The 576,716-nt window shown below is 42.1% G+C and overlaps 4 protein-coding genes and 1 long non-coding RNA gene across 14 annotated transcripts; 3 read left to right on the top strand and 2 right to left on the bottom strand.

The window, feature by feature from the left end:
- Nucleotides 1-1,429: 1,429 nt before the first annotated feature.
- CSTF3 (cleavage stimulation factor subunit 3) lies at nucleotides 1,430-73,059 on the bottom strand. The gene is made up of 21 exons (XM_058527192.1): nucleotides 72,919-73,059; nucleotides 57,047-57,148; nucleotides 56,829-56,924; nucleotides 22,113-22,145; nucleotides 21,618-21,715; nucleotides 20,401-20,467; nucleotides 20,284-20,318; nucleotides 20,070-20,196; nucleotides 18,587-18,664; nucleotides 17,391-17,553; nucleotides 14,982-15,091; nucleotides 14,484-14,600; nucleotides 14,149-14,223; nucleotides 12,271-12,414; nucleotides 11,224-11,326; nucleotides 7,764-7,833; nucleotides 6,007-6,202; nucleotides 3,588-3,741; nucleotides 2,779-2,873; nucleotides 2,573-2,633; nucleotides 1,430-2,132 (listed from the first exon to the last, which is right to left on the bottom strand). The coding sequence occupies exons 1-21, from the start codon at nucleotides 72,943-72,945 to the stop codon at nucleotides 1,930-1,932; spliced, it is 2,154 nt and encodes a 717-aa protein (XP_058383175.1). The 5' UTR covers nucleotides 72,946-73,059; the 3' UTR covers nucleotides 1,430-1,929.
- Nucleotides 73,060-73,288: 229 nt separating this feature from the next.
- Nucleotides 73,289-82,880, top strand: LOC131395250 (uncharacterized). The gene is made up of 3 exons (XR_009216311.1): nucleotides 73,289-73,808; nucleotides 77,597-77,644; nucleotides 82,764-82,880. It is a non-coding gene; the product is annotated as an uncharacterized LOC131395250 (long non-coding RNA).
- Nucleotides 82,881-151,586: 68,706 nt separating this feature from the next.
- On the top strand, nucleotides 151,587-245,958 carry HIPK3 (homeodomain interacting protein kinase 3). 3 transcript variants are annotated; one of them, XM_058527190.1, is made up of 18 exons: nucleotides 151,587-151,806; nucleotides 169,872-169,935; nucleotides 179,596-180,694; nucleotides 217,834-217,957; nucleotides 225,774-225,893; nucleotides 226,530-226,616; nucleotides 227,403-227,587; nucleotides 228,697-228,856; nucleotides 229,234-229,357; nucleotides 235,257-235,378; nucleotides 235,614-235,732; nucleotides 235,824-235,985; nucleotides 236,142-236,204; nucleotides 236,489-236,785; nucleotides 237,092-237,232; nucleotides 240,296-240,531; nucleotides 240,827-240,954; nucleotides 242,065-245,958. In XM_058527190.1, exons 3-18 carry the CDS (start codon nucleotides 179,598-179,600, stop codon nucleotides 242,539-242,541), a joined length of 3,642 nt encoding a protein of 1,213 aa, XP_058383173.1. In that variant the 5' UTR covers nucleotides 151,587-151,806; nucleotides 169,872-169,935; nucleotides 179,596-179,597; the 3' UTR covers nucleotides 242,542-245,958. The 3 variants fall into 3 exon arrangements, with proteins under 3 accessions (XP_058383173.1, XP_058383172.1, XP_058383174.1); XM_058527189.1 differs by lacking the exon at nucleotides 169,872-169,935; XM_058527191.1 differs by lacking the exons at nucleotides 169,872-169,935; nucleotides 236,142-236,204.
- A 16,679-nt stretch (nucleotides 245,959-262,637) lies between these two features.
- KIAA1549L (KIAA1549 like) lies at nucleotides 262,638-551,504 on the top strand. Of its 8 annotated transcripts, none has more exons than XM_058527179.1 (22): nucleotides 262,638-263,334; nucleotides 429,282-429,626; nucleotides 432,230-432,847; nucleotides 434,818-434,933; nucleotides 437,534-437,753; nucleotides 438,579-438,712; nucleotides 444,815-444,977; nucleotides 446,510-446,569; nucleotides 450,137-450,181; nucleotides 452,210-452,361; nucleotides 457,645-457,816; nucleotides 466,882-467,045; nucleotides 473,071-473,261; nucleotides 479,649-479,773; nucleotides 487,498-487,676; nucleotides 492,547-492,764; nucleotides 498,826-498,955; nucleotides 518,726-519,076; nucleotides 537,756-537,853; nucleotides 540,114-540,262; nucleotides 541,375-541,526; nucleotides 546,883-551,504. In XM_058527179.1, exons 1-22 carry the CDS (start codon nucleotides 263,130-263,132, stop codon nucleotides 547,162-547,164), a joined length of 4,269 nt encoding a protein of 1,422 aa, XP_058383162.1. In that variant the 5' UTR covers nucleotides 262,638-263,129; the 3' UTR covers nucleotides 547,165-551,504. The 8 variants fall into 8 exon arrangements, with proteins under 8 accessions (XP_058383162.1, XP_058383161.1, XP_058383165.1 ...); XM_058527178.1 differs by having other exon boundaries at nucleotides 479,646-479,773; XM_058527182.1 differs by lacking the exon at nucleotides 450,137-450,181 and having other exon boundaries at nucleotides 479,646-479,773.
- A 15,455-nt stretch (nucleotides 551,505-566,959) lies between these two features.
- Nucleotides 566,960-569,097, bottom strand: C31H11orf91 (chromosome 31 C11orf91 homolog). Its single transcript, XM_058527175.1, has 2 exons — nucleotides 568,578-569,097; nucleotides 566,960-567,275 (listed from the first exon to the last, which is right to left on the bottom strand). The coding sequence occupies exons 1-2, from the start codon at nucleotides 569,062-569,064 to the stop codon at nucleotides 567,190-567,192; spliced, it is 573 nt and encodes a 190-aa protein (XP_058383158.1). The 5' UTR covers nucleotides 569,065-569,097; the 3' UTR covers nucleotides 566,960-567,189.
- Nucleotides 569,098-576,716: the final 7,619 nt, after the last annotated feature.

The following is a 576,716-nucleotide window of genomic DNA, read 5'->3' as shown; positions in this document are numbered from 1 at the left end:
TTCTTTTGTTGTTTATGGGATACTATTACAGACCATTTACAGGTATTTGAAAGCATTTTGTCGTCTTCAAAACACTACCCAAAGATAGCACTTCAGGAAATGCTTCTATATTTTCAAGTCTATGCTCGATGGTACTACTTGTGCCTTCAGATTGTTTTGTTGATAACCATGATATAAAAAAAGCCACACAGCTTGAAAATGACATTTGAGAGGATCACAAAGTCTGAATTAGAGCCAGCTGACTTTGTTTTGAGGGAATTTTAGCTCGGATGGGAAAATACAGGAGACACAAGCTTGTGGTCAACTTATGTGAATATAACCTTGCTATGTATAAATTTATATGAAAATGATTCAAGAGAACCTTTTTTCCATTACAAGAGTTTTAGAGAAATATTTGAAGCTGATTTTAAAATCTAAAATTCATATTTAATCACATTTGAATTCAAATTCTAAATTGTATACCCAATATGTAAGAAAGATAGTTTCCTTATAACCATAATACTTTTCCTCCTCTTTTTTTCTTATTTTAAGCTTTTATTCTGAATCACAACCCTTAGGCTCAACTAGTTTTCTGTCTAGTAGTTTTTCTAGAAATGGGTCAAAAAGAGGTAATGTTGGTAACAAACAAAGAGCCAAACTTAATCCGCTGGACTTCATTTGCATAAGTATTTGCTCATTGTAGTTAGGATTTCGTTAATTGGCTGTAATTTTTTTTTTTTTTTTTTTTTTTTTTTTTTTTTTTTTTTTTTTTTTTTTTTTTTTTTTTTTTTTTGTGAGGAGATCAGCCCTGAGCTAACATCCGCCAATCCTCCTCTTTTTTTGCTGAGGAAGACGGCCCTGGGCTAACATCTGTGCCTATCTTCCTCCACTTTATATGGGACGCCGCCACAGCATGGCTTACCAAGCAGTGCGTCGGTGCGCGCCCGGGATCCGAACTAGCGAACCCCGGGCCGCCGCAGCGGAGCGCGCGCACTTAACCGCTTGCGCCACCGGGCCGGCCCCTGGCTGTAATTTTTTTTAATGCTGTGTTTTAGCTCATGAAAAAATGTTCTTGAGCACTGAGCACCTTTTGAAATATATTTATGTGAGAACAAGACAGTGGGTGGTTAAAGGAATTCCCATACTTATGGTGCTTTCAAGAGAGATGAAAGATAAAGTATCTCAATTTGCCTCAGATTTAATTGGGGGAAAATGCATTCATATTTGAGGATTTCTAAAATGTTTAATTTGCCTCTTAAAAATGGATCCCTCATGTTTTCAAATAACAGCAAAGAAGCCCAGGAAAGGACACGTAATTAAGTGCGCAGTAAAGACAACGTGACTTTTCCTTGTATTGTTGACATGTATTTTTAAATAATATTGGCTGAATTACATAAAATAAGTAGCTATTTTAAATAAATTCTGAATGAAAGCGGCAGTAGGAGGCATGACGGTTTTGAGATCCTTTTATTTTTTAAAGGATTGTTTTAAAATTTTAAACTACAAAACAGATTCCATACATTCTGCCATAAATAAAAACAAATAGTAAGGCAGGACTCTACATAAGCAAACTGAGAACAACTGTTTTCAGAAAATGTGATAAAATGCTTTACAGTCATAAGCCATCCGGTTTTTAAAATAAAACTTGAAAACTCACAGGTCTTCAAGCGGCACATACAAGACACCCTTGAAGAGGGAACAAAATGTGGTTCTGCCATTGTGTACTGTTCTCACATTTCTGAAAATCTAATTCTGCTTAGAGCACAGGTCTGTTCCATATTCTAAAATTCACACAGGTTGGGTTGTTTTTCCTCAAGAACCATATGATAGAGGCACCAGGGACAATATGACTTTGTTTCCAAGAAGCTTGTAACAAAGCATTGTCTCTTTTAAACATGTGACTTAAGAGGCAAAAAGGGAATCCTCTCAGAGGCAGGTTTTGAGCCTGCCTTACCGAATTCGCTTCTGCTGCCGTGCTCTGTAAATGTCATGAACAGGGGGGACAACAGCTCCCTTTTCTTCGTCCTCGTCTGAGTCCTCGTTGGGCCTTTTGACAGCCTTGGTGAGGACTGCATTACTCTCCACGGGGCCATTGCCTTCGACAGCCAGCTCTGGGGCCCCACCCGTGATGATCCTCACAGCTTCCTCCACAGCTATGGAAACAAAACAGGGTCCACAGGGAGGATGTTTCAAGTTACCTGTATGTACTACTTTTGATACTTGATAGTTAATTTCAATAGTTAGTTTCTATAGCCTACCAGTGGCAAAGCACGGGCTAGTACTACTGATACTAAATAATTAACAGAAAAGTCAAAAGCTGCTGTTAACATTACTTATTTTCATCAGCCCAGTCTGATTGTGCATGTTCACATGAACAGAAAAGATAAGCTTTTATGACATCTTACTTAGTGGAATTGGAATATGAACAAGCCTCTTTGTACCACAGAGGGTTTGGATCACTCCTGGGCTTCACTGTACCTCGGCAAGACCGGTAGCTGGTTTTGGAAACTTAAGTGGCGAAGAATAACATTCTCTCCTGTCTAGTAGACGGTAATGTGAATTCCACTTTGAAAACAGAGCTTTCATCACTTACTATTTGGTATCTTGCATCTTCGGAAAATTTCCATCAATTCATCCACTTGTACAAAAGGACCCTATTTTGACACAAATAAATTATAATCCCCAATAATCTGACAAGTTAAAATAGCACTACTTTATATTTCCTGAGATATAAGAGAAAAAGTACACAATTACTATAACCCATAGAGCAGGCGTCTATCATGAAAATAGGGAGCAAACCTGGAAGCAGACAGGAGGGGGGAGAAGTTTCATTAACACAACGGCCGCGGGTGGCACTGGGAACACTCCCCCAGGGACGGGGTGTAAGCCTGGCGCTGTAAAGAAAAAGAAGTAGGAATCAGATGGAATGGAGGAATTCTATACATGTAAGAACTAAATAAATAAGTACTGTGTACGTAAAGACATACTACGTCTAGGCTGCTTTGTTCTGGACATCGTAAACTTTTAGTGCTTTACGTGTTTGACCAAACACACGTGGCCAGACAGTGAAAGCAGTCTCAACCCAGCGGCCGCCGGGAGGCAGAGAAGGAAGCAGTGACGGTGCATGACACCTGGGGACTGAACCAAAGTCAGCTCTCTTCAGAGACCTGGTCTAGCCTCACAGGATGTTTGTTCAGCAATCTGTGTAAAGTCAGTTATTCGACAACATAGTTAATCCTAAGGGCCTTGTTCAGAGAGGATCTGGAGGGTCTACTACCCATTAGTGTTTCTAAATGATACCAGTACCATCCCTGAGGGGAGTTCCCAGGGTACAGGTGATCCGTACACAGACGTTTCTGAAAGTTGTCTGTGTCACTGCCAAAAATGGGTTACTCGAATCTGGGTCATTGAGGTTTTTTTTTTTCTTTTTCTTAGATATTCATAACTCATCTTGGTTCAAAGATTACTGCCAAGTCACTTGTCATAGTGACCCTAAGTCTAATAATTAACCTACAATTGATAGGTCACATTACTTTGTCCCCACATCTCTGAATTGAAATCAATAAACAAACTGAGGTCTTAGTACTGGATCTAAAGGCATGGCTTACGTGCTAAATGTCGTGGCTGAAATGGAATCATCTGCTGAGTGTCTGGTTTAGGGTATTCTGGTTTTCTATCCACTTCATCTTTCAGAACAGGCACTATAGAAGGAGCTACAACTGGGTCTGGAATTATAGCTGCTAGCTTAGCACGGGAGACATCCTGAAAATGCAGAACAGAAGAATCCTAAACCTGAAAAAGGGACTTACAGAGTCTAATTGTGCGATTCTACAATCTTGAGGATACTCTGTGAATAACTGAGTTAAAACCACAAAAAGAGAGAATGAAAAGAATAAGCAAGAACTTGATGATGGTCAAGATTGTTCAATATTCAACAAGTAAAGCTAAAAGGCTCTACAGACGTGGTGTTTTATAACCTCACCCCAACCCCAGTTGAGAACATTCAACTCAGCAGAGCCAGGTAGGACATTTGTGGAATAGATACAAGCTTTTCTGGGTAAATACATAAGACTGCGCACCAAGTGGAGAGTGGGATAATTTGGAAAAAACCTGCAGTTTTAGATATTTTTCTGACACCCCCATTCCATTGGAATTGAACGTCTATCAGTTTCATTAATTGAAGAAGTTGGATTAAGTGAGATCCTGCTTCGTGAAAGCTAAAATAAAGTTTATCATCACTTACACTAGTTAATAAGATTTTGCTAATGAAAAGAAAAATTATTCCCTACATACGTTATAGGGGAGAAGGAACATTTATTGAACAGCCACTATTTGTCAGACAATTTTAGCCATTTATTCCCTCTTGGATGAGGCAAATAGTAACATCCCCATTTTATGGAAGGGACTGAAGCTCAAACAGGCTCTGATATTTCCAAGGTCATACAGCTAAGAAGTAGAGAGAGGACTGGGAGCGCAGGCCGCTCTGACCTCAAACCCATCCAGTCTTTTATTCAGCACACCAGCAATGCCCCGCCAGGACTGAGACAGGTCAAGGGAGCAATGCGGCCACCTAATACCGGAGGCCCTATCCTGGAGAAGCTCCTCCACGACAGGCAACTGTGTCGGCCCCCTGAAGAGAATCAAAAGAGCCCCTTTGCCACCATCACGAGATATGAGGGCATTTCACTTTCTCAAAATGTGCTCTTGTGCAGTTGGTGACATCAAATGCAGTTGGTGGCAAATCTAAATGAGCAGGCCCATCAGGAATCGCTTTTTTCTCTCTTTCCCTCTCTCTCTCACATATACACACACAGAAGCCCATTAATCCTTCCCAAATAAACAGAAGAGTAGGAACAGAAATACAAGATGAAAAATGCATATTCAAGAAGCAGCTCTACTTGGAAATAGTAAGATCTTTATTTTCATTAACTTCTTTAATTTCCATTTTCATCTTGGCAAAGTTGAAACAGCCTTTTCTAATAATTCCACATACTAGTCTTAAAATTTCTTTAGCTTTCCATTGAGAAGCAGTTAAACTAGAAGCAGCATCTGCTCATCCCTAAGCAGTAATGCCTTAGTTCAGAATAGGAATCTGGGAACTGGAGCTTCCATTCGTGGAAAGGTCTGAAGTTCACTTATGGGCAATTTCTCTCGAACATTTTAATCTGGTTCAGACACCAGCCCAGTAAGACCCGGGCCCAAAGAGGGCAGTGAGGAGACGGGAGAATGAAGATCAGGAAGACCCTCATTCTGGCAGGCTTAAAGGGGCCAAGCTAGGGCTCCTGTGGACACAGCTTCCCTTTGGATTTCCATCTTTGTCTTTGTTCACATGACAAAGAAAATCAAGAAATGATAGAATAATGTTGTTCTCAGCAAGGGCTATTTCTGGGACTGCATAAACAATCTTTCCTCTTGGCCAGAACAAGTTCAGGTACCAGATTTGTTTTCTTATGACTCGGCAGTCTACACGGAGGCGTTCCATTCCTAGAGAAGCTCATTTCCTCAAGGGCTCCACTGAAGGAGTGCTGTTTTGAAGATAAAAATCCCTCAAAGAACTTTATGGATTTAACAAACTGTAATGTTTCTTCATTATATCTACAAAATATGTAACATGAACTACATTTGGTTTAACATCTCCTGTCAAAACACATTCATCAGTTTTAAGAAATATTAGAAAAAAATGTAATACCTAAGATGACATTCAGATTTTCTTTTGTTTTTCCTCCCTCCCCACTGCCTCCATCTGCCCACCAGACATAAGATATAAGGCATTGACAATTTCAGGGAAAGAATGAAAGCATTTGTTAAATCTCATTTTAATTCTCATTTTGTTCAGTACTTTTGATACTCAATGTATCATAAACCCAAGGAAAATCCCTGAACTTTTTTCTTGTTTTCTGCAAATCTATTCTAAAACTAGATTAATTTCTATTTCATAATTTACTTTAGAGTGAAGTTTATCCAGGAACTGTTCTAAAATACTGCAAAAATAAAGACATGACACACATCTTGATCCTAAGTACGTACCTTATAACCAAGCGCTTTTAGTTCACTGGCAGAGCAAGGATACAAGTCCATGAACTTGTATCTATCTACCAGTAAAGCTGTTTCTTTGCCTTCATACTCTTCTTTGAATGCTGTAAACCGTCTTTTCTCCACTTTGAGTATACTAGCTAGATCACCAATATTACTTTCAAAAGCTAGAAATCGGGCCCAGATTTCTCTGTAAGAAAATATATATAATCAATACTTAATTATTCTGGGTGTATGGCAGGGAGTCCATTTACAAAAATACCTTAAGTTCCCTCTCTCTCTTTTTTAAAAAATTATAAAAATCTCTTTTTTATTATAAAGATTTCCAGACTACAGAAAAATAGAATAGTATAATGAATACCCCTACATCATCACCTAGACTGAATCATTATTAACATTTTGCCACTTTTGCTTCATCTTGTTTTTGCTTAAGTATTTGAAAGTCAACTACAGGCATCATAACACTTCACCCTAAATACTTGCATAGGTAAGCCCTTCTTTGAGTTTGTACTTATTGAGCACACCTTCCCGTCCTTCGTGGTCACTCAGAGAGGGATGTGCCCCAGAGCGGGTGAGCTCGAGGGGGAAGAGCTGGAACAGGAGTCCGGACTCACTTCCAATGTCCCCTGGACAATGTGGCCTCACCGTTCTGTTCCGCGGCAGGAATTAGAACGTAGAATACATTCTTCACTCAGTGTATGAATAAAATTATATTCCAAAATCTAACATGATGGCTCTCCATTTTTTCTCATTAATATGGATCACTGGGGACAAAGTTATACCTCACCACTGTTCTAACAGCCAAAACTAATGCTCTAATGCTCTAATCACTTAAATGTCACTAACCTCTTGTGTGCTAAAGTAAAACACTGAGTGCCTACTATACACCATGGGTAGGACTCCCACAAAAATCCTACACTGGTAGACATTACTGTTACTTGATGAGAAATTAAAGACCAGCAAGGTTATGAAATCTGCCCAAGGTGTAATTGGCTGAGCCGGGATCTGAACCCAAGACTCCAGAGCCTTACAATTCCCACTGTCCTACTACATCACTGGTTAGTGGTGTTCCTCTGGTAAAACTGAGAGTCAAAACCATCAGTCAGGGACATAATGTGTCCAATAAACTTTCAATATGTAAGAGTCTTTGCTATAGAGTCAGGGAGGTAAAAATTTCAGAACTCTCCTCTAATTTGTTCATATCAATTTCTAGGGATATAGTAAACTAGAAAGATATATTAAAATATTTAATAATAAGTTGCTAAGGCATCTCTCAAAACAAATCTAATCAGTATGCTAAAATGTTTTTTAAAAAAATGTTAAACACATGGGGCCAGCCCTGTGGCCAAGTGGTTCAAGTTCTGCACACTCCACTTTGGCGGCCCAGGTTTGTAGGTTCAGATCCTGAGCGTGGACCTATTCCACTCTTCAGCCATGCTGTGGCGGTGACCCACATACAAAATAGAGCAAGACTGGCACAGATGTTAGTTCAGGGCTAGTTTTCCTCAAGCCAAAAAAAAAAAGGAGGAAGCTTGCCAACAGATGTTAGCTTAGGGCGAATCTTCCTCACCAAAAAAAAACCTTAAACACATATAAAAATATTGCAGGCAGATGTTTGCAAATTAAGCTTCAAGAGGGAAGGGAAATTTCTCCTGAAACTTATGCTCAACAAGCAAACATTTACCCCACGGATCCTAATGAAGTAGTAAAGCTGCCCTCGAAGCTGGCCACCAAGTTCTCCCGTGGCTTACCCAGACTTTTCAGGAGGAAGGCTTCCAGAAGTTAAAACTCGTTCAAACAAAACTCGGGTATTATTGTCCTCTAGGATATGAAAAAAGATTGCAAATATTTAAAAAATTCAGTTTTACAATTCAACAGTGTTTTTGCACGTGCATTGTCTTATTTAATCCTCACAAAAATCCTATGCAGAAAGGTCACTATTATAACACCCAATTTTTATAGATGAAGAAACTCGAGGTTCACAAAGATTCAGTGAGTTGCTCACTGTTACTGAGTAATAGAGCTATAACTAGAAGCCAGGTCTTCCTGCCTTGAGTTCGGCCCTCCTTCTATAGGATACTGTAGCTGTAATGTCCAACGATTTATAATTGTGTGATATCTGAACCAGGTATCCCATTTGCCTCTAAAAAGTAATCAAAATGACATGTCTGCTGACATTAGAAGTGTCAAACTACTGGTATTTACTACTGAACATGAAGGATGGTAAGCTCAAATTTACATATAGTTGATTTTCTTATTTTGTAGCACCAGGACTAATCTATATATAACTATTTAAAGTTCTCGTACAGGTATTGGTATTGGTACTAGATTGGTAGAGAAATATGCAAATGGTAAGTGAATTAAGAATGGCACCAGAGGTGGATTAAAATTTAAGAGTCTTAGAAGGTCCTCTGTAGCTGGAAATGGGAAAATGATACTTTTTGCTAAGCTTCAAGGGATCTATTTTAAAATTTAAGAATCTAGCAGTAAACTCATTAATAATCATTGAATTGTATGTTTAAACTGGGGGGGCTGGCCCCATGGCCTAGTGATTAAGCTCAGCGCACTCCACTTCAGTGGCCCAGGTTCAGTTCCCAGGCGCAGACCTATACCATTCGTCAGTGGCCATGCTGTGGCGGCGACCCACATACAAAATAGAGGAAGACTGGCACAGGTGTTAGCTCGGTAAATCTTCCTCCACAAAAATAAATAAAAAAAATAAATAAAATGAGTGCATTTATGGTATATAAATTATACCTCAATAAAATTGTTTTAAAAAAAATCAGGCAAAGTGGTTGATTTTTATTGCCTCAGGGTAGTTATTCAGTTTTACTACACATCCAAATGCAAAGTAAAACCAAAAGATTAAATGCATTGAACCAAAGAAGATGGCACCATATTCGTGGCTTTCATCTTCAACGTACATACTGTACTTTAAAAAATGTTAAGTTGGGGCCGGCCCCGTGGCTTAGCGGTTAAGAGCACGTGCTCCGCTGCTGGTGGCCCAGGTTCGGATCCCGGGCGGCACCGACACACCGCTTCTCCGGCCATGCTGAGGCCGCGTCCCACATACAGCAACTGGAAGGATGTGCAGCTATGACAGACAACTATCTACTGGGGGCCTTGGGGGGAAAATAAATTTAAAAATCTTTAAAAAAAGTAAAAAAATAAAAATAAATTAAAACTAAAAAATGTTACGTAAATCTTACATTTTATTCTTTTTGCTTTCTTCCAAGCTTTGCTCTGGACACTTCTTAACATTCCACACAACTTTCCACTGCTTGTTACAGGCTGTGTTCTCTGCCTGGAATGCATTTTCCTGTTTCTTTGTCTGGCTAACTGTTGTTCCTTCTTCAAGACCCACCTCACATCCCCTTCTCTATGACACCCTCCAGAACAGTGCTGTCCAATAGGAATATAATGCAAGCCAACTATGCTATTTAAATTTTCTACTAGCTACATTTAAAAGAGTAAAAACAGGTGAAATTAATTATAACACTTTATTTAACCCAATATATCTAAATTATTATCATTTCAACATGTAGTCAATATGAAAAATTATTAATATATTTTACATTCTTTTTTTTGCACTAAGTCTTTGAAATCTGGTGTGTATTTTACACTCACACATCTCATTTTGGCCTAGCCACCTTGAAAGGTGCTCAATACTTAGTCCAGTGGCTACCGTAATAGTACAGCACAGCTCTAGAACTTAGATTATACTCTCCTCTCTGTGCTTCCAAAGTACTTCATTCAGGGCTCTACTATAGAATTTAGCACATTTTTTTCATGATCGCAATCATCATCATAAATAGTTAACATTTATAGAATGCTTACCACATTCCATATCTAAGTCAAACACATGCAAAAACTCATTTAATCCTCTCAACAATCCTGTGAAAGGTACTCTTGTTATGACCGTTCCGCAGATGAGAAATCTGAAACAAGATTATACACCTAACCCCAGAACTCATGCTACAATTAAGCACCAGGTGACAATGCAGTTATGTTTACACATCTGATTCCCTCACGAGAATGCTCTAAGGGGAAGAATGGAGTTCTATTCACCTTTGCATTCCCAGGCCCCAGTAACCAGAGGGTACTGAGTAAATGATGGACAGATGGGTAGAGGGATGAGCAAATGAACAAACTAGCCAAGACACTGCTTTTGGAAGACAATGCTGACGTCAGATACCATCCTCATTTGTAGAGTAAGAAACATTACACATACTAGAAACTATTCTAAAAAATCAAGAAAAATAATTAAAAATTGGTGAGAAACATTAATTCATACAAGAGAATTTCTTTTTAATTAAATGTTCCACTGTCTCACGTTTTGGAGTTAAGTCTTTTTCCAGAGTGTAGAATCACTAAGCTGAAATATCAAATCATATTTAAGTGGTTTTTTTCCTACTATTTAGGTATATCAAATGCTATATTCTTCTGGAATACCATGAAAATCATTGATATATACCTGTAATATCTAATTCTATAATCATTTACATGGCACATAATTGTTTATTTCTTTCTTAAACCAATTTTTATACCAGATCATTTTTCATTAAGAAATTACATATCCTGGACTGTGGGTAACTAGACTCAATGAGATCTACGCATACGTACACATGTACTGTGTATATGAATCCCCTAGCTCAGTGCCTGGTGTAAGGCAGGAACTCAGCAAAGGATGGCTGTTATGATTATTACAGCAGAATAGGGAAATAAAAATAAAGATGCTCATAAACATGATGTTTCCTTTTGAAATTTCTTGCCCAGTAGCCTCGATCAAAGCACTTTACTTTACTACTTGGGCATCTTTCAGTTTTGGCGGCTAGAGATTTGTTTTTGTCTACTTCCCCCAGCCTCCAGGAAACAAGAGATGACTTGCCCAGAGTCATCCGAGATGAGCATGAATAACTCTGTGTCTCCCAATTTTTAATTTGTGGCTTTATCCTACTACTGATGACACTTTACTGATGATACGTTAAAGATCATTCTGCAGAGTGAAAAGGCATCTACCCTTACTCAATAAATATAAATTCATGGTTGATAGGTCATAACGATTTCTTGAGTGTCTATCAAACGCCTGGTTCTGCTGTGATGACAGAATTATAACACCTTCAAGAAGGAAAAAAGCAGCAACATTAATTTCAGAGAATGACACTGATGGTTTAATATTAAGTAACCATTACAGATCTAGAATCTACTTACCATTGAGGTGAGAAAGATAGTCAATATAGGCCAGGACATATTCTGGAATGTCTCCATATTTCTTTAGCCCCAGTTCAAAAATCTTAAAGGCAACAGATTTGTCCTAAAAGTAAAGAGAGAAAAGTACTGATTTCCATGAAATGTGAGACAAGATACTCAAAAGAATATTAAAACAAAACCTAAATACAACAGGGCCAGCCCGGTGGCATAGTGGTTAAGTGCGCACACTCCACTTCAGCAGCCTGGGTTTCACGGGTTCAGATCCCAGGCACGGACCTAGGTACCACTTATCAAGCCATGCTGTGGCAGGCGTCCCACATATAAAATAGAGGAAGAATGGCAACAGATGTTAGCTCAGGGCGAATCTTCCTCAGCAGAAAAAGAAAAAGAATTAAAATGGAAATTAAAATCATGCTAAGTAAAAACTGGTGGCTAAAAACCATTCAAGGGGGTTAGCTCAGTGACAATCTTCCTCAGCAAAAAGAGGAGGATTGGCAACAGATGTTAGCTCAGGGCCAATCTTCCTCACACACACACAAAAAAACACCTAAATATGACAAGGTACATTAAGAATTAAAATGGAGGGGGTGGCCTGGTGGTGTAGTGGTTAAGTTCGTGTGTTCCACTTCAGCAGAACGGGTTCAGATTCCCGGCGCAGACCTACACTACTCGTCAGCCATGCTGTGGTGGCAACCCACATACAAAAAGAGGAAGATTGGCAACAGATGTTAGCTCAGGGCGAATCTTCCTCAGCAGGAAAAAAAAAAGAATTAAAATGGAAATTAAAATCATGCTAAGTAAAAACTGATGGCTAAAAACCATTCATGGGGGTTCAGATTCAGAAATATGGAGTTTAACAAGGCATACATTAGCAGGCATAGGGATTCGGATGATGCTCCATGTAACTTTACACAGATACATTTAGACTTCCCTTATGATATGGAGCAATTAAAGCTTAATGACAGAAACCAGGACTACCTTTCTTTTCATTAACATAGTTCAGATGAAGAAAATTATTTTACCTTTATATTTTGTTTCAGTTCTTACCTTACTACAGTAATATTCCATGAGGGCTGCAGTAACATAGACATGGTGGCGGGTTCTGGTATCTTCTCTTGCTTTTTTAAATATCATTCTTCCAGATTTGATACCTTCTGCTCTCCTTGCAAATTTCATATATTGGATATATACCTATACAAAAAAAAGTATTTTTCTACAGATTAGGCAGAATGTCATCCCTATAGCATCCAACACAGGCTCCTCTTATTCCCATCCTAGTACGTTCCTGCAGAAGAGAGCAATCTTGAATACTCAAGGAATCAGAAAGTAAGATTACACATATTGCACTATTTATCCACAACACAACCTTTTCCTGGTATTAAAGACGCATGCAAATTAATTTTTTAAAATTGTGATATAATTCACATACCACAAAATCCATACTTTAAAGTATACAATTCAATGGTTTTTAGTATATTCACAAGGTTGTGTAATCATCACCAATATTTAATTCCAGAACGTGCAAATTAAATTTTAAACGGGGATTGAAACTGGAACTACTGAAAACACTCCATTAATGAATGCCAACACCTGGAAAACTCAAGGTTTGATCTAACACAAGCATGTTTAACAATATATATTTAACTTCACATTTTCTTAGTTTATTACCTTAAAAGCCTACTACTTGATTTTCCAAAGACCATATAACTTTTTTGATAGACTACTTCTGAGCCATTTTATACTCAGCATCTACCGAGTGTCCAGCACAGGATGAGGAAGCAATACTTGTTCAGTGAACAAATGTCTCTGGACTACAAGTAGGGTAACTATGAGTAGGGTCCTGATTTGCCCAGTTTTGATGTCAACCTGTGTTGCCCAGTTTTGACAGATGGGATGGATGGATGAATGAACTGAGTTCCTCAAGGAAAGGAATTTTATCTAGTTTGTCATTATACTACTGGGATCTAGCACAGTGTATGGCACAGAGTGGTTTGCTAAATGAATTTTAAAATAATGAATAAATGCAAGCAATTAGAGCAGTGGAATCCCAATATAAACAAACAAAAAATCAAGAAAGCTGTTGTTGACTTGAGGCAGAGGGTCTAGACCCCACACATTGGCCTGTCCCCTCCCACTCCCACTTGAAGAGCTCCATTGCACTTTTGAAGAAATTTAGGGCTTCAAAAACCACTATTATAGGGGCCAGCCCGGTGGCATAGCGGTTAAGTTCGCGCGCTCCGCTGTGGCGGCCCGGGGTTCGCAGGGTGGATCCCAGGTGTGGACCAATGCACCACTTGTCAAGCAATGCTGTGGTGGCATCCCATATAAAGTAGAGGAAGATGGGCACAGGTGTTAGTCCAGGGCCAATCTGCCCCAGTAAAAAGAGGAGGATTGGCAACAGATGTTAACTCAGGGCTAATCATCCTCACAAAAAAAAAAAAAAAGAAAGAAAGAAAAACACTATTATAGAGCAGAATTAGGGATAAAGTGAGTTCCAGTCCAATCCTTTCCCAGGATGTTGGTTTCTCCTGCCTCCATTTATTTAAAAAGAAATATTTATTAAGCAATAATTATGTGGCATAAATGGCTACAAACCATTATCATGAGAAAATGTTAGAGGAAGCTCCACTGTATCTGTTTGATACTGCTGCATTTAAAAAAATTCAGCAGAGAACAGATCAGTAATTGCCAGGGATAGAGAGAGAGGGAAGGGATGACTGCAAAGGGGTCACATGAGGGAATTTTGGGGAGGTGATTGAAGTGTTTTGTACCTTAACTGTGATGGTGGTCCCATGACCTAATGTTATTGGTCAAAATTCATAGAACCATACAACAAAAACAGTGAATTTTACTGTACATAAATTAATTTTTGTTGTTGTTAAAGCAGACTGCAAAGGTAGAAAAGAGATTTGTAAAGCTACTCACCAAGGTGGGGTCAATATCCTCAATTGCCAGAAGTCTGTTATATATACTGTGAACTTTCTCATACTTCATGCGACTCTAAGGTGGTAGAGAAGAAGTGGATATAAACATATACTCATAAACAAGCAGGATTTGAGCTCTGAGGAATGCAGAGGCTGCACCTCACAATGGTACCTGCTTTGAGCATAAATATATAATGAGATGAGGCCTAATAACAGTTCATTTTGCATCATCTCTGTCTACCAAAAACAATATGCCTGACAAAGAAGCAGCCAGAAAAAATTCAGTCCTGCAGTAAAGAATCCAATTATAAGAAAGGTCTAAATATTTTTATTCACCTCTTCATAATCTGCATATGCAAAATAAAGAAGCATATTCTTCTTTAATAAAGTGCTTATGGCTCTTTCATATATATTAGCAGCTTCATCACTAAATAATTTGGCATTATTCATATCCTAGGAGAAAAAACAAGAAAATCTCAGTCTCAATAATTTTAATATAGCTGAAAGAGAATAAAACATACACTCATATATATATACACATATGGACACATATGAATTTCTGGATTCTAAAAAAATTCCAAAGGCTTCTTCCATTATTTTAACAGAAGAGTCATAGAAGTACTCTAAAAGATTCATCACTTTAATACAGCTACTGTATTTTAATTCTGACTAAGGTAGTCTAATCATATAAAAGTGTCACTAAGATTCAAAGTGACATAAGATTAAAATTTTCAACACTTAAACTTTATTACCAAAATGCAGTTTTATATTTTTAGCAAATTATTGTCATAGCAAAACCATGAAAAGATGAAAAAGGGAAAAAGGAATACTCACCCCCTTCTCTGCTAGAAGTTTACTTGACTGCTCAAGATACTGGGCAGCTTCATACCAAATATCAGGGTGATGGCCCAGCACAAGCAGGCACTGTTCATAAGCAAACATAACTAAGGGAAGACATTCACAATACTCAATTAAAATAAATATCATTTATAAAACTATCAATACAAGCATCACAACTAAATTATTAGGCTAAGACAGGACTCTCAATAATGAGTGATAATTAGAAATAAAAAGCTTTAGTGATTTCTAGTACTATCATCCACCCAAGCCCCATCCATTCATCATTTATTAAATTAATATTTATTGAGCACCAGCTACATGCTAGGGAATGTGAAGGACACCATGAATACACCAGTGAATAAGACTTCCTATACTCAAGAAGTCTGCAGCATATTGGGAAGATCAATATGAAGAAAGCAATTATAAAAAATAATAAGGGGACCGGCCCCCTGGCGTAGCAGTTAAGTGCGCACGCTCCGCTGCTGGCAGCCCAGGTTCAGATCCCGGGCGCGCACCAACGCACCGCTTGTCAGGCCATGCTGCGGCGGCATCCCACATAAAGTGGAGGAAGATGGGCACGGATGTTAGCCCAGGGCCCATCTTCCTCAGCAAAAAGAGGAGGATTGGCATGGATGTTAGCTCAGGGCTGATCTTCCTCTCACACACAAAAAAAAGTATCCTGATGAGGAAAGTACAGCGTAGGAACTGACATCTAAAGCAAAACCTGAGAAGGGATAGAAACTGGTCAGACGTGAGAGTAAATGGAGTGCAGGAAGGACAGGAGTGGATACAAAAATGGTGTAGCCAAACTAAACAGTATCTGCAATGGCCTAGTGGTGAGAGAGGAAGGCAAGATTGAGGGATTTTAAAAAATTCCAAATTCTAGTTCTGGCAATGGCAGTAGTTTGTATCAGACTAACTCTCCTGAAAATAAAAATCATAAACTAAAAAATGCAAAAAGCAACTCTAGGGCCGGCCCCGTGGCTTGGTGGTTAAGTGCACGCGCTCCGATGCTGGTGGCCTGGGTTCGGATCCCGGGCGTGCACCGAGGCACCACTTCTCTGTCCATCCTGAGGCCGAGTCCCACATACAGCAACTAGAAGGATGTGCAGCTATGACATACAACTATCTACTGGGGCTTTGGGAGGAAAAAATAAATAAATAAAATCTTTAAAAAAAAAAAAAAGCAACTCTAAGGCATCGGAGAATGACCAAAAGAAACAGAAACCAAAGAGGATTGAGCCCTGAAAAAATCGGAACCACACTGGGTAAGACCCATATTTAATATGGTTTTCCCCTCTACGGCACACCCCTATGTGTATAGTTCTGGGATAGCTAGAACTCAAGTCAAATGCTGAAGTTTTACTGGCTTGAAGCAAGTAACATGGAATTCTGGGCTACAAGAGCGGCTGGAAATTATAAGGGAAAATCCCCAAAAAGAGAGAGCCACAGAGGGTGGAGCCTGAAAGTCTGGGCATAAATGCCCTCAAATCTTTAACTGACCGCTAAAATACACATACACAGGAAAGAATACAAAGAGCTCAAGTGGAAAGCAAAGCTGGAAGACTGAAACAGCTGAATAGATATCCCAGAGGGCACCCAGCATAATGGAAACCAAGTCTAGAACTTGAGTCCCATCAAGTGAGATGGTCTGGGTAAACACCTTGCATTTTCCATTATGTCTTAGGAGTAAAGACTATGTCCCAGGACTAAGAGATTTACTCTGACATTAAGGGCAAAACTAAAACAGACATCCTAACAGTGTAAAACCAAACATCCTCAAGGTCCAGGTGATGTGCAAGTAATTTAACTCTCTGCTAAAATAAAACTCAACATTCTTCAGAAGAAGATAACAGAATCTAGTCTTTACAAAGTATCACTTGTACATCTGTACAATGTCCAAAAGAAAATTTTTAAATGTCTAAACTTTTGAGAAAACAGGAATATATGACCCATAATTGAGACAAAAAGGAACCAACCCCATGATAGCCCAGATGCTGAAATTAGCAGATGAGGATTTTATAACTGCTGTTATAAACATGTTCAAGGATATAAAGAAAAAGATGGTAATAGACAGAGAATCTCAACAGAGAAATGGAAACTATAAAAAGGAAAATATAAAAAAGGAACTATAAAAAATACAAAAATTTCTAGAATGCAAATTTATAGAACTGAAAAGTATAATATGTGAAATGAAGAAGTCACTGGACGGCCTTAACAGCAGATTGGATATGATAAAACAAAGGTCAGTAAACATGGAGACAGATCTATAGAAATTATTAAATCTGTAGAACATACAGAAAAAAATACTGGGGGTAAAAAATAGCCTCAGTAACCTATGGGATAATATCAGTTGGTCTAACATTCATGTAACTGGAGTCCCAGGAGGGTTAATCTTGTTACCTCTTTTTGTTATAAGAGTCTGATCTTCTGTACGAAGAGGGTTGCTCTTTTCCCACTGTATGTATTTCTTCCACATATCCACCTGCTGAGCTTCTTGAGGAGTATTCTGAGGAGGCACCGAGGGAGCATTGCGGTCCAAACCTTTCATTACTGTCTCATATTCCTAGACAACAAGCATTTAGAATTCTTTGAGCCGAGGAACAACTCGTATATATGGGATGGAGCTGATCAGTTTGGAATACTTTGTTCAAAATGCCTACTTTTTCCAAATACCACTTTATTAATATAATCTAAAAACTATTTAAGAGCAAGGAGAAAGATAGCAGAGAATTACTTGCCTGAGACCAGGTTCCCAGGACTGAGTGAACAGAATACCCCTGGGCCCTCTCTGCAGGTGATCTAGGAGACCACTCTCCAGGACAGAGGAGTTGACAGATCAGCATGACTAATGATCTGGTAGAATCATTACTGCTATCTTTGGAGAAACTATGTGTCTTTTTAAATTTCAATAGTTTGTATTACTAGGTTATTTTCCCTAACTTCTAACAGTATCAATGAATGGAAAAGTATGCACACAAGACAAAAATCTGTCCCTGAGAGCTATGTTATTATACACAGAGTAGTGCAATATTCAGATATGTATGAGCAGATAGGAGGGAAGGATAAGAAGTACTTCCTCAATTCTAAGTAGAATCTTCTCTCTACAACCTCTGTTCCTGTATTTTAAAAAATAATTTCTTCATGGGCCGGCCCCGAGGCTTAGCGGTTAAGTGTGCGCGCTCCGCTGCTGGCGGCCCGGGTTCGGACCCCAGGCGCACACTGACACACCGCTTCTCCGGCCATGCTGAGGCCGCGTCCCACATACAGCAACTAGAAGGATACGCAGCTATGACATACAACTATCTACTGGGGCTTTGGGAAGAAAAATAAATAAAATTAAATAAAATTAAAATAAAATAAAATAAATAATAATAATTTCTTCCAAACACGATTTATTCTATTTTGTCCTTTAAGGTGTCTGTAAAGAGGTATTTCATTTCAAATATATCATCTGCTCAGACAATGCAATTAATTGTCATTAGTTACGACTGCCAATGACTGAAAATATCAAGAGTAATACCAGACAGGGAAAGCTCTTATGTAAGCAATATACTCATAACAATCATTAAAATAAGAGGCCTGATGGAATTCCATACCTTAGCTACACGCCTAGCATTCATGTAATCTCTACTACGATCTTCAATCATTTTTTTAGCTAAATGAATATTAATACCCTAAAAAAAAAAGAAAAACGTATATTATTTTTAAATTAAGTATATTTGAATATTAGTACAATACAGTTAACTTATTCATTTACTAAACTACTTTAAATTATTTATTTTAAAAGATTTTTTGGTTAGTAAAGGTTTAATCAGATTACATGCTTCAGAGATCAAGGAGGATCTGCTTATGTCTGTTATGAGCTGGTAGTAAGTGTCTACATATCAGGAATTTCTAAAAATAGGCAATGATTTGGAAAGGGTCAATTCCACTAATAAAGAATGATGTGCAGATTCATCTGGGTGAATAGCCACGGCTTAGCCCTAAAAGCCCTTTTCTAACTAGGTCTGCATAACTTTAAAAATAAGCACAGAGGTAGCAAAGAGACGTAAACATTCACTCATGCCGAGCAGTTCTCAAAGAGTAATGCAAGGATTCCTGATCCTCGAGACCCTTTCAGGGGGTCCATGAGATCAAAACAATTTTCATATAATACTAAGACTTTATTTGCCTCCCTCAAAAATATACAGTGGAGTTTTTCAGAGGCTACATGATGTCCAATATCGTAACAGATTGAATTTAGAAGCAGATATGAAAATCTAGCTATCTTTTAGTAAGCTAGATATTAAAGAGATTTGCAAAAATATAAATAGATGCCACTCTTCTCACTAAATTTTTTTTGTTTTGGAAAATACAGTTTGTTTTAATGCTATTTATGTTAAAACGTAAGGAGTTTATTATTATAAACTTCAAATGAATTAATAAATAAACATCTTGAAAATTTCTCAGTTTTAATTCCATTATGCTAAATATTGACAGATAAAAGCCACATTAAAATTAAAAGTTCTTTGTGGTCTTCAATAATTTTTTAAAATCCCAAGATCAAAAACTTTAACTTTCTTCTAATGATAGAGCTTATTTGACATGTATTTTTACAGATACGGGCTTATTAGCTCAGTTGGTTAAAACATATGCCAATGAGACAAAGATCTTGGACTGCAGCCCCACATCTCACCAATGCAAGCCAATAATCACATCACTGTAACTAGGTAAAAGAGGTGCATTGCAACTGATCATTGCTACTGGAAAAACAATTCTAAAAAGGTACCATTTCAGATCAATGACAATGTGTATGGATGATTGTGTGGGTAGGGTTCAGCATTGAAGAAAAATGGTTTTGTAAGAATTGTAATCCTCCCAGAGTAGTCTCTAAAAAATAACTCAACAGTAATATGAGATTCTCAAAAACCTTGCAAAACCATTACGTGTGGTTCTTTCATTACAATCAATATAAAAACAGACATGTGCAGCACTCGTATTCAGGTACCAGATACTAGAAAGCCTAGAATCCACAAATCCACAATGCATAAAAATTAAAATGGCTTGGTAATAATAATAAACTCCTCCAGCCTAATTTACCTCCTCATACTTGTTATAGTCTCTCCAGAGTTGTTCAATGTTGATCATTGGATTAACACAACCTCGTTGATAAACTCTTCGGACAGCTGTTATTCTCTGATTTTCTGCATAAGATCCAACAGCTTCCCTGGTGTTAGATAAGAAATACCATCAATTATATTATAGCTAAGTTGACTGTTCACATGGGAAAAAAAAAAACTATAAAAATACTTACACGCCTTTTAAGAAATTGATGTAATCCACCCAAATCTAAGAAATAAAAAAAATGTTAGTATGTTTCTTAATCTTTTCAAGTTTATTAAGGGTACATATTAAAAAATTTTAACTCTACCTGATAAGACATAATTTCCATTCCAATTTTATCCAGTGCAAAGTCATATGCTTGAGCCATTTTTTCTCTGAAATAAATGTGAAAGATATGTTTTTTAATTGAATTTGTTATTAAAATGTATCTGCAACTGAAACATAATCATAACTTCTGATCATATGATCAGAACAGCATTTGAACCTTTTGTATAAACAAAAATGGAAAGACATCTTTGCAAGTATATAAATGGTTCTTTTGTGTTTAACTTGTCAATGTCATTAATTTATATTTTGTTTCCTTTATCTACTGCTTGTGAGCTTATCAAAGATAAGGCCCATGTTTTACTTTATATTCTTTTTTTTTAAATTTTATTTATTTATTTTTCCCCCAAAGCCCCAGTAGATAGTTGTACGCCATAGCTGCATATCCTTCCAGTTGCTGTACGTGGGACGCGGCCTCAAGATGGCCGTAGAAGCTGCGCATCAGTGCGCGCCCGGGATTCGAACCCGGGCCGCCAGCAGCAGAGCACGAGCACTTAACCGCTAAGCCACGTGGGCTGGCCCTATCTTTATATTCTTTAAATTGCCTAATCTTATATGTAGCAGATTCAAATGTGGAAATATCTGGTTCTTTGATTAATGAGGTAAGTTAGGCCTGAAGACCTATGTCTGAAGTAAAATTTAGAGAGAAAGAACTTCTTCAATATAAGACAATAAAGGATAATGAGGAAAAGAAAGAATTCTAGTATAGAAATAACTTCCCTGTTTGTTATATACAAAAATAGCATTTGAGAAAGTCCATTATTTAGATTCAGCGAAGATGAGTAGGTGGGTATAAGTCATGTGGGGAGGTCAACTACACAACAATAGAATTGTCAAAGATGCCTTAGAACACTTAAGTAGCACATGGCATTGTGACCTGCCAAGCGAGGTGCCACAAGAAGAAATAAGACGCTTCTTATTAAGTTTGACAACAAGACAAGAAAGTGATTTGGTGTTGCAAATGTACAGTGTTTCAATGTAGAAGAGGGGCTTGGATGATTAAATTCTCCAGAATAAGACTAATGCCAGTGGCTTTTTTTGAAGCACTGTTTTCTAAGTTTTACTGACTTCTCAGAGAATCTTGACTTTTCAAATCCCTAAGTCTCTTCCTCCCTGGAGTTAAGAAAAGGTGTGAGTTTATGCGGGATTGACTGTGTGCCCGAAGATGACTTGCATTCTTAAGATCCTTATATAACTTACTTGTAACTTGGCAGTTTACCCTTGGTTTCTCGGACATATGAAAGATAACACTTCCATAAATCAATGTGCAAAACCTTCATAAGGCATCTCTGAAATAGCTGAAAATACAAGAAAATATTATTAGCATCCACATTAAATAAATTTCACATATACATGGGTGAAATGGAACATTAAAAAAACAAATTAAGTTCCTTTCATTAATTTATCTCCTTTCAAATAAATGGCAAATAACAGCTCTCTCCCATTTTCAGTTTAGACAATCAAAATCATTCTCATGATTTTGGTCAGTAGAGTATAATTATTTTCTTTTCCAAAATTTTTATTATGAACACTTTCAAGGATACAAAAAAGTCAAATAAGTGCAATGAACTCCTATATAATCAAATCACTACCTAGATTCAATAATTCTTAACATTTTGCTATATTTGCTTTATATATGGTAAGTCTTAAGTTAAACTTGACCATAGAATTCAATGTATATTTAAGAGGACTCACCTTTTCAACCTTGTCATAATTTTTAGCTTTAATCTGAAGAGAAACACAAAAATATAGGGTTAATATCATCCTTTTTAGGGTACTAAAACTATCTCTGAGTTTCTTGACTAATCTTGCAAATTCATCTCTACACTTTCCTATTAATTTTGTCTTTCAAAAATAACAAATAATAGAAGTCCAAACCCAACATGGACAATATGCATTGTAAACATGCCTTTCATAAATTGACTCTATATGGATAGATTTTCATACACTCATTTATGTTGAAATTTTGTGAATTTAAAATTTTGTAAAATAGTCACAAAATAAATACAGAAATATATACAAAGCATAGTTGAATAGGTCTTTAAGTATCTACTGAAGACAAACTTTACTTAAAGCTTTACTTTCCTTGAATAGCTACTACTAAAACAATCTGACTAGAGCGGCAAAAAAGATCTGCTAATTTTGACTACACATAAATTTTAGTCACTCACTCAATCTACTATATTCCAGGCACTGTGCTAGGCACCGGGGCTACCACAGTGAACAAAAGGTGCACGGTCTGCTTGTGTCCTCATAGAGCTTACAATTTTATGGGGAAAATAAGTGCCAAGATGGGAGAAGTACAGGGTGCTGTGGGAGCATAAAACTCACACTTGGGGAGTTGCAGAAGATTTCCTGGAAAAAGTTAAAATGTTAAGGATGAGGTGTTAGACTGGTAAAGAAAGGGAGGAGTTCATACAAAAACCAAGGTTAAAGATTAGATTTCCCTTCCTTTTGAATATTTTCATCAGATGGTAGGTGGGGTTACTTGCTCAACAGTGATATATTAGCAAATCTTCGTTTTACCCTGGCAAGTGAATAATTTGATTCGTTAGAGAAACCTTGGCTTTTGGTCCTTCTCCCTGAGAAGCGTATATAAATTTTCCCACTGCTTTCTTGCTTACAGTGCAGTAGGTGAGAACTCCAGTGACAGCCTTTCTTTTGCTGATAACTTGTTCTTTCTCTCCGGAACTTGGAAGATTTCCCCTTGATCTTCAGAGTTCATAAATTTTAACAGGATATGCCTAAATAAGGTCTTTGCTCTTTGAGGCAATTTAGTCAAGGCTCTGGAGTGAGACCTCTTAGGTATCCACTTTACCTCTTTTTTCCTCATCTGAATGAGAGATAATAATACCTATTTTGTAGGGCTGTTGTAAGGACTCAATGAGTCAATAAATTTGAAGCTATTAAAAACACTTCCAGGCAGAGTGAGCACGCAGTAATTGCCATTTATTATTACCACGAACTCTGCCTGGAACTCAGCATGCCATTTGAAGCTACATTCAAGTCTTTCTCAGCTTAAGAATTTTTTTCTTTCTAGCAGAATTGCCTCTCTTCCACCTGTTCCTTTTAGAACTCCTATTATACACATTAGGTCTCCTTGTTCTATCTCCTCAAAATCTGTTATTTTTATGCTTTCTTTGGGTTTTTGCTCTAGGTTTAGAAATATTTCTTCCACTAGATTCTCCAGGCCGCTAATTTAAGTCTCCACGTAACCATTCTCCATGGAGAAAATATGGAATATACACAAAGTTGTTAATATAGTTGTGGCCAGCAGAGATCTGTGGGTGGAGGGAGGAATACAGGCAAGAAAAGAGACTGTACTTCATGTATATGATTTCATTTACGCATTTCAGTAAAAATTACGTGTATGTGTGTGTAAGAAACATAAACCAAAAAAATTTTACGTTTTTTCCCCCTACATGAATTGGTCCTGTATCTTGGATTCATCAATTATTTATTGCTTCAATTGTTATTAAATACATTTATATAGAAAAATATTCCTATATTTGACTAATATAAGAAGACTCTGGCCTTGACTACATGGCCACTGATTGTCACTCATTAGTTCAATAAATACTCTTTGACAGCCCCTCTACAGAGCCTATGCTGGTGGTATTACCACAGCAGCTATAATCTCATTATAGTTTGAACATTATTCAATTTTTAAAAATATCAACGTGTTTTGGAAAAGTGGTGTGATAAAATGAAAGGAATTTGATCATCTTACTACTGAATCTCTCCCAGCCTCAGTGTTCTCCACTTATAAAACAGAATAATAATATCTACTACAAACGGTTTTCCAAAGATTGAAAAGAAAATAAAGCATAAACATTCCAGGTGCTTATAAATCATACCAATTAACAAAATTATGAACCAAAGGAGTATAAACTTTTCATTACATCATCTCTAAACAGAGCTATGAAAACCAAGTAGCTAGAAAGAGCAATGTTGTTGTTATAACAGGCCCCATTTGAGAGAAAAGGCAAGGTTATGCTGCAGGCCATATTCAAATCCCACTATTGGTGAAACCAGCACAAGATCATGCAAACACTCTGCCTTGGGTCATCCTACTACTAGTCCAATTTTCTTCTTTAAAAGATTATCCTAGGCATTGTTCACTAGTACTTATATGAAAACATCTTACCTATAAATTAAATATTCTTAAATATATTTAGCATAGTTATGTACTTTGGTACAGGAATCTACCTGATAACCAAAGCTTGGTTTATATTTTAAAAATAAAGAAAAATTCTTGATATTGCTTTGAATTTTGTTTTGTTTTGACATCAGAGATTCTTGGATCTTTCTGTCATTAACCAACAGAAAATGCCTCCATTTAAAGCCCATTATACACATACACATAATTTTGCAAAGCTTACTAAAAACTTGCTCATATCTTATCTATTAAAAGTAATGTTATGTAATTTTAAATGACAGGGGCTCTTAAAAAATTATCTTTAGTCTTCGGTTCTCAAACTTTAATGTGCAAACAGTCATCTGAGGTGATTGTTAAAAGTGTAGATTTCCATTTTTTAACAGGAATCCCAAGTTATTCTAATGCGAAGATTTTTAAAAGTGGTTGGAAGTATACCAAAATATGAACAATTGAGCGTAATGGAATGATTGTTTTTCAAAATTCCTATAATGTGGTTACATTATTTTTGTAATTTAAAAAACCATTACAAGAAAAAATTGGAATCATTTTTAATACTTATCCTTCTCATATATCTACTGTTTATCAGAAAAATTTATCACACAATTGCAATATAACTTTTTTGATGAATCATTTGAATTTCACCAAGATATGAAAAGTTGCTGTGGAGGAAAAGGAATAAAAATTTCTAATTGTCAACTTCTTAATTATTTGTATTTCAGAAAGTGGGAAGATAACTGGAATACTATCAAGATTAATTAAACTTCAAATTTAATTCAATTCAAATTGACAGTTATTTGGGGAAGAGTGAAACAAGTATAACACATTGAGGCAACAAAGCTCTGCTCCTGGCGCTGCTGAGCACTTCCTATTTCCAGTCCTGTGTTAACTTACACGATGATTTCCCAAGTATTAATTGAACATTATTGTCTTTGGGAACTAAAACTATCCTCTGGGAAATTACTGGAACTAATGATTACTTACAGCAGATTATTTAATTTTGTAAATAAGTAATGTAAACCTTATCAGAAGAAAAAAAGTCTAATAAACCTTTGACTAACTGTGGTAAGCTCCATTTTCAATAGTTTAGATTAGCTATGCCTTTTACCTAGAACACTTTTATATGTAGATCTAAAGAAGCCACAATATTAAGTGTTTAAAAATAAATTAGTTTTTCTTAACTAATGTTAGGCACATTTTTCATATTTCATTAAATACTTCATAAAATGTTGGTGTAAATGCCTATAAAACTAACATTTTTCTTATCAGAGAAATAAACCTCTACAGGTCAACAGCGTTTTGGCTGATTTCCTCAAATAGAGGTTTTTTTTCTTATAATATACCTTGCGGAAAAATAAATAAATCCCATAACATCAGAAATTTTTTTAATGTAATTTTTTAAATCATCAATTATAAGAATCATTAATAAGTAACTGGACAATTAATTTTAAATGGTTCAAAAGCATATTTGACAAGTGAACCCAAATGACATGATAACTGTACAGAAGAAAGTAAACAAGCAAAACAATCTAAAGAAAAAAGTCTCTACATACTTTGTTTAGGTTTTCATATAATAACCATTTGGAACAAATCAATCGTGTTTTAAGACACTCCTGGGCTACACAGCAGAAGCAGGGCGAGGCCCCATCTCAAGTGAGTTTACATGGCAGTTGATTACAAATAAACGTGATGAATAAAAGAATGAACTGCAAACCTGTATTCCTAATTTGTTCTCTATATCTTTTCTACTTTAAAGTATAGCACATGCACTTTTGTGGAATTTAAGACAATTTAAATTGAGTTCGAGCTGCAGAAGCTGCCTCATTCTGCTTGTCTTCTTAATTTATCCAAAAAACTTAGCTCCTTAGCTTGAAAACTGAAAGCAAATGGAATCCTAAATATAAACCCCATCTTTCACTCATTTACTCTTTTTCACTCCTCTTTGCTGCTGCTTTCTAATCCCTTATACCCTGAAAAATACGTTTTGGAAGATTACAGAATGTAAGTAGTTTTAAGGAACTTGGAAAGTACTGAAGAATGGCACTTAGTAAGTAAGATCTACTAACAGATTTTTAAATTGCTGGAGTAGCTGTGAACACTGTCCTTTCCACCACTCAGTCCCAATTTTAAAGTAAAAATATCAGGAAAGGAGTAACTGCAAATTTTTTCTTCAACAAATAATTGTGTGCTTACGTGGCAGGCTCTTTTCTAGCACTGGAGGTACAGCAGTGGGTAAAACTAAGTTTTATAACTCATGGAGTTATATTTTAGTGAGGGAGTCAAGTAAATAAAGAAATTAGGTAATTTTAATTTTTGCTTATCTGTACTTCCTAATTTTTCCTACAATATATTGTACTATTTCTATAATTTTCATATTAAATGTAGTTACACATGTATGCCTACATTTACATATACACAAATTTAGATTTAACAGATGGGCCAAAACCTGTTGATGTTCCATAAATTTTCAGTTCCTCCAGGCACTTAAATGTACCAGAGAAATAACATATTTGTTAAATATGAGTGAAAAGTATAGATCAGTTTTAATGTCATTATGATTGAAATTAAAATGTGCTATGCAAAAATATGATTATCTTCAGTTCTAAATTAAGTTTACATTTATTTTAATTCTTTGTACTAACCAAATTAGGTATTAATTAATCTTCCACTTTTCTGAATCAACTAAAAGTATTTGTAGTGTGTGCTTAGAATTTACCAAGTAGATACGAGAATATGGACCTGAACTCTATTAAAGAGCTCATAATCTAGTTGGAAATATACAAGGAATTACTAGAAAGAACATAGGACTAAATTTAAATTTAAATTATTTTATACATGCCCTATGTCCTATAAAATTCAGAGGAAAAGGAGTCCCAAGCAAATTAGTTACCAAGGAAAATTTCACTGAGCAGATGGAATCCAGGCCATTAATGAGAAAAAAGGTTTGGGTAAGTCAATGAAATAACATGAGTTTCTGAAGTTTTCTGTTGGAATAGTGAAGACACTCACACGAGAAAGAATATGTATTAGGAAAATAGGTTGGCTAATTGTGGTGGAGGTCCATTACAGAGGGCCTAAAAAGTCAAGCAGAGTTTAAATCTGATATATAAAAAATTGGATGTCACCCAATAATTAAAGTACAGAAACTATGGCTTATCAGTATGGTGGGGGTGTGGAGGTGGGGAAGACAGAGGTTGCTTTCAGTGCCATGGGATGAGGCTAGCAGGCGCTAGCTGAGACAATAGCTAAGAGGCTGCTGCTGTCATCCTTAAGTGGGGTAACAGTGGCCTGGGCACAGGGGAGGGGAAACAGGGAGAGAAAACAAGTAATATAGAGGTAAAAACAATAGAGGTATTTTTTCACGGGAATAAAAATGAAAAATGTTATGATAGTTGCTGTATAATAAAGTTTACATTAGATTTAATATGAGATGACCATAAATAACTCAGGTAGAAACTGAAGTTAGGAGATAAGGTATTGGTTTTCAAATAAGAGAGTGAGATTAAAGATGTGTATTTGAGCCATCTGTTTATAAATTTCTTTTACATATACCTAGAGCATATAGTACACTTAAGGCATTAAGTATATTCTCTGCAACAGAGAATATACAGACAAGCAAAGATCAATTTCTCAAAAATATCCATTACCAGGCACAGAAAAGGAATAGAACCCCAAAGAGTACTTGAGATAAGAGAAAAAGGATACATCACATCTAAGAAGTCAAAGGAGAACATTTTAAGAAAAAGAGTCCTGGTGGATGGTAGATATGCCACAGGTCAAAAGGAACGAGGGTGGAGAAGAGATCAGTAGACCTGGCAATGTGCAAGTTATTGCTTATCTCTTACAACTTTAAATTTAAAAGTTGAAACAATTCAGCTTCTTAGAAGTTGAAATCAATGACAAAATGCTTCTAATAATAGCAGAATTTATCAAATGCTTAATGTATGTAAGCACTACTCTAAGGGTTTATATGTATTAACTCATTCAATCCTTAGAACACACTCAAGTACTACTATTATTTACTACTTCAAGGTGAAAACACTGCAGCACGGGCAGGTTTACTAACTTGCCCAGACTGCACAACTGCACTGTCAGCCACACTATCCAGCAGCAAGACGTCTACATGAGGATACTCACTGAAAGAGTGCTTCTAATACAGAAAATCTGGAAACCTAAATGACTAGAGGCAGAATGATTAAATAAATTATGCTTTGTCTAAACAACGGAATGGGTTATACATATATATACATAAAACTTTAAAAGCAATGATGTACATTTATAATACTGAATGGAAATATGTCTACATTATTTTAAAAAGGAAGTGGAATTTTAAAAATATATACACATTTGGTTTATTTATCTATCCATCTACCCATTCCCCCACCCCCATGTCTCTGTCTATCTAGAGTGCAAGAAACATAAACTCAGGAGAAATGCACACAAAACTGTTAGCCAAAACTGTTATCACTGGGAAAACAGAGATAATTTTTCTGTCTCAGTTACATATTTCCATAACATTTTATTTCTATAACACAATTTCACAGCAGTGAAGCGAGTTGGGTTTTTGTTTTTTAAGAAAAAAGAAAGAAAAGCATAGCTGATTTGGGGCAATAAATTCCTCTTCTGAGTAATTAACTCTATAGTATATTTCTCTAGTTATAAATATCTCCATTTTAAATTCGTTTTTAAATGCTCTAAAATTCTCAGCCAGGCCTACAAAGCTAAAAAAGTTAAATAATTGCTAGGTAAATCAGGAAAACTGATTTCAGCCAAGACTGTCAAAGGTAAAACTTGAACCTATATTTGATTTTGCCCCAATTTATAGGGTCAAAAACCATCACTTGAGATCTACAGACTCAGCTGTTTTATTTAATAAATGTCTAAACTCTTTGCTTCCAATGAATACTTTGTCAACACCATGCCAAACATTACTTTTCAAAAATAACTAATCAGCAAATTTTGAATAAGGAAAATAGAGCAGGATATTTTACTTTTTAAGAAGAGTAATTTGGTCTTAAGTATCAAAAATCACTAGTTTATCTTCATAACTCAATTGGTTTTGCTACTTTAGCCCCACTATGCCACCTCCTCCATCACTCCCTCCAAGTTGATGTATGGCATAAATCTTTCTAAATGGTAAATCAAAATTGAGAATGAGAAATGTGTACAATCATTTGAGATTCTCGAGCTGTCAAGAATGTCAGAGATCAAGTTTATAGGCCACTGATCTCAAAAATGGCATCAATTCTGTACTGCACGGCCAGAGTTGTGCTCAGGCAGATGTGCTGATTCACTCCCCACAAAGATCTAATATCAGTTGATTTCTTTCATATTAATGTGAAGTCTTTTCTACCCTGCTACCTTAGTTTTCAGCTTTTATGAATTGTCCTCTTAAGAAAATGAAAATCCTTCCAGGCAAACTTAAAATATTTTTCCCTAATACAATTTCTCTAGGATTTCTACATGAACGTTGCCTTAGAAAATATCTCACTCCACTCTCATTTCTGAGTTAATCTCCCATTAGTATAGTCACACAAAAATTTTAATGTGTGGAGAGGAAAATTTTTGGAGTGGAAAACCATTTACTTAAAATTCTTTACAATTCTTTCCTCTCTCACTACACTTCTCACTTTGAGAAATGAGAACTGCTACAATTTGAGAACTGCTATTTTTTAAACATTAACAATAGACTTATCATTGGACAAAAGGCTTATTTTAGTCACTCCTCTACTGTAGATCGTTCTAATTTCACTAATCAAGACAATTTTCTTCCCATTTTGCACTTGATCTTAGCCAAAAGGCTGAGAAGCGATTCTCTTCGGATTTTGATATCATTTCACTTGCCCAGTTTTCAATGGCATCAAACTTTTCTGTGCATTTCCTTGCTCCCAATTCTACATACATTTTTATACTGCTGAATCAAGAATAACATTTAAACTAGATACCTAGTATCATGAGCAATGTTTCACCTAGCCTTTTTTAAAATCAATTTTCAAAATCAGGATTAAGCTTCTACAATGAAGTGGATACAAATTCAGTGGATTACATTTCTCTGCTTTTTGAGCAACTTGCCTACTCTTCCAGTATTTCCCTATCAACACAGAGCCATGAATGTGGGGAAAATCCACTTATCCTACAAAATTTACAGTGCATTTTTCAGGCTAAAACATTATGTTTTTATCAATGCTGCTATTCAAATACTCAATTTTAGATCAGAAATTATTATAATTACCTTCTGCAACTCTGCCTTTGATATCCTTTTTATTATTTTAGAGAAAGAAAGAAAATAGAATCAACATTTGTATTCCGACCCAGTTGGGGTTTTCTGGATCATACATGCATAGCTTATTTCTATTTTATTAATGAAATGACGTAATCCCATGTTCCTTTTAAAAAAATGTTTAATAAATAATCTCCTAATCATCTTTTTCACCAAAATTGTACTTTTATTTAATCTTACTCTCTACTCTTGGACAAACTATACACTGGCCATTTTTACCAAAATTCTGAAAGCAATTTAAAAAAAATCATTAGCTGGCTAAGTTTGAAGATCATGCCAGCAACCTTTGATAGTGAAATACCAATTCTAAAAGGTCAGTCTAAAGAAATGATTATAAATGTGCAAAGATACTTAAGTAAAATTATATTTGTTAGTTTCTTATAAAACAAAAAACTGGAAATACACATGAATGTACAACAATAAAGGACTGGTTATAGCATGTCTCAAATGGACTACTTCAGCATATTTAAAAGTGATTTTGTATAATAAATAATAACACAAAAATATGCTACCATGTGAAAAACATAAGTTACAAAAAGTTTTAAGAGTTTATAGATAGCTACATCTAAAAAAGCTAAAGTGGTGAAAGGTGGTGGGAATATGGATTTCTTTCCCTTTATGCTTACACTTTTCTAATTTTTCTGCAATAAACACATTACTCTTTTAAATAAGAAAAAAAATTTTTATTTTCCTTTTTAAACAGTCATGATAAAGTTCTGCTTTTCCTCCCTCATTTCTTTTCTTTCAACTTCCATTCATTTGATACTGCTTTATTATGCTTGCCTTTTAAAACTGAACCATTTAATTCCAAAATCTTTATTCACCCACATATTTAGCTTCAGTGACAACTGTTTATGAAGGCCTACTATAATAACTGTATTTTTTCAATACTCCATCTGGGTATTATTCCATTGACTCATTTGGGAACAAGTGAGTCAATATCATAAAAAAATCCCACAAAGGCACTGATTTTTATCGGTTTATTTCATAACACCTAGAATAGTGCCTAACATATAGTAGACATTCAATAAATAGTTGCTAAATAAATGTGGATAAAAGTCTATGAATGTGGATTGCATATTCACTCAAAATTAATTTGTGGAATATACTATCTCAAATATTGATGGCAAGGTAAAGATGTACATGTATAACTTTTATAGGAAGGTCATTATGAGTTCTATAATTCTTGTTAAAACATTAGCTAAAAAGCCTCACTTCAATAAAAAGGTTTAGAAAGAGTGCTAAGTATTATACTGTCAGTCAATTCAGAAAAAAATAATTTTAAAAAATGGATAAGAACTGATTAAAATTCTACTATGGATTTTGAAAGTAGATTTTCACATGCTTTAGATAATTCCACATGAACACCCAAATCAGTTTAATTTTTCACTAATTCTCTTGAACGAAAACATGGTTTTTATTTCCCATGCAACACTGTTTCAAATAGCCACCTAAAAGATGAGAAATTGGGATTTTGCAAGTGGAGGTTTAAATAGGTAGATACAGTCAACAAACTATCTTTATTAAAAACCAAGGAGGGCCGGGCCTGTGGCTTAGCGGTTAAGTGTGCGCGCTCCCCTACTGTCGGCCCGGGTTTGGATCCTGGGCGCGCACCGACGCACCACTTCTCCGGCCATGCTGAGGCCGTGCCCCACATACAGCAACTAGAAGGATGTGCAACTATGACATACAACTATCTACTGGGGCTTTGGGGAAGAAAAGGAGGAGGATTGGCAATAGATGTTAGCTCAGAGCCGGTCTTCCTCAACAAAAAAAAATAGGAAAAAATTCAGGTAAAAAAATATTAAATTCCAGAGGAATCAAGAAATAAGATGGAGACATGAAGCGTCTTCCTCTATGATAGACACATTCCAAAATTAAAATTTGGGCTCTATTTTAATGTGTTAAGTCCTACTTTGAAATTTTAAGTATTTATCATCTCCAGAATGTTTATAAAATAATCTAATAGGTACTTAATTTTAAAACAACTTCTTTCCTTACTTCATAAGTTCCTAAGTACGTTTCTCCAAAGAGGGCCATATTCAAAGGCTTAACAAAACCATGCCCTATTTTCTCTGGAATTTGATTTTATATAGTTTAAAATGTTCAGTTTGTATTTTACATTTTATCTCCTCCAAATAAATACATGTTTGTGATGACATTTTCCAAAGTGATACCAACAAAAGTAAAGTTCAAATTCTATACGTAATACTGCCATGAAGGTTTTAGTAGACAAGAATGAAATAAAGATTATACTGGAATTTCTGCTATAAAAAAGAGGCCCTCGTTGTATTGTTACTGAAATGAAAGTTGAAGAGGAAAAAACCTGAATAGCAAGCTCTGGATCAAGGTGATGATACTTTAGCCTGTAAATGAAGTCTGGAAGAAGGCTCCTGTAATCTAATAAACACATGGTCACTCTTTCTAGTAGATTCTAACATACAGGTCTAATTTTGTCCAGGCTTTATGTAAGAGGTTAGTGGGAATGTCAGATTATCAAAAAATGTGACATGTAAAAAGTAACAGGAAAATAACAGCTTCCTAATGCTCCGTTTCTCAAAGAAGCTGAGCCCTGACAGTCCTTTCCCCATCACTACCTAAACTTGAAGGAGGACAGAGAGACAGGGACAAGACCATTGTTCTGTTCCCTCCCCACATTCCCTCATCCTCTCGCAATATGCACACAAATAAGGCATAAAATAATCTAAAGATGTACTTTCAAATTGTTATGGTTGAGTTACACTGTTGGATAGGAGGGCATGCATGTTGGAACACCAGATTTTAGGAAGGGTTTAATAACCTCACCATTGGGAAAACTAATATAAAAATGTTTAATGTTAAATAAATAGTATAAATATAATCCTTACACATAAAATTCACTTGAAAGGAATCTCTATGATTCTTGAAAGATACCTTCATGACTTTGATGTCTACTATTTTCAATGACCTTATTGAATAGCTCAAGAAAATCTGCACTGTGAATCAAGATTTTTCTTCACAAATATTTTACAGGCAAGTCAATTTAAGGGTTTGCAAATACAACTAGCAACAGAAATATACACTTATAAAATCTGCTTAAAATTATCATCATTACATACAGGTATTCAAGTCCTCTCATGTCTTTCTAATGTTGAGTTGCAAACATACAAAAGCTTAAGACATGTATGAGAAAAATAATTTGCAAATATAAGGTTTAAATGGGAAATTATAGGTTTGATCAACTAAATGACAATCTAAGAACAAAAAATATATTTGAAAGAAAAATATTTAAAGTCAAGAACACCAAAACAACAAAGGAAAATATTGGTCTTTCATCTCAGAGCATATTTATCATTCCTTCCAATATGATATTGAGAAAAACAACATAAGCCATAAAGATAACATACTATACAATGTTATATCAAAATTACTCGAAATTCTAAATAGCAAATCCAGCTGAAGTTAAAAGTTTCCCTTAACTTCCCCTAAGGTATAGTGTTCTTACAAATAAGAAAAAACAAAACAGAAAAATGGGGTAAGAATATCAGGTCTCAGAAAAAGAAACCCAAAAGGTCTTTAAACATATGAAAACATGGTCAATCTCATTCATAACAGAAATGCAAATCAAAACCACACTGAGGGGCCGCCCCGTGGCTTAGCGGTTAAGTGCGTGTGCTCCGCTGCTGGCGGCCCGGGTTCAGATCCCGGCACGCACCGAGGCACTGCTTCTCCGGCCACGCTGAGGCCGTGTCCCACATACAGCAACTGGAAGGATGTGCAGCTATGACATAAAACTATCTACTGGGGCTTTGGGGGAAAAATAAATAAATAAATAAAATTAAAAAAAAAAAAAAAACTAGCTTTAAAAAAAAACCACCACACTGAGATTATGTAATTTTTTACCTACGAATACTGGCAAAAATTAAAAAGCGTAATGACATATTGTGTTAACAGAATGTGAGGAAGTGGACTCTTTAGAGGATTATCAATGGGATTTTTTTTTCCCCCCAAAGCCCCAGTAGATAGTTGTATGTCATACCTGCACATCCTTCCAGTTGCTGTATGTGGGACGCGGCCTCAGCACGGCTGGAGAAGCGGTGCGTCGGTGTGCACCCGGGATCCGAACCCCCGGCCGCCAGCAGCGGAGCGCCCGCACTTAACCGCTAAGCCATGGGGCCGGCCCTATCAATGGGATTTTAAATTGTTACAACCTCTGTGGTTGTAGTGGATATAGAAAATTCAAAAGGCAACTTGGATACAGAAAATTCAAAAAAATCCCACACATTCTTTGATCCAGCAATTCCTCATCCAGGAATTTAATCTATAGTCACACAAATGGAAATGACACGTACACAGATATTCAATGCAGTAATGTTTGTAATAAAACAAGTTGGGGAAGAATCTAAATGTCCTTTCAGTAGGAGACAGGTTGAACAAAAGATGGAATACTAAGTACTTGTAAAAAAAAAAAAAAAAAAAAAAAGACCTCTAAAATTTACTTTAAGAAAAACAAAGCAAGGTGCAAAACAGAACATAAGAAGCAATTATTCCTGTAAAAGCAGAGGAAAAAAATAAGCTCAACATTTGTCACTAGGGAGGGGAACTGGATGGCTCAAAGACAGGTAGACGAAAAGACTTCACTGTTAGGTCCCTTCTATATCTTAGATTTTTGAACCTTATATTTCCCCAAAATAATATTTTAAAACTCTTTAGATGATATATAACCTTTTTTGGCTTCTCTTATGCTTAAACATATTTCTGTATGTCACCATCAATTCTCAAAATAAACATTCCAAATACTCTAAAAATGTACCAAAGAAATAGGATATATATTATGCACACAGAAATTAGATGCATAAAATTGTTAAACTATTTAACAACATTTCTGTAAGGCAACAGCTTACTTTTGCAGCTACTAAACACCTAGAAGAATTTAAGCATTTTTAAAAGAAAACAATCAACCTTAACACAAACTGATAAAACAAGGTACTGAGGTACTACCATAAAAATTTAACTCAGATAATTTTCAAACATAAAAATGGATATTAACTGGGGCCAGCCTGGTGGTGAAGCGGTTAAGCTCACATGCTCCGCTTCAGCAGCCAGGGGTTTGAGGGTTTGGATCCCAGGCGCAGACCTATGCACCGCTTATCAGGCCATGCTGTGGCAGGCGTCCCACATATAAAGTAGAGGAAGACAGGCACAGATGTTAGCCCAGGGCTAATCTTCCTCACACACAAAAAAAAAAAGGATATTGACTAATGGAACAAGACACTAGTGTCACTCAAGATTATTTGAAGTGTTTTATAAAGTATTTATAACATTTAACAATAATTATTGAAGTGATATACATGGGTTAAAATTTGACTTGAAAGTCAACATTTAAGAAACAGCTGAATGCCAGAAACTTTATAAACTTCTGGCACTAAACCAATCAAGTAAGATTGACCAAATTTACAAATAAACAGAAAAATAAAATTCATAATCATTTTCTTCTTACTAAAAATATACCATTATTTACAATTCTAATAAAAGTCCTTTCATTTATGAGAACTTTCATTAGAACAGAATGACTCTGGGGGAGAAAGCCTATTAAGAAAACAAATAAGAATAACCTGATGGATACTAACTAAATGAATAAGAATATTCTTTAAAATGTACATATTTCTTTTAGTTCAAGGAAGCCATACCCTATAATTGGAAATGTCCAAAAACACATGTGTAACTTTGACAATGTTATTTTATTAACCTTGCCCAGAATGTCTTTTTTCACCCCCATAAAGATTTTTTTCCTGGGTATAGAACTTTGACAGCTATTTTCTTTCAGCAAATTGAAGAGGTAATTCCACTATCTTCTGGCTTCCATTGTTGCTGTTGGGAAGTGGTCCACCTAACTTACATTCTTTGAGGGTTGTTAGTCTTTTTGTATCCAGCTGCTTCTGTGATGTTGTCTTTAGTTTTCCATAGCTTTATTCTCATGTGTCTAGGTGGGGAATTTTTCTTTTTTTAATCCTGTTTGGGATTCATTGAGCATCTTGAAACTGCTGATTGAGTTCTTTAATCATTCTGGAAAATTCTTAGTATTTATCTGTTCAAATTGTGCTTCTGCCCAATCTCTCTCCTCTACTTCTGTAACTTCAATTAGACACATTTTCACTCTATCCTTTGTAGCTCTTAATCCTCTTTCATATTTTCTATCTCATTATCTCTTTAAACTCCAATCTGGATTTCTTCAATTCTCCAATTCTTTCTTCACCTGTGTCTAATCTGTTGTTATGCTAATTAAATCTCAATTCCAGTTTTTGAAGTCTTTGTAGATCTGCTTCTGCTGTATGTGGTTTCCTTATATGCTTCGGTTTTAGCAATAAAAAAACCCTCCTTTTCCTTGGAAAAATATTTGTGGAGATTCTTTTGCAGTTTAGGAGGAAAGTGCATTCCTCCAGAAAGCATTTGAGTAGCTTATCAGGCATCTAGGAGCATAATTCAGGTTAAGTCCATCTTATGTTCATGGTTCAGATGTTTTTCTGAACCACCCAAGTGATATTTACTTGGAATACAAATCCATGCAAAGGCCAACTTATTGTAACATCTCAGGACTTTCCCATTCTGCTCTGCTCAGGATCACAGCAACTTTCCTCAGTCTCCCAGAGTTAGGAAGGCAGCACAGATTTATTTCTGGTTCACTGTCACTCTGGGTATTGCCTGCAGACAGCTTTAGAGAGGATGTGCTGTTGGGCAAGCCTCGGGCTTTGACTTTTGCTGCATAAGCTCCTAGAACATTCAAAATGAAGCTTAAGTTCTCCCAATTTGGCAAAGGCTTTCTGGGTAAAAATAGTTTAGATACTCTGCTTATCTCCCAGCATTCCTATTTTTGTTTTTTTGTGTGTTTATATTCCAATTAGGTTTTGGCCTGGTAATTCTTTACTATGCTGTCAGTTCTTCAATGCAATTTTAAGATGTTTTTAAAATTTGGTCAGCAGCCTTGTTTTCAGTGAGAGCTGATCTGAGTAACTGAGCTCACCATATTACCCAAATCTTCTTCAATATATTTTATTAACATCTAGTTTTCAAAAAAATTAGGAAAAATTTTGTATCCAATCTTGAAAAGCAACTAACAACTTTAAAATCCAATTTTCATTGAAACACTAAATTCCAAAGGTTAAAAAAAAAGTTACAGAATTCAATTAACCAAATATATTTCCTGTAATATATTATAGAATTCCCAAATAAGTGTAATTCAGTTCTCTAAAACACTTTATGAATCCACCAATTTGAGTTTATCTTTAATGTTTGCTATGCCTAAGTAAGTGAAGTTTGAGTGAAAGCCACAAGAACAAAAAGTGAAATAATAAATAATATTTAACAGAATTTTACTATTTTTTAAGACAAAAATTAGAGTAACTCATCTATTTGTTTTTAAAATTAAATCTATATCAAGTTAAGTTTATGGATTAAGTTAAAAGAGGAATTTATACATTCTTCAATACCTAGATGTCTTAACAAATTTCCACTCATCAGTGTTGGCATTGTGCACACGTACATTAGTCAAAGTTGTGAAAATGGATGGGAAGAATCAGAATGTTTACCCTTTACTAATCTGACAAAACAATCTGTGGAATTTAATAAATCAACAGGTGAAAATTCAAGTTTTTATCTCATATATACACATACTAATGACTCAGAAGTTTTACTCCTATATACATGCCTAAAATTTTACTGTAACCAATCAGGCATTTATCTTCTATATCAGGTTTTTAAGTTTTGTCTGAAAGCATTTCAGAACTGCAAGCAAAATTTTTTTAAAAGGTACTTCAAAATGCTAGGTAAATTAGTAATGCCTTTAAATTGGGTAATTCTTGAAAAACTTTTATGTCATACATCAAGAAAATTCTAATTTATCAATAAAGCTTATTCTAAGATATTTAAATATCTAGGGGTTTTAGATAATTCAAAAGAATACTTTCTTTGTATTTTTAGAAAAACTTCAAAGAGATTTTTTTTAAACCTATGTTAACAGTAAAGATATTGGCCACTTACAATTTTATGAAAAATAATATTTTGTTATAAATTGATATCAGACTCTAATTCTTAGAAATTAAAATTCAAGTTGTAAAATAATGACTAACACAATTTTATTTTCCACTGTAGATTTTTCAGACAACAAATATTTAAAGTGCCACTATATGCCAAGCATTGTTCTAGCTTCCAGAAACATATCAACGTACAAGACAAACTATAAGCATAATAAACTGTTCAGTATACTAGGAGATAAGTACTATAGGTCAAAAAGAAAACGGGAGGGCCGGCCCCGTGGCTCAGTGGTTAAGTGTGCGCGCTCCGCTGCTGGCAGCCCGGGTTCGGATCCCGGGCGGCACCGACGCACCGCTTCTCCGGCCATGCTGAGGCCGCATCCCACATACAGCAACTAGAAGGATGTGCAGCTATGACATACAACTATCTACTGGGGCTTTGGGGGGAAAAATAAATAAATAAATAAAATTATAAAAAAACAAAACAAACGGGAAAGGATGAGTTTTGAGGCATTCGGAATGGGAGGGATAACTTTAAATAGGGTGGCCACAGCAGATCTCACTGAGAAGATAACACTTTTGCAAAGATTTGAAGAATGCAAAGGATTTTGTCAAGTAGCTATCTGGATAAATATCGTCAGAGCAGATAAAACAGCTAACGTAAAGGAAAGTCTTGGGGCCACCCTGTGGCTTAGCAGTTAAGTGCACACGCTCCGCTACTGGTGGCCCAGGTTTGGAGCACCACTTGTCTGGCCATGCTGAGGCGGCATCCCACATACAGCAACTAAAGGGATGTGCAACTATGACATAGAACTATCTACTGGGGCTTTGGGGAGAAAAGGGGGGAAAAAAAAGGAGGAAGATTGGCAATAGATGTTAGCTCAGGGCCGGTCTTCCTCAGCAAAAAGAGGAGGATTGGCATGGATGTTAGCTCAGGGCTGATCTTCCTCACAAAGAAAAAAAAAACAAGAAAGAAAAGTCTTGAGGTGGCAATGTGTCTAGAACGTTTAAGGAGGCCAGTGTGACTGAAGGTAGATAATGTGAATTATCTACCATGTAGATATCAACACAAAATTTTATACTTAAGTTGGTATCCTAATATTTACTCCTTACACTAATTTTCTATTAAAAATTAATTATTTAATCAACCTGTCTGAATTTATGACTAAGAAATAACTGATTCTTTTGTGTGCGTGTGTGAGGAAGACTGGCTCTGAGCTAACGTCCATCGCCAATCCTCCTCTTTTTTGCTGAGAAAGATTAGCCCTGTGCTAACATCTGCGCCCATCTTCTATTTTGTATATGGGGCGCCGCCACAGTGTGGCTTGACGAGCAGTGTGTAAGTCCACACCTGGGATCTGAATCCACGAACCCCCGGCCGCCAAAATGGAGCGTGCACACTTAACCACGATGACACTGGGCCAGCCCCCTGATTCTGAAACGTATGAAAATGATAGACTTTATAGATATAAATTCATTAAAAATGTACAAATTTTTATTTTTACTATATCCAATTTCTACTTAGAATAGAAGCCTGGTTATTCTAATGTTTTTGAAGATTCCAGAAAGTAGCCAAACCCAATCAAGAACCAGAACTCACTAATTCAGTGATCAAAGTTCCATTATAATTCTCACGCTTACTTCTATGAAAACACTGTATTTCATGTAATCCCATTGTCTTTCTAAAAATATACAATATTAACACTTCAGTACAATTCTTAATACTTCCTTCCTTATATTAAATTTAACATATTGCAATACTCTCTCCCTAATAGATTTTTGGACTTTACAAAAACTTGAAAATTTAGAGACTGACATAGACTCACCAACTTTTTTGTCAGATATTTGGAAACCAGTTCTTGTGCTTTCACTTTTCTTAATTTTAGCCAGTCTTAACGTATTCCAAAGTATTCACACCAGGACATTAGTTTCAGGGTTTTGTTCAAAACTAAGTTTCAGGGCCGGCCCAGTGGCGTAGCAGTTAAGTTAGCGCACTCCGCTTTGGCGGCCCAGGGTTCCCAGGTTCGGATCCCAGGCGCGCACCGATGTACCACTTATCAAGCCACACTGTGGCAGCATCCCACATAAAAGTAGAGGAAGATGGGCACGGATGTTAGCCCAGGGCCAATCTTCCTCAGCAAAGAGAGGAGGATCAGCAATGGATGTTAGCACAGGGCTAATCTTCCTCACAAAAACAAAAAAAGTTTCCATCTTTGATACTAGAATTAATAAAAGTATAAGCAGTATTTTTAAATCTTGGTTATTAATTCTTTGTCCCTTTTGTATAACTGTTCCTTTTAGTACACACTTGCATATTAACTTATGTATTTAACCAAATGGAATAAAGTCTCATAAATGTTTTTCATTAATAAAATTCATATAACAAATGAGCGATCATTTTTTTCTTGTATAAGTCAATCAGGAAACTGCATGTTATTGGATAAACTAGACACTGGCAATGTGGTCTCCTAGGACTAGCATTTAGTAAAAAGAGATTTTACTCATGGTGTAATTTTTCTAGGAATCAAATTGTTTGAAGTAACTGCTCAAGTTTTACCTACCTATAAAAAATATCTAATTTTCTCTCTTAGAAAATGCTTTTTTCTCCCCTAGAATGAATACTCCTATCAATTAATGTCACATTTTCCTCAAACTATATTAAGACTATTAAAGGGAATAAAATGTTTCATAGTTTCTTAATTCTATTAGTTTCTCAAGATTTAAATACAAAGTAAAAATTAATGAAACCAAAAGAGAATTCCTAACCAACATGTAATTTTTCTTTGAAAATTGAAAACTTCCACTCACTTAGCTTCTAAACTTACATAGGCATTTGAGTTAAAAGCAAGAGCCTAGAATTATAAACAATATCTCAACCTGTTTTCCTAAAGCAAAATCACATTCACATTTTAGCCATTATAAAATTTCAGATGTTCATGCTTTTTCTCCAGTTCTATTTCCTAAAAGCTTAGCTTGAATTCTAGATTAACTATCAAGCTTGTATGTTTCTGTAATTAAGAAAAATGACATGTAACAGTCACAAGTCATCTGTTTAAAATACTGGGAAGGACTAGATGCTAAATTCAGCTTAAAAACTATCAAGCTGTTTCAACTCCTCAAATAATGTCTTTTCTCTCCTTTGCTGGGGCCCCGGCACTAGCAGTTCTCGTTGCCAGGGATTCTGTACTAATTTCAGGCCAGTTAGAAGTCTTGTTCTTCTAGAGGATTCTCTTGACCCACCCTCACATACTCTCCCCATGGCTTCTCTATCAAAGCACCTACAACCCAGTATTATAACTGTCTCCTATAACAAACTAAATTTGTTCTCTGAGGTGTCCACAGCATTTAAGTGTCTAGCATGCATTTACTCAGTAGATACTTGACAGCTAATTCCTCCATCTTCCCCTGATACATCAAGTGAAAGCAAGAACCTGAAACAAGATATTTTCATAAACTTTTGCCTACAGCCACATAAAAACCTATGAAAATATACAGAGAGCGCAGGGCCTGAAAATGTACCACACAGCGTTTTTGACAATCTATAAATTCAACAGTCAATTGTACTAACGAAAACTAGTCTAACACTTTGGGCAATTTTATCCAAATATAATCCATGACAATCTATAAATTCAACAGTCAATTGTACTAATGAAAAATAGTGTAACACTTTGGGCAATTTTATCCAAATATAACCCAGGCAAACATATCAACAGGCATCTGTAAGTCTTCAATCTACTAAACATCCAGTGTCTTAGGGTACTTTTAAGGACTCCACATATAAAATTACTTGCCAAAAGGGTTTGCAAACGAAATTCTGCATATTTTAATCTGCACAAAATCTCCTACAAATTAAACTACAGCTTAAACTTTTCTTCCTATCGAAAAGGCATCTTAGAATAAGTATCACTGAATACACTAAAGTAAATTTCTACAGTTCTTCAATTGTGGGAAACTTAGAATTGCAAAACTGTTTTATAGGTAAATAATTCAAATTTTGACACAACACCATAATGGCTTATTTAGAATCAGTTGAGCAGTATCAGGAAGCTGCATGAAGATATTTCAGTTTTCAATGACATAGACTGGACATGTGCTCAAAAAATATTTCTTGATACCACCTCACGCCCGTTAGAATGGCTATAATCACCAAGACAAAAAACAACAAATGTTGGAGAGGATGTGGAGAAACAGGAACCCTCATACACAGCTGGTGGGAATGCAAATTGGTGCAGCCTCTATGGAAAACGGTATGGAGATTCCTCAAAGAATTAAAAATAGAGATGCCCTATGATCCAGCCGTCCCACTACTGGGAATCTATCCAATGCACCTGAAATCAACAATCCAAAGAGGCTTATGCACCCCTATGTTCATTGCAGCATTATTCACCATAGCCAAGAAGTGGAAGCAACCTAAGTGTCCCTCGACTGACGATTGGATTAAGAAAATGTGGTATATATATACAATGGAATACTACTCAGCCATAAAAAAAGACAAAATCGTCCCATTTGCAACAACATGGATGGGCCTGGAGCGTATTATGTTAAGTGAAATAAGCCAGAAAGAGAAAGACAAACACTGTATGATCTCACTCATATGTGGAATATAAACCAACACATGGACAGAGAAAACTGGACTGTGGTTACCCGGGCAGTGGGGGTGGGGGGTGGGCACAAGGGGTGAAGGGAGTCATATATGGGGTGATGGACAAACAAAAATGTACAACCCAAAATTTCACAATGTTAGAAACCATTAAAACATCAATTAATAAAAAAAAAAAGAGGTAAAGGGAAATAAAGTTGTAAATAATTAAGAAAAAAAAATATATTTCTTGAATTTCTAAGTCTGATAAGCCACAAATAACTGGATACGTTGGTCATTTCAATAAATGTGATTTTACCATTAACTATAGGAGTCAAGATCCTCTTCCACAGCTCTTTTTTTAAAGACCTAGATATTGTACCCCTCTGACTTCAATCTTTTATTTTTATTTTCATGAAGTTTTGTTTTAATTTCAAATATTTTAATGACCTCCCCTCCAAAAAAAAATCACAATAAATAAAGTACAGTCTATCCTAACAGAAAACTTATTTTGCAAGACTTCTACACTTCTATGGAAAGAAGAGTATGAAGATAACTGTCTAGTAAGCAGATATTCAAATGCTAACATACTTTACCTAAATTCTAAATTTTGGCTTTGATTTAAGTAAATTCCATCCCAATAAAACTCCTAATTGCTAAATCAGAAACAGAAGGTAAAATTCATTGTTCTCACATGAATGTTGAATGCCAATAGGTATTTGGAGCTGTAAAGAATGTGTTCTTATAAATTACTAAGATTTGCTGCTTTTGTGTTCAGAAGCTCTTTCTGCTATTTGAAATTAGACCTAAGTACATATCGCCAAAAATTTTAAGAACTGTGAAGGATAAAAATACATAGAATAGCAAAGTAGAATTTTATAGCTAAGATTTTACACAAACCATAAGATGAGGCTGCATTAAAGTTACTGTACCCTGCCACCTTCTAAAAGAATTGTAGCAATTTTATGTGGTTGAGTAGCTATACATCTTTTTTTTCAAATGTACCCCCAAAACCTAATAGCTAAATAAGAATGCAAAAAACTCTTGAGCAAAGTAAAAAGAAGTCAGTTAAGAACCTACTCTATAGCTATTTCTACAACTATACTGTATTTAAATTCCTTAGGTTACTTAGTATAGTGGTTAGTGTCTAGGATCCAAGACCCAGGAATCAGAATACTTGAGTATAAGGCCCCAGCTTTCCCACTTTCTTCCCAGTAGCTTAATTTTGTTGATTTCAGGAAACCTATTTTAAGTCCTCTAAATCTCAGAAAAATTGAACATCTGAAAAAAATAGGGGATAATACATACCTACCCAAAAGTTAAACGGTGATTAATCAGATATCCCATATAAAGTATTAAACATAGTGCCCAGAATATATTAAAGGCCTAATAAATTTTAGCTATTACTGTGGAGGCAAGTAATCAGAATAAAGGAAAAATCACTACGAACAAGATACAACTGAAAATCAACAATGGAATTTTTAAATGTAGACTTTTTATTTCTAAAAATCCATTCCACAAAATATTTTACCCTCCAAAAATATCTTTCTCACATATTTTTCCTCATATAATGTTCACAGAGAATATTGTTTTCCATTAAATTTAGTAGTTTTGGGCCGGCCCCGTGGCTTAGCGGTTAAGTGTGCGTGCTCCGCTGCTGGCGGCCCAGGTTCGGATCCCGGGCGCGCACCGACGCACCGCTTCTCCGGCCATGCTGAGGCCGCGTCCCACGTACAGCAACTAGAAGGATGTGCAACTACGACATACAACTATCTACTGGGGCTTTCAGGGGAAAAATAAATAAATAAAATCTTCAAAAAAAAAAATTTAGTAGTTTTGTAGATCTACACTTAAAAGGCAACACAACTGAAAAACTTGCTTACTTTTGAGAACTCCAGTACAATTCCATGCATATTTTAAGATCCACGAAAATTTTGACTTATTGCAAATATATTTAAATTCAAAATAAGTTGCCTCTTAGTAGTAAAAACATAAAAAATTCCCACCCCACTCCCCAATATTACAGCAGTTCTAAAGACAACTCTTGCCTAGAGTTAATGGGACTTTTCCATTTATGTCATAATCTATAGATTATGGGAAACACTTGAATTCACATTAGTTTTCCTATTCAGATGGAGGAGACAAGAGTGAGAAATTGTATGAAATCTGTGCGGTAAACTGATACTTAAACACATGGCACAGCACAAAAAGGACCATTATAAGGAAATAAAATTCAAATTATTTCATCCATCATAGAAATAGGGAATTTCAGAAACATGAATCTAAGACAGTTGGAAAAATGTAAACATGAGCTGGATATTACATCAGAACACTACTGTTCCTTTTCAATGTGGTAATGGTATTGTGGTTATATATGTGGGACAATATTCTTAACAGAAAGATAAAGCATGCATGGCAAAACATAACACTGAGTCAAGGCGGAAGGTGTATATTTACTATAATATTCATACTATTCTTTCAACTTCTGTCTTAAAATTTTCATAATAAAAAATTGGGAAGGGGAAAAAAAGAGAGACATTGAACAGCTTGTCTAAGGTAATTCACTAAGAGCTATAATTCAGTAATTCAAAAAAAGAAAGAGCTGTAAGCAGAAAATCCTAGGTCACCAATTTCCAAATTGTCATTCCTATTCCTCCATACTATCCTTTATAGAATAACCTGCAAATTCCCTGCATTTCTTTAAATAAACCAGCAATTCTTTAAACCCATGTTTTCCACGCTATCAAAAATGATCAGGCCACTGTTTTAGTAACACAGATAATGGGGAGAATTCCGACCCTGCAGTCGAGGCACATGGCAAATAATCATCCTATTAACTATAAAAGATTAAAAAATCAGACATCTATATAAATAAGTTCTTTTGACTTTGAATGTCTGTTTTTTAAATGTAAATCTCACAACTACTCTGTGAACTCACGAAATTCAAATTTACAATCAAACAGCTTGATTTTTGGAAAATACCACATCCATGGTTTAAAGCAATCTTTTTGCATGTGTGTGAGGAAGACTAGCCCGAGCAAACACTTGTTGCTAATCCTCCTCTTTTTTGCTGACGAAGATTGGCCCTGGGCTAACATCCGTGTCCATCTTCCTCTACTTTATGTGGGACGCCTGCCACAGCATGGCTTGATGAGCTGTGCATAGGTCCGCAGCCAGGATCCGAACCGGCGAACCCTGGGCCACCAGAAACAGAGCGTGCGAACTTAACCAGTAGGCCACTGGGCCGGCCCTAAAGCAATCTTTAATTGTTAATAGAGAAATTATTTCCTTTAAAGTATTAACTACTTTGTGCCTTAAACAACTGAGAAATTTTTTAAATAAGTACTTTAAAAATATAGCATTTGCAAATACAATCAAATATTTATCTAGATAATCTTTTTGACTCTTTCTAACCTATTTTAAAGTCCAAGATCTCATGGTTTTTAAAAAACATAAATTCTTTTTTTTTTTTGTGAAGAAGATCGGCCCTAAGCTAACATCTGCCAATCCTCTTCTTTTTGCTGAGGAAGACTGGCTCTGGGCTAACATCCATGCCCATCTTCCTCCACTTTATATGGGACGCCTGCCACAGCATTGCAAGACAAGCGGTGCGTCGGTGCGCGCCCAGGATCCGAACCGGCGAACCCCGGGCCGCCGCAGCAGAGCATGCGCACTTAACCACTTGCGCCACTGGGCCAGCCCCAAAAAACATAAATTCTTATTTGAAATAATTTGCCATTTGCTCAACTATTAAGTAAATCAATAAAGGTATTTCCAGTAGCCTATGGTGGTTCTTATGAAAACATCAAACTAGTAAAGTTTCTATATAACCTAATGAGTGAGGGAGCAAATTTTACCTTCCCCATATGATTTATGACAGAATTTAAAGGCCTTACTGACAGACTATGATTTTATATTTGGAAAAGTTGCTGCAATTATAAAGCACTCAAATCCTGTAAAGCATCATCTTTTTTAAGTACACTTACTAGTAAGCTGTTTAAAAGAAAAAAAAACTTGAGGACAGGGAGAGAGAAGCTAGTACTTTCCAATAGTTTTCAAATAGAAATAAGCTTCAAGTTTGAGTCATTAATAGGGAGTATTTACACTCAACAATAAACATGCGGAAAAACACTGATTTGTCAAAAAGAACATCACTGATTCAGCAAGAATCATTAATAGATTCAAAATAGAGTGAGTGGTTGTTAAATGAGAAATAAGTTTACAGTCTCAAAGTATCTCCCCATTAGTTTACTAATTACAAAAGTGAAAACAGTAACTATGCAGTGGAGAAAATGGTCCACACTGACATCACCAATAAGGAGTAAATGAAAATCATGTGCCTCTGGATAATAGGACACACAATCATTTGTGGCTTTTCAGCTAAAACGTATATAACCTGAATCTAACGAGGAAAATATCTAACTTAAATTAAGGCTGAGGAACTGTTCAACATCAGAGGAGACTAAAGACAAATAACAACCATTTATAACTATCTTGGATTAGATACTAATTTAAAAGAAAACTGCTATAAAGTGCATTACTAGAATAATGAAAGCAGAACATGGGCTGCAGATTAAAATTCTATTAAGTTTCCTGAATTTCCTAAGTGTTTATGTATGAGAATATCTTTATTGTGAGGAAATACACTGAATAAAGTTCATGATGTACGCAACCAAATCTCGTATGGTTCAGGAAAAATAAAGCATAACTAAACGTTAAAAACTGATCAATCAAGGTGAAGTGTATGGGAGTTCCTTGCATTGTTCTTGCAACTTTTTTGGTAAGTTTAAAATACTTTCAAAATAAAAGTTAAAAATGCTGTATAGAAATTGCTTAAAATATAAAAATGTCAGTTTATAACCCATAAAAGCAAAGCTGACTTACTATTCAACCCATAACAAAACAGGTTAAACCGTGTGATCCCCAGGGATTGGTGTACAATTTGAATCTTCAACTCTAAACAATGATAATCTAAATAATGAATGTTTCAAGCATTTTCTTACCTACTAACATACCGAAATTAAGAGAACCACGAAACCATAAAAAATTCACTTATTACACAACAGTTAAAACCAATAATCAAAGGAAATGGTGGATGAAGAAATTAAATATGTATAAATACAGGAAACAAAGTTATTTTGTTGGCAATCTTCCCACAAACACTTTTAAACCTCCTCCTATGACATAAAGTCTACACTTTGACGAGATTTTAAGGTAATGTCACTTTTGATATTTAAGTTTTATGAAATTTAGATATCACTTGAGTACATCTACAAATATCACTGGTGTCAAAATTCTCAATTATAGCTGGTAAGAGCCAACTCTCTTGATGGATATTACCAGAAATACTAAAATTATCATTTAAAAAATCACATTTGAGTTAAAAACTATCAAAAACCACTAAGGAAAATTTTTTTGAAACAAGGAGACATGAGTTTAAAATGGCTGAGAAACACTGCACTCATCTGTGTAGTGAATTCAGAAATGGATTGAAACTTGACTACAGAAATAGCTAGAAATAACGACTGGTTCTTTGTGAGAACACTCCATTCCCCACCCACTATAAGAATAAGAAGTACTCACATATAAAGACTCAAGCTCTAATTAAACAAATGGATGTCAGCTAATAATCTGAAAACAAATAATGAAGATGTGGTATTCATGTTTAAAAACTCTCTCAAGAGCTAGCCATCAAAAAAAGCTGCAGTTTAAGCCACATTCTCCAGCTTAAGCGGCCCTCTAATTAACACATGGGATCTTCCTTAGAAGTTGTCTGATTCTTGATGATACCGTGTTTAAAGAAAAAAAAAAGTTCATAGAGCCAGAAAATCGGGTTTCAAATCCAAAAATAACATTGCAAGTAAAAAACTGTCAACATTAAATAACAACCCTAACCCTGATCGTGGTTCTAATGAAGTCATCATACTGTCAAGACTTCTACCAAACACACACTAGGTGCCTCTAAGACTACTTTTTTTGTGTGTGTGACGAAGATCACCCCTGAGCTAACATCCATGCTAATCCTCCTCTTTTTGCTGAGGAAGACTGGCTCTGAGCTAACATCTATTGCCAATCCTCCTCCTTTTTTTCCCCCAAAGCCCCAGTAGATAGTCGTACATCATAGTTGCACATCTTTCTAGTGCTGTATGTGGGACGCGGCCTCAGCATGGCCGGAGAAGCGGTGCCTCGGTGCGCACCCAGGATCCGAACCCCGGCCGCCAGTAGCAGAGCACACGCACTTAACCGCTAAGCCACAGGGCCGGCCCCAAGATTACTTTTTGATTGATCATATACTGATTGAGAAATCACACTGTGTAGTCAAAAGAACAAGCCAGGATACCAATTACTTTATAGCCCAGGTAAGTATAGAGAGTATTCCGCGAGGTATGAAATATAGCAGTAAGACTCAATTACTGCCCTCTAAAGCCTCAATTCCCAAAACTGGCTGCCAGAAACACCTAACGATAAGATTCCACATGCACATCCTTTGGAGATTGAGTCAGCAATATTGGTAAGCTAATTGCAAAGCTTGTATGTTTTAAGCTTCCCAGGTGACACTAAAGCAGTGTAGTTTGTAAACTTGGGCTCTAAGGGTAACAATCTCTTGATTTATTTTACTCATGTATAAAATATGGGGGCTAAACTAATTCATCTTCCAGCTCTAAACTTCTGATTTAAACTTAATGTCTACTTTGGCTTTAATATGTAATACTTGCATATTCATAGTTTGTTGAATAAAAAAAATTCAAGACCACCACCATGAAATCGTCCTTTTTTCCTTCAAATTCAATATGAAAAAGTTATACAAAATGTCACCATAAAAGACCATTTCTGTTATTACTATGTGAGGTAATGGATGTTAACATTATGGTCATCACTTCACAATGCAAACATATATTGAATCACTATGTTGTTCACCTCAAACTTACAATGCTACATGTCAACTATATCTCAATAAAACTGGAAAAAAAAAAAACACTTCCCATATAGGAATCTTTAGACAAAGACTGAGAATAATGCTACCTGTATATAACAGAGCTAAAATTTTGCATTTAAAAAGAAAGGTTGTGGGGCTGGCCCGGTGGCATAGTGGTTAAGATCGCGTGCTCCGCTGCAGCAGCCCGGGGTTTGCAGGTTCAGATCCCAGGCGTGGACCTACGCACCACTTCTCAAGCCATGCTGTGGCAGGTGTCCCACATATAAAAAAAGAAAGGGACGTGGACACAGCTGTTAGCTCAGGGCCACTCTCTCTCAGGAAAAAAGGGAGGACTGGAAATGGATGTTAGCTCAGGGCTAATCTTCCTCACCAAAAAAATAAATAAAAATAAAAAGAAGGGTTGTAATTCAACATGTTTTGTCACATGAATACAACTATGTGGAAGATTAAAAATAGCTTTGGGACTTAGTTAACTATCTTTGGACCTTATTACTCAAAGTATTATTTCAAAACTACAATCAATCCTGCCTTTGACATCAGATTCTTTGTTTTTAGAACTATCCCTTAACATTTCCAAATAGAAAATTTTTCTTTGGAGGTCTCCTAGCATACAAAATGGTAAAACTTAATCTAAGTTATGCTTCCCTGAGCCTTAGAAAAGCTGTTTAGTTTCGCAACAAGTTGTATTCAAAGCAAATATTCACAATTTTATTGAAATTGTTGTAGATTCTGAGTATGTGGGGTAAAAAACTGTTACAGACTTCAACTTATTACACTATTAAACTAACAAACTGTTCTCTGCTCTAAAGTTGCTAAGAGCAAAACTGTTTAGTAATAAAAATTTAAGTTTAAAAAGTAAATTATTTACAAGCTAATAAATGCATCCTTGTCCACACTTAGAAGTGCAGCTTTTAATAGATATCACTAGTATTACTTTAGACATCATTTTTTGGAAGTGCCTTGAACCAGACTCATTCAAAAGGAACAGCTGTTTGCAAGTTGAAAGTACACCTAAGCAAAATAAAAAATGAACCCATTAAAATATATTTGAGCCTTTGACTTTTAAGAGGGCTTTTTGTTTGCTTTTTAAGCGAAAGTCAATTAACTGCCACCTGGTTCCCTATGCTCAAGTTAGAACCAAAAATGCAGAGCTCCCTAAAAAGGCTTTCCTGTGTTAGGATTAATTCTTTTTCCAAATATGGAGGTTTCTAACTCTGTAAAATTATGACGGGCTTAAGTGTGTTTTTGTTTACTCATGGATGTCATGTAAGAGCATATCTTTAATTATACCTCTTAGGACAGGGGTAGGAGGTCCTCTACCAAAATAATTCCCAAAGATCTTACTGACTACAATGCCCAATAATTTCTAAAAACTAAGTTATTAGGTATTATATATTAAGTTTTATTCCATAAATGCCTATGAAATTTAGGCTAAAACATAACCCACACGGAAACTTCAAATTGCATGATCAAATAGCCCTTTTTGTTTCACATCATATTTTAGAATGTATGTACTTTTTATTCAAATCTGCTTAAAGATGCCTTTTCCACATTTTTAGAACATACCGTAACTCTTATCACACATACAAAAATAGAATATAAAGAAGCTGGGTTAAAAATATAAGAGTCTTGGGGCCGGCCCAGTAGCGCAGCGGTTAAGTGCACGAGCTCCGCTTTGGCAGCCCAGGGCTCACAGGTTTGGATCCCAGGTGTGCACCAACGCACCGCTTGTGAAGCCATGCTGTGGCAGCATCCCATATAAAGTAGAGGAAGATGGGCACAGATGTTAGGCCAGGGCCAATCTTCCTCAGCAAAAAGAAGAGGACTGGCATCGGATGTTAGTTCAGGACTGATCTTCCTCACACACACAAAAAAGTAAGAGTCTTGGCAGAGAGAAAAAGATGACAAGATGATTTTTTTTCAATGTTTATCAGCGACTGCAAAGATTGTAATTTTGCTTTTCAAGTCGAAAAATATAAAGGCAATCAGGTTAATTAGTATACGGTTTTGCTTGAAAATAAATAACTACATTTCATATAAAAAAATAAATTACCTAGAAGACATGGTAAATAAGATTTTTTTAAAGAAAATTTATCTAAATTAACTGTCCTTTCACAGATAGTTTTATTATGTGACGGCTTGAGTCAAAAGAAAGGTCAGAAGGAAAAAATGTACAGACCATGTTAGTAGAAGTGACAACACCTAAACAGCTATGCCTCAATAACAGAAGGGAAAATGGATACTTCAATAAAACCTAAAACAGAAGTTTACTACTTATAATAGTAAACATGCAAATATTTCCTTTGTTTTTAAAATAGTATGTAATTATTCAAAGCACTTTCAGATATTTGATCACTCAGTTCTGTTTGCAAATAACTCCTGTTGTCTTTTACACCCCTACACTACATTTATACATGCATTTAAGAAACTATAGATTAAAAAACATATTGCATTTTAGAGTATAATCTGAATAATCACACAGACATGGACCAACATTTATTACAAACAGGAAAAGAGCAGATCTATAAGAAGAGTACAGATTAAAAAAAAAGATTGCAAGCTGACGTATAGAAATTATAATCTACATGATAATGCAATAATTTTATCTGCATTTAAAAATCACATTGCTCAATGTATACAAAACATTATAATACAGTAGTGTAAACTGCTACTTAGAGGTATCAAAACAGTATCGACAGTGCAGAAGTTTAGGTCACTCATGTTCCATTCTGAGTTCACTTCCATTTTCCAAGAAGAAAGGTATTTTTAAAAATTATTTTTCCCAAGTAGAAAGGTTATTTTGAAAAACTGAAGTGTAGACTTCACAACCCATTATTTATAAGAAAAGGATTCATATTTTTAAATTTTTTAAAATAAAAAGCAATCAATTCTCTATATACTTTTTATTAAAGAATTACAGCTTTCACAGACAGCAAGATACATTGTTGCTATTACCAGCAGCATTACCTTCTTCATTTCTCCTTCAGCTACCAATAAAAAACATCACCCTTTTGTAGGAAAATTTTTATGAATGTGACTCAATTCAAAACAAAATACTCCTAAGATATCGTGGCTTACATGCTATCGCAGTGATTACCCAGCTATATGAAAAGCTACAGAAACCACAAAGGAGAAAAATAACTTAAAGAATATGGCAAAACTATAAATTTTCTCAATTTTGTGATACTTAGTGACCCTTCTCATCACTCTATAAAGTGGTTCTTTAAAGAACATTGAGACTCTGATTGGGTATTCCATTAACTCTAGTGTTTAAAAACTCACATTTCTTAAACTCAAAAATATACTATATTGTAGATTTAAGACGTGTATTGACGAAATGGCTAGAGCTCTATTAAAATGTTTACTTTAAAACTAAGCAGCAGCAAAAGTATCTTCATATCATAACAATTATATTTAGTCTCTATACTTGATTAACTATATCACTTTAACAACAGTCATACAATTGTTTGCTCTCACAGTATTAACTCATGTTAAGTAGCAGTTTGGGAATGTAAGACTAAAGCAACATATTTCACACACGACACAAAGTGTGATCTCCTATATAATATATACAACACTAAAGTAATTTGGCCTAACTTTGAAATTATATAATTATATTATAAATACACAGATGTTGGTCATGCCCTTTCATCAGAACAAGAGAATTTTACCTCCAACAACTTTTATGCTTTAGCAAAAAAATAAAAGTGGATATTGAATGACATTTTAAAGTTCAACTTTTATACAAGTAGCTAGGTACTGCTAAATGTTCACTGATATGATAAAAGTGGAGGTACTGGCAATTATTAAAAATATTAATGTCATTAACTTCTTAATAAAAATTATTTATAACATGCTCTCATTTGCAATTGATGTTTTAAATTTAAAGCAAAAAAAACAAAACAAAAAAATCTTTTTTTTTTTTTTGCCACTTTGTTCTTAAGTAGGATTTACAATAAATTTCTCTGGGGAAGCAAATTATCTCTTGTTATTAAAGATGTATGTATGTTCTATTAGAAAAGAACTAAATGTATTTGGACTCATACACATTGGTTTAGCTGAACATAAATAAATGAAACATTACAATTTTCCCACCATGAAGTACTGAGTTACAACAAATGTATTAACAAAACTTTATTTTCTTCAGAGTGCATACAGGATGTTATGTAAACACTGTTAGTATTACCTTTAACGTAAAGACATTCTTATTATGACTTCAGATTTTAATGTATTATAAATGGGTTATGTGTCTTCTCCAGAAATATTAAAGGCCACCTGGGTGATATGACCAAAGAAAACTTTAGCCTCTCACAGGCTAAATAAAGTACAAAATGTGAAAATAGAAAAATAAAGAGCAATTGGGGAAAAAACAGCTCAGGGTATGTGTTTCTGACATCAGCATTCAATTTAACATCTTAATTCCTAAACCAGAAATAGAAATTTTACAAAATACACATATATTCTTTACCATTTTTTCTCAAAAGATGTTTTACACATACATTCATATTTGTGTGTGTTTGTGTATCTGTGTGAAATAACTGCAACCATAACCAACTAAATAAATCAAGCAACTGCTAGCAGCTCTGAAATAACATGAAATGGGCCTGTTATTTAGACAACGTTCAGCCCCTTGGAATAACATCTGGTCTGTCTTAGAATTCTTTCTTAGAATGCAGTTCATATTTTTAACTAGGATATGGTAGAAACAGACGCAATTGTGTTTATACTTACAGAATGGAGTATCTACTTGCCAATTTCAGTTTAATTTATGGTATAATAAAATGCATGAATGCCTGAATACTTGATAAACGGAAATTTCTAAAACTCAGAAAGTACTATTTCACTATACAAAAACTATTATGTACCAATTATGTTCATTTCTGATGAGTTTCACATAGGCTAATGTGTTTATAAAGTCAAACTAGAATGCAGACCAAGTACAGGTGCTCCAGGTTCCTTGCTTTAATGAGTATTACAAAGCAGCACTGGCTCCAGCATACTTCAGACAGACCTATTCACTTACCTGGTGAATTTCGTGCCAGTCTACTCTGATGATTAAATATATTAAGGAAAGAAATGGTCCTCAAGGTTAAGTGATGAAACCTTAAGGATATGGTCTTGGGCCAAAACCACAACCAGACTCCACATAAGGTACAGTCTCTCTCACACATACAAACACACAAACAGACATACCACATACACAACCACACATAAAATTTTAACACACATGCAATGTTCCTGCTATTGTCCAGTAATTCTCCTCCTCCCAAAGTAATACAATATAAACGATAACACAAGTACAATGAGTACACTGTAGCCTCAATTTAAATCTGCTGTTGGTTGGGTCCATTCTGAGGGACACATCACAGGTGACACTGTGTTGTGTTGAAGTCTGTTCAGTACCACTGATGAGTAAAGCCCTTTGAACGGGTTCAAACAGACCCATATATTATCAAATTTCAGCTACTGTGGAAAATGCTATGATGAGGCTGCAGTGTACTTGATTATGTTGAGAATTTATATTATAAAATTAATATTCAAAATAAGAATACTTCATTAGTATAAGTTATAAAAAGAAGTGGATATCATTTCAGCTTAATGTGGATATCAGTTATTCCCATCTCACTCCTTCCATCCCATTAATTTATAACCTGAAAAATGATAACTTGATGCCAATTGTTATAGATACATTAACACTTTATTATCATCTTGACTACTAATTCCAGTCTTCAAAAATGAATTTTTCCCTTCTAATCATAATCAAGAATGGGGCCCTTACTCTTTAAAATAAATATGCCTGACTTCAAATTTCAAGACAGTTACAAAGCAAGAAGAAAAAGAAATCAAAGCATCATTGGGTAAATTATGATTACATAGGTCTGAGTCACATTGGCTTATTTCTGTAAAACGTAAACTTTGTCCTACAGAAAAACTTTTCTTTAAATTATTGAAGTGCTTACATTTATTGACAAACCACGCATTTTCACAAAATTAAAATCTGAAATAATTTTTCACCTAAATGTTTCATTTCACCAGACACTCAAAATACTCTATGAAACTAAGTTAACATTTCTGTATTTTCTTATACCATTCACATTAGTTTGTAAGTAGGAATAAAAAGAAAAATGAGCTCTAAATAAATGACACAGGAGGCAATAAATTGACACATGACAAGTAAATAAAAGGCTAAAGCACTCCAATACCATTGAAACTGTTTTAATGTTGTTGCAACTCCAAAATGCAACAATCATCAGCTTGTCAAGACCCAAATTTCAAAAATTCATTTTAATTACTCCTTCATACCTATTTTACAAAATAAAGGCAAGAAACATTTAAATCCTCCTCATCCTAGTTGTGCTATCTATGTTCCTAACTTGTTTTCTATCACTATAGTGTATGCTGCAATTCCCATCAGATGCTATATAAGAAAAAATAAAATAAAATATTAACCTCTGCTTCAATGTACAGTTTCCAGAATCTGCCAGAACTGGGGAACTGGGCAACAAGGCGTTCATAAGTCTTCCGTGCTTTGTCTATAGGTTGATTCTAAAATTGAAAACCAATAAACAGCATTTACAATGTTAGGATTATGAAAATACTATTTACTGCAGAACCAAGTAGTGTGATTGGACCCATAGAGAAGGAAATGTAATCCTATATCACTAAACCTGTGCCTCTCGAATGAGAATGCTCCAAGCGTCAAGGTCATATGGATTCTCTTCTAATTTCTTTTCGGCTTTCTTCACCTTCTCTGGGACATACTCAGCTGCCTGGGGGGGGAAAAATAAGGAACTAACGTTACTGTTTTAAAAAATCTCATGCCTAATTTAATTCGAGCACAATATAACAGTCTCAAATGCAGTATCACAATACAAAGCATTAAAATGTCCTCTCAAAAAAGAGATTTGTAGTTTCTGAAATCTATATATACGTTATAAGTCACTTGCAAAAAATGAAATTAAGTGATCATATACTTTTAAAAGACATTTTTAAATGTAAACAAACCCATCTTTTTTTATTACATACTATAGAGCAGCAGTTCTCAAACCTGGTGGTCTCAGGATCGCTTTTATACTCTTAAAAATTAAGTATGCCAAAGAGCTGTTGCTTATGTGGGTTATTTCAATATTTACCATATTAGAAATTAAAACTGAGAAAATGTTAAATATTTATTTATATATAAATAACAAAATTATTTACATGTTAACATAAATAACATTTATGAAAAATAATTATTAAAAATTCAGTGAGAATAATATCCCTGTTTTACATATTTGCAAATCCATTTCATGCCTGACTTAAAAAATGTAACCAGATTTTCGTATCTGCTTCTGCGTTCAATCTGCTGCAATATCACATCATGTAAAAATTCTACTGTACTCTCATGAGCAACTAAGAGTGAAAAAGGCAAATAATGTCTTAAATTTATTATGAAACAGTCTGAACTCAGACCCTCTGAATGTCTTAGGAACTCCCAGGGTCCCTAGATCAACTGTGAGAAACACTGCTATAGAACATTCATCCTGACCCACAAAGAAAAAGCATGAAATGACATGGAAATTTTATTTTGATGTAAAAGTTTTAAAAACATGATTCACAAATTGTATATATAGCATAATGAAAACTATAAAAGAAATCTGCAATAAAAGAGATTAAAAAGATTGTACTAAAATATTTAGTGGTTACGTTTGGGTGATGAGTGGTGACAAGTATTGTGATTTTTGTTTTCCCTTTCTGTCTTTCTATATTTTCTAAACCATTTAAGATGGTAGTTTTATTTTTTACTGTAGAAATATAACCTTAAAAACTTAATACTTAATATATAAAGAACTCACACAATTGAACAACAAAAAAACAAACAACCCGATCAAAAAATGGGCAGAGGAAATGAACAGACACTTCTCCAAGGAAGATATACAGATGGCCAATAGGCACATGAAAAGATGCTCAACATCACTAATCATCAGGGAAATGCAAATTAAAACAACACTAAGATCACGCCTGTTAGAATGGCTATAATCACCAAGACAAAAAACAACAAATGTTGGAGAGGATGTGGAGAAACAGGAACCCTCATACACAGCTGGTGGGAATGCAAATTGGTGCAGCCTCTATGGAAAACGGTATGGAGATTCCTCAAAGAATTAAAAATAGAGATGCCCTATGATCCAGCCGTCCCACTACTGGGAATCTATCCAACTCACCTGAAACCAACAATCCAAAGAGGCTTATGCACCCCTATGTTCATTGCAGCATTATTCACCATAGCCAAGAAGTGGAAGTAACCTAAGTGTCCCTCGACTGACGATTGGATTAAGAAAATGTGGTATATATGTACAATGGAATACTACTCAGCCATAAAAAAAGACAAAATCGTCCCATTTGCAACAACATGGATGGGCCTGGAGCGTATTATGTTAAGTGAAATAAGCCAGAAAGAGAAAGACAAACACTGTATGATCTCACTCATATGTGGAATATAAACCAACACATGGACAGAGAAAACTGAACTGTGGTTACCAGGGGGGGTGGGGGGTGGGCACAAGGGGTGAAGGGAGTCATATATATGGTGATGGACAAACAAAAATGTACAACCCAAAATTTCACAATGTTAGAAACCATTAAAACATCAATTAAAAAAAAAAAAAGTATACACAATGATGTGCATTGCAGCATTGTCTGTAGTACCCAAATCCTAGAGACAACCTAACCTATCATCATAGAGAACTGGTTAAATAGAATATAGGTCATCCATGTAATGGTTCTGTCCTGCTGGAGAGCATGCAGTGAGCACATATATGTACTGATATAAAATGACTGCCAAGATTTAGTGTTATGTGAAAAAGCATTGAGTAATGTTTCCTTTCATGTTTCAAAGGGAGATATATTTTCATAAATATGAGCTTGGACAAACAAGCTTACTGGAAAGATGCAGGAGAACTGCTAAGAGTGATTGATGCTGAAGAGGGGGCCTGAAACCCTGGAAGTGAGAAGGAGCCTTTTTAATAACATATGTATATTATTTTTTCAATAAAGGATCAAAAAAAAAACTTAATACTTAAAATAGTAGCTAGCATCTAGGCATAAACACAATTATTACTTCTCCAATTGTTGTTCAGAATACTACTGTATACCGGAAAAAGAAAGTGGCACTCAAGTAAGTCAGATAAATGCTACTTTCTACGAAGTTTTGGTTTGCCTTTTTACAGGACTTCTTGAAATCTATAATATGGCAATACACATGAATAATATTCAAGGGATAGAGAGGGAAGCACTGCCCCTAACACCTTTCTTTTTTATTTTATTTTATTTTATTTTTTTTGTTTGAGGAAGATCAGCCCTGAACTAACATCCATGCTAATCCTCCTCTTTTTGCTGAGGAAGACCGGCCCTGAGCTAACATCTATTGCCAATCTTCCTCTTTTTTCTCCCCAAAGCCCCAGTAGATAGTTGTATGTCATAGTTGCACATCCTTCTAGTTGCTGTATGGGGGACGCCGCCTCAGCATGGCCAGACAAGCAGTGCATCGGTGTGCTCTCGGGATCCGAACCCAGGCTGCCAGCAGCCGAGCGCGCACACTGAACAGCTAAGCCACGGGGCCGGCCCCTCTAACACCTTTCTTTTTCTCCATTTTTTTTAGAGGCAATTAATATCTCTTAGAACAATTCCGTTAAAACATCAGTTGGGAAAAAATTTTTAAGGTCATCTGTTTAGGAAAAAACATTACCTAGGAGAAATATACTCTTTTCTTTGGAATAAATTAGTTTCCACCACCAATAAGTGTACATTTACTTAGAAAGAAAAACAAGTTTTAAAAGACTAATGTAATTTTGTATCAAAATTATCATATTTTACTAATATACAAGAGTTTTATAAACAGCTTGCTCAAGAAACTAAAACTGTAAAAGTTTAATAAAGGATACTGGCCCCACCCCCATTAAAACATAAAATGACAGAGTAAAACAGTTTGGTAATGGTGACAAACTAATCACGGACCAGGATGGTTCAGAAAGAGAACAATATATGGAAAATTAGCAAATAATAAAGGTGGCATTTCAAATAAGAATGGTGGATTATTCAATGTATGGTGTTAGAATAACTGTATAGTCATCTGTTAGAAGACATGCAAAGTCAATTTTTTCAAAATAAAGTTGAATTCCTATTTTACCCTTTCTACCAAAGTCAATTTCAGAGAGATCAAAGATTTAAACATTAAAAACAAAAACACAAAAAAGAACTAGAGGAAAACATGCTGAAGTGTATCTTTGTACGGGAAAGGCTCTTCAGAAGCCTTTGAAAAGAGTAAATTTAATTCATAAAGTTTAAATTTGTGCATGAGAAAAGTATAATCAAAGTCAAAAGACAAATAAAAAGTATCCCCAACACATATGGCAAAGTACAAAATTTGTTAATGCAAAGTTTAGTCAATAAAAGACCAGCAACTCAAAAAGAAAATGGGCAACCTATCCAACAAAAACTAAAGAAAATCACCATTCTGCCAATTTAAATGTATCAAATGTTATATGGTATTTATAAGTCATTTTGATTTTCATAAAGTAATGCAGCCAGATTTTTTACTTACAGGTGGAGTACCATTTTAAATATCTTGCTAGAATTTGAAAAATGTTTTATATTCCATCTATATTTCATTAAAAAGCTTATCACAATGGTGGTCAGATACACTCTGTTGGTTTTATTTTTGCTCAAAGCAAATGTTTGCCTTAGTTAATTTGCAGCATTAACCAACTATTGTTATACAAAGCTAAATGCTTTTCCGACTGCAACACCACAACATCAGAGAGAGCAAATAATACTTATTCCCTCTGCTATAACCATTGTCAATATTTAACGGTTCTTGTAAAATCTGACAGATTTACAGATAGCCAGAGAGGTTTCTAAATAGTTTTTACATTTTTTATTTTTAGTTTTACCTAATGTTCTTTTGGCACTTGGAATAGGCTACAGATTGAATCCAGCTATTTCCCCTTAGGACAAAGACTAGATTGCCCAGAGGCAAAAACTAGGTTCTGATTCTATAATTAATGAAGTTCTATAATGGGTAAATAACCTTCTAAAAAATGTATGGGGCAAGAACTAGACAAGATTCATAAGCAACTAAATGTAAAATATGAACTAACTGCTTTATCTATGAGTCAGTTAACTCTACAGTAAGTCACAAATAAAAAAAAAAAGAAAATGGGCAAAGTATGCGAACAGTTCATAGAAAGAGAAGTAACAATGAACTTTAAACACTCAAAAGAAATACAAATGTAAACCATAAGACAGAGATCAAACGTTTTATAATTAACATTGCACTGGCAGGGGTACGTAAAAACAGACATTCTCACATTGTTGACAGGGGCAAAGAGTAAACTGATCAAAATTTAATATGAATGTCTGACTCGGAATTCCACTTCTGGCAACTTATCCTACTGCACATTGCACACAAAGATGTATACTGAAGAACAGCCATTACAGGTTAGCTAATAATAGCTATAGAAGAATAGCTAATAGGTTCTTTGTTGTTGCACAAGACTAGAAATAATTTAAACAATCATGTGTAAAAGAACTGGTTAAATAAATTATGGAATCGTCACTAAAAAGAACAAGGCAGGGCAGGTCTATAGATAGCAACATGGAACAATCACCACAGTACTGGGTTAAAAAAAAGGCAGAGCAGCCGGGGAGGGAGAGACACACACTCCATATACACTTACTATACACTGTATACTCTTCTGCTTTTGAATTTTTACTATTCACCTGAAAAATATTTGCTCAGTGTCCAGTATGTGCCAGACATTGTTGAAAGGGCACTTGGGATACAACAAAATAAAGACCACTTATAAAGGGTTTACTTCTTGAAAAAAAAAACTTAAAAAATATTTTAAGGGGCTGGCCCAGTGGCGCGAGCGGTTAAGTGCGCGCGCTTCACTGCGGCGGCCCGGGGTTCACCAGTTCAGATCCCGGGCGCGCAATGACACGCTGCTTGTCGAGCCATGCTGTGGCGGCGTCCCATGTAAAGTAGAGGAAGATAGGCTCAGATGTTACCTCAGGGCCAGTCTTCCTCAGAAAAAAGAGGAGGATTGGCATCAGATGTTAGCTCAGGGCTGATCTTCCTCACACACAAAAAATATATATATTTTAAAATAAACTAGGACCCTAAATCGTAAGATACCAACTCTAAAACGTTAATCATAAAATAAGAAGTAAATCTGGGGCCGACCCCACGGCTTAGCGGTTAAGTGCGCGCGATCCGCTACTGGCGGCCCGGGATCGGATCCGGGTGCGCACCGACGCACCCCTTCTCCAGCCATGCTGAGGCCGCGTCCCACGTACAGCAACTAGAAGGATGTGCAACTATGACATACAACTATCTACTGGGGCTTTGGGGGGAAAAATAAATAAATAAACAAACAAACAAATAAATAAAAGAAGTAAATCTGATACAGGAACTTTAAATCAGGAACTAAACAGCTAACCTACACTTGAATTGCTTTAATTAATGCTAACAACTAGCGTTTCAACACAGTTTGACAGGAGGGCAAATCACTCAAGATCCACTTGCTGAAAATTAACCTACCGACAAAAAAACTCAGAAAATGGCATCTAATATTTGACCAGCATAATTACAGTCAAGAAATATAAATGTCTCCATACTAAATAAGCCCTTCATTTAGTGATTCTCAACCCTGGCAGCACATTACAATCAGCTGGAGGAAAGGCGATGTAAAAAGATGCTCAAGCCCCACTCCAGATCAATTAAACCAGAATCTCTAGAAACGGGCCTGGACCATCACTACGTTTTTAAAACTTTCCAGTTGGTTCTAATGTGCAGCTTCAGTTGAAAACCATGGTTCTCCAGGGGTTCCTAACCTTTTTCTGGTGCCACAGAACCTTTCTGCAGTCTAGCAAAGCCTATCCTTACTCAAAATAACATTCTTAAATATACAAAATAAACTATGAGGGATTTCAAAGGAAACCAATTATATTGAAATATAATTACTGAAATGCTTTTTGAACAAAGTTTTATATAGTAGTAGACGCTTAACACATTAAATAACAAGATGTAGTGGCGAGTCTAGTGATGACTGCAACAATATCTTCAATTTATATCCCAGTCAGAGGTGTTGCTAACAGTACTGGTGTGGTTTCTCACCTACATTCATAATAGAAGGAAAGGCTCAGTTTCATTTAGAGATTAGTGAAAATAATGCATTTTATTTTCCCCAACCAAGTTCATGGAAACTCTAAAATTCTATCCACAGACACCTGAAGGAAGGGGTTACCATGGACCTAAGAACTCATGCAAAGGACATAGGAGATCAGATGTAAAAACATTTGCTGAGCATCTACTATGTCAGGCATTAATCATTACTCCTTGTTAAATAATTAATAACCCTATTTCAGAGTAAGAAATATAATTAAATTACATAGTCTGCCCAAAATCCAGTTAGAATCTGGCAGAACCATGGCTCAGCTCTTTTCAGAATCTGTTACATCCCTAAATATCTTCTTCTGCCCAAGGATGTAGTTAAATGTTCATAAAACAATCTATATGGATAATTCTCAATCAATTGCATTAATTAACAACGGACCCAAACCAAAATGGCCAAAACTTACTCTGCTAGTTACGGCCACATTTAATTCCCACAAGAAAAAAGTCATCCAGCATCACAGCTATGAACCAGTTGGGTAGCCAACAGCATAACATTTTTGTTTTCTGGCCTGGTTACCAAATTTCTATAGGGCAAAGGAAAACTGAACAGTTTTCTAGAATCTACAAGGAGACTGGGCTTCCATAAGAAATGGAGTTGAATTATTTCCTGAATATGTTCCCAGATCAGAGGAATAAGTCACTTCAGGAAAACTTACGGCAAGTTTCCAGTGCCCCTTTGTAACAGAATGAAGTCAGAACTCTGCTTAGTACAGCAAAAAAACAGCTGCCCCATGCTTGGACATCCCAAAAACACATTACTATAAGAAACTCTTTCAAAATCCAGCTTTTGCCTTTGGAATAAACTATAATCCCATTATCATTCTTTATATAAAGGATGTTAATGGGAAGCAGGATGGGACCCCAAATCAAATGAGCAGAACAAAAGCTGGACTAGATCTCAAGGCACACACGTTACCAATGATATTAGCAGGACGTTGTGAACTTTGATTTGCACAATTTTAAAAACCAGAAAAATAATACAACTGTATGGAGTATAAAGAGATATATACCAACATATACTATTTCAAATGGGTACAAAAATCAGAAAAAATTGTGAACTAGATGATGTGCTTTTTTTTGTATAGGGAGAAAATGTTACTGAGGAACTATCTCTAGCATCTGTTCCATGAATTGTCTTTCTAGTAGTGTATCGCTAAAATATCAACGAATTTATTTTGTCTGTGAATAACAATGTGCACAACTGGCTAAAAGTATGGAGGTAGGGTAAATCCATTATGTGTTTGACCTTTTTAATTTCTTTTTTAATAATGACTCTATTGAGACAATCACATACCACACAACTCACCCACTGAAAGTGTACAATTCAATGATTTTTAGTATATTTGGAGTTGTGCAACCATCACAATAAATTTTAAAAAATTTTATCACTCCAAAAAGAAACCCGTATCCATGAACAGTCATTCGCATTTCCCAGGTCCCTAGCCCTAGGCAACCACCAATCTACCTTCTGTCTCCATTCATGTGCAGGTATTTCATGTAAATATCATACACTACACGTTCTTTTGTTTCTGGCTTTCACTTTACATGTTTTCAAGGTTCATGTTTTATCATATATCACTACTTTTCCTTTCTATTGCCAAATAATATTCTGTTATTGTATGGATATCCCACATTTATACATCAGTTGATGGACATTTGGATCATTTCCAGTTTTTGAGTGGAGCTCATTTTGTGTTTTCTCTTAGGTACATATCTAGAAGTGAAATTGCTAGGTCATATGGTAATTCTATGTTTAACATTTTGAAGAACTGCCAGACTGTTTAACAAAGCGACTGAACCATTTTATTTTCCCATCAGCACTGTATGAGGGTTTCAATTTCTCTACATCCTCACCAACACTACTTATTATCTGTCTTTTTGATGATTATAACCATCCCAGCGGGTGTGAAGTGGTATCACATTGTGGTTTTGACCCACATTTCCCTGATGGCTAATGAAACTGAGCATTTTTCATGTTCTTATTGGCCATTTATCCATCTTTGGAGAAATATCTATACAGATTCCTTGCCCATTTTTAGTTGGGTTATTTTTTCATTACTGAATTGCAATAGTCCTTTATATACTATAGATACAAGTCCCATATCAAATGTATGATTTACAAAAATTTTCTCCCATTCAGGGGGTTGTCTTTTCACTTTTCATGTTTAACCTTTTTTTTTTTTTTTTTGGTGAGGAAGATCAGCCCTGAGCTAACATCAGTGCTAATCCTCCTCTTTTTGCTGAGGAAGACCAGCTCTGAGCTAACCTCTATTGCCAATCCTCCTCCTTTTTTTTTTCCCCAAAGCCCCAGTAGACAGTTGTATGTCATAGTTGCACATCCTTCTAGTTGCTGCATGTGGGACGCGGCCTTTGCATGGCCGGAGAAGCGGTGCGCAGGTGCACGCCCGGGATCCGAACCCCGGGCCGCCAGTAGCGGAGCACGCACACTTAACCACTAAGCCATGGGGCTGGCCCCCATGTTGGTTTTTTTTTGTGAGATCAGCCCTGTGCTAACATCTGCCCATCCCCCCCCCTTTTTTTTTTGCTGAGGAAGACTGGCGCTGGGCTAACATCCACGCCCATCTTCCTCCATTTTATATGGGACGCCGCCACAGCATGGCTTGCCAAGCAGTGCATCGGTGTGTGCCCGGGATCCGAACTGGCGAATCCCGGGCCGCCACAGCAGAGTGCGCACACTTAACCACTTGCACCACCGGGACAGCCCTGGCCCCCATGTTTAACCTTTTGTTTGTAATGTGAAGCTAATTCAGAAATAGAACTAATGGCCTCACAGGCAGCATGCACTAGTTCAACGGTTCTCAAACTTTTTGTAAAGAATCGCTCTGCACTCTTAAAAACTAAGGAACCAAAGAGATTTTCTAAAAATGTGGGTTATATCTATCAACATTATCACATTAGAAATTAACACAAAAAATTTAAAAGTATTTGCTAATTCATTTTAAAATAATAAACTCCTTAATTTTATTTAAAAATATTTTCCAAAACAAATAAATAGTGAAAACAATGGCACTGTTTTACATTTTTGTGATCTCTTTAGTGTCTGGCTGAATAGAAGATATTATCTGCTTCTGCTTTCCATCTACTGCAATATATTGTTTTGGATGAAGTATATAACCACATAAGTACAGTTATATAGCTGGAAAAGGGAGAAGTATTTTTAATAGCCTTTTCATACAATTGTGGACATGTCATGTAGCCTCTGCAAAACTCTCTATTAGTTAAGCTTTACTAAAACTGCAAATCAACTTTCTTTCTATATGGCATCTTAATTTACAATAGGGACTTGTTAACTGGGGGAGGAGGGTGGAGAAGTGACAGACACTATTCTATTAATGATTGAAAGAATAAAATAAAATAATCTAATTTCCTCTTCCCATTCTCACCAGGGAAGTAAAACTTGGACAGGAAAAAAAAGGTAGTTCTCTTTCTTCAAATAGCTGTCTATTTTTGTAGTAAATGGGGAGGGTGTTATGCTAGAGGTCATACCGAAATTAAGTTAAAATAAAGATCAGTGAGGGCCGGCCCCGTGGCCTAGCGGTTAAGTGCGCACGCTCTGCTGCTGGCGGCCCGGGTTGGGATCCCGGGCGCTCACCGAGGCACCGCTTCTCTGGCCATGCTGAGGCCGCGTCCCACATACAGCAACTAGAAGGATGTGCAACTATGACATACAACTATATACTGAGGCTTTGGGGGGGGAAAAAATAAATAAATAAATAAATAAAATCTTAAAAAAAATAAAGATCAGTGAAAATTTAATCCAAGTGATAAATGTCCAAAGTGGGGAGGGAGGTGGCAAGTTAAAGGACTTAAACCTAAATAAGCTCTTGACCATGACCACCAGAACAAACAGAGATGCGTCTCAAATCTGGTTTTGTAATGAGTGTTTTCCACTATTAAGGGTAATGACTATCTAATTACAGTAGGGGGAGGAAAATCAGTAAAATAAGCCTAACCATCCTCAAATAATCTGCATTTTTTTTCCTCCACTTATTTTATCAAGGAGGTATTCAAAAACAACTTTTAAGATCCAAGTATCTTCAACCCCTAACTAAGTGGTTTGCAAGTTTTCGTTTATATAAAAATCACCTGTGGTACTTGTTTCCAGTGAAGATTCTCAGCCCCACTCTCAGAATCGGATACAGTCTGTCTGAAATTAAGGTGCAGGCACCTATACTTTTATAAAACACCTATGTGACTATGATGCAATAGACATGAACACCATCTTGAGAAACACTACGTAATCTATCTGTTCCATAAACACATTTTTTTTAAATGTTATGTTTCCTTAAAAATAAAGTGGCATCAGACCTAAGTCATTCCAAGTCTTCTATTTTTTTGCTAAAACATTAAGAAAATTGCATATACTATACCATACACTTGAAGTCTTAAGTTTCTCTTGGTAGTCAACCTTTTTCAAAATTAAAAAGCAGGGCAGCACTCTGCAGAAATATCTGCAAGTAGTAACTGAGCCAATTCACACGCCTAGAGAATAAAGCATTTTATGTGACAGGTGTCACATTAGGACTGGATGCCAGCTTAGTCCTGGGTTCCTTTACCAGTGCAACAGAACTCTACTAGATGTTTTATTGTGAATGAATTTAAATACGTATCCTGAAATATAAAGCAATAACCTCTTCAACCTTTCCAAAGACTAAAAATCTACTGAACATGCAAACAATTCAAAAACTTAAAAAAGTAAAAATAGGCCAAAGGTTATTGGTTCAAGTAATTATACTTATCATATTTGCTTATTAAATTTGCTTATTCATCCCCTAGGAAATAAATAGCTACAAACTACAAATAAAAATCGATTAAGATTTTTGAATTTGAAAAATAGGACTTCTTTAGACCAAGAGTAGCCAAGATACTAATTCACTAGATAAATTAAGTGAAACGTTGGAAAACATCCATTAGGACATAGTTTTGCCCTTCTGGTTTTTTTTTTAAATAATTTTATTTATTTATTTATTTTCCCCCCAAAGCCCCAGTAGATAGTTGTACGCCATAGTTGCACATCCTTGTAGTTGCTGTATGTGGGCCGCGGCCTCAGCATGGCGGGAGAAGCGGTGCATCGGTGCGCGCCCGGGATCCGAACCCCGGGCCGCCAGTAGCGGAGTGCGCGCACTCAACCGCTAAGCCACAGGGCCGGCCCTAATGGATAGTTTTTAATCAGTAAATATTGAGTAAAACCAGAAGGGCAAGAGCCGGCCCCGTGGCTTAGCGGTTGAGTGCGCGCACTCCGCTACTGGCGGCCCGGGGTTCGGATCCCGGGCGCGCACCGATGCACCGCTTCTCCCGCCATGCTGAGGCCGCGGCCCACATACAGCAACTACAAGGATGTGCAACTATGGCGTACAACTATCTACTGGGGCTTTGGGGGGAAAATAAATAAATAAATAAAATTATTTAAAAAAAAAAAACTATCCATTAATCTAAAAACTCTAAATATTTGCCCAACTCAAATCCCTTTTCAGATCAATTCTCAGACCATTATCAATTGTCCGGCAAAACAAAACAAAAAGACTCAAATTCACAGCTAGATCTTGTCTAAAGAAAAACAAAGATTTAGAGACAATGGCAGAAAAGCTTAAAACTATGAATTGTTTTTGGCAACTGTCCACTTAATAGGTACAAACATGAATACAGATTTTGTCATTCTGGAAGGTCTATCCAGGATGTAAACTCCTGTACTCCCTGAAACTCCTGTATTCCTGATGCTAAAGGAAGGCAATCTCTCCTAACAGTACCTTTCTGTGTACCTCTAAGGAAAAACAATACTTTTGTAAACAAAGATCAATCTCTTTTAGGAACAATTATTGCCAAAAGAGCACATTCCATACAGTCCACTTTTCTCAAGAAATATTAACAATAGGGGCAGGCCCCATGGCCTAATGGTGTGCTCTGCTTCAGCGGCCCAGGTTCTAGGGTTCAGATCCCAGGCACAGACTTACACCACTCGTCAGCCATGCTGTGGCAGCGACCCACATACAAAATAGAGGAAGACTGGTACATACTTTAGCTCAGGGCGAATCTTCCTCAAGCAAAGAAAAAAAAAAAAAAGGAAATATTAACAATAAAGATCAAATGAAATTTGCCTGCCCAAAACTGGTATACTAAATATCACATAAAATGGGAGAGGGAAAAGTAAGAAAGGCTATTACAGAAAGATTTTGTTAAAAACAGATAAAATAATGGGGCCCAAAGAACGCATCATCTAACATACATACTTGGCCCTTTCCCTCCCTCTTCCTAACCCACACACACATCCACTCAGGCTTTAAAACTGTTTGGCGCTGCTCTTAACCCTTAACAGCTAGTAAGTACTCATGGTAACCCAACAAAATAAACCAGGTTTCAAGTTTCAACACTGTGAGTGTTTCATCTTTCTTTCCTCATTAATAAGTACACAAAAGAACACCTATTTTTGGGGATTTGCTTCTAAGTAATAGGGGTGGGGAGAGCAAGCGAAAGCATGGAAAAAACAAGATTAACCATGAGTTGAAGCTCTACTTTTTTGCATGTTTGAAACATATCAAAAAGTTGAAGAAAAGATTATATGAAGATGACTCTCTGTCGGTAATCAGATGTTCAAAAATATCTTTTTAGATCGATGGAAAAAAGATCCAGGAGCCATCATAAAGGTTAGGATAAGTTGAGCATCCAAAAGAAAAATGGCTATAGGTGATTTTAACATACTATTAAATACAAGAAACTCTTGAGACCACAGTGATAATCTTTAAAAAGGAGGGACGGGGGGGACAGGAAATTCCTTCTTTACAGAGAAATATGAGCCAGTAAACAGAGACAGAATAACAGAATTTTTTTCCCCCTTTTTCTCCCCAAAGCCCCAGTGGATAGTTGTTATGTCATAGGTGCACATCCTTCCAGCTACTGTACGTGGGAAGCGGCCTCAGCATGGCCGGTGAAGCAGTGCGTCGGTGTGCGCCCGGGATCCAAACCCGGGCCCCAAACCCGGGCCCCAAACCCGGGCCGCCAGCAGCGGAGGGCGCGCACCTAACCACTAAGCCACCGGGCCGGCCCCCAGAATTTTTAAAAAACTACCATTTCCCACCTCCAATGTAACAACTGATTTATTCAATGATTATCAATTGATGATAAATAACTAGGTAAAAGGTTATTGAGGAACATAGTATCAACCCACAGATTACTAACTGCAAAAGGGGAAATAACCCTTTACAATGAAGAGATCCACAGTCATTACCCTAACCAAGTGATCAAACTTAATCATCACTAAATAGTGGAACAACCTAGCATGAAGTGCCTTTGGATGTAACGTTATAAAGTATTCTATCCAAAAATATTTAACCCAAATATTATCAAAGTTCTGAGTTTACACCTAAACATAAAGTTTTCAGGAAATACAGAAGATGAAGGGACAAGTTAAATGACACCACACACACAAAAATCAAATAAACCCAGAAAATGAAAAGTCCTACAAGAAAACTGTCCCGGATTCTTCAACCAGACATTATCCTAGGGGAGACAAAAACAGAGGAAATATTCAAGAGTCATAACCAAATGATGTAATGTGAACCCAGATTAAATTCTGATTTAAAAAAAAAACAAAAACTGTATGAATCACTTGGGACAATTGGGGAAATTTGAATATGGACTTGATTTTATAAATGATACGGTATTACTATTAATTTTTTTAGGTGGGAAAATGGTATTACGGTTACATAGAACGGCATTAATGTCCTTATATAAGAGAATGCTGAAACGTGTCCACTGACTTTCAAATAAATATGTACAGAGAGAGAAAGCAAATATAGCAAAACGTTTAATAGTTGTTGATTCTAAGTGAAGAACTGTACTGTAGGTGTTCACTGCACTCTTTCTCAACTTTTTTCTATGTTCTAAACTTCGCAAAATAAAACTTTTGGATGAAATTTTTTTCTCTTAAGTTTTCACCACCAGCTCTCCCATTTAAAACACCACAATTGTGAACTATTCCAGGTCATAGCAACATTTCAGTGTCATTACAATTTTAGATAAATTTAAGAATTAACAATGGATTCCAAAAACTTTCAATGAAACCTCAGTACATTACTCCTCCTCAACTTTCAGATGACAAAATATGAGCCCAGAAAAACAGAAAGGGTAGTTATATATAAACAGATTTGATATAATTTTAAGATTTGGCATTTTTGGCTATTCTAACAGCATGTGAAATGTAAACACTGCGAAGATTTCAGAACTGAAATCAATCGACAAGCAAACACAAAATTCAGTTTAGCCAAACTTTCTCGACATAATGCAATTTACAGTCACCCAGACTACTCGACGGGAATGCTCGAATTTTGCCTCGTCTCTGTCAACCTCCAAGAACAGCCTCCACGTTATAAGCTGGGGACTTGAAAAACGAAAACCTAAGTGTATTTCGTTGCTATGGCAAAGGGAAATTTCAAGAAATTGAGACTCCGCAGGCTAGCCAGCCTCCATTTTAAAAATTATTTACCTAAACATACCAGGACTTACATCGATAAACAAATTGAATGACATCTTTTAAAACATCAGCTTCCTCTTTCAAACTAAGAGATAAATACTATCCTACAAAATTCTGAATAAAGAACAAAAGAACTTGTTTATCTAAAAATCTGAATTTCAAAATATTTAAGCGTCACTTATATGCAATACTAAAACAGCTGCTTTTCTTTACAACTTATTCTCACTTTCGATGTATCAAATTCTGCAATATTTGTATCGCTGGAAAAACGAAAATGAAATGTGGATAGAGAAAGAAGAAAGCGGGAGAACGCCACAAAATTCCCAAATCTCAGCATAACCATGCTCTACTCCCAAACTTCCTTCTGCATTCGCTCTTGCAAGAATCTATTTCTCCAATTAGTCTCATCTTAATTTCTTCAACTAGTAACCTATTTCTGGGTACAGTATATACAGCAGAGGGGACGGAGGGAATATTGTTGAGTTTTTCGAAAACAGCGGGTACACGTTAAAATAATCAATTCCTAACGTCAAAACGGTATCAAAGGCAGGCATCCCATCGGAGTAGTGCCACGAATTTAAACGGCAGGAAGCGGCTTCCCGGCTATTGTCTAAGTCAAGTATTTGTTCATATGAGCGCCTAAGACAGAAAAGCCAAAAAATAATTTTAAATCTCGGTCAGATCTTGCTCCCATTCCCACCACCCCTCTGCACGCGGTCCTGCGGGTTCATTAGACCCGCGACTCCTTCCTCGGGCGAACATGGCTGGAGTACTCGGACCAACTGAGACGTGGAGAGAAGAGGTCGCCACGAGGCCCCACCACTCTCCTTCCTCACCTGTTCCGTGGCTCCGTCTGCTGACATGGCCTCAGCTGATTAAAAGGTGCGAACTGGCCCGCGATGCGAAGCTAGAAAAGAAAAATTAAACTAAAACCCACCCCCAAACCAGTCAAGTTACCCCCTGCCCAGCGGAGCCAGACCGCCAACACGAAACGCCACCGCCCACTCAGATATGAATTAAAATGGCTGCGCCCCTGCCGGCCGAGAAGGGAGGTGTGGCTTCTGCATTCACTTCCGGGGCAGCGGGCGGAGCTGAGAGCACAGCTGACCGGTCACTCGGGCGCGCAGAAGCAGAGAGGTCCCAGGGGCGGGCCCAAGGTCTGTGCTGACGTCACGGCCCTGGGGGGAAAAGGCTGCTGCGGCGCTGGCTGCCACCGGCGGGGAGGCGGGAAGCCGTTCCGCCTGGAGGCTCGCGCGCCTTTGGAATGGAATCGTCGAGCTGTGGGGAATCTACGCCGCTGTAGCCTGACTGCCAGTCAGTTCAGTTCAGGCAGATGGCCACTTGGGGGGAATGCCGTGTGAAATGACTCCAATATTTTGGAGATGAATCCATCGAGGTTTTCTATGGTCTCGGCTAATGCTTTTTACCCTTTTGGGGGATGAGAGGGACAGATCAAACCGTATTAACATACACCGTTACCACCTGCTATTGTGTCTGAGGCTGTGAAGACAGGCAGGCCGCGTTTTAGGCTCAGCGTCGCACCGTGGTTCCTCGTCGGCAAGGTGGGGATCATAGCGCTCAGGCTCCGGAGCTGCGTTGTCTGTGCTGCCTGCGGCGCACTAGAGGGCTGACCTCCTCACTAGCGGGGTGACTTCGGGCGACTGAAATTCCCCAAGCCTCAGTTTCCTGGCCTACGATAGGAATAACAGTAGTACTTGCAATTTAGGTAAGTTACACAGGAGAAAGTGCTCGAAACAGTACCTGGCGTAGTTTGAGATTACGTGAGAGCAAGTCTCAAATTCTTTCATTCGAGGCTCAGCATGCGATGTCTCCTTCCACCCTCCTTCCCCACAGGGGCCTACGCCCCAGACCAAGTCAGCTTCTCAGCTTTCCCCATACATGCCTTAACTCTGCTCAGTCGCCCCGCCTCTGCACATCTTTTCACCTCCGCTCTTTCCACAGCCTGAATTCTTACCCTTCCGAGTAATCAGACACAGGCAAAAGAGGTATGTTAACATGTTTATCACACCATCCAACAATACAGGACTAGTTAAATGTATCTCTATAATGGAATGGCATGCAGCCAGTCAGCTGATGCTGATACACAGTTACTGACAGAAAAAACATCCATCATATTGTTAAGTGAAAAAGCAGAAAACGAAAACAGTGTATATTAAATAGGATGTGTAGTATAAATATGTAGTATACACACAGTAGTTCAAAACATGAAAAGTAGTTATCTCTAGATTGTCACAATTTTTCTCTTTTTATCTGCTTCTGAGTTTGTCTATGATGAACTAATGGAAGAACAACAGTCCTGAAGAATAGTATTCAGGGTTCCGCCCGGGGGCGCAGTGGGTAAGTTCACGCGCTCTGCGCGGTGGCCCGGGGTTCCCTGGTTCCGTTCCCCCGTGCGCACGGGCGCACCGCTTGTCAAGACGTACTCTGGCGGCTAAAGGAGAGGACGATGGGAACGGATGTTAGCCCAGGGCCCATCTTCCTCAGCAAAAAGAGGAGCATTGGCGTCAGATGTTAGCTCATGGCCAAGCTTCCTCACACAAACAAAAAGAAGAATAGTATTCACATTCCATTCTTCAAAGTTTGACTCAAATGCCATCTTTCCGCAATATTTTTAATGAAAAACTTAGATAAAAATTCAAAGAATAATGCAATAGATACCTGTACTGTATCCCCACCATCTTGATCTACTGACTAACATCTTGGCATGTTTGCTGTATATGTATGTATTTATAGATATAGTTTGTGTTTTTGCAAAATAATTTGAAAGTAAATTATAGACATAATGATACTTTATCCCAAAATAATTCAGTTTGTTTTTTCTGAAATGAGGACACTCTTCGTATCTACAGTACCATTATAGCACCTAAAAAAATTAATAAGTATTTCCTAATATATACTATTCAGTCCATATTCAAATTTTCCCAGGTATCCCAAAAGTGTCTTTATAGGAAGTTTTCACAAATCAGGATCCAATCAAGTTTCAAGCATTGCATTTCGTTGTTATATCTCTTCAGTCTCTTTTATTCTAGAAATAGTCCACTCATCTTTTTATCTTTTATGAATTTTTTGAGAGAGCTGGCCAGTTGTCTCTAAGAATATTCCATCTTCTGGAGTGATTAGATTCAGGTTAAACATTTTGGCAAGAATATGTCATAGGTATAGCTATGAACTTCGTTTTGTATGACATCAGGAGATACATCAAATTACTGATTGATGCTAAGTTTGATCACTTGTTTAAGGTGGTGACCATCAGATCTCTCCATTAGGTACAGTTCACTTTTTGTAGTTAACAAGTAATTGCAGAGTAAGACTTTGGCGTGGTGTCCATTTCCTGTTCCCCTGCAAATTTTCACCAGGGTTTGGTCGTCTATTGATTAATCTTTCCTGAATTAATAATGAAATATTTGGTGATTAAATAAAAATGTTCTAATTCCATTATTCCTTCTATATCAATAGAAAGCTCTTTTGTGAAAAAGTCTTCTTCCTCATTAACCTTTAAAAAACAGGGTAAATGCTTAATTTTTTCCCTTTAATGACCAATTTTTGAAGTAAAGAGTTCAATTTAATATTAAACTTCAAGCTTTAATATTAAGCTTCAAGTAGTGAAAAATGAATTTTTTTTTCTGGCTTTCTCTTTTTGAGTATCATTGTGGATTTATGAGTTTTTTAAGACGTAAGTTGTTTCAATCAATTGCAATCATTATTCTTTTGGGGCCAATACGAGTCCCTTCGTACAGGGTGAGTGGATCCTATGTCTTTTTGACATGATGCCATTAGTCTTGGACAACTTCTTGGCCTAGTGGTACAGGATGTCCCAGGCCCACTTATGTACTTTCCCTGTCACAGACTTGGACTCAGTCTCAGGCATCCTGGTTCCTTCAGTTTCGGAATAGTAATTAGACTCAAGATGTGGGCAGTAGATGTTCTCTTTGCCACTGGATGTCATTGCTTCTAGGCTTTTTCAGTGCTCAGAGATAGGAAATGTATTTTTTAAATTATGAGTTCGTATATTGATTTCCAATTCAAATTTAACATTTTTTTCTTTATTGATTTTACATTTGTATCTCTTTTCTCTTATGCTGAAAATCTTGGTTCCTACAAAATATATTTAAAAGTTTCTAAGTTAAAATACCAATACTAAAATATCAATATATCAATAACACTGGGCCGGCCCCCGTGGCTTAGCGGTTAAGTGCGTGCGCTCCGCTACTGGCGGCCCGGGTTGGGATCCCGGGCGCGCACCGACACACTGCTTCTCTGGCCATGCTGAGGCCGCGTCCCACATGCAGCAACTAGAAGGATGTGCAGCTGTGACACACAACTATCTACCGGGGCTTTGGGGGAAAAAAAAAAAACAGAAGGAGGAGGATTGGCAATAGATGTTAGCTCAGGGCTGATCTTCCTCACACACACACAAAAAAATCAATAACAATACATTTGCTGAGTGAGGTTTAAGATTTCTTTAAAGTTCTTTTTGTCCTTAGATTATGTTACATTAAGGATGTTCAGTCAGAATGCCTTGTACAAAAGTCACTTGAAATAATTCTTCTCTCTCGGAGTTTACCGGAGCAATTTGATATATAGTTAAGTTCAACTCTTTCCATTTGTTTTCAATTTTAATGTTGGCTTTTTTAGATGTAATTTTATTTTTAAATCTGAAAACCCCGTTATTTGGCTCAAGAATCAAAACTATGTAAAGAGGTATTCTCAGAGAAGTTTTCACGTCAGTCTCTATCCCCTCCACCCACTCAAACCCATTCCCATCCTCTATAGGTAACCATTTTTATTAGTTTTCAGTTTAATGTTTCTAGTGTTTCTTTTTGTGAAAATAAGCAATGCATATATTTCGCCTTATTTCTTTCACAAAAGGTACACTATTGTACACCTTTTTTACTTAGTTTATTGTGGATGTCACTCCCTACCAGTAAAGTAGGGAATGAAATAATGAAAATAAAGATTTTCTTCCATCTTTTTTTTTTAACATTTGCATCGTACTTCACTGTGTGTTAATTTTATTTATTTATTTATTTTTTCCCCCAAAGCCCCAGTAGATAGTTGTATGTCATAGCTGCACATCCTTCTAGTTGCTGTATGTGGGACGCAGCCTCAGCATGGCCGGAGAAGCCATGCGTCGGTGCGCTCCCGGGATCCGAACCCGGGCCGCCAGCAGCGGGGCGTGCACACTTAACCGCTAAGCCACCGGGCTGGTCCCAGTACTTCACTGTATGGATGTCCATAAGCTTACCCAAGCCTACTAATGGATGTCTGTGTTGTTTCCAATCTTTTGCTATACAAATAATGCTTCAGCAAATAATCTTGTGCATATGTTGTTTTACATTTATGGATATGTATCTTCAGGGTACATTCCTAAAAGTGGGATTGCTGAGTCAAAGGGTAAATAGACATGTATTTTATTAGATCTTACCAAACTCTCTTCCATGGGAATTGTGCTATTTTGCACTCCCAAAATCAGTGTAGTTATTTTTCCCACAGCTTCTTCAGCAGTGTGTTGTCAAACTTGGATTTTTGCCAGTCTGATAGGTAAGTCGTGGTATCTCAGTATAGTTTTATTCACATTCCTTTTATTATAAGTGAAACTATGATCTTTTCATACATATTAGGGTCATTTTCTTTTACTCTGAACTGTCTGTTCATGTCTTTTTGCCCATTTTTCTGTTTATTTTTGGTCTTCACTGTCTTGTTTTTTAAGAGTGCTCTCTATATTATAGAGATTAACTCTTTGAGTGTTATATAGGTTGCAAATATTTCATTCCTATTTCTCATTTATCTTTTAATTGTGCTTATGGCCTTTGGGGGTGAGGGACAGGTGGTTGGTTTCTCTTTCTTTTTGTCATGTAAAAAAATTTTTTTTGTTATGTAGTAAAATTTAGCTCTTTTATCACTCTGGATTTTGAGACCAAGATGGAATGGCTTTCTCCATTCCCAGGTAATAAATTCATTCATGATTTTAGTACTATTTCAGTAGTTTCATTTTTTCCATGTAGATAGGGTTGCCAGCACTGGCAAATAAAAACACAGCACAACCAGTTAAATTTGAATTTCATATGAACAACAAATAATTTTTTATATAAGTATGTTGCAATGGGCAAATGTAGGCAACTCTGCATTTTAATTGGCAACCCTACATTTGGATCTATGATCCATTTAGAGTTTATTCTGGTGTATAATAGCCAGTATGATTCCAATTTTATCTTCTTCCAAATGCAAATTTTATTTTCAAAAAGTAATTTTTAATGAAAGAGTAGTTTAAAATAAATTATGACAATATGACATTTTGCCCCTGAATGCTATATTTTGCATCTTTTAAAAATTAAGAGGGGCTGGGCCGGTGGCACAAGCGGTTAAGTGCGCGCACTCCGCTGTGGCGGCCCGGGGTTCGCCAGTTCGGATCCCAGGTGCGCACCGACGTACTGCTTGGCAAGCCATGCTGTGGCGGCGTCCCATATAAAGCGGAGGAACATGGGCATGGATGTTAGCCCAGGGCCAGTCTTCCCTGGCAAAAAAAAAGAGGAGGATTGGCAGATATTAAGGCTGATCTCCTCACAAAAAAAAAAAAAAATTAAGAACATTTTCCTACCTGGCCAACATAAGCCTCCCACATCTAGTTAGATTAATAATTCCTTAACATCACTAACATCCAGTACATATTCAAATTTTTCCAATTGTCCCAAAATTTCCTTCACACCTGGTTTGCTTAAACCAAGAGTCAATCCAGAACCATACGTTGTGTTTGGTTTTTCTGTTCTTTATGTCTCTTTTAATCTAGGACAGTTCCTTTTTTCACAACGCCGATTTGTTTGTTTTTGTTTTTGTTTTTTTTGTAAGGAAGATAAGTCCTGAGCTAACATCCGATGCTAATCCGCCTCTTTTTTGCTGAGGAAGATTGGCCCTCGGCTAACATCCATGCCCATCCTCCTCTACTTTATATGGGACACTGCCACAGCATGGCTTGACAGGTGGTGCGTCAGTGTGCGCCCGGGATCCAAACCTGCCAATCCTGGGCTACTGAAGCGAGCGTGCGTACTTAACCACTGCACCACCTGGCTGGCCCCCCACAACACTGATTTGTTGAAGACAACAAGCCAGTTGTCTTTTAGAATATTACACTTTATGGATTTGTCTCATTGTTTCCTCATGATGTCCTCCCATGAGTTTCCTGGAAAGGCACGATTAGATTCTATTACACAAGATAAAACTTAATAGTAGATTAGGATGGAGACAGTCTGATTCCAACATTTGTATTGTTATATTATTTTCATCTTGCAACTAGAAAGTAATCTGTATGATGTTCTTTGGAACCACAAACATGTTAAGTTCCTCGTCAATTATTCACCTAACCGTTCTTATACCAACTGATAATCTTTGACTTGCTAATTTAATTAGAGGTTATTTTATTATCATTTTCTGATTATATAATTGCTTTTACATTTAATTACTAACATTCTTTCGAAAAGTTTTCCCTTATGAACAGGGCTATTTAGTTTATTAGAAAGCAGGTTAAAGGCTTAATTTTCCTCCTTTAATTATCAAATTTTAAGTAAGAAAGTGAATTAATAATACATGCTTCAGATGGTGACAAATTAATTTTTCCTGGATTTTTCTTTTTTGGGTATCATTTTGGAATTCACAGACTTTCGTAAATCCAATGTGTTTCAATAAACTACAAGTAAGAGAGTGTGTTGTCCTAGAAGCCGTGTGAAGAAAGTTTATCAGGGAAAAGGAAGTGATCAGCTGTGTCAATACAGCTGCTAGGTCAAGGAAGATGAAGACTGAGCATTGACCACTGGACTTAGCAGTATAAAGGTTACTGGTGACCTTGACTACAGCAGTTTTGAAGGTGTTATGGTGGCAAGTACCTGATGGAGTGGGTTTAAGAAAGCTTGAGAGGAGGGGAATTAGAAAGCAAGTTTTTGAAGAGATTTTCCTGCAAAATCAAGAAAAGGGAGAGGGAGACAGTAGCTACTAGGACAGTGCAGTCAGGAGAAATGTTTATTTTTTTATAGATAGCTTTCAGTAAGTAGCCAGAATTCGTTGGGGAAAGAAAAGGTTCATTCTCTGTTTCTTGCTTTGTTGGTACATTCTGCCTGGTGAAGGACAGCAGCCCATAAGAATTTGTTTTAATCTCTTTCTGAGCAGTCTCATTCGGCTGGCCCCTGTAGACTCTGCTCCTGTCCACCTTATTTTCTTTGTCCTCACTGCCACTCCATTAGTGACCACTTCCCCTTCTTTTATAGCCCAGCCAAAGCATATTTCTTCCAGACACTTCTTTTTTGACATATAACATTGTATTAGTTTTAGGTGTACAACTTGATGATTTGGTATATGTATATATCACAAAATGATTACCACATAAGTCTAGTTAACATTCATCAGTACACAAAAGTTACAGTTTTTTTTCTTGTGATGAGAACTTGTAAGATCTGCTGTCTTAGCATCTTTCAAATATACAATACAGTATTGTTAACTATAGTCAGCTGTACATTACATCTCCAGAATTTATTTGTCTTATAACTGGAATGATACAGTAGCAAGTAAAACATCAGAGATAAAAGGGAGAGGTGCTGGAGTAAGATAGGCAAAGGAGCATGAATGTCATGCATATGGAGAAGGGACTGGCCTGAGATGGAAGTAGAAATAGTCCACAGACAGAAGAGTGGAGTGTGTGAGTGTTGGTGCCAGGACATGTCAGGTGTGTTGAGAAGAGTATTTGGAAGCTCCCTTGTGATTACTTCCATTTTCTCGTAGGAATCAAGGTCTTCCGCTGAGAAGAAGTTTGGGGTTGAGGACTTGGGGGTTGGAGGAGAGAGGGGAAGGTATGAAATGATAATTTGGGAGGGGTGGGGGTGAATTGACTAGGGACAGATAGTAAAATTGCAATCTATTGGTCTCGCTGAGATTTCTGGTCATGGATTTAAAGTGGCCCAGTCAGCTTGGTTGTGTTCACCAGCACAAGTACATGTGTGGATTAGGGGAAGAGAGCTGCATTTAACCAGGGGTGTGGTTTTGTCAAGTGAGCATGAGGAAGAAAAAGGGAGGAATGTGAGTAGAAAGTTTATGCAAGGGAGAGTTTATAACAATTGACCATGGAATTTAAGCTGGGTAAGGAGAGGAAATGGGACACCAAAGAGTGAGAGATAGTAGTATCATCAGATTTGAGGACCTATGGCAGCATCAAAGGATCTCTAGAAGGAATGAACTAAAAACATTGAAGGTGGTGATCAAAGAATGGATGCAGAAAAATGAGATCACAGAGGATCTATAGTTACTAATAATGACAAAATCTGGGGTATGACCATAGAAGTGAGTGGCTGAGGTAGGTTGGAGGACAAGATCACTGGAGGTGAGTTCAAGAAATTGAAAACTGTAGGTATTGGAAGGTTTGTCTAGGCATGAATTGAAATTAACAAGAATTAAGAAAAGAGCACTACTGATGAAAGAAACCACAAGCCAGGAACTAAAATCTTTGAGAAATGTAAAGAAAATATTTCCAAATATTAATGACAATGCTACTACTATCAATCACACTAATGAAAGAAGTCTAAAATTTCTCTATAGCAGAGGTTCTTAGATCTTTTGGTCTCAAGATCATTGTAAACTCTTAAAAATTATTGAGGACTATACAGAAATTAAAAGTGGTAAATTGTTAAAATATTTATTTATTTACAAATAAAAAAATGATAACAAGTTAATATAAATAAAATATGTTTATGAAAAATAACTATATTTTCCAAAACAAAGAAAATTAATGGGAAGAGTGACATTTTGCAAATCTCTTTAATATCTGGTCTAATAGAAAGCACTGGATTCTCAGGCTGCTTCTGCATCTGCTATGTTCACATGTCATGTAGCCTCTGGAAAACTCTGCTGCACACTCATGAGAGAATGAGAGTGAAAAATGACTTAAATATCCTTATGATATATATTGCTCTTGTGGACACCCTGAAAGATCTAGAGACTCCCATAGCAAGACACAGTACCTTCCAGGCCTTTCTTAATAAAAGCCCCACTCGTGCAGAGCTCACCTTCATTCTGAATTGTCTCAGCACACACCAGCCCTGATTTAATTAAAATGTTGTTGAGGGGGCCGGCCCCATGGCTTAGTGGTTAAGTGAGCATGCACTGCCGCACCACTTGTCAGGCCATGCTGTGGCGGCGTCCCATATAACGTAGAGGAAGATGGGCACGGATGTTAGCCCAGGGCCAATCTTCCTCAGCATAAAGAGGAGGATTGACATGGGTGTTAGCTCAGGGCTGATCTTCCTCACAAAAATTAAAAAAAAAAAAAAATGTTGTTGGTATTTTTACTATATTGTTTTTATATTTTTTTCAGTATTGATCCTGACAGCCTCCAGTCACCTCAGGCTGCCTCTCTGAGTGTTCTAAGTTACCATCCAAGTACCAGTGATTCCTTTTATTAGTGCTTGGTTACAAAGTAGCATAGATTTTTAATGGTCTACTCTTAATCTTATTTTTTTCACATAAGTTCTGTTAGTTTAAGCATGCAATTTTGCAGAAGGCCAAGTTTTGTTAGGAGAATATATATTTCATTATAGCAGAAATGTGTGTATTTGCATATATTGTTATCCCTCCCCTCTTTATTTCACAGTTTTGCACTTTGTTTTTACCGTTTTTATCACAGATAATCCGGAGGTCTCTCCACATGAATACATAGGATCTTCATTCATTTTCTCAATTGCATAGGACTCCGGTGTATGGATGTACCATCCTTTGTTCCGCTCATTTCCCTGTTGATAGACAGGTAGGTTGTTCCAATCTTTTGCTCCAATCTTTTGCTATTACAAACAATGCCCCAATGAATAACAATGTGCATATATTGTTTCTATTTGTGGAGGTGTCTTCAGCATAGATTCTAAGAAATGGGATTGTTGAGTCAAAGGGTAGAGACATTTGTCATTTTGGCAGACATTAGATATTTCTGATTTTGTTAGCTTATACCATTTTCCACTCTCACCCTCAATGTCAGAGAGCCCCTTTCTCTACAGTCTTGCTGCACAAAGTATGTTGTCAAACTTTTGGATTTTTGCCAACCTGAGAAGTGTTATCACAGTAAAGTTTTCTTTTGCATTTCTTTTATTATAAGTGAAGTTGAGAAAATTTTAATATCTTAAAGACCATGTGTATTGTCCTGTGAAGTCTCTATTCCTGGCATTTGCCCGTTATTCTATTGGGTGTTATTTCCTTTCTTCTCAATTTCTAGGAGCTCTTTATATAGAAGGGAGATTGGCCCTCTGTGATACTGTAAGTTGCACATATTTGCCCTCCTCCAGATGTTCTTACATGATACCTTATCAGATCAACCAAGCCAGAAATAATCTCCACCTCTAAACTCCTTATGACAGTCCTCACAACACTACTCACATACTGCCTCACGTTATATTTGCGTTCGTATTTTATCTCTTCTACTAGGTTATATCTACTCTCTAACAGAGAGAGTACTTTTAAGTGAATTAAAAAGCAGTCAGAATTTTGTGTTAACTATCAGTTGAAGTGTGTACATCATCAACTAGAGGTTGGGAATTTGTCCTGTGTTACAGTTTTTATTTAACATTTTTAGAATTTACTTAGTTCATTCCTTTCGTTAACTCCCAACGTCACTTTAGAGCTGAAAATGATTCTGATACCAAAATTGTACAAGGTTGGCAGTTCATAACAAATCCTAAGGCCAATTTTACTTGTGAACAAAATTGTAAGAATCCAAAATCAAAATTGGCAAAGTGAAAACAGCAGCAAGCTTAAAAGAAAATGTAAAATACACGATGGTTAGATTTATCCATAAATAGGGATTAACATTAGGAAATCTATTCATGAATATATTGTCATATTAACAATTTAAAAAAGAAAATCATTTTATATTTGTTAAAAATTATTGGTTAAAATTCCACACACATTTATGATTTAAGAAAAGGAAAATCTCTAAAAAACTAGGAATAGAAGGAAAATTCCCGATTTGATAAAGAATATTTCCCAGAAATCTACAACAAATCATTTCAAATTACAGTAAAGGCCACCTTCATTTCTACTGCTTCACACAGCAGCGGAGTTCCCGGCTAATGCCCAAAGACGTATAAACGTTGGAAAGTAAGACAAATGTCAGTATTTTCAAAACAATATGATTTTATACCTAGAAAATACAAGTAAATCAATTGACAAACTGTTAGAAATAATAATATAATACAGTAAGGTGGCTAAATGGAAGATCAACTTACAAAAATTAGTAATTCCCTATACTCCATCAGCACTAGATTAGAAAAATGACATAAATGAAAAGATATGCTCATAATAAAAACCATAAAACATCCAGAAACAGTTCTTGTCCTGGTCGCCTATGACCTCCCAATTGCCAAAGGCAGTGGTCAGTCTTCTGTCCTCTTCATCTTATTTGATCCATCAGCAGTGTTGGATGAAGCCCGTCACTCCCTTCTGGAAACACTTTCATCCCTTGACATCCAGAATACAGGTTTCTTGATGTTGCCGCTACCTCATTGGACACAATTACGTAAATACATATATATCAGCCAACATCACTCACAAGACAAATATAACACTATTAATACACGTATTGTGGTATTTTATTACTATGAATTTTGCCACGTGCAGTGTTTCCATGAATCCCCCAGGTGGCAGACAAAATTTCCACTTGATGCTTAAACTTGGTAAGAACATTACTTCCTTAATGCAAATCAATGAGAAATATTAATCAGAATTCTTGAGTACAGTCCAAGTATACTTACCATATTATTAAGGAACTAACTTCTTATAACTTACATAAGAATTTTATTAGAAACATAGAGGGTGATTGTTAAATTACTGAGCAATCATTGTGATTAGGCACTCTGGTGAATATATATTCCACCTGATTCGTCATCCTAAACACTTTGAAATGTATCTGCTGGCTATGGAAGCTAATATTGGTTCTTTGGGATCTGAAAAAATCAATTAAGTATCACAATAATAAAGCCAAAGCTCTGTTAACCAACTGTTTGGATATTTTAAAATTCTTAGGAGATTTCTACAGTTATTTTTAATTTTAAACTCATGTCAATTAAAATTGGTCATAAAAGGCTGGGTGTATGTTATACTTTATATAGTATACTCACTTGCTATAAATACATTATGCCTACCCCACATCCTCAACCTCACAGCTGTGTTTTCCTCATGTTTCGGTCTGCTTTTTATATTTTGATCTATTTTACAAAAAGGTTAACAGGCACATGACTACAGCTATGTAGAGGGTTCAGCAAATATTTTAAAAGCTTGTGTGAGAAGGACACAAATATATCTGGGATTTTATTTTTTAAAATCTGTATAACACTTCCAAGTAATGAATTCTCCAACATACATGATGAAACTGACTATTGACTCACCTTAAATTAGAATGTTAATTAAACATATCTTTTACACATTTCCTAAATTTAATCTGAGTCTGCTGCTTGAGTTTAAAATGGTTTGAAAAGTAAAAAGACTAGAGATAGTCAGTTTAAAAAAAATCTGGGCATTGTTAAATTACATTCATTGTTCTAAGTATTTTAAAAACTTTCTTAAATTAGTCATAGCCCTGGAACAGCAATATTGGCAAAAACTGAGAGACAAAAAAAAAGCCAAATATAATCTCACCACTTTGAAAACCAGTTGTTATTTCAAATAGTCCCTTTTTTATTCAATCACATGCATACATTTTTTTCCATTGAGGTAAACATTGGGTATATACAATTTTGATTTCTATAGAGGGCTATTTTTTGTTTTTAAAAATGTGGGGTCTATACTATCTGGTGTGATACAGACTTTATACTGCCTTCTATTGCCTCTTAAGAGAAGAAGCTAAATGCTTTTTTCAGGGATGGGCACCTGAGTCAGAATCCACCCAATAGACAGAGTCCACACTGATGAAGTAAGCAATCCAATCACAGGTACCCTACTTGAAAGACTGAAGCTGAAAGAGAGACACCAGGAGAGAGAGACTATGTGGACACTGGTATAACCAGTCCTGGAATTGTCTCAGTCATGAAATGGCTTAATAATGTTAAATCACGCACGTCCTTACAGTTAACCTCCTTTTTCCTTAAGGCTGAATGAACTTCTGTTCTTTGCAACCTGAAGTGTGTCACAACCACATTTTGATAAATTATCAATTTGTGTCCTCCTTCCCCTTCTTTTTCTGTGTTCCCTCACCTTTTATGTGAGCTTGTTCACCAAATGATTCAATTGAAATAGAAAAAAAAATTTTTTTTTTGGTGAGGGAGATTGGCCATGAGCTAACATCCATTGCCAATCTTCCTCTTTTTGCTGAAGAAGATTGGCCCTGAGCTAACACCTGTGCCCGTCTTCTTCCATTTTATGTATGGTATGCTGCCACAGCATGGCTTGATGTGTGGTGCATAGGTCTGCGCCTGGGATCCGAACCTGCGAACCCCAGGCTGCTGAAGCGGAGCACATGAACCCAACCGCTACACCACCAGGCCAGCCCCTGAAATAGAAATAATTTTTCTTTTATTTATTTATTTATTTATTTATTTTTTGTGAGGAAGATCGGTCCTGAGGTAACATCTGCCAATCCTCCTGTTTTTTTTTGCTGAGGAAGACTGGCCCTGGGCTAACAGCCATGCCTATCTTCCTCTACTTTATATATGGGACGCCGGCACTGCATGACTTGACAAGCGGTGCGTCAGTGCACGCCCGGGATCTGAACTGGTGAACCCCGGGCCACCACAGCGGAGCACGCACACTTAACCGCTTGCGCCACCAGGCCGGCCCCTATTTTATTTTATTATTATTTTTTTTTTTTGTGAGGAAGATCAGCCCTGAGCTAACATCTATGCTAATCATCTTCTTTTTGCTGAGCAAGACCGGCTCTGAGCTAACATCTATTGCCAATCCTCCTCCTTTTTTTTCCCCAAAGCCCCAGTAGATAGTTGTATGTCATAGATGCACATCCTTCTAGTTGCTGTATGTGGGACGTGGCCTCAGCATGGCTGGAGAAGTGGTGTGTTGGTGTGCGCCCGGGATCCGAACCGGGCCGCCAGTAGCGGAGCACGCGCACCTAACCGCTAAGCCATGGGGCTGGCCCAGAAATAATTTTTTTTTTAAAGATTTTATTTATTTATTTTTCTCCCCAAAGCCCCAGTAGATAGCTGTACGCCATAGCTGCACATCCTTCTAGTTGCTGTATGTGGGACTCGGCCCCAGGATGGACGGAGAAGTGGTTCCTCCGTGCATGCCGGGATCCGAACCCCGGGCCACCAGCATCGGAGCACGTGCACTTAACCACCAAGCCACGGGGCCGGCCCTGACCCAGAAATAATTTTTAAAAACAGATTTACCAACTCCGAAAACAACTTGATGTTGGGTAAAAATAATGAATATTTTGGAACTTTGCTTTCACGGTTTCATTATTATCCTTTATCCTGGAAATTGTATAAAAGATGTATTCATTTTCTAGGAGAAAAATCTGCAATCTCCATAAATTTACATTATCTAAAATGCCATGTCTGTTTTCAGGACATGAGTTTGGCCACAAAAGACTCTCAGTACAGTATGCATGCCTCATAGTCTTTGGTGTAATAATATTCTGCACAATGATGCAATGCTACCACTACACTGTGTGGGGGGATTTTCATCCAAAGGCTCTTCTAAATTCCTTTTATGAGGCAACAAGTACTTAGACTCTCTGACGGTCGTTTCATTTTGTACTGGTGACAGTACACAGAGGATGGAGTGTGCCATCCCTGGCACGAAGAGTTCTGCTGGAAGTTCAGAGAGAATAAAATGTCTTCATACTTCAGTGACTTGACAGAAAACACTTGTGGAAAAGAGGGGAAGCAAAGTTCCAAAAAGTATGTATTTATTATCTCTGTGCCGGTTAGCTGGAACTCTTTGTCGATGAGGTCATAGTTTTGATCCCAGTGTGGCTCATTTATCTCTGCTAGCTTCCTTAATCATAGTGTGCACCGCTAGCCCCAGCCAACTGCTTGACAATTATCTCTTCTTGGTCCAAAGGGAGCCTGAAGAGAATAAAATAATCTGTGCAAATCCACCACTATACTTGGAAAAATAATTTAAAATGCTTGTTTAATTGACAATGGATTAATAAAGTTATCATTTTCGTCTAGACACTAGTTGGTAGTCATGTAGAAAGGCACTGCCTATTATATATACACAGACAAACAATTCCTAAATGATTCTAAGATGAACAATTAATTGATCCATCTTAATGGTGATGGGATTTCTCAAATGTGTTTCACTGTGTGTTAATCAATATATATAAATAGAGCCTATTTTTTTTTTTAATTTTATAACTGGAAGTTTGTACCTTTTGACCACCTTCACCCATTTCACCCACTCCCAACCTCCACCTCTGGCGACTGCCAATCGGTTCTATGACTTTTTTTTTTTTTTAGACTCCACATATAAATGAGATCATACAGTATTTGTCTCTCTCTGACTTATTTCATTTAGCATAATGCCCTTAGGGTCCATCCATGTTGTTGCAAATGGCAGGTTTTCCTTTGTTTTTTATTGCTGAATAATATTCCATGGTGTAGATATACCACATCTTCTTTATCCACGTCCATTGATGGGCACTTAGGTTGTTTCCATGTCTTGGCTATTGTAAATAATGCTGCATTGAACATGAGAATACAGATTTCTTTTCGAGTTAGTGTTTTTATTTCCTTCAAATAAATACGAGAAGTGGAATGCTGGATCATATGGTAGTTCTATTTTTAATTTTTTTAGGACCCTCCATACTGTTTTGCATAGTAGCTGCACCGATTTACACTCCCACCAACAGTGCACAAAAGTTCCCTTTTTTCCACATCCTCACCAACATTTGTTATTTCTTGTCTTTTTGGTAATAGCCATTCTAACAGGTATGCGGTAATAGCTCACTGTGGTTTTGATTTGCATTTCCCTGATGATTAGCGATGTTGAGCATCTTCCATGTACCTGTTGGCCATCTGTATATCTTCTTTGGAAAAATGTCTATTCAGATCCTCTGCCCACTTTTTTTTTTTTTTTTTTTTTTTATTTATTTTTTCCCCCAAAGCCCCAGTAGATAGTTGTATGTCATAGCTGCACATCCTTCTAGTTGCTGTATGTGGGACGTGGCCTCAGCATGGCCAGGGAAGTGGTGCGTCGGTGCGCGCCCGGGATCCGAACCCCCGGCCGCCAGCAGCGGAGCGCGCGCACCCAACCGCTAAGCCATGGGGCCGGCCCTCTGCCCACTTTTTAATCAGATTGTTTGGGTTTTTTTTGCTATTGAGTTGTATGAGTTCTTTCTGTATTTTAGATATTAACCCCTTATCAGATATATGATTTGCAAATATCTTCTCCCATTCTGTAGGTAGCTTTTTCATTTTCTTAATGGTTTCCTTTGCTGTACAGAAGCTCTTTAGTTTGATGTAGTCCTATTTGTTTATTTTTGCTTTTGTTGCTGATAGAGCCTTATTAAAATGAAGGAAACAAAGGGTTTTAAAAGATTAAAAATCTGAGCACTCTGGTTTCACATCAAAATCATTTATTTGAAGCACATCAAATCAAACAGTAGCAGAGAAAAAATAATGATGGTTTTTACTCCTTTGGCGACCTTGGTCACATAATTATTGGTAAAATAATTTGGTACCATCTGTGTATCAGAAAGGACATGACATATCCCTTATACCTATCTTTGACCTACAGCTGTGTGGAAATTGGTTGATGATGATTATCATAGTATTATTCAACAACAAACAAAAATGTGGGATTTTTAGTAAAATACTTAATCATGCAATTAGTTTTCTCCTAAAGTGAAATCTTAAAAACAAATCCACTATGGGGACCAAATAAAAAAATGCACGGTTTTTATAAATGACAAAAACAAGCAAACCTAACCAGTTCTAGCAAGAGTTTCTCATTTCTTGATCAATTTTTTGTCTGTATATTGACATGCAAGAAGTTAGGTACAATGTGTCACTGTATGAGTCTCACCTGTAAAATAATTTGCCTTGACATATTGCAAATCTAAGTCTTGTGATGGGTGAAAAGTTTGAGCATAGTTTCTTCTTTCCTGTTACTCGTACTTGCTTCAGGGGCCATACTATGGCTCTTTTCAGAAAGGAGAAGTCGTTGTTTCTTCCTCTTGCGTCATGGAAATTCCACATGCCCAATCTTTCATTGTGTCTGAGGATATCAGAATTGTTTAAAAGTCTCATACGTAAATATTTAATCCACAAACTTTTATTGAGGTCCTATTCTGTACTTTGAATCTTCTGTATACTGTGATTCAAAGATAAATAGAATACAGTCTCTGCCTTCCAGAAACTCAGTATGCATTTAAATGCCTAATTACTAAATTCCCTTAAAAAGTATAAATAAATTCTAGACTTCACTTTAATAAAGGTCTTTAAACATTAGAATGCAACTATGAAAATGATGACAGGAAGCTCGTTGACAATGTTAGATTTATCAAATATGAAGCTGTTAATTGTCCCCAAATTGATCTGTATTTCAAAGCAATTACAATGAAAATATAAACAGAATTTTTTTGAGGATATTGATGATCTGATTCTAAAATTTATAAGGAAAAAGGAGAACAAAATCAGAGATCTTACATTACCTGATTTCAAGACTTATCAAGACAGTCTTATTGACAAAAGCATAGACACATAGACAAATGGAACAAAACAGAGTGTCTATAAATAGACCCATACAAGTACAGCCAACTGATTTTTGACCACATGTAAAGGTAATGCAATGGAGAAAGGATAGCCTTTTCAGCATACAGTATTAGAACAATTGCATATCCATATGCAAAAAACTAAATCTCAACCTATAACTCACACCTTATATAAAATTAATTCAAAATGGATCATAAACCTCGGTAAAACTATAAAGTTTTTAGAAAAAAGCAAGGGAGAAAATTTATTTTTTACCTGGGATTAGGCAGAGTTCTTAGATATGATGCCAAAAACATATTAAATCCATCAAAAAATATTGATAAGGCCAGCCCGGTGGCATAGTAGTTAAGTTCCCGTGCTCCCCTTCAGCAGCCTGGGGTTCACAGGTTCAGATACTGGACGCAGACCTACACCACTCATCAAGCCATGATGTGGCGGCATCCCATACGCAAAATGGAGGAAGATGGGCCCAGATGTTAGCTCAGAGCTAATCTTCCTCAGCAAAAAGAGGAGAATTGGCAATGGATGTTAGCTCAGAGCTAGTCTTCCTCACAAAAAAAAATATATATATTGATAAATTGAACTTCATCAAAATTTAAGTTTTTGTTCTTTTGAAACTTTTGAAAACAGTTGGCAATCTCTGATAAAGTTAAGAATTTACTTACCATATGACTCAGCAATCCCACTCATAAATATTTTCCCCAAGATGAATAAAAATTGTTTTCACACAAAAACCATATACAAATGTTTGTAGCAACTTTATTCATAATCTCTAAAGGCTGGAAACAAACCAAATGTCCATCAACTCGTGTTGAATAAATGAACTGTGGGAGATCTATGTAAAGAAATACTATTCAGCAATTAAAAGGAGAAACTATTGGTAAACAGAATAGTATGGATGAATCTCAAATGCATTATGCTTAGTGAAAGAAGCCAGACTCAAAAAGACTACACACTAGTTGATTCCATGTATATGGCATTCTAGGAAAGGAAGAACTATAGGGATGGAGACCAGATCAATGGTTGCCAGTTAATTTCACTGGGCACTTATGACAATCTTCCTTCTTTGTCTCTTTTGCTGAATACTCCTTATCTCTCAAATTTAGAATGCCCCAGGACTTAGTTCTTGGAACTTTTCTATCACAGTCTTTTCCTTGGTGATCAAATTCAGTTCAGTGGCTTCAGATACTAGCTATGTGCTAACTCCCAAATTTATTTCTTCAGCCAATACCTCTCTTCTGTACTCTAGGCTTATTGAACCAATTGCCTGTATGACATTTCCACTTGGGAACCTAATAGTATCTCAGACTTAACAGGTCCAAAACCAAGCTTCTGATCTTATTCTCCAAACCTGCTCTTCTCCCAGGCTTGACCATCTCAGAAAATGGCAACTACATCTTTCCAATTGCTTAGGCCCAAAACAATGTGGTCATCCTTGACCACTGTCTCTCACATCTCTCTTTACTAGCAATTCTATCTTCAAAAAAAAAAAAAAAAGCCAAAATCTGATCACTTGTCTCCACCCCACTGCCCCCACCCTGCTCCAAGCAACGATCATTTCTCACCTAGATTTTTGTGATTGCCTTCTAACTGGTCTCCCTACTTCTGCCCTTAATCCCCATGTTGGTTCTCCGAGAAACAGATGCCAAGACAGGATTAAATGTACAAGAAAGTTATTATGGGAAACGCATGTGGGAGAAAAGGAGGAGGGAAGTAGGAGAGGCCAAGAGAGCTGTCAGACTGTGATGCAAGTTTGACCCCAGAAGTAGAGAAGGAAGGTTAGATAGACCAGTCCTAGGCTGCTGTGCAGTTAAGAAAAGTCCTTGAGCCCAAGTCATCTGTCAGAGGAGGCTGTGATTCCTGGAGACGGGCCTGCTTTGGTATCCCTGCTGTGCTCAGTCACAGGCTGAGAGCAGCCAGTGCAAAGCATGACCTCAAAATGCCGCAGCTGAGGCCCTCAATAGATTATGCTTTCTGCGGTAAGCCACTGAGAGCCCTTTCCGGTAGTTATCATATCCCCTTCAGTCTATTCTCTGTATAGTTTTCAGAGTGATCCCGTGAAAAATGTAACCAGATCCTGTCACCCTGTTGCTCAAAACCATCCAGTCACTTCCCATTTGATTCAAAATTAAAGCAAACTCCGAATATGGGATGCCCCACTGCTATAAAGAGGTGCGATCAATAGGTCCTCAACCCCTAAACTGAAACATTAGTGGAAGATGTGGGGTAGTCTGACCTGGTAGTCTGCTCTGACCAGATTTAGTAAAAGTTGGAAGATCAGAAGATGTTGGCTCCTTAGAAAAGGAACAATTCGACTTCTCTGGAATCTTGTTACATGTTAGACCCCTTGCCTAGAGTGTTGGTCATAGGATACAGAGCAGACTGTGTTAACACACAGCACATTTACTTTTCCTATGAGAGAATGAGGAAGGTAGCATGCTTGAGGTTTTCCTGAAGAAGTGTCCAAAGATTCATTGACAATCAGGGCCTCTTAAGGTTGTAAGCAGATTGAAATTTTCCTCCTAGTAGACAATTTGACTGTTTGCTATTCATCACTCCTAGAGCCTGTAGATATCTCTTTCTGGAATTAATGTTCAAAGAAAGTAAAAGGAACAAGGGCTACTTGGAGAAATGGTTGATTCCAATGCTGGGGCAGGGGAAGACAAGGTAAGTTCAGAACATCTTATTGTATCAGAAAGTAAGGAAGTGAGAAAACCTGATGGGAGCACAGGAGCCAGCTTGAAGGGGGTGTCACTAATCAAATATTGGTCAATTTGAGCATCAAAATAAATAATAATAGGAATGGATTATAACTCATTGATTAACAAAAAAGAACCTGAGTCCATGTTATTAGAGAAAAAAATCACCATTTTATAGCCCCCATAGTAATAATTGATTCATACAAGAATTATCAATAAATACTGAAACTGTTAGGTGAAAAGCTATTGGGGAAGAGGACACTCACACAGTCTCAAAGTATCCCTGTACAGAATACTCCCTAATTACAAAGGGAAAAGGTGTCTTCACATCAGGGAAATTCAGGAGGAGCATAGCGAAATGAACACCACGAACACCAAGAATGAAGCAAACTGATGTCAGGATCCCGTCAGGGGCGATGATCCCTAGAAGCACTCACAAAACTCAAAAAAGCTGTTATTCTCACAGTTACAGTTTATTATAGCAAAAGGATGTGGATTAGAGTCAGTGAGTGAGAAGGAGCATGGGGCGAGGCCCTGGAGAAACCAGGAGTGAGCTTCCCATTGTCCTCCAGTGGAGTCACACAACAGCACCTAATTCTCCTGGTAACTGTGTGGGACAATACGTGTGAAGTGTTGCCAACTGAAAAAACTGACCCAAGCCTTGGTGTCCAGGGTTTTATTGGGGGTCAGTCACATAGGCATGTAGCACCATGTGACTGAACTTAGGTACCCAGTCTCCAGACCCCTGGAGGTCACACTGGTACAGCATGGTCCAGGGCCTCAGGCTTATAAAAACAGGTATTCACCAAAAGTGAATTGTTATCGTAAATTATCTGGTCAAACTGATACAGGATGGTTCAAGGCCTAAGGCAAACACACCTTTTCAGGCAGGATATTCCCAGGGCTCAGAGGTTATCTCTTGGGAGCAGGTCAAGGTCCAGTCCTTTCTTTGGAATGTGCAGAGTTTGAACAGCCCAGCCTGTTGAGTTACCCCTTTATGGTATATCCCCTGATAGGAAGGGACACAGATTAACAATGTTGTATCCTGCCAAGTTTTTAACCTAGATGTGCTCGTGAGGAAACCATCAGAGATATCCAGATTGATTGATATTTGGCAAAATAATTGTCCTGACTCTTAAAAAAGGTCAACATGGGGCCAGCCCAGTGGCATAGTGGTTAAGTTCGCACGCTCCTCTTCAGTGGCCCCGGGGTTCACCGGTTCAGATCCTGGGCGCAGACCTATGCACCACTCATCAAGCCGTGCTGAGGTGGTGTCCCATATAGAACAACTAGAAAGATGTACAACTATGACATACAACTATCTACTGGGGCTTTGGGGAGAAAAAAGGAGGAAGATTGGCAACAAATGTTAGCTCAGGGCCAATCTTCCTCAAAAAAAAAAAAAGTGTCAATGTTGTGAAAGCCAAAAAAAAAGAAAAAAAAAAGGTGAGGAACTATTGTAGATTAAAGGAGACCAAAGAGACGTCACAACTAAACATAAAGTGTGATCCTTTATCGGATGTCCTCGATCAAAACAAAACAAAATACAATAGGTAAAAAAGACATTATTGGGGCAATTGGGGGTATTTGAATATGGACTATATAGTAGATAATAATACTGCATCCATGTTAAGTTTCCCAAATATGACAAAGACTCCCTCCTTTGAACTTGAGTCAGGCTCCTCTGAGTCCTCTGACGATGCCCCTTACCTTGGGCTCTCTCTCTGGCCCATTTAGTACAGTTTTAGCAAGAATCCTGCTGGGTCAGTTTATGGAAAATCTCCCACCCCTGGTATCTAACCACTCTTGATATCTGATCAAATTCCTCATCCCTCACCCTCTGTATCTTATCACCCTGGCCTGCCTTCAGCAAGAATCCTGGCAAGTCAGTTTAGCCAGAACCTCCCTACCCCTGGTGTTTCCTCTATCCACTAACCCCCACCCTGTGCCTTGGTTATGAATCCCCACTTGTCTTTGTTGCTGTTGGAGTTGAGCTCAAGCTCTCTCCCCTACTACAAAACCCCACTGTAGTAGTTTCCCTGAATAAAATCTGCCTTACAGTCTTTAACAAATGTCATGAATATTTTTTCTTTAATAAGTGTAATAATTATATTATGATTATACAGGAGAATATCCCTGTTATCAGGAGATACAGGCTGAAATGTTTAGGGGTAAAGTGTTCTGATGTCTGCCCCTGACGTGTAAATAATTATGTCTGTGTATGTGTGCACGTATACATGTGTACATGTTATATACATATGTGTATACATAGTGGGGAGAGGGAGGGAGAAAGCATATGTGGCAAATGTTGACAATTGAATCTAGATGAGTATTCAATTTACAGTTCTTATAAGTTTTTTGCTTTTCAGATTTAACAAAATAAAAAGTTGGAAAAAATAATTCTATGAACTTTGGGCGGGGGGAGAAAAAAGTGTTAGAGAAAAAATTTTGTGAGGAAGGCAGCTATTGGTACCCCCCCTTGATATTTGTTTACTTATTTATATTATGGTAAAAAACACGTCATTAAGTTTACCATCTTAACCACTTTTAAGTGTGCAATTCAGTAGTGTTAAGTATTCTTCACATTGTTGAGCAACAGATCTAAAACTTTTTCATCTTGCAGAACTGAAACTGTATACTCATTAAACACTAATTTCTCCCTTCCCTTTTCCCCAGCCCTTGACAAGCACCTTTCTGCTGTCTGTTTCTATGATTTTGAGTGCCTTAGATACCTCATATATGTGGAATCATGCAGTACATGTCCTTTTGTGACTTGCTTATTTCACTTAGCATAATGTCCTTGAAGTTCATCCATATTATAGCATATAACAGGATTTCCTTCTTTTTTAAAGCTGCATAATATTCCATTGTATGTATATACCACATTTTGTTTATCCATTCATTCATAAATGGACATTTTGGTTCCTTCCACCTCTTGGGACACTGTGAATAATGCCGCAATGAAAATGGATGTATGAATATCTTTTTGAGATCCTGCTTTGAATTCTTTTGGATATATGCCCAGAAGTGGAATTGCTGGATAATATGATAATTCTGTTTTTAATTTTTTGAGAAAACTCCAGACTGTTTTCCATAATGGCTACAGCTTTTTACATTCCCATCAATAGTAAACAAGTGTTCCAATTTCTCCATATCCTTGCCAATATTTGTTATTTTTGTTTTTTTGATAGTGGCCATCCTAATAGGAATGAGGTGATGTCTCATTGTGGTTTTGATTTACACGTCTCTTATGATTAGTAAAGTTAAGTATCTTTTCATATGCTTGTTGGCCCTTTCTATATCTTCCTTGGAGAAATGTCTATTCAGTCCTTTGCCCATTTTTTTAATTGGGTTATCTGTTTTTATTGTTGTTAACTTATAACAGTTCTTTATATATTCCGGATATTAACCTCTTATCATATATATGATTTGCAAGTATTTTCTCCATTTCTGTAGGTTGATTTTTCACTCTGTTGATTGTTTCCTTTGATGTGCAGAAGTTGTAAAGTTTGGTATAGTCCCATTTGTCTATTTTTGCTTTTGTTGCTGGTGCCTTTGGTGTCATATCCAAGAAATCATTGCCAAATCCAATGTCCTGAAGCTTTTCTTCTATGGTTTCTTCTGAGTTTTATAGGTTTAGGTCTTACATTTAGGTATTCAATCCATTTTGAGTTAATTTTTGTACATGGTATAAGGTAAGGGTCCAGCTTCATTATTTTGCATGTGGATATCCAGGTAGCTATTGTTTTTTAAACTTCTATTTACTGCATGTCTGGCACAGATCTTATTATGATATTATAATAATATCATAATAGTGGTATGATAGGGGTCTTTTCTTCCGTGATTTTCTATTCAACTTGATAGGAAAACTTATTTCAGTTTGATTATATAAAAGGTATGTCTGAATTTTCTCTGTGAATATATTTGAATACATAAGCAATGAGTACATTCTTATGCATCTTATAAATGTGTAAAAGGAAAAAACCTGAGCAACTCTAATGGTGCTCAGTAAGTGCTAATATAGAAAAGTCAGCTGAGTAGAAAGATCAATAACAATAGGAAGAAAATAATTATTAATTAATTTGCTTTCCAAAACAAACTGTAATAAGAGAGATCTTGCTTACAAAAGCAACGTTGAAAACAAACTCATATGTGACACATTGTGCTAAGTATTTCTCTGGAAGAAAAAATAGAGGAATGTATTAGGTAATATGATAGTAGAAGATGGGACGAAACAAGAGGCATGTGGATTAATTTAATTAGTGTCCTGTTGGATTTAAGAATGTGGCGTCCTCCACATGCACAGACATAGTTCAGCGGCAGACCCAGGGAGGCAGTGCCGGTACTTAGCCTGCACCTGTTGGAGGCTCAGTAAATCCAGGCCTTGTTCAAGGCTTCCAGTTGGACCTGGCAGTTGTAGGGATCAAATTATTTAAAGCCTTCAGCTGGCTAGTGTAGACAAGCAGTAGCTTAGAAAACACTTAATCTATTTTTTAAAATCTGTTCCTAAGTTTGTTTTGCTTAGGCTGTAAGACTATAGGCACCACCCACCTGCCACATTCTGGAATCTTTTTGTGAGAGAGGGTAAATTTTTCCAAGAAAAAAAGATCTTTAAGGAATATCTATATTTTAATACAATATACTTATTTTGAGCATAATTTACTTGTAATACATATTTTGCTAAGCAACTAAAAAGGTATTATTTAGACTTATTTTCAAAAGGGAATTACCAAATTATTTACTTATTTCAACAGCTGTCATTTAAAGTTTTATTTTTAATTATAGTTAGAGGGGCTTTTGGTAACAAACAATATGTGGACCCTTTCAACAGGAATTTTTTGTTTTGTTTTGTTTTTGTGAGGAAGATTAGCCCTGAGCTAACATCTATTGCCAATCCTCTTCTTTTTTCTGAGGAGGATTGGCCCTGGGCTAACATCCGTGCCCATCTTCCTCTACTTTATATGGGACGCCGCCACAGCACGGTTTGATAAGTGGTGTGCAGGTCCACGCCCAGGATCCAAACCTGTGAACCCTGGGCTGCTGAAGCAGAGCACACGAACCTAACCACTATGCCACCAGGCCGGCCCCCAGGAATATTTTTAAAAGGCAGCTCCATGTATATTAAGTAGTTTGGTAGCCCATTACAATATATTTAACTTCTTTTTAGAAAACTATTATTACTTAATAAACTGTGCTGTGCCTTGAAGTGACCTAACAGAGAGTTGGATGACAACTTCTGGATAACTGAAGCAGAGGATCTGGCAGGCAGATCTATGTGTAATGAACCATTACTTAGAAGCCCAGTGTATTTTTTTCGCTAATGAAACCTGCAAATTTCTTCTTGCCTAGTAGAAATTTTTAGTCTAGTTTAGGTCTCCATTATTTGAATTTGTTTGATGCATAAAAATTAAATTAATACATTTCCAAAATAAAGAACTATGTTTCTGACATCATTCACTGTCTGAAGTTCTTTCTTGGCTGCCTCTAAAATAATAAAACTGTTATTTTTCCAAATTGTGGGATATGGAATAAAATAACTATGGTAGGCGTATACTCTTATTTTCCTAAAATTTATGTGTAGAATATTTAAACAAACAAAACCCAATGAAATAGGAATACAGTGTTGAATTTAAAAGCCTAAACTATTTAGATTACAAGTCTCAAGATCTCTTATTTGTAAAGCTAACGAATTTCATCACCTTCTTTCTTTTCCTCAAGACATTTTATTATTTTGTTTTTAGAAGGTTATTTTGGGCATGATAAGATGAAGGCAAACATTTTAAATATGTAGCAGAGGAAGAAAATCAGTTTAGACAAACTGCCTGTTAAATAGAGAAAATAATGGTTGAGGGGCCGGCCCCGTGGCTTAGTGGTTAAGTGCGCGCGCTCCGCTACTGGCGGCCCGGGTTCGGATCCCGGGCGCGCACCGACGCACCGCTTCTCCGGCCATGCTGAGGCCGCGTCCCACATACAGCAACTAGACGGATGTGCAGCTATGACATACAACTATCTACTGGGGCTTTGGGGGAAAAATAAATAAATAAATAAAATTATTAAAAAGAAAAGAATGGTTGAACTATTTTCTTGCAATTTCTTACTTGGCTGCAAGTACACCCCCAAAGAAAAATGGAATATGATTTCATGCTGAATGATGGCAGCCCTTGGAGAGTCAACTTGGGCAAATCAAACCAAATGACCTAAACATTGACACCAGCAACATTGTCGTGATTTTTATTTAACTAATTTTATTCAATCAGGCAGAATTTCATAGTTTCTCCAGTTTGATGATTGCTTTAAAAATGTTAGCATTGGGCACTATCACCATGGGCACAGCTGTTACGAAGAGCCAGCTCTCTTCCCACTTCTAGGCCACCTCCCTCGGAGTCTCTCTCGGTTTCAGCAGGCTCCCTAGGGATTCAGCAATCATTCCTCTACTCCTCACAGCTGTCACCACCTGCGCTATTTCCTGGGGTCCTCCCCCACCGCATCCCACCTAAGACTGGTTGTGGTCTGACCCAGTTTCTTCAGCTTCCCTCTTCTTTTCTGTCTCTGAAAATAAGTATAAAGCCTGTTTACACACTAAGTGAACAAAGTACTGGGACAAACCTACAATCCAGCTGTCTCTATCTTTGTCATGAACATATCCGTTGTGGGAGACCCAGCAACTCTCACGTGCCTGACTTCCCCTTGGAATCTGTAAAGAATAAAATTGGTATGTTTATTTAACTTCTCTTTAAGCTATTTCCCCTTTCAGCTAGTATCACTTTCCCTAGAGTGGCTGCTTACTGCACACAATGATTGTTGGCATGAAATAGTTCAACAATAAAGTCCTGGGCTGCTGCACCAAGAGGGGCTATTGAATGGCTTGGAAAGGGAGTGAGCACTCTCCACTTGGCTACCTGACCTGCTGCACTTACAGTCACCAGACTGGCCCCTGTAGGATCTTACTTTTCCCTTCCTGCCTTCCGTCTCTCTTAGCTGAATGCTTATCGAGATCAGCCAATTATGTCTATAAATTTCTAGCGTGTACTATCAAAAGAGTACCATCTGGAATTCAGAAGTAGTTTGTTGGAGCCTTGATTTCCCGTATATTAGATGGGTAAACATGACCCTCCTCACGTGGGTTTAACTCTTTGACTCTTCTCACCACACCTAAACTCTCACCCAGGTAAGGATTCACGATCTCTTTCCTTTGTCTGCTTTGAACCATCTCACATATTAGCTCTCCTCCAGTCCCAAGCTGATTGAATTTGCATCCTGGCTTTCTCTTGTTTTTCCCTGTTTTGATTTAATTATCAGGCTTCATATTTTTTTTCCTTGAAACAGACCTGGTAACTCCATAGAATACTGCCTCTGGTAATTCTCTTTGACCCAATGGGAAAATTAGATTAAATTTCTTAAGAGCAGGGGACATGTTGTATCTCTCTTATTCACAACGCCAGGATGGTGTCCTCTGCAGTATGCATTCATCAGCCAATGGTGTTGTTAATGATGATGGTGTTGAAGATTACAGCTTTGACAACTAGTTCTGCTTTTGGAAGTACTCTGTAAGTCTTCCTCCTGGCAGTGATGTCATAGACTTGTGGTCAGCCTACTGGGGGACAGTGTGGTGTAGTGATTATCATCATGAACCCTGGAGCCAGGCTTCTTGCCTTCAAATCCTTGCTCTGTCACTTTCTAGCTTTGTGACCTTGGCCAACTTACTTAGCTTCTCTAGGCCTCAGTTTCTTCATCTGTAAACTGAGTCTAAGGACAATACTTACTTCCTAGGTTGTTATGAGGATTAAGTAGGTTATCATTAATAATGAACTTAGAACAATGTCCAACACATAATAAGCACAGAACTGTTAAGTGATTTTAAAATAAATAACTGATCTACCTCTACCCTCCTAGGTAGTATTAAAATATTATAATTTTAAACAGGTGGAAAATATTTTTATGTGACTCACCCAAGTTCCAGAATGAATTTAATTTAATTATAATTGCTTTACTTAATATTGAATGCTTTCAGTTTTAGCTGTCAATCTCTAATGATACTCATCCAGTGGATAATTAAGTGTGATGTGGATTACTCTGAAGCTTAGCAAGGAGGGTCTTTGTTTTTTACAAAGTTCCTCTAAAATGAAAAAATATTTCACGTAAAATAAAGAAATACTTAAAAGTGTGTTTATTTAAGTACAATAGAAGCATTAAAGTGGTTGTTTTAAATTTTTTCTACATTTTTCTTTACAGATTAAAACTTACTACTATATTGACCTCACCCTAAAAAAGAACAGTTAAGCCATTGTACGTCCTTAAAATGGTCTACTATGCAGCTGTTTAAAAGAATGCAGTAAATCGGGCCGGCCCGGTGGTGCAAGCGGTTAAGTGCGCGCGCGCTCTGCTGCGGCGGCCCGGGGTTCGCTGGTTCGGATCCCGGCGCGCACCGACGCACTGCTTGGCAAGCCATGCTGTGGCGGCATCCCATATAAAGTGGAGGAAGATGGGCACAGATGTTAGCTGAGGGCCGTCTTCCTCAGCAAAAAAAGAGGAGGATTGGCGGATGTTAGCACAGGGCTATCTCCTCACAAAAAAAAAAAAAAAAAAAAAGAATGCAGTAAATGTATATATATACTAATATGGAACAGCCAGCCAGCTGTATTATGACAAAAAAGGAAAGTGTAGAACAGTATAAGTGGTGTGCACATATAGGCTTTTGCAACAATCCTATTCAATGGGTTACACTCAAAAGAAGGGATCAGTAAAAAGCAACTTTAGTCTTTCCCGTCCCTATTCCTTTAAACCTTGGAGGAAATCTCGTGCAAGATCATAACTTTTTTGGTCACTCAAAGAAAATTAAGAGTCCCCTGAACACTTTTATTTCCAATAATAGTTTCCTTTTTTTAATTAAATTGGCCAGTCCAGTAAAATAACTGAAACTCCAAACCCCTGTGTAATTAGAGCTTCTCCTTCCTCTGGCTCAGCTCCGCATTAAGGCTGAGGAAAGGGGTGGCCTGGGGGGCTTCCCCATGACACAGCCTTGGTCTTCTGCTGCCTCTCCCTGCTCCTTTAAGCTCCCCTGGCTCCTCCACGGTTGAAAGAAGAGGGAGAAGTAAAGGGTTGCGAAGGTCGTTCCTGACTGGCAAACAGGTGATTCTAGTTCTCGGGGCCGTCCAGGAGCTGCAGGTTCCGGTTCTGTTTCTTGCTCTCTTCTATGGTTTTCTCAACTAGGAGCCTCCAATGGCAATTCCTGTGATGTGGTCGATGCTTTTCTCCTGCAGGCCACTTACACCTCTAACCCTCAGCCCTTGGGTGTCTGATGGTTACACACACACACAGACACACACAGTCTCAGGATCTCATGGCCCCTCTGGGAAGCCCAATTGGGCAATGTTGTTTTTAAGCCATTTCAATCTGTTTTTTGCCCACGAATCCATTTGGTCCTTACTTCAATGTAGCTCACTCCTGGGGAAGCGTGACCTCTCCATTCCCTGCCTCTTTGGTCCTAAATCCATAGCTTCTCACCTCAGATTTCCCAGGTGTGCATCAGACACTATTCCACCATTTCCCCCAAACTCTGAGAGATGCTTCACAACTCAGCCTTAGAAGTGGTCTCTTTGAAGGACTCTTTTTGGTTTAAGATAAGGGAAAACACCATCATCCTGAGTCCCATGGGCATGAGGAGAACACACAGGAATAACACAGTCCTCTCCAAAGAATATCCCCCTCTCTGGCCACTTTGACTTCAAGCCTTTCACACCCCAAGATTAGCCATGGTTCCCAAAGCCAGTTTTTGATGCTTGCCTCAGTAAGTCCTTTAGAAGGTAGCCACTCTCTTTGGAATGTGAGTATATGTGTTATCTACTATTTTCTCTCAACCTTTGAGGCTCCAGCTGAAACTAAGACAGAAAGGGTCTCATTACAATATCCTACTTAACATGTATTCCAAGAATACCTCTTTGAGGATCCCCCTCTAGGGGATGTGGGGATGGAGAGAGGCGTATTGAGGGAGACACTTCACTGTATAGCCTCTTGGACTTCTAAAATTCTGTACCATGTGCATTTGTTACCTACTCTGTGTCTATAATAATCCTTTCCTAAGATGCTTCCTCTTGTAAAGTCAGAGCAAAAACACACTAAAGAATGATGTTTGTTTTTCAAAAGCAAAATTATAACTCAAGGCATAAAGTGAAGAATTGATGCAATTCTATAGCTTTCCAAGCCAATAAAGGCACTTTAAGTCTCCATATATCTTAGTTCTGTGTTCTGTTTTGTTTTTTGGACTAAATTATATTATATTGTCTAAATTAAATTATATTGTCTCAATTCCTCACTGCTTATTTCTGCCTTCCTGGTACCACCAAGCTGATAAATTATGGTTGACTCAGTTTTACTTAAATTCTGTTTAACATCTGATTTTGAGTCATAAAAGTGTAAAATTGGAAGGAATTTTAACCATTATTATTCGACTGTTCCTTAGGTCATGGATGAGGAAGCCAAGGCCCTCATAGTCAGTCATTGCAGTAGAAGCATACTCCAGGAAGCCTTCTGGGGTGCCATGAGCCTGCCTGTTTTTTGTTGTGTTCTGCTGTTCTCTCAAGTTCATCTCTGGGCACCAGATGCCTTCTCCCCTTCTAACCCTTTTTTTCAGACAGCCTTGTCAGGCCTGCCTGGTTACAGTCAGCTTTACAGCCCCTGGGATCTTCCCTCCAAACTCCTAAATCTCTCATTTTTCTCCTGCAGAGCAATTCAGCTGTCTTCTGGTTTCTTCAATTTTGTATCTTCACAATGATGAAATCTTTTAGATGAAATCATGTTCATCTAATAATGCACTTTCATTAGAAAGAAAGCAAGTAATAAAAAATCTTCTTTGTCTCAAAACAAAATTTTTTCCTGTCAATTACAAGAAAGTAACAATAACACGGAATCCAGGTTTATACAATTGAGGACATCTGGTGTCACAAAACCCCAGAATATTAGAGGTACAAAGGCCCTGGTTCAACAGATGAAGAAACTGAGATCTAGAATGAGATCCCTGGAAGACTGTTAGTCATCCTCCAAAATCTGCTTCCCCGTCTTCTGCAGTAATAGATTTATAGCTTGGTGTGGCCACGTGACTAAATTCTTAACAGTGGAACGGAAACAGAGGTGATGTGTGTAGCTTCCAACTCACTTGCTTAGAAGGAAGTTGCTGGTTCTTCACTTCCTCTCTTCACCCTGCTCTTGAGCTGGAAGTCAGACCCGATAGTGACAAAACCTAGACCATTCAGACAAAAACAGTGCCCTGGCATCTTGCTACTCTCAGTGTGGTCCATTGGCTAGTAGCATCAGCATCAGAACTTGTTACAAGGGACTTGTTAAAATAGGCCCCACCCCAGACGTACTTAATCAGAGTCTGCAGTTTAACAAATGCCCAGGTGATTTGCGTTTATATTAAAGTTTGGGAAGAACTACCTAGAAGATAGTGGAGCCAAAAGATGGAAGGAATCAGGATCCCTGATTGTCAGGAGCTGAACTACCCTGACAGCCACCTATTTTTCCCCCCCAATTTTTTTTATTGTGGTAAAAACACATAACATAAAACTTACCATCTTAACCATTTTTAAGTGTACAGTTAAATGGTATTAAGTACATTTGTATGGTTGCGCAACCATCACCACCATCCATCTCCAGAACTCTTTCCATGGTGCAAAACCAAAACTCTGCACCCATTACACAACACCTCTCCATTCTGCCCTTCCGCCAGCTCCTGGCAACCCCAATTCCGCTTTCTGCTGGACCCACCTACTTTTTGGCTGTTAAGAGAGAGAGAGAAACAAACCTATAACTTATGTAAGTCACTATGTTTTTTTTAAGTTTTTTAGTCAGGGTGTACTGCTCAGATTCCTTTCCTTGAGGACTGAAACACTCATTTCCTCGGCTGCTGAGAGTATTGGCAGATGAGAGCCTTAGCTGAGCCCCTCTCCAGAAATTGCCCTTGGCTGAAGAGAGATTCTTCACCCAAAGTCTTTCCAGGGTCAGCAAGTCCACATCTAATGGATGCAGGGGTCAATGCAAGTACTGCCCCCTTGCCCCAATTTGGGATAACGCAAAAGTATCATTCCAGCTGTAAAGCTTCCCTTGAGTTATTGCAGCTACATCACGATTCAGCTTTTCTCTCTGCCTGGTTCTGCTTCCTTTACTCCCCCACAGGGTTGATCTCGTGAGTACTCTGCAATAAATTCTCATTTGGTATCCTTGGCCTAAGGATAAGAGCTATCATGGGGGAAGGCCATGCCTCTAAAACTACCAGCCAAGACAGTAAATCAGAACCAATGTCACATTCTGGGGGTAATGACAGAGATTGTGGGCCTCACAAGGCCACTCCTATGAGACCTAAAGAGTGTGATGCTGGTGGTCCCCACAATATCTCTATTTCTAAGAACTGCCTAAATGTCTTCCAAAGTGGCTGTACTATTTTGCATTCCCACCAGCAATGTTGAAGAGTTCCAGCTTATCACTTTTTTTCAGCCATACTAATAGATGTGTAGTTGTATCTCCTGGTGGTTTTATTTATTTATTTTGTGAGGAAGATCAGCCCTGAGCTAACATCCATGCCAATCCTCTTTTTTTTTTTTTTTGCTGAGGAAGACTGGCCCTGGGCTAACATCTGTGCCTATCTTCCTCCACTTTATATGGGACACTGCCGCAGCATGGCCTGATAAGCAGTGCATCAGTGCACGCCTGGGATCCGAACCCTGGCTGCCAGCAGCAGAGCACGCGCACTTAACTGCTACGCTACAGGGCGGCCCTTCATTAATTTTTTTTAAATTTTTTTGTGAGGGAGATCAGCCTTGAGCTAACTTCCATGCCAATCTTCCTCTTTTTTTTGCTGAGGAAGACTCGCCCTGAGCTAACATCCGTGCCGATCTTCCTCCACTTTATGTGGGATGCCGCCACAGCATGGCCTGAAAGCGGTGTGTCAGTGCATGCCCGGGATCTGAACCCGGGCCACCAGCAGCGGAGCGTGCGCACTTAACCGCTATGCCATGAGGCCGGCCCCATGGTGGTTTTAAATAGCATTTCATTAATGACTAATGATGTTGAGCATCTTTTTATGTGCTTATTTTCCATCTATATATCTTCTTTGGTAGAGTCAACGCTTTTTCCCATTTTTTAATTGGATTGTTTGTTTTTTTGCTATTAAGTTGTAAGATCCTTGTGTATTTTGGATATGTCTTTATCAGATATGGGTTTTGCAAATATTTTCTCCAAATCTGTGGGCTTTCTTTTCCTTCTTTATTTATTTATTTTAATAATTTTTATTTATTTATTTATTTTTTCCCCCCAAAGCCCCAGTAGATAGTTGTATGTCATTGCTGCACATCCTTCTAGTTGCTGTATGTGGGACGTGGCCTCAGCGTGACCGGAGAAGCGGTGCATCAGTGCACTGCCGGGATCCGAACCCGGGCTGCCAGCAGCGGAGCGTGCGCACTTAACCGCTAAGCCACGGGGCCGGCCCTCTTTTCCTTCTTTAACAGTGTCTTCTGCAGAGCAGAAGTTTTTAATCTTAATAAAATCCTACTTCACAATTTTTCTTTCATGGATCATGCCTCTGGTGTTGTATCTAAAAACTCATTGCCAAACTCAAGGTCACCTAGAAAATATGGATGTTTTCTTGTAGAAGTTTATAGTTTTACATTTTACATTTACTTCCAAGATTCATTTTGAATTAATTTTTGTGAAAAGTGTAAGGTCTTTGTCTACATTCATTTTTTTTTTGCATATAGACACCCAATTGTCCCAGTACAATTTGTTGAAAGGACTATTCTTTCTCTATTGAATTGCTTTGCTCCTTTGCCAACAGTCAGTTGGCTATATTTGTTGGGTCTATTTCTTGGCTCTCTAGTCTATTCCATTGATCTATGTGTCTATCCTTTTGCCAATACCATATAATATTATGTCTGTTTCAGGTGTACAACATAGTGATTCGACATTTATATACGTTATGAAATGATCACCATGATAAGTCCAGTAACCACCTGTCACCATACAAAGTTATTACAATATTATTGACTATATTCCCTATGCTGTATATTACATCCCTGTGACTTATTTATTTTATAACTGGAAGTTTGTACCTCTTAATCCCCTTCAGCTATTTCACCCAATCCCCACTTCCCCTCTGGCAACCACTAGTTTGCTCTCTGTATCTATGTACTATGCTGTCTTGATTACTATAGCTTTATAGTTAGGTCCTGATATCAGATAATATGAGTCCTCTAACTTTGTTTTTCTTCAGTATTGTGTTGGCTATTTTAGGTCTTTTGCTGTTCCATATAAACTTTAAAATCACTTTGTCAGTATCTTCAAAATAGCTTGCTGGGATCTTGACTAAGATTACATTGAATCTATGGATCAAGTTAGGAAGAATTGACATCTTAACAATATTAAATCTTCCACTTCTTAAACACAGAATATTTCTCCATATCTTTAGGTCATTTTTTATTTCTTTCATGAGAGTTTTGTAGTTTTTTTGCATTTGGATCCTATATATATATTTTGTGTGTGTGTGTGTGAGGAAGATCAGCCCTGAGCTAACATCCTTGCTAATCCTCCTCTTTTTTTTTTTGGCTGAGGAAGACCGGCTCTGAGCTAACATCTATTGCCAATCCTCCTCCTTCCCCCCCCCCCCCAAAGCCCCAGTAGATAGTTGTATGTCATAGTTGCACATCCTTCTAGTTGCTGTATGTGGGACACGGCCTCAGCATGGCCAGAGAAGCAGGGCGTCGGTGCGCACCCAGGATCCGAACCCGGGCCGCCAGTAGCGGAGCGCGTGCACTTAACCGCTAAGCCACGGGGCTGGCCCCTGGATCCTATATATATTTTTTAGATTTATACCTAAGTATTTCAGTTTTTGGTACAATTGTAAGTGATATTGTTTTTTAAATTTCAAATATCCATTGTTCATTGCTTGTATATAGGAAAGCAATTGACTTTTGTATATTAACCTGTATCCTGTGACCTTGCTATACTTGCTTCCAGCACTTGCTTCCAAAATCTAGTCGACTCTTTGGGATATTCTACATAGATTTGTCATCTGTGAACAAAGACAATTTTATTTTTTCTTTCTCAATCTATATCTTTTATTTCCTTTTCTTGTCTTATTGCACTAGCTGGTACTTCCAATACAACATTGACCACATCTCCATTTAGTTTTCCAGTCTAGACTCTTCAAAAGCCAGATGGATCCTGGAGGATGACAGTAGATGACCACAAATGCGAAAAAATAGTCGTCTCAATGACAGTTGCTGTACAAGATATGGTATCTTTGCTCAAGCAAATTATATGGCTTCAGATACATGATGCAGCCATTGGTCTAATAAATAATTTCTCTTTCAAGCCTATCAGAATAAGTTTGTATATATTTACAGTTTTGCCCCAGGGCTGTGGTAACTCTTTTCCATCCTCTATTATAATATATTCTGAAGGGCCCTGGGCCATGTGGGCATTCTTCAGAATATCACATTAATTCATTTTACTGATGACATCATGTTAATTCAACTGGATGAGGACAAAGTGGCTTTGGTAAGTACGTTGGGGGATTTGGTAAGACATATACACTCCAGAATGTGGGAAATAAACTCTACAAAGATTCAAAGTCCTGCCACATAAAAGGTTCTGAAGTCCAAGTAGCCTGGGGATGCTGGAACAAACCCTCCAGAGTAAACACAAACTCCATTTCAGAATCTGCTTCCAAGGAACCTGACAGGTTGCGTGGGTTAGCCAACCCTAACTAACACCATAACTAAGGCTCACTGAATGCTTACAATATGCTTGGCACTTTTCTATAATCTCTGTATCACAAATGAAGAAATTAAGGCACAGGATGGTTAATTACTTGTCTAAGGTTACACAGCAAGTGACAGAGCTGGGCTTTGAACCCAGTCTGCTTTCCAGAGTTCACACTGTTAAATCATTATGTCATATTGCCTGTCCATATCCAAGGTCCAGTCAGGGGCAAAAACCAAGCCTGTGACTTGGATTTCCTGAAAGCCAGGTTAGTATTCTTTGCATTTCTCTCCACTGCATTTCCTTAGTTCTGGGTAAAGTTTTTCCTATTCTCCAGTGAAGGCTGTGTTCTCCATCTCGTGCAGTGGGTAAGAGCTTGTGCTGTGGACTGCGACAGACTGTGTCACCACCACTTACCAGCGGTGTGTCATTGAGGATATCCCGCTCATTCTTTGAGTTTTAGTTTCTTCACGTGTAAATAGGAATAATAATAGTATCTGTTTCATAAGGTTGATGTAAAGATTGAATGATTGGTATTTAAAATGTGAGGTAAAATCCTAGCACATAACAAGCCTCAGCGATGTTAACTGGCATGATCATAATTTCTGCCTGACTTATGTAGATCTAAGGAGTCGCCCTCTTTCTTTGCCTCACCTCATCCTCAGCTTTGGCTTTGCATTCAAACTGGGGAACCCTGATTCCTGCGAGTTCACTTAAATCTGATTACTCAAGCTCGAATCGTTGACTGGCAGACGGAAGGGAGAGCACTGTGATTTGCCCTTATATAAGCCACAGAGGGATCTCCTTGAGTCTCAGAGGTCAGCATGTATACCCAGCAACTGCAGACAAGGCTGCATGAAATGAAGGACAGTTCATGTGTGCCTCAAGTGTCATTGTCACTATGTTACGGGAAGGCAGCTCTCCTTTGAAGGCAATAGTTCCAATAGGGTTATCCCTTTTTTACAAATACACATACTTCAGAACATCTCCTTCATAATCCTGAAATAAAATTCACTGATACAATAACCCCTTCACATATATAATAAAAAACAATATGAAGGCCCTAACTTGAATTATAAAAAAAGAGAAATGAAGGGAAAGTATTTTATAATAAAATACATATTCCATTGTGTCAGCGCTCAGGTGTGACCACTTTATGAGACAATGGAACAGCTGGACATTGGCTCCTGGACCTGGAGCCTTGGGTGTGACCGTTATAAATGCAGAGTGCTACAGGTGTATGGAACTAGTGACTTGGATGTCCTGAGAACTGTGGCTGTCAGTGATTTTTTTTCTGAACTGATGAAAAATTCAGTGTAAAATTTCAAACAAAACAAATTACAGCCTTCTCTCATTTTACCTAAAATATGTATTTCTAGAAAATTCAGTGTGTATTAGAATTGGGGGGATGCTTTGTATTTATATGAAAAATGAAGGTAGGTTCTAGGTTCAGGTAATTTTAAACAGGTTTTTCACTGATAGGAATGTTTGGAGAGACATGAAAAATTGTGAGGGACCCAGGATAATTCTTTGGCGTCAAGAGCATCCCTGGCAACTGTCCATTAAATCCAAGCAGCACGCCTAATCGTTATGACATCTAAAGATGCTCCCACAGAAGCCAGAATACCCCTGGAGAAGTTCCACCTGCTTTGAGAACCATAGGTTTAAAGAAAATGTTATTATTATGTATGATTTTATTATATTAGGGCAAGGGCGCTCAAAACTTCCCAGAAATTTTTTCTTCAACACAATAATTATTTTACACCATCTATCAGCATTTTAAAAATGAGGAAACGGGCTTAGAGAGATTAAGCCACTTGTCCCAGGTCACACAGCCGTAACTGGCAGATTTGAACAGATCCAGCTCTGGGCCTTACCCCTCCCTGCTCACTACATCCTCCCACTGGGAAAGCATTGGAAAACTGGGTCTCTGGCTCTGGGCCCAACAATGAAATTGCTAGAACTTCAGCCCCCACCCTTACCCCCATCCCCTGGAAATCCCCTAAGTTCTGGTTCCGGGTACTCTGCTGAACTGCCCTGCTGGTGGTGTTTGCTTCTCCTCAGCCCCTCCCTGAAGACGCCTGCCCTGGCCACCCTTCCTGACTCATTTCCATAGCCACTGGCTGCTGTTCAGGTATTCTCCCAGAGGGGCCTGGCTGAGGTGGCAGAAGTGTCCTCCCCTGCCCCACCCTCCATTACTAGGGCACAAAGCAGGGCAGACTCTGCTTCCGGTTTCCTGCAGGGTTTCCGGGGCGGGGGGGGGGGGGCAGCAGCTATTTTACTTGATCGGGTCTGGATTGCAGGTCACTCTCCCTGGGGGTCTGACCTGAGCACCTGGGGCTGCCTGGGAGCTCTGTGTCCCTCCTCACTCCCTTCCATATCCCAACCGTGTTAGTATGCTTTGCTTCTCTTTCCTCTGCAAGTGAGTCCTGTTCCAACTGTTTGACTGTATAGGAACTTAAAGGCGGTGGGGGGAGGTGCGGGGGCACATTATTCAGCAGCTCCTTAGGGGAATCTCAGCTCTCGTGGCCTAATGTTAGCCTTATGCTTCTTCAACTGCAGTTGGCTGGCCGCTTAGCAATCATATCCCTCAAAATATGCAGTGGTGTGGTGGAGAAGTGACAAGGTAAATTGGGAGTATCTTCTGGGACCCTCAATTTTTCTGAATAGTAAGATATTAAAATATCTTAATTTTATAACAAAGGTGGAGGTATCATGGAATAGAATACAAAATATTCATGAATATTTGGGGTAAGGGTTGTGACTTAGAGAGATTCCTAGCTCCTGGATGTTCTATATGCCTGTCTTTTCCCCACTTCTCACTCCAGACCATCAGAGCTACACATTCACTTTCCTGTCTCTTAGAGATAAAACCTGGAGCAGCATTGGCTTAAGATACCTTCTGTATGGTAGCCAGATGTTTATGGTAACAACCTACTGATCTCTCTCAACTCCTCCATTCCCATCCCAAACATATGCATTCTCAGAAGATGCTTTACTGTGGGAAAGTGAAAATACTCACAAACCCTTGGTAAAAACCAAATCATTGCTGAGAACAGTAAAAATGGAGAAAAGACTTCAAAAAAGATTGATTTTTCCCAGCATGCTTTTTACATATCTCAAAAACTCTAATTGTAAGGAAAACTGGTGCTGTAATTTGGGGCTTTTATAAAGTTGTCAGAGTAGGTGGTAAGTTCTAGAAAACTGACAGTGACAAAGGAATTCTTGAGCTACAGCAAAGCAAATTACTGTTGTCTTATAGCGACGCAAGTGAGGAGATTACAATCTAAAATGTACCGCTCTATTTTGTATTCATTTTGCAGTTTTATTTCTGTATTATTTCTTTCAGGGAATATACATTTGTTTCTTTCGCTCGTATTCTTTTTTGAAACAGCTTTATTAGCCAGCTGTTTCCTTCATTAAGGAGTTAAGTAAGTTTGATACAGTTTCACTTTATATGTTTGTCATCAACTTTAGTGAATACATTATTACATATAATAAAATGTACCCATTTTAAGAGTAAAAAAAAAAAAAAGAAGATGCTTTGCTTTGCCACTCATTCTAGGGTGCCTTGCTATGTACTCCAGGGCAGGGTCTGACCTTAGTTCATATTAGTATCATACTGGAACCAAATACAGTGCTGGCATTTAGTAAGTGCTCAATAAGTATTAGTTATGTAAATGTATGAATGAATGCTCACTCTTTTGAGGTCTAAAATGGAAAGCTCTCTCTCGCCATTAATTAAATGCAAATTAAAACAAAGGGATGCCAATTATCCTCATTTTATTTGACAAATAATTTTGAGAGGGTAAACTACAGTGTTAGTATGGTAGAGGCAGGTCTGCCATGTAAGGCCCTCTACAGCACTCAGCAGTCCTGGGGGAGGAAGAACAGCATGCTCATATTCATAGTGAGACTGTACATTGATATTGCATTGCTGAGGGGTAATTTGGCAATATGTACCAATAATATTTTCATGCTCTTGACTCAATAGTTTATCCTAGGGAAATGATGAGATATAGGTAAAAAGATTTGTTTGTGGCAGCATTATTTATAATGAGAAAACTTGGAAACAATCAAGTATACAAAATATGGTACTGGTTAAATTAATTATGGTATATCCACACGATGGGTTATTACAGAATATTAAAATAATATCTTCAAAGAATATTTAATGACATGAGAAGAGATTCTATAATGTGTGAGATAAGATAGTAACTATAAAATATTGCTGAAAGAAATTTTAAAAGACACAAGTAAATACAAACACATCCTGTGTTCGTGGATTGGAAGATGTAATATTGTTAAGATGTCAATTATACCAAAATTGATCTACAGATTTAATGCAATCTCAATGGCATTTTTTGATGAAATAGAAAAATCACTCTAAAATTCATATAGATTCTCAAGGGACTCCAAATAGCTAAAACAATTTTGAAAAAGAACAGCAAAGTTGGAGGTCTTACACTTCCTGATTTCAAAACTTGTTACAAAGCTATACTAATCAAAACAGTATGGTATAGGCATAAAGACAGACACGTAGACCAATGGAATAGAATAGAGAGCACAGAAATCAACCCTATCATATATGGTCAAATCATTTTCAGCAAGGATGCCAACACTACTAAATGAGGAAAGGACAGTCTTTTCAACAAATGGTGCTGGGAAAACTGGATATCCACATGCAAAAGAATGAAGCTGGATCCTTACCTCACACATATACAAAAATCAACTCAAAATGGATCAAAGACCTAAATGAAGAACTAAAACTATTAAATTCTTAGAAGAAAACATAGGGGGAAAGCTTCATGACATTGGATTTGGCAATGATTTGTTGGATATGAAACCAGAAAGCACAGGCAACAAAAATAAAAATAGATAAATTGAACTACATCAGAATTAAAAACTTTTATGCATCAAAGCACATAATCAATAGAGTATCCAGTATATGTGTAGAACTCCTACAACTCAAAAACAATAAAAAAAACCCCCAAATAACCCAAGTAAAAAATGGGCAAAGAACTTGAATAGACATTTCCCCAAAGAAGACATACAAATAGCCAACAAGCACTTGAAAAGATGTGTAATATCACTAATCATTAGGGAAATGCAAATCAAAGCCACAATGAGATGGCACCTCACACCTTCTGGGATGAGTATAATAAGAAAGAAAATAACAAGTGCTGGCAAGGATGCAAAGAAACTGGAACCATTGTGCACTGCTGGTGGGGATGTAAAATGGTGCAGCTACTATGGAAACAGCACGGTAATTCCTCAAAAAATTAAAAATAGAATTATCTGATCCAGCAATTCCACTTTTGAGTATACACATGAAAGAATTGAAAGCAGAATCTCGAAAAGGTATTTGTACCCTCGTGTTCACAGCAGCATTATTCATAATAGTCAAAAGGCAAAAGCAACCCAAGTGTCCACTGATGGATGAATGGATAAAGAAAATGTGGTATATACATACAGTGAATATTATTCAGCTCTAAAAAGGAAGGAAATTCTGACACAGGCTACAACATGGATGAACCTTGAGGACATTATGCTAAGTGAAATACTCCAGTCACAAAAAGACAAATACTGTATGATTCCACTTATAGAGGTACCCGGAGTAGTCAAATTCATAGAGTAGAGTGGTGGTTGCCAGGGCCTGAGGGGAGGGGAGAATGAGGAGTTATTGTTTAATCAGTATGGGGTTTCAGATTTGTAATATGAAAAGAGTTCTGGAAGTTGGTTGTACAACAGTGTGCATGTACTTAACATTGCTGAACTATATGGTTAAAAATGGTTAAGATGATAAATTTTATGTATGTGTATTTTACCACAATTAAAAATAAATTTTTTTGAAAATTTAAAAATAAAAACGATAATAAATTGTGTACATATAGAATTATCCCAATTAAAAATATATATGAAAATTTAGATGAACATATATATGAACACAGAGAACATATATACGACTATACAGAGAGACAAAGAGAAAAAACTGAAAAGAAATACACCAAATGTTAGCAGCAATTCTCTCTGAGTCAGTTGTATTAAGAATGATTTTAGGGGCCTGCCCCATGGCATAGCGGTTAAGTGCACGAGCTCTGCTGCTGGCGGCCGGGTTCGGACCCTGGGTGCACACTGATGCACCGCTTGTCGGGCCATGCTGTGGCGGCGTCCCGTATAAAGTGGAGGAAGATGGGCATGGATGTTAGCCCAGGGCCAGTCTTCCTCAGCAAAAAGAGAGGAGGATTGGTATGGATGTTAGTTCAGGGCAGATCTCCCTCACAAAAAAAAAAAACAAAAAGAATGATTTTTTCACTCATTATAATTTTTCTATATTTTTCAATTTCCTACAATGAATATATACAATATATCTCTTAAATCAGAAAAATATCATTTAAAAATAGAAAGAATAGGGGCCAGCCCGGTGGCGCAAGTGGTTAAGTGTGCACGTTCCGCTGCGGCGGCCCGGGTTCGCCGGTTCGGATCCCGGGCGCGCACCGACGCACCGCTTGTTAAGCCATGCTGTGGCGGCATCCCATATAAAGTAGAGGAAGATGGGCATGGATGTTAGCCCAGGGCCAGTCTTCCTCAGCAAAAAGAGGAGGATTGGCATTGGATGTTAGCTCAGGGCTGGTCCTCCTCACACACACACACAAAAAAAATAGAAAGAATACTCTTAAAAAATAAGCACTTGTATGATAAAACTCACAATAAATAAATTTTGAAAACAGGTGAGACAAGGAGAGAATAGCAAAAAATATTAGGAACATGTTTAAAAGATTAATATCCACAAAACATAAAAATCTACTACAAATCAATAGAAAAATAAACTTCCCAAAAGAAAAACAGGCCTTTGCCTACAAATAGTCTATTCACAGAGGAAAATGAATAAAAATGGGCAATAGAGTTTTTCCTCATTAGCAACCAAGGAAATGTAAGCTACAGCAATAAAATATATATACATATATTTTTTTTGGTGAGGAAGATTAGCCCTGAGCTAACATCTGTTGCCAATCCTCCTCTTTTTGCTGAGGAAGATTGGCCCTGGGCTAACATCCCTGCCCATCTTCCTCTATTTTATATGTAAGATGCCTGCCACAGCATGGCTTGACAAGCTGTGTGTAGGTTCGTGCCCAGGATCTGAACTGCAAACCCCAGGCCACCGAAGCAGAGTGCATGAACTTAACTACCACGCCACTGGGCTGGCCCCAACAATAAAATATTTTAATCCATCAGATTGGCAAAAATTAAAATAATTAATAATATCAACTGTTAGTTAATGTATTCAGAGATATGGACACTGTTCTACACTATTGGTAGGCCAGTGCAATAACCAAGAATTTTTGGATATCAAAGAGGCATTTATCTATCAAATTTTAAAATTCACTTGTACTTTGACCAAATATTTTTATTTCTAAGAATCCATTCTAAAGAAATACTCACATGCCCAAAGATGTGTGTGTAAAGATACTGATTGCTTTACCATTTTGAAATAACAAAAAACCTGGAAATAATCTGTCTATCAGTGGGTAAATAAATATGGTAATCTGCGGGCCAGCCCAGTGGTGTAGTGGTTAAGTTTGCGCACTCTGCTTCGGCGGCCCAGGGTTCGCATGTTGGGATCCCGGGCGCCAACCTACGCACTGCTTGTCAAGCCATGCTTTGGCAGGTGTCCCACACGTAAAGGGGAGGCAGATGGGCACAGATGTTAGCCCAGGGCCAATCTACCTCATAAAAAAAAAATGGTAATCCGTACTATTGAATAGTATGCTGTAGTCACAAATGAATCCGTTAGATCTCTATGTATTAACCTGCAAAGAATCTTGAAGACACAAGAAGGGAAAGAAAATTATTATAAAAGGAAAAAATTTTTGAATGTGTATATGTGTACAAATCCATATACAGAATTTACACCAAACTGTTGAGAGAGGTTTTTCTCTGGAAAGAGAGATTTGAAAGTAGATGAAGAGTGGTTTTTATGTTTTGTTCTGTATATTTCTCTATTGTTTGCATCTTTTACAATAAGAATGTGTTCCTGTAATATTTGTGAAAAGATGTTTTTATAATTAAATAAAGACGAAACATTTTAGGCAATAAAGATACTTTTAAAACCAAAGAAATCAATTGAATAGCTTGAAGAGGGGAGATTAGATTTTTTTTAAGCAATAATCTTTTCTAAAGTCAGAGTTCTGAAGACAAAAAGATCTGATAATATATGTTTGGCAGGGCTAGGAACAAAATGTCTTTTTCACTTTCTTTAGTAACTTCTAAAAAATAAGTGTTTTTATAAAGTACATTTGTGTGTGCACAGGGAGTACATTTTGGTGTGTACATGTTTACTTGGGAGTCCATTCACTTACTATAATTCTCATCAGTGCACAGTATTTTCTCAGTCATTTCAACAAAACTTTTAGTGATCATGAAGCTGATAGTACTAAATATCAGCCATTTAATATTTAGTACTCAAGATACATGTTGTTCTGTAAAAATGTGATAAAGTTTTAATGATGTGGAATTATATTAGTATACTTTCAGCTGCAGAAAACAGAATACCTAGCTAAAGTTTGCTTAAAACAGTGTTCTAAGCGACCAATTGGCATGCGAGCAGGACTATTTCACCCATGGGAGGACGTTTAGCATCCTTTGCCTCCAGACACCAAATGCTACTACCTCTACCCAGTCATAGAATAGATCAAAATTGCCCCTACACATTTCCAACCCCTCCTAGTTGTGCAGTACAACCCCTGGTGGAGGACTACTAGCTTAAACAGTGAGGACATATTGTCTTGTTATATTGTCATATAACAAGAAGTTTGAGACACAGTGGTTCAAAGGTTGATGCAGTAGCTCAAAGATGTTATGAAGAATCCAGGATCTTTCCATCTTTTTGAACTCTGCCATCTCCAGTATGTTGGTTTATCACCTTCAGGATAGCTTCTTATGGTAATAAGACGGCTGCCTCAGCTCCAGGACTAATGTCCCCAAACAATTGTGTCCAAAGGCGGGAAAAGGGCAATTTATAGGTCCCTTTTTTTTTTTTTTTTTTGGTGAGGAAGATTGGCCCTGAGCTAACATCCGTGCCCATCTTCCTCCATTTTGTGTGTGGGATGCCGCCACAACGTGGCTTGATGAGTGGTGCATCAGCCTGTGCCCAGGATTTTAACCTGCGAACCCTGGGCCACTGAAGCAGAGCCCGCAAACTTAACCACTATGCCACCTGGCCGGCCCCTATATGTCCCTTTTTAATCAGGAGAATAAATCTTTTTTCAGATATCCCTCAACAGACTTCCTAGCCTGGTGCCATAACCAGCATTGGGTACCTGCCCAAGTCCTTCCTGTCTGCAAATGAGAACATGTGGAGAGTGATATTTGGCATTTGTGGCTTCCATAGAGGAGGCAGGCTCAGTGGTCATGGTGAATGGCTGTTGGTATTCTAATGTCTTCAGACCTCCTGACTGAAGAGAAAGACAGAATTGTCTTCCCAGTCAAGGAAGTCTTTGTGGTTCGGAAAAGACTAAAGTTCTAATGACTTACTGCTTTTTGTTCCCTTACTTCACCACACTCAATTTCCATTTTGTATAATCAATTGGATTCAACAAGAACTCCAGAAGGAAACAGCATGAGGACTAAATGACTGGGGCCCAGGAGGCCACACCCTAGGCAAGAAGGTTTAACATCTGCAGCTCATGTTTATTGTATTCTCTCCAGCTTCACTTTTTCTCCCAGAAGACTGAGCAGGAGACATTGCAGTGGTAGTTGACTCTGGAATGTGCCTTCTAGAATATTCCCAGCTCTGCCGAATGGCAGCATTGTGGTTAAGTTTCTTCATCTACAGGCACTGAAACAAACCAAATATCTTTGCCCTCATGGAGCTTACATTTTAATAGAGGGATATAAGCAATACACAATAGACTTCATAAAGTATCTAGCACATTAGGAGATGATTGGTATAGAAAAAACAGAGTAAGGAGATCTGGTATATTGGGAGCGTGAGGGCAGGCTGCAGTATTGCAGGATGGTCATGAGTAGTCTTATTGAGAAGGTGATGTGAGCAAGGATTTGAAGGAAGGGAAGGAGTGAGCCTTGTGGACATACGGGTGAAGAGTCTTCCAAGCAGAGTGCTAGGTCCTAAGACAAAAGTCCTAAGGCAGGAGAATGAGTGGTATTTGTGTGAGTATCATGGTATTAATGTGTCTGTGTCTGGGTGAAGGGATTGAAAGGGAGACTAGTAGGAGATAAGGTCAGAGAAGCAAGGGGAGCATGGATGAGGTAGAGCTCGTTGGCCGTTGTCAGGACTTTGGCTTTTATTTTGAGTGTGATGTGGAGATGTTGGAGGATTTTGAGCAGAGGAGAGACATGATCTGATAGGTTTTCCATGCGTTGAGAATAGACTGGAGCAGGGGCAAGGGTGGAAGCAGGGAGATCCGTTAGGTGCCCACTGTAGTCATCTGGGCACAACAAGATGGTTTGGACCAGGGTGGCAGCAGTGGAGGAAGTGAGAACTGGTCACACTCTGGACGTATTTTGAAGGTAGAATTGGCAGCATGTCATGATAGGCTGGATGTATGGCTCCCAGGGTTTTGTTCTGAGCGATTGGAAGGATGGAGTTGCCATCAGCTCAGATGTGCAAGACTGTAGGTAGAGCCAATTTGGAAGGCATAGCAGAAGTTTCATTTGGACCTGTTAAGTTTGCGATACCTATAAGACATTCAAGAAGAGGTATCAACTGGGTAGTTGGTTATATGATTCTGTAGTTTTATAGGTAGGTCTTGACTAGGGATACAAATTGTAAAAGCCTTTAATTCAGTGCCTGAAAATGGTAAATGCTCAAAAATGTTAACTACAATGATGATGATGATGATAAATTTCATCACTCACCTCTGAGAACACTCTGACTTCCAATTTAACCATTCTGTCCCTTTATTCAGCTAAAATAAAGTTGAATTTTCCACTACTCCACCTTAATTTTTATTTATAGCACAAACAAAATAGTACAACGTTAGAGCAAAATTTTAAAAGAAATAAAAGGCTTATAATCACCCTATTGAACCAGACTGTTTTGATTTTTCTATGTGCTTCCCTTTCATCTCATTTTGAAAACCTAATTTAAAATAGTTGAATCATAGCATATGTATACATATGCATCCTGGTTACTTCAAGTAACATTGTCCCATAAGCTATTTTCCGAGTTGCTATATGGTTTCCATATTTACAATTTTAGTGGTTGCAGAATAATCCATATTTACTTGTTCCTTTTGCTATTGTTGCTCATTTAGACTGTTTGTTAACCTAGCGCTCTTATAACCAGGGCTGCAATCTCATGCATTTACAATTCTTTTCCTCCTAGGATATATTACCAAGAGCAGCATTACTGGGTCAAACAGTATGAATATTTTTATAACTCTCATTATATAATGCCAAATTGTGAAAGGGTTGTATCAATTTACAATGACAAAGGTTGGATTTTTTCATAAGTAAAAAGAAAACAAAGAATAAAATCAAACACATGAAACTAGAGGCATTTACAAAATAGATTTCCTAATGCCATTTTAACAAAACTCAACCCACAGATGTGTTTAGCTAGCCTACATGGCCTCAGCTCATTTTTCTAGCCTACTTGATCTCTATGTTATAGTTAAATTTTAGCCTGAGTTAGGACTTGCTTGCTAGGTATGGTGAATGCTCTGATATAATCTTTTTGTTACTTATACTGAGAACTGATTTTAAAAATCATTTTATAATTAAAAGACTTACATTTTCCTCTTTATATGCTTACTTTCTTGTTCAGATGTTCTAGTTTTAGGTCTAACTCCAGCCCTTTTCACGCACCAGGATACGATCCATGATTTAATCTGGCCCCACCCCCACTGCCCTGGCCAGGTTAGCTATTCAAAGATATTTAAGAGGTAGAATTAACTGGCTTTGGTGATTGACTGAATATCTAATCCCTTTCCTCTTTAAGGGTGAAGAAAGGCAGGTCCAAAGTTGGACACTGGATTAAAACCAGACAAGCTGGTTCCAGTTGGGCTGGTTGTACCTCAAGGTAACACTCTAAGAGCAGGAGCAGTGAAAGCCAGGACGGCAGTTTATTCAGGCCACAATAATGTCACCTGATAAACTGCCCCGAAGCTCAGTGGTCGCATCCCCAACCATCGCTCTTACTCTCCCCTCCTCTTCTCTCCCTTCTTCTTTCTTCCCTGATCAATATAGTCCTGAAACTATTAGGTAAGGCTGAGCAAGGGAGCACCTATACCTGGCTGAGTTGGGGGAGCCGCGGCTGCCAGAGCAGGTCTGACCACGGTGGGTGCTGGAGCCTGAGCAGGTAAAGAAGGTGTCTGCTTGGGGTGGTCTAGTTGGGGAGTCAAAGCCTGAGCAGGGTAAGAGAGTTTCTGTGTGGGGGAGGAGGTGGTGGCAGAGATGGGGGATGGGTTACATACAGGAGGTTCATAAAATAATTATATTGAGGATAATGGGAGTAAGGTTTGTTGCTATTGGAAAAGGGAGGTACAAATATAGAAAGTAAGAAGTCTAGAATAAACCCTGTGCTATGGGATTGGAGTTGGAGTATCAACGTGAACTCATGATTTTCAATATACAGTCTTCCCTCGTCATCCGTGGGGGATTGGTCCCAGGAACCTCCGTGGATACCAAAATCCATGGATGTTCAAGTCCTTTAGTCGGCCTTCTGTATTACATGTTGTATATATAGTTGCATTAAATTATATTCAATTCATTTCAATTATATTCAATAATTATATGTTATATATATTGAAATATATATTATATTAAAATATATATATGTTCTGGAATTAGATTAGATAGTAGTAATGGTTGCACAATGTAAAGAATATACTAAAAGCCCCTGAATTGTACGCTTTAAAATGGTGAATTTTGTTATATTTCAATAAATTGTATATTTTTATATATTATAGATAGATGAGAGAACTGGATATAGATGTAAATGTGTGTACATACACACACACACATGCACGCGTATATTGCCCAGCTCTGTCCACTGAGAGAACCTAGGAGCAGTGACACGTCAATAGCAATGAGCATGCCTAGTGACCAGATCCCTTTTTTTTTTTTGCTAGGAAAGAGTCACCCTGAGCTAACACCTGTTGCCAATCTTCCTCTCTCTTTGTTTTTTCCCCCTCCCCAAAGCCCCAGGACATAGTTGTATATTCTAGTTGCAAGTCCTTCTATTTCTTCCCTGTGAGCCATTGCCACAGCGTGGCTACTGCCAGACAAGTGGTGTGGTTCTGCAGCTGGGAACCAAACCTGGGCCGCCGAAGTGGAGCATGCCAAACTTGAACCACTAGGCCATCAGGGCTGGCTCTGGATCCTAATTTTTAAATACCATCCTCCACTAAAAGAATCAGGGCTCCTTAAAGAAACGGCTGATTCTAGGTCTGGCACAGGAAAAGTACAAGATAATCTTAGGATACCTTATTGTGTCAGAAAAAAAGAAAGTAGTCAGAGGACGCTGGAGACATGTCAAAGGATGCAGAAGTCAGCTTGAAGGGGCTCCCACTGGTCATGTCTGGAGGAATCTGAGCATCAAAACAAACAATGAAAGTAACAGATTACAACCTACCGAATAAAATACAAAACCATAAGTCTATACTGATATAAATCATTGGATAAATTGAAAGTTTGATGAGGAATGAGACATTTACATTGTATCTACAAAATACTTACTAATTATTTGAAGAAAAAGAATAAGTTTATAGTGGAGAAGCCTGGCAGACACCACTTTAATCAACCGATCAAGTTAACATCATTTGGTAATGGGACAAATTGAAATCAAGTGCCACCAGACAGGATGAGGTTGGAGGAAAACAGAATCCCTTCTGTGATATTCCTGCCAGGGTATCCACACAGGGAAAGTGCAGCCTGGTGGGGAGCAGTGAAGCCGAAGTGTGGTGAAGAAGGCATCTCCACAGAGGAAGGCCTGGGGCAAGGTGATGGGACACAACTGAGCGAGGAGGGCATCCACTCATGGAAGTGGCCTTATGTGGGGCATCAGAGCCCAAGGAAGGTGCAGAGGAACAGCCTGAAGCGGGATGTTGGAGCCCAAGTGGGCTAGGAGGTTGCCCGAGCAGGGCGGGTGGCCCAGTGTGGGGAGGCAGGCCCTGAATGAGTGAAGAGGCTTCTGTCTTTAGGAGCGGCCCAGCACCAGGTGTCAGAGCTGAAGAAAAGTGTCTGCACAGAGAAGAGGCCTGGTGCAGGGGTTGGGTCTAAAGCGCAGGAGCAACAATCATGCTTTGGCATTTCATATTCAAACTGCAGGAAACCAGAGAGAAAATCCTGAAAGAAGCCAGAGGGGGGTAAAAAATCACCTTACCTATAGAATTACAGTGGACTTTTCATCAGAAACCATGTAGGCAAGAACATAGTGGAGTGAAATATTTAAAGTGTTGAAAGAAGAAAAAACCTACCAACTTAGTGAATATAGTGAATAATATGGTGATAATATCCAGTGAAATTATCCTTCAAAAGTGATGGAGAAATAAAGATTTTGTCAAACAAACAAAAACTGAGGGAATTCATTGTAAGCAGACCTACCCTACAAATAAGGTTAAAAGAAATTTTTCAGGCAAAAGGAAAATTATATAGCTCAGAAATTTAGATCTACATAAAGAAAGGAAGAGCATCAGAGAAGGAGTGAAAAACAGTAAAATAAAATATTTTATTTTTTTATTCTTAATTAATTTTGAAAGAATTGTTTAAAGCAATAATAGTAACAGTGTATTGAGTGGTTATAGCATGTGGACAAGTGACATGAATGACAGCAAGTCACAAGGGACAGGAGGAAGAACTGGGAATACTCTGTTATAAGGTATCTGCACTACACGTGAAACAGAACAACATGGTTTGAGAGTAAACTTATATTAGTTAAAAATGTATATTGTAAACTCTAGGGCAACCACGAAAATTTTTTTTACAGAGTGTAATTGATATGTTATGACAAGATATAAAATGGAATCATAGGGCCGGCCCTGTGGCTTAGCAGTTAAGAGCACGCGCTCTGCTGCTGGCGGCCCGGGTTCGGATCCCGGGCACGCACCCACGCACCGCTTCTCTGGCCATGCTGAGGCTGCGTCCCACATACAGCAGCTAGAAGGATGTGCAGCTGTGACATACAACTATCTACTGGGGCTTTGAGGGAAAAAATAAATGAATAAAATTTAAAAAAAAAAAGAGGAGGGGCCGGCCCGGTGGCGCAAGCGGTTAAGTGCGCGCGCTCCGCTGCGGCGGCCCAGGGTTCGCTGGTTCGGATCCCGGGCGCGCACCGACGCACTGCTTGGTAAGTCATGCTGTGGCGGCGTCCCATATAAAGTGGAGGAAGATAGGCACCGATGTTAGCCCAGGGCCGTCTTCCTCAGCAAAAAAAAAAAAAAAAAGGAGGAGGATTGGCGGATGTTAGCTCAGGGCTGATCTCCTCACAAAAAAAAAAAAAAAAAAAAAAAAAAAAAGAGGAAAGAAAGAATTAAAAAAAAAATGGAATCATACGTAATGTTCAATTAAAACCAGAGAAGGCAGAAAAAGAAAGAACAAATGCAACAAATAGAAAACAGTATAATAAGAGGAACAGGACATCTGCCTGGGTGACAGAGACTAAGCAGAATGAAGAGGGCATCCAGTGCTGGGGTGTCAGAGGTAAAGCAGGATGTGGAGGGTATCCACACAGGGAAAGGGATGATGGCAGTGATGGAAGATTGGCTATGTAAAGGGAGATTTATTAGATAAATAAATATACTAAGGAAATGTGAATCAGATTTCTCATTGTCAGAAAGGGAGTTACAAATATGGAAAGGGAGGAAACTAAGATGAAACCTCTGGAATTGGCAGTATCAGTATGACCTCATGGATTTCAAGATAGATAGATAAATATCTAAATACATACAGATGTAAATGTATGTAGGTCTAAGTATGTAGGTATGTATATACATGTGTATATTTCCTAGCTCTGTCTGCCGGGAGGGCGTAGGAGCAGCAACACCCACAAGCAATGAGCACACCTAGTGCCCAGATAGTGGCTTCTAAATACCATTCTCCCCTGCAAGGAACCAGAGTTTTTTGAAGAAATAGCTGGCTGTAGGGCTAGTGCAGAGGAAGTCAAAGATGAGCCTGGACTGTATTATGTTAGAAAGCAAGGAAGTGTTCAAAGAATGATGGAGACATGTCAAAAAGACACAGAAGCCAGCGTGAATGGGCTCCCACTGTCCAAATTGGAAAAATTAAGCCTCTAAGTAAAAATAATAATAGCAACAGCTTATAAACCACAGACTAAAGTGGAAGCTATGAGTTCATATTGTTAGAAATAAATGAATAAATTGAGAATTTGACAAGGAATGAGAAATTTACAATAGTTTCAAAAACTTCTACAAAATGTTTATTACAAAGGGGAAAAGAACAACTTCACAGTGGAGAATCTAGTACACACCACCTTTGTCAAGTGACCACAGTGAATATCACCAATAATGGGAAAATCAAAATTGCGTGCCACCTGATAGGTTGGAACAAGAAGAATACGGCATTACTTCAGTCATATTCCTGCCAAAGATGCATAATCTGAACCTACTCATGAAGAAACATCAGAAAAACACAGTTTGAGGGGTATTCTACAATTAACTGTCCTGTAAGTTTCAAAAGTGTCACAATTGTGAAAATCCAAGAAAGATTAAGGAACTGTTTCCGGCTAAAGGAGACTAATAACAACTAAATGAAAACATGTGGCTCAGAAATGGATCCTTTGGCAATAAAGACCATTATTAGGACAGCTGATGAAACGTGAATGGGGCCTGTGGATTAGATGGTGGTAATGCGTCGATGTTAATGTCCTTATTTTGATGGTTGTGCTGTGGTTATTTAGAATGTCCTTGTTTGTAAGAAATACACACTTAAGTATGGGGGGGGCAGTGGTATGTTAGAATCTTACTTTCTAATGATTCAGGGGGGAAATTCTTTATACTGTACTTGCAACTTTCCTAAAAATTTCAAATTGTTTAAAAATAAAATAATTTATGTGAAGGAAAAAAACAAGTAAAAAAAGTTTATGTGCGGGCCGGCTCCGTGGCTTAGCGGTTAAGTGCGCGCGCTCTGATGCTGGCGGCCCGGGTTCGGATCCCGGGCACGCCCTAAGGCACCACTTCTCCGTCCAACCCGAGGCCGAGTCCCACGTACAGCAACTAGAAGGATGTGAACCTATGACATACAACTATCTACTGGGGCTTTGGGGGGAAAAAAATGAATTAAAAAAAAAAAAAGTTTATGTACATATGTATAAACAGAGAACAAACTATGAAGATACACATTAAACTATTAACTGTGGTTAATTTCCAGGAGGGAATTATGAACTGGAGTAGGAGTGAAGAGGGACCTTAAGATGTTACTCTATAAACTTCTATATTATTTGAAGCTTTTGAAGGAAAAAAAAAAAAGTCAAGCTGTACCTCTGAAGAAAAAGGACCTAACTTGAAATGCCTGAACTTGAAGGAGCTGCTAGTCATGAACAGTGCTTCTGGACTGCTGGTTTTAAAAGATTTTTAAGAATAATTTTATATATTCGCTCCCACTGTAGAGCTATATTATTGTAATATTGCTTCTGTCTATAGGGTCTGTTTTGAAAGAGTCAGTCAGCCTTATCAGAGCTAAGTGTAGCTACCAATTTGGGGGTTTTTGTGTTTACTTTTTCTAACGTTTTCTTCATAGGTGTTTGGGAATTTTTAAGTACTGGATTCAACAGAACTTTCTTGTATCGTGTTCATATAACCAGAAGCGTAAAGCAATCGGCAAATACTTAACAAAGATACAAAAATGAATGAGTACACTATTGGGAGGGGCTTATGTCACAAATACTAAGTTTAAATGAAAGCCTGAACTCTTCCCGTAGTAACTACTGATGATCCAGAACAGTTTAATAATTGTTCGAGGGGAGGGTTTTACATTCAACTTTGCATTAATGCTAGACTAAAATTTAAGTTGCCCTCAGTTTTTACTGAGTAGATATTGTAAATGTAAAGAAAGGAAAAAGAGGAAGAGAGAATTTTATTTCTACCAAACCACAAAGCTGTGCAATTACGTTTTGTTTTGGGTTTTTTTTTTTTTTTAAAGTGTTGAGGGCTCAAAGATAGGATATAGTCAGGACCACTTAAGGTTCTTGAGTAGCCTATTTGGTGGAATTTGTTCTCTGAATTGTTTTCAAGCCACCCGCCGTATATATTTACGTGTAGATGACCCTCCATTCTCTTTGGAACTGTAAGCCATCGCAGGACCTCATTTTTGGTCCCATTTTTTCACTGGCCTGTAGTGACAGCCACATAAGTTTACATAACCTTCAACATTAATAAACGTAGCAACAATATATATGTTTAGGGAAACTCTACAATACGGGAGGCATCTGATGAAAAGGGAACTTGAGTTTTCGGAACCATTAAGTTTCTGTTTTTTTTTTTTTTTTAACACAAAATTAGGTTTTGAGCTTATTTTGCAATGCCCAAAGTGCCTAGTACAGCGCTTGGCTCACAAAAGACTCAATAAGTACTTGTTGACTTTAGAAAAACTTCCTCTGATACATGTCCTTAGAGACACATTTCCCGGTCCTGATTCCCTGAGGCTCAGATAAAAATAGAATGTGACGAAATTGTGCTGCAGAAACAAACTTCTGCAAATATGCAATACTGGGTCATGCTTTTTTACCCTTCCTACCGATAACCACAGTATAACTACATACATAGAATTTCAGTTTCACCTTATTTAAGTTTTCACTAATGCTCTGGAAAAGATAAGTTTCAGCATTTGGTTTTATAGTATTTGAACATAAGAGTTGTTTCTCTCTCACTTGCTAGTGCTTTCTTGCAAAAACATATTCTAGAGAGTCCGGGATTTGACTTTTAACCTCTACTAATATTAATAAATACAAGTTTTCAAAACACTTATTTAGGCATAGTTTCATATATCCTCTCCAATAAAATTCTATCATGCACTGATTTAGAGAATATTTTATTTGTATTCATTATTCAAAGATGTGATTCTTTAAAGGTTTCTGGTCTGAGTAAACATAATTTTCATTCAGAATAGAACAAAGCACGGTTTATTTTCTTTTTCAAGCCACCAGTATTTACATTTCTACAGCGTTGTGGCTAAGAGACTGCGCTTTGGCTTCCGACCGACCGCTGTGTTTGAAGCCCTGGCTTCACTACCTGCTCCCTGTGTTATGAGTTCAACTCTCTGCGCCTCAGTTTCCTTATTTCTAAAAAGGGGATAGTGAAATCTACCCCTAGAGAGTGAGTGTGAGGATCATTATTATATAACGCTTAGCACAGTGTCTAACACGAAGTCAGTCTTATGAAAATGCGCCTAACATTGTATCAAACTTTGACTGAGGTGCAAGGAAAATGGTTTGAATTTCCAATGAGTCTGAAACCTGACACCGACTTGCACTGGGATAATCAAGTGCTAAGCTCAGAGATAACAGCTCTCCGTTCAGCAAGAATTCAGAGTCGGGGGAAATCTTCGCCTTTGAAGTCCTTGGAGGGGATTTTATGGGGAAGAAGAAGGGCATGGGATTGGAAGAATGAGGAATGATGAGAACTTAGGACCTTTTGTAAAGTAGAAGCAATTTCAATGAAACATTTTTTTATTTGAGGATTTCTTAGGAGTCATTCTTATAAAACTATTTTGATTATTTTGTTTATACAAAATACATTTGTTTAAAATGCTTAATTTCTTTATAAATGATAATACAATCTAATTAGAGAAAATCTAATTAAATAGTAAGTCTTTAATTACAGTTCTTTTAGATCTAAGAACAAACTAATTTACTAGCTACTAATGACTTCTCCACATGGATGTGCCTCTCTTCATTCATCTTTATGGAAAACTTGTGTCTGTTATGCACCTGAAGAGAGTGTACTTGATCTGCTAGTACCAAGGCTTCACATCAGAATTATGGATGTTCAAAATCAATGAAGATATTGTCAGCAAGTTCTGTTCAGTGTTCAGCAGGCAGTAACACATTATGAACCTTCAATTTCAAAAAGAGACATAGGAACCCAAAGCAGAAAGAGACCTCTGACCACCATTCACGCGGACTTCAGCGTTCTTTGTGCTTAATTTAGGAAACTACCATTCTCCCAAGGACCTAAGTAATCCAGGGAGGTGCATGAATTCTTCCAGGCCCCCCTGGGGTACCATTTGATATTGTTACCTTCTTAATTACCAAATCTCTTACAGAGTGGGAAAATAACATGTGTCCTCAAATGTGATTCCTGGGATCAGGCCTACACAAATTGAGAAATGGAAAGCGTATTGCCACAACCTCTGTCAAAAAGCTCCAGCTTTTTGAAAACACACTTTGTCCTATTTGAGTTCCCCGGTGAGTTCATACAGCTTCCAGAACCCTCCCATACTCCCATGTTTTTCTACCACTGTGGGTCCTACTCTTGTGACTCCTTCCCTCTCCAAGCAGTACCCCATGCTTCACACTCTGTGCTCATCAAAACTTATCTGTCCCTCGTCCTATTCCTTTGGGGTCTTGCTACACAACAGTTACCTAATTTAATAAAATAATTGTAATAGGAAATCTACAATTGCTTCCCTTCAGTATTTTACTGGAAGGACTGTCTATTTCTAGGAGTACTCAAAACATTGAAAACCAAGAACACTATGTTGTTCTTGGAAAATTCTCTTCCAAATGTCGACTCTGATAAATTATTTTACCCCCAGTGAATCATGGGAGTAACAGTCACTTTTACAAAGCACCTATGAGATGGGAAAAAGAACAACCTATGCAAAATTTAGATCTGTTAAAATGTATTTGTGGCTTAGAAATCTATTGTTAATTTGCACAACACGTTCTGATGGCAGAATGACTTCCTAAATTTGCACTTGAAGTTGACACAGAGAGAAGCAATCTGACACCTCTGTTGCAACCAGCCTGTTTTCAACAGTCAGGAAAACAAGCTCAAATAAAACTCGTCTCTGAGTTTTTGGTAGGGTACCACTGAAAAATGATGTCACTTTTCCTTTCTCGTGCTTTTACAGCTCTGTGAGGCCCTTCTTTGGGAAACGTGTATTTAAGCTATAATGAACATGGTGGGCAGATAGATCTCACAGGGATGCCTCAATGTCTGAACATTTGTAGTTCTGATAAGAGCCGGAAATTTCTGTTGTAAGTGGAGCCTTGGTAAGCAGTCCTGATAAATGTTTACTAAATTGGTTTAATTACTGCTGATTTTCACATTCTGCTTTTCAGTCGAATCTTAAATATTTATTTGACAGTTTTAGAATGTGAAATTCACAATCGACAAATAAAAAAGCCATCTTTGCAAATTTCTATAACATTTTAAAAACAGTAATAAAGATTTTGAATTTACAGTAAGCACTTGTTTCAACAAATTGGGCTGTTGCCTCATGGATGTCATGGCTATATCGCTTTTATGATGAAAAACGGTATATTGTTTTAGATATCTTTTGCCAAGAAAAGAACTACAGAGTAATGCTAACATGGAATGGACTATTTGGGAAATGATTCTTCAAATTGCAAATGCTTACAGGTAGCATCCTTTTAATAAATTAAGTGGCAAAAAGGGAACAAACGTATCACTGTGGCTGTATAAGTTGCATTATTTGCAAATGCCAAACAAGAAAATAAAAGAGATGAGTGAAGATTATGTGTTTGATATAAGTGAATTAAAATGTGTTATAAAGACAGTGACTATGCTTTTAATATACATATGTCAGTTCCTGTCCCCTGGGAAGCAAACATCGAGATAGAATTAGAAGTGCAAGAGATTTATCAGGGATAAGGCCTGTGAAAAATAAAAGGGAGCAAACAGGAGATGTCAGTCTGTGAGGAAGGTCTGACACCTGTGAGAGGAGTGAGGGGAGAGCCCAGAATGGAATAGGAAGAGCTTTGGGCTACGGTGCAGCTCTGAGAAGTCTTGGCCCTGCCAACAGAGAGCTGCAATGCAAGGATGGCTGATAGAGGAGTTCGTGTTGGGCAGAGATGGCCAGGCCTCAGGCCCCCAGCCATGCTCAGTCATTGGCCAAGAGCTGCCTGGGGAGAGTGTGCCCTGGGTCTGGATGCCGGGACAGGTGCCAAAGGTGCTGCAGCTGAAGACTGTCAGCTGATCGCACTCTCCAGCAAGTTCTCTCTTGAGAGGATCTCTAAGCAGTGCGACTCCATGGGTGACTCCGTGCATTATATCAAACATGATAAAATAGAGTTCCATCTCTGTCAAGTTTCTTCCGTCGACAAATAAGACACCAATATTATTTTGCTAAATTTCCTTTTTTTTTTTTTTTTGCCAAAAGATGTGTGGCTTATAAGCCAATATGCTACTCTTTGATTCAAATGACTTGCTTCATGCTTTCTGACTCTGGTTCTGGTTTTTCATTTGCTTTGGATACAAATCAATTTTGGGGGCCGGCCCGATGGCAATAGTGGTTAAGTTCTAGCTCCCGCTTTGGTGGCCCGGGGTTCACAGATTCAGATCCCAGGCGTGGACCTATGTACCGCTTATCAAGCCATGCTGTGGCAGGCATCCCACGTATAAAATAGAGGAAGATGGGCACAGATGTTAGCACAGGACCAATCTTCCTCAGCAAAAAGAGGAGGATTGGCAACAGCTGTTAGCTCAGGGCTAGTCTTCCTCTCCAAAAAAAAATCAATTTATAATGCAAAGCGCCATTTGTCATCTCATGATAATACCTTATTATAGATATATTCCATGATTACTGTAAGTTTTGGATGTTTCTCATCTGACTTCTATAATATAAAACAACTGTTAGATGTTATTAGTGATGCAATTTTGAAACAAACTTCTTATCACAAATCTTTGCATTTCTGAATGAGTTTAATTAAAGAGCAACTCAAAGTTCCAAGGCACGCTGTTCAAAAAAACAAAAAAAAAACCTATTACTCCCTGTAACTATATATTTATGGGTTGAGAAGTATTGTGATACTATACAACCAAAACAAAGTATACAAATGAATTGGAGGCACAGGCAGATAAAAAACAAATGATTATATATAACTTCTGATTTCTATTTTTCATGTTCATCAAAATGGCTTCATTGTTCCCTTTGATTGACTTGATAAAAATAAATACAAATGTAGATGAACTTATAAAAGACATGTATGTTGAAAATTAAATTTATTCTGCATAAAATATTGACTTAAAATGAGTTTTACAATTTTAAAATTTGGAGATTCCCTCTTTCACACTACAGATTAAAGGAGTGCATTTCTTGGGGTGGGATAGAAGGTAAGAGCTTTTTTAGGAAATAAAAAATAGTGAAAAATGAGAGAGAAGAGTTCCCTAAAGGTGAAATGGAAATGGATCAGTTTCTTGGAGACTTGCCTGGTTCTCTCCAAGCCGTCAGCTGCTGCCACCCCATCTTTCTAAGTCAGTGGGATTCTCACGTGAGTGGGAACTGTAGCTGGCAGTGTCCTCCGCAATCCTCAAATCACTGTCATCAATCTTCTGGGAAATCAAAAGCATATCCTTTTTAGCAATTGCTCCACAAGACAGAAAAGAATATACAGTGAAAAGTAAGTCTCCTTTCTTTCTCTGGTCCCTGTTCACCCAGGTCATTTCCTGGAGGGAGCACAGTTATTACAAGAAGGTAATAAACAAGAAACTTTATTCTTTCAGAGATAGTCTAAGTATTTGCATATTTGCACATATCCATAAATCTTTATCTTCCATACTAATGGGAGCATATTATCCACATTGTTCTAGACCTTGCTTTTTTCACAGTATAGCTTAGTGATAAGTACACAGAAATCTGCTTCATTTTTATTTTAATGGCTACACAGTATTCCATTGTATGGATATGCCATAGTTTATCTAACTGAGTTACTATTGATGGACATCTGGGTGGTTCCTAGTCTTTTGGAATTATAAACAAGGGTGCAAAGAATACACTAATATATGCATTATTTCACAAATGTATGAACGTATCTGTAGGATAAATACATGTCTTTTTTTTGTATCAAGTTGGTCTTTTTTTAATGATTTGTAGGGGCTGTATTTTCATATAAAGAAAGCTAGCCTTTATGTATATAAGTCCCTAGTTTTTAAAAGTTCAAGTTAAAAGTGGGTTGGAATCTCTCTATATTAAGTTTTCAATGTCTTATTATGAATGTGCATAGTATAAGGGAAAGAGGGAATTGTGTAGATTTCAGGTGAGAATTATCAGGTGAAATTTCCTTACTTAATATCTTATTTTCCTTTACAGTGGAGTGAATCATTGTCTGTAAATTTTCAGTCATGGTTCTATGAAATGAAATAATCCTTTTAATATTTTTCCACTACATGCGCAAACTTCTTTTCTACTTGATACTTCGTCATTTTCAGTAATTTGTCTTTTTCCTGAATGCCAACCTTAACAGCATGTTACATTAAGAACTTGAAAATATAGAAACAAAGTGAAATATAAGCAAAGCTGGGCTTTTTGTAACATAAGGCCCACAGACAGATGCAAAGTTTTCATACAACCTGGTATTTCAGGAGCAAATAGAACTACCCTGTAACATTTGATAAGAAGTTAAACTCTGCTGAACTGTAGACACTTTTGCTGGCATTACAGCAGTTGTGATCTGCAAAATCCTAAAACAAACTTTCATTGCAGCAAACTAAATAATATCCAAGGAGTTTATTTTTGATCCTGTGAATGAGGATAAAAAAAGAAAAATTTAAACCCTCTATACTCACCGTTTACAAATTAATTTCCTTTATTTTTCAGGATATTTTCCATTTCAACAAGAAAGAAATAACAAAAATGTCATATTAGATGGTGCCATCTTCCTATGATGCCGGTTTTGGAGAACTCTTTAAAGAACACTAACCTTCAGAAAGATGTTTGTTTCCTTGCAAGGATCATAACCCCCAAGAGATTTTCCAGACTGTTCTCTAATTTGTTGGATTTTTATCAACTTTCCTGCATATGCTCATGCACTCACACTTAATTAGTCATGATTATTCCTTAGAAAAGGCTTGCTTTAAAGAGAAGCACAACAACTGTGATATCTTTGGAACTCATAAATATCTAGTATAGAATTTCCTTAAGCTTGTCATCTGTTTCCTCATTTCAAAAGTTGAAACAGTGTTAGGCTGTGTTATAAAAATGTTTGATTTGTTTTGCAAATACAGGAAAAGCAACATTTCCTAATTTGCTTAGAGTGGTGCCCACATAATTTGGAATGGCATCAGCTCTAGGCAGGTACTGTTGTAACAATGGGAATGAGCAGGTTGTATGTGTGTGCATACACGTGGATGCCTGTGTCTGTCTGTGGTGGGAGTGTGTATCAGCAATGTGATAGAGGATTTCAGAGAATCAGTATGAAAGTCAACTCATTCTTTAAACATTTGTGACCAACAGAGAAAGGCAGAACTGAAGTGAACACACCTGGTTCTACTGAGCACATTTCCTCTCCTTTAGTCATTGATTCACTTATTTCCCGTAAATGGAAAAGTGATAGTATTTTTTTATTCTTTAAATCTTTGAGTTAGGATTCATTAATAAGAGTATTTCTATGGGAGCATGGTTTTTCCTAAAATGCTGTTTTAAGATGAGTTCACATTAGTACAGTCTTTTAGATACTTAATAGTAGCTTATCATCATTTGTATCATAACTGTCCTAAAAAAATTGGACCATAGATCTAGCTCAAAATTCTATTCTATGTTGGAATTTCCCTCATAATATCTGTGATAAATGGTTAATCAGCTTTTTGTTGTTGCTCTTAGCTAAGGGAATGTATGGGAGAGCATCTAGAACTGTTTCTGGTACAATTAACTTTTTGCTTAAAAACTTTTTTTTTTTTTTTGGCTAAGGTAGCATAGCCCTGAGCTAACATCTGTTGCCAATCTTTCTCGTTGTTTTGCTTGAGGAAGATTAGCCCTGAGCTAACACCTGTGCCAATCTTCCTCTGCTTTATATGTGGGTCACTGCCACAGCATGGCTTGATGAGCAGTGCATAGGTCCATGCCTGAGATCCGAACCTGTGAACTGGGCCACCGAAGCAGAAGGCACCAACCTTAACCACTACGCCACGGGGCCGGCTCCTTAAAAACATTTTTTAAATGAAGAAATTTTGTCAGTGAGTAATCCTTAACTTTATTCAAAGATTTAACATGAAGTTCCTTTTTTCCTGACTGTTTATATGTTTTACTGATTATGTGAGTAAAACATGTTTATTTTTATAAATCCAAACAAAACCAAAAGTTCAAGTGTACTATAATCCCACTTCTCAGTAATAGTTACTATTAACAATTAGGTGTGTATGTATACATGTATATATATATGTATATATAAACATTAATATATTATTTTTTATTTTATGGAAATAGATCGTATGTAACAACATTTTAAAACAATGTGTCTTAGATATCTTCCTCTGTCAATAAAAATAGATCTATCTTATTCTTTTTAATCCTGCAATGTTTCCATTATATGGCTGTACCACAGTTACTAACCCAAACTCTCCAAGACATACATTTCATTTCCACATTTTCACATTTCTGAAGTCAGGATGCCACTTATATTTTATAATCCATGACATTTTAGCATTACTATCGCCAGCCAGCACTTGTGACCTGACTATCTTTGCCTCGTGGTCTTTGTGAGCTTGATCGCAATTGTTCAAACTGTCATCACTTTAATTCAGTTATGTGCATCGTGAGTTTAATTGCTGTTTAAAATGTTTGGGAAAAGATGGCACTAATATTTTTCATTGTAACAAACATTTATTGTTTATACAGAAAGGCACAGATAAAGAGCAGCAGGACAGGGCCGGCCCTGTGGCTTAGCGGTTGAGTGTGTGTGCTCCACTGCTGGTGGCCCGGGTTCGGATCCCGGGCGCGCACCAACATACCGCTTCTCTGGCCATGCTGAGGCTGCGTCCCACATACAGCAACTAGAAGGATGTGCAACTATGACATACAACTATCTACTGGGGCTTTGGGGGAAAAAATAAATAAATAAAAAAAGTTATTAAAAAAAAAGCAGCAGCACATAAATTTGATTTTTAGTGAAGTGAATATTTGTCATTCAGGGAATAACTGTGCTAATTCCATCATTTTTTTTTTTTGTAAAAAAATGATCAAATCCTTTATGAGATGGAAGAAAATAAGATACACATAAATAATGAAGTTATGTTTCAATTTATTACCAAGATGTATGCAAGAGGATTACCTATCATAAGCTGGGCAAGTGAGAGCTGGAGAACATGCCAAATTACGCAAAATTGATGAAATATATTTCAAAGCAATGGGAGGCTGGTGTGACCAACGCATACATCTCACAGAACCACTCTTAAAGCATGTGTCATAGTTTAATTGGCAGCAGTTTTTCTTTCTTGCTGGCTCATAAAATAATAATGATCATCTTATCATGATGGCTAAGATTAGATGAACTACAGTATCTATGACGAATAGTAAGCACTATGCTGCAGACTTTATAGGAATTTTCTACACACATTTTCTAATTGAATTTTTATAAATAGACTTTACTTTTTAGAACAGCTTTAGATTTACAGAAAAATTGAGAACATAGTATAGAAAGTTCTCATATATCCCATGCCCAGTTTCCCTTATAATTAATATTTTACATTAGTATGGTACATTTGCCGCAATGATAAGGTGCAGGGTGTATTCTGATTTCCTTAGTTTGTTTTTTTTTTTTTAATATTGTATTTATTTACTTTTTCCCCCCAAAGCCCCAGTAGATAGTTGTACGTCATAGTTGCACATCCTTCTAGTTGCTGTTTGTGGGACGTGGCCTCAGCATGGCCAGAGAAGTGGTGCGTCAGTGCGCGCCTGGGATCCGAACCAGGGTCGCCAGCAGCAGAGCGTGCGCACTCAACCGCTAAGCCACCGGGCCGGCCCTGATTTCCTTAGTTTTTACCTGATGTCTTTTTCTGTTCCAGGATCCCACAGTACATTTACTTGTCATGTCTTCTTTGGCTCTTCTTGGCTGTGATAGTTTCTCAGACTTTCCTTGTTTTAGATGACCTTGACAGTTTTAATAAGTGCTGGTCAATTTATTTTGTAGGATGCACCTCTATTGGTACTTGTCTGATGTTTTTCCTCATGATTATGACTGCTGTTATGGATTTTGAGGAGGAAAACCCACAGAGACAACATATTATATCAAAGGTAATGTTGACCCTGCTCACTTGGCTGAGAGAGCATTTATTAGGTTTCTCTACTGTAAAGTAACTCTTCCCATCATGCCCCACCACCTTCTTCCCCACCCCCTTCACTACCCTACCTTGGAAGAAAGTCACTACATGCAGTCTACACTTAAGGTGACGAGTGGATACCGACCATTCCAACTCCTAGCGCCCCTGTGGGCAGCAGAGCTGAACCATTTCCGGTGCTGAATCAGACAATGCTCCGCTGCTGTTCGTAGGGTTTTCATGGCCAGTTTTTCGGAAGTGGGTTGTTGATTCTGTCTTTTCCTACTAGAGTGCAACTAGTAGGAAAGTTGGAAGTACCTAGCTCCTTCTTCCTAGTCTGTCTAGTCTGGAAGCTCAGCTGAAACCTGTCCACCATGGGTGACCCTGATGGTATTTGAAATCCCGGTGGCACAGCTTTCAGCATCACAGCAACACGCAGCTGTCACAGTATGACAACCAACAGAGGGGTGGTGTGGTTCCCTGACTGGGAAACCCGGGGCTTCGGCGGTGAGAGTGTAGAATCTTAAGCACTAGACCACTAGGGCTGGCTAGAGCATCTACGTACATTTCTTGAAATTCTTCTGTGTAGAAGATTTGTTTCTTCTCTCTCATTTATTTATTTATTCAATCACTTACATCAGTATAGACTCACGGATATTTATTTTATACTTTGGGTCATAGTCTAATACTTTTTTATTTATTTTTTTGCTCAAAATGTTCTAGATTTGGCCATTGGGAGCTCTTTCAGTTGGCTCCCATACTTCTTTGACATACCCCTCATCAATGTAGGTTTTGTTTTTGTTTCTGTTTTTTAGCATTTTCTTATTTCCTGTTATCTAATTGAATTCTTACAATAATTCTCTGAGGTAGGCATTATTATCTCCTTAGTTATAGATGAAGAAATTGAAGTTTAAAGAGATTAAGTAGCTTGCCCAGGGTCACAAAGGAAGCAAATGACAGGATTTGAGTTTCACTCTGTCTTGAAGCTTTTAATAACTTTTAATATATTATCCTGATACTTAAAATGTAATAAATTACATCCTTTTAAGAAAAAGAATTCTGCCATCATAATCTGAGGGGTATGTGCCCTTCTATCTTGATTTTGGACTGAGAGGGGGAAAATGTATCAGCTTCCAGCCAAACACATAACTTTGGAGATCCCATAAGCATGTGGGTGTCTACTCAAGGTGCCTGATTCCAGTATCTGTGGCTCAGGGCTGGCCCCCCTCCTGTGGGACCTGAGTTGCTCTTCTGTGCTGAGATTACTTACTGCAAACCCTTGTAGTAGAGTGTGTCAGGCTGCAATTTTGTTGCCATGTCTTAACGGAATATCCTCCTTTTGTTCATTCAACAAGGTTTTTATGGGTGCCTACTGCTCTGGTGGAAGTTGCACTCTAGTAGGAAAAGACAGAATCAACAAGTATGTCAGTAAATGAACAGATTTTTTTTTTAATTTTTTAGTTTTTATTTTTTTATTGATGTCATAATAGTTTATAACATTGTGAAATTTTAGTTGTACATTATTGTTTGTCAGTCACCATATAAATGCCTCCCTTCACTCCTTGTGCCCACCCCCCAATGCCGTTCCCCCTGGTAACCACCAAACAGTTCTACCTGTCCATGTGTTAGTTTATCTTCCATATGTGAGTGAAATCATGCAGTGTTTGTCTTTCTCTGTCTGGCTTATTTGGCTTAACATAACACCCTCCAGGTCCATCCATGCTGTTGCAAATAGGACAATTTTGTCTTTTTTTATGGCTGAGTGGTATTCCATTGTATATATATACCACATCTTCTTTATCCAGTCATCAGTTGAGGGACACTTGGGTTGCTTCCACTTCTTGGCTATAGTGAATAATGCTGCAATGAACATAGGGGTGCATAAGCCTCTTTGGATTGTTGATTTCAGGTTCTTTGGATAAATACCCAGCAGTGGGATAGCTGGGTGATAAGGTATTTCTATTTTTAATTTTTTGAGGAATGTCCATACTGTTTTCCATAGAGGCTGCAGCAGTTTGCATTCCCACCAGCAGTGAATGAGGGTTCCCTTTTCTCCACAAACTCTCCAACATTTGAACAAGATATTTTCAGAGGGTGATAAATGCTAGCTGAAGGTCAGTGTGACAGGATGCAGTACTTGAGGGGTCTCTGGGAGAGGATGAGGGCAGAGTGCTAGGGGTGTGGCCCTTGGGAAGGAGCATGGGTGTTATTCCCATTTCGATGGTTAGCTTTGGGCGGGTGCAGGCAGGGGAGTGACATGGTCTCCTGGCTACTCACAGGTCTTACCCTCCCCTCCCCCGGGTCCCTCCTCCTGGCTACACTGGCCTTCTGGCTCTTCCTGAAGTATGTCAAGCTCTTTTCTGCCATTGGGTTTTTACATTTCTTATTTGGTCAGCCTAGAAAAAAACAAAAGAAAAACACTATTCCTCCACATAGTGATGTGGCTCTCTTCTTCATATCATTTAGGTCTCTGCTTAAAGCCATCTCCTTGTGCATGCTACCTAAACATGCTTTGTCCCCACCCCCACCATCATGTCTCGGCTCCAATCCCCAGGCACGCTCTCTGTCTTTCTCTTGCTGTATTTTTCTTCAGAGCATGTATTGCTACCTGACTTTATTTCTTTCTTTACTTGTTTATATTCTGTCAGCCCCACTAGAATGCAAATGCTACATGAGGGCATGGATTTTGTCTCTTCTATACATCATTGTATCATACACAGTGCCATTGTCTAGCCCATAGTGGGTGATTTTTTTTTTTTTTGTGAGGAAGATCAGCTCTGAGCTAACATCTATGCTAATCCTTCTCTTTTTGCTGAGGAAGACCGGCTCTGAGCTAACATCTAGTGCCAATCCTCCTCCTTTTTTTTTTTCCCCCAAAGCCCCAGTAGATAGTTGTATGTCATAGTTGCACATCCTTCTAGTTGCTGTATGTGGGATGCGGCCTCAGCATGGACGGAGAAGCGGTGCATCGGTGTGCACCCGGGATCCAAACCCAGGCCGCCAGTAGCAGAGCGCGCACACTTAACCGCTAAGCTATGGGGCCGGTCCCGTAATGGGTGATTTTATTAGTTATCTATTGCCATGGAATGTATTACCCCAAAACTTAGTGGCTTAAAACTGCAAGTATAAATTTCCTCACAGTTTCTGTGGATCAGGAGTTCAAGAGGGACTAAGCTGGGTGTTTGTGGCTCAGGGTCTTTTAGGGGTTGCAGTCAATGTTGGCCAGGGCTGCAGTCCTCTGAAAGCTTGACCAAGGCTAGAGGGTGTGCTTCTACACTCTTCATATGGCAGTTGGCCAGAGGCCTCAGTTCCTTGGTTTCTCCATTGGGCTGCTCTCAACATAGCAGGTGAAAGCCACAGTACCTTTTTATGACCTAGTGTCTGAAGTTGCCACCATCATTTCAACTTCATTCTATTTGTTAAAAGCAAGTCACGAAGTCCAACCTACACTCAAAGGGAGGGGAACTAGGGTCCATTTCTTGAAGGGAGGAGTATCAAACAATTTATCAACTTTTTTTGTGTGTGTGAGGAAGATTAGCCCTGAGCTAACATCTGTTGCCAATCCTCCTCTTTTTTTGCTGAGGAAGATTGGCCCTGGGCTAACATCTGTGCCCATCTTCCTCTACTTTATATGGGAGGCCACCACAGCATGGCTTGATAAGCAGTGTGTTGGTGGGCGCAGGGGATCCGAACTTGTGAACCCTGGGCCGCTGAAGCAGAGTGCAGAGTCCATGCACTTAACCGCTACGCCACCAGGCCAGCCCCTGAACATTTTTTTTTTTTTTTTTTTTGGTAAAGAAGATCAGCCCTGAGCTAACATCCATGCCCATCTTCCTCCACTTTATATGGGATGCTGCCACAGCATGGCCTGACAAGTGGTGCGTGGGTGTGCGCCTGGAATCCGAACCCGGGCTGCCAGCAGCGGAGCGCCTGCACTTAACTGCTACGCCATGGGGCCAGCCCCTGAACATATTTTTTAAACTGATTCAGTGATCAATTAATATTTGTTGAATGTGGGGATGTATAAATTGGGTTGTATCTTAAACAATCACTCTGGCTGCTGTGTGGAGAATGGAGTCGAGGTGGGCAAGAACACAAGCGACGAGATTGATGAGAATGATGGCAGCCAATGTTTATTAATTCTTATTCTGCGCCAGGAACTGGTCCAAGCGCTTTACAGTTATTAACATATTTAATCCTCAGAACACCCTTATGAGGTGTGCATCATTCAGTTGCCTCCATTTTATAGATGAGGAAGTGAGGCACAGAGACATTAGGGAACGGTAATGTAGGTGAAAGCTGACTTGATGCTACAGTTGATACCGATCCTGACTGGGAAACTTTCAAATGCCTCCATGTTCTCTAATTCGTGATCCCAGCTCATAAAACCCTGGGGCACAAGGAATCTCTCAATCGGTTGAAGATAATACCACAGATATACGACAGAATATACTCATAAATATGTGCTATAGAGTCTACGTTTCTCCTGATGCTATTAGAGCGGTCCATGATTTATCTCTTTTCTTCAATAATAGAGGTACATTTTTATGATCAGGATATGACCGTGTGGTTTAAATTTTTATTTTAAATGTTTTTGTGGCAAGAAATAAATTTATAAACACAGTAAAAGTCATGACTATATTTATCCTTTTGCATATTTTACAAAACAAATTTATTTTGGTTTTTCAGATGTTTCAATAAGTGTTATCTTCAGCCTCAGAACTTAGTATATAATTGTCAAGCAAATGAATTGTTTTTTCTGAATCTAGATGATTTATGTATGATATATATTTCCTATCATATCAATTGTATAAGAACTACATTAATATTATTTTAGTTCATTATATAATTTATATTTAATTTAAATTTTTTTTCCTTTTTGCAGGGAAAGATTCACCCTGAGCTAATATGTGTTGCCAGTCTTCCTCTTTTTTTTTTTTCCTCCTCAAAGCCCCAGTACATGGTTGTATATCCTAGTTGTAAGTCCTTCCAGTTCTTCTATGTGAGCTGCTGCCACAGCATGGCAACTGACAGACGGGTGGTGTGGGTCTGTGACCAGGATATGAACCTGGGCTGCCAAAGTGATGAGAGTGCTGAACTTTAACAACTAGGCCATCAGGGCTAGCTCTATAATTTATATTTTAAATAAAATAAACCATATATAAACACAGTAGATTTTCCTTTATACAGTTCTGAAATATTCTACTGCTTGTTATGCAAAGAATGAATGAATGGTCTTCATTTTAAATGAAATTCTGTAGTCTAATGCAGATCAAAAGTGACCTTTACCTGTAATTCTCAGTATGCTGATTAAAAAAGAATGCTGATTTAGGTTTTGTTGCACATTTCATTTAATTTTACTGCAACATGAACTAATTGTACTCTACAAAGAACATATATCATTTTTATTTTTTGCTTTCACATTGGACTGCTTCCCCTATAATCTCAAAGGCCCTTAATGATCCTCGGCCATATTTTCTTTTCTCTTCTTTCTGCCAATATGTTTTTTTCCCTATTAGAAAAGAAAAATATATTGCTGCATTAATCCCAACAGCAATTTTAATAATAATGTTTCCTCCATTATTTCAAAGATGTGAGCAGGTGCCTATGCCATATAAAACACAAACTATGAAGACTGAAAATACTTGAACAGGGTTCAGTGTTTTAAGAAACAAACAAGATGCACCACAGCATTAATCTCCTGCGTATTTAATAACCTACATAATCCTTGTGCTACATAGTAATTTAGACATAAGTGTAGTGAGCAGGTGACAAAAATAACTATACTTATATTTGTTGAAGGCAAATCAGGCATTTTTGGGGTCAGTTGGGGATAGAGGAAATGTGAACTTGGTCTGAGCAGAACTTTCAGTTGATACTGCGTTATTAGCTAAGAGGAATCCCGACAGTCTGGACTCGGAATTTTCTGGTTGGGGCAAACACTCAGGATAGACTTTGGAATTTTGCATTTAAGGTAAGACAGTTCTCTTCTCTCAGGGAAGACTGCCCCTTTCAAAGTGGAGCAAAAACTAAAAAGCATGGTCCAGAGAGAAGACTGAAAGTTGTAAAAGTGAGACTAGAGTTTGAAGTTCACGAGTGACTGATTCCTCCTCTCAGTAGAGAAGGAGAAGAGGGCAGGGGAAGCAGAGGAGGGGACTCCTGAGGAAAGGCTAATGTTTCCTCTTGTAGCTCAGACCTCCCCTGCTCTCTCTGACTGCTGGGGCTGATCTCCAAGGGGACGTGGACTGAGCAGGGTGACCCTGAGTATCTTCTCTGATTAGCCCGAAATCTTCCTAATTAGACATTCTTAAACACTTTGACTCACCTAACCTTTATGTTGAGCCTACCATACGTCAGGTTTGCATAAGCTGTCTCCTTGACTCCTCAGCCTCTTTGAAGGCGTTGTTATATCAAATTCAGAGATGAGGAAAAAGACTCGGGAAGGTGTGACGTGTCCACAGTCACACAGTTAACTGAGCAGTCTCCTGATTCCTCCTTGTCCAGTCTCCTTCCACACTTCCTGGGAGGGTCAAAGCACAAAAAGGAAGTCTGTATCAGTAGGGCTTGTGATTCACACTAGAGACATCACAGGTTCGTATGTTTATTATGATGTTTTTCAGGCGTATGGCAGAAAAGTGTGTTGCCTTAACAAAATCGACATATTAAGACAATTATCTGACAGTACAGAAGCAAAGCATCATGAGGAAGTGTCTTTTCTAATTCCAGCAAACACTTTGTATGGGCAATTGGCTGCTTTGGCTATTTTGAAACATAAAATAAAAATGTATATTTTGTTTTTGTTTTTGTTTTTTGCTGAGGAAGATTTGCCCTGAGCTAACACCTGTGCCAATCTTCCTCTATGTTGTATGTGGGTCGCCACCACAGCAAGGCTGACGAGTGGTATAGGTCTGCACCTGGGATCCAAACCTACAAACCTGGGCTGCCAAAGTGGAGTGCGCCGAACTTAATGACTGGGTGATAGGGCCGGCCCCAAAAGTATGCTTTAAATAGCATACTTTTCATAACATTAAACTTGAATTTACTTGGGGAATGGGTATTTTGATCAAAGAAAGAAGAAGCAAGTTTGATGTTAAGGATCTCTGGATGCTAGACGGGAATAGGAATGTCACAGGGGGTGCTTGGGGCAGCCGGAGCATCATCTGAAGCAGTTTGAAGGAAGTGTCAGAACAGAAGAGAGAGAAGACCAGGTGTGGAGGGGGATGTAATATAAGGGGCATCACAACCAGGTAGGAAAAAAGCACCAAGGAAGAAAGAGGAGACCAATCCAGACCGCACGACCTCACCTGGCCCCCTCTGTTGTCTGCTCTGGAAGCTGTAAAGGCACAGCCATCCTCAGGCCATGCCCCTGCCTTCCACACGTGGTGCACTGGGAGCCGAGCCCTATTCCCTGACCCCTGGGAGAGCTGGACTGACACGTGGGCGGAGCAGGTTGTGATGCAACAGGAGGACAGACCCTCACCCAGAGAATTTCCCCTTAAGTGCCTAGAATTTCACTAATGCAGAGGGATTTGTGTTCACAGGCAGGGTTTTGTTGCAGTTGTTACATGGCTGTGGGTGACTGAACACCCCACTTTTGTTAGGTGAGCACAGTTTCTCCTGGATGATCCTTGCATACTTCATCGCAATTCCACTATGGCACATGAGCCCAGAGAAGGGAGGTGAGAAATTTTCTACCAGGAGTCAGGCTGTCAATATTGAATATGGAGGGACAGGGCTGTTTCCTTAGTTCAGGTATAAAGAGAGGAAAGAAGGAATTTGGGGATAAATCAGGGAGTTTTGGGAATACAGACAGTAATTTTGATGAATCAGATAGGGTGACTGAGGCATGGTCTTGGGTAAGGAATGAAACCACTTGCCTGAATTTCTGTTCCCTCAGCTGCACAAGGAGACGTGAGACTTGAGGAGCGTGGATGACCCTTCTCCACGCACCATTTTAGGGGAATATAAAATCCTACTCTTCTTTTAGAGCTGAAGTGTGTCACAGCCACGATTTGACATAACACTTGTCAGGAACATAATCCTCAATTTGAACTCTCCCCAAGGGGAATTAGAATCTCCTCATGACTACATGTTTTATAAAAACATTTTCAAGAATAAATTTAGTGAAAATCTTTGTTTGGGGTAGATGCTTAAGGCCACACAGCTTGGGCACAAATCCAGGTCCATCATTTGCTGTATAACTTTGGTCAAGATTCCTTTTTGTTTGTTTGTTTGTTTTTGGTGAGGAAGATCAGCCCTGAGCTAACATCCATGCTAATCCTCCTCTTTTTGCTGAGGAAGACCAGCCCTGAGCTAACATCTGTTGCCAATCCTCCTCCTTTTTTTTTTCCTCCCAAAGCCCCAGTAGATAGTTGTATGTCATAGTTGCACATCCTTCTAGTTGCTGTATGTGGGACGTGGCCTCAGCATGGCCGGAGAAGCGGTGTGTCAGTGCACGCCTGGGATCCGAACGCAGGCTGCCAGTAGCGGAGCACGTGCACTTAACTGCTAAGCCACGGGGCCGGCTCCTGGACAAGATTCTTAATCTCTCTGTGCTTCAATTCCTTCATCTGTAAAATGAGGATAGTAATAGTTTTCCTTGAGTTATTAAATAAAAACATTCAGAACAGTGCCTGGCATATGGTAGGACCTAAAAACTATTTGCGAGATACATGAATATCACTTATGGATGGTATGTTCAATCAAAGCTTTTTGGAGGAGTGAACATTTAATTTTGACTTTGAAGGATGGGTGGAATTTCAGTGAGGGAGGGCAATATTGATGAGAGAAATGGCATGAACATGGAGAAATAAATGTTATTGTTGTGGGAGAGAAAAGCACACTTTGGTGGGATTATAGGGAGTATAGGAAAAATGGTTAAAAACATTTTATGCAGTCCAACTCCATAATGTACCTCGTAGTGTATCAACAGCCAAACTGAGAAATATGGACGTTTTTAGTAGGTGAAAGTCGGAAGCTTTGAGAGCAGGCAAATGTCAAGATCAAAACAAGATGGATGGTTTATTTTATTTCTCTGTTTTGCATTTTCTTAGTTTAAACATTTTTCTCTAATATAAAAACCATGCTAATCCATTATATTGCATCATAACTACATTTAACTTCCGAGAATTAAACTCCAGAAGCTCTGGAGAGAGAGAACAAGGTAAACAGAGTGGGTGCTGGCAGGCCTTTTCCTCCGTGAGCCGATGCCTGTGGGCAAGGGATCCAATCAAAGCTGAAAGACAGACTTGCATTTTGACAACACTTATGGAAATATGTGCCAAGGATTTTAAGGATTGTCCAACCACGAAGACATCATTCTGGTATCCCATGAGCGTTCACCATCATAGGGGAAGAAATTAAAGATTTGACTGAGGGCTTTAGAAAAACTATAACACAGAGGGTGATTACTAGATTCCATCTTAAGAAGATGATGAAACTGGAAAAGTCAACAAGTTATAACCTTTATAAAATTTCTGAAGTGCTCTAAGAGGGGAAACATGAAAAATCAACTTTGTGACTAACTACAAGTAGCAGATCATTTATACATACATATTATTGTACAAGGTTATATACACAAAACAATGTACACTATACTAAATGGACAATTTGGATAATTTTCAAGGATGAATTTTACTATATGAGATATTTGCTTTCTGCTGTCTATAACACAGAACTTTCAGATTAAGATGAGATTATTTTTATCTCTATGAATTTAGTGGGAACAATTTCTTTTTTTAAAGGAAGAGAAACCGATCTTTGGGCTGCAGGGAGTTATTTGAGTGGGCCTTTCAGTTATGCAAATGTAGGTAGGAGGGAGACGCTCCTGAACATTTCTTCCTTTCCAGCCATCCCTCCCTGAGGCCCAGGTATACAAAGCTGATCTCTAGGGAGAAGGTAAATTATTTGCATAAGGAGGCCAGGATCTCCTGGGAGGGAGGATACAGAAGCCCCTGCGGAGCCTCTCCGGCCTGAGACCTGAAAGGACACCTAGGGTCTGGAGGAAAACATCAACAACAACAAACCCTGTCTTTCTTGAGGAAGGGGAGTGTGGATCGCTGACTCAGGCTCTGTGACCAGATTCTGAGGTTTTTCTTTGGAGAAGCATGAGCAACATGGCTAAGGCTGTGGAGGGCCATTCCTCTCTATTGACACCTCTGTGCCGTACAATGAGGAACAAGGGCAGTGAGGAGCACAAGGTAAGTGCGAGGAGCACTGGCCTCCTTTGGACGGAGGAATTTTGGGATGTGGGGTTTGGGGAAAGACCTAAAAGAGAGATCTTTGTTAGGTGATCTCGAACAATTGCAACTGCAGACTGAGTTCATGGAGGGTTTCATACTGCTTACATAGAAAATTCATTCTTTCATTTTACAAACATGTATTAAGTTATTTTTCTATGCCGGGCAGTGATCAAGGCTCCGGGGGACAGAGCAGCGAACGAAACAGACAAATATTCCTGCCCTCAGGAAGCTTACTTTCTGGCGGCCGGGGGTGGGGGTGGGGGTGGGGGTGGGTGGGGGATGGAGTTGGTCGGGGGATCTATACCCTAGTATCTTAGATGGTGGTAAGTCCTAAGGAGAAAGATAAAGATAAAAATAGAGAGTTTATGTGTATGTGCAGGTGGTTACTGCTGGGGAGGGCTTCATTGAGAAGGTCAACATTTGAGTAAGAACTCGAAAAGGAGATGCTCAGGGAGTGTTCCAAGCGGAGGGAGACCCGAGCACCTGCCGGGGGAGTGAGGAGAGTTGAGGAACAGCGTGGCTGGAGTGAGGAGGAAAAAAGTAGAGGCGAATTCCTTGTGGGTCAGTTCTGTGTAAGGTCTTAACAGACCATTTTAGGTCCACTGTAAAGCGTTTAGCTTTCACTCTGAATGAGATTGGAAGTTATTGGAAGGAAAATTTGGAAAATACAGAAAAGTAGCAATAAGGAAAATAGATGGTTTCCACACCCAAAGCCAATGGCTTCTTCGATCATGTTGTCCCCCCTAAATCCTTCAGTAGCTTCCTCTGGTGGTAGAATGCGGTCCTAAATCCCAACCCGGCACCTTGCTTCCCCCCTGCCCTCCTCCACTTAGATTTATCCTCTCACTCTGACTAAAAACTATCTTTCAGTTTCTCAAATTCTACTCTCTATCGCCTTTTTCTACATGGCTTTTGCATATATCTTATCTTCTGCCTCATGTTCTCTCTTTGTTTGGGCTAACTCCTACACATTCTTCAGCTCTCAACTTTCATTCACTCACTTAACCTGTGCCGTTGCACACAGTCCTGCTCAGAAAGTCCCTGTGATGGGTTTAACGCTGTTCTGTCACCAACTTGAAATCCTCAATAATTTTGAGCAAGGGGCCCAGTGTGTGGCTGGTCCTGTTGATTGATTACCTGCTGTGCATCACTGTTCAGTGCTGGGGATACAATGGAAGACAAACAAGATGTGCTCTTCATTTTTCTGGAGCTTTCTGATTAGTGGAAGAGGTAGACATTACTCAAACTACCAGATAATAAACATAAAATGGCAACTGAGAAAAATGCTACAAAGGAACGATATATGGGAACTTGGCTTAGTCAGAGAAGTCAAGAGGTTAGCTGACTCCTGGAGGATGAGAAATGAGCCAGGCTTTCTGTGGCTTCCCCACTCTCCCGCTGACTGTGTCCTCCTGTTCTAGCCCCTCATTGCACCTAGTACTTCTCTTTTTTTATAGCGCTTAGGCATATTATAATTGACTACTTATATAATAGCCAACTTTCTAGAGAGAGTATAAGCTCAGAGGTGCTCCTTATTCACCACTGTATCCTCAGATCACAGCATAGTGTCTGGTACATGGTATTTAAATAATATTTTTGAATGAAAAGATTATAAATTTTCTGGCTATCATCTTTTTATGCATAATTTAATTTTTTTCATATAAAATTTAGTGGTCTGCATTTTTAACAAGAACTTAACACTATGAGAAGTTTTCCATTTTTTTTTACAAACTTCATAAAATGGCTAAATCTGGGGCTTTGAAAACTTATCTGTCTGTTGGTGTTCAGAATGGATTGGAGAGGGAAGAGATTTGGAGGTAAAGAGATTAAGTTACAACACAATAGGTATGAAGAGGAGGAGGATTTGAATTAATAGTGTTCATTTACTTATTTAGCAACACTTACTAAGGATATACTATAGACCAGGCAGTTTATTAGGCTCTGGCAATGCAATGGTTAAAAAAAAAAATGACAGAATCCCCTCCAGGAATTCATAGTGTAATGAGTACCAATGTCAGAGATAGAAAGGAAAAAGAACCACCCCCCCCACAGCCCCCCACCCCCCCACTTTCAGCTTCTTCATAGATGTAGCAATGCCACAAGTAGGGAGAATGGAAGCCTCCTATTGGAGGTGACCTAGAGAAATGTTTTGCAAAAGTTCTGAAAATTTGAAGTTCTAGTGGCGTATTTTCCCTATTTCACTGATAGATTTTTTCTATTATTGTAACTTTCTCCTTTGGGTAATATTTTTATCCTTTTTTGGTTCTTTTAACTATTGCTTTTTTAAAAAAAATCAAAAGTAACTAAACACTAAGTAAAAAGGAATGGCTAATATGCTGCTATCTCTCTGAGAGACAGTCATTGTTTTGTTTTTCTATTTTGGAAGCCTTTGCAACTGGTTATCCTCCCTAACTTGAAGAGAACAACTGTCATTCGAAAATGCTATTTCCAACTGCCTCAGGGCATACTATCCTTTTCTCTTTTAAAGGCATCCTCCAAAATACTTCTCCCAGTTTGAAAAGCAGCCGGGAATAAATGTGTAGTATTAAATATGCAGCCATTTGCCACTCCCATTGCCCTGCCCTAGTTACTGCAACCGAAAATGTCTGGGGATAAATACCTACATGGTAGATTCAGTCCTCCCAGGGAGGATTATCAAGGGAACAAAGAAAGGGCACTTGGAATCCGCAGAGAAGGCTGTTCCCAAAAGGTTAAACATTAATTCAGCACAAAAGGAAACAGAGGAAACGAATATCTTAAAAAAAATTAACTCTGAATGATAGGTACTTAGAAGGTCAGTTGTTTCCTAGGGAAAAGGAGAGAAGTAGCGCAGACCAGGGCTTTGCTGTATAACCTTGGGCAGGTCACCTAAGTTTCTTTGAACCCCTGTTCTATCTCAAGAGTTTGGACTAAGGATGTCTCAGTTTCTTTCGTCTCTACAATTCTATGGTTCTATGATTACGTTGTCTGAGATGGGCCATTCCGTTGATTTCCTCGTCTCCAGGAGGGAGGTAACTCGTCTCTAGGAGTAGAATCCTTCGATGGAGAATTACCAACGCAGAGGGGGGTGAACTTCACGTTTACGGGGATTTGGACCACAGAGATCGATGCTCTTGGAAAATTTCCAAGAGGGCCTTTTCCCCGTTCTTTAGCCTAATTTTACATTTCCCTTGACTCCCTGGGATGAGGGGGCGGGAAGGACCTATTTTGGATTGGGATGGTTCACTTGACTAAGCATTTCCCCTTTCCTTATTTTTGCACCTTTAAAAAAAACCGCCAAGAAACGGATCCTAAAGTGGTGGAAGGGGAAACTAGGATTACGGGATCTCGAAGGCCTGTAAAATCCTGCTTCCGCATTTTTCTCCGTTCTTGGGGGTCACGATCTTTTTTTAAATATATATTTTTGGCGGCGCGGGCCCGGACTGAGGTTCGGGGCAGCAGCGGGGCGCGGGCGGACGCTTCCTGGGCGGGAGGAGCTCGCGGCGGGCGCGGAGCCCCAGGGCGCGGCTGCGGCGGGCGAGCCGGGGCGGGGCCTCGCGGGCGGGCTGGGGCGCTGCGGAGGCGGCGGGCGGGCGGGCGCGCGCGGAGGAGGGGCCGAGAGGGCGGCGGCGCCCCGGCCGGGTGACGAGCGCCCGCAGCCCGGCCAGCCGAGGAGCCGAGCCGAGGAGGCGAGCCGGGCCGCCGTCGCCGCCTCCGCGCCGTCCTCCGCCTCCTCCCCTCGCGCGGCGGCGTCGGGAATGGGCCCCCAGCGCCGCGGTTCCCGCGCCGCGCGCCGCGCGTAGGCCCGGCAGTCGGAGGCCGGCCGCCCCCCCGCCCAGCCCCGCCGTCCCCACCCCGCGTCCCGGGAAGGAAGATGAGGGAGCCGGGCCCGGCGCTCGGCAGCCAGAGCAGCAGCAGCAGCAGCAGCAGCAGCAGCAGCAGCAGCAGCAGCGGGCGGGGGAGGGTGTCCGGCCGTTTCCTTCCAGCCGCCGGGACAAGATGGCAGCGGCCGCGGAGAGGGGCTGAGCCCGGGCTGGGTGGTGCCGCCTGCTGAGCGCCTGGCTCCCGTCCCCGGCACGGCCCCGCACCCCCCGGACATGCTCAGGGCTGCGGCCGCCCGAGGAGCGGAGAGCGCGGGCCTCTAGGAAGGTAAGGGTCGGCGAGCGCGGGGCACCGGCTCGGTCGGCCGGGCCTGCGGCCGGGGCCAGCGCCCTCCTCCGGACCGCGGCCCGCACCCCGGGCGGCGCGCCCGCCGTGCGCCCTGCGCCCCGGCCGCAGCCCCGCGTCCGCGTTTCCGCCCCGGCCCCAGGCGGCGGCTCCAGGCCCGAGGCCCCGGGACGCGGGGCTGCGCGGGGTCCCTGCGCGCGGTGGCGCGGCCTCCGGGAATCGGCGCTCCGGCCGGCGGCCCGGCCTCCCTGCCAGGGTTGCGCAACGGCTCTTCCCGGCAACAGAAGTTTTGTTTAGTCCCCCGGGCCTCCCCCCCGCGGCCTGGGCCGTCACTCCGGGGACCTCCGCCCGCTCGTTCGGGGAACAGACACGAACACGCCCGCGCGCCCCGAGCGCCGGGCCTGCGGCGCGGAGGGGGCAGCCCTGGGGACGAGCGCGCGGGTGACCGCCGGGGAGAAACGTGAGCCGCCGCCCGCGTCCCCCTGCGTCCCCCGCGGCCCAGGAAGGCGTGGCGGCCGCGCGCCCAGCTGTTGCCGGCTCCTCGCTCCGGGCGCCCGCCTCCCGCGCGCGGCGGTCGCGGGGAGCCTGCGGAGGAGCGCGTCTGTTGTCCTGCGGGCGGGAGGCGGCCGTGGTACAATGGTACGTGGCTCGGCGGGCCTGCTGTTGCCCGGGCTTATCGCTGCCCGAGCAGCTGCGCTGGCGGCCGTGCGCATCCATTACCTTGGCCCTGTGACAGGGCAGTCGGAACACGTTAGGTCCTTGAACCGTGTTTTCACAACCTCTTGCTGCTCTGTTAGAATTTATTTTTGCGCCTGTCAGTTCGCTGGTTCTGATTGTAAGCAGCTTTAGCGACAGTGAAGTTTTTCAGATTATCGTCCAGTGTACGGGGGAGCTCCTGGTTGGCTCTGTTGTCAGCTTGGGCGTCTCTGGGTGCAGGGCCCGGAGAGTTAGCTGGTAAAGCAGCCTGTGCTTGTGCTTTTGTGAACCTTCTAGTAGTTTGGAGATCGGCTGATTTTTTTGTTTTGTTTTGGGTATTTGCTTGTTAGCTGTAGCTTCTGAGGTGGAAGTACTTGTATTCAAACCTTTTCGGTTTATTCTACAGTTTTAATTGCTGGTCGCTTTAAAATTTTAAGAGGTTCCCTTTTTGATCAAATTTTTGATGAAAACTTTTGAGCAGGATCTGTGGGTTTTTTGTTTTGTAAAACTAAAGCATTTTACATAATCCTACATTTCTCATTTAATTTTTCAGAAACTGGGCGAACCTCACCATATGTTTGATAAGTCTAGATTCTGCTTGTGTTTGCAAGTGCAGTGCTAATTTTATACAGTGAGCCGTAAGGTTTTGATAGGTCATGATTAAACTTAGTATATAAGTAAACAAAACATGACTGACCTTTTAAAAAAAATAGTTTTCATAGTTTTATTGGTTAGATTATGCCTTCATGCCACATAACAGTAATTGAAATGTAACCAACCAAATAAAGTTCTTTACTTTTAAATCAACAAGGCATTTCTTGGTATATTTATGGGTGCATTTATAAACTGTAGGGAACTCTTATTTATGAAATATAATGCTCAGCCTGTTTGAGGTTTATTTTTCTTTTATTTTTGAAACTTGTTTTGAATTTGTGTTAAGGTAGAGGTGTGCTGAAATATTTGAGATTTTGGACATTTCATTGTTTTTTTTTGTACTTATGGGAAAACGGAATAACAATTTAATTTGTTCTTTAATTTTTTCTAGTCTAGAGAATATATTTTCTTAAAAAAAAATTTGTGGACAGCCTTAGATTGTTTTCAAAAGGTAAGATGAACTTAAAATCTAGAACAGAACTAGCCATTAAATGTTTCAAATTTATATTCGGTCATTGCTGACTACAGTAGGTAAACATACGTATTAGGCAAGCAGATCATAACGTGGTGAGCCAGTCTTAGTTTATTGTCATAATACCTTTTCCACTGAACTAGTCATTATCTTGCTTATAAACTACTCATTGGCTTCTGGACATGGAGTTTTAGAGACACATAAAAGTAGATGGTTTTTTATGAGATAATTCTTGTAAATGTGCTTGAAAAGAAGCTTCAGATCATACTACTTTAATTTTTTGGGTGCTCTGTCATGGGGTACGATAAAATAAGGTGCAAATTACAGAGGTAGATTGCTGTAGCTAGTATAGCTGGACACAGAAGTATTTGTTTAATACAAGGTATTGAAAGCCTTTTTTTCCCCCTCGTAACTTAAAATAGCAACAGCTGTCAAATGAACTTTCTGATTGAGCTTTTGTTTTAAATATTTGGTTCTGCAAGAACACTGAAGGCATATCTATGGAAGGGAAGAAGGGGAAAATGTAAATTTCAGAATGCAGTTTCCCAAACCTGTTTCACATCCATTGAATGGAATACTTGTTTGCATGTTATTTTCCATTTGAATCTTAGAAGGACTTATTCTGGTAATTTTGAAGTTAACTTGCTCACTATGCTTCTCATTGGGGCATTCCACCCAGGGTGATCATATGTAGATTAGAATTGCGTTACTGGTGGTTAATTCAAAGGCGTACAAAATGTAGTTTCCATTGCAGCTTTACGTTTGAGTTTGGAGATGAAAAGATGTTATGGCAATATTTAGATTTAAGGGTGTTCTAAGGAGCTTTGAAACTCTCCGTATTTAAAATATCCTGCCAGGGCCGGCCCCGTGGTTTAGCGGTTAAGTGCACGCTCCGCTACTGGCGGCCTGGGTTCGGACCCCGGGTGCGCACCGACGCACCGCTTCTCCGGCCATGCTGAGGCCGAGTCCCACATACAGCAGCTAGAAGGATGTGCAACTATGACGTACAACTATCTACTGGGGCTTTGGGGGGGGGGGAAGGAGGAGGATTGGCAATAGATGTTAGCTCAGAGCCCGTCTTCCTCAGCAAAAAGAGGAGGATTAGCATGGATGTTAGCTCAGGGCTGATCTTCCTCACAAAAAAAAAATAAGTAAAATAAAATATCCTGCCAGAATTATTCTTGCCTCTTAATTATTAGAGGACACAAAGTAACTTGCTATATGATTGTATTGTTGCTGCCAAAAGAAATGTTCATGTAAAATTTCTGGGTTGGCAGCTGTCCTAATTTCCTAATATCTGAAGTTGAGACTTCCGATGTGATATGTTTAACTTGGAAGTTACATCTGAAGACGGACTACTAGAACTTTGTTCAAATGGAGGAGTCTATCAGTGTATTTCATTACTTTTTTAAAGATGCCGGTCTCCCCCCCCACAACTTGTTGAAAGGTTTGTTGTGGGTAACTCTTTCTGTATGATACAAATGTAAGTCTAAAGAAATTATTTTAAATGTCCATACTGGTTCTGGATCCAGCTGCTTAACAAATATATCTTGCCTGTTACCTTTAAGCATTTATACGTTGAATAGGGATATATCTTTGGAGTAGAAGATTTGAATCAGAGGAGGTTTTCAGGGTAGTCAAAGCACGTACGTGGCCAGCTTAAGGAAATACAGTCTACTTCTTTTGGTTGGATTGGTGTAATTAAGAGTGGTTTGGGGGGAAAACAAGGTAATAATTAGTGTGCTGCTTCTGTAGCTTTGTCGTAGCTGTTGTTTTGGACCTTATCTTAATCACTGTTGAGATCAAGCTAAAAGACAGATTTGGAGGATGTATGTTAAACATTTTACCTGAATGTTTGTCAACTTAGACCTTGACCTGTTGAGCAGATCAGGCTGTTCTCAGTTGGTACTTGGGCCGTGTCATTACACAAGGTGACATGTCACCTTGATTCTGAGGCATGCCCCTGTTGTGCTAGGGACATAGAGCCTCTGATCTTACTTTAGCTTGTGTGAAAATGAAAAGAACTGGGTGAGGATTGGAAATACTGTGTTTTTAGGGTGGCATTTGTGGTTTGGGGACAGTTAAGTCATTAAACTGATTTACTTTGTCTTTTATATTTAGTAGTCTGTACTTTACAAATCTGCCTTTTTCCAACAGAAAGTCTTTGAAAAGCAAACCAAGGACAATATTTTTTACCTTAAATGTATTTTGTTACTTTGAGCCAAACAATTTCTCTAATTTTCTAAAAGAGTGAGCATTTTTCCTTCCTGCAGGAGACTGAGTGTGAGGGAAGGTAGTGGGCAGGTGAGGTAGAGGAAGCTGGGCCATAGTCGGGGAAGAGGTTGGTTTAGTTGGATTTTGGAGACTTAAAAAACTGTTTTGACTTAAATGTTCAAGTATTGTGGTAGGGTGGGGGAAAGATTAAGAATATGCCGTACGTAACACCTACTAAATGACCAGTCTGGTGAAATAGTATCTGTTTATCCTCCTTGACCAGTTTTTTAAATTCTTTTTTCTCCCCTTGCCTCCCTATCTCTTTGTGTCTTTTGTTTCTTCAATATAAAAGAGTTTTCCTTAGGAATTTAGGGAAGATAAACTTTCTATATACAGTTTTAAAAAAATCTCAGGTCTAACTTGAAATCAGAAGTGTGAAGAGCATAGAATATATTATTGCTATTAAAATGAGTTTGATTTATAGGAATATTTTTAATTTCTGGAGATCTTTTAAAATAAAACTATGGTGCACATAAAATAAGAGTCTAGGTTTTTCAGACTGAATTAAAACTCAGACTTCTCTGAGTCGCAGTCCCATTTTTACCTTCTGAGATAAACATTTCTTCTTTTAAAGATTAGATTTCCAGATACACTTTTCAGGTTGTGTTTTCTTTGCTGGTTTGTCATTTTGTTTTTTAAACAAAAAGATTACACCTAAAAGAAGTGGAGATTTAGAGAAGAATAAGAAAGGGAAATATAATTTTTACTTTGCTCCTTGAACTGTACTATTTGCTTTAGGTAATGATCTAAATTGTGAAAGACCCATTCTTTAGTATAACTCTTGGTCACATTGAAAATAAAAGATTCCCAGGGGTGGTCAGATAAATTCTTTTTTATTTTGCATAATTGTCAATGCTGCTGGAACACTTTTTTTTTTTTTAAGTTTTAATTTTTATTTATTTTTTTTCCCCCCAAAGTCCCAGTAGATAGTTGTATGTCATAGTTGCACAGCCTTCTAGTTGCTGTATGTGGGACGTGGCCTCAGCATGGCCAGAGAAGCGGTGCTTCGGTGTGCGCCCGGGATCCGATCCCCGGGCTGCCAGCAGCAGAGTGCGCGCGCTTAACCGCTAAGCCACGGGGCTGGCCCTGGAACACTTTTTCTAATTGGAAAAATATTGTTTAGAGTTGATAGATATTGAGATAATCAGATGAACCAAATATGAGTCACTCCCTCCTCTGTTTAAAATTTTGTAGCCATTTATTATAAATTTAATTACGTATGGCTTACCAAGAATATTGTCTTTAAGATTTGATAGAAAATATAAAACTTGACCACATTTGACTAGCCAATTATTACATTTTAGAAATTAAAAAAAAAAAAGTATTTGGTTTGCTAAAAACATTTGTATTAACTTGAAATTCTTCAGCTTCCCCCTACTTTGTTGCATATTACTCATAAATTAAACAAAATACATTAAAAAAAATAGTATAAACACTGAAACTTTTGCAGAAAATAACTTGCTTAGCAAATGTTTCCTAGCCTATAAAGCAGTTATTTAAAGGCCTAAAAATTTCATTTGGTTATATTTTGATTATTATCTGTTTAATAATAGAATGAGAGTCTTGTAGGTTTGGTAAACTATATGACTTGAGATACATAATGCTACAGTCTTAAATAGTTAATAAGTTAGATAGGGTGGTAACATATTGAAAATTGAACCTGACTTTCCAGAGACATTTCTTCTAAGTATAATTTAAATTAATACTTCTGAGAGCTTTAAATATGTAATTTATTGCAATCTCTATTGAGATTAAATAGGGTATAGAGACATAAAATAACAATGAAAATTACAGGTTATGTGCCGTATAGCCTATAGCTATGATGCTGTGCTTCACTGCATTCTCAACATAAAACAAAACAAAAACATGTTTTGGGTCAACTTGTAATCAGTTTCAGTGGAGACAATACGAGTATTTCTGCAGTATATTAGTTGCAGTTTTGTATTTTAAGTTAGATAATAGTATTGGGTTAAAAAATATTAGATTTTTAATCTGGTTAGTATACTTGAAATATTTTTTTGTAGCTGGATCATAGACTCGGACCACAAATAAATGAAATTTTATTATGGCAGGTAGAACTATAAAACATGTGTATGAAAACTATTTTATTTAGTACATATTTGAGTGTCCACTAGGCAAGGTACTGTGCTATGAAGAGAGTAAGACATGGTCCCTGCTTTGAGCATGTAGTAGGTGACATTAGCTAAGTACTGTAAATTTTCTTTCATATTTGTGTATGTGTGTGTGAGTTGGAAAACACTGCCTGAGAAAAATAATTTAAATATAGCATGTTCAGGTTTCTTAAGACTATTTCATTTTGTTAAATATAAAATATTTAGGTAGATAATATTTAAAATATCAGGAATAGTTCAGCTTCTTAAACTTGTGGGTTAATAGTCACTGCTCTCCTTGTAGTGTTTAAAGCCAAAAAAAATTTGCCAAAAAAAAAAGCCAAATTCATTTGAAAATGTGAACAAAAATTTTATAAATTTTATTTTTGTGATAAGCTTCTCCATCAAGTCTAACCAGTTTAATAGTCTTAAGCACTTTATAGAGACCTGCTGTGTTAATTTCAATCAAGGGGAAGGTCATATCTCTCAAACGTGGTTAATAATCCAGTTGCCTTGTTCTCTCGTGGATTTTCCTTCTGCGTAAAACAATTCTCGCATTGCTTGAGAAAATTCTAATAGTTTTGCCTTTTCTAACTAGACTATTGCCATTCTTCTAAATATGGAATGCAGAGCTGTCCGGACCTCATTCTATGCCTATCTGTGGAAGGAAAATAGAAGGTGAAAACAGGGTATAGATAGCATTCCATTTTAAGGTACTTTTAAGAATATTACAATTGTGAGCTATAACTTATTTGAAACCGCTATACCGAAGGGATATTATTTGTGTCCTTTATATATGTAAATCAAAAGTATGTTGGGGTCCTTAAAGCAGTTATGCAAAGGGCAAGTACTGTGTTGCACTGACCCTGTTTCAATTGTGTATGACTTTTTTTTTTTTTTTTGTACATGATATATTCTTAAGGAAATGTGACAATTTGGTGACGTTTTGATGTTTTATGTGTATTTAAAATTGAATTCTGTATGGAAACCGAGGGTGTAGGGACTGGAACAGAATTGGTTTGCCAGTAGCTTTTCAGTAGAAGATAGTTGGGATGTTTGCCTTGTGAGTTGCTCTGTGTAAGCCTGGTGTGGCCTTTCTGCAAGTATCCTAGTGGTTACTGTGTAATTTGCAAAATCTCTATAAAGTCGCTCACATCTGAAGGTATATCCAGCTTGAAATTGTTTCCCGTTAATCTGATTGGAAGAAAATGAAATACCTCAATTTATAACCTATTAGAAGGTAATTTAATATGTTACCTTTTGGGGAAAGGGTTACATTTAAAAATATAAAATAGTATCTGAACTGTTCCTTCAGGTTAGAGACCATGTCTTAAAGATTTTTATATCCTCTGAAGTGCCCGATGGATGTTGGGGAATCAAATATATTATTATTATAAAAGTGGTCAGAGGCAGGCATGCTGTACTCTCCTTATGTCCTTTAATCAAAGTATAGCATCTGTGCTGAGGCCGTGACGGGCACCTGACCGAGCACTTACACATTGGACTTCTCAAAACTCCACTCTGCCCTCACCTCTGTAACTCGCCTCCGTGGAGGTCGGTAGGTGTGAACCTCCTCCAGATGTTCAGCCCTCTACCTCTGAACATAACTCCCACCAGTACACACTTTGTGTTTCCACTCCTCTCTCAAGGAAAGAAACATCTCCTTCTCTCCAAGATTACCTCCTATTCTTATTGTGGATTTCATCCCAAACTATGGTTTTCAGCATCTTGAGCTTGCCCAATAACTTAAACTTCTGTTTTTTTCTTGGCCCTTTTTCTTCAACCTTTTAAAGTGGCCGCGTATCTGGGATCTGAAGCAGCTGTCGTTTAATTGTGCCTCCTTAAGTGTATGGCCCTGTCTTCCCTTTCTCTTTCTTCCAGACTTCTTAAATGTGGCCTCAAGCCTCTCTGTGACCCTCTGTCCATGGCTCACCCTCAGCAGTCTAGCTCTGGGCGCCGAGTGACAGTCGCTCCCACTGGGCTCTCAGTAGTTTCCTTTCCTTCACAGCTTATGTCTATACTCGTGCAGATAATTGCATCTGTGGTGGGTCCCCTCAGTTCTGAGCTTTCAGCTCATCTTTGGAGCTATTGATCTCCGTAGTTTTCACCTGCAGGTAGCTCAAACTGAATTGATTATCTTATTTCCAAATATGTTCATTTTTTTTGTATTTCTTCCGTATCTTCACTCATTTCTGTTTTTCTACTAAGAAGAATTAAGAATGTACGAAAGTTATTTATATGAAAATGTTCATTACAACTTTATATAAATACAGTGAAAAAAATTGGAAAAAAACAGTCCAGCAAATTATAAAATTCACATATGGTAGAATATTATGCTGCTATTAAAAAATAATAAAGATATCCTAAAGAGAACAAATTGGTATATCAAGTTATACATGTATTATGATTATAAACATATAATAAAATGTACATTAGAGAGACTAGATGGAAATGTTTTTTTCCTGAATATTTTGTAATTTAATGTAGTTGAGTAATTTGAAAATGATTGCCATACTGAAATTCTACCTCTTCCTGGAGTGAACAATGTGTATCTTTTCATGTTTTTATGGCAAAATATGTTAAACTTCCCATATTAGTCTGGTCTTACCCATTCTAGCACTCTGATTCCAGGTAATGATAATGGCTTAGTGATAATTTTTACTATTTCAGTTTGTGAAGTTTCAATGAATAAATGACATTTTAAGTGTTAACATTGTTATAAAAGAACTGTTTTGGTATATTCATCATATATAATTAATATATAATCATTACTTTTGTATCTGAGATTCTACCTAGCTTCTCATGCAAATGCCTGAAAAATGCCAAGAGGTCAATTTTGGCCAATAAGAAATTTTTAGTTATCTGAGAATTTCTCATCAGTAAACTGTAACTACTTTGTGGTCGTTTTCAGGCAAATGATTTAGTGTATTTTTCTTTATTTTATTCCGTGGGATCAATAGCTATAGCCTTAATTTTGAACTTCAAGTGTGTTAGCTGTTAGCCATTGCTTAGGCAACTTCAAACTGAATTAAACTTTTGTAATCATCTTTTAATTTTTTTATATGTTGATGGCGTTTAAAAAAAATCGCTTCAGACAGAATCTGAATAAGTTTTTCTTATCATTGTATTTCTGATACATATAATTTTCAGTATCGTGTATGGCAGTGTGGCTTTGTACACTAATGTGAAAAAAATTTTTCAGTGTTTCTGTGGGCTTGTAGTAGAAGAAAGAAATATTTATGTGACCCTAGCTAAGTCCGTATAAATGTGCAGTTTTAGTTTACAGCTTATTACAAGCAACCCAACAATGTCTAACTTTAAAAAGTTAATGATTAGAGGTTGTCAGAACCACACAGAACAGTTGTAACAGATTTCTAGGAAACAGCATCCTTTCTTTGAGAATACTCTTTGGAGAAGCTGCGTGTTTTCTTTCTTCTTTAGGTCTTTATGAATTACATTGTTCTTTAGTTGTTTCCTGGCTTTCCTAAGGAGACCTGTTGTAAATCTCTGCCCTGTCCCCTTCCTCAAATCTGTCATGAGAATAAGAAAGAGATCTGTGTGTTTCTTAACATATTCTCAGTTCTGTTCCTTCTGTTGTTTCTGACTAGATACCATAGTTTCCTGAAGCACAGGATTTCCTGAAGCCATTGTGGAAGACCATCCTCAGTTTACAAGATAGAGATGGCAGTTAAAATTTGAAATTTAAAAAACAGACTGTTTCTACATTAGAAAGGTTTTTGAAGCTACTTCGCTAAATTCCTAAAAAAGAGCATTTATATAAAGTGGCGTATCTGGCAACTGAAATATAAGTAGAGAGAGAACATAATTGTAGGAAAACCCAAAACTTTGAATTTAGCAGTGTAGATCCTATGTGAACCAGATAAGATCTTAACAGAATTTGGAAAGAACAAGTAGTTGACTTTTTTTGTTGCAGTTTATTTTTTCAAGCCCTAAAATGTCTTTCATAGAGATTTTTCGAAACTAAAAGTATTCTAATCAAGCTTATGTAGCTGTAAATATTTGTCTTTTCACCTCTTACAAATGCAAAACTGTTATTTGTGTGGCTGTGGGTGTGTGTGGGGGAGGCAGCTACTGTTCTCACCTCACTGGTTTTCAGACTTTTAATTTTTATGATATACATTATTCTGGAGTGATAGTTCCCTTTCAGTTATCAATGTAGAATGTTGGACTATTGGAAATACAAAATGAGAATCTATAAGTTGTTTATTTAGGATAGCCCATAATTTTGAAAAGTTTTGTAGAACTTGACCTTTGATTCTATAAATGTTCATTTAGAACTTGAAACCAATATCTCTTAGAAAAATCTTATTGGTCAGAATTTTTTCCTTTATATTGCTTTGTCAGCAATGGACATTTAATCAAATTATTAATCTAGGATTCAGCTTCCTCTGTTGGTCAGAGCGGTTGTTTCAGAGGTGGATTAGTCAGGAAGTGCTCTGGTCAGGAGCATTTGACTTGCCTTCTTAGTCTTTAATATTTCATACTTATCTTTGCCTAAAAGTTAGTTGCATGGATTTTTTATAAGAAATTAAAGTTTCGTGATGGTTCTTTTGGGACAGATTTCCTATAAAGTGGAAAGTAATTCATTCGGTTTTCTATTCAGGGAGTTGTTCATAACCCAGAGTTATAAAACTGTTCACTTTTTCTAACAGTTTGTTGGTAGATATTAGTACTGATATTGTATGACGAATTTAAATAAAATTTTCTTTTGTACTTAAGTTTTTTAAACTAGATTTGAATTGTTAAAGTTTACTTCAGGTGATCTTTTATCTTTAGTCAACTTTTCTGCCAGTGTTTCCATTTCTGAGTTTTGATTTTATATAGCTTTAAAAACTAGAGAATTATGGGGCCGGCCCGGTGGCGCAAGCGGTTAAGTGCGCGCGCTCCGCTGCGGCGGCCCGGGGTTCGCTGGTTCGGATCCCGGGCGTGCACCGACGCACTGCCTGGTAAGCCATGCTGTGGCGGCGTCCCATATAAAGTGGAGGAAGATAGGCACCGATGTTAGCCCAGGGCCGTCTTCCTCAGCAAAAAAAGGAGGAGGATTGGCGGATGTTAGCTCAGGGCTGATCTCCTCACAAAAAAAAAAAAAAAAAAACTAGAGAATTATATGCTTTAGTAAGAGTAACCTTTAAGTAGTTTTTTTGTGTGCGTGTGAGGAACATCAGCCCTGAGCTAACATCCACGCCAATCCTCCTCTTTTTTTTTTTTTTTTTTTGCTGAGGAAGACTGGCCCTGGGCTAACATCCATGCCCATCTTCCTCCACTTTATATGGGGCACTACCACAGCATGGCCTGACAAGTGGTACATCGGTGCGCACCCGGGATCCAAACCGGGGCCGCCAGCAGCGGAGCGTGCACACTTACCCACTACGCCTCGGGCCGGCTTCCTTAAGTACTGTTTTTAATTAACTCTTTTCTAGCCTTTCTAAAGTAAAGATTTGTATTGGCAGGGTGATTTCTGGCAGCTTTGAAATGTCCAGCAGGTCATTTTCTGTTCCAAAAGTTGGAACGTTTTGCTAAGTCAGATGAAGCTTGTTATTTAACACGCTGGTTTGTGTTATAGTCAACACATTCCCTTGATGCTTTGTTCACAATACTGCTGGAAGATACCCAAGACTTGAGTGTTTTCAGATAAATGTTTTGTAGGCACCTTGGACAGCAGGTTTATTTTATGAAGCTTTACAATATGTGGTGGGTCATTCATGTGAAATTGTTTCTTATGTGAAATTTTTAGTGTAAGTAATTTCCTGGATAGAATAGTGGTCAGATAATCTGTTAATGATATAGATATTTAAAATATTGAGATTTAAATGGCCAATGAAGAGAGTTTAAACTTATTTACTATTCACATTGAGAACTTATTTTCTAGTGTAGCCTGTCTTTTATTTCTAGGAGGACATGTTATTTTGTGTTTTATAAATACACACTTTAAACAGAGTAATTGAGAAATGAAAGTGTGACTGGAAACTACCTTTTGTTGTCTGAATATTGCTAGTTACGTAGTTCCATTTCTAATTCCTGTTTTAGAGCCTTGTGTGGACTATTACTGGGGCTCTCTGTCTTTTCAAGAATGAAAAGGCCTTTTTATTGTCAAATTTATTGGACTGCATAGTGAAATTCTACTTTTAGTCTCTATTGATTGAAGAAATTACATAATGATCAAAAACTGTGAATTAAGTAATGCTTTTAAATGAAAAGGTTTCCGCTCACTGCTTATGAATACTTTTTTATTAATGCTGGCAGATGATCCCAGGGACGAGTGTGTCTGACAATTCTAGATTTTAGGTGATCTGGGCCATGCCTAAGATACTCAACAGTTCATTCGCATCACTCGACTAAAATTCAGGCCCACAGAAGTTAACAAGGATAGTACAAAGAATTCCCATATATCTTTCACCTAGATTCTTCAAATGTTAGTGTTTTACCCCATTTGTGTTTACCTATTCTCTTTATATCTGTATTTTTTTCCTGAATTTTTTGGGAGTAAGTTGCAGAGATGTCCCTTTACCTTTAATGTTTTCCCTAAAAGCAAAGGCCTATTCAGTTTTTGGGATTTTTTGCTGAGGAAGATTGGCCCTGTGCTAACATCTGTGCCAGTCTTCCTCTATTTTGTATGTGGGTCGCCACCACAGCTTGGCCACTGTCAGCGGTGTAGGTCTGCCCCCCAGGAACCAAACCCTGGCTGCCGAAACGGAGTGTGCCAAACTTAGCCACTAGACCACCGGGCCATAAAAACTATTCAGTTTTTATTTCTCGTTAGTTTTCTGTAATCTGAAAAGTTCCTCAGTTGTTTCCTAACATTGATGTTTTGAAGAATACTGCCAGTTATTTTGTAGAATGGCCTTCAGTTGGAATTTGTTTTTTTGTGCTTAGAAATCACAGTAAAATGTATTCCTCTCAGTACATCACATCAGAAGGCACATGATGTTGCTATATGCTGTTACTAGTGATTTTAACATTGGTCACTTGGTTAAGGTGGCATCTACTGGTTTCTTCCTTTGGATTAATGTGTGCCTTGTGGGGCTGTACTTTGAAACTGTGTTGTTGTCAAGAGCTGTGCAGGGTCTTGCAAGCTAACAAATGAGCCATGGATGCTGGCAGAAGATAGGAGACTCTTGGATCAGAGATAAAGGACTTTCTTACTCATAGCAGTAACAGTAGTCAGTGTGTCAGTATTTGCCCTGGTTCCCCAGCTCAGTTCCCACAGGGTATGTGAACAGGGCCAGGTGACTCCTGCACAAAAAGAGGTGCGTTGCGTTGTAGGAGAGGAACCCCAGGCTTAGGAAACTCAAATCTTTTATAAGGGGCAGTAAGCCTGCCTGACATTTGCCCAAGAGAGAGTCATTATCTTTATTATACTGGACATCAAACCTGCCCTTGCTCAGGAGGAAGACTGTCTCTGTCTTCCAAGGATGTTCAGTATACAAATATCTTTGAAAAGAGAGTCCAGAACAAAGGCAGTTAGTGTTCTTGCCTGTAAGACGTGGAGAAACATGAGAGACCCATGGTGAATTGTCTCCCAACAATAATATCCTGTTATTCCTTAAACTTTCACCCACTAGTTTTTGCATCCATTGATAATTCTTGTTTGAATTACTTATGATTGTTTCCAAATGGTGAATTTTTAATTCCATCATTCCTCTACATTTATTAATTGCTTTTCCCTCTGTCCTTATTCCCCCTGCCCCTCACTCCTGCCCCCTGGGATAACTTCCCAAGTAAACTCCCTAAGTATAGGCCTGCCTTTAAGATTCTGCATTTCAGGGAACACAGGCTAAGTCTCAAAGCACCTCAAACTAATCATGTCTAAGATTGAGTTCGATTTTTCCTCTCAATTCTCTTTCTGGTTTTTTTTTTTTCCCTATTCTCATTGAGCTATCAGTTTTTCAAGCGAGAAACATGATTGTGTCAGTTCCTTCCTTCCCTCCCTCCTCACCAAGGTCTGGGGTCCTCCCTTGAGCTGCCTGTTGGTAATCGGTGCTCCTGGCTTCGTTCCCTTCCTACTGCCTTTGCTCGGGCTCTGATCCACTATTACTGGACTATTGCAGTAGGCTTTCAACTAATGTTTCCCTTATTGTTCCTTTCCAGTTTATCCTTCACAAATTTGCCTGAGTAATTTCTCTAAAATACAAATATAATTATATTGATTTTCTGTTTAAAACCCTTCAGAGACTCTCCATCACCTATAGCTCCTTAGCATGGAAGACAAGGTTCTTCATGATCTGTGCTCCTTCTTTTTAAGGTTGTCTTTCTTCTCAAGGATCGTCTTTTTCTCCAGCTACCCCTTCCACCGGCAAGTTATGTTGTAGTGTAGAGGTTAACAGACTTTCTTAAAGGGCTTGATGGCAAATGGTTTAGGCTTTGCAAGCCACATATGGTCTCTGTTGCATACTTTTTTTTTTTTTTTTTTAAAACAACCCTTTAAAGATGTAAAAACCATTCTTAGCTTATGGGCCATGCAGAAATAGCCTGGGTCAGATTTGGTCAACCATAATTTGTGGGCCTCTCTTCTAGCTAGATAAAGCCAATATGTCATATTTTTCATTAGTCTCTGCCCTTGTATGTGCTCTTGGCTTGTACTGCGTGGAGAAGCCTCTCCTACATAGCAGACTTTTTTCCTCCATCCTTCAAAATTTAGCTCGTAGGTTAACTTCTTACTGAATTTTTTTTTTTTTTTTTTTTTTTGGTGAGGAAGATTAGCCCTGGGCTAACATGTGTTGTCAATCCTCTTCTTTTTGCTGAGGAGGATTGGCCCTGGGCTAACATCCATGCCCATCTTCCTCTACTTTATATGTGGGACACCTGCCACAGCATGGTGTGATAAGAGGTGCGTAGGTCCACACCTAGGATCCAAACCTGCAAACCCTAGGCCACTGAGGCAGAGCGTGTGAACTTAACCACTGCCCCACCAGGCCGGCCCTCTTACCAAATTCTTTTCTGCTCCTTCAAGCCATACGTTAATCATCCCGTTGTTTGTTACCTGTGTACCTTGCACATCCTTATGTTACTGCCCTGATTAGTGATGTAGTTGTGTGTATATGTGTTTGCCTCTTGCTAGAAGGAGCTCATTGATGAAAAAACATGTTTTGTTCATCGCTAAATCTTTCTGCTCCTAAATGTCTTTACTTGGTTTGAATTGAAAGAAATTTTTTTTTTTTTTGTGAGGAAGATATAGGCCCTGAACTAACATCTGCCAATCCTCCTCTTTTTTTTTGCTGAGGAAGACTGACCCTGGGCTAACATCCATGCCCATCTTCCACCACTTTATATGGGACGCTGCCACAGCATGGCTTGACAAGTGGTGCGTCGGTGCGTGCCCGGGATCCGAACTGACGAACCCCGGGCCTCCGCAGCAGAGCGTGCACACTTAACTGCTTGCGCCACCCGGCCGGCCCTGAAAGAAAATTTTAAAAATTGAAAGAAAAATGCAATGAAATAGGGTATGGCTGATTGAATATGCTAACAAAATATATCTAAAATGATTATATTTTTCTAACTTTTAAAAATGCAGTTATTAAAGGGTTATTGTCTGGTAGATTTTTTTCCCCTCTTCGTTTAAAAGTTAATATAAATTGAGGCTATGAAAGTATAGAGAATAATAGAATCAATTCCTATGCAGCTGCCATCCTGGGTGCAAAATCAAACAGTTTATATAGTTGAAGTCCCTCCTTCTTTCCCTTTCTTCCTGGCGTGTTTATCATTTCCATGAATGTTTTTGTACTTTTACCAGATACTTAATATATCTAAAAATGCAATATAGGTTTGTCTGCTGTTAACTTTATAATAAATGATACATGCTTTTCTGCAACTTGGTTTTTGTTGTACGTTGTTGAGATTTATCCATGTTGATATAGTCATTTCAGTTAATTCATTTTGCTACACCTCATTAATTCTACCATGCATAATTTTTCCCACATTTTAACATCATTGAACTTGTGATGCATCTTAAAATCAGTGATGTCTTACCCTTATAATTGTGGTTTTTCTTTTGGTGCAGAAATATATGACAATTATGGTATAAGCCACACTTGTATTGTGTATATTGTATTGTATGCAAAAGCCACACTTTCTCCTTCCCTTTTCTGACAGTTAGATTCCTTCACAATTTTGTTACTGCAGCACGAACATGGTTTGCCTGTTTCGTTGTCCTTGTGTGGGAGCATTTCTCTGGGCAGGAAACGTGTCTGGGAGACAACTGCTGGGTTATAGACAATGCCGATTTTCAGGGTGCTCTCCACAGGGATTGTGCTTCTCACCCCAGTCTAGAAGAGTCTCTGTTGCCCTACTCCTCCTCAGCATTGGGTGTTCTTGTGCTTTTTGTCAGTCGCGTGGGTATAAAATGGCTTCTTACTCTAGTTTTAATTAGGGTTTTCCTTATTACTAGTGAGGTTGAGAATTTTTTAATGAGTTTTTTGGCTTGTATTTCCTTTTCTGTGAATTGCTTCTTTATATCTTTTACCCATTTTTCTACTGATTTTTACCAAACACAGTATGATATCTTTAGATCTTTGTCAGTTGTGTTTTGTCAGTATCTTCTCCGTATCTGTGACTTATCTTTATTTCTAATATTTGATAAATGAATACATTTTAAATTTTAATCATCAGATTTTCTAATCTTTTCCTTTTATAGTTTGTGCTTTTTGTATCTTTTTTAAAGAAAACCTTTCTTGCTTTCTTTCAGAGGTTTATAACTTGTTAACAATGTCACATTAATTTTAAACTGAGAAGGATAAAAAAATATAAATTCTCTGTAGGCTTTGTGTGTGAGACATTTATATATTCGATTTTTTTTCTTTAATCTTCTTTGGATGGAAAGGTGGAAATATCTATAATTGGTGAAGATTTTTTTCCCTCTTTTATATTTATCCTCTTGAAGGAAATTCTAGCGCTTCAGTTGGAGAATAATTAGAGCATGTAGGTGTGAAACTGTTTAAACGTAATGAAAGACAGATACAGCATTGTAAACTTCTCTTGATAAATTCACAAATGGTCAATATATGATAAAAATTTGTGAAATCACTAGTTGGAGACAGTTTTTTTTAATAAAGCAGTGAAGATGTCTGTCTCTTTTTGGATGCGGTAGGGTGAGGTGGTAACCACCACACAGTGAAGCAGATGGTTGCTTGTTCAGTCCATATGAGGTGTACAGGAGCTGTAGACTACTCTACCCTTGCACTTTGGACATTAAAGGAAAAATGCTGGAGTGATTAGATTTTGGATAACCTGATTTGATTATTTAAGAAATAGTATGCCACAATTTGAATTTACCGATGAAAATAATTTGTAAAAGAAATTTCCAGGCCAGCCCCGTGGCTTAGCAGTTAAGTGCGTGCGCTCGGCTACTGGCGGCCCGGGTTCGGATCCCGGGCGCACACTGACGCACCGCTTCTCTGGCCATGCTGAGGCCGCGTCCCACATACAGCAACTAGAAGGATGTGCAACTATGACATACAACTATCTACTGGGGCTTTGGGGAAAAAAAAAAAAGGGGAGGATTGGCAATAGATGTTAGCTCAGAGCTGGTCTTCCTCAGCAAAAAAACGAGGAGGATTAGCATGGATGTTAGCTCAGGGCTGATCTTCCTCAATAAATAAATAAATAAACAAACAAACAAACATAAATAAATAAATAATCTTCATTAAAAAAAAAAGAAATTTCCTTTGGATTAAATTAACAATTCTTTCATTTCTTCTGTAAAATATGGTCTGTTTCTTTGATGTTGTCAGAAAAACCAGATAGGTTCATATGGGTTTTGTTGTCACAAATTAAAGTTTGGGTACTAATGAAGGAACCTACACTTTGTTTTCTTTTCCCCCAAGTGATTGAATCTTTAAACTTCAAACTTGTAACTCTGAGAACTGGGCCAACCATCTATTGTCAGGGGTAAGTATAGTAAAGGTAGATTTAAAATAATATTAAAACATTATTTGATAATATTCACAGTGAATGTAGCTATAAGCCATTAAAAAAGTGAATTTGATATAACTTTCTTAGGTAACTCATTTATCATTTGAAAAAAAGTTGAAAATTAGGTCAACTAGCAGAAATTTAAGCTTCAGCCCAAGTAGTACAGCTTTTGGCTAAAGGTTTCCATTTGTGGTTTCACCATAATTATTTCATGGGCTGCTATACCATTTTTTGAAAGCACATACAACAAATTAATATTAATTTAATTAAAAAATACTATGGTTATGAGATAGTCCAAAATAAAATGGTCAGAGTGGCATTACAGTAACAAATAGTTGTGTTAATTCATGGCTTTAATCTGTTACTGTGTAATTAAAATAGTGTATTGTTTGTTTTTAACATTCTTCTCTGTATTTGATACCTTATCTTTAAATTTTAAAGCTCTTAAGAAAAATATCCCTTTATCCCTCTATAAAATGTTGACAAATTTTCAGTTGAAACAGAAATGAAGTTTTGATATTGGTGGTTAAATGGTATCCAATTACAAATATCATAAAAAAAGATTCCAAATGAAACTTTATTGATGTCTTCATATTCCTTGTGCCTGAAATATTCATGTGCCTGAAAATATTTTTTTGGTGAAGAAGATTAACCCCAAGCTAACGTCCATTGCCAATCCTCCTCTTTTTGCTGAGGAAAATGGGCCCTGAGCTAACATCTGTGCGCATCTTCCTCCGCTTTATATGGGATGCCACCACAGCATGGTTTGATGAGCAGTGCGTAGGTCTGCGCCTGGGATTGGAACTCGTGAACCCCAGGCCACCGAAGCGCGCGAACTTAACTACTATGCCCCTGGGCAAGCCCCAATGTGCCTGAAAATATTTTAAAAATGGAAAAAGTGAAACTTTTTTTTTTGTAAGTATATTCATGAAAGCAAAATCTTTATGGATAAACCAAGCCAAAATAATCTATTATTTACATAAAACTAGATTATAGACAGTATTGTTACCTTTAAGACTTTATTATATCTCTTATGATCTCTTTGATTGTCAGACCTTGTGAAACCAAGATGTAATGTTTTGTACAAAAATTAAAGTTGTGGGGGCTGGCCTGGTGGTGTACTGGTTAAGTTACTGTGCTCCGCTTCGGTGGCCCCGGGGTTTGCAGGTTCGGATCCTGGGCATGGACCTACGCACTGCTTATCAAGCCATGCTGTGGCAGGCGTCCCACATATAAAGTAGAGGAAGATGGGCACGGGTGTTAGCCCAGGGCCAATCTTCCTCAGCAAAAAAGAGGAGGATTGGCAAAAGATGTTCGCTCAGGGCTAATCTTCCTCACACTCAGACACAGAAAATTAAAGTTGTGATAAAACTGATGTTTGCAATATCCTATAAAAAGTAAGTTTGAAAAGATGTGAGGTTATAGAATAGCTTGAGGCTTTATTCATTTAAGTCTGCTAGACTTTGTGAGGAATGCAAACGTAGTTTAGTTAAGAACAGCATAATTGGGCCGGCCCGGTGGCTTAGCAGTTAAGTGTGCGCGCTCCACTGCTGGCGGCCCGGGTTCGGATCCCGGGCGCGCGCCGACACGCTGCTTCTCTGGCCATGTTGAGGTCGCGTCCCACATACAGCAACTAGAAGGATGTGCAGCTATGACGTACAACTATCTACTGGGGCTTTGGGGGGGAAATAAATAAATAAATCTTTAAAAAAAAAAAAAAACAGCATAATTTCTCTTTGGCCCACTAGCTAGGTGAGGTAGGTGATCTTTTTATTTTCAAAAGGGTATTCTGCCATGTTGAAGGTCATTATAGTGATGTGCAAAGCTCCTTTCTTGAAATGACTAAATTAATTACTCATTTGCACATAAAAACAGTTTGGCGAAGACCAGCTTCCTTGATGTGCTTTTATTTCTCTGAACAAGTTTTGCCCTTGAATACTGTCTCTCCTGAAGCGCTTCACTTCTTCCAAGTTCGACATACCTGACATGTGTCAGGAAAAAGATTGAGAGCCATTGTATTCACATCGAGAATTTTGGATTCTTTTGCTGCTAAGCATTTTTAAAAATACTTTTTGTGTTACATAAGAGAAGTGTTAATTTTGAATCTTTTTTACTAGAAGGAGAGGAATTAGAATTTAGCACAGAATATTGGGAGTTGGTGTGGTTGGAGATCATCAGAGAGAGATGGTAGAGCAAAGGAAGAGAGGGATAATATTTTGAGGAGAGAATGTGAAGTGTTGTATTGATAAGGGCAGGTCAGATCTTGGGGCTTAATTGAGATGAGGGAGGGAAAGAGAGGGCTTTGAGAGACAACTGGATCCAGGTAAGGGCCAGAATAAGGTGGGTCAGGGAGCACCTGGGCGTGCGTGCGTGTGTATGTGTGTATGTGTGTGCGCATGTGCGCACGTGCCTGTGTGTGTGTATGTGTGTGCGCACGTGCGTGCGTGTGTCACAGTGTTTTCTTTGTTTTTTTAGCATGCTCACTGATTTTCACGTGGTAGATTTAGTCTTTTTGTCTCTGGTGCTGATGATAGCATGCTGAAAGACAATTACAGTCTATAATGTATATTTGTGTAAGTTGACTAAAAACACTTCATTCCATTAGTGAACTTATGTTCCACCCAGTTGGAGCAGTACTAAGGTATTACTGTTTTCACGTGGGCCGGTGCTCCAGCCCTGTTAGCTTTGAGGCCATCAGATTAAAGATACATTGGTACGTTTTACCTGATACAGCCATTGTAACTGTATTTTTTATTTCCTGTTCCATTCTATCTCCCTTTAAAGAGTGGTAATAAGTTCATTTTTGGAAGTGAACTGGGCTTGTGTCTATTTATTTTCATATGCTGGAGACAGAGTTGATAGGTACGTTCAGAAAAGAAATCTGAATGCGGGGTTTTTTATGTCAACAGAATCAAAGGTTTTCTTTGATCTAGTGTGGCTGTTTACTTATTTACAGTTGAATGAAAATATTTCCTGAGGTAATTTTCATTGAGGTGACTTTTTTGTGTATTGAATTGCTCGTTTTTGGGGTTGTTTTTAATTGTAGAATTTTGGCCACAAATTTAACGTTTTGGTCTTTTATCCCTGTTCATAATGAGATAATCTTTCAGTGCCTTGAGCTTCTCTTGATGTAAAAAAAAATCTTTTGTCTGTATTTTTAAAAGGCTTTTGTTTTACTTGTAATTTTCATTTATTCTTCTAGATCTTTAGAAATCTTCAATACTAATCACGTTTTCATATTTGTATCTTTAAGTTTAAACTTGATGTTTTTAGTAATTTAATAATTTCTGTACTTTCCTGTGATGGTGTGAAAGAACTGGGGATTATTTAGTCATCATTTGGGAATGCTCAGCTGTATATGGGTTTCCGTAGAGCTTAGTCTTAAGTGTAGTGTTGAATACTTATCAGTAACTCAAATGAATACGCAAGAAGTTTACTTATTGTAGCCATTGATGACATCAGGTTCTAGGTGGTAGTGCAGCCAATATTGATAAAAAAAAGAATTGGATTTAAAAGTGGAGATTTGAAAACCACGATGAGATACCGCTTTATACCTGTTATGATGGATATTATAAAAAAGGAGAAAAAAGAAAATGAGTGTTGGCAAGGATGTGAAGAACGTGGAACCCTTGTGCACTAATGGTGGGAATGTAAAATGGTGCAGCTACTGTGGAAAATAGTAGAGTCATTCCTCAAATTAAACACACAATTACTGTATAATGCAGTTATTCCACTTCTGGGTGTATACACAAAAGAACTGGAAGCAGAGTCTTAAAGAGGTATTTGTACATCCGTGTTCACAGCAACAGTATTCACAATAGTCAAAAGGTGGAAACAACCCAGATATTTTTTTTTTTTTTTTTTTTTTTGTGAGGAGATCAGCCCTGTTCTAACATCCGCCAATCCTCCTCTTTTTTTGCCGAGGAAGACGGCCCTGGGCTAACATCCGTGCCCATCTTCCTCCACTTTATATGGGACGCCGCCACAGCATGGCTTGCCAAACAGTGCGTCGGTGCGCGCCAGGATCCGAACCAGCGAACCCCGGGCCGCCGCAGCGGAGCGCGCGCACTTAACCGCTTGTGCCACCAGGCCGGCCCCAACCCAGATATTTTTTGATGGCTGAATGGATAAACAAAATATGGCATATACATACAATGGAATATTACTTAGCCTTAAAAAAGGAGATTCTGGGCTGGCCCCATGGCTTAGCGGTTAAGTGCTCGTGCTCTGCTGCTGGCGGCCCGGGTTTGGATCCCGGGCGTGCACCGATGCACCGCTTCTCCCGCCATGCTGAGGCCGCGTCCCACATACAGCAACTAGAAGGATGTGCAGCTATGACATACAACTATCTACTGGGGCTTTGGGGGAAAAAAAAAATAAATAAAATTATGAAAAACAAAAAAAAAGGGAGATTCTGACGCATGCTGCAACATGGATAAATCTTGAAGACATTATGCTAAGTGAAATAAGCCAGTCATAAAAGGACAGATATTGTATAATTTCACTTATGTGAGGTAGCTAGAGTAGTCAAATTCATAGAGATAGTCTAGAATGGTGGTTGCCAGGGTCTGGGGTGGCGGGAATGGACAGATGATGTTTAATGGGTGCAGAGTTTCAGTTTTAGAAGAGGAAAAAAGTTCTGGAGATGGATGTTGGTGATGGTTGCACAATAGTGTGAATGTACTTAACTATAAGTTAAGTGTATTGTACTTAACTATACACTTAAAAATAATAAATTTTATGTTATATATATTTTACTATAATTTTTAAACAAAAAAAATTTAAAATGGAGATTTGAACAAGTAGAAGAAGAAAGTTGAGTAAGGAGAATGCAAGGCATTATTGCCTTTAATTAAATCTCTGTGATGTCGCACTACATTTTAAAGAAGAACCCGATTACATGTGAGCTTCGTATGTTTGGCAGAAAACGATTCACAATTTTCGTATTGGCTAATAAATTGAGTATGAGATAGTAGTTTTGTCTCTGCTTCCTCCCTCCCTTTTCAGAAGGCCTGATATTATGTGTAATAAGAAAAAGAAGAAAACATATCTCGTTGTGATTAGCCCTGGTCAGACCCATGCTTGTCAGTTGTCAGTATTGGTTACCTTGCTGTGTTGGCAATTGTGAAAGAATGTGAAGAATTTGCATAGAATTTAGGTGGGTCTTAAAGTTTTTTAGATGATTGGAAAAATAAGGCTTATTAATCAAAGTTAAAGTACCTGAGAGTATAAAGCTTGAGGAATGGAAGCTTACTGGTTGCTCTAACAAGTCTTCCTTATCCTCTGAGTGATATTTAGTAGGTAGTCCAGCCACAAAGGGGTAGTATTTCAGAACTTGATAAGAACCAGTGACAAATTCATGAATAATAGAGCTGTAGAGGTAGAACATAGTGCATATTGCAGTGAAAACTAATAGGAAATAGTGTCGTACTGAATCGATGTTTTGGACTCGATGGACTTCAGCAGCTCCTGGGAATACTGGACTCTGTAAAGTCCATAAACACGGAGTATAGGATACTTGTATCAGGTCATGAGCTTATCTGATGGAGGGTGGGCGAAGCGAAAGACTTAATACCTGGATATGGCAGGGAGTCACAGTGGTCAAGTTAATTAGTAATTTAGAGTTCTTTCCATGTGGTCTGTTACAGCTATCTCCCCTCACCCCTTTCTCCTTATGTGCTAGGTGTATTAAGTGACATTTCTATCCGTGTTTATTTTCTAAAGTCCCCTTTGAGATTGGTCCCACAGAGCACAGTGGTTGGTGAGGGGTAATTCCTTTTTCTAAGCTTCCTTTAGTTGGCTCTGGTTTGGGCCCTTGGGTAATTGTTTCTCTTCTAGCTTGGCATGTTGGGAAAGAAAAGGTAGGAACAGCAGGACTCAGAAATTGCAGTAGTTTCTTCAGTATCTCTGAGTTGTTTACCCGGATCTCAGCTGTTGTCCACATAACACCTTAATTTAACATGGATAGACTGGCTTAGAGTGGTGTGCATTCTCGTCCCTAGGACTTCATCCCAATTTCTCGGACTTGAGGGCCCTGAGTTGGTAGGAGTTGAATTTGTCCAGGGATTTGTCCAGACTAGATCATTGGTTTTCAGATGTTAGTGTGACTCTAAATGGCCTTGAAAGCTTGTAGACATACAGGTGCCTGGACCTTACCGCAGATCTACTGGATCACAATCTTTCTGGGTGGAATTTTAAATGTATATTTATTTATTTAACTTTTTAGTAAGGAAAAATATAAACATTTGAAAGTAGACAGGATAATATAATGAACCTTTTTACTCACTGTGAAGCTCCTATAATGAACAATTTCTGGCTAATCTCGTAAAACGAGATCCATATCCCCATCCACTTTCTCTTCTTCTGTATTATTTTGAAGCAAATGCTAGATATATTATTTCATCTGTAAATATAAAAAGTATATATTATATATAAAATATATTTTTTTAGTTTAAATATCTAATCGGCTTTATTCAGCAATTCATGAATCAGGCAGCATCCCATCTAGCAGGTAGAAAGGAGCTCCCAGAAAGTATATATTTTAATAGGTTCCCAGATGATTCAAAAACTTTTGAACAAGTAATAATGTCCATGGTAAAAATTAAAGTGGTGAAAATGACGCACAGTGAAAAGTACGTCTTTCTCATTGCCTCCAATATTCTTGTTACTCTCCTCTAAGGCAAAGAGTGTCTTTGTGTATGTACAGATATTCAGTGTACATACAAATATATACATATATAATTCTCCTTTTTTATTAAACACATGTGGTAGTGACTATTATAAAGTACACATTTTTCTGAATCTCGCTTTTTTCATATAACAATGTTATCTTGGGAATCAGGCCATTACAGGGTAAATAGTTGGTTTTCGTTTTTTTGTGTGTGTGTGAGAAAGATTAGCCCTGAGCTAATATCCGTTGCCAATCCTCCTGTTGTTGCTGAGGAAGATTGATTCTGGGCTAATGTCCATGCCCATCTTCCTCCACTTTATATGGGATGCCACCACAGCATGGCTTAATGAGCAGCGCATCGGTATGCGCCCAGGCTCCAAACTTGCGAACCCCGGGCCGCCAAAGCGGAGTGTGCGTACTTAACCACTGCGCCACCGGGATGGCCCCTGGTTTTCATTTTTTTTAAAAGCTTATAGTTGGTCTTTGTATCAAGATGTATTTAACTTGTGCCATTTGGATGGATGTTGAGGTTATTTCCAATACTGTGTTTCTTCACATAGTGCTGCATGGGTCTTCTTTTTTTTTGAGGAAGATTGGCCCTGAGCTAACATCTGCCAATCCTCCTCTTTTTTTTTTGCTGAGGAAGACTGGCCCTGGGCTAACATCCATGCCCATCTTCCTCCACTTCATATGGGACGCTGCCACAGCATGGCTTGCCAAGCGGTGCATTGGTGCGCGCCCGGGATCCGAACCTGCGAACCCCGGGCAGAGGCAGTGGAGCGCGTGCACTTAACCGCTTGTGCCACTGGGCCGGCCCCTGCATGGGTCTTCTTGTACTGTGTCTGAGTTGCCTCATTCCAGGTCAGAGGACATATCCACTTGCTGTTTTCTTAGGTGTTGCCAAATTGCTCTCTCACCGTCTGTGTATGGTATGCAGGTTCTCCAGGCTGACCAGTCCATTTTTAAAATGCTTTTCGTGTCTCTTCTATTTACGTTCATGGTTTTCTTTTAAATCCACGAGTATATTTATAATATCTGTTTTAGAAGTTCTTGTCTGTGAGTTTCATCATTTGTCTTTCTGAGTCTGTTTCTGTGCGTGTAGGTCATAGAAGTGGTTTGAAATGAGGAGACTCATGGTAATGTTAAATTATTGAAGGTAAGGTTGGGGAGCCTCACAAACAGTGTTAAGTAAATTAGAAGTTGGGGAGCCTCACAAACAGTGTTAAGTAAATCAGTGGATGAGTTTGATATGTTTAGAAGGAGTTTTCAGTCTGGGTTTGCCTCCTTAAAAGGATGATAAATTGGTGGAGTTTTGAAACCTCCTCTGAGTAAAGGTACAGAATAGATGCCATTGAGATTTTAAGAAAATGGATGAAATGGTTTGGAATGCCAGGATTTCAATTTACGATTTTCTCTCACACATTGAACATCAAATCTCATTTGTCTAATAAAGTTTTGTAGCTGCTTTCTTACCAAAGCCAAGTCCACTTAGAAATGTGATAGATAGTTAACAAGAAGCATTTAGGAATTTGAAGGAGGCATCAAGTTCTGCCTTTTATCTGAAGGGCAGTGTGTTTTCTTGTTCCTTTGACTACACTCTAGCTATGTGACCTTGGGCCGGTTACCTAGTCCCTCTGAGCTTTAGTTTTCTTAACAGCAAATTGGGAATATATTAATGTGACTAAATGAAATATTGCAAGTAAAGCATTTATTAAATTGTTGCACAGTAAGTGCTCAGTAGGTGGTAGTCTTATATTTTAAATATTATATATTACATATTGTGATGCAATCTGTTGTTTTTGAGTTGAATTACTATTTGATGATTTGTTAAAATAGTAGGAGACTTGGCCTGGTTAATACAATACAGATTTTTAAATTGTGGAGATTAGAAATATTTTGAAATTAATTCACCCGACTAACATTTATTGAACACCAGCTCTATATCTTGGGCACCTTGTTTCAGATCTAGTGTGAAAGACTGATGTATACACTGACAATTACAGTGTGGTGTGACATCATGAACACTAATTAGAAGGGTATAGAAGCTTCTGTGAGAGCACTGAATGTGCAGCTCTGCCTGGAGGGTGAGTGGTGAGTGTGTGTCCTCGGAAAGGCTTCACAAGAAGGTAGTACGTCACTCTGATTTGAGTGTAAAGGAGTTACTGGGTGTTCAGGCTGGATGTAGAAGAGGACACGAAGTAGAGAGAACATCGTCAAAGGACCCGTGTCTGGCTTATATACTTATTTTTGCAATTGATTTTTGTTCCTGAGGCAATTCTTACGCTTTAGGTTTAAGGAATATGACTATATTTATGTAATAATTATTTTCTTTCCTTGTCATTGGTTCATAAATGAAAATTTGGTGATAAAATGCTTTACTTTTGCCAAATGTGTACAGTTGTAGGATCTGTACTTATTCTTTTGGGGTAAAAAGGGTTGACACAATTCTGAGGGCATATCTTGGCTATTGTAGCTGCTCAGTAAATATTTATTGGTTAAATGAATAAACTCAACTCTTATTCCCAGCGTTTTATGTAATACTCAAAATAGCTGAAGCATTAATTAACTAGAATGTAGGTATTGAAAATGCTTATCTTCTCCAAGGGAAAAAAATCTTTAATTTTATTTATTTATTTATTTATTCCCCCCCCCCCCAAAGCCCCAGTAGACAGCTGTATGTCACAGCTGCACATCCTTCCAGTTGCTGCATGTGGGACGTGGCCTCAGCATGGCTGGAGAAGCGGCGCGTCAGTGCGCGCCCGGGATCCGAACCCGGGCCGCCAGCAGCGGAGCGCGCGCACTTAACCGCTAAGCCACGGGGCTGGCCCTAAGGGGAAAAAATCTTAATGGAATTTAATTATTTTTACAAATTATGGACTTGACCCTTAAAAGTTTTCTTCATGAGATTTAAAATTAAAAAAAATATTTGTAGTTAATATGTTCCTTTTTCTCTTTTTCTTTTGCAGGTATGGCCTCACAAGTCTTGGTCTACCCACCGTATGTTTATCAGACTCAGTCAAGTGCCTTTTGTAGTGTGAAGAAACTGAAAGTAGAGCCAAGCGGTTGTGTATTCCAGGAAAGAAACTATCCACGGACCTATCTGAATGGTAGGAACGTTGGAAATTCTCATCCTCCCTCAAAGGGTAGTGCTTTTCAGACAAAGATCCCATTTCACAGACCTCGAGGACACCACTTGTCGTGGCAGACAAGTGCTGTTGTTTTAAAAAACACTGCGGGTGCTACCAAGGTCATCGCGGCTCAGGCACAGCGAGCTCACGTGGAGGCTCCTCAGGCTGGGGCGTGGCGACACAGGCTCAGTGTCCTGGAGGGCCCCCTGAGATGTGGGTTGAAGCGCAAGAGTGAGGAGTTGGATCGTCACAGCAGCGCAATGCAGATTGTTGATGAGCTGTCCCTCCTTCCTGCAATGTTGCAAACCAACATGGGAAACCCAGTGACAGTTGTGACAGCCACCACAGGAACAAAGCAAAACTGCACCACTGGAGAGGGCGACTATCAGTTAGTGCAGCACGAAGTCTTGTGCTCCGTGAAAAATACTTATGAAGTCCTTGATTTTCTTGGTCGAGGCACTTTTGGCCAGGTAGTCAAATGCTGGAAAAGAGGGACAAATGAAATTGTAGCCATCAAAATTTTGAAGAACCACCCTTCTTATGCACGTCAGGGTCAAATAGAAGTGAGCATATTAGCGAGACTCAGTACTGAAAACGCTGATGAGTATAACTTTGTGCGAGCTTACGAATGCTTTCAGCACCGTAATCATACCTGTTTAGTCTTTGAGATGCTGGAACAAAACTTGTATGACTTTCTGAAACAAAATAAGTTCAGTCCCCTGCCACTAAAAGTAATTCGACCCATTCTTCAGCAAGTGGCCACTGCACTGAAAAAATTGAAAAGTCTTGGTTTAATTCATGCTGACCTCAAACCAGAGAATATTATGTTGGTGGATCCTGTTCGGCAGCCATACAGGGTTAAAGTAATAGACTTTGGGTCGGCCAGTCATGTATCCAAGACTGTTTGTTCAACATATCTACAATCTCGGTACTACAGGTAGGGGACAACAACTTTTTGGTTATTTAATAAAATGTGGAGTTTCTGATAAATGAAATAATTTTGGGTGTGTGTGTGGTGAAAAACACTGTTTCAGATAAATAATCAAGACAAGATCAATTTAGGTTTGAGGTTTTAAAAAGATTCTAAAAATTTAGACGTAAAATCTGCCCAAGCAGAATAGAAATCTCTACTGCAAAGTTCCATGCCAAAGACTTGTGGTTGTTTTTATTGTTGATAGACCTGAAGGAATGATAGATGATTAATGCGCTTAAGAGAACTGGTTTATTAAAGACATAATCAAATGTAACTGAATGTTTAGAAAAGTTAGATATAAGAATTCAAAAAGTTATTTTGATTAATGATTTTAAGATGTAGACACACTTCCGTGACTGCTACGAATGTTCAGGCCACTTTTTCATAACAAGTTATGTTCTTTCTACCTGTGTGCTATAGGTAATGCTGTTGTGGTTTTGGTGCTGTAAGTGAAATTTAAAGAAGAAAATGATTTCCATGTAAATATTGGTAAAGTGCTGCAGTCGTGATTAACAGAATGCTATGATAATCTCTTGAGTATGTAAATGTTTTTGAATTCCTAGTTTTATAGTTTGAGGAATTCTTTTCATTTCAGCCTGAATGAATTTACGGTCTTGGTGGCCTCGGGAGCCACATGAGCCCCCACGCAGGGGGCGGATACAGGACCTGCCAGTATTGGCCAGTGATAAGTTAGTAAATGGATGGACATATGCTGTTTATTGTTGGAAATTGTTAGAACACGAGGGTTATGAATTTAGGCCCAACCAGGGGTCGTTATTTTCTGGTATTGCATCTCCCTTTGCACTGCACCTCTCACCCTGGTTAGCGTCCTGCAAACAGGTGATGGCTTTAGTACCCAGGACAGGATAAAAGGAGAAATTAACTCCTACAAAAATCAACTCCAAATATATGCCCTATCATTAGTAGGTCATCAGGAGGAATCCCACATTTGTGTCACTAAGTGATAATTAAGTTCATTAAAATATGTGTTAGAAATTAGGAATTTGGCCTAATTTACCCCTTAGTATATTCCTGAATGTGTGATTTTTAGTATTAGAGTGCAAGATACTGTTCTTAAAATCTTTTAGATGGTTTAAAAGGTATTGTAATTGTGGCAGGTTGGTAAGTCTTTAATATCTCATATAATTAGATTTATTTGGTTCTCTGTGCTCCTGACAAATTTTTTTTCAATTTAATGGAATACAAGATTCGCTTTTAATTTTTTTCTGGAAAAATTACTTTATTTTTTTTTAAAAGATTTTATTTATTTATTTTTTTCCCCCAAAGCCCCAGCAGATAGTTGTATGTCATAGCTGCACATCCCTCTAGTTGCTGTATGTGGGACGCAGCCTCAGCATGGCCGGAGAAGCGGTGTGTCGGTGCATGCCCGGGATCTGAACCCCGGGCCGCCAGCAGCGGAGCGCGTGCACTTAACCGCTAAGCCACCGGGCCGGCCCTGGAAAAATTACTTTAAAATCTATTTAATGGCATAAGAAGAACAGTACTTTTTTTCCCTTCTCTTTGTACTCTATGGATTCTGTACTCTATGGATTTTTGCCGTCAGCTAGCATGTGATATAGAACCGCAGGCTCCAGTTTTGTGGGATCTGTGTTAGTCCAGGGTGGTAAACGACTTTGTCTCCTTTGGGCCCTGCGTTATTCTGCGTGTCCGATTTAGCTCCCTGTGATACCTAGGCTCCTTGTTCTTTATTTGAAATCTTTTAGATGAGAGTGAAAAAAAGCTTTATTTATTTTTTATACTTGAGATTATCTATTTATTAAATGTTTCAAGAGAGTAAAGGAAATCTTCAAAAAGCAATCTAAAATACTAAATATTTTATGATATTGGTTTCTAGCATTAGGCCTTTGCACAAATATTAGCGTCTGTTGGGAATGAAAAAAAAAAAAGCTATGAGTAATTGCTAAGTACAAAGTAGTTTCTAATTTGTTTTTATGTATAAATTTCAAGTAAAGAATTTACCTGAATTTTGGAAGCTATGTAATTGCTAAATTATAGGTTCTGTGTTTAGAGTAAAAAAATGAGGTTCTTACTTGTAAACAAAGACTAGTGCTAGCATTGTGGTTGATGTTGCTTGGATTAAAAGAAAAAGGACCTTATGTCAGTTAGATTCAAGAATTAGAAGAGTTAGTACATATTAAGGTAGTTTGTGAAAATATAGTGTAGTCCTTAATCAGGTACTGTTTTAATATCTAGTGTAATTTTGTAGGAAAATAGCAGGTAACCATTATTTTTGAAAGTGTGTTTGCAGTTTATATTTGGAACTTGGCCAATTCTGGCTTAATTTTTGACTAAGGTTACTTATAAATCTGATTAGTCAATAAGCAGAAGTGTCTTGATTTTTTACTCTTTGTTAAAAATATGTTGTATTTAAAAAATGAAAGCAGGAAGTGGAAATTTCCCAAATTAAATATTTTTGAGCTAATCACAGTAAGAACACACATACCCCAAGTTCCGAGGTAAACGATTTGTGTTTAAACACAGGTTCACGTGTTATTCTATTTCTTTGAACTGTCCAACACAGAAATGTAGTAGGGATATCTTAAAATAGACGGGGACAGTGGCCAGAAGTTGTGGACTACTATAGATGGTGAGGCTGTCTAGCGCCTGTAGTGATGTGAGCCAGAAGTCCGTGCTCAGGGCATGGATTCGCTCAAGGTCAGCCTGTTCTAAATTCAGCTGCTTGAGTATGGTTTCTGTCAAGAACACGTAGGGCTCTTGAATGCATAAAAGGTTTTAGCAGCAGCAGGTGCTGTATTTATGAGGTGTGGTGGCAACATTCAGGTCACAAATATCTTTTTCTTTCTTTTTTTTAAATATAGAATTTTAGCCTGTGGTTCTGAGTCATTTCAGAACATAGAGACAGGAAAGTGGGCTGTAAAGTAACCTGTGTAGCAGTTGTGTTCTTTGCTGCTGTACTGAGCAATTTAGCATTAATTGTTGAAGTAAAAAATGCTTTCTATTTTGCTTGTAATAGCTGACAAAAAGGTATGTAAAGATTAATTTAGGCTTTTATGAGTTTTTGTTTAGGGTATTCCCACCCCCTCATCCCTTTTTAGACCCTGAAGTATCAAAGACAAAGTTCCTGTAACAAAATTAAGGTACATAGAATGACCTGTAGAATAATAACTGATATTTTATATAGGGTACTTTATAATAATGGAAGACCATGTATGTATACTGTGTCATTTTTTCAGCTGCTGTTGTGCATATTTCCTAGTTTGTTTCTCATGTCTCATCCCTTTGAGTTAGGTGAGACAGGTGATGGAATTCCTATTTAATAAGTAGAAAACTGAAGCTTAGACAAGTCAGGTCCAGATTCACACTACAAGTTCAACTCACCAGTTTTAGTGGAGCCGTTTTTGTGTGCTGGCACTGTGCTAGCTGCTGGGGATACAGAGATGATTGAAACATGATTTTATCCTTTAATGGAGGAGAAAAATAGTTTGTCTCAAAAAGTGCTAGGGTAGAGGTGTGTGCAGGGTGCTGTGGGAACCCGGAGGAGAGCACTTTGCTTGATCTGAGGATTCAGAGAAGGCTTCAGGGAGAGATGACCTCTGAATGAGCCTCAGGAGCAGAAAAGGAGTTAGGATGGATCAGTCTTAAAGCGCATTCTCTCTCACCAACCCATTCTTACCTAATAAGCTCAGTATTGGGCTGAAATTTGCTGGAAATTTCTTCCCTGTATCATAAAATAGTTGTTTTTGTTTGGGAGTCTTTATTAGACAGATATAAGGTTGTCAGCTGGGTTTAGTTTGAACAGAAGGTTCTGAAAGTCGATAATGCAGTGGTTTTCAATGCCATGCGTTGTGGCCACAGATGTAGATTCCTTTACTACATTTGTCAGGGCTTCAAAAAACTTTTTTGGCAGAGCTCTTAATGTTGTTGTTGTTTTTAACTGCTTTATTGAGATGTTCATATACCATGAATTTCACCCATTTAAAGTGTACAATTCAGTGGCTTTTTGTATATTCACAGTTGAGCATCATCACCAAAGTCAATTTTAGGACATTTTCCTTACCCCCAAATGAACTCCACCTGCACACCCTTTGGCTGTCTTTTCCTGATCTATCCATGCCCCCAGCCCTAGGCAACCAAAAGTCTTACTTTCTATCTCTATAGATTTGCATGTTCTGAACATTTCATATAAATGTAATCATACAAAATGTCCTTTTTGACTGGCTTTTTTCACTTAGCATAATGTTTTCAAGGTTCATCCATATTGTAGCATGTGTCAGTACTTCATTTCTTTTTGTTGCCAAATACTGTTTCATTGTATAGATATACCATATATCTTGTGTCCATTCATCAGTTGATGGAGACCTCTTAACATTGTATCAGTGAAAAGATACATGAATAGGAAATTGTGATATGTCCATGATTATTAAGTCTTTCATTCAAAATATTTAGTGTGTTTAAAGTGTAAAGAATTGTGCTGGGTGCTGGTTATACATTGAGAAGCAGAAATATAGACCCTACATTATGGTGCTTACAGTGGGTAGACAATCAAAAAAGTGAAGTGCTCTGGTGGGAAAGAATAGGAAGAGAGAATAACAGGATGGACTTACTTTTACTTTGGAATAATTCTAGACATAAAACAAAGTTGTAAAAATAGTACAAAGAATTCCTGTATACCCTTGACCCAGATTCTCCAAATATTTCAAATTTAAACTTTTTACCACCCTAGTTTTATCACTCCTTCTTTCTCCCTGTGTACACACACACACACACACACACACACACACAAACTTTTTTCCTTAAAATGTTTGAGAGTGAGTTTCAGACGTGAAGCCTCTTTACCTCTAAATACTTCAGTGTGTACTTCCTGAACATAAGGACATTCTCTTGCATAACCCCAGTACAGTGATCAAAATCATCATCAGCTAACATCAAGGCAATATTATTGGTTTGGTGAACCGTGTGAACTACTCAAAATACTATTTGTTTTAAGGAAATTAAAATCAATGCAGTACTGGTATCTTATTGACAGACTTCATTCAGATTTTGCCAATTGTCTCACTAATGACCTTTTTCTGGCTCGGAATTCAGTCCAGGATCACACATTGCTTATTTGCCATGACTGTCTCTTTAGTGTTGTCTAATCTGGAGTAGTTTCTTGATCTTTCTTTGCCTTTCATGACCCTGATGCTTTTGAAGAGTTCTGGCCAGTTATTTTGTAGAATGTTCCTCAATTTGGGTTTGTCTGATGTTTTCAGATTATGAGTTTTTGGAATAACTTCACAGAAGTGATGTGTCCTCATGTACTGGGAGGCATGTGATGTCAGTTTGTCCCATTACTGGTAATGTTAACTTCGATCACTTGGTTGAGGTGGTGACTGCTGGATGTTTCCGCTGTAAGATTTTTTTTCTTTGTAATAATAGTATCTTGTGGAGACAGACTTTGAGAATATTCACATGTACTGTTTCTCATCTTATTTTCACGGACCCATTTTAGCATCCATTGATGGATATGGCCTTAAACAATTATAAGTGCGGGGTTTCGAAATGATGATTTTCTATTTCCATCATTCCTCTGAAAGGAATTCTTCTATAAAGAGCTTTCCTTCACTTTATTTCTTTCTTTGTTTCTGTATGAACTCACGGATTCATATTCAATGGGTTCTAATCTGTTACTTGTCATTATTTGTTTTACTGCGCAGTTAGTTGTCCCAGACTGTCCAGCAAGAGCCTCGTGAAGCTTTCTGCTGTGTCCCTTTGACATTGCCCCGTCCTTCCTTGAGTGCTTACTTTCTGGCACCACAAGATGTTTCTGCCTTGTACTTTGCCTGCCCCTCACTGGTACTGGCCATTTCTCTAAGGAGCTCTAGTTCCTTTTATTGGAAAATGGTATTCAGAAAACAAGATCTGGATGCTAATGCCAGATGTGCTCATTGGTAGTAGGGTGTTATTACTTTTAGGCCCCTTGAGTGGCAAAGCTAGAATATGTATGTTTGTGTATACATATGTGTGTGTATTTCTGTGTCTGTTTTTATATTGAAAGCATGAATTCATACTGATACGTCCAATTCTGAAACCTCAGAGTTCATTCTGTCCTTCTTCATCTGTTTATAATCCCTTCTCTGATACTGAGAATCTTGGCTCTCATTGTCCACAATCTATGTTACTTATTGCTCAGTTCTAGAATACACTTAAAGTAGTTTTGGAATTGCTAACCCATGCCACTGCTAACTTACTAACCAGGGTATGGCACTTGTTTACAGTTCTTTTGTTCTTTAGGCTTAGACTTGGAGCATGTAGCCAAGATAGTGTGTTCCAAAGTTACTTAGGTTAATTCTTCCCCAGCGCTTGCCCCCCTTCAGTGTGGTCATGTTATTTATTTGAAATATAATTAAGTTCATTTCTTTGTGTTCTATTTTGGGTCCCTCATTTCCTTGTTTGTTTGTTTGACTATGTGAAACATTAACATGGTTCAGAGAATCAAAACTATACTAAAAGGTTATCTCAGAAGGGTCCCCTCAACCCCCATCCTTTTCACCTCATTCCTACCCAACTTCTTTGGTAACCATTATCATTCCTTTTGTTCTTTGTGTGTGTGTGTCTGTATGTGGCAGGGGTGGGGGCGTGGGGGGTGGAGTTGGCAGGGGGAGTTACAAATGAGCAGGGGGATATAAACTTCAAAGTGTAAGATTCAAAATGTTTGTTTAATTAAATTGAATTGAAATTTGATCTCATGTCTTTAGTGTATCAAGCTTTCATGAAGCCTTTTGATATTAATATCTTTAGTTGCAACTTGACTAACTTCCTTTAGTTTCATGATTGAGTGATTTAAGTCTTTCAGATCAAAGTGACTAGCTAAAACGCTTTCCAAATTTTAATTTACTCCTCTTTTGTTCTTAGTTTTAGACGATCCTTTATTTCTAGTAGGTAAAAATGGAAATCTTGATTATTGATGGAAATTTAAAAAATAACCTTTTACATTTTGTTTTTTTAAAGTTATTGCGTTGAATTATAATTTTAGACACGTTAATGTTTTGTTAATATTTAGAAAGGAATATTAAACAATTATCTTTCTAAATATTGCTATGTAATATTGGAGTATTTTTATACTTAGCTAACCCCTTTCTTAACATATTTCACTCTGAAAACATTTAGTCGCTACTGCTCCCTATATATTAGAAAAACACATTGCACTAATTTGTAAACTGTACTATCATCTTTAGCTAACAATTTGGTAGCCAAAATTATTTTTAATGCAGAAAAATTTTTTCATTGTGAAAAAATGTAATATTTACCATCTTAACCACTTTTAAGCATGCGATTCAGTAGTGTTAAGTATGTTCACATTGTTGTGAAACAGATCTTCAGAACAAAGCTGAAACTCTATACCCATTAAACAACTCCCCTTTCTCCCTCTCCCAGCCCCTGGTAACCACCATTCTACTTTCTGTTTCTATGAATTTGACTACTTTAAATATCTCATATAAGTAGAATCATATAGGATTTGCCATTTTGTGACTGGTGTATTTCATTTAGCTTGATGTCCTCAAGGTTCATCCATGTTGTAGCATATGACAGGATTTCTTTTCTTTTTAACGCTGAATATATTCCATTGTATGTATATACCACACTTTGTGTATCTGTCCCTCCGTCAGTGGACATTTGGGTTGCTTCCACCTCTTGGCTATTGTGAATAGTGCTGTTATCAACATGAGTGTACAAATATCTCTTCAAGACTGTTTTCTGTTCTTTTGGATGTATACCCAGGAGTGGGATTGCTGAGTCGTGTGTCAGTTCTATTTTTGAAGGAACCTCTGTTCTCTTTTCTATAGCTTTTGCACCATTTTACGTCCCACCGGCAGGGCACCAGGATTCCAATTTTTCTCCATCCTCTTCAGCACTTGTTATTTTTTAATAGTTGCCATCCCAGTAGGTGTGAGGTGATATCTCATTGTGGTTTTGGTTTGCATTTCTCTGATTAGTCATGTTGAGCATATTTTCATATGCTTGTTGGCAATTTGATATCATCTTTAGAGAAATGTCTATTCAAGTCCTTTGCCCATTTTTAAATTGGATTATTTGATTTTGTTGTTGTTGAGTTGTAAGAGTTCTTTATATATTCTGGATATTAACCCCTTATCAGATATATGACTTGCAAGTATTTGCAACCATTCTGTAGATTGCCTTTTCACTCTGTTGATTGTGTCCTTTGATACACAAAACTTTAAAAATTTGTTGTAGTCCCAGTTGCCTATTTTTGCTTTTGTTGCCTGTGCTTTTGGTGTCATATCAAAAAAATCATTGTCAAATCCAGTATTCTGAAGCTTTTCCTGTATGTTTTTTTCTAAGAACTTTATAGTTTTGGGTCTTAACATTTAGCTCCTTAATCCATTTTGAGTTAATTTTGGTGTATGGTGTAATATAAGGATCCAACGTCATTCTTTTTTGCATGTGGATATCTAGTTTTTTCAACACCATTTGTTGAAGAGACTTACCTTTCCCTACTGAGTGGTCTCAGTACCCTTGCCTAAGATTGTTTGATCATGTAGTTGAGGGTATATTTCTGGGCTCTATATTCTATTCTGTTGGTCTGTTTGTCTGTCTGTGTACTGGTACCATACTATTTTGATTACCATAGCTTTGTGATATGTTTTGAAATCAGGAGGTGTGAGCCTTCCAACTTTGTTCTTTTTCAAAAATGTTTTATCTTTTTGGAGTCCCTTGAGATTTTTTTTTTTTTTTAATATCATAATTTTCCCTAAAATTTGATGTCACATTGAGTTTTTTTTTTTTTTTTTTTTTTTTTGGCAGGGAAAGATTGGCCCTGAGCTAACATCTGTTGTCAATCTTCCTGTTTTTTTTTTTTCCTCCCCAAAGCCCCAGTACGTGGTTGTATATCCTAGTTATAAGTCGTTCTAGTTCTTCTATGTGAGCTCCTGCCACAGCATGGCAACTGACAGACGGGTGGTGTGGTTCTGCGATTGGGAAGCGAACCTGGGCTGCTGAAGTGGTGAGTGCTGAACTTTAGCCACCAGGCCATCAGGGCTGGCTCAAGAATGTTTTTTTATTGAAGTGTAATTGGCATATAACATTGGATTAGTTTCAGGTGAACAGTATAATGATTCAGTATTTGTATATATTGAGAAATGATCACAATAGGTCTAGTTAACATCCATCACCATACCTAGTTCCAAAAATACACATTGAGAATTTTTATGTTAAAGCTACTTTTAATATATGTCAGAATTTAAGAATGTAGGTGTGGTCAATATGTAATGTGTTTTTGTCTATGTTAACATTTGGATTCATCTTCCCTTTTCAGCTTTATAGTGCAATTTACTCTGAGCACCCCTTGGCTAATAATATTTTCCAAACATGCTATGTGCTTTTCATTCCTATTGCTTTGTCGAGGCCTGACTACCCATCTCTCTTCCTATGAAACTTGTATTCGTCCTTCAAGGCTTAACTTAGATGGTCTCTCCTGGACGAAGTCCTTCCTGAACTACCCTGTAGTCGTCAGTTCTTGGGAGCTGTACTTAGCAGGGTTGTGTATTTGCATGGGGAATAGGCACTGAGCCTTTGAGGAGATGCTTATCCTTACTGTGAGTGACTAGAACATAAACTCATAACAGTTTAAAGCGGGAAGGGGCTTTTTTCCCATAATAAAATATCCAATTTGTTTATTTTTTTTAATTGAGATATAATAGGCATACAGCATATTAGTTTCAGGTATACAACATAATGATTCAATATTTGTATATATTGAGAAGTGATCACCACAGTAAGTGTGGTTGTCGTCCATCACCACACATAGTTACAGAATTTTTTTTCTTGTGACGAGAACTTTTAAGATCTACTCGCTTAGCAACTTTCAAATATGCAATATAGTGTTATTAACTATAGTTGCTATGCTGTGCATCTCCGTGATTTACTTATTTTATACCTGGAAGTTTGTACCTTTTTACTCTCTTCACCATTTCGCCCACCCCTTATCCCCCAGCCTCTGGCAATTACCGGTCTGTTCTCTGTATCTATAAGCTTGATGATTTTGGAAGGGACTTCTGATGTTTTCTGTAACCCCTACCCGTGCACGCGTTCTATTCAGTAGTATTCTAACCCACGTATTTGTCCTGCTTCACCTTGAGCTCTTTTCGGTAATCACAGGGAACTTCCCTTCCAAAACTGGGTTCTGCTTGTACCCATGGGTACTTATGTTGTGTGGGGATATTTGACATAGTGCAGTAAGTGTAGTAGATCTTCCTGTGATGTCAAGTTTTTAATGCTCTTTTTTTTTTTTTTAAATAATTATTTACTTATTTATTTTTTTCCTCCAAAGCCCCAGTAGACAGTTGTATGTCATAGCTGCACATCCTGCTAGTTGCTGTATGTGGGACGCGGCCTCAGGATGGTCAGAGAAGCGGCGCGTCGGTGCGCGCCCTGGATCCGAACCCAGGCCGCCAGCAGCAGAGCGCACGCACTTAACTGCTAAGCCACGGGGCCGGCCTAATGCTCTTAAACTTAAAGAAATACATACTTTTTTTGGGTAAGCACAAGTATATTATGGAGTCAGGTACTTTTTTAGGGCCATGAGTTTAGTCTTCTCCATTTAGTTTTTTCTTTAAGTCTACATTGGTGGAAAAATTTTGAGAATTAAATGAAGTAACGCATTTTGTTTTCAGGCATCTTTCATTGTTAAAAAATTTCCCCTTTGGTAACCAGAAATCTAACATATCTTCACCCCCATTCACTTAAAATAAGTGATTTGACTAACCATAGGAAGCTTGGTTAACAAGTGAATTAGAGCCATGTATTTTATCTTATCTGAGGAATATAAATATATCTCAATTTAAAATCCTGAAGAATTAGAACCAAGTGTATCAGTATCTTGCTTAGAGCCCTGTCCTTGGGCTCTGTACCATGGGACTAGATCTTAGACAAAGTCTCCTAAGTACCTAAGGAACTAAACTCCTCAGAAAGAGGGAGAGGAGAGAAAATACGACCACTATGCCGTGTACTAAATTCTGTTTATTTGGAAACAGCTTGGGAATCAATCTAGATAATCTAAGTATTAGACCTTCTGAAAGTTACTAAGACCCCTTTCAGTTCTCAAGTTCTATGATTCCTACAGGACTGGGCACTAGTAACTTCTGATTTCCTTCCCTCCCATTTTCTTCCTCACTTCCCTCTGTCCTTCCTGAAATGAAATGAAAAATAATATAGCGTTTCCCATATAATCATTTCCCACATTTTAAAGAGTCCATACTTCATTCTCCCAAATTAACTCCTCTCATTCCTTCCTTATTTCTTTTTATGTAATGAAAAGTCTGTGCCTGTAATTCAGTCAGTGATTTCAGTGATAGGAAGAAGAAACACTGTGAATATGATAGAATGTGGCTAGAACCAGCAGACGAGGAGCTCTGAATTTTAATCCTAATTCTGTTACTGACTATATATGTGATACTAATTAGTATATGTGACTTGTGAGGAGTCTACTTAACTTTATATGTTGCACATTAATAGGTTAAAGTCTGTGTTATTATGATTCTCTTGCCTTATAGGTGTAATATTAGGTTATAAGATGATAATATGTAAATGCTAAATAATATCAGTCAGGCATAGAGCAAAAATGTGTAAAAGCTTCGTCACCAAGTGAGTCTGTTAAGTTAATTCTGTAGATTGTAGCTGTAAAATATGCAATAAATGTAATGCCATATAAACTGGGCTGATTTGTAATTTTATATCAGGTTTGAATGACTGTTCTAGAGTTGCTTATAACTTAATCACTATTCATAGGTTACCAAGAAGACTTCTGTGATTTTTTTTTTTTATGTTGAATAAAAGCCTTTAATTTCAAAGATTATCACTTGTTTTCCGTGTGCCGTGTAGTCTTGGTGTGAAGGCGCCTGTAGTCTCCCGAATGTGCTCTGACGACTGTAGTGATACCATGCTGAGCTGTCAGTCCTGGCCTCACGCGCTTCAGCCTGTCTGTGCCTGTTTGTCTCTGAGTCCTCAGCATGTTCCCATGAATGGACGCCAGCACCCTGGACGTTAACAGAGTGCCTGCTGCCACGCAAGAGCACCAGTGCAGTGGCCAGTGAATAATTTAGGCATCAGCTGGTGTGGTGAGATTGTATTACTTAGGAGAGGGAATCTAATATGTGCTAAACTTTGACATTAAAAAGAACAAATGTTTCTTTTGTGAGAAAATACCGAATTACAAAAAATTTTCAATGTATTCTAAAAACAAGTGTACTAAATTAAAAATTATTTGATGTAATGGTTTTTAAATTATAAAAGTAGTGGATGCTCACTGTCAGAAAAAATTCAATAATAGAGAAAGCTACAAAGCAAAACAGAAACAATTTCCTCCTTTATATTGTGGCTCTGTTTTATAATTATTTGTAATATATTTTATACTTTATTTAAACAGTCCTCTATGATGTACATTTCATTTGTTTTCTGATAATGCCACAGGGAACCTGCTTGTATGTCTTTGGACACTTTTAGGTACACTTTCACAACATTTGTAGAAGGAGAATCGTTGGGTCAAAGGATATGTACATTTTGCTGATGGGCGCTGCTAGATTTCCTTCCGGAAATGTACTATTCCAATTTATAGTCTTACCAATAGGGTATGAAAATGCCCTTTTCTTCACATTCTTGTCATCACAAGGATATTTCTGATCTTTCAAATTGTTGGCTTTAAATAAGCAAAAAACAAAATCAAGTTTTAATTTTTCACGACTGCACTACATTAAAAAAAATTGTAAGTCATCTCTGTCATATGTTATACTGGGAGATAATCTTTTATGTGGGAAATGGAATGTAAACAGAGTTCATATAATAAGAACATTTATTGCCTGCTTAGTACCAGCCACTGAACTAGAAACTTTTCGTAATTAGCCTTTACCCTTGTAACAGCTATGATAAGTAGTCTTACTATCTTACTTTTACAGACAGAGAATTGGGGATTCAGATATGCTAAGCAGCTTGCCCCCTGGTACACAGCAAGTCAATTGCACAGCTACGATTTGTGCTTAGTGCTGCCTCTCCACTTACCCTGCTCTTTCTCCAGGGGTTTCCCTCCTCCTCTCCTGAAGGGTACTGAGGATTTGTTCGTTAATTGTCACATTTGATGTTTTTTTTTTTTTCTTTCTTTCTGAGGAAGATTCGCCCTGAGCTAACATCTGTGCCAGTCTTCTTCTATTTTGTATGTGGGTCGCTGCCACAGCATGGCTGTGGGCGACTGGTATAGGTCTGCGCCCAGGAACCAAATCCGGGCCACTGACGCGAAGCATGCCGAACTTAACCGCTAGGCCATGGGGCCGGCCTTGGATTTTTTTTTTAAGGCCATATCTGGCTGGACCTCTGTCAGTCAGTACTGTTAGTGCTTTATTTTATTGAAACTTTCTCTGCCAGCTTGCTAAACACTGTACCCTCAGATTCTTCTCTCACTTCTGACAAACTTCCTTGTCCTGTTTCTCACCTCTTCAATGAATACGTTCTCCAGGGCTCAGTCCTGGCCTTTTCCTTGTTCACAATAGTTCCCTCGTGGAGACTTCTCTCTCCACCGTGACTTCAGTTTGTATGTTTGTTTAATATTCCTATGGCCCTGGTCTCCTTTGAACACCTAATTTCTGTTTCCGGTTGTCTCCTTGGATGGTCTCTGGATGTTACTAACTCGTGTTCAGGTGATTCATCTTTCTCCCAAAGTCTTCTCATCATCACATAGTACATATCAAGGTTGGTAAAGGAACCCTTTTTCTGGTTATTCAATGTTGGAAACTTTGAGTTCTTTGGCCTGGCTGTTTCCCTCTATATATCTAATCATCGTGTGACCAGATCCTATTGGTTTCATCTGTGAAATATCCGCCCATGTAAGTTTTGCCATCCTCTTTTCACTGCCCTGTTCTGGTCTGGACTTAGATTAGTGATTCATTTTAACCCGTAGTCTCTGAGTCTTGCAGTTTATCCTGCATCATTAGATATGTGTTAGGGATTGGTTTAAGAGACCACAGATGTGTGCATACATACATCCTGGAAGATTTTTTACTACTTTGCTCTTTCTTACCCCTTCAGTTCCTAATATGAAAAGTTTATCAACAAATGTCACAAACGAATGGCCTTTTGGAAACCTAATTGCAGTGGCATCAAGATTTTGGCATGTCTTTGGCCTTGAAATAGTTCTGCACAATTGGAAAAAGCTGACAAAGTAATCAAAAAAGAATTAGTAAGCTGACAAAGTATTATCAAAAAGTGTGTGAGCACAGCATTGTGGTGCTTAGGAAGCATTTGGTAACTTGGAGCAGGTTTTATATACAACCCCTCCCTGATACCATGAGCCCTGTATCTCAGTTCTTAAGTCAGGAGCCTCTAATGTCCACTCCCTCTGGGGTAGATAGCTGTTTCATGTAGCACAATGCTCCTTGGCATTGTAAATGTAGTGTTTTGTTTTGTTTTTTTTTCATTCCTCACGGCTAATTAATCATCAACAGTTTTTTTTTTTTTTTTTGAAGATTTTATTTATTTATTTTTCCCCCCAAAGCCCCAGTAGATAGTTGTATGTCATAGCTGCACATCCTTCTAGTTGCTGTATGTGGGACGCGGCCTCAGCATGGCCAGAGAAGCGGCGCGTCCGTGCGCGCCTGGGATCCGAACCCGGGCCGCCAGCAGCGGAGCACGCGCACTTAACCGCTAAGCCACGGGGCCGGCCCATCATCAACAGTTTCTAAAGATATGTTTATATTAAGGATGTTGTGATGTAGAAGCAAATAATTTTAGAGCTGGAAACATCTACTAAACATTTAGTCTAAATTGCTTTATAGAAGTGGCAACTGAAATCCAATATACTTAAATGAGAATTGGCATATCAACATTTATAAATAACTCTTAATTTTTACATGTATGTAATGTGGCTGTATTTGATTTTGAGTAATAGCAAAGTAATAATAAAATTAGTTTTTGAAGCTAAGGATATAGCTTCTTTGTAAATGGTAAAACGTACTTGTACAAATGGGCAATCAATGACTATAAAAGTCACTTGAAAATAAGATATCATTTTCGAACAAAATACTTTTAGAAGTATCTAGAAGGCATAAACTCATTGAGAGAATTTATATTTGAATAATATGGTAGTAAAGCCATGTAACATGGCAGTAGTATGTTTGAATCTTTTAAAGATTTTGTTTGCTTTAAATTGCTTTTCATTAACATATAACTCCTTCAAAGAGAATGTTATTGAGTTAGTAACAAGATTCTAAACACTATAGTATTTTGGATATGGTAATATTACTTTGTAGGGATTATAAGAAAACTATACTTTTCAGTGATTCATATGAGGCATTCAATACAAAATACTTTCAAAGAAGGATCGAGTTTAAGTAAAAAAAACAAATGAAATAAATACTTATGTCTATGTTGGTGCTACATAATATGAAGTAATAAATTCTGTTACTATGTTTATTCAGAGGTTGATAATTCTGGTTCTGCCACTTCTGTGTCACCTTCAGGAAGCTGTTTAACCTTTCTGAGCTAGTGTACTCATCTGTATAGTAATGATGATAATAGCTACCTCAGAGGTTTTTGTGAAGGTTCAACTCCATAATGCACGTCAAGCACTTAACACAGTCTTGGGACGTTGTATACACTTTATAAGTAGAAGCTATTAAAAAAAAAAAAAAGAGTGGCATGGTTTAAAGGAAAATTACATGGTGGTGACAAGATGATAGGAAGTCTCCATAGTTGTTTCATGGTGGCCTGAGCTGGGTATACGTGCTGCCGTTGCTCCTCAGAGCAGAGACTTTGAAAGCTTACAACAATAGTTGAATTTGTGTTAATAATGATTAATAAGGTAGTAGAAAGTGCACAAAATATAAGTTTACAGCTTGGTAAATTACAATGTGAACCTACCCTTATAACCACTACACAAGTCAAGTTTATTGACTCTTTGGATGTTCTTTCTATCTTGTGAATTTTCTTTTGCCTAATTTTCTATTTGCTTGGCTGTCTTTTTGTTCATTTGTGTTTTTTAAAGTATATTCTCAATGTGAAACCTTTTGGAGAAATATCGTGTTTCATTCTGTGGCTTGCTTTTTCATTCTCCTTAAGCTGACTTAGGTGAATACATGGACTAATTTAATACATGCTCTTATTTTATTTATTTATTTATTTATTTATTTATTTATTTATTTATTTATTTATTTGTGAGGAAGATCAGCCCTGAGCTAACATCCATGCTAATCCTCCTCTTTTTGCTGAGGAAGACTGGCTCTGAGCTAACATCTATTGCCAATCCTCCTCCTTTTTTTTTCCTCCGCCAAAGCCCCAGTAGATAGTTGTGTCATAGTTGCACATTCTTCTAGTTGCTAGTATGTGGGACGCGGCCTCAGCATGGCTGGAGAAGCGGTGCGTCGGTGTGCGCCCGGGATCCGAACCCGACCATAGCCGGCCCTGTGGTCTTATTTTAATATGCTAGTTTTATTTTTCAAAATTTTCCTTTATGATCAATGCCATTTGTGTCCTATTTAAGAAATCTTCACCTACTCTAAGGTCATTAAGATGTTTCCCTTTAAAAGCTTTATGTTTTGGGGCCGGCACGGTGGTACAAGCGGTTAAGTTTGTGTGCTACGCTGTGGTGGCCTGGGATCCGCCGGTTCGGATCCCGGGCACGTACTGACACACCGCTTGGCAAGCTATGCTGTGGTGGTGTCCCGTATAAAGTGGAGGAAGATGGGCACGGATGTTAGCCCGGGGCCAGTCTTCCTCAGCAAGAAAAGAGGAGGATTGGCAGATGTTAGCACAGGGCTGATCTTCCTCACACAAATAAATAAATGAATAAATAAAAACTTTATGTTTTACCTTTCACATTTACATCTGCCATCCGTCTGGAATTGATTTTTGTGTATGGTATGAGGTAGGGATTAAGGTACATTTTTCCCCACATGGACATCCCTCACTGAGCACCATTTATTATCCACTGCATAGCAGTGACAACTTTGTCATAAATCTGGTAACCTTATATGTGTGTGTCTGTTTTTGGACTCTCTATTTTGTTCTTTTCATTATTTTGTCTATTCTTGCACCAATATCACAGTGTCATTACCGTAATTGATAGTATAAGTCTCTCCTGCTTGTTCTTCAAAGGACTGTTTCTGATCTTTTGCAGTTCTAGATGAAGTTTAGAATGTGTCAGTTCTGCAAAAAATTCTTCCATTTTTGAAGTGTATTTCCCCCTGGGTATGCTTTGGGTGTTATTTTCTTTCAGCACTTTAAAGATATTCTGTTTATTCTGCCTTCCATGATTTATGTAGAAAATTGGCTCCTTTGATGATAAGGTATGTCGTCTTACCCCCCATTTAGCGTTTTTCTTTATGTTTGGTTTAAGGAGTGGACTCTGATGTGTCTGGGGGTGGGGGGGTGAGTGAATTGTTGCTTGGCCTATGTTTAATCCTCCCTCAGTATTTTACTGTGAGACTTTTCAAACTTAGAGATAACTTGAAAGGATTGTGCGTAAACATGCACATACCACCACCTGGATTCTACAGTTAGCATGTTGCTGCACTGGCTTTATCGTGGATACCCTCTATCCGCTTACCATTCTGTCTTTAGTTGTGAGGCAATTTAGAGTAAGTTATAGACATCACTACACTGGACCACGAAGCACTTAAGCATGTCTGTCGTAAAACAGCTCAGTAGTTATTTATTGTTCTTTCTCTGAAAGTAAGTTTTATATACAGTGAAATGCACAGATCTTAGGTATACCATTCAGTGAGTTTTGACAAATGCATACACCTATGTAACCCAAGCTCCTGTCAAGATCTAGAACATGACCACCATCCCACAAAGTTCCCTCACGTGTCTTCCCGTTCAGTCCAGTCTCTCGCTCGCCCCTTCCGTATGTAACTACTGATCTGAGGTTTTCAACATAAAGTAGTTTTTCCTGTTCTAGAACTTCATATAAATGCAGTGCTACAGCGTGTACTCGTTTGTCTAAGGTTTATTTCTCTCAACATAATGCTTTTGTGATTTATTGAAATTTTGGCTTCTATCAGTAGATCATTTCTTTTTGTTGCTGAGTAATTTTTCTGGCATGAAAAGATTTCCAGTACCACCTTATACTTTCCCTATCTCAGTCCTGGAATCAGCCATTTCTTCAAGGAGCCTGAGTTCCTTTTAGTGGGGAAATGGTATTTAGAAATCAAGAATTTGTTTTTTAAAAAGTAGATTCCAGTCTTCTGGTGAAATTTTCTATCATCATTATTTTAAAGTTCCTATTATAATTTCAATAGTTGGATAACTGTGGGGCTGCTTCTGTTGATTTTTTCTCCCTTGTTTCTTTGCATTTGATTATAGTTCCTGTTAGGCTGGCAACTTTCGGTTTTTTTGTTTGTTTGTTTGCTTGTTTGTTTCTTTAGCACTGGCCCTTGGGGATGAAAAATCTTGAGCTGCGCTGTTCAGTATGCACCTAAGCACTCATGGCTATTTAGGTTTTAAATTTAAATTAATTAAAATTAAATAAATTTAAAAATTCGTTTCTTCAGTCTCATTAGCCTTATCTCAAGTGCTCAGTAGCCTTGTGTGACTGGTACAGGTAGTTCCATCATTGCAGAACATTCTCTTGGATAGTGCTCTGCTAGGAACCTGGATGATGTCTTCCTCCAGAGAGAATTCTTTTCTGGAAGCCAGGTAGAGTAAGCCGATCATGTTATTCCAGGTGAGGCTGGTCTGTCTCATTTTACCTTGTTCCTAGGGTGTAGCCCTTTGTGGTTTCAGTTGAAAAGCCTGGTGTATCTGCCAAGGCCCCTCTTCCTTGGCAGGTTCTGAATTCCGGTTTTTGTTTTCCCAGTCCAGTGCCACAGCCACAGGCTCTAGGCCACTGCTCTCTGTTCAGTCTCTGTGCCTTGCTGTCAAGTAGTGACTGTCTCAGGAAAAAGTCAGGCTCACTTGAATAAAAGTTTTCTCTTTGTGCTGGGATTCTGTGTCCTCAAGTCCTAGTTGTCTTGTCTGCCGTCTGACAACTTCACACAGCTTTTTCTTTTTAATAGACTATTTCTCAGAGCTGAGCAGAAAGTACAGAGTTCATATCTCCCCCCGTTTCTGCACAGATACAACCTCCCCCACCACTGACATCCCCCCACCACAGTGGTACATTTGTTACAGTTGATAAACCCTACACTGACACGCCATTATCACCCAAAGGCCATACACACAGCTATTTGTGTGTGTGTGTTTTATCCAGCTTTTGTTGTTTTTCTCACTGGGGATTGATACCAGTTAGTAAGTATCCTTTCATTTTCTTTTATGAGGCAGAATATAATTCAGTATATTTAAAAGCTTCTCAGTGATTCCTGGCAATTCTTTAGAACAGTTATTTGTTAGGATTAATGGTTTTGGTATGAAATTATGCAGGGTTAGGTATGTGGGGGGAAATGTATGTGTGGGTGTTTCATATGTTCATATTCCCTTAAATCCCATTAGTCTAGGTACAGAAGTTGCTTAATATAGTTTGCCATTTTGTAGGTTATCAAATATTTGAGAATTTCATTTAAAATGTATATTAAAATGGAGTGTATTTTGAGGAGCATTATGTCTAATTGAATATTTTGTGTTTTTTGAATACATCTTCAAGGAGTGACTTCAGTTTGTAAATACTCTGCCAGGGGCTGTCTGAAATATAAAACCAAGAGAGAGGCAGGTCCTGGTCTTAAGGATCTTACACTCTTCTTAATAGAGAAGATAAGACACGTGCATAAATATTAACAGGACTGTTTGTCGAAGGCACGTTTTGTTTCTTACAGGGCTACAGGTGAGACCCTAGCTGTTGTTCTGGCACTGCTGTTTATTGAGGCTGTGACTTTGGGGAAATCGCCCAAGCACTCAGCTTCAGGTGCTTTTTGGGAAAAGGGAGATTAATTATGTGCCAAGTACTTTTCTTGGTTTTGTTGTCACAATAATCTGGAAAGGCAAGTATATCCCTCACTTGCAAATGAATGAATTGAGGTGGCAGTGACATTGATAACATGCCTAAGGCCTAGAATTTTGTAAGCAACTGCCAGAGCTGGGATTTGAATTCAGTTCTCTGTTACTCCAGAGTCTATAGTTATGTGATTATACCAGCACATAACAATCTATTCTGAGGAGTATTAATAGATATTCCCTGAAAAAATTGGTGGTAGTAATATGTTTTCTGATATGTGCTTCCATAAATTAAGTGTAAGCATCACTCCTGTGGCATTCTGCTGAAAAGAGATAACCTGACCGACCCTTCTTATGAGGAGACATTAAACCAACACAAATTGAGGGACATCTGTATGCTTCAAAAATGAAAACCACAAAAATTCCAGATAAAGGGAAATAAAGAGACATGGGTCTGGGATTTATTTATTTTTTAAAAATTTTGTTTGTTATAACAAGTGTTGGAGAGGATGTGGAGAAACAGGAACCCTCATACACAGCTGGTGGGAATGCAAACTGGTGCAGCCTCTATGGAAAATCGTATGGAGATTCCTCAAAGACTTAAAAATAGAGATGCCCTATGACCCAGCCACCCCACTACTGGGAATCTATCCAACGAACCTGAAATCAACAATCCAAAGAGGCTTATGCACCCCTATGTTCATTGCAGCATTATTCACCATAGCCAAGAAGTGGAATCAACCTAAGTGTCCCTTGACGGACGATTGGATTAAGAAAATGTGGTATATATATACAATGGAATACTACTCAGCCATAAAAAAAGACAAAATCGTCCCATTTGCAACAACATGGATGGGCCTGGAGCGTATTATGTTAAGTGAAATAAGCCAGAAAGAGAAAGACAAACACTGTATGATCTCACTCATATGTGGAATATAAACCAACACATGGACAGAGAAAACTGGACTGTGGTTACCAGGGGCAGTGGGGGGGGGGGTGGGCACAAAGGGTGAAGGGAGTCATATATGGTGATGGACAAACAAAAATGTACAACCCAAAATTTCACAATGTTAAAAACCATTAAAACATCAATAAAAAAAAAAAAACGAAAAAAAATTTTGTTTGTAATAAAGGAAGCATTATTGGGACAGTTGGCAAATTTGAATAGTAGTATATTAATGTTAATTTCTTGGTTTTGACAAATACACTGTAGCTATGTAAGGGACTCTTCCTTGTTTTTAGGAAATACACACTGAATGAAGTATTTAGGGGTAAAGGGATACAATGTCTGCAACTTTCAAACAATTCAGAAAAATTATATTTGTGTGTGTATATAAAAGAGAGGATAATACAAATGTGGTTAAAATGTTAGTATTTGGGGAATCTGGTTGATTCTTTGTACTGTTTTTGCAACTTTTCTATAAGTCCAAAGAATAAGAATTCTTTGTACTGTCTTTTCAACTTTTCTATAAGTCCAAAAGTATGTCAACATAAAAAGTTATAAGGAAAAAAACAGTATGAGAAAAATAGTAATATATTTGCCTAGCTGTTAAGCAACTATTTGTGTTTAAGAAATGCTGTGCTGCAGAGCGCCACCAGGCTGTGCGAGGTCGCTCCATGAGTCAGTGCCTCAGCTTGTACCTGCTTGTTAATGGGTACGTGTGTGGTCTGAGTAAAAGACGCATTTGCAATAGTTCATAAAATAAAAATGATTTCTCTGCCTGGTGTTGAGAAGCCTGGACTCCCCTCAGACTGCATAGGTTTGGTTATAAGCCCTGCCACTCACTCACGGAGAGACCTTGAGAAGTTATTTCTGCGTTTCAGTTTGCTCATTTCTAAAGTGGGATGATACAGTACATACCCAGAGGATTTTGTTAGGGGTTAATGAGGTAATGAATGTAAAGCACATAGCACAGAATCTGACTTCTATGAGCTCAATACACATTTTTTTTGTTCTTTTCAATAATCATAAAGTTACAGAATTGAGTCATTTATTGCAATTAAATATTTTTTTGTCTGACTTAAACACACCTTAATAGATTTTGAGCTTCTTCTGGCATTTACTGATGATACATTATAATTTTAAATGTATCTCATAGTCACATAAATTTAAGAAATCCAGGGTTGTTTTGCACTTTCCTCCTAACTACCTGTAGAATAGGGATAACAACATTTATCTTGTTACCTCATAGAATGAAGTATTTGAAAGGGTTGTAAAATACAAATGCAATACAAACATAAGATATTAGTAATAGAGTTCATGTATATGATCTGTGATATCAGACATTGATTTTCCTACATCCAGTAGAAACCAGCATATGAAGAACAGACACATTCAACCTCAATTTTCCACAGATACTTTTCATATTCCCCTGCCACTTCAGCTCCTTAGCTTCTCTCTCTCGATACGTATTAATAACAATTTTCTCACAGTTTTCTCTTCCGTGTCATGAGAATTTTGAGTGATCTTGCAACTGTTCTTGGTAGATAAAACATGAAATAAATAGTGCTGTCTATAAATGAAATAAATTTCTGACTCCTATTTTTACAAAATATTAGCTATTGATCAGTCATGGATATGTGAAATATTGATCTATCCATTTTTTGGGCATTGGGCTCTAAGCTATACATTTGGCATATTGGTAATGAATATTAATTAATCTTTGCTGTCTCCTATCCTCCATATCTCAGGTTTAAGATTTAATAGGTTTTGAAAATATTTATTATTACTGCTGTTCTTTGTACTTGGTGCTTTGATCTAAGATCACTGTCCTGCATACTTAAAAGATTAAGTGGCCTTGCAATAAGGATATTTTTAATTGCGGGATATTTTTATCCTACAGCTTAAGCCACATTGGCACGAGTGTCTGTTCTAAGTGCCTGTACTTGGATTACATTTCAGCATGTTACTGAACAGTTGTACTTTCTGTGAATATCCAGTCTGTGTGAATATCCAGTATTCTGTAATGATGTTATTGCCTATAGCAACACATTTCTTATCATATTAAATGTAAACATACATAACTTAAGAAAGAAAAATATTCCTAGAAGTAGTTGATGGTCTTTTTTGAAATCTATTTGCCTTTCTAGAGTGTTGAGGTTTTCTTGCTTGTTTTAAAAAGGCACCGTTCTGCAGGATATTGAAAAGAGTGCTGATTAAACTAGAAATAAAGTCACTAGTATATTTTAACAGTCATCCTTCTGTTAAAGTTCCAGTTGTAGAAATGTTCTTTCATATTTTCATAAATTTTAGTTGCATTATGATTTGGAAGGATTCCTGGAGGTTCTCCAGTGCAAGTTCCCCTGCTGTGCTTAGAAGAGTCTCCTTCGTGGTGTCCCTTACAAACCATGATGGAGACTCTAAGGGACACCTCAGTATTCCCTTCCTGAGGCAGGGCATTCCCACTCAGAAATTCTCACTAGAAAACTGTTCCTTACAATAAAAGGAAATAAAGATTCACTTAACACCGATTATATAGTCTAATTTGATGATGATAATTTTAGAAGAAAACGTGAAATTCCTATAAAATCTAGGTGACTGACAATTTTTTAACATTAATCTTTTATTATATAGTATGAGGTGCTTGTTTTAGAAACAAGTATTGTGGAAATGTATACTTTTTCCTCCTTGCCAGGTTGATTTCTCATAATTGCCAATAAAACATGGGTGTGTATCCTTTCCTAGATTTGCTGTGCCTGTACAAATGCTTGTTTATCAGTGCCTCCAATTTATAACCACTTTAGGTCTTTGCTGTCTTTGCTGTGTATAGGGCTTTGACTTGTAAGAATTTATTGAGTGCATGATGTTGAATTGGTGTTTATGAATAATCATACCTACTGGTGAGGAGATGGTCACATCCACTGTTCAGCTCATTTCCTAATTGCCTCTGAAAAGGATGTGATAGTCTTCTTTAGGATCACAGTATCTGCCAAAATAAGAGCCTTATTTTTTTATTTTTTTTTTGGATTTTTTTTTTTTATTGATATTTTAATGGTTTCTAACATTGTGAAATTTTGGGTTGTACATTTTTGTTTGTCCATCACCCCATATATGACTCCCTTCACCCCTTGTGCCCACCCCCCACCCCCACTTCCCGGGTAACCACAGTCCAGTTTTCTCTGTCCATGTGTTGGTTTATATTCCACATATGAGTGAGATCATACAGTGTTTGTCTTTCTCTTTCTGGCTTATTTCACTTAACATAATACGCTCCAGGCCCATCCATGTTGTTGCAAATGGGACGATTTTGTCTTTTTTTATGGCTGAGTAGTATTCCATTGTATATATATACCACATTTTCTTAATCCAATTGTCAGTCGAGGGACACTTAGGTTGCTTCCACTTCTTGGCTATGGTGAATAATGCTGCAATGAACATAGGGGTGCATAAGCCTCTTTGGATTGTTGATTTCAGGTTCGTTGGATAGATTCCCAGTAGTGGGATGGCTGGGTCATAGGGCATCTCTATTTTTAAGTCTTTGAGGAATCTCCATACGATTTTCCATAGAGGCTGCACCAGTTTGCATTCCCACCAGCTGTGTATGAGGGTTCCTGTTTCTCCACATCCTCTCCAACATTTGTTGTTTTTTGTCTTGGTGATTATAGCCATTCTAACGGGCGTGAGGTGGTATCTTAGTGTTGTTTTGATTTGCATTTCCCTGATGATTAGTGATGTTGAGCATCTTTTCATGTGCCTATTGGCCATCTGTATATCTTCCTTGGAGAAGTGTCAATAAGAGCCTTATTTTAACTAAGAGGTATCCAGCAGAAGTCTGTGTATTTAATGTGAAAGATTATTTATAGTTAAGATGAGTAAATGCTTAAAGATCAGGAAAAAGGCTTAGTAAAATGTCAACGAGAGTTTTTTTTTTAACATAAGTATATTTATATTTCACATTTCCTGATTAGTCTTAAAATCCAAGGTGATATGTTTAAAGAGAAAAAAACATGTGAATGATAAGTGTAGCGTCTGAGTGGGAGAACTTCCAGTAAGAGAAAAGTCTGATAGTTTCATAATTCTAGGAGTCATTTGTTTTAAGGTGTAGTAGTTAAAAAGCATGGATTCTGAAGCCGTAAAACCTGGCTTTGAATCCCAGCTGCACCTCATTCTAGCTGTGTGACCCTTTGGCAAGGTACTTATCCTTGTGTCTGTTTCTTAATCTACTAAAAGAATTGGTATGAATATCAAGTAGGTTAATATGTATAACGTGCTTAGAGCATTGCCTGGTTCATAGGGTTATGTAAGTGCTTGATACTATCACTGTTACTGTATATTTTTTAAAGGATTTATTACAGACTGAAAAGTTTGTTTAAAAAATGGCAGCGTAATACTTTTTTTCTTGTAGTAGTCCTAGAGAGCTAAAGACTAGTAAATTTAAAAAGGCACATAACAGATGGTTTTTCATGTTATGAAACTATTAGAAAACTTAGATCAGTTAGTATTTTCCTGTTCTGTGGAAAAGAAAACTATAGCATAACTTTAACTGAACTGCTAAAAATGACTTTGGTGTCCGTTTCTAGGTTTTCTGTTAGTTTGCCTTTCTGTATTTCAATCACAAGATTTTATAATTTGGGATGAGATGGTATAGAGAAAGGCTTTTGGAATCTCAGTCCCATCACTTTCTGGGGAACCTCGGGCAGTGTATCAAGTATCTCTTGCTGTGTGACAACTCTAAAACTTAGTTGCTTCAAGAAGAGTGTTATGTTATTTCTCACGATTCTCTGGGCTGGCTGTACTCAACTGAGGAGTTCTTCTGTTCTACGTGGAACATTATGTTTACCAGCATTTTCGATCTTGGAGCAGAAGAACAATGCAGAAATCTGTTTTTAGAACATTTTCTTTAAATGAAATAATGCATTAAAAGTTATTTCCATGATGCCTGGTCCATCATTAAGTTCAGTAAATGGTGTTTGTTTTTATTATGTAGTCAGAACATTTCAATTGTTGCAAATGCACAGTGGCTAGCATGTAAAAGTGTTTTGGCTTGATACATGTTTGGCTGATGTGTTTGATTTAACAAAGATATTTTTAGCATTCCCGAATGAATGAATGAATGTACGTGCCAGGCAGTGTTCTCAGTGCTGGGAATATAGCATTGAAATATTAAAGTTCCTGGGCCGGCCCCATGGTTTAGCGGTTAAGTGGGCGCACTCCGCTACTGGCGGCCCGGGTTCAGATCCCGGGCACACACCGACCATGCTGAGGCCGCGTCCCAAATACAGCAACCAGAAGCATGTGCAACTATGACATACAACTATCTACTGGGGCTTTGGGGAAAAAAAAAAATGGAGGAGGATTGGCAATAAATGTTAGCTCAGAGCTGGTCTTCCTCAGCAAAAAGAGGAGGATTATCACGGATGTTAGCTCAGGGCTGATCTCCCTCACACACACACACACACACAAAAGAAATATTAAAGTTCCTGCACTCGTGAAATTTATATTCTGGCGGGGGAGGGGAAAATAGGAAATAAGCAGACATATTATCAGTTGGTGACAAGTACTGTAGAGAACAGTAAAGCAAGATAAAGGAGGAGAGGTAAGTGTAGGTGTTGGCCAGGGTCAGGGGAGGCCTTTCTTTTTCTTCTTTTTTTTTTTTTTATAATTTTATTTATTTATTTTTCCCCAAAGCCCCAGTAGATAGTTGTATGTTACAGTTGCACACCCTTCTAGTTGCTGTATGTGGGACGTGGCCTCAGCATGGCCGGAGAAGCGGTGCATCGGTGCACACCCAGGATCCGAACCCGGGCCGCACGGGCTGGCCCAGGGGAGGCCTTTCTAATACGATGATTTTTGAGCAGAAACGCAAAGAGTGAAGGATCAAGTCCTGCTGTTCCCTCTGCCTGGGCCTTCTTCTCCTAGATAAGTGTGAAGGTTTTGAGGCAGGAACTATGGTTAGAAACAGTAAGGAGACCAGTGTGGGTGGATGAGAGCAAGCAAGTGGGATAATGGTAGGAAAGATTAGATGTAGCTAAGGGCTGAATCATGTATGACCTTGTCAGCCTTTGTAAGGAATTTGACTTTATCTGAGATAGGAAGCTGTTGGGGGATTTTGAAGAGAAGAGTGACGTGGTCTGACTTGTGAATTAAATGGGTCACTCTGGCTGCTTGGTTGAGAATAGATGGCAGAAGACAGGGACAGAAGCAAGAACAGTTCAGAAGCTCTTGCAGTAATCCAGATGAGAGATGATGGTGGCTTGGATTAGGGTGGTGTCAGTCAAAGTGGAGCAAATGGTCACATTCTGGGTCTGTTTTGTCAATGGGATTTGCTGATAGATGTGGGAAGTGAGAGAGAGAGCAGAGTCAGGTTTGATTAGCCCAGATTAAGGGTCTGAGAAACTAGAAGGATAGAGTAATCATTTCCTGAGATGGGGAAAGCTGGGGGAGGAGTGGGGAGCGGGGAATTAGGAGTTCTTTTTGAACATATTCAGTTTGAGATATCTAACAGACATTCAAGAAGAGATGTTGAGTAGACGGTTGGATATGTAGGTCTGGAGTTAAGAAGAGAGATGGAGATACATATTTGGAAGTCTTAAGAATAGAGGTGGAGGGGCCAGCCGGGTGGCCTAGTGGTTATGTTTGGCACACTCCACTTTGGTGGCCCGGGTTTGGTCCCCAGGCACAGACCTATACCACTTGTCAGCAGCCATGCTGTGGTGGCAACCCACATACAAAATAGAGGAAGATTGGCAACAGATGTTAGCTCAGGGCCAGTCTTCCTCAGCAAGAAAGGAAAAAAAGAGGTGGCATTTAAAACTGTGTGGTTGGATAAGATCACCTAAGGGAAATGTATGTCGCTGGAGAAGATAGATATCCAAGGACTGAGTCTTGGGGCACTCCAAAATTGAAAGGTTGTGGAAATAAGATGGAAATGGAAAGGAATCTGAGAAGGGAGGGCTAGTGAGGTAAAGAGGAGAACAAAGAGTGTTGTCCCAGAAGTCAGAGGTAGACAATGTCTAAAGCCAGAGAGCATCGCCAGGCATGGAAAGCACTGCAGGTCAGGTAAGTGGAGGGTGTGGCAGTGCGGGGCTGACGGTGACCTTGACAGGAGCTGCTCTGCTGGAACTACTGGGTAATGAAACCTGATTAGAGCGAGGTCAAGATGGGGAAAATTGGAGGCGGCATTTCTCAGCAATGCTTTCAAGAAGGTCTTGCGTAAACGGGAACAGAGAAAGGGGAGATGCCGGAAGGAGAGTGTATAAACGAGAGTTTTCTCTTTTTCTTTTTTTTTCCAAGATGGGAGCCGTGGGATGGTCCTGTATATATAGAGAGAGAGAGAGAGAGAGAGAGAGAGACTGGTGATGAGAGAGTGGGAAATTGGTGGAGTGATGTACAGTACTTCAGTAAGTGAGCATGGATGCCTTAGATAGAAGCACTGACAGATGCAAGTGGGCTAGTAGATGTGGTGGTGAGAATGTGGAAGTTTTTTTCAAATTAAGTCTGTTTTTTCCAGTAAAGTAGGATGCAAGGACAACAATCAGGAATGAGGATCGGGGAGAGGGTGGTGGTTTGAGCAGAGAGGAGGTGGGGAGTAGGATGGTGGGACTATGAATAAATCAGGGGAATGTATATACTGTTTTTTTTTTTGAGGGAGACTAGCCCTGAGCTAACAGCTGTGCCAGTCTTCCTCTATTTTGTAGTGGGTCGCTGCCTCAGCACGGCTGATGAGTGGTGTAGGTCCACAACTGGGATCCAGACCCGCAAACCCAGGGTGCCGAAGTGGAGCATGTGGAACTTAAACCACTAAGCTGGGGGCCAGCTCCTGTACTGATTTACATTTACAAACATTATTTTACTTAGTGCTTTAGATAATCTTCTAAGTATGTAAGGTCAGTAAAACCCCATTTTAAAATTGAAAATACCAAGGCTCAGGTAAATTACTTGCAGTTAGAGGGAGAGCTAGGTGTCTACTCTTGAGTGTTTAAAGCTAGCTCTATTTAGATGATTTTCGTTATTTGCAATCAGTGCTTCCTTACCAGACTCCAAGATTTGTCTTCCCAGAGCTTTTCTCCATAGATTTCCCAATTTTTTAGTACCAGTATAGCATAAAGTTATCAAATTTGCCCAAAGGAAGTTGCACCCATGATCCATGCTCTGTTATGTTGAATCACCAGTATACGGGCACAAGGTTCTTATTATTTCCTTTAGTGCCCCCACAGGTTTGAAAAAGGGGTAGCACAAGATTAACTCAATCACAAAGCCCGCTGCATTGAACAAAGTAGGAAGTCAGTCATTCCTTTAACACTAGTACCCTCGTTTCCCTTTTGGATTTATATTCCATCAAGGCATTTTCTTCCTACACTGGCCAGCTCCGTCTGAGACAGTCCTTGTTTTTGGTGTATAGCCTCTCTGCTCTGAAATTCTTCAACACTGGAGTGTATTCTTGCTCTGTAGCCCGGTGAGCTGACAGGGCATCTCTTGGTTAACTTCTCATTTTTCATAACAGCCAAAAAGCGGAAACAACCCAAATGTCCATCACTCGATGGATGGATAAGTAACTGTGGTATATCCACGCAATGGAATACTATTCAGCAATAAAAGTAAATGATGTGCTGACACATGATACAACATGGTTGAACCTTGGAAATATTATGCCAAGTAAAAGAAGCCAGTCAGAAAAGACCACATATTGTATGATTCTATTTGTGTGGAATGTCTAGTATAGGTAATCTAAAGAGACAGAAAATAGACTGTGGTAGACTAGAGATGGAGGAGTTTGAGAGAAATGGGGAGTGACTGCAAATGGATATAGCATTTCTTTGGGGGATGATGAAAATGTTCTAAAATTGATTGTGGTGATGGTTGCACAATTTCACGAATATACTAACACCCTTGAATTGTACCATTTAAGTGGGTGAATTGTATGGTATGTGAATTATATCTCAATAAAATATTACTTTAAAAAATGCTTTCTGCATCTTCCTCTACCTCAGAGAAGACTGTTCTGATTTTAGTATATTTGTCTTTATTGAGTTTAGCACTTATTGACCTTTTCCAAGTTTGTGCTGCATTTCTCTGGTATCTTCTTACTGTCAAAAAGTAGAGGGAAGTGTGTAGATATGCACTTGTGTAGGAATATCATCAAGAGAAGCCTGGATGGCTCTGCCGCTCAGTCTTACTGAGTGACGTTACTTGACAGAATCATCAGCTTCTGGCCCTTAGCTTTGTCATTTCAGAAATTATTTGATCAGAGTCCTAGACTTGACCAGCCCTGGTTGTTCTATCACTGGACTCACCAGAAGTTGAAGTATATCAGCGTTATGCTAGTTTAGTAAGTTTAATGAGAAATGAACTGTTGGGCAGACTAGATGTTCATGTTGGCCTAACTGATATATTCTCTTATGTAGAAAAACTAAGTTAGGAGCAGGGCCGGCCTGGTGGCACAAGCGGTTAAGTGCGCGTGCTCCGCTGTGGTGGCTCGGGGTTCGCCGGTTCGGATCCTGGGCGCACACCAACGCACTGTTTGGCAAGCCATGCTGTGGCGGTGTCCCATATAAGTGGAGGAAGGTGGGCACGGATGTTAGCCCAGGGCCAGTCTTCCTCAGCAAAAAAAAGAGGAGAATTGGCAGATGTTAGCACAGGGCTGATCTCCTCACCAAAAAAAAAATCTAAGTTAGGAGCTGTATTTTGATCAACAGTTTCTTTTTTTTTTTTTTTTCTTTCTGTCCATGTGTTGGTTTATATTCCATGTATGGGTGAGATCATACAGTGTTTGTCTTTCTCTTTCTGGCTTATTTTGTTTAACATAATACCCTCCAGGCCCATCCATGTTGTTGCAAATGGGACAATTTTGTCTTTTTATGGCTGAATAGTATTCCATTATATATATATATATGTATATACACATATATATATATACACACACACACCCCACATCTTCTTGATCCAATCATCAGTCAAGGGACACTTGGGTTGCTTCTACTCATATGAGTTAGATGGTGGAAATGTATTATCAGTGTTCATTTCCTGATTTTGATGATTGTATTGTGTTATGTAGGAGAATATTCTTGTTTGTAGGAAATAGAAAGTATATGGTTATTTGGCAAATGACTCTCAAGTGGTTCACTAAAAAAAATCTTCATTGTACTGTTCTTACAACTTCTCTCTAAATTTGAGGATAACTACGTATGACAGGGTTTGGTGTATTTTCATTTCCATTTTTCGCCAGATATTCTTTGATTTCTCCTTTAATTTCTTCAATGATCCATTGGTTGTTCAGTAGCATGTTGTTTAGTCTGCACATCTTTGTCACTTTCCCAGCTTTTTTCTTGTAGTTGATTTCTAGTTTCATAGCATTGTGGTCAGAAAAGATGCTTGTTATGATTTCAATCTTAAATTTATAGAGGATTGTCTTGTTTCCCAACATATGGTCTGTCCTTGAGAATGTTCCATGCGCTCTTGAGAAGAATGTGTAATCTGTTCTTTTTGGATGGAGTACTCTCTATATATCTGTTAAGTCCATCTGGTCTAGTTTTTCATTTAAGTCCACTATTTCCTTATTGACTTTCTGTCTGGATGAGCTATCCATTGATGTAAGTGGGGTGTTAAGGTCCCCTACTATTATTGTGTTGTTGTTGATATCTCCTTTGAGGTTTGTTAATAGTTGCTTTATGTACTTTGGTGCTCCTGTGTTGGGTGCATATATATTTGTAAGTGTTATGTCTTCTTGGTAGAGTGTCCCTTTTATCATTATATATTGCCCCTCTTTGTCTTTCATTAACTTTTTTATCTTGAAGTCTACTTTGTCTGATATAAGTATGGCAACACCTGCTTTCTTTTGTTTGCCATTAGATTGGAGTATCATCTTCCATCCCTTCACTCTGAGCCTGTGTTTGTCTTTAGAACTGAGATGTGTTTCCTGGAGGCAGCAAATTGTTGGGTCTTGTTTTTTAATCAAGCCAGCCACTCTATGTCTTTTGATTGGGGAATTCAATCCATTTACATTTGGAGTGATTATTGATATATTAGGGCTTGATGCTGCCATTTTATCTCTTGTTTTTCAGTTGTTATGTATTTCCCTTGTTTCTCGTCCCATGTATTTTGGACTGCTGATTCAGTTTGGTGGCTCTCTATGATGGTTTTCTCTTTATTTATCATTTGTGTCTTTGTTCTGATTTTTTGTTTAGTGAATACTGTGCAGTTTGTATAAAAGATCTTATAGATGAGATAGTCCATTCCCTGATAGCCTCTTTTTTTTTTTTTAATTTTTATTTATTTATTTATTTTTCCACCAAAGCCCCAGTAGATAGTTGTATGTCAGCTGCACATCCTTCTAGTTGCCGTATGTGGGACGCGGCCTCAGCATGGCTGGAGAAGCGATGCTTCGGTGCGTGCCCAGGATCCGAACCCGGGCCGCCAGCAGCAGAGTGCACGCACTTAACCGCTAAGCCACGGGGCCGGCCCCCTGATAGCCTCTTGTTCCCTTAGTCTAAGCAGGTTTCATTTCTTTTCTCTTTCCCTTCTGAGTTGTTGTTGTCACAGCTTATTCTGTTATGTGTTGTGAATTTGTGGTTAAAATGAAGTGATAATATTTATTTTTGATGATTTCCTTTATCTTTAGAGTTATAAGTGTTTGCTGAGCTGTTCTGACAGAGCTGCAATTGCTGATTTTGTCTGCCTGTTTACCTGCTTGCTCAAGGCTTTGTAAAACCACCCCCTCTTTTTTTTTTTTTTTCAGGTATGAGGGCCTTCTTGATCAAATCTTAAATCTTTTAGGGGGGTGTCTTGTGGCAATGAACTCCCTCAGCTTTTGTTTATCTGGGAAAGTTTTTATTTCTCCATCATATCTGAAGGATATTTTCGCTGGCTATAGTATTCTTGGCTGCAAGTTTTGTCTTTCAATATTTTGAATATATCATTCCACTCTCTCCTAGCCTGTAACGTTTCTGCTGAAAAATCCGCTGAAAGCCTGATAGGGCTTCCTTTATAGGTTATTCTCTTCTGCCTTGCTGCCCTTAATGTTTTTTCTTTATCGTTGACTTTTGCCAGCTTTACTAATATATGCCTTGGAGAAGGTCTTTTTACGTTGATGTAATTAGGAGTCCTGTTGGCTTCTTGTACATGTAATCTCCAGCTCCGTCTCCAGGTTTGGGAAGCTCTCATTATTTCTTTGAACAAGCTCTTTACTCCTTTTTCCCCTCTCTTCTCCCTCTGGAATATCTATAATCCTTATGTTGCATTTCCTAATTGAGTCAGATATTTCTTGGAGAATTTCTTCATTTCTTTTTAGTCTAAGTTCTCTCTCCTCCTCCATCTGAAGCATTTCTGTGTTCCTATCTTCCAGATTGCTAATTCGATCCGTCGTATTATCAGCCCTGTTGTTTAAGGACTCCACATTTTTCTGTATCTCATCCATTTGTTTTTCATCTCTAACAATTCTGTTTGTTTTTCTTTATAGTTTCGATCTCTTTTGTGAAGAGTTCTCTCTGTTCAGTAATTTGGTTCCTGATTTCATTGACTTGTCTTTCAGAATTCTCTTGTAGCTTATTGAGTTTTCTTATGATGGCTGTCTTGAATTCTTTGTCATTTAGATCGTAGATTTCCATGACTTGAGGATTGATTTCTGGGTGTTTGTCTTTTTCCTTCTAGTCTGGAGTATTAATAAATTTCTTTATACCATTTGATGGAGTGGATTTGTGCCGGCGCATAGTGATAGTTTCTGGATGCAGATTCTGCCTGCTGCCACTTGAGGGGGGCAGGAGCTGTGTAATCTGAACCCACTGCCGTGATCCCTGTCAGCTGTGCCTGTCCAAGCCTGGGTCACTCCTTGGGATCGCAGTGGCCCTGTGGGGTCTCCCACCAAATGGGAAAGTAGTCACGTGGGCGGCTCAGGGCCACTGCCGCCTACTCCCACAGACCCACAGAGCTGTGCTCCCTGCTTTGGGGCCACAGTGGTACTATGGGTGTTCACCGAAGCCAGGAGCTGGTTTGCCTGGACTGGGATCTCAGCCGCCCTCTGCTCCTAGGTCACACCAGCCATTGTACTTGGTGGGCGGGACTTCCCCTCTGGGAAGCCAAAACCACTCCCTGGGACTGGGTGGGATTGTGGATTCTCCCACTAGACGAGAGTGTGGTCACATGGGGGCTCAGGGCTACTGCCACCTGCTCTCATGGTCCCACTGAGACACACTACCCTCCCCCGCCCCGGGGCCGCAGCAGTGCTATGGGTGTTCATGGCAGCCGGCAGTTTGTTTGCCCGGTCTGGGATCTCAGCCGCCCTCTGCTCCCACCACCAAGGGAGCTCCCTGGGACCACAGTGGGGTTGTGGTTTCTCCTACTAGATGAAAGAGAGGTCACACAGGGCCTCAGGGCCACTGCCGCCTGCTCTTACAGTCCCGCTGAGACACGCTTCCCCCCTATGCGGCCGCAGCAGCACTATGGGTGTTCACGGCAGCCGGGAGCTTGTTCGCCTGAGCAGCAGCTCAACCACTCTCTGCTCGTAGGTAGCACTGGCCTTTGTGCTTGGTGGGTGGGGCTTCCTCACTGGGTCCAAGCCTGTGCTGCTCTCTGTGGGCTGCGTGGCCCTGAGGGCTCCCCCACTAGATGGGGAAGTGATCACATGGGGGGTTCAGGGCTGCCGTCACCTGTTTCCACAGTCACGCTGAGGTACGTTCCCACCCTCAGGGCCACAGCGGTGCTATGATCGCTCTAGCCAGGAAAGTAGTCGCACACGTGCGCTGGGCTGCCTGGGGTCCAGAGGGTGCTCACCTATCTCCACCACCTCCTCGGCGGGTGGTAGTCCATCCACCTTCAGATATACAGCTGCTCGGGTCTCTCAGGCATCCTGGTGTGCTGTGTGGGTATCCTCCGCTGATCAGTCCTTTTAGTTGTAGTTCAAAGAGGGAGAGACACAGGGAACGGCTCACTCCGCCATGTTGCTCATGTCACTCCTGGAATGAGTTATTTGAGAGATGTTTACTGAGTGCATATTCTCTGCTAGGTTTTGTGTATACAGTAGTGAGAAAAAATAAGATCTCCCTCTGCTCTGTCTTTTGTATGATACTGTGAATATTTAAGCTTGATAAGTTAGTGTAACTTATTTTTTTCCTTTGTCTACAACGCAATTTAGCATTTGATTATATCTGAATATAATTCATATGTATACGTCTATACAAATGCTTATTAAGTATTTTGTCAAAAGAATGAAAGCCTTATATAACTATGTTTCAAAGATCTTTTATGCCTCATAGCATCTCCCCGTGGCACTTATTTGTTTTTAACAAATGCTTGTGTGTTGATTGAGTCTTACTGAATCTCATATATTAATTATAGCATAGATGTCCAGGAGTAGAAGAGTCACTGGACAGATCCCAAGTCTATGGTAGAAAACAACTTGTTTTTCTCCCTTGAACTTACTTTGATCAGAAGAACTGTGGGGAGGAGATGGCTAGTCTTCCCATTGGTCTAATGACTTGAGGCCCAGTCTTAGGTTCTCAAACTTTGGCCATGTATTGGAATCACCCCGGGAGCTTTAAAAAATAGTGATGCCCAAGTCTCATCCCCAGAGTTTCTGATTTAATTGGTATGGGGTGTGGCCAGAACCAAGTGATCGTGATGTGCAACCAAGATTGAGAACCACTGCCTCAGGAGATAATGACAATCAGCACTCTCAGTCAAAGAAATTAGCAGAAAGCTTATTTTGTGTAACTGTTTATGCTGTGTATATTGAGAGATTCTGAGAACAGTGCCATCCCAATAGTAATTAGGACCCATAGCTCATTGAGGGAGTTCCTACTGGTCAGGTCTGGGAAAATTAGAGTATCAAAATAAATAACAATTGTAATGGATTATAACCAATTGAATAAAATAGGAGTCCAGTAATCTACTCACATAGGTAAATAAATGAATAAACTGAAAGTTTGATAGGGAATGGATTATTCATATAATCTCAAATTGAAACCCCACAAAATACTTACAGAGGGAAAGGAAGAACTGATAATGGAGATATCTAGCAGACATCATGTTAAGTCAAGTCACCACAGTGAACATCATTGGTAACAGGACAAATCAAAATTGTATGCCACCTGATAGCATACAATGAGAAGAAACGTCACTCAGTAATATTCCTCTTAGAGATTTATAACCCGGGTCTAATGGTGAGGAAACATCAGACAGACCTACACTGAGGGACATTCTACAAGTAACTGGCCTGTAGTGTCTTATGCCAAGGTCATAGAAATCAAGGAAAGACTTGAGGAACTATTCCTTATTGAAAAAGACTGAAAGAGATGACAACTAAATGCAATGCATGATTCTGAATTGGATCCTTTTGCTATAAAGGACATTATTAGTATACTTGGCCAAACTTAGAGTCTGAGGCTTAGATGGTGGAGATGTATTATCAGTGTTCATTTCCGGATTTTGATGATTGTATTGTGTTATGTAGGAGAATATTCTTGTTTGTAGGAAATACAAAGTTTATGGTTATTTGGCAAATGACTCTCAAGTGGTTCACTAAAAAAAATCTTCATTGTACTGTTCTTACAACTTCTCTGTAAATTTGAGGATAACTACGTATGACTTACTCTGGAATTACATAGCTAGATCCAAAGTCTCTCTTAGAATGTTAATCTTCTCGTGGAAAACTCATGTGAAGTAGCAGCATAATTTATCTGGGAATGTCATCTTTCCTGGAATATATTTCCAAATAATCAGAGCTCTTCAGGTGCTATGATGCTTTTTAAGTGTTTTGATGTATCCCATACTTTTCTGCCTTTTAAAGCAGAATACATTGAACTTGGTCTTGTCGCTTTTGGGTGACTTATAGCCCTAATTATATGAATATTTATTTTTGTGTTCTGAAGTAATATCTAGGTCTAGATCCACTTTTAGCCTTTGGAGTTTTGTTTTGTTTTTGTCTTATCTCTCTCCGTGTCTGGTTTTCAGTCTGTTGATGTCATGGTGCATGTATTTAATAGTTTGCCAGTTCTTTCTAGTGTGCTATTTCTGATCTGCTATAGTCTAAAAAACAAGTTCTACACTTTTTCCTTTTTTTAATATTAAGTTAATAAAACTGTCTGTAAAGATTAAGTACAGAGATTTTATTATAGTGATGTTGTACTCATAGCACTTTTTTAAGATTAATTCGGGATTATGGCTAGGTGTCAAAGAGTTCTGAAAAGTGAACAGTTACTATAAATAGAAGGTGATTTTGTTGTCATTTTAGTAAATTTTCTTAGAATGTCAGATGAAAACCACTCTGATGTTTTAATTTCAGAGCTCCAGAGATTATATTGGGGTTGCCGTTTTGTGAAGCCATAGACATGTGGTCATTGGGATGTGTGATTGCAGAATTATTCCTTGGATGGCCGCTCTACCCAGGAGCCTTGGAGTATGACCAGGTAACAGAACTGTCATGATAATCTAGTAGAACTGGTTAATGTAAAGAAAAATAATGGGCTTATAGGAATGCATTTCCCAGGTATACAATACTTGTGAAAATCTTTTAAAAATAAAATGTCTAAACCTGGGATCTTATGGAAATTTAAATTCAAGATCTCAAAACTGTATTTGGTTTTTAAAAACTCTTTTACAACAACTGAAGTAAGTTTTCATAAACAAAATTACAATCCACAGGCCGCAAAACCAGTTTTGTAAAACTCTTGGGAGAATTTTTTGTATCATTTTTATATTATAGACATATAAAGGGTTGGATTATGTCCATTTAAATAATAGTGCTCTGCTCGGGTGACAGATTTTGATGATGGATGAAACATCAGCCTCTCCGGAGGACGAAAGGCATCGTAACTACTGGTCTTAGACCATCAACCATTATTGGTTTTAAGTACCTCAGTGACCTAGACCCTCTTTAGTAGTTTTAGCTGTTTTTGAATGGTGCTAAAGTCTAGGTTAACATTATTTAAATGATTTAAATGATTCTCAGAATCTAGCGAATCACCTCATTAAACACTTTTCACGATAGTTTTTGGGTACGTTCATTTAAGGTATTAGACAATGTTGTTTGCTATTTTCTTGGTTTTTAATACCAAGTTTCTTTTTTGGAATAATTGTTATCTTATTCACTATTATTTGAAAGAGTTTAATAACATCTCCTTTCTTAGAAAGATACATACATATTCAACTCATATTTTAGTGAAAAATGTTAGTCAAAATTAACAAAATGGTTACATATAATATTTAACTTTTAAGCATGAAAAAGGAGAACATTTAGGTAACATCAGATGTTATCATTAACTTTAATCTCTTAGCTTCTTCCAATGACTTTCTACTGTAAGCCTTCTCTCTTAGGCCAGTTTTCCTGTATTCTCTACCTTGCCCTCCATGTTCAGCCCACCTCTTCAAAGACAGTTCCTGTAAAATTTTCCATATATCCTGGATTCCTTCAGCTTTTTCCCAACCACTAACCTTGATGCAGATACTAGACTATTGCTAGTTTTGAAAGAGTTGGTGATCTCATTGGAGAGCCCATAACCCCTTAGCTGCTGAAGTACTGAAGTTCCAGTCAAATGCTAGAGGAGACCTTTGGCCCTATGGACTACGGTTTATGACACACATAATACCCTGGAGCAGGACACCATCTAGTGGCAACTTCAAGTCCATTTGCTATCCTACCCTGGATTTGGACTTTACACTTCTATTCTTGGACAACTGATATTAGCACTGAAGAAGACCTTACAGATTATCTAGTTACTGCCCCTTCCCATTTTATAAAGGAGAAAACCGAGGCCCAGAAAAATGAAATGACTTGTCAGAAGTCACAATGGTAATTTAAGACAAAGCCCTGGCCAAAACTGGTTTTCTAAAGTCTGTAATAGACAGTTCTATAAAAAATTGGGAACAGGTGTTATCTGATCCAGATTAACAATATTTTCAGAATGTATATTACTTTAATTCTAAAGGGGTACAGTAAATGAAGAAAGTTATTAGTATATAGCATCAATAGTTATACAGTTATCAATTCAGTGTTTTCAAAGTAATTTTCCAAAATATATGAATGCAAATGAGTAGGAGTGAAGGTGCGAGCATCCTCGTTTTGCTTCTACTCTTAGACTTGATGCTCATGTTCAAACATGATATTCGCTGTATAGGTTTTGATAAATGTCTGTTTTCAAGATGAGGGAGCTCCCTTCTATCCCTAATTTTCTAAGTTTTTTTTTTTTTTAATCTTAAATTGGTTTTGGACTCTCACATGCCCCCCCCCCCCCCCCCCCGACCAGGGAGAGTCATCCTGAGTTAACATCTGTTGCCAATCTTCCTCTTTTTTGCTGAGGAAGATTCGCCCCTAGCTAACATCTGTAGCCAGTCTTCCTCTGTTTTGTATGTGGGCCACCGCCGCAGCATGACCACCACTGAGTGGTGTAGGTCCGCGCCTGGGAACGGAACCAGGCCGCCGAAGCGGAGCACACTGAACTTCACCACCAGGCCACCAGGGCTGGCCCTCAAGTGCTTTTTTGCATCTACTAAAATGTTCACATAAGTGTTTCCTTGGTTGTTTTTTACTTTAGTCTACTAATGTCATTGAATTTCATAGATTTTCCTAGCTCCCTGGATTATGATCATCTAATTAGGATGTGAAAAGGCTGTCAGTAGGGTATGCCTCTTCGTTATCTCTCCTATTCCAGGCATTAGCTGCCCTGATATACTTGGACACCCAATTGAGATGTTGTTGCTATTTTATTTTTTAATTTATTTTTTGCCTTACAATGGCAGTACAGTGGGCAGTAGTAATGTTACTAATTAATACTTAGTGAGCTCTTCTATGTGCCAGGAACTGTTCTTATTAACACTGGACTTGAACTCATTTAATGCTCACAACATCCCTGTGAGGTACGTGCTGCTATTGCCTCTGTTTTACAGACGAGGAAACCAAGTGTGGGGAAGTTAAATGACTTGCCCAAGAGTGTAGCACAGGCAGTCTGAACCCAGAAGCACTGGTCTTAGCAGTGGCCCACCCTGCATTGCTCAGGAGGAGGACTCTCTCCAGGCAGAATGGGACCGACTAAGCCCTGTTCCTTCTGTCCTCAGTCCCTGGCCCTCTTCCAGACCCCACTCCCCCTCACCACTGTCAGTCTGCTGTCGCTCCAAGAGGTTTTCACAGTCGTCTTATTAGCTTCTCAAATCCATCAACCTCTGTTATTAGTACTCTGTCTCCAGACTTGAGTGACAGGGAAGCATCCAGCAGCTTATGCTCCTCTATTGTTTTGTCCCAGGATAACATTTTGTACAAATATTTATTTCTCAGGATGTTGTGTTGTGAAAAGATATTCTTTTCTTTCTGTTTTGCTTTTGTTTTATAACATTGCTTTTAACAACAGGAGTGTTCTTATTTACAAGCAAATCAGTATTATTTTTAAAGAGGAGAAGCTCAGCCAGTTAGTTTGGAAAATTCAGTTCAACGTGAAAACATAACAGTTGTATATTTTATACCTCTAGTAACAGCTTCAGAATAATATAAATCTAAAATTGACAGACCCAAAAATAGAAATAGACAAACCCACAATCATAATGAGATTTTAGCATATTTCTTTCAATAATTGATAAAAGCAAGTATATAGAAAAAAGTCAGTGAAAATATAGAGTTTGAACATGATTAACCAAGTTGCCAGTGACACAGGTATAGTGCACTACACCCAATACTACACTCAAAACTACAGAATACCCACTTCTCAAGTGCACATGGGACATTTACAAAAGTAAAGACTTCCTATGAAATATATTGTAACATCTCTTTTTTAACTCTTGTTGGTATGTCTTATATTCAACCTTTATTTAACCTTCTAATGCAATATTGGTCTTTTCCAAAGGAGGTGAAAAAGAGTTAATAGTAGACCTATAATTGTTATATACTTAAAAGCCAAATTTGAGTCACCAGGAAAAAATATTCAGATTATTTTAATTCTTCATTGTGGGGTTTGTGTTCAGCCCTTTAATCATCTTTATCATCTCTTAAAGCCTTTCCAAGGCAATTTCCTCTTTGAATTTTGGATTCTTAAGTAGGCACTGACTGTGTGGAGAATTTCTCACAGGTCATATTTGCTCATATGTGCATTTCATTTCCATTTGAGCACAACCGTGTCTAATGTGTGTGTTTACAGAAGGCTGCCCTGCGCATGGGCACTGCGCTTGGGTCTCTGCCTGTCTTCGTTGTAGGTACACTGTCTTATTAGTGTTCCATGTGCTGGATTTAACTATATTTACCAGGAATTATAAAAAACGTTCTAGGGAATTATAATATTTTTGTGGATAGATGGACAGTAATTTACTTGGTAAATGTTGATTGTTCTTGCAAAATGTTTGTTGGAGTTTAGGTAGAACTTTATCCAGAGCAGTGAAGTCTGAATTTATATTCAAATTATCATACTTGGTAATTTCAAACCTATCTTATGTAGGAGAAATAAAGTTTACTATTTCAACTCCAGGGCAGGGGGTGGGAATCTTTAAAGAATTCTGTTTTGTCAGGCTATTCGTGTTGCAAAGAGACCTTCTCAAGCTGGCTCAAGTAAAAGGTCACTAATATTTGTGTGTGGACTTCCACAAAAATCCAAGAATAGAGCTATGATATGACTAGATTTTGTGAAGTCTGGAGTTAGAGGTGCTTTGGGATTCGAGGCAGCACTTCGAGGAATCTGCAGGCACTGTGGAACTTCACCTGGTGCTGGGTCATAAGTGTGCCTCAGCTGTTCTTCAGGTGGTTTTATCTCTTCTGACTCCAACTTGCTACTCAGAATCTGCTCGCTCTTCACTTTAGTTAGGTTAACGTGGCCATTGCACTCCAGCTCTACCTTATAACCCTTCAGCTCATCTCCCAACAGTAATTGGTGTTTCTTAGTCCCCATTCCTGACATCGTTAATCTGATATGCTTAGCTTTATTTCTAGGTGAGTTCACAAGGCGAATTTATGCAGTAAGTGCTTCTGAGTCCAGTCCACACCTTTCATCCGCTGTGGACAGGGGAAGCAAAGGGTGGGTTGCTTCATATATCAGGGGTTATAGATGCAACAGTTTCTCTTCAGAAGACTGGGTGGTGGGCATTATGACCAAAAATAAACTCACAAGTTCACTTGCCACTTTTTTTGTGTCTTTCAGTGCCAAAACAGTGTCTAAGATACATTAATTCTCTATTCTCTGTGCTCTTCTAGCACCTTGTTTTCTTCTTCACAATGGCACTTCCTAGCTTAATTGCAGATTATGTGCTTAAATATTTATCTGTTCTACTGAATTATATGCTTTTGAAGATTGGCACCATATTTTATTCATCTGCATATCTTTAGCATCTGACACGTGATAAATGCTCCGTGTATTTGTTGAAGTTGAATTGTTGAACATCTTTTCTACCACCCAAGAGACTCTGGTATAGCATCTAGGTACTAAACTCTTAGTACCTTTCTGTTCACTGTCTGTTTCCATAAAACTTAAGGAAGTTTTCCACCTGGGGGATGTACGGTGAGGGGAAGGTACTGCACTTTAATGAAATGAAACTAATTAGTAGGGTGGAGATTTTAGTTATCATTCCATGTAAAATTGGAGATACAAATCTGGATAAACCTAGACTATTGTCAGGGGGCTCACAGTCTAGTGAAGAAAACAGACATGTAAAAAATAGTTGTGATACGGTATTATAAATGCACTGAAATTGTTATGCTCTAGGTGTGGTGGTGGCACAGAGGAGTGATCACCTGTGTTTGGGATGGTTAGGCACAGCTCGACAAAGTTCTTGAATTGGGTCTTGAAGGAGGAACAGTAAAAATTTGTCACTGGGATTTGGTGAAATGGGGATGGGGCACAGCGACATTGATAAGCAGGAGTCAGAGAGCCATCTTGGCAAGAGGAATGAGCCCATGGGAGTTGAGCACAGTGCTAGGTGGGGCTGAGTACAGGAACCTGTGAAGAGCAGGGCAGAGCTGAAGCTGGAGGGCCTGGACGCCGGGGGTAGAGGTCTGGAGTCTGTCTCACAGGCAGTAAAGTAGTTTTATACACAGAGTAAGTCAGATTTACATTTTACCAAAATGGCTGTTACCATGTGAGTAGTGAATTGGGTGTGAGTGGATGGGGTCACGAGGGAGGCAGGTAGACTAACCTGGAGGCTTGTGAAATTGTGTAGCAGAATTGAAGAAGACCTGACGCAGGGGTGGAGAGGAGGGACAGTTACGAAACATACTAATGAGGTAAAATTAGGAGGGTTTTGGGTGTTGAGGGGAGGGGATGAGGGAGAGGTACTTGTCGGGCATAAACGTCAGGTTTCTAATTTGGGTGGTTGGTGCTGCTCTTCATGAAAGGGGGAAACACCTCAGGATTAACAGGTTTAAGGGAAGATCAGGTGAGGGTGTGTTCATCTTGAGGTACCTAAAGGCTAGCCAAGTGGAGAGTTTCAGTAAGCAGTTGGATCTACAACTCCAGAGCTGGAGATAAATAGATACAGGTTTAGAGATGAAACTGGGCACGTGGGGCTTGTAGAGGGAAAGGACAGAGAAAGCTCTGGAACACATGTCAGAGAGTGAAGAGGTGGAGGGGGGGAAGGGAAAGAGTGTCGAGCAGGAGGAGAGCTAGAAAACAGTGATGATGTGGAAAGCGAGAGAACAGGGTTTATAAGTAAAAAGGTAATAGCCAATAGTATCAAAGTAAAATAAGGATTTATATGTGACTATTAAATGTGTCAGTTGTTAAAGGCCGTTACTTCTCTTAGTACCGTATTGTGGGAGTGATAGTAAATTCAGATTGTGGTGTATTGAAGTGAGAATGAGAAACAAAATATAGGCAACTATTTTAAGACTCTTAACTGAATGAGAGAAGAAAGAGTTTTACATAGTTGAAAATTATTTTTTTGGAGGATAGAAGATATTAAACAATTTTGTAGATTGAGGGAAACGATCTCACAGAGGAGGAAATGGAAGATGCAGGAGAGGGGGGACTGACTGATACAGCAGAGTCCTTGAGGTTAAAAAAAGAAAAAAAGAGTCCTGTGTTCTCAAACCCAGTTTGGAGGAGTTAAGCCTCTGTTTATTCCCTGTGCTGTCCGGTTATTAAGTTGGGGGACAGATATTTGAGGGCCTGCTGTGTACCAGCCACTGTCATGGGTTGCACATGTAAGTCAGCAGAACAAAGCCCTTCTCTTCATAACACTTACATTCTAAGGGGGAACAGAGTAAGAAAATAGAAAGCACACATACAGAATATCAGATGGTAAAAGCATGATGGAGCAAAATACAACAGAATGAGGAAGATGAGGGTAGCTAAGGAGGAGAGAGCTGCTTGTTATTTGTTGGCGGGTCATGAAAGGCCCCATGACTAAGGTGACGTTGGGGCTGAGAGCCGAGGAAGGTAGAAGATGAGCATGCAGATGCCTGGGGAAGAGTGTTCTAAACAGAAGGATATTAGGTTCAGAGGCCCTGAGGTTTTCATTACCCTCCTGAGCGAGCTCTTCCTCTACTGACTGAGCCGTACCTATGCCAGTGACATACACGTGTCCTTCCAAAGCTGCCACGGTCGTAATTCACCAGGCCCTCATCAGGCTGAGTCTCTCTTGAATCCACTGCTGCCTCTTGTCCCTGCTCAGTCTCTGAGTTCAGGCCGCCTCAGCCTCCTGCGGCCTTGTCCTCTCCCCACTCTTAGACATTACTTTAGAAACAACTTGTCAGTTTTCTGTCTAGATTTCTCCACTGGTTTCCCATTATTACCTCCTGGAGTAAAATCCAGACTTCCTAGACTACTGATGAAACTCTTCGCCTGCTAGTTTAATTTCATCTCTTGCCATTTTTCCCTTGGCAAACCTCTGTGCTTCCAGGCTCTGTGAATGTGTGGGTATTTTCTCTTGATTTTCCATATTTACTCAAATTGTAACCTTAACATAAATCCTAATAGATCAGGTTTTCCCCACTCCTCCAGGGCTCACGAACTCCTGATTGTCCTTTAAGACCCACCTTGAGCATCGCCTCTTCTGGAACTTCATGTGACTACAATTATTTTAGGTGTCCTGTCTCTGTGTTTCCATAAAGCATGCGTTTATTATGGTACTTTTAACACTGTATTGTAATCGTTTACTTGTGTATTTCCCACTAGACTGTGAATTTCTTGAGGGCACAGAGTACATCAGTTAATTCTTGACCTAACATCTAGCTTAGTGTCTAATATATAATCAATGTTCAGTTAATATCTAGTGCATGAAAGAATAAACTTTTCTGTTTTATAAATTACTTTTCAGATTCGTTACATTTCTCAGACTCAAGGTTTGCCAGGAGAGCAGTTGTTAAATATGGGTACGAAATCCACAAGATTTTTTTGCAGAGAAACAGATATTTCTCATTCTGGTTGGAGATTAAAGGTAATTCATAAAAAAGTATTTAGAAAAACGTTTTTCTAAGATGCCTCATAAGCGTGGGTAATGCCTTCCATGCCTATCTTTATTTTATTGCATTTCTTCCTTCTTTTGAATTTTCATTTTTTACCCTCCCTCTTTTTTTTATTTAACAGGGAAAGCCCTCTCTGAATAACTTAGCTCCTTCCTTAACCTGGCAACGTAATTATTAACTCATCTTAACTGGTTTTTAAAGTTTTATGTAATTACTTTTGTGTTGTGGGTTTCATCTTCTTTGCCCACTTCTACATTGTTAAGCTCTGTAGGACAGGAACTGAATCTCACCACTGACTACATAGCCCAAGTGCTTAACTTATTCCTAGGATCTTTGGGGAATCAGTAAATCCTCAGTGATTAACTTTATAATTAGTTATTTTGTTTAAGGAGTTTGTTATATATGTACTATTTTTTGACCTGAACCAAGCTCCTCTCATTTTTTTGTGTTTTTAAAAAATACATTTTTGATAGTTACTGTTTTGAAACTATTACTTGCCTTAGAATATTCAATATATTAGACTAAATGTGCCAGAATTAAAGAAATAAAAAAATTAAGAAATAATGGGTAATAATGTATTATTTTCCTGCTTTGATATATTCAATAAGACACTAGAAGAGCATGAAGCAGAGACAGGAATGAAGTCCAAAGAAGCCAGAAAGTACATATTCAACAGTCTGGATGATATAGTACATGTGAGTACCACAGTCACATTTGTCGGTCTTAGATGCTTGAGATGGCAGACTTGCATGCCAAGGATGCCAAAGCATGTTAATCATTTTCTAAAGGACTATACAGTGCTTGCTGTCTTTAAGCTTTTCAAAGGAAATTGATTCTAAGATTTCAACCTTTCAGGAGCTAAATTGCATTTGTCTTTATCAAATATTTAATTTACGGTATCCTGTTCTTTAGTAAAAAGTATTTTCTTTAGGGGCCGGCCCGGTGGTATAGTGGTTGTTTTTGTGCTCGACTTTGGCGTCCCAGGGTTGGCGGGTTCGGATCTCAGGCGTGGACCTACGCACTTCTCATCGTGCCATGCTGTGGCAGCGTCCCAAATACCAAAAAAAAAAAAAAGAGGAAGATTGGCACAGATGTTAGCTCAGGGACAATCTTCCTCAAGCAAAAAGAGGAAGATTGGCAACAGATGTTAGCTTAGGGCCAATTTTCCTCACCAAAAAAAAAAAAAAAAAGTATTTGCTTTAAAAGCAAAAATCCTAGCAAACAAATTTCTTTTCCTTATATCTTGTTGGAAGTGCATATTTGTTTAGTTAAAAAAAATTCTTTTCCAGCTTTGAATGCTATTTGGTACCTCAAAACATTTTGAAGATTTGTTAAATTCAGTCGTTCTTTTTTATTTCAAAGTAGTTGTAGTTCTCTGTTCTTTCCTCTGTTGTGGTATTTTGTTTTAACTGTGAAACTTTAACATGTACTACCTTCCATGGCTTATTTTTATTTGATGACTTGAAATTTTGATTTCTCAGGTGAACACAGTGATGGATTTAGAAGGAAGTGATCTTTTGGCTGAGAAAGCTGATAGAAGAGAATTTGTTAGTCTGTTGAAGAAAATGTTGCTGATTGATGCAGATTTAAGAATTACTCCAGCTGAGACTCTGAACCATCCTTTTGTTAATATGAAACATCTTCTAGATTTCCCTCATAGCAACCAGTATGTTATTTCAAAATCTTTACAAAATGATTCTGGAGAAATAATAATACGACTTAGTAGAAATACGACTCATAGAAAATCAGTGTGTTAGAAAAATGATTCAATTTCTTCATTAAATCTAAGTAAACTGAGTCAAAAGAGGTTAAGCTTAACTTGGCCAAGTTCACTAGTATCTGGACTTAGAACTAGAATGCAAATCTGAATTATATTCCATTGTTCTTTTCCCAAAATACCATACTGAGTGAGAATGACTGGGTGATTTTGTTTTTATATGACATTCTTACCTTAATAACCATGCATATATATAATAAAAGGAAGTGTTAACAGTATTCCTTCCTCTTTTGAGTCCCGCAAACTCTGTTTTCAATTTCTCTTCACACCGTTTGCCTTCCTGTTCTCCCCTCTTTCTTCTCTGCATTGTGGAAGGGAAGGAGGTTTTTTTATGGTTTAGTAGAGAAGAGTATATGCTCAAATTGAGAAGGCCGTATCAGAGTTATTGTGGGCAAATCTTGAGAATTCTTTGAACCCCAGACCTCTTTTTTATAGGCTGAAGGGAGTAAAGTGAGTGACTTAAAACAGCTTCTTTAAATATTTTTGAAAGACTGAATGAAGAAGGTATAGGGATGAACCCATAACCATTATTGTGGATTACCCTTAAAATTGGTGTTTTTATAAAGCCCAAGTACTCTCCCTGCTCTGACCCCCCACTTAAAAATGTCTGCTGGTTTCCATATATAAGCACTTTGAAAATAACATGATAACCACATACTTGGTACCATTAATTTAGGGACATGGAGATCTAGAAATTCAGGAAAAATAATTTATGGTAGGAGTCATAAAATTATAGTGAGCTAACCAAAAATTCTTTACTATTGCTTTTGATGTCTTAAAAAAATATTGCAGTATAAGATATACTTTTACTTGCTATAAAATTCGATATTTTGTAGGATTTCCTAGTAGAAATAGTATTGGAAATAAGCAGGTTAAGTGCAAGTCATGGAATTTTTTTGTTTTGGATACAATTTTTAAATTTTATTAATGTATATTAATTTTAAACTACTCTAAACATTTAAAATCATATTACAACTACTTTTTCCCTTTTTTTGCAGTGTAAAGTCCTGTTTTCATATTATGGATATTTGTAAGTCCCACCCAAATTTATGTGACACAAATAATCACAATAAAGCGTCACTTTTAAGACCAGTTGCTTCCAGCAGTACCACTAATCTGACAGCAAATTTTACTAAAATTGGCACAATAAGGAGTCAGGTAAGAGTTTCCAGTAGTTAGTGGTTTCTACTCCTCTTTTTGTGATTGCTCATTTTGCTTTTGACATACACAGAAATCTCATGTCAGCAGTTAGAAGTTAAGTGCTGGTGAGGTCTCACTATGGCTGTTCTAGTAAATCTCTAATATTTCAGGGTGACAACTGGAACATATCTACTCAAATTCATTTTTTTCCTGTCACCTTTCATTCTCAGTGCCACAACTCTCCAGAAAGTAGAGTTCAGTGAAATCGGTTTCTGGGTGCATTTTTATCGTGGAATTATGATTTTAAGAAATGCATTTAAATTCTGTTTATAAAGCATATGTGTAGCAATTAAAAAGACTGCTCTGTATAATGCCATGGACGTTGACTTTTTCAGGCATTAACCACATCTGCTCATTCGGTTATGCACCATGGAATTCCTCTGCAGGCCGGAACTGCTCATTTTGGTTGTGGTGATGCTTTTCATCAGACACTGATTATCTGTCCCCCAGCTATTCAAGGTATTCTTTCATTTAAATTACACTTTGAATTTAGGCATGCATTATTTTTAAACAAATTTCTGTGTCTACTCATTAAATATACTGTGTAGTTTTTGCTGCACTTAGTGCTACATTTGAGTTTGATTTAAGCTGGTCAGTGGCCTTGAGGCCAGTGACACTCATTTCTTGACTAGAGCTCCATTCTAATCGTCATTGACAAAAATGGATCATATGACAGTTGTATTTCCTGTAGAGTCTAGCGTGATAAAATACCTGACTAGAAATTAATGAGCTTGGGAAGCTACGCGTTGTCCTGTACTGGGTATCACTGTTCCAAATGTTCAGGTCAGTACACACTGTCTGTCTGTCGTTACTGGATGTTAAAGTGACTGAGAGCTCAGTTCTTTAAATTTTGGTCAAAAGAGTTGTGTCCCAAAATCTTACAGTCTTGTTCTTTACCCATAGCTTAGGGTAAAGAGAAAAAAAAAAAAGAGAGAGATCGATTTTGATTAAATTAGATTATATCCCTTATTTAGATAGAAATAGCAAATTAAATCCTCAAGTGAGATGGGTGGCAGAATACCTTTGAAGAAGCCATAAATTCTCAAGCTGGGGGATGTGTTAGTGGTTCTTAGAGGGCAATAGCCAACAAGTCCTGCGACTGGAATAATCAGAGTAAAACCCTACTTCCTAGGTCCTTTCCTAGCATTTTGTTCTCTCTAGGCTTTCACATCTAGTTATATCTTAAAGCAAGAGGTTGGGGGGCTGGCCCAGTGGCGCAAGCGGTTAAGTGTGCGCGCTCCGCTGCAGTGGCCCGGGGTTTGCCGGTTCGGATCCTGGGCACGCACCGACACACTGCTTGGCAAGCTATGCTGTGGCAGCGTTCCACATAAAGTGGAGGAAGATGGGCACGATGTTAGCCCAGGGCCAGTCTTCCTCAGCAAAACAAGAGGAGGATGGGCATATGTTAGCACAGGGCTGATCTCCTCACACACCAAAAAAAAAAAACCAAGAGGTTGATTACAAAGGAGGCCCTCAGTGACTCTGAGCGTGGTGGTAACACTGTGTGGTGTAAGTGAAAGCAGTGGGCACCAGGTCAGGACGCTGGGGTTCAGTTCTGTCTGCTGTTGGCTGTGCCATCCTAGACAGGTCTGTTAACCTGTTTCAGCCTTGGTCAAAGGAAACAACTGAATAGAGACCATTTTGGTCATTTCTAGCTCTAGTATTTCTGGATTCTGAAGGTTATTTGATTTAAGGATATGAGCAACTTTGTAAAAATTTTATCTTACTGTCTTCTACAGTGCCGAACAAAGCACCACGAATATGTTTGTTGACTTGATTGGCTGGTAATTAGAGATGTGAAAACATGTCAACTCTTTAGCCACTTGTTCCACCAGGGTAGCTTTGCTTTCATCTTTTTTATATATCATAGAGTTTTCATGTAAGGTTTGTAACACTAAAAATATGAAAAACGATAGCTTAGATGGTTGATTCTCAAGACGAAATTGTGGTCCAGTGGTGGGCTGCCAGTATCTGTGACAGTGACCATGGCTGGTCTCTGGTAATAAAAATACGTCGTCATATTGTCAGCACTCTTAAAGATGCTGTTGTGTTTATTTCTTTGTTTTTTCCTTTTATTATAAAAATTTCAAATCGGAAAGTTCAACAAATAATATAATGCTTTGTACTCGAGTCAACAAAGTGTTAACATTTTGCTGTGTTTGCTCTGTCTAGACACACACAGACCGTTTGATAAGTTAAGTGATGAACATTTTACTTCTAAATACTTGAGCATACAAGACTGTTGCTTTTTTGTTTTTAATCAGTTATCACGTAAATGGTATCTTGACAAATGCATTTTCTTAAATGAGTTTTTTTTTCTCCCCAATTCTTTTTTGTGAGGAAGATCAGCCCTGAGCTAACATCTGGGCTAATCCTCCTCTTTTTGCTGAGGAAGACCGGCTCTTGAGCTAACATCTATTCCCAATCCTCCTCCTTTTTTTTCCACAAAGCCCCAGTAGATAGTTGTATGTCATAGTTGCACATCCTTCTAGTTGCTGTATGTGGGACACGGCCTCAGCATGGCCGGAGAAGTGGTGCATTGGAACGCGCCCGGATCCAAACCCGGGCTGCCAGTAGTGGAGTGCGCGCACTTAACTCCTAAGCCACAGGGCTGGCCCTCCAACTCTTTTTTCAATTGAAGTATAATTGACATTATATTAGTTTCAGGTGTACAGCATGATGATTCAATATTAAATGAGTTTTTAATCTGTATTAACAAATAGATTCTTAGGTTCTCATAATCTCTTCCATGTACCAAAATCACTTCGAGGGTCACCCACCTACAGTGTGATAGATCCCATTGGGATAGCAGGTTTTTTTCAGAAACTACCTTCTGTTTGTAGCAAACAACTTTAGAGGCTCATGAGACAAATTTCTAAACATGGTTGAGCATCATTCTTAAAACATTCAATGAGGTTAGACTAATCTTTTATCTTTTTATGTGACTTATAATTGATAAAAGGTTAGTAACCTTTCTGTAGATATGTCAGCTGTATGAGTGGTTCATAATAAGGGTAACAGAAAGAAAAAGAGATACTCTCAGACTCATTAATCCATTACATCTCAAGAACATACTTTTGAATTAGAATTAATGCTGAGACAAGGCAAAATATTTTTTGGCTTATGTAATGGATGCAGTTGCAGCAGAAGGAAAGGCAGGCTCTATAAACATGTCGTACTATCTGCTTGGAAATGAAAACTTTCCTTCTAATCCGTTTTAGCACCTCTGTAGGTAATGCCAGTGTTGGTCTTCTTACGGCTTTCCCTCATAATGTGCCAATCCACTTTAAAGAAACATTTTAACATGAATATTGGGCAGCTGTTGGGTAGCAGTTTGTGGTACCATTATAGTTTGTGGGTTTTTTTTTTTTTTTAATTTTATTTATTTTTTCCCCCAAAGCCCCAGTAGATAGTTGCATGTCATAGCTGCACATCCCTCCAGCTGCTGCACGTGGGATGCGGCCCCAGTATGGCCAGAGAAGCGGCGCGTTGGCGCGCGCCGGGGATCCGAACCCGGGCCGCCAGCAGCGGAGCGCATACACCCAACCGCCAAGCCACGGGGCCGGCCCTAGTTTGTGTTTTAAAATAAACTTTATGTCTATTCCCCTTCACTTTAAAGTTTTTACTTTGGGGTATAGTGTTTAGATTCATCATGCATTTCATATATTTTAGATATTATAGATATAATATGTAGGTCTGGATATATAGATACAATATCCATAATATTGTGCCTTTTTTAAGTGAAGAAGACTTAACCAAACTTTTATTTAACAAATCTGAGTATATATTAAACAAGCATTCAACATTATTTGGCAGTCTGAAAAGCTAGTTATTTATCATCTCAGGATGAAAACTGCTATTTTAGAATCAAATGCATTCCAGCAAAATCCTCCTCTCTTGTACTAGAACAATCTTTAAGCTTTTTGTGCCCTGCTCTCCAGGTATTACAGCAAATCTAATCAAACAAAGATAAAGTTTTAGCTAACCTAATAACTATATAGAAATATAGGGTCTTAACCCACTGTTGAATTTGATTAAAAAATTAGTCCTCAAAATGAACAGACACTTCTCCAAGGAAGATATACAGATGGCCAATAGGCACATGAAAAGATGCTCAACATCACTAATCATCAGGGAAATGCAAATCAAAACAACACTAAGATACCACCTCACGCCCGTTAGAATGGCTATAATCACCAAGACAAAAAACAACAAATGTTGGAGAGGATGTGGAGAAACAGGAACCCTCATACACAGCTGGTGGGAATGCAAATTGGTGCAGCCTCTATGGAAAACGGTATGGAGATTCCTCAAAGAATTAAAAATAGAGATGCCCTATGATCCAGCCATCCCACTACTGGGAATCTATCCATCGCACCTGAAATCAACAATCCAAAGAGGCTTATGCACCCCTATGTTCATTGCAGCATTATTCACCATAGCCAAGAAGTGGAAGCAACCTAAGTGTCCCTCGACTGACGATTGGATTAAGAAAATGTGGTATATATATACAATGGAATACTACTCAGCCATAAAAAAAGACAAAATCGTCCCATTTGCAACAACATGGATGGGCCTGGAGCATATTATGTTAAGTGAAATAAGCCAGAAAGAGAAAGACAAACACTGTATGATCTCACTCATATGTGGAATATAAACCAACACATGGACAGAGAAAACTGGACTGTGGTTACCCGGGAAGTGGGGGTGGGGGGTGGGCACAAGGGGTGAAGGGAGTCATATATGGGGTGATGGACAAACAAAAATGTACAACCCAAAATTTCACAATATTAGAAACCATTAAAATATCAATAAAAAAAAAAATTAGTCCTCATGAGAGAAGATAATAGGAGAATTCTTCTCATCTTAAGGCATTGATTATGAGGAGAATTTAAGGGCAACGTGATGTTTGTTGGGATTCGAGAATTCGCTCTGTCCTTTCATCCTTGTCAAAGTGAATTCTGCTTTGTTCTCGGATGATATTGTCTATTGCTGCAATATATCTACACTGCCTGGGTGTGCTTATATTCCATTTCTTGGAGAATTTGCCGATCAAGACATGCTTTTTTGGAAGGCATAAGAAGGTCAGTTTTAAGAAATAACCTGTAGATCTGTGTTAAACTTAATTCACATCTGGCTCTTTAGATGGAGCTCCAGAGAGGGTAGAACATCCTGGCAGTAGGATAAAACCCTCTGTGAAAAAAATAAATACGGCAAAATGAACGTTCTCCTTAGGATTAACACTTACAATGTATTTGTGCAATAAAAATTATAAGGTTATTTTTCAACAGGAAAAGAAAACAATTGTAGTATTTTTCTCCTACGGCTGATCAGAGGTGCCCAAGATCACTTTTATCCAAAAACTGATTATATTTGAATAATCTGCCAACCCCTGTTGAAAGTAACTGCTGCAACAGACTGGAATTATAACGTAGTGAATTTATTCTAGCAACTGAGCTTTCTGATCCTGGGAGGTGCCCCCAAAATCTTATTAGTCAAAGCTCAAAGTTGGGGTGATACTACTTTACCGTCTAAAAGTTTAATGACATAAGACTTAATATTGGCATGGTGCTTTTGTAATGTACGACACAGACATGTTAACAGTAACAGGATTAACATGGCCTGCTTTCTAATTTTTCTGGTGGGTGAGCAAAACGGAGCGTGTTTGTCCTGGAGTTCCAGCCCTGTCGACTAGGAATACTAGTAGATTAAGCCACATTGGCCAAAGCTTATTAGTTGTATCATCATATTAGGCAGAAAAGGTTATTGTTGCTTTTCCTTTTGGAGGTTGAAATAAGTATGCCATCCCTGAATTTTCTTGAGTCATGTGAACCATCAGGGCCATTGAAGTGTGAAGTTGTGACACATTCCCCTTTGGGTGCCCAAAGTGTAAGATCCAATTACAGTTTTGTAAAGAAAAGAATACTAGGCACAGCTAAAAGTTTGTCTGAAAAGATAAATATTTACTTGCTAGAGGGTCATGCTGTTGAGCGAGCCTCACTTTTCCATGTCCTGTGGCATACCTATTTGAGAAAGAAAATAAAGCTACAATAGCAGACTTTAAAAGGAATAGGAAGTTTCAAGAAAAATAAATGATTCAACTTTATAGTATAGGTTTTTAAACAGTAGAAAGAATAGCTTTATCACAGTTTTGGGATGATGTACCACAAGGTAAATAGAAAGTACTTCCCTCTTTCTAATAGATTACTTTGTTAATGTTATGAACATTTTATGTAGGGGATGGTTTTATAATCCTAATCAAAATTTTAGCAATTCTTTAAATTTAAAAGAGTTTTATAAGTTAACTCAGAGAAAGTTTTTTTCTTTTATTTGAGAACTATGCTTTTCTGTTTCACAGGTATTCCTGCCACGCATGGTAAACCCACTAGTTACTCAATAAGGGTAGATAATACGGTTCCACTTGTGACTCAGGCCCCCGCTGTGCAGCCACTACAGATCCGACCAGGGGCTCTTTCTCAGGTTAGTGAGAATTCACGATGTTTGCATACATGCTGTCCTCCCTACTCAAGTAGGGGCATGGATCTGTCTGTGCCCTTGGAAACAAGAATGACCTGGGCAGGAAGTGGATCGTTCATAGAGTAGTGACTTTAATATTGATAATTAGATGATTGTTAGTTTAATATACTTTGGATTTTAAAATGTGCTAATCATGAATTACTTGTAACTACTTGGTTTTGTTTGTTTTGGTGAGCAGACGTGGTCTGGTCGAACACAGCCGATGCTGGTCCCTGCCTGGCAGCAGGTGGCGCCCCTGGCTCCTGCTGCGCTGACCTCTGAGGGCGCCGCTGCTTCACAGAGGCTTGGAGACTGGGGGTGAGTTAAAAGCAAAGTGCTTCTTGGTGAATAGTTTGCAAAATTGACCTTGGTAAAGAAGGGATTCAGTTTTTCTGAACTTTCTCCCTAGGAAAATGATTTCACACAGTGGCCATTACAGCTCAGTGGTGCCTCAGCCTCTTCTCACCAGCCAGATAACTTTATCAGCCCCTCAGCCAATCAGTGTGGGCATTGCACACGTTATCTGGCCTCAGCCTGCCACTACCAAGAAAAATAAACTGTGCCACAACAGGTTGGTGTTGATATTTTAACTTTCCTCTGCATGTTGAGAGTTAATCTTTAAAGTAAATTTTGTATGTACTCTAAAGGGCCACTCTGTTGTATTCAAAATGACCCCTTTGATAGTTTTGTTACAAACACTAAGCCAGCTCCCTTCTCAATTTCTCAGAGGTATTATGGTAAAACTAATGGAATGGGAGCCAGGAAGAGAGGAAATAAATGCTTTCAGTTGGTAAGATTGTCTTTATTGCCCTTTTGACTTATTATCTACCTATAATTTTAGACACTCAGATATCACATTTATCAAAAAATGACCATTTGAATGTATGTAAATGCGATCTACACTGATACTTCTAGAGGTAATATTTTATATTTCATGAAATTCATGATCTGTATGTTATGTACATGATCTTGAACAAGTAAAGGTTCACATTGTTTATTTTAACAAGATATCTTAGAAAAATGTCAGGTACATGTTTTGATTATAGAAATGACACATTGTTCCTTTGATTGCAGGAGTAATTCATTGCAGAATACCAATGCCCCACATTCAGCATTCATTTCTCCAAAGATAGTAAATGGGAAAGATGTCGAGGAAGTGAGTTGTATAGAAACACAGGACAATCGTAACTCAGAAGGAGAGGCAAGAAGTTGTTGTGAAACATCCATCAGGCAGGACTCGGATTCCTTGGTTTCAGACAGACAGCGGCAAACCATCGTCATTGGCGACTCCCCGAGCCCTGCAGTCAGCGTGATCACCATTAGCAGCGATACTGATGAGGAGGAGCCGGGGCAGAGACATACGCTCAGAGAGTGAGTGCCAGTGCAGCTCTGTGCGTGTGTCTGCTGCATCCCTGACTCATCATGATGGCACCCTCCGGTGTGGTGGGAAAACCTTCTGTGGCTTATTCTTGTCTGTCAATATCCTTTGGAGAAAACTGCTTGAATCATATTTAACATGATTACTATAGCATTTTTCTTGTATTTATAAGCTTTAGGTTTGTCCACATAGGTCACTCTTAACTGTTTCATATCCTTAATTGAATAATGTAAATTTTGGCTACTTGGGGAGTATCTTCTAGTTTTTCACTCATGTTTTTCCCTTCCCTCTTTCCCTAGATGTAAAGGCAGTCTAGATTGTGAAGCTTGCCAGAGCACCTTGAATATCGAGCGGATGTGTTCCTTAAGCAGTCCCGATAGCACTCTGAGCACCAGCTCCTCCGTGCAGTCTAGCCCGTCCCCTTGCAAGAGACCAAGCAGGTGAGGGGTTCAGTGGTGGTGTGGAATCAGTCCACTACTGTCCACGGAAAAGCCTCTGATCTCTTTCATTGTTCTTCAAATTAATAAGTACCTGCCAATTTACCATAGTGCTTCTCTCTTAAACATAATTTTTGAATTAGATCGCTTTTTATAAACTCAGTTTTAAGTAATAATTTTCTTTCTTTCTTTCTTTCTTTCTTTTTTTGTGAGGAAGATCAGCCCTGAGCTAACATCTATTGCTAATCCTCCTCCTTTTTCTCCCCAAAGCCCCAGTAGATAGTTGTATGTTGTAGTTGCACATCCTTCTAGTTGCTGTATGTGGGATGCGGCCTCAGCGTGACCTGACAAGCGGTGCGTCAGTGCACACCTGGGATCTGAACCTGGACCACCAGCAGTGGAGCGCACACTTAACCGCCAAGCCACGGGGCCAGCCCCCTCTTTATTGTTATAGAAGAGATCGAAATGAAATATTGAGGTTCTAAAATGATTTTTAAATAATCATTTGTTTTTAAAAAGATAAAAAAGCCACATTCTCAAATTCAGCTCCACGGACTACTGTTGTTACTTAAATTTGGAATAAGAACATATACTTCAGGGCCAGCCCCGTGGCTTAGCGGTTAAGTGCGTGCGCTCTGCTGCTGGCGGCCCGGGTTCGGATCCCGGGCGCGCACCAATGCACCGCTTCTCTGGCCATGCTGAGGCCGCATCCCACATACAGCAACTAGAAGGATGTGCAGCTGTGACACACAACTATCTACTGGGGCTTTGGGGAAAAAAATAAATAAAATTATAAAAAAAAAAAAAAGGAACATATACTTCAGCAAAATAGAAAAAGAATGTTTTCCATCATAAGGTAATGACTCGCTGTCGAGAGGGTGTCCTCTGTGGTTTTTTTCTCTCATTGGTGATTGATTTGCGTGGTTTCATCCATATTTCCTTGCCTACTTTTTTTTTTGGCCAGGGACATGCGTTGCCACTAAACTAGTGAGCTTCTCCTAACCAGCTTTTAGAAACTTAAGTCTTAATTTTATATATTTGTCTTCTCTTTTTTCCTTAGTCAGAAAATATGGTACTAAATACTTATAACCAAAGCTCTGTGGAAGATATAAAGAAGTTTTCTTTTTTTTTTATTGATGTCTTAATAGTTTATAATGTGAAATTTTGGTTGTACATTTTTGTTTGTCAATCACCATATACATGTCTCCCTTCACCCCTTGTGCCCACTCCCCAACCCCTTTGCCTCTGGTAACCACAATACAGTTCTCTATGACCGTGTGTTGGTTTATATTCCACATATGAGTGAAATCATGCAGTGTTTGTCTGTCTCTTTCTGGCTTATTTCACTTAACATAATATCCTCCAGGTCCATCCATGTTGTTGCAAATGGGACAGTTTTGAGGCCGGCCTGGTGGTGTAAGCGGTTAAGTGCGCATGCTCTGCTGCGGTGGCCTGGGGTTCGCGGGGTCGGATCCTGGGCACGCACTGACACACTGCTTGGCAAGCCATGCTGTGGTGGCGTCCCATATAAAGTGGAGGAAGATGGGTACAGATGTTAGCCCAGGGCCAGTCTTTCTCAGCAAAAAAAAAAAAGAGGAGGATTGGCAGATGTTAGCACAGGGCTGATCTTCCTCACCAAAAAAAAATATATATATATTAAAAAAGGGGACAATTTTGTCTTTTTTATGGCTGAGTAGTATTCCATTGTATATATATACCACATTTTCTTGATCCAGTCATCAGTCGAGGGACAGTTGGGTTGCTTCCACTTCTTGGCTATAGTGAATAATGCTGCAATGAACATAGGGGTGCATAAGCCTCTTTGGATTCTTGATTAGAGGTTTGTTGGATAGATTCCCAGTAGTGGGATAGCTGGATCATAGGCTATTTCTATTTTTAATTTTTTGAGGAATCTCCATACCGTTTTCCATAGAGGCTGCACCAGTTTGCATTCCCAGCAGCTGTATATGAGGGTTCCTATTTCTCCACAACTTCTCCAACATTTGTTGTTCTTTGTCTTGGTGATTATAGCCATTCTAACGGGCGTGAGGTGGTATCTTAGTGTTGTTTTGATTTGCATTTCCCTGATGATTAGTGATGTTGAACATCTTTTCATGTGCCTATTGGCCATCTGTATATCTTCTTTGGAGAATTGTCTGTTTATTTCCTCTGCCCATTTTTTGATCGGGTTGTTTGTTTTTTTGTTGTTCAGTTGTGTGAGTTCTTTCAATATTAGGGAGATTAACCGTCTGTCAGATACATGTTTTGCAAATATTTTCTCCCAGCTGGTGGGTTGTCTATTCATTTTGATCCTGGTTTCGTTTATCTTGTAGAAGCTCTTTAATCTGATGAAGTCCCACTTGTTTATTTGTTCTTTAGTTTCCCTAGTCTGACTAGGCATGGCATCTGAAAAGATTCCTGATATAAAGAAGTTTTAACACATCTTCTTCTTATAAATTCCTTATAATGTGGTTTGGAAGTTGATATATACATACATATACATAAATATACACATACATATAAAAATATGCATATATAAATGTATGGATAAGAGATGTAACTAAAAATATACATATAAAAAGAGATGCTTCAAATTGTTAAGTATGAAATGAATGGTTGAAACAGACAAGAAATGCTGTAGAAATCCCAAGGAGAGAGAGATTGTCAGGGCAGAATCTAGTCTGAAATATCCAAGTCACATGCTTATGTACATTCCATTTAAATTATGAACAGTGCTTCTTTTGGAGTGTCTTGATGGAGTTTTCTGGGATTTATAAATTGGAATTTTATGAACTGCTGCTAAGGATCAAGTGGGAAGGTGAAGGAGAGAAAATTATGTGCCATAAGGATGTTTCTGAACAGGACAGAATTAGGGTTAGCAGTCTGAATAGAGAATTGTGAGAGTCTAGAAAAATCTATGAAAAAATGTTATTGGATAAGGAAGAAGTTGTAATTAGATATGAAATAACTGAACAAGATGCTCATCAATTTACTGGAGCCTGGATATTATTTAACTTTAGATTTAATATTGAAAAACATATTATTCATAAAAATACTTTCTTGTAGTATGTCAGATGAAGAGCAGGAAAGTGGCTGTGATGCTGTGGATGGCTCTCCAACATCAGACTCTTCGGGACGCGACAGTCCATTTGCAGAGAGTAGTTTTGTGGAGGACACGCATCAAAACACAGAACTGGTAACCTCTGCCAACACGGAAACCAAACCAGCTGTCTGTACTGTTGTGGTGCCACCAATGGGACTAGAAAATGGATTAAAGGCCGATGAGCATATAGCAAACACAGGTAAACTGAGTCCTCCCTATTTCCCTGATTGTCCCTTGAAATGTCTTAATTTGGGAACATCAGAGAACAGCATTGCCAAAAGTCGTCTCTGAATTTCCAACTTGACCCTACCAAATCTGTTGTACAAAAGAAATCTCTTCTGATATCATGCTGTGCTTAGAAACCATGAGATCTCTTTTCTTTTCATTTAATTTTAAGATTCTCAAATCACTGTTGTGTAAAATATCTAAAGACCTTCCTGATTTTTATATGAGAAGGAAAAAGATCAACTCTCTTATATTTTGTTTGTTGCCAGATTCTATATGCCAGCCATTAACAAAAGGACGATCTGCTCCTGGAAGATTAAAGCAGCCTTCCACAGTGGGTAATCGTCAGCAAAAACTAACATCAGCATTCCAGCAGCAGCCTTTGAATTTCAGTCAGGTATGTTTGTGAATTCATCACAGTCTTTGGGATTCAAATTCAGCAGTTTTTCACTTGGGGAAAAACAGATTCTGAAACTATGCAGTCTTAATAAATGTATCCCTTTTCATTTTCCCAAGTGACTAAAGAGTAATCAGCCTAATAATAGGATAAGTAAGCAGATTATCCCTAGAACTTGAATTCTTCAGAAAGGTTAGGCTCTTAAATAATTTTTTAGTGTGTGTGTTGTCTTAGGTCCTTTAAATCAGAATGCACGCTAATGGACTGACAGCTGCCTTTGTTAGGTGTTAGCAGTGATGATGGTGAGAGAGACTTGACTGAGTACTTTCCATCTATTCAGCACTGGGCTTGGCAGTTGTGTTTCACTTGGGGAAAGAAAAGATCACAGGTATTGGAGTCAGACCTGCCTTCAAATCTTTGTTTTGCCAAATACTATGTATATTACCCTGGCCAGGTCTCTTCAACAAATCTGGACCATAGTTAGTGGGAGTAATAGCTGTTATTGTGGGGTTGTTTTAGAATTAAATAACTAAAATGTTAGCCTTACATATGATAAGTGCTCCACAAATGGTAGCTGTTAGTAGTGGTGGGGATAAGGGTATTGGCAGCCATTGTGGCAATGTTAGTATTATACTGATATGTAGTCATAAATACTAAAATGTTAATAGTAATTTATAGGGGCCGGCCCGGTGGCGCAAGAGGTTAAGTGCTGGCGCTCTGCTTCGGCAGCCCGGGGTTCGCCGGTTCGGATCCCGGGCGCGCACGGATGCACCGCTTGGCAAGCCATGCTGTGGCGGCGTCCTGTATAAAGTGGAGGAACATGGGCACGGATGTTAGCTCAGGGCCAGTCTTCCTCAGCAAAAAAAGAGGAGGATTGGCAGATGTTAGCACAGGGCTGATCTTCCTCATAAAATAAAATATAAATTAAATATAAAAAAAGGGTAATTTATATAAAATTCTTATTTTTCTCTTCTCTATACTTAGTATATGCTAAGATCTAAGAGATCCTCTATGGGTTATCAGTCACAGAATATATTGTCATTTCCCTTTCTTCCTTTCTTTTTAACTTACAAAATATATGTTCAGTCTTTTTTTTTTGTTTTTGGATAGGTTCACCACTTCGGGTCTGGGCATCAAGAGTGGAATGGAAACTTCGGACTGCGAAGACAGCAAGCTTATATCCCTACTAGTGTTACCAGTAATCCGTTCACTCTTTCTCATGGAAGTCCCAATCACACAACTGTGCATGCCCATCTGGCTGGAAATACGCACCTTGGAGGACCGCCTACTCTACTTCCATACCCATCATCAGCTACCCTCAGTAGTGCTGCACCAGTGGCCCACCTCTTAGCCTCTCCGTGTACCTCAAGACCTGTGTTACAACATCCAACTTATAATATCTCCCATCCCAGTGGCATAGTTCATCAAGTCCCAGTGGGCATAAATCCCCGTCTGTTACCGTCCCCAACCATTCATCAGACTCAGTACAAACCAATCTTCCCACCACATTCTTACATTGCAGCATCGCCCGCATATGCTGGATTTCCATTGAGTCCAACAAAACTCAGCCAGTATCCATATATGTGAAAACTCAAAAAGAGTATGTTGAGGAAGCTCAATGATATAAACATTTGATTAAAAATAAAAACATGGTATTTAATATTAGCCATGGCACAAGAAAATTATTTTTGAATCATGTAGACTTGGGTGCAATTTAAACAACTTTGAGCTTTAAAAAAATCTCACTTTTAATGTGTTTTGCACATTTGGTATAACTTGTCTTTGGTCATGTTATCTTCTTATGTAGTAACTCTAGACAGGTGACTTATGGGAGCAGAAATCCAGTTTTGCTCCTGCTATTTTTTATAAAATTGCCTTCTAACTAGTGCAAGACACGTCCGTATTTGGGAAGCCATTCTGTGTACAGACTTAGAGCAACAGATGCACATGTGTCAGAATTACAGCATACAAGTGGATTGTATTATCTGTGTCTTAGTGTGTAAATGTTGGGTCACTTACCTAAGAAATTGAGCTATTGTTCTTTACATTTGCATGTGTCTTTGCATGGGCAAAACGTTGCCTAGACTTTGCTCTTAAATGTTGTCCTAATAATCTCAGCTACATTGTAAACCGTTCCCACACATAGTGCCTTAAATATTTGAGGTTGTTAATGTTCTTACCTATCTATAAATGCGGAGGACTGCAGCACTTCAGTTCAGACCTGCTCTGGGTTTTTCTTTGGTAGAGTAGTGTTAATGTTTGATTCTGTGTGGTAAGGATTTCAGGTTGTGGCTGTTTTTCTCTTTATTAAGAGGGCAGCGGGTTTGCTGCAGCTGAATTCTGCTGTCTGATTTTTCAAATGATATAGCTTCAAGAAAAGCAGTTAGTAGTGCTTACGAAAAATTGATTCAGTGTCTAATGGGTAGTTGATATCTGTCACCACACAGCATTTTATATACTATTCAGTGAAACTGCAATACAATCTGCTTTTATTTGGGGAGTGTTTGCTGTATAATTGGGTTTAATAAGATGTTTAGAGGTGCAGTGGGCATGACTTTGAGTAGATAATGAAAGAAAACGCGAAATACTCATTGACTCATGATGTGGCTTTGTCTTAGCTTGGGAAGCCAGGCAGTATTTCATAAATAGCGGCAGAATATTTACTATTGAAGCTTGAAAAGATGTGCGTTATTTGTGTGCAATTTTTCATTTATGCATGTGAGAGGGTTTTTTTAAGTATTTTTACATTGTAGTACTTGTTTTGCTTGTTGGTGGTATTTGCTTATTTAATACATTCCGTCAGGGACAGAAATTACATGCTTGTTTTCCTAGGAAGTGTGTCTTGGGGTTTTCCTTTCTTATTCTTTCTTTTTTTTTGGTGGTGGTGGTGATGTTTAAATGAAGTTGCTTTTACAGCACCAAAGACTTAATCATCCATTTCCTATATAAAAGGTAGCTACTTTTTGCATAGACCTCAAGTATATTGTAGTGTAGAGTGGAATTTAAGGAAAGGTGTTAAACTGGCTGTGTTTTAGCTTCTGGGCGAGTAATACATTGTATCATTTATCTTGAATGTATCATAGATAAGCTGCTATATAAGATTGCCACTTCAGATAGCTGTGAAATTAGGTGATTAGTTGTTATTTAGCTTTCTAATTTCTGTATGTGTCTAATTACATGAACTAGAAGTTGGGGTTTTGATTTTTTTACTTTGCTCTTCTGTTTGGAGTGTCATTGTAACTACTGTATTGTAAATGGTGGAAAATAACTGCATATGTTATTTTGGGGTGTGTTATTTGCATCAGTATTTTATCTCTATTAATGTTTGTGCTCATCACTGCATATAAAAAAACTTGGATGTATCAATGTAACTTAATTTTTTATTTTCATATTGGCATTGTAGCTTGAGAAAGCTGTATCTTGCAGGCTTGACTTAACTTTTTTTCCTTAAAAATCTGGATTATAATCTTACAGCATTTACTGGAATAAGCAGTACAGAGAGCATTTGAGGGTAAAACTCGCCAAATGTTTGGGATTGACAGCATTTCTTTGACAGATTTGCATACCACTAGTTCAGCTCTAGGACAGCATTGATGATAAGCTAATAACGGATAAACTTTTCTTTACTCCATTAACACAAGCAGTGTTTTATTTAATAATCATCAATGAAATACATGTGCCTGAGATCGATTTTAAAAATTACAGTATTAGGTGATAAAAACCAGCAGTACATTTCTAGTCACACTGAAAATGAAGGACTTAATTTTCCCCACAAGTTTCAGTGTTTTTAGTAATCAATTCTATGCATTTTATATAAATAGAAATATATATATATTACACATGAAAAAGGAGTAGCCTAAGATTAATTTAAAAGATTATTTACAGAGCAAATTTATGGAGTCACTATTTAAGTCAACTTGCTGCCCTCCATAGCCTTCTAATTTTATTGATATGATCCAGCAGATGACGGTATCTCGTCACTTCTTGGAAAAGAGTTAACGCTGGCAGCCGCTGTTTCAGAAACACCGCGTGCAGAGGGTCGATTGATGTTCGTACGACGACAGGTGCAAAACTGGCGCGGTTTTCCTTCTGTTCACGGCCTTGTGTCCTCCCCCGATGTGTCGTCTTTTTGTATTTCAGCTCGAAGATGGAGATGGTCTTGTTAAATTGACAGTAATTGGTAAAGTTCAATGTTTTCATAATAATATTATTTGATAAAGGCGTACCCCAGTTAAGTACACTGCTCTTAACTCATTCTAATCATGGGCTTTTTATGTGTTTAAAAATAATAAATTTCAAAATCCTGCTAAAGTCTAAATTTAGCATATTGACAGAAGAATCTGGATTTATACCCCCTTTAAAACCATTTTTACCAGTTTTCTTTGGTTTTAATGCTTTCTTAAATAAAACACTGCATGACTTCCAAGTTGCATATTTGCATACTATTTTAATTTGCAAATTATTTTTTTAATCAAATATCCTGATATTTAGTTTTCTTTTTTTTCAGGGTGTTTAACTAAATATGTTACTATAGTAGCAAAACCTTTTCATTTTTAAAATGTCTACTACTAATATTGAACTTGGTTTGTGTTAAGTAAAAGTTAAATCATACACTGCAAGGTGTAGGGAGATTTGTTTTAATGAATCCAATGATAGAGATTTGATGGCTGTTTGAACTGTTAACTGTTAACAATTTTAGACTTGTGGCTTTCTTTCTTTGGTTTGTTTTTGCTTTTCCTTCTATGCTACACTAGTTTGCCATGTAGCAGTTGCACTGTGCAATATTACAATAAGGACTGGGAAAATTTTTATGGATGTAATGTCTATTACAGTTTGCGATAGTATTTCTCTCTAGTTCTCAGTGATTTAAATGTGACCAAGCCTTCTGTACTTTGTCACAAAAAGCGGGTTTTCCAGGTGACTATTTTGGTGAGTGTCAAAATAAGAATTTATGGTGTATTACTGTCGATTCACTTTGAATTAAAATATATATATTGCAGCAAACAGCTTGTTGAGTTTTTTCCACTCCAGTCCTGCCTACAGAGTAGGGAGGGAAAGGGTAGTAGTGTTGAGTCCCTAACTTACGTCGTCTCATTTAACTCTCAGAGCCACCTGTGAGACAGGTATCATCATCATCCTTACATAAATGAGGAAGTAAGCTCAAAATATCTAGGTAAGTTGCCCAGGGTCACAGTGCTAATGAGTGTGAATCTGAGCTATGCACCAGGCTCTCTGACCGTAACTGACCTACTTCCACCAGCTCTTTTTAAACTGAGGTCTGAGGCGGTGAGCCAGAAGCCCTGTAGCCACGGGAGAACCGTGGTCCGTTTCCCTCTAATATTGTTTTCTTGAATCTTTTTGAGGTAAATATTTCTGTTCAGTATGCATGCATGAAGAATAGGGAATTCACATGAATTTTTGAGAAATAAAACATGAGACTTTGAAAGAATGTGGTTGTTACAGGCTAATTTAGGTTAAGTCCTCAAATACTACTTCGAACTCCAAGGATCTCGCTTTAGAGGAACATCAGTAGGAGCGTTTTTGGGGAGCACTCCACCAGAACTCTCCACCAGGAGAACGTGTGTCCTCGGGGAACTTAAGTTCCTCAGGGAACTTGTGGTTGAAGTATAACACGCACTCCGGCTTCTGGCTTCTCTGGGTCAGCGTTTTATTTGTAAGCTGCGTCCATGTTGTGTGTGGTTCTGGTTCATTTATCCTCGTTGCTGTATAGTATTGCTTTATATGCTTATATAACAATTGATCTATTTTGTTGAAGGACCCTTGAGTTTCCACTGTTTGGCTGTTGTGAATAGAGCTGCTATGAATGTTGTTGTTCATATCTTTTTTGGTGAACACATGTATACATTTCCTTTGGGTGTATGTGCAGGTGTGGAATTGCTGGGTTACAGGTTTCACGCGTTTCACGTTATTAGATACTGCCAACAGTATTCCAAGGTGGTTACATTAATTTACACTCGCCAGCAGTGTACAAGAGTCCAGTTCCTTTATATCCTCCCATGTTGTATTTGTTGTTTCTTTCATTTTAGTCATTCTTGTGGGTATGAGTTGTTCAAAATAATGTGAACGTTTTCATTTAGCCCAAAGCACTGATTCTACATATAGATGAAATCCAGATTTTGCAGTTTACTTGAAAGTAAATTGGCCTCTTGAGAATACTAAAAAGTATTCAGCTATTTAAACAGATCTAGAAATATAAATTTTTTTTTTCTAAAGAGATGAAAAAAGCCTTTGAGCAACACATACAAACCGTTCAGCTAGTACCTAGCACAGTGCGTGGCACATAGTAGGCATGTCACGAGTCCTTTAGTAATGTTATGGCGCATCTGTCACATTCCAAGCACTGTGTGCTGGGCATATATCAGTGGACAAAGCAGAAGGCTCTTTTGCTCTTAAGGAGCTTTCCTTTTTCTGGGAGGGAAAGATTTAAACAAGTTCAGTTAGGGTAAGTAGAATAAAGAAAATAGAGTATCCTGATGAAGGGACTGGAGGGGGCACGTCGGGGAATGCCTGACAGTGAGAAGGTGACATTGGAGTTCTGACAAGGAGAACACTAGTCAGCCACGCAGGGGAAGAGGATCTGGCAGAGGCAGCAGCAGTGTAAAGGCCCTGGGTCAGGAATGTGCTTCTGATACGGGCAGAACAGGAAAGTGGCCTTGGAGGCAGAGAAGTGTGGAGTGGGGGCAGGAGCTAGGAGGTGTAACTAGAGGGACGGGCATGCAGGCCTGTTGCCAGAGAAAGGAGTTGAGAGTTAATTCCATGTGTCATAGGACCCATGGGAGGATTTCAAGCAGGCAAACAAGATGATCCGGCTGTCATGGAAAAGGGTTGCAGGCCCAGGGCGGGAGCTGGCTGACCAGATAGGAGGGTGTTGAAGATGAGAGACAGCGGGTGCCAGTCCCTTCGTCAAGACGTTTGTGTGGCAGATATTTCCTCCCGGTTTGTGACTTGTCGTTTCATTTTCTTTACAGGGTGTTTGGAAGAGCAAGTTTTGAATTTTGATGAAGTCTAATTTATTAATATTTTCCTTTATGGTTTGTGCTTTTGTGTCCTGAGAAATTTTTGCCTACCCCAAAGTTGTGAAGACTTTCTTTGTTCTCTGCTAGGAGATTTATGGTTTTAGCTTTTGTTAGGTCTGTGGTCCATTTCATGTTAATTTTTGTGTCAACTTTTAATTTTAATGGCATTATTTTATCTTACTGAAAACTTATACTTTTCCATAATTAGAAATATGGTTATTTGAAATAGAAAAATAAGATGTTAACGTTTCATATTTTTCCCTCATAAAAATAATACATGATTACAATATACTTGGGAAATACAGAAAAACAGCTTTTTAAAAACTCATAAAAATGTAAGTGTTCAGATAGTTAAATGTAAGCTATTTTAGATCCTGATATTTTCTACTTCAGTTTATAACATGGGCATTGTGGGTGTTTTTCAAACTTCAGAAACATTTTGAATGCCAAAATGTGAAATTTAGAGGTAATCAGCTTTCTTATCATTGTGTGTTTCCTAACTGACTATGGAGGACCCAGAGAACTCACTTTTTTTCCTTACCACATTGAATTTTTATACTTACTTTAAACTAATTTTTTATTTAAAATACAAATAGAAAGACAACTAGTACAATGAATACAAATATAACCTTCACGTAGACTCGCCACTTGACATTTGCCATGTTAACATTATCTCTCTGTATTTATATGTAATTTTTTAATTGAACCATTTGTAAATAATCATGACACTTGGCCCCTAAATACTTAAGCATCCATCTGTAAGAATAATTACATTGTTCCACTAACCACCAAATCTTATAACACCTAGCAAAATTAACAATTCTATAACATCTAATTTCCAGTCCTTGTTGGAGTTTCCCCAGTTGTTTCAGGAATCTTTTATAGCTCTCCCCACCCCCAGGAGCCAATCAAGATTCACCCATTTGGTTATGTGTCTCTTTTGACGATTTTTAATTCATAACAGTCCTCTCTATCTTTTATATGTATATATATAAAATAACATTTTTGAAGAGTTCAGCCTAGAATATCCTACGTTCTGAATTTGTGTCTTCATACCAACTGATTCCTCTCTCCCTATTTTCTGTAAAGTACAGGGGGGCCTGATGGCTTGATTAGAGTCAAAATTGGTTCATTTTCAAGAATTACAGGAGCAGTTGAGTCCTTATTGCTTCATGTCAAGAGGCACAGAATGTTGGGTTGTCCATTGTCAGTGATGACACGGGGATGAAGGGTGACCAGCACATCTCTCCCTGTCGCCTGTGGGTGGTGCTGTGGCGGTGTTAGGAACATTTCACTCAGGGGCATTGCGTCCATGATGATTGTTGTCTGAATCAATTATTATATTTGGGGTTGCAAAACGGTGATTTTCAGTTCTTTCATTCCTTCTCGATTCATTACCTCGCATCTTTCCATAAAGAAAGACTTTCTCCTTGTGCTCCCTCACATTCTCTCTCACCGTTATGGATTTATGGATCTTGCTTTATTCACTAAGTTAAAATTACTAATTATCTTCAAGACTCATGAATCCTTTGACATCACCACATTAGTCTCTGAATGTTTCCTTGTTTTCTGGCCCAAGAAGGTGTCTTAGGCTCACTTTGTATTTTTCCTGTTGCAGATCAGGAATTGGCTGTTTCTCCAAAGAGCCCAGGTTTCAAAGGACTCAGTTTGAGTAGTGTTTATGTCCGATACAAAGGTCCTTCCTTTCTCTTTGTAGGGCTGTCCAGCTATGTTCTCAGGAGTGTTTTTGACCAAGATCAGCTCTGCTCTGCTCTCAGCTTAGCTTCAGTCCCGCATCCCCATCACTACAGCTCGTATCTGACTCGTTTCGGCAGAGATGTCGTCTGCCGGCGGCGACTGCCCCCCTCCTTTCACTGTCGTGGCTGTTACTGACCTTGGCTCCCTCGCAGCCTCGCACATTGATTGCAGATGGACACAGGTGAGTGACCATTCAGAGGGCATGCGTGGACAAAGAAGTCACCTAATAAATGCCTTGTGTACTGCTGCTGGTTCGCCAACATATAGCACTTGTGCCCAATGAATGTTGAGTAAATGTAGACCCTAGGATTTGAGGACATTTTTTAGTCAATCTTAGAAATATTTGTATTATATTCACGGTGACGACGAACGTGAACGAGGTGGTGCGGTGAGCGCGGGAACCGTGCTCCTGCGTCACCACAGTCCCCTTTCTTTCATCCCTTTCATCATATTGCTGTCAGTACCCGTCTGCTTTTCCCACTAACTAAACTCTGAATGCCAAGACCACTTTTATCTTGGATGCTGCAAATCTTTGGCACATACTATGTGCTTGGCCATAGTAGGCACTAAAACATTTGCTAAATAAATTAAATGAATGAAATTGACAAACATTTGTTAATAAAATTTGGGCCTCCTAAATTCCACTTATCTGCTTTGCTGTTAATTAGGTGGTATGATTTTGAGCAAGTTTGGGCTTTAGTTTACTCATGGGTAAATTGAGGGAGCTGAGGGCTGCAAACTGAGAAGCAGCGAGGACTGGGCAGACGACACAAGGAAGGGAAGCAGACCTCTGGGGACCGTGGCAAAGTGGAAGGTCAAGGTCTGTCCAGAGGGAGCCGGAAGGGCATGTAGGATGGCAGACCCAATGTGTACCAACTTCTGGTTTTTTGAGAAAACATAGAAATATGGACATCGGTGAAATATTGATAACTAATTAAAAGTTTTTGCAAAAAATTTGTTTTAAATACGATGTAGGCCAACACAAGTTGTCTGCTGGCCAGAGTTGGCTTGTGGGTAGCCAGTTTGCTAGAATATTTATTCTTTGAATTCTCTCTCAGTTTTGACATTTGACAATCTCGTTCATTACAGTACGTGTTGCTATATTGTAGTGTGGCCAGCAGGGGGAGAAAGAGTTCTCTAATAATTTTCCCTTGGAGTTTGGTCCCATGACAACTTGAAAGAAAGTAACGAAGTAGAAATAGGAGCGGTGCAGGCTATATCCCGTGAACACCGATAATATATGTCATGTGAGAAGTTTCTAAGGTTTATTAATGGATTTTGAAAAAGGAGGGATTCCAAACCTGAGTGAATCCTTCGATTACTGCTTAGACTGGTTGCTTTATCACAGAATCAAAGGAAGACATCCATTCATCCATCCATCCATTCACTCCTCCGCTGCCATGGAGATCTGCCATGGAGTCCCAAATGTGTGGATCGTTTCCTCTCCAGCAAAGGAAATCACACTTAGAGGATTTGGCAGCTGGTAGGGGAGGGAAATGGTAACAGGAAAAAGAGTACCAGTCCTTCAGCACCCAGACTGTCCCAGAGCCTTGTATGGGCATTGTCCTCCTCATAGCAACCCCTTCCTGTGCCAAAATCCTTCTGTATTTTACTTTTTATTTTTCTATTTTGCAGAAGAAGGAAAATGCTTAGAGAGGCTCAGTAATTAATACTTAAGATAACACATAAGCAGTGCTGAGATGCAAGGCCCTGTTTGACCCTACAGCTTATGGACATTCCCCCTCACTACATTCCCTGAATCCAGTGCTGGTCAATACTTGACAGCCAGCTGCGGTGGGGGCAGGAGATGGGGGCTGTGTGCATATGTACGCACATCAGTTTGTTATAAATTTTATTACTATAAATGTGTAGCACACAATTTACAAATGATAATAAATACGATACTTTTTATTATAAATTCCATATACCCAGTTGATTCTCACAGAATGTTTACATTGACTTTTGCCAAACTCTTGTATCTACAGCCAACCTATGGTTCTAATTCAACCACAATTTGACAAAATCAGGCTATGAATAAATGCTTGATTATTATATGATTTAGCAAAGAAGTTGCTTATGTTATTGAACAGGGGTAGTTCTGACCTGACTGTTCATTGTTATTTGCTTTTACATTTAAGACCGAAGTGAGGGGCCGGCCCGGTGGCTTGGCAGTTAAGTGTGCGCTCTCCGCTGCTGGTGGCCTGGGTTCGGATCCCGGGCGCGCACCAAGGCACTGCTTCTCTGGCCATGCTGAGGACGAGTCCCACATACAGCAACTAGAAGGATGTGCAGCTATGACATACAACTATCTACTGGGGCTTTGGGGGTGGGGAATAAATAAATAAAATCTTTAAAAAAAAAAAAAAAGACCAAAGTGAAACAACAAAGACATTTCTTGGAACTTCACAGGGTTCCTCAATGACATGAGTGAATTCTCTGCTCAGTCTGATGACAGTTTTCAAATATTGGAAGAATATGCCTTCCCTCAATTTTTTATGCTATCTACAATGTACAGCTACAGACATTTACACTTTAACTGCATTAACATTTTCTCCATCACTTAAGTTTAGAAAATCAACAAAACAATAAACCAAGCCCTGGTTTGTAGAGTTTGCCAATTTCCATGGTGTAAATGCTCCCACCATAGAGAATTTCAAGCTACATATATGAAGTCACTCAACATACAGTTGGGAAGAGATGTGCACACTTCTATAGTATTTCCACTGTACAGATACAATAGACATAACTTCAGGAGCACGGATAATAGTCAAACGTAAAATAACTAAAAAGTGGTCAGTTTTGAGGACAAGCAGTCCTCACTTTGGATGGTAGTATGGGACCGTAAAAATGACCAAGCAAGCTGAAACCATGCAAGATGATCCTAATAATCAATGGGAAAAATTACAATTGTTCCATAACCTTCAGTATTTTTTGTTAAAGCATTACAAACTCTCTTACTGTTGGTTATAAATGTATATAGGGAAATGAAAAAAATGGTAAGGCTAATATTTATATACTACAGTAATTTAAAACATTAGAAACATTGAAAATTAAAGTGTTTTTATTTCTTTGTCAAGCCCTTAACAGGAGTAGTTTAAACGGTGCTCACCTTCTCGTTGTGTAATTTAGGATGCATCTTTTCTATATCTTGGCAAATTGTCATACACCTTTCTCATTTTGGATCAGCTTCCAGCATTTTATCCTTTGTGCTTTGAATGTTGTGAAATACTCTGAGAATTCCTCTAATGTGAATTTTTTTGCTGGCATCACTTCCTCTCTGGGATATCTTCATCCTTTTTGTCACAACTGCTTTGCTCATTTATGTCGATGAGTTTGCCTTCACTACGGTTCCCCTGGCTGTATATGCACAGTCTCTCTAACAGCAGCATGTCAGCGTTCCTGCAATCAGCCCTTTCTTCTGTAACTCCGTTTACATTGGATTCAGATTTGACTACCAGCATTATCACTTTTCATTTCTCTGCTCCATCTTTGTTGGCCACTTCCCTCTTTTTGGGTTTATCCCTGGAAGACAAGGAGGGAACACAGCTACAGGCTTTGCTGTCTGCGTGAACGGATTGGCAGATGAGCAGTGATCCAACTGTCTTGAAAGAAGTGCTGTGATTGGTCACTGATCGTGACGTGCATCTGTTATGGACTGAAGAGCCAATGGTGCAGTTTGTACTTGATGCAGTCACTCATAGTAAATAGACTGTGGTCACTGAAATTGAAGCCATGTTGTTGGCAGACTGGTGTTACTTAACTCAACTGTGGTGACTGAAACTCGTGCATATCCAAACCATGTAAAGTGAGGGCTGCTTTTAATTATTCCCTTTGTTTTTAATATAATTTAATTCTAACTTTGTGTAAGTCAAGTTTTAATAATGTGTTTAACAGCTGGTTCACAAAATTCCTGAAAATTTATCAACTCTCATAAACTGGTACAAACTTTCAAAACCACACAAAGCAGTTAGTACTTCCACTTTCCTCATGTATGTGAACCGCAGAGGGGCTGTGAGTTGTTCACAAGAAGAATGGCATAGCCAGAGCTGTCATTCCAAAGTTGACGTTCTTTACACTCTCCTGGAAACTTGCAATCAAATAATCTCAAGGGTTACAATGAGCCTACATCCTCATTCTGTATCTTTTTGGTATCCATAAGAGAATATATTTGAAAATTTAATAACAACTTAAAAAAAATGCAATATTTTAGCTCTTCTATTTCCTTCCTACCTTATTTCTTTCATTAATAGCCATAAGAATCTATTAGTCAGCTTTTGCTAGGTTATACTGCAGTAACAAATGACTCCCCAAATCTCAGTAGCTAAAAATGACACAGGCTTATCTATCACTCTTGCTGTATGTTCGTCCCAGGTTGGTGGCAGCTCTGCCCCTGGCTACAGGCCATGTATAGCCCATGAGTCTTCTTCATTTTTCTATCTGTACTGAAGGGGTGATAAATATTGGACATGTTCTCCTAATGGAAGAGAGAAAAGATGCAGAACTGAACCTTGCAATGGTTCTTAAACCTTACGAATGGAACTGGCACACTGTCACTATTGTCACATTTCATTAGCCAAAAAAAGTCACATGGCCAAGCCTAATGTCAATGGGGAGGGAAAATAATCAGAACAGGAAGACACTGCGTCACAGTAATGGGTGGGAAAGTGAAGAGTAGAAACAAAGCTGGTTTTTGTTTTTCCTTGTGAGGAGGCAGGAATAGCTTCTCTAAAGCTACCAAAGCTCAGGGATTTGATTTTTTGTGTGTGTGTGTGAGGAAGATCAGCCCTGAGCTAACATCCATGCTAATCCTCCTCTTTTTGTTGAAGAAGACTTGCCCTGAGCTAACATGTATAGCCAATCCTCCTTCCCCCCCACCGCCCAAAGCCCCAGTATATAGTTGTATGTCATAGTTGTGCATCCTTCTAGTTGCTGTATGTGGGACGCGGCCTCAGCATGGCCGGAGAAGCAGTGCGTCGGTGCGCGCCTGGGATCTGAACCCGGGCCGCCAGTAGTGGAGCGTGGGCACTTAACCACTAAGCCACGGGGCTGGCCCAGGGATTTGAGTTTTTAAAAATTCATTTATTGAGATCAAATATAAGCCCTGCGTTCAAAGGCCTAATGTTTTGTTGCCCCAAGTGTGGTATCGACCAGGATCCGCATCACTTGGAAGCTTTTTAGAAATGCAGGCTCCTGGGTGACCCCAAACCTACTTGATCAGAATCTTCATTTTAACAAGATCTCCACGTTCGTGTGCACATTGAAATTTGTGAAACATGGGCCCAGTGGACATCTCCAGCTGGATGCCCTTTCTAGCTCTTGTTTTCTTTTCCCCCAACCTCCTTTTCCTCTATTCCCAGCTCTTAGTTAATGACATCCTCACTCACCCCAATCCGCAGCTGACCATTGTCTTCCGTTCCTCCCGCTGGTCCTCCCATCAAGAGTCACCGGGTCAGACCTGCTGCCACATTGCTCCTCCTCCTCCTCGCCGGCCCCACTGCTCGGCCTGGGTTCAGGCCTAGGAACCTGTCTAAACGAATGCTCTCATCTGACTTCCTCGCCTCCAGTCCACCCTTCTCTCCCAGCTCTAGCCAGCCTTTTTATTACATGCCGGATGATCTTATTAAAGTTCAGTTCTGATTAAGATAGTGGCGGTGGAGATGACAAGGAGGTGCTTGGGGCAGGGGAGGCGGGGCAAGTCAACACACGGTCTAAGTGGAAGCAGGGTCCGGACTGCCAGTTCTGGTTTCAGTGCGAGTCCTCGACCAGGGCTTGCACAGCTCCCCAGGTGGACATCCTGGAGCTGCCATTGGATGCTGGCCTGCTTTAAAATCCTGACTATCCCTGGGGGCCGGCCCGTGGCAGAGCGGTTAAGTGGGCACGCTCTGCTGCTGGCGGCCGGGTTCGGATCCTGGGCGCCACTGATGCACCGCTTGTCAGGCCATGCCGTGGCGGCGTCCTGTATAAAGTGGAGGAAGATGGGCATGGGTGTGAGCCCAGGGCCAGTCTTCCTCAGCACAAAGAGGAGGATCGGCATGGATGTTAGCTCAGGGCTGGTCTTCCTCACAAAATAAATAAATAAATAAAATCTTGACTATCCCTTTCAGAGTAACGTCCAAATCTCTGAGGAAGACATGGAATTCTCTATGGTATGTCCCTTGTCTGCCTCACTGACAGAACCTCCTATTGCTTTCCTCCTCATACTGAACAGCCACATCAGCTACTTGGTTTTGTGTGAAGGCACCTGTTGATTTATAATTCTATGCCTTGGCACAGGTCAAATGCCCTCTCTCTTGCTCCCTCTTGTCTGCGTGTCATGTCCCACCTCAAGTGTCACCTTCTCTGTCAACCTTCCCTGACCCAGGAAGAGATTAATATCTCCTTATGTCATTTTCCCCCACAGCATAAATAATTGTTTTATCATTTTATTTCTCCATTGATATATCCTGAGACCCGAGGGAAATGGGTTTGTCTGACTCATCTTCATAGCCCCAGGGAGCACATTATTGGCCACATACTAGGTGCTCAATAAAGGGTTATTGAATGAATGAAGGGGTAAAGATTAAACCAGACATTGTGAAGAAGTGATAGATACGGTTGGGTTACTATACACAAAGTGTCTACTGCCAGGCACATAACAGGTACTTACGAATGCAAGATGCTGTTATTGTGCGTGTTGCCTCTAAAGGGGTGATGGTTTCATCTGGTCTGAAGATGCATGAAATTGGACTTCCTAATAAAACTTTCATTTGTTTTTGGCAAATGAAAAGGGCTATTGATTAGTTGGAGGAGCTGGCATTTATTGCTAGTGGGCTATCCTTGTTTAGAACATGTGCTGTTTATATTACACTTCTAATAGATCTTTCAAAAATGATAGAACTTGAAAATGAAATTTTACATATATTTTATGTGCTTGAGAAAAAGACTTTATATAACAATAATATCAAAGATTTCAAGAAATTTCTGTGCCAGGTTCAGGTTTCCTTTTTGAATAGCTTTATTAAGACGTGATTTACGGATATCACCTTACATTGGTTAGAATGGCTATAATCACCAAGACAAAAAATAACGAATGTTGCAGTGGATGTGGAGAAAAGGGAACCCTCACACTGCTAGGGGGAATGCAAACTGATGTGGCCACTAGAGAAAACAGTATGGAGATTTCTCAAAAAATTAAAAATAGAAATACCATATGACCTAGCTATCCTACTACTGGGTATTTATTACAAAGAACTTAAAATCAACAATCCAAAGAGGCTTATGCACCCCTATGTTCATTGCAGCATTATTCACTACAGCCAAGAAGTGGAAGCAACCCAAGCGTCCCTCGACTGATGATTGGATAAAGAAGATGTGGTATATATATACAATGGAATACCACTCAGCCGTAAAAAAAAGACAAAATTGTTCCATTTGCAACAACATGGATAGACCTTGAGGGTATTATATTAAGCGAAATATTCCAGACAGAAAGACAAACACCATATGATTTCATTCATATGTGGAAGGTAAACTAACACATGGATAAAGAGAACAGATTAGTGGTCACCAGAGGGGAAGAGGGTTAGGGGGTGGACATAAGGGGTAAAGGGGCATATTTATATGGTGACTGATAAATAATAATGTACAACTGAAATTTCACAATGTTATAAACTAGTATGACCTCAATAAAAGTAAAGATATGATGTACGTAACATAAAATTCACTAGTTTTAAGTGTACGATTCAATGAATTTTTGTGTATTTACAGTTATATATCCATCATCACGACCTAATTTTAGAATGTTTCTATCACCCTAAAAAGAAGCCTTGTGCCCATTTACAGTTGGTCATTCCCAATTTTCCTCCCCTGCCCTGGGGAACCAGGATGCTACATTCTGTCTCTTTGACATTTTCCTGGACATTTCATACAAATGGAATCACAATCTGGCCCTTTGTGACTGACTTCTTTCATTTAGCATAATATTTTCAAGGTTCATCCACAGCGTAGCATGTCCAAGAGCTCCGTTACCTTTTATTGACAAATAGTATGCTATTGTAGCACATCTGTTTATCCATTCACCAGCTCATGGACATTTGGGTTGTTTCCACTTTTTGGCTACTGTGAATAATGCTGCTACAAATGTTTGTATAGAAGTATTTGTGTGGACATATGTTTTTATTTATCTTGGGTAGATACCTCCAGTTTTCTAAAAGAGGGATACTGAAGTACAAGGAGTTTTGAAAATTTTCCCAAGGTCATCAGTTATTAGGTGATAGCATTAGGACTGGAACTCAGTTGTAGGTCACTGAGATTTTCAATGGCCAATCCCAGTTCCCACCCTGCAGGGCCTGAGGAAAGGCTTAACACAGCTAACTCAGAACTTGAAGGCAAAGAGATGCAATAAAAATGAGCTAGTATCCTAGAAGCAACAGAAACGTTAACAAGACAAATTAACCCTTGATGGTTAAAAAAATAATTGCCTCTTCCCGTTGGAGGATTTGGAGAATAATTAGCCAGAACCTGGGGAGTTGAAAGGTCACTAACGGAAGACTAGTTCAAATCCACAAATACTGAGTTGCTGGGCTGCTGTAGGGGCCGTGGTGAGGACTGCGATCAGCCTCAACCCCCTGGGCACTCAGGGCCGGTCCTAGTGGGTGCTGGCCCCACCATGCTGAGCCTTGGAGCGAGCTTGGGAAACCTCTTTTAGAAAAATAGGTTGAGAGACAAGGCAAAGAGGAAACCAAGATGACCTGCAATTCTGCAAAAGCCTTTTCCTTGGCCTCCTCTCTCCTCTCATCCCTCTTCTAGGCCATTCTACCAGGTAGCCAGAGTGATCTTCCTGAAACAGACATCTGATCAGGCCACTCACTCTACTTTAAAACTCTCCCTTAGCTCCCTACTGCCCTTCCATCTTGTTAAGTCAACACACCTCCTTGCCTCCAGGGCAGCTCCTGTCTGCAGGGCACCCATGGGGCTCTTAAGCACTCTTCTTAGGGCCAGGACAGTGAGATGCAGGAAGGGCCTGCTGAATGTTCCAGCCCACAGCACACTTGAGATAGGTAACCAGGCAGACATGAGCGGGGGATCATAGTTGGAGATCGTGCTGCATCAGTGAAGCATCTTGCAGGCATCCTACAGGATGCAGAGAAAGGGGAACTGAGACCCGTCTGGCGCTGCCACCGGAGTCTGAGACCTTCAACCACAATGATAAAAGTAACGGGTGCACAAACAGCACACGCAAAGCCTTCTGCTACACACCTCTAGAGGACATTGACCTCTCTTTAATTTACATACAAATTCCATATGCATTAGTCCCCCTTCCCCGGGGGATGACTGCCATGACAGTTCCAAAGATTCCCTTAGAAGGTCAAGAACTCCCCCTCCCAATGTGTGGGTGGAGGAAAGACCATTATTGGCAGATAACCGATAACGCAAATTCCCTCTAAACAGCCCAAATAAAAACAAAACTAACCCAGGACATGGGGCAGATGCGCTCTCTGGCACTGCCCGCTCCTCACGTGGAATGATTCTGACCTTTCCTCTAATAAATCTTTGCTTGCTTGCTGTTGCCATTGTGTTGGTGTCTAAATTCCTCTCTCATGCTGACCAAGAACCGGGGCGATTGGATTTTTCAGTCCGGTTACGACCCTGTTATGTGAAGGGTTTTCTCAAGGACACAGAAAGCAAGGAAAACCATGTTTAGAATTTCATTTTAAATTTCTGCGTTTTTTTTTGGAGGAATCTAAGATGTCTGAAATATCTACCTGGTGCTTTTGGCCACCAAGGTTTATAAAGACACGTTGTATCTCCTGGACAGGGCGGATGTCCCTTGCTCACCTCTCCAGCTCCTCTCTCGGTACTCCCTGTGCCTGTGCCCCCAGCACCCTCCACCCGCCTCTGGCAGCACTTGCGGGCCTGGAACAGCGTATGTTTACCCAGCTCCCCCACGTGACTCTAAGTGCAGAGCAACGTGAGGGGGGCAGGGCCTTGGGCACTGTAGGAACCCCAGGACCTAGCACAGCTCCGAGCACCCGAAGGAAGGTCTTCAGTGTAGACCTGGGCTATGTACCAGCAAGGAGTGTCCGTGACAGAGATGAGGACTCGAGGAGAAGCATCTCTCACTGCAAGAAGAGGGAAACGGAGGCCCAGGAATCCCCCTGATAGCAATGGTGGAGATGTCAGTTGAGGGCCTCAAACCACTGCCCAGAGACTGATCTTTCCCCTGCCTCACAAAATGCTTTGCACAAAAGACACTGACTTTCTAAAGCTATGTAGCAATAAGTTCACACATAGGGAAAGTCCCAAAGCCCTAGTTTAAATAGACTAAAATAAACAAAAGGGTTTATGGTTTAAGAGGGTTGCAATTGTCATATAACATACAGTAGACTAGATTGTGCACTTACTGTGTGTCAAGTATATACCTAAATGCTTGATACGTGTCAACTCAATGCTTACAACAGCCCAGCGAGGAGGTACTGTTACCATTTCCAGTGTTCCAGCTGAGCTATAGAGAGATTATGAGATTTGCCCAAAGTTACACAGCTAGTGAATGGTAGAGCCTGCATTTAAGTCTAAGTAGTCCAGTTTCAGTCTGTACACTCGCCCATCTCTCAAGGACTGGGATCTCAGCAAGCCTCCCGCTCCAGCAGAAAACCTTTCCGGAGTGTTCCGACTGGATGAGGAGAAGGCACAGACTCAGCCTCTCCACATCTGCCTCCAGCTTAGGGCTCCTGCCTTGAAGCCGAGTCTCCCCTCGCCCCTCCGTGCCCCTCCCACCGGATGCCTCACCCTTTCCCGGAACATGCCACAAGCTTTTGTCCCTTTCTGCCTGGCCCTTTGCTGTGCCCGGCACACTCCAACCTCAAAAGTTACCTTCTTACACCCTGCCTCCTCCTCCAGGCAGAAATAGCCACCCCTCACCACGCGCCCACGACGACGGGCCGCCTGTCCACACTGCACACTCACCGCATCGCCTCTGTGTCTGCCCCCACCAGATGATGGGCTTCTCGAGACGGGATCGTGTCTGGCCTTGAGGCTGGCCTCATCAGGGAGAAAAATTCAACAAAACACCCCTCTAACAACCAAAAACACTGAAAAGTAATTGACATTTTTTTGTCTAAATCTGGTAAGTAATGTGAAGGAAAGTCCCACTTACAATACAAGGAAACCTTTCCAAATGTGTCCCAGCCTTCAGCAAGTGGATCCCCGCTTTCCTTCCCGCTCTCCCTCCTACTTCTCCCTAATAGAGTTCTTGGCTTCAAGCAAACAGCCCCAGGGCTCCAAGCATGCCTTTTCCTGCCTCCCTCCCCACCCTCTGCTCAGGCCTCTCCTCTCTCTGCGCTCCCTGCTCCTCAACACCTGAGCTGCCACATCCCCCCACCCCCATCCCTGGGATCACTGCTTCTGCCAGGACCTCGCCTCCTGTCTTGGAATGTTGCCTGAATCATGGCCATGGACTGGCTTTCTCATTAGTGTCTCAAACTGGTTTTTTGAGTTGTTTTATTGCTTCAACTAGACAGCAAGTTTCTTAAAAACAGCAGAACTAATTTAATTGAACAGCAAGCTTAAATAATAATAACCCCAACAAGGCATTACTGTATTTCAACAAGTCTTAGATGCATTATAAGACACATCTGACTTCTGAGAAGTTATATGTGAAAAAATGTGTCTTAGATGATCTGTGGTGTTACTTCTGTCCCACAGATGCCCAGTAAGTGACATTGAACACTACTCAGACCCCCTGCTGGCTTGCCGCGCCTTGAGCACACCAGGCCTCCTCTGCCCTGGGGTTTGCCCTTGCTGTCCGCTTTCTCTGGAATGCTCTTCCTGTGAGGCTTATGCCCTCACCTCCTCCAGGTCTTTGCCCAAATGTCACCTTCTCAGTGAGTCCTTCCTTCACCCTATCTAACACTGCAACACCCTCCCTTTTTCCATCCTTCCACACTGCTTTTTCTCAGTAGCATTTATCCTGCACTGACATACTATCTGCTACTCATTTGTTTATTGCCAGTGTCCTTCCCCTCAAACATCAGCTCGAGGAGGGCAGGGATTTTGTTTGCCACTGTTGTCCTCAGTGTCTAGAACAGTGCCTGACACACAACAGGCAGTCGGTGAGTGTTGGTGACTTGCAGAGTGTGAGCTTCATCAGATCAGGGACATGTCACTTTGCCCACCACTTACATCCCCAGCGCCTGGCCTAGTAGTTGGCAAGCTTGGGCCCTTAATAAATATTTACTGACTGGGGGACATATGAGGCTCGATGAACTAGGTAACTTGCTTAAGGCCATCTAGCTTGGCAAGTGGAAGGGCACGGAGGCCAATTCAGCTGCCTGGAGGGCCTTTTGTCCCACTGGGTAACGGCCGCCTGATTGCCGGAAGGGACTTTTATCAAAAGACTTTCCCCTGGTCTCCCCAGTGCGCAGTGTACTGCTTTGCACGTAGTATGGCTGCAATAAATATTTGTAATGTGTTTTAGTCCAGCGTGTTATTGCAACTGGGCCACAGTCACTTCAGTTCCTCAGGGGTAAAGGGGCAGTCAGGTGTTCGCTGGCAGCTCAGAGAAGACGTGAACCAACAGCACAAAGCGCGCTCGGCCATCTGCAGAGGGCTTTCTAAAACCCAGGCTGGAGAGCGTTCTGGTCTCTTAAGCACGTTGACCAAGACCATTTACTCCCCTTTTCGGGGTCGGACCACCTGTCCTGCCAGTCTCAACTAGTGGGGAAATGAGGGTGAGGGAGAGCAAAGCCCACCCTCCCAATCGCCCTCAATCTTCCCCCCAGTCCGGACCTCCGCGGCGCAGGAACGGCCGCGAGGCGTCCCCCTCCCGGGCCGGGGGGCGCGCGGAGCGGGGGGCGCGCGGTGGCTCCGCGCGGGGGTGCGCGCGCGCGCCGGCCTCGCCTCCCTCTCCAGCTCCGGTGGCTACGTGCTTCCTTTGTCAATGAGGCGCCGCTCTGAGCTGCAGTAACCCTCGGCCCGCGAGCTGGAGCCGGAGCTGGAATCCGAGCCCGAACGAGCAGAGCGGGGCGGAGAGGCAGCAGCCGGCGGCGGGAGGGAGGGTTACGCGCCATCCGTCTGCAGGAGCGGGCCTGGGAGAGGGCCCGGGCGGGTCTGTCTCACCCTCGCCGCCCGGGCGCGCGGGCGCGCGGCGACAGGCACCGTGGGAACCCCGGCCCGCTCCCGCCGCGGCTCCACGCGGCCCCGGCCCCTGCGCGGGTGACGCCGCGGCTCCCCGGAGCCCGCCCGGGCGCGGCAGCACGAGCCAGCAGGTCGCGCCGCCCGGCGACCCGCCCTCCGGCGCCCGGGCCCCGGCCGGAGATGCCCGGTGAGGACCGGGGCGCCGAAAGCTGGGCTCCCCGGCACGGTGTGGAGCGAGGCAGCGGCCTGGATGAGTGAAGCGTCCCCATGGCTCCGCAGCAGGCGAAGCCCCAGGGCCCGAGGGCAGCTGGGCCGGCGGCGCGGGGGCGCAGGGGTCGGCCTGGGGCGCGCGGGCTCGGCCTGGCTGGCGTGAGGGGTCCCCGGGTCGCCGCGTCCCAGGATGCGCCGCCGCCGCTGCTGCTGGGACTCCTGCTGCTGGCCGCCCTCCCCGAGCATTGCCTGGCCGACCCGGGTAAGCACTTGGCGGCGGCTTTGCGCCCGCGGAGGTTTCTGGAGGATCGGGGTCGCCCGTCGCGGCCGGCACCTGGCGGGGTGGCGGTGGTTGGAGAGGTCTTGGCAGCGCCGGCGCTAGGATTTTCTCCGCCCTTTGCTGCTGCTCCAGCAGGCAGACTGTCAGAAATCCGTCTCCCGGGAAGGCACTGTTGGGCAGGGAAGTAAAAAGAGGTGCATTCGCATCTTCTTTCTGGACAAGTTGCAGATCCTTCCTGGTGGTCCCGCAGGCACGCTTCATTGAGATAAAGACAGAGTTTTATCTTTTTAGGAGGACGCATTTCAGGGTGGGGACGTCCACTGTATTTTGGGCTCCCTGTTGGGTGTCCGCTTTGTTTTAACTGCATGAATGGCCAGAGTTTTAGGCAGTTGCCGTGTTGGCTTCCCAAATAGCGTTTTTCTTTGTGTTGACTGGAGACCCCTTTTATGTTGGCATAGAGGAACCTAAAGGAATTACTTGCATCTTGCTAGGGGTCCAGGCACTGATCATGTATATAATCCACTGTTTGCAGGAGTTTATTTAAAAATAATCACGCTTGGCTCTTAGACTCTCAAGAATCCTCAGGAAATAGATTTCTATAATTCCTCGGACAATTTTGAGAAACCTTTTGTAACTATTTGGAGGGGATTATTCTGCTAATGTGCTTCAACACTTACTGTGCAGTCAGCAGTTGTCTCCGAAATAAGAGTGATTACTCTGGCACTGGTGAAGGGCAGGCTTCTGTGTGTGATGAACTCTGGGTTCTGGGGTACATTTCATTTATCAAGGAATATAGCTCTCACTTCCACTAATATGATCCGTAGTTTTATGGTTTTTAGCAAGGACTAATGAGGACTGCTTTTTTCTCAGTGTGTCCCTTCCCCCTAAATTAGATTAAATTTCCTAACGATGAAGGAGCTCACACTGTTTTAGATAAGCGAGTTTCAGGTTAAAAATATTTCCTGTTTTCAACAGCTTAATTCAAAGCCCATTTTCCTTTGATTCACTTAAAGGGTCACTGACATGCGGTGTCTGTGTGTGCAAGTGTCTGTCCAGGAATTTTCTGTTGTGATTATAGTGGTTACAAAGTTTCATAATCTTTGGATGTGTGCCTGAGAACCAAGAAAAGCATATGAAGCATTTTAGCCCCCAGTTTTTATGCCTCTAGCAGTTTCAGTGATATTTGGTATAATGCTTAAAAGGCAAGTCCTGAGTTAGACACGTGTAAGTACCCTAGTATTCATTGGATCAAAAACACACTTCAAAGTTTTATTTAAAATGAATCAGATCGTTGATAGTTTTGTAAACTATTTATGAGATATTAACTTTTGGATGTTGTTCATTTGAGTGCAGATACCAAAAACTGTTCACGCATCTGTAATATGTGAAATCTGAATTTTATGTACTGTTCCTGTCCAGCTGATGTCAGATGATTTCCTCTGCTCGGTTTTGAACTTCTCATCTCCCTTCCAGCCTTTGTACACTGACTCTTCTGCACCTCCCTGCCTTTGCTTGGCTCTTTTCTCCTACTGCCAGAGCCTGACTCTGGGGGCTTTTGATCTGTCTCTTCTAGTTTTAGCCCTGGTCTCTTTTTCTTTATTCCCTTAGTGTGGTGATCATGGGGATCCCTAGGAAAGGTGCTTTGGTTAAAATGATGGTAAAAATCACTAAAGTTCGTGTTGTTCCCCAAAGTCCTCTGTCTTTCCCTCTCTCCTTGGAGTGACTTGTTGCTTCCTCTGCTCCGTGGGTGCCCGTTCTGCTGTCACCCTTGATGACCAATTCCCCGCGGTCCAGCTCACCTGTGGATCCAGAGTCCACAGCTGGCTCTGTGGTTTCCTGTGGATTTGCCGCTGATTCCGTTTCTTGACCTGGTTCTCTCAGTGGAAGGCTGAAACACTGCCCCCCCCCCCTCGCCTCCTGCCTGCTTTCCTTTGTTCTCTGATTAACCCGAGGCAGCTTCCCTGGAGGGTGGGCGAGTCCTGGACCTCCGGCAGGGCGTCCTGAGGGGTTTGTGTGAGGCAGCAGCATCTGGAGAGAGGCGAGAGAATGGATGACACTTTCCTGGGACCTCTGACTTTGAGCAAACAGCCTGGTTTGAACTTTTTCTGAGGGCTGGCTGCAGGTTGGTGCAGGCACTCGCCGCAGACTGCGTCCAAGGCCGAGTTGCGTGAGAGGCCAAACCTATGACGTTAAGATCCTGCTAACAGTGCTAGCCTGCTACAGGCCCGGAACTTGCATCCTTGCTGCTCCTTGTTTTCTAAGGAAGGCTAAGCCAAACATTTGCCTTGGTTGAAAAATGGGTAAAAATAGATTTGTTTCAGGAAAATGCTGTAGTAGTTGTTCCAAACCTTGGCGTCCTGGAGCCCCCGCAGCGTGTTCCCAGCCTGCCTCCACCCGCTCCACCCCAAGTCCTTGGCGTTAATGTTCCTGAGGAGTCGGAAGGGAAGGCTGCTGCCTTCCGCGTCCTCGCTCAGGCTTCCTCTCCTCACTTGCGCCTCCACGGAAGCCCTGCTCCAGGCAGCGACTTCTGTTTTGGGTGTGGGAGATTGGTGTGGGAAAGAAGGTTCCTTCCAGCAGTGAGCTCTGACCCTCTCACCCGGGCAGAGTGGCAGCGTTCAAATGAGACTTCCCAATCTTCCGAACTGCTCATCATCCGTTCAGTTCACCTCAGTCAACGGTGACTGTGGGCCTGTAGGTGCTGGCACTGCTCCTTCCTCTCCGACCTCGTCTCTCTGGCCCTCGGTTCTCTGATCTGTAAAATGGGGATAGTAAGAGCTCCAATCTCATTGGGTTGTTGTGAGGGATAAATGAGTTAATACCTCAAAAGTGTTTAAAACAGTGCTTGGTAGGTTGTACATGCTCAGGGAGTGCTAGCTGTTCTTCTAAACTGGCAGAAATTGGCTGAACGTTTACCGTGGCCAGGTGCCGTGCTGGGGCAGGGGACGTGGAGGTGGACACGAGACAGTTTGTAGAAGCCCCTCCTGAAGAAGGTGGTAGGCGCCCTGACACTCTGGTACGGTGTGATCAGAGCTAATAAAATGCAGGAACAGTTAATTCTGGAAGAGCGGGGGCTTTGAAAGGTGAGTAGGTGTTGGCAGGTTGATGGTGGCATTTCAGGAAAAGGAAAAGTCAAGGGTTCTTTGTGGCCAGAGCAGAGGATGCTGTTGGGAGGAGACAGGGCGTCTCCAGGCCTCCTCACAGGGCACCCCCTTTTGGCCCTCCCCGAAGGGTCCTCTGCTTCTCCCACTGCCTGGAAGGTCCTGGGTTGTCTCTGTTTCCCTCTTGCCTGTGACAGTGCCCAGCACAGAGGAGCACATATTACATTTCTAGCCTTCTGTCACTCCTCTTCCCTTGGTTTGCTGATTCTGTTAGATATTAGACTGATTATCTCATTAAATAATCCACAGTAAGTTGCGGATGACTGCTTTATTCGGACATATATTTGCATCTTGAAAGAAGGGTTTGCTGATACTAGGGAATCTCTGACTTAGAACAATATGGGGGAGATAATTTTGACCTAGGTCGTCCTTCTTGCCCCTCTCCAACCTGGTACACATCATAAACTTGGAGTTGCATTTGAAACAGCTTGAAGGGTTCATTTGTGCGTTCGTGCATTCAGTGTATCTTGAGTGCCCCACCTTTCTGAAGTCACAATAATGAATGAAAACCAGCTCCCGTTCTCACCGCAATAGGAACCAGCCCAGTGCTGTCCAGACTTGAGGGACTGAGATTCTGATGATGACCAGAGACTATCTCAGAAGCCTACTTATCTCAAGTCTTAAATTACTAGACTATGACCTGACAATATTCAAAATGAATGTGCACACTCCGTTTTTCATTGTCATTAACCTTCAAGTCCATATTGTGGTTTTCCTTCTTTTTCTTCCTCCTCTTCTTTTGTTTTTTTTTTAAAGAAACAATACTCTACTCTTCTCCAGACAAAAATGAATAGTTGGAATGACCCTAAGACATTTTTGTTGCTTGACAACACATTATAGGGGATTTCTAAACACACAGAGGGACAGATTATTCCAGGTCACGAGATGGCTGCCTTGCATGGTGACTGTCATTGGGGACTCCAGGACCGAAGGAGCAGCTAGCAGTCTGGGTCTGGTAAATGTCAGCTGTTGTTGCTGGTGGGAAGGGGGCAAATGAGTCACTTTGATTTGGCAGTATTTATCAAGCACCTGGCACATGCCAGGCCGAACTCTTGCCTAGGTGCTCGAGGTATAGTGCAGAACAAGCCGGGCTGGCTCCTGCCCTCAAGCAGCCTGCAGCCCAGGACTGGAAACCCTTACTCAGAGGGAGGAGAGGCAGGGCGGTAAAGTACCTCTGTGAGTTGGGTCAGGTGGGTGATGTGGCGAGACAGGAAGTACCTGCCTTGTCCGGAGAGGTGAGGTGTCTGTGCTCAGCTGCAGCCTGCAGAGAAGGAGCCTCAGGGTGCCAAAGTTTGGACTTCTCAAGAAAAGCTGGATCTTTATTTAAACTCTTGTTTTCACATGTCACCAACTGATTCAGATTTTGGTACAAAGAGAACATACCCATGAACCACTACTTTTTTTCTTTTCCTTTTTTTTTTTTTTGGTGAGGAAGATTAGCCCTGAGCTAACTTCTGATGCCAATCCTCTTCTTTTTGCTGAAGAAGATTGGCCCTGGGCTAACATCATGCCCATCTTCCTCCACTTTGTATGGGACGCCGCCACAGCATGGCTTGACAGGCGGTGCATAGGCGCGCACCTGGGATCCCAACCTGCGAACCCCGGGCTGCCACAGCAGAGCGCGCGCACTTAACTGCTACGCCGCTGGGCTGGCCCCTTTTTTTCTTTTTTAAAGTCAAGTGTGTTAAGATATAATTTACATACAGTAAAATTCACCCTTTTCAGGTGTAGTGCATAATGACTTTTGACAGAAGTATAGAATCACGTATTCACCACCACAATACAGATATAGAACATTCCTATCACCTCCAAAAATTCCCTCCTGCCCCTTTGCAGTCAGTCTTCTCCCCCTACACCTAGTCCCTGACAAGCACCAATCTGTTCTCTGTCCCTTAAATTTTGTTTTTAACTGAGGGTCATATAAATGGCGTCATGCAGTATGTAGCATTTGGTCTCTGCATATTTTGTTTAGCACGATGCTCTTGAGAATCATGTTATTGCCTGTGCGTATCTGGACTTCCATCCTTTCTTTTTTTGTTTTTTTTTTTGTGAGGAAGATCAGCCCTGTGCTAACATCTGCCAATCCTCCTCTTTTTTTGCTGAGGAAGACTGGTCCCCGGCTAACATCCGTGCCCATCTTCCTCCACTTTATATGGGATGCAGCCACAGCATGGCTTGCCAAGCAGTGCCTTGGTGCGCGCCTGGGATCCGAACCAGCGAACCTCTGGCCGCCGCAGCGGAGCGTGCTCACTTAACCACTTGCGCCACTGGCTGGCCCCCTCGACTTCCATCCTTTCTATTGCGATGTCGTGTTCCACTACACCACAGCTCGCTCACCCATTCACCCGTCGACAGACATTTGTGCTGTTTCCAGTTTTTGGCATAAAAGTCTTTGTGTGGGCAGTTCTCATTCTCTTGGGTAAATACCTGGGAGTGGGATTTCTGGGTCATATGTCAGGTCTGTGTTTAACCTCATAAGAAACTGCCTCTTTTCCAAAGTGGCTGTACAATTGTGTGTTCCCATCAGCAATGTAGGAGGGTTCTAGTTGCTCCTCTGTATCCTCGCTGGCACTTGGTTTTGTCAACTTTCTTTTTTTTTGAAATTAAATTTCAGCGATTCCCATAGTTTTTTAGTGGTATCTTATTGTAGTTTTCATTTGCGTTTCTCTAATTACTAATGATGTTATTGTTGCATATCTTTTCATTTGCCTACTTGCCATCTATATCTCTCCTTTGAAGTGTCTGTTAAAGTCTTTTGCCCATTTAAAAAATTGGATTGTTTGTTTTCTTACTGTTGAGTTTTGAGCTTTCTTTATATATTCTGGATACAAGTCCTTGATCAAATATGTTTTTTGCAAATATTTTCTCCTAGTCTGTGGCTTGTTTTTTCATTTTATTAACAGCGTTTTCCAAAGAACAAAAGTTTTAAATTTTGATTAACTCCAGTTTATCAACTTCTAAATTTAAGGTTTGTATTTTTTGTGTCCTAGGATAGGAATATTTGCCTAACCCAGTGTCACAAACATCTGTGATTTCTTCTAGAAGTTTTATGGTTTTATATTTACTTTTAGGTCTGTGGTCTCGTTCATGTTAATTTTCGTATGTGGTGCAGGATAAGGGTCGAGGTTAATGCCTTTTTCATATGGATGTTTAATAGTTTCAGTACCATTTGTTGAAAAGACTATCTTTGCTCCATTGAATTACCTTGGTACCAAATATGTGTGGGTTTATTTCTGGACTCTAGTTTGTTCCTATTGTCTATACTTCTTTCATTACGCCAACACGACACTCTCTTGATTTCTCTAGCTCAAGGTTTCTTAACGTTGTGCTATTGACATTTTGGGCTGGATAATTCTTTGTTGTGTGGGACTGTCCTGTGCATTATAGGATGTTTAGCAGCATTCCTGGCTTCTGCCCAGTAGATGCCAGTAGCACTCCACCCCCACCCAGCCACTCCCCGGTTGTGACAACGAAAATGTCTCCAGACATTGCTAAGTGTCCCCTGGGGGTAAAATCTCCCTCAGTTGAGTTCCACTCCTCTAGCTTTATAGTAAGTCTTGAAATCAGGTAGTGTAAATCCTCTAACTTTTTTCTTCTTTTTCAGAATCTTTTTGGATATTGTAGGTCTTGTGCTTTTCCATATAGCTCTTAGTATCTTCTTGTCAATCTCTAAAAAAAAAGCTTGCTGGAATTTTCATTGGAATTTCATTGAATCTAGATCATTTGGAGAATATTGATATCTTAGCAATATTGAATTTTTGATCCGTGAACATATCTTTCCCCATTTATTTAGGTATTCTTTCTTTTCTTTCATCAATGTTTTGTAGTTTTGAGCATATGAATTTTGTACATATGTAGTTCATGTTTTTCAGTGCTTTGGTAAACAGCACTTTAAAAATTTCTTTGTTAGTATACAGAAATATGATTTTAAAACTGTTAACCTTATATCATGTGACCCTTCTAAACTCACTTTAGTTTTAGTTGCTTTTTGTATAGTTTTTTGGATTTTTCTAAATAGAAAATCATGTTATCTATGAATAGACAGTTTTCTTTATTTCAAATCTGTGTGCCTTTTATTTCTTTTTCTTGCCTTATTGCACTGGCTAGAACTTCAAGTACATTGTTGAATAGGAATGGGGAGAATGGGCACCTTGCTTTGATCTTAGTCTTGGGGGAAAACATTCAGTCTTTCACTATTAAATATGATGTTAGCTGTAGTTTTGTTTTTGTTTTTTGTAGAGGCTCTTTATATCAGGTTGAGGAAGTTCCCTTATACACCTAGTTTGCTTTGAATTTTTATCATGAATGGGTTTTGAATTTTGTTAAATGATTTCTCTCTATTTATTGTAATCATCACAAAGGTCTTTCTTTTTTAGTCTGTAAAAAGACATTGGTTGATTTTAGAATGTTGAGCCAACCTTGTATTCCTGGGATAAACTCCATCTTAGTCATGTGTATGCCCCAACTGGGTCTGATTTTCTCATCTTTTTCTTAGGAATTTTTTAAAGTCTTATGTTCATGAAGCATATTGGTCTATAGTTTTGTTTTCCTGAAATGTTTTGTCTGGTTTTGGGATAAGGGTAATGCTGGTCTATAAAACAGTAGGGAAGTGTTCTCTCTTCCATTTTATGGAAGTGTTTGGTAGCATTGGTATTATGTCTCCCTTAAGGTCGGTCTGTGGTCTTATGGCTGAGATTCAAGATTGCTCAAGGGTTTTTTTAGTAAAATAAAAAGTGTCAGATACCTCTAGTACCTTTCCTCTTTCTCAGGGCTAACAGTGGACACTTCCTAGACATTAGGACAGAGGGTTGGGTTAAGGTCTAGGGTGAATGGTCTGGGTGAGGGGAAATCACGTTGGATGTGTTCAAGAGACATGTCACCCTTGGCTGACTCTTGGCTATTTATCAAGTTGCTTCACTTTTCAGAACCTCAGTTTTTTCATCTGTGAATAAGAGCCTCAAGATCTTCCCTTCTCCCCCACTCCCCTGGCTGTGTGTTTATGAGCCCTAAGCAGATGTTTTGGTGGGTTAGACCAACTGCATTTCTTACTTCTTCCTACATTAGTGGCAAGCCCAGACAAGGACTCTCATTCAGAAAAGAGAAGAGTTTTCCCATATTTTGCTGTCGTGGTTCCAACTTGAAGACCAGATAAATATTGACTTAATCTTCATTGGCTTTTTAAAAATTATAAAAGTTCAATATATACTTTATTAAATTCGAGTAATACATAGTGTATGCAATAAAATGCAAAAGGCCTTGTTGGCTCCATTACTGTTTCCTAGAGTTGTGCTGTCAAGCAAGTGTGGTGGGTCCTTCCAGACCTTTTCTCATACAAATATTTATATACATATCCTCATTTAATGTTTTTTAAGAGATAAAGGGTGTAATATTTAGTACCTTACCTTTTTCACTTAACTTTGTATCGTGGCCCTCTTTTTATGCTAAGTGAATTTTGTCATAAGAGAATTTGAACTTCTCCCTGAAACACAGAAAATCCTTTACTTTAAAAGAAAACAGTTTTAAAACGACAGATCGGATTCAAACCTACAGAGTTAAAATATCTCCTCAGACCAATCTTCCTGTTTTCTCTACTCCTTGTGTCTGCCTTCTCGGGAAAATACTTCCATAGATGTTTAAGGAAAAGCATGAACCCTCGAACACCAAATAGAATGGGGAGAACCCAACTAGTGTAAATGCAAATAAGGCCAAGTCACTGCCTTGAGCATTTAGCCCAAGGTCATTGCTGTACCTGCCATCGCTCCACTCAGGCGAGACTTTGCCTAATGCGTCCTAACCACGAGAGGGGAGTTAGATTTTGATTTTGATTTATATATGTTAAATCTATTCTTAGCTCAAAATAAAATATCCTGATGTCAGAAACAGAAAATGGCTTTGGTATTTATGCAGTACCACTAAATAGGAAGGTCTAGAATATTTCTAACTTTACTCTTTCCATGTGAAATATGGAATTAAGTGCCAGAATGAAACCAGGACTCCCCACCCCTCTGCCTCTGTCCCTGGTAGTGAATGCTGCCCCTCTGTCACTTGTCTTTTTATTTGCCAGATGTCAAGAGTGAACTAAGGAAGGCTGAAGAAAAATGTGAAGTCCGAGCAGAAAATGTATTGAAATTAATTGTGCAGCTTATAAGTCCTTGTCAAAAAGAGCTGAGCAAAAATATCTCTAAATCTACAGTCTCCATTATCAAATAGTGAGTCTTTGTTTTGAAAAGAATAGGAGGATCTGGATTACAGGCATTATTTTGAATATAATTAAGCTGGATGAAGTGTATTAAAAAATTGGCGCCATCCAGCTGTCTTGAGCAGTTTCTTGTTATTATCTTATTAATCCTGCAGGTGAACACACGACTCTACCTGGTGAGTCCTACAGAAACTAACCCTTTTGTCAGTGGGATGGAGAATGATTTCTTGTCTCTAGTCTAGCAATAAAAATGACATTTTAAACAAGTGTTCTTCCATCCTTATGGCTAATGTAATACTTTTACTTTCCTACAGGGATGATAGTCCTCAGAGTTTGGTACAGCACTTCACCATTGTTGAAGTTTTCACTCGCTTCTTATTTGAATCTCATATCAAGAAAGGTCGAGGAATTAATTTGCTAAAAGTCACACGGTGGTCCAGGGATTCTTATCTTCTTCTTTGATTCAGGGGACAGATTACCCAGCTACTCAACTAAAACTAGCCCAAGTATGGGGCCCCAGGCCACAGAGGAGTCTCATGTGACATATTCAGTATAGGAATGGAGTGTAACTGGGCCATGAGGACACTATAATTAATTGACAGAAATAATAGCTAACATTTTTGAGCATTTACTACTCTCATCAGCTCATTTATTCTCACAACAACCCTGTGGAGTAGGTTCTTGATGATGCCCATGTCTCAGATGAGGAACTGGGGCACAGAGAACTACGGCAACTCATCCAGGGTCACGTGGGTGCATGTCAGAGGCGAGATTTGAACCCAGGCAGTTTGATTCCTCTGACCTCACTCTGCTTCATTGTATTGCCTTCCTCCACGGTAAGAGGCGGACATTCCCGGCTTTGTGTCTCATGGACCCGGTGGCCTCTTGCCTCTCTTTTTCCTGCAGTCTGGGTCTGTCCTCTGCCTCTTTCTGCAGACTGGCTTTCTCTGCTCACCGGTAGCTTCTGGATTCCCCCATAACTAGACCTGACGTGGGGCTTTTGCTTACTGTGGTGTTCCCTGCCGCCAGAGTTGGCAAGACTTTTCGGTTTAAGTGCCCACCATCTGGTCTCCGTCCCAGGTCTGTATTTCCCAGGAGGAAAAATCAGGCTGCCGTGGTCTGGTCAGTGGAGTGAGGAGTCTCCCCTCATCTGATCAGCAGAGGCCAGAGGAGAATGGGCATATGGTACCAAAATGACTTCCTAGGTGACCCTTCCTTCACCGTGGCCTTTGGTAGAGGGCAGTTTTAAATAAGATAGTGTGGATAGGGCAAGCTTCCCAAAATTTGTCTCCGCCCTCATGGGAGTAAAAACAGGTTCATGTGCTGGTAAGCTGGCTCTGTGAAAAACAATGACAGCAAGTGCCCTATGTATAGCATTGGCCAATTTCCATGGTATAAATATTCTCACCATGGCTGATTTCAAGCTACTGATGTGACAAAGGAGTCGGGAAGAGATGCACACAGTTTGCTCAGTGCCAATGTGATCCCATCCGTCTACAGACTAGATGCAAGGCAGCTTACACAGTAAGAGCAAGATGTCGCCAAGGCTTAATAGGCCAGCCAGCGAGGTGTGTTTACAATTATGTAAATGGGAATAAGATTTCAAGGAAGAGAGGGTGGAAGTTGGATTTGGCACGTGCAGCCTAAAGTAGCTTGAAGCATATAGTCCTAAATGTACCATCTAGTAGGCACACAGAGATGCTTTTTAAAAAATTACATTTCCTTTGCCTGTAATGTCTCACATGTGATGTATAATTAACCCTTTCACCGATTTGAAGATGTCAGGCCTCATTTTCTTGGGGGGGCATTGGTTTTGTTGTCTGGCCCTGGCTGGTGTAATTTTTCCTGGCTTCCGGATGTCAGCACCTTCTCCTCATGTGGTGTTGTCCTTAACAGACTCCTTTCTTCCGCCTTACAGACAAGAGACGTGGAGTCTATGCTGGCCTGTTAGACGTCTTTCAGTTGAATACACACTACTAGTCTTGATGGGAGCCTTCCTATCATAAGGCCATCTCTCAGTTCACGTAATTATGCCAAAAGCCAAGACAGCCTTGTGATGCCCCCCTCTGACAGTGTGTCAGATGCCTTCACAGGTCTCCAGGCTGTCTGGTTGGCCCTTTCCCTCGCTCATCTGGGAGGCTTGGCTTCGGTGTATCACTTACAATGCTGCCAACCTTCCCCATCTTTCTGCCTGATGTGACTGTGTTGCTAACCCTGGCCAGCTCTCACAGAGGGTGGTGGCGGCCACTGGGAGACCGAGTGAGGAAGTGTTGACAGCGTAGATCTCTCCTTAGACATGGAGTTCCAAGTGTCCTGCTGATGGAAGGTCAGTGTCTTTACCTATAAAAATAGCACAATTAATTTTTTCTTTTAATTTCCCTGGAGATATAGCGAGAGCAAAATTTTACAAGATTCTTCTTTTATGTTTCATTGGAGGTTTGTCCTAGTTTGTGGACATGTTGACTTCTGAATAAGAGGACTAACATTTATGAAACAGCTACTATTGTGCTGGTCACTGGATCAAAAGTTTTATCTTATTTAATCTACATAATGACGCTGAGATAGTTCTTGCCCATTTCACTTGAAGGAAGCTAAGATTGAGAGAACATTTATGAAATTGACTTGCCTAAGGGCACATTCCTTGTAAGTGGTGAAGATGGGATTTGAAACCAGATCTGACTACAGTGTAAATATATTCTCAGCTATACCTTGTGGGCTTTTTTCCTCTCATTTTATTAAATTTTCAAACACACAGAAAAGTTGAAAGTTCTGTACAGTGAACAGCCATATACCTACCACCTAGATGGTACAAGGAACATTTTGCTACATTTGCTGTATCGTATATCTGTCTGTCCCTCTATCCATCCATCAGCTCATCTTATTTCTTGTTATGTTCAACATAAGTTGCAGACATCAGTATACTTCACCCTAAACACTTCAGCATGAATGCCATTGATTATAGTTTAATGTTTGTTTATGGGTTTTTTTTTTTGAGATATATTTACATACAGAGAGATACGGAAGTCTTAAGTATATAATTCCAGGTTTTGACAAATGCTTACACCTGTGTAACACAAATCTTTGTCAAGATGTGGGACGTGACCGTCCCCCCAAGGCGGTAAGACCCCCTCTTGCCCCTCTCCAGACGTCCCCTTCTCTACTCTCACCCCCACCTCCCCCACCACCCAGGCATCATGGTTGTTTTTTTTCACCACACTTTAGTTTTTATATCACACAGTCCTAACTAATGATGCCTGTTGTTTTTAAATGGACTTTTCCTTATATGCATTAATGCAGACAGTATTTATTGAGCAGCTGGTATGTGGCAGGCCCTGTGCTGGGTGCAAGGGATAGAGTCGGGAGGAGACAGACACTGGCTCATGTGGAGAGACAGCGGTCAGCTCCTCAGAGGAATGAGTGTGTAATTACCAGGCTCAGTGAGTGAGGAGGAGGATTGTCAGGGGAGGCTTTCCTGAGGAAGTGACATTTGAGCCGTGACATCAGAAGGATGAATGGGAGATAACCAGGCAGGGATTTGGGGCAAAGGGAAAAGTGGGTATTGTCCTCTGTGGTGGGAAGGAGTGCGGTTTATTTCAGAACCAGAGAGAAGGCGGGTGTGGTTGGTGGGCAGGAATCGAGGGGAGAGTGAGTGGTGGACTGGGCAGGAGAGGTAGCAGGGGCAGAGCACACAGGAGACAGGCCGTGGACCCTCGCCTCTGTCTTAAGAGTGACAGGAAGCCATTGCATAGATTTAAGTAAAAGAGTGACCTTGACATTCAATTATCCAACCATTTGAGCTGGATGAAGAGGAGACATGGACTGTATGTTCTGGAATCATAGCTAAAATGAAACACCATTGGCGTGAAGCTTCGAAATTTTAAGAGAAGCCTAATTTGCATTATGAATCCTACACAGATCTTCAGATTCCTCACGTTGCTTTTCTCCCTCACCTGTCTGCTTGCCCAGGCAATAACAGTTACTAAATAAAGATGCTCTGTCCCTCTAGGTCTTGCCTGCTCTTTCCTCTGTTCTGACTGCCTCCAGTTCATAGTCTCCTTTGCTCTTTAACTAGCCCTCCTTCCACCACCTGCGCCTCCCTGAAAGGGATCCTGCTAGAGTCACCAGTGACTGCCAGGTTGCTTCATCCTGGGGCAGTTGTCGAATCCCCTTTGCTCTGTCATTTATAGACCCTTCCAGAGTAGCCTCATCCAAACTCATGGATTTAACAACCACTTATGTACTGATGATGCAAAAGGCTCCGCTCTCTCCTCAGGATGAGGCTCACCAGTTTATTGCACATCTCCACCCATGGCTACTGAGAACTCAGCACTTCTCCCTCAGTCTGAGCCCATCTTCCCCGGAGTCTTGTCCCTCGTCTGTGTTGACTCTTTCAGTGAGGGTGACTACCACCTATTTGTTGGAACCAGAAATCTGAGAATCATTCTAGATTCTTTTATTTTTCTCCTTCTCTTCATCTAGTTGGCCACTAAATGTTGCTAATTGTATTTCTGAACGCTTGTATAATTCTGTCCCTTTTCTATCTCTGGTGCCTTATTTCCGCCCTCTCTTTTCCTGGCCTGTGCTCTTGTGAAAGCCACGCCTTCTAACTGACCACCCTGCCTCTAGCCTTGGCCCCTTCTACCCAGTCTCCTCCTCCAGCCCGAGACTTTTATAAAACATAAATCTACCCAACCCTTCAGTCACTCCCTGGAACTCATTCAACTCCACCACTTAGCAGCCTGGGTGCTTTATGAATGAGCCACCTCCAACTCATGCCTGCCATCATAGCCAGACTCGCAGTTCCCCAAAAGCCCTTTCATGCCCCTTACGTTTTATTCTTTCTACCTGGGAAGTCCTTCGCAGCCCTGTCTGCTTGGTTAGCATCTGTGCTTCCTTCAAGACTCAGTTCAGGTGTTGCCTCCTTCAGGTAGCCTTTCCTGGCATCCACTCTGCCCTCCGCTGCAGGAGCTAGATGCCGTCCTCCCTCCTCCCACCCTCTGTACCATCCGCGATGGTCTGCTGACCTGTCTTCTCTGTCACACTGTGAGCTCCTTAGAGCAGTGCTCAGAAGGTTATCCTAGGTACGCTGGGCCTGGAGACCCTTTCACAACAACCGTGAGCCACGTGCAAAACCTGTTTTCATTATCACTGAGGACGCAGACTGTCACAGCCATGTCTGTGAGAAGACACCGAGCTAAGTGGCTGGTGAGACAGCCTGCTCAGAGCAAGAGGGAAGAGTATGCTATAAAGTCAAGCCAGCACTGGGAACAAGAGAGACGCTGCCTCCTGAGCACAGGAGCCAGTTGCCAGTGCTGTCAGGGCAGGAAGCAGTGCTGCTTACACTGCCAACGGGTGGGTAACTATGGAATCAGTGTGAGTTCCAGGGTAGGAAAGTGTGCAGTCAGCCCCTGAAGTTTGAGAGCCACTATGTTAAAGGCTGGGGTCATGTCCTGTGTCTTAGCATGGGGCCTTGCACGTACACAGTAGATTATGGTGTGTATAAAGGAAGGGGTAGAATTTCTTGGTATGTTCTGACTGTACTTATAAAATCCTGTTATATTATCTGGTCTTAAAACCTTTCTTGATCATTCTGCCAACAAATATTTATGGATATTTGTAGTGCTGGTGGTAGAATGGGATGCAGGGGTCATAACCCAGATGGGTTTTCAAAAATTAAACACTTGTCAAACAAAAATAACAATAATTTAAAAATCAGGAGGTCTTCCATAAAGTTCTACACTCTTGCATGGCAACCATTGGCTGAAGTTGACTAGTGGTACCTTCTTTAGACGGGGCATCTGTCACACCCCTCACCTGTCCCACTTCACTCATGTGTTGGCTGAGGTGGGTTTACTGTGGTAACAATCCAAGCCCAAGTCCGTAACGGCTCAAAGTCATAGAGTTTTATTTCTCACTTACGTAGAGACCAGTGAGTGTTCCTGATTGGCAGGGCGCTCTCAGGGGCCTGGGAGCCTCCCTGTGTGGTTTCGCCATCCTCAGCGAGCAGCTTCCCAGGCTGCTGTGTTTGCCTGCACCCCACAGATGGAAGGAGAAAGAGCCGGGGCACAGGTCTGAAAGGGCTGTGGGCTATTCTGCCCACATTCCATGGATTAGGGCTCAGTCACTCAGCCACACCCACCTGCAGAGAGAGGCTGGGAAATGTAATCTAAGAGTGGGCCCCGAAAGAAGGGAAAACAGGTTTGGTGAACAGCAGCTCCTATCCCACCCAACTCATTTATTTTACCTGTTTGGCCCCTGTAGGCATTTGAGTTTGCAATTCTTGGAGATAAGGAAACCTGGGTTCACATCACTCTACTGTCAGCTCCAGCAGGACAGGGACTTAGGCTGTTGTGGTCACTGCTGTTTACTCAGTGCCTGGCACACAGTAGGTGTTCAGCAAGCCTTTGTTGATGATGTGAATGAATTCTCCTTCTGCCCTGGGTAAGGATAATACCACTTACCTAGTGCTTGTTGTGTACTTAATTCTGTGAGTAGGTTGGGTGCCCTCTGGCATGGGGGTAGGGGGAGGTGCTAAGATTGGGACGGTGATGGAGGCCACAGGACTAGAAAGAAGGGTAAATGTGAAAACGATTTTCTTTTTCTCTTCTCTCTCGTTTTCAGTGTTTTTCTGAGGTTCCCTTCCATTTATATATTGATGAGAACATTTAATATGTTTTCTTATTGGCTGAGTGTTAGTGTAAAAAATCAGCTGTTTTCAACCTCTGTAGTTTTGGAAGATAAATGGTTGCTACTTAAAGTAAGATTTTCCTTCCTGCATGTAACAAATTCGATTATATTGTACTCAGGTGTACTTCAAATGGATCATGATCTGCTGTCTTTTGTTTGTGAAAAAAGTTAGTGTCACTTTTCAAGTCCCCTTGATGTCTTTGAGCAGCACACAGCATGGAGGGCATGGTTTTCCTACATGTTTGATTTTTGATTGTGGTGCATTTGAAGCAATTGTTTGTTGTTACTGTTGTGACTTTGATTTATTTGGGGGTAGGTCTGAAGTAACTGGAAGGCACTGATTGTATTTTTTTCTTTCTACATGGGAATAAAATAAAATCCTCCATGTCTTGCTACCCCTGGCCCTGCGTCTTTGCTAGTTAGTAGGGGGCTGTATAGCCTGGAGACCTCCCCTGGAGCAATTCAAGGGGATGTCACCAGCCTTCAGGGCAGCAGGAGGTGTAGTTACCTTTGCATGAAGTGCACCCCTTGATGTGACCCTTGGGCCCTTGGAAATCCGCCTTCCGTTTGTTGAAGGGGCCGCTGATGGGGCCGCAGCTCAGCTGCAGGTCTCGCTGTGTCTCCCAGACTCTACTGAATCCCTTTTGTCAAAACTGTCCATAAGAAGATGAGAAAGTGTAACAAAAATAGAGATGTGTAAACTCGTAACCAAAAGAAATAGATCATGAAGATATTTACAGAAGTATTGTGAGAGGAAAGGATTAATGCGAGTTGTGCTGGTAGAATTTCTGCTGAGTTGGGTTGATCTGAGGGAGGACCAATATTGTTACAAGGAGGTTTGACTTGGGTGATTCTCGTCGCAGAGGGTAACACAGGCGACACCGACAGCAGGTACCGGAGAGGGAGTGGGGGGCTCAGTCAAAGCCGCTCATGCTTTCTGCTCCCTTTAACTTACCAATAGCATTCACTTCCTTTCTTTTTTCTTTCTTTCAAAGTTTCAAGTATTGAACTAATGTTTGTTTTAGGCCTTCTCTCTTATCCTAAATTTCATCATAATTTCTTTAAAAGTTAAAACATTTTTTTCCTATTTTAAAAAATATATCACAAGGCAACCTTTTAATAATATTAAAGGAAAGTTTTGAAAGGAGGAAAAATCACTCACAGATTCCCTACATTAATGCCTGAACCATATAGATTTTTATCTGGTTGGAACACTAAAATTCCAATTAGGTGGTCGGTTATTAAATAGTGTCGGTAATACCTGCATCCTCTCTACCCCAGGTACTGGTCCACACTACTTTTTACCAGTCTATGATTAGATAAGAACAGGGACTAAAGTGGGGAAACTCGATAGGAATTAGACATTGGTGGGATATGCAGGTGTGTGTGGTCTGTGGCCTCATCCCGTAGAACAAGATCTAGACCAGTTGGGTGTGATTGAATCCACACATGAATTGCAGATGGCACGAGCTGTAGAACATGAATTGGGAGGTAAAGACAAACAGATTAACCAACTAACTAACCAACCAGCCGCTGGTCCTTTGCCATGTCAGGTCTCTACAGCTGCTTACTACTGGGTTATCATTCACTCCTCCATTCGTAGTCACGTTAGAAGAGAAACATCACCCGCAATCCCAGCAATCCCACACAACCATTCTTAGGATTGGTGTCTTTCCTCTCATCCCTTTTTTTGTGTGTGCCTTTTACAAGTATATTTGTAACCATAATCCATCATGGTTTCCGAATCTTTAGATTCAGGTTCCTAGTTGACATATTATGGGCAATTTTTGTGTTTCATCTGTAGTCTGGTTTAAAGGTTTAGTAATCAGTTATGTCTCCTTCTGTTAGGAGTTATCTCTTCTGTTAGGAATTTTCAGCTCCTTCAGCTCCAGTTAGTGTTTATAATATCCTAAGATTTTTTTTGGGGGGGGAGGGGTGGGAGGAGGAAGGAGAACACTTTGCAGCCAAAGAAGAAATAATTCAAACGTCTTTACCTTCTCAGGATTCTGTTCTCATTAGGCCCACGGGTTGCAGAAGATGCAGTTTTTATCCTCTGTCAGATTTTTCTGCTCAGGTGAGGTCAAATTCTCACAAGTCACCGAGCTTCCCTGGTGCCTGAGACTCCAGGCCGTGGGCTGGTCATCTGGTGAGATGGACATCACCTGCTCCAAACAGGCATCTCCCGTGGTGAATGCCACCTGAGGGCTGTGGTTCTGAATCCTCCTGGCTCCATCCACTGCCCGCTGGCCATCTGTTCTTCCCTACCCCAGGGTTTATTTTGACTTTGCATGCTGACAGAGGAGATCTCTTCTGAGTCACCTGTGCCCACCTTGGCTTTTTGTTTTATTTTTTAAAATTTCTTCCTAAATCTTGGAAATGGTTGCAGATTGTATTCACTCAGTTTTGTGAAATCAGAATGACAAAGATGGAGAAGGAAGGAGGACGTGGCATGTTTCAGTTGTATGTGGTGTCACTCCAGCTGCTCTCTGTTGTGGCTCATGTGCCTGTGGGCTCAGCTTTTTGGCTCACAGCTTTGTAAAGCCAGCCCTTGCTGGAAAGAACTAACCCCATTCATGCTGATAGGAAACTGACTTTTGATTCCTTACCAGTTAGTTGCTTATCTCAAGCCATCTTTAAGAAGAATGTTTAATAATCTGTTCTGAATTTAGTATTAATTAATAGAAAAATAACTTTTCTTATTTTGACATAATTTCATTTGTTGGTTTCTGGCCTTTTAGGTACAGCACATCTTTAAGAGTCAGTGATATTTGCAAATATGTAGAAATAAAGCAATCAAATATTTACAGAACACGCACAATGTGCTAAGTAAGGCCAGTGCTAGGTGAGATTTCCAGAGTGGTATCAACAGTGCTTTTAAGGAATATACATGAGGACGTGACTGCATGCAAATAGCTAATTGAATATGGAAGGTAAAGTATCCAGGTGTAAAATAAGGGGACAGAGAATAGATATTAGAGGAATTTATCTCATTTTTGTTTTGCATGGACTGGGCTGTCAAATTCAGCATCCACTTTACTCTGGGTTACAATAGGAATGGACAGGTGGGTCCCTAATGCTAAGAACTTGTCTGAAAGAGCAACAGTTGCTGTGATCTGGGACCCCGTGGTCTAGGGTGGTGCTGGAGGTCCTCTGGGAACTTTTGAATTGTAGAGTTTTACCAGAGCAGGTCTTAGAGAATCATGATCCAGCAACAGAACCTTTAAAAGAGAAGTTGGCATTTTGTTTCCCAAATATATTCTTACCAAAGCACACAGTAGAAATTGTGGAATAAAATCATCTTTGAACTGTTCTTATTTGAATTGCCTGAAACTGTAGAATATCGTTACTGGAACAAGTCTGCGACATGTTCCTTACAGTGCAGGTCCAAGTTTCTGCTTGCTCTGTCAGCACTTATGGCCCCGGCATGCGCTGGGTGCCTGACAGGCTTGTTACGGCATTTAATCCTCACAGCCGGTTATGGGATGTGACTGTCATTATCCCCATTTTACAGATGGAGAAGCCAGGGTTTAGAGAGACATGTAACTTGCCCAGGACCACAGAGCACAGGCCTCCAAACCCAAGGCCTGTGCTCTGTCCACTACCATGGTAAATGCTCTCCGTGATTCTACTGCTCCTCCTCTGCCCAGCGAGCCACATCCCAGGCCTGAGGATGAGATAGAGCTGTTTTACCTGACAGGCACATACTGTCTGCTTCCCAGGGGGCTCTTACATCCGCCGTTTCTGCAGTATGATCTGGGCACAAAGTGGGTGTGAGAGTGGCTGTGTCTGTGAGGATGTCCACGGTTGTGTCTCCTCATTTCAGACTTCAGATGCACACTACAGGACATTTATTTTCAAGCTCTTATTATTGGGGATAATGAGAACTGACTAGATTGTGTTCTGACCCCCATAGTGCTTGAAATTCAAGTACATTGGCAAGAAATCTCAAGAATTTTATGGAGTTCTTCAAAACTCACACATACAGGTTGAATCAGTTGGGCTTTTGGTCTTGTTTCAGTCCTTAAAAATTGCACAGGCCTGAGTCACACTGTGGCCACATCTAAATAAAATTTAGATGCTGTGAGATAAGGTTCTGAATTTGCCCTTTGAGCTTAGTGAGTTATGAATTTGTCTTGGTGACTCATCGTTTTCCCTGCCCTCGGTCACCGCTACATTTCTCATGCTGGCAATATGGAAAATAATGTTTTGGTTTCCAGCTACCTTTCATGGAATTCACATAAATTTATACGAGAGACCTGGATCTGAGATGGGTGCTGAGAGTTTCCTGCGTCTGTGTGCTCAGGTAAACATGTCCAGTAGACTTCTTATCTCAGGGACCTCTTCAGCAGCAGTTGTCGGGCGCCTGCTGGGGGCCAGTGCTGTGGTCTCCTGGACCTGAAGCCTTGCTGTTGCTCGTGTCTGGCCCGTTTCTCGGGGTAGCAGCTAAGCACATCTGAGTGACCGTGAGCACTCGCCTGGTCACTAGACATTTGCGGCAGCCAGTTGTCGGTCAGGATTGTTAGATGTTAGGGCGTAGTCACACAGTAGGCTGAGGCCCCAGGACCTTGCACTGGAGCACAGGGGTGTCCCTCAGAAGCAAGCAAACAAACAAAATGAATGCTGGGTAGACAGGTAACAATCTTTTAATCCACCTCCCTTGTTTTACAGATACGAGGTTGAGGCTCAGAGGAGAAGCATGTGGTCAAATTCAGTAACCAAGAATATCGCAGTTTCACGTTAGGATTTGGCAACCTCTTTAGCTTTAAGCACCACCAATAGGATTAAGGAATAAAATTGCCCTTTAAAACATTTTCCTGCTTTGATTCTCATATTTTAAACAGCCAACCAGGGGTGAAGAGAATGAATATCATAAACCCCATTTTGCAGATGAGTAACTTGAGGCACACAGAGATTCAGGGGCTTGCTCATGCTCAAGGGCTGGTTCATGACGGAGTTCGGTCCAAAGCCTGAGGCTCCTGTCTCCTGTCCACCACGCTCTGGCTGGGCAGTGCCCTGGGCATCCTTGGAAAGGAAAGGGGGAGAGGAGACTGTAAGTGGAGGGGAGGAAGACGCAGGGAGAACAGGCATGGTATTTTGGGGCTTGTACGTAGTGTTTTGGGTTCTGCAGTGAGGTTGCTTGTTCTCTGGCACTGCCTAGAACATGTGGGCGGAAAGCTGGTCTGAATTTTTCTGCTTCTCCTGCTCCCTTTCTTCTTTCCCTCCTGCAAAGCCTCCTCTCCCGTTGAGATACCTGTCTTCCCTCTGCCGCTGCTGTCGCCTTCTGACTGCAGGCTCCGGCTTGGTGTGCTGAGGGTCTGGCGGCTCTCGCGGCTTCCCCTCGGCCAGCGCCACCTCAGTGCAGGCGGCGTCGGGACACGCAGCCGGCAGGCTCTCCTCCCGACTGCGAGCTCTTGACCTCTTCATGGGAACCGTCTTTGTTTTCACTTCACTTCAGCCACCCTTCCCCAGTGGCCACACCTTGGACCCCCCTTAGGAGCTTGCACCCCTCTGGAATCTCAGACTCGGGTACTCCACTCTGTCCACAGCCTCTTGTCATCTGGGGCTCACTCCCTTGTTCTCGCCTTGCCGACGTTTTGGCCTCTCTGAGGTTTCAGCCCCCTCTGCCTCTGACTTATTTTAGTTGATCTCCCCCATCATGCTTCCTTTCTCTTCTCTGTCCAGCCACGCCCCACACGTCTCAGCCCCCTTGTCTTTCTGTCTTTCTTGACCTGCACACCCCCAACCATTCATTCTCTCTACCTCAACCCATGGGCTGCTGCATATATAAAAATATGACCCGCAGTTTGGTGCCCATATGATTCTTGTTTCCTGTGTCCTTGATGGTTGGTCCAATACTGCGCATCTCAGCAGTGCCACTTGCAGTCCCTTCACGGATTCCGTATTGGCATCATTTCCCATGCCCCCAAATGGCTCTTCTGAGTGCCCATGACCCTCCTGAGCCTTCTAACCTGCTTCCAGCCCACCAGTCCACGTTCTCAATAGATGACTTTTGTGGCACCTTCTCTGTCTGTCACCCTTTAAATGTGGGTGTGCCCCAAGGTTCTATCTTAGTCTTCTTGTCTTCTCGCTTCACCACATTGAGGTGTAGACAACTCACAATGACACGTCTCCAGCATAGTTTCTGCTGCACTCCAGCCCTGATCTTCTCTCTCATGGACACTTGCAGTTAGATTTTCCCTATCATCTCACACTCACCTGTTTCCCAACCTGACCTCCCAGCCTGGTCCTCCTGCTGTATTCCCAGTCTTGGTGAATGGACCCTCTGTCCGCTTGGCCATGCAAGTGGGAAACCAGGGTCATCGTAGACTCTTTCGTCTCTTTCAGCTGCACATTTAATTGGTCCCGTTAGTTCTGCCTCCTTAATATTTCCTGTGTCCACCTCTTCCTCCTCCAACCTTTACTTAGGCCCCTGTGCTCTCCCGTCTGGAGGATTTCTGTAGCCTCCTCTGTGGTCTCCCTCCTCCCTCTCACCTTGGTCCCGTCCTCCATAGATCTTTCTAAATCATAAAACAAATCATATTTCCTTCCTCAGCCTAAGGCTGAAAACTGTATCCAGCCCACAGATATGTTTTATTTGACTCACAGTGTAACCCTGCACCATGTTTAAAAACAGTTTTCTTTTGGCTTTACTTGCCTATATTAAAAATCAGAAAATATCTCGTAAAGTCTCCAGATTTCTGGCTTACATTTGAAAACCAGAAGTCCTGGCCCCCTGGCTCCTGCATTCTCCCAGGGCAGCACAGCTGGCTGGACAGAGAGACAGTGTGCCCCTTACATGGGGCGTGTCCTCTCCTGTTAGTCACAGACCGCACCTTCCCAGGTATGCTTCACTCACTTATGTCACCTACCTGGCTCCTGCATCATTGCGTTGGTGGCCTTTGGTTTGTGGCATGAAGTTGGGCCTCCTCTAGCTGCAAGGGCCCCACTGCAGTCCTTGTACCTGTGCCCGGAGAGCTTAATTTCTTGGAGTACCTCACACTTGGCATTGTTTTCCATCTCTGTCTTGGTGCATGTCCCTCTTCCAGTTAAAACTCACCCGAGAGGCAATATTCTTTTCTGAGGATTTTGGCAAACCAAGTAGGATGAAAGTTTCATCCTTAATCACTTGGATCAGAGTCTGTGAACCCCTAGAGTATTCTGTTCTAAATCATTTTGATGGCAATGCACAGTAAGAACTACATTTTACATTTTGACCCAACACACACATGTACAAACACACACACAGAGATACACACACACAAACATACACAGAGACACAAACAGACACAGACAGACACATACCACAATTGGAAAAAAAGTGCCAGGAAATAATACTTTCCACTACCTCTCTTCCTTTCCTTCTCTTCCTCCCTCTCTTCCTTTCCCTTCCAAGCTGGTCATCACCTACTGAATTGATTTCACGATCTGCTAATGGATTACAATCTATACTTTGAAAAACACTGCCCTCGGGGGGCTCCATAAATCCTTAAGATTATATGTTTAAATTTAGCGTATACTACAGCTGTGTTTTTCTAGGAGAGATGAACTTTCTCAGCACTCAGCTTTCCAAGGGGCCCGACGAAAACAGATTTCATAACCACCGATGTAGATACTTTATTTACAATGGGATTTGACATTGCCAGCTTCATGCACCCAAGCGTAGAAATCAGTGATAATTATTATGAATGTGGGCCCTTTGTGTCAGCTCTCTGACGTGTCCTGCATTGTTTGTCGTTAAATGAAGTTAGTACTTGCAGGCTCTCAGGGAGGGTGAAATGGAGCCTTTAAATCTCTTGCACACGCAGAAAAGTGAGAAGCTGGGTGAGGGGCCATAAAAGGATTTACTTGGCGTTAGGAGATTTAATAAAACCTTGATTTAAAGTCTGATAAAATAACCCAGAAACTTCTTTTTTCTATTGGTTTATATCAAGTCATTTATTCAACAACAGCCCTGGGAACTAAGAATGGAGAAAATAGTGGTGAAGAGAATGAATATGCTTGCCCTCATGGTCTTTCAATCCAGAAAGAAGAATGAGGAATGGAAATAGAGTGCCACCAAAGCATTGATGTGAATACAGTAGATATCATAAAGGCATTGATGCTGAAATATTTCTAATAGAAACACTTAAATTAGGCTTGTGGAAGGGGTTGTGGAAGGGGTTGTATGGGGAGATAACAGAAAAGACATTACAAGATGACTCAAATGGTTTTGAGCACAAATTTATTTAACAGTGGTTTTGAATAACAGAATTCAAATGAAACTGCCATCGTAAATTCACAAAAAAACTTCCAGATTAAATATCCTCTGGTAAAGTCGTTTCTGTTATCTCTTCATGCGTTTTGTTTTCAGAAGAAAGAAAGGGTGCATTAGGAACAGTCTCTCATCTGAGTTTGAGGGTCGTGAGCCCCGGTTTTCGAGGAGGCGGCTCTCTGTCAGTAGGGGTGTGGAGCTGCTACGGGGTGGCCCTGGTTTCTCCAGGGCTGTCTGCCGTCTCCTGTGCGCAGCGCTTCTTTGAGTGCTTCTGGCGGTCGGAGCAAAACTACCTCATTACTGCAGCAGTCACAGAATGAAAAGTGGCCACCGTGATGAGTCTCCCTTTTTTCTACTTTAGTAACACAATTACAATTTTATTATATATTTTTTTTGTATGTGAATATAAGAAAACCATGTTGCTTCCCCCAAAACTGGCATGCAGAGAAGAGGGAAGAACATAATCCAGAATCCCACGACCTCAACACGCCCGCTGCTCACGTTTCTCTTGGTAACTGAATGTCGCTTTAATTTGCTTGGCTGGCTCTCCGACAGGCTGGGAGGGGAGGGGGCTCCTGCAGGCTCCCACTTATGCTGCCCACGTGCACAGGCCATCTGGCAGTATGGGTGTGCATGTGCAGAAGAGGGGTGGCTGCCAGGACCCCTTGGCTTTCCATTTGGTGTGTCTGTTTTCAAATGATCTTTGGTCCAGATCATATGAGCTCGCAGGTCCCACAGACAGGTGGATGTAGATGGGGGGCTGGCGCACACACTGGCCCTTGCTAATGCTGTGTTGCAATCCGGCAGAGAAATCTGGATCACTCAGCAAAGCTCCCCAGGGCCCTGAGATTCCGGGAGGCCTGACATTGCTGTCTGCCCTACACTCTTCCTTCTTAAGGCCCCTGCGTCACGCTGCACTGAGGGCGTTACCTCCCGCTGCGTCTTTCTTCACAAATCTGATTGAAAAGGATCAGGGCACCTTCCTGGACGCAGTTACTTTGCTGCTGCTTCTTTGAATTCTTCATTTTTTTTTGATAACTCTCCGGTTAACCTTTGCTCACATATACCCAGGTGTTGGCTGAGCTCTTCCTGCCCGTAAGGCCTGCTTAGATGGGCTGCAGCCCCTGCTGCCTGCTAGTGGGGGCAGAATGCTGAGATCCCAGCGGATTCCTCAGGGCCTTGTTCTTACACTCACTTCTGCCTTTGAGCTTCTGCTTCCGCTGAAGGAGCTCGGTTTAGGGGCTCTCTATCCTTGTTCTCACATGTCCATCCGGATAATGTGGAGTCCAGTCATTTTTCTCAATGTCTTCAAACAACCCACCTGCACTAAGCATTTATGAGTACATAGAAGACTTTACTTTTTTATTTTTATTTGCTTTACATCCCCAAACTTATTTATCTTATTACTGAAAGTTTGTACCTTTTGACCCCCTTCCCCCATTTAGCCAAACCCCTACTCCTCTCTGACTCTGGCAGCCACCTATCTGTTTTCTGTTTCTATGGGTTTTTTTTTCAGACTCCACATATAAGTGAGATCATACAGTATTTGTCTTTCTCTGTCTGACTCGGCATAATGTTTACTTAGCATAATGCCCTCCAGGTCTGTCCTTGTCGTCTCAAACAGTGGGATTTCCTTCTTTTTTATGGCTGAATGATATTCCATTGTAGATGCATACCACATTTTCTTTATCCATTCATCCATTGATGGACACTTAGGTTGTTTCCATGTCTTGGCTATTGTAAATAATGCTGCAATAAACATGGAAATGCAGATATTTCTTCGAGATACTGGTTTTGTTTCCTTTAGATATATACACAGAAGTGGAATTCCTGGATTATATGGAAGTTCTATTTTTAATTTTTTGATGAACCTCCATACTGTTTTCCATAGTGGCCGCACCAATTTACACTCCCACCAACAAGGCACAAGGGTTCCCTTTTCTCCACATCCTCGCCAACACTTGTTATCTCTTGTCTTTTTGATGACAGCCATTCTAACTGGTGTGAGGTGGTATCTCATTGTGGGTTTTTTTTTTTTTATAATTTTATTTATTTATTTATTTTTCTCCCAAAGCCCCAGTAGATAGTCGTATGTCATAGTTGCACATCCTTCTAGTTGCTGTATGTGGGACGCGGCCTCAGCATGGCCAGACAAGCGGTGCCTTGGTGAGCGCCCGGGATCCGAACCCCGGGCCGCCAGCAGCAGAGTGCGCGCACTTAACCACTAAGCCACGGGGCCGGCCCTCTCATTGTGGTTTTGATTTGCATTTCCCTGATGATTAGTGATGCTGACCACGTTTTCATGTACCTGTTGGCCTTTTCTGTGTCTTCTTTGGGAAAATGTCTATTCAGATCCTCTGTCCATTTTTAAAATGGATTTTTTTTTTCGCTATTGAGTTGTATGAATTTATATATTTTGGATATTAACCCCTTAATAGATATATAATTTGCAAATATTTTCTCCCATTCCATAAGTTGGTTTTTCATTTTGTTGATAGTTTCCTTTGCTGTACAGAAGCTCTTTAGTTTGATGTAGTCCTACTTGTTTATTTTTGCTTTTGTTGATTTTGCTAAGAAGACTTTAATGAGGGTTGGGGAGTCTGAAGGATTTGTACTACACCAAGGCAAATGGCTTTAACAAGTTCATGCTGTGTTCTGGTTCTGAAAAGTTCCTTGGCCAACTCTAAAAACTCTCAGCCTTCTGCTCCCATCTGTCTATCTTGTCTCTTCTCTTTCTCCCCAACTCCCGGACTCCTCATCAGTTTTCACTCAGAGCTCTTGAGCTTTCTTTGGTCACTTCTTACTCTCAATGATCCTTGCCTGCAGGGTCTCACCTTCCAAGCCCCAGAAGCTGATTGGTTTTTTTTTTTTCGCTCCTAAACAAGATAGTTCCCTTCTTAAGGGCTGTTAAGATAATAAAAATTTCATCCCATTACTTAATTATGTACTTTCTAGAGAAAAAAACCTCAATGAATTCTACTCTTCCGAAGTAAGGAAGAGATATTTGTTGTATACAAAATATAAAGATTGGAAAGTGTCTTTTGCAGCACCTGCGTTTCTAAAACATGAAATAACTGAGCTCATATGTTCTGGATTTAGGAGGAGAGTTATTTTAACCAATAATGTAGGGGGCAATGGGGAATAGAGAGCTGAATTCTGAGCTGGAAGTGGAGTGCAGGACTTTGCCACTTATCAGCTGTGTGGCCTTGGCTTTGGCCAGTCACTCGCCTTTTGTTTCCCTATCTGCAAAATTGGATTCAGTGGTTTCTAATGTTTTCCAAATCTAAATCTCTCTCTCTATATATACATATATATATATGTAAATCTCTATCTATCTATCTATCTATCTATCTATCTATCTATCTATCATCTATCTATATATTTTTAGAGCTTCCTAAACCTTTAGGAAGGTTTTCTACACTCAGATACCTTGTATGAGCAAGTTTTTCAGCATCTCTGCATGCCAGCTCTACATGTGCAAGGTGATACAGATTTTCTTCTGTTAGGGGGTTGGTTGCCTCACCTCTGACACAGTCCTTGAGATTAGGTGTCCTGTCCTTAAACTGGACTCTAAAAAAGGCCAAAAGCTGCTTGTCTGGGAAACTTTTTCTTCTTTAAAACAACACAATAGTCAGAGGTTAAAGTGTAGCTCATGCTGGGTGGTTGGGGGGCAAGTATCATAGTGTCTGTGTTCATTTGTTTTTTTTCTCCTTTTTTGGGAGGAGTTTGTGAAACTTGGAAAGAGTCTCAAAAGTGTGCCTCCATCACTGAAACCAAATAGTGTGAATGCTGCCGACACTTGTGAAACCCCAGACTTTTTAAGGTCTTGGTGTACTAAAGTACTGGTTTGATGGCTTTGCAAAATTCTTCATCAGAATCAGAAAGGTAATGGTTCATAATTATTGTTCTCTAAAGGGCTTTTTGTAGGAAAGTAAAATGGACGACTTTTACCATCCTAAAGTTTCTACTGAGTTCTCATTTTTCTTGCTGGTTTTCCTGGTGATTAAAGGAGGTAGCATTTCTTTCATGATATTTCCCTCCTTCTTTGTGCTTCACTGATATTTTTGTTAATCCACTAATTTCATTAACAGTAGGCTCTAATGTCACACATTTGGATTGTGACATTTTCCAGAATCAAGTAAGAAGGTGAAAGAAAATCAATAAAGATCAGTTGCTAAATCAAGGTCATTCTGCTTGATTTTTCCTTTCTGTTCTCCTTACTCATTTACTCTTTTTCTTTGGAAAACATCTCTTTTGAGTGACTTCATTTGATCATTATCATAATCCTTTTCCTCAATTTAAAATGAAAACACAAAAGCTTGCTTTTCTAGTGTGTTCTCACCTCTTGTTTTTTTCCCTGTACTTTTATTTCCATAGTGGTTTTCTGTAATTCCTCAGGGCATTTTGGGATGAGATTTGGAAGGAAAACTCAATACAGTATAAAGTTACCTTACACCCATCTCAGAGTAAGAAAAAGACTTAAAACAGCCAGAGAAAAACCCAAGGGAGTCTGGATCAGCGGAGACCACAAAGGCCCTTTGTCTTTTTTCCTGTGCCTCTGTGTGTATTATGGCCGTTTTACTTTCTGTCTTTTATTTCTCATTATTCCTGGTCCTCTGCTCTGTCTTTCCTTCTGCTTCCCTCTCCTTTTTCATGGAACTGTGGAATGTTCAGTTTGGACTGTGGACCATGGGAATCACTAAGGCCAACCCTCTGAGTTTTTTGGAAAGGAAGCTAAGGCTTAGAGAAGTTACCATGAAAGGAAACAATGGATTGGAGCAGAGAGATGTCTCACAAGCTTTGGAATTGCAAAGCGTTGGGCCCCCATGGTGGCGCAGCCCTAGCTGGGTGTTCCTGGACACATCTCCTGCTGCACTGCTGATGGATGCTGCGTTTGCAAATGGGGAGAGGAATACATTCCCCGTGGAGCTGTTATGAGGGTTAAATGAGATAATGAACTTTATATTCTCAGGCAGTGCCTAGGAAATCACCTCAAAAAAGGGTAACTGTTGTCACAAGCAGGTTAGAGGTGGTACCTGGATTAGTGCTTGTTACAGGTTTCTCACTATAGTGGGCATTCTTTACCGTCTTGGTTCTGAAACACCTGCCTCAGTCCATCTCGTGCTTTGCTCTCCAGGGTTTTCAGTCTTCATGGCTTTTGACCTTGAGGTTGGCTTTTCAGTTTATGACCTCATCTCACCCCTTGAAATTCATACTGCATTTTAAATTCTACTGAGTTCCCTGTGGACCCTCACATGGAACACAGATGGGCGTATGGAGTGGGTGGCATTTGACTTGGACCTTGTAGGATGTAGGATTTGGGTCCATGGAGAAGGCAGAAGGGGGTTTCAGGAAAAGGGAGCAGCGTGAGCAATACTAGAAGCAAGGACTTGCAAGATGTGTTTGGGGCATAATGAATTGTTTGGGAGGGACTAAGCCATTTGGGGGCCAGTTTCAAGAAGGCGGGACTGGCTCGCTCTGTGAACGGGTGCGAAGATGTGGAGGTAGGAGAAGCCAGGGAAAGGGACTGGAGTGGCTACACGAGAACCTTCGTGAGCTTCGAAAGGTTTACTTTAGTGGAGTGGTGAGGGCACAAGCCAGGTTGTAAGGGGTCACCACAGACTGAGGGACGGGGAAGTGCAGGCTGTTAGTGTAGACCAGAGGTTCCCAAATGCTGGCCCGCAAGCTCTTCAGCCTGGGTTGTTAGAGGTGAGACAGGAAATACAAAGTTAGTATAGTGTGTTTTTTGTAAGCCTAATTTTATTTACTTTTAATAACCATTCTGTAATCTGAGATTATAGCCTTACTTTTTTGGTTTTAAAATGCCTTTTTTTTTTTTTTTTTTTTTGTGAGGAGATCAGCCCTGAGCTAACATCCGCCAATCCTCCTCCTTTTTTTGCCGAGGAAGACGGCCCTGGGCTAACATCGGTGCCTATCTTCCTCCACTTTATATGGGACGCCGCCACAGCATGGCCTACCAAGCAGTGCGTCGGTGCGCGCCCGGGATCCGAACCAGCGAACCCCGGGCCGCCGCAGCGGAGCGCGCGCACTTAACCGCTTGCGCCACCGGGCCGGCCCGTTAAAATGCCTTTTTTTCATGAAATGATGATGGTTTTTGACCCTGGCTGCACATCAGAACCACTTGGGGAGCTTTTAGAAACAGTTGGGTCCTGGTCCACCTCAGACAACTGATCAGCATCCTGGGGCAGGCCTGGTACTGGTGTGGGGTCAGCGCTCCCAGATCATTCTGTTGTGCAGAGTTCACAGGGTTGTGAATTTCTCTGCTAGTGGATGGTAGGGTTTTTGTGGTGGTGGTGGTTGTGGTTTTGTTTTAATTTTTAAAATGCCCTTATTTGCAAAATTAAAAATTGGAAACTCTTGGTTCATTGCTCAACCTTGTTTGTTTTGTTTTGTTTTCATTTTTACTTATATTTAATTTTTTGTTCTACTGATTTTTTTTTTTTTTTTTGCTGAGGAAGATTGGCCCTGAGCTAACATCTGTGCCTGTCTTCCCCTATATTGCATGTGGGACACTGCTACAGCATGGCTGACAAGTGGTGTATGTCTGCGCCTAGGATCCAAACCTGTGAACCCCAGGCAGCCAAAGTGGACCACACGAACTTAACCACTATACCATGGGGCTGGCCCCTTGTTCTATTGATTTTTGAAATTCACATGGCAGGGACCCAACTGCAGGTAACTTGTTAAATGTCAAAGGAGAGTTTGTTATAGTTTTCCTTTTAAAGAGCGAGCCAGTGCTCTCAGTGGGCATTCAGTGTGCTCACATCTTCAGGAATGTTGCATTGGTATGAAGGAGGGCTCACTTGTGTCCTCAAGCACCGATTGAGTGTCACTGAAGATTATTGAGAAATCAAGTCAGAGACTGGTTTGATAGATGTTAGCACGCAGGACATCCTCTATTTGAGTCTTCTCTTGCCTCTTCCATGGGGGAGTGGGTTCCTCTTGTGGTCCAGCCGTGCCTTCTGTTCTAGCTGTGCACAGGATGTCTTGCCCTTTCTGACCTTGACGGTGAAACATCTTTTTACTTACAATTGCAAGGTCTGAAATGTAGCATCATGTAAGTGAAACATTCTCATTTCTGCTTTGTGGTGCTTCTGGTTATATTAATGTTTAAAGGTCAGAGTAGGAAACATCTCAAATGCAAAGCATTTAATTTCCATTAGTATTAAATGTTTCTAAGCCTGTGTTATAGCCAATAAAAATGATAATGTTTAAATCAGCTAATGTTCTATTTCTTACATGAATATTTTGGATGAACTACACAGGAAGAAAAATCTATATAATATTTATCCAGCATTATGTCCAGTCGCTATTGGAAGCTTGTCTTCTTGAGTTATTATGTGAATAACTCCTGGGATATATATGTCCAAATTGTAAAAAGAATTACATGTACTGTTCTTGGGGCTTGTTATGCAGGCTAAGAATACTGGCTAAATCTTGCTAATATAGGCGTTCCCTGAATTACTAACACCCTTACAGACTTGCTATAAATAAAACTGGGCTGGATTATTCTGGGAAGGTGGTGAGGTTCCACCATGGGGCAGGAAACGGTGGTTCTGAGTGCTGCCCAGCTCTGGCATTAGTCCAGAGTGTCTTAAGATAAAGAGCAAAGGGTGTCTTAATGGACTCCCACTTAACCAGCCTGCTGCTTACTCAGTGCTGCTCGTTGCTCCATGACTGATGGCACAGCATGCTTGTCGCCCACGGTTAGTAGGCTGGCACCCTCTCCCACCAGTGAGGGTCAGTTGTGTTTGTTCTACATCTGTCGATGTCTGTTTGACTTGTTCTTGTGATTTCTTACTTTATTGAAATATTATGTGAACTGATTAAATATTCGTACAAACATTTATGTATAGTAATCTGCTGTGCGATAGGTGCTGTTATTCTCTCCTTTTTGCACACAAGGAAACTGAGGTACAGAGAGGTTAAATGACTTGCCCAAACTAGTAAGTGACAGTGACAGGGTCTGCACCCAGCTAGTCCATTCCAGCTGTATCCTAACCGTGCGCTGCACTGCCGGGTAACACGTCGTCCTGGGGTCACGGAAAGCTCTCCAAGGGGGAATAGGAACAAGAGTTTGCACAGCTGGCTCTGGGGAACATGAATCCCATGAGAGTGCCCATTTAAAAGCATTTCATTTGCAGACAGTTTAGGGAAAGTCTGCAGTGGACACTCACTTCCTGAAGATGAGTAATTCACTCTCACTTTCTAAAGCTTGAGAATTTTGGTGGCAGAGAAACCAGTTTTACTTTGTTTACCCCCAATTTCCCAAACTTACTGGAACGTGGAATCCTTTTATCAAGAATACGTGTTAATATTCTGCAGTGAGTGGTCTGTAGAACATGATGTGTTGGGCGTGGAGTTAGAATAATTAATTCTAGGAGAAGATATGTTCCCTTAACAATGCTCAGTTAGGATTGTTATGTTGTCATTTAGCATAATATATAAATATTTAAAACTTCTTATGACTTTGGTCTTTTTATTTTATATTGTAGTACAAGCTATATAATTAATTAATTAATTAGCTTCATTTATTTATTGGATAAATTATAATCTAACCTTATTTACAGACCAGGCACTATTTCAGGCACTGGAGAAACAGAGAAAGTGACAACTATAATGAAAAATTTAACAGCTTCTGTACAGGAGCTGCTGGCACGGGCTTCCGTGCCATCCCGAGGTCCAGATGCGGGTCCGTCTTTGCAGAGCTGTCTGTTCAGACCATCTGTTGTAGAGTGAGAATACTTGCATATGTCCAGTGCCTCTAGTTAGCATGTTCACATTTACAAAAAGAAAATCAGAGCAGGGGTCTGACGTAGGTTTTGTGTGTGAGGACTCGTAATCTCCAGGATCTGGATGTTTCTGGAAACAGAGAATATTTGAAATTCCCTGGAAATGCCCTGGAAAACTCTGAGATAACCATTGGCAAAGCATTTGTGACATTATAGTTTCTTAATTCAGTAAATCGACTACCTAGGATTTTTATTAATTGCCACTTCCAATTAGCATACAAGCCTAGAAGTCTATTAAAATTATAATTTAATTATGAAGATCATCATTACAAATGAGTTCTGTAGCATCCTTAAGTGCCTTCAGAATTACACAGAAATTAAGCTATATACAGTATGGATTTAGCATGAAGTATACTGTATTGTATAGTAATTTATCAAGTGAATAATCCATGGATCATTAGATAATCTTGTAAAAGGATTTTTAAAATATGATAAAAGACACATAACATAAAATTTACTGTCTTAACTAGTTTTTTTTTTTTTTTTTTTGGTGAGAAAGATCAGCCCTGAGCTAACATCCATGCTAATCCTTCTCTTTTTGCTGAGGAAGACCAGCTCTGAGCTAACATCTATTGCCAATCCTCCTCCTTTTTTTTTTCCCCCCAAAGCCCCACTAGATAGTTGTGTGTCATAGCTGCACATCCTTCTAGTTGCTGTATGTGGGACGCGGCCTCAGCATGGCCGGAGAAACGGTGCGTCGGTGTGCGCCCAGGATCCGAACCCGGGCCGCCAGTAGGGGAGCGTACGCGCTTAACCGCTAAGCCACGGGGCCAGCCCTTAACCAGTTTTAAGAGTGCAGTTCAGTAGTATTAAGTATATTCACATTGTCGTGAAACAGATCTCCAGAACTTTTTCACCGTGCAAATCTGAAACTCTATGCTCATTAAACAGCAACTCCTCATTTCCCACCTCCTGGCCAGCCCCTGGTGACAGCTATTCCACTTTCTGTTTCTCTGAATTTGACTACACTTTGGGTACCTCATATAACTGGATTCCTATAGTTCTTGTCTTTTCGTGTCTGGCTTATTTCACTTAGCATAATATCCTTAAGGTTCATCCATGTTGTAGCACGTGACAGGATTTCTTTCCTTTTAAAGGCTGAATAATATTCCATTGTGTATACATACACCACATTTTCTTTATCCCTTCTTTAGTCAGTGGACATTTGGGTTGCTTCTTGCTCTAGGCTATTGTGAATATTGTAAAAAGACTTTAAAAAAACGATGCATAGTTTCTATTATAGGCTAGTAACACAGTTCACTTAACAACCCTTCTATTGATGGATTTATCAGTGACTTCTGTTTTCCCCTACAGAAAACAGGGGAATCATGAACATCTGATGAAAGTCTTTCACATAAATCATTGGTTACATCTCTGATTATTTCCCTAGAATAAATTCCTGGAATAGAGTGACTGGGTCAGAAAGGTGCATGTTTTTAAGGCTTTTGGCCTTAAAAATGTTATCGTATTATCTTCCATAAATGTATGAACAGTGTAGGAGGGAACCCATTTCTCCACACCCTTGCTGATGTTGGGTACTGTCATTAAACAGCAAAACAACAAAAGAAGACTTTTGCCAATTTGATAGTTGAAAATGGTATTATATTGTTGTTTTAATATGCATTTCTTTGATTACTAGTAGAGAGGTTAAACTTTGCTTTTTCATGTGTTTATTAGTTATTTGTGTGTGAATGTGTGTGTGTGTGTGAAGAGTCTAGTCATATCTTTGGCCCATTTTTCTATTGAGGTACCATAATCTTTTCCTGTTGATTTTAAGACCTCTTTATTGAGTTATAATATTGTCTTCATCATATGTTACAGGTATTTTTCCCAATTTATCATTTGCCTTTTAATGTTTATGGTGTTTGTTGACATCTGACATTTAATATAGCCAAATCAATGAATCTTTTCCTTTATGGTTCCATTCCTTTGTGCATTATTGATAAGACTGGTGAAATATTAGGCAAAGCAAGTCCCCTTGTCCCTGCCTCCTGCTCCAATTGAGGAAGACAGATGAAGCTGTGGCTGTTTTAGGTCAGCACAGGCCTTTATACATTTCATTCATTCAGTTGCTCATTCAGAAATCTTTGTTGAGTGCTACCACGTTCTAGGCACTGTGTTAGACACTGGATTGCACAGTGTACAGCTGGATTGCGTGAATATGGTGCCCACACAGTATGGATTTTCACAGACAGTCCCAATTTCAAATATTCCACCCCACTGTCGGTCTTAGGTGTCAGACTACCTGTTCTGAATTTGGCTTCTGAATGTGTGGATGTGCTGTCCTCAGGTAACATGCTCATTGGGGATCCTTCTTTGCCTGAGTGCACCTGGACCCAGAAGGCAAGGACACCATCCAGGCTGCAGTTGGAGTGGGGCCTGGTCCTGCTGTGGTGGAAGGTGTGGACACGAAGGGGAGCAGCATCTGTTTGGGGTACCCGGTGGAACAGTCAAGTCCCTGGCCCACACTGCTCATGCTAGCACAGTCATTTTGCCTTTCTAAGCTACACAGCAAGTCAAAGCCTGAGACGGGACCCTCGCATCCACAGGCTTCTTGCTTTCCCGCATTGCCATGTGAAGCCAAAGTGAAGGAGCCCCAAACACTGACGCTTCCCCAGTGTTTAAAAGACGCCTTTCAAGCAGCAGCCAGCCCCACAGGGCGAGGCCCTATCCTGCGGTGGGGTGACCACCCCTGAGTTAGGTCCCCAAAAAACCTCCTGATGTGTCCCCGCCTTCTCCGGCTGCGAGACTTGGGATGGTAACGCTGGCCGAGAGCCATTAGAGTGCCGCGCGGGGCTGTGAACGCCTTCACTGGATTTGGTTTCGGCCCTTGCTTGGGGCCAGGAAATGAATTTTTAAAAATCATGCTGTTGTGCCACCATTGGTCAGCTGCCCATTCCTGAAGTGCTCTCCTTCGGGATTCCATAAATTTTGTAGTTTTTTCCCTAGTAAGTCCTTATAATTCAAAACAAACACTGGGTGGTTCTTTATTCATAGTTACTTTCTGGAGAAGGAAGTTGAGGCCAACTGGCTCTCACCAGCCGTGCATGTGGCTGGTGGGGTCAGGTGATCTTCAGTGTGTGTTGTTTTTATCTCCAGCTGGATGCCAGCTGGATTTTGAGACAATGTAAATTCAGAGCCTTCTACTCAGAAAAGCCATTCATCTGATCATCCGGGCACACTTGGAATTCTATCAGCTGACATGAGAGGGATCACAAACTCAGAGAGACAACCATCTGTAACCGTGCTTTCCGAGAGAACTTTCTGCGTTCTGATGGAAATGTTTTATGTCTGCTTGAAATGCGGCTAGTGCGACTGAGGAACTGAATTTTAAGTTTTGTTAAATTATATGGCCGCATACGGCTAGTGGACAGTGTATTGGACAGCACAGATTTATAAAGTACTACATCCATGTTTTTCAGAGTTTTTGATTATAACTCCCTGTGAGAAGGCACATTTCGTATGGCGCCGCAGCCAGACGACATGTCTGTGAGCAGCCCCACACACCAGCGGTTTCACCAAGCGATGTTTAGCCTTACTGCAGGCAGTGCACACTGGTATTTCCTATTTTATTTGGTTCTGTTTCATTTTTAAAGGTGCTGGTTGTGACTGATAAATTGATTTTGTGACTCCTGAGTGGGTGTGACCCCTAGTTTGAGAAACGTCGCCTACGTTATCTGCCCCACTTGTAGCCGCTTCCTCTGTCTCCTCTCTGTCTCTGCATCTGGCCTCCTTGTGGGCTCTTTGCATCTGCTGTTCCCTCTGCCTGGTGTGCTTTTCCCTGTATCATCTCATGACTGCATTTCTTCCATTCTCAGGCTTCTGCTCGGATGCTCACCAATGATCTCCTCCTGTAAGCACCCTCCTCTGGAGGGCCCCCAGCCCCCTTGCCTTGCTTTGCCTGCCTCTGCAGTGATGTTCACCACCTGACATCTCTATTATTGGCTTATTGTCTGCCTTCCCAGCTAGAATATCAGCTCCATGAAGGCAGGACTGTTCTGTTTGCTGGTATGTCCCAGCGTCCAAAATAGGCTTTCAGGGCCGGCCCCGTGGCTTAGCGGTTAAGTGCGTGCGCTCCGCTACTGGCGGCCCGGGTTCGGATCCCGGGCGCGCACCGAGGCACCACTTCTCCGGCCATGCTGAGGCCACGTCCCACATACAGTAACTAGAAGGATGTGCAACTACGACATACAACTATCTACTGGGGCTTTGGGGGGTGGGGTGGGGGAAAGGAGGAGGATTGGCAGCTCAGAGCCGGTCTTCCTCAGCAAAAAGAGGAGGATTAGCACGGATGTTGGTTCAGGGCTGATCTTCCTCACAAAAAAACAAAAACAAAAACAAAACTCCTCTCAAAATAGGCTTTCAATCAATATCTGTTGAATAAATGAGCAGGCACAGCCCCATGACCTTACTCAGATTTTTCATTGTGGCTTTCTATACTCTGAGAGGTTTGTGGAATCTTCCATTGTTCCTTTGGAGATATTGAGTTCACAACAGTGCCCGGCTCATGCTCTGGACACTGGGGACAGATATGCTAGAGGAGAAGCAGACAAGGCTCTGTCCTCCTGGAAATTTTTTTTCTTTTCTTTTTGAGGAAGATTGGCTCTGAGCTAACATCTTTTGCCAATCCTCCTCTTTTTTGCTGAGGAAGATTGGCCCTGGGCTAACAGCCATGTTCTTCTTCCTCTACTTTATATGGGATGCTGCCACAGCATGGCTTGATAAGCTGTGCATCGGTGCGCACCAGGGATCTGAACCTGCCAACGCTGGGCCGCCAAAGCGGAGTGCGCTCACTTAACTGGTACGCCACCTGGCCGGTCCCTCTGTCCTCCTGGAAATTTTAATTAGCATTTGGGCCTCTGCTGCATGGGTGCAGGAGTGCTGTGTTGGAGGTTGTCCGGATATGCTCCAGGCAATTAGAGGAGTCCCGTGGAGATTTTGTATTTTTCACGCGTATAAGCAGCCCTTGGTAGGGCTGTTGAGAGGTGGGACAGTGCTGCATGGAGGCCTGCGGAAATGACTGCACGGGGGCTTACGTGGAAGCGTGGAGCACTGCCCGTGTGCCCGTCTTGCTTGTGTTGTGGACTCCCTGGTCGTCTGAGACTAGAATTCAGGTCTCTTATCCTCCATGCCACAGGCTCTCCCTGCTTCTCTTTATGGTTTTCTCTTACAGTTTCCTCTCAACATTGAAGTAAAAATGGCCAACCAAAAAAAACAATTATCATTGCTTCAGTGCTGAGTGGCAAGCTTTATGGGAGTTGAGTAACGGGTTTGGAGGATAGCTATCTAGTTATAATCATACCTTGAAATTTTTATTAGCCAGTCTTTCTACTTGATGGTTTCTGCTTACGCTACGGATGTGTTGGTGGTTCCTGAATCCATTTTGAAGGCACAAAGTGTTTCTATTCTCGGCCTCTTTTCCTTATAGTCAGATTTATTATTCCTTAGACTTTTCGCCTGTCCTTCATTAGAGAGGCATCAGGATGGTGCTATTTTTTTTTTCTCCTTTGTTGAGTGTACACATTAAATATAATTTGTTGAATGGCTTTCTTTTTTTCAACAGGAAGTCTTCAAAGAGAACCAATTATAATATTAGGCCTCCATGTAATAAACAGTGGAGCTGGGCCCATAAGTCCACAACTCTGGGCTGTCTCTGTAGATTGTACAGTTGAGCTTTCAGCTGCATATGTTTTACAGTCCGTCATCTGACACTGTTGGTGATAAACATCCCCCAGTGATAAATCATCAGTCTAGGATCTTGTGCAGAGAAGGAGCATCCACAAAGCTACTCATGGAACTCAAATGTTAGGAATCCTGGTTTGTATCTAAGAAATCTTTTATTAATTTTAGTTGAGCTGTTCTAAAGCAGTCATGTGGATTTTCATAAAACAGTTTTATGTAAGAAGTACCTTTTTAGGGAGGAATGGAGAGAGTGGGGATTGAACCACCGGGTAGGGAAAACCAGAAAATGGATCCTGAAGTAAAAGAGAAGCTGTGTCTTGATGGTCGTGGTTAATAAATATTTACAGCGAAGTCTTGAGCTGCAGCTCTGCAGTTTTGTTAGCACAAACGTCTCATTACCACGGAATATCTGATGAGCTCATGGAGCGGGCGACTGGCACAGCGTACAGCAGGAGGAAACGCGCCCCCACTTTTTGGGATGTGCTGTCTGCAGGCATGGCGTTTTTTCCCTGAGTTAATGCAGTGGTCCCAGCGGGGGTGTTGACTCTTCTCGACTGATGGAGCTCGTGGGAGGGTGACAGGGGTCTCTGTAGCCCTGAGGAATGACTGTTGATTTGCAGCCTCAGATGAAGCTAAAGCTGATAGTTTATGTTTTAAATAATGGATAGTTAGCTTGGCAAACCAATGAGCCAGATCCGCTGCCTGCCAGAGGCCCTCTAGAGGGCCTGGAGAGGGCCTGGGAATTGCTGGCATCATGGCGCAGGAAGCCCCTCTTCTCCCTCAGCGGACTGTACCGATGGAGGTGTTGACTCCGTGGCTGACCAGGACATGGGCGAGTGCATGGGGGGAGCGGGCAGAGGGGCTGCTGTAGAGGCCACGGGGTGGCAGGACCAGATCTGAGAGGAAGGCCCCGCTGGTGGGGTGATGGTGTCCTACTGCTACAGGGACCTTTAGACTTCTAGAATCATGCAGTTTCTTGCTATTCACAGTGTGGGCTGTGGACCAGTAGCAGAATCCTATGGATTAATAAGATCTTCAGGTGATTCGCCTACACATGAAAACTTGAGAAGGCCTGACTGACACTTTCACTTTAATCCATACAGGCCCTTGGTCAAGCATTAAATAGTAGTGATTTATAAAGCAGATTAGTAAGTCATTCAAATCCGTGCTGGTTTGCTGCCCATCCTCCAGGTTTTAGGGAAAGAAGGGCTGAATAACAGCAACAACAACAACAACAACAGCAATGTGAATGTAGCCAGGAATGGAGTTGGTGGGAATTTTGACACAATTTTGGCCGTCACACACCATCACCAGCCTGAACTCAGAGCGGAGCTTTTCAGACTTGAGCAGGTGTCAGAATTTCCGGAGGGCTTCTGAAAGCTCAGACTGTTGGGTCCCACCGCAGAGTTTCTGATTCAGTAGATTTGAGGTGAGTCTGAGAATTTGCATTTCCAGTAAGTTCCCGGGTGATGTTGCTGCTGCTGGTCTGGGGATCAGACCTTAAGAATCGCACTCTTTGGGTATAATTCTGATCATGGCAATCGCATGGTACTTGTCGGTGCCATCCCTGCCCCTTGAAGTGCGTGTTCTGGAGCCAAGCTCCTCTCCTGCCAGGTCTCTCATCGTGCCTCTTTACTACTGATTCTCAGTGTCATCACCATCCACCTGTTCCTGCGGAGCCCCAGAACCCACTGTCTGAACCTTCTGGATCAGCATCCCTGGGAGGGGGCACAGGATGGTTCATAAGCATCCTGGTGACTCAGGGCCACATACAATAAACCACCATTGCCCTGTGTGTTCCTTCTGAAATGCATTCCGTTTTTCATTTCTAGGGCGTGTTTTGCCCTTTTCTTGGCCCTTTGTCACTTTGCTTGGGCCAGTGCTGCACTAGGAGTGCCCTCCCACACCTGCATACCTGTCAGGATTCTCCCATCCCTCCAGGTCTTCCTCAGAAGCTACAGCCTCCTTGAGACTTTCCCTGACCCCCCACCTGGATGTGATCCCTGGACTGTGCTTTTCTTTTAAAATGAGATGCCAGTCCTTGTATTTTGACCATTTGTAAGATGCTCTTTTCCCCCTTCCCCGTGCCTCCTTCTCTTTCTGTGTTGAATTTACAATATTTGGCACACATGGCTTATTGTGAGGTGTAGGTCAGTGGACGTTGCTGTGAAAAACAAGGAAAAAAGTAAGAAAAGCTTTTGACTTCTCAAAGTTGTCAAGTGTTAACCCAGTAGCACATTACACAAAACAGCACTGCTCCAATGGCTGTTAAGTATGTGATTATAGCCCCTACGACTGTAGGCTCTCAGATGGCTGAGACTGTCTTCTATTCATTATGTCGGTCCCCCTTTTTACCTGGCTTATAGTAAGTGCTCAATCAATATTAGTCGAGTGATGTAAATGTGATTCATTTATCTGTGGGTGAAGTTGACACCATTCCTTTTCTGGTTTGGTTTTTTTTATTACATGTGGAAATACATACCCTGCTCTGGTTACTGATGAGAAGACAAACAGAAGAGATTCAGCCAGGAAAATGATGGTCTTCATGCAAGCTTTAAATACACAGTGCCCTTCAGGAACCACCCAGAGCCCCCTGCTTCTGCAGAATCCTGGATGTCTGTGGACTCAGGGTGGGGAGTGGGTGGGAGATGAGTTTGGGGGAAGCGCTCCTGGAATCTGTTCACAGAGTGTGGGGAAAGCCTAATGCCTCTAGTCCAGAGAGCATGGGCATGCAGGATCTGTATCCCCCACTCTCAGAAGAGAACGCAGGCTGGGAGTGAGTGCTTGTTGAATGAATGAATGAAATCCTGACTTTGAGTCCCTGTCCAGGGATCAGATCTTGGCGTCTTTACGTCTCCTTTGCTTCATTTGTAGGGGAGGGGTGTTAATATGTGATATAACTCTGTCTCAAGGAACTTTTGAGAGTCAGGCTGAGTTAACTGATCTGAGGGCACTTTTAGAGTGTGACGCACATGTTATTACCTGGAGCAGGAGAGAGCCTTCTTTGTGTTTTTTGCAAACAGCTCTTCTTGGTCCTCAAGTCCTATTTTAAAAATGCGTCAATTAGGGAACTCTTGGTCCTCTTGGTTGGCTCATTCTCTGCTGACCTGCTGTCTGTATTTGCAGCAAATGAAGTGCAGGCACTGCAGTGTTTGTCACCTGGTGTACTAGGGGACTTCCTGCTAACACTTGTTTCTCTGACAGCTAGAGTGTGGACTGTGGACCGTAGCTTTCACTGAAGAAACTCGGGCTTGTAAGAATGATTTGCTGCGGCATTTCCTTTTGGAATATAAGCTTTGAACTGCGCTTATATAAATGTACAGGAGAGACACACAGGTGCAGCAGTGGGATGGGGGGAAGGCGCATTTGCACTGGGATCCCGTGTTCAGGTCTGGCCTCTGCCCCTCAGCTGCAGCTTGTGTGACGTTGGGTGTGTTATTTGCTGTTTCTGACTCTGTGAAATGGGGTACGTACGACCTGTCTCGTAGCTGTTGTGAAATGTAGGCAGAGACTACCCAGGGGAGGACCACATACACGCGTGTGGGAGCAGTTGTCATTAGGACGGGGAGACACTTTCTGTGAGTATTTGGGGCTGGGCCCTGGGAAGCTGCTGTCGCCCATTGATCAGACTTCACGTTGCAGTATGGTGCTGTGTCAGGAGGCTGGGCATCAGATGGCCTTGGGTGTGAATTTCTGCTCTAGCACTTACTAGTTTTAAGATAGGGGGCAAAGTACTTAAACTCTCTGAGCTTTCCTCCTTTTCCCAAATGGGGCTGCTAACATATATCTTCCAGTTGTGAGAAACAGAGATGATGCCTGTAAAGGGCCTTGGGTGCAGTGCTCCTCGTGGGCTTGGTGCTCTCTGCCGTCAATACTTTGATACCTGAGTGCTCAGATGGGACTTGGGGGCACCGAGGTGGTGAAGGACTCTGGATGTGGCTGAGTGAGCCAGGGGCAGGTGCTGTGGGCTGGGGATGTAACTAAAATTCTTCTTCTCCTTTAAACATATTTGGAGATAAAATACTCTAGAATATGATTAAAAGAAAGAAACAAAACTAAACCCTTCGAGTGCTGAGCACTATTACATTTACTGAGGTACAGATGCTGGAATGTGGGTGGAAACAACTACTTATTTCCATTATGATCAGGGAAAGGCTGGAATTCTATTTCACTCTGCATCAAATATGTTATGGGCAAAGAAACCCAGTGAACACCACCCAACCAAATGACTGAAGGGGACAGCACCAGTGATGTACCCACCCCTCTTCTGACGCACTGAGAAGGGCAAAACAACACCCTGGGAGGTTTTTCCTAGAAGTGCACAGGCTCACTCTAATCATGAGGAAACATCAGACAAACCCAAATTGAGGGACATTCTAGAAAATGCCTGCCGCGTTCTCTTTGCAGATGTCCAGGTTGTGAAACACAAACACTGAGAACTGTCATGGATGGGTGGGACTGAGGAGACTTGAGAAATGCATGCAGCGTGGGGTCCAGGATTGGATCCTGCATCAGGAAAAGAGCATTAGAGGCAAAGCTGGCAATGTGCAGAGAAGGTCTGTAGAGTAGTTCAGAGTAATTGATCAGCGTGATGTCCCTCGTTTGGCAGTTGTATCGTGGTTATATAAGATGTTAACATTAGAGGAAGCTCTCTGCACTGTTTTTGTAATTTTCTGCAAGTCTAAAATTATTTCAAAAGTTAAAAACATGATACTGGGATACATGGCAGCTTTTGTGAAGTGTACTGTCTTGTAGGAACTGGAGGGGGCTTCACTTGCTGCACGTGAACTTAGGAGCTAGAAAGACCGGTTTGCTCTTGAGCTGAAGCAGTAGGTTATACCTTGATGATGAGGTTCCTGACTGTGAACTGAGAGTGAGGTGTGTTAACTCTGAGACTCCAGAGGCCATCTGGGTGCCCAGACGGTGGGCGCCTGGGGTTGACCGTGTTGTGGCCGTATGTCTTTCACTTGGTTGATTGGGCAGAGCTGGTTGGCTAATCATGACGGTTACCTCCTTAGATAGGATGCCTGTTATATGCTAGAAACTGAGTGCTAAATGCTTAACATCATCAGTTCTCGTACCGTCCTTGAAAGGCAGATGATGGTTCCCCCGCTTTATGATATGTCTCAGAGAGATTCATTTGCCCAAGATCACTCAGCCGGAATGGAAATCTGACTCCAAAGTTCAGACTCTGACACTGTGCCCTTCTGCTCCTCTTTCCTCTTAATGGGAGCTCCCTGACCAGCCCAGTGCATGCGCTCCCCTGCAGGCCTCCAGACCCAGCCCCTCTGTTACCATTTATCCTACACTGGAGAGAAAAGAGGAATTAGGGGTCCCAATGTTTTCCTATCCACTGTTATCTGTTTAAGCACAGACTAGTATTTTATGGGGCTGTTCAAAGGTTTCTATGGTCAAATATGTTTGGGGGAACTTACTGATAAATACATTAAATAGCTCTCCAGGTTTACGCAGGCAACTGAATGTGGCTGGAGCAAAACACACACCAGGTTGGTTAGTCTCATCAGTTTATGACTGCTGACCCCCAGAGGCTGTCAGAGCTGCCCAGCAGTGCTCCCCCGTGCCCCAGCCCCGTCCCCTGCAGGATGACTGCTTCAGACCTTCCACTCCTTCATCGAATCTCCACATCTCCCAAAAAAAACAAGCAGTCCAAAAGAGGGTTTCCGCAAGCCTCCACCACTGCCGTGTCCACTGGCCTGAATGCTGCCTTCTCTCCTGCTAAGGATCAGCCACCTTGGTTCTTGGTGGAGATCAAGGACTTCTGGCCCGCATTTCTCCTCCCTCAGGTCCCCTCCCTCCCATCGCAGACAGGCGTGTTGATCCACTTTCCATTTTAGAAACACCCTCCCTTGTCGACACACCCTCCAGCTGTGGCTCTCTGCCCCTGCTCTCCCTTTCAGCAAACCTCCTTGAAAGAGTTTTCTTAGGAATATCTCCAGTTCCTCTCTTCCCATTCTCTCTCTTTTTCAAAATTGAAGTGAAATTCACTTAACATAGAACTAACCATTTATTTTATTTTATTTTTTTATTGATGTCATAATAGTTTATAACATTGTGAAATTTTAGTTGTACATTATTATTTGTCAGTCACCATATAAATATACCCCTTCACCCCTTGTGCCCACCCCCAACCCCCTTCCGCTTGGTAACCACCCACCAAACTGTTCTCTCTGTCTGTATGTTAGTTTATCTTCCACATGTGAGTGAAATCATATGATGTTTGTCTTTCTCTGTCTGGCTTATTTTGCTTAACATAACACCCTCCAGATCCATCCATCCGATCATCCGAATGGGACGATTTTGTCTTTTTTTATGGCTGAGTGGTATTCCATTGTATATATATACCACATCTTCTTTATCCAATCATCAGTTGAGGGATGCTTGAGTTGCTTCCACTTCTTGGCTATAGTGAATAATGCTGCAATGAACATAGGGGTGCGTAAGCCTCTTTGGATTGTTGATTTCAAGTTCTTTGGATAAATACCAGTAGGGTAGCTGGATCATAAGGTATTTCTATTTTTAATTTTTTGAGAAATCTCCATACTGTTTTCCATAGAGGCTGCACCAGTTTGCATTCCCACCAGCAGTGAATTAGGGTTCTCATTTCTCCACAACCTCTCCAACATTTGTTATTTTTTGTCTTGATGATTATAGCCATTCTAATGGGTATAAGGTGATGTCTTAGTGTACTTTTGATTTGTGTTTCCTTGATGATGAGTGATGTTGAACATCTTTTTATATACCTATTGGCCATCTGTATATCTTCCTTGGAAAAATATCTGTTCATATCCTCTGCCCATTTTTTGATCTGGTTGTTTGTTTTTTTGTTGTTCAGTTGTGTGAGTTCTTTCTGTGTTATGGAGATTAACCCCTTGTCAGATATATGATTTGCAAATATTTTCTCCCAGTTGGTGGGTTGTCTTTTGGTTTTGATCCTGGAATCTTTTGCCTTGCAGAAGCTCTTGAGTCTGATGAAGTCTCACTTGTTTATTTTTTCTTTTGTTTCCCTTGTCCTAGTAGACATGGAATTCAAGAATATCCCTTTATGACCAATGACGAATAGTGTACTGCCTACATTTTCTTCCAGGAGTTTTATAGTTTCAGGTCTTGCCTTCAAGTCTTTGATCCATTTTGAGTTAATTTTTGTGTATGGCGAAAGATAATGGTCTACTTTCATTCTTTTGCATGTGGCTGTCCAGTTTTCCCAGCACCACTTATTGAAGAGACTTTCCTTCCTCCATTGTATGTTCTTAGCTCCTTTGTCGAAGATTAGCTGTCCATATATGTGTGGTTTTCTTTCTGTGCTTTCAATTCTGTTCCATTGATCTGTGCATCTGTTTTTGTACCAGTACCATGCTGTTTTAATTATTATAGCTTTGTAGTATGTTTTGAAGTCAGAAATTGTGATGCCTCCAGCTTTGTTCTTTTTTCTCAGGATTGCTTTAGCTATTCAGGGTCTTTTGTTGCCCCATATGAATTTTAGTATTCTTTGTAAAACTGACCATTTTAATGTTAAAGGGTACAATTCCGTAGTACTTAGTACAATCACAATGTTGTGCAACCACCATCTCTGTGTAGTTCTGAAACCTTTCATCATCCCAAAAGTAACCCCCCACCTTCCATACATGTTAAGTAGTCACCCTCAATCCTGCACTCCCCCAGCCTCCAGTAGCCACAAATGTTTTCTGTCTCTATAGGATTTACTTATTTTGTCTCTTTTATATAAATGGAGTTGTTATTGTTGACCTTATTTCACTTAGCATAATGTTTTCAAGATTCATCCATGTTGTAGTATGCGTTACAATTGTATTCCTTTTTATTGCTCAGTAATATCTCATTGCATGCGTAGAGCACATTTTCTTTATCCATTCATCCATTGATGGACATCTCGGTTGTTTTCACCTTTTGGCTATTGTGAATGGTGCCGCTATGAACATTCGTATGTAAGTATTTGTTTGAGTATCTGTTTTCAGTACATTCAGGCATTCCACTAGCAGTGGAATTGCTGGATCATATGGTAATTCTGTGTCTCATTTTTTGAGGAACTGCCAAACTGGAGGCTGGGACCAAGTGGCTGGACCATTTACATTACCACCAGCAACGGACAAGTGTTCTGATTTCCTTACATCCTCACCCATATTTGATATTTCCTGTTTTTTTTTTTCAAAGTCACCCTAGCAGATGTGAAGTGGTATCTCATTGTGGTTTTGATTAGCATTTCCCTGATGGTGAATGATATTGAACATCTTTTCATGTGCTTGTTGGCCATTTCTATATCTTTGCAAAAATGTCTAGTCAAGTCCTTTGCCCATTTTTTCATTGAGTTGTGTGGTTTTTTGCTGTTGAGTTTCCCATTCTCTCTTGAATCTACTCTAATCAGGTTTTCCTCCTTATCATTCCACAGATTTGCTCTTATCAAGGTCACCGATGGCTTCCCACATTGTCAAATCCAGTGGTCTTTATTTTATTGTCCTCACAGCAACATTTAAGGAAGGGTCACTTCTTCCTTCTTGAGATGCTTTCTTTACTTGGCTTCCCAGATACCATTATTTCTTCATTCTTTTCAGCATCCTTTGCTGGTCCCTCCTCGTCTTCATGACCTCTAAACATTAAATTTCCTCAGGGCTCAGCTTTTAGACCTCTTCTCTTTCTGTCTCCACTTCCCTGGGTGACTCCATCTTTCCAGTTGTTCAGGCCAAAAATCTTGTAGTTGTCCTTGATCTCTCTTTTTCTTCCTCCACCTGGCTCTGCCTTCATCATGTATCCAGACTCTGATCATGGCTCATAAGCTCCACTGCTGTCACCCGGATCCAAACCCCCATCATCTGTCAGCTGGAACTTTGCAGTAGCCTACTAGTTGGTCCCCCTGCTTCTCCCGTTGTGCTCCACCATCTATTCTGTGTGAAACGTAGCAGCCAGACAGACAGTGTTAAGTCATGAGTCAGCTCATGGTACAGCTCTGCTCTGAAACCTCCAGTTGCATCTCATTTCACTCCAAGATTGAGCCAAAATCTCTATATGATTTAGCCCTGGCTTCCTCTTCCATCTTGTCTCCTATAACTGTCTGCTTGCTCCTGTCATTTCAGCCAACGCTGGCTTCTTTGCTGTGCCTCGAGCCTGCCAAACACACTTCTGCCTCAGGGCCTTTGCACGTGCTGCTTCCTCTACCTGGTGTGCTCTTCCTCCCAAAAGCCACATGGCTTTCTCCCTGTCTCTGCCCAAATGTCACTTTGTCAGTGAGGTCTCTGTTGACCTCCCTATATGAAATAGCAGTGACCTCCTCCCTCCTCTGATCTCCCTTGCTCTGCTTTATTTTTCTCCCTAGCACTTATTTATTGCTTGGCATCCCCTATTAGAATGTCAACTCCCTGAAGCAGGGACTTTGTTTTTTCTTCACTGTTTTAGTCCAGTGTTTCCAACTATGCCAGTAAAACAACATAGACACTTGGGACTTCTCCTAGTTTGTATATGCTAATGTTTGTTGAAATCTCTAAGAGGAGGATATTTTTGAAATATTGCCCCCATCTCCTTTCTTTTTCTTTCTTTCTTTCTTTTTTACCCGTAGGGCCTATTTTTCACAAAATATTTTTGGGACATGCTGGAACAGACTCTTATTTGTAATGTGTCATGTTTGGGTTGATAGAGGTGGGGGTGAATGCCATGTGACCTGAGTGTTTTCCTCTTGACTAAGGAAACATCTCAGTACGTAGGGAAACTGTGCATCCAAAAGGCCTGGCCTTATCCTGAGGGGGTGCTTTGATAACTCATTAGGTAAGAGCTGGCCAATTCTTTCTTCTTTGGTTTTGAAAAGTAGTTTTACATTTGAGTATCTTTGCATAGTTTCATGTGTATAAGCAGAGTGTGATGTACCATGGAAGCAGTTTCTCCCAGAGCTGTTGAAACAGTTCAAACTGCCCTTTCTCTGCTTCTGTCTCAAGTCCCCCGATGCTCTCCGCTGTGCCCTTTGAGATGTCAGCATCCTTCAGGGTCCTGTAGGCGGTCTCTGTCGGGTTCTAGGACCAGACTTGGCCTTGACTTTGTCAGAAGCAGCTCTGAGAGGGCAGGGGGTATTTCTGTTTTGTTCACCACTGAAGACCCAAACACCTAGCACCATGCTGTTCATGTAACAGGAGGCCAATTAATATTTGTTGAATGAAACTCTGAAGTAGCACCAGGGAAATCTCACTTCACTTGACCTTGCCTCATGATGACTGGTAATCAGGGTTCAGCTTCAATGAATTTTCTTTGATGTCTGAGAAATATGCCTGAGAATGCAGTCCCAGTGGCTTTCATAAATGGACAATTTTTGTTTAGTGCTTTCTGGGCACAATGCTAGTTTTATTCTCCGTAAAGCTGCTGAGATTCTGGATGAAAATCAAAGAACCTTTTCCTCCTATTTCCATGATGTCAGCTCACAGACAATAATATGGACATCCTTGGAAAGATTACTTAGGTTGTTTGAATAGATTGTGGTAAATAGATTTTAAAAAAAGATTCCATTTGGGTATTTAATTTGAAAGCCACCATAACGTATAAAGCAGCTTGGGTGATCGTCGTTGCCAGAGGAAAGTTGCTCAGATGAACTGCCCGTGTCATCTTTCGGTTTTGAAAAGGTAGAAGGAATGATGTCAGCCCACAATGTAAATGGTGGTTTGGTATTTTATTTCCTAGAAATGGTCAAAAGAAAAGCTATGCTATTTCTGGACACAAAATAAAAGATTACTTGGAAAAGCACCAGATCTTTGTATTTCAGCTGCTCTCTTAAGCCAGGAATGCTGTGCCCTTTCCTTTCAGCTTTTCCAGGGTGTTCTCGGATTTGCAGAGTAAGGAGAATTGCATTGTATCTGGCTAATAAACTGTGAGTGCTAATGTCTGAGTATTAGTGTCTTGACCTGCCGTAATTAAGGTCAGCAAATTCCAAGGCCACCTGAATAGAGATGGACGGACATTTGCTTTAGAAAGAGGTGGTAAAACCACAGATGAGGAAGCAAAGGGGGCTGTAATTTAGATCCTGGCATCAGTTCTTTTTTTGTAGTTTTTTATAGATGTCACCATAGTTACAGTGTCTCTGTAAATCACACACATATTCCAGAAAGAAAAATGAAGAAACTTGTGGTTGCAGATGAAGTAACCTAAATTTTTACAGTTCTGTAGCTTTTTAAAAAATCTGTTGCTTCTACACATTTATGGTTGTTTTAATTAGCCTCATAGGACTATGATGTTAAATGTCTGGTGGCCAAATATAATATTTATTGAGGTTTTATGATGTGCCGGGCTCTGTCTTAAGAATATAGTGTAATTTAATTCCCAAGTAACTCTGAGGTAATGTATTAGTCTGGATTCTCCAGAGAAGCAGAACCAATAGGATGCATATCTATCTACCTACCTATCTATATATCTATCTATCTACCTCTATCTATACTTATATTTATACCTTTTCAACCTTAAAAATAAAATAGCCAGTTATTTTACCAGCAAAATGAGTTTATTCAGGAATAGCCAAAGAATTGCAGCTTGGGATGTGCATGCTGTGGTGCACCATAGGCAAATCCAACAAACAAGGGAGAGGAGTGTTATTCTACAGAGAAAAAGGAGGAAATTGGGAGGAGTTGTTTTGAAGGAAAGTCCATTGGAGAAAAGCAAGGGTTCAAGGTGGTGGTGGTTTTCTCATTGGCTGAGTTGCTGGGGCAGTCCATTTCTGTTTGGGATGCAATGTGCGTTTCTTCCTGTAATTGAGAATTCTTTCCTGTTGAGGACTTCTGTTGGGGTCTGTAACTGACTTTCTTTTCTATAATTGACTGTAAGTGGTACTGCATGGGAGCTTCCCCTCTGGCCTTCTGACTCCATTTTAAATGAGATTTTCCTTTATTAATTTTCACATTTTGCCCTTTTGATCAAGATCTTTCTCCAAAAGCATCCCTGATCAAGAGGCAGGTGTTCTGTGAAAAGTGGTTTTGTCCCTTGGTGCCAGGAAGGACCTCTCCTGGTTGTCATGTCCCACATTGGAGGAAAAGTTTATAGTGGTTGGTATTTAGGCCGCATATAAGTAACAAGGAAGGTCGGCGAGGAGAACTCTCAGGCATCTGTTATGCAAAGTCTATAGTTGTCCAAGGTCATAAGCGTCAGAAATCATTTCAAATTGTTGAGCTAACATCATCTTATTAGGTATGTCATGTTTACAAGGGTTCAACAGGCAATAGGTACAGAGTTTAACAACAAGTACACAAAGCAGGATTAAGAACAAATCAACAAGCCCAGTTTGTATGATAGTTCTAAACCAGGAGTCCAGGCATGAGAGGAACCAGCTGAATAAATTAAAAGACAGTGGGTTATTGGGTGAAATTTGTTGTAGCCAATGTGCTTGCTCTCTAATTCTATGTAACTGGTCTCCACTTCCCCAGAGGTGTTTATCCACGTGCAACAGGAGGTGATCGTTACTGCACAGACACCTCCCTGCTCAGCAAGTAGGTAATCAGGAGCTATACAGTTATCTAAAGCTACCCTGACCAATGAGTTAAGCACTGTTGTAGGGTTGCAACTGCTTTGGTTGTGGAGTCAGCCAACTCTTCTACTGTTAGGGAGAGATTCCTGATCATTTGTTTGTTGGCACTCACTCCGATCCACGGGAAGAAAGCTCTCCCTGTGGAGGCAAACCCAGAATCATGCATGCCTCCTGGAAGTTCTCGTTTGAGGCGATTATAGGAATTTAGTGGAACGACCAATGAGAGGCTTCTGATTGGTTATGCAGGGAGAACAGGGTGGTGAATATGGCAAGGGCACGCTGTCCTCTTACTCTCTGGCTGTCAAGGCAATGAGATGCCCAAGCTTAAAGGCTATTGTCAGAGCCTCTACATATGAAAATGTAAGCAGGGGGTGTACATAAGGCTTCTGCAGAAGCAACAGTATCTATGGACTCATTCACTGGCATAGAGGCATTACCACCACTTAATCAAGGCTCAAACATTGTGTTCTACATACCGAGAGGTTGCCTAAATATATGGGTGTGTACAAATGATCTGATTTATGTTGGCTGTCCTACAGAATTTATCATATAAATATTCATAAGATCTTGTCTTTCCCTCTCAAGATTGGGTTAAATTAAAGCAAGAAACAAAACTAGGTGGGCTTAGTATCCTGTCATAAGATGGGCCTGCAGAACAATTTAAACATCCAATGACATCTGGAATTCCAGTGAAATTACTTATAAGGTGAACTAAGGGCTCATTATTGTCCTGAACAGATTGAGGTTTCTGATGGCAAATCCAGCAGTCAGAGAGGTTTCCCCCTTTTGCAAGGGATTGGGAAATACAGACAAAGGTGTTATCCTTCCATGGAAAGAGGAGAGGAAACAAATTGAGAGATAGTAGTGAAAGAAAAGTATACAGGCCCAGTCTGGACATCTTGGGAAAGCTGTCTGCCTCAGATGTTGGCTGCTTCTCTTCCTAGGCAGTTTGATTCGGAGGACTCCAAGGTTTGTTCGGGACCAGATGTCAGGTGGAGCCTTCTTCAGCCTTCAGCTGTGCTCCCAAGGCTTGAGTACCTGAAGTTTGGCTTTCAATTGGTAGTGAGGAGGGCCTGCTATAGTCCCTTCCAAGGAGATTTCAAGGGCAGTAAAATTGGGAAATGTTAGTTTGGAGTATTGTAGACAGAAATTTTAGGAAACTGGAAGAATTTAGGATCTAGTCCAGCTTACAGGTATATAGCAAAACCTTAAAGACAGTTAATAGGACTAGAATTTAATATCTACAAAGGTGCAAAAATAATTTCTCTCGCCACAATTACCCTCATTTTTATTAAGGATAATCATAGTAAAACTAAGTTTTTTTTGTATTAAACTTGGCCTGATTATTTATATAAATGCAGTAAAAATAGTGATTGACCATATAAGCTCTTTTAAGATTGCTTTGCTGGAATCTTGTAAACAAGGTACTAGGCTGATTTTTCAAGCAGTTCCTTAAAGCTGTTTAGTCATATCTGAGTCTATGTACATCTTTCTTGAATATGACATTCTAGTTAAAGCCTTGGTAATGTAGCCAATATTTCCAGTTGTGTCCCGTTACAAGGAGAACAGGCTTTCATCGAAGCCATGCAAATACATATATTGTCATGAAAAGAATACTTGAGAGTTTCTGGATTCTGGAGGGATCAGGTAGAGAGAAAAAGATAAATGTTTCAATCCTGGTTGCAAAGATACACTGTCCCAAATTGCTGTAAGTTATAGATAGCTTAAAAGAGAGGAGAAAAACGAGTGCTTTACATCTGGAAACAAAACATCAAAGCAGTCGTCTTCCACTTGAGTTCCAGAAACTCCCACCCAGTTCAGTGTTGTGATCTTAAAGTTATCAACACCTGTATTCCAGAGTAGTTGTCAAAGTCTTCCATGAATCTCTTTGAAAATGAAACATATTTGTAAAAGTATCAGAGTAAATCAATAACTGTCTGTAACTGACAAAGACTTAAAAAAAAGGGCAATAGGTAAATGCAATTGACAAGGAAATTTGGGTGTTTTTGTGATATACATTTTAGATGGTAACTAGAATTATAGGTAATAACATTATATTAGAATATATCAGATGTTTAGGAATTTTATATAATTTCTAGAAAACTTTTTAGTAACATTCACCCATACAATATAACCCAAAAAGGTTTAGTATTGCTTATTTGGCCATGCTTCTCATGTAACTTCACATACCAAATAAGCCTAAAGGGTGTAATATATCTCCTTTTATGAGGAGAGGGAGCAAATCTTTTGTGATGTCCCAGGTGCCCTCTGGAAAATCCCAAAGTTATACCCAGGTCAAAAAGACTTCACCTAGAATTTGAATATTTGCGGAAGCTTGTCAAAAATATCAAAAGATTTGAACGCTTGATCAAATAGGATCATAGATCATTAAGAAATAATACTTAAGTATCTATTTGGCCAAAGTAAAAATAAAAGGTTTCAAAGGCAAATGCAAAAGATTACATGGTAGTAAGCAAAACCTAACTCCTTTAATACTAAGATGACTCAGTTCTCTTAAGTAATTAAAGAACTGATAGAAATAACACAGGAAATTATTTTGATAAAACAAAATCTCTGTTTTCTAGGCATATTACTTAAGAGTAAAGAAGCTCTCACAATCTGTTATCAAAAGCAGACCAAGGGCCCAAGAAAACCTTGTTCTTTCAACAAGAAAGAAAACCAGTTTTTAATTTTGTATCAGCTTATTTTGGTATTAAAACTCATTTTAATAAATTCATTTTAATCTTAGCCAGCTTGACCACACATTAAAATTCCTCTCTCAAGATTCCTTTCCACAAACTTTCTACATTTAGATTTTGTCCTGTGTTTTTTTCCTTTCCCACTCCAAGATAACCAGCTTCTTTTTAGGACAAAATTACTTTTTTTCTCAACAAAATGCATTTCCATTCTTTATACCTTCTTTTATCAAAACACATCCTATTTTCCTTGCATACGGAGATCTTTCCCTTATTATTACATATATTAATTAGAATTCTTAATCCTTAATTCCTAGTGAAAAACTAAGGAGTAAGCAATTGTGACCTATATTAGCATTTTGCGGCTTGATGAACTTATAAATAAATACCTTTTATAAATTTCTAGGAGCATGTGCCTTTTTTCATAGAAAATTTCTCAGTGTGGCATAAAACATGTTTATCAATAGACTCAAATATCTTTAGTTTCTCTGTGATAGGAAGCCAAGAATAATTAATGTTCATCTTAGTTGGAAGTGATTTAGATGTTCAATGATCATCCATTATTTAGTTTAACTTAGTATAAAGTTTGATCTTATTTACCTTTCTTTAAATTACTTGCTTTTAACAATCATGCTCGGATTTGACATTAGATAGCCAACATCATCTTAAGTTACTTTCTTGCTGACAACTTTTGTAACAGAGATAACATGAGCTTAATAAACCCAGGTAGAATGAAAGTTGTGTGTCTGCATTACATTCAGTGTTGATAACTCTAAAGACACACCTGTTTCAATTAAACCAATGTTGGGGAAGAGGGAGAATCCCTCTCTGCCCTTTCCCTTAAGGTTCTTATGGCTGGCCAAATAATTAAAAGACAAGTTAGCAGGAGAAAATAATACCAAGTTTAATAACATGTATACGTGGGAGAAACCAGGGAAACTGAGTTTCTCAACACAATAGTGGCGATTCTCATCTTAAATACCATCTTCAGCTAAAGACAAAGGAGGATGTTGGGGGTGGGGAGGGAGACAGAAATTACAGTAATCAAGGGTATACAGATTTAAGTCCTCTCCTTCTGTACTGATAAGAGTTTCCACAGATAAGGCCACCCTGCCCCCCTTCCCAATATAGAGAAGGAGATACCCTTACAAATGGAGATTTCCCTTATAAATGTAAATGTTTGTCTGGCAACTCTTTGCAGGGCCACCTAGAAAATGTGGCCTGGGAGAGACAGAATTTTTGATAAGATGGGCTTGTTGGTGCCTTTCCTATTGTAACATCTATTTTACATTATATTATAGCCATCATGTGATAGTAACTCCTTCCTGGAACAGGTCTTCTATATTAAATTCTTTAGGCAGTTTGGGGGAGGTCAAATGTCCGTCAGAGAAAATAATCAAGGTAAAGAGATATATTTCAGGTTGGCCAATTTTGATCTCCCACACCAATAACCTTAAGCTAGCTTTTACTTACTGAAGATTAATCCTAGATCATGTAAACTTGAAAACTTTTGGGTTAGTTTCTGTTATATTTCTGAAGTTTAGGAATACTTAATTTATAAACACTTAATTTCAAGCCAATTAAAAAGAGCCCTTCTACAAATCAATCTTAGCAATACCCTTGGGAGGTAGAAAAATATCACAGACATACATAATGTATAGACACAGAGACCTTATAGCTTTTGTTTTAAAAATTTCAGCCATGTCTCAGGTACAGATTTCAAAGGAACAGTTGGATGGAAATTGTGTTTCTGGTAGATGGACTAAGTTAAGGTTACTTTCTCAGATGGTCAAAGCTTCAGCACCAGAGGCAGTGCAGAAGGAAAGGAGGGAGATGGCACTGGAGGTGGGGCCTGAGCATAAGACAAAGAAAAGACAGGCCTCGGAAGCCATTTTGTTCTCCCTCAGTTTTTTAGTTGTTTCGGCTAATTTAGATGGTAGTATCTTGTAGTGAGGCTATTCTAGAGCTTTGTGCACATTTGGAAGCCTCCAGGTAGTAATTAAAATAAACATACCACTTGTTTTTCTTAATTTTAGAGTCACGGTCTTCCCATTTGGTTTTAAGAAAAGCAAATTTGGGGATATAGAAATTTCCCCATAACGGCCATTGTAATTCCAGACTGCTTTTGGTCTGTTTGGCCCAGTTAGTTAAAAATGCGCATGTAGGGAGTCCAAAGTTCTTAAACATAAACCCAGCCAGGAGCTCTGAAGGAGGGTTTCTCTGAGAACATTTAGATGACTGGGATCACATTTCTGAAATTTCCTCCGAAACCCAAGGAAGTTGCTAGAGTCCTAACCCTGATCCCCACAGGAGTCTAAAAACAAAAGAAAAGTTGCTGGATTCCCAGCCCTGATTCCAAAAGGAATCTGAAAACCAAAGAAAACTGGATTTTCAGCAAGCCCGAGCCCCAAAAGGAACTGTGCTACCTTCGGAAAATAACTGAATACTCACCAAGGACAGAGCCTTGAACCAGGAGGACAAAGTGCTTCCCCGGAGAGGACAAGCCTCTCCTGATCCTAAGTCAAGTTGGAGAGCTCAGAACACAGAGGGAGTGGAGCTTGGAATCTGAGAGGAGACTCACCAAACCGAAAGTGGGCGGCGACTCACAGAAGTGAAGAGCACAGGGGCTTGTTGCGGGTACCTTGCTCGGGTCCAGGGTTCATCCTCTCTCGGGGGTTGCCTCCATCAGATCCCACTTCAGACAGCATTTATGTCAACCTTAGAAATAAAACAGCAGTTACTCTACGAGCAAAATGAGTTTATTTGGGAATAGCCAAAAAATTGCAATTGTGGATATGCATGCTGTGACCAACCATAGGCAAATCCAGCAAACGAGGGAGAGGAATGTTATGTTATAGAGAAAAAGGAGGAAATTGGGAGGAGTTTTGAAGGAAAGTCCATTGGAGAAAAGCAAGAGTTCAGGGTGGTGATGGTTTCTCATTGCCTGAGTTGCTGGGGTAGTCAACTTCTGTTTGGGATGCAATGTACATTTCTTCCTGTAATTAATGATTCTTTCCTCTTGAGGACTTCTGTTGGGGTCTGTAATGGACTGTCTGTGCTGTAATTGACCACCAGTGGTACTTCCAAAGGTACTGCGTGGGAGCTCCCCCTCTGGCCTCCTGCCTCCGTTTTAAATGAGATTTCCCTTTACTAATTTTCACAACTTATACCAATATCGATGTCTATACCTAGAGACTTATTATAAGGAACTGACTCCCATGGCTGTGGAGGCTGAGTGGTCCAAGACCTGCAGTCAGCACGCTGGAGCCCCAGGAGAGCTCACGGCTTAGTTCCAGTGCTAGTCCGAGTCCGAAGGCAGGAGCAGACCAGTGTCCCAGCTTGAATACATTCAGGCAGAGAGCAGATTCTCTCCCACTCAGCCTTTTCTTCTCTTCAGGCCCTTGAAGGTTAGGCTGAGGCCCACCCACACAGGGGAGGGCATTCTTCTTTACTCAGTCTACTGTCAAATGTTAATCTCATCCAGAAACACCCTCACAGATACACTCAGAGTAATGTGTAGTCAAATACCTGGGCACCCCATGGACCAGTCAAGTTGACACATACAATTAACTGTCACAGGTAGGTACAGTTGTATCCTGTCACGATGAGGAAATGGAGGTAGAGAATGGTTAGGTGACTTGTCTAAGGCCACACGCTGGTAACGGTGGAGTTAGAACACAAGCCTGGGCAGTCTGGCTCCCCAAATCCTCATTCTTAATTGATTACCTTTCAGAGGAGGAAACTGAGGTGGGGGAGGAAGGGCAGGAGAGGAGAGAAGTGGAGGAGTCCAGTACGGTGCCCAAGCGCAGCCAGCCAGGGAGAGGCAGAACTGAGTTTGAACATGTCTCCTGACACCTGGCCCAGTCCCCAGGAGCCCTTCACTCCAACATGGGGTATCCTCTGTATAATGGACACTTCGCTTGTGAAAGGAGAAAAGTTAACTTTTAGTTATACACCTGAACTGTTGACTTCAGCACTCAGTGTGGTAGTTCCAGCTGTCTCGCCTTATCAGCATTATAATTTGTGTCTGCAATATTCCAGTCCTAAAACATTCTCGGATGAGTTGGCCTGCATAGATGAGTATGGTAATTATTTAATAACACTACTTGCCATTTCTAAAGCACTTTAAACTCTTTAGATCACTCTCATATATACACACTATTTAAAAAATGGATTAGCTTGACAAAGTGGATTTACTCTGGGATTGTGGCCTTTTGTGTATGTGAATGGAAAAAAGGCTTTTACCTCCTTAGCCAAGATTGGAAAAGAAAAAATGAGTTATGAGAAGATGCCAGAAGAAAAAAGTGTGTTTATTTAAGCAGCATGATTGCTGGCAGGCAGCTCTGAGAGCGACTAAGAGCCCTGGACCGGGAGATGTAGTCATAGAAACTGTGGGCCTTGGAGCCAGACAGTTCTGGGTTTGAATCTTGGCTCTGCTGCTTGCCAAAGAGACACATTGCATCACCTCTCTGAACCTGTCCTCGTTTATAAGCTGGGAGTTCTACTTTGTAGCTTACAGGATGGTGGTAAGGATGAGAAATGCTTGTCCAGTACCTGGGACATTGTGAACCTTTGATAAATAAGAGCTATTACAAATTCCCCCGACCTCCTACTGGTGAGGCTCGCCCTTACCAACCCTGAGAAGACCTTCACCCTGCCCCCTCCTTCCCACCCCTGCACCTGTAGTGACTGGATCTGACTATTTATTACGATTCTTGTCCCTGCCAGGAGGTCAGCTGGGGAGTCGTCCTGCTGCTTTAGGCCAGGTGTGGATGGAGAGCACCTGTCCCTTACCCACTGTGTGTGCCCAGACTAGTTGAAGGGGCCTCTTCCTGGTTTGCGTTCTGGATTCCTTCTCTGAACCCGGCCTGCCTGGCTCTCACCACCACCTGCCTTCCCCTCTCCAGCCAGTCCAGGCCACTTTCCCCTGAGCTGTCCTGCCCCTGTTTTTTTTCACTGTTGGTGTCACACTGGGCAGATTTTTTTTCCTTTCTTAATTTTCTTTTGGACAAAGAATTGTTTCACATGGATCGTTTTAGATGGAGCTACACTATTGCAAGAGAGATAGTAGATTTGGTTAATTGAGTCAAATTCCTGGTCATTTCTGGGGGGAAATCTGTTAAGCTGGTAGTTTACTGACTCCACTGGCTGGTGGCTTCACTAAACTGACTGGGCTGTTTAATTAAAACAGTCAGGCTGGCGACCAGTTTAGACACAGATGTAATGTCCCATTCCTGGTTTTTACCCCGGTTTCTTCTTACCTTGTGCCTGGAGTATAACTCCTTTGGACATAGATGTTTTCTTTGCTTTTGCTGGAACTGTCTCAAAAGGATCTGGAAGCTTCAGCGGATGGGAGCCAAGACTGGAGAGATCTCAGCTGTTTGGGTAGGTGACAGTGGAGGGCTGCTGCTTCCAGCAGGGGCCCCGAGGGCCCGACCAGAGGTCCTGCTGGCCAGCATGCCCAGGCCAAGGAAGGGCAGGGATGCAGGGGCACCTGCGCCTTCCATGCCACCAAAAAGGCTGTTCATTAAAGTGGAGGCTGTTTTGCCGATTATTTGATTCCATGTAACTTTTTATTATTTATTTATTTATTTATTTATTTTTTTTGTGAGGAAGATCAGCCCTGAGATAACATCTGTCGCCAGTCCTCCTCTTTTTGCTGAGGAAGACCGGCCCTGGGCTAACATCTGTGCCCATCTTCCTCCACTTTATATGGGGCGCTGCCACAGCATGGCTTGACAAATGGTGCATCAGTGCACGCCTGGGATCCGAACCCTGGGCTGAGACTCAGATAGAGACTCAGACAGAGACTTGCACAGAGACTCAGAGACTCAGACAGAGACCCAGACAGAGACTTAGACAGAGACTCAGAAGGAAGGTAGAAGTTATTGAACAAGACATTTACAGGAGGGCTAATAGTAATCCCTCACAAAGGATTTGGTGAGATTCCATTCCCTTGAAAATTTTAAGTTTTGGTGTTTACCCTGCAGAGTGTGATTTCATTTGCATATAGAATTCTCTTATACTGTGGAGTTGTTGTATTAAATTACAGCAATGATAGTTTGCATGAAAATGAGAGAATAAGTTATATCCAGCATTTCTTAGTTGAACAGTTCATGGTTGGTCGTGTATAGTTTACCCCTTTGTGAGTAATAAGCCCCCAGCTGGTCTCCCTTCCTAACTAGCAGAGTTTAGACAAGTCTCAAAACGCAACCAGGGTGGACTCAGAGAGGGAAAACTCGTCCAGTTGTCAGATTTTATGCTGAATTACTTAAATATTCCTTCTGACACTCAGATCTTCCTTCTGAATCACTATCCTCTTTTCTGAGCACATTCATTTAAAATTCCTTTAGTGAGGATCTGTGAGTAATGACCTCGTCCATTTTTGTTTGCCTGGAAACGTCTTTATCTTACCCTTGTCTTGGGAGAGAGTTTGGCTTATTCTAGATTGACAGTTACGTTCTGTCAACTCTTTGAAGATGAAATTTTACTTTCATTGTGTTGCTGAGAAGTCAGCTGAGTCTTTATCTTTTCTCTCTGACTGCTTTTATTCTCTTCTCCTTGATTTTGGTTTCTTTAATTTCACTAAATATTGAAATTGTTAATGTCTGGATATTGATTTCTTTTTATTATTCTGCTTGGGATTTATTGTACTTCATCAAGCTGAGAATTCATGTCTTTAATTAATTTAAAAAATTCTTAGCCCTCATTTCTTTGAATATTGCCTCTACCTCAGTCTCATTTTTTTCCTTTCTGGAAATCTGATTGGCCATATGTTAAATCTTACTCTGTGTTCCATATCACTTACCGTCTTTTGTGTATTTTAAGTTTGTTTCTCTGTGCTGAATTCTGGGTAATTTCTTCAAGTCTATCTCTTAGGTTGATAAATTCTATCTTTGGCAATGTCTAATGTGTTACCTGTTTTTCTGTTTTCATTGTTATATTTTGTATTTCAGAAATTCTATTTAGCTCTTTTTAAAAATTATTTACTCATTTGTCTTCATTATATTTTTAATCCCCTCTATTATTTCTTTACACATATTGAACTTATTTTATATCCTGTATCTGATCATTGCAATATCTTCATTTTCCTGATGACTTTCACTCATAGTGACTTGTTTACTCTTATTAAGTTTACTGGTTTTTGATTGTGAATTTATGTTTCTTGCAGCTCTTTCTGTGGAAATTATTAGAGTGCTGTATCTGCAGTGTCTTTGTCCCGAGAGAAAAGATTGTGCTGTTCCTGCCGCGGGGTGATGCTGATCGAGGGCTGCTTTAATCAGATTTCCAGATCAGTGGTGGTGGGAGTTATTATTCTCCCAAGCCACAGTGTAGTGTGAATTCTGTCCCTAAACCTAAATGAGTGTGAGCTTTTGGTTAGGGATTTTCAGGAGAGACTTTTTTTTTTCTTTTTTTCTGCCTCACTAAGAGCTAAGAACAAGATAGTAAGTCTCCTTCTAAAGGACAGGGTTATTTCTGCCTCATTCTCTGAGATTGTTTCCATTTGGTATTGTGGCATTTTGGAAAGGGGTGTTGGATCTGACTTATGGCCCTGATCAGGACCCAGGCTTTGTCCTCAAGTCCCCACACTAAAGCAGTCTCATGGGTCAGCAGATGTCCTCGGGGCAAATGCCAGTTCTGCATTCCACAGTAAAGTTACACTTTCTTCTAGTTTCTGGTTCCAGCTGTTTTCCTTTATTGCAACCTCAGCTATGTTTTAAAACAAATTTTTTTTTTATCCTTTTCTTTAAGTGATTTGTATTAGAAGAGGCTCCTCCACTCATCTAGCTGTAGAAACAGAGGTTCAAGGCACTATTTTGAAATACAGTAGTGAATGATAAGACGGTAAGATCCCATCTCTTACAGTGTTTACGTTTAAGTGGGGGTGGAGAGAAGAAACAGATAAATAAGGATAATTTCAGATGGTGTTGAATACTGTCATCTTTTAAAATATTCACAGTGACCCAAGCAAGGGATTTGGTCCTGTCTTCATATATTTGTGTATTTTAATCACCCCATCACCGTGTCGTAAGATGAATCTACCCATTATTCTGTGGGAGTTGAATAAAAACCACCTCATTATTATGTGATTGGTTAATTCAGTGATAAGGACAGCAGGTAGAGAAGCCCTTGAATTTGGGCTCAGAGTTAGGTAGCATCCACATCCAACTACAGCAGTTGTCCCTATGTGATTTGTTAAGACATGTGTGAGATTGACGGTGACTTTTTAATGACAAGCTGAGAGCAATCTTACAAGGCACGAATACAACTCTTCTCAGCAATTAACCACAGTTTAAAGCCATGTTTTCATTAAGAAAATATTTTGCCTCATTTTATCAGTGATATAGACAGATTAAGGAGTAACAGATAATTAGTACCTTAAAGCATTCAAATTAATCCATACCTTTTTAAATTGGAAGCATGGAGAGAGAAGAAAAAGCTGAAAATGTTTTTGTTTTTTTCTTAAACAATAATAAGATCAAGACAGCTGATAATAAAGTTGATGCAAGAGTTGTGGATCATCCAGTGATCTGCTTTAGAGTCAAATGCTGTTTGAGAAAAAGCTGTTTTTATAAGAAATGTCTCAAAATATCAAATCAAGAGCCCAGTAGATGAGCTTGCTTTACTGAGCCTCTTTCCCCTGATTTGGAAACAGCTCCGGCTAATGAGATATGTCAGGAAACTCTCAGAGTTGTAAATGGTGAGTTGGTAAGATGCTACATTTTCAAAGTAGTTGATTTTGTTTGGTGCCCTGAAATTGATTTTAATCCACTACCATTCAGAGAGTCTTACCCTTTTTCGGTGCCAGGGGCCCCTTTGGTAGTCTGGTGAAGTCTATGGACCCTTCTCGGGAAGATAGTTGTAGTACTTATCCATAGAATTGAAAAGGAAGCCAAATATATTGAAACACAGCTTTATTCACAGACCCTGAAGAGGTTCTAGGTTATTAACCTCTGTGACATCACATCTCTATTCTTGATGGAAAAAAGTAGTTTCTGGTTGAGTGATTTCCCCAGTTTCTTAAAAGAGGAAATGAGCTGGTACCAGCTCTGCAGAGGCACTCACTGTAAGGCAGCAGTCTTATCACATATATTTGAATAGAGCACTTCTGCTGTGCTAACAACGTGGTAACTTGGAAAAGAACCTAAGTTCTTAGTTTTGTACCTGAAGGGTTTCCAGTAATATATGAAATTAGACAAGATGAGTGCTACCTAGAGTTATTGACCTTATATGTGAAGGATGACCTCAGAGAACAAACAAAAAGAAGGGAAAATAAACAGAATCAGTTTTTCTTGGAAAGCTGTGGTTTATTTATTAACTGCCATAATAGAATGAAGTATTCTGTCTTCATTGTTCTTTTCAGGATCCAAGAAAACACTAATCAGCTTCAAAACATTGGAAACAATCTAATTACACATCCTTAGAGGATTGGTTCATTATGTTATATCCGTATAATAAAATCCTATGCAGCCATTAAAAAGCATGCACTCTAGTAGAATGAACTCTAAGATATGTCGTTAGTGGAAAAGGAAAGGTGTAGATGAGTGCATTGCGTGTTCTCACTCCTAAAAATGTGTCCGTTAATAAAGCATGGATATTTCTGGAAAGAGGCACCCATAACTGGTAATGATGATTATTTCTGGGAAGGGAACTTGAGGTCTGGAGAGTGGTGAGGAGACTGACTTTTCACTGTATACCTGCTTGTATTGATTGAATGTTTGCCATGTACATGTCTCAGCGATTCTAATTAATTCATTAAAAAACGAACTGTCCTTGTGTCTAGCAACTATTGGTATTGAAATGAAATGAAAGCATATAAAGAATATGTACTAATTAAGCCTGTCAAATATTTCACTAATTAATGCGCTGCTCTGTGTGCCAAGAAGAAATTCTCAACCATTAGGCCTGCTCCAAATGAGAGCAACAGGTACTTGGCCCTGCTTCGGGGTGTTCCCCCGCCCTCCAGTGTCCTCCTGAGGCTGGTCTCTTCGTTACGCTGCACGCACAGTCTCTGCTCCTCGACTTGATCTGTGAGCTCCTGGAGGCATGTGTCTCAAACAGTGCCTGCACAGAGAGGCCCACACGAATGGGAAAGGAACGAGTCACTCTCGATCCTGCCAGCAGTGAAGTCTAGAGATGCAGAAATAGGTAGTGGGCCTTGAATCTTCCTGTAGCAGAGCCAGCGGCACAGCCGGACCCCATGTCCTGGTGGTTCTCAGCTGGAGTTGGGGCAGAGGGGAGGGTGGAGGCGATGAAGGGCAACCAGGGAGGACTGATTCTGGTGAGGGCACCTTTCCTTGATGTCCTTAATTTTACCCCCAAACCTCTGTTGTGGGGGTGGTTGCTGGTGGAGGAGACACAGCCAGCAGAACAGTGGGAGCAGTAGGTGGGAGAGAATCAGAGAGAAGTTGGATAAAAGCAGTTGTTCAGTGAAATTTCACAGTGCCTTTCGAGAATGAAATTCAATTTATATTTAGAACTTGATTTTAATCCAGAAGGAACACACAAGCTGATTAACATCAAGACTCTGTAAGAAATACTTTGTGTCGGTTCTTGAAAGGGTTTGTGATCAAGTGTGAATGGAAGGTCTGGTCACGCTCATTTATGTATTCATTCGTTCCTTTACTCCATGTTTATTGTTGAGGTGTTGTGTCCCATGAGGGATCCAGATTCCTGGGCTCTAATCTGGGCTCCATTTCTTGCCACCTGTGCCACCTTGAGCTGGTTGTTTAATCTCTTTGTGCTTCAGTTTTCTCATTGTTAATTTGGGGATAGTAGTACCTATTTCGTAAGATTAAATAAGATAACACATGTAAAGTGCTTAGGACAATGCCTGGCGTCATCAGGATTCAGTAAATGTCAGGTGTTTTTTTTTTTAACCATTCATTGATTCATTGAACCTTGATGGAGCTCCTGTCTGTGCTAGGCACTGCTGGAGGTATTGGGGGGGATGTAATTCCTGTCTCCAAAGAACTCAGCTACTAGTTGGTGTGGTAGTTATCTCTTCCTTTGAAACAAATTTCCCAACATGTAGTGGCTGGAAACCATGACAGACATTACTTATCTCTCCGTTTCTGTGGGTTAGGAGTTCAGGATCAGCTTGGTTGGGTGGTTCTGCTCAGGATCTCTCATGAGTTTACAGCCAAAATATTGGCCAGGACTGCAATCATCTGAAGGTTTGACTGGGGCTGGAGGATGCATTTCTAAGGTGTCTCACTTACATGACTGGCAGCATGGTTCTTCTCCACATGGGCATTTCCATGGCACTGCTTGAGTGTCCTCCCAATATGGTGTCTGGCTTTCCCCAGAGCAGGTGATCCAAGAGGCTAAGCCAGAAACTGCAATGCCTTTTGTGACCTAGCCTCAGAAGCCAAACACCATTACTTCTGCTATGTTCTATCAGTGTCACAGCTCAGCCCTAATTCAATATGGGGTGGGGAGAACTATACACAGGCTTGGATACCAGGAGGTGGGGGTCTTTGTGGACTATCTTGGAGGCTGGCTACCACAGTTGGGGAGGAAGACATGTAATCATAGGAAAAATGCTGTGATGGAGATATACCACAGGGAGCTTCTTGTGGCAACCAAGTCTTGTCAGGGAAGGAGGAGGTGAAGCTTGAGCTCATTCTTGAAGGAAAAGAAGAACTTTGGCTTGGTGTGTGAGGAATGGGCGTGTGCAGGGCAGAAGGAGCTTCAGGAGGAAAGGCACAGAGGCAAGAATGAGCGTCATATACTCTGGAAGCTGGGAGTACATCTCTTGGCCTTGAGCAAAGGCTCTGGTGGGGAAGGACAAGAAGGTAAATGTGGTGATGATGTCAGCACTGACCTGCCTGTATGGGACTGATGTGATGATGGTCGTGACAGCTGCACTTACACTCACAAATGAAAGAAGATTATTTCACAATTTTTAAGGATTTGCTCTCTAAAATACCTTTGTGGTATTTGGGATGCCTATGCATACATCCATCCATCTGTCTGTCCATCTGTCCATCCATCCATTTATCCATCCAACTAATCAATATTAATTGCATTTGAACTATATGACAGGAAGCACTTAAGATCACCAGCACAGTTTCTGTTTTGTATACACACACACGCACACACACACACACAATTTTAGTGTATTCTCCTTTACTTTTTCTTCATAGCACTAACCACTAGTTGGCATTATATTGCATTTTATGTTTATTGCCTGTATTCATTTAGAATATAAACTCCAAGAGTATAAACTCTAGGGACTTTGTCTGTGTTTACGTCATTATACCCCTGTGCCTAGAATGATGCTGGCGCATACAAGGGCGCAGTGAAGATGTGGTTGAATAAATGCAGGAGTGGAGTGAGGTGACAGAAGTGTGAGAGGATGCTGGGACAATGTGCAGGGAAGGAATGTCCAGGTCTTCCTGAGGTGGGGAAAGGAGCAGTTAGAGAAGGCTTTGCAGAACACTTGCTGTATGAATGGAGCTTGCCAGGTGGATGAGCTGCGAATGAGCATTTGAGACAGAGGAGGTCGTATGAGCGAAGGAATGGAGATGTGTGAGAGCATGGGCACAGTTCTGGATCTGCCTGTCTCTCTAGGTAGTTTATAAAACTAAAAGTATAATTACAAGATAGGAAAAGCTTCTTCCAGCTGTTGCTTTTATATAATAATTCCTTTTTTTGTGTGTGTGAGGAAGATTGTCCCTGAGCTGACACCTGTTGCCAATCTTCCCCTTTTTGCTTGAGGAAGATTGTCCTGAGCTAACAGCTGTGCCAGTCTTCCTCTCTCTATTTGTTGTACGTAGGAGGCCGCCACAGCATGGCTTGATGAGCAGTGTGTAGGTCCATGCCCAGGATCCGAACCTGCAAACCCCAGGCCACTGAAGCAGAGTGCACGAACTTAACCACCACGCCGCCAGGCCGGCCCCAATAATTCATTTTTTAAAATACACATTTGAGGAATCATGCTTTGCAGATATTTCTGAACTTAAAATTCCACTAGTTGATAGACATTCCTGTGCTGTGGCTGTAAATGAGAAACAAATACCAGAGCTGCATGTCCTTCCCATCAGTGAGCTCTAGCCTCAGTGCTGTATGCACATGTCTTTCAGAATGTACTTCCCTGCTGCAGTGGCCATGCATTTAGTTTTCCCTATAGCCTTGACATGAGATGTATTTTTTGGTATCTCTGTTGACTTGAAGATGTTTTTAGTCACATTGCTACTAGATAGAGCCATACTTCAGGCTGTTTTACAGTAAAGGAGGTTGCGGGTCTGTGGTGAGGGTGGGTTGAATCAGATATTATTTACGTTGCTGTTCCTGTAGGACCAGCTTGAGATCTTCTTAGGTTATTTTTCCCCAGTTGTCGTCTTCAGAGCAGGAATGTTGGCACACCGGAAGGTGCTTCCTTATGGCCCCTGCTGGTCCCTTGTCTGTGAACTTCAGGAACCAGCTGCTCAGAGGTAAGATCAACCCTTCAGAGATTTCCAGGTACTGCATTCATGAGATTCTCCTTAGGGGGCGAAGGTATGTTCAGGTAATCTGAAAGTATTAACAGCTTTGAAAAACATTTTAAAAGAAGCAACTTGGACCCAAGAATTTTCTCTGGTCCCTATTTTTTTTTAAATTCTTTTTTTTTTTTTTTTGTGAGGAAGATCAGCCCTGAGCTAACATCCATGCTAATCCTCCTCTTTTTGCTGAGGAATACCGGCTCTGAGCTAACATCTATTGCCAATCCTCCTTTTTTTTTTCCCCCCCAAAGCCCCAGTAGATAGTTGTATGTCATAGTTGCACATCCTTCTAGTTGCTGTATGTGGGATGCGGCCTCAGCATGGCCAGAGAAGCGGTGTGTTGGTGCACGCCTGGGATCCGAACCGGGCCTCCAGTAGCAGAGTGCATGCACTTAACCGCTAAGCCACGGGGCCGGCCCATCTGGTCCCTATTTTTTTCTTAGTAACTCACTTGGATTTTTTTCTTGTTATCCACCTCTACTCACACTGAGCAATGTCAATGTTCAGTATCAAAGAAAAACCTTCATATGTTATAGAGGCAATTAATTTTTTTTTTTTTTGGTGAGGAGATCAGCCCTGTGCTAACATCTGCCAATCCTCCTCTTTTTTTTTGCTGAGGAAGAGTGGCCCTGGGCTAACATCTGTGCTCATCTTCCTCCACTTTATATGGGACGCCACCACAGCATGGCTTGCCAAGCAGTGCATCAGTGCGTGCCCAGGATCTGAACCAGCGAACCCCAGGCCGCCACAGCAGAGTGCACGCACTTAACCACTTGCGCCACTGGCCGGCCCCGAGGCAATTAATTTTTGATTCTCCTGAAAAAGAGGAACTCAAATTTGATCCTAAATTGGAATAAAAAGTTAATTGTCTCTGGGCAGTGGGATTATGGGTATTTTTTCTTCCCTCTGCTTTTCATTTTCTCCCTAAAATGTCAATAATGAACATGTATTATTATTATATAGTGGGTTTTTTTTCTATTGGGATGTCCAGTTTTCTTTTTTTTTATTGTGAAATTTTTGTTGTACATTATTGTTTATCAGTCACTATATAAGTGCATCCCTCTACCCCTTGTGCCCGGCCCCCCCCACCCCACTAGCACCTGGTAACCACCCACAGTTCTATCTGTCTGTGTGTTGGTTTATCTTCCGCATATGAGTGAAATCACACACTGTTTGTCTTTCTCTTTCTGGCTTATTTCACTTAACATAATACCCTCCAGGTCCATCCATGTTGTTGCAAATGGGACGATTTTGTCTTTTTTTTTTACGGCTGAGTAGTATTCCGTTGTATGTATATACCACATCTTCTTTATCCAATCATCAGTCAAGGGACACTTGGGTTGCTTCTATTTCTTGGCTATAGTGAATAACGCTGGAATGAACATAGGGGTACATAAGCCTCTTTGGATTGTTGATTTCGGGTTCGTTGGGTAGATTCCCAGTAGTAGGATAGCTGGATAATAAGGTATTTCTATTTTTAATTTTTTGAGGAATCTCCGTGCTGTTTTCCATAGAGGCTGCACCAGTTTGCATTCCCACCAGCAGTGGATTAGGGTTCCCATTTCTCCACAGCCTCTCCAGCATTTGTTGCTTTTTGTCTTGGTGATTATAGCCATTCCAACGGGTGTAAGGTGATATCTTAGTGTGGTTTTGATTTGCATTTCCCTGATGATTAGTGATGTTGAGCATCTTTTCATGTGCCTATTGGCCATCTGTATATCTTCTTTGGAGAAGTGTCTGTTCATTTCCTCTGCCCACTTTTTGATTGGGTTGTTTTTTTTTTTCGTTATTCAGTTGTGTGAGTTCTTTATGTATTATGGAGATTAATCCCTTGTCAGATATATGGTTTGCAAATATTTTTTCCTAGCTGGTGGGTTCCCTATTCATTTTGATTCTGGTTTCATTTGCCTTGTAGAAGCTCTTTAATCTGATGAAGTCCCTATATAGTGGGTTTAAAACCAAGAAACTTTTTGGAAAATTTGCTTTTCAACATTTGTGGATCTCTAGGCATTCTTTTTGCAAAATGGATCCTGAGTCCTCACTCCTTTTTCTCTTCGGAGCTCACTTTTTGATGTCAGTCATGGTAGATTGAGTGATGGCTTCAAAGGGCAGAGGGGGTTTCTCATTTATTAACTACAAGTTGCCTGGGGCAAGGCAGAGCCAAGCAGATGAGACCACTGGGGTTGTCCAAAGCTGAGTCAGGCTGCCAAAGAGGAGACGTTTATTCCTACCGTGTAACTCTCACTTCCCAGCAAGAAAGTCCAGAAATGACTGTTTTTCTATGACTCTCTGTTGTTAGTAATTTGGCATGTGAATCTACCAAGCCCAGTTTTACCCTGGCAGTGTCTGCCGATATGCCTTTTGGCCGGTGTTTTTGAGAAACCGTCTTCTGACCATCCTCTCTGACCTCGTGGTCGCATCCTCCTCCCACCAACATCACAAACATCAGGAGTTTTGTGGGCACACTGTCTCTGCCTGGCCCAGGGTAACCAGGTGATTCTATGATATGTCGATGAAGTCGTAGTTTGGAAGAAAAAGAAGATAGCAGGTTTAAGCAAAATAAGACATCCTTGAAAATAGGCCCTAAATATTTGACCAGCTCACCAGTTGTCAGCTCCCAGGCTCCGATTCCTGCAGAAAGCACATGCAGGTGACAAAAATAGATGGAATCAGCCTTCCAGCCAACCCACTACCCATACATCACTGTGTGTCTTGAGCAAATATCAATTTGCAAAGCTGTTTCAGTGGCTTATGGTGACGTGGCATAAAGGTGTGCTTGTAGCTTTTCCTTAAATGAGAATTTCAGAGGTTACTCACTAGGTCTGATAACTGGATACCTCATCAAGTTAAAACCTCAAAAACTTCTTTATCTTGAAGATGAAGAAATATACATATGAGGAAATTCCCTGACATACAACCACTTGGGATGAAAATGGGCAAATATGGGCTTTCAGTCCAGGTGCGAGCAAAGAAACCACCCTTAGACAACCCTCAGGAGAGCACCCTGCGCCATTCTTGAGGCACAGCCAGCAATTCTTTGCTCAACTCCAGCATCACAAAATCTCCAGCCCTACAGAGACTGAGCAGTGTGAGTCCCTGATTTCTGATTTCCGGAGGTGTGCTGGACAGGATCATAGCAATTGTAAACTCTGCAACAGGGAGTTCCTAAACTTCATAAATACCGAACTGGCGGCCTCCAGAAAGAAACAGATCCCTGGTGTCTGTGACTACAGGGTGAAGAAATTAGACTCAACCATGATAGGCGGCTAAATTTCCAAGAATTTCTTAATCTTATTGGTGGCCTAGCTGTGGCTTGCCATGTCTCCTTCATCTTGGCTGGCCATTCCCACAAGCAAATCTGAGGAGCCCTTGGGCCTGGCCTCCAAGCCCACCCTCATTCCTTCTAGCCTCCCAATCTCCATTTATTCTCCATGGGCCACACATACCCTGAGCTTAGTGCACCCACTACCCCACGCAGGCCATTCCTGCTGGTACTAATAAAACAATGTAGTTTTTTTTTTTTTTTTTTTGCCAAGGAAGATTCGCCCTGAGCTAACATCTGTTGCCAGTCTTCCTCTTTTTGCTTGAGGAAGATTTGCCCTGAGCTAACAGCTGTGCCAGTCTTCCTCTATTTTGTGTGTGGGTCACCACCACAGCATGGCTGCTGATGAGTGGTGTAAGTCCACACCCTGGAACTGAACCCGGGCCTCTGAAGCAGAGCATGCCAAACTTAATCACTAGGCCATGGGGCTGGCCCCAAAAACAATGCAGTTTTTACACACACACACACACACACACACACACACACACACACACACACACGTACTCAAACCTTCAGGTTTGTAGATAAGTCCTTAAGTTTCTTTCCAACAGCTGTCTTTATGAAGGTCTACCGTGTGCAATTCACTGAGGACTCAAAAAGGAAGAAGACATGAATTTTCCCTCAAGGAATTCATAGCCTTAGAAGGGCCAATGGGACCCACACACAAATAGAGTTTACAAAGTCGAAGGTGGAAACTGTCCCAGGGAAGGCATAAAGTGCTGTGAGCTCTTAACTGTTTGCAAGAGAACAACATAAACAACCAACCTGGATATATTTAGAAGCATCCACAGAAACATAAAGAAAGGTGTTTATTTTCCTGAAGTTTCTCTAACATATGGCCATTTCCCCCTACATTATTTCTATTTATTGCACACACTGTGGCAAATTTATCATCGTGCATAAATGTCACTAAATTCTGCTCACTCTTCACTCCGAGTTGATTTGTTTGCTCTGTAGCACTGTGGTTGTTTGAGGAACTGTTGTTCTGCTCTTGTCTGGAAGAAGACAGAAGTGTCTCACTTGTGAGACCTCCTCACCCTCCTTCTCTACCCGTCAGCCATGTTTCAGCAGAAGTAGACTGAGCTTCCCTTCAGAACTTACCCCAACCCAGAGAACTGAGTTGGACAATCTGAAAACAACCTCAAAAGCAAGAACCTTCCTCCCCCTTGGACGAGTCTCCAAACAGCCAGCCCCTGCTTCCCTTCCACTCTTTCGGGCATTACTGGGGCTCCCCTGGAGTTCAAGAGCAGTGAGCTATCGTTTATTGAGTGCCTACCGCATCCTAGGCATTTTACATACATTTACCGTGAATTCTGTCACATTTTCAGATAAAGAAACTGAGCCCAAGAAGTCAAGTAATTTGGCCAAGATCCCATAGCTAGAATTTGGACCCCAGTCTGCCCAACTCCAAAAACCAATGTTTTCCCCACTGTGCTATAAATCAAGACACCAGTAAAAGAGAAGATGCCCTTTAGTTCAAAGAAAAAAAAGCCCCCAAACCTACAGACTATAAAAATCGTCTTCATTTATCCGTTGATAATCCTTTCATTGTCCTGCCTTTCTCCTCATATCCAGGAGGTAGGTGAAAGCTGGAGATGGGAAGTTGTTCCATCTTTCTCCTACCCAAGAAACCCTGTGGCGGTTGGCTCTTGATGGGCTGGCTTTACCTCTTGCCCCACAGTTCAGCCCGTTGGGCATTTCTCTGAAAACCTCTCACTCCTCTCTGAGGGTCTTTTTTCCCCGTGGATCTTCCTGCTTTGCAAGGACCTGGGGGCGGGGGTGAGTGAGGTAGATTGTGGGGCCAAGGGCTCTCTCTAACCTTTTATGAAGTGGGAATTCTTCCTGCATGTTTCCTGCTGCCCATCTGGTGACTCAGACCCGGCCAGTATGCACTCATGTTTAAGCTTTAAAGCAATCTTTCCAGCCGGACTTGTACTTTAAGATTCTTTTGATGAATTTGATTCTTTCCCAGGAAGCCATGTGCCTTCTCCAAGTGGCTCACATAGAAAAGCACTGCTCTTTCAGGTAGAAGCTGGGTCCTTAAGGAGGATAGGTGAGGAAACGAGACACTGAGAGTGTCAGTGGATTGCAGAACTGTGAGAATTTGAAATTTCGTGGAGAGTCATATTATTTCTGGAAAGAACATCTGCAAAGATGGAGGTCACTGAATTTTTCTGGAGAGGTTTTTGGTTTCAGCTTCTTCCAAATCTTAGGATGACTGGCAGGGGGAGGGACTCGAGGGTGGTAGTTATGAAGTTTAGACTATTGCACGCGGAGCTGCTGGTTGATGGGAAGTGCAGGTGTGATCAGCCATAGGATATGGCTGGCTGAGAGCACTGCTTCACTCCTAGGCCACATTAATAGAAATACGGTATCTAAAATCAGAGGTGTAGTTGTTCTCCACCCTCAGAGATGCTGGGGAGTTGCTCCTAGAATATTGGGTTTGTTTCTGGAATTTCACTAGTTTAGTTCTGTTTTGTTTAGCGAATTCTAGAATCTTTCTGGATCACTTTTCTGTGCTCAAAAAGCAGGAGTTGTTAGAGGTGACAGGCATCTGATCAAATCATGAATATAATTGCATATGGCCAAAGGGATTAAGTTTCAACTTAAATTCCTAACAAATCAGATAAAAATAGCTAAGAAATATTACTGCTTAATCATTGTTGAGCATCTGCAGTTTCTGCTTTGAGTAATGTTTATTTTGAAAACCGTTTTTATTATGCTTAATCTATATGAAAATAAACTAAAAAATAAAACACAGTATTAGTTCATTCAACATCCAGTTGATCCTTTCTAGGTGACTAGTGCCGGGCAAAATATAATAGAGCATACAAATCAGAATAGCACGTTCTTTCCTCCCTCTCTTTCCCCGAGTTTTTACTCCTCTGTTACCAAAATGTTTATATTCTATTTGAGGAAACAAGTAATACTGAATAAAAAGTTAAATCACAATTAAGGGCAAGAATAAGATCCCTTTCAGCAGAAAACTAAGACCTGACTATCTACAAGCAGCTATTATGCACGCTCTCTGCCTGGAACCAAGACATAAGCAGAAGAGGCTCTGAGTTGATAAATTAGATATAAAGAAATCTTGGCATTAAAACTGAAGTTTACTGAGAACTCTGCAGACCTTTGTTTGTACCTGACTATTCTTACTTTTAAACATTTCTAACTAACTCCATTCCTAGCATCCCAGTGTTAGCAAATCAGAGGCAACAAATGAGATGGAAAAAGAGGCTACCATTGACACAGGCAACTGCCGTCTTGAAACAAGGTAGGCAATAAATAAATATAGGCAGACACCTTTGCAGTAATAGGGATTGACATTAATAGCTAGGCAACAGATGTGACAGAAGGCTATAAAAGTCTGTGCATGGGGTGGGTTTAAATAGCCCCACCGAGCCCAGTGACCCTGAGGGCTTCATTGCATTAAGGTGCTTTATAGTAATTGATGTGTTTCTCCTGATAGCCTGTGTTCATAACGATGACCCCGAGGCCTGCAGGAAAGATTAAATTACGCTCAGTGGGTGCTGTTTAAGAAGGTATATGGATATATTGTATTTATTTTTCTTAAACCATTTTAGAATTCCCAATGTCTAAATCAGTGGCATTGCCATAGAAGAAATACCTTTTGAAAAGAAAGGAGAAATAAGATGAAAAGGAATTGCTGCTTAAAAAAATAGTTTGACAACTGTTTGGCAAAACAAAGGTTTCGTGATTGCTGCTTAGTTTCCCAGAAAGCTTGGTTAGCCACAAGGACTCATTTTCTAAGGGTATTCTCTAGATTGCCAACAATAATAAATGCTGTAGAACTGTGCTGTTCAAAATGGTGACCACAGTCACATGTGACTGTTTAAACTTAAGAATTCAGTGCCTCAGCTGCACTAGCCACACTTCAAGTGCCCACTAGCTGCCTGCGGCTAATGGCCGCTGTACTGGACAGCGCAGATATAAAATGTTCCCATCATCGTAGAAAACCCTTTTGCACATCGCTGCCATAGAAAGTCAGGAGGAAGCAAGCTCTATGTAGAGATTAAAGCAATCCTAGAGACACCTTTCAGTATTCAGTTTCTTGTTTGGCTTTGGTGTTTGAGTATTTGAATTAACTGCATAGTGAAATTCCAGTTAGGTTTGGTTCTGTTAGAATTATAGTCAGAAAATTGCTGTATCTGAAATGATTTCATGAGTGTAATGCTTCTGTATAGTTTTAGGGGCAGCCAGAAAAGTGACTTGAAATGTGATGCTTCTATAAGCCTTTTATCTAAAGGTACTGAGGGTTCTGGAAAAATCAGAGTTCACAAGGCTCTTGGTTAGTTCCATGCTAAGTGATTGGTGTTCTTATTTTCATTTTTTTCAGAGTTCATTCTGCAAGATATGTGTCAGAAGCAATAGGGAAATAATCTCAACCTGATCTTCCAGACAGATTTTAGAGAGCAGAAATGTTTCTTCTTAACAAATACATTCGGCTGAAACATCGTCATGTCTTACATGACCTGAGGAGAAAATGCTCACCAGTTCACCAATGGTCCAGTCTGTGAGTGATAGTCATGATAAAGAAGACATCTCTTAGGAAAAGTGGAAGACCGGTGAATTACGGGGAAGATAAAGGTATTCAATTACTGACCAAGGGGACTCCTCTTTAGCTGGCTGGTGGTCTTCATGAGATACGTGGATTTCAAATGAAAAGAGGAGAAACTAAAGTCAGTTTAATAGGTGACTTATAATTTGAGCAGGGAACAAAATGACTTTCTCAGTCTTACAAAACTCAAATCAATGACCTAATTTATTTTTCCCCCAAGGGCAGCTGATGCTGTATTGGAGGTGGGGGTCATGAGAATGTTATGGTCCACGCATGCCATTAGCAACCTAGGTATTTTATACATGTGAGTTGATGAAAACATACTGGTTTATTGAACATGCTGAGCTTGGTAGGGCACATGTAGGAAACACCTTTGCTTGTTCTTATACCCTTCCCTTTCAATCCCTTAGCTTAGTTCTGGCCACTCTCAGATAATAAGTAAATAGCCTCCTTTCCCATGTATTAAAAATGTCCATCCAATGTAATATCAAAATCCAGTTAAAAATTGTTTTAAAAAGTCCAATTTGAAACACTCACCCAATTTAAAACTTCTCCCCACCCCCAGTTCAGGGCTCCTTGGTCTGGGAACGGGCACTGGGGAAGAGAGGTGTGTAATGGGTTTCATCTCCACTTCCTCCTTCCCCTCCTCCTTCCCTTAGCTGCTGTAGTGAGGGGATTTGGGGGGTGTGGGGAGGAGGGTCAAGGATCAAGGATGAGGGACGATTTTACCTGATATTGTAGTTTGAAATAAGACCTTCTGGGTTGGCAGATGTACAATTGCTGGCTCATTGCGAGGTACTTTTGAGGGTTCTCTGGGGCCCCCATTGCTGAGGCTTCTCATTTTTCCAGTGAGGAAAGAACTTAACTGCCCTCTCCAGGGAGGGGGTGGAGTATGTTGAAATACGCAGCACGCTGACAGCTCTCTCCACAGCAAATATCTTCGCCTCCCTGTGAATTCTTCCCCCTCTCTTATAGAGCCTGGAGGTGAGTGGGGAGCTCAAGCTGGTAGAACTGGCAGTGTAGTTTCTTGGCAAGTCCCGCCAATGTGGTCCAAGATATGAGGTTCTTGGCATCTGTTGAATGGTTTTGCCTTTGGAGCCTCAACAACTCGGAGACCACAGAGTAGTGCCTTACCATCCTGTTGTAAAAGCTTCTGGACCTCTCAGCCAGAGGAGGCCTGGTTCAACAGGCTTCTCAGCTGCAAACCCTGATTCCTACATACTTGGTAATGAACCCAGGAGCTCATGGCATTTCAGTTTAACGTGATCACTGCTCACAAGGATCTAAGTCTCCATTGGGAGAAAACACTGATAAACACAAACTCAGTCTGTATTACAGGTAATCCATGCTCATCTAGGTGTTTCCACAGCATTCATTTAATAAACATTCATTGAGTGTACTGGATTTGTGGGTGGAGGTGGTGAGCTCTTCTGAGCTAGGTTTTGAAAGAGAACTAGGATATGCCTACAAATATGAGTGGTACCATGAGTAGGCCTGGGCAATAGGAGCCCCACACTGGCCCTCCTCCATCTGCACATCTCCATGGGGCAGGGGATATGCAGGGCCAAGGGACCAGGCCCACCCACCGCCGATGCCCTCCCTCTGGAGTCTGGGATGTGCGTCATGCTCTGGGCACCCGGGACCCTGGAATTCCGTGTCCACGTCTGCTTCCCTGTCTGTGTAGGCCTTGTTCTCTCCTCCCAAGAACAGATTCTGACATCAGTGTGTGTACCCATAGGCCCAAGAAATGACAAAGAATTGACTGTCCCCGGTGGCTGAGATAGAAGGATTTGTATAGATAGCCCAGCGTTTCCATTAGCACAAGGCCACTTGTGGAGTGGGATAGAGCTGGGGGCAAGAAAAGAAGATAGGGCCAGGGCCAGGGCCAGAGGGAGAATTCTGCATTTGAAGCTGGCCTTCTAGGTCATTGTGAAGGAATCAATACTAAGATAGGCTAGAACATATCTTTTCAAATAGTTTGTCAGCTTGATTTCTAACTTTGAAATTTGCATTTATGGCATGTGGACCCCCATTTGGACTCTGCTCCCAGGGTCTGCAGCTGTTAGGAGTGGGACTGAAGGTAAGTAAGCACATTAATGTGGGTGATCAATGGCTTCAGGTCACAGGGAATAGGAGACGCTCTAGCTAAATGAGAAAAGAATCCTCATTAGGAAGAGATCCAAGAATCAGGTGAATTTTAGGTGAAAGCTACGGTTATAGGAAGGCTCGGTTTGGTGAAGAGGCCTGGCTGAAAGTCGGGAGATGTGGGCCTCTGGGGGGCTGTGTGGGAGGGGCCTGTCTTGGATGCTTACTGGTGCCTGGCACAGGACTTGAGAGTTGTCACTGGTTGGCAGCTTCACGGCTGGCTTGTTTGCAGGACTGGTCATATTCAGAGCACAGACGTCTGAGCAAGAGGGAGAGCTAAGAAGAAAAAGGGCGGGTGGCCCCTACCCAGGTGTGTTTTTCACTAATGATTGTGCTGATCCAGTGACAGCTGTCACTGTCCTGCTGGGGTCAGTGAGAGCTTGAGGTGCTGCTGGGCTGGTGCTTTTGTCCCCTACGGGAAGATTTAGGGAAAGTGTAGAATTAACAGTATTAAACTTGAGAGCACAAGCCTTAGAATTTGGGAAATGGTGGCACCTCAAAGTGACAGCTGGGATGGTGGGAGTGGCAAATGAGGAGTTTCAAGCTTTTAAACAACATGTTTATTACTTACATTGCTTTTTATAATCCTAAATCCCCCAGTTTTGATTGCAGTTACCAGCTGCTATGAGATGGGCTTTTTTAATGGACTGCATTGGTAAATGTGGGCATTTGGGTGCTAGTGGAGAGTTTTTTTCAACTTTACAGCAGCCTGACTTGCTTGTAGTCTAAAAGGATGCTGGGCTTCACCCATGTAACTAAGACACAGCTATTTCTCACCTTGTTGGGGGAAGGATTCACATCTGTATTCATCTGGATCTGCACTCCGACTCCACCCCTTCGGAGGTCTGCTTCCTCCACGTGCGTGTGTGTTGGGGAGAGGAGGTGGGCGCGGCGAGTCTCTCTGAAGGGCGGTTTGTGTCAGCTCCTTTGGAAATGATCATACGCACTTGGAGCCATTACGCGACAGGTCTGCCATCTAATGTCACATTGCCTTTGGCCACCTGGTTGTGCTATGTCTCACATAAGTCCTGTCTCATGATGCTCGGCCTAGGAGGGTTTGCTTGGTGCAAGAATTTCCTATTAGCAGCATAACATATTACTTTTTATTTGTCACTATAAAAGGGGTGAGGAGTTGAAAAACCAGTGTCCTGGAGGAAGTGGAAAATGATTCTGATTCGTGGCCTCCGTCAGCACCACCCATCTGTCCTTTCCCTTGTGGGGCTTTTAGAAATTGCCCTCCTCCCATCTGCTCCTTTTGTATTTATTTCTTTCTCCCTTAGCAACCCACAGCATATCTTTTATGTCCTCGCCACTCTCCCTACTCATGAGAGCAATTCCTTTCAAAGAAAGTGATTAAAATGCGTGAGTACTCACTGACCGTGGCTTCCGTGGACAGGGCTCCCTGTACCGCTCAAACACAGCAAATGACAGTTAATCCTAAGTGCTCGCTGGCCTCAGGGAGGGATCTCGGCTCCACAGGAGTGGAATTAGGAAATTGGCTTTTCAGGGTACCTCTTGCTGAGGGGGTGGGAGCGCAGAGACTGAGATGAGGTGAGGGGCAGGGGCAGGTGCGTGAGCATGCACATACCTGATTTTGAAGTGCTATAGAACTGATCGCTACACACAGTGCAGCCCAAGGCAGCTGCCTGGTGTTGTGAGGATGGTGATGTGGGATAGAAAAGAGATTCTATTTGTTGGGCTCACGTGGTTGTGTGTGTGTAGATGAGGGGTGAGTTAATGGGTTCCTGGTATATTAGAGCCATCTCTTGGCTTACAGATATGGAGTGGTTTGAGGGCTGACACAGTCAATTGGGTCTTTAGCTTGCTTGAGTACATGAATATTGAGTATACTTGGCTTCAGGATTGATTGCGAACATATGAGTATTTGCCTGGTACTGGGTTACATATTGTTGGTCGCAGGGAGATTCAGACATATTGCGGAGGTAGTAGGCCTTGGGCTAGTATGTTTAATTAAAAATAATTCCCTTCACTGTGTGCTCCTGCCAAGTAAATAAATCAACAAAAATCTCTCTTAAGCATTTGCATTTTGTTCCTTGCAAAGATTGGTGCAGGCAGAGATGATCCTGAGGGAAATGGGATTCCTGGTCTTTGCTGTGTGGGATTATTAAAAATGGATTTGCATGAATATGTTTATATGCAGAGAAAAACATTCTGGAAGGGTAAACACCAAAATGCCACGTGTAGTTATCTATCCACAGCAGGATTATGGGAGATGAATTTTCTTCCTTTTATCTAATCTCTATTTTCTAATTTTTCTACAGTGAAATTGCTTTGCTGGGGTATTTAAAAACAGATTTAAAAAAGAGGAGTGTTAAAATTGAGTTGAAATGAGGTTAGTGTCAAGATGGTGGTGTAGGCGGACTCTGAACTCACCTCCTCCCATGGTCACAACAAATTTGCAGCTTTTCTTGGAACAATTACCTCTGAGAGAGAATGGAAAACTGGACAAAAAGAACCCTTGCAACAAGAGACAGTCCTGCCTGAAGTGGAAGAGGCAGATATTCCTCTCTGGAGAGAAAAAAAGCCACCTTTGCAAGCCGCAGCACCTGACGGCCGCCCAGGAGCAATCCAAAGGTATGCAGCCTTCCCTCGAGGAGTGGGGACCTGAGTGGGGGAGCGTTACTGCTGTAGGCATCTTTTAGTCCCAGCACAACTGAGACGAGTGTCATAGTGTCTGGCTTTGCTGGCTACAACTGAGACGAGTGTCATAGTGTCTGGCTTTGCTGGCTACTAACAGCGGTGGGGAATACCCCAAGAAAAGCTATTGGACGTGAGGAAAGAAAAGCCGGCTCTGAAAGGGCCCACACACAAATTCATCTGTCTTCAAAAGCAATACAGAGAGAAGTCAAGATGGCGGCGTAGGCAGACTCTGAACTCACCTCCTCCCGCGGACACAGCCAATTTACAACTACTCGTGGAAAAATTACCCCTGAGGCAGAACTGAAAACTGGATAAGAGGAACTCCTGCAACAACAGACAATCCTAATTGAGGTGGAAGAGGCAGAAACTCCCTTCTGGAGAGGAAAAACGCCGCCTTCACAAGCCGCACACCTCACGGCCGCCCAGGAGCACCCCACAGGTACGCAGCCCTCCCTGGAGGCGCCAGGCCCTGAGCCGGGGAGCGCCGCCGCTGTGGGCATTTTGTGGACCCAGCACAATCCAGACGAGTGGCATAATATCTGACTTTGCCTGCTACTAAAACATTCGGGAGTACCACCAGAAAAGCTGGTTCACAAAGACTTTAAAACCGGCTCTTAAAGGGCCCACACGCAAATTCACCCATTTCAGAAAGCAACCTAAAATCACCAGAAAGAAAGGTGCACAGTGCTTTGGTGAAAAGAGACTCACCTGATAGGCCCTGTGTGCATCTCGGTGAGAGGTGAGACCTCTCCAGGGACTGGGACATTGGCAGCGGCCATTGTTGTGGCCTGGTGTGGGCATGCTGACACAGATGCCATTGGAGTTCTCCCTGGGGCCTGCTAGCCCAGGGTCTGTGCCACCTGCTAGAGCACCAATTTAATCCAGCTCAGCCAGGGCGGGCAGCCCACCCTAGAGACTGGCCCCACCCAACAACAAGCCCTCAGGCAACTTGTGGGCCTGCATAGATTAGTGACTGGATTCTCTGCAGCCTGGCAACTGAGCAGACTTCAGTGGGGCAGGGCATGCACAAGGAGCAGGTGGAGAGTGTGGGGTGGTGGTGGAGTGTGTGGGGCTCCCGCCGTGGAGAGACTGGGCCGCTTCGGGAGGTCGGGGCGTGCACACGGGGCAGGACTGTGTTGACCGTGTGTGTGGACCTGTGGGTGGCAGGGCTTGTCAGCTGCAGAAGACTTGTGCTTCTCAAACACCCACATAGGGGGTTTGCCCCACCTTCCAAAGCCTGAAACAATTGGGTGCTCCTGTGCCTGAGGCCAGCCCCACCCAGCTGCAATCCTCAGAGAACTGACAAGAGACCTAAAGGCTGGAGGCTTATAGCAATTGTAAGGCCCTGAGCCTAACAACCTGCCACGCTGGGGGCCTACTCACTTAAAAGAAATACTGCAACACAAATGTGGTATTAGAACTTGCAGCCAACTGTGCTGGGGCTCCCCACACCTGATAAAGAGACTGAAGGGCCCACAACAACTACAAGCAGCTGAGCATTACAACAGCTGGCAAGGAGCATAACTCGGCCTCCCTGGGCGCCTACAGGGAGAGCAAACAGGCCACAACAGAAGGACACACGTAGGCCACACAGGGGTCACCCCTGGAGCATTGAGAACTGAGGGAAGCACACGGCAGGCCTCCTAAGCCATCGCTTACATAAGGTCACCTATCCAAGAGCAGGAGACGTAGCTGACCTACCTAATATGTAGTCACAAGCACAGGGAAAGAGGCAAAATGAGGAGGCAAAGGAATACATTCCAAGTAAGGGAACAGGACAAAACCCCAGAAAAGGAACTAAGTGAAACAGAAATGAGCAATCTACCCGACAGAGTGTTCAAACAAAGAGTGTTAAGGATGCTCACTGATGTGGGGAGAAGAATAGATGAACTCAGTGAGAATGTCAACAAAGAAATGGAAGATATAAAAAAGAACCAATCAGAAATGAAGAATACAATACTGAAAATGCAAAATTCACTAGAGGGACTCAAAAGCAGAGTAGAGGATACAGAAGAATGGATCTGTGAGCTGGACGAAAGACTAGAAGAAATTACCCAAGCTGAACAGATAAAAGAGAAAAGAATTAAAAAGAGTGAGGACAGTCTAAGGGACCTCTGGGACAACATCAAGCGCACTAAAATCCGTGTTATAGGTGTCCCGGAAGGAGAAGAGCGAGACAAAGGGGCAGAGAATCTATTTCAAGAAATAATAGATGAAAACTTCCGTAACCTAAGGAAGGAAACAGACATCCAGGTACAGGAAACACAGAGAGCCCCAAACAAGATAAACCCAAAGAGGCCCACACCCAGACACATCATAATCAAAACGTCCAGAATTAAAGATAAAGAGAGAATCCTAAAAGCCGCAAGAGAAAGTCAAGTTACATACAAAGGAAACCCCCTAAGGCTATCAGCTGACTTCTCAGCAGAAACCTTACAGGCTAGAAGAGAATGGCATGATATTTTTAAAGTGCTAAAAGGAAAAAACTTACAGCCAAGAATACTCTACCCAGCAAGGTTATCATTCAAAATGGAAGGAGAGATCAAAAATTTCCCAGACAAGCAAAAATTAAAGGAGTTTGTCATCAAGAAACCAGTGCTACAAGAAATGTTAAAGGGACTGATTTAAGGAGAAAAGAGAAGACCACAAATAGGAAAAATTATCTATTTCCACGATAAGAACGTAATGGATACAAATGCACAAAAAAGAGGTTAGATATGATATCAAAAACATAAAAGGAGGGAGGAGGGTAGTTAGAGTAGAGCTTTCAGACAGGCATCAAACTAAAGAGACCATCAATTCTGTATAGAAGAAGGAAGGAACAGAGAAGGACTACTAAAACACTGAGGAAAAAAAAAGTTAAAAAATGGCAGTAAGTACATACTTATCAATAGCTACTTTAAATGTCAATGGACTAAATGCTCCAATTAAAAGGCATAGGGTGGCTGATTGGATAAAAAAACAAGACCCATATTTATGCTGCATACAAGAGACACACTTCAGACCTAAAGACACTCACAAACTGAAAGTGAAGGGATGGAAAAAGATACTCCATGCAAATGGCAATGAAAGGAAAGCTGGGGTAGTGGTACTCATATCAGACAAAATAGACTTTAAAACAAAAATTGTAAAAAGAGACAAAGAAGGTCATTACATAATGATCAAGGGAACAATCCAACAAGAGGATATAACACTTGTAAATATCTAGGCACCCAATGTAGGTGCACCTAAATATATAAAGCAATTATTAACAGACATAAAAACAGAAATAGACAGTAACACAATAATAGTAGGGGACTTGAACACTCCACTAACACCAACGGATAGATCATCCAAACAGAAGATCATTAAGGAAGCATTGGCCTTAAATGATACACTAGAACAGATGGACCTAGTAGATATATACAGAGCATTCCATCCAAAAACTGAAGAATACACATTCTTTTCAAAGGCACATGGAACATTCTTCAGGATTGATCACATATTAGGCCACAAAACAAGTATCCATAAATTTAAGAAGATTGAAATAATACCAAGCATCTTTTCTGACCACAACGGTATGAAACTAGAAATCAACTATAGAAAGAAAATCAGAAAAGCCATGAATACGTGGAGATTAAACAAAATGCTACTGAACAACAACTGGGTCAACGAAGAAATCAAGGAAGAAATCAAAAAATACCTGGAGACATATGAAAATATGACATGCCAGAATTTATGGGATACAGCAAAAGTGGTTCTAAGGGGGAAGTTTATAGCAATACAGGCCTATCTCAACAAACAAGAAAAATCTCAAATAAACAATCTAACTGCACCTAAAGGAACTGGAAAAAGAAGAACAAACCAAGCCCCAAATCAGTAGAAGAATGGAAATAATAAAAATCAGAGCAGAAATAAATGAAATAGAGACCAAAAAAACAATAGAAAAAATTAATAAAACCAAAAGCTTGTTCTTTGAAAAGAGAAACAAAATTGACAAACCTTTAGCTAGACTCACCAAGAAAAAAAGAGAGAAGGCACAAATAAGTAAAATCAGAAATGAAAGAGGAGAAATTACAACAGACACCTCAGAAATACAAAAGATTATAAGAGAATACTATGAAAAGCTATATGCCAACCAATTTGACAATCTGGAAGAAATGGATAAATTCTTAGAATCATACAACCTTCCAAAACTGGATCAAGAAGAAGTAGAGAATTTGAATAGACCAGTCACCAGTAAGGAGATCGAAACAGTAATCAAAAACCTCCCCAAAAATAAAAGTCCAGGACCAGACGGCTTCCCTGGTGAATTGTAACAAACATTCAAAGAAGACTTAATACCTGTCCTTCTCAAACTCTTCCAAAAAATTGAGGAGGGGGGGAAGCTCCCTAACTCATTCTATGAAGCCGACATTACCCTAATACCAAAACCAGAGAAGGACAACACAAAAAAAAGAAAATTACAGGCCAATATCACTGATGAACATCGATGCAAAAATCCTCAACAAAATACTAGCAAATCGCATACAACAATACGTTAAAAAGATTATACACCATGATCAAGTGGGATTTATTCCAAGTATGCAAGGATGGTTTAACATTCGCAAATCAATCAATGTGATACACCACATTAATAAAATGAAGAATAAAAATCACATGATCATCTCAATAGATGCAGAGAAAGCATTTGACAAGATACAGCATCCATTTATGATAAAAACTCTGAATAAAATGGGTATAGAAGGAAAGTACCTCAACGTAATAAAGACCATATATGAGAAACCCACAGCTAATATCATCCTCAGTGGTGAAAAACTGAAAGCTATCCCTCTAAGAACAGGAACCAGACAAGGATGCCCACTGTCACCACTCCTATTTAACATAGTACTGTAAGTCCTAGCCAGAGCAATCAGGCAAGAGAAAGAAATAAAGGGGATCCAAATTGGAAAGGAAGAATTGAAACTGTCACTATTTGCAGATGACTTGATTTTATATATAGAAAACCCTTAAGAATCCACCAGAAAACTTTTAGAAGTAATAAACAAATACGGTAAAGTTGCAGGATACAAAATCAACATACAAAAATCAGTTGCATTTCTATACACTAACAACGAAGTAGCAGAAAGAGAAATTAAGAATACCATCCCATTTACAATTGCAATAAAAAGAATAAAATACCTAGGAATAAAGTTAACCGAAGAGGTGAAAGAGCTGTACACGGAAAACTATAAAACACTGCTGAAAGAAATTGAAGAAGACACAAAGAAATGGAAAGATATTCCGTGCTCTTGGATTGGAAGAATTAACTTAGTTAAGATGTCCGTACTTTCTAAAGCCATCTATAGATTCAATGCAATCCCTATCAAAGTTCCAACAACATTTTTCACAGAAATAGAACAAAGAATCCTAAAATTTATTTGGAACAACAAAAGACCTCGAATAAGTAAAGGAATCCTGAGAAAAAAGAATAAAGCTGGAGGTATTACACTTCCTGATTTCAAAATATGCTACAAAGCTATAGTAACCAAAACAGCATGGTACTGGCACAAAAACAGACACACAGATCAATGGAATAGAATCGAAAGCCGAGAAATAAACCCACACATCTATGGACAGCTAATCTTTGACAAAGGAGCCAAGAACATACAATGGAGAAAAGAAACTCTCTTCAACAAATGGTATTGGGAAAACTGGACAGCCCCATGCAAAAAAATGAAGGTAGACCCTTACCTTACACCATACACAAAAATTAACTCCAAATGGATTAAAGACTTGAATGTAAGACCTGAAACTATGAAACTTCTAGAAGAAAACATAGGCAGTACTTCAACATCGGTCTTAGCAACATAGTTTCAAGCACCGTGTCTCACCGGGCAAGAGAAACAATAGAAAAAATAAACAAATGGGACTACATCAAACTAAAAAGCTTCTGCACAGCAAAGGAAACCATCAACAAAACGAAAAGACAACCTAACAATTGGGAGAAGATATTTGCAAACCATACATCTGATAAGGGCTTAATCTCCAAAATATACAAAGAACTGATGCATCTCAACAACAAAAAAACTAACAACCTAATTAAAAACTGGGCAAAAGACCTGAACAGACATTTCTCCAAAGAAGATATACAGAGAGCCAACAGACACATGAAAAGATGTTCAAAATCATTAACTATCAGGGAAATGCAAATCAAAACTACAATGAGATATCACCTCACGCCCGTCAGAATGGCTATAATTAACAAGACAGGAAACAACGTGTGTTGGAGAGGATGTGGAGAGAAGGGAAGTCTCATACACTGCTAGTGGGAGTGCAAACTGGTGCAGCCACTATGGAAAACAGTGTGGAGATTCCTCAAAAAATCAAGGATAGAACTACTATATGATCCAGCTATTCCACTGCTGAATATTTATCCAAAGAACTTGAAAACACTAATGCATAAAGATACATGCACCCCTGTGCTCATTGCAGTGTTATTCACAATAGCCAAGACTTGGAAGCAACCTAAGTGCCCATCAAGGGACGAATGGATAAAGAAGATGTGGTATATATACACAATGAAATACTACTCAGCCATAAGAAACGATGAAATCCAGCCATTTGTGACAACATGGATGGACATTGAGGGTATTATGCAAAGTGAAATAAGTCAGAGGGAGAAGGTCAAATACCGTATGATTTCCTTCATTAAGCAGTAGATGACAACAACAATAAACAAACACATAGAGATAGAGATTGGATTCACCAATCCAATCTCTACCAGTGGGGAAGGGGGGAGGGAGGAGGGCGAAAGGGATAATTTGGCACATGTGTGTGGTGATGGGTTGTAATTAGTATTTGGGTGGTGAACATGATGTAATCTATGCAGAAATAGAAGTATAATGATGTACACCTGAAATTTATACAATGTTATAAACCAATGTTACTGCAATAAACAAAAAATTTAAAAAAAAAAGAAAGCAATACAAAATCACTAGAAAGAAAGGTGCACAGCGCTTTGGTGAAAAGAGACTCACCTCTTAGGCTCTGGGTGCATCTCGGTGAGAGGTGAGACCTCTTCAGGGACTGAGACGTTAGCAGCAGTCATTATTGTGACCTAGTACAGGTGTGCAGACACAGATGCTGGCAGACGCCATTGGAGTTCCTCCCCTGGCTCGCAAGACCAGGGTCTGCCCCACCCACTGGAGCACCAATTTAATCCAACTCAGCCAGGGCAGGCAATCCACTCTAGGGACTGGCCCCACCCAACAGCAAGCCCTCGGGCAACTGGTGGGCCTGTGTGGGCTGGGTGCCTGGATCATCTGCAGCTGGGCAAGTGGGTCCACCTCTGTGGGGCAGGGTGTGTGCAAGGACTGGGTGGAGTGTGTGGGGCCTCTGCACTGCCGTGACTGGGTCTGCTTCAGGGGGTCAGGGCGCACACATGGGGCAGGACTGTGTTGATGGAGTGTGTGGCCCTGTGGGCGGTGGGGCTTATCAGCTGCAGAAGACCTGTGCTTCTCAAACACAGGTCTGAGAAGGGGATTGGCCCCACCTGCCAAAGCCTGAAGCAATTGGGTGCTCCTGTGCCTAGGGCCAGCCCCACTCAGCTGCAATCCTGAGAGAGCTGACAACAGCCTTGCAGCCTAGAGGCCTGCAACAATTGTAAGCCCCTGAGCCTAGCAACCAGCCATGCTGGGGGCCTACTCACTTAACAGAAAAACTGCAATAGGAATGTGCTACTAGACCTTGCAGCCAACTGGGCTGGGGCGCCCCACATGCGATAAAGTGACCGGAGGGTCCACAGCAGCCACATGTTGCTGGGCAATACAACCAGCCAACCAGGGGGACAGCCCAGCCTCCCTGGGCACCTGCAGCAAGAGCAACCCTGCCACAACAGAAGGACAAACAGCCCACACAGGGGTCAGTCCTGGAACATTTGGAACTGGTGACAAGAGGGATGCACACTGCTGGGCCTCATAAGGCATCTCTTACATAAGGCCACCTCTCCAAGATCAAGAGACATAGCTGACCTGCCTAATACATAGATACAAGCACAGAGAAAGAGGCAAAATGAGGGGGCAAAAGAATATGTTCCAAGTAAGGGAACAGGACAAAACCCCAGAAAAAGAACTAAGTGAAACAGAAATGAGCAATCTACCTGACAAAGAGTTCAAACAAGAAGTCATAAGGGTGCTCACTGATCTTGGGAGAAGAATGGATGAACTCAGTGAGAATGTCAACAAAGAATTGGAAAATATAAAAAGAACCAATCAGAAATGAAGAATACAGTATTGGAAGTGAAAAATTCACTAGAGGGACTCAAAACCAGAGTAGATGATACTGAAGAACGGATCAGCAAGCTGGACTAAAGACTAGAGGAAATCACCCAAGCTGAACAGCCAAAAGAAAAAGGAATTAAAAAGAACGAGCACAGTCTAAGGGACCTCTGGGACAACATCAAGTGCACTAACATCCGTGTTATAGGTGTCTCAGAAGGAAAAGAAAGAGACAAAGGGGGGGCCGGCCCCGTGGCTTAGTGGTTAAATGCTCACGCTCTGCTGCTGGTGGCCCAGGTTCGGATCCCAGGCGTGCACTGAGGCACCGCTTGTCTGGCCATGCTGGGGCCGTGTCCCACATACAGCAGATAGAAGGATGTGCAACTATGACGTACGGCTATCTACTGGGGCTTTGGGGGAAAAAAATAAATAAATAAAATTAAAGAAAAAAAAAAAGAAAGAGACAAAGGGGCAGGGAATCTATTTGAAGAAATAATAGCTGAAAACGTTCCTAACCTAAGGAACGAAACAGACATCCAGGTACAGGAAGCAATGAGAGCACCAAAAAAGATAAACCCAAAGAGGCCCACACGAAGACACATCATAATTAAAATGTCAAGAATTGAAGATAAAGAGAGAATCCTAAAAGCCACAAGAGAAAGGCAACAAGTTGTACAAAGGAAACCCCGTAAGTCTATCAACTGACTTCTCAGCAGAAACCTTACAGGCTAGAAGAGAGTGGCATGATATATTTAAAGTGCCAAAAAGAAAAATCTACAGCCAAGAGTACTCTACCCAGCAAGGTTATCATTCAGAATGGAAGGAGAGATAAAGAGTTTCCCAGACAAAAGTTAAATTAAATTAAAGGAGTTTATCTCCAAGAAACCAGTCCTACAAGAAATGCTAAAGGGACTTATTTAAGGGGGAAAGAGAAGACCACAAATAGGAAAAAATTATCCATTTCCATGAAAAGAGGGTAACAAATACAAATGCACAAACAAGAGGTTAGATATGATATCAAAAACATAAAATTTGGGAAGAGGGAAGTGAAAGAGTAGAGCTTTTAGAAAGAGGTCAAACTAAAGAGACAACCAGCTTAATATAGATTGCTATATATGTGGGTTATTGTATATGAACCTCATGGTAATCACAAACCAGAAACCTATAATAAATACACAAAAAACTAAGAGAAAGGAACCCAAACATAATGCTAAAGAAAGCCATCAAACCACAAAGGAAGAGAGCAAGAGAAGAAGAAAGGAACAGAGAAGAACTACTAAAATACCCAGAAAAAAGGTAACAAAATGGCAGTAAGTACATACTTACCAATAGCTACTTTAAATGTCAATGGACTAAATGCTCCAATCAAAAGGCATAGGGTGGCTGATTGGATACAAAAACAAGACCCATATATATGCTGCATACAAGAGATGCACCTCGGACCTAAAGACACTCACAAACTGAAAGTGAAGGGATGAAAAAAGATACTCCATGCAAATGGCAATGAAAAGAAAGCTGAGGTAGCAATACTCACATCAGACAAAATAGACTTTAAAACAAAAACTGTAACAAGAGACAAAGAAGGGTACTACATAATGATCAAGGGAACAATCCAACAAGAGGATATAACAATTGTAAATATCTATGCACCCAACGTAGGAGCACCTAAGTATATAAAGCAACTATTAACAGACATAAGACAGTAACACAATAATAATAGGGGACTTCAACACCCCACTTACACCGATGGATAGATCATCCAAACAGAAGGTCAATAAGGAAACGTTGGCCTTAAATGACACACTAGAACAGATGGACTTAGTAGATATATACAGAACATTCCATCCAAAAACCAAAGGATAAACATTCTTTTCAAATGAACATGGAACATTCTGCAGAAGTGATCGCATATTAGGCCACAAAACAAGTCTCAATAAATTTAAGAAGATTGAAATAGTACCAAACATCTTTTTTGATCACAATGGTATGAAACTAGAAATCAACTACAGGAAGAAAATCAGAAAAGCCACAAATATGTGGAGATTAAACAAAATACTACTGAACAACAAATGGGTCAATGAAGAAATCAAAGGAGAAATCAAAAAATACCTGGAGACAAAACGAAAATACGACATGCCAGAATTTATGGGATACAGCAAAAGCAGTTCTAAGAGGGAAGTTTATAGCAATACAAGCCTACCTCAACAAACAAGAAAAATCTCAAATAAACAATCTAACAGTGCACCTAAAGGAACTGGAAAAAGAAGAACAAACAAAGCCCAAAATCAGTAGAAGGAGGGAAATAATAAAATCAGAGCAGAAATAAATGAAATAGAGACTAAAAAAAAATAGAAAAAAAATCAATGAAACCAAGAGCTGATTCTTTGAAAAGATAAACAAAAAGACAAACCTTTAGCTCAACTCACCAAGAAAAAAAGAGAGAAGACTCAAATAAATAAAATCAGAATGAAAGAGGAGAAATTACAATGGACACCTGAGACATACAAAAGATTATAAGAAAATACTACAAAAATCTATACACCAAAAAATTGGATAATCTAGAAGAAATGGACAAATTCTTAGAATCATACAACTCTCCAAAACTGAATCAAGAAGAAATAGAGAATTTGAATAGACCAATCATCAGAAAGGAGACCGAAACACTAATAAAAAACCTCCCAAAAAATAAAAGTCCAGGACCATATGGCTTCCTTGGTGAATTCTACCAAACATTCAAAGAAGACTTAATGCCTTTCCTTCTCAAACTATTCCAAAAAATTGAAGAGAAGAGGAAGCTTCCTAACTCATTCTACAAAGCCAACATTGCCCTGATACCAAAATCAGACAAGGACAAGACGAAAAAAGAACATTACAGGCCAATATCACTGATGAACATTGATTCAAAAATCCTCAACAAAATACTAGCAAATCGAATACAAAAATACATTAAAAAGATCATACACCATGATCAAGTAGGATTTATTCCAGAGATGCACATTAATAAAATGAAGAATAAAAATCACATGATCATCTCAGTAGATGCAGAGAAAGCATTTGACAAGATACAATATCCATTTATGATCAAAAGTCTGAATAAAATGGGTATAGAAGGAAAGTACCTTAACATAATAAACGCTATATATGACAGACCCACAGCTAATATCATTCTCAATGGTGAAAAACTGAAAGCTGTCCCTCTAAGAACAGGAACCAGACAAAGATGCTCATATTTACCACTCTTATTTATGCAGTATTGGAAGTCCTAGCCGGAGCAATCAGGCAAGAAAAAGAAATAAAAGGGATCCAAACTGGAAAGGAAGAAGTGAAACTATTTGCATATGACATGATTTTATATAGAGAAAACCCTAAAGAATCCACGAAAAAACTTTTAGAAATAATAAATGAATATAGTAAAGTTGCAGGATACAAAATCAACATACAAAAATCAGTTGCATTTCTATACACTAACAACAAAGTAGCAGAAAGAGAAATTAAGAATACCATCCCATTTACAATTGCAACAAAAGGAATAAAATACCTAGGAATAAACTTCACCAAAGAAGTGAAAGATCTGTACACTGAAAACTATAAAACATTGTTGAAAGAAATTGAAGACACAAAGAAATGGAAAGATATCCTGTGCTCTTGGATTGGAAGAATTAACTTAGTTAAAATGTCCATACTTCCTAAAGAAATCTATAGATTCAATGCAATCCCTATCACAGTCCCAACAACATTCTTCACAGAAATAGAACAAAGAATCCTAAAATTTATGTGGAAGAACAAAAGACCCCGAATAGCCAAAGGTATCCTGAGAAAAAAGAACAAAGCTAGAGGTATCACACTCCCTGACTTCAAAATATACTACAAAGCTATAGTAACCAAGACAGCATGGTACTGGCACAAAAACAGACACACAGATCAATGAAATAGAATCAGGAGCCCAGAAATAAACCCACACATCCATGGACAGCTAATTTTGGACAAGTGAGCCAAGAATCTACAATGGAGAAAGGAAAGTCTCTTCAATAAATGATGTTGGCAAAACCGGATGGCCACATGCAAACGAATGAAAGTAGACCATTATCTTACACCATACACAAAAATTAACTCAAAATGGATTAAAGACTTGAATGTATGACCTGAAACCATGAAAATTCTAGAAGAAAACATAGGCAGTATGCTCTTTGACATCAGTCTTAGTGACGTATTTTCAAGTACCATTTCTGATGGGAAAGGGAAACAATAGAAAAAGTAAACAGATGGGACTACATCAAACAAAAAAGCTTATGCACAGCAAAGGAAACCATCAACAAAACGAAGACAACCTAACACCTGGGAGAAGATATTTGCAAAATGTGTATCTGATAAGAGGTTAATATCCAAAATATATGAAGAACTCATACATCTCAACAACAAAAAAACTAACAACCCAATTAAAAAGTGGGCAAAAGATCTGAACAGACATTTCTCCCAAGAAGATATACAGATGGCCAACAGGCACATGAAAAGATGTTCAACATCATTAACTATCATGGAAATGCAAATCAAAACTATAATGAGATATCACCTCACGCCTGTCAGAATGGCTATAATTAACAAGACAGGAAACAAGTGTTGGAGAGGATGTGGAGAGAAGGGAACTCTCATACACCGCTGGTGGGAGTGCAAACTGGTGCATCCACTATGGAAAACAGTATAGAGATTCCTCGCAAAATTAAGAATAGAACTACCCTATGATCCAGCTATTCCACTGCTGGGTATTTATCGAAAGAATATGAAAACACGAATGCGTGAAGGTATATGCACCCCCATGTTCATGGCAGCATTATTCACAATGGCCAGACTTGGAACCAACCTAGGTGCCCATCAAGGGACGAATGGATAAAGAAGATGTGGTATATATACACAATGGAATACTACTCAGCCGTAAGAAACGATGAAATCCAGCCATTGTGACAACATGGATGGACCTTGAGGGTATTATGCTAAACGAAATAAGTTAGAGGGAAAAAGTCAAATACCTTATGATCTCACTCATAAATAGAAGATAAAAACAACAACAAACAAAACACATAGAGACAGAGATTGGATTGGTGTTTACCAGAGAGGAAGGGGGGAAGGAGGGGAGCAAAAGGGATAATTAGGCACATGTGTGTGGTGATGGATTGTAATTAGTATTTGGGTGGTAAACATGAGAACATGATGTAATCCATGCAGAAATAGAAGTATAATGATGTACATCTGAAATTTATATACTTTTATAAACCACTGTTACCACAATAAAAAAAAATTGAGTTGGGGAGTTGATTTTTCCCCTATATATTATATATCTATATATATAGATATATATACACACACACACACATATACACACACACACACACACACACACACACACCTCTAATTCCCTATCTCTAAAGAGTAATCAGCTCTACGTCATATTTTTATAAGAAATGGATTTTTTTTTGCTACAATGTGCCAGGCGCTTTACAGATGTTACTTCCAGTTGTTTCAACATCACCGTGCAGTCATTGATGGCCTCTGCATTTTGTAAATGCACTACAAAGACATTAACCAGCCTGCCTGAGGCTGCACAGCAGGTGAGTGCTGAGCTGGGGTTTGAGCAGATCTCGGACTCTGCGCTTTGGTTCTTTACGTGTGCCAGGCTGCTCCCTCAGCACGCAGGCGTCCAGGACCACTGAAGGGGGACTGGGAGGGGATTGCTGTACCCTGTGCTTGCTCTTTGTTCCCAGGCATTTCATTCTAGGTCATGCCTCAATAACAAAATGGTTCACACCTGTGCAACCTGTTTTCCCAAAGGGCCTGAGTGTTACTATTGCTAAATAATTTATCTGTTTAAAAAAAAAAAAAACTATCCAAATAATAAAATCAGCCAACATTTATAGAGTGCTCACCATGTGCTAAACACGTGAAGTCTTTAATATGATTTGTCTCATTATGTTTTTACAACAGCCCTGGGAGGCAGATATTATGATCTTCATTTTGCAGATGTAGAGAGGAAGGCATCAAGACATCTCCACTTGTGTGGGGTCACCAGCGAGTGAGGGTTAGAGCTGGTTTTAGGATCCAGGCAGTTGGCTCCAGAGCTGCGTGCTTCATCGGGACACATTGCTGAAGCAAGTGTCAGCCTCCTTCTTGCTGGCTCCCCATTGCTGTAGCTGCTCCTGTGCTGAAGCCAAGGCTGTGGAGACTCTCGGGTGGAGAGGGTGGTGTGTGCTGGCCTCAAAGAGTTCTGAGTCACTTGGTGGCCAGCCAATTCCTAAGTCATAAATGGATCACTCTGTGGACAGAATTGATCAGGCAGCAGAGTTCTTCCCTCAGGCCTTTGCTGGAGAGGATCGCGAACTGTCTAACAAACCAGCTCTCAGTAAAAATGGGATGGAGAAAAATGATGTTTAGGGGAGGTAGTTTAAGGAGCATGGTCTCTACTTCTCTGGATACATTTAGTTCCATCTGCCGGTCATAGTAGACCATGAGAAGGTGACATTCTTGACCACGTGACCTCATCCATGGAAAATTGTTTTCGTTAAGCTGTGTTTTTGTATTAGCCTTCTAATTGTTTTTGAGAGTTTCAACAAAATTATCTGCACTATACCTATTATGTAATATCTCTAAGAAATTTTTCTCTGAATTCTGTTAAGTAAAGCTTTGGCTCCCTGAGAAGCTAGTGGGTTTCTTCCCAGATAATAAGAATTATGTAATTCAACCTATGTCTGCCTTCACCATGACTGCCAGGAAGCTTGGCAGTAGGGAGACAGTGTATATGGTAGTAAGGGGCCTGAGCTCTTTGATGTCAGACTTCCTGGGTTCAAAATCCACTTACTGACCAGTAACCCTGAGCAAGTTTCTTCACTTACCTGTTTTTCAGTTTTCTTCCCTATAAGATGGAAATGGTAATGCCATGTTTCATTGGTTCTCAGCTGTACTTTTTTTTTGTATTTTAACATTTCCAAAATCAAAGTATTTTGTCATAGCTTAATTGGCAGTTTTCCCTTTCTTAATGACACCTTGTATTCATTGAAATATGGTCTCTCTCTCAACGGGTTATTGTAAGAGCTATGTGAGGTAACACGTACACGTCACTTTGCACACGAAGATGGTGAATGTCATGACCCTCTTTTTTCACACTCGGTCCAGGAACCACAATTATCCCTATTGTTGGCTCATCTGCCTTCCTCCTCTCAACTGTTCTCTTTCTTTTATTTCAGTTTTATTCATTTTTTTGTGTTAGCCCCTTTTGAAAGCTAGTGTAAATGAATTGCAAAAAATGTCGATAGTGTTGTAAGATGCATTTATTGTCACTACCAGCAAGTGGAACCACCCAGAATAAATACCAGCCTCTTGGGCAAGAGAGCAATCCAGCCCATCCCCACATGTTCTTGTGCCAGAAGGAAGAAATGACAACGCTCTGTTGTCAGGCTAATCCCAGGGACACCACCGAAAAAGTGGCTCAGTTGACATCAATGGTTATTTTTCTGGTTGATAATTATTGGTCACAGACAGTCCGAACCTCTTTCTTCTTGGCAGAATATTATTGGGAAAGACTTTTATGTTATTTTGTATTCCTCTCTATGAACTGTTCTTAAATGCTTTAAAACTTCCTTGCTCTCTAAATAATTATTTTAAACTCCTGCTATTTAGTGGCTCAGTAGCTGCTGGAATGAAGATTGGCCAATTCTGCCCATCATTAACAAGGAATTTTTTATTTTTTTCTTTTTTTTTGCCAAGAAGAGTCACCCTGAGCTAACACCTGTTGCCAATCTTCCTCTTTTTTTTTTTTGTTTTGCTTGAGGAAGATTAGCCCTGAGCTAACATCTGTGCCTATCTGCCTCTATTTTGTATGTGGGTCACGGTCATAGCGTGGCTTGATGAGTGGTGTAGGTCTGTGCCTGGGTTCCAAACCTGTGAACCTGAGCTGCCAAAGCAGAGCATGTGAACTTAACCACTACGCCATGGGGCTGGCCCCTAACAATGAATTTTTTACAAGTTGTCTTCCACTTTGCCACAGGTGCAGGTCTGAAATCTCTGCTTCATAGTTCTTTCCTTGTGCTGTGTTTCTGGATCACTGTGCTGGTGCTGGGTGGGAGGGGCCAGGCACAACGGAAAGGGGAGAGATATGTTTGCATAGTGCTTACCCTGTGCCAGCCCTTCACTCTCCGTTAATACCGCCCAAGGTCCTTGTCCTCTGTCATCCGTCTGTTCATTCCTGCTTTCATCCACTCACTCAGGCACTCAGTCATTCAGTCAACCAGCAAATAGTTATTAATTGCCTGCTCTATGTCAGGCACTGTGCTGGGCCCTGGAGATACAAGAATGAATAAGACTCAGTCTCACCCCTTACATCCCAGTGGAGGACACAGACAAGCCAGCAGTGACACGTTGTACACATGCATGACCGTAGAGCCCTGTGCGTACGTGTGTGTGTGTGTACAAGCTACTTGCCCCTGTACTTTTTTCCCCTGAATAACATTAACATCTGCTCAAAGAAGTTAACATTCTCATCTCCCTGTTCTGCCATGCCTCTTTATTTTTTTTTATTTTTATTTTTTTTAATTTTATTTATTTATTTTTCCCCCAAAGCCCCAGTGGATAGTTGTATGTCATAATTGCACATCCTTCTAGTTGCTGTATGTGGGACCCGGCCTCAGCATGGCTGGAGAAGTGGTGCTTCGGTGCATGCCCGGGATCCGAACCGGGGCCGCCAGCAGCAGAGCTCGCGCACTTAACCACTAAGCAATGGGGCCGGCCCTGCCATGCCTCTTTAAATTCATTCTGTGCGCTGCAGCCAGGGTGATTTTTTCCAGATGCATATCTGCTTATATCACTTTCCCACTTAAAACTCTCTGATGGCCCCAGGATAAAGTCCAGACTTCTTAGGAAGGCTTACTAGCCGTGTCTCGATGGGCCCTGCATCTCCGTCCACCTCGAAGCTTGATTCAGCTCTCTGGGGTTTCTGTGATGCTCTCAGGATACAGTCCAGACTTCACAGCCCTGCATCTTCCTCCACCCTCGAGTCTTTGATGCAGCTCTACTGACCTTTTTGCATATGGACGAAATCTAAGAACACGCCACGTGTCTCTGAGCTCTGCCCCTTTGCCCCAGGTGTTCTTCCCGTCTGGAACATCGCCACCGCCACCTCCAACTCCTGCTTAGCCTTGTTGCCTTCCTTCACCGTCTCTCCTCTGGGAAGAATTCCCTGATCCCAGAACCTCAGTCAGGGGCCCTGCCATGTGTTCCTGTCACTGCGTGCATGACCCAGTTAGGGCATTGATCTTGTAGTGTTACAACCTCCTGTAGACTCATCTGTCTCCCATAAGTGCCAGAGCCTTGATCTTGTTCTCTGTCGAGTCTTTAGCAGCTGACGCCCTGACTGGGACGTTGTTATGTGCTATCAAGTCAGCTCCAGCTCCTGGCGACCCTATGAACGAGTGCTGTCCACGGCGTCCTGTCCCCTGTGAACGAGTGCTGTCCACGGCGTCCTGTCCCCTGTGAACGAGTGCTGTCCACGGCGTCCTGTCCCCTGTGAACGAGTGCTGTCCACGGCGTCCTGTCCCCTGTGAACGAGTGCTGGCCACGGCGTCCTGTCCCCTGTGAACGAGTGCTGTCCACGGCGTCCTGTCCCCTGTGAACGAGTGCTGGCCACGGCGTCCTGTCCCCTGTGAACGAGTGCTGGCCACGGCGTCCTGTCCCCTGTGAACGAGTGGTGTCGGCGGCGTCCTGTCCCCTGTGAACGAGTGGTGTCGGCGGCGTCCTGTCCCCTGTGGACGAGTGCTGTCCGCGGCGTCCTGTCCCCTGTGAACGAGTGCTGTCCGCGGCATCCTGTCCCCTCTGAGGGAGTGCTGTCCACGGCGTCCTGTCCCCTCTGAGGGAGTGCTGTCCGCGGCGTCCTGTCCCCTCTGAGGGAGTGCTGTCCGCGGCGTCCTGTCCCCTCTGAGGGAGTGCTGTCCGCGGCGTCCTGTCCCCTCTGAGGGAGTGCTGTCCGCGGCGTCCTGTCCCCTCTGAGGGAGTGCTGTCCGCGGCGTCCTGTCCCCTCTGAGGGAGTGCTGTCCGCGGCGTCCTGTCCCCTCTGAGGGAGTGCTGTCTGCGGCGTCCTGTCCCCTAGGAGGGAGTGCTGTCCGCGGCATCCTGTCCCCTAGGAGGGAGTGCTGTCCGCGGCATCCTGTCCTCTGTGGAGGAGTGGTGTCCACAGTGTCCTGTGCTCCACAGCCCTGCTCAGCTCCTGTAGACTCAGACCTATGGCCTCCTTTATCGAGTCAATCCATCTCATATTTGGTCTTCTTCTTTTCCTGGCACCTTATGTTTTTCTCAGCATTATTGTCTTTTCCAAAGATTCCTGCCTTCTCTTGATGTGCCCAAAGGAGAACAGCATGAGTGTATTATTTTTGCGTCCAGCGACAGTTCAGGCTTAATTTGCTCTAGGACCCGCCTGTTGGTCTTTCTGGCAGTCCAGGGTATCCGTGGAGCTTTCCTCCAACACCATATTTCACATGAATCCATTTTTTCCTGTCAGCCTTCTTCACCGTCCAGCTTTTGCACCCACGCGCAGTGATTGGGAATACAAGGGTGTGGATAATCTTGGCCTTAGTCTCTAATGACCCTTCCTTACACTCGATGATCTGGCCCATAGTAGGAGCTTCATAAACATTGTTGAGTGAGTGGATCATATATTTATATGCCAATATGAAGAAAACAGAAACTATTTTCTTTTATAGAAATATGTATTGAAAAATGGTTACCTTTTGTCTTATATTTTTTCATAGTCTGATAGTTAATTTTATGTGTCAACTTGACTGGATCATGAGATGTCCAGATACCTGGTTAAACATTATTTCTGGGTGTGTTTGTGAGGGCGTTTCTGGAAGAGATTAGCATTTGCATTCATGGACTGAGTAAAGCCACGTCAGTGTGGGTGGGCCTCGCCTACCCTGTTGAGGGCCTGAATAGAATAGAAAGGTGGAGGAAGGGAAGACTCACTCTGCCTGACTGATTGGGCTGGGCATCAACTTTCTCCTGCCCTTGGTGCTCCTGGTTCTCAGGCCCTCAGACTTGACCTGGAATCTGCATTATCAGCTCTCTGGCTCTCAGGCCGTGGAACCGCACCACCGGCTTTCTCTGGGTCTCCAACTTGCAGACAGCAGGTTGGGGGGCTTTACAGCCTCCATAGTCATGTGAGCCAGTTCTTTATAATAAATCTCATTATATATAAATACTATAATATATAAATATAAATATATTTAAGTGAATAATAATAAATTATATAAATATATACATATATTTAAGTAACTATAAAAATATATACCCTATTCTGTTTCTCTGGAGAACCCTGACTGATACACATGGCTACGTTGATTGACCTACATCTGATCTCTGAATACACGAAAGAGGAAAACTTGAAACTTCTGAAGAGCAGCAGCAGTCAGGGAAGAGACGAGGAGTGGGAAGGCGGTTTAGAATTTATTGAGATGCGAATGCTGGCGTCTTTTGTTCTATAAGGAGCGTGTTGTGATTAACAAGTAGAAACAGAACACAAGCACACTCATACTAATGAAACAATGGAAACATTTCTAATTGAAAAGCACATCCAGTAGAGAGGGTGACTGTGAGCAGATGGAAGGTCATCTAGGGTTGAAGGAGGAACAAAGGGGTGGTCCATGCTGCTAAATCAATGGTGGGGACAAAGAGGAGGGCTCCGGGGAACACGGCATGGCCACCAGCAGGTTAGTAGGTTTGCTGGGCTGGAGTTGAAGTTCCACGTGGGAGAAAGAGAGGTTGGTAAAGACCGTGGCGAAGGGTCTTGACTGCTAGTTGAGTAGTTTGCCATGAACACCCTGGTTATCTGGACACAGAGCAGAATCCTGAACGTTGGGGAAGAACAGTATTGCATTTGTGTGTTTGCTTTGTTGCTTTCTCTGTCTGGGTGGTGTAGTCAGCTCGGTTTTTCTCTCTAGATCAGCTTTAGTGAAAATCTGCTGTTGGGTGGAGACGCAGGCTTTGTTTTGAGAATGCAGAGAAAAAAAATGGTGACACTCTGCAGAGTAAGGGGTAGCACCTGGGGTCTGGTGTGCTTGTCTCATACTGTCCCAGAGTTCAGGTGGATGAGAAGAGAAAATTTTGCAGTTAAAAAAGAAAAGAAGAAAAACCCAAAACAGACAACTTGTCTTGCGAGCTCCCTTGGAGTAGCCATTGAGTGCTCACAGCCCCCTGTCACTAATTCTCTGTGTGTATCTACAGCCTCTCCAGAAAGCCGCATTTTTCCACTGACAAAACATTTCATTCTCAGTGACATTTCTCCATCATTATAAATAGCAGGCAGTTTTTAATCATTTTTTAAGTGTCAGAGCTTTTTTCGTCCACTGGAGCTGTAGCAGTTTGAGGCAAGCCATTTGGATCCTAAAACAGATCGATTGGCAAGTGTTACACTGGGCTCTTCAAAGAGAACTGCTGATTTTAGCACGTTCGGAAGTTTCACAAGGGTATACATGTTCATATTTTTCTCCTGTCAGTAGTTTCCATGGCACCGAAGTTTTTGTGTGGCTGTGACACCCCTGGGTAGCTCCAGTTATCTCTAAGGGTGTCATAAATTGTGAAAAAGTTACCAAAAAGAAATTAGTTTCAATTAGTTTCAATTCACTTGGGGGAATTCCCAAGCCCTGGCAAAGAGTGTCACAGAGTCCCCCAGCTGACACCCAATGTGATGCCTGCCTGGCGGTTGTGAGCCCAGCCCGGGGACACGCCTGTGGCCTCAGGCCCGTCACTGTCCCACCGCCTGGAGTGATGCGTGTTGACAGAGCCTCATCTTCTTCTCATCTCCCCTCCTGTCTCTGCTTCCTCTTGTGTGTTCTGGTGAGTGATATGCATTATTAATAAAACTTGGGAGAAAACATCGTGTGTGCAGTGAGAAGATGAAATTGTGTAAGTGTTAATTAGCATTCTCAGCGCTGCTTTAAAAATATATATTGTAATGAACTTTTCTCAGCTAAAATGTGGCATTACATGATCATAATTCTGGCTTTTGCGCCATCGTAATTTCTGAATATACTTCATTGCTCCCTAGTCCTGTGTGGAATGAAGATACTGAGCTTATTTTGTTTTTAAAATGTTGTTAAGAACATCAACAAACAGTTTTTAAAATGTCCGCAGGAAGGTAGAAGAAGTAAATGTTGAAAGAGGGAGCAGTAATGTGCTCTGGGCTGCTTTGGGTCTGGGCAGAAGTGGGCCTCGAGTGGAGTTAGTTTGTTTGTTTTTGTTTCTTAAATAACAGCTTTATTGAGGTGTAGCTGGCATATTGTAAAATTCACCCACTTAAAGTGTGCAATTCAGTGGTGTTTATATATTCACAGAGATGTCCAATCACCAACACTACCTCATTTTTAAATATTTTCATTACCCCTAGAATAAACCCCATACGCATTAGTGGTCAGTCCCCATTCCCCCTTCCTCCCAGTCCTGGGCAACTACTGATCGACTTTCTGCTTCTCTTACTTAGCATGACATTTTCAAGGTTTATCCATGTTTTAGCAAATATCAGTTCTTTGTTCCTTTTTTATTGCTGGATAATAGTCTATATGTGTACATTACACATTTTGTTTATCAATTCATCAGTTGATGGACACTTGAGTTGTTTCTACTTTTTGGCTATTGTGAATAATGCTGCAGTGAACTTTCATGTACAAGTTTTTGTGTGAACGTATGTTTTTAATTTTTTCTATGAGTGGAATTGCTGGGTCGTACAGTAACTCTATGTTGCTCGTTAGAGGAACTGCCAAACAGTTTTCCCAAAGTTTCCAAAAGCACCGTTTTATTTTCCCACCAGCAGTGTATGAGGGTTCCAATTTCTCCACATCCTCATCAGCACTTGCTGTTGTCTGTCTTTTTGATTTTAGCCATCCTAGTGGATGTGAAGTGGTATCTCATTGTGGTTTCGATTTGCATTTCCCTAGGTGGCTCATGATGTAGAGCATCTTTACATGTGCTTATTGACCATTTGTATGTTATCTTTGGAGAAATGTCTATTCAAATCCCTTGTTCATTAAAATTTTTTTGGAAAATAGATTTTATCTTTTAGAGCAATTTTAAGTTCATAACAAAACTGAATGGGAAGTAGGAGAGTTCCTATATACCCCCAGCCCCCATACACGCATAGCCTCTCCAACTATCAACATCCTGCACCATGCATTTGTTACCACTGATGAACCTGCGTTGATACATCATCACCCAAAGTTCACAGTTTACATTAGGGTTTGCTCTTGGTGTTGCTCATGCTATAGGTTTTGACAAATGTATATTGAGATGTATCCACCATTCTAGTATCTATCATAGAGAGTTGTTTCACTGCCCTAAAAGTCCGCCATACTCCACTTATTGATCTCTCTTGCCCTCCTAACCTATGGCAACCACTGATCTTTTTACTGTCTCCATAGTTTTGCCTTTTCCAGAATGTCATATAGGTGGAATCATACAATACGTAGCCTTTTTGTATTGGCTTCTTTCACTTAGTAATATGCGTATGTTTCCTCCACGTCTTTTCATAGCTATCAAGCTATGATCAACGTTCATTTCTTTTTAGTGCTGAATAATATTCTGTTGTCTGAATGTACCACAGTTTATTTATCCATTCACCTACTGAGGACATCTTGGTTGCTTCCAAGTTTTGGTAATTATGAATAAAGCTGCTATAAATAGCTATGTGCAGGATTTTTGTGAACATAACTTTTCAACTTATTTGGGTAAATATAACAGAGCATGATTGATGGATCACATACTAAGAGTATGTTTAGTTTTGTAAGATACTTCCAAACTGTCTTCCAAAGTGACTGCACCATTTTGCATTCCCACCAGCAGTGAATGAGAGTTCCTGTTGCACCACATCCTCACCAGCATTTGGTGGTGTCAGTGTTTTGGATTTTTGCCATTCTAATAGGTGTATAGAGGTATCTCAGTGTTGTTCCCTTTGCTCATTTTAAAATTGATTTGTCTTTTTATTGGTGAATCATAAGAGTTTTTTATATATTCTGGATACAAGTCTCTTTTCAGATATATGGTTTGCAAATATTTTCTCCCATTCTATGGATTGTTTTTTCACTTACTTGATGGTATCCTTTGAAGCACAAAAGTTTTTGATTTTGATGAAGTTCAATTTATCTATTTTTTTCTTTTTTCGCTTATGCTTTTGGTGTCATATCTATGAAACCACTGCCTAATCCAAGGTCACAAAGATTTAGTCCTATGTTTTCTCCTAAGAGTTTTGTAGTTGACCCTCTTACCTTTAGATTGATGATGTATTTTGAATTAATTTTAGTATATGGTGTGAGGTAGGGGTCCAACTTCCTTCTTTTACATGTGAATATCTGGTAGTCCCAGTACCATTTGTTGAAATGACTATTCTTTCCCCTTGATGGTCTTGGTACCCTTATGAAAAATCAATTGATCGTAAATGTAAAGGTTTATTTCTGGACTCTCAATCCTATTCTGTTGATCTTATGCTAGTACCACAGTCTTAATAACTGTAGGCTTGTAGTCAGTTTTGAAATCAAGAAGTATGAGTCCTCTGACTTTTTTTTTTAAGATTATTTTGGCTGTTCTGGGCCCCTGAGTGGAGTTTTTAATGCTAGAGTGCCACTTCCACTCAGGATTCTGGCTGCAGGAGGAAGGGGGCAAAGTTGGTGGCTGACTGGGGGGACAGTGAGTGAGTGTAGTGCTGCTGCAGTGTGACTCAGTGGTTCGTTCAGGTGTCCAAGGTAACACAGTGTTTCATAGGGCTCTTGCATTTGAGTGAAATGTCTTTGAACAGCACTACCACCCCCCAACTTTTCATGGCCTAGGGAAGCTGAAAGCCGTTTTCAAGACTTCTTTGAACATCCTTGGACTCAGGATCTCAGGGTCTTCCCTGTCTCTAGCACCTGCAGCTTGGTGGGCCATCTCAGATTCTTCCTCCATGTCACCCTTGGTGGCAAACTGAACCTCTTCATTGGTTCTGTAAGTCATGCAGTCATGCCAAGCATCTCACAACTCACAGCAGAGTCACCCCATCAAGGAATTTGTTAGGCAGGTGCGGATCTGGCATGGGCTATGGTGTAGGCAGGAACGGGAAGCTAGATTTCTGAGGTCCCTCCAACATTCTGTGAGTCTGTGAGCCCTTGAATTCCTTATCAGAGTCTCTTGAACATTTTCATGAAAGCAACCAGACAGTAGCTTAAATGTACAAGGTTTTGTTCTCTTGTGTGAAAAGCCCAGAGTTGGCAGCCCAGAGCTAGAATGCAGGCTCCTTCTATCCTGCTGCTCTACTGTACTAGAGTACCACCTCATGATCCAAGATGGCTGCTTGAGCTCTGTATATCACATCTATGTTCCTTTCAGCAAGAAAAAGAAAAAGACAAAGACAGGGGGCCTCTTCCTTTTAAGGACCCTTCCTGGGAGTGACAGACAACACTTCCACCTATATTTAATTGACCAAATATTAGTCCTATGGCCACACAAAGGAGACTGGGAACTGTAATTCCAAGGGCCGCGTGCCTAGCAAAAGTTGGACCATTCTAATGCTGGGCAGAAAAGGAAATGGGCTTTAAGGAAGACAGCCAGAGCCTCTGCCATGCACCCCAACAACAGAGGAGAGGGATCTCAGACTCCGGAGAGGTCAGTGGGGACAGACCAGAAGAGTTGCTGCTCACGTCAAAAATTTCTTTCGAGTCTCTTACTTTTAATGTTAAAATTCTGTGCACGTTTTGCACCATAGTTCATAATATATCCAAGTTTCCCATGCTGTAAAATCTAATATGTAACAGTGCTTTTGGAAAGATCTGCTATGGTTTGCTGTGGCTTCACCTATTTCCTGCCATGTCTCTGCTTACCCCCAGGTCTGTGGTTCCAGATAGAGGGGTAGGGCTTTCTCTAGACTTGGTGATAACACTTCACTCCCAGTAAGGCTGCTCTAGGGTCATGAGGCTCTGTGGGAGCTGGTATTTAGGGCCTTCAGATTACAATATGTGACCAGCAACAAGAGTAGGGGCTGCCTTTGGAGGCAGACACTCCGTAATTACCAAACCTGGAGGACAGTGCAGGGTATAAAACAGGGCCACAGAAATGCTTGTTGAAAGAACAAAAGCACAAGAGAACTAACTGTACCCACAGTCCAGACTTGCAGGCTGTGAGTGTAGTGTCTTTGGGGGCTTTTCTGATGCTTTTTCACTGTAATTCATCAAGCATTTATTAAGCATCGATTACACGCCAAGAAATCAAGGATTTGGGGAAATTGAAGATGAATAACTGTGGTGCTTTAAAGAGCTTCCATCTAGTGGGAAAGGCAGGAAGCAAACAAATTTCAGTACAGGGTAGTCAGTACTGAAGAAGCACAGAGGAAGGCCCCTGACCCGATCTCAGGAGAACATCTCCTCCTTCCTGGAGGAGATGACACCCATGGCAATTCTTGAAGTTGCACAGGGATCATTTTGGCCTTGGAGGGAAGAAGAGAGAAAAGCCTGTGTGGAGGTCATTGGTGAGAGGAACTATCCATAGTTTAAAGTGGCCAGAGTATAGTTCTCTTCTCAAGGCATCTGTTTCATCATCTCTCTCCTTTGGCCAGCAGTGGTCTGCAGTCCTCTTTGCCTAAAGAACATGGTCCCCACTTCTGATCGTGGCATTCAAGGCTTTCCATCCATTTGATCTCCTACTCATGCTCCATTCTAGTCATAACAGATTATCCCCATTCCCTGAGCATGTTCCTCATTCTTCCATCTTGGCTCGCTGTATAATCTCTACCTAGACTAACTTTCTATCTTCTCCAGCGGTCAAATCTTACCCCTTTTGGGAAGTCCTGACTAAGATGTCGCCTTGTTTGTGAAGCTTTCAATTTGCCCTGATTGGACTTGCGTGGCCTGCCTCTGTGGCTCCAGAGCCCCTGTCTTCACCACGTAGGACTGATCACATTCAATCCCGCACCCTGCTCATCTACCTGTTTTCCCCACCCACTGCTCTCCTGTGCGCAGCTTGAAGGCAGGGGTGTGAGGCTGGTTCGTCTTCATGTCCCACATGGTGCCCGTGCACTCGAGATTTGTGCTACAGAGCAACGTGACGGAGCACCCACTTGGGACTCAGGTCTGGGTTCAGCGCTCCACTCTGGCGTGAACGCTGTGCTGTGGGGAAGCGCTTTAATCTCGCTGGCCTCCCAGCTTGCTCATTTGTAGAAGAGTGAGAAGGACCATCACCGCTGCGAGAGGTGGGTGACGATTACATGATGTGACACCAGTGCGTGTGTCGCACAGAAACTGGCACAGAGTGGGGCTCAGTAAACACTGCCGAGTGAAACAGCTGCCACCACACTGCTTTCCGTTTGTTTGTGTCCTGCTGTTTCCAGGCCAGGAGTGCGAGGGCCTGTCATCCTCATCAATGCTCTAGTGTGAGAATGTGGAGAAATTCTAATTATCTGATGCTATAGCCTTTTTTTTTTAAATTTAGGAGGGCCGCAACATTTGAAATTTTCAGAGGAATATCCAAGGGAATGGAAAGTCTAGCAGAAGAGGTGGGCACGTGGTGCTGAAAACCCTGCCTGTGGGGGTTTGCTGGTTGCTGCTGTGGGGCTGTGAACAGTTAAAGCGACGAGGGAGAGGAAGCAGGCGCGCCTCGTTCTCCTGCGCTGATGTTCTGAGCAGAGAGGGTCAGGGCTGCGTGGACCCACCAACACCTGATTCTCGCTTCTCTTCTTCACAGAGCCCTGACCTGTATATGCAGGAGGTGGTGTTGCCTCTTCTGGTTCTGTGGCTGTTAGTGTTTGGATGCGTATTTATTTACCTTTTACTTAGGCTTGTTCAGAAAAAGAATTTGCAGTGGTGAGCTTACACATACAGCCTAGCTCCCTCCAGTTCAGTGGGTCTTAAGCAGAGGTACATATCAGGATTGCCAGGGGAATTTTAAAAAGATATGGATTCTCTTCCCTCTCCCCAGGCTGTGTTTCCTTAAATCTGGGGTGGGCTTGGGCACATCTGAAACCCTCAAAGAGTCCCCAGACGTGCCCATCCCTGGTTGATAAGCTTTGCTCTAGATCACCCAGGTGGTCTTTCAAAACCTGGAAACCCCACACAACTAGTCAGACTGACAGCCTGGGTGAGAAATGGCAAGTTTGAATGCCACTCAGGAAATTTGTTACTGTGCTAAAATTGGCAAGCTGCCAAGCTGGTGGCTTTAAAGGGAACAAGAATCTGCAGTTTTGTTGAAAGAGAAGTTTACTGTGCAATAAGGTCAGCTAATGAGCACACAGACCATGCTGATTAGGGAATGAAACATTTAGGTGAATGAAGGGGGGGGTGCTCTTGGAGAAGGCTCACCTTCATCTCTCATTGTGGACAGCAGAGTGGCTGGGCCAGGTGTCCGACTAGAGAGAACCTTGAGTTTACAGAAGCAAAGGTCAAGTTCAGAGAGGTTATCCAAGAAAAGGAGGAACAGGTAGATGCCGTAGGGCCAGAATCCAGAGCGCTTTCGATGCAATGATCTTTTAAAGACGTGAGTCAGATCGTGTCAGCCTTTGCTTAAAACTCTCCAGTGGATTCCCATCATACTTAGAATGAAATCCAGACTCTGCACAATGGCCTGCTGGCACCTCCCTGTCCTCCCCCCGCCGTCTCTGCATGGCCAGCTCCTTCTTGTGGTTCAGCTCTCAGCTCAGAGGTCGCCTCAGCAAAGCCTTTCTTGTGCGCCCGATTAAAATGAACTCTCCCAATGTCACTTTGAAATGCATTACCCTGTTTTAGCTTTGCTCTCTCATAGAACTTATCACTTTTATTATGTAAAAATCTCTCATTTATTTACTTGTTTGCTTATCAATTATGTGTCTATTCCATTAGAATGCAGGTTCTGTGAGAGCAGACCTGTGTGTCTGGTTCGATTCTGTATCCCTGGCACCAGAAACAGTGCTAGGCACAGAGTGGGAGCTCAGTAAATAAGTGATTGAGTGAATGAATGAATGAATGTAGATCCCAGATCTCAAGCCAGTAAACTGGAGCCCGGAGGGTTGGGGGCCCAGACTGAGGGAGCTGGGGGTCAGCAGCTGGGGGTCAGCAGCCAGGCCAAAGGCAGCAACACGTCAGAGCTACGTCAGCTAAGAAGAGAGCAGAGTCAGTTCCTTCTCCAGAGGAGTCTCCCTACAGCCTTCTTGGTGGGACCGGAGCCCACGGGAAGGAAATGTGTGCCCTGGGTGGAATGGCCCCCTCACTTCAGGTGCACTGGGGAGGGGGCCAGGGAGTCTGTCTCTGACATCTCAGGGAGTGCATGTACGTTACAGAAGGTAGAAATCCAGTGAGGTATGAATCACAGAAACGTTCTCTCTGACCTTCTGCCCAATGGGATGGAACACAATTTCCAGATGTAAGATGTTTACTGTGGGGTTTTTAGAAAAGCACTGTGATGAATAACTTGTGGTGGAATGTGGCTGTGTGGGGCGCCCAGGGATGGACACACACACACACACACACACACACGCACAATTCTCTTTGGCTAACTCCTTCTCACTTTTCCAGCTGCGTTAAGGTGCCCCGTGCTTTGGGAACCACTGGCAGCCAGATGAAACGCTCGTATTTGGTGATCCCTTTAGATTGCTCTGTCTGAGCACATCCTACCCTCACAGGATGCTCAGTTTCCTGCTCCGCCCCCACACCACCATTTGAGTCCATGAGCTCCTCAAAGGACTGTGCTATTTGTCTTTATATTCCTTTTCACCAGGACAGTGCCTGACCCACAATAGGTGCATAATATATGTTTGCTGAATGCACGAGTGCATGCACACACACGTCACTGAAGGAACATATTTTGGCTTTGTCTAAGTTCTTCGTGGAACTAGGGAACAGCCCCAGGGGCACAGGGCACCTGCTCTACTAACATAGTGCGTGGTGTAGAAGCCTGTGAACTGCAGCTAAGATGAGTGGGCCACATCTGGACGGCAGGCCAAGGTCCAGCCAGAGAGGATGTTGGCTTGTTACATACATAGAAGGGCAAGGCTTGAGTTTTCCTCTGGGATTTACTTCCTTACAATAAGAGGGCACAGAAGGGGAAATAACTCCAGCAACATTACAGTCATTGTCTTCAGCAGCATGCGGATTCCCCTGACCTTGAACTCACTGATGACAGGGTATCACTGTGCCACCCCCTGCGGTCCTGCGGCTGCCATGGAAGCCATGCTGACAGGGCTCTGGGAGAGGCAAGTTTGTTTCCTGCCCGATGGGCGTGGCTAGCTCTGCAGCCCCAGAGTGGGCAAGAATTTCTGCAGTTTTGTCTTGGGAAAAACACAGATTGGCCTGAACTGGTTGAAAGGAAGAACAGAGAGAAAGAGGTTTTTCAGGCTTTGCAGAGCTGTTATAGCCACAGGGAGCAGATTTTCTGAGAGAATGCGCTCTGTCTGGAGAAAGCTGCATAGCAACAAGGGGAGTGGATGGGGAGTCCTCCATCTCTGTCCTTGGGAAGAGCTGGTCCCGGGTAGTAATGGCATTTTTCCCATCTGATTTCTGTATTGTCCCGTGAAGAGTAATCTATGATTTTGCTTTGTGTAGACTGATTGACCTCAGTCCAAGCCCTTCACTTGGACTGTCTCGTGTAATCCTCACTATGGTATCATCCCCATTTTCACAGCTGAGGAAACTGAGACTTGGAGAGGCTAAGCATGTGGCCCCTTAAAGTCACTCTGTTAGTAAATGACAGAGCCAGTACTTGAACCCAGGGCAGTTAAAGATGTATATGGAATATATACACATCTGCAGAACTGCAGAGTTTTCTTTTCCAACAGTGATCGTTCTGATGCCTTTGTCCTCTTTGCCTTTGTTCGGACGGAGAAGAGGCATGGTCCAGGGCGTGGAAGTGGAAGCCTTCTGTGGATTTGCCACCTGGGGTCTGGGGGCGTGGGGGGCCTTGGGGTAGGAGCCATCAGCTGCACCTGTGGTGAGGGGGGAGGCTCTGAGGCAAGGCCAGAGGGCATGCAAGCCGCACACAGACAACCCGGGAGCCGCCACCTGGCCTTTCCTGGAGGATCTGTGATTGGCCAGCGTTAGGAAGAAAAGCCAGAACGTGAGATTTACAAATGGCTTGTTGGGGAATGAGATTGGTGTGGAGGTCCAGGTTGAGAAAGGTTGGTGAGGAGTGAAAATAAATCTTCGACCAAAAGTAAGGCAGCAGTGGGCAGGAGGCCTGGGCAGCACAGATGACAAGCTGGTCCTTGAAGTGGCTGAGCCAGAGAGAAAGGGTGGGAAGTGCCAGGAATAGAATGGAAAATCACTGAGAAACTTAAAAGTTGAATTGGAGAATCTGAAATGAAAGCAGCGTTGGGGGCTGAGAGAAGGCTTTCAGTCTTATTAGCATAAAAGAGAGATCTTGTGAGTCTCAGACCTTTTCTCCTGTGGATAAGAGCATAACCCTCGGTGTGGAAGTTGAATTGAGATGGTTTTTTTTTAGCAGAATTGTTGGGAGGGAAAATAGCGACTAACGCTAGTCCCATTTTGATAGAGAATTAAACTAATTTTAAAAGAGGGAGAAAGAAGAGAAGGCAGGACTGTAGGGACCAAGCAAGGATGGGAGAGGAGAGGCTGAGAACGCTACCAGGGTGTCTATTTAAAAGCTATCGTGTGTTTGGGCTGGCCCCATGGCTTAGCGGTTAAGTGCGCGCGCTCCGCTGCTGGCGGCCCGGGTTCGGATCCTGGGCGCCCAACGACGCACCGCTTCTCCGGCCATGCTGAGGCCGCATCCCACATACAGCAACTGGAAGGATGTGCAACTATGACATACAACTATCTACTGGGGCCTTGGGGAAAAAAAGAAGGAGGAGGACTGGCAATAGATGTTAGCTCAGAGCCGGTCTTCCTCAGCAAAAAGAGGAGGATTAGCACGGATGTTAGCTCAGGGCTGATCTTCCTCACAAAAAAAAAAAAAAGCTATTGTGTGTTTAGCAGGCAGGAACTTGTTCCAAAAGACTACAAGAAACATCCTGTTAGCTTATTTTCCTAAATCAACTTAAATTTGGCTGCAAGCCTCCACTTATCAGAGTTGGAGGGAGGTCAACATTAATGGTGTGTATGTGTTTTTTTTAAACGAGCTTTATTGAGATATAATTCACATGCTATACAATTCACTCTTGAAGGTGTATAATTCCACGACTTTTAGTCTATTCACAGAGTGATGCAACCATCACAATTTTAGAATATTTTCGTTAAAAAGAAACCCTGTACTCATTAGCAGTCCCCCAACCCTTCCAGCCCTAGGCAACTACCAATCTACTTTCTATCTCTATGGATTTGCCTATTCTGGACATTTTAATAAATGGAATCATACAGTATATAGTCCTTTGTGACAGGCTTCTTTCACTTAGCATAATGTTTGCAAGGTCCATCCATGTTGTAGCACATATCAGAACTCCATTCCTTTTTATGGCTGAATAATATTCCACTGCGTGGATATGCCTCAATTTATTTACCCATTCACCAGTTGATGGACATTTGGGTGGTTTCCACATTTTGGCTATTGTGAATAACGCTGCCGTGAACATTTGTGTGCAAGTTTTTGTGTGGATCTACATTTTCGTGTCTCTTTGGTACATACCTAGAAGTATAATTCCTGGGTCATGTGGGAACTCTATGTTTGGGGTGTTGTTTTTATCCCTAAGGTTGTGACAGAGTTACAAGTGGTTACCCGTAAATTTGGGGAAGGCTCTCTGGTCTTCAGTCTGCTTGAACGCCGCAACATGCTTGTTGCCCAAGTCCATGTGGCCCATTTGAAAGTTACTGGTTGTGCTATTTCCCATGACCTCTTAGTCCCCATGTGCCAAATTCTGCAATGGGATGGCCACTGTTTGCCGAGGCTGGAGTGCTTATGGCTTGGTTCCCTGGCAGCCGTGTGCTGCCCCCATCAGAAGCCCAGCTGCCTCCTAGGATACCATGAGGAAGGAGGAATCTGCCTTTGCTGCTGCTGAAGTTCATGGCACCTCTACCAACCTCCACTAAATTTGTCATCGGCAACTTACTTTTCTTCCCTTGTAACTGCACTGGTATTGAATGTTCTCACTTGTTTTTATTTTAGTTTAATGTGTTCAGTGGTGTTTTACAGTTGTTTGAGTATGTTTTGCCTTAATGGCTAGGTGGTATGTTTCTCTTTATTGTTTTTTTTTCCTGTTTAGATTTCCTTTGGGTTAAGTGGACCATCTTCTGAACTGGCCCACTTAATAAAGAGAATCTGGGCTTTTTGTATGTATTCATATCAGTTCTTTATAGGTACTATTTTAAATAGTGAAAGTTTTATCAGTTATGTTTTTACTATTTACTTTTTCCTATTTACTTTTTACTTTTTATCTATTTTTCAAACCCATTGATCTTTTCTATTTCATTTCTTTAATAGTAAGACCATTCTCTCATATTCACTTTTCGTTTCTAATATAATTCTGTTAGTTTTAATATGTAATTTGTTGCCCTATTTGAAATTTGTTATTTTGTGTCACCAGGACCTAAAGTATAGTAAATCATCTTTAAGTTGGCATTTAACAATAGTTTTTTTTTCCACTTTTGTATTGCTTTCAGTATGTCATTTATTACATTCCTTTAGTAGTGTGAATTGTGTTTCTGAAGTGTATGTCAGCCTAGTGATACTTTCTTAAAATATAGCTCCATACAATTTTGATAACTGCAGCTTTATAGTTTATAATCCAGTAGGATAGACCCATGCTCATTTCTTTAAAAAAAGTCTGTTATTCCTTATTTCTCCAGCTAAGTTTTGCCACTTACTTTTCTGGTTCTAAAAAGTGTTCCAGTAGGTCTTAATAGATATAGGATTAATTTGTGTCAACATTGGACAGAGTTTGATCTTGATCACCTGAGCTGTCCCTTCCAAGCCTGTGGCTCATCCCGTGTCCCCTGTAATGCCCAGTTCCCCTGCCTTCTCCTCTGTCTCTCAAAGGAAGTTGGAAACTTACTCTTGGAGCAGGGAGTATCATTCCAAATTCCACCGAGTTTTACAGTTTTCTTTAAGTCTTGTGTGTCTCAAGTTAAAGAAATATGCAGGTGTTTCATGTTGTATATTACTATTGCAAATAGCATTTTTTTCTCCGACTTTACTTTTAAGCTCTCTGGCACTAGTATAAGCAAAAGTTATTGATTTTTGTGGATTTATTTTATATCCTCAATTTTGAGCATGTCATTTTCTGGTTTATTTTCTAGGAATAGAAATATGTCAACTGGAAATAGTGATATTTCCTTCTATTTTTTTTCCTTCACCATCTTTGCTCTTGACTTTTTTCTTGAATAGTTACCTGCTAATATTTCTAGAGTTAGGTTAAATAGGGGTAGTAACAATGGGCCATTGCTGTTTTGTTTCCAATGGGTATAAAAGTAATGCTTCATAATAAATATACTTATCCTTTCCACCAGGCTAAGACAGAAATTCTGCACAATTTTTAAAAAGAAATTAATTAAAAATTAATGCTGAATTTCATGGAGTTCCTTGTTGGTACCTATTTAATAATTATATGTATCTAACGACTTTCTTTTATGATGCTATATTACAAAAATAGCTTTTTTTAAATTAGTACTAGATTTACATGACTGGGGCAAATTCTTTTTGATAATTAATGACTTTAAATGTTCAATATTTTCCTGATATTTTCATAAGAGAGAGAAACTGCTATCCAGCTACGTTTTCCCCATCTCCTCCCTTTGTTCCTTTCTCCCCCATCCGCCTTTTTCCTGTCTTCCTCTCTCTTCCCTTTCCTCACCCTTTCACTCCCGTTCTCTCCCTCCTTCTGGCCCCCCTCCATCCCTTGCTTCTGGTGGTGTCTTTGTTAGGGTTTGGAGTCAAGGCCTTTACTTTGTAAACTAACGTAGTTAGTAATACCATCATTCTAGAATGTGGGATCCTATATATAGTAAGTGGTTTGGAGAAATTCTCCTGTGAGTCTGGTAAGAACAAATATCTCATTTGAGGAGTGGACAAGGGGATTGGCAATCACTCAGTGGGAGAATCCTACATTCTGGGGTGTCCTTTGGGAAGATGAATATACAGCCTTGAGTAGAATGACTTTGGGAGTGATGGTGTGGACAAACTCTTCAGGAGTTGGAGACATTCCCCTGGAGGGAATAGCTGATCTTGAATGGTGGACAGACACTCACAGAGCCTAGTGCAGGTGGAACGTTCCGCACCTGGCTTACGACTGGGCAGCACAGGCCAGAAGCGGGACAGGCCCTTTTCTGCCCTTGGGCCTCCTCTGTCTCTGGTGGTTGTCTTTCCAACCAAGGAATTAGCTAGGCCATTTGGTCTTGGTCTTTTGGGTCTGGAAAATATTCCTCTTGGTCAGGTACTGTCCGTGCTGTGAGGGCTGCATATGGCTTCACTTGGGGTAGAACCCTCCCAGACCCTGTATCTTCCTAAGTGTGAAAGGTGGAATCCTACAGTTATTCTTATTATTTCAACCTTAACTCTAAATTTTTGGGGCAGCTTGTGGATCTTCTCTTTGAATTTTAAGTTTAGAAAACTGTGCAGTGCAAGTCTCCAGACGTCTCTCTGACTTCAGTCCTGAGCCTCACTCTGCCGCTCCGTTGACTGGTGTCTACGGGGAGATTGTCTTTCATCACCACCCTCTGATGATCTTGGCACCTCTGCATTTGTTTTCCTTCCCGCCCCTCGCCCCCCCCCCCCCCACCGTGTCTGTCTCACTGGTGTGGATCTTCTTTCTGTCTCCAGTTATGGCTGTTCCTTCTGTGTTGGAGGCAGAGTGGTGTGTCATTATGAGCAAGGGCTCTGCAGCCAGATCTCCTGGGTTCTAACTCCAGCTCCCCCACTTACAGTCAGGATGTACCTCAGCCAGTTCTTTAATCCTGTGTAACCTGGCTTCTCCAGCCATGTGATGGGAATCTTGACTGCTCTCTCCATAGAGGCGTGAGAATGAGATTATCTACTTTTGAGGCTTGTACAGTGCCTGACAGTGGTGAGTGTACTGTAAATACGAGCTGTAGCTCTGTTGTTACAGTCTGCTGGTGTGGTAAAGCTGTAAATTAGGTTTTCTGTGGTTCTTTGTTCTCCGTTTAAAGATTCTGACTCCAATTACAATGTGTGTGTTTTCCTCCACACCACCAAGCAGTTCTCCGACGCTAGTTGGGGGTCCTACAGTTCAACTCAATGCTGACACTATCTACCTCGAGATAGCGTTACATCCCACAGTTAAGGGCTCAGTCCACAAGACTGCCCCCACTTCAGATGCCAGTTGCAAGTCCAGGGTGTCACCTATACTTCTGACTGACTGGCTATAAATCAGAGGTTCCCACAACCCGCTCCTTGGGTTCAATTAACTTGCTACAATGGCTCACAGAACTCAGGAAACCCGTTTACTCACTAGATTACTGGTTTATTACAAAGGACATTAAAGGATACAAATCAACAACAGATGAAGAGACACACAGAACGAGGTCCCCAACAAAGAGTTTTTGACCCTGTGGAATTTGGGGCCCAGCATGGTGGCGCTTGGAAGCGTTCTGGTTCACTAGCCCAGAAGCTGTCTGAACCCCATCCTTTTGAGTTTTTATGAAGGCTTCGTTACATAGGCAAGATTGATTAAAATATTGGCCTTTGGGGATTCATTCAATCTCCAGCCCCTCTTCCCTCCCTGGAGGTCAGGGGGATGGCGCTGAAAGTTCCAACCCTCTAATCACCTGGTTGGTTCTCCTGGCAACCAGCCCCGCTCCAAAAGTCCCCTCATTAACATAACAAAAGACACCTTTATCGCTCTCATCACTTAAGAAATTCCCAAGGTATTAGGAGCTCTGTGCCAGGAGCAGGAGACAAAGACCAAATATATGTTTCTTATTATAAATTACAATATCACAATGTTGTAACAGTGTTGTGTCTTACTCCCACTCCCTTTTTTTCAGACCCACTCTAGTATATAAATTTAGTGTGGTATCTTTGCTTCACTGCCTGATCTTGCTTTGATAATTTATTTCTTCCTGCATCTTTACATTAAGTCGTCATGCACCATGTTCCTACTGGCCTTCAAAAAGCACCAAGCTGGTCTTCTATTCAGGGCCATTGTTTAGGATGAACTTCCCCTCCCCTATCTGATCCCAATATGCTTTGGTTCCTTTCTCATCTCCTTAGGTTAGAAAGCTTTCTTTACCTGCTGACTTTGACAACTACTGTTGCCCCAGCACAGACGTGGCTTCTTTCTTTGCCACTCACAGCTCAGCATCTTGAACCTTATTGCCCAAGTTGGGGCTTATTTTGCTTCTGGAGCCTTGGGGCCTCCCATCCTCTTAGGTGAGGGCTCCCTGTCCTAGAGCAGCCTGCCCACTGAAAACTTGGACCAAAAGGAGGAATATTTGGTCATCTTGCCAACTTGCCCTTTGGAGTCAACAAAGCTTTTGACAATCTGTGTCTTTTAAGATTGGTTGGGGGCCAGCCCCGTGGCTTAGCGGTTAAGTGCGCGCGCTCCGCTGCTGGCGGCCCGGGTTTGGATCCCGGGCGCGCACCGACGCACCGTTTCTCCGGCCATGCTGAGGCTGCGTCCCACATACAGCAACTGGAAGGATGTGCAGCTGTGACATACAACTATCTACTGGGGCTTTGGGGGAAAAAATAAATAAATAAAAGTTTAAGATTGGTTGGTGTTGTACCTTGCTTGGTTTATTATTATTTCTGTTGGTTTAAGACATTTGACCATTTTTATTTTGGCAGATTTGGTTCAGAGGGAATCCCCCGGAGGTGCAGCTACTCAACGTGTTAGAAAAAATTTAACTACCTACGCGTTTACTTTATGTGTGAAATTATACTCTGTATAATTTAATTTTCTTTGTAATAAGTGATATTACACTCAAAACTAGGTTTTAGTAAGGGCTAATAAGTGATCTTTGATAGAAGAGACACCATAACAGCTTTTTACTTTGTCATCTCATGAAGAACACATTATCCTTTGAATTGTTGCTATGTCTAGCAAGTCTTTTAACATCTTTCAAATGTCAAGGTCTTTCCAGATTAAAAAAAAAAAGAATCTGTGAATAACTCAACCAAGGAGCCACCTGCAAAACTCACTTTCTGATGGTGATTAAGTGTGTCACAGACACCTGATTTCTGATGGGGGCGCATGGATTCTCAGCCTTGTTCTACCCGAGACCTACTTTAGCCCATTGGTTCCTAATAGTTTCATTTATTGGAACCAATACATTGCCATCAAACACTTTGTGAACCCGTGAAAGCAAGTGGCTTTAAGCATTTTCAGCAGAGCCTACGCATGATGAATATCAAGAAGTATTACATGGATCTCCATAGTAATTGATTATGCACTCAGTCATAAATAAATAGCATTTCTTCACTCTGCATTGACTGTTAGGAGGCCCACTAATGGGGAAAAGATAACATCTTATATTGAAAAGGCTGGTTGTTTTGCTAGATGTCAAAGTTTTTTGTTTTTTTTTGTTTTTTTTTTTTTTTTGTGAGTAAGATCAGCCCTGAGCTAACATCTGCAAATCCTCCTCTTTTTGCTGAGGAAGACTGGCCCCAGGCTAACATCCGTGCCCATCTTCCTCCAGTTTATATAGGACGCCGCCACAGCATGGCTTGACAAGCGGTGCGTCGGTGCGCGCCTGGGATCCGAACCGGCAAACCCCGGGCCACCGCAGGGGAGCGCGCGCACTTAACCGCTTGCACCACCGGGCCGGCCCCTAGATGTCAAAGTTTTGAGGTCAGGTTCCAGCAAGGACAGAGTCATTTGAGAAGGTTATTAACCCTCTCTTTTCTTGGCCCCGGCTGTAGATGATCCTCAAGACTCTTGAAGACCATGGAGACTGGTTTGGAGGGGCAGGGCTGCACAGTGGGAAGGTGATACGTACTGACCAAGAGGTCCAGTGGACTAGGTGGAGACAGTTTGCTAGATGGTGAGCCGTGGAGGCAGGGACCATGGTGTATTGCTTTTGTATCCGTAGCAGCTAGCACATAGAAGGGCTTGAATATTTATTGAATGACTGAGCGAATGCCATGGAGCTTTGGGGAATGGCATGTTCCAGCAAAGCTCTAGCAATTCACTTTTGGAAGCTCCTCTTTCCTCCTTTGCCCTCAAAAATCCATGAGCTGGAGCATTGGTTTGTAACCATGAATGCATTTTAGAATCACTTGGGAACTTTTAAAAAAGTGATACTTGGGTCCCATCCACAGAGATTCTGATTTAATTAATCTGGAGTGGGGCCCAGGCGTCAGAATTTTTCAGAAGTTTTCTTATGTGACAGTAATGCATAGCCAGGGTTGAGGACCCCTAGACTAACAGAAAGACCAGTGTAATGGTCTGAAGGTGTGTTAGAATCCACAGTTGAGCAGGGTTGGTTGGGGAGCCTGCTGATAAGTAAGAACTCTGTGTCTTCTGTGTTGTTGAAGTTTTGGAAATTAAATCTAGAATCATCTTTCGGAGCTTTTCCTCTTTTTTCATTTTATTGCTTTGTCTTCTCTTTGCTGTCCCATGGGGGCAGAATGATAGAGTAGTCCAGACACTGGACATTGAGAGACTTGGGTTCTGATCCATCCTCTCAGAATTGGCGTGATCTTGGCCAAAACACCTAACATCTTGGAATCTTAGCTTTCTCATTAGTGAAACAAAGAGTTCGAATTTTAGAATCTTTCCAGTTCTAAATGTGGTTGGTAAATGTGCATTTTTGTGCTGACCCACTCCTGCAGTAGTGAGTCTGTGATGTTTGTGGTACTCAAACCCAAAAAGAGTGTTAGGAAAATGAGTTACACTGATGACATAATTATTTACATTCTCCTGCTCTGGTCTATGGATAATTCCTGAGTGTGAGATGGTCCATCTATGGGTGTGTTCCTCCTCAATTTTCTTGAAGAACAAATGTTAAAGGAAGGCAGAAGTACTAAGTCTAATTATTTTAGTTGTCAAAAATATTTATACTCATCAGATACTGTATGTTTTAATGGGAAGCAAGGCCAAAATGGGCAAAGCAGGAAATTTGGGGTAATTGAAGCTTATAATTCTTATGTCTTATTTCATATTAATAGTTATCAATGTTTATTAATTGCTTGCTATGTACTAGATGCTGTTTTAGGAGTTCTATGTCCCCTCATTCAATACTCACAACAACCGTATGAGGTAGATTCTATTATTATCCCAATTTTGCAGATACGGAAGTTGAGGCACATAAACATTAGTTAACTTGCCTACAGTTACTAAGCAGCAAGGAGCAGATCAGAGGTTTGAACTCAGGAAGACTCATTGCTAACCACTAAGTCGTGTGGCCTCTAGAATAACAGCTTTTACTTCCATGATTCACTTGTAAGAGCCCCTCTCATCTGCCTCCCAGCCCTGGGGAGTATCGTTCTTATCTCCACTTTCCAGACTGGCTCAGAGTGTGAGTGAGTTACGCCAGGTCATCCAGTTTGTGTGCTGAAGTGCTTGGATTTGAACTTGGTACTGACTCTAGATCTGGTGTTCTTTTTAATCCTTCTAAACATTTGCACAGCACTTCACAGTTTATAATCCATTTCCACATTTGTTCTGTTGTTAAATCCTCACAACAACCTTGTGAGGAAAACTGAAGAATCTGATGTGGTGCTGGCCGACTGTGGTGAAGTGACCGCCACTGTCGCAGAGCCACCCTGAAATCGCAGACTTCACACGGTATGAGTTTATCTCTCACTCAGATACAGTCCAGTCAGTCGTGAAGGTGAGGACTTGATTCTTGCTATCCGCCAGGCACTCAACGATCTAGACAATTCATAAGCATTGTCTCAATAAATTCTCATCACAACCTTTGCGATAAGTACTACGTCTTACAGATATAGAATTTGAGAGACATCATTAAGAGAAATCGAGTGACTTGCCCAAGGACATACAGACAGAGGATAAGTGGCAACTCTTGAATTCAAACCCAGGCCTCCCTGACCCTGGAGTTGTATTCATCACCCTCTACTGAGTTCTGCATCTTCCCAGGGCAAGTCAGGAGAGTGGCTCTGGTCCCACCGGCGCCATTAACAGTGCCACTCAGGACTTGAGTAAGTAGGCAGCTCAGAAGGCTGGGGAGCACTGGTTGTTTCTCTCTTATCCAAGGCCCAGGCCATGAAGAGGCTGAGCCTGGGGTGGGGGTTGACAGAACTACGTAATTTACTTCTAATTAGCCAGCTTTTTCTAAATCCTGCATCCGTGTACGTGAAACAGATGTAAAGTGTTTTCCCCTGATTATTCCTGGCACGTTCTGCTTGCAGCTGCAGTTAGGGGTATCAGCAGGGACCCAGGTGCCTGCCTTTCGTGGACATTTAACACAGAGCTTTTCAAATTCCTGTGTGCCCGCAAATCACCTGGGCAGACCTTATTAAACTGCAGATTCCACTCCAGCAGGTCTGGGGTGGGGCCTGAGATTCTGCATTTCCAGCAAACCCCCAGGTAATACCCGCCCTGCAGGTCCATCCGTCACATTTTGAATGGCAAAGATCTGGTACTTGTATAACAGATGGAACCAGCCTGCTCCCTCCTCAGTTCATTGTAGCACTGTGTTCCCAGCTGTCGTTTCACTTATTAGGTTGTGCTGTAGCTGAGGGTGTCAGTCCTCTCAACTAGATTCTGGGTTTTTTTTTTTTGTGTGTGTGAGGAAGATCAGCCCTGAGCTAACATCCATGCCAATCCTCCTCTTTTTGCTGAGGAAGACTGGCCCTGAGCTAACATCTGTGCCGATCTTCCTCCACTTTATGTGGGACGCCACCACAGCGTGGCCTGACAAGCGGTGCGTCGGTGCGCGCCCGGGATCCGAACCCAGGCCGCCCGCAGCAGAGCGTGCACTTAACCGCTTCGCCACGGGGCCGGCCCCTAGATTCTGAGTTTCTTGAGGGCTGACCATTTATACTTGATATCTTTGTCTGGCTTAGTGCCTGGTCCATAATAGTTGTTAAATCCATGTGTTTTGGATGAACAACTGATGACTACAAGCGCAAGCGTGCGAGAGGCTCCGTGGAGTCCTGCTCTGAGGGACTGTCGGGGCATGGCTCCTCACCCCATAGGACGCTACATGAAAACTGTTAGCTGGCGGTCTGCAGGCCCCAGAGGGCTTTGATCCTTTGTGTTCCTTCACTGTTCATATGGCACTACAATAGGAGGCAAGGCCAAAGAGTAGAGGAGTACATAGGAGATTGCAGGGCTAAAGTTAATTCGGGGGGCATGGGAAGAAGGATCTGGAATACACAATCCGTAACATTCCAAGGCCAAGATTGACTAATCGCAGTTCCTATTTGGTTATTTTCTTGTATGTACTAGTTCTGAATCTGGGTGCACTTTTGAGGCCCAAACTAAAAGAAAAAACCCTAAAATACACGTTTCCCGAACAAAACCCTTTTCACATTTTATTTTTCTACAGAAAAACCTGTTTTCTCTAAGGAATCAGAATCTCTGAGGGCCATTGCTGTCTGAAAACAGGATGGTGTCAACCCACTTTGTAAAGACACTCCTCCCCGCAAGCGGTGGGCCCATGAGGTTATCCAAGGCCGCTGGTCCCTCTGATTCTGACCAGTGACAGACGACTGACATGGAAAAGAGGACACAGTGTCAAGGGCTGGAGGAGACATCTGGTTTCTGTCAGAAGTTCACGTGGCTTGGAGACAAGACATTTGTAGAGGATGAGGCTCCTAAGAAGCTCCCTCCTAAGAAGGGAGTCAGAATAGGCAAGAAAAAGAAGGTAAACTTTCTGTAGACCCCTGGGGCTAATAGGCCTTTTTATGTGTCACCAAACCTCTCAAAAATCTGGTGGGACTTGTAGTACCTCTGCTCAGGGAGACACATACATGCAAAATTTTGCATATGATTTCAGTGAGTGCAGGGTCTCTTTGGACCCTGGATTAAGAACCCGTGGAAGGGAGAGACGTGAAGACTAGGGTATGGGCAAGATAAAGCAGGATTTAAAGAGGTTCTCGCTCTCTCTTTCTCTCTCTCATCCAGCCCCCAGTGGAATTTCACATGGAACTAGTCATGGACATGGTTCTACCTTTTGTTATTTGGGCTGCTCAGGGAAAGCATGGATTCTTTTCAAACACTGAAACAATCTCAGAATCAGAGATGTCAACAGCCGTGCTAATTGTGCTGCATAGGTCACTGTGTTAGTTGTGCTTCTTGAGCGGGATTAGATTTTATTGTCCCAGGCATGGGTACAGTGTTTCCTATCAAAAGCCATCCCACGTACTCTATTCATTATTCTGTCTGCCTGCAGCACTGTCATCAGATGAATACAATCGTCCTGGTGGGTAGTTCTCAGTGCTGTTTGGAGTGACTGTTTTCAGCTTGGTTAACATGAGTATTTGCAGTAATGATGCAGAGCGGGGAGAGGAGAGGATGCAGTTTATGTTCATCATCAGGAAAACACAGTGTTTTCTTTTAGTGAGAATCCATGTAGTTGTCATGATTTCTAATTTAAAGACAGAAAGAACAAGATTCCTCATTGTCTGACCTGCAACTCCAGTTGTGAAAGTGATGACAGAGGGTCTTGGTCCCTCTCGTAGGGCTTGGGTCATTGCAGCAGTGGTGAGTTTTTCATTTGAGCTGCCTCTGGAACAGTGAACTTGACTGTGCATATTAATGTGATGCTACGGGGCATTATCTCTCTCTCTGAGTTCCTGCTCTGTTGGAAAGGATGGTCCTGGTAAAACACAAAATTCCAGAATCATGGGGACTGTTTCCCATGGGTTTGTGTATCAACTAAATTATCCCTTTATAACTGGAAAAAAAATGATGGAGAATTGTCATTTTGACATTTTGGCTGCCTAACCTCCATCTGGTCTCCTAACAGCGCTGCAGTCTCCTTTGAGGGAATACCTCTTCCCCAGTGCCACAGTCTGGCAGGGCTGGTAATCAGGTGCCCTGTCTTCCCCTAGCCAAGGGGCAGGCTTGTGAGTGAAACAAGGCCAATAGCACCCTCCCTCCCCTGAGATTTCAGTCTTGAGCAATGTGACTAAGGGACTGAAGATGATTGGAGAGCAGTCATTTCTAACAGCAGGTCTCCAACAAGAGCAGTCCCATCCCAGGCCAATTAGATCAGAATCTCAGAGGATGGGGTCAAGACATCAATATTCTTTAAAAGTTTTAAAATCTCCCCTGATGATTGCAGTGTGCAGCCAGGGTAAGAACCACTGCCAAAAGGTTGCGTCCGGAGCCACCAGACCTGCCTGGTTTCCACGCCTAATTCACTACCCTTCTTGTTGAGGCTATGAGTTCCTAAAAGCCTTCCTTTAACTCCTCAGATTTAAATTAATCAGTTTGTTTTGTTTCTTGTAGAGGATGAACTCTGATGATAAAATTTTTAAAAAAGTGTATCGATATGCTCTACTCTGAACCCAATGCAAGTAAGCCACCTTGCCAAGAAACCCAAAACTAATGGATTTGACAGCTTAAAGCCAACAAATATTCTTCCTTTGCTAATGGAAAAGCCAAATCCATTCATGGAAGATAAGCCCATTATTCCACCAACACAAAGACTGGGGATTTGCATGGTATTAGGAAGATTTTTTAAGAATCCCTGGAAGGCTTTTGCAAAAGGGCACTCTAAATACCAACATGTTCTCTTTTCCTTCTCTAGACCTGCTAGGGATAAATTAACATGTAACCAAATAGCTACTTACTGGCAGCAAATGTGTAAATCAGGGCCTTTGCAGGCACTCTTCAAAGGTGGTTGGCAGCAGGAGGGCTTTCTGGACCTTCAAAGAGTTTCTAAGTGCCTTAGATTTTCCAGTTTGCATCACAGAAGAGGAAATTGTATTTTGGAGAATGAGGGTGATAAGTGGCCAATGAAAATAGAAAATTTTCCAAAAGCCAGATTTCATTTTGATTGTGTTGCAAATCCGGAGACGAGCCACTTTGGCTCAATGCTTCTCCCCTGGGTGCACTGCTGAATTTCAAGTTTCTGAACAAGTGCAGAGGCATCTCATGAAGCTTTCCAGGGAGAAGAAAGAATTTGTAATTTGGCAGGCCATGCTGTGAATAATTTATGTGCATTTGTAGTCACATCACTTTTAATCATAGTCAAATACTGAAGCAGAGTGATCTTGATAGGAAATAAATGCATTCTTTATTAAGTTCAAAGAAAGGAGAACTACATCTTATAAAAAGATTCACACACGTCTAGTCCTTGGGGATTGTTGTCAAGAGTATTAACAGCCTTCTTAGGCCACTTTCAGTGATCAGAAGTTAGGATGCAATTGATACTAAACCTCTTAATCTCAGGTCCGTGCCCCATGTGCAGTAGAAGCCAATTACTGAAACACCAGTGCTTGGAGATAGAGAAGGATTTATTCAAATTGGCCAAAACAAGAAGGCAGGAGAGCAAGTTCTCTCAGATCTACCTTAACAAAAGAAGAAAGCAGGGGGTCTTTATAGCGCTAAGGGCCTTGGGAGGTGGAGTTGAGGGGAAACAAAGGAGAAGTCTGTGTTTCTTTCACTTCAGATAAGACCTTGAGCAGCCAGACTTCTTGGTGTCAGTGGCAGCTGAGGTTGGGTCATCCAGGGGTTGTAACTTCCTTAAAGGCATTCTTTTTCTTCTGCAAAACAAGCTCATAAATCCTTGTGACCATTGAGTCACCCCTCTGGTTAGTCAAAAAGCAGCAAATTAGCAAGCTGTAGTTATGCGTGGGGTGTGAAGCCAGCATTTGGGCTCAATAAATACATCTAACAGGGATTGAGGTTATTTATCTAGGATTTGCATGGGAACTAACTTCTTTTCATCTGTGTGTGGCTGTGTTGGGAACAAGGTGGAAGGGAACCATGTTCTTATGGAATATTTACAGTAACCCTCAGGTACCCGGCTTCACAATTCTCACTTAAAAAGGGTCAGGTCTTCTTTCACCCATAGACAAACAACCCCTGAAGTCACTGGACTTCCTTATAACATCCATGAAGTAGGGGCTTGGGATCCTAGGATCTTTGGGTTGGAGGGCAGCGTAGGGGCACCAGCGGCAACCCGTGAGGCAGTGCCAGCATCCCTCCTGCCACATTGCTTTCCAGTTAATGCATAGCTCAGCTTAACATGCCCAAAGCACAGCTTTTGAATTCTATTCCCAAACATGTTCTTCCCGTCTCAGTGCGGATGTCTTACAACTCCGTCCCCTTGTCAGCATCTCCACTGCCACTCCTCGTGTGCAGTTACTGTAAACCCTGCCGCCACCAGAATAACTTTCTGATGGATTGTCTTGCTTCCACTCTTGCCTTGGTGCCTCCAACACTGCAACTCATTCTTCATAAGTCAGGCCGAGGGATCTTTTAAACACACAACTCAGATTATATTGCCCTCTCATTTAAAAGCCTCAAATAGCTTTCCATCTCAAGAAAATTAAACCCAGACTCCTTATGGTGATCATAAGGTGCTATGACTAATGCCTGCCTCCTTTCTAATCCTGCCTTGTGTAACTCTTCCCTTTGCATCTCATGTTGCAGCCACAGTAGCTTTCCTCCCGTCCCTAAAACACACCGGCCTCATTCCGACCCCACAACCCTTGCAGTAGGTATTGGCTTTGCCTAGAACCTCTTCCCCAAATTTCCCATGGCCACTTCTTGTCACTCGGATCTTGGCTCCAGTGTCACCTCTTCTGAGAAGCTTTCCCTGACTCCTCAATCTAAGGTAGCCTGGCACTCTTCAGTGCATCATCCTACTTTCTCTTCTTTACAGAGCTTACTGCTTTTGTGTCCTGTTCAACTGTTTTTCCCCACTAGAACCAAAATGCCACAAAAGCAGGGACTTTTAAAAAAATCCATCTCTGTGTCTCTATTACTTAGAATCTTGTGCAGCACAAAGTGGGTAACAGTCAACCCCGAAGTAAAGCCTAATATGCAGCCCTAACATTCAAAGAGGAACTTAAATTGCCACACCTAAATATAACTTTATTAATAAGCAGGTGATATTCTTTTTGAGAAAACTAAAAAGCTATTATTGCAACTTAGTTGTCACGTGGCCACGTTTAGGTATGATGTCACTTTCAAAGAAACGTCACTCCGTCCTCCAAAATAATGAAAAAGGAATTAGAGTCTTTACCTCAGTCTGAAGTAAAAACTCCAAAGCACTTCTTAAACATCTTTTTTCATTTTGTTCTTCCTTAGTATCTCTAAGGGTGGAGGATTGCAACCTATTTATTAATACTTGCCTTTTCTTCCATTTACATTATATTTCAAAATAACCTTTGAAAATTAAAATATAGAAAAGAACACAACATAAGACAGTATTCCATCGGTACAGACACATTTTATATTTACTTAACCTGTCTTCAAAACCAAGTGAAGTTTGTGTTGAATAAATATGTGCACACAAAATAAAAGTCCATTAGAACTTAAATATGCAATTAAAGTAACAGCCATTGCACTGCAGTTGCCAGATCGTGATGTTTATTTGAGCTACGGGGCCAGACTGACCTGGACTCAAATCCTAGTTCTGCCATTTGCTGTTGGTGTGATCCTGGACTAGTCATGTAAGCTCTCTGAGCTTGGTCTCTTCACCTATAAAACAGAGATACCAATAATGGTGACCTTACAGCATCCTTTTTGAGGATTAAATGAGATCATATGTGGAAAGTGTTTAGCACAGTTCCGGACTTCTGGTAAATCCTTGATAAGGATTAATTTTAACACCATAAATTACTCCTGTTAGTGGGACTGGAAATGATGCAAAGCATAGTAATGTTATCTAGGGACTCTCCAGGAAGCTTCCCTAGGCCCTCTGGCCCCATCACCACCCCACAGGGCCCACCCCAGACTCATTCTGTCCTCCTTCCTCCTTTCAATATTTTCTGTCAGTCTGAACCCCCTGGCTACATTGAGAGGAGTATTTTCAGTGGTGGCTTGTGCTCTAGTTGGAATATGCTATATGGCTTACCTTACTCAGGATCCAGCTGACTGGACCTTTTATACCCTTCTGATGTATCCCATTCCTCAGGTCACGGTGGAGATGCCTAGTCTGGGATGGCTTAGACAGCTGGGGGCCAGCTTGGATAGCTCAACTAGGGCCATATATATATATATATATATATATATATATATATATATATATATATATATATATGGGTTTCTCAATTTTCCTCTATGTGGTCTCTCCATGTTGCTAGTTTAGGCTTTCTCACAGGATGGAGGTCTCAGGGTGGTTGGACTTCTTGCACGGCAGCTAGCTTCTTTCCAGAGAGAAAGCAGAAGGTGCCAGGATTTTTAAAGCCTGGGCTCAGAAGTCCTGGAACACTTCTTCCATTAGATTTTATTAGTCAAAGCAATTACAAGCCCAGCCCAGATTCAAGGGGGCAAAGAGATTCCACATCTTGATGGAGCATGTGCATACAGGGAGGGGAGGAATTGTTGGCAGCCGTCTTTGAAGGTGATCTGCCACAGTGAGAAAGTGCCCATTCCCTTCCTGAAAAGGGGGGATGGGAGGGGGTGTACTCTTCACACACAGTGCACTCCTTGCAAGGCCCACTCGTAGCTCCTAGTCCTCTTCTTACATTAACCTGTGAGGGTAGGGAGGTAGGAGGGCTGCTTCTTTACCCTGATGACTTTCAAGAGCCCTGTGAGGAAATGTAGGTCATTGCCCCTAAAGCTGGTAGGTCTTTGGACTTAAATATGAACACTTAGAGATTTTTTCCTTGTCTTTTTTTCCTTTTTATGGACCACCGCACTGAGCAATTAAAAGACAAATTCCCACTTAACATTCTGCTTCATAGAAAAGATCCTCCTCTCGTTTCCCCCATGTTAGCCTCTTGTTTGTTGTCTCTATCCAGCTTGTTTCAGCAAGTAGGCTTCTCTGTCCAAACTCAGGAACTGAGTAGATTTAATTACTTATGAAATAAATCCATACCCATCTGAACTTTAATTGCTCTTTTAATGAAGCTCAAAAAGCCCCTAATGTACTGGGTGGCATCCCTCACTATCCAGACTTGTATCCACACTCTCATAGGTTTAAGTGACGAGGGCTGCTTATAGTTTATTTATTTGGGTATTTTTGGGGGAAGGGGGATCTGTATTCCCACTCTAGAATGTCAGCTTTACTTAAGGCAGTGTCTCTCCTAGCGCTGTGGTTTATTTAGCACAGTGCCTGGCTCATAATAGATGCTCAATGAATAGTTGTTGATTGAATGAGTGAAGAGGATGTTATGTGCAGAGGCTTACTGTTCCTTGAAACCAGAGCAGACATCCCCATCTCTCCACTTGGTTTTGTGCAGTTAGTTTTTGGACCAACTTGTAGGACCTCAGAGTTATCCTGCTTCCACTTCCTCTCGTTGGATCTAGCCCATAATTGCAGCAGGTTGTAATCTTTTTGGATGCCACCCAGGCCATTAGGTGCTCTTGAAGCTTCATCAAATCCATTCATTTGATAAATGTGCATTTATTAAGCACTTACTATTGCCAGCCCTATGATAGCTACTGTCGGGGGTAAGAAAGAAATGGAAAATGTGGTCCTGGCCATTACAGAAGTTCTCCAAGGCTTTTGATAGATCTGAATTTTTTGGTTTGGCCTTCAAGGCCCTCTGAAATCTGGCTCTTGCCCTTCCTCCCCTGCATATTCAACCCTCTGTGTCCCATCCCTCTCCCTTCCCTGGTATCAGGGTAATCTCACTGTCTCACAAATTTGGCACATTCATTCTTACATTAATGCTGTGTTCCTCCTCTCTCCCACTCAAATGACAGTACACAGTCATTATCCCAATTTTACAGATGGGGGGACTGAGACTTATAAAGAGGAGTTTTAGACTGGTTTCCAGGCTGTTAGGAGATACTATCTCTATTTTATAGGTTAGAAAAGAGGCTTAGCAAGGTTAAGTAACTTTCCAAGGTGGAGTTAGGATTTAAATGTAGAGCTTTCTGGCTCTAAATCCAGTGCTCTCATAGTGTTGATAGGAGGACTAAATGAGATAAAGCATGTATAAAGCCCCCCAACACAGTAACTGGCAAATAAAGGCACTCAAAACTTAGTTTCCTTGTAGAGAAAGTCAAATTCATTCCTCATTAATAAAGCAAACAAACAAAACCCAAGTGAATTATTCTCCTTTAAAACTCAATGCGGTTCATAGCAAAATAAAAGAATTTATATGGGGGTCTTCCTTAACCCTGAACATCTGCATTCCTCATATTCTGAACCGTAAAATCCTCCAGCTAACGTGTTGCTGTCCGTGGTGCTGAATCATCTTGCTATCTGCTCTCTTCCAGAGATTATGCTCTAAATGTCAGGATAAGGAGTGTAACAAAGAAGGAGGGAGCAGGGACACAGAGACAAAGTGGACAGAAGCTGTTGGAAAGGCCTCCTTTCCTTATTGGAAAGGCTAGAAATTTCAAGGGAGAAAAAAGTAAGGTCTTTGTTTGCTATTCTTTTCAAATACAGACATTTTTTGTCATTCCAACTCAGGAATCAAATAGCTACAAATATATTTTCAGATAAATCCCCTGCTCTCCCAACTCTTGCTACTGGTGCTATCAGAAAATCAGGAATGAAACATGTGCATAACACAGTATCTCCCGATGTACCAACTTGCTCTTTAATCTCAGAAATTGAAATAATTTAGATAATGAAGGCAAGTTGTGATTGCAGTTCATTTATTCTAGTAATGTTTAATAAGCCTTCTGTGTCCCAGAGATTGTGCTTGGCAAGCAGTCATAGAGTAGAGAACAAGAAGGATGAGGTTACTGTTGTCATGGAGATAGTATTTTTGTGAGAGAAGACGGAAGGTAAACAAATAAATATAAATAATTTGAGATACTATTAAGTACTATGAAGAAAATAATCAGCGGTTATCAAGAAAGAAAATTATCTTTTTTCTTGGGAGTTGTATGTGTGGAGAATATTGTGTATAATTAATGATACTAACAACTGCTAACATTTACTTAGTGCTATGTGCAGGCTCTATTCTGAATATCTTACCTGTGTTAAGTCATTTCAACTCTATGATGTGGCTCCTATTATTATCATCCCCATTTTATTGATGAGATGGCTTGAGGCACAGGAAGGTTAAGTATTTGCCCAAGGTCACATGGTAAGTCAGTGGTAGAGCTGAGATTTGAGCTCAGATAGTCTGGTTTCAGAGCCCACTCCAGAATCTGAGATCCCAGAAGCCAGTAGTAAGGAAGAGTGGGAGAGATATGAGAAGAAAAGATAAGAGAGGCAGTCTCCTCAAGCACACAGGCACAGAAGGAGCTCAGAACCTCAGGAGAGGGAGGTCTTTCAGAGAAGCTCATGCAGAATTTCGCATCTTGCTTTTGCAGAACTTGACTTTCTGGTCTTCGTGAATCAGTCTTCACTTTTCTCTCTTGTTACACCAGTGATTCTGTTGCTGAGACCTGATTCCTAATCAGGTTCTGCTCCACTAGCTTCTGGACAGAGCTACATCCCATCACTCACGAGAAGTCAGTTTTATTTGGGGGTTTTTATGTTACTACCTTCAGTCTCTGAGAGGAACTTCAGAAACAGGGAGAAAGACTGAGCCTCAGTTTGGTTTGTGGAAAGTTTTGCATTGAAAGCTTTTAACACCTCACTAGATCATCCATTTTCCCTTTGTGTGAAGGAAACTTGGTGATATCTGAATCTGATTCTCCCTAATCTGTTCTCAGGTGCACTTCCTTGTAGCCCTTTTCAGTTTCTCAAGTTGACCACAGAGCTTATCTCATTGGGTGCCATTTGTCATCGAGTTTTAGTATTTTATTTACAATATCACACAAAAAAATGACATCTAATGGGATTTAGATGTTAATCCTTTAGTCCTTTAATCCTTTAGATGTTAATCACTTTAAATGTTAAAGAAGCCGAACAAACAAATACCAAATACAGATATATGAAAGAAATAGTTACTTTTATTACCAAAACACGCTTCATAGAATATAATGTGGTCTCATAGAAAGAGCATGAGCTTCTGGGCCAGTGAGACCTGGGTCCAAACCTCAGATCTTCCACTTGTGAGTTCTGTGACCTTGAGAAAGTAATGATCTTAGAACTTTGGTCATCTTATGCCTTAAAATGGGGATAGCACTTAACCTCACACAGTTGTCTGTCAAGGTTGAATGAGGTTATGCAGATAAAGTTTCTAGCACAGTGCATAGCAATAGTAAATGCTAGTTGATCTCTCCTTTTTAAAATGCAAACTCTGTGTGAAGTATAACATACACAGTAGAAAAATGCACAAACCCTAGGTATACAGCTTGATGAATTTTTGCAAATGAACACACCTATGTAACCAGCACCTGGATCAAGAAACAGAAAATTACCAGCCCACCTGGATATCCCTTATGCCCCCTTCAAATCACTACCTCACCCTACCATAGATAAGTTTTGAATGTTTTTGAAATTTATATAAATGGACTTGTAGAGTACTTCCTCTTTTGTGTCTGGATTCTTTTGCTCAACATTATGTTTGTGAGATTCATCCATGTTGGTATATGTAGTTGTGATTTGTTCATCCTCATTGCTATATAATATTCCATTGTATGAATGTATCACAATTATTAACCCTTCTTGCTGTTAATGGGAATTTGGGTGGTTTCCTTCTTATCTATTGAATTTTCCTGCTAGTTATCATTCTAGGACATGTCTTTTGGTGAACATATGTAGGCGTTTCTACTGTATATGTGTGTACTGTTATCAGGCATATTTCTAAGGAGTGGAATTGCTGGGTCATAGGAGATGCATATGTTCAGCTTTGTTAGACACTGTCAAACAGTCAAACAGTTTTACAAAGTGGCTCTACTTCTTCCCTTTCCTTTTACAAAGGAATATACCTCAAGGTTCTTTTAAATAAGTGAGTCAGCACCTTTACGATATGAATCTGTTTGCCAAAATTATAGTGATAACCTACACCTTCCATCAAAATCCTATTATATAAAGTGAAATATGTCTGAGTGTGTTTGTAACTTTATTCCTGAGAGTTCCTTTTCCTGGGAATTCCTCTCTTGGCCACCAAAAAGTCATTTGACAGTTTCAACTATGGCAGGGCTTAAACTGGTTAATTTTCAATAGTGTTTTCAGTGTTGATTCCAAGCTTTTCTCACCTCTCAACTCTGTGAATGTAACCCTTCAATTATTCCTTGTTCTCACTGAGTCTTGGCTTGCTGTTCTAATATGCTGCAGGGACAGTCACAGAGTACACCCACTTTCATTATTCAGCTCAAAAAACATTCGCAAAAGTTCTGCCTTCAAAACTGCCTGAAGAATTATTTTCAAATTTCCCTAATCATGTAAGTTTTTCCTTTCTGATTTTAGAAGTTTTATGCTGTCTTCCGTCTTCACCATCACCATCATTTGCTGCCTGCCTACTGTAGACAGAGCACAGGGTGAACCACTTTACATGTGTTATTTCATTTAATTTTCATAGTAAGCCTGTCAAATAGGAGTCGTTACAGATTATCGAGCCAAGGCCCAGAGAGGTTAAGTAAGTTGCTCCAAAACAGCTCATGGGTGATGGATTCAAGGTTCTAACCACAGTGCACAGGACTCAAAGTCAGAGCTCTTTCCTTCTGTCACACATCCTGGTGTCTCTGTCTCCTTCCCTCATAAGTATGTAAATTACAAAGAACAAAACACCCCATGCACAAAACTCTCAGAAGTGAAGGGTCTGTTCACTCAAGTACATTAATTGATTGTCAGGAGAATCTCCAGTGAACGCCTGTTATCTCAGTGAAGGTTGAAACTCTGCAGCTGTGGACTCGGTCTCATCTCTTCTTGCCAACTAGCTCAGTATTCTGCTGCCAGCACAACCTCCCTCTCCCATCCCTGTTACGTGATCCTCCCACGCTTGATTTACACTGGATTCCAAATCAGTGGTAGATTTTTAGCAAATTTTAAATCTAGGCCACTTCCCACTCCTGCTCTGCACCCCCTCCCCGTTTCCCTTGGATTGTCTGCTATTCCCACTGTCATCAGATTGAGCCTTCACTTATGAGGTCTGCTTGTCCTCCTGTTATTTTAGGTCTGAGCAATGCAATGGGGATAGTTGCCTTCTCTCACCATCTGTGCTCTCTAGGAGGTTAATGTAGCAGTATTTGTAACAATTAGTGAAGAGGATTCTTCTCTTTGATCCTTCCCACCTGTAGCTATGCTTCTGGGTTTGTTTTTTATGGCCAGATTTTTGGCATCTGGGAATATGATCCCAAGGCTACAAAATATTGCAGGGGCACAGTGAAAGAGTCTAGTGTTCGACCTCCGCAATGTAACAGCTTATGTTTATCGAGTATCTGCCGTGTGCTAGGCGTTACTCAGGGCAAATTATGTACGGAATATGACATTAATTTAGCAACACAACCACCCCATGAGCTCTGTTATTATCTCCATTTTACAGATGAGGAAATTGAGATAGAGAGAGTTAAGAAATTTGCCCATGTTTATCAGCTTAAAAGTGGCAGTGTCAGGATTTGAATTTGGGCAATCTTAGTCTCATAACGTTTACTCATTCTGCTCCCCTGCCCAATGGTGGATGTGTTCTGGAAAGAGCTCTGTATCTGAAGTTAGGAAACTGGGATGGATCCTGGCCCATTGATAAGCTGGCCATTTAAGGGGCAGGGGACACTCGGTTTCTCTGTTGGTGAAATGAGGATGGCTGGGTTGATGTGATGTCCAGCGAGAGCACCGCGTGCAAAGGTGCTGTGTGAGCCGTAAAGTAGAGGCTAGACACAGCAGGAGGAGTGCTGTCTCCTTGCATTGCTCCCCTTGAGATGCAGCCTCAGTTCATCTAGATTTGATTCAAAACACGTGATGGGGCTGCAAGGCACTGGCATTAGAAAACCATCTGCTATTCTGTGGATCTGATAGGTTGCTTCATCACCATTTCTGCTACATCCAAACTATGAAAACACCCAGATTTGGGCCCTTCTATGTTTGGAAGAACATAAAAATATTCGAAGGGCTTCTGTGATTAGACCTCACTTGAGATTGGAGTTCTACTTTCATAGATCTACCGACGCCAAAGTCCAATTGTTGCAGGAGCCCCACCTCTCCCAGACCAGTGCCCAGAGGTAAAGCAGATGGAGCACAGAGGGCACGATGCTTGGGAAGAGCCTCTCAAGAGTTGGGGGCCCTTGGGAGGAGTGGAGTCCAGCCCTGCTCACTGTTCAGTGCTAAACTCCTGAGCAGCTTGATTTCTAGGGAAAATACCTAATTGATGGTATGGCAGTACCGTAAGTGGGAAACTGCAAGGCACAGTGGAAAGAACACAAGGAGATCTGGGTCTTGTTGAGTGGTGCCTCCTCAAAATACCACCAAATTACCTGCAGCTAAGACAAGGCTGAGTTTACTGCTTGCTTCAGTCAGGTGAACACTGCCTCAAGGGAGTCTTAGTGTCTCAGAGTGAGGAGAGTGAAGTTGGGATATTTATGAGGTTTTGAGGGCCTCTTGGTTAGCAGTGAGTGAGGATCAATATATAATAGTTTAAGATTAGTGGACACAGCAAGGCAAGACTTTCAAAGGGTCTTGGGAGTATTAGTAGTCGTTTGATGCTATCCGTTGAAGAATCGGCAGTTTTAAGTAGTTTTTTGGGAAGTCTCTGAAATTAATAATAAAGTTATTTGCCACTTTTATCATCCTGGCCAAGAGTTTCCTGGAAGAGCATAGTCACGTTGATGAAGACCGTGGAATAGTAAAGTCTTGTCAATGAAGTCAGCTGATGAGTCACATTAGTGTAGACAGTGAGCTGTGTGGGTGTAGACAGTTTCCGGTTCTCAGTCTGACCCCTGGAAGTAGCTTGCCAGCTGTGTGACCTAAGTCCTTACTTGTGAAAGGGATTTATTCGTACCTACTTTCCACGATATTTGTGAGGACTGAATCATGTGATGTGTGTAATACCTTGATCAGAGTGAGTACTCAACTGTTAGTTCCTATTCTGCATCTGTTAGAACAAACCAGAGCTCCTTACAAGCAAAATTTTATTGTATTGATATATGACACCGTTAGGGTTCAGTTGCAGACAGTTGAATCCACTCTAGCTAGTTTATGCAGAAATGAGATTTATTGTAAGTGTTAGTACTAAATTAGCTTGCTGAGTCATTGGGAGGGCTAAAGAATAGACTCTAGGCTGAACTTTCAGGAATAACTTCCAAAACCATCTTGAAGAATTGGACCTCTGCATAATCATGAAGCTGCTGCCAGAGCTGATGGTTCAAGAATTACACTGCTGTAGCCACGATTCATGGCAGCCAAATGGATGTGCTGCACCTTGCCTTCCTCTACACATGACTTAGCTCCAGATGAAAGTCCTGTGCAATGTGTCTGCTTGCCAGAACTTAATTCACACACAAAACTCCAGCTGCAAGGGCATCTGAGAAGTATAGTTTTTGGTTTTCCAGCCTCTGCATTATCCCCCACAGCATGCTACTGACATTTGACCATCCAGGCATGGTGGCTTCCTAAGTGAGGAGCCCCAGGCACTGGCCTCTGCTCTTTCCCCACACTTATCATTTCATTGCCCGGTAGACTCTTAACCTCCAAAGGAAGCAGAGGCAAGGAGAGGAGGAGAAATAAATTGCTCTACTTTGCTCCTTGCAGATAGAAGAGGAAACATGAAAAATTAATGGCTGCTGATATAATGGACGGAATGCTGGAGTTGAGGAATTACACCTGAGTGTCTACTCAGGTTCATTGTCCCCATTCTGCCTACCATAGTCTTTGACAACGTGCTTTTTCCCACAACCCAGATGTAACTCACATCCTTCCCTTCCTACTTCCCCAACACCTTATACTTAGCTGGCTCTTCATTTAGTCATTCATTAATCATGCCACATCACAGCTACATGAAAAATAGGTCCTCTATTGTGCACCCAGACAGTTCCCACCACCATCTTGTAAATCCCTTTGCAATCTGTTGAAAGAGCCGTGTTCAAAGAAAGTGGAAGCCTGGGTTTTTGCCTTAGCCCAGTCCATTGCCTGGCTGTGTGTTTCAGTCTATTAGGGCTGCCATCACAAAATACCACAGACTGGGTGGCTTAAACCACAGAAATTTATTTCTCACCATTCTGGAGTCTGGAAGTCCAAGATCAAGGTATTGGTAGGGTTGGTTTCTCCTGAGGCCACTCTCCTTGACTTGCAGGTGGCCGTGTTCTCGCTGTGTCCTCCCATTGCCTTTTCTCTGTGTGTGCACATTCCTGGTGTCTCTTCCTCTTGTTATAAGGACACCAGTCCTACTGGGTTAGAGCCCCATCCTTAAGATCTAATTTAGCCTTAGTTACCTCCATAAAGGCCTTATCTCCAAATACAGTCATATTGAGGATTAGGGCTTCAACATGAGTTTGGGAGGGGCAACACACTATTCCATCTGTAACGCTGTGTGATCTTGGACAAGTCAGTTAACCTCTGGCTTCAGTTTCTTCGTGTGTAAAATGAGAGGATTGGGGCACGTGGCTTCCTTTCAGCTCTTTGATTCTATTATCTCTTTGGGACAGTTCAACTCTTAAATGACAACTGAGAGGTGACTTGTTCTCTGAAGCGAGACTAGTGGGTTATGCCACATTCTCCGTGACCCTGACTCTCCACTGCAGAGTCCCTGACTATTTGGTTTCCATTGCTCTTCTAGCATTTTCCGTATCACTGCACTGTTTGTAATGACTTGTGAGCGTGTCTGTCTGCCCCACAGTCTTTACAGACAAGGACTCCTTCCTTATCTTCTTAGCTGTAGGAGGAAAGGTCAAACCTACCCTGCATGGTTTGCAAACAGAAATACCAAAGTGAGCTTCTAGGCCCCACTATGGTTCCTGTGTGTGCATTTGACCTCTAGGGAGTCTGACACCTGCTCCCCCTTTATTCCCATTCCTCAGTCCATTACCAAAACGGACAGCTATTTTATTTACAGTGGTAATGGGATCACATCAGATAACATTTGTGATGTTCAAGAAGTACAAAGTCAAGCCAGCTCACATATTATCACAAAGATGGACTATTGTCTTTGTTAGGCTGCAGAAAGGGGATGTCAGGAGGTGAAGGTTAATGTTCATTTCACAGTAGAGTATAAGGAGCGGTGAAATTTTCACAGTGTTCATGCTGTCTCCTCTTGCTTGCCCTGTGCTCTTGATCCCATCTAAGGCAGGAGGTACATGATTTAGAGCTTTAGCTGATCTGCATAATCCATTAAAATGTCACTTTTTTAATTGCAGAAGCTATTCCTCTGAAGCGCACATCTGCTGCTGCTGGAATTTATAGCCGGGACACAGTGTGATTTGCGTTGGGAATGAATGTAGCCACCTCTGCCATCCTGGGCTGCCCTCAATAATGTCGCTCTGATCATCCTCAGAATCTGAGGCAAGCAGAAGTGACTCCCCACCAGGTTCTGTATTCTCCTCCTAGCACCTGGGGACTCATTTCTCTGCTTCAGAAATTGCTGTGCTGTGCCCTGTTCATACAGGGGAGAATTCTATACGCAGCATCAAATAAGAGTGGATTTTGAGGGAGGCTTTGGAAATTGACTGCTTATAGCAAATTGGTCATCACAATTGGGCCAAGAAACTGCAGAAGGAGCTTTTATTGGTATATATCATAGGGACTGACTGGAACAGTATAGAATGGCTTATTTCTAGAATCCCAGGACTGTTTGTCTCTAAAGTAACCAGATTTTAGGGACATGGGTATTGGACTCAGGCTTCTGAGATGCTCACCAGAAAGACAAGGGCTTCTAGAATTGGGATAGACAGCTATGAGAGCAAAGGACAGGATGGGGACGTAGCTGGAGAAGAGAGGGAGGCCGAGATGCTTGTGAAAATCACCTAAAATGTGGGGGTTTGAAGGCCCTGAGCTCCTGCAGAGTAAGAAACAAGAGGAAGCAAGAGTGAAGGTTCCCAAATTGGCCATTCCTCAGAGTCAACTGTGGTGCTTCTTCAAGTGTGGATAGTCCCTGGAGAGTCTGACTCAGGAGGTCTGGGGTGGTTGTGCCCAGATGTGAAGTCGGGTTTGAGAACCACCAAGACAGGGAAATAAACAGGAGGGAAAGCAAGTGGGGGCAGCGTGGTGCTGTAGAAAAAGTAGGGGCTGGGGAGTCACACAGATGGAGTTCAAGTCCCACTTAGGCAAGTCACCACTGGAAACCCCATTTCCTCCACCCTCTTTCTAAGTGTGCCTTCCTAGGTCTCAGAAATCGGAAAGCTCACAGTTACTTTTCCATGGCTCCATACAGGTAGGTTCTGGATGCAAGCTAGGGTTAGCCCATCAGAGGTCCTTCCGCCATACCCAGAGGCAGAGGCCGCACTTGTGCGACTGCCCTTTGTGCAGGCAAGCACAGGCGCAGCGGTGTTCTTTTCTGCAGTATGCCAGTTCCTTAGTGTGCCTGTGGGAGTGTTCCTGGAAGCTTGGCCTCTGGAGACTGTTTCTGCAGCCTCCCAGTCAATTCCCTAAGCCATTTATCATCCCTGCTAAACCCCGTCCTGCCCTCACTGGCTTCCTGCAGTGGAGGTCTGATTGATACATGGAGACAGGAATATCTTAGAGTGTTGTTGGGAGGATTAATGAGATAACATATGTCAAACATCCTCAGTAGCTGGCTGTCAGTAAAATTAATTTCTTTTCAGAAAGGGACAACATTTCCAAGTGGAAGACATTGGAGGAGACTGTTGGAGGATTCCCTGTTAATCGGGATCAGTCACACAATGTCACTGAGCACTGTGTGCACTTCCATCCAACATGGAAATTCATGGTGGCCCAGGTGAATCTGAGCTGTCTGGTCATCCATACCACGAAACACAAAGCCTTGGCACCCAGGATGGACGACTGTAAAGTCCAAGTCCCAAATACACAGTAATGGTGGAGTGTTCTGTATAGGCTGTGGGTGAAATCTCCTTGCGTAGGTGGCCTATGTCAAGGACATAGGCTCTGGAGTCAACGGCACAAGGTCAAATGCCTTATTACACTCTTGGGTTAGTAACCTCAGCTCTCTGAGCATCAGCTTTCCCACCTGTTAGATGAGGGTATTAAGAATATCTACCTTAGCACTGCTGTGAAGATTGAATGAATTAATGCATCTGCAAGGCTCAGCCCAGCATGGCACAGTGCAAGTATGTATACAACACGTTAGCTATTACTAGCTTGAGAATGATCATTTATCTAGAGAGCTTCTGAGTAAGAAATTTGCCTCAGGTCTTTTTCACAAGTTAGTTAGCCATCTCTCCTGAATAATCCTGATAATGTACTGCTGTAGGTGTGTGACTATCTCAGAATATTCTGATTTTAACACTACAGATGATCAGGTAAAATTCCAGTGGCTACATTGTTTAGTTGATTATATTATTGTGAGAAATATTCATTAAAAGATGATCAGATTTAGTTTTAAAAATAGACATGATAGGGGCCGGCCCAGTGGCATAGTGGTTAAGTTAACGCACTCTGCTTCAGCGACCCAGGGTTCGTAGGTTCAGATCCCGGGCGCAGACCGACACACCGCTTATCAAGCCATGCTGTGGCGATGACCCATATAAAGTAGAGAAAGATGGGCACAGATGTTAGCCCAGGGCCAATCTTCCTCAGCGAAAAAAGGAGGATTGGCAATAGATGTTAGCTCAGAGCTGATCTTCCTCTCACACACACAGAAAATAGACAAGATAACAAGTGCAGATATCCTGACAGCTTTCTCAGAATGACTGGATGTTTAACAATTTAATGGGCATAGATAATAATTATGCTACAGTGAGCTCATTTTTTATAAACACAATTAGATTATTGAGTTTAGTCTGCATGTTCTTAAAATATTTACCTTTTTTTTTTTTTTTTTGATTTTTATTGATATTTTAATGGTTTCTAACATTGTGAAATTTTGGGTTGTACATTTTTGTTTGTCCATCACCCCATATATGACTCCCTTCACCCCTTGTGCCCACCCCCCACCCCCACTTCCCGGGTAACCACAGTCCAGTTTTCTCTGTCCATGTGTTGGTTTATATTCCACATATGAGTGAGATCATACAGTGTTTGTCTTTCTCTTTCTGGCTTATTTCACTTAACATAATACGCTCCAGGCCCATCCATGTTGTTGCAAATGGGACGATTTTGTCTTTTTTTATGGCCGAGTAGTATTCCATTGTATATATATACCACATTTTCTTAATCCAATTGTCAGTCGAGGGACACTTAGGTTGCTTCCACTTCTTGGCTATGGTGAATAATGCTGCAATGAACATAGGGGTGCATAAGCCTCTTTGGATTGTTGATTTCAGGTGCGTTGGATAGATTCCCAGTAGTGGGATGGCTGGATCATAGGGCATCTCTATTTTTAATTCTTTGAGGAATCTCCATACCGTTTTCCATAGAGGCTGCACCAATTTGCATTCCCACCAGCTGTGTATGAGGGTTCCTGTTTCTCCACATCCTCTCCAACATTTGTTGTTTTTTGTCTTGGTGATTATAGCCATTCTAATGGGCGTGAGGTGGTATCTTAGTGTTGTTTTGATTTGCGTTTCCCTGATGATTAGTGATGTTGAGCATCTTTTCATGTGCCTATTGGCCATCTGTATATCTTCCTTGGAGAAGTGTCTGTTCATTTCCTCTGCCCATTTTTTGATCGGGTTGTTTGTTTTTTTGTTGTTCAATTGTGTGAGTTCTTTATATATTATGGAGATCAACCCCTGGTCAGATGTATGTTTTGCAAATATTCTCTCCCAGCTGGTTGGTTGTTTGTTCATCTTGATTCTGGTTTCATTTGTCTTATAAAAGCTCTTTAGTCTGATAAAGTCCCACTTGTTTATTTTTTCTTTAGTTTCCCTAGTCTGGGTAGGCATGTCATCTGAAAAGATTCCTTTAAACCCAATGTCAAATAGTGTGTTGCCTATATTTTCTTCTATGAGTTTTATAGTTTCAGGTCTCACCTTCAGGTCTTTGATCCATTTTGAGTTAATTTTTGTGAATGGCGATAGCACATGGTCCACTTTCATTCTTTTGCATGTGGATGTCCAGTTTTCCCAACACCATTTATTGAAGAGACTTTCCTTTCTCCATTGCATGTCCTTAGCACCTTTGTCGAAAATTAGCTGTCCGTATATGTGTGGTTTTATTTCTGGGCTTTCAATTCTGTTCCATTGATCTGTGTGTCTGTTTTTGTACCAGTACCATGCTGTTTTGATTACTATTGCTTTGTAGTATGTTTTGAAGTCAGGAATTGTGATGCCTCCTGCTTTGTTCTTTTTCTTTAGGATTTCTTTAGCTATTCGGGGTCTTTTGTTGCCCCATATAAATTTTAGTATTCTTTTTTCTATTTCTGTGAAGAATGTCATTGGGATTCTGATTGGGATTGCATTGAATCTGTAGATTGCTTTAGGTAATATAGACATTTTAACTATGTTTATTCTTCCAATCCACGTGCATGGGATATCTTTCCATTTCTTTATGTCATCGTAGATTTCCCTCAATAATGTCTTGTAGTTCTCATTGTATAGGTCCTTCACTTCCTTGGTAAGATTTATTCCTAGGTATTTTATTCTTTTTGATGCAATTGTAAATGGTATTATCTTTTTGAGCTCTCTTTCTGTTAGTTCATTATTAGCATATAGAAATGCAACTGCTTTTTGTAGATTGATTTTGTACCCTGCAACTTTGCTGTAGTTGTTGATTGTTTCTAACAGTTTTCCAACAGATTCTTTAGGGTTTTCTATATATACAATCATGTCATCTGCAAATAGTGAGAGTTTCACTTCTTCGTTACCTATTTGGATTCCTTTTATTCCTTTTTCTTGCCTAATTGCTCTGGCCAAAACCTCCAGTACTATGTTGAACAGGAGTGGTGAGAGTGGGCAGCCCTGCCTCGTTCCTGTTCTCAGAGGAATGGCTTTCAGTCTTTCCCCGTTGAGTATGATGTTAGCTGTGGGTTTGTCATATATGGCCTTTATTATGTTGAGGTACTTTCCTTCTATTCCCATTTTATTGAGAGTTTTTATCATAAATGGATGTTGTATCTTGTCAAATGCCTTCTCTGCGTCTATTGAGACGATCATGTGGTTTTTATTCTTTGTTTTGTTGATGTGATGTATCACGTTGATTGATTTGCGGATGTTGAACCATCCCTGCGTCTCTGGTATAAATCCCACTTGATCATGGTGTATGATCTTTTTAATATATTGTTGTATTCGGTTTGCCAATATTTTGTTGAGGATTTTTGCATCAATGTTCATCAGCGATATTGGCCTGTAATTTTCTTTCTTTGTATTGTCTTTGTCTGGTTTCGGTATCAGGGTGATGTTGGCCTCATAGAATGATTCAGGAAGTGTTCCATCTTCCTCTATTTTTTGGAATAGTTTGAGGAGGATGGGTATTAAATCTTCTTTGAATGTTTGGTAAAATTCACTGGAGAAGCCATCTGGTCCTGGACTTTTATTTTTTGGGAGGTTTTTGATTACTATTTCAATCTCTTTACTTGTGATTGGTCTATTCAGATTCTCCATTTCTTCTTGGTTCAATTTTGGGAGGTTGTATAAGTCTAAGAATTTATCCATTTCTTCTAGATTGTCCAATTTGTTGGCATATAATTTCTCATAGTATTCTCTTATAATCCTCTGTATTTCCATGGTATCCGTTGTACTTTCTCCTCTTTCATTTCTAATTTTATTTACTTGAGCCTTTTCTCTTTTTTTCTTAGTTAGCCTGGCTAAGGGTTTGTCTATTTTGTTTATCTTCTCAAAGAACCAACTCTTTGTTTCATTAATCCTTTCTACTGTATTTTTGGTCTCAATATCATTTATTTCTGCTCTGATTTTTATTATTTCTCTCCTTCTGCTGGCTTTGGGCTTTGTTTGTTCTTCTTTTTCTAGTTCTGTTAGGTGTAATTTAAGGTTGCCTATTAGGGCTTTTTCTTGTTTGTTAAGGTGGGCTTGTATCGCTATGAGTTTCCCTCTCAGGACCGCTTTTGCTGCGTCCCATATGGTTTGATATGGCATGTTATCATTTTCGTTTGTTTCCAGATAGTTTTTGATTTCTCCTTTAATTTCATCAATGATCCATTGGTTGTTCAGTAGCATGTTGTTTAATCTCCACATTTTTGTCACTTTCCCAGTTTTTTTTTCCTGGTTCATTTCCAGTTTCATAGCCTTATGGTCTGAAAAGATGCTTGTTATGATTTCAATCTTCTTAAATTTATTGAGGCTTGCTTTGTTTCCCAACATATGGTCTATCCTAGAGAATGTTCCATGCGCACTTGAGAAGAATGTGTAGTCAGCTGTTTTTGGGTGGAGTGCTCTGTATATGTCTACTAGGTCCATCTCGTCCAGTTTTTCATTTAAGTCTAATATTTCTTTATTAACTTTTTGTCTGGATGATCTATCCATTGCTGTAAGTGGGGTGTTAAGATCCCCTACTATTATTGTGTTGTTGTTGATTTCTCCTTTTAGGTTTGTTAATAGTTGTTTTATGTACATTGGTGCTCCTATGTTGGGTGCATATATATTTATAAGTGATATGTCTTCTTGATGGAGTGTCCCTTTTATCATTATATATTTCCCTTCTTTGTCTTTCTTAACCTGTTTTATCTTGAAGTCTACTTTGTCTGATATGAGTATGGCAACACCTGCTTTCTTTTGTTTGCCATTAGCTTGGAGTATTGTCTTCCATCCTTTCACTCTGAGCCTGTGCTTGTCTTTAGTGCTAAGATGTGTTTCCTGAAGGCAGCATATTGTTGGGTCTTGGTTTTTAATCCATCCTGCCACTCTGTATCTTTTGATTGGAGAGTTCAATCCATTTACATTTAGGGTAATTATTGAAATATGAGGGTTGAATGTTGCTGTTTTGTCACTTATTTTCTGGTTCTTTTGCATTTCCTTTGTTTCTTGTCCCATTTGTTTTGGACTGCCAATTCAGTTTGGTTGTTCTGTCTTATGATTCTTCTAGTTTTCTCTTTGTTTATCATATGTGGTTTTAATTTGATTATTTGTTTAGTGGTTACCTTGAGGTTTGGGCGAAGAATCTTCTGTATGAGATAGTCCATTATCTGATAGCCTCCTATTTCCTTATACTAAGTCAATTCAGTCACTTTCCTCTTCCCCTTCTAAGTTGCTCTTGTTATACCTTATTCTATCTTGTGTTGTGGCTGTGTGTTTACAGTGATGAGGTTAAATTTATTTTTGGTGAATTTCTTCCTTTGATCTTTGAGTTTAGTATTTAAGTGGTTGCTAACCTATTCCGGTAAAGATCTACTATTTCTCTGATTTTGTCTACCTACTTTTCTCCTTACTCCAAGCTTTGTGTTCCCTTTCTCTTCTTGTTTTCAGGCCTGAGGGCCTTCTTGAGTATTTCTTGTAGTGGCGGTCTCGTGGCCATGAACTCCCTTAGCTTTTGTTTATCTGGGAGAGTTACTATTTCTCCATCATATTTGAAGGATATTTTTGCTGGATAGAGTATTCTTGGCTGAAAGTTTTTGTCTTTTAGTATTTTGAATATATCATTCCAGTCTCTTCTAGCCTGAAAAGTTTCTGTTGAGAAATCCGCTGAGAGCCTGATGGGAGTTCCTTTGTACGTTATTTTTTGTTTTTGTCTAGCTGCCCTTAATATTGTTTCTTTGTCGTTGACCCTGGCTAGCCTTACCACTAGGTGTCGTGGTGAAGGCCTTTGTCTGTTAATATATATAGGAGTCCTGTTGGCTTCGCTTACTGGTATTTCCTGCTCCTTCCCCAGATTTGGGAAATTTTCAGCTATTATTTCCTTGAATAGGCTCTCTGTTCCTCTTTCCCTCTCCTCTCCCTCAGGAATACCTATAATTCTTATGTTACATTTTCTAATAGAGTCCGATATTTCTCGGAGTCTTTCTTCATTTCTTTTTAGTCTTAGTTCTCTCTCTTCTTCCATCTGGAGTATATCTGTATTCCTATCCTCTAAAGTACTAATTCTTTCCTCCATATTGTCAGCTCTGTTCTTTAAAGATTCCAGATTCTCCTTTATCTCCTCCATTGTGTTCTTCATCTCCATCAGCCCTGATAGGTTTTTCTTTATGATTTCAATCTCTTTTGTGAAGAAACTCCTAATCTCATTTAATTGTTTGTCTGTGTTGTCTCGTATTTCGTTGAGTGTTTTTATGATAGCTATTTTGAAATCTCTGTCATTTAGTTTATGGATTTCTGTGTCTTCGGGGTTGATTTCTGGGTGCTTGTCATTTTGTTTCTGGTCTGGTGATTTCATATATTTTTGCATTGTGGTTCCTGTGTTGGTTTTGATTTTCCTCATCCTGGAAGTCTCTGGTTGCAATTTCCACCTGCCGCCACTGTCTGGTGGTAAAGGGCTGTGTAGTCTAAGCTCCCTGCGCTCTGCCCCAGTTTTTCTGCTGCGATCCGCAGTTTTGTTTTGTTTCTTTTCCCCACTGCGATCCACGGGTCCAGTCCAGTTTATTCAGGTCTGCCTCGGACCGCTAGATCTGGTCGAGCTGCAGACTCCGGGTTGCGGGGAGGGGGGAGCTCTCTCTTTTGCCCTCTGGGTCCCTGACGTGGGAGGCTTCTCGTTTGCCCCTCTTTATCCGCTCTCTGGGTTGCTCAGATGTTGATGGTAGCCCTGTGGCTCCTCTGAGCCCTCTGTGCGGGAGTTTCCCACTGGCTGAGAGAGCCCGAAGAGCTACAGTTTCCCGCCGAGGGCCGCCCTTCCCCCCTCTCTGGGAGCCGCGCGCGGACCGGATCGCTGATCTGATGGGGAGGGAGCGGAGTTCTCCTTACCTCTCCCCACTTCCTCCGGGGCCCAGCACGTTCCGCTCTCAGATGTGCGGCAGTGTGGATCCCTCCGCTCCAGCTTTTGACTGTCTGGGATTCCGTTGTTGGTCTGTGGCTGTTACTTTTGTTGTATTTTGTGGGGGAAGAATTCACGGGAAAGCTCACTCCGCCATGATGCTGACGTCACTCACTCCAAAATATTTACCTTTTAATGCTTCAGTGGTGGTAATGATTAATAAATGTATAGCCAATTTTTTTCAGACAGTCTAGTTTATTACTGTCTCATAACTATTCCAGGCAAGGAGGTGGTTCTGCTGCATGAAGCCATCCAGAGACCCAGGTTTTTGCCTCCTGCTCGCACGTCCTAAGATGTGTTTCTTGTTCACACGGTGGAAGCTGGCTTACTATTTACTTATGTTCCAACCCAACGGGAGGGTATGAAAGAGTGGAGGGACAGCATTTTCTCTGTAAGAAATAGAGCATACTTTCTTTTTTAAAGAAGCAAGCATTGCTTTTTTTTTTTTTTTAGGAAGATTGGCCCTGTGCTAACATCTGTTGCCAATCTTCCTCTTTTTCTTTTTTCTCCTCAAAGCCCCAGTACATAGTTGTGTATCATGGTTGCCGCCTCCGCGTGGCTTGATGAGTGGTAAGTAGGTCCACACCCAGGGTCCGAACCTGGGATCCCTGGGCCGCCGAAGCAGAACCCAAAGCGAACTTAACCGCTGTGCCACTGGGCCAGCCCCTACAACATTACTTTTCTCACCAATGGAATGTGAACAACTTAGTCACACAGTCACACCTACCTGCAAAGGATAGCCAATTATTTTTAATGGTGCCTATTCTAAACCCTTTTGTGCGTTGTCTTCTGTAGTCCTTCCATCAACTATGTGAGGAATGGAGTTCATAGGCGAAAAAACTCAGAGAGGTAAAGTGACTTGCCCAAGGTCACACAGCAAGTAAGTGTAGAGCTGAGATTTTCATCTGAGTCTGTCAGATTCCAAGACTCATGTTTATACCCACTGAGATCAAAGAGAGAAAAGAAAGCTAAGAGAAAATTGCACAGGGTTGAGAAATCTGAGTGTGGGTAACCTTTTTCGGTGTCACACATTGGCTCTGGTCCCCTCCCCCCGTGCTCTCTTGATGGTATGGAGCAGTCGACCTCAGGACACGAGGGACAGGGAACATCAGCAGCGCCTTCTCCAAGGCACTTCCCACACCCGTGGTCAGAAGTGTCAGCTGGGGAGCTTTCCTCTAGATTTGTAGTAAAATCTCATCAAGTGTCTTCAAGAAAAAGTGAGTTTCAAAATGTTATGAGATGTTTGGGACTGTACTAAGCTGTTCACAGGTAGGTACAAAAATGGGGTAAAATGAAAATAAATATTTTCCAGCTCAAAAGAAAATCCTCTGGTGGAGAAATGGAGTCTTATACTGGAGGCATAGGCATTTTTCCTCACGGCGGCAAGGAGGGTGGTGGTTTGTGATCGTACATGAGGTTTACGTGGTCAGAGTCTTTGGTTGCTGGTAACACTCACACTAGCTGAATCAGAGATGGGGATTTTATGGGAAGGCTGCAGAGGTACCTCACGGAACTCCCGAAGAGGGAATACAGCTGGGCTTGGTGAGAGAAGAGCCAGCAGCTCCAGGGCTGGTCGTCTCTGTTTCTGTTCTGTCTGTCTCTGCCTCTGTCTCCCCTTTCTTCTCCCCCCAGTTCTCTCATGTCCACTTCTCTCTGGTCCTCTCCTTTATGTTTATCTGAGAGCTTTCTCTGGGTTCGTGGTACAGATAGCCAATCTGAAATGGCAGCGCGGAGCCCAATGTCCCACACACAACTAAGTGAAGCACTCTGTGGCCCAGAGATGACCTGATTGCTGAGAGGCCAGAGGTGATTGGCTTCCCCTGGGGCAGGTGTTCACTCTTGGACCAGTCGGCAATGCCCAACTTCATGTTTTCAGGAGGGGGCGTTTGTGAGGGAAGGGGCCGTGTGCTGGACAGATGCTCCAAATGGTGTCTTCTACAGCTGGACAAAATGATGACTATTTATTGATCATTTACCTTGTACAAGACCCTCTACTGTCTCAACATGAAAGTCAAGACTGCTGGACTCTTCCATATTATTTTACTCATAGCCCAGTCTAAAGTATCTGGACAGACAGATGTGCAAGAAGGCAAATGACAAAGGAAGAGGGAGCGACAGGTCTCCCTGCACCAGTTGCAAGGGCACCTCGCTTAAGAAGGTCAAGCCATGTTGCAGTGTGAGCTACACAACTGCTCCTCACCATTCCAGATATCTCTTTTTCGTTTCTTTTTTGTGTGTGTGAGGAAGATCAGCCCTGAGCTAACATCCATGCCAATCCTCCTCTTTTTGCTGAGGAAGACTGGCCCTGGGCTAACATCTGTGCCCATCTTCCTCCACTTTATGTAGGACGCTGCCACAGCATGGCCTGACAAGCAGTGCATCGGTGTGCGCCCGGGATCCGAACCCAGGCCGCGAGCAGCGGAGCACGCGCGCTTAACTGCTACGCCACGGGGCCAGCCCCACCAGATATCTCTTTTGAGGCACCTGGTTTACTTAAAGATTGACAACCTGGAAAAGCATGAGGTTTATCTCCTTAGAGATTAAACATTAAACATCGTTTTGAGTAAACTAAAGGAATAAACTCAGCAAAACTAGAGTGGTATTTTATGCAAAATCACTGAAAAAATCTGAAACAATGAAAAATTTAGTTTGGAGAATTAGTTTCCTGGAATGTGTGGTGGAAGCCATGGCCTGATCAACCCTTTGCAAATTGCTGGACGCTTACAGGTTTGCATGGACCAGCGCTGGCCTCGGTGACATCTGCACAGGGCTTTCCCTCAGCGTTTCCATTTTCTGTGCCAGATTTGGAGAACTTCATGAAAATTCAATCCTACAACAGTGAATTCTCCTATAAAAGAGTTTATTTCTCCTGACTCAGTATCATTTTGCTTTCATATGAAGAGGCTTCTGAGCAGTCTTTCGACAGGCTTTGCCTAAGCACTTGCTGGTACTTCATGTAATCACAGCTTTTTGAGCTCCTCATACACCACTGGCCAATTTTATAGCCTCAGGATCTTGCTCAGGAGACAGACACTGATTTTTCCTGCACTTAATTTTTTTTTTAAATAATTTTATTTATTTATTTTTCCCCCAAAGCCCCGGTAGATAGTTGTATGTCATAGTTGCACATCCTTCTAGTTGCTGTATGTGGGACACGGCCTCAGCATGGCCAGAGAAGCGGTGCGTCGGTGCGCGCCCGGGATCCGAACCCGGGCCACCAGCAGCGGAGCGCGCGCACTTAACTGCTAAGCCACGGGGCCGGCCCTCCTGCACTTAATTTAAAAGGCTTTACCCTCTGGGATCTTTAGTAACTTGTGAATAGCAAATGGCTGCCATGTTTTCAGGATTTTGCAGCCCCAACTCTATGGTTGTTGTGCATGAAATGCATAGTAATAAATAAGATAAACTTGTTTCACATTCGTTTATGAAGCTAATCATCAAAATAGATTTTAAGTAGCTGATATCTTGTTTAATTTGATTAATTGCCTAAATGCTTTCCTTGGTGGATAAAAGGCAGTATATTATTGCAAAGGTTAGCATATTAATTTGGATTTTCTGAGAACATTTGACCCCTAATAGGATGGCATTTCTCATCTCCCCCTCTCCCACAGCAGTGTTACTGTGTTCATAGAAAATGGAACAACCAAGATTCAGTTGACTTAGCCAGGGGTCATATTTGCTTGTAAGGAACAGAACCCACCTGAGCTAGTTGAAGCAAAAAAGGCTTACATTTTGGTAAGCATGCAAGGGTATCTCATGGGAACCCAGTAGTGTGGAGTACAGCCAAGTCCCCCTAAAATGTGGAACCAGAGCAGCTCATCTCTCTTTCTTTCTTAAGGTCACACGGTCTCTTGCTCCTTATATCTGTTTCATTCTTCTCTCTCTTTTAATCAGCGTTCTCTGTTTTGGCTTGTATGTGTGCCAAACTTGGCTTCCTGTTTTGTATCACTTCCCTAGTCAAGCACCCAATATAGAATGATAAGTGTCTCTGGGTCCCAGTTTCAAATGCCTGGAGAAAAGTTGAATTAGACCAGCTTGGACCTCTTATCCATTCCTGGGGCAAGCGTCTGGTCACATGACCAGTGGTCTGCCAGCTAGGGCTGTGAGAGCTTATGCTCAGGGATGGAGGAGAGGGTGATAGAAGTAGGGTCTCTCAGGTAGGTGGTGAGGAGGAAATCAGCAGTATCTTTGATTCAACAGGTGTGGAAACATTTGCATACCAGCTGCAGCCTGGAAATCACGTTTCCTGTCCACATCTATTAATCCTGCTAATCTTTTCCTCTTTTTCATTTGGTCCCTCAATCATTCTTTAACCTCCTCCCTTTGCTCTCCTCACTCCGTTTTCTGACCTCCATCTCTCAGCTGATGCTTCAGAAAAGTAACATGATGCATCTGATGGTGGACAGAATACTGTCCTTGGGAATCCAAGACCAGCCTCTAGTTCAGACTTGCCCAGTGCTAGACAGTGGACAAGTCACTTAACCACCCTTGGCCCTGGTTTCATCTTCTGAAAATGAATGGAGCTAAGCTAGATGCTGGAAGAAACCTTAGAGATCACCTTGTCAAGGATGCTAAGTATCTGTCCATTCACACTGCCATTCTGCAAGTACAGCATCCATGGCAGACGTTACTAATTGATCCCTGCATGATTCCCTGCTGATCAGGACTGCACTTAGAATCCTTCACAACAGTGCTGGCAGCCACTACCAATCAGTTGGAGGGCACCCACCTTTGAGATGCGACCAATTAGCCATCTCTTAGCAAGAAATTGAGACCCAGATGTCTACCAACTGTTTTTCCTTTTACTTTCCTTAGAGGGATGGGATATGTCAAGCCATTGTTCCTAATTCCCTGAAATTTTGAAGGAAAAATAAATGCCCTCCTCTGCCTTTTTCTTCCTAATTATTCATTCTTTTACAAAAACTCTGTTTACTTCCTGACCTCCTTCCAACCCAGCCTTTAATTTCTCCTGTGACTGAAGGATTGACAGTTCTTTTAGCAAAGACGTGGGATTAGCCATGTTGGTCGGAGAGCCTCAGAATTAGACTGGCTCACTTTGCAACTGTGTGGTGGCAGACAACAGTGAGAGTTATTTTACTTTTTGAAAATATGTTTTCTGCAGTTATATTTGGACTGAAAAAAGATCCTTGCATTCTCAGCTCAAATTATAGTCAATGTTCCTAATTGCTGTCACCCTCAAATATGATATTGAGTGAGGTCACATCTTCAATTCACATTTCTCATCTATATTTACAAATGACACGGCTTTGGAACAGCTGTTTTGCCTGCAGAACGCTCATTTTTGCAGATGATGCAGCTGTAATGGCTGGGGCAGAATTCTTTCCTCGACAACAATGCTAGGAAACATCTCCCGCTTTCCGCCTTTCCTGCTGGATGCTGTTTTCAGTTGCTTTCTGGAGTTTATTTCCCCGGGAGAGATGGGCTTAAACTTCTAAGGCAGCATATTTCTATTATTTCTGCTGAAAGGCTGCCTCCTGGAATAGTTACTGATGGCAGCCTTAATGTAGTGGGGCCACTTTATGTAACAGCTCTGTAGGTAGGGGGGCTGTGGGTCTAGAGAGAAAGGAGACAATTGCAAATAGAAGGATGAAGGGATGCTTTTGCAAAGACCAGACTCCGGATAAAATCCACATCTCTAATGCATAGGAGCCCAGAGCTGGCTTTCTAGGGAAAAGAATCCTTGGTATTGGTAGACACCGTGGCCATTCCATGTCATTCCTCCTTGGAAAGCAGGAGTGCTCTCGGCACATGAGGAAGAGTGGGGGTACGGTTCATACAGGCTGCATTTAAATGCTTTGTTGTTGTTGTTATTTTACTTGCCATTTAAAAATATTATAAGTTAATAAAAGTGAGGACATAAATACTTCCATTTCTGGAGCCAACTGCCCATTTGCAGGAGGTGCAGAGGACAGAGGAACATGTTGAACTGCACCATGAATGTGCATTGGCCCCTCCAGATGTGGGGACTCTGTAGGCTCTGGGGCCCAGGTTCTTCATCAGAGATGTTGTAAGGGAATAAAAGGAACGGAGGAGAAAACCTGGAGATTAAAAGAGATTTACAAAATAGAGCAAAAAATTTTTTGTTGGACAAGATTAATCTATGTCTGGAGTGATAAAACTATTTAAAAAACAATTGCTTGGTTTAAATCGTGCCATAATTAATGGGCTCTGCAGATGACTAGATTTTACCCTCTCATGTGACAGAAGAGGAACCTGGGGCCCTGTCAGGCAAACTGATTTGCTTCATGTCTAAAAGGGAGCAGGTGGGAGAACCACGGTCAGAACCCAGATCTCCTGGCCGGTGTGTGATGTTTGCTACTTCCCCGAGCACGATCTTTCTGTGACATTAATTTCATCTTTGAGTTCACTGAGAGAGATGAAATCCCAGCAGAGTTGACTACATATTGGAGACTGCTTTGTGTTAATCTGCTCCGTTCATTGCTTTTCAAGCAGAATGGGCTCTGGCTTTGTCCTGTGTATAGGGGCTGTAAGCCCAGGCGCTGTGACATTCTCTAACTTTTGGATTCATGGAATAAAGTTATTCTTTTGCTTTCTACTTGCTTTGATATTATAAAGTCACTTACATTGTTCAGCACTATTAAAATGCTCTAAAGTTGCAATTAAAGCTGTAAAATAATCTTTACCTTTGTTATTAAATTTCTTTTTTTCCCAATAGTTCTTTTGGCACTGGTTTAAATTACTTATTTTCACATGTATAGTGCTTTTTCTATTCTTAAATAGACTGGGTGTTTTGAAAATGGGAACTGTCTGATATATGTTGGCATGAAAAATAACCAGTTAAAGTTTCAGAATTCTGAATAAAAACATGTAACAAATTCACCCTACTGAAATAGATTTAGGGTTAAATAATTTACTGTTTCAATCCAGCTGGAGAGAAAATAAACTTTAATGAAGGCTATATAATAGAAATGTTGATTTCTATATGCTACAGCGACATATGTTTGTCATTGATTATTTTTATTTTTGAAAAGAGCCAAGATTTCAGGCTCAATTACAAGTAATTAACAACCCAACCAGTGTGCCACAAGAAACATTTAATTTCTCTTGGTATTTGTAAGAAGTCAACAATACATGCCACTATTTCACTGGTAATGGCTCTGACAATTATTTACTGTGAAAATAATAGTGTTAACAGTTCAGGGTAGAAGATAGAATTGTATGTTATTTATCTTGAGGATAATAGTGTATGTTTTTAACTTCAAGAAGCTGTGCATTTATAATGATACTGGAGCAGGCGGTGTGGAAAATCAGCTGGATAAACTCTTCACCTCAGGGCATCAGAGAAGGAGAGCGTTTTCCTTTTAGTCATTTTTCCTTGGTCATCCAGACGGGCCCCTCCCAACCCTTAGTGCCAGAATGTTCTGTGGAGGCTGCTGCTCCTGCTCTGAGATCAGGCCCCCCCCGACATGTCCTCCTGCCTCCCCTGCTCCGTCAGTAACAAGCGTGAAATGCCTTTCTCAGTGGTACTTAGCTACGAAAAGAAACTTCAGATCTTCTTCAAACAAGGTAGATCACTGATTTTCAGAGTTGGAGAGCTCATGGACTAGTAAAATGAAGAATTTTGAAAGCCTTGTTTAAATTTGGTAACTTTTAATTTTGTCAAGTAAGGGCATGAACAAAACAATGGCTATAGCTGCTGTCATTATCATTTAGAAAAGAAAGGAAATTTTGACACTAAAAATGGAGGATTGTACTGTAGACCAAGAAAGGCAGTTGGTGAAAACACACACATGCACAATTATAGTTATATTTCTTGTTTGGTCTTGGTTGGGGGAAAATTTGGCATTGGATTGGAGTTTGGACTAGCATTTGGAAATCTTGTGCTAAGTGATTTGTTTTTAAAAACTGACATCTTTAAGAGGTGGACCCTTTTCAAGTTCCTTCAAGAATGTTACACACGTCATGGTCGGGGCCTCATCTTCTGTGCTGCCCTATGTTGAGGCAGGATACTGTTGTGGTCTGGGGCCAGCCTGGCAGGGATATATATACACACACACACAAGGAGATTTATTATGAGGATTGGGAGGCTGAGAAGTAATTGTGGAGGCTAAGTCCCACCATCTGCAGTTGGCAAGCTGGAGACCCAGGAAAGCCCATGTTGCAATTCCAGTGCAAATCTGAAGACCTGAGCACCAGGGGCGTCGATGGTGTGAATCCCAATGCACTGGCAGGAAGACGACTGATGTCCAGCTGTAACAGGCAGAGAGGGAATGAATCCTCTCTTGCTCTGATTTTTGTTCTGTGTAGTCCCTTGAGGGATTGGATGATGCCCACCCACACTAGGGAGGGCAGCCCACTTTACTGAGTCCACCAATTCAAATGCTAATCTCATCCAGAAACAACCTCACAGACACGACCAGAAATAATGTTTAATATGGGCACCCCATGGCTCAGTCAAATTGACACATACAGTTAACTGTTACAAGCATCTTCCTGACAGCAGTGTTGTTAGGATTAAGTGTGTTCATATTTGTAAATACTTAGAAAAATGCTGGGCTACAGGAAACATTCAGTAAGTGCTAGTGTCTGGCGCTCAGCAGATTTATTGGATGACTGTAGAAAGGATAAGTTTCATGTCTACAGCAGGATACTTTTACTGTGGACTCCTGTCTTTCAAGGACGTGGCGGTCAGGCAGACGCACACGGCATCTCCTCCCCGATGCCCATCAGTTGCTGCCGTCTGTCCTGGGCTTCTCCTGAGAAGAGTGGGGTCTATGCCTGGAAGGCCAAGTAGGGAGAGCACCAGCATTCGGGTTTCCTCTTGTGGGCGCTCCTCGTTCTGGCCAGACTTCTCAAGACTCTGTTGCAAGTCACAGATTAGCCTGGAGGAGACAAGAAGGATAAAGGAAAATCCGTTGTCAATACTGAAAAATTCTGTCTAATGATTTTGGTTATTAGTAGGTAAGCCAAGGCCTTGGGAGATAGAAAGGGAACTTTTGTTGATGGAATAAATTTAAACTTAATATAGATAGATCTTACTATATTTTATACCAAATGAGAGAACATGTAGTCTCAGTTAGAAATGTCTAAATTATAGAATTTTTAAGAATAAAGGCTATCTTGATATGACCACTTATGTAAACACTAAAGCAAATAAACTATAAACGAAAATTATTTGCTATGAAACACTGGCTATCTTTTTGAGTTTTGGTATTTTTAAAGGGTTGAAAATTATTTACTTAGAATAAGTTTTATCTTTTTTTTGACCTAAGAGGCAATTAGTTTAATCATTATTCAGTCTTCATAGAGTTGGTCAATAATTTCTTTTTATAAGAATCTGAGTTAACAAATCCTGCAATAGTGGTATTCTTATTAATGAAGTTAGACTTCTGTAGTAAAACTTAGGCCTAAATCAGTTGTCAATGAATATGAATTAAGAGTTAATAATAATATTTGTTATTAATATTGGCAACATATTCTGCTTCTTTGGCCCCCCATGGATACTTGCAGGCTTTTAGTGTCTAATTGTAGGAAGAACATCAGTGTCCATGCAGCGTCACACAGCCTTTTCTGTGGAGCATTTTTCTCGTATGACTCCAGTCAGGGGAAAATGATCAAGTTAGTGATATTATCATTTTACCTAAATTAACTTAATGCCCCAAGAAGGCATTAGAGCCAATCAGTATAATGACGCTGGTCCTTCACATTTGTGACAGCTCTTTTCAGAGCTCACTCTGATGCCATCTCAAGTGAGGCGCATCCGTAGACGAGTTCGTGAGTAAGTCTGATAAAATAGACTATGAACTCAGCACACAGGAGTAGGGTTTGCCAGCTATATAATGACAAAGAACATGTTTTTTAATCCCGCAAGGGATTCGGTCCACCCATCAGTTCTTCTTTGGTTTTTCTCTGTGTCTGAAATTGCTCCAGGGCAAAGCCTTCAAATTCTGAAATGATCTTAAGCTAGAATTCCCTCAAGGTATTCTTCAGAGCAGTGGTTCCTTGGGATATTAACTGGTATCATGCAAAAAAGAAAAAGAAGAAAGAGTTCTACAGTTGACTAGTTTGGAGATTTTCTAGATTAATCAGAACTTCTGTTTAGCAGAGCTTTTCTGAGACTTTAGTGTATTTGTCTGCACCAGGAATCTCCCGTAAGAGATTTCCTGAACTGTTTTGAATACAGAATCTTTTTCCCCTCAGATCATGGCATGGGACCAGTGTTTATTGGAACAGATGTTGGAAGACGGTTATCTTTGCTTATTCTCAGTTTTAGAGAATGTCAGTTTGTCTGGATGTCCCTAATATAGGATTATTTTCTTTTCAACCTAACAAAATATCCTACAAGATGCAAAATGAATGGGAAAGTCTTTGCCTATCATGAGCAACAATGTAGCTGGCACAATAAGGTTGGGGTTGCAAATGAGAACCTTCAGGAAAACATTAAGGGTCCAGAGTTTGGCCTAGGATCGTACTATCTGGTCCTTAAATGCAGTGAAGAGCCTTACATCCTCCTCTCGTGTGTAGGTATGTTTTGTGCATATGCTTGCGTTTGTGTTTGTGTTGACTGCCACAGACTTTATAAAGTTTTTATTATTTACTAATTGATAATTTATGCGTTAAATAATTTGTTATATATACGCATACATAATTCTTATATTATTGCACAAATGTGATCCTGGTGTGCATATAGGTTTCTGATTTTTATTGCAATCTCCCCCCAACAAACACATTTTTGCTTGCCTGCCCTGCATGCATTTACATATTTTGATCATTGTTTATTTGTTTAATATATCTTCATTGGATTTTGGTATTAAAGCAGTACTGGTTTCATAAAACGAATTAGGGGACATTTTCATATATTTCAAAGGCCTGAATTAGTTTAATAACATTAGAATTACCTATTGTTTTTAAAGTTAGATAGAACTCACCTGAGTATATCTAGGCCTGGTGCCTTTTTCAACAATGGCTCCTTTTTCCTATGTTAATTTGTCTGTTTAGGTTTTTCATTTCTGCATTAATTTTGGTTCTCAGATTATTCTCGTGTGTGTGTGTGTATATATATATAATATGAGAATATATGTATGAGAAACTCTTGTTCTGTTTCTGCTTTCTTCTTGCAGTGTCTCAGCTATAGCTACAGCTAGGTTTGTAAAGAATCTTAATGGGAAAGTGTTCACTTTGCAACCACGCTAAGTCATCTCCCAAACCACGTGCTCAATTGTGGAAACAAGCACACTTTAGGGGGAGATCTAATGTGGAAGCTCAGTGATCTTACTGATGCTAAGAAAGCCAGACGGGTTACCCAGGAGGTCATTGGAGAATTATGGTTGGAGAAAAGGGATTCATTGTAAGAAATGTGAACTCCTCCTGAGAAGATTGAATAAGTTTGCCACAAAAGTGGGAGTATAGGAATTTATTTTTATCATGGTTTAGAAAAAAGATATGACTCTGAAGCATCTTAATGAGATTTTGTGCTCCTTGACGATAGTCATGATAAGTATCATTTATCGGCTGCTAACTGCGTACCAGGATGTGTTCCAAATACCCTACGTGGATTAATGCCTTTCAGCCTCAAGATAGCCTGTGAGATAGCGATTATTACCCTCCACATCTCAGAAAGGAGGAAACAGGCACAGAGAGGTAGGTGACTTGCCTAAGTTCACACAGCTGGGACAAGGCAGTCAGGCTACGAACCCCGCTGCTCTGCCTCCAGACCCCACACCCTGAACCGTGTTGTTTGACCACCTTCCCAGGGAGAAATGCAGTTTTCTAATCTTTGTAAGAGAGTGACTATCAGATAAAGCATTCAACATGAATTTGTGGGTTAAATGTTAAGTGATTGAGCAAGTGAAGGAGATAATTGGCTATGATACTAAGCAGAAAGGGAAAAGTACTCGAGTCGAGCTAAACATAAAGAGTGTAGGAGCAATGACATCTTAGTTGTGGGACTCTCACTTAGGAGCGGTTCACGTGGAAACCTTTCAACATGGTGGGGAGCCTGGGCTACCTGTGTACTGCCTTTTTGTCCAACTCTCTAAGCCCCTATTGCTGCTTTTCTTCAAGTAAAGACTTTCCTATATCTCCAGGCTTTCTCACCTACTGGATTTAAATGGTCTCAACTCCCCTTGGGCCATAAGAATGAAATAGTAAAAATTAATACGAAAATTTGGAAAGTTTGCTAATAGGATTGTCCTAGTTATTAAGGTCAGTTATTGGTGGTGACTTGTGTTTTCTGTGGTTGAGTTTAGGCCATCTTGTGGGAGGAAGTTTTTAAACTCATGGAAGACCCCCTCGGGAGGATCAGAAGGATGCCAGGGCATGGGGAGGAGAGAATCTCCAGGGATGCACTTCTCCTCATGCAGATGATCTTCTGTTGGGGGGGTGGGGTCATTCCATAAGGGGAGGTCATTGTGCCCGTCTCCCTGCTGCATGGAGATTGTGATGACAAAATTGTAAGGAGATGAAGCCTTATTCATAACACTGAAAATTTATAAACAACCTGTACCTTAACAGTTGGGGAATGGTTAAATTATAATACCACTTCTTAGTGGAAATACTACACAGCCTTATCCGTATGGAAAAATATTATAATGTTAAAAGAGAGAAAGCAGGTGCAAAGTTGGATATGCAGTGTGATCACAGGTCTGAAAAGCAAGCAACCAAAGCTTGTCCAAGAATGGAGTCTGGAAGTAAATTCACCACAGCATGAATCCTGGTTTTCTCAGTTGTGGTGGGACGTGCATGGGGAGAGGGCTGAGGGAGGCATAGGATTCTTTTTCTTTTCTTTCTACTTTTCCATCCTTTCTAAATTTTAAAAAATGAAAGTGAAGTTATATTACTGTTACAATAGGGGAAAAATCAACTTTATTTTTAAACCTGTTTCACAAAGGATTTGAAAGCAATAAACTTTTTTAAAAAAGAAAACAGCTGTGAAAGAGCTTTGAAAGTTAAAATGCTTCGACAGTAAACAGAACCTTCTGTGTGCTGGCATCACTTCAAGGAATGGTCATTGGATTCTGCTGGGCGCGCATTTCATTTTCCACAGCCCCAGGAGAACCGTCCCAGGCAGAACGTCCGGCGCCGGCGTCAGAACTGCCGCTGTGGGGCGCGGCCTCGGCGGCTGCCAGTCCCCTCCGACCGCGGGGAGTCGGAGCCGGCGGCGGTCGTGGATGCAGAGCTGCGCGCCGTCACGTTCACCCAAGCGGCACCCAAGAGAGATTCATCAACAGACTCAGGAGAGAGAGGCAGCTACTGTGTGGGCTCCTGTCTGTCGGGGTCCCTCTGGGAGGATGGAGCCCACCCCAGACCTGGAGATGGAGGAAGACCTGCTCCTTCCCACGCGGAACAGAGGGCCTTGGATCTGAAGTCAAGGGGTGGTGTGACACTTGGCTATAGGGTAGCTCTCAGCGTGACCTTGGTGAGCCAGCGCTCGACCTCCCTGAGCCCTGAGTTCCTCACCTGTAACATGGGGATGAGAACCTTTATCCTCTGCCTCATAGGTACTGTGAGGAACAGGCGGGTTCAGGGTATGAAAGTGTTTTGCAAAATCTAAGGGATTCCACAGATGTGTGAGACTGTGACAGTGCATGATCTGCAGGCATTGCTAAGTTCTAACCGGTGTCCGGGTCCTCTGAGTGCATCCACGCTTACCCTGGGCTGAGCAAATAATGATCACCATCGCAATGCCAATGCTAGCTAGCATTTTTGAAGCGCTATGTACCAGGCACTGTTCTAACAACTTTACATATATCACCTCATTTTAATCCTTAAAAGAATTGCATGGTGCTGTAGGTACCAGGAGATAGGTCCTGTAATTGTCCCCATTTTACAGGTGAAGAAACTGAGGCACAGAGAGGTTAAGTAATTTGTCCAAGGTCACGCAGCTAGCAAGTGGAGGAGTGGGATTTGAATCCAGGCAGTCTGACTCTGGGGCCTGGTAGAAAGCTGCAGATATTTTTCTCTGACATACCAGGCAGAGGGTTTGGGGATACTTATTAATGTTTATTAATTGGTTGTCAGTTTCCTACATTTAAGAGCTGTTGGTGATCAGGTTTGCTTCTCTTTAAGTGCTGCAATTAAGAAAACCTGCCGGCGGGCAGTGAGGGGCACAAAGTGGTGGTCTCACAACCGTGGCTGGGCACGCAGCCGTGCCTCAGCGGGCATGGGTCTGGCTGGGGGAAGGCTGTCTTCTCCTTGGGGTCTCCAGCAGTAGAGAGGAACAGCCCTGACGAGAAGGCCACGGTTATAGCAGGAACGAGAGCAGTCGGAGGAATTCGGAAGCAGTGCACGGCAGCCTCGAGAGGCCCTCTGAGCCGAATGAGAATGCTCCTAGGTCTCAGACTCTGATGGCTTTGGAAAGGAGGGTCTTTACTTGGGGTCTGGGATAAAAACAGCCATGAACAGGGACTGACACAGCCCCTGGGGCTGGAGAGAGGCTCGGAGTGGAGAGAAGGTGCAGAGGAACCTGACGCCCCTCTGGGCTTCTGGGAGGCTGGAGCTGGGCTGCCGCGTGGCAGGGACTCTTGAGGGCAGCAGCCTCACAGTGCGGGCCTGCGTCTCGTGCGCGAGCCCCGAAGAGGATGAAGTGGCAGTGCTGAGGGCCTCAGAAGACCTGCCTGCACAGCCGTCATCGTGCATCTAGGTGTTGCTGCGTGGGGCTCCAAGGCCTGGGGACAGAGGGGCAGCTCTCACCGTGCGACATTGGTCAGTGTCAAACTCTGTGTCCACTCCTGGTCGAGCTCTTCTTACCTCTCTTGATGTGTCACCATGTTGATCTGCTTCCTGACTCTTGGTTCAAGGCTAAGTTTAGCTCTCATGAGACTCTACGCAAACTTGCCAAGCGGCGGAAGCATTGGTACATTACCTGTGCGTGCACACCTGTGCAGGCTGTTATTAAGGCTGGTATTCTGACAGGAGTGACATCACTTTCCTGGAGCTCTGAGAATCATGGTTTTATTTAAACTTGGCTCAAACAAGCCTGGTTTAAAATGTGAGTGTCAGTTGTCTATTGAGGAGGGTTTGTGTGACTGCCCATTCTTGTTTCCTTGAGAAGGGAAGAGATGACTCATTTTAACTTTTCTCTTCATTATTTTGAGGGTCTTCAGCTTGCCTGCGTTCACTCGTCTCCAACACAAATCCACCTCTGCTCCCTATCTTTCTTCATCCAGAGCCCCCTTCAAGTTCTCACCATTTAAGCTACTTCCCTTTAAGATTCTTTAGATTCCCAGTCCCTTTGTGGGAAACATGGTCTGTTCAAACAGAGGAGAATTGTTGGCGTGTCCCTGGATTGCAGGATATCTGTAATGTTCAGAAAGGATGGCCAGTCTGGGGCGTGTGCAGGAGAACACCCCTGTCTTGCATCTCCCTCTCCAGTGTGTGGGACTTAACCTTTGCTTTCTGTGTAGTTTTTGAAGACTGTTACCATATTTGTTAGCAAAGGATAATCCATGTCATTCTAAGTAGAAGAAAGTTATGGGTTTTTTGGGGGTGGGGGGTGATTGGAGAGTCAGTGGGATTTCATTGAGAAAAACAAGAATTCGGTTATTTGATTAGACTAGTGTGGCTTTCTTTTTCTTGAAAAATGGGATTTAAACAGAAGAGTCCAACCTGTTTCATAGCAACCTTACAACGTGCCTGCTGCTATTTGCTGCTGTGGCTTTGTTTCTACTCTTGCAAAGCCCCGTGTTCTCTTCAGGTAACTTCCTCTGAGTCCCAGGTACTATGTTAGAATTTTTATTTCACAGCTTATTCTCTGTGATATTCCAAACAAACATAACTACTTGTGCTTCTTTTTTACCATCTTGATGGCCACTTGCCATCATCCTTCATGCTACTTTTCATCATGATCCTTCGTGCTCCATCTCTTTCTCATACACTCCTGCTTCCCCATACAGCCCGTTACTTCCTACCTGTATTAGTTTTCTATTGCTGACTTCACAGCTTAAAACAGCTTACAGCTATGACCTCAGTTTCCACAGGTCAAGAGGTTGGGCACAGCTCATCTGGATCCTCTGCACCAGGTCTCCCAAGGGGGCAGTCATGGTGGCAGCTGGGCTGCATTCTCATCTGGAGGCTTGGCTGGGGAAAGATCCACTTCAAGTTCACTCAGGTTGTTGGCAGAATTCATTTCCTTGTGTTTGCTGTATTGAAGGCCTTGGTTTCTTGCTGGCTGTCAGCTGGAGGCCACCCTCCACTCTGAGCAGTCACTTGTAGTTCCTAGAGACTGCCTGCAATTCTAGAGGACACCTACAGATCTTTGCCACATGGGCTTTTCCAATAAGGCCTCTCCTTGATGGAGAGCAAGTCTGCTAGCAAGATAGTCTTATTTAAGATAACATAACCACAGGAGTGACATGCCATCACCTTTACCATATTCTGCTGGTTAGAAGCAAGTCACAGGTTCTACTCATACTCAAGGAGAGGGCCACACAAAAGCATGACCACCAAGAGACAAGGATCATGGGGATACCTCAACATCTGTGCAACACACCTCCTTTATCAAACTTCTCCTTCACTGCCTTTCTTTGAGTGTGTTTGAAGCTCTCTGTAATTTGGTTTTGCCTTGCTTCTCCCAATTTACTTTCCCTTTCTTCTTAATAAATACTTTCCTTTTCTTCTTAATAATCAAAATTTTTTCTTTCCTTCTTATTCCTTCCATGATGCAACTTTAATTAATACAGATATATTTTATTTATTAGCACTGACATAATTTTAAAATCTTGATTATAAAACAGAAGTAATTTTCATTGTAATTGTTTTGGCTTCTGAATCCTTTTGGGAATCTAATTAGAGCTATGGAGACTCACTTCCCAGAGGCGAGGGACCCAGCCCGGTACTGTTTCTGTTACTGTTGCTGCTCGACAGACCACCCCTGGCTCAGTGTTGTAAAATAACAACCATTGTATTATGTTCGTTGGTTCGGGAATTCAGACAGAGCACGGTGAGGATGGCTTGTCTCTGCTTCACAATGCTGGGGTCTCAGTAGGGAAGACGCAGATAGCCGGGGTGATTCAAATGGTTGGGGGCTTGAATTATCTGGAGGCTTCTTCATTCAGTGTCTGGTGCCTGGGCTGGTGTGACTGGGAAGCTTGGCTCAGCTGGGACTGTTGACTGGAGTGCTTACACATGGCCTGTCCATGTGGCTTAGGCTGCTCATAGAGCGGTGGCTGGGTTCCCGGAGGGAGCATGAGGGAGCATATGCAAAGCAAGCCTTCTAAGAGACCAAGCGAAAGCTGCCTGGCTTTTCATGACAGTAGCCTCGGAAGTCACATGGCATTACTTCTGCCAGACTAATTGGTTGAATGGTCTCAAGCTCACTCAGATTCAAGGGGAGGGGACCCAGACCTCACCTCTCAATGGGAGGCATATAGGAGAATTGGCAGCCATTAAAAAAAACCCAACCACATATACAAACACAAACATGTTATCCTGAACTCTGAGAGTTGAAAGGGACCGTAAAGGATGATCTATTTCAGTCTCCCACCCATGGCTCAACCCCTCTTTACAACCTTCCTGTCATCCTGTGCCCGGGCCACTGCGGGTGTCTCCTCCCTGGCCTTGTGTCATCCACTCTTGCCCCTTTCCAGTCTGTTCTTCACTCCATAGCCAGAATGGTTGTTCTAAAATACAGATTTGCTCCTGTACATGACCCATCCTTACCTCCATCCCCCCATACTCCACTTCACACCAGATTTTCTGACTTCTAGCTCTTGACTTGTTTGTTTCTATCACATGGTTCTAACGTTTTTAGCTAATAATGTAGAAAGCTCTAGAAGGACCCTTTCTTTCTTTTTTATTTTTAATTTAAAATATTATTTAAGGGCACTTGGCCACCTCTGGGGTCATCAGCACCGTCGACACCACAGAACCATGGGAAGGGGACCAGAGAATCAGCAGGCTGGATGTTGTTTTTCTTCCTGAGGGTGAAATTTCCAGCTTTCTGACCAGTTGTTGCCTTGCCTCTGGGCCCGTGGGGTCACCACCTTGTGCCCTGTCCCCTTGCCTTTCTGCCATGGTTTCTCATTGTGGTGCCAACAGTCTGTTTCTCTGCGGGTGCTCGTGGTGTCTCCAGGCCTCATGAGGGGCTCTGGTCCTGGGCGGGTGTGAATAGTTCTTCTTTCGGAAACAGCCTAACCTGCAAGAACTCTCCTTTGCTGTGTGACATGCTTGAATGATGGTGTCAGGAATGCTTTCTTTTTAAATTGTGGTAACATTGGTTTATAACATTATATAAATGTCAGGTGTACATCATTACATTTCGATTTCTGTATAGATTACATCACGTTCACCACCCAAAGACCAATTACAATCCCTCACCACACACATGTGCCTAATCATCCCTTTCGCCCTCCTCCCTCCCCTCTTCCCCTCTGGTAACCACCAATCCAATCTCTGTCTCTATGTGTGTGTTTGTTGTTTTTATCTTCTACTTATGAGTGAGGTCATACAGTATTTGACCTTCTCCCTCTGACTTATTTCCCTTAGCATGATAGTCTCAAGCTCCATCCATGTTATTGCAAATGGCTGGATTTCATCTTTTTTATGCCTGAGTAGTATTCCATTGTGTGTATATACCACATCTTCTTTATCCATTCGTCCCTTGATGGGCACCTATGTTGCTTCCAAGTCTTAGCTATTGTGAATAATGCTGCAGTGAACATAGGGGTGCATATATTTTTATGCATTCATATTTTAATGTTCTTTGGATAAATATCCAGCAGTGGAATAGCTGGACCATATGGTAGTTCTATTCTTAATTTTTTGAGGAATCTCCATACTGTTTTCCATAGTGGCTGCACCAGTTTGCACTCCCACCAGCAGTGTATGAGAGTTCCCTTCTCTCCACATCCTCTCCAACACTTGTTATTTCTTGTCTTATTAATTATAGCCATTCTGATGGGCATGAGGTGATATCTCATTGTAGTTTTGATTTGCATTTCCCTAAAAATTAGTGAACATCTTTTCATGTGCCTGTTGACCTTCTGTATGTTTTCTTTGAGAAAATATCTGTTCAGATCCTTTGCCCATTTTTTAATTGGATTGTTAGTTTTTTTGTTGTTGAGATGTATGAGTTATTTATCTATTTTGGATATTAACCCCTTATCAGGTAAGCTATAAAAATTCTAGAGGAAAACATAGGCAGTATGTTCTTTGTCATCCGTCTTAGCAGTATATTTTCAAGTACCATGTCTGACCAGGCAAGGGAAACAACAGAAAAAATAAACAAATGGTACTACATCAAACTAAAAAGCTTCTACACAGCAAAGGAAACCATCAACAAAATGAAAAGACAACCTAACAATTGGGAGAAGATATTTGCAAACCATATATCTGATAAGGAATCCTTTTAAGTCCAGCAAGATAAATATGTCTCCTTGGTGCCATCTTTCTAAACATAGGCAACCTTAGTTATTCTGCTTGAGATGCCTTAGGGCCCTAAACCAACATTTCACTCGGACACACAGTCCTTTCGTTTTGCACTTTGGGTTCTTGGAGGAGGTGTATTCTGGTGTTGTTGGCCATGGCAGGAAGACAGATTCATCTTTGATGTAGGTTGTGACTCGTAGGTGGTATAGAAAAATGATTTAAAATACACCGGTATCTTCCCTATCTGTGCTTAACCATCCCTTCATCAGAGACTCCTTCTCACCAGCCCTGCCCTGGAGGTTAGCTGCTGTATTTGCATATTGTCATTACTTAACTCATTGTTGGAATGTGTGTAATGAGTCCATGATGGGGTGGAAGTGCTGTGAGGTCGGAGCGATCCCTGTCTTGTTTGCCCTTCTCTCCAGGACCTACCACAGTAGGTACTTAATGGCTGTCTGACACCTGACTGCTTGATCTTTTGTTTCACAGGAACAGACAATCTACAGATCACTGTCACCCCCATCCCAGAGTCATTTCCTCATGGGAAATTGTTACCGATTTCACCAACATGGCCTTTCTCAGAAGTCCCGTCTTCCTCGGCAGTGGACAGAATCAAGAATGTGCTGGGCCCGTCCCCTGACAACACCAGCGTGCTGCAGGTCACCCGCACGCCTCCACCCCGGACCCCCCGCAGAGCTAGGGCTCACGGGGACTTCTCTTCTTCCCCTTACCAAGGAAGTGGACACAGCGCCTCCCTTGAGCCTTCCAAGGATTCCACCGAGTCTCTGGTCCAACCAAGACCTCGAGGGGGAGGCGAAGCAGCCGCCACGCCAGGTTTGCCTCATGCCAGCATGCTCCCCCCGTTGTCCACTGTCCCGTCAGGGACGGCCTTGAGCGCTGTCTCCCCGTCCCAGCCAGTGTGGGTAGGGACTCCTTCCATTTCACAACAATGTTCCCCGAGGTCAGACACCTTCACACTTCTCCCCCCATCTTCTTCCTCTTCATTAGCTCCTGACTCACCTCATTCCATCATTTTTTCTAAGCTGGCCACGCGACCCACTAAAGTGCCTTCATTCCCCCAAACAGTTCCAACTGACTCCTCTCCAACTCAGAGCGTAGCTAATCCCCTAAACCCGTTTGCTGATGAAGTGAACCACACTCCATCCAGAAATGCCCAGGATTTAATAGACATCCCTCATCTAGGTTTTTCTGAATCCTCAACAAAGCAGTACTCTGAGCTGTTCCCCATGGAGGGGCCTAGCTCCGCAGGCCCCTCACCCCTGAGTGTTTGAGCTCCCCGGCAGAGCTGGCCCGTCTGTCGCCCCTCCCCTGGCCTCTGGACGTCTTCTTCAGCTTCCAGGTGGAGCGCCCTCAAGGTCAGTGTGGGAAGTGGCTTCAAGTCCTGCACCCACGCAGCCGATGGATGCTGAGGTGGCAGGAAGAGTGTACACCGGAGCGTCTTTGCTGGCTCTTAAGAGTGAAACAGCAGCAGCTATCCAAGAGGCCACGCCTTCACTTTCCCCGACTGTGAAGTCAGTGGCAGTAGAAATGACTGGCAGAAAGCCAGGCCCTGCTATTGCAGATGACTCTGCTAAGCCATCACATTTGTCCCCAGCTCCAGAGAATTCCAAAGGGCCCGCCCTTTTAGCAGGACACACATCTTCCTCTGTGGTGCCTTCCCCTCTGCCTCTCACCACAGCCAGCCACGGACAAGCCAGCCCTTCTGGGGCCGTTCCTGCATCACCGTCGTTTGGGTCAGCAGCAGACTTGCCCACCACGCCTACTCTCTTCCAGCCGGCACAGAATCACGCCTCTCTCTCCGCCACGCCCAAAATGCCAGCTCCTCAAGAAGAGGGCAACAACGGATCACCTCCTACTGCAGCTTCCTCCTCTCAAGCAAATTTCCTAATTTTCTTTCCTTAACTTGGACATCTCCCCTGCAGAAAGAAGATAGCATGACAGCTGTTCTAAAGAAAAATAAAAAGCCAAATTTGACAGTTGCTCTCCAGACCCTTCCAAGGAAAGAGATTCCCAGTCTTCACACGGTAAATGCATTCACTTCTACTTTTAGCACTGATCGCATTTCATCTACTGTCATTACAACTCCAAGAACGCATCTTCTTCCTTCAGAATTATCTCCGCCTTCCATCCCCCCACCCAGACTGTTTCCCCATCTCTGAGCTTTTCCAGCACCACGCCAGAGACTTACGCAGCTGTGATGGACCATTCTGAGTTGTCAGTTTCAGCTTCCAAACAGGTGACAGCATTTCCCTCCCTCGGTGAGGTCTATGATTTCTCAACAATGGGAGACACGAAAAAGCCAGCAATCACAGATGTTTTCTGGAGTTCTCTTTCCGCAGAAACTGGATCCCTTTCCACAGAACCCATGATATCTGGCTCACTGCAGCAAACAAATTATGATTTAAATGGGCACATAATTAACTCCACAAATTGGGAAACTCATTCAGCTTCAGCTACTCCTGCCAGTGGTTTAACGTCAGCTGCCAGTACAATAAGGTCTCGGGATGTCAAAGATACTGCTGGGCACCTAGCAGCTGCAGAAGGCTCCAGCATTCAGGATCCAGTCCTTGGCACAAGCTCTGGCCAGCCTGTTCAACAGTCAGACATTACTGTGGTTGGGAGCCACACAGACTTCTTGTCCATAAGCAATAACAACCATGCTGGAGACTTCCAAACAGCTGAAGTTGAAGATTACCTATCCACAAGTCAACATTCTGTGTCTCGTCCCCGTCTGCAGCTGCCTGCCCATCTAACACAGCCTCTCTTGCTAACCTCTCCAAGTCTAACTTCCACAGCTAGCTTGCAGAACATGCTTTCAGGTGGCATAGAGACGAATTCCCAAATTTCCAGCAACATCTATCCATCTCCTGTGATAAATGATTCCACACCATTCCAGAGTATCCTGAGATATCACTCTCCTGCTGAATCTCATCCTCTATCCACCAGCACCTTTTTCAGGACCCCATCGAAAGTGCTGCTGGCTTCTCAAGCACTCCAAGAAATGGACAGGTGCAGCCACTAATGCAGGTAGTTTGTTTCCTGGTACCCAAAAACAGGTATGACTGCTTCTGTGGCCAAAGCATCTTCAAACTCAACACAGACACCGGAGCAGACATGCCCTCTCAGGATGGCGAATGAGTTAGCAGCCCCACATAGGGGTGTCCTTGATCCTCTGCTGACTTGATTTTTGTGAAAGTATTCAGAATTTAAGTATCCTTATTACCAACCATAGCTTTGCTATAAGTGGCATTCTCATTATGGTTAATCGACTTGATGAGCCTAAGGCTGTTTTGCCTAAATTCCAGAGCACAGAGACTTTTCACCCCAGCAAACCCATAAGTTACATCCATTCATCACCACGACAAGTGACATCCACTGCAGGCTAATGACAGACTTCATTTTTTCTCTCTTTGCAGCGGACTCCTCAGTGTCGTCCAAGGCAGAACCAACAGCAGCAGCAGCAGCAGCCACCTTGTTTTGGAGGAAACCAAGCCCACCGGCCGTGTCTGCAGCCCTGGTTGCTAAGGGGACCAGCGGCAGCCCTTCAGCCATGGCCTCAGGATTAGCCAAGAGCAGTCTGACCACTGCTCTAGCTAAAAATGTCACAAGCAACGCAGCATCTGGCCCAAAGGAGACACCGGGAGCAGCCCATGCAGCCTTCTCGTTCACGCCAGCCTACATGTCTGCAAGAACAGCACACACCATGAGCGCTCACACAGCCATGCAGGGGGACATGGGCACTGCCGTTGGCCTCCAGTCCACAACACACCTCCCCAGGACACCACAAGCCATGCACACGGGCCTCCCCAACCTCCCCCACCCAGACACTCCCAGGGCGTCCACCGCACGCCCGCTGACAGTCCCGGCGGCCTTGACATCCGTCTCTGCAGCAGTAAGGGCGACCTGGTGGCCGCCTGTGCTGGCAGAGAACACGAATGCTGCTCTTCCTGCCGCGCCAACTGCTGTGGCCACGACGGGCAGGAGGACATCCAGCCTGGAGTGTCAGATGTCCAGTAAGCTCCTGGTGAAGACGGGTAAGAGTCCGCTCTCCTGATTCTACTTGACAGCAGCAAGCACTTCCTGGCCTCGGAGATGTGACAGAATTACTAGATTTCTCTGAGATCAGTGATTCTCAACCAGGGGCGATTTCGCTCCCCCTTCCCCAGGGGACATTCGACCGTGTCTGGAGACGTTTGGGTGTCTGCAGCTTGGAGGGCAGGAAGGGTGCTCCTGGCGTCTAGTGAGATAGAGACCAGGGATGCTGCTGAACATTCTGCAGCACACAGGATGGCCCCACGACAGAGTAATCCAGCCCAAATGTCAGGAGTGCCGAGGTTGAGAACCCTGATCTTTATCAAGTGACAGAGGAGAGGGGGAGCGTTAGGTGACACAGATTCTAGTACTGGGATCAGTCCTGCTATAGGAGGCCCCTGGGAAACCAGTTCTGCCAGTGAATCTGAGAAAGCAAATGTACACCAAGTTTTGCCTGTAGAGTGAAGCAGTGATGTCCCACATGAATGAATGATGTGATTAGTAAAATACAAAATCTTGGGAAGTACCACAGAATTCAGAAAGGCTTTTTGTCTTGTATTTTCTCCATCAGCAGATACTAAAAGTGCAGCCACAGTACCCTCTGTGGGCCCAGGATTTCTTTTGATGTTAAAAAAGGAGACCTTCTGGAAAACATTGGGTGGTGGGTGCTCTCTTTCTAGCCCCCACCTCCCAGTTGCAGCAAAGCAGGCCAAGAAGGCACAGGGTGCTTTTGACAGTGTGGTAGTGTTTGCTATAAAAAGCGTTAGACACATTATTTGAAAGAGCATGCCAATGTTGACTGCTCACGTCCTGCCTTCCCCTTCACCCCACAAAGAATTAAGTGAAATTATATCTTGAGACAGCCTACTCTAAAACAGGCAATTGTGAAACCAGGCATTGCAGAAAGTACAGTGTCTCTTTCTATTTCTCAACAAATTTTACTATCTGGTTTTCGACTCTTCTTCCTCCTCTCTCCAGATCTACGCCTCCTCCTCTGAGTGGCAGGCAGCCCCAGCCACGAGATGCAGAAGTCTGGGACATCCTCCCTCCCTCTTCTTCACGACCTCCTCACCCCAGCCACCCCCAGTCAATTACCAGTTCCTTTCGGTGCTGCCTCCTGAATGCCCCTTCCCTCCACCCCCACTGCCTCTTCACTGGTTCACACTGTCATGATCTCTCACCTGAATTTCAGCAACCACAGCCAGACTTCTCTCTCTGCCTTCAGACCCCCGCGTCCCCCGATCTGCTCGCCAGTCTGCAGTCAAGGGAGCCTTCTAAAATGCATGCCTTTGCTGAAAACTTCACTTCCTGTTGCCCTTAGGACCAAGCCTAAACATGTGTTCTGGAATAGCTCACTTGCACCTGGTCTTCCCTCCGCTGGGTGTGGGTGGGGCAGTCCCTCCCCTCTTGGCAGCTCACTCCCAGGAAACCTTCCCTGAGCCCCACCCCCTTGCCCAAGTCAGGACTGGATGCTCCTCCTAGGCTTCCCTTCAAATAGCACCTGTCACCTGCAGTCACAAATGCCTTTTCTCCGTCTCACTCCACCCCTCTCTCCGTCCCACTCATGGGGTGGGGCTGGCACCTTCCTGATTTGGGGTTGTTTAGGCTGCAGCACCTGCTCAGGGCCTGCACTTGAGTAAGCCCTCAGGGAGTGCTGCCCCGGAATGTCCTTCCGTGCAGGCCCACCAGGGTAGGCACTGCTGAGCCCGGCTTCCGAAGTCAGAGGCTGCATTGGTCAGAAGTGAAGTGCCACCAGCGTTCTAGCTCTCTCCCCACTAGGGCCACCCAAATGGCTGGGCCTTCTTTCCTTAGGCCTTTAGTGGGACCAGCAGAGCTGCTACCCCAGCCCACCCCTCTCGGTGGTAGACCTGTGCTCCTGCGGGAGGCGGTGGCTTGGCTGGGAGGGGGGAGGGCTTGGTCAGTGAGAGGTCTGCAGCCTCACCTGATGACCGTGCTTCTCTTTGCCCCACAGTTCTCTTTCTGACCCAAAGGAGAGTGCAGAACAGCGAAACTTTGAAGCTCAGTGTAGCCAGAGGACTCACGCAGGCCTTGCGGAAGGCTTTCCAGCAGAGTGATATCTCGGCTCATGTAAGATCCTTGGTTTTGTAATCAGACCAGTCCCTCCATGTCTCCTCCTGGGTCCCGAGTATGTTTAGATTGTTTTCCTCCTCCCTGGGCTCCATAATCACACTGCCCAGAAGGAAGATCTTGCTTCCTTTTGGCAAATAGCTAATGTGTGGTCGCTGGAGAAAAAGGTCTGATTTTGAAATAGAAAATTGAGGCTAATTGCCTTATGTCTGTTTTTTTTTTTTTTTTTTAAAGCCCAGATATACTGTTTTAAATTCTCTCATTATCCTGTTGTTTGGGGAATGTATTTAATATTGTTAGTGTAATTTTCCAGAAACCATCCATTTTTCCTTTATCCTTTATCTTCCTCACCATTGTAAATAGTTAGTGATTTATTTCTGGATATTGAAAAATTATTTTGACTTGTAAATTGAGTCCAGCTTTGCTTAAATTGCCAGCAGCAGACGGGGAAGTGAACATTTTTTCTCTCCAAATGCTTTAATGCCAAGTACTGTCTAATGGCTGCCAGCTGGTTTCGATGGCATGTCCGAGTGGTGGAGGCCTTGATTTATACTCTTCTGGTTTGATTCCAAGTTTTAAAGCAGTAAACGCAACTGGCAGTCGTTGGACAACCCTTTGCACCACTTAGAAATGTTGCTCTGGTTTCTTCCTTTGCTGCTTGGTTCTACAGCTGCCCTCAGCTTAGTGGTCCCACCACCACCAAGGACAGGAATGAGGTTTAGTACCAAGATCGTTGGTCATTGTCAACCTCTTTTATATAATTCTGAGAAAAAAAAGAAAGAAAGAACTGCATCCCATGAGAGGCATCTGTGGTTTCTGCACCAGAAACATTATTTGAAAGTTGAAAAGGTGAATATTCCCATTTGGTTGCCTGACAGTTTTCACTCAACTTTGGTCATTTGCATATCATCACAGACAGCTGTCACAGTTAGTACATATTAGTTTTTTTAAAAAAATTGGCTCATTTTTAAAAACTTCAATACGTTTCTTTTGAAAGGACATTTGATATTACCGCCGTAAATGGAAATCAGGATTATTTGCCACAAATAAGAGGTAATCATAAAAATAAGAATAACGGAAACAGCTTGTTAAATTTAGCTAGACATTGTGCCTTGCAGAAGGCTCTCAGGCTGAGCCTGGTTTCCCTTTGTTAGTTTAAAAATATGATAAGCAAGATTTTTTTTTTTAGTGCTGTCGAGTCAATTCCGACTCATCTCGCCCCTGTGCACAGCAGAGCGGAACCCTGCTGGTCTTTTTGCGCCATCCTCTCCCCTTCCGGTGCTCCATCAGAAAATACTCTGCCTCTATTCACAAGGTTTTCATGGCCAATTTTTTGGAAGTAGGTGGGCAGGTCCTTCTTCCTCATCTGTCTTAGTCTGAAGCTCCTTTGAAACTTGTCTGCCATGAGTGATTCTGCCGGTGTTTGAAATCCTGGTGGCATAGCTTTCAGCAGTATAGCAGCATGCAGCCGCCACAGTATGACACCCCACAGACGGGTGGTCATACTGTGGGGTGGGGAAAAATCCCGGGTGGAGGCGGTGAGAGCGCTGGAGCTTAACCACTATACCGCCAGGGCTGGCTGGATGAAAGAGACGTTATAGGTAACTAGTCCCCAAACTGAGATGTGCTCCTTGAGACATTTATAAGGATTAGAATGGGAGTCGCTTTCTTACTGGTGATTTGGTGTTGTTGAGTGTGGTGTCCATGTTCCTTCCAGAAGTGTCTCTTGTTTTACCTAAAGTCATCTGAACGCCACCTGTAGGAGACAAAGTAGAGGGGAGTGCACAGCATGGAGGGGCCGAAGGCATGCCCAGCCCATTGCAGATCCGTGGTCTTGGTTTCTTTGGCAAATACACGTGCTGCTTGTAACGGAGATGCAAGAATAAGGGGGGGAAGTGGGTATTAAAAATACCCTGCACTGTTAATATTAAACACCAAGAAAGCAAAACAAAATAAGAATAAAATCAAAAGCCTCAAAATCTTCCAGGTGGGTCAGAAAGAGCTCAGATCATCAGTGTCCCGTAGGACTCAGCTGAAGGAGAAGCCCTCCACGGCCCAGCCCACCTTGGTCTTGAATCGACTCACAAGCCAAGAATGCAATGAAATCTGAACAGTTCTTCTCTCAGCTTCTAGAGAGAGGAATTCACTTCATTTACTACCTGACCCTTGTTCCGAAGGTGCCCTCAGTTAGTCCATCATTTCTGCCTTTTAATTTTCGTAAATGATGAGAAATATAATAAACCTGTTTCTCCCAGCATTCCATTCCCTGGAAATCTCTTTTGTCACTGTCTCTTGTCTGCCTTCTTGAGTGATAATTGGTGCTCACATGTTTATACTGGGGCACTTAAGGAATCAAAACAAAAACCATAGATCAATTCTATTCCATGTAGGTTCGATATAAATTGTATATTGTTGCATTCTGATATTTTGAGACTTGCCAATCCGCGTATGCTTTATAGGATTGTTAGAATATTTGTTGAATGAGAACATCCTGTTCCCTAGCCACGCTAAATAACAATTGTAGTTCTAAGAAACACCAAGAAGAACTTAAAGTACCGTGGAAATAAACACTGAGTTCTGTGGGTCCATTTGTTTTGTAGGTGGACATTCTGGAACATTCTCATAACGTCACAGTTGGTTATTATGCTACCAAAGGGAGGCTGGTGTACTTGCCTGCCGTAGTGATCGAAATGCTGGGTGTTTATGGGGTCAGCAACGTCACTGCAGATCTGAAGCAGCACACCCCAAGCTTGCAGTCTGTGGCAGTGCTTGCCTCCCTGTGGAACCCCCAGCCCGCAGGCTACTTCCAGCTGAAGACAGGCAAGTACCTCAGAAAGAGAGGATTCCTGTCTGTTCTGGGATCGGGGGCATACCAAGAGGACACCTGTGTGCAAACTCCATAGCGAGCTTCTCCGTCGTCTCTTAAAGTCCCTGTGCACCTTCCTCAAAGAGCCCTGCTAATCAAATGTCTAGTTCCCTGCACATCAGCCTAAACTTTTCCAACCCTGGATTTGTTAGAAATATTCCTTCATGGGAGCCTTCCTTCCCAATTTATATGATTAGTACTTTATGAGCACCAAGTCCTGTATCTTTTATTTTTCTCTGTGTTACTAGCGGCTACTGATAAGAGTCGAGCATCCGTGAAATCTGTGCTTTGGAGCCGCGTGTTTCAGATGACAGAGTCAGAGTCTCTGAGCTTGGGCCTTCGCCTCCTTCTTTCAAGCCCTTGGTGTTTCTGATCTCGTGGTTTCCAAACCACGAGAGTGGAGACACCATTAAATTGAAAGACTCAATCAACTTAGTAATGCTGGTCAATTGATGTTTTTCCCCCCAAAGAAATGGAAGGCATGATCCCTCTCAGGTTATTTCTGTCAGTCCTGGAGCAGATGTCGACAAATTCCCATCAAATGACATCACAAAATCCTTTGCATTGGAGGGAATCTCAGGTTCCATCACACTTTTAATTCTTCTGTGTTATAAATCATTTTAAGAGCCACTTCCAAAACTACAACCAAACCTTGTCTGTCACTATTTGCCTAGTTTCTCTGATGTAAAATCATGCTGTTTCATATCATGACTGCCACTAAGTCCAAGGGGCCAGGACACGGGACTTTGGTGAGCACCGAGCTGTTCCTCTCCTTCCAGTGCTGCAGTTTGTGAGCCCGTCTGACAACATACAGTCCTGCAAGTTTGCTCAGACGATGGAACAGAGGCTGCAGAAGGCTTTCCAGGATGCCGAGAGGAAAGTCCTGAACACCAAGAGCAACCTGACAGTTCAGGTGAGGAGGAGGGCGCTGCAGCGTGCAGCTGATGGGGGCCAGCCATCATGCAGACGCTGGCAAGCCACTCGGTCCCCGTTCCAAAACTGCCTGATAAATGCAACTTTGTACTTCAGGTGTGTGATGTAGACAGGAGAAGGGGCCACTCGGAGCCACTGAGAAGAGTCAAGCTGTCATGGTGAGGGTGTCTGGGGTATGGCCGTAATAGGAGGGATGCTATGTTGCTATGTACCTTCTATGGTTTGGGATTTTATACTTAAATAAGTATAAAATGTGAAGCTTCCTCAGGTCTTCTTGATACATTGATTATTTTAAAAAACTGAACTAGATATGCTATATTTGTCCAATGTCTACTCTAAAATGAATGAGTTCTAAATAATTAACTCACTGAGACTTCCCTATTCTGTGATGTGCATCCAGTTGTTTTCCAGACATCCACATAAACAATCACCTTAGTTTAAACACACACACACACACACACACAATTTATATTTAGGGCTTGCTGTGTGCCAGGACTGTGCTAAGTGTTTTACAGATGTTTTGCGATGTAATACTCAAGACACCCCTCTGAGGTATTATCACCATCTCACAAGAGGGAACTGAGGGAACTTCAGAAACTTCCAGAAGGTCACACGGTTGGTAAAGAATGGAACAACGACTTGAGTCAAAGCCCATAGTCTTAGCCACTAGGCTTACTATGAAACTTTTGGCAAACACTTGAATCCTTTCCCAGGAAGATCCCCTCCTGATGTACTGTATTTCAGCTTCCTGGATCGACAGTAGACACGCCACCAAAAGCCTTTCTCAGACCCAGTTTCTGCCATTATATAGATAACATTCCCACAAAAGACAGATGCCTCTTGATGATACTCATCCAGCCCCCAAATTTCTCTAATTAACTGTGCTCTCCAATGTCTCTGTTTTTACTGAACTAAAGCCTTTGCAATTAAACCCAGTAGTTTTAAAATTGACATTTAGCATAAGTGAATTATCAGCAAAGCCAATATGATGTAGAAAGCATACGATTTAATTTGAATGAGCAGTTTTCCTTTTCTAGATTCATCTGAAGTGAACGTGGAAGTATCTCATTATGATTTGGTTCATATTAAACTAAGATCTAAAAACGTGTTGTAGACGTAAGATTATCTCAGGAGTGTGACTCAGCTCCTTTGAGGGAGGTCTTTCTCTTTCTGAGTGGATCCGTGAGCCTCACAGGTGCACGAGCCTGGGTAGAGCTTGGCAGCAGAGCATACTCTAATTGCATTCAGGAAGCATAGACTTATTGAGTGCCTGCTATTTATCAGGCACTGGGAGGGACACCAAGATAAATAAGCTGCTCTTGGCCTTAAGAAGCCTCCCTTGTGTTGTATCATAGTCATAGGCCATGAGATGAAACTTTGTAAAGCAAGTTAACAAACCTTCCTCAGAAAAACTACAACAGGTAATTCGAAAATTGCATCTCAATAGATTTTAGATGCTCTTGAACATTTCAGCAGCTCTTGAAATGAATGGATAATTGGGAGAATTGTTTTATTAATGCTGTTTCACTTTTTGCCTTGGCTGACGGGAAGCCCAGAACCAAATTTGTTGCCTGGAGTTTGTAACCCTCTAGGCCCCTATATCATGCATAGATACCTATAAGCTAACCATCCCCCTGGGGTTGTCTTTTGTCTCTTTTCCCTGGACCTGGCTTTGTAATTAATAACTTTCCATTTTATTGTACTAAATATAATTTGTGGGGCACCTTGGATCCTTTGTGGAATAAGATCATGTAAATATTTAATTAATTTTAGAGAGTCGTTGAAAAGGTGACTTACTAGTTTTTTGTTTGTATAGCATCAATATTAGGGGCTAGATTACGGTAGACTCGGTTAGGACTTTTTTCATTGTAAGTGACAGAATCCAGGCACACAAAGCTGAACCAAGACGAAGAAGTGATTGGCTCATGTAACTGGAAGGTTCACAGCTTATTTACTTCAGGCACAATTGGATCCAGGTGCCTACATAATTTCTTCATGAAAGTCTCTCTTCATCTCTTGGCTTGCCTCGCCCTGGGCTGACATCATCCTCAGGCCCCATGTGGTGGCCCCTGGCACCTCCATATTTGCCTCATCCTTATTGCTCACAGTCTCGTGGAAACAAAGTGTCTTTTTTCTGTCATTCCAGTACAAATCCTGGGATTAGCTCTCATTGGACCCATTTGGATCATTTGGCCGTTTCTGGACCAGTAACTGTGGCCAAGGAGATGAAATGTCCCAATCAACCAGGCCTGGCTCAGGTGCCAGGAACTTGGGTGTTCCACCCTGGAACCAGGGTCCCACCCTGGAACTTGGGTGGGGCAGCCCGCCACAAAGCACATGAACTGATGGGAGAGAAGAGGTGTTTCCCCAAGGAGAACTGTGGTGCTGTTAGAACAGAAAGGAGAATGGATGCTGGGTAGGCAAAACAACAACTTTCCATTCTGTCAGCGTCATAGGTCTAATTAGCTAAATGAATCATGTCATGGGTGAATGGGAAGTAAGCGATGATGTCAGAAGATGCAAGGAGTCTACGTGTAAAGGGGTGTTGGGAAAGTGCCCCTGGAGGGGCTGCTTCTACTGGGGACAAGGCATGACCTACAGGGAACCTTGGTCTCAGGCCTATGGACCTCTTCTCATTTATGAAGCTAGTGTTAAGCAGCTACCAAGAATAGTCACACTTTTCTTATCTGTAAAAAAATGAGTATGTTAAAGATGACACAAATAAATGGAAGGACATTCTGTGCTCATGAATTGGAAGACTTAATATTGTTAAGATGTCAGTATTACCAAGAGTGATCTACAGATTCAATATAATCTGTATCAAAATCCCAGTGACTTTTTTTTTCCAGAAATAGAAAAACCATCCCAAAATTCATATGGAATCTCAAGGGACCCTGAATAGCCAAAACAATCTTGAAAAAGAAGAACAAAGTTGGAGGTCTCACACTTCCTGACTTCAAAATTTACCACAAAGCTACAGTAATCAAAACAGCATTGTAATGGTATAAAGATAGACATATAGACCAAAGGAAGAGAATAGAGAGCCCAGAAAAAATCCCTCACATATACGGTGGAATAATTTTTGACGCAGGTACCAAGACCATTCAGTGGGGAAGGGACAGTCTTTTTAACCAGTGGTATTGGGAAAACTGGATATCCACATGCAAGAGAGTGAAGTTGAACCCTTACCTAATACCATATACAAGAAATAACTCAAAATGGATCAAAGACTGAAATGTAAGAGCTAAAACTATAGGACTCCTAGGAATTAATGAGGAGAAAAGCTTCATGATGTTGAATTTGGCAATGATTTGTTGGATATGACGCCAAAAATATAGGCAACAGAAGAAAAAAATAGATAAATTGGACTTATCAAAATTGAAAACTTTTGTGGATCAAAGGACACAATCGACACCATCAAAATGCAACCCACAGAATGGGAGAAAATATTTGCAAGTTGTATATCTGATAAGGGGTTAATATCCAGAATACATAAAGAACTCCTACAACTCAACAACAACAAAAAACAACCCAATTAAGAAATGGGCGAAGGACTTGAATAGACATTTCTCCAAAGAAGATATGCAAGTGATCAGTAAGCCCAAGATATGCAAATGACCAATAAGAGAAAAGATGCTCTACATCAGTAATCACTAGAGAAATGCAAATCAAAACCACGAGATACCACTTCACACATATTAGGATGGCTATGATAAAAAATAACAAGAGTTGGTGAGGATGTAGAGAAATTGGAACTCTTGGGCATGTCAAATGGTGCAGCTGCTGTGGAAAACAGTATGGTGGTTCCTCGAAAAATTAAATGTAGAATTACCATGTGATCCAGTAATTCTATTTCTGGGTATATAGCCAAAAGAATTGAAAGCAGGGACTTGAACAGATATTTGTACACCCATGTTCATAGTAGCATTAGTCATAACAGCCAAAAGGTGGAAGCTACACAAGTGTCCATCCACAGATGAATGAATAAATAAATGTGTATATACATTCAACGGAATATTATTCATCCTTTAAAAAGGAGAGAAATTCTGACATATGCTACAGCATGGATGAACCTTGGGGGCATTATGCCAAGTGAAATAAGCCAGTCACAAAAGGACAATACTGTATGATTCCACTTATAAAAGATATTTAGTTTTGTCAAATTAATAGAGACAAAGTAAAATAGTGGTTGCCAGGGGCTGGACAGAGGAAGAAATGGAGAGTTGGTGGTGATTAAAAAGTTCTTGAAATGGATAGTGTTGATGGTTGCACAACAGTGTGAATATACTTAAGGCCACTGAACTGCGCACTTAAAATGGTTAAAATGGTAAATTTTATGTGTATTTTACCACAATAAAAAAAATGTACCTCACCTGGCCGAGCGCAGTATGTATAGAGGTACCCGTAGTGCAAGCTCTGTAGGCTTCTTTTCTCTACAGTGAGATTTAGTTTTGTTGGAAAACAAAAAATAGAATGTTTACAATAGAGATAAAGGTTGAAGTTATTTTAGTTATTATTGTTTTAGGTGGCGCACAGTGAGGTCTTTTGAATTGTTAGAGAGAAGTGCCTTTCTTTTTGGTACCCTGGAAAAAAGGCCTGAATACCTGTGGCTCAACCACATTCCAGAAATACTTCTGAAGAGTTGACCAGAAACATTGACTCAGTCTGTCATTAATCATGGACTGTAGGCTCTGTGTTAGAGAATTAAAAAGGAAATTCCACTTATGGGAAAAAGTAGGAAATAACATGAAGCTCTTCTTATGACAGTCTTCTTAAAAATAAGTTCCAAGGGAAAGTTACAGGGGTGTTTATGTCTGAACAAACAAAGGTCTGGGAAAGACCAGCTATCAGTCAGCTCCCTGCAGGAAGAGAAGGCACACTCAGATAATGGTAATTTGAGGAGAGTCCAATAATAGGGACCCTTTGCAGAAGCATGGGCAGGCTCTAGGGAAACCACAGGACGGGGCGGTACCCAAGGCTGGAAGAGGTGGGAGCAGTTATGGGAAGCCAGAGGCCAGAGCTGCCCAACAAGAGCTGTGTCCCCACAGGGAGTCCCAGACACTCAAGCTCTGACCTCACTGCCCTCCCTCTCTCCCACAGCCTCCCAAGCTCCTTTTAGCTGAAGCCAGAGAGCAAAGGAACCCATTGAGGTGGTCCACAGGGTCTGCCTCTGGGGGTGTTGAGTAGGACATGGTAGGGGGTGCAAGTGCTTCTGGATGGGGCAGGGGCAGACACCTGGCCCAGAACCTGACAAAGACGGTCTCACCAAGTTGAATGACTTCCTCTGAGTCTGTTTTTCAAATCTCATCTGTGGGATATTTTTATCCATACGTTGACCCAGAAAACCTCATTTTCCAGTAACTGAAAAAGTGATTTGGACAAAATGCAAGAAGAAAACCACATCATCTCATAGTAATATTTACATATTCTATATTGAATTAAGAGAGCACAAGGAAATGTAACTGCTCTCTACAGAAGTGATTTTATATTTCTGAATTCCTTTTGTCACTGGGTTCAGTCACTCTGTCCATCGCTGGGGTGGTGATCAGCTGTGTACGTTCCTGTCCCTTCAACTTTAAAATTCCCCAAAAGTTTGACTCAGGCTTGCTCTGTCTGAGCAGTTTAGCTCTCCCTAAATTTAACATTCCTGTGCTCTATTTTGTATTTTCAGAACTACAAAAGTACCCTGGGACAATTTAGTCCCCAGAAAAGATACATACACCTGGTTAAAACCTGCACCCAGACTGCTTGGGTTCGAATCCTGGCTCCGTCACGTATTAGCTGTGTGACCTTGGGCAAGTCCCTTGGTCATTCTGGGCCTAGTTTCCTCCTCTGTAAGGGGAGTCATAACTGGACACACCTCCTGGGGTTGTGGTGAGGGTTAAATGAGATAGGGATGCTGGGCACACAGCGAGCCACCAGTAACTGACAGCTGTTGTTATTCTTGTCTCTTCCTTGCTCTGTTTCCTCCTCCCTTCATTCCTACCCTCGACTTCTGCTGAAACTTCTCCCCGGCCTCCATAAAACAGACCCTCATCTTATTTGGCGTGTCTCCCTTCCCTTCCCTCCTGTGTCCGTTCAGATTGTGAGCACGTCCAACGCCTCCCAGACAGTCACGCTGATGTACGTGGTGGGCAACCAGAGCTCCTTCCTCAACGGCACCGTGGCCAGCAGCCTCCTCCGCCAGCTCTCGGCTGAGCTGGTGGGGTTCTACCTCACTTACCCGCCGCTCACCACTGCCGAACGTGAGTATGTCTGTGTCCTATGGGGACTCTGCCATTTTCCCTGGGCCCTTTCCCCATTTAGCAAACATCTATTGTGCCAGGCCACGTACTAACTCTTTTGTCATAAAAGAAAAACTGACATGTGATAAATGGGGATTGAATTGATGATAACTTTATTGCACATTGAAAAAAAACACTTACTAGATGCCTTTACTCTTCAAATATCCCTTATCTTGTTTAATCCTCACAACCACCCTATAAGGTAGGTGCACAATTAGCCCCATTTTGCAGATGAGAAAACTGAAGCTCCAAGAGACGCCCACTCTTACATAGCTAGGGAGACATGGAACCTGGATTTGAACCCGAGCGGTCTGCCTTCTGACTTGCAGTACCGCCTGGGAGGGCATCTGTCCTCGTGGCAGTCTGGGTTGCTATGTTTCCTCCACTTCCGCCATCAGCAGATGTTCCTGGGCCTTCAGCCCATGCCCTGGCTGTAGATATCATAATGCAGCTCATTTGCCATCAGCATCGTGACTTCACTCGATGAAGTCCCGTAGTCTTGTGGCCTCGTCCTCCTCTAATGCTTCAGTTGCATAATTGTCATAACCATGCAGCAGGCACAGACTTCAAAGACGATGCAGCCTACATTTTGTACCCAAACACTTCCTTGGTAGCCAAAGGAAGTAAAGATTTGTGCTCTTAAATTTAATCGGTACATTTCTCAAGGTCACTGGGCACGCTTTCTTTTTTTTAATCCCATATTATTAAAATTGTTTCTCTTTCCTTCTGTGATTGTTTTTGACATTGTAAATAAATGAGATGATGTGTGTGAATGTACTTAGCACACCACAGCCACTCAAAATTTTTTTTGAACATTGGTTTAATGGCAAGCCTTTGAGAATTTCCATGTCATAAGGAAGGATGACTCTGGATTTTATGGAACAGATGATGTCATAAAAGATGGCATTGTGTCACATGGCAGCATGTGAAGAATTTATTTTCTCTCATCATCTTGATATTCTGATAATAATAACGACAAGAACTAAGACTTATTGAGTACTTACTGTGGGCCAGGCCCTGTGCGAAGCCCTTTACATGTGTTAACTCTGATGCTCACCACACCTGTAAGGAAGTGGGGCCATTCATTACAAGCATTTGGCTACTAAACTCGGTCCTTGACATTGGAAAAATCCATTCAAGAGATCATTATTCCTAAAAGTGGTAGCGACGGTTGGATGATTTTTAGGTAGTTAAGATGGGTTCCAGCTGCACGTCTTGATAATGCAGATGTTCCACTGGAGAGCATTTTGATGCACAACCTGAAAGAGCAGAAACCCACCAACCCTAGAAAACTCTTCATCTGCAAGTTAGCCCTTTCCTGAGCCTTTGTTTTTTGAACAGCAAGATAGTTTTGGCTTGTATGTCCTAGAGTTCCCAAGACGATAAAGCAGGCCTTAGTTGCTTGATATTTTATCAACTATGTTCATTTCCCCCAACGGTATTTACGTATAAAACCTGTGGCAGTAATTGGGCGTGTTTCTTGTTTGTCTCAGCACTGGAATATCCCAACCTTGACATATCAGAAACAACCAGAGACTATTGGGTAATTACAGGTAATCTCTTATTTTATTTCCCCTTTCACCCTCTCAGATTGGTTTGTTTTTTAAAACTGCATGCCCTTTAGCGACAGGATTAGGATCTTTTCTTGGGTCTTGTCTTATAAGTCAAGGAGTTACTTCCACAGGCCCAGAAGTGGGTGGATAAGCTGAGATAAGAAAAGACATCACACTGGAGATGAATATTGGATAAACAAGTCAAACAGCTACCTGGAGAGTCCCAGCCAGTGGCCTCCTCTTTGCAAAAAGTGGACCCATCAGAAGGGACAGCATTAACCTGTGGAAGTCTGGGGCATGTCCCTGTGAACGGCTGTCTGTCTGTTTAAAGATGGTAGGCCTTTCTGCACTGCCCTCCGAATCCCCTGTGAAAGTCAGAGGAATGCTGGGCCTGCCCTTTCCTCTCTCCCTGGCCTGAGGCCCACGCCCACACTCATCCCGCTGGAACCCAGGCGTGTCCTGACTGTGAGGGTGGAGGGAAGTGGAAGGGTGTTTTGGTGGCATTTTCTTCTTTCCCCTTGACATTTCCCAGCTGAGCTTTATGAAACAGCAAAAAAGTTCTTGTTTGTGTTTTTCAAAAGCCAGACAGTAGCTCAGAAATCAGAGAAGCAAGGGTAGGAGCAAAGAGAGAAGGGATGTTTTTGGGAGGAAACGTGGCCAGCCCAGCAATCAACGGGAGGGACGGCCGGAGGACTATGTTAGTCTGCTAGGGCTGCCATGACCGAGTGCCATAGACTCGGGGCTTCAACAGCAGGAATTTATATCCTCACAATTCTAGAGGCTGAAAGTCCGATATCAAAGTGAGGGCAGGTTGGTTTCTTCTGAGACCTCTCTCCTTGGCTTGTAGACGGCCACCTTCTCCCTGTGTCCCCACGTGTCTATGTCCTAATGTCCTCTTCTTATAAGGACACCAGTCATCTTGGATTAGGGCCCACCCTAATGACCTCATTTTACCTGAATTACCTACCTCTCTCCAAATACAGTTGCGTTCTGAGGTCCTGGGGGTCCGGGTTCAACCTGTGAATTTGGAGGGACACAATTCAGCCCATCACAAGGAGGGAAGAGAATCCTGCAAATCATGGGAGATGGGCCTGGGCAAGCAGCCCAGTCTGAAACTCCCTTCTTCTTTCTTCCTTCCCCATCTCCTCCCTCATTTGCCATCCCAGACAAGCAGTAGATGGGCCGCTGCCTCGAATACTGACTAAGGAGCACCCCCCTGCTTGATGAAGCCCGCTCCTCACCTCTCCTCAGCTGCAGGAAATTGCATTTCTGTCTCCCCCACAGAGCTGTGGATATGCAGAGATTATTTTACCTGCTAAGAAGGCAAACTAAAGAAATGTGTTTCAAAAGGAAAAAACCCCACCAGTTTATGCCCAAGAGCGAGACAGTGCTCACCCACGTACACGTGTTTTGAAGCCAGCAGGTTATGTAACATTTACAAAATCACATTTCCTCCACCAGGAATGCTGGTTTTTGACTTGCAGATATCTCTCTCCTTCTGTTAACTTGAAGGTTTATGTGAAATGGTAGGACATTCTCTCTGAAACTCGGCTGTCCTCGACCATGTCCTGTTTCATCCTTTCCTCCTGTCCCTGTGTCTTGCCCTGTCTCTATCTTAGTGACATAACCGTAATAAAAAGCTCCACACATGGTCTTGTTTCCAGAATTCTCCTGGGACTTAAGGCCCTCCCCACTCTCCTATATAACCCTCCCTTGTTGCTGCTGTTAGCACTATTGGTCATAGAATAAACAGTGGCCTCCACCTCGTGTTTGTGGCTCGTGGCGTCAGTTAGTTAGTGCTTTGGGGGTGGGACCAGGTCTCAGGATGAGCCCCGCTTCTTCCCTGTGATTCCTGACCCCTTGTACACCTGTGGGCAGCCACCACCAGCTTTTATTGTCACTCACGGAAGGGGTAGGAGACAAAGAGAGCTTTGTTCAGCCTGCTCAAACCCACAGCCCTTCAGTAACCCTCTGCCTTTCACACCCGGACGGTCGTCACGGCACCCGGTCCTCTGCTCATTGCCAGCAGCCAGGAGGATTTGGAGTGACTTTTCTTTCTGTAGTTTGTGTTACCAAACCCTGACATGTTCTCATCTGTTTTCCGACTCAACTTACACTAAATGTTTCTTCACACTGTGCACTTCTCCCTTCCCTGAGTGTGGGCTCCTCTTTGGTGGAAAATCATTGGTTTAGGGTGACCTCTGCAGTCCTCTTTACAGAGAGTCCAGGGGCCACCCCGCTGTCCCTGGATCCTGTAGTCAGGGTTGTATGTATGAGGCAGGATAGGGATGCGCAGACTTCGTATTGCTGCCTGACACAAGTGTGCGCCCATCTTAGGTCTACTCGTCTGTCTTTATTTCACCCACCAGGGTCAAAATATCCCAGACTCAACAATCCCAGGGTTTCTTCTCATCTCAGCTCTGCTATGTACTAACCTAGTGTGTCTTTGAGGAAATCACTCAGGTCCTTAGGTGTCAGTCACGCTCTCACCTTTAGAATGAGAAGAACATATGAACGGAGCATTCAGGTTCTTTCAGCTCTGAATGTGTGAGTCAACCACGAGTAAAACAATTTAGTTTGAATACAGGAGGCTGAACCAGGCCTGATGGTTGGAAGTTTAGAGCCCACTGCAGTTGTAAATACAGAAGGAACAAGAAACCAGTGATGTCACAGCCACCCAATCTTCCGGAAGAAGCTCCTTTGAACACCGCTGGGGACCTGCCCGCCTCCTCTAAGCTGAGTCAGTGGTGGCTGAGGGTGGGCGGCTGGGGCCCTGGCTGATGCGCTGAGGAGCTGCTGTCTTCTTGGGCACCTGCGCCAGGGTCCATGCTCCCCTACTGTGTCGCCTTCTGTGTGGCTGTGAGAGGTATGAGCACACACCACTTTCCACTCCCTTCCAGGCGGGCGGAGAAGGCCAGGAGACTGAGGCCGGCCGCACTTCTCAAGAGACAGGAAAGGAGCCACAGTCCTGGAGCACAGTTCTGTATTTTCCATGTGATCTCCTCCTCTAGTAAGGCTGTGTCTAGCAAAGAAGAGGGCACATTCGAACAACAGCAATAGCTGCCACTTATGGGCATCCTCTCACGGGCCTTGTAGCACTACGCTGGAAGCACTTTCTATAAAGTATCTGTTCTTTTTTTTTTTTTTGTGAGGAAGATCAGCCCTGAGCTAACATCCATGCCAATCCTCCTCTTTTTGCTGAGGAAGACTGGCCCTGGGCTAACATCTGTGCCCATGTTCCTCTACTTTATATGAGATGCCACCACAGCATGGCTTGACAAGTGGTGCGTCGGCACGCGCCTGGGGTCCGAACCTGGGCCGCCAGCAGCGGAGTGCACGCACTTAACCGCTATGCCACGGGACCGGCCCCCTAAAGTATCTGTTCTTCACAAGGACACAATAAGGAGTAGATTATGATCCCCGTGTTTCCAGATGAGGGGCCCAGAGGAAATAAGCTACTTGCCTAAGAACACTCAGTAAGGGGGATCCAGATTCAAACTCAGGCCCTGGCGCCAACCCCCAGCTCTCTGCCAGCTGCCTCCTAAGAAGGATACGTTCTCTTTGCAGACCCAGCGATGAGGCACATGGGGACTGTCCAGTTATTGATTCCAGGTAACTCTGTGGCGGGTTCCCACAGCCTCCTGCACTTCTGTGGAGGTTTCTTTTCTCCCTTTCAATTTTTAAAATTGTGGTAGAATACACATAACATTCAATTTACATTTTAACCATTTTTAGGTGTACAATTCAGTAGCGTTAAGTACTTTCACAGTGTTCTGCAACTGTCACCACTATTTCCGGAACTTTTTCATCATCTGGAGGCTTTGACTATTCCCTTTGATGTCGGCCCTTAATCGTTGCTGGGGTTCCCGTAAAGTACATGGTGACACCCTCGACTGTCCTGTGCCCCCCCCCGTCTAGCGGTCAGGGGAGGCCAACTTAGAAGTGAGCCTTCCGAGGTTGGTTCTGTAATCTTACTGGAGGGGCGTCTGAACCAGCCAGGACGTGGGCTCTGCTCTCTGGGCCAGGAGGAAGGCGATGTCAGCAGGGGCTCCGAGGGGCCTCTCTGGGACCTGTTACGGTGGGGACAGCGCAGGAGGGTTTTATCTTTGTTTGCAGGAATGCTGCTGACAGATGAGCTAGGAGTCCCTCACAGGGCCCTAGGAAGAGAGCTGCTTTATATCCTCCCTAGGGATTACTTGGCATTTATGGCTTCAAAGAAGTAATTTCTGAGACTCAGCTGTGGGTTTTATTTCTCTCTTGATTGGTTTAAACAGCATTCTCTGTCTCTCCTTGTCATCAGTTGCTTGATCTGGTACTGTATGGAATGTGATCATAAGAACAGCACGTTTTTTATATCCAAGATATTTCCATATCCCATTAGATGGGTGGTGTTAATGGTCTTTGGCTGGATGCAGTAGAATACCCTTTATCAAATGAAAAACCTTGTATTACATTCCCAGCCGATGTAGTTGTGGTCCCTTTAGGAAGATGAGAATTGTTTTTCGCATTTTTAATTTTAGAGATGACTATGTTGGAAGGCAGTGTTTATGTGTTTGGGATGAAGTGTGCTTCCCAAGGGACTTGGAGGAAGGACTGGACTTCTGGGGTAGGCAGCAAAAGGCAGCGGCCCCGGGCTTGTGACCACAGCAGTCCTAGGACGCCCATAGTGTTCATTAAAATCCTCCTCCATGCACAGGACATTGCCTGGAGTTCCATCGTTAATGCCTTACCTCTTGATTAAAGATGATCCTGGGAGTGGAGGGAGGCAGCAGTGGAGGAGGGGTGGGACGAGAAGAGCTCTGTTCACCTTCCACTCACCCGGCGCTGGGCTAAGCTGCTTTAGATGTCTTGTCTCATCTCAACCTTGGAGCCCGTTAGGAACACGTTCACTGTGATGTAGACTTTCTTATTTCCTTCTCAGTGAGGAGGACTTGGACTCAGAGAGTGCCAGTAATTTGCCCCAAATCCCACAACTGGCCCGTGCCAGCACTGAGAGCCCACTCTTTCTGTTACGCTGTCCTGCTCTCAAATAGGAGAGTTCCTGAGAGGCCTCGCGCAGCTCCAGGGGTGGGTCCCGAAAGGCCCTGCAGAGGAGGGCGGGATGGGGGCACGGAACAGATAGTTTGCCCAGGTGTAAGGGGCTGGGGTGCAGGATGGAGCTCAGAGTCCTCAGCAAAACTGTTGAGAAGGAGGAGTAAAATAAAGGTAGCCCTGAGCCAGGGCTTCTGCGTGGGAACCAGTAAAAACCCAATTAGCTGTACCCACAGCTGTGTTGTATTCCCATATGGACTCTTAACAACGCATCCCGTCTTTAGTAAGGTTTGATTTAATACAGCAGCGTTAGACATGTCAGCTCACAGAGGAGAGAGCCAGGCTCTGGAGGTACACAGGCTTGGGTCTGAAGGCTAGCTTTGCTGGTTACCAGCTGTGTGACCTCAGACAACTCCCTTAACCTTTTCAGCATCTATAATGCATGGATAGTGATTCCTACCTCCTGGGGCTGTTGTGAGGTGAGGTAAGAATGGCCAAGCCCTGACCTGAGGTAGGCGCAGTGTCCTTCAGTGGCCTGTGGTGATTATGGTTTCTGAGTCAGCGGGGAGTCTGTCCTCTGAGCAGCCGCTCTGCCTTCTGCATCCACAGTGCTGCAGGGTGTGGACAATTCGCTGGTGGGCCTGCACAACCAGAGCTTCGCCCGGGTCATGGAGCAGCGCCTGGCCCAGCTCTTCATGATGTCCCAGCAACAAGGCCGGCGGTTTAAACGGGCCACCACCCTGGGAAGCTACACTGTGCAGGTAGGTGTGTGTGAAGCCACTGGGGTCTTCTAATAAATGTGCAGCAATGTGCGTCCTGAGACTAAGTGTCTTGTGCTGTGTGCAGAGGAGCACCTGTGCTGCACGCCAGTACTCAACGTGATGGAGCCAGTTACTCAACGCTCCTCTCAGGTTTTGCTGTTAGCTACCCCCTTGATGTCCCACTACTAGATTGTAAGGGAAGGAGGTCTTGGAACAAATTCTGCACACATACAGATATTTATTAAACAAGAAGTTATTGGTAAGCATGCAGAAACTACTCAACAGCCTGTGCTGTAGGCTTGAGGAAGGCTCAGCTCTCAGTGCTTTCAGGCCTTGTCACCTCCACTCCTGTGAATGGCAGATACCACTCAAGTGTTCCAGGAGCAGGATTCTGTTATCCTTATTTAGTCAGTTTCAACAACTAGAGCCCTCCAAGTTAACAGTGGACACGTGACCACACAGGGATTTAGGCTGGGAGCTGTGTATTAGACACTGTTGGTGCTCCACCCAAGTCCCCTTACCATTTCTATGAATGACAGTGGACTTCCAACAGCCACCTTTGAATCCATACTGAGATCTTGAGATGCCAGAATCCACTTTGCCTGCACCATGGCTGGCCAGAAGTGCCTGCGAATTAACCCGTGGTGGGGGTGTAAATACCCCAGCTCCCTTGCCCCTTGGCTAGGAGAGTTCTGAAATGTATGTTTTAGATTGTTTCCAGAGCTTTCCCACAGGATTAAGCTTCAGATACCCACTGTGTGAACTGTGTATCCTGCGTTAGCTTCCTTCCCACCTCTGTGTCACCTCCTCGCCCTCCTGTCAGTGCCTTTACCTCACAAATAAATTACAAGCACTCAGCTCTTCTCAGGGTCTGCTTCTAGACAGTGGCCATCCCCAAGGTAGGGGCTCTCAGCCTCTCGAGATTCTTTATCCAGTTCAAGCAAGAGTGGGAGTCTCTGACATGTTCTAGGCAATCCAAATATCTTGAATACCACTAATTTCACCAGTGAGAACCCATTTCTAACATTAGTTACGCTAATTAACAAGCTCTGTTGAGCAAGATATGAAATTACAGGCACAGTCCTGGTAGCTGCCTCTCGAGTGTGGGCTTCCTAATTGGAATCCAGCCAACTGTCCTTGGGGTGTGAACTCCTGATTGGTAATTGACCACATCTAGGGTGTAACTTTACCCAAACACACATGCATAGTATCACACTGCCAACAAGGAAGCGTTTTAAAGGGAATTACAGACATTACCACAGTCTATCTGCAGATCATGTCTCCAGGCAATCTTGAAACTGCAAACAACTCTCTTCTGGAACACACTTCCCTGCACAAGTCAGCATCATGCCCGGAGGGAGACTCTAGGCCTCCCGTTCACAGTTGGTGCATTTGGCCCCTTGTCCTGTTCGATGTTGTTTTGGTTCTAAAAGTCTCTGTGGTCTATGATAGCCTCATCACGAGGAAAAGCGATGGTTAATTTCACGTGCCAGGTTTGTGACTTCCGCTCTGTGTGGTCCGTGTGAGCCCTATAATTCATGCTTTTCCAGATAACAGAAAGGAAGTCGCTGGGACTGGGGCCAGTGGAACAGGATTTGCCTCAGCTGAAGCGGGAGGAAGAACCACCCTACAATCCTGGTGTTATTCATAAACCTAGGAAATTGGCATGTTGAAAAGGGCCCAGTGAGGTGTTCTTTCTCTTGTTTCTTCTGAGGAATCAGTGTGCTTGGCCCCCAGAGTTGCCAGGAAAGTCTGAGTGAACCAAGTGGGATTTATTTCTGCAAATCTCTAATTTACGGAGGCTGTAGATCACCTTCTAACATTACCTTGGGGAAATCTGGGTAAGAAGAATTTGTTATTAAATTGAAGTTGAGTGAAGTTATTAGATGTTTGAATTCATTCACCTCCTGCCTGGTTGTTCCCTTTCCCCACCTCCTCTCCCACGAGGGGCAAGGAAGAACATGCCCAAGTTTTCCAAGTAAAATTCACTCTACACAGCTTACATCATCCTTCCACCCAGAGGCCTTTCTTCGGGATCAGATAATTTTAAAAGATGAGCTGTTTCATGAATGTGGAGATTTAGATGTCTAGAATTTAAAGATATTTCTCTAGTGGATATATCTGACAAACTGAGTCCAAAGAAGAAATATATATGACCAATAAACATTTTTAAATGTTTAAATCCATTTGTCCTCCAAGTAATGCAAGTTTTAACCACCAAAAGATGCCGTTTTCACCTACCAAAGATTGGTCAAGTGGTACTATCCAGTGTTGATGAGGACGTGGCGACACGGGCACTTTCAGATACAGCAGATGGGTCTGACCTTTCTGGAGGGCAAGAGAGCAATTGAGATAAGAACCTTTTAGATGGTCACAAACTTACTCCTAGAAACTCATTTTGAGAAGAGAGATGAACACCAGGACGAAAGAGTGAGAGCAGTGTTTCTCAGAGAGTGTCCAGAAAGTGGGCCTATAAGGTTCTCTGAGGTAAAGCTGCTCTCTGGCCAAGTCACTCTGGGCAAGGCTGCATCCTGTGGCCCCTGCTTAAAGATTCCCAAGGCACGTTGGCATACCAAAGACTCTAAAAAGACTCGCAGTAAAGAAATCTCCTTAATTTTGTTCAACCTATTGGTTTCCAAATTTAAATATCAAGACCCTTGTTTTTAGTAATATCCCCAACATTTTATTATGAATATTTTCAAACTCACAGAAAAGTTGATAAAATGATACAGCTAACACCCATATACTATCTAGATTCTACAATTAACAGTGTACTATGATGCTGTTTTTTATTTGATAACATATATCATTTCCATACCATAAATCAGTTTGGACTGTTCTAGAACTTCATATAAATGGAATCCTTTATTCTATAGATTTCATATAAATGTTTTTTGACTCAGTGTAGTGTTTTTGAGATCCATTCATTGAGTTATTCAGTAGTTTATTCCTTTTTATTGCTGAATACTATTCCCTTGTATGAATATACTACAGTTTGTTTATCCATTCTTCAGTTGATGGACACCTGGGCTTTTTCCTGTTTTTAGCTATTATAAACAAAGCTGCTATGAACGTTCTTCTACAAGCCTTTTTATGGCCATATGCTTTCATTTCTCTTGGTTACGCAGGAGTGGAATTTCTGGTTAATAGGGTTGGTATATGTTAGTTCTGCAAGAAACTGCCAGACCTTTTTCCAAAGCATACCATTTTACACTCCCACCAACCAGATGTGGAGTTCTAGTTACTCCGTATCCTTATCAGCACTCGATGTCAGCCCTTCTTGTTTTAGTCATTCTGCTGGGTGATAGTGGTGTCTTGTGGTTTTACTTTGAACTTCCCCATGCTTATTGGCAATTCAGATATCTTCCTTTGTGAAATGTCTGGTCAGATTTTTTTAAAAACCCATTTTTTATTGGGTTGTAGTAATATCTATTATTGTTATATATAGCATACAAACAAAGGAGTGTAAAAATATGTAGATTTTAAAGAATGCTGATAAAAAGCACACACAACCCAAAGGGTAAGAACGTGACTCTTCCCTTACGCCAGAAGCCTTTTATGTGTCTTTTCTGGGTATACATGCTCCCATTCTTTTCTACCAGAGTTGAGTGTGCTTCTGGATTTGGTGTTACATCAGACCTGTATTTTCTGCACAGATTTTACCATCCGTGTGTGTATCCCTAAACATTACATCATTTGGTTTTGCCTGGTTTTGAATTTTATATTCTGTGATTTGTTTCTTTTGCTCAACATCAGGCTTTTATATTCACCCGTATTGATACAGACAACCACAGTTCATTTATCCTACTCCATAATATTTCATTGTGTGACTATACCATAACTCATTTATCCATTCTACTTCGTGACTTTTGAATGTTTTGGTTTTTTGCTGTTATGAACAATGCTGCTATAAACATTTTTGTAATATCTTTAATATCATATGACACTCATAATCTATAATATATAATTTGGAAAATACTATATTATACTATACTACACTATGATATTTATTAGTTGTTAATTATAGTTGTAAAAAGATAACCTAAATGTTCAAAAGTGAAGGATTAATTAAGTTTTTGAGTCATGTGTACAGTAGAACATTATGTAGGTATTAAAGTTTATGTTTTATTTATAATGATTATTAATTGTTAGTTACAATGCTGAAAATTGAGTAACAATTAAGTGTTTAACAGTAAAGGATTTGCTAAATAAGTTTATGAGGTGTGCATTGAAATGCCGTGTAGGAATTAACATTTATGGTTTTGTTATATTTGAGGCCATTTCTGGATGCAAGTAAAAATGGCAAGATCTGATACTATATACAGTTCTTGAAAATTATTTTTTTTTTTTTTTTTTTTTTTTTTTTGTGAGGAGATCAGCCCTGAGCTAACATCCGCCAATCCTCCTCTTTTTTTTCGCTGAGGAAGACGGCCCTGGGCTAACGTCGGTGCCTATCTTCCTCCACTTTATATGGGACGCCGCCACAGCATGGCTTACCAAGCAGTGCGTCGGTGCGCGCCCGGGATCCGAACCAGCGAACCCCGGGCCGCCGCAGCGGAGCGCGCGCACTTAACCGCTTGCGCCACCGGGCCGGCCCCTTGAAAATTATTTTGTAAAATAATAAAAAGTTTGTGTGGAAAAACGAAGACTAGAAGTAAATACTCCAAAATGATGATGGTAATTTGTGGTAGAGGGATTAGAGATTGTTTTTATTTTACTTCATTTCTTGATGTTTTTCTGTATTTTCAAATTTTCTGTAGTGAATATGTATAACTTGTACAGTGAGAAAAAGCAACAAAGGTTATTTTAGAAAAAGAACTTTGAGTCTCCAAGTACTGCGTCAGAGATCTTTTGAGTTGCAGACATATAAGTTCATTTTTTTTCCTCTCTGGCAATTGCAGGAATTGAAATTAGAAATCTTGTTTGAGAATAACCCAACATGCCCTGAATTAATGTGGAGGCCTATTTTCAAATGAGGCCAGAGCTCTCTGGAGGCTGGAAGACACCAGCATTTTAGCGTTCTCTTCTCCAGCCTCAAACTGTTTTTTTTTCCGCGTGTTCGTATTTTCAAAACCTTTTTCTGCTCCCTGCTTCCCCCTCTGGTGATAGCAGGGCTTCTTGAGATGTTGTTGTTAGGAAGGTACACGAAGGTTGGTGTCTAAATACGTTGTGGGTCCATTTAGCCACTGAAAGCTTCAGCATCAGGAGGGAGGCTGCTGATGCCTGGGTGATTGCAGGTTGATGCAAGATGCCCTGTAAACATGGCCTCTCTTTTTCTGAAAGATGGTAAAGATGCAGCGGGTGCCGGGACCCAAGGACCCAGCGGAGCTGACTTACTACACCCTGTACAATGGGAAGCCTTTGCTGGGGACCGCAGCTGCCAAGATCCTGAGCACCATTGACTCCCAAAGGATGGCCTTGACCCTGCATCATGTTGTCCTTCTGCAAGCTGACCGTAAGGGGATAGTCTTTCCATCCATTATTTTTACTGCCATTAAATGTTTCCTGCAAATCAAAGTGATTCCCTACACTCATGTTAATGGACTCAGAGCTAAACATATTTATGTTCTAGAAGGTTCTTAAATCAGTCAGCTGTTCCTCTGTTGTTTGAAGCAATAGGGTTTAGGTAAGGGATATGTTTTGGATATTAGGATGATGATAATGACATTGCTTTGCCCCAAATCCTACCCACTCTTCCTCCTCAATATAGTCTAGCGAACAGCTAGGAAAAGCACCATAGCTGAGATTATATTTGTCTGCTGGGGAATTAAAGATAAGTTGATTCAGTAAGCATCTGTAGGGTCCTACCTGAACTGTGCTTGGTGCTGGGGGACATGCAGGGTGGGCAAGACCTGGGCCCTGCTCTTGAGGAGCAGAGAGGGAGCTAACGCAGATATGAAGGAGTGGACTGCAGGAAAGTGCTGTAAGGAGCGACGTGGTACCAGTGGACGGAGGGAGAGCTTGCTCTGCAGGGGCATCTGAAAGAATGGACAGAGAAAGGATATTAAAAATAATAGCTGCCTGTTTCAATACCCTCTCCTGAGGCAGCTACTCTGCTTGTTGCTTTACATACATTTCCTCACTTTCTCTTCTCACTGGGGCAACGTACCTCCTGCAGCTCCAAATTGCAGATGAGGAAACTGAGGCTCGTAAAAGTTAACTAATTTGCTCAGAATCACAGAACTAGTACCTAGTTTGCCAAGATCTGAATCTGGATCTGTCTGACTTCAAATGCGTGTTCTGAACTGTATTACACGCTGAGATTTCAGCAGAGGGAGAGGAAGGTATATACTCCGGAGAGAAGGAGCAGCGTGAGAAAAAGAATGGAGGAGAGAAGTACCAGGTGTGCTTGAAAAACAAGGAGTTCAGATTGAAACATGAGGGAGAGTTGATGGGCTTAGAAAGGGGAGCTGCTTGGGAGACACAGGTCTGCGATGGCAGGGGACGGAAACTGCGCATGACGCGATGGCTGGGGGAGCTATTGAAGATTTCTGAGCAGGGGAGTAGTGTCATAGCAACTACCCGTTCTTTAGGGGTGAATCTGTCAGCAGTGTCTGGGGTGAGAGGAGGCAGGACTGGTGGGGAGGCTCTGTGGTGGTCCAGGCGTTAGGGACCCAGACAAAGCTGTAAGGAAAGCGAGGGGAGAGGGGAGGTGATGAAGGCGAGAGATTGGGGGGTAGAAATTTTACATTTGGTAACACGCTGAGCGTGCGGGCATGGACGGTCATCTCCCGTTGATTTCCTAGTTGGTGGCCACACTCCTGAAGACCCTGACACCTGGCTCATGGGTTTCCTCTCCTCGCCATCTCCTGCCTTCATCCAGGGGAGTGTGGCTTCCGTGATGATGGTCCACCCATGTGTTGTTATGGCCTTCACTTCCGCTCGGCCAGCACATCTCACAGACACACCTTTCCCTAGAAATGATGGTCGCCCCCTGCAATCTCATCTTTGAAATGCCATTTTTAACCCAGATTCTCTTCCTTTGCACCTCTCTCCTTCCCTCCCTGTGGGCTCTGGCCCCATCTCTGGTCAGATCAGCTACTTGCTTCATCGCTGTTGCTGCATTGTCTTTCTGTGGGTTCCCCAGGGTTCCATTCTCAGCTCTCTCTCCCTCTCTCCAGGTAGAGAATAAACTGCAGAAGACAGGAGTGGAGGAAACCTTTGCAGGTGCCCAGCAAGAGGTGAAGGTGTTAGAGGGGGAGACTCAGAGAAGTGGATGGATTCGGGATGTTTTTGGAGACAGAGCTGATGGGGCAAGATAATGGATTCTGTGTGTGGCAGGAGGAGGTGTGTGGCCAGAGGAATCAAGGGCGACTCCTAGCTGTTTGCTTGAGGGCTGGTTGTGGTGTCTTCTGTTGAGGTGCAGAAGGTGAGAGAGAGAGAGAGAGAGAGAGAGAGGTTTAGCAGGGCTGGGGTGAGAATGGGGAGATGGGACAGAGAGTTTGGCTTTAGATGTGTTAGGTTTGAGATGTCTCTTAGACATTCACATAGCACTCAGGAGATACAAACTCAGGAGTCATCAACATAGGTGACACTTAGAGCCAAGACAGTGAGTGAGATTAACCAGATTAGCCATGCGTATGGCTGGGGAACCCACTTGAGGGAAGAACTACTACCAGCAAAGGGTACTGAGGAGCAGCCCGGGAGATGGGAGAAACACAGGAGAGGTGGGTCTGGAAATAAGCAAAGAAAGTGAATGTCCTGGAATGGAGGGAGCTACTGTGTCGACTTCCAGTCTTGAGAGGCAAAGTACTGTAAGGACAGAGAAGTGACTGGGTTTGGTAAAATGGAGGTTGTTGGTGACCTTGGCGGGAGTAGTTTCTGGGAAGAGGTGGTAGAGACAGCTTGGCTGGAGTGGACTGAGGAGAGGGTGGGGTGGGGAAGTGGTGACAGCAAAGGGGAGAAGATGAATGGTGCTGTTGCTGGGAGGGCACATGGGAGACAGAGAGTGTGTTTGAATATCGATAGGTTACTGTAATAGAGAGGGAGGCGCCAACCATGCAGAGGAGAGAGGCGGACTGTAGGGGTGATGTCCTGGAGTGGATGAGGGATTTGCATAAGTCGGGGGTCAGACTTAGTGAGGGGCAGGGACAGCTCATCCTTTAGCACCGGGAAGGAAAGCGGAGCACAGGGTGTGAGTGCCTTAGTTCCAGGGGCTTCCATTGCCCCCATCACAGTGGTTTTCTCTCTGTCTCCCTCATGAGCTCTTTAAAAGCAGGTACCACATCTCATTCCTCTTTGACTGTCCAGCTCTGGCCACTGCCTGGCTCCGCTCTTGTGAAGGGAAAAGACTGACCTCTGCCAGGCCCTGAGTGAGGCACACAGTTAGAAGACACCACAGCAGAGCAGTTGAGAGCAGAGCCTTTGATATAAGACAGACCTGGGTTCACATGCCTCCTCTTCCACTCTCTAGCTATGGAGCTTGGAGACAAATTAATGACCTCTCTGACCTTCATTTTCCTCATCTGTAAAATGGTAACGGTCAGGTAAAAACTCTGACCTAGTAGAGCTACTTGGAGGATTGAAAGAGATCATTATTGTGTGTCAAGGGCTTGGCATAGCCCAGGGCACCCAGGAAGCACTTAGTAAGCCGTAGCTGAATGTCTCGTTTATCCATGAGGCAGGACTGACGGAGAGAGGGAGTGAAGAAGGAAAGGTGGCTTGAAGGTTAAGAACCCATATAATTCAGAGAATAGGGTGCTGTTAATGAAAATAGAAATGGGGGTGAGAGGAGCAGCATTTTTAGAAGGGAGAAGGGAATTTATTCAGTTTGGGCCATACTGAGTTTAAGGTGGTGATGAATTAAGGGTGTTGTTGGGTATCAAGGGCGTGTGGGTGGGGTATCAAGGGCTGAGGTTAGGAAGGTTGTTGGGAATTCCAGCCTGGATCTCAGGAGAGAGGTTGAAGTTAGTGCTATAAGTTGTGAGAACGCTTTAGATACAGGTTTGAGAAACTTGGAGAGCCTGGGGAGGGAGTACAGCCAGAGGACAGGGAGACTAGAAATGCCTCCCTCCCGGGGTCAGATGAGGAGGATGCTGAGGCCAGTGAAGACGAGGAGGAACAGAGGAAGATTAGCCCTGAGCTAACATCCGATGCCAATCCTCCTCTTTTTGCTGAGGAAGATTGGCCCTGGGCTAACATCCATGCTCATCTTCCTCTACTTTATATGGGACGCCACCACAGCATGGCTTGACGAGCAGTGTGTTGGTGCGCGCCCGGGATCCGAACCTGCGAACCCCGGGCCGCCGCAGTGGAGTGTGTGAACTTAACCACTGCGCCACTGGGCCAGCCCCGGAACAGAGATGTTTTAAATCCCATTTTCTCCTAATAGTTTTGAAATCAGCCTGCAATGTGCATGTGGGGTCAGCACTGTGAATGGAGAGTCACAGCACTGAACGAGCACCTTGTCCTTCTGAAGGGAGAGTGTTAGCATTCTGTACATTCCAGTGTCTTCTGAATGGCTAGTTCTAGGGCCAGTGTGCAGTGCCCTGTGTGCAGTGCCCTGTGTGCAGTGCCCACTTGACTCACATCACCTCCGGGTGATGGGCCAGCAATGACTTCTAAAGAAGCGGCTGCGTTTCTGGTGGAGTTTTCACCTGCTCCATGTGCAGGGGCTGGGGTAACAGGCCCTTCAGGGGGTCATCTGGCTGATGGAGCAGGAAAAACTCTCCCCACACGGAAGCAGACCAGAGCAGGAATTGGTTTACTTTACACGGCCTTCAGACATTTATCTCAAAAAATGCCACTAAAGGAAGAGATAGACTCACCCTTGATGAAGGGAACTCACGCTCATTCATTCTTTCAGCAGACATTTCCCAGGTGCCTGGCACTGTTGTAAGCACTGGAGGTGTGGCAGCTACAGCAGACAGCAAGGCACACAGACCCCCGCCTCCTGCAGCTTCCATCCCTGAGGGGCAGAGCTAGTCAACAAGATAACTAAGCAGTGTGCTAGATGCTCCTGAGTGCTAGGGAGAAGCATTAGGCAGAGGAGGACTGGGGGATATTAAGGACATAATGCCTGCAATTTTCAGTTGTTGGGAGGTCAAGAAGAAGATCCCTGAGGAAGTAGCCTTTAAGCACCTGGGGACAATGTTCCAGGCAGAGGGGGATGGTTTGAGACACAGCGAGGGGGTCGCCGATGGGGAAGAGTGGTGGCGATGAGGTCAGAGGTGCAGATCAGGGCCCACCATCACTGGAGCCCCACAGGCCGCCCCCGCGTGGGCTGGGAGCCCTGAGAGGGTTTGGGCAGGAGAGCGATGTGGACTGAGCACTGACCAGCTGCTGGGCCCCTGGCTAGACCCTCCCCACCTCCACTCACCCCAGTACGAACTCGGATCTTTTGACAGCCACGAAAACGAGCTGGAAATGTTTTTTGAATTGATTCCTTCTCCTTTCAACATTTGCTCTACAAGAGAATACTTTGTTTTGAGTTTAGACTGTCTGGACCCTTCGACTTCATTCCTTCTGACAAATACTTGTGTGTGTGTATGTCTGTGTATGTGTACGCATGTGAGTGTGCACACACACTTCCACTCATTGTTTGTTAACTAGGGACTGACTTAAACTTGTACTTCAGAAAAATGACTTCTCACAGAAACATCTCACTTCTTCTGGGTCTCAGTTTGCTCATCTGCAAATTGGGGGTAAGAACGGCATCTGGGCAAAGGGCTACCCCAGGCTTAATGCACAGTGGACGCTCAGAACATGCTGCCACCTTTTCCTGTCCTTCCTCCACTGAAATTCTCGCAAATTAACCATTCATTCCTCTCGCCTCCGTGTGTGACTGTAGTTTCAGATCATTATGGCAGTGAATATGGTGGGTTTGGATGACTTCAGCTGACCTAACTTGACTGTCTCTTTGACCGTTAAATGAATTTATTTATGTGCATAAGATAAATCTATTCTCTCCCCATTTACACAGAGGAGAAGGGATTTTACATACCGCACCACGGAGGAATCCAGTCACCACAACAATAAAGCTGAGGAAAGGCAGAACACACATAAATATTTCAAAAACTATAAATCTATATTTGGGGTATCATGTTCCAATACACTGTACATTTTCTCCATCGAGATAGAGTAGCATAGCCAAAAAGAGGCATATTGATATTTTTCACAGAAGCTCTAAGCTTTAAAAATGTTAATGGCATAAAACTCACATATAAATACCAAATTACTAAAAACAGTAGTCATTAAATGTTTAATGTCAACAGAAACACGTTACCTCATGAGCTGTTTTCAGAAGTTAATAATGTGATTAATCACCGATTGATAAAAACTGTGGAAAAGAAGTTGTTTTGAACTAACAGTACTGCAGAGGAAGTGCTGCCTGATGGGAGGGCCCGAGAGGTCGAGGGTGGTTGAAGCCAGAGAGGCCAGCCGGCTCCTCAGGCAGGTCCTCGCCAGGTGGCACTTGCTGGTGGGGCCTTCGTACTCGAGAGTCTGCTCCCCAGCTTTGTGGGCCCCGTAGCCCCCAGAGGTCAGCAGGATCAAGAGGACTAAGTTACCTAAACAGACTTCCAAGAGGTTGATACACAAACCAGATTGGCAGTATGTTAATTTGAAATATGGACTAGAGCTACCAAGGAGATGGGACTTCTCCTTCACCTGCCGTCACTCGATCCCGTAGGGAAACCTGTGTGAGGAGCCAGATTGCAGCAGGGATAACAGTGGATCATTTATACAGTTGTGTGCTGCGTAACAACGTCTCGGTCGACGACAGAGCGCTTAGACAACGGTGGTCCCATTAGATTAGTCCCATAGAGCTAGGTGTGTAGTAGGCTAGACCGTCTTGGTTTGTGTAAGCACACTCGATGATGTTTGCACAAAGAAGTCGCCTAGAAACACATTTCTCAGAACGTGTCCCCGTCGTTAAGCGACGTGTGACTGTATTTCATTCAACTTTTAATTGAGCACCTACTATGTGCAAGGCCCAGTTCTAGGCCTGTGGATGCAGCAGTGAACAAGAGACAGAAAGTCCCTGCCCTCCTAGAGTGTCCCTTCTAATGGAGGGTGGGGAGTGACAGACAATGAGCAAGCACACTTGCGTCATGTCGGATGGTGATATGTGCTTTAGAGCCTTGCCACTCCAACGTGGCCCGGGGGCCTGCTGCATGGGCACCGCCTGGGAGCTGGTTAGAAAGGCAGAATCTCAGGCCCCAGCCCAACCCACAGAATCAGAGCCCACATTTGAACAAGATTCCCGGATGATTGGTGTCCACGTTCAAGTTTGAGAAGCCCTGCTTTAGGAAGAAGAAAATTAAGTAGGATGAGCGGGATGGAGAATGCCAGGGCAGGGATTGTTATTTTATATAGAGTCCAGGGAAGGCCTCACAGATATGGTGACACTTGTGCAGAGCCCTGCAGGAAGTGAGGGAGGGAGCCGTGTGGATATCTAGGTGAAGAGTGTTCTAGGTGGAGGAATCAGCCCAAGCAAAGGCCCTGAGGCAGGAGCATGTCCAGCGTGTTTAAAGAACAGTAGGAGGCCAGTAGACTGGAGCCGAGTGAGTTAAGGAAGGAATCGTGGGCTATAGGGCCAGAGAAGACTGGAGTGGTGGAGGGGCAGGTCACTTAGGGTCTCATAGAAATTATAGGGACTCTGGCTCTTACTCTGAGTGAGTTGGGAGCCTCCAGAGGATTTCGAGCAGAGGAGTGTTGTGATCTGAGTTTTTAAAGGATCAGTACAGCTGGTGTTTCACAAACAGACTATAGGGGACAGGTGCAAAGTAGGAGGCTATTGCAGGAATTCAGGTGAGAGATGATGGCAGCTTGGACCACAGTGGGAGCAGCTGTGATGGAAAGAAGTGATGGAGATGACAGGGCTTGTTAACGAGTAGGATGTTGGGTGAGAGTACAAGAGAAGGGTCAGCACTGATGGCAGAGTTACTGGCCTGAGCAACTAGAGGGAAGGAGTCACCTTTTATTGGAGTGGAGACTATCACAGGAAGAAAAGGTTTTGGGGGAAATGCAGAGTCGGGTTCTGGACAGACTAGATTGAGTGTCTTCTAACTGTGCAGTTGGAGGCGTGAGTCGGCAGATGGGTAAGGGATGTGGAGTGCAGGGTGGAGGGCCTGTTGAAGGTACGCAAGTGAACGTCATCCGCACAGTTGCTGTCTACAGCCTGATGGTCTGTGAGGCCATCTAGGGAGTGGGAGAGAAGAGAACCTGGGTGGTATTAACAGATAGTGCCGCCAACCCAGAACAGCCGGTTGCAGCCATCTGGTCCCCCAGGATAGGCCTGCCATCCGTCCAGGTTACCCACGTCTACCAGTCGGGGCCCATCCCCTGGCATGGGCCAGGCCTCGTCTACCCTTTGCTTCTCTTTTTCTGCATTGCCTGCAGACCCTACTCCCTCCCAATAACAGTAACTTTGGTTACTGTTTTCTTTACTGCAGTTCTAAGAACACATTGGTCCTTTTGATTGGACTGAAATGTTTTCCAAGCTTCCTCACCAGTGATCATGGGAGAGACTCATTCATCTCATGTCGAGGGCATTTTTTTTCTTACATTTTCCTAACCCAACTTACCAAGAAGTTGAAAGAATTGTACAGTGAACACCCATGTTCCCACCACTTAGATTCCACAATTAGCATTTTACTATATTTTCGTTATCACATATCTGGTCATCTCTCTATCCCTCCATCCATCCATTAATCCATCTTATTTTTTGATGCATTTCAAAGCAAGTTGCAAAGTTCAGTAACATTTATTAGCATGCATATCATTGCCTAGAGTTCAATATTTGTTTATGATGTTGAGGTAAAATTTACATACAGTGAAATGTGCAGATCTCACATATCCCATTTGATGAGTTTTGACAAATGTATGCGCCTGTGTGACCCGGATCCCTGTCCTGATGTAGAGACAAGCATCACCCTGTTGCCGTTTGCAGGATAATTCCAGCCCCAGCCTTGGAGTCACCACCGTTCTCATGAGCTAGGTGTGGCCACTGACGGTGGCCAGGTTCCCCTTGACTCTGGCTCTGGGGACAGGCTGACCCTTGGGATAAGATCGAGGCATTTTCAAACTCCCCCACTTGGCCGTGTGGTGGGGGGTGGGGGATCCGTCTGCTCGGTTCCGTGTTTGTCATTGCTCACTTGGAGGGCAACTTCACTACCGTGTTCCGAGCCCGTTCTCTGACCCCAGCACCACCCTCATCCTCAGGTTCCTTCTCTCTTCTCTTTTGACTCACCGACTTCAACAGTGAGGAAGATTGATGCAGCCCATCCTCCTCCTCCTCCTCTTAACAATAGTGAAGGCCAGCATTTAGTGAGCACCTACTGGGGCCACACCAAAGCCCCACGTGGACCTTGTCTCTCTGAAGCCTTGCAGAGTGATAGCCCCATTTTACAGATGAGGAAACGGAGACTCAGAGACCTTGAGTAACTTGCCCAAGGCAAGAGCCTTTCGGATCCCAAACCCTCTTAACCGCCTCATGACTTGGGACAGGGGGTTTATGTCCCGGTTGCTTTCCCTTCACAGTGCTCCTTTCACATGCTTCCTTCCGGCTCTTTCCCACAGCCGTGGTGAAGAATCCGCCCAACAACCTGTGGATCATTGCCGCAGTGCTGGCGCCCATCGCAGTGGTCACAGTCATCATCATCATCATCACCGCCGTGCTCTGCCGGAAGAACAAGAACGACTTCAAGCCAGACACCGTGATGAACCTGCCTCAGAGAGCAAAGGTTCGTGGAAGCGGTGGGAGGAGGAGCAGGAGCTGGGCCTGCGGGCTCTGCCTGCCTTTCTCTCAGCTTTTGGGGCCCTTGCAGCTACCGTCAGAAACAACCTCACCAGCCCACATTTTAAAGGAGACCCTTTATTTTATTGGATTTTTAAAAAATTATGGTAAAATATACATCACGTAAAATTTACCATCTTGACCATTTTTAAGTGTACAGTTCAGTGTTGTTAAGTATATCCACACTCTTGGGCATCCTCTTATAATCTTATAACACGTCCTTATAATCAGGACGTGATAGCTGGTGCCGCCCTCGTGCTCGCTCTGCCATAAGTGCTTTACAGAGAGACCCCACTTAATCCTCACGGCAGCCCTTTGAGGAAGGGCGTGATTTTACAGATGGGGAAACTTAGGCACAGAAAACTATAGGCGCTAGATAGACCCAAAAGGGGCCTTCGAGGTCGTCTAATCTGACACCTCCTTTTACAGAGAAGTGACTCCTACAAGATCACAGTTAGTAAGGAGCAGAACTGGTGCTAGAACTGCGTCTCTTGGGTCCCATCACAGGGCTCTTTGGGGCACATTAGACCCTCAAAAGTGTCCTTCTTCCCCTGGCTGGAGTGGCTTATCTTCAGAGGCTGCCAGGATGGGCAAGCTGCAGGGCCCTGGCCGGGCGGCCGTCGAACTCCAGCTCAGTGGCTGCACTGAAGCCTGGCTGGGAGCCCCGTCCTCTCTCCACAGCCACCACACGTCTGCGCCAGCCACCTCTGGTGCCTGGGAGGGGAATGGACTGAGGACGTTCCAAAGGCTGTTTCCAGTCACGCAGCTCCCTTCATGCTTCCCCGAGGGAAACATAATAACCTGCAGTACTGGTGTTGAAATAAGGCCTCACAGTTTGCCGGGCTCTTCTCAGTCTGTCACCTCATTTGCTCGTCACAGCAGCCCTATGAGGTAGGTCCTAGTCAGGGCAGGTTTTATTATTTTCATTTTACTGCTCAGAAACCCAAAGGAAGGAGAGACAGCGGGCCTTGTGCAAAAGGGGGCGACCTTTGCACAAGGCGACCTAGCTGCAGAGGGGCGACCCAGGTCATATCTGAGTCTTTGGGCTCTTTCTGCTTCCTATACCCTCCGGACGCGTGATGTCTGGCAGGTGGAATCCTCTTCCAGCTCTGAACTTCTGAACTTTGTCCACCTGCGCAGGAATGAAACGGCGAAGGGAATTTCATGTCCGTTGGAATGTAGGTCATGGCGATTGTCCTTGCTGGGGGTCCCGCCTGCCTAGTTCTTCCTGCGTGAGCACCCCTTGCTTCAGTGAAAGAAATCAAATGAATTCATTGTTTATTAAACTGATTCACCTGTTGCGAAGCTGCAGCTTGATTAGACACTCTTTGTCCTGAAGAGCCCGGCGCTGAGGAATGTTGTTCTGTGTCTGCTGACACAAAGGCACCTGCATCCCAGACGTAGCCCGATGCTGGTAATTACCCAGGCAGTGAAAAATGAAACTGCTCCAAGAAGTGGTATTTCATTTCCCTCTTAGCTTAGTGACAACCTGAGCCTTTCAGACAGAACAGTCTTTACCAGAATCTACTTGCAGCCGAGTCCTGGAATGCAAAACATGCCATACTGAGGTTGTAAATGCCATCTTTGTGTTATAGGTTAAGCCAAAATTTTATGAATTTGTCAGGACGCGCCGGGCAGCATGTGGTTTCAGCATACCTTCTGGCTTGAAAGCTGTCTGGCTGGAACAGATTAATGTTTGTGGGTTTTCCTAAGCCCCTTTTATGTCCCTGCCCGGGGCGTTGTGCTTGGAGAGATACCTGGCTGATGTTGAAAATACAGCAAATTTATGTTCCACGAGACGATTGAACTCCCCTGTGTGTGGTGGTGCTGGTGGTTTTCTCCCTCCCTGAGGCTGGGCTACACGCTTTGATTTCCAAAGCCCTGTTATCACGGGAAACCAGCAGGGTGAAACTGCCTCTTTCTTACCGCAGTCCTTCTGCGTTGCAACCAGGGGACTGCAGTGTCTGCGAGAGGAGAGCGCGGCCTGCATCCCTTCTCACAACCCGCATGTGAGAGCAGAATTCATTTAATGCCAAGGGGTGAAGTGGAATGAAAAAGTTAGCCCTCGCCACCAATCCAAAGGAAGGAGAGACAGCGGGCCTTGGAGGGTGGACCCGGAGGATGGCCCCTAGTCTCCAGGGACGTCACTGCGTCTTCAGAACGCAGGCTGCAGTGCCCGAGGACGTTCCTGGGGATGCCCGCTGGGCCCCAGTGACAGGCTCACCGTGCTGAGAGGGGGTGAGCGCGGCTGTCCCGGGAGCCGAGGCCGGGTGCGCGCCCACACCCTCCTTCAGAGACAGGTACCCCAGATGTCACCTGTTAGCACTGTGGTCAGCTGGGCTTCCGCAGGTAGACTGCGGGGAAAATGAGCAGTGCAGGAGGAGGGCCAGGCGTCGTGTCTAGACACCTCCTTTCTCCCTAGGTCACTTCTCTGTACTCTCTGTCACTGGGGTCACAGCCTTTTCCCACTTGGTTCCTTCATATAATTGATGAGCACGGGGCTTCCTGGAACAGGTGCCCTTCGGAGAAAGCAGTTAGGTCCATGTCCAGATGCAGGACGGAGCTCGGGGCCTGCAGGCAGCTCGGGACAGGTCAGTCACCCCCTGCAGATGCCCACCTGCTTCCTCTTTCTCACCTACTCTCTGTGTGACCTGTACTTGACCTCTCTGTGCCTCAATTTCCCATCTGTGAAGTGGGGTAATAGGAGGATGCATTCACAGGTTGCTGTGAGGATTGCGTGAGTTCTGTAAATTACTGTGAGCTATGTCTGGTGCATAATAAGCCACAGACAACTTGGCCTTTATTAGTACACATGCTTTCTTCTTAAAAGATTTGGGTAACATGTCTACTTTTGAAATTATTGGAGATTATTTTGATTTGATAATTTTACAAAACACCTTAGAGTAACTGTACATGCTTCATGATGTATTAATGGTGTCAGGGGTCACTAGTGTGTGTCCAATGGGCAATTAGTGATTCTCACGTGGTTTTCAAGTTGAAAGTTGAAAAACCACTTACCCTGTCGGTCAGAAGAGTAAGGTACTAGTTTTGAGGCTTTCACCACTTAGCTGTGTGACCTTGGGCAGGTCACTGAACCTCTCTGAGCTTTTGTTTTCTTACCTGTAAAGTGAAGACTGTGATGTTTGCCCTGCTTACCTCATGGGGTTGTTGTGAGGATGAAATGAAATATCACTGTTTTGCAGGCTGTAAGTACTGAACATATGCAGGGATTGTTATTACTAATCTACTAACAGTGGTCACCTTTTAAGTTTATCATTCCTTAATGTCTCTCTTTCTGCTCACCCATCATCAGCACAGTCCCCTGAAGTATCCAGCAGATAACTTCAGCCCAGTGTGAAGGGTGAGGGGCCAAATCCAGAGAGAGTGGGGAGCGAGGGGGCGGGCAGAGCCAGCTTGTCCCATTAACTAGGTTCTTAGAAGTCTTGGCTGCCACTGAAGACTCCCAATTCCTCACAGACAGGCCAGGAGGCTCAGCCCAGGAGCCAGGCCAATTGTGGTAGGAGATGCCCAACAAAGACGGCCGGCTGCATCAGGGAAGGGGAGGCCGTGGGAAGAAGCCTCAAGCGGTGGTTAGATGTTCTGGCTCTGGGTCACACAGGACTGGGTGTGAGTGCAGACCAGCCGTGTGAGCCTGGGGAAGTTGCTTCAGCTCTCCAGACCTCCATTCTTCATCTTTAAAGTGGGGAATCATAGCAATACCTTCCTCCTTGAGCTGCAGTGAGGATGAACTGTCATAATTTATTAACGTGGTCGGGACTGGACCAGCAGTATCAAATGAAGCTCACACTGTGAGCTCCTCGCGGGAGGCGGCAGTTATTATTCATCTGCGCATCTCCAGCGCTGCACACAGTCCCTGGCACAAGCCAGTGCTCAGTAACTCTGGCTGGAACAGAACTGCATAAGATGATGGAGGCGCAGGGGTACAGCAGAAGCGGGGCCACAGGAGGTGAGGCTGGGCACATGGCTTCAGCCAGAATGTGAAGGGCCTCGAGTGCCTTGCCAAAGGGTGTGGGTGCCAGGAAACACTCTAGGGAGGGAGTGACAGGACCTGACATGGTGTTAAGGGAGACGACTTTGGAGGCTTGTTGAGGCTGGGCCTGGAAAGGAACCAAATGGAAGCAGCAAGACCAAGGCGGGAATCAGTAAAACAGTGGGCCTGGAGAGAAAAGGTCAGCTTCTAGAAACATCTCAGTTGAATCCAATTGGTGACCAATTGGTTGTGGGAGGAGCAGATAATTCAGTGTTCTAGGAACATTATCTAGTCATCCAAAGGCTCCATTCCGCTTCGTGTAGCACCATGGTAGGGGAAGGAAGTGAACAGACAAACCGTTTCAGAAACACATTCCCAGACGCTGGCATAGAATGTCAGTGTTGCTGTGTGGGTCAGGGTGGGTGTGTCAGAGAAGAGGGAGGGGTCACCACGCTCCCAGAGTGACTTTCCCAGGACCTGGGGGAACCATCCATGGCATAGCTACAGACGCCTTGAAGTAGGGAGCCCTACTGGCTTCAGCAACAAAACTCCTCCTGTCCTGAGCCTTGGCAGGAGATTTAGGGGGTCAGGCCACAGTCCTGGACTGCTACACCTGGCTAGAGCCTTCCTGTCCCATTTCTTAGCTAAATGCGCTGCTGAAGGAGGAGCTTCGGATCAGATCAAGTTCTGACAGAACTCGAATGGTAGAGGTTGAGTTTCATCTCCAAATTTTCTTGAAGAGAGTCACTGATGTTCGTTTCACTTGGGCTGTGACTGAGTAGGAAGGAAACTGTTCACTAATATTGTCGGAGCACTTGCCATGTGCCAGGAACTGTGCTGAATGCTGGACTAGAATTTACTTCTTAACCCCCACAGCATCCCTTTGAGGTGGTTAAACATCACTCTCACATATATGCGCACTTGATCCTATTTACACTATTATATCTCCTTTTTACAGATGAGGAGACTGATGCGCAGAGAATTCCAGTAACTGACCCGAGGTCACCTCACTGATTAGTGGTAGAGGCAGGATTTGAACCCCGGGCAGCCTGCTTTCTTTCGGAGCTGCTCCTCTGCACCACCCCATCGTCCGGCCTCTGCTCTGTATCCTGCTGCTCTGGGGTGTAAAGCAGAACAGAGACATGCCCAGGAATTGTTTAAACGTGCCTCCTGATTCTTTACTGCCCCACTGATGGAGGTCGGTCGGGTTTTGCTTATAGCTGCCCTCTTCACGGGGGATTTCAGAGGTGGTGCAGTAAAAGCGTTGTTAATCTCCCAGTAGTGAATTATAGGAGAGCCAGCCTGCTTCAGGGCGAGGGCTGGATTAAAGAGTGCTTCCGGAAATTCCATTTTATTATTCATGATTGTACTGCCTCACAGGGGGGGACCTGTTTCTTCCCCTTTGTTTTCTGATCTGTGATCCCCTTTGGGAACAAGGGTGGTGGAGGTAAAGCAGATATGCTTATCTTTATTTCTCAGGTGAGAAAGTTGAGGTTAGAGTTCAAGTGATTTGGCAAAGTCACACACCTCTTATTACACATAAAGCCATGTGAGCGTGGAGTTAAGGGATGACAGAATAGTCCCAGGCAGGAGATGATACAGGACCTGTTTAACATGTCAATTAAGAGTTTCTAATTAGCAGTATCCAGTGACTTAAAATTAGTGGTCTAAAATCCTTGGGAAAAAAAAAGAAAAGAAAATCCTTGAAAGAAGTTTGTTCTCAAGCACATATTTGCATCTTGTTTGCACTATTCATTTTTCTGAGTAAGTCTTATTAGTAGAGGTTCTGTAGCGAGGTGGAATTAACACAGAGTCTGATTTTGCAGACAGAAATTATGATGGAGATTTGAGTTCACTCTTGTTCATTGGAAAGCTAAGCATGGTCCTGTCTCATGCACTCTCCCGCCTGTCTTCTCTTAAAGCCGTCGTTAGAGTCACACTTTGCACAAAATGTGACTGCAAGTCTGTTTCCTCTTTGCAGCCTGTGCAAGGCTTTGATTATGCCAAGCAGCACCTGGGCCAGCAAGGGGCGGACGAGGAGGTCGTCCCTGTGACCCAGGAAACGGTGGTCCTCCCGCTGCCCGTTAGAGATGCTCCGGCCTCTCAGGAAAGGGATGTCGCCCAGGACGAAAGCACCATCAAGACGGCCAAGTCCACCGAAACCAGAAAGAGGTAGGCGCCAGGCCAGCTGCCGCCTGTCCGTATCAGCAAGAGAAATAATTGATGGTGCGAGCAGCTGAAGCCCTCGAGTTAATTCCACTGTTCTCTTTAAAACTTCCCCTTCATGCTCCTTCTGAATATTTGAAAAGGACACTAAGGGAGATGACAAGAATCGTAATAGCTACTTCCCATGAGCTGCCCTTTGTAAAGTTTATATTGCTGATCAACCACAACAGGAGAAATTTAGCTCTTCCGTTTATTATAACAAATTTGGCACTGATGTCACACTTATATTTTTCAAGTTATCTTAAAAGCAGTGCCCTTGGTTCAGTGTAGTTGTATTTTATCTGGCAGTTTTTCAATACTTAATAATTTCTGTTCAAAAGTCATTTATTGAGTTTTTACTATGAACAGAGCACTTTGACAAGCCTTGGGAGGATTACAAAAAGGTTTACGATGATTCCTGACTCCAAGGATCTCATGATGGAGAGACAGACAGAGAAATAGCTGGAACACAGAGCATGACGTGCGGGCACCCACAGGGGAGCCCAAGCGAAGTGCTGTGGAAGAGAGAGGAGGAAGAACTGAATTCTGACGAGGGAAAGCGTCAAGGAGGAGGTTGTGTTGTAGCTGGGCCTTGAAGGGTAAGTGGGATGTCATAGTTGGGAAGAGATAAAGGCGTCCAGTCTGAAAGAGCCGGGGGATAGTCATGCTCACTTAATGGTGAGTGTCCCTGGAGATTAGAGTTCACAGTGGTTGGAATGTAGGAAAGGATGAAACCAGAAGGTAGATTAAAATTGTGGAGGGTCTTAACTGCCAGGCTAAGGAGTTTGACCTTGATTCTCTAGGCAATGGGAAGCCACTGAAAGTACTTCAGGAAGATGGTGATGTCCAGTCTGTATTTAGAAAGACTACTCCAGTAGCAATGGGGATGATAGGTGGGAGAGGTTAGCTAGAGGCCAAGAGACTCGTTATAAGGACTTTGCAATATCCTTAGAAAGAGGTAATGAACTCCATGACAAGCCTTGTTGGCTGGCCAAACCAACTCCCATTGCCAAGCCCCTTCTCCTTGCCTGAGACCACAATGGAAGCTGGAAAAGCTACATCCGCCTGCCTCCTTCCATCTTTCCCTCCCTTCACCTAACAGATATTTCTTGATTGTTTGCTGTTTACCAGACACTGGGGATACTGCAGTGAGCAAGACAAAGTTCCTACGCTCATGGTGCTTACAGTCTGGTGGGGAGAGATAGACAATAAACAGATAGAGACATAGATATATAGTAGATCAGGTGACCATGAGTATGAAGAAGAAAACCAAAGCATGGTAAGGGGATAGAGAGGTGGAGAGGGGGACGTGATGCTCTTTAGCAGGAACTCAAGAAAGGCCTCTCTGATAAAGTGACGTTTGAGAAAGACCAGATTGAAATGATGTGTAAGCCTCAGGGCTATCTGGGGGAAGAATGTTCTAAGCAGACGGAACAGTATGTGCAAAGTCCAGAGGAGGAAACTTTTTGACATGCTTAAAGAAGAGCAGGAAGTCCAAAGAGGTTGGTACGAGCTAGGGAGGAAGTGGTAGCAGATGAGTCAGAGAAGTCACCTGAAGTTGACCATGTCAGGCTTTATAGACCAAAGTCAGGACTTGGAATTTTATTGTGAATGAAGATCAGAAGTCATTGGAGGGTTTTGAGAAGAACAGTGACATGGTGTGACTTGCAGTTTTAAAGGCTCACTCTTGCTGCTGCATGGAAAATAGACTGTACAGAAGCAGAGTAGAAGCAGGGAGACTGTTAGGAGGCGATTGCAGTAGTCCAGATGAGAGATGGTGGTGTGGACCATGGCACGGTGGTGTGAGAAGCAATGGATTCTAGAGATATTTTGAAGGAAGTGCTGACAAGATTTGCTGATAGATTGTTGTGGGGTATGGAAATAGAGAGGAGTGAATTTACCATTTATTGTGTTGGGAAGTCTGGAGGAGAAGAGTTTGTAGGGGACCGTCAAGAGTTTGGATGTGGACGTGTTGAGATGCCCATTAGACATGCAAATGGAGATGCTGAGAACGTGGAGACGCTGAGAACTCAGCAAACCATATGAGTCTGGAGTTCAGAGGAGAGGACCTGGGTAGAAATATAAATGTAGGAGTTGTCAGTGTTCAGTTATTTAAAGCTGAGACTGGATGGGCTCACCTAGGAGAATATAGATAGAGAACAGATCCAAGAACTGACCCTGGGACATTGCAGTGATTAGAGGTCCAGATGATGAAAAAGAATCAGCAAAGGAGACTGAAGAGCATCAGGAAGAAAGGCATGAGGAGCACAAAGCAAGAGTGGAATCCAAGAAGCCAAGAGGAAGGAGTAGTTTGAGGAGGAAGGAAGGGTTGTCTGTATCAAACACACCATTTTTGTATTGGAGTCAAGCAGCAAGGCTGTGTGTTTTTTCCCAGGAGCTCCTGGTGCCTCAGAAAGAAGTACAGAGAAACAGAGGGTTGGATTTCAGCTTGTGTAGGAAAGAAGGTTGAGGGCGTGTGGATTCGTTATCTATTGCTCCGTAACAAACCACTCCAAAGCTTAGCAGCCTAAAACAACTACAACTAATTTAGCTCATGATTTTTGATGGGTCAGCACTTTAGACCGAGCTCAACTGGGTGGTTCTTCTGGTCTGATCTAGGCTGGGCTCGCTCATGCACCTGCAGTCAAGTGGTAGGTGAGCTGGACTGCTTGTTGATGACAGCCTTGTCTGGGCTGGCCAGGTAACTGTGGCCTCTTGGCATATGCTCTCTCATCTCCAATGGGCCAGTCCTGGCTTTCTCACAAGGTGGTTACAGGGTTCCAAGGGCGGGGAGAATACAAGCCCCAAAGTGCAAGTGCTTCTCATCTCTGCTGTGTCATGTTTGGCCGAAGTGAGACACATGGTCAAGTCCAGAGTCAGTGTGGGAGGGGACTCCCAAAGCTTGGTTACAGGGAGGTATGAACAAATTGGGACCATTAGTGCAATAGTCTACCCCAGCAAGGGCGAGCCTGAGCAGAGCAGAGTGGAAACGTACAGGGAAACATATGTCTGTTCCTGCAATGGATGATTCTTCTGAGTTGACTGGCAAACAGTGTTACCTACAGTAATTATTCTCATTATGATCTTTACCAGATACAATAAAGGCATGTTAACAACTTATTTATCACTTGTTTAGAAGACACTGAAAAGAAATACATAGAATTACTAAAATTAGGATATTCACATAGCACTGCCAGGAAGAATAGAAATTCTTTTCCACTCATTTTAGTTGAGTGATTTAAACTGTGTAAAGATTTCTTTAAAAAAAAAAAATTTTTTTTAGACCAAGCATTTCTTCTTTTTTTCTTAACTTTAAGAGTTTGTTTCAAGCATTCCTCTTGAATTAACAAGGAGTCTACTCTTGCTGATTACATTCAATTACTTACCCCCAGATTTTTATTAAGAAATACTAGCTTATGAAACAAATACAGATAAAGAAAACAATGTCTATACTACTGATTGATTCCTATATTTGCTTCATAATTTCACCATAAAAATATAGTTTTACTAAGGGCTGGCTATCTCATTGCCAAAGCTGTGGCCAAACCTCACCTCTGTTCAAATTCTGCTGGCCACAGGAGCCTCTGATCATTTGGGAAGATTTTAAGACACCAAACCCAAGAGCAAACCTGACATACATCTATGTTTCCGGCTTCCCCATCTTGCCAGATCAGCTTCCTCGTTCCTGCTAGATAAGACTGCATGACCTCTCAGAATGGGTCTGTTAGATGATCCAAAAAGTTTTGCAAGTGAAAAGTAAGGGAAGCCAGTGATTTGGTGGTCATTAAGATATCTCAATTTTTAAAAGTTGTTTTAAAACTGAAATCTGAGGATTCAGCCACTTGCAGTCAACCAGGCAGGTGTTGTGGGTCCTTTTCGTCTAGCCAAGGCTCTTGGTGATGCTCTTTTGTTGGTCCATGACTTGGGTTAATTGGCGAGGAGAGAGAATCAACCTCATAGGGACAGCTGTTCACAGTGGATACGTGAATGCAGCGATTGGCCATAACAGTTCAGCATTTGATTAGTCCCACCCCCAAGATTGTCCTTCCAGGCTCCATGGACACCCATGTCCTCAGAATGGAGACTGTTGAGTTCAATAGCCTAAAACTGCCACCTCGCAGGGGATACTTTCTTACTTTCGAAAACATTTTTGTTCCTGTTAGGTGAGTGGACAGACACTTACATACAAATCTCACTTTCTGTTTTTGATCAGGAGTTTTGAGTTGACAGCTCCATGTAAACATAATCTATAAGCTGATGCAAAGAGTAAAGCAGCTTTGGGTTTTCTCTCGAGAAATGTGCTCATTCACACCTTTCCTTGGAGTGAGACGAACAGCCAGAAAATTGTTTCAGGATCAAATGAGGGAAAGATATGCATATGCTGCAGAAACTGTTCAGTGTTTTGTAGATGTAAAATAGGTGACAAGAAACTTTTCCTTTTCCTTTCTCTCTGGACCTCAATGAAAGCCTCTTTGTCCCAATAAGGCCAGTTGGAAGAGTAGGTGCCATTAACTATGGGATTCTGAGAACAACCAAAGGGCCTCTGTCTTCTCTGTGTCTGTGTATTTGCACAGCCAGCACTCAGTGATGAAATAGCTGTTGGGTAAATAACTTATATTCAATAAATTAATGCCTTACTAGTTTTATCAGAGGTTACTAGTTTTATAGGAGGTTAAAGGATTTTATGGTGAAAGAGATCTGTAGCCAAATAAACTCGGAAATGCTGGATTAAACAAAACAAGATGAGTCTCTTTATGACAGGACTGATCAGAGCCTTTGTATGCTAATATGCATTAGGAATATCCAAAGAAGGAATATCATAAACATTTCCCAAACTTATACTTGTCTGTGGGCCTTTGGCAAGGACCATCTCACTTGGCTCTAGTGTTCCGTGGAATGCTCTTGGCAGATTGCCATGGTTGTGAGTGGGCACTTGCATTGTTGGTGGTTTTAGGGTGCTAAAGTACTCTAAAGTATACAGAACTGAGAATTCCCGGAGGATTAAGACAGAGAAGGGAGGAGGAGGAAGAGGAGCATCGGCAAGGATAGCATCTTCCGCTTAAGAAGCTGCTTACCTACTGGTCAAGTGCTGTGTTTTATTCCAGTCAGTTTTCCATTGTGGGGGCCAGATGCCGTGAGGTTCTGAATTTGGACAATTGACAATAGAAGAACAAGGGGTTTGATGAGGGCTCTGGGTCTCTGCTCCTGGTTGTCTCCCACAGAGGGGAAGGCGGTAAATCTTTATGCTCAGCCCACCACAGCCTGGCATATCTGAGGCCCAAGGGAGCACAGACCCTAGCAGGTGCTCTCCAGAGCCCATTTTCCCACAGAATTAGTTCCAGAAGACCAGAGTCCAGTCTGAGGGAAGGAGAGAAGGCCTGTGGCTTGCCCTCTGCAAAGGCCTGCCCCATCGGGGCACTGTAGGGACAGTAAAGGGAGGTGCTCTGATGTGTGGAGAAAGCCCCTGTCTGCAGGGGGAGCCCTGGTGGCCAGGGCTGATTTGCCACTTGCCAACTCCACCCTAGACAAAGCACTTCCCCTCTTTGAGCTTCAAATTCCACATGCCACACTTGCTAAACAAGGCTGACAGTCACCAATCAGTGGGTTGTCCTATTGATTCACTAACAGTTTTGAAAGTGTTCAGCACAGTCCTTGGCACATAGTGGGTGCTCCTGAGGGGGAGGTCTTGGAGTACATGGGTGCTGTCTTACTATCCCTCCACACCAGTGTACTAGGCACAGTGCCCGGCACAGAGCAGGTGCACAAAAAGTATCTCCTGAATGAATGAACAGCTCGCATACACCATTTCAGATGTAAAGGGTTACCATTTAGCACGGTTAAAGAAATGTGCACGTGTGTGTGTGTGTGAGGGAGAGGCAGAGTGAAGAACTCATTGGTGGAGTGACTGCATCTTTAGTAGTCAAGGTATATTCTGTAAGGAAAATAGTCGAAGAGAACTGTGTTTCGTGCACGTCCCTGAAGGTGCCGTGTGAGACAGCCACTCTGTCACACCATCCGTGTGCTGTGTTGAGAAGGAGGGCGTGCTTACGAATGCCACGGCCACTATTTCCGTAGTCCCTGGGGGTTGATGAGGGAGAGGTGGGAACGGGGAGCTGCGTTCAGTGAACTTCTCTGCAGAGCTAAGCACTGCTGAAGGCTGTTCAGAACAGCCAGCTGTGAACCCTTGCTGTAGAGTGGGTTTTTTTTTTTTTCTTTTCCTGTATCATTTCTTCTATGTGGGTAAAACTGGAATGAAAGGCTACAGACATAAACTGTGCAAATAAAATAACCTTGAGAGGCGGCTGCTCCAGTCAAAACTTACCATCTCCCTGTTGCTATGGTTACCTCCAGCAGGTCGCCCAGTGAGAATGGCTCTGTCATCAGCAACGAATCAGGGAAGCCCAGCTCGGGCAGGCGCTCGCCCCAGAATGTAATGGCACAGCAGAAAGTGACAAAGGAGGAGGCACGGAAGAGAAATGGTGAGGAGCCTTCCCTCCAAGCACCATCCCTGGGCCCATCACACACACACTCGTGCACACATGCATGCACACACCCAGGCACATCTTCCCAGAGCAAGGTGCTAAGGAAGATGGGCAGACAGAGCTGGTGCACAGGGGAAGGCTGTTATAACTAAGTACTGCGGCTCATCCCCCCCTAACAAGATGCACTCCCCCTCCTCCTACTCCCTTCCCCGCCTCCTCCCCTGCCTTCCTTTCTTTCTCTACTTCCTGGAAGTGTATAAAGTCAAGTCAAAGGCCACCCTCCCCCAGATGCCCCATTACCCACCCAGTCCTCAGATGACCTTGATTAACTCAGTGTCTGTCTTTCTCAGACCTTTTTACTATGCATATGACAACACACACGTATCTTTGTTTTTTGTTGTATTGCATTGTTTTATTGTATAAAATAGGATCAATGTACATATTGTTCTGTGACCTTTTCTTGCTTAAAAATGTGCAACACACAGACTCCTCTGTCAGTAAGTACGCGTTTGCAGATGATGCCTTTCCTCTTCCCTGCACTGAACCTGTAGAGGAGGAGGGGAGGGGTCAGTTCCCGACCCCGCCCTCCCCACCCGGCTGGTGAGATGCGGCCTGCTCTAAATGTTCCTGCTGACCTTCCTGGTCTTGTCTCTCCGCCCCCTCTGCCTCCTTCCTTATTCTGTTTGGGTCACTTTGATTATTTAAATATCAGATTCAGAAATAACAACAGCCGGGTGCATGAATAAAATGCAATTACTGTACCAGGTTGAGGTTTGAATGTGTTTGTTTTATTAAAAAGCCACCCTTTCTCCAGATTTACCGTGATTTGTTGCATTTTATTTTTGCCACATGTAAACCCAGCGAATTTTCAGAGTTGGCGCTTCTGTTTCACCACAGGTTCCCATTCAGTGACATGGGTGCTGTCTTACTATCATTTTGAAATTTTCAAATAGAAATGATAGGACCAACTCATTTAATGTAAAATTCAACAGGTGATGAATCACATCAGAACTCTAGGATGGACCTTGGATGGGACCTATACTTGTCGTTTTTGTCAAAGGGCTCCACGGTATCATAATACTAGGTTAGAGTTCACAAAAAAGTCAACAGTGTATTTTATTAGGTTGGAAAATGAACCAAAAGTAAGAAGGAAGAAAATAACACTGAATGGAATTGAGGATAAAACTAAAAGGGGTATTTCCATCACAATGTCAGCTTCCAAAAAGTGCTTTATTGTGTGAATGTGGCCTCTGAGAACAGATTATTCTCCAGGTATGAAATATTCAGATACTGTGGTTTGGGGGCTCAGTATCCATTCTAAAGGGTAGAGTTACTAAGGTTAATTTAAAAATTAATAAACTAATTAAAGTACGACACTGGCATTCTAAAACTGTCATTCTAAACTGTTCTTGTTTTCCACCAGCTTTGTGGCATCTGTAGCTTCTAATTTTCCACTTTTGTGAAAATAAGAACTTTACAAGGAAAAGGCAGTATCCTGCTAGCAACACTGCTGGTGTGGGTCCTTGTAGCTCAGTGGCTACATAAGTTATCATAGCTGCAAGGTGATTTTACAGTCTGTTGCAAGATGATTAAATATAAGTAGGAAAGAATAGGTTGAGAGCTAGGATTTTGAAAGCAAAACAGTTTGGCATTTTCTCAACCAAATACACCCACAAACTTCTGAATCAAAACCAATGTCACTGTAGAAAGAGTGTTTTCCAGGAAAGAGTTAAAAATGAATTCAAGGTGAGAACATAACATATGTGTTTACATCTTCAGTCATGTAGGAGCAAAACCCTCCGCAACCCTCAAGTGTGCACCTTCGCTTAGGTTCTAAGAGCCATCCCAGCCTGGGCTCATAATCTAATCAGGCCTTGCCTCCTCCTGGTCTTGGGGCCGGTGGGGCAGGAGGACAAGAACCAGAGGGTTTCAGGACAAATTACTGCTTTCTGCGCGGGAGCCCTTGAGGACTTGTCAGAGGTATTAGCTCAAAAACAGTTTCCATTTTTAATAGAAATCAAAAACCTCCCAAAAAATAAAAGTCCAGGACCAGATGGCTTCTCCAGTGAATTTTACCAAACATTCAAAGAAGATTTAATACCCATCCTTCTCAAACTATTCCAAAAAATAGAGGAAGATGGAACACTTCTTAAAGCATTCTACGAGGCCAACATCACCCTGATACCAAAACCAGACAAAGACAATACAAAGAAAGAAAATTACAGGCCAATATCGCTGATGAACATTGATGCAAAAATCCTCAACAAAATATTGGCAAACCGAATACAACAATATATTAAAAAGATCATACACCATGATCAAGTGGGATTTATACCAGGGACGCAGGGATGGTTCAACATCCGCAAATCAATCAACGTGATACATCACATCAACAAAACAAAGAATAAAAACCACATGGTCATCTCAATAGACGCAGAGAAGGCATTTGACAAGATACAACATCCATTTATGATAAAAACTCTCAATAAAATGGGAATAGAAGGAAAGTACCTCAACATAATAAAGGCCATATATAACAAACCCACAGCCAACATCATACTCAATGGGGAAAGACTGAAAGCCATTCCTCTGAGAACAGGAACGAGGCAGGGCTCATTCTCTCACTCTCACCACTCCTGTTCAACATAGTACTGGAGGTTTTGGCCAGAGCAATTAGGCAAGAAAAAGGAATAAAAGGAATCCAAATAGGTAACGAAGAAGTGAAACTCTCACTATTTGCAGATGACATGATTGTATATATAGAAAACCCTAAAGAATCTGTTGGACAACTATTAGAAACAATCAACAACTACAGCAAAGTTGCAGGGTACAAAATCAATCTACAAAAATCAGTTGCATTTCTATGTGCTAATAATGAACTAACAGAAAGAGAGCTCAAAAAGATAATACCATTTACAATTGCATCAAAAAGAATAAAATACCTAGGAATAAATCTTACCAAGGAGGTGAAGGACCTATACAATGAGAACTACAAGACATTATTGAAAGAAATCCATGATGACATAAAGAAATGGAAAGATATCCCATGCACGTGGATTGGAAGAATAAACATAGTTAAAATGTCTATATTACCTAAAGCAATCTACAGATTCAATGCAATCCCAATCAGAATCCCAATGACATTCTTCACAGAAATAGAAAAAAGAATACTAAAATTTATATGGGGCAACAAAAGACCCCGAATAGCTAAAGAAATCCTAAAAAAAAAGAACAAAGCAGGAGGCATCACAATCCCTGACTTCAAAACATACTACAAAGCAATAGTAATCAAAACAGCATGGTACTGGTACAAAAACAGACACACAGATCAATGGAACAGAAGTGAAAGCCCAGAAATAAAACCACACATATATGGACAGCTAGTTTTTGACAAAGGTGCTAAGAACATGCAATGGAGAAAGGAAAGTCTCTTCAATAAATGGTGTTGGGAAACCTGGACAGCCACATGCAAAAGAATGAAAATGGACCATGTGCTATCGCCATTCACAAAAATTAACTCAAAATGGATCAAAGACCTGAAGGTGAGACCTGAAACTATAAAACTCATAGAAGAAAATATAGGCAACACACTATTTGACATTGGTTTTAAAGGAATCTTTTCGGATGACATGCCTACCCAGACTAGGGAAACTAAAGAAAAAATAAACAAGTGGGACTTGATCAGATTAAAGAGCTTTTATAAGACAAATGAAACCAGAATCAAGATGAACAGACAACCAACCAGCTGGGAGAGAATATTTGCAAAGCATACATCTGACAAGGGGTTGATCTCCATAATATATAAAGAACTCACACAACTGAACAACAAAAAAACAAACAACTCGATCAAAAAATGGGCAGAGGAAATGAAGAGACACTTCTCCAAAGAAGATATACAGATGGCCAATAGGCACATGAAAAGATGCTCAACATCACTAATCATCAGGGAAACGCAAATCAAAACAACACTGAGATACCACCTCACGCCCGTTAGAATGGCTATAATCACCAAGACAAAAAACAACAAATGTTGGAGAGGATGTGGAGAAACAGGAACCCTCATACACAGCTGGTGGGAATGCAAACTGGTGCAGCCTCTATGGAAAACGGTATGGAGATTCCTCAAAGAATTAAAAATAGAGATGCCCTATGATCCAGCCATCCCACTACTGGGAATCTATCCAACGCACCTGAAATCAACAATCCAAAGAGGCTCATGCACCCCTATGTTCATTGCAGCATTATTCACCATAGCCAAGAAGTGGAAGCAACCTAAGTGTCCCTCGACTGACGATTGGATTAAGAAAATGTGGTATATATATACAATGGAATACTACTCAGCCATAAAAAAAGACAAAATTGTCCCATTTGCAACAACATGGATGGGCCTGGAGCGTATTATGTTAAGTGAAATAAGCCAGAAAGAGAAAGACAAACACTGTATGATCTCACTCATATGTGGAATATAAACCAACACATGGACAGAGAAAACTGGACTGTGGTTACCAGGGGCAGTGGGGGTGGGGGGAGGGGGGTGGGGGGTGGGCACAAGGGGTGAAGGGAGTCATATATATGGTGATGGACAAACAAAAATGTACAACCCAAAATTTCACAATGTTAGAAACCATTAAAACATCAATAAAAAAAAAAATACAGTTTCCGTTTTTATTCTTTCCTTTCCTTCCCAGAGAGGTGAAGACTTGCGTATTATTCGGTAGGCAACACCAGCGGGCAGTGATTCTAGTTGTAGGTTATTGGTCTTTGAGCTTTAATAAAGATTCCAGAAAGAAAGGGCATGTTGTGTTTAAGAGCGTTTTCTGCCTCAGATGGGGGCCTTCTCCCCGTGCCAATTCACACGCGAAGAAATGAAATCTCCTTTGCCAGCCTGGTTTATGGAAGTTAAAATCGACAATGTGGTACAACGTGATGACTCTAGTTAATAATACTGTGTTCCATATTTGAAAGTTGCTAAGAGAACTTAAAAGTTCTCATTACGAGAAAAAAATTGTAACTGTGAGGTGACGGATGTTAACTAGATTTATTGTGGTGATCATTTCTCAATATATACAAATATCCAATCATTATGATGTACACCTGAAACTAATATAATGTTCTATGTCAATTATACCTCAGTAAAAAAATAAAAAATAAATTAAAACCACTTCTTAAAAGTGAAAAAAAGAAATGCAAATAAGATACAACTAGATATGGGACAATTGGGTGGCATTGACTATGATGATGTGATGACATCTGGGACACTTCCTCAGCTTGACTGTGACCCTTCCCTTCAGCATTCTCCCATGCTTTTTTCTTTAGAAACTAATTATGCATTAAATATTCCCCTGAACCTGCTGGACTCACACAACATTTTAATGTAATGCCTTTTAATGTATTTTTCCATACAGTCTTTTTGGGAGAAGGAGAACTAATTATTTTTCTCTTAAGCAAACCTAGAGGAATTATTGTGCAAATCTGAATATGACTTTTTTGAGATCAAGGATGAAAAACAACTGTAGTCTGTACAATTTCAAGGGTGTCCTTTTCCTGTCCCATTATAGTTATGTCCTCCCTTACCCTGTCAGTTGGGGATCAGGATGTTACAACCCAGAAGCACTAAATGAGGTGGGAACAAGCCTGATGTGTTGGGGAAGGCCATTGCAGCTGGAGCAGAGTGGATGAGGGAGAGGCAGGAAGTGAGCTCAGCGGGGTGACCAGGCCAGGTTGTCAGGACCTTGGGGGCCGTGGGAAAGGCTCTGGGTTTTCTTCTGAGAGAGGGGAAGCCTTTGGAGAGTTCTGACCAATGGAGTACTGTGATCTGGTTACCTTTTGAAAAGATAATCCATCCTGGCTGCTGCTGGAGTATGGATTTTAGGGGTAGAATGACAAGAGGAAGCTTGGAGGAGGGAGGTTGTTTAGGAGGTGTATTAGTAACTTATCGCTGCGTGACAAATTACCCCAAAACCTAGCAACCAAAATGACCATCTACATTATTATCTCATGGCATGTCTATGGGTCAGGAATTCAAGAGTGGCTTCGCTGAGTGGTTCTGGCTCAGAGTATCTCATGAGGTCGCAGTCAAGATGTTGGCTAAGGCTGTAGTCATCTAGAAGCCTGACTGGTCCTGCAGATCCCACTTACAAGATGGCTCACTCACACAGCTATTGGCAGGAGTCTCAGTTTCTTGCCACGTGGACCTCTCCATAGGGCTGCTTGAGTGTCCTCATAACATGGAAGCTGGCTTTCCCCAGAGTAAGTGATCCAAGAGAGAGCAAGATGGAAGCAACAATGTTTTTTTATGACCTAGCCTTAGAAGTAACCCACTGTCATTTCTGCAATTTCCTGTTGGTTACATAGGTCAGTCCTGTTCATTGTGGCTGTGAATATCGGGAGGAGAAAATTATTGGGTGCCATCTTGGAGGCGGCTACCATAGTTGGCTGTCAGAGCAGTTGTCCAGGTGGGAGTTAATGGTGGGCAGGCAAGAGTTGACCAGCAAAAGTCCACTCTAAAAAGATATATGCATCTGGTTACCATGTCTGAATAGAGATTTTCCTCTGTTATTGGCTGCTTGGTGGCCTGCTGTTTGCAAATAAGACCACAGAACAAAAAAATACTCCAGTTATAGCCCATTGTTAGACTCTGAGGTGTTTTAGCCATATTGTAAGATAACAATTTACTCAGCTTAATTTGACAAATCTTCTGTGATTATGATAAGTGACAGAATGATACAAACTATGTATTTTCGATAATTTAAATGACTTCCCAATCTCTTGAGCAGACAGGAAAAAAGATGAATATACTGCTGTTACATGCGTATTTTATATAACACCTATTTTGCTCCTAAATTGCCTACTGGGTTAGTTGTTTGAACAGGCTTAATGTATCTCTCCCCGAGCCGTGCTCAGTAAACTATCCTTCTTATAGTCACCTAATGGGACTGTGCTTTCAGAACAAGTAAATCGGCAAGATACCCCTGGCCTTGGAACTTCTGTCCACCTGGTGATGGAAGCACAAGGCAGGCTGCTGTCTTGCAGCACTCGCAGCCGAGTCGTCTGTCAGAGGAGAATTAGTGAAAAGAGCGTAGGTAGAAATCGCTCTATTTAATTAAGGGAGTTGTCTCCAGCTAAATTCGTTTCTCTGGGGGTTATTTCTTAGCTTTCTTTTGTTTTAGACAAATGAAAGAAACAAAAACCCAAATCACTGGAGCAGCAGCCTTTAGAAAGAGAAACTAAAGCATCAGCAGCAGTTGCTGTGGCCGGGTGACCAGGGAAGGCCTGTTACCTTAAGGTCCTGCAAAAATGAGTAGCTGTGGTGGCAGAGACTGAACTGAATGCTGTTATTCTGTTAATTGTCGTATTTTAAGAACAGTTGCCAGGTTTGGCCAAATTGCACCTTTCTCATCTCCAACCCAAATATAGAAAAAAATTTGTTTTTTTCAAAAGCATTTTGTCACAGTTTTGAAAAAATGGTTTTTACTGTTTAAATTCAAACTTGTAAAATTCTTTCCTACCCGTTGATAATGCAGTGGAGAGATGAATAGTTTATCTTAAATTTAAAAGAACTCCACCAGCAGCAGTGAGCCCTTGGCATAGAACAGACACTGCTGTTCCTGAGGTCGTTCTGCGTAAAGTACCGTCCTAGGCTGTGAGCCTTCCACAAATCCCCCCATGATTGTGCAGCTCCCCTGTGACCACGAAATCGATGTGTTTCTGTTGTGCTTTAGTGCCAGCGAGTGATGAAGAGGAAGGAGCAGTTCTTTTTGACAACTCTGGCAAGGCAGCTGCCGATCCCTTTGACACGTCTTCTGGATCTGTGCAGCTCATCGCAATCAAGCCCACAGCCCTCCCCGTGGCACACCCCACCTTGGACAGGAGCCAGGAGTCGGCAGTCCTCAGCGGGGAGGTGAGCACTAGAGGCCCCAGAGCGGAGACAGCCAGAGCAGCCAGGCCTCCGGGAATCTGGACCAAGGAGCAGCACTTGGGAACACGGTGCAGGGTGCGTCCAGGTGTCTAGGGCTCTGTCGGTCATTCTTCCCTCTGCACGCACAGGCCTCCATGGAATGAATCAGAACATGTCACCCTAAACGAGTTTGTTGGATGATGTTTTTGGAGCGTCTTTTTCACTTTCGTTAGAAAGCCCAGAGTGGGCTTTTTAAAAACTATAGTTATGAAGAGAAACATCAAAAATTCTACTTCCCCATCCCCTCACACACACAGCTTCTGCCTTTCTTGATAACACTCCTAGCCTGTTCATTATGGGTTGTCAGTTGTAGCGGGGATGGGCGGGGCTTGAACTGATAGGGAACCGGAGAAGATATTGTCATAGGGGACAGGGATGTGGCCCACTGTATGGGCTTTGAAATGACTTTACTCCTTGAGCAAGCTTGAAATAACCCTTTGTCTGCTTCCAGGAGGATATCAGTGAATATCATGATGTTAATCAATTTTCCTAAGGGTCTGAAAAAAATTTGTAACATACACCAGAGAATGGTGACTTCACCAAAGAAAAACGTGTGGATGGATGGATAGATAGGCAGACAGATAGAAAGATAGATACAAGCAGTTTAGCGGCGAGCAAGAGAGCAAGATGCGTAAAAATTATCTGCCGTTTCTCCATTTTCTGCAGCAGAATGGTCAGTGGCTGAAGATGTTTATGAACCTTTAAGAACATGCATATGGAACCTGTGCGTGAACGTTTGCATTACACGTGTGCACGCACACATACTTACTCATGTTTTTCTCTCTTGTCAAGCTGTCATGTGGGTTGTTCATTTCATTTTTTAATACTGTGCTATTGCTACCTGCAATGGGTGGGAGAATTCCAAAGTTTTAAAGTCTTTTTCCCACCACACCTCAAGGAACATGCCATGGCCCTGTACACCTGAGCACTGTAACCGGACATCAGGAGCTTGTCCTCGTTTCCCCATCCAGGCCACGGATGAAAGCCTTTTTACAGACCTGATTCAGGAAGCTCCTCTTGCTTTCTGGACAGAAAGACTGAGCTAGCCTGAAGGTGTGATGGGTTGAAGTTTATTGATTTTTAAAAAGAACTCTACTGGTTGTAGACTCACAGAGCACTTCTGTGCTAACCTCCTCATTTCTTAGACAAAGAAGCTGAAGCCAGAGGGTTCAAGTGGCTTGCTCAAAGTCACACTGAAGGTGTGGTGACAACGTGATGTTCAGGCCCCCTGGCTCCCTCTCCAGTGCTCCCTCCCTCTCTTTCCTGTGGCCCGTCAGTGAAACCGTCTAGCACAATGCTAGACGGTAATTAGACTTCTTGTGGTGATCATTTCTCAGTGTATACAAACATTGAATCCTTTTGTCGTACACCTGAAACTAATATGATGTTATATGTCAATTATACCTCAATTAAAAAAAAGAGTTGAGTTGCTAATCAAATCATAATGATTAACATGTCCAAATTTTAAATATACCTTTTGTTGTGTCTTTGGCTTGGAGAGGTGACTTAACACTCACAAGGGCAGATTTTTTCTTTTATTGGGCTATAACATATCCTTAAAGACATTATAGATATAGTCCAAACTAAAATTCTTATTTTGATATGAATGCATATAAAAACTAAATGTTTTTATTGGTATTATTGGTATTTTTTAGAACTCCATAGTCCATGGCAAGAGAAAAAAGAGAAATTCTTTTTATATGCACTTCTTCTTACTTTCACTCAGGCTTTTAAAATACCGCCAGAGAATTGTATAGGGTATTTAATGCTGATGAGCATTTCTTTGTCTTATATTTAGTTCAATAAATTATCATCCCCCCCAAAAAAGAACAGAAACATCTCACTGTGCTTTAAGGAGTATGGACTCTCAGCCGTGCTGCGAGGATCTGAATCCCAGCTCTTCACTTACTGTTTGTGTGGTTCTGAGCAGGTTGGTTCATTTCTCTCTGCTCAGGACTTCCGTCTGTAAAATGGGCTGTTGGTGAGGATCAAGTGAATTAATATATGTAAAGCACTTAGAACAGTGCCTGGCACACAATAAATACATCATCATTATTATTATTATTATCAATTAGTCAGTCAATGAGCAAGGATTCATTGACCATGGACTTGACGCTCCTTGGCACTATAATTTGGGAATCTGTATCACCACACCCACTGAATCTTTCCTTTGGCACAGTTCTGCCGCCAGACACACCAGCCCAGTGGTTATAGGCCCCTGGGGTTGTCACTCACACGCTGGTGATGACTCTTGGTAGGACCCTCTGCTAACATGGACCCAGGTGATGGCCACCATACCTGGGTCTTTTCATCTCAGCTTAGTGTTGTAAATGTCATGCAGACAGAGTCCAGATTTCGGCTACGTTCAACATACCACTCCGTTTTCTGGCAGGCCCATCGCCTGTCCCGGAAGGAGAGCAGACAAGCATTTTCGCTGTCCAGAAGTGCCGACTTGTCATATTTGGGTAGTTACAGGAATGGACCTTGCTGGCATTTGGATTGGAAAAGAGTGCTGAACTGTTCTCTGTCATTTGCTGCCTTGTGGCGTTTAGGGTGGATTGTCTTATAATTTTCTTCTTTCTTCCCTTAGGAGTGGCTTAAGTGAAGAAAGTATACCCAAAACCATAAATTTTCCTTTTGTGCGTTCAAGAAAATTCTTTTAAAGATTATTTTAAAGAAAACATAAAAACAACATAGAAAGTTCAGACAATAAGAGAAAGATCGCTATAATTTCACAACCCTAACCTATCCTCAGTTTTTTGCACCTTATCTTCAAGCTTTTGATCAAATCCATGTGTGCTTGAGAATCTCATCATACATGGACTTTCCATCTTGTATCAGAAGCATATATGTAGTGCTCTTGTCTTTCTGAAGGTCATTTTCAATGACTTGGTTGAGCAGGGATACCATTGATTGGAAAACTGATCTCCCATTGTTCAAACCTTCCAGGTATTTTGTGGTTTTAGTTTTGGTTTTGGTTATTATAAATAACACTACAAAGAATAATTTCACGCATGACTTAAAAAACTTTTTATTTTGAAATAATTTTGGACTTACAGAACAGCTGCAGTAGTAGAACAGAGAGTTCCAATACTCTCTTTCCCTCACTACCCCTAATGTTAACATCTTGCATAACCAGAGAACAATGAGCAAACCCACGAAGTGAGCAGTGGTACTACACTGCTGACTAATCTATGGATCTCATTTGAATTTCACCGGTTTTCCCGCCAGTGTCCTTTTCCCTATCTGGGATCCAGTCCTGGATCTCACATGGCATTTCGTTGTCTGCTGAGTCTCCTCCAGTCAGGGACAGTCCCTTAGTCTTTCTTTGTGACCATTCTTGGTCTTTCATGATCATTACTCTGTTGAAGAGGACTGGCCAGTTATCATGTAGAATGTCCCTCAGTTTGGGCTTGTCTGATGCTTTCTTGTGATTAGATTGAGGTTGTCATTTTTGGCATAACCTTGGGAGTCATGTGCCCTTTTGTGGCTGTCCTCTCGGGAAGTACTTGATATTGATATGTCTGATTACTGGTGATGTCAACTTTTAGCTAACACTTTGAACCTCTCTTGGAAAGTTGCTTTAGGAGAGATTCCAGGAGTGGGATTCCTGGCTCAGAGGATGTCTCGCTAGCTTCTTCTCTTTGCTGATTTCCTCAGCGGCAAGCAGAGTGAGGGAACAGCGAAGACTTGTGAAATGCTACCAGCCTGAAAGTATTATTAGGGCCAGGGTTGGGGAGATCTCTGCAAAAGTTAGAAAAAAGATGTCCCCCAGTTTATGTTTCTTCAAATGCTGTGAAAATAAAACATATAAGATGCAGCCTTGTGTTAGTGAACCTTTGGCTTCTTACTGTAGGTTGATATATATCTTACCACTGGATGAATTTTTCTTTTGTGAATTACAGGAAATTACTTTAAAGAAAACATATTAACAGTACTATACATGGTTATATTAATACAGTCAAGTCTGATTACAAACAGCACTAATGGTTCTCCATCTCATCCAGTAAGTGTCAGGCAGGTTTCACTACTCAGCTCCATTCATGGGTGTAGCATCCTCGTCATTTATTTATTTAGCCTAGTCATCTGCTTGTATCTTTGACAGGTCAGAAGGTATGCTGGCCATGTTCATTTCTGTGAGACGAGACTGGCTTTGTCCTATAGAGCAGGAACTCTCTATAGGACATTGCCGTTAGTGGCCATACAAGGCTTCAAAATCACCTTTCTCTCAAGAAAGATACAGATTGACAAAAATCAGCTCTCAAAGGCAGGTTCGTAGAGTAGAGAGACATGGGAGCAGGCTGTCTGGAGGCTCCCCCTTCCCACCCCATTCATCCCAGCTCAACCTCTTCAGGAACTGGCTGTCTTATCCAGATGGGCACCAGCTAAATAGCCAGGGGAGTCCATTGAGTTCCTCAGGGCTGGAGCTAGAGTTGGGGCACCAAAACTAGCTGGGCTGCCAAGTCAGAGGCTTCCACACGGGGGAGCTGTAAGGGTTTCGGTGGCATTAAGGCCCACAGCACAAAGGGAGGGCATGGAGTCAGGGCTAGGCCTGAGCAGCCTCGGGTGGGCGAGGGAGAAGGAGGCCCTGATGGGCGGTCTCAGGTGACCCAGGGGGTGCCAGGCTCCACGTTGTTTGTGGCCCACTGTTGTGGGCTGGTCTTGGACTGGGACACAGGTGGGTCTGGCTGGCTCAAAGGACCAGAGGTGAAGCCTAGGACAGCGTTTCCAGGAGTTGTGACCCTCTGATGAACGCCTCCCAGCTGTCGGCCTGCCTGGTCAGGGGTGGACCTGAGCCTGTCTCTCTCCCCAGGTGGACAAAGCCCTGAAGCAGAAGTCCGACATTGAGCACTATCGGAACAAGCTGCGCCTCAAGGCCAAGAGGAAGGGGTACTACGACTTCCCCGCAGTGGAGGTGAACAAGGCTCAGACGGAAAGAAAAAAGATGTACGAGAAAGCCCCAAAGGAAATCGAGCATGTTTTGGATCCCGACCCAGAACTGTGTGCCCCATTCGCTGAGTCTAAAAACAGGTGCTGTCTCTAAGGGATGCTCTGGTGGTCCTTGTACCATTAGTGGGATGACGGCAGAGGTGCGTTGGGCAGTCCAGTCCAGGTCCCTTCATCTGTTACCTCAGGACTGTGATCTTTGCAGGCTGCTCATCTGGACCACGCTGGTCTGCATGAGCCGATGCTCTATCATGAGGAGAACAAAATTGAAGCCATTCAAAAAAATACTTGGGCAAACAATCATAATTGTCCTTTAGTTTAATGATATTTTCAAACCAGTAGCTGTTTCAGAGCTGGGTAAAGATATAACTATCACCTACCTGGTTATGTAACTTCTAGATCAGGGGACATTGTATTTTTCAATTATTTAATAACTCTTGCTTAAGAAAAGCAAATTTCATGCCTCACCTTTTCATTCAGCTTTAGTGAGTACTTACCACACAGCTACTCAGGGCTCTGTGCTGGGTTCATCTCTTTAATTTATAGATTTGTTCATTTATTCGACACTTATTGTCACCCACTATGTATTAGGCACTGTATGAGATGCCATGGCTGTGTGTGCTTCTTCTCATTCATTCATTCAAGTCAATCAACACTTATGGTGGAAAAGACAGCCCAGTCGCTGTTCTTGTGGAACTTAAGGTCTGATGAGAGAGAAAGATAACTACCCCAAAAGTTTGTTACTCATAAGCACGATGAGTGTTTGAAATGTGAGGTCCTGTAACACTCTAACAGGGGGACCTAGCCCAGCAAGAGAGGCCTAGGCCCGGCGCTTTGAATTGGTATCCTTCCGAGTTTTGCTGCTAACCAGACAGAGTGACCTCACCTACCGTGGAAAGGGGTAGAGGTTAGCAAGGCTAGAATGCCCATCTTTCTTCTTTTTCTCCCCACTCCGAAGCACTTCCTCAGATGCATTTTCATGATTTAAGACCATCTCTTTCAAATATGCATTCTCCTTGGCAACAGCCCCTTGGCTTCGAGCATGCCAACACTCCACCCCATCCCGTAGCCTTGGCAGATGCACCCTCCGCAGACTCGGTGAGACAAGACAGTTCCTGGCCTGAGTGGGGATTTATTAAAAGCAAAAATGACTATGTGACAGGCTTGGATGGAAGCCACAAAGTCAAGCTGGGAGGTGAGGCTAAATTTTATGAATGAACATAATTTATTTTCAATAAAGAAAAGAGGGAATTCTAAACCAGTGCTTCATTTGCCGTGCTTCTAATGAGGCTTGGTGGGTACGACAAGCTGTTGATCTAAAATCACACCGTGACAGGGATCACAATGCATGTGTCACTGTGTTGATAACTGTGGAAGAAAGAGAAGAAAAGATATGGATTTCCAGGAGGCTGGGGCTTCTTTAGCTTTTTCTTTGCCCTATGGGACTCTTCACTGGTCTTTCACAGACTGGGCTGGGGAGTTGTTTTCCCAGATTCCCTGCTGACACTCAGAAAATGAATCAAAGATTATATGCAGATAAGAGGAACTTAGCTTGGAAGTTATTTGAGAAATAAATAAAAATTTCAGTTAAGACTTTTTATAAGGAGAGTGAACACAACTTTTTCTGTAGAGACGCATGTCCACTGCTGAGCAGAGGTTCAGGCCAGTTTCCTATGGCCCTTTGACGGCCTGCTGAAGTGTGAGTGTGTAGTCAGTTCTCAGTAAATACGTCTTGAGGAAATGACTGAATGACTCTAAAGCACCAAAAATACTGTTAAAATTTTTTTGACCAGTTAAGGAAAAAATAAGGATAACCGCGGATCAGATGAGGTGGGGGAGGAATGGAGACGAGATCAGCAGGAGGTGGGATGGGGAGGAAGGGTTAGCAGAGAAGAAGAGATTGACAGGGACGCAGTAAGCCTTGAGGTGGTGTTCTTGTCACGCTCTGCTGTCACCTGCAGAGGCTGTGCTGTGTGTTAGTGCAGGTGAGACCCCCTGTCATTTGCTGCTCACAGGTCAGCCTCCGGGGCTGCTGCACTTGGTGACCTCGCCACTGCAGGGCACAGATGAGGGGGTCATTCTCTGGGCCAGAGCTGGCATCAGTAACCAGAATTCCCCCTGAGACCTAAATTAAGTGAAATGACAGACCGAGTTTAGATTTCACATGTTGACTTGTCCCCGTATCTTCTAAGAGTTTTCACAGCTTTTTTCTGTAAGGTCAGAAGACCACCCCCATTTTTATGTTACACCCTCTTATGCAGAGACACCAAGTGTGTAATACAACAGGCAGACGCTCTCCGAGGCCCCCGCAGAGTCCCTTGGCTCCCATGGCGCCTGTGCAGGCCGGCAGCATCCTACTTACTGCGGCGAGCATCCGTGGCTCCCACTGGAGGGCTTTTCTTGACGGCCCCGAGGAGAAGTGTCAGGTCACTAATAAAAGCTCTGGAGCAGCCTGAGTCAGTGACAGACGGGAACTGATGGATAAACCGCCCGGCAGGAGAGCTCTGAGGTGTGAGCTACACTGTGGTAATAACCATGTTTTCTAGTTTCTGTATTTGATGATTTGACGTCTGGGGTCCTGCTGACACTGGAGGGGCCCTGCCCCTCCCAGGGCCATGCAGCCAGTTCCTAGAGACAGTGAAGTGCTCCCCTGCAAGTGCACCTTTCACATGCGACCCAAACAAGCCAGCACCCACGCCCCAGCCACTTCCTTTACACAGGGCTCTCACAATCTGGGCCCCAATCCCCCTGCCCTAATCGCCCGAGGGTCAGGTACCAGACAACTAAGGATGGCCCTATGCCCCAGAGTCTGTGAAATTACTTAAACCATCCAATCCTAAGCCTGCTGACCCTGCCTTGCCCATTCGTTTCCATGGAAACCACAATAATGGTTCTTGCCCGCATAATCCCCTTGCTCCCACTGTGACTGACCCTGGTGCTTCCCCCCCGTGGCCCCCTGTGGCATGGGGTGCCCCTTCCTCTTGGGATCTGTGAGTGTAACAAGCTGTCTTTTCATTGGCAGGTGTCTCCTGATTATTGGTCTTGCCATACCTGCATAAAGTTAAACCTACGTTGTGAAACAGCTGTCTACCATACTCCTGCAGTGACTTTGAGCCCCGTTTGCCCAAAATACTACTCTGCTCTATATCATACCCTTTATTGGCCTCCTTCCCTGCCCTCCCTCACTTTCTCACTTTCTGACTTGTGTGTCCTGGAGCCCTCTCCCAAGGAAATCACTGGCACTCACATCATCACAGAGCCTGCTTCTGGGGGAACCAGCCTAAGGCTCTAACTCATGAAGACAGAGTTGCTCTGATGGAAGCACAGCCTCCTCCTCCTCCTCCTTCTCAGTGGCTCTATTCCATCTTTATGGAACCTTAGGGTTCCATAGAATACGGTTTGGGAACTACTTTCTTAAACTATAGTGGGATTAAAAAACCCCTAAAAGTCCAAGTAAAATTTATCATTATCCACCCAGCAATATTTTCGGAGGTAAAAAACTTACTTTGGAATATTGAAAGTTTCAAAATTTGTTAACTTTGAAAGAATATAGAAAAATACCACAAGAAGTGAATACATCTAATGGAACTCTGATTAAAATAAGTACTTTCTTTACCTGAGAGCTTAATTTATTTCTAAGTAGGTGCTCGCATACCAGGCACACATTGGTCTGGTCAATTGAGATCCATGTTAAACAGCAGGCTTTGAGCTGTGTATCCTAAAGGAACATTGTCTCTGGTGGAAAAGGAGACAAGAATGCACTCTAGGGTCTAAACTGTCACCCACAACGTTGTTCTGGAAAGGGTTTACACAATCTCACCATTGTATTTCTAATACTTCCAAAATAACCTACTTAAATGTCAATTGCTAATCCTAGTATTTATTCCCCCACTGCCCTTATTAGTAAATCTTTTCTAAATGGGCTAATTGACAATCTCAGGATAGTTGCGAAGTCTGGTTTTTCAAAAAATGATTTGTAATTAGGTCAAGGATGAGAATTCTTGGGGTCTGCCTTAAAGTGTGAATCACTCAGAACAGATTCTCTTTCACAAGGCTGTGCTCCATTCCTAAAGGAAGCTTATAATATTAGGTTTAAGCTCCTATATTAGTCAGGATTCTTTGGGTTGCAAATGAAGGAAATCCAGCACAAACTGGTTAGATAAAAAGGGAATTTATCATTGAACATTATTGAAAAGTCAAGGCTTCAGACGTGACTAGATGCAAGGGGTCATACAGTGTCTCCCATATTTATCTTGCTCTCTCTTCACACTTTGTTGGCTCCTTTTCAGTCAGGCTCTTACATCATGGTGGCAAACTGGCTGCCAGCAACTCCAGTTTATATCCTATCTTCTTAGAAACCTCAATGCCAAGAGAATTCCTGGTTGCTCTAGTAGAAGCCCTGAGACTCAGTTGGTCTCATTGGACCAACTCATGTGCCCACCCTCTGACCAATTGTTGTGGTCCTGGGGATGTGATGCTGTGATTGTCCAGCCTGAGTCACATGCCAACCCCTGGAGGAAGGGTAGCCCTTAAAGAACATCATGGTGCTCTTACCAAAAGAAGGTCATCATGGGCACCAGTTGAGCAGAGACCACAGAGATGAATAGAGGTGAGCTCCTTGTGGTGCAGGCGTAGTCTAAGAGTGCCTGTTGTATTCCCTAGGCTAACTGCATGGGTGGTGATTTGCCTTAGAAGTTCCTGTGTCTGTGCTAGACCAGCAGGGTGTGTCTGTCCTGCTGTGACTGACTGGGTGTGCAATCTTGGCAAGTCTGCACACCTGCCAGGCTTCTGGCTTCCCGCATGGTCACTGGGAATAAACAGTGCAACCTCTTCACCTTTAACCCATCAAGGGGTGGAATCTTAGAACCGAGACATAAAATAGGTGGTGTTTGGGGAGTTCTCTGAAGATAGATGCTCTGAAATGCAGGTTATTTACAGAGAGAAACTTGTTGGACGAGAGAGAGGTAGCCAGTGATTTTTATCCCATCTTTGTCACTCTGCAGGCTCCTGTGAGTCGCCTGCCTCGCTGGACCTCACTCTGCACTCACAAGAGTTGTCTCTGGTAGACGAGAAAACCACAGCCACAACCCCCAGCATGTTGCTGTTTCTTTCCCCCTCCTCAAAAAAGCTTCCTCTAACGCCAAGTGGAAACAAGACAGTGGTGACAAATGTATATCCTGGGGGTGCATATCCTGGGGGGCTTCGTGGAGCCTCTGAGCATGCTCCTCTCTGGGCCTGACATGCTCTGTGCCCAGACTGGCATGTGGCTGGCTCTCTTTAGGTCTCAGCTGCAATGTCACCTCTCTAGAGAGGCCTTCGCCGACCATCGATCTCAAGTCATGCCCCATCCTCGTCACCTCTGTCACATCTCCTTGTTTTTCTTAATATCACTTATCACTCTCTGAAATTATCATGTGATTGTCTGTCTCCCTCTCTAGAATGTGAGCTCCAGGAGAGCAGGGCCATGTCTGTCCTGCACACTGTGGATCCTCATCATCTTCCACAGTGCCTGGTACATAGTAGGTGCTCAGTCAACATTGGCTGGATGGACAGACGGATGGACGGACGGACAGACAGATGGAGGGACAGAATAACAGATGAGCCCCAAATTGCCTCTTGTTTTGTGGCTCCTTAGCCTGGAAGGGAATCCACTGTGGTGAAGGTAGAAGAGAAAGTCTATCAGCAGCCGCAGTACTAAGCCGCCTGTTAGCCGCAGGGCTTATTGACACATCATGGAACCATGCGTGGGAGATCCGAAAGATTAAAAGGAGCAGGAGGATGCTGAGTCAACACCGTCAACAAGAGCAAGTTTGTTCCTCTGGCGTTAGGGGTCAAGGGAGAGCCCCTGGCCTTGCCATCAGCAGAATTTTAGAGGAGGTTGCAGGGTTGCAATTGATTATAGTTACCTAGTTTCCATGTGAAAAGAGCATTTACAATTCAGCCATATGGTTACAGCATCTGGAAAGAAAAAAGTCTTTATTCCGCTATTTCCATGGCCCCTGATGGCTGGGTAACAAATACCATCAGTTCTGAAATTTGCGAGGCAAACCCAAATCCTTCACTGGCTGCTTGTATGTTGGATCAGTGGAGAATTCCATCTGTCGGGGCGTTTGCTGCATCATAATAGTTGTTGGATTTTCTTCAGGCAACAGATGAAGAACTCTGTCTACCGAAGCCGGCAGTCTCTGAATAGCCCGAGTCCGGGGGAAACCGAGATGGACCTTCTGGTGACTCGGGAGCGACCGCGGCGTGGGATCCGGAACAGCGGATACGACGTAAGTCTCTGGTGGGCCAAAGTGAATACCAGCTTTGCTTTCCCCTGAAAACAAGGGGATGGAGCATCCCATAATGTTTCAGTTTACTATATATTTGTGGAATTTAAAAGTGTACTAAAATATTTTCTATTTTATTATTCCTAATTACCTGTTTTGCAAAGTAAGACTACTTGGAATTGTCAGAGTGACAAATTATTGCTAAAAGGATCTCAATTTCTAAATTTAACCATTTTATGAATAGTACACTATTGACTTGAAATTCAACAGCAATTCTAAATGTCCTTAATTTTTTTTCCATTTGTCCTTAGAAACTCAGTGGGAACCATGGCTGTGGGTTAGAATTCCTTTGAGCACAGGCTTTTTGTGCTCCATAGCAGTGTGGAGAAGTTGGATTTGTTCTTGATTTCATAACTCCTCAGTGTGCCATGGAAACAGTGAGGCATGCCGGAGCAATTTGGTGGCTCCCTGTGATGGAGCACATGCTTGTGTGGGGTGACACCTCACACACAGAGTCTGCTAACCCCATCAAACTTCCCCAGGCCATGAGTTACTGTTGGGTGGCTCCCTGTGATGGAGCACATGCTTGTGTGGGGTGACACCTCACACACAGAGTCTGCTAACCCCATCAAACTTCCCCAGGCCATGAGTTACTGTTGGGTGGCTCCCTGTGATGGAGCACATGCTTGTGTGGGGTGACACCTCACACACAGAGTCTGCTAACCCCATCAAACTTCCCCAGGCCGTGAGTTACTGTTGGGTGGCTCCCTGTGATGGAGCACATGCTTGTGTGGGGTGACACCTCACACACAGAGTCTGCTAACCCCATCAAACTTCCCCAGGCCATGAGTTACTGTTGGGTGGCTCCCTGTGATGGAGCACATGCTTGTGTGGGGTGACACCTCACACACAGAGTCTGCTAACCCCATCAAACTTCCCCAGGCCATGAGTTACTGTTGGGTGGCTCCCTGTGATGGAGCACATGCTTGTGTGGGGTGACACCTCACACACAGAGTCTGCTAACCCCATCAAACTTCCCCAGGCCATGAGTTACTGTTGGGTGGCTCCCTGTGATGGAGCACATGCTTGTGTGGGGTGACACCTCACACACAGAGTCTGCTAACCCCATCAAACTTCCCCAGGCCATGAGTTACTGTTGGGTGGCTCCCTGTGATGGAGCACATGCTTGTGTGGGGTGACACCTCACACACAGAGTCTGCTAACCCCATCAAACTTCCCCAGGCCATGAGTTACTGTTGGGTGGCTCCCTGTGATGGAGCACATGCTTGTGTGGGGTGACACCTCACACACAGAGTCTGCTAACCCCATCAAACTTCCCCAGGCCATGAGTTACTGTTGGGTGGCTCCGCTGCCCCGGGGAATGCTACTATGTGAGATGTGCAAGAACGCTTACCCTGCCCCAGAATTTCAAATGGTCTGGAATATACTCTTAGTTTTATGAAAAATGTTTCTTTCCCATTCTCCTAAAATGTTTCTCTAATTACAAATTAAAAAATTTTGTAACAAGAGTTATGATTCGAATATGTCTGGATAAATTTTTGTTACAATTTTTGAGGTTGTAATTTGAAAATGACACTCAATTTAGTAAGCTAATTTGAAGGCAAGAAGATTGTTTTTCCCCTCAGAATTGGTCATTGTTTGCCACAAAAGCTTAAAGTGGGATTTTTTAATGGTCCAATTAAAAACAGATATTCTACCTAATTTGAATTTCTAATAACCTTCCTTTCATTTAAACTTGATGTTTGTGTTGGTAGTGATAACCTTATCTTTTATTTCTTTGTCCTATTTCATATAAAACAATTTGATAGTTTGGTTTTATAAAATTCCAGATGCTTTGGACATCTGTTTTTTTTCCTCCAGGTGAAATTATTCAATGTTAATTTTTTTCCTTTTAAAAATATTTCTTATACCAAACTCGGTCATCAATTTGATAATCAGCCTATGGTTAAAAATGAGGCTTTTGAGTTTTCCAGTTAATCTCTCCCTACCAACTGTGAATATTCTTCCTGGATGCTTGTAGTTTGGGGAACTTGTTCTCCTGCCTAGGCATATCGGAGATATAATGTGATTCTTCATTTATTTCAAGATTGGTATTAATAGGTTTCTTGTGAGAGCCTAGGCACAGACATTTTCACAGTTCGAGGAAATAGGCCAGAGGTTTCCCTATTAGTCTTGAAAAGAGAACATTGCAGATTTTTTTTAACCATGCCATAACTTGTAATACTTATTTAATACTTTTGGAATGTCATGTTAGTAAATTATCTAGAACAATGGAAAGAGAGAGGTAATTTTTAGGAGATTATTCACCCCTCACAGAGGTGTGTAAATATTCCAATTATAGATTACTTTAGGGGAAGCCCACTTCATCTAATAGATTTTTTAAAAATGTGCTTTCCTTTGAGAAATGCACATGATCTTAAAAACATAAACAAAGATGAGTTTCCTTAAGAGAAGATGATCATCTAGGGAACAATTTTAAGAATTTAGACTATTGACTGTAAGGATGAAATTGCTTCCTGTATTCTCCTGTGCCTTTTATTCTAATCACATGACAGGTGACTATCATTAACTAACTGTGCACTGTAGACCAGGCCCTGTCTAGTCTTGTGTATCGTCTAATTGAATTTGCACTGTCACCAGCCGGTAGATACTCTCTTTATTCCCGTTGTATGGATGAGGAAACCAAGGCACAGAGCAGGTACGTAATTTGTCTACCTGACTCCAGTGCACCCACCACTATGTGTCTGTCTTCACATAACATAATACATGTCCTATATTTCTGATCTCTCTGAGAGGCTAGATGTCAGGTCTCACAAGAATTCTTGCATGGGGAAACTCACACAAGGAAAATACAGACCAGCAGATAAAGTAGAAAAAGCAGAGAGCCATAGTTTTAAACAATGCATTTATTTTCTGAACTCTTGAGTTTCCAAAAATGCCAAAGCACTCCTGGCAAAAGAACCCCTTAGCCCAGCAGTAAACAGGCCATTCCATTGGAGACACGTCATTCCTCCTACTGGGTCTGGGGATCTTGAAGCCAGGCCAGAATTTCCAGTCATTTCTGCCAGATTACAGAGCCCCAGGGGAACCTGCTCCTTGACATGGTAGAAACAAAAGCACTGGGAGATTGATTTAATTGTGAATTTTTCAGAAGTTGACTGCTTTAGAGTCTCAACAGAAAAGCCTGCATGTAAAAATAAATGAATACGTGAATAAAGAAGCAAACCAGCACATGCTCCAGGGGCCAGTCCGGGCCCGGGGCTGATGCAGCCTGGCTGGTTCCTCGAGCAGCAGGTGTGCAGGCTGCGGGAGAGGCGCTCTGAGCTCCGAGGGGGTGGGCAGTCACTGTGTTTGGCAGCGGCATCTCCATCTTTTGTCACCCTGACAGCTGAGGGACGCACATGCTCCTGGCAGTCACTGTGGCCCACTCGGCTAGTGATTTCCTGGGAGGAGGCACCCCCTTTGGAAGAATGCATGACTTTAGAAAGGTATCCAAAATTAACCACTCCTGAAAGACCAGACCATATCATTAAACCCACTTTAGCATTGAAGATAATCCTTCCTGGTGCATAAAGTGGGTAGAAAAGATAATGTCAGCCTAATATTTAAAAGCAAAAATACCTCCATTTCAAAGTATTTTTTAAAATGTTATTTTCTGAATGAGAGTCACAGAGAAAATAATGAAACAGTGAGGAAGGGAAAAGAAAATGCCCCAAATATGAATTCTTAGGCAGAATAAAGACCCAAGGGATTTTTCCTATATCGGCCCAATTATTAAGCCCGTGTGTGCATGATGGATCAGCCTTTGCTTCCAAAGGGCAAGTAATAATCAAATTATGCCCCAGAAATAAAAATGCACCTCCTCAACCTTGATTTGTGTTTGGAGTTTAAAAACCTACTCCAGGAATGGAGTCAGCTGTTGCCTTGGCCGTGAGAGAGACTGTGAAATGGATTGTTTGAATTGTCACTTTGAAAATGAGTGCCAACCTCTCAGAAGTAAAGGTCTTGGCCAGCTACTCCCTTAGGTTTCTCTCCAGTGCCTTGTCGAGGTCCCACCCACGGAGGTACTCGGACAGCTTTCGTGGTAGACCCTAAATGTGGGCAGTGGGCTTGAAAATGTTAAGAAGGGTGATTGATGCGTTGATGCATCTCAGAAGAGGCGACGTCGAAGGCTCTGCTGTAGCCACCACCGTCATCAGTTCTCATTCCAGGGGCATTCTTCAGGGAAATGATAGGAAATGTTAGATCTCTTTACAACTGAGAAGGATATGTAAATCTACAAAAAGAGTACTATATCAGGCAAGGCTCTGCTGCAGAAAACAAAACATCAAGCCATTTTAAACCGACAAAAAATGACTGTGAGGAATGAGGTGCTCCCCGAATCATCGGAGTGCTGGAGGAGTATTCCAGGAAAGACTGAGAACAAAACCCCAGGGCTGGCCGGAGGAGGGGCTGCTGCCTCTGCCCCAAGCAGGAAGGTGGGGAAGCGGGCTGCCCTGGCACTGCCGAGGAGCAGGAGGACGGGCCTGCCTTGTTTCCTCTGTCCAGACTGCACACTGATGCATCTGATTGGCAGAACCTAGGTCTCATGCACCGCCGCCTTCTGGAGGGCCAGGAAGTGTGTGTTAGCCGGGCAGCCTCGGCGTCGCGGGAATGCATGCTGCCAAGAGGCTGCCGGTGCCGGCCCACCATCCCCACCACGGGCGCCAGGTAGAAGCGGGATGAGAGGATTACCAGGCAGGGCAACCTCTGGGAAGCAGCTGGGGGAACTAGTGGAGGAAAGGTACAGCAAAGGGGGGGATGGAAGCATCACTCTGAGCTCAGTCCCCACCTGCCTGCCAAAGGCCTGGGTGTGTGCGTTGTGTGGTGTGTAGGGGTGTTTGTTTGGTGGCTTCTCTTGGCTGGCAGTGCAACCAGCTCCCTTTCTTCCAGGTGAGCAGTGGTTACTGGAAGGAGGCCAAAGAATCAGAGCAGTTGTTTCAATGGATTCCACTTGCAGGAGAATGAAGTATGGCCTGGAAAGCCCCTGACTGCCTGTGAGAGCAAGTCTGGACCCTCTAGGGAAGTTTGTAAATCCTATATTATTAATGAGAGTCTCTCCTGCTCCCCTACTCCCCGCGGCTCCCCCAGTGTCTTATGGCTTAAGCAAGACAGTCAGAGACCAAGGAAAGCACAGGAATGCCCTGCACTGCATGATGATCCTGGTTAAGGTACAGCCAACTCTTGTTTTCATTGGGAAGCAAATGGTTGGATTTGGTGATTCTGTCCTTCACCTCAGGGGCAGCCTGCTGTGGTGCTGGGTGCTCTTGTGTGGACCCTCTTGACTAGGGTAGCCTCTTACTGCAGGCCGGGGTCCCCAGCATGTTTTGGCATGGACATCTGTAGGGCAAGGGAAGGATTGGGCAAAGTTGGGCTATGGTACAGATACTACAAGGCCTCAGCTGACCCCACGGGGAGCCCTGTAGCTCACATGGCCCCGCAGAATTGTCCAGAGTTTGTGCGAAATAACCTGGGCTTTTGTCCTCTAGTGTTGACCAGTCATTGGGTGTCCTTGGGTGAAGCAGCTCTCTTTAGCCAAGGACAGTTCCCAGCAAGAGAAGTGACATTGTCGATTCCCCCAGTGCTGGGGAGAGCAAAGGCAATTCCCGGTTGACAGCTGAGGGCTGGCAGCTGGCAGTGTGCCCAGCAGCCGGAAGAAAAAGTCCCACAGTCCTGAGCAGCACAGCAGTGTCCACTCCACACTGGTCCCTCCAACCCTGGTGTTCCTGGGCCCACCTGTGGCCTCTAAACCCCTGTGGGAGCCAGAGGCCAGTGGACAAATGAGAACACCCCTTGGGAATTGCTACCTCTAGCAAACAGTTATTGAGTGCAGTGGAATCATTGCGTTAGTGTGCGTTGAACTTATGCAAAGTCAACAATATATGCTCTGAAAGACAAAGGAAAGAATTGTTTAAATATTGCAGAAAAATTAGGTTTTGCATCTCTTCTGCTCACATTGTACATTTCAGATTATATATTTCTTTTAACATATTACTCTATAAGGTTGTATACACAGGCCATGTATGCTGTACCACTTGGACGATTTAAGAGATCTTCAAAGGTTTTACTCTACATGATTTTTACCTTCTCTGCTGACATTAGCATCCCAGCCCCACATGCGAGTCCACTGTACTACCTGTGTGAGGCTCTCTGGAGAAGAGAAAGATGGATAGCTCTAGTGCTCACCCCAGGTGCTTTTACAGACTAGTGGAGGAGACAGGTAGAGACGCATGCAGCGTGCTGTGGCAGTGAACTTGGATGGGAGCAGGGAGTCCTCCTGAAGGTTTGTTACTGTCTGTCCCTCAGCCGGTGCCTGCCCAGTCCCCATTACTCACCACTGCTGAAGCCGCCAAACAGCTACCAGAGGAATCCTTCGAAAACACACACTCTTGTTTAAAATCCTTCAGTAGCTCCCCCAGCTTTGGGGATGAGACTCACACTGTAAGCTTCTGGCTCAGGACCCATCTGTTCTGGCTGGCCTGGGTGTGCCACCTAGCTGATGCTCGCCACTCCTTCATCCAGCCCGTGGCTAGACCCTGCACACCCTTCCCAGACTTGTCCTGTGGTTTCACAGCTCTGTCTTTGCATGTGCTCATCCTTCCACTGAGAACATCCCTTCCCTCCTGCTTCACGCAGGCCAGGATCTCTCAACCTCAGCACTGTTGACATTTGGGGCAGATAATTCTTTGTATGGAGGGCTGTGCTGTGCATTGTAGGATGTTTAGCAGCATCCCTAGCCTGCAACCACTAGCTACCAGTAGCATCTCCCAGCTGTGACAACCAAAAATGTCTCCAGACGTTGCCAAACGTAGCCTGGGGGTAAACCCACCCCCATTTGAGAACCACCTATTCAGGCAATGCTGTCAGAAGTCAGTTTAAATGCATCTCCTCCAGAATCTTCTTGACCTCATCTGCGGGGCTGCCTTAGATGCCGGTGCTTTGTGTCCCAGTAGCAGCTGGGACTCCCCCCATCCAAGCCCTCACTCCGCATCTTCCGTCTGTAGGTGTACTTGCATTGTTTCCCCCATTCAACTTCTCAAGGGCAAGAATCATGTTTTATTCATCCTGGAAACCTCAGCACTTGGAGATGCAGTGTCTCTGTTTGTTGAGCAAATGAACAAACAAGTGTGTCAACCGAAGAGGTGACTCCTGAGCTGAGACTTGAAAATATGGGGCAGATTTATGACTCAGAGCCATGTAAACATTTGATTTGACTGGCTTATCAAAACTGTAGGCAAACGTATGTTACTGTCTGAAGTTTGGTCTAAATGGTGGTTATCAGTTAGGATGTTTTGGCTAAAATAACAGAAAATTCAACCCAACTCAAACTGTCTGAAATCACTAAGGGAGTATATTGACGGGCTGGCCCCGTGGCTTAGCAGTTAAGTGCGCGCGGGCTCCGCTGCTGGCGACCCGGGTTCGGATCCCGGGTGAGCACCGACACACCCCTTCTCCGGCCATGCTGAGGCCGCGTCCCACATACATCAACTAGAAGGATGTGCAGCTATGACATACAACTATCTACTGGGGCTTTGGGAGGATAAAAAATAAATAAATAAAATCTTTAAAAAAAGGGAGTGTATTGGGGGCAGTAAGTCGGGCGGGCTTTGTTGGGGCTCCAGCCCATTTCTCTGCATTATGCAGCGCTGTCCTCCACGCAGCGGCTTCAGATGCAGGTTGGCGCTCTCTGGTGGGAAATGGCCGCAGCAGCCTCAGGCCTCGTATCTGCATACTGCATTGACCCGTGCAAGAGAGAATTTCTCTTTTCCCAACCATGAAACAAAGTTTGTGAGTTTTTCTCTAACTGAGCCGCCATAAGTCAAGTGTCCACCCCTGTATCAACCCCACTAGCCATGAGGATGGGTGAAGGGGCTACACTGATTGATTTACCCCAGTCAGACCTCACCAACGGAGCTGGGGCGGCTTGGTGCCTGCAGACTCCCTGGCTGAGACACTGGGAGAGGAGTAGACAGGTGCTGAGGCTGTCACAGGCCCGCGACCTGAGGAGCGCTTGTGGTTGGGCTTCTTCAGGAGCAAAGCCACTGTCACTCCTCTCTCCAGTCGTTGGTTGGCCCTCTGTGAGGGGCAAGATCAGGAGGTGGTGAGCCAGTGACCACTATTCCCGTTGGCTGGGGAAGTCCTGTCTGCAGTTAGAGGTTGTGTTTTGGAGGCAGACAGGGTGACAAGGAAGGGTTTTGCGAGTCTGTCTGACTGTTTCAGGAGCTGAAAGGAGAAAAGGCAGGTGTGCATGGTTGGTGGGGTGAGCCTGTCTCGTCATGGACTAGAGTCGGCTCGCTGCTTCCTGCTGCCCGCTGTGCCAGCTCATCAACGCAGCTGATGACGCACTCAAACCCGAAAGCAAAATAGCTTCCGTGAGAGAAAGCCATTCTTCTGTGTTTACTTTCAGGTTGATTCCTTTTTAAAAGGTATTTTTAATTATTTGACTGGCTCATATATTGTTCTCAGTGTTCATAAGAGGTACTGTGTAGTGGTCATGCTCATGGCCTCTGGGGCTGGGCTGCCTTCAAATTCCAGCTCAGCTCCTTACTAGCAGAGTGAATTTGGGCTGGTTACTTCACCTGTCTGTGCTCAGTTTCCCCATCTGTGAAATGGGGATATGAAGGGTTCCTGCCTTGTAGGGTTGTTGTGAGTATTAATGAGGTAATGCAGGTGAAGCACACAGTGAACATGAGCTATTACCACCGTGGCTGACAGATTCCATGAGGGAGAGATGGGTGCTCTTTTCTCTTTCTTTTCCTTTCTAGCACTTTAGACATCTCGGCCCCGCTATGAATTTTGTCCCACGCCAAAGAGAAGATTGTATTCTTCAAAGGGCGCCTCTCTCCAGCATGATGGGGCTGGAGACGGGCTTCCCCCTATGGCCGCGACACAAGCCACACCTCCAAAGTCTAAGGTCACACTTTGCCAAACACAAGGTGGCCAGCGGTTGTAACTTGGTAAATGGGATCTTGTGGCTTGCTCAGGATTTGAATTTCACGCTCTTTGGAGGGCAGCAGATGATGGGGGAGAAAGGCAAGAGGATGAGCTGGCTCCTGAGACTCCTGCTCCAGGATGGAGAGGCTTTGCTCTGGGAGCAGTGAGTAATGCCGAGACTTGTCCATTTTCGGAGGGTGTCGGAGCACCTTCTTTTATCCTTGACTGTTCACCCCATGGTCTCAGTGTAACCATGGGTGACTCTGGAAGATTAAAAAGAAAAAGGATGTCCGTCTATGCTTAGAAATCTAGGAGAGACTCTATAATGTTTTCTCTACTCACCTAAACCACAGAAACAGCAGGCTGTCTTCATATCCCTGCAGTTTTGAAGTGATTGTGGGTCATCCTTTGGAAGGCAATCAGAGTGAAATTTGAAATTTTGCTGAAATTTTTTAGAAATTCCATTTGCACACCTGTTCCAGAATAGAAGTCATCACACCATTATTTTGAAGCCCCTACCTGTTCTGATAGGTACCAGTCTCCCTTTATTGTCAAAGATGCTTTTGAGATGTCGACTCAGGATGAAGCTGCTGCCTGCCCCCGCGCCCTGATAGTTTTCTCCCCACAAGGGGACTTGAAAACTCCTGAAGTCTAGTTTCCAGAAGTAGCTTTGTAAATGTGTCTCTGCTTCCTCAGTGACAGGCAGCACTGGCAGGGGCTGTTGTAGCCGGGGCAGGCATTAAAGGGAGGGAAGCAGCACTGTTTGTGTTGCCCGAAGGCCCCTGTGTGGTGGAGAGAAAAATGGACATGGAGCCAGATCAATTCATCCTGACCAGATGGCCCAGAAATGTATCTTGCTGAAACCCCCTTTGGTCTTTGGGCCCATGCTGTGAAGTTGCAGAATCTGTTCAGAATCTGTTCTCCTTGCTGGATGGAGCTGTGATGGGCACTGAGCTGAAATCTAGGCCTTGGGGCAAATTTTGGAGAGAGGCTTCAAATTCTTGTGTTCCAGAAATGAGGTGCCTGGGTGAGGCAAAGTGATGTCACACACACTTGTGTGTCCTGGACACTATGGCCTTGTAAGACATCTATCCACTTTGGGGCTCATAACTTAAGAAATTCTAGAATAAATGGCCTCAGGAGCCCTTCATTCCTTCTCTTCAACTCCATTCTAAATAGACTGTCTCATTCATCTTAGACACACGGAAATGTCTTTTACTGTTGAGCAGAAGTTCTCCAGGCTCTCTTTTAAGACTAATTTCCATTCGTTCACTCAACAGGTATTTATTAAAGTCCTACTGTTTGCCATGCTAGGACACAGAAGGAAACGTGACAAAGGCCCTGCCCTCATGGGGCTTATATTCCAGTAGGGGGAACAGGTAGCCAACACCTAGGAACCTAGACAAACAGTTCAATGTCAGAAATGCTGTGGAGCGACGTAAAGCAGGGGAGGCAGTGGGGAATAACAGGAGGTGCTCGTTATGGGTTGGCCAGGGTAGGACTCTCTGGGGAAGTGACTTTGAGTAGAGACTTGAAATGAGGGAGCCAGCCAGACCGACCCCTGGAGCAAGAGCTTTCAGGCACAAGGAGCAGCAAGTGGAAGGGCCCAGAGGAACCCATGCTTGGGGAGCTCAGGGAATATCAAGGAGACCATGTATGAGGATAACCCCTTCTTGCTAAAGGGTCTGAGCTTTGACTCCTTCGTCTCCTTCATCCCCACATCTCATCTCTCAGCAAGTCCCGTCAGCTCTCTTCCAAAATATACGTTGCACTCATCCACGCCTTCTTTGTCCGTGACCACCCTAACCCAACCCCTGCCATCTTTTCTCACCTTGGTTACTGCCAGAGCCTTCTAACTGACCTCCCAGAAATTCCAATCACCTTTCTCCCCTGCTTACAGTTCTTTAAGAGTTTCCCCTTGCCCTTTGCAAACAGTCCAGCCTTCTTCCCATGGCCTTCAAGACCCCGCCTGATCTGGCCCCTGTCTGCCTCTCCGGCCACATCTCTTGACAGTCGGGTCTTCAGCCATACGAGTCAGCTCGGGCTGCCGTAACAAAGTACCACAGACCTGATGACTTAAAACTTTAAGTTTGACTTAAAACAACTGAAATTTATTTTCTCGCAGTTCTGAAGGCAGCAAGTCTGAGATCAAAGTGTAGGCAGGATTGGCTCCTTCTGAGGGCCATGAGGGAAAGATCTGTTCCAGGCTTCTCTCCTTGTTCTGGATGTCCATATTCTCCCTGTCTTCACATTGTCTTCCTTCTTTACATGTCTGTGTCCAAACTTCCTCTTCCGATAAGGACACCAGTCGTATTGTATTAGGGCACTCAAATTACCTCATTTTAACTTAATTTCCTCTGTAAAGACCCTATCTCCAAATACAGTTGCATTCTAAGGTATCGGGGGTTAGGAGGTTAACATATAAATTTGGGGTAGGGACACAAGTCAGCCCAAACAGTCCAGCTTTCTATTTCTCAAATACAAGATTTTTCCCATCTCAGGACTTTTTCATAAGCTTTCCTGTGACCTTCACATGGCCAACTCCGTCTCTTTCAGGTCTCCAAAAATGTCATCTCTTCAGAGAGGCATTCTCTGACCATCCCCATCAAACTAGCTATGTTGACCAACCCGTTTTGTTTGTTTCATTAAGGCAAAATTTATATATGATAAAATGTACAAGTCTGTAGTGTGCACTTGGATGAGCTTTGACAAATGTGTGTACTCTTGTAACCACGGGTCCAATCAAAATTCAGAACATTTCCATCACCTCCAGAAAGTTCCCTCATTCTTTCTTTCAGTCAATCTTCACCGTCCTCCCCAACTGACAACCACTTTTCTGATATCTACCGTCATAGTTTTACCTGTTCTTGAACTGTATTCAAGTGGAGTTATTCAGCATGTCCTCTTTTGTGTCCGACTTGTTTTGCTCAGAACTGATCTATGTTGTTGCATGTATTGGTAGTTTTTTTTTTTTTTATTGCTGAGTAGTATTCGTTGTATAAATAGACTACTATTTGTTTATCCATCATCCTATTATTGGACATTTGGGTTATTTCAAGTTTGCAGCTACTAGAAAAAAACTGTTATAAACATTTACACGTAAATATTTTGTGAACATATGTGCTATGATCTGAATGTTTATTTCTCCCAAAAATTCATAGTTTGCAATCCTATCCACCAACGTGCTGGTGTTAGGAGGTTGGGCTGTTGGGAGGTGATTAGGTCACAAGTGTGACGCCCATGAATGGGATTAGTGCCCTTATAACAGAGACTCCACAGAGCTCCCTGGCCCCTTCCTCCATGTGGGCACACATTGAGAAGGCTGTGCCCCAGAAGAAGGCCCTCACCCTGCCTGCTGGCAGCTAGTCTCGGACTTCCAGCCTCCAGACTGTGAGAAATAAATTTCTGTTGTTCATAAGCTTCTCAGTCTGTGGTATTTTATCCTAGCGGCCTGAACCCACTAAGACAATATGTTTTTTATTTATCTTGGATAAATATGTAGGGGTGGAATTTCTGGATCATAAGGTAGGTGTCTGTTTAACTTTTTAAGAAATTGCAAACAGGTGTACAAAGTATGTATAGTATTTTACCCTCCCACCAGCAGGGTGACAGTTCTGATTCTACTATTCAACATTTTTAACATTTGTTGCCATTAATCTTTTTAATTTTAGCCATTCCAGTGAATGTGAAATGATATAATTTCCCTAATTCCTAATGAAGTTGAGCACTTTTTCGTGTGTTTCTTGGACATTTATGTATCTTCTTGTATTGCACTGTCTATTCAAGCCTTTTGCTCAATTTTTAAATTGAGTTGTTTCTCTTTTTGCGATTCATTTGTAGGAATTCTGGATACAAATCCTAATATTTTCTCCTGGTCTGTGGCTTTTCTTTTCATTAGTTGTCTGATAAAAAACTAGTTTTTAATTTTGATGAGATCTTAGGACTGCAGAATGTGCTGCAGGACGAGGCGATAGGACTGAGCTGTGTTGGAGTATTTTCCAGAAAGAACATACTTGGGGTTCCCAGCAGGGCTGTCGTTTCCTTCATTTGTTCCTATGGTGTTTCAAAGAGAAGCTGAAGTCACATGGCCACTGCGCCCCTGTGCGGGCAGCCCTAGCTGGGCCTCCCTCCCCGGGGGAAACGTCAAGCTCCAGCCCAGGGCCCGGTGTTCCGATGTGGAGAAGGAATGGCCTTAATTTCTCCTAAATACTGGTGGCCTTTGCTGCTGAGTTATGATATACCGTAAGTATCCAAAATTTTAAATAGGTGCATATCTTCTAACCCAGTAATTCCACTTCTAGGAATTTAACCTAGGAATAAATCCATGGTTATAAGCAAAGTTTTAATCACAAGAATACTTATTTCAGCTTTGTTTCTATGCTAAGGTATTGGGAAACCACCTAAAATAGTGGACTGTTAAATATAGGCTGAAAACTCCATCTAGCAGAATGCTATGAAGTCATTAAAGTTAGTCCCTATAATGCCTATGTTTATTGGAAGAGACATTTATTTACAAATTTACTATTTGTAAATACTATTTATTATTTATTTACAATATTGTCTAGAAAAGCTTTCAAAATATTGTATATAATGCAATCCCATTGTAAAAACCCGTAAGCGTGCTTGTACTATATGCACACATAGAGGTCTGTGTGTTCTGTTTATGAAACCGTGAGCCGGTTGTCTCAGTCTGGGAGGATCTGTGTCCACAAAAGTAAGTTAGAATACGTCTGCTGCTTTACTCATATTTTTCATATACATGAAGGCTACTATATCATGTCCAGTAATACTTGTAAAGTCCCCTCAATTCCTCTGCCATTCACATGCCATAGCTGCTTCTGCACCTCTCTGCAGAATCCCCCTACCAAGTCCTGCGGCCCACACTGCCCTCCCCCAACCCCTCTTCTCCACCACAGCCGCCACCGGAGAACAAAAGGAAACCGGGTGGGGATGGTGGGCCCTCGTCGGGGAGGGCAGAGGGGAGAAGCTGCCCGGGGCCAAGCCAGCGTTTTTTATGGTGGCGTGGGGTGGGGTAGGGGGTGTAGGAGTAGGGGGAGGGTGTTGGCAGTGCTCCAGCATTCATCCTAGTTCATCTGCCTAGAAAGCCTCTGGCGGGACAGTGAAGCTCAGCGTGGGCGGTGATGACTTCTGGTGGTGGGGTTAGAGTGGATTGTAATTTTCTTCCTTTTGCTTATCTATTGTTTTCTAGTTTCCTGCTGTGAACAGGCATTCCCTGATTAATTTTTTAGAATTTTTATTGAAGTGTATCTTGATTAATTTATAAAAATAGTTTTTAAAAAAATAGTTCCCCTGTGCTCCTCAGGAGTATGAGGTTGGAGAAGCAAGTATGGTAAACTCCGAGTTACAGAAGTTTAAAAATACATTCTCTGTCCCAGATGCGGCCCCTGACCTCGTTTCCAGGCCAACCATCAGCCAACACGGGGAGGTTTGTCTTTGCTCCTGTCTGCCCCTTTTTGTCAAATAAAAGCAAAAGATATTTTCAGAAATGTGCAAGTTAGAGAGAAGGGCTTGGGGCAGTTTAGGCCAGTAGACATGATATGCCTTGTCTGGAAAGTGGGTGGAACTGTAGGGCCCTCGGGGGCTGGTGAGGTCACACACATGGAAAACCCAGCACAGGCTGGTGCATCACAGGTCCTCAAGGGGTCTGAGCACCTGCTGGGGTCAGTTCTTTGACTAACGGACAGTTCTTTGACTAACGGACTAGTTTCAGCTTTGGGTTAGGCCCTGGATTGGAGGCTGTGGATATAACAATAAGACACTGACCCAGCCCTAAAGGAGCTCCTGGCCTGTGGGAGGAGGCAGATAACAATTATGAAAGCAGCTAACATGTATTAAATGTTTCTGTGCCAGGCATTCTTCTAAGCACTTGATATTTACATTTGGATGCTGTTCATCCCTATGGTAATCTCTGAGGTAGATTATCTCAACACCTAGTTTATGGTCTGTCCTCCGGGTCACAGAGTCTGTCCGCCCCTCGTCAGAGCCCATATCTGTGGTGTGGTGATGCATCTGTGGTGTCTGTACAGGGGAAGGGCTTGGGTGCTGGAAGCAGACTGTCTGGGTGCAGAACCCAGCTCCGCCGATGATGGGCAACACATTTGATCTCTCAATGCCTCAGTTTCTTCATCTGTAAAATAGGGGTAATAGAGTTGTTACGTCATAGGTTACTGTAAGGAAAAGAGTGAATATACCTAAAGCACTTACAGTAGTGTCCGGCACATGAGCCATTAATCAACGTGAGCTGCTGCTGTTATTGTCGTCATTATTTGTCTCTCCTATAGCCCTGGAGCTCCTTGAGGGCTGGGTCACTATCTTACTACTTGTTGTATCCATGATTCCCAACCCAGGGTTGAAATCAATAATTATCTGTTAAGTAAAAGAGCAAACTTAGCACTGCTCATATATTTTGAGGGGGCGAGGGAGGCTGTACAGAGTGGGGAAAGGTTCCCTTCATGAGTAGTCATCAGAGTCCCCCAAGAATGATGACGGTAGAGGAATCTGTGCTCTCCTAGAGCAGAAAGACTCCAAGAAGCAGTAAATGTGAGAACCAGAGGGTTCCCAGACCATAGTTCATCTCTCCCATTTTACAGACGGGGAGCCCGCATCTTAGGGAGTCCGTGTGACTTAGCTGTGATCGTGGAGCTCATTAGTATTGGAGGAAATTTGTTAGGGAATGTGGGCCCTTTATCTTAACCTCAAATTCCACCCTGTGGGCAATTAGACAGAATTTTTTCATTTGGGTTCAATTTCACTAAGTTTTATTGAACACCATGTGCCTTATGCTAAGCTCATGAGGGACAGGGGTGAGACCGGCTGAGGGAGCATCCAGACTTGGGCAAGAGAAACATTAAATAAGCAAATACAAGTGAGGAAGGGGCCCAGAGTATAATGAGAGTTTGTCTTGTTTCCATCTGTAGATGTCAAGAGACCGAAAGTCAAGTGAGAATGGTGGGAAAACAGGAGTTCTTCAGAAGGAGGCGTGAGCAAACCTGTTGAGGTCATACTTGCGTTGTGACTCTGGGCCTCCAGTTAAAGGAAGCCCCTCCCCTCCCATGAAGATCGACACCTTCGGGGCAGCGGAGGCTGATTCCCGTGGAGCGTTGTGGGTGGATACAGTGGGAGCCTGGAGAAAGTGTCTCCACCTGCCCAGCGCAAACTTCCTCAGGGCACCCCCAACCCAGCACAGCCCCACTGCAGGCCTCCTGGGAGAGTGGGAGAGGAGGATATTGTTTTAAGAAGCATATTTTTGCTCTGCTTGAGGCATGACTATCAATTCAGGAAATAACAGATCCACCAGCATGACTGGAATTGCATAGCGCAGCTCAGGGGTGGGAAAAATCATAGCATGCAGGGCCGTTTGTCTTCACCTGGGAGTAGCTTTGTATTAAGCATCCATTATTGATTAGGGAGCCTGAGGGTGTAGGGAGGAAGGGCAGTGTGTGGGTAGCAAGCAGCAGTGACGAGCAAATGTCAGAGGCAATGTGGTGCAGCCGGACATGCAAGGGACAGGATCTGGGAGAGCAAGACTCTGCCACTGCCACTCTGGGTGACTTTGGGTAAGTCACTTAACCGCTCTGGCCTCCACCTCCTCATCTGTAAAACAGTGCTTGAATTAAATGGTCTCCTAAAGTCCCCTCAGGCTCTGAAATTCTGTTCAGGATGTTCTATGCATAGTGAAGAAAATGTTTTTCAAAAGTTGCATTCACTACTCTAAAGAGCAATCTCAAACCTTTCCCTGAAGAGCCCAGTGCACAAGAGCCCCAGTGCATTCCCCAGCCCAGGGTTTGGGGGCATGCACCCAGGCATGAAATGTCTTTGAGATCTGGTTTATTACCACTAAGGTAATTTTGCATTCTACTCCGTAATCTGTCCTTGCTGGTGTTAATGTAAAAATAGTATTCTAAATTACTTACTGTTGATGTTTGTTGCTTAATCTAGACTTGAAGGTTGACAGAGAACCTTGTCTTTAAACAATTTTTATTTATTTATTTTTTTTTTTGTGAGGAAGATCAGCCCTGAGCTAACATCCATGCTAATCCTCCTCTTTTTTTTGCTGAGGAAGACCGGCACTGAGCTAACATCTATTGCCAATCCTCCTCCTTTTTTTTTTTTCCCCCCAAAGCCCCAGTAGATAGTTGTCTGTCATAGTTGCACATCCTTCTAGTTGTTGTTTGTAGGACACGGCCTCAGCATGGCCGGAGAAGCGGTGCGTGGATGTGCACCCGGGATCCGAACCCCGGGCCGCCAGTAGCAGAGCACACGCACTTAACCTCTAAGCCACGGGGCTGGCCCCCTTTTTTTTTTTTTTTTGAGGAAGATCAGCCCTGAGGTAACATCCATGCCAATCCTCCTCTTTTTTTTTTTTTTTTTTGCTGAGGAAGACTGGCCCTGAGCTAACATCCAGTCTTCCTCCAGTTTATGTGGGACGCCGCCACAGCATGGCCTGACAAGCAGTGCATCGGTGCACGCCCGGGATCCGAACCCCAGGCCGCCAGCAGTAGAGCACGTGCACTTAACCGCTATGCCACAGGGCTGGCCCCGAGAACGTTGTCTTTTGGTCTTGAACTATATAGCCAAGCCCTAACTCTGGGTGATAGAATTACAGGAAATGTCTAATTTTTTTTTCTGTGCTTTCTATATTTTTGATTTCTTTGATGCATGTATAATAAATTTAATACTAAAGAAAAGTAAAGAAATTTTTAAAATATGAAAAATAAAGTTCTGACTTCTGTGTATAGATTTGAAGGAGGGAAGGGCTTCCCTTTATGAATGAGTTCCCTGATGACATTTTCTGGCTGTGCTCTGTCTTATATTCTGAGTGCTTTATGCAGAGTAATTACATGAGAAATACATGCAGTTGAATGAATGCAGCTAATAACAATGAGGATTATGATGGTGACAGCAGCTACTGCTATTGTGTTTTTACCATGTGCTACTGTTCTGAACTCTTTACATGTATCGCTTTATTTAATCCTATAAAGTCTTCGGAGGCAAGTCTCATTATTATCCTCACTTTACAGACAAGGAAACTGAGACATCGAAAAGTTAGATAGCTTTCCTGGGTGGAACATCTGTTCTGCCCTGTTGTTTCTCTTCTCAGCCGTTGCTGCGCATCTGCCCCGCATGGCAGCACCTTGACTGTGTCGCCTTTGCAATCCCTTATCTCTCGCTTTGCCCTGAGCCTTCTCTGCCTCTGTTCTGTGGAACACCTGGGGGAGGCCATTCCACCCATCTGGCACCTGCACAAATCTGAGTGCGAGGGTGGTCTCTGGAGCAACTGGTGACTAACAGGGTGTCAGAGTTGGTGGATAAAACTTTGTTACACAATGCTAAAGCACCTTCTACATGGTTCCCTGGAGGGTCCCCAGCGGGATCAAGCCTCAGTGGCCCACAGCAGTCTCTAATTTAGTACCCCACCCTTGACTGGCTTTTCTTCTCTCCTCAATTTACTCATCCCCGGCCCCTACTCCTATTTCCTGGAATTATTTTCCAAAATACATTATCTGTATATAAATGTATGTCTCAGGCTCTACTTTTGGGGGATCCAACGCTAAGACACTGCCCAAGGTCACACAGCTGTTAAGTTGTGGAACCCAGGTAGGAGAATATTCACTCTATGTAACTAATAGTAAGCACCCAGAACCAGGATATAAATGCGTAAGTGTTTTTAAATGGGCGTGAGCGCATAGAGGAGGGTGTGCACACACACTCAGATAGGTCTAGGAGTGGGATAGGTACATCAAATGTTAATGGATTTTTTTCCCTCTTATTTGTATTTTCTAATTTTTCTAACATGGCAGTGTGTTGCTTATGTAATGGATGGAGAACAGGGTGGCAAACTAATTTATGCCAGTGTGTTCACACGGCACTCTTAAGTCCTGTTAGCAGACAATGGTAGCCATGGACGTACTTGCAGTAGACGTGGATGCTCTGCTCTCCCACAGCCTCACTATCAGCTTGTCATGAAAGCAAGTCTCGTAGCAGGCTCTGCCATGCACGCAGACTTCTTAAGTAAGCATTCATTAGCAGGCACGCATAAGACAGTCCATGCAGCCTGCTCTGGAAGCTGATGAAGTCCCAGCTCTCTGCCCACTTAGGTACTGCAGCCACTCCCTGAATGCAAGATTCACAGGAGGAAGGCAGGAGAACATTCTAGATCAGTGGGTCTCAAACTTGAGCCGGCATCAGAATCTCCTGGAGGGCTTGTTAAAGCACAGACTGGTGGACCCTGCCCTGAGCTTCTAATTCAGTGTGCACCGCACTCTGAGGTCAGTGATGTAGAGGCAGAACTTTGTTACTCTCTCGGACAACGGGGGTCAGGCAACCAGCAATTCCTGGTGGGGGACACAGGACCGTAGAGAGTTAGTCCCTAGTCTGGAGCACCGGCCCTGGGGTGGAGGTACAGGACACGCTAGATTCTTTCACAGAAAAGGCATAAGGGTGGAGAATGCCTCTAAAAGGTTTTAGAGAATCCTGTTAATGTCATCAATGAAGAGCCATTTCTCTTGATCACTATGCTAGTTAGCAAAGCCTGCACATTGCTTGAGGTGAACACGGATAACTCAAGTGTGGCCTTACTCATGTAATGCTAGCTGACTACCCCGTTGTGTGAATTCCTGGATAGGGCCCCTAGGATGTAACATAAATGAGAACATACACTTAATATCACTCGTCCAAGCTGAACAATTTAGAGTCAATTACAGACAACATAATGGAAAGTTAATTAACAAATCAATTGGTGTTTGTTTGATCCCACAGACCGAGCCTGAAATCATAGAGGAAACCAACATTGACAGAGTTAACGAGCCCCGGGGCTACGCCAGGTCGAGGCCGGTGAAAGGCCACTCGGAGACCTCCACGCTGAGCTCCCAGCCCTCCATCGACGAGGTCAGGCAGCAGATGCACATGCTGCTGGAGGAGGCCTTCAGCCTGGCGTCCGCGGGCCACGCGGGCCAGAGCCGGCACCAGGAGGCCTATGGCTCAGTGCAGCACCTGCCCTACTCGGAGGTGGTAACCAGCGCTCCGGGGACCATGACGCGGCCCAGGGCTGGGGTGCAGTGGGTGCCGACCTATCGCCCGGAGATGTACCAGTACAGTCTGCCCCGGCCGGTAAGTCAGACGTGCCACCGCCTGCCATCCTCGGGTCAGCCAGCCCAGGGTGCCCCGACAGAGGGCTCAGAGCAGGGACTTCCCATGATAAGCCACGTTGTGATTTGGAGATGAATTTTGCTGGGCTCTCATCGCATCCTCCACCGGTGATCCAAGGCCTAAGCCTCCTAGTCCCGTGGGCCCAGGCGTACAGGAAACCCTTACGTCCAACCCTGCACATTTCAGAATGAAGTCCCTTTCCCACTGTCCCTCCTGTGAAGGGCTGACCTCGTTTTTCATGCACTGGTGGTTTCCTACGTTTCCAAGTGTGAGGACCTGCTTTAAACGTCAAAACTCATCACAGAGCCTCCTGTTAGGGGGCTCTGTGGCCTGGTGGTTCAGAGCAGAGGCTCCGGAGGCAGTGGCTTGACTTGGAATCCCAGCTCTACTCCTCACTTGCTTGTAACTTGGGGACGTTACTTAAATTCTCTACAGGTGAAATAAATAAGAAAAATAGCCTACTTCCTAGGTCATTGTGAAGATGAAACAGGTGGAAATATGTAAGGTACAAGAAGAGCTTGGCACACAGTCCGTGCTACAGAAGCATCAGTCATGATCATCCCATGAGTGGTAATTGCACGTCAGTGTCTGAGAAGGCACCCAATGACTGAAAGCTCCCATGATTTAAACAACAATTTTAATTAGCATTTAGGTCATCGCCATAGCCTCTACGTATATCTTATTACAGAGACAGACATTGTTTTACAAGCCATAGGCCATAAAAGACAATGCTTTGTGCATGTGTATATCCCACCCTTGTAATCTTCCATGCCCTCTCCCCACGTTGATATGTAATGGCAATTAAAGCTAATGTTTATTGAGTGATTCACTGTTACTAGGTACTCATCCAGATGTCAGGTGTGTGTTAACCTGACCCTCATTTATTTAGTCTTCACTGCAAGCCTCTGAGACAGGTACACGTTTTATCTCTATTTCACACATGAGGACACTGAGGTTACACAGCTTGTGTAAGTCACACAGCCAGGAAGGCGCAGCACCGGGGCCCCAGGCCAGGCGGTCTGGCGCCTGAGCCCATGTTCTTAACCAGCATGTTGTTTGGCCTTGTGCTGTGTGACATTGCTTCTCTATTGAGTTATTTCTTTCATCTGCAGTAGACTATTTGGGACACCTAGGGGCTTGTGGAGCTTTGTGATAACTCCATACCCCCCCTCCAAAGTCCACACAACACTGGCGCTTACTCAATTGCTGTAATGGTACGGAACTACGTAGTCTGCACACTAGTGTGAATTTCCTTATTGTTCCCCTTTGCTCCAGACCCCTCTGTCTGGGTCACTGACATGTCTCCCTTTGGCACTGCTCGTGGTCCCTCAGCCTCTCTCTGTCAGTGCCTTCTTTGAACATCAGTCTGTAACCCTCCCCTTCCCTGTGGATTAAGCTTTTAGCGGGAGAGACTGAAGAGTATCTGACACTGAACCTCTGGGGCAGGGGCGGCTGTGCTTGGGTGGGGTCGTCATCATTGCAAGGGTTTGTCCTTGGGTCGGGAGGTGCAGAATTTCCATTTTGTCCATTCACTCCAGGGTGGTTAGACCCCGGGAATCTGACTTATGCTGATTAAGCTCACATCAGCTGCTTTATTATTAGGAATACTAACTTACAAACCTGCAGTGAGAAGCCGGATGACCAGGTGGGCCAGAATACTTAAGTTTGCAGGTCAATGTGGTCTTTCATTAAGTAAAAGCCAATTTAGGGAAAGTAAGACATTATCAGAAGGAAGCCATCTTTCTCGGTCTGTGACATGCAAACCCAGAGAGACTAGTCAACAAGGGAAATAGGGTGAAATGGGGAAATTGTTTTTGTATCCCATTTCCTGAGATATAACGGGAATACAATGCAAAATTCTTTTTTTTTAAAAAAAGAATATTTTATTGCGTTAACATTAGTTTATAACATTATATAAATTTCAGGTGTACATCATTATATTTCGATTTCTGTATAGATTACTTCATGTTCACCACCTTGCCTCTGGGCCTCTGGGGTCACCACCTTGTGCCCTGTCCCCTTGCCTTTCTGCCGTGGTTTCTCATTGTGGTGCCAACAGTCTGTTTCTCTGCAGGTGCTCGTGGTGTCTCCAGGCCTCGTGAGGGGCTCTGGTCCTGGGCAGGTGTGACTAGTTCTTCTTTCGAAAACAGCCTAACCTGCAAGAACTCTCCTTTGCTGTGTGACATGCTTGAATGATGGTGTCAGGAATGCTTTCTTTTTAAATTGTGGTAACATTGGTTTATAACATTATATAAATGTACATCATTACATTTCGATTTCTGTATAGATTACATCACGTTCACCACCCAAAGACCAATTACAATCCATCACCACACACATGTGCCTAATCATCCCTTTCGCCCTCCTCCCTCCCCCTCTTCCCTTCTGGTAACCACCAATCCAATCTCTGTCTGTTTGTGGTTGTTTGTTGTTGTTTTTATCATATACTTATGAGTGGGATCCTACGGTATTTGACTTTCTCCCTCCCTCTGACTTATTTCGCTTAGCATAATACCCTCAAGGCCCATCCATGTTGTCACAAATGGCTGGATTTCATCGTTTCTTATGGCTGAGTAGTATTCCATTGTGTATATATACCACATCTTCTTTATCCATTCGTCCGTTGATGGGCATCTAGGTTAGTTCCAAATCTTGGCTATTGTGACTAATGCTGCAATGAACATAGGGGTGCATGTATCTTTACGCATTCATGTTTTCATGTTCTTTGGATAAATACCCAGCAGTGGAATAGCTGGATCATATGGTAGTTCTATCCTTGAGTTTTTGAGGAATCTCCATACTGTTTTCCATAGTGGCTGCACCAGTTTGCACTCCCACCAGCAGTGTATGAGAGTTCTCTTCTCCCCATATCCTCTCCAACACTTGTTGTTTCCTGTCTTGTTAATTATAGCCATTCTGACGGGCGTGAGGTGATATCTCATTGTAGTTTTGATTTGCATTTCCCTGATAGTTAATGATGTTGAACTTCTTTTCATGTGCCTGTTGGCAATCTGTATATCTTCTTTGGAGAAATGTCTCGTTCATATCTTTTGCCCATTTTTTAATTGGGTTGTTAGTTTTTTTGTTGTTGAGATGTATGAGTTCTTTATATATTTTGGATATTAACCCCTTATCAGATAGATGGTTTGCAAATATCTTCTCTCAATTGTTAGGTTGCTTTTTGTTTTGTCAATGGTTTCCTTTGCTGTGCAGAAGCTTTTTAGTTTGATGTGGTCCCATTTATTTATTTTTTCTATTGTTTCCCTTTGCCAGTCAGACATGATACTTGAAAATATGTTGCTAAGACCGATGTTGAAGAGCATATTGCCTATGTTTTCTTCTAGAAGTTTCATGGTTTCAGGTCTTACATTCAAGTCTTTAATCCATTTTGAGTTAATTTTTGTGTATGGTGTAAGATAATGGTCTACTTTCATTCTTTTGCATGTGACTGTCCAGTTTTCCCAGCACCATTTATTGAAGAGACTTTCCTTTCTCCATTGTAGAGTGTTGGCTCCCTTGTCAAAGATTACCTGTCCATAGATATGTGGGTTTATTTCTGGGCTCTCTATTCTGTTCCATTGATCTGTGCGTCTGTTTTTGTGCCAGTACCATGCTGTTTTGGTTACTATAGCTTTGTAGTATATTTTGAAATCAGGGAGTGTGATACCTCCAGCTTTGTTCTTTTTTATCAGGATTCCTTTGGCTATTCGGGGTCTTTTGTTGTTCCATATAAATTTTAGGATTCTTTGTTCTATATCTGTGAAAAATGTTGTTGGGACTTTGATAGGGATTGCACTGAATCTGTAGATTGCTTTAGGAAGTATGGACATTTTAACTAAGTTAATTCTTCCAATCCAAGAGCACAGGATATCTTTCATTTCTTTGTGTCTTCTTCAATTTCTTTCAATAATGTTTTATAATTTTCAGTGTACAGATCTTTCACTTCTTTGGTGAAGTTTATTCCTAGATATTTTATTCTTTTTATTGCAGTTGTAAATGGGATTGTATTCTTAATTTCTCTTTCTGCTACTTCATTGTTAGTGTATAGAAACACAACTGATTTTTGTATGTTGATTTTGTATCCTGAGACTTTGCCGTATTCATTTATTATTTCTAAAAGTTTCTTGGTAGACTCTTTAGGATTTTCTCTATATAAAATCATGTCACCTGCAAATAGTGACAGTTTCACTTCTTCCTTTCTAATTTGGATCCCTTTTATTTCTTTCTCTTGCCTGATTGCTCTGGCTAGGACTTACAGTACTATGTTAAATAGGAGTGGTGAAAGTGGGCATCCTTGTCTGGTTCCTGTTCTTAGAGGGATAGCTTTCAGTTTTTCACCATTGAGAATGATATTAGCTGTGGGTTTGTCATATATGGCCTTTATTATGTTGAGGTTCTTTCCTTCTATACCCATTTTATTCAGAGTTTTTATCATAAATGGATGCTGTATCTTGTCAAATGTGTTCTCTGCATCTATTGAGATGATCATGTGATTTTTATTCTTCATTTTGTTAATATGGTGTATCACATTGATTAATTTGCAGATGTTGGACCATCCCTGGAATATATCCCACTTGATTATGGCGTGTGATCTTTTTAATGTATTGTTATATTCGATTTGCTAGTATTTTGTTGAGGATTTTTGCATCAATGTTCGTCAGTGATATTGGCCTGTAATTTTCTTTTTTTGTGTTGTCCTTATCTGGTTTTGGTGTCAGGGTAATGTTGGCTTCATAGAATGAGTTAGGAAGCTTCCCCTCTTCTTCAGTTTCTTTGGAAGAGTTTGAGAAGGATAGGCATTAAGTCTCCTTTGAATGTTTGGTAGAATTCACCAGGGAAGCCATATGGTCCTGGACTTTTATTTTCTGGAAGGTTTTTGATTACTGTTTCGATCTCCTTTGTGTTGATTGATCTATTCAAATTCTCTGTTTCTTCTAGATTCAGTTTTGGAGGGTTGTATGAATCTAAGAATTTGTCCATTTCTTCTAGATTATCCAGTTTGTTGGTGTATAGCTTTTCTAGTATTCTTTTATAATCTTTTGTATTTCTGAGGTGTCCATTGTAATTTCTCCTCTTTCATTTCTGATTTTATTTATTTGAGTCTTCTCTCTTTTTTTCTTGGTAAGTCTAGCTAAGGGTTTGTCAGTTTTGTTTATCTTTTCAGAGAACCAGCTCTTAGTTTCATTGATTTTTTTTCTATTTTTTTTTAGTCTCTATTTCATTTATTTCTGCTCTGATTTTTGTTATTTCCCTCCTTCTACTGATTTTGGGCTTTGTTTGTTCTTCTTTTTCCAGTTCCTTTAGGTGCACTGTTAGATTGTTTATTTGAGATTTTTCTTGTTTGTTGAAGTAGGCCTGTATTGCTATACACTTCCTCTTAGAACCACTTTTGCTGTATCCCATAAATTCTGGCATGTCGTATTTTCATTTTCATTTGTATCCAGATATTTTTTGATTTCGTCTTTGATTTCTTCATTGACTCATTTGTTGTTCAGTAGCATTTTGTTTAATCTCCACATATTTTTGGCTTTTCTGATTTTCTTCCTGTAGTTGATTTCTAGTTTCATACCATTGTGGTCAGAAAAGATGCTTGGTATTATTTCAGTCTCCTTAAATTTATTTAGACTTGTTTTGTGGCCTAATATGTGATCAATCCTGGTGAATGTTCCATGTGCATTTGAAAAGAATGTTTATTCTTTGGTTTTTGGATGGAATGTTCTGTATATATCTACTAAGTCCATCTGGTCTAGTGTGTCATTTAAGGCCAATGTTTCCCTATTGATCTTCTGTTTGGATGATCTATCCATTGGTGTAAGTGGAGTGTTCAAGTCCCCTACTATTATTGTGTTACTGTCTATTTCTTCTTGTGTGTCTGTTAATAGTTGCTGTATATATTTAGGTGCTCCTATGTTGGGTGCGTAGATATTTACAAGTGTTATATCCTCTTATTGGATTGTTCCCTTGATGATTAAATAGTGCCCTTCTTTGTCTCTTGTTACAGTTTTTGTTTTAAAGTCTACTTTGTCTGATATAAGTATTGCTACCTCAGCTTTCTTTTCATTGCCATTTGCATGGAGTATCTTTTTACATCCCTTCACTTTCAGTTTGTGAGTGTCTTTAGGTCTGAGGTGTGTGTCTCATATGCAGCATATATAGGATCTTGTTTTTTATCCAATCAGCCACCCTATGCCTTTTGATTGGAGCACTTAGTCCATTGACATTTAAAGTACCTATTGGTAAGTATATACTTATTGCCATTTTGTGACTTTTTTTCTGGGTATTTTAGTAGTTCTTCTTTGTTCCTTTCTTCTTCTCTTGCTCTCTTCCCTTGTGGTTTGATGGCTTTCTTTAGCATTATGTTTGGGTTCCTTTCTCTTAGTTTTTTGTGTATTTATTACAGGTTTTTGGTTTGTGATTACCATGAGGGTCATGTATAATAACCTACGTATATAGCAATCTATATTAAGTTGATGGTCTCTTTAATTTGACCTCTTTCTACAACCTCTAGTCTTTTACTCCCCTCTTCCCAAATTTTATGTGTTTGATATCATATCTAACCTCTTGTTTGTGCGTTTGTATTTGTTACCCACTTATCATGGAAATAGATAATTTTTTCCTATTTGTACGCTTCTCTTTTCACCTTAAATAAGTCCCTTTAGCATTTCTTGTAGGATTGGTTTCTTGGTGAATAACTCCTTTAATTTTTGCTTGTCTGGGAAATTCTTTATCTCTCCTTCCATTCTGAATGATAACCTTGCCAGGTAGAGTCTTCTTGGCTGTAGGTTTTTTCCTTCCAGCACTTTAAATATATTGTGCCACTCCCTTCTAGCCTGTAAGATTTCTGCTGAGAAGTCAGCTGATAGCCTTATGGGGTTTCCTTTGTATGTAATTTGTTGCCTTTCTTTTGTGGCTTTTAGGATTCTCTCTTTATCTTTAATTTTGGACATTTTAATTATGATGTGTCTTGGTGTGGGCTTCTTTGAGTTTATCTTTTTTCGTGTTCTCTGTGCTTTCTGTACCTCGATGTCTGTTTCCTTCCTTAAGTTAGGAAAGTTTTCAGCTATTATTTCTTCAAATAGATTCTCTCCCCTTTGTCTCTCTCTTCTCCTTTTGGGACACCTATGACACAGATGTTAGTATGCTTCATGTTGTCCCAGAGGTCCCTTAGACTGTCCTCATTCTTTTTAATTCCTTTTTCTTTTGGCTGTTCAGCTTGGGTGATTTCCTCTAGTCTTTCGTCCAGCTTGCTGATCTGTTCTTCAGTATCATCTACTCTGGTTTTGAGTCCCTCTAGTGAATTTTTCATTTCCAGTATTGTAGTCTTCATATCTGATTGGTTCTTTTTTATATTTTCCAATTCTTTGTTGATGTTCTCACTGAGTTCATCCATTCTTCTCCCAGTATCAGTAAGCATCCTTATGACTCTTTGAACTCTTTTTCAGATAGATTGCTCATTTCTGTTTCTCTTAGTTCTTTTTCTGGGGTTTTGTCCTGTTCCCTTACTTGGAATGTATCCCTTTGCCTCCTCATTTTGCCTCTTTCTCTGTGCTTGTATCTATATATTAAGTGGGTCAGCTACGTCTCCTGATCTTGAAGAGGTGGCTTCATGTAAGAGATGCCTTATGAGGCCCAGCAGTGTGCTTCCCTCTCATCATCAGTTCCAAATGTTCCAGGAGTGACCCCCGTGTGGGCTACATGTGTCCTTCCATTGTGGCAGGGCTGCTCTTGCTGTAGATTGGGCTGTCCCTCTGGCCGGCTGGTTGTTATGCTCAGCTGCGTGTGGCTGCTATGGACCCTTCAATCTGTTTATCGGGTGTGGGGAGCCCCAGCACAGTTGGCTACAAGGTCTAATAGCACGTTGCTGTTGCAGTTTTTCTGTTGAGTAGGCCCCCAGCGTGGCTTGTTGTTAGGTTCAGGGGCTTACAAGTGCCATAGTTCCCCGGCCTACAAGGCTCTTGTCAGCTCTCTCAGGATTGCAGCTGAGTCAGGCTGGCCCCAGGAAAGGGAGCAACCAATTGTTTCAGGCTTTGAAAGGTGGGGCCAATCCCTTATGTGGCTGTTTGAGAAGCACAAGTCTTCTGCAGCTGACAAGCCCCACCACCCACAGGGCCACACACACTGTCAACACAGTCCTGCCCCATGTGCGCACCCCAACTCCCTGAATTGGACCCAGTCACCCTGCTGCAGAGGCCCCACACACTCCACCCACTCCTTGCGTACATCCTGCCCCACGGAGATGGACCTACTCGCCTGGCTGCAGAGAATCTAGTCACCTAGCCTATGCAGGCCCACTAGTTGCCCAAGGCCTTGCTTTTGGGTGGGGCCAGTCCCTAGGGTGGGCTGCCTGCCCTGGCTGAGCTGGATTAAGTCGATGCTCTAGTAGGTAGGGCAGACCCTGGGCTGGCAGGCTATGGGGAAGAACTCCAGTAGCGTCTGCCAGCGTCCATGTCAGCACGCCTGCACCAGGTCACAACAATGACTGCCGCCAACGTCTCAGTCCCTGGGGAGGTCTCACCTCTCACCGACATGCACCTAGAGTCTATCAGGTGAGTCTCTTTTCACCAAAAGGCTGTGTACCTTTCTTTCTGGTGATTTTAAGTTGCTTTCCGAAACAAGTGAATTTCTGTGGGAGCCCTTTCAGAGCCGGCTTTTCTTTTCTTTATGTCCGACAGCTTTTCTGGGGGTATTCCCCATTGCTGTTAGTAGCCAGCAAGGCTAGATATAATGACACTTGTCTCGGTTGTGCTGGGTCCAAAAAATGCCTATAGGGACAACGCTCCCCTCCCCGGTCCCTCACTCCTCCAGGGAAGGCTGCGTACCTTTGGATTTCTCCTGGGTGGCTGTGAAGCACTGTGGCTTGCAAAGGTGGCATTTTTTCTGTCCAGAAGGGAATTTCTGCTTCTTCCACCTCAGGCAGGACTGTGGCTTGCTGCAGGGGTTCCTCTTATCCAGTTTTCATTTCTCTCTCAGGGCTAATTGTTCCATGAGTAGTTGTAGATGTGTTGTGTCCATGGGAGGAGGTGAGTTCCGAGTCTGCCTACACCACCATCTTGACACCAACCCAAAATTCTTCATATAATTTTTAAGCTAAAATGGAAGACTTGGGGGCAATGCCCAGATCTTAGGAAGATAAGTTTGCCGGTGCTGTCAGGGTACCAATTTAATGGGCAATTAGTAGAAATCTGTCCCCTTAAAATACTTTCCCATAACAGTTATATTACAGTTTCCAAAATTACAGTTTTCTATTAATTGCCCTTTAAGTTGGTACCCACTTTATGGGGATGAAGTGGTTTTCTCTCTGAGATTTAGATGACACCCTGGTCTCACCACACTTATAAGCACTTCTTAAGTGGTTGTCCCCTGGGAAAAGTTACCTGTGTCCGTTCGGTGTTGATTCACACTGACTTCGGTGTCATTGGCTTGTCCTTCCTGATGTCTGTACATTGACCATGGCCCTGGATTTTCCCTCAGCCCACAGCAGAATGGCACTCGCCAGCTGAGGGACCTCGGCCACTGACTGTAACTCTGAGCCTCAGATTCTTCAGCCCTAAAGTGGTGGTGGTAACAGGGCTGCAGAGAGGAAGAAACGGTAATTCCTGTAAAATGCTTCACACAGTCCTGGCACCCAGCAGCACCTGATACCTGTTAGCTGATATTCATCAGGGTGTTTTGTTTGGTGTTCAGCACATCAAATTAGGTGATAAATGGTAGTTGTTATTATAAAAATATTCTCTCTTTCTCATTGAAAGGAAATGAAATTCATTTCCTTTTCCCCCACTAGTTCTGTCCCTTTCTCTGAACTTCTCTTCCTCCTCCTCTGTTAAATTCCTGTAAGTGGGCCGGCCCTATGGCTTAGGGGTTAAGTGTGCGCACTCCATTGCTGGCGGCCCGGGTTCAGATCCCGGGCACATGCCGACGCACCGCTTCTCTGGCCATGCTGGGGCCACGTCCTGCATGCAGCGGCTGGAGGGATGTGCAGCTATGACATACAGCTATCTACTGGGGCTTTGGGGCGAAAATAAATAAATAAATAAAATCTTTAAATTCCTGTAAGAGCATGCTCAGGCGCCCAGAGAATCTTCACCTCTGTTTAAAGATGATTCTCAAGAACAACTGGACCCCTCTGTCTGGACGTCAGATCTGGGAATCCATGAAGAGATCTGGGTTTCAGAGAGAAAAACTTAAATAAGCCAGGATGAGTCTTCCAAGGACGGGCAAGAAGATGCCACAGCCCACGTCTGTAATGCCTCAATTTAACAAAGCCACCTAACGCTTTCATTGTGGGACATATGAAAAGTTATATGGTTCTGTTTGTTATAAGTCGGGGTTGGCAACTGTGCCAGGAAGGGCAAAAACATCAACATTATGTACTTTAAAAATGCGGCCACCAACAAATGGAAAAGGACTGAGAAATAACACAACAGAGAGATGGGCATCAAACCAGAACAATATCAAAGGCAGCTCTTTTGTTACAAATGTTTCCTTTTGCCAACAACACGCATGGCCCCTATTTTCATGAAAGAAGCAAATAGCTAACAATACACACTAGAAATGATGACCCCAAGTTCTCGCCGAGCCCCCTTGTGCTATGATAATGTGGAAATCAATAGAAAAGGTGGCAATTTAGAATGATAACTATGGTTACTTTTCAGCTTCCAAAAAGGCAGCACGTCGAGCTCTGCCAGAGGCTAGTTGGAAGCTGGTGGTTTGATGCCCGTGGCAGGCCGCTGGCATTTGTGTCAACGTGGCAGCCTGGGATTTCTGCACTGCAGGTCAGGAGACTCGTGATCATATTTTACCCCTTGAATCTGTGAAGAACTGGACTCAACACCAAATGACCAATCCAATTTTGCTAGCAGCTGTAATGGGTCTGTGCCAAGTGGAATGAAAACATCCTACAGCCTTCCCATTGGTGTCGGAGTAGGGGATTCCGAGAAAGGCAGCAAAGAGAAAACGTCTCCCCACTAGAGGCTTTACAGATGGAACTGACAGTAATAATAACAACAACAACAGCAGCCGCCATCTACTGAGCTCCCACTGTGTACCAGACACCAAGCTAAGTGCTACGTGGGCATTCTCTCTTTTTTTTTTTTTTGTGAGGAAGATCAGCCCTGAGCTAACATCCATGCTAATCCTCCTCTTTTTGCTGAGGAAGACCAGCTCTGAGCTAATATCTATTGCCAATCCTCCTCCTTTTTTTTTCCCCCCAAAGCCCCAGTAGATAGTTGTATGTCATAGTTGCACATCCTTCTAGCTGCTGTATGTGGGACGCAGCCTCAGCATGGCCGGAGAAGCGGTGCGTCGGTGCGCGCCCGGGATCCGAACCCGGGCCGCCAGCAGCGGAGCACGCGCACTTAATGCACTTAACCGCTAAGCCACGGGGCCGGCCCGACATTCTCTCTTCTAATCAAACAACCGCCCTCTGAGGTCAATATGATTATCCCTGTGCACTCAGTGAGGAAACTGAGGCCTGGGGAAGTAGAGAAACTTGCCCAAGCTTACACAGCTGTGGAAGGCAGAACTGGGGCTGCCACACGCTTCCCGGCCCCGGCTGAGAGCTGTGGGCAGGGCCTCCAGGCTCTGATGAGAGCTCCAATCTCCAAACCTCGGGGTAGGACCTCATAAGTAAGCTTACCCAGTTGGAGGGGCTTTTGTCCGTTCCTTTCATTGCTCCTCATACAAGAGATATCTCTATTAGGATGAAATTGAGAATTTTACAGTCTTTTTTCCTCCTCTGCCCTCAAAAACAAAACAAAACAAAAGACCCCTCTCTAAACCTCTGTTAACGATGAGATATGCAGACATGTCAGGGATGAGTTGGCAGCTACCACAACACTTAGATTCAAGAGATGTTATATTTCTTGTGTTTCTCCAAGTAAATCGGAGTCTCTTCTGAGTTCCCATCAGGCCAGGTGAGTGGGAAATTCACCCATCAGGCCAGGTGAGTGGGAAATTCACTTATGATTGGGCCCCTCCTCCTCTGGTTGCACAGATGTCATTGTCAGTTTGGTGAAGTTGGAACACTGGGAGACGGTCTACCCCGGGCACTGTGGGTGGGTGGTCCAGCTCTCAGGAGTCCTTGAAGGTCCGCCACTTGGTCACACCTGGGCCAGCCTGGGCATGGGGGGCTCTACCTCTGGACTGCCCTGAGAAATCCCCCTTGAAAACCAACTGAGTACCCAACATCTGGCAGAAGCATACCCCGCTAAGCTTAGACAAATCATTCGAGTGAGCAAAAACCAGTTTATACAGGAAGGCTTCATGGGAAGAGAGAGAGGGAGGGAGGAGAAGAGGTCTGGAGACTACTTATCTCAGCCCACAAACTCAGGTGTGCAAGACACATAACTGTCTTTATTTTTCTGTAATCTTCTCAATCTCGGCCAAAAGCTCAATCTTGGCCAGTTCAGGGTCTCCCTCCCTATCCCTGGGTTAAGCTTATTTTGTGGGGAAGGTACACGCATGGTGCAAAGCATGGTAAGGGGGTAGGGAGAAGCTTCAGTATCTGGTCGGAGTTTGTCCACATCTAACAACTCTGGCTGGCGTCCCTGAGAAGTCCTAGTTTCTGTCTAGGTGTTAGTCCAGGTAGAACACCCCTGTATCCTGGTTCTCCTGCATACAGGCTTTCTCCAGACCCCTTCCTCCCTGCCTCCCAGGCTTGACTGTGCTCATTCTGTCCCTCCCCCTCTGTCTCCGTCTCTCCCTCTGTGTCTCTCTCCCTTTGTCTCTCTCTGTCTCTCTCGTGCACACACACACACACCCCTGCCCCTCTCCCCTCTCTAGCAGCTTTCTCATATTTATCCCTCCCACCCCCCAGAGTGAAGCAGGACCCAGAGCCCCTTCTCTAGACCATCAGCATCTAAACTTGCTCCAGCTCTCTTCTTCACATCCAGTGGATGTTATCTCATCTAGGGGCAGAGCAGCCAGAACAGACCTCACTTCTTCCAAATCTCTTGTTTTGGCATCAGCCTTAGGCCTTGAGTGCTTTAGGGCTTAGGTTTTTGATATTCAAAATCCTAAACTCTTGCAATTCAGTATCTTTGGCTTTTGAAACTCCAATAAGAGGTGGCTCTTGGGCTATCTACAGTGGCTGTGGCCTTCCTTCCCTGGGGCAGGAAGGTGGGGTACCATCACCGCTTGGGGCAGGAGAAGGGCCCTGGATTCAAGGAACTGTGTGGTGTCAAAAGTCTTGGTTACGACAATTACCCTATCAAAATATTATCCTGTCTCAGAAGAATATCACTTACTGAGTCCCTGTTGTATGCCAGCTATTACACTGACATATAAAATGAGTCTTTCAAATAGCCTTTGAATGGGGGTATGATACTGTTACTTTCAGCATCTGAGAAAGCAGGCACAGAGAAGGTAAGTTGCTTGAGGTCAAGCAGCTGGTAAGGGTCAAAGCCAGGATTTGGATTCAGTTTTGTCTGACCCCAATCCCCCTGCACCACACCATCCTTTTCCCAGAATGGCGAGACAGTGCCCTTAACTAGCTGTGTGATTCTGGACAACTCAGTCTAACTCTCTGGGTTCAGTACCCGCCTCTGGTCAGGTAAGCCGTGTGGGCTCAGTGTCTCCTGCTCTCTTCCCAGCTTGAACCTTCTGTGATTGCCTAGGCCCCGGAAGCCTCAGATATTGCTCTATCAGTAGTAGCTCTGGTGACCTGACAGATCAAGATAAGCACTTGGTTTTCAACACAGGATTAGTCTTCAATTACCAAGCAACTATTTTCAACTAAATAAGAACTGTTTTCAACTAGACAAGTGTTTTGAGAGGTTCAGGGGATTCGATCGGAGATGTAAAGAAACTTTCCACTCCAAACAAATGGACTGAAGGTATATTTTATTATATAGAGGATAGTAAAGGTGATAGTCTGCAAACAGATCTGAATAGGTCAAATATTAAGAGGGAAAAACATCAGCTCGACTGGAAAGGGAAAACATCCACATCGACTGAAGGGAAATGACACAAATCAACCGGAAAGAGAAACACCAGGTTGACCGAAAAGAGAACACCTCAGATCGGTTACTCACAACATCCACGCCCCACTGCTGGGGAGAGTCCCTTCAATTGACACAGCTGAGTGGGAATCCAATCATCAGAGGTCCTGGGCAGGGCATCCGCTCCACAGGTGAGACTTTCACCAGGCCTCGGTTTCCAGCAGTTTATATAAGCAGGTACAGAGTTTACAGAGCAAGCATTCAGTGTTCCCATGCACAAATGGTTGTCAGTGGCGTACGTGCACTGAGCCTCCTGGCCATCATCCCGACCCGGCAGTTGTGTACGTACATTGTTTTCCCTGGTTATAGTCCCAGCCCGGCACAGATGGCCAGTCTGCCCCAGGCCGTGACACCCAAAGGACCTTGAAACTCTTACAAATTGCAACTATCTCCATGGGAGAAGGGCCAGTTTCCACCACACAGAAAGCTGCTCTATATTTCTTTGTATGCTGGTGGCTGTCGGTTAATGGAACAGCCAAACATGGCTGTACTCATGTCAAGACAACAAGAACTACCCTTCTGGAAGATTCTACTTTCTGCACTGGGATGTAAAGTTATCTACAGCTGCATGTAGACTTAGGTGGACACTTGTGCTGCCTGGAGCAGCATTCTCAGCAATGTCAGCAGGAATGGAAAGATTGGCGCATCCACTCTGATCTGGGGCTGACTTTCTGGCAGTGGACAAGGGCCTCCAGTGAGGGTGGGTTGGCTTTGTCCTGTCAGTCCTTCTTTCCCCCCAAGGCAAAGCCTGAGACCCCCTGACCTTTCCTCCAGCCTCAGGCTGCCCCCTTTGACCTATCACGTTTGTAGTGCTACCCTTGAAGTTGATCTTGACCAGATTCCTTCTCCTGGAAGGATGCACACGCACAAGGAGGGACCAGCACACAGTGGGTCTCACCTGGGCCCACTCTCCCCTGGGATTGCTGGAGAGGATGGCCCTGATCCACCACCCGACCCCCTATCCAGGGACACCAGGACAGGCACTTGGAGCAGACTGTGGTCGCCTTCTTTCCTTCTACTTTACAACCAAACTTCTGAGCCAGAGTGTTCTACTCTAGTCACACCGTCGCTCCTTCCACCTCGGAGACCTGAGACTTGTTTACAAAGACCGGCTTCAGTTCTGAGTCTCTGAACTCTTTCCTATCCAGAGGGCAGGGATCCCAAAAGAAAGTGTCCTTGGGCACCAAGCTGGCCACCTCACAGCCACTGTCATGGAACTGGGTACTTAGAACCAGGCAACAGTTTTGAGTAATAGCTTCCAGTGGGATCCCAGTTACAAAGCAGCCAGTGGGGAGGCAGGTCCCAAATACAAGAGAAAGGAGCCAGAATGCGAAGCCAGCAGGACTGTGAACCGTGAGGAACCTGCACAGGGGAGGCAGGAAGACACTGGGGGGATTCACTCAGCCCTCGAGCACAGGGCATGGGCTGCCTTTTTGCTTTTTCTGTGGCCCCTGGGGCTGCCCCAGGGCCCTGAGGATATCGTCCAAAGGGAGCTGTCTGATCTCCTGTACAGTCTGGCTTTGTACCTGGAAAAATCTTCCAAAGAAGGTAATTGCCTTGTTACTTGTCCAAAGTTCAGAACTTTTAATCAATTCTTTTGGTGAACTGCTATAGCGCAGACACAGACATAGAAAGTTTTGTCTTAGCTAGAAAACTCTACTGACTATAGAATAAGACTTCCGGGAACCAGGGGTCAAATAGGTTGTCTGTCTCCTCCACTGAGTACCGTGAGAGGCCAGAAGAGAGAAGAGGGGCTTATGAACCCCTTTCTCTATTTTGGGAAAGGCATGTCCTTACTTGTTGGTTTATCGATGATAATGGAATGCAAAGTTGGAATGACGTCCAGGACAATGATTTTCAAATTCTCTGCAAATCCTTAGGGTTCATTGAAGTTCCCAAGGTGTCATCATGTAGGTAAGCAAAGGGCCAAATTCACCAGAGCACCTGCCCCCACCTCCCAACTTCAACCAGAGAAGCTCTGCTTTAATCTGGTCATGTATTTGGGGTATGTCAAAATGATTTCATGGCTAGAGAAATGTTTGTTTGGAAGCCTGTGAGCTACTCCAATGCCTTATTTCAAAAGGAAAACAAAAAAATGAGGTGCAGAGACTGAATGACATGTCCACAGAAAATGAATGGCTGAATCAAGACAAGAGCCTGGGTCTCCTGACTCCTGGTTCACTCAAGAGTCATTCAGCAAATAGTTAGCACTGCTAGTGCTTGGTAAGGTGGGAGTACCAGAATGAGGGAGACATGGTTGCTGAACCCCAAGGAGCTCAGGATCTACTGGAGGTTAAGACTTTGGTTCCCTGAGTACACCTTAGCATCCATAGTCTACTGATGCTCAAAAAGTGGAAATGCAGCACGGTAATGTAGCTTTCCGTATTGATACAGTCAGCATCTGTAGATCTGGGCAAATGTTTTCTTTCACTCTTGTTCTGGAAAGTTAGTATTGCTGGTACACTTGTGGGTTGACAGTTATTTTCTCTGAGCACTTTGCCTTCCATGGTGCTATTGAGAAGTCATCTGTCAGTCTAACGGTCATCGCTGTGTAGGTGCCTTTTCTCTCTGGCTGCTAAGATCTTCTCTTTGCTCTTGGTATTTTATCATTTAATACAATGTATCCAGGTGTGTGTTTATTTTATTTATCTGCTTGGAATATATCCTACTTCCTGAAATGATTAATTTATTGATTTTATCAATTATAGAAAATTCTTAGTCATTACTTCTTAGTAATTTCTTCAGTTCCATTTTTTAGTTTATTAATTCTCTCTTTGTCTGTGATGAATCTATTAGTTAATTCCCCTATGTTGAGTGTTTTATTTCAGTAATTCCATTTCACTTCTAAAAGCTCCATTTGTTCTTTTGCAAATCTGCAAGATCATTCCTGATAGTATCTCTGTCTGGTCAATTAGTTTTTAAAAAACATTTCTTCCGTTGTTATTTTCTGTTTTGTATCTGGAAATTTCAAACTCTCAAGTCCTTAAAGGTCTAAATCTGTTTGTTTTTTATGACTTCCATATATGTTTTCTGGTCTTTGATTAGGAGCTCCTGTTTGCTTCATCTTAATCTGTGCTAATCCTGAGGGCCTACTTTAGAGATACTTTCCTCCAAAGAGGACTTATAGTCGCTTCTGCCTGAGCACTGCCAACCTCCCTGCATGGAAGGAGCACTGTCAGCCCTTCCAGGTTGGCTATGAGCGTCTTGGGTTCACCTGCCTCCTCTCGCCCTGTCCCAGGCTCAATCTCTTGACTGATTGCCAATATCGCATTTGTCTTCCAGGCAACCCCACCTTCCCTATTTGCTTGCTACTCACTAGTTCCACCTCTGGTTTCAACTCATGGTTTTATTTAGTTTGCTGAGGTGGGGGTAGGGCGAGTGGTAGGTGGAGTCTTTGAGATTTCCCTTACATCTTGCAATTCCCATAGTGCATTAAAAGGTATGCTTTATCCAGGATCTAGTTGTTATTTAGTGGGCTTGCAAGTATGTGGTCTGCCATGATGCTGGAGGAGAAGACTCATTCAGTTTACAGGATCCTATTTATGGATTCCCTCTGCTGCTGCTCTTTGTCCTGCTGCCTTCAGGTCTCAAGTCCTGTCATCTTGTTCCTCGAGAGAGCTGGCAGGCCATGATACCAAAAGAAAAAGATGAATGAGAAGCACACGTTCAACTTTGTCTTCCCAGAGAGTATTTCTAGATTTCCTCTCTCTAAAGAAGGCTGTGGCCTGGCTCTCTGATCCTGTCTGTCTCTGACTATTGTCCTTTTGTCCCCTCAGGTGTTGATTAAAGTCTTCACTTTAGTGACAGTTCCAATCCTTTATCTTTGAATAGAGCTGTATCGATTGCAGAATACTTACACATACACTGACTTCCCAGGTCTTCTCAGCACCTCTCTGAGCAAGGCATCCTTGTCTCATTCCAGAAGAGGACATGGAAGCCCAGAGAGGTCACGTGACTTGCTTAGGGACTGAAAGTCTGTTCATCAGCAAACCAGGCCCTCTGCCCACACCTCCTGACTCCAGACCCATTGCTTTCCCCCACTAAACCTGCTTTCCATGAAACACAACCAATGATTCATTCATTCACCTCATATGTATTGATCATCTGTGATAAACCAAGTGCTGCTCCAGGCCTGAGGAGGACGTAGCTGACAACCAAGCCCCTGCCCTCATTACAGTCTACAGGTGGCAGATAATAAATAAACAAGCAATGACACAATATAATTCCAGAGTGACAATTGCTATGACAAAAAATAAAGCAGAATATGGAGATACATTAAATGGGTCTCTGGGAAGAATGGGCTGGATGAATGAAATGAAGGAAGGAGCCCTGGGAACACCTGGGAGAAAAGCGTCCCGGGGAGAAGGAGCCGCATGTCTGAAGGCTGGAGGGGGGCGAGAGCTTGGCAGATCTAAGAACAATTGAACGACTGTGGCTGCAGTGCCTGAGCTGAGGGGAGACAGGTGAGAGGTAAGATAGCAGGCGGGACTGGGAACATGTTAAAAAAGACTGAAGGGCAAAGTCTGAGGAAGGAAGGAAAGTCTGACCCCGTAAGTTTGCTTCCTTTTAAGTAAGAAGAACCTGTGTGTTGACTGACTCTGGGTTTTAACCAGTCTCCCTCTATTTGCTTGTCTCTTTCACAGGCCTACAGGTTTTCCCAGCTTCCTGAAATGGTCATGGGCTCTCCCCCTCCGCCTGTACCCCCCCGGACTGGCCCTGTGGCCGTCGCTTCTCTCAGGCGGTAACACATGCCTTTCTTTGCCTTGTTTGGAATATTTGTCGTACCCCGAGACAGGCTTCCTTCATGCCCGCCCACTCAGGGTACATCACCTGGACAGACAACCAGGTGCCTGGGGTCCTGTGAGTACTGTGAAGAAGAGGGGCCCCAGAGGGTTGACCAACTTTCTTGTCATTTTAAATAGAAAGTCCTGTAGAACGCACAATTGAAGCCCAAGGTCAACTTCCCCTTATTGTGAAAGCCCCATACCCTGACCTTGAACATCTAAAAACTACTCCAGCTCTGGCCACCACAATGACTACCTCAAGTCTGGGTGCTTCCTGCCGTGTGGGTGCACTCAGAAGCCCCTTTGCTATTTAGGGGTGGGGTCCAAGAGGCCAGGCAGCAGCGTGTCTAGGCACCCACCCCAACTCTTGGCTTCCAAGATGGGGCGGCTGAAAGCCCATGAATCAGATATGTCAAGTGTGGGCGTATGGGCAGCATTCTCTTTGCTCTGTAATGATATTGAAAGCACAGGTTTTTAATAAAGATAGACAAGAAACACAAGCGTGAGCAGTGGGACAGGCTGGAAGAGTCATCATGTCCCTGGCTGGGAGAAACAGCTGTGCCCGCTGCCCCGGCCCTCCTACCCCAGCCTCCCCACAACATGCTGGTCACACCCTATCTGTGGACCAGAGGCCTGGACTTTGTGAAAATGGTGAAGAAAATGAGTTTCCCTCAGGAACGGCCCTGCCCTCATTTCCAGTGGTTTAGAATGCCGAGCTGTGTGTAGACACCACCCCTTGACCCCAGGCGAGCTCAGGGTGGGTGGGAAGCAGCAGACCAGGGTTCCATCTAACCTGCCAATAACCTGCTGTGTAACTCCAGGCAAGCTGCCTCCCCTGTCTGGGCCCTGTTTCCTTATCTGTAAAATGAGGGCAGTGGCCTAAATGGTCTCAAAGGCTCTGGGATTCCTCAAAAGGGGTGGAGTGTATGGGGCAGAACCCAGGAATTTTCCTGGGAAGGGTTTTCTAAACGAGTAGCAGATGCCTGGAACAGCATGCAGGAAGCCAGTGCTGTGGGAGTGAGCAGGCGGGAGAAGGAGGGAGGGATGGGGAAAGGCAGGGAGACCCCACACTACTGATCGTCCGGCAGCCATCCTGAGTATAGTCAGATCATCACACCCTCTGTGTTTAACCCTCCCTGGGAAGTAGGAGGGGGCTACTCCGTTCCTTCTGATGGTTCTGGATGGGAGGCGCTTCACATCAGCCATTGCAGTAGGTTAGCCGAAGGCCAGCATCTATTTCATTTCTTCTCTCAACTACCAGTCTCCTCCCATGTCCTTCTGCACGATCTGCCATCTTTGCCAAATACAGGAGGTCACTGCCCTCCATATAAACCCAGAGCATTAGACCAGGGAGGAAGCTTTGAGATGGAGTCATCCACCCCTTTCGTTTTACAGACAAAGAAGGTGAGGCTCAGAGAGGGGAGGGAGCTAGAACCCCAACCTCTGCTCCCCACCCGGCCCCCTTGATGTGGCTCTGTGCTGCTCTTACTGTGACAGCCACTCTTCTGCTCAGAGGGTGGCCCTGTGGGCTGGCAGCCTGCCACCTGCTGTGGCTGCCTTAGCCTCCCTCCATTTGAATTTGAGGAGAGCCTGAGGTCCCTCTGTGAAAGGCAAGAGAGACCCGCTAAACCACCCTTTATAATAGCGGGGAGGCGGGTGCCGGCCGAGCCCAGGCTGCCCTCTTCTTACGTGGCTTCTGAGCACTAAGTGGAAATATGATGTGTTAAATTGGCCGGATTCTCTGCTTGCCTTGAGACCAAAAAAAGAAAAACTGTGTTCTCTCATTCATAATGCCCAGAAAGCGCCGGGCCCCTGCTCTTGCTCCCTGCCAGTAGCAGCAGGGACCGTGGTCCCCAGCCCTCCCGGGTCAGCAGTCCTGGTGGCAGCAGGGGAGCGACCGGGCTCCAGAGGAAGCCTTCTCATTGGCTGCCCATGATGTCATCCCCTCCCAGGTCGACCACCCCCAGTTCCCACCGGCGCTAATTGCTTGGCTTATTTTTATGTGGAAATTAAGTGTTCTACTCCCCGGGGACACAAGAGCCGCCCTCAGGGGAGCACTGACCTTGAGTATCTAAAAGTGGCTCCAGCTCAGCCACCACGCCCGCCGCTGCAAGTCTGGGCGTGTGGCGGCTTTGTTATCTGGGGCGATGCGGGCTGAGGAACGCCCCCTCGCCGGCCCGGGGACCCGCCCCCTGATGCAGCGCTGTGCCCCCACAGGTCCACCTCGGACGTGGGCAGCAAGACCAGGACGGCCGAGGCCGCGGGGCCCGAGCCCGCCCCGCTGCACGACAGTGCCGCCTTCGCGCACGTGTCCCGAGGCCCCGTGTCCGTGGCGCAGCTGGACCAGTCGGCGTTAAATTACTCAGGTGGGCCGGAGGGGACAGCCGGGCGGAGCCCGCGGGCATCGGCCCAGCCCTGCGCCCCAAACCCTCACTCTACCTCCTATCCCCACCCAGCAGTCAGAGCCGCTGCATTTCCCAGCCCCCTTGAGCTCAGGAGCCCTGGCTAGAAAACTACTGCTGTATTTTTTATAAGGATCTGAAATCGGGCGAGCTATATGACAGTCGGCATATATGTTATCATTTTGCCAGACTTCAGGGTTTTTTTAAATTGTTACATATATCTTCAAAGCATTACAGATACAACCATCCACCCCATCTCCTTCCCCTTCTCCCCAGAGGTAATCACAGTCCTTAAGCAGTGGGTGTTAACCTCTTGTACATGTGTATGTGTATACAACAGTATATATTAATGCTTTATGTATTTTAAATTTACGTAAGTGATGTCAAGCTATACATTTCCTTCTGTACTTTGTTTTCTTGACTCAGTGTCTTCAAGACTTCTTCAGGTTGCTCCATACATAGAGATCTAGCTCACGCCGTTAAACTGCCGCGTGGTTTTCTATTCTATGATAAGCCACTGTTTATCCGTTCCCCTAGTGGGGGGCATATTGGTAGTTTACAATTTTTTGCTATTACAAACAGTGCTGAAGTGAACATTGAGGTTTGTACATGCCCTAATTGGTTTTTTAGTTTATTCAAACCATACCTTTTAGTCTCATACTGCAGGCGCTGAGCTGTCCACACTTACTAAAGCACTCTCTGTGGCCAGAAATTCCTCCAGTGGAATCCATTCCTTTTGGTTCCTTTTCTTGGCTCTTTCCCTGGGAGGGAAACACCTGGACCCTGGGGTGTCATTTCCTCCTGCCAGATGTCAGAGGTGTTGGGATGGGGACGAGGGAGTTGATGAGGGCTCAGCGAGGGGAGTTGAGGTGTCATTTCTCTAGAAAGCCAGGTCTGAGTCACAGCAGATGATGCCTCCGTATTGACTGGGCAGGTGAGCAGGGCCCTGGGCTGCAGGTGGAGGTCTGCTGTCTCCCATTTCCCCTCCCCCGATGCCAGCTTCTCCCTGCTTGTGCAGATGTCTGCCCGCGGGCGGGTGCTGGCCTAATCTGCCCTGTTCCCCTCCTCCACGCCAGGTAATACGGTGCCAGCTGTGTTCGCCATCCCAGCTGCCAACAGACCCGGCTTCACGGGCTACTTCATCCCGACGCCTCCCTCGTCCTACAGGAACCAGGCCTGGATGTCCTATGCAGGGGAGAGTGAGCTCCCGAGCCAGTGGGCCGATTCGGTGAGACCCTTGCTGATTCCTCACCACTTCACCTCTTGACGCTTTTCAGGGAGGGAGGGATGAGAGGCTGAGGCTGTGTTGTTATCTCAGCCCCTCCACCCACGAGGCCGCCAGGGGCAGCCATCTAGAGGAGACGGTGTGGTCAGGTGGGGTGTCCTTTGACAGAGGAACTGAGACCTGCCTTCTGGTCCAGGTTCCAGCTCTTCCTAGCACGGCGACCTTAGTCAAATAAATTTTTATAATAACAATGAGGCGTGTGCCAGGCTCCACGCTGGTGCTTGATTCATGTCATCTGACGTTGTCCTCAGACAGTCCCACTAGCTGGGTATTGTTCCCATGACGCTTCCCACCATGCAGACGAGGAAACCGAAGCCTCGTCAGGTGACAGGACTTGTCTGAAGCCACACAGCTTTAGTAAGGTGCTAAGGCCAGAATTCAAACCTGCGTCTGGGGCTGGCCCTGTGGCTTAGCGGTTAAGTGCGCGCACTCCGCTGCTGGCGACCCGGGTTCGGATCCCGGGCGCGCACAGACGCACCGCTTGTCCGGCCATGCTGAGGCCACGTCCCACATACAGCAACTAGAAGGATGTGCAGCTATGTCATAGAACTATCTACTGGGGCTTTGGGGGAAAAAAATAAATAAGTAAAACAAACCTGCATCTGGATGGCTCCAAAGCCTGTGTGAAATTTGGGGGGTTTTTTAGGTTTAAAATTCTGCAAAAAGTTTAGATGAAATACCAGAAAATGAAGTGTTAGACCCCAAGACTGAACTCCCTTGCCTGTGGATCCTGAGGCTTTTTGTCTGACTTCCGGCTGAGGACTGTCTTGCATTCGTCCCTTGTTTCTCTCTTCATTACAAGTAGGAGCATAAGGTGCAGTGGACCTGGCCCAGCCTGGACCCAAGAGGGCAGCAACCAAGTGAACCTGGATGTTCACACCCAAACCTGCCTCTGAGTCACCTGTTAGGGGCTGCTAAGTGAAAAAAACCACGCCAACAAGATTATAGCCCAGTGAAGGCTCTGGAGCGGGCTGCCCTGCTCCCTGTGTGAGACCGTCCAGCATGGATAAGAAAGGCAGGCTGTCTCCCCAGGCCGAACCTGAGGGCCCCGGGGCTGGATGTCATTTTCGGGTTTGGTCTCAGTATTTGAAATATATCCTAGATTTAGGAAACACCCTGACACCCAAGGCCTGGGTTGTCTTTCTTTCTGTCCAAACCCCTGGGGTCCGTACTTTCCATCCTACAGGCTCAACTGAGCTCAGCGTTGGTGTCTGCTCTTACTGCAGTGATGGCACATCTAAAGCTCACCATCGGGGTAAAGGTATCCTACATGTAGTAATTTTCTTGATGATCAAAGCTTACCCCTTTAATTTCCAAAATATTTAAAAATATATGCCATCTTGCATTAAAAAAATTCTGGAATCAGCTATATCCTTCTCCTCTCCTTCTTTAAAAGAAGAACATAATTTGTCTTTAACACGTGATTCGGCATCAAAGTTGTTATTATTATGCCTCACTATACTAAAGTGACATTTGCGAGATGGGCTCTGATGGCTTATCCTAATAATAGGATTATTGCCCCTACGTCAAACATCTCCAAACTACTATAATATTTGGAGTTATTACAAGGCTCAGTATGTCTTCTCTTTCTCTGACCTTGTTCCCAGCTGGCACTTTATATTGCTGTCAGTGTCCGCACTTCCAGAGATATACTCACCCTTAAATATACTTTTCCTAACGTGCTATTATCTGCAAATGAGGCGTGTCTGAGCCAGGTAGAATTGTTGGTAAAGTTGGAGTGAATAAGCTCCAAGAGAGTGATGGGGGAGGGGTTCCCTGCTGTGACATCACAGATCTTCATGTGGGATTTCATGACCTCTGTTTGGGTGGTTTGTGGCCATATTTTCGTCCTCTCTCCTGCTCAGCTGACATCACTGGGTGTGAGCTGATCAATTCTGGGCTCATGTGATGCCTTAATTCCACTCACAGTCTAAACACACGTGTGCTTTTCAGAAAGTAGATGATACTTAATTGAGCGAATTAGACAGTAAACCTGCAGCTGTGTGGGCTCATCCTCTGCATGCAGAGTCCCCTGCATGTTTGGAGGAGTCAGCCAGAGGTATTTTCCAAAACCTTGGCCCTTGCCCTCAAGACCCTTACAGATGAGAGCTTAGCCAGGCTTATGGCGACATCCCGATGCCATTGGGTTCATATTGCCTTAAAGATGAAGGAGAAGGAACCCAGCAAATCAAAAACTCACCTTCCCGACAGGATGACTCTATCATTCTGGGCCCTTCCTCCTCAGTGTGAGAGCTAGTTTCCGAGTGGTTGTTTTTAAGAAGAAGGTGATTGCTGCGGCCTGAACGGGTCTTTCCTGGAGCCCAGTTACCCCCTGTAGTCAAGCAGGGCGGTGTGCCGGTGCATGGAGCACAGCAGCCAGGACCCGAGCCAGGGAGGCCAGCTGGTTTATCACGTGTAAAAGACAGTACAGGTCAGAGGGACCAGCCGTCAGCTTGATAAAGATACCCCATCGGGCAGAGATTATGTGCACCCTCCACATCTGTGTGAGGAGAAACAGCCCCACCTCGTTGGGATGTCTGACCTTCCTGAACCTGGGTATCCAGACGTAAGGAGCTGGCTTGGATAATCACCTGGGCCTGGGCTGACAGAGAGGTTTCATCCTTGCTGCTGGATGGAGGAAGGTTGAAGGGGCTTCCAGGCCCAGCAGGAAAGTGTGCTGGGATCCGTAGGTGACACCTGCCGCGGACACTGGCTGGGGAAGGAGTGGTGTTTGCCAGCCTGGATTTTGGCTGGCAAGGTGTGATGGCTCTAGCCTGAGGAAGAGCTTCTCATCTCCTCGCCTTCCTGAGGCTCTCCAGTGGAGTTGGCTGTCCCTTGCCTGTCCCGGCTGCCAGCACCAAGACGCTTGATGCTGCAGAGCTGAGGGTCTCAGGAGTGGACATGGACTCTTGGCTCTAGCTGAACTTGAAATGCAGGGAAAGGGGATGTGGCAGCTCCCTTCACAAACATATGGCACCAGCTGGTCAGCCTTCAGTGATTTCAAACTGTGCTCCTCAGGACCCGGGATCTGAGAGGCTCCCTGCTGTGTACCATGCATGATTCTAGGCATGGGTGCTCGGCGTTAAGCAAGCGAGACACAATTCTGCCCTCATGAACCTGTTGGCCTGAGACAGTGATGAGGTCACGCGTGATGACTGTTGCGCTAGAGAAGCTGCCTGGAGGCACCTTACAGGGAGCCCTCGACTGATGCAGGGCTGGGTGAGGGCTCCTGGCAGAAAGGAAGTTGAGCTGAGACCTGAGGTACAAGTTCCGTGTCCTGGCCTTGGCTCTGTTACCTTGTCACCTGTATATTCCCAGATCTCGGGGCCCAAGGACTCGCACAGTCCGACTGTGGTTTTCCTCTAAGATGCAGGTGAAATCTGCCAGCCCTTGTGTACAGAGACCCATTATTAGCACCTATTTGCCACTTGGTCTTTCTTTGCCAGGCAGACTTGGGACATCCATCCCCTTACTTCCTCCCTCACTTGGGTCCTCACTAGCTATCACTTGGCCCCTTGAGGTAGCCTCAGAATTCATCTCTTCCTGACCTCCAGTGGCTCCACCTCTAGAGTCTTCTTTCTAAAATACAGACCCTCCCTCTCTCTGCCTGACACCCATCGGTGGCTCCCAGGCCAGGCGTCAGGCATGCATCTCGGAAACCTGCCTTCTCAGGAGTGGTTGTTGGAACATCCCTGTGGGGAGAGGTGGGGGGCTGCTTGCCTACTACACATTCACCCATCTGAAATTTCTGAATCATCACCCAACCCCATCCCACTTCATCCTCACCAGGGCCCGGTTGCATCTATGTAAAGAATGGAAACATGCTGTATTCCTCAGAAGTGTGCCATAGAAAACTTAACTCCAAAGCCTGGCATTCAGCATCTTTCTGATCCGGCCCTGCCTGTCTGTCTTTCTTGAGCTCCTGCTACACCCCACATACCCTCTCTGGTCACCCAACTCACCCAACCTCCCTGGGTGCACCATCTTCTATGCACCCCCATGACTTTGCATATGCTTTTCCTGCTGCCTGGAATGGCTCTCCCAGCTGGTCTCCCTGGCAACAGCCTATTCATCTTCCAGACTCAGCTAAGCTGCTTCTCCCTGAAAGCCGCTCGACTGCCCCTACCTGCCCTGTTCCCTGCAGCACCCTGGGGTGCTGAGTCGTCCACAGGCACTTATCCCGAGCGTTCCGCCAACATTCTGGGATAGAAAGGGCTTTGTGGGGCCAGCCTGGTGGCGCAAGTGGTTAAGTGTGTGCATTCCGCTGCGGCGGCCCAGGGTTCGCCAGTTCGGATCCGGGGCACGCACGGACGCACCGCTTGGCAAGCCATGCTGTGGCAGCATCCCATATAAAGTAGAGGAAGATGGGCATGGATATTAGCCCAGGGCCAGTCTTCCTCAGCAAAAAGAGGATTGGCAGATGTTAGCTCAGGGCCAATCTTCCTCACCAAATAAATAAATAAATAAATAAGCAAATAAATAAAATTAAAAAATTAATCTACATTATTTAAAAAAAAAAAAAAAGGCCTTTGTGGACCAGCCTGGAGCAGCATCCCCGACAGGGGCACTGTTTCTGTGGGAAAGTCATCCCAAATTCTAAATCACTGACTCGTCCTTATTACTAGAAGTGTCCATATATTTAAACATAGAACTGTGTGTCTTTCACTTTTAACGAAAAGAGAAAAATTTTTCAAGAAACCAAGATCGTATTCCAGATCTAAAACATTATAGTGTGGTGACTAACTTGCGGCCCTTGGAGCCAGAGCTGGGCAAAGCATGTCTCTGTGGCTCTTAGCTGTGTCATCTGAAACTGGCACTCTTTGCTTCGGTTTCCTCTTCTGTGAAATAAGGATAACAATACCTACCTGCTAGCTTGTTGCTTTGAAAGTAAAATGCGACCCCGTGTGGGAAGCCCTCCGCACAGGGCTCATTCAATGTCAGCCATCATCATCAACAGGAAGCCCCGGGTCCGCTGAGGGCTGTAGAGAACAACACTTCTGTGGCTGGGTTGTGCTGACATTAGAAAGGTAGCAGGTAGATTCAGATGTGGACTCAGGTGTGTTCCAACTGTTTGCAGCAAGGTTTGAAACACCCATTTAATTGCTCCAACTAGCATATTCAGGGAGTCCGAATTACCCACTTTCTAAACTAACTGTACCTGTACAGTGGTGCGTGGTCTCTATTTTCTTCTGAATCTCTTTCCTGGTCCTCGGTCCCCTCCTGCTCCCAGTATCACACGTGTCCTGTGATTTGAGCCTCTTCCTAACCCCATTCTCTTCTGCCCAAACGTCCCTTGCAGGTCCCCCTCCCAGGGTACATCGAGGCCTACCCCCGGTCACGGTATCAGCAGAACTCACCGTCCAGGCTCCCCCGCCAGTACAGCCAGCCGGCCAGCCTGCACCCCAGCTTGGAGCAGGCCCCAGTGCCCTCGGCGGCGGCCTCGCAGCAGAGCCTGGCAGAGAATGACCCGTCCGACGCACCGCTCACCAACATCTCCACGGCAGCCCTCGTGAAGGCCATCCGGGAAGAGGTGGCAAAGCTGGCCAAGAAACAGACGGACATGTTTGAGTTCCAGGTCTGATGCTTTGCCCAAGGGGCTTCCACTGAGGAAGCCGTCTGCGGTTCTCAAGCCTAAGGTGTTGGGACTTGAGACACAGACGATGTGTGAGTCTTTCTCACCCTCAGTTTCTCAAAAGGTGAACAGTAGGGCTTCTGGGAAACAGGACACTCTTGAACGACCTGCTTCTCGGCTTATTCAGCTGATTGTAGGTCAAGAAGTACCTGCCTGGGAACATATGTTTGATATTCTGTTGTGTTAAATGTTTGAACTGTGGGCGTTTTTCTCTGTGGAGCCTTAGTCACGAGAGACTGGCAAATCTGCAGATTCCTGTCCAATGCCACATTTTCATAAATCACCAGAAGGGGGAGGACAGAGCTCTGACTTTGTTGACCTCTGCATGTTAACTGTTTCTGTGTCAAAGGCAGTGCAGGCGGGCGATGCAGCCCCAGACTGGACTCTCTCTCCTTCAGCTCTGACCACAATCGTTAAAATCACCTCTGGTCTGTAAGGGAGGCACTGACTCCAGCCAAGAAACTTGAGTCCTTTTCTTTTAAAGGTTCATATTCAAAGTCAGACGAATGAATTGGATGAAAATCAGCACTGTCAGTGCCTGCACTTATAAACAATCCTGACTCTTTTTTCCCTCATTAATTAAACAAAGGCCCAGAAAGAGAGAAGATGAGAAGGAATGGTGGACTCGTGTTGATAGGTTTTGGAAAGCTGTTGTTATTTTGGACATAGAGTACCCTCCATCCAGCTGAAAGAGAATCGGTGCTCAGTGCTTTTAGGATCCTCCAAAAGACAAACAGGTATTTTAGGATCCTCCAAAAGACAAACAGGTATTTCCTTTGCCCTGCAATGAGGGTGGCCTGAGAACGAAGCTTCTGTCTTTAGGGGATAATAGATACATAGACTTTTAAAGAAAATCTCTGTCTCTTCAACAATGATGTTCAGCTTGTGCTGCCAAGTGATACAGAAGGAAATAGTAATTGATGCCTGTTGCAAGCAGGCATGGTGGAGCCTACAGTCTCCCCAGGCTGCAGCCTCTGTTTCTAGAAGCTTCTGAATGTAGAAAATCTGTTGATTTGTTTAAATGTAAATAACATTTTAAAATGTGTGTGGAGTTAGCCAGTTCCCCCACCCCGCCTCTGGCACCCGTAGTTACTGGATGCAGAGGACGTTTGCTGAAATGACAGGGCTGCTGACCTTGTGACTGTAATGTTGCAGATCACCCTCCTGGGCGTGGTGGGCATGACGAGTGGGCCTTCTGAGCTCTGGGTGGACGCGGCCTCCCAGCCCTGAGGCACCAGCCGCTAACTGTCAATGCAAAAGCAAAACAGCTACTGACTTCCCGTAGCCCTGGGGAGGGGACACTGGTTCCTCACCAGCTTTGGGAGCCGTGTACAATGTCGGGGCTTACGTGGTGTCTATTGGAGAGCAAGGTCCTGTGCTGCCTTCACCCGTGATCCCTCTGGCTTCAGCTGTATCCATACCCTCTGAGCCCACCTTTCCATTCTCCTCATGAGTTTCTTTGGTCTTTACTGAGAGAAGGTGGGAATTTAAAAACTGAGAGAAGAGTAGGAGTGGAACTGATTAGAATGGGAGATTCAAACTATCAAAGCACAGACTTTTCAAAGAAGCTGTTTTTATTTCCCACTGGCAAGTTGCCCTTTCTGGAATGTTCCGGAGATGATGTGTCATGGAATCCCGAAACTAGTCTCTTGTTTGGATGATATTGGTAGTGTCCTTTTGGTATGCTGGTTGATCTTGCATAGTGTTAGTTTTTTGTTACCTAAAAAATATCAGCTATAAATAAAATGTATTTTTGTAATTTCCATGTGTATATATGGTATATTTCTACCAATGGCCAGTTGTTATAGTCCAAAACCTAAATCAGCTTGCAAAACACTGTGGACAGTGCAAGATTTTATTGACAGATTAACACAATGCCTAAGTCTATCCAAATAGGTATTCAATGCACTTGAATGAACAAAGAGCCAAAGAAACTCAGCCTTTCCATGCAAATGAGTCTGATAAAGTCAGCTACATTGTCTCACCTTATCAATAATATTAATCTTCATCAGTGCAATGATATCAACCCAGTACTTTGTCTACTTGGTAAATGCCTGGAAATACTTTATGTGAAAATGAAGTTTCAAGACCTTAGTGTAATTAAAATGTATGCACATGCTTCAAAGACAATGTCTGAGCGTGGATCTTCCAGTGACTTACAGAGAGTGAGCTACAGTAGGCAGTGGTATGGCTCAGCTTGCTAAGAGGATGGAGAAACAAATCAGATCCTCCCTTAAACTAGACACCACAGGTTTAAGAATAGTATCTGAGAGGAGAACCTGAAGCTGAAAAGAAATCAATCTGTTTATGTTTTCCCACCAATGGGGAGATAGCTGCCATTGTTTCATTTTTCTGTGAATAAGACATGGTCCCTTCTTTGAAGAGTCTCCTGACCTCATGGAGGTGTCAGATACCTGGACAGCTGGCTCTGAGAAAAGGCAGATGGTCCAAAGTGCCTCATGGAAGTGAAAATAGAGTTTCATGAGATCCCAGAGGTTCTGTGTTCCTCACGACCCTCCAGATAGCTGAAGAAGCCACAAAGGACCTTGGAGACCTCGGAGAAGGGAGCAAGAGTCCAGAGAAGTGGAGTGACTTGCCCGAGGACGCCAGCCCAAGCCTGCTGATTCATGATCCAACTTGCTTTCCATGTCACCATGCTGCCTGCACGCTTGTCTGTGACACATTTCTTGAACTGTGCTAGGAAGTTTAAAAAGTAGACAAAGGTCATATGAGGGGTTCCCTACGTTCCTGTGAAGAAAAAAGGTGATTAAATATGTAAAGAACTTCAGACAAAGTGTATAGAGGACAATGCATTTGTGGCATAATAAACATTTTTCAGAACTAGTTTTGATGTGAGTTTTCTGCATTCGTGAAAAGAAATGCATTTTGGCCTTTTCTGGAGAGTGCCATCAAGGAAATGGTGTTCTCAACTGCTGTTCAAGACTGTAGAGGTGTATTCCTCTCTCAGTGCTATGGACCCAGGCAGGGAGGGAGGCCATGACAGCTTGTCATTGTGAGGTAGCAGATTCTTGCTCCCTGCGTTGGGGAGGGGTGGCAATCTGGTGATGCAGGAATGTAGTCTGAGATGCCGGTTGTTACCTCTGGAGCAGGAGGTCGCCTCTTTCAGGGTGTGCTATGGACTGAATATTTGTGACACCTCCAACTAATATGTTGAAATCCTAACCCCCAAGGTGATGAGATTAGGAGGTGCCTGGGTCATGAGCAGAGCCATTGTGGATGGGGTTAGTGCCTTTATAAAAGGGACCCCAGAGAGCTCTCTTGCCCTCTCTTCTGCCATGTGAGGATAAAAGAATAAGTCAGCAGTCTGTAACAAGAAGAGGGCTCTCACCAGAACCCAACTGCACTGGCAGCCTGATCTCAGACTTCCAGTCTCCTGAACTGTGAGAAATAAATTTCTGTTGTTTATAAGCCACCTGGTCTATGGTTCTTTGTTATGGCGGCCTGAGCTGACTAAGACAGGCTGGATTATGTAAGAATCAATTCTGGGGTCCAGGGAGAAGTTATATTGTGCATTTGTTAATTTAAGAATTCAGCAGAAGGGCATGTACTTTCTGAGCAATTTTGATGGAAGAATGGATAGGAAATTGTTGGATTTGTGATTAAAAAAAAAAAACCTTCTGTGAGAAAGTTACAGGTGAAGGAGGAGAGGAATTTACTTACCTAACAGAAATGCTTCTCTAACAGGCAGAAATTAGAGAAATGGATTAAAAGATTCAAATATTGATTAGAGATAAATAAGCTTCTTTTTTCTACATAACACACAGGCACTCAAAGTCTAATAAATAAAATAACAGATACTATTTTAAAAGTTCGAGAACAGAATTTAAACTTAATCCATTCCTTCTACCACACACCAGAAAGTAGTTCGGACTTTTCTACAAAAGACAGCCAAACACTCTTAGGGAAGGATAGTAATTTAGCTTGGAGCAGTGACTGACTCAGGTCCAAGTGTTAGACATTAAATCCTGCCATTTATCCACCCTTGAAGGTGATCTAGTCAAGGAACTTTGCAAGGACTAGAAACCATTTCCACTTGCTCGGGTGCAGGGCTTGACGGAGAGGACACAGGCTGTTTCATAGAAACAGAACACAGCTCCCGTGTGCACTCACACGCTCTCCCTCCACACGAGCTTCCATCTCTGTTTCTGTCTGCAGTTCTGCTCAGTTCTCTGCTCCCCTCGGCCTACCAGCTGTCTCTGTTTTCTCATTAGCATGTGTGTAGCTGAAAATCCACCCCAGGACCCACTCCAAGCAAGCTTTCCTTTCCGGTCCCCGGACCTCGCTGACTACCATCTCTGTGCCCCTTAGGGCAAACTCTTGAGAATCTAATTGGTCCAGTTCATCTACCTGTGGGTGAGGCCCCCTTGGGTCAGGAGTCTATCCGAACAGCTGTAACCAGGGAGGCAGGGGCGTGTAGGACAAGCCTGGGCCCCTGGACCTACCCTTTCAGTGAGGGCTTTTGTAGGGGGCTGGTACCCAGAGGAAGGAGCATGAGCCGGCAGGACCTTCAAAAGGAACCTGCTGTGGACTGGAAGTGACCAGTACTCCCAGGATGCCGGCCGGCAGGGGAGCAAGCCCCCTGATACTGCCACAGGGAGGAGAGGGCATCCTTGACGTGCACAGCAGGTGAGGCTGTATGAGCTTGGAACCCTGGAGGACAGACCAGCCCTGCCCCAACCACTTCCCACCCCAACACCAGTACTACCGATACTGCTATTGGGTCTAAGAAGTGATTTCTGACCAAGGCCGGGTGAGCACAATGTCTTGCTCAGCAGACAATAAATGCTTGTAAATTGAAGCACGTGATCTCAGCTCAGGTACGATGAACGCCTGCACAGATGAGAAAGCCGACAAGCCTCTCAACAGAGTCTTTTGAAACAAAATTCATTTCAAGTGAAATTGATGTTATTGTGGCTCTACTCTTCCAAATATAACAAGTTAGTGTTCCGAGAATTAAAAGGTCTCTTGATTTCTTTAAGTGAACTGTTACAGAATCCCAGCCCATGATAAATGCTAAAATGTAGGGTGTTTCTGAAAAAGGATATTTAAGAAATAGAATTAAAAGTGCCAGAATCAAGTTCTTTCAGGAGATATTAGGTTCTTTGATTATGCAGGTTTCAAAAATAGGGAAATTTGTGATGTGGCAGAATTTGTCTTCATAGGTCAAGCCCACACTTTAGGGAAAGCCATTATGTAATGAAATCTAGAAATTGATTATTTTCACTCTGACCTTGGCCAGACTTTTGTAAATTATGGAGGGAGGCCATCAATGTATTTTACATAAATTAACTCTGGCCTCGTCTTATTTTCCCCCATCTCTACCTTTTGTCTAAACTCACCCTCAACCCACACATACACTGAGGAGAGAGGTTTGTATGGAAGAAAATCACGGGAGTATCATCGGTCTGGAAATTTTGAAAAAGGCATAAATAGCCAAGGCTTTGGGCAACTCACTTGAAACCAGTCCCTGATCCCTCGTCGTGATCGGTGCTGCCTGCCCCCGTGGTGGTTGTGAGGAGCAGGAGGCATCACGACTCTGAAAATGCTTTGAAAGTTACATTTGAAGGTATTCTTACTAAAGTCTTAGCTTCATAATTCAGTTTTATCCCGTGAAATATTTTAGCTCCTTCTATCCAATGAACTAATTTGTTCTATAAAATAAAAAAATAAAGGCATTCCTAAGATTGGCAGTGCCCACAAAAGCCAGCCTCCTGCAGAGCTGCGTTTGCTGCTGTTGCTGTGGTTTGGAGGACACGTAAGTGCTCGCACACGAGCTTTCACTCCGGGTGGAAACGCAGACGGGCGCTTCCCGCCGATCGCGGCAGACACCCCGGGCAAAGACACGTCCTGAGTAGCAGCTTAGCCTGTAGTGGTGGTCACTGAATGGTTTGCTTTCTAATAGCTTTGTATGTCCTGGGCCTCTGCCACAAAGAGAGTGTTCATATACTGTTGGAATTTTTTATTGTAAAATAAAATGGCAAAGGCTTTCATACCCCAAAACCTGCCTGCTTCTCATTCTGCCTCCTCCAGATGGTGAGCTGGAATCCCCTTCCCAGCCCCGCTGCACAGCAGTACCTACTGAGGGTTGTTACAGAACAGTTGCAGGCCTGGCAGACCGCTTGTGGTCTCAGAAGCTGTCCTAGCCCGGAGCATGAGCTCATCAGCCAAAAAGAGCTTACCCCGGCCCCTCCGCAGGCCCCAGAGAAGCAGTTCCAGCCTATCCGTGACTGTATTCGTGGGACACATGGTGTCCCAAGGCAGAATAAGCCAATGTCTGCTCATATGCCCTTCTCAGAGCATGAAGAAGTCCCATCCAGGTCAGTGGCTCCCAAGGAGTCCAGGGATGACATTGGTATGGGACACAAACTCCAGAGACCTCCTACCTCTCCCACCCTGTGCTAGTCCCAGGAATCAGGATGCCTGCTGTGTGTGCAGCCCTAACCTGAGACCAGGTACTATACTCCATGCTCTGCCTCTGGTCTAAGCTGATTGGCCATGAGACACATCCAACACAGAAGCTACAAATTCACAGGCTGGCCAGCTACAAAAAATGTGGCTCAGCACATGGGGCTGGGCCAACTGGATTCTCTCTCTAGGAAATACCAAGAAGCAGAGTCTGTTAGCAGCAGATGCTGAGACGGAATGGCTGAGACCCGGAGAGTCCATGACGGGGTATATTCAAAGCAGAGGTGTAAGAAAGCAGAATACTGAAGAAGAAATGACCTTGAGACCTAGGAGATTCAGAGTGTAGGGAAGAAGGCCCGTCTCCTGTAACAAAAATAGACAAACAAAACCCAACTCTGACTGTTTCTGGGGAGTCCCTCTGCCCTGATGGAGAGCCACAGCCCTGGGCCGTATGTGGTTCCACTGAGACTTGGGCAGCAACACAGTGCTGCTTCTCACTGGAGCCTAATCTGCTGAAGCTGTCTGCAAGGGCTCAGAAAGTACTTAGAGACTGAAGAGGCCACTTTTTACTCCTCTCTCTGCCCCTCTGTAAAGAGGACTCAAATATGCACAAAAGACACCCAAAGCCACTAACTTGCTGCAGTGGTGAGGAATAAACTTGGAGCCACCACAAAATGCTTTTGTGGGGCTCACCCTGGGGACCAGTGGGCCCAGGAACTAAAGGGTTCCCTGCGCCTCCATTTTCTTTTTCTTTCCTCCTGGACCCTGGCTGCTCTTAGCTTTCAGGACAAATGAAATGATGAAGTGAAAGGAAGTGGTGGTGCCTACTTCAGTCCAGGAATGGCAGACAGACACAGACCCAGGGAGCTGGAAAAGGCACATGGGAAACCCAGCCTCTCCTTGCTGCATCCCCATCAGAAACAGGACAGCAAAATCATTCCAAAGGATGATCTCTAGGCTTCTCTGAGTAAACATCACGCATCCAACTCATGAGCTCTGCTGGCCACGGGAAGGCCGGAAGAATATACCCAAGAAAGAGTGTGGGACCAGGTCAGAGAAACATTAGTGAGGGTGATGTCGATTGCCCGTAAAATGTACACAGATGGTCAGTGAGAAACATGATTGCTCTGAATCTCTATGACCTCTGGGAGGTACAATTATGACAAATACTGGTTTGTACAGTTGGGCACTTCATTTGAACAACATTTCAGTGTTCATGTTTGCACATGGACAAACCCACATTTAGGGAGAGACCATCTGACTCATTGGAATTGAAATAAAAGTTTTGTTTGCGTAACAGTTTCACCACCAACCTCTCCTCTAAGCCAAAGAGCTCTGGCAAACTCTTGAAGGGAAAAGCACTCAGCTTACCTGGTCTCTGAAATGGGCTACATGAGCTTGCTGTGGACTCTGATGGGCCTTCACTGAACATACAAAAGAGCTTGCTTTTGCCCCTGATGCCCACTCCATCACCCAGCCCCTCAGTCCTGGTGGCTGAGGGCTTTGGGAGACCCACAGGGCCTGTGGAAGCCACACATATCCCCAGAGATGCTATATTCCCAGAGATGCCTACCCAACCTAATGAAAAATCAGGCTACCGCCCAGATGTCTTCTTTATGGGACATTTAGAGACAGCTGGATTTGGGACAGAGGGTCCAATCAGCCGGATGGTGGACTGGATTTCTCGTGCTGTATCCTACTCTGCTAGGATTTGCAGAGGCAAAGGCGGAGGCTGTTTACATGCTCCTGAAGAAGGCCATTTTCTAGGTCAAGTTTTGGCAGCACCAAGAAAAAGGGCTTCAAAAGTCTTAAGACTATGAAAACAAAGGGCTGCCAAATTGCCTGAGTTGCTTCGTGGATTAATATTCAGGGGCTTAGGGAATTAAAAGATCTTCTTTTTAATTTAAGGTTTTGTCTCTAAAACAGTATGACCCAGACAAGCCTTCTGTGCCCAATTCTTTAGAATGGGTCCAAGTAAAAGAGAACCCAAGGCCAAGACCAGAAACCAGACGCTGTGACTGAGCAAACAGAAGCTGTCTTTCTGCCAGGGGCATGCAAGTCTGCGTGTGGTTTTATCCTGTTGATAACTAATCTTTCATTTAAGTGGAACTGTGCCGGAAGCTCTGATGGAATCTTCCACACAGCCGTCCATTCGATCCTTCATTGGCTGAGCAAACATTTTCTGAGAACCTGCTGTGCACCAGACACGTGCCAGGCGATAGGGATCAGTGGTGAGCAGAACACAGTGCAGCCCCTCACAGAGTCCATGGTCCAGGAAGATTGATGCACACAAAGCCCAACATGTGAAGGAATCATTATTCATTCAGTGCCTTTTCTGTCTCGTGAGAGCCAGCCAGGTAACAGCCGAAGTCCCCTTCTTTCTGGAAACATTTAGGTTTAGGAGAGGAGAGACTCTGCAGTTGCACCTTCTGATTATGTGACACAGCTTTCCTTCTCCAATTAATAAGGTGCCTGCAATATCCCCACGAGGATAGAGAACAAATTGCCAACTGCCAAGGTTCAACAAGCATTACAAACCCAAATTTCAGGGCTGTCACCACCAAATGAAATCAGGAGCCCAAGCTGTAAGGAAAGGAATAACCGATTTGGGGACTATACTATGCCATCCAGATGAAAATTTCAGGAACCACATATTTTATGAATGAAACCACACTACATTTAACACTCTCTCTCTGTATTGTTCATATCAATAAAGTGCCACTCAGAATTTACTGGATTATTAATGAATGGGTTTTGGTTTGTATTCCGCCTCTGAAATATAGTGCTATATCTATGGATAGATAGGTGAACCAGGCAGAGCTTGGCAGGGAGAGCGTCTTTGCTGCCTAAGTCTGTTTAGCTTAGTTGAAATTGTGTTTGTTTTTTTCTTGGCAAATTTGCCTATGAAATAAAGCACATTGTCTTACTGATAATTTTCTTTCCAAGTTGTTAGTGGATATTTGTGTTCACATTTTGTCTTTTCTTTTACTTAATATTTCTTTCCTCATTCCCCATAAGGAAAAGACTTTAACAAGCATTTACAAATTCTGAGAATATTAGAAATTGCCATGGGATGAACTGATGTGTCTTGCTGTTTTTGAAATTATAGGACTCCAAACTCTTAGAGTTAGAGGAGAAACTAGTGGGGAAATTATCCAGCTTTGCACCCTGCAATCAACACAGGATAAACCCCATGCCCTGTGTACAAGATGCTGCCTAACCTGGTCGGAGATTAAGCAGAATTAGGGCTTCAGAAAGGCAGGTACTCAAAATGAGTGGAGGGGAATGAAGAGGAAAGGAGATGGAGAGGTTTTAAGTGTAATTTGACATTTAGGAAAAAAAGCAATGTAGTCACCATGGGGTGCGAGGGGGGTAATTGTCTTGGTTTTAAATTACATATGGGGTGAGAGGGCACCAAAATCTTCTCAGTCTGGGGCTTGAAAAGGTTTTACTCTAGCTCTGAATTGATGTCATGACTACTGTTATCACACTCGAAAGGGATCTCTGTCTTAGGATTTGGAGTCATCCAGACCTAGATTTGAACCTCACCTTTACCACATTTTAGTTGTGTTACTTTGGGCAAGTCTTGTCCCCCTCTGGGCTTATCTGTGAAATGAAGATAAGATCTGTGAACTTAAAAGCAAATTCACCTGTTATTTTATCCTCAAAATGAGTTTATTTGGGAACAGCCAAAAGAATTGCAATTCAGGATGTACAAACCATAAGCAAATCCGGAAAACAAAGGAGGGGAGCTGCTTCTATAGAGAAAAAAGGGGAAGTTGGTGGTTCTATTCTAAAGGAAAGTCCATGGGGGGAAAAGTAACAGTTCAGGGTGGCAGCGGCTTTTCATTGGCTGGGCTGTGGCATTTCTCATTGGCTGAGCTGCAGCATTTCTCATTGGCTGGGTGGTTGCCAGGTAGGGAGAGAAATCTTCCTTCAGTAGTAAAGTAGTTTTACTTCCTGTTGAAAATGCAAGGCTCTGTCTCTTCCTGGTTGGTGTAATTGACAATGTGTGATAGGGCCTGAGAGCTCCCCCAAGTGGCCTTCCTGACTCCAATTTAGTTATGATTTCTTTTATTAATTTCCACGGATCTAGTCATTGAAGTGACTGTACAGGTGGAAGGAGAGAGTGCACAGTTGACAACTGCATGACACTCCACAAGCATGATGATTATTGCTATTTATTAGCCTCTGCTTGATTACTTCTAGCATTGGGGAACTCCCTATCTAGCCGAGCAGATACATTATCCACTGATCACCTGGAAGGAGTGACTCCTATGCTCTCCCCCTTCCAGCCCCCCACTGTGGACCCTTTTCAACAGCCCAGGTCACTCATAAACCCCTAGAACAGAGGGTGAGCTCAGGACAGCTAGAGAGAGATGGTTGGTGCTGTGAAAGGAAAGCCCCTCATCACCTGGCCAACGTGAGAGCAGCTGGAACCAGCTGGCCATCTGCCACAGATTCCACATGTTCTTTTGGTTACAGTCCCATCACTGCCGGGAGTCATTCTTCCGAGCAACCAAAAGGCTTGACTCTTCCAGAGCAGACGACCCTGGTCCCAGCAAGCAGCTCCTTGCAAAAGGCCTGGGCCTGGTGCGTCTAAAGCCCTGGAGCAAGGACAGGCAGCTCTGTGAGAACGCCGTGGGGCTCAAGACCAGAATCACACGGCAGGCCAGTGGAAAAGCAGAGTGCATTTGGGACACTCCACACGACGGGGCAGCGTGCAAGTGAAGTTGGCCGTGCTGAAGTAGGGAGAAGACGTGCCCATCCTCATCCTGGAGTCCAGACTCCCGGCCGTTATGACGTTTGCTGGCACAAACGTCCTCCAGAGCAGCCAGCTGAGGGGGGGGCTGAAGGGGAACAGGGAACGTGTGATAGTTTGAAACCAGTCACCAAAAAACGAGCTGAGGGGTAAGTGCTCGGGCTTTGGAGTGGCGTGGCCACGTGCCAGCTGTCCTCCTCTCGGTGCCCCTGTAACACGGGGCGGGGGGACACCTTCCAAGTGGGTCGGGGCTGCAGATGTGAATATGTGTAGAGTGCAGGCACGGGGCCTGGCACGGAGAAATCCAGTAGCTGCTGGTCCATAGCTGGTACTGGTGGGTGTGCCGTGACAGCAGACACGGCCTGTCGTGCTCAGACTCCCGTGTTCCTAAGACACACTAGAAAACAACATCAGTCCTTGAAATGCACCTAAAATAAACTGTTTCTTTGCAATGAATGGGGAAGGGTGCGGCAAACAATTCAGATTTGCACACCGGCCTCTTTCCCATGCAGAAAGTCACACAGCCCTTCTCTCTGCCAGGGGCCTGTCATGCACACGCACGTGCACACACGCTCACACGTCCCATGCTGTCTGTCCTGTGACTCTTCCCAGATCACCTCCAGGAGGGACAAGAAGGGAGCCTGGAGTCCTGGAGGCTTACACAGAGGAAGGGCTGCCAGCTGGGGGAGCCAGCAGGCTCAGCCGCTGACCCACTCCGTCACCTTAGGAAGTGGCTTCACTTCTCTGAGCCTGAGTTCCTTCGTTTATAGAGACACCATTTTTACCTGCTCCCACATCAGTGAACTCTGGAAACCAAGGCTACATTAAACCCCCAATTTTCCCAATGAAATAAAATTTAAAATTCAGTCCCTCAGTTGTACGCGCCACATGTCAAGTCTCAATTGCCACATGTGGTTAATGGCTTCCATATTAAACAGTACAAATATAGAACATCTCTGTCACCGCAGAAAGTTCTATTAGACAACATAGATCCAAGCCATCCAACCATGAATGAATAACAGCAATAACAGATAAGTAGGCAGATAGACAATAGTCTAGAGATAAGTAGGTATATCTATATAAGTATGTCATAAGATAAGTATATATCTGTATATCTTCACATGCTGAAGCCCTAATCCCCATGCGTTGGTATCTGGAGATGGGCCTTTGGGCAGTAATTAGGGTGAGATTAGGTCATGAGGGTGGGTTATGGGATTAATGCCCTTATAAGAGGAGGAAGAGACGCCAGCGCACTCTCTCCGCCTTGTGAGGACACGGCAGGAAGGTGGCCAGCTGCAAGCCGGGAAGAGGGCCCTCACCAGGACCTGGGTTGGCCTGCGCCTTGATCTTGGACTACCCAGCCTGCAGAACTGTCTGGTGTTTAAGCCGCCCAGTCTAAGGTATTTTGTTATAGCAGCCTGAGCAGACCAATTCAGATAATAAGTATTAATGAGTTCAGTCCAGCTTCTTTTAGTCCTGTGAACTGGACTTTTCAGCTTGAAATGGTTCTGAGAGATTTTCCCTGTGCGAACAAAGCTGGCTCCCGGCAGGAGCTCCCTGCAGCCTCGGGTCAGGCCTGGTGCGGCACCTGTGTGGAATTTTGCACTGAACGCCTTCAACGGCTGCAGTGTCTCCCCCTCCCTGAAGGTTCCCAAACTGGATTTTCTTCTAGATCCTCATGAACAAGCTGATGAATGTCAGCCCCAAGTGTGAGAGGACTAGAAAGGGAAGGGAGCTGTTTCCTCCCACTTCCAAATCCACGCTGCCCCCTAGTGGATCCCACCCGGAGAGAAACAGGAGGGCTTGGTGTTAATGACCAGAAACGGATGCAAATTAGCCCAGGAAACCCTTCTAGGTGAAGACGATGGCGAGCGTGGGCTGCGTGTCAGGGCATGAGCAGTTCACACACCTTATCTCAGTTAACTCGCAACAACCCCAGGCAGGGGGTTATTGGGCACATTTTCCAGAGAAAAAGGGCTCAGAGAAGTTAAGAACCTGCTTTATTGAAAGAACGATTCTAGGAATGAGTAAATGAACAGACCAGTACATGAATGCAGACATGATTCATGTGCACTGTTTTCAGAGTCACAGACTGTGCTGCATTCGGGTAAACTCTGAGATGAGATTAATAATCCTGGGTGAGTTTGTGAATGGATAGAGGAAAGAGCTAACATTTATTGAGTGCTTGCTTTGGGCTAGGCCTTGTTCTGAGCGCTTCATACATACTAACTTGCTTAAACCTCATAGCAACCTATGAAGTGAGGGTAACTTAATTTTTTCATTGTACAGATGTGGAAACTAAAGCACAGAGAGGTGAAGTAATTTTCCCAATGTCACACAGCTGATGTGTGCTGGGATTTGACCCAGGCAGTCTGGGCCAGAGCTAGCACTCTTAGTCATTACATTATATACTGCCTCTCAGATGAGTAGGGATAGCTAAGGACTGTCCCTAAATCTTGGTGAAGAACTCAGGACACGTCTCGAGCCCTCTAACCTGTCATAAACAGGCACTTGGCCCAGATAGGCCCCAAGATGTTACATCTAGATCATCCTTTGTTATGATTTCCTGCAATCTGATGTATTGGTGGGCTGGAGACTGAAGACTTCATTTCCCTCTCTGTCCACAGCCATCAGCATGCTCACCAAGCCCAGGAGCAGTGTCGACTTTGTGCAAGCCCCCTGCTGAGGGTGTTGATGACATAACCCTTGCCCTCCAGAAGTTCAGAGTGGAGCTAGGGAGACAGATGATGGGCAATCATTACCCAGGTGCTAAGTGCCAGGAGAGAGGGTACACAGAGTGCTAAGGGAGCTCAGAAAATGGACGCGTAACCCAGACTGGGCGGAGGGGTCAGGGAAGGCTTCCCGGAGGAGGTGACATCCAAGCTGTTGGGAGAGAAGCACTTCTCAGCTTTGGCTGCCTTCCAAGAGCAGGTGCATCCATTAGTACAGCAATCCTGGCCTCTCTCTGCCGCTCTACTTGCTCAGTTCCCAGGGATGGAGAAGAACTTAAGGTGATTCACAACTTGGGGAAGAATAAACTGGGCAGGTGTAAGCCCACCCTGCCCTTCATCCTCTTCAGGGAGAGCTGCCTGCAGGAGTGCGCATCTCCTGCTGCCCCTCCAGCGTCACCGGGGCCAAGTTCTGCAGGTCTGCGGAATTCTCCAACCACTGGGCTCTCACGCCCAAGCTTCATGCTGCAAACCGGCTTTTATGAGGAATAAGGATGGCATTGTCATTCTCTATTTTCCAACCTTGTCTTATTTCTCAATTGATTTAGAGCCCTGGTGGGTGGGATAGGTGCAATTTATTGGGTGCCTCCTCAGAGACTTCACACAATGAAGCTATGTTAGTTGGCAAAGGGTGAGGAACAGTGTTTCAGAAGAGGGAACAGCAAAAGCAAAGGCCCAGAGGTGATAGAGCCCGTGAGATTTTTGGGAAAACTGGAAGTAGGTCAGCATGGCTTGAGAACAGACTTCTAGGCTGGGCCTCCAGACAGGAAAGCTGCAGGAATGGAGAGGGACGCCCCCGCAGCCGCTCACTCCCCCCTCTCATAATTGCCGAGCTCCAAACAGGAATGGGGGCGTTAGCTCCTTTTGAAGGACACAGAAAGGTTAGTGGTTTTCTCTCTGTGCATTAGCATGGCTGAAATCATTGCTTGCCCTACTGAGGTCCCTTCCAGAGGCAGCCTCCCTCAGGCACCCATGGAATCGTCAGTTCTGTGACCTTTACCGCTCTGCCTCTCCTCTCCCTGGACTTGTGACTCACTCACAGCCAGCTGGCAAGCCTCTTCTCAGGAAATGGAACCGAGAAGAGTTCACTGGGCGCCATCATGTGAGTGCGGGATCCGACGGGGCTCCTGTGAGTCACTGAGTAGCTCAGTTAGGAGGAAGCTGGCTGGAGAAGGCAGGAGTGTGCGGCAGGGGTAGAGAGCAAGAGGGAGCTGGGAGGGCAGCTGCCTGGGCTCCTGGTGGATTTCAGGCCCTGGTGCCAATCGGCACGAGGCCGGCGTGGGGACATATGATGTCTTTGTCTGTAGCTGCTCCCCTGCTCTGAGTGGTTCTGGTGGGGCTGCAATCACAGCACCCTGCCACCCGTCCCCAACATGGACAGAGATGGACACAGAGCCCAGAGGACCCAGCCACATTTCCCCTCCAGAATGGTAGCTGGAGCTGAGTTGTCCAGTGGCGGCCCCTCCTTCCTTTCCTTCTAAAGACCTGGACGCCTCCTTTTTTTATTTCTCTTACATTAGTTTCCATTGCTTATAACCACAGAACCGCACTGTCAGCCACTCTTGTTATTTAAGTAAGCTAGTTTGAGTGGCCTTCTGTTCCCCCAACCAAAAGAGCCCCTAGAATAGGTAGTTTCCCAGCTTCATGTCATTGATGCATTTTCCAGATCCCTCCCTCATCGCCTTCCCTCTAGCTGCTGCACACAATCCTCTGCGATGTGCTAGTGCTATGGTTCAGATGGGGTGAAAGGACTGGCTGACGACCAGAGCCCTCCCTCGGGGGCACCATGCACGAGAGGCCGTGCCGTTGGCCTTGTCTGATGTGGGAGATGGGATGCCGCCTGGGAGCAAGGTGCGTGGCCCTCTCTGGAAAAGAAACACCCTCTTCCTCAAACTGCCTCCCAGCCACGCTCACCCCCTTGTCACCTTGTGTGGGGCTGAGCTCTGGGCCCTGAAAATTCCAGGCTTCTCCCTCCCTGCAGGTTGGGCCTCCCTCCAGCTCATATCCTGTGGCCACCACCACTCCCTGCCCCAGAAGCTCAATGGGGAGGGCAGTGTCCTCAACGGACTGGAAATGATGATGATGATGATGATAATAATAATAATAATCATAATGACTCCCAACGGGGGCAATTTCACATCTATCACCTTATTCGTTGTCCCCCACCCAACCATCCTATGAGAGCAGTGTCTCCCTTTTACAGATGAGGAAACAGGCTCAGAGAGGTTAAGTAACTTTCAAAAGGTCACATGCATGGTTGGTGACAGAATCAAGACACTGTTGAAAGCAAAAGGCCAGTGTGCCATGAGGCACCGAAGATGTGGCGCTCACCTCCGGTGCGTCAGAAGGTTTAGATTGGTGATGGGCTCGCTCTTCCTTCTGTTCTGTTCTTTTGTTTCCCGTTTGTCTGTTGGTGTGCTGGTAAATGGGTAGCAACCAACTCTTTGTGGAGGGAGGTGGGCAGGAACAACCCTGATGTGTACATTTGCCAATTTCCATGGTGTAAATACTCTCATCATGGCCAATTTCAAGATACCAACATGACGTGATTAGGAAGTAATGCACATTAGCACACCATGATAAAGTATTTCCACCATAGACACAGTAGACTGTATGCTCTAGAACCTCAAGAGCATAGGTAACCGTAAAATGTAGCAAAATTATTAGGAATGGTGGATTTTGAGTATTGATTACCTTAGTTTTAAATATAATTTAATTGTAACTTGATATAGTTTAATTCTTAGTAATGGCTGTATTTAACAACCAGCTTACAAACTTCCTGAGAATCTAACACTTGGCTCACGAGCTCGCGCGGCTGACCCCAGCATGCCACTGCATTTATCCAGTATTCCTTGCACATGGAGTTCTCTCCATCAGGACGCGTCTTGTTTTCACCTGCCCAGCATCATTTTCTTTGGGGAACAGGCTCTTCCATCCATTTTGGTCTGGAGGGGCTGACAATCACATGCCCCACCTCCCCGACTGTCCTGATAACAGGACCTGTCACCGAAGCCATGGGATGACGGGATAGGGACAGGGCTGGGTGTGGGCGTTCCTGGGACCTGGGCTGTAAACCCATAATACCATCAACCCTATTCTCACTTGCGAGGTTGTGGAAAACAACCCAGTCAGCCACCGAAGTGTGCCCTACCCGTGTGGAGCCAGATGTCTCTTTGTGACAGCTCTCCTGGGGCACCCCTGGGTGTGCCTCACCCAGCAGGAGAATGTGAGAGCACCGTGACAGGGGCCAGTTCCAATCCTGGCTCTGCCATTCCCTAGCTCTGTGCCTGTGGGTAAGTGACTTCACCTCTCTGAGCCTCTGTTCCCTCATTAGTAGCCCACGCCATGTACCTGTTTCAGAAAGTGGTGTGAGAATGAAATAGGATCATTCCTGTCCACTGCCTCCCTCTGTGCCCAGCACACCGTGTGCACTTAATAGGTGGCCAATCTTACGAACATGGCCGAGAGGGGTGGTGCAGGCTACTGGGACTCTGGGGAGGGAATGGGAAAAACAGCCCCCCTCCCCCCGATATCTCTGTCTCCATCCGGGCTCTGTGCCCCGTCTTCCCAATGCCTGGCTTATTCTTGCTAAAATTTTCCAGTCCCCTTGCTGGCCTCGCCAGCCTGAAGCTTTATGGGAGAACAAGGGAGCTTCTTTAGTAACAACCAGCCTAGGGCAACAGAAATCTGGCTTCTTCCTGGGAAGGTGACCCAGGGCCTGGAGTCCTGGGGGAGGACGCCCATGGGTAGAGCAGAGGTTGCAAACTCCAGGGGACTGTCCAGCCTTTATTTTATTGGGCAGGCATAGTGTTTTGGAAATCCTTGAATTCATTGCTAAGATACAGGAGCTCTCATGTAACACCGTGGCCACACTCCTGCCTGGGCCACAAGCAGCTGGAACTGGGTATCAGCTGGCCCCGTGGTCAGGCACGAGCTGTGTGGCTTGCCAGTCTCCACCTGGCTCCCGCACGCGCTCCCTCCCTGCCCTCGTTTCCAGGGTTTCCAGTGGGTCTTGCAGGCATGCACATTTGTGTCTTCAAGCTGGAGGTCACAGCACAAACTTCTGGGCGTGTATATGCAACTTCCAGGGCACCCACCACCCCATTTACCCATCTACCAGCACCTGCACCCTCATAGCACAGACATAACCTCCTGTTCTTACGGATCAACCATCTCTGCTCCCATCTAAAGCCAATCCCTCTACTGTAAACTAGATGCCACCCCTCTCATCCACTCAAGGACACCATTCCAGCAATTCCTCATCTCTCCTCCATCATCACTTTTTCTCCCTCTACTAGATCATTCCCCATCAGACCCAACATGCCATCATTTCTCCCATCTTAATCAACTCTTCTCTCAACCCTCAGCCGCTCGCCTTACCGGCTGCTCTAGTTCTCTGCTCTCCCTGACAGCTAAACTCATCTGTACCCACCGTCTCCCGTTCTTCTCCTCCCATTCTCTTAAAACAGCTCCATCAGGTGTTAACCCCATCACTCAACCCAAACTGCTCTTGACAAGATCACCAATACTAAACCCATGGTGTTGAGCCCGAGTGCACCCTCAGGCTCATCTTCCTTGGCCCATCAGCAAGACTTGTTAGAGCTGACCACTCCCTGCTCCTAAACACTGTCTTCACTTGGCTTCTAAGACACCTGACTCAAGGGTCACTCCTTTTCATTCTACTTTGCAAAAAGCCCAAACTTCACAAATTCTTTGGCTATGCCCTATAGTTGCTGCTGGCAGAATGAGGGCACAAGGAAGTCTAGATGCCAAGCATCAGAATGTTATACTTGATTGAAGATTTGTTTCCTAAGATCCTTCATTTGTGTGTTTGTGTCGCTGAGCTCTGGCTCCTCCTCCTCGCCACAGAGCCAGCACCTGGCAGCGGGGCAGTGGCGGGAGTAGCGGGGACCCCATAGACACCTCTCACCCAGCAAGGAGGAAGGCAAGCTGGAGCTGTGCTCTAGCTTCTTGCTTAGCTAGATTATTAATTACTACAACCTTCCAACAGCTTTCCCTGATTCCTTCATAATTCTCCACCCAGCAGCATAAGTCAGAGCCTGAAAACCCTCTAACCAACCACTCCCCATCCCACTCAGTAAACCCACAGTCCTTCCCATGGCTGTAAGGTCCCACCGTATGGCCCCTCTCTGCACTCACCCCACCCCTCTCACCTCACTCCTCATGCTCCAGCCAGCTGGGCTCTTTGCTGACCCTTAAACAGCCCAGCATGCTCCCACCTTCAGCCTTTGCCCTGGCCCTTCTGCCTGGAATATTCCCCCAGGATGCCATGTGGCTATCACGGTCAACCTTCTTCAAACCTTGTTTAAATGTTACCTCTTCAAGGAACCCTACTTGAAATGCCACTCTGCTTTGCTGCGGCCCTCCTGACCACCTCACCCTCCTCTTTTCGTTTTCCCCTTAGCATGTCATCTTCTAGGATACCATATTATGATTTACTTATTTATAATATTTATTTTCCATGTCTCCTCCATCCCCAACCCCAAGAGCCTAGCAGGGTGCGTGGCACTTAATAAATATTTCCTGAATATATGAATTTCTAGGAAGGACCATGGCTTTGATCAGATTATCAAAAGAGTTTTGTGGTCCAAAAACCATTAAAAACATAAAACACTTCCAAGTACTAAAGCTGTCTGAAAACAGACAAACCATTGTTCCAGGCCTCAAAGTGCCTTTCTGAGCAGGCACACAGCAACAGAACCAAATATATATTGCCCTTAGTTTTTCCCAGTTCCCTCATGACTTAGCAGTGTTGGGAGGGTCCCCTCCCCTGGTCTTGGGAGCCCCTCAATGTCAGCCAGGCAGCAGCTTCCAGACCCCAGGAGAGAGCTCCCCCAGCAGCGGCATAGAGAGGAGAGACACCAGGAGCTTTACCACTCAAGTGGGCACTGTATGTGAAGTACGTGCTGGGAGCAACAAGAACAGCAGTAAATACAGAACAGAATATAACGATCTTTGAAATGACAACAAACAGGAGACATTATCTAAGCACTAACACCGAAGGAGGTGGCCGCCCAGACTCTGCTGGGCAGCTCCTCAGGAGACAGAGGCCGACTTCTTTCCAGGCTGCCTGGTCTTCAGTCCTTGTAACTTTTCATCTTTCAGCGCCTTCAAGAAGTTATCTGCAGGAGAGCAAAACAAACAGCTGTGGTAGAGATCAGGGCTTTCTCTAACACTCTGAAGCAGGCTTTGGGGAGCAACTGTGCGCTCCCTCCACAAGCGCCAGACCCATCGTGATCCAAGATGGGTGGAAGGAACCCCACAGCCAAAACACATGTAAGTGGAGGATGCATAGCTGAGAAATCCAGGACTTCTTAGAAAAGCCCACGTTTTCTGGGGTTTGTTTTCTTCCCAAGGCTGTGGGGAAGGGGACATTATAGAGTGCCTGGTGAATTGGGGACTGTGGAGACGTTACAGGGTGCCCGGATTGGGGACCATACCCATGGTCACATGGACCTAAACGTTTAGGTTACTCCCCCTCCCTGTGTGGCAGGGGGACCAATTTAACCTGTTTTATATAATAGTGGGGATGGTCTTTCTAAAACCATCTGCCCTCCTCCAGTGGTCAAGTGCTAGCCTTAGCCAGGACAAAGTCTACAGAACAGTCTATGGCTACTGAACATTCTACAGTGCAACAGGTCTTCCTAGGAGTTGAATCGGATTGAACAACTTTACTCTCCAACAGGGAGGAATCAGTTGGCTTGCATGCTAGAGGACCCCTGCCCACATCAGCACACCTGGTCTGCCCTGGTCCAGATCCCTAAGACTTCAGACTTAAGATCAGGTGGCAGAGTCCAGGACCCTAGTGAGAGGGCTACCAGGGCCAGAGCTGGGGGTCAGAGGGAGGCTACCTTCCAGCATTGAGACGTGGAGGGGCCCAAAGCCCCTCAGAGAACGTCCTAGGGCCTTCTGGGTCTTGCACAATTCCCACCTCCCGGTAAGACCCTCCAGCTGATCCTAACCTACTTCCCTCTTCCTTTCATCGAGGACCCCAGTTTAAGGTAAGTGTTCTAGCTCAGGTCTTCAGAGATAGGGGCTATCCCGTGAGTGAAGCCCCAGGGGTGGGAGTATTACCATGCTGGAGGCTTAAAGTTCAGGATGGGGGTTGTGGTGTGGATGGAGTTCCAGGTTTGGAGGCTCAGAGTCCAGACTACCGAAATGGCTCAGGATGGAGGGAGGATGAGTTTGGGACCAAAGGGTCCGTGAAGTCCAGATTTGTGGTAGGGGAAGGAGTCGGTTGAAATCCAGGATGGGGGAGTCTGGGTTCTGGGAGATCGATTATCCATTTGGGATCTGGGACTCCTGGAGGCTGGAGTCTGAGCCCAGGCCACACTGCGGGGGAAGGGATAAGGGGAGCATGGAGCCAAGGAGGGAGCCAAGGCAGGCTAGGGGTGGGCTCAGGTGGCCCCAGCGAGGTCACGCACAGCGCTGGGAGTCAAAGCCGTCCCCAGTGATGGTGAGCAGCTCCAGCTCCTTAATCCGGATCTCCAGCTCGCACAGCTCCTCGGGGTGAGAGGCAGAGGCGAGCCCGGGGGTCGTGGGACCGGGGGTCAGGGGCGAGACCGCCACCTCGGGCCCCGGCGGCGAGTAGAAGAAGCGCAGAGGCTCGTAGGGGATGGAGGCCAGGCCGGAGGGCCAGGGCGGGGGGCAGGGGCGCTCGCTGGGGGGCCCCAGGCCGGGCGGCGGTGGGGGCGCTGGGGCCGGGGGCGCCTGGGGCAGGGCCCGACCGGCCGGCGCCCCACCCGCCGGCGCCCCGCCCGCCTTCAGCGGCACGAAGAGCTTCTTCCAGATGTTGAAGTCGCTGAGCGGGGACGAGGACACGCCGCGGTCGTAGAGGGACGGGAAGTATAGGGGCGGGGCAGGCCGCTGGCTCATCGTGGGGCTCTGGCTGCCGCGCCGCCCCTTCGGCATCGTTTGAATGGGAGGCTGCGTGGGAGGAACCCCGCGCCGGGAGCCCGCGCCCGCCGCCCCGAGTCGCCGGGGCTCTGAGGTTCCAGCCGCCCCGCGCCGAGGGAGCGCGCCCCACCTCCGCCCGGCCCGCCCGGAGCACGAGGGTTCCAAAGGCCGGCCCCGCCCCCGGCGCCCGGCCCCGCCCCTGGAGTGAGAGGCCTGCCGCGGGGCGGGGATGAGCGGTCTGCGCCGTAAGGCACCGCCCAAGCCCTTGGTTTCCGCTCCGCCTGGCGATCGCCCAGCACCTTCGACGACAGCATCCCCGCCCCACCCCGATACTCCAGCCCCCCCGCCCTGGCCCGCCGCTCGACTCCTCCCAGCGCGCCTGAATTCCACAAGCCTGGCTCCGGCGCAGAAAGCAGGGAGCTGTCCAAAAAGATGATTTAAAATTACAGTGACGACTTTGGGGCTCCTTTGAGCTTCCAAAACTTGTCTTTTTGCACACTAGAGTTGAGAACCGCCAACCAGACAAATTAAATGAAATCTTTAATTTCTAAAGAGTCCAGCGTGCCGCCTTCCAATACACCTGCTTAAAACTATGGTCTCAGAAGCTGTAAATATTTACAAAGAACAGCAAAATCTTACTAAGTTTGTTTTGTGTTCTGAGAGCTTGGCTTGGTAACCATCAGGTTGGAGGCCCGACAATATGGTCAAACAGAAATGCAGGTTGCACCCCATTTGCAGTCAAATATGGCTGGAGAGAAATGGGGGTTAAACTCCATTTGCAGCTAGGGTTCTACTAACTGCTGCCAGCCTCAGGAGAATTACATTGACCATTAGAAGGAATGTTCCAATTATGTAAGATCATTTATGAAGTGCACTTAAAGGCAAAGCCTTCAAAATCCCAAAATAGCCTTATTGAAAGTTTCATTACAAAAAGCTAATGAAAAATCAAGATATAAAAGGTACCTAAAACAAAAGACTACACAATAGTCTGTTAAATTGATGCCTTTACAGATGCCCCGGTATCTACCTTTGAAGGATGGCCCTGTATGAGCTCTTCCCAGAGTTAATGAGACTCTGAGAGATTTTCTGGTAAACTGCTACATAATCCCTTAAATAGTCAATGGGAAACTAAAATTAAAAATTAATGAGTTGTTTAATACAGCCAGAAATATTTACTGTTTGTCCAGGCTCAAACTTGACAAGATATTTGAAAGGATTTAGTAATTTATGATCAGAAATTTTGCCAAATTGGAAGCTGATATTCAGAGCCTGTTAGGAATTTTTTCAATCAGCCTTCTTCCTTAGGTTAAAATAAAACTAGGTACCAGAGGGAAAGAAGCAAATTAGGGATGATGTAGTTCGATGGGTAGATCAACTTATGATATCATTTAAGTTACAACCCAATTTCTGAGGAATTGAGAGCAACTGTCCTTATCTTACAAATCTTTGCAAAACTGGAAATGCAGCTCTAGAAGTAGTTCATATTCCACCCATTCCCTTTCACCAATCCCCAAAGACTCCCTTATTTATCTCAAAAGGCTTGTAACCTCCCTGGAAACTGTTATCTAGACCATCACCAACTTCTGAGACTGAAGATTAAAAAAAAAAAAAGAAAGAAAAAGAGTCAGTCTGCTGTAGAAGCCCCCTTATCCAAAATCTAGCATCTTAAGTGTCTTGTCCACTAATGTAGAAAAAAGCTTTTGCCATCTAAGCAGATAACCTTAATTTATTCCATCTGCAGAAACAAAATTTCAATTCAATTATTTTTCATAACTAGTGAGCTTTGTATTACGGTACTTGATTCATGGCAGTCATTTTAAAACAATAGCTATGGGGTGTCTATGTATGTGTGTCTATATATATGTATGCTATATGTATGTGATATTTTTCTACCTGTGGATGGTATAATTTCTAAAAGAGCTCTATTTAGTTGGCTTAAAATAAGCACTTATATAAATTATTTCTAAATATAATAGAAGTTAATCCAAGTGAATTTCAGGATCACATGATCTAGGAAAATATTCAGTATTAAAGCTAATTTAAGTTTGTTATCTTTAGAGTTGTAAGCATTAAATGTACAACTTTTGTTCTACCTAGTTTTACCAAAAGCCAAGCAAATTTATGTTATCTCTTTTATAAAATTTGGCAGCAAAAAATTGATGGCTGACTTTGTCTATTGACTCATGAAATTTTTGTAGATAATCTAAACATAATTATTGGGAACAAGTAAACTAAATAGATGTAAGTAAGATTAAAGGGTTTTTAGGTGAACTTTTTAACAATAATTATGTCTTATGGTATATGTACTTAAAAATATCTTCAAAACGTTTTGGTAACTTGAAACCTTAGAGTTTTGTGAAATTAAGTTAAGTGATAGAAATTTATTGAGTATCTAGATTATTTCCAAATAAGATAAAATATTAGACATTAATTAATAAACATAGGTTTATCTATTTTTGGCTTTGATACCAGCTCAAGACAAGGTTGTCATAAGGGGAGCCATATTGTAGAAAAGAAAAACTCTATTGTAACTTTGAATGAGCTCTGACAAACTAACCTAGCCGGATATGCACCCTCCAGGAGATCTAACTGCTCTGTAGATTTCACGACTCCTGCTTGTGCATGTACCTCCCAGCTGGGATAAGATGATAACTTTGTTTTCTTGAGTTCCTTAGGAATGTGATGACCCCTGAACAGAGAATCTATGCTGATAGCCATCATCAGTGAAAACTGAAAGATCTGGTGTGGCACTCCCAGTGTGTAACACCAGAAGGTCAACATTCCTAACCCCCTTCCCAATAACCCACTGGCCCATATGACTGCTGTAAGATTTTGTGCCCCCTTAAGATGGTTGTTTTGGACATGAGTTGGCCATCTTTTCTCTTGCTAGCAAGCTGTAATAAAAAGTCCATTTTCTTCTACCACCTTGCTTCTTGACTATTGGCATGTCTTGTGGCGAGCAGAAGGCCCCACGTTGGGTGGTAACAGCTTCTTATTAGAGAAAAAGTTAAAATATTTGGGTTTATTAATAAACATGTTTTGTGTCATGCTGAGAAATTTTCTATGAGAAAGCACATTTCTATAAAGTATTTAAAGTCTGCCAAGCCATAGAATGCCAACGTTAAAGATGGTTCATAATTGCTTACTTCTTAGTTTTTACTAAAAATTAAGGCTTCTAAGGGATAAGAATTCTAAATTAATATATGTGATTAAAGCTACTAAAAATTTATAAGGTAAACATCTCTGTATACAAGGAAAGTAAGATGTATGTTTTCAGTAAAGAAGGTATAAGTAATGGAGATATTTTTGTTTTGTTAAGAAAGTAAATTTTTCCTAAAGTGAAACTGGTTATGGGGAAGAAGAAAGAACAAATTCTGGTTGTAAAAAAGAAAGTTTGTGGAAGAGGAGCCCTGAGAAAAGAGTTTTGTGCATAGATAGGTTGGCTAAGATTGAAATGAATTTAATTAAGTAAATGAGTTTTAATATCAAAAGTAAGCTGGTGCAGAATTAGAATTTGGTTTTCTCTCTCAAAAGGTTAATTTCCTTGGACTTTTAGTCTGCTCTTGATAAAGAGATTATGAAAGGTTTTTCTTTACCCTTGAGTAAGTCTACATAAAAGGCAGAAATTTTGTTTTGTCCAAATAATTTCCTATGTTCAAAATGCTGAAGTCTCTCTATTGAGAGCTAAGTTTGTTTTTTTTTAAACTGTTTAACTCTCTATGTTTGCCTTTAACATCGTCTGTTGTCAATTTGGTTAAATGGATAACTAAGCATTGTTTCACAGTGACCTATGATCCTATTTGACCAAATGTTTTAAAACATTTTGATATTTTTGACAAACTTCCCAAAAATTCAAATCCTAAATAAAAATCATTCTTTTGACCTGAAAGTAACTTTGAGAATTTCCAGCAGATCCCTGGAACTTCTCAAATAATTTGTTCTCTCCTCTTATAAAACAGGAAATATTAAACTAATCAGGCTTGTTTGGTATGTTAAATTGCATGGGAAGCATTGTCAAATAAGTGATGATAAACCTTTCTAGGTTATATTGTATGGGTGAATATTATTAATATAAACGTTTTAGAAATTATATGAAATTTAAAAAATTCTAATATGTCCTCATATAATATTATCACTTGTAATTCTAGTTATTATCTTAAAATGTTATATGTCCCAGAAATAACCAAATTTCCTTGTTAATTGCATTGTAATCAGATCTTTAACCATGCTACTTTAAGTCTTTTGTCATCTATAGATATTGTTTTACTCTGATGCTTTTGCAGAAATGTTTCATCTTCAGAGAGAGTTATGGAAAGGACTCTGACACTTACTCCAGAATACAGGTTTCTGATAAAGTTTCAGATCATAAAACTGAACTGGGTAAGAAATTACAGAATTCTAATGGAGAGACTGATGGCTTCATAAAATCTCTAACAAAAGATCAAAAACCAATATTAATTACATGGGACTACATAAATGAGGAGGATGCTCTAATGTTTTGTTTTTCCAGATTTAAAGAAATCTTTTCTCTTAAGCTATCTACAATTTGCTAAGATATACCTTTGTGAACAAAGATGAAATATTTACTTTTTCTCCCTACCTGATCCCTCCAGAATTCAGAAACTCTCAGTGAGTATTCTTATTTTCACTTACAGAAATAATCAGATGAAGTTTTTAATATAAACAAATCAGTTTTACTGTGATTATCTTTGGTTAACAAAAGTTCAGGTAATTGTGTAGAGAAAAATTATGTTGCACCTTTGTAGATGTTGGATTCTAGTCCTGTAAATTGTCTTGAGGTTTTGTTAAATACCTATATACTGGACTCCCTGGCCCAAGGTATTATTTTTGATCTCGCCAACTGTTTGCAGTGCCCTCTTTGGAAAACATGAACTGACCCCACATGGGATGATCACTGGCAGATCAGTGTCTACTGGTATATAACCTTCTGCTGATCCCTTGTTGTCTTATGCTAGTATGACCAGCTACTGTAAGTCTCTAATGTCTTATACTTAACCCTATCATCAACAGCTTAAAAAGCTTTCCCAGGGGCCGGCCCCGTGGCTTAGCGGTTAAGTGCGTGCGCTCCGATGCAGGCAGCCCGGGTTCCGATCCCAGGCGCGCACAGACGCACTGCTTCTCCGGCCATGCTGAGGCCGCGTCCCACATACAGCAACTAGAAGAATGTGCAACTATGACATACAACTATCTACTGGGGCTTTGGGGGAAAAATAAATAAATAAAATTATTAAAAAAAAAAAAAAAAAAGCTTTCCCAGATTCCAATTCAAAGGGTCCTGTTGGTCACATTCTAGAGCCTGGTGACTAGATATTCTGGAGGCATCATTAGAGGAAGACAGCCCTTGAGTCCCATTGGAAAGGACCTTACCAATGCTCCTAACCACTGACACTGCTGCAGAATTAGAAGGCATTTAACCTTGGAGATACATTTCACAGCTAATGAAGTCTCCACCTGACATCCTGTCCTGTACAAATGCTGGAGGCTTCCAAATCACATTGTCTAGGAAGAGAAGATGCTGACATCTGAGTCAGACAGCTTTCTCAAGATGGCTGGACTAGGTCTGTACACCTTTTACTCACTGTTGCTTCTGACCTTATTTTCTCTCTCTTTCTTGGAAAGACAATACTCTTATCTGTATCTCCCAATCTATCACAAAAGGGAGAAATCTTTCTGACTTTTTCATTTGTCATCTGAAGCCTCATTCTGTGCATGAATCTAGAGATCTTTTAGTACATTTAATTACCAATCTATCCACCATTCCTCTCCTAATTCATTGTGCTAAGTGTCTAGCACTTTTCATTTAACCAGTCAAATCTCCAGAGATTTAAGAGGTAACACTTGTAACTGTTGTAACTATCTTGTTTTACTTGGGTGAACACCTTCGGCAAGGTAGAGAGAACTAGACAGAATTTGGGCACAAGCCGAATGGTTAAATGCAGTGCCTACTGATATCTTGTGGTTCTTTGATCATTTCAGCTGGCTGCCCTCAGGTATCACCTCCTGGTTCAGGTCTATTCTCCAATTTGGAGTTGGCATTCTTTTTGTTATTATAGGAATTCTTTTGTTGTAAAATTTTGACTCTTCTGCATAGCTTGACGTTATAAAAACACCACTTAGATAATGGTCACTCAGCACTTCGAAATGATTGCTAAGGTGTATGAAAACTTCAAGGAACAGCAGAAGATGTTTACCCTTAAAAGAACTTGATGGCAGAGGCTTCTTCTGCTCTGGTACCCTTGTGGCTCAAACATGGCCTGAGGCTCCTAAGGAAACTGCTTTGCCTCCTATGTGGGATGTGACATACCAGAAATGAGCCTTTCTGGTGATGGGGGACCAATGATGCTTTGATGATTGATCAGCAATGCTTTCCAATAGTCGATCAGCAATGCCTTCCAGTGTTTGATCAGTGATGTTTCAGAGAAAGCTCTTGATCAAAAGGGGAACATGTGAAAGATGACATGAGTGGAGCCATATAAACAATAGAGCCGGAGCAGCCATTTCAGAGCAATTGCCTTACATGTCTTGTTTTCTTTATCTTCCAAACTGGACCAAACCGCCAACATTCTAAGAAGTGAGTAAGGACAGGAATCTCCTGTCTGTGAGAACTGATAGAACTGGACTTCGCTGATGACCAGATTGCTAACCAATCAATGAAATATGAGTCTTGCCTTTTGCCTGATAACTGAATCTCAAGCCAATCACTGAAGTACAAACCCAGCCTCATCTCCTCCAGCACCAATGAACTCTTCTTTAACACAGCTCACCTCATCCTCCCTTTTCCCCATAAAAACCCTACCCCTCTCCTGTAATCGGGACACTATTTGGGTTTTTCCCTGAATCTGTGCTCCCTGAATTGCAATTCTTTGATCCCAAATAAATGCTTTGCCTCTTAAACTGGTTTCTGTTTTTGCAGGCTGACAATCATTTGGAGGATATTGCTTTAGGTCTGGTGGCCAGGGGGGCTTGCTAACTCTGCACCTTTGAATGGAGCTCACCCACCCAGCACAAGGCCCAGTGGGAAGACCACAGATCTTGTCTGCAGGGAAAGGGCTTTTACTGGCACTGTGAAGAGGGGGTCAAGGACAGGCCTGGTCCTTCCTCCGAACTCGTCAATCAGAGCAGTCACTCCTCCACTCTCAAGAGGAGAGAGGCCAGGAGTGTCAACTTAAGAAACATGAAAGGTGGAGGTTACTCTCAGCACTCGGACTTAAACTCTCTATTTAACCTAGGCTGCCTCTCCACAGTTGGGGTTTATAATTTCCATTGCCACAGCCCTCTGCAGCCAGGAGGTCCTGGGAGAACCTGGGGTGCTGTTTATCTGGTTCCCTTGGTCATCAGGCTACTGGAGACAGTACAGAGAGCCTCCTCTGGACCTGCTCCCCTGGAAGCCCCACGTCCCCTCCATCCTTTTAGCTCTGCGTCTAGACACACTGCCACCGATTACACCTTAGCCAAGTTCTCGGCCTCTTTAGGGGTATGTCATGATTTGCCATGCCTGCCTTGACTCTGGATGGCTTTTAGGGACTTGTAGTAATTGTGGCTTGGAATACAACAGAATTGTTATGGAGTGAATGTATGGAGTTTGTGTCCCCCCCTAAATTCATATGTTGAAATCCTAACCCACAATGTGAGGGTATTAGGAAGGG

The sequence above is a fragment of the Diceros bicornis genome, chromosome 31 (assembly GCF_020826845.1).
Source record: "Diceros bicornis minor isolate mBicDic1 chromosome 31, mDicBic1.mat.cur, whole genome shotgun sequence".
Classification (NCBI taxonomy): Eukaryota; Metazoa; Chordata; class Mammalia; order Perissodactyla; family Rhinocerotidae; genus Diceros; species Diceros bicornis.
The sequence above is the reverse complement of the archived record's forward strand: the minus strand, read 5'-3'. Positions and strand labels throughout refer to the sequence as shown.

Excerpts from the sequence above, each read along its gene's own strand:
- KIAA1549L (XM_058527178.1), top strand. The coding sequence starts at position 263,130 with ATGGCTCCGCAGCAGGCGAAGCCCCAGGGCCCGAGGGCAGCTGGGCCG. Across the intron at positions 434,934-437,533 it reads AGAGTGATATCTCGGCTCAT|GTGGACATTCTGGAACATTC; the intron begins GTAAGATCCTTG and ends TTTGTTTTGTAG. Across the intron at positions 541,527-546,882 it reads CGAGCCAGTGGGCCGATTCG|GTCCCCCTCCCAGGGTACAT; the intron begins GTGAGACCCTTG and ends CGTCCCTTGCAG.
- C31H11orf91 (XM_058527175.1), bottom strand. The coding sequence starts at position 569,064 with ATGCCGAAGGGGCGGCGCGGCAGCCAGAGCCCCACGATGAGCCAGCGG. Across the intron at positions 567,276-568,577 it reads CGGCTTTGACTCCCAGCGCT|ATAACTTCTTGAAGGCGCTG; the intron begins GTGCGTGACCTC and ends GCTCTCCTGCAG.
- CSTF3 (XM_058527192.1), bottom strand. The coding sequence starts at position 72,945 with ATGTCAGCAGACGGAGCCACGGAACAG. Across the intron at positions 57,149-72,918 it reads CAGACGGAGCCACGGAACAG|GCAGCTGAGTATGTCCCAGA; the intron begins GTGAGGAAGGAG and ends TTCCCCCCCCAG. Across the intron at positions 21,716-22,112 it reads ATTATGACAAGGTTGAAAAG|CTATTTCAGAGATGCCTTAT; the intron begins GTGAGTCCTCTT and ends TTGTATTTTCAG.
- HIPK3 (XM_058527189.1), top strand. The coding sequence starts at position 179,598 with ATGGCCTCACAAGTCTTGGTCTACCCACCGTATGTTTATCAGACTCAG. Across the intron at positions 227,588-228,696 it reads GATTTCCCTCATAGCAACCA|TGTAAAGTCCTGTTTTCATA; the intron begins GTATGTTATTTC and ends CTTTTTTTGCAG. Across the intron at positions 235,379-235,613 it reads GACCAGGGGCTCTTTCTCAG|ACGTGGTCTGGTCGAACACA; the intron begins GTTAGTGAGAAT and ends TTTGGTGAGCAG.